A 576,716-nucleotide genomic window follows, 5' to 3' on the forward strand; every position below is an offset into this window, starting at 1 on the left:
GGGAAGCGAAGAGAGCGAGTCACTCTAGGAGGTTAGTATATGGAGTCCTGAGATGAATTATCCAGTTGATTGAAAAGAAATTGGGTTGAATTTCTGCTAGGTCTACTCCCCGGTTTCTTTAAACCTGTTCTAACCTATTAGGCTATTCCTTCTTATTGGTTTCATAAAATTAGTACAGTTAGATTGATGTTTGCCAAGCTTCAGTAATTCTACCAATGTCATGATTTTTGTCGTTATACACCTTCCTTTACTACCAGTTATATTTATTTAATGTTATACATTAAACTGCTTTTAAATTGACCCTTCAAATTTCTTTTTTTCTAAGCAATAATCAACTTGGAATCATCTGTTTGATATATGTGGGTTATACATGTATATATTATATACATTTTAAAAATACACATTTTAATTTATACTCATTTGGTAAGATAAAGATGTTCATCAGTGCAGCACCTACAGTCACCTGGGGAGCCTTTGCAGTTATGCATGCCACACTGCTAAACCCCTGATTGGTGGCAAGGTCATAGAGCCTGCAACAGAGTCTGAAATAGAATCAACCTTTCTCAAACCCGTTTCCCTTTCCATTAGACCATAATGATACATTTCAGGAGTGTAACTCCTTTGTGCATAATATATATGCAACTCTTTGGAAGATTCTGGCAGACCAAAATTACTGCTAAAGGCTGGCTGTGTTAAGATTGGGATTGGCAGAGAGGAGTCATTAGTTAAATGATTTTCCTATACCGTCGCATTTGCTTCTGTTTACAGACTTCTTTTCACTTCTGCTTAAAATGGTTTGTAGCACTGTTTCGATTGAAAGTAAAAGTAATTATTTAATACTCTGAACTTTTGGTTTTTTCAAACATTTATTTTCGTAACCATGGAGGGGGAGGTAGTCTCCTAGTCAGAGCTCTGTAGCCACTTGGAGTGAAGCACTTGATGAAGGATGCAGAGTGACATAACAAGCCCACATTTCCACTCCATGTTCTCCCTGAATTTGTTCGCTATTGAGTGTGGTGGGGAGAATAATGCACCCCTGCCACGCCCAAAGATGTCAGTGTCCTAATCCCCAGAACCTGTCAATAGGCTATCCTTAATAGCAGAGGGGAATTAAGATTGCAGATGGCATTAATGATGCTAATCAGCTGATTTAGGGAGTATAGCCTGGATTATCCAGGTGGGCCCAAGGTAATCACAAGGCCCTTAGAAGTGGAAGGAGGCAGAAGGGAAGGGCAGAGTGGGTGATGTGAGGACTCAATTCACCACAACTGACTTTGAAGAGGAATGATCCAAAAAATCTGGATAGCTTCTAGAAGCCTGGAAAGGCAAGAAAAGGAACTCTCTAGAGCTTCTATAGGGAACACAGCCCTGCCAACACTTAGCCCAGGGAGATCCATTTTGGACTCCTCACCTCCAAACCGTTAAGATAATCAATTTGTGTTGTTTAAAGCAATTAAGTTTTGGTTATTTGTTACAGCAGTGATAGAAAATTAACACAGTGAGCTTCAAATTTTACCTAGTTTCTTGTTTCTCATGGTTATAGGTTTGGCATATTCATTTTGAAAAAAGGCACACTGAACTAATTAAGGCAAATTTGGAATCCTACTCTCTTATTAAAATATCTGATTCCTAAATTTACACATTATTCTTATTTCATAGACTATTGATGTTAATGTCTAGTAAATATTTTCTTTTAAAAATTAATAAAATGCTTTTTAGTGTTCTCCAGTTATAAGAACAAATATAAAAGGGTTTTGGGGCCCACCTGCGGCAATTAAGACACAGCACAGACTAAAAAAAAAGCGGGGGGTGGCAGGGGCGGGGTTTGGAGAGTTAATATTTGTTTTAAGTATTTTTTAAAAGCTCTATAGGGGACTTCCCTGGTGGCACAGTGGCTAAGAATCCGCCTGCCAATGCAGGGGACACGGGTTTGATCTCTGGTCCGGGAAGATCTCACATGGCTCGCTGAGCCTGCGCTCTAGAGCCCCCGAGGCACAACTATTGAAGCCCCGCAGGCCTAGAGCCCATGCTGCGCACAAGAGAAGCCACCTCAATGTGAAGCCCGAGCACCGCAACCAAGAGTAGCCCCCCGATCGGGCAACTAGAGAAAGCCCGCACGCAGCAGCAAAGACTCAACGAAGCCCCAAACAAAGAAACAAACAAAAAGCTGTATAGCCAGGGCTCTGGATTCAAATTAAGTTCTGTCATTTCCTAGCTGTGGTTTGGGAAAATTGACCTAAGACTGTTTCATCAGCTATAAACTGGGAATAAAAATGACAGGGCCTATACAATAGATTTATGGAAAAGATTTGATGAGATAATCTCTGTAAAGTACTTAGTACGGCGCCTGGTATGTAATTAAGTGCATCATATAATGGTTTTATCTACTATTATTGTTGTTGCATTATCTTTCCGACTCCAAAACCTTCTCCAGCAAAAAAGTACAGTTTTCAAAACTCTGGCTGGGTTGGTGATCTCCACGTTTAATAACCTATCGCTTCTCTTTCAATCTTAATTTCTAAAGAAGCAGCAGTAAACCATTCTGGAAACAGCATCTCCCTTAGCAGTATTCAATCCTGAGTCAACTGTTATTTCAATGATTAAATATTCATTCACTAAAGTAATTGTTTAAAAACAACAAGGGTAAGACAATGGCCTAACTATATAGATCCTAATTAAGCTTTAAAAACATTTCCATAAAGCAGGACGGGGCGAATTGTTTGCTAGGCCCCCAGTGACCTCTCCCACACCGCCTCTACAGAAAAGAGGGAGCTCCGGGCCCTCGCCAGCGCGCGAGGTATTTCTTCCGTCCCCCGGCGGTGCCAGGTGAGCCCCGGCGGATCTTAAGAGGCCGAGCAGGGACTCTCGACTACCCGCGTGCAGCGCGAGCGGCGGCTGCATGGTGTCCAGCTTCACCCTCGGCGCCCCCGCGCCCTGGTGGCCTCCCGGCCGTGCGCACACGGGCCCCCCGGCGTGGGGACGCGCTTGGCTTGATTTGTCCAACTCTGGTGTATTCGCGGGGCTCCGGCCGCCCTCCCGGGTCTCCCTCCCATGGCCCAGCCCAGCCTTGCTTCCCCGGAGCTCTGGAAGGGAAGGAGGCGTGTCCGGAGTAGGCGGGCGGGAGCTGTATAAAAGTGCTGGCGGCTCCCCTACCCGGGCTTCACTCGCCGCCTCTCGCCGGGACCGGGAGCGCTCCGCGAAGCACGAGCAGTGGAGAGGGCGCTGCGCTCGGGCTACCCAATGCGTGGACTATCTGCAGCCGCTGCTCATGCAATATGCTGGAGCTCCAGAACAGCTAAACGGAGTTGCCACACCGCTGCCTGGGCTGGATCACAGCGCTGCCTTTCCTTATGAAGAAGACACAAGTGAGTAGGGCGCGTCCGGGAGCTCGCTGGCTCTCCAAGAAAATCGCGCCTGGAGGCCGGCGCGTCCCGGCCCCAAGTGCCAGGGCGTTCGGGGCTGTGCCTGCCGGAAGAGCCTGGAGGGCGCTGGGGAGGCGGGTGTGGCGTGCGAGCCCCAGCCGCCCGGCCCGGGTGAGCCTGGGAGAGGAGGAGTGGGAGTGATGAGAGGGAGCCCGTGTCAAGTTTGGAGCTGTAGCCCTTAAGTTGGGAGCTGTCAGTCGGGAGCCGCAGTTCCTGTAAGATGGAAGGATCTGTCCTTTGGCCGGAGAGTTTAAGTGATTACTGAAAGGCATGTCTTTGCACCGCAGACATTTTCCCGTGGATTTCGGGGACATTACAACAGTTCCCCACGCGCCACGCTCGCTCGCGCACCCAGATTTTTGTGCAGCCCCTGGGTGGGTACCTGGCTCGTGCGGACGCGGGTGCAGCCGCTGGAACTTAGCCAACCCAGAGTTCCTTAGTGGCCGCGTTCCGCTGGGCGGAGAACCTCCCCGGCCAGCCCCGGGAGACTTGACTCCCGCGGCGTCTGCCAGGTTTGCGGCTCTAGGCAAGAGAGCTCTAAAGGGGGTAATACCTCCACATTGCACCCACTTTCTTCCATTACAGAAGAGAAAAAGTTGTTTGTGTGTGTGTTAATGGGCACCTCTGATGGTAGTTATTGAGGTAATTCCCAGTGCTGCAAAATTGTGCATTATACAGAAGCACAGTGGTAAAGCACCGTCCAGGGGTACAATTAGTTTAGTTTGTTTGTTTTCTTGCAGCAGATATCTGGATTTAGAAAGGGCCGCCACCGTACTCCCATGCACAGTTCTTTTTGCCACTGCAGGTCTTACCTCCACTTACTTCTCCCCTTAGGAATTTTTCTGTTATCTGCCGCGGGTTGGGTAAGGCTGCCCTTTCACCCCCCAGAGGTGCTGTCGGAGATAGCAGTTCCTGAAGTGTGTCGAAGGGGTGGAATTGGTGGGGGAAAGGTTGGTACAAATCTTCAGTTTAGAATGTGCTGAAAATGCTTTATTTAATGACATACTTAGTGTCATATTTTAAATAGGTGTCTAGACCTGGGAAGGGTACATATTCAGAGGGGAGTAGGAAGACTCGAGCCCATTGCACCCGTGTGGAAAAGGGCAGGAGGGAGGGACGTGGCCTGGAAGAAATTTTTGTGTAGTCTCTAGGGCAGCTGCCCAAGACCGAGGAGAGGAGCGGAGCGCAAGTTCCTCTCCTGCAAGCAGGTTAGTTTATAGGCAAAGCACCTGGGATCACCACAGTGGGCTGTTGAAATGCAAATGTTAAAGACTGGCAACAGAAGAGAAGTTTTAATCTAATTACTTGATTCGTACATGCTTTCTGCTTTGTGGAATAATAAGCATGGGCGGACGGGGAACCAATTCTTTGTTATAGTAGCATCTGCTCACGTGAATGGTAGTGGTGAGATGTGGGTGGAGAAACCGCTACCTTCTAGTTCAGGAAAAGAGCCTAAACCTTCCTATTTAAACAAGATCACTGGAGACAGATCAGGTTAATGACCAACAATCCAAAGGGGGGCGATGTACTATCAAGTCACTTTGAGAGTCAGTAGGATTGATGATCCTTGCACCCTTGCTTTGCAAAACAAAAGTGAGCTCTGTAATCTCCTTTCTCACTTTGATTAAATGGCTGTGTAAATTGGATTACATGGGATAATTCCATTGAAAACTAGAAAGAGGTCAAACTAGCCTGAAACTCCTTGGTGTTAGTGACTCAGTACTGCTGACCAGAGACACTGCAGGCAGCTAAATATTTTAGAAATGTGACCTGCTCAGGCCGAGTAAAAGTGCAAGCCCTTTGGGGGAACTTGCTGCTGTTAAAGGACTGAAGGCAAAGGAGGGCAGTGCCCTTGGTGAATGAAGGCATTCATTGCCTGGGATCTAATGACCTTCAAGGTTTCTTTTAAAGATACGTCTAGCAATTCCATATTCTTGCCACAGAAAAAGGGGACCCTGGAAATAACATGAAATCAATGAAATAATCAGTGGAAATGGGGGAGGGTGCTTAGGTCCTCATTCATATTGTTATATTTTCTAATCCAAAAGTTACAAAGAAATTTCCTGTGCACCTCTGTATGGATGGAGAGTAGCATAAGGAAATCTGACATTAAGTCGTAAGATTGTTCTACTGAATCTAATGTTATATTTGCCAGGGAGGAATATCTATTAACATTCAATAGTTTAAATAATCATTTGTAAAGATGGCATCAATTCCAGAGTTCTGTTATAAAACAAACAGTTGTGTACCCTTCCATTACCCAAGATATAAAATGAGAATTTAATGATAATTTTAAAAATACACTTGAATTGTGCATCTCTCCAAGAATCACAGGGACACCAGGCATTCTGGACTTTCAGTCAAGCTAAATAAATGTGGAAATGCACCAACAACCACTTGAGGTTTGATAAATGATTCTTTAATTTATTTAGCACGTGTGATGAACTTTTAGCATATGGGAAATAATTACATGGGCAGTAGTCGTGAGGAGCAATTTTAACAATAAGTTTAGTCACAAGTCTACAGAAATGAAAGCATTTTGTGTTTTTCAGATTTCTGAATGTATTTTATCCATATTGTGTGGTTTTACGTTTTCTGAAGGGAATTGTGTCTCTGGCTTAGAAAGAACATCTATTTCAATGTATAATCATTTTTTTCAATGTAATACTCTGATAAACTGGTATATTAAATAACAATTGGACATTAATTTGCAAGACCAGTTAGAAAAGTGCTGGGCTTCCCTGGTGGCGCAGTGGTTGAGAGTCCGCCTGTCGATGCAGGGGACACGGGTTCGTGCCCCGGTCCGGGAAGATCCCACATGCCGTGGAGCGGCTGGGCCCGTGAGCCATGGCCGCTGAGCCTGCGCGTCCGGAGCCTGTGCTCCGCAACAGGAGAGGCCGTAACAGTGAGAAGCCCGCGTACAGCAAAAAAATAAATAAATAAATAAAAGTGCTATCAGTTTAACAGGGCTGGTGCCATGTTTATTGATGTTGTACTTACATTTTAGTTTTGAGATGGTCTGGTCTGTGAGAGTTTTCACGACTGCTGTCAGTTTTAGAAATATGAAGATAGGAAAAATTCATCTGGCGAACGGTGTAGAAAAGGCCATTTTAGGCACACATTAGTTCTCAGAAGAAGCAAATAGAATGTTTATTAGCTTTTGTTTTTCCAGAGAAAATATCCCTCTTTTGTCTGTATGAAGTTTGTCATCTGGGTGATGATGCAAGTTTACAGAAAAATTTAACATTTATGAAGAGCATTTTTAAATTTTGTCCTTAAAATCACTCCATTTGGAATGTGTGCTTTGAACAATCCTAATTTTTGTAGCTTTTAATTGATAGATTCTGCCAAGACTTTAAAACTCAAGTGCTAAGTCGATTACATGCAACATAAAACAAGGAAAATAACCATATGGAAGTCTGAAGGCCCGGCCCAAGCCGAACCAATTAAAATCGCCAAATTTTATTTATATCTAACTGCTGATTTGGAGATCGCAAGTTATGAATCACATTTATGCTATAATGATAGGGTTATTGAAATCTTTCCATCACCATCAATAACATTAAAAAAAAAATTCTCCCCAAATAGCTAGTCTGAAACTGGAGGTTTCTTGCATGGTCCGGCGAGCCCCACTGAGTGTGCCCTTCCCCAACCATGTCTAGGGAACACCTGAGATATAGTGGAGAGATCTTAGGTTCTAGCTTTTCAAGACTTTGATTCTAATTCCTGTCTTACCACTGGTAAGACAAATGACTTTAGGCACATGGTTTAACTTCTTGGGATTTCCATTTTGCAATCTGTACAATGATTATAAAATAGTTATAAAGATCTGTAAGGATTAAATGAGATTTTATATATGTCTGTATCCCAGCACAGTGGCTTACTGTAGTTACAGTCTGAATTTATTATCCCCGAGAAGAGAATTGCCTGCCGACTAACTTAAAAGCCAGAAAAAAACTAGCTTTTGCAGGTAAATGTTGCTTAACCATCAAAGCACAGAGACCAAATTTTCATAAATCTGGATCTCTGCATTCAGCCTTATAAACTGATACCTGTTTGTACTATCAAATCAAGAATGTATGAAAAGAAAGGTTATCTGTGGCAGGAGAGATGATAAATGCTTTAAAGTTTTTCTTCTTTTTTTTTTTTTTTAGATGTTGGGGGTAGGATTTTATTAATTAATTTATTTTTGGCTGTGTTGGGTCCTCGTCTCTGTGCGAGGGCTTTCTCTAGTTGTGGCAAGCGGGGGCCCCTCCTCATCGCGGTGCACGGGCCTCTCACTATGGCGGCTCCCTTGCTGCGGAGCACAGGCTCCAGACGCGCAGGCTCAGTAGCTGTGGCTCACGGGCCTAGCTGCTCCACGGCATGTGAGATCCTCCCAGACCAGGGCTTGAACCCGTGTCCCCTGCATTAGCAGGCAGACTCCCAACCACTGCACCACCAGGGAAGCCCTAAAGTTTTTCTTAAAAAGTGAAAATAAGAGTTAAAATTGAAAATAGGAATCGAAAATGGGAATATAATCACCATCTCTGATTCACTTTCATATTTCCATACTTTTGCTTTCTAAGTGCCTCTTGTCTGATTCTGAGGGTTTATTTTATTTCATTTTAGACTAAAGAGACTGGGTCAGTTTCCTGTCCTTGGTGTTCGTGAACTTGCTCTTCAGAGTGAGGACAAGCATTCATGTCTGCAGTGTGTCTTTATTGTCTTTATCAGGCAACATGTGGTGACATTTTAATTTTTTTCATTATGCAAGTTTGGGAGATTTTTTTTTTCTTTTCTCAGTTTCCTTAATGTTCCCTTTCGTAAATTAGGGTAAGGCATTTGGATATAAATCTGCCAGGAGTGATCTTTTATCTTTGTTTTCTAGTACATGAATCATGAGCACCTGCAGGAGACTCTCTTTGGTGTTAGCCACCTGTGTAGTCAGAACAATTTATAAAACAAATTGAAGGAACACCAGGATGCTTTTATAATATATGCTGTTTTCAGGGTTATTTTATTTAGACTTTGTCTCATAGAAACCATTGACTATAGACCTACTGATTTATAGATGCAGTGAGATGTTTTTGCCTTTTCACTTAATTATGGGCATGATAAAAACTGTTTACAGGGGCTGGGAGTTGGAGAGAATTGTCATTATCCCATCTCTACCTATTTCCTTCTGTCCAGAAAAATGGAGGTGATAGGGGGTGATTTTCTTATAATTAGGCCTCATGGATCTTTTTCTAAAATTGCAGTGTGTGTCATCTAAAGGAAGACTGTCTGTTACGTAACTCTCTTTGTCTTTTGACTATATTTTACTATTTTTTTCTAGGCTGCCACATTGACTTGGTTATTAGGGGATGGAGTTCATTTATTAGCGCAGATACTATGTTGTATGACTTTGGGAAGACATTTGAATCTCTCTGGACCTCAGTTTCCTCCACTGTAAAATGAGAGAGTAGGACTAGGTGATTTCTAAGTGCCTTCCAGTTCTAGAATTCTCTATGTCTAAGGTAGTAGTAAAATAGATGTTTGAACCAGATGGCATTTTAGCTTCCTTTGGTTCCGAGATTCATGTAGTCATTGCTTTGGTGTGAATAAAAATTTTAACCCCTTTTTTATGATGATAAAGCAGCCAATGGGGAGAAATGAAGGAGATTTCAACTTAGACTGTTCTACTTCTAGCCTTTTCACCTGCTACTTGATATTCCTCTATAACAAGAATGGTATTTGCACTTGCTATCTGGGCAATATCCGTAGTTGAAAGGGATCTTTACTTTCTCTCTCCCAATCTTTAAATCCTCTAAGTGAAGAAGAATCATAAGGCAAAGTCAGACAGCCAGAGGACGTCATCTTACATAACTAATGAATGTCTGCCTCCCCGTATTTGCTCATTGTTTCTACCCCTGCGGTCTCCAATATCTGTGTGCGTGGAGAAGAAATGGAGAGAATTTGATCCTGTAGTGGAAAGAACTTCCGTGCAGGGAATCAGAGGTACGGACCCTGCACTTGGTTCTGGCTCCGGGGCCGGTCACTGGATCTTCATAGTCTTGGGCAAGTCACTGAGCCTCAGTAATATTGTGCCCTAGAGTTAATCCTGAGAAGAAGAGTGAAGGGGAGAGGTCTGCAGCTGGAGACACAGAGGCTGAAAACGGAGGGAGCAGCCCTTCTGCCTCTGGGAAAGACAGTTTCTGTGGATGGCACGTTGCCGAGTCTCAGTCTCTCCTTGCCCTGACTTTTTGCAGGTCTGGACCCCCTCTTCCAGGCAAGAGACCACGGATTCCGCAGAAAATAGAGCTGTGACAATGATGATAAAGCTCTAAGCACCAGCAAAATCTAGTGAACTTCCTGCTAAAACCATGTTCAGAATTGAGGCAATGATCCAGACACTTAAAAAAAAGTAGCAGTAGCTATCTTTCATTTATCTGGATGAAGGAATTCAGCACTTGACTTTGCAGGTGTAGCTGTTGCCTTGGGGCTTGGAGGGCTGCTGATTAGAATGTAGTCTCTAAGGGGGCAGTTAGGGTACCTTTTCTGTGTTCCTGGTGCACAGACAGCAGCTCAAAAATCTGACAGTGGCCTTGCAAAGAATGCCTTTGCTCTCTAGGGTGACCAAGCAAAAGGGTGCACAAGACGAGAGAGCGAGAGCAAAGCCATCGTCAGCGCTCACTGGAAAAAGTAAGCCCCAGCCTCCTTCACCTTTGCAGAAAGGGCATCCCCACTGTATAATGTACCCTGACTGCATACTGTGCCCCCACTGGAGACCAGGGAGGACAGAGCACAGCCTGAAGGGGGCCGTTGTTTGTCTTGCATACACATACTCTGTTGCCCTTTCAGGAGCGGAAGTTCATCTTTTGTTTAAAAGCCCTGTGGGTGCTTAGCACTTTTGCCTCTTTTTCCTCTTGACTTGAAATCTCTGAAGCCAAGGACCTTTCCATTTAAGTGCCTTTACTAAAGTCCAGGGCTGAATCACATCTTGTAATTGGCCTGTTTCTTCTAAATACCAGTGTTTGAGTGGTCGTAAACCAGGTTGCCTCTAAAAACTACAGCTTAATAGTGGTTGTCTATTGTGAGGAACCCCGTTGTGCTGAGTTTTCCACTGTTTACTTGGGGTCCCTTTCGCAAAGCCTTCCTAGACAGCTACCTTGTGAAAAAACAGATTCCTTGATTTCCAAGAAGAGTGTTGCAAAGAAAGTAGGTTGTGTTTATAAAGGCCTTGCACCCTTCCTGGTATGCGTTGTCCATATGGATGGCTGTTAAAATTTACATTCACTGCCGAACTTTAGATGGGAGGAGGGAGGCAGGGTAGAGGTGCTTCATATAAAAGGGTTTCTAATGTGATCTAGAAAACCCAAGGATTGCAAAACAAACCCCGGCAGTCACACATCGTTATTTATGGTTCTGTGTTAAACCTACAGTTTAACACTTCTGAAATAGTCAACACGTTAGGGATTTCCATTTTTGATGACCGACTAAAACCTCTGTGATTACTTTAGTTTGGATCTCTGGCAATTTTAGAAAGCTGCTATCTTCAGCCAGCCCTACCCAGAGATCTCTGATGTGTTCTGTTAGGTGGAGAACTAACACAGGTCATTCTACTGTTTGTTAGAAAGATAAATTATCACAGTAAAAGGAGCTGGGCTGGTGCTTTCTGCTTCCAGGTGGTGCAAAGGGGTTGCTAAAATGCAGGGATAATAAAGTAGTTAGAAAACGTTCATGAAGAATCAAAAGGACGATATTAGTATAATGTTTTTAGTGCTGGATGAAATTAATTCTGTGTAGAAAAGCATCAAACGACAAAATAGGGTGTATATAATCCTTCCATTGTTACGCAACAAATTGTAACAGTTTTGTTTTCTCTAATTCTTAACCCCTGCCCAGGAAAATACTTTAAAAGTTTAGGACACGTTTGTTTATAATGTACTATGGCCATAATGGTACTCTACCTCTTAACAGTACTAGAAAATAGTGGACTATAAAAAATAGTTCCCCGTTTGAAATTTGGATCTTTCTTAGTCTTAAACAATTCCATAGACTTTTATCGATTTGACCATTTATTGTTTGCATTTCTGTATAAATGTCACACATAAATGATTCAGCTTGAAGGAATGAAATTTACTACAGTCTGTGTCAAGCATTTGACATTTAAATGTGTATCCATTTTAAATACTTTCATGATTGTTTTGTAAAATCAAATCACCCTGATAATAAGATCATGCCAAAATGGCATTTAGTAGAAAACAGTTCCAAGATGAATTCAAAGAACTTTTCTTCTGGGAGGTAGGTACTGTTTTCTTTAAACCCCAATTCACAGATGAGGAAAAGGTCTTTAACGTGCCAACTCCAAGTATTTTATGGTCATGATTAACACCCAAAGAGATTTAGCTGTCACTGCCACAGTGTATTAGTGCGGCCTATTCAGAACCTCAAAGATACACATTCTGCTTATAGGAACATTAAATCAAAAACAAACACAATTCAGATATTAAAAACAGTTGCCTGTAATAGTTGGCAACAAAAATTTTGTGATTCCAGTTAACTAGCAGAGTGGCTCATACTAGAGGTTCAGTGAACACAGATGGAATGTTGTTGAATAAATAAATGCCTGATTTCAGGTTGTTAAGTGCCAACAGCCTTTTTTAGAAGCCTTTTTCTTTTTTTTTTTTTTAACAGAAGGCAAATTTTAACTACTGTCCTGGCTCTGTTATACACAGATGTGTCTGGTTGATGATTAGAAAGGCTACTTTGTTCCCCATTTACAGTATTAATTTTCAGTGAATGTGCACTATTATTTACTAAGTGAAACTGGTGGGCATGTGAGAATACAGAAAACACTGGACTGAATCAAATGTAGTAGTGGTTCGGCCTCTTACTAGCAGTGTGCCCTTCAGTAAGTGTTTCTCTCTGAACTTTTCCTTCCCAATCTTTAAAATGGGTGCAGAAATAACTTATCTATTGGTAGTACTGATGTCGTGATTAAGTGAGACAGGCTGTGTAAGGGCACAGGTACTTGCTCTTAGTAAATAATCAGTTCCTTCTCTGCAGGAGGAGGGAATCATGGAAGCTTTCAGCAAATCCACATGCTGTAAGACATAAATTCATTGTTCACAGTTCCTGCCTTTGGCTATAGGGCTTGCATGAATAAATGAATTAAAATAATAGAGCTTAATACCTTAACTGCCTTATTTATACACAATCTACCTTCTTTAACACTCGCAAGCACTCTTAGCAAATTAAACAAAATTTTCCTCCAATTTTACCCCCTTTATCTTTCTCCCCTTTCTACGAAAGGCAACAATTATACAAAATAGGCCAAAAGACAAGCTGCTTAAGAAGAGAAAGGATAGGGGACTTCCCTGGCAGCCCAGTGGCTAAGACTCTGCACTTCCAATGCATGGGGCATGGTTTTGATCCCTGGTCCGGGAACTAAGATCCCACATGCCACGGGGCACGGCCAAAAAAAAAGAGAAAGAATGAATAAGACTAGTTAATATGTTAATATCCGTTGATTACTCACTATAGATGAGGCACCAGGCCACAAACTGCACAGGAATATCTCATTTGATTCTAGCCAAAAAAAAAAAAAATGTTATGAAAGATTATTGATCTCATTTTTTTTAACAAGGAAACTAAACTTCAGAGAGATTAAGAACACTTAACCAAGATTAAAAGGGAAAAAATTTGCAAGTAAGTGGAAAAGCTTGGATTTGGAGCCCAGTCTGCTTAATTCTTTTTTTTTTTCCGGGTCTCTCACTGTCGTGGCCTCTCCCGTTGCGGAGCACAGGCTCTGGACGCGCAGGCTCAGCGGCCATGGCTCACGGGCCCAGCCGCTCCGCGGCACGTGGGATCCTCCCGGACCGGGGCACGAAACCGTGTCCCCTGCATCGGCAGGCGGACTCTCAACCACTGCGCCACCAGGGAAGCCCAAGCCTATTTAATTCTAAAAACTAGATTCCATTGAACCACGTCAATGGAATGGACCCATATTTAAATATACATATACATACGATCTGTAAGACTCAAGCCTTTTTTTAAAAAAAAATTTGCGGGTGAAGATGATGGATTTTTAATCTTATAAGGGGAAGGTTGAGAGCAAGCGAAGCAGGGTTCCCGGGAGAGCGAGGGGTTGCTTCTGATGCAGCTTGTCAGGACCACGCAGGAGGGTAAATGGCTGTGAAGAGCAGCAGCACCTCCACAAGTCGGGGATCCAGGGTTTGGTCCCCAGCCTCTCCCACCTCAGTCTCCTTAGCCATCGAATGCCTGCGTCAGCTGACCTGTTGTGTGCGAGGTCCTTATAAACTGGAAAAATGCCATTTTAATTTATGGAATTAAGAATTACTGCCGAAACCTTGGTGTCTTTCAAATAAAATGGTACTTTTCTTGGCAGAGGGGAGGTTTTTAAATATTTGAAAATTGTGTTGCAAAATAACTTCTTGGGGGATAAAAGATGCTCTGGGGATTACTTTAATCAGTTCGCTCTATTTTCATGCTGTTTCCAAACACAATTTTAAGTGGCGGTGATCATTTTTAGAAAACTACTTAATAATGTCTTTATGCTTATGTCTGTTTGTTAAAGCTACCAGCCATTAAAGTTGTGACCTTTGCTTTGTAATTCCTTGTCAGTCCAACCGCATGAATAGTAAAAATTCATTTTCTGCATTGATGTTAGATTTTTTGAAACAATTGACTGTTGGAGCACCCTTAGGGGCAGCATCGCTATGTAATTTATCAGTTTAGTGGAAATGAAGTTGTTTAAAAGGTTGCTAAAAGGTCCTGGAATCATTTGAACGCAGGTGAAGGAAACAACAGAACAGAGGTGTGATGAACCAAATAGACTGCAGTTAAATGACCCACTTTGGTTGGCTAATCCTCTGAGCCTCGGTTTCCCTATCTGCCAAAGAGAGAGGGCAGGAGTACATTTCTCAAAGGTGGTTGTGAAGATTAAATGAAAGAATCCACAAAAAGCCCTTAGTCCAGTGCCGGGCACCTAGGAAATCCTAAATAAATATTCACTCTGATCTTCAGCATTAAACAAATGGTAAGCTTATCAACAGTGGTGACTCCTTTCTTAAGAAAGTGACTTTAATTACAAAGTCTCCATTGTCAGAATGAAAGGGAAAGTTCAAGCAATTTATCCAAATACCTCAGGCTTGGAATTCACTTTAGCCCTGAATAATTGTTTTCATTCTCTACTTTAACCAAAAACTGAAAAAGAGCTAAATGTGTATAATTATAATCGCAAGATAGTTTACCTAGAGCAAAGTTACTTCTTTCTATCCTGTGCCCAAGGTCACAGAGCTAATACATGGTGGAGCTGACTTATGAACCAGGCGGTCTGGAACTAGAGCCTACATTCCTAAACGCTATGCTATGCTTGGAATTGGGGGGACAGAACGTGAGTCCTTCCCATGAATTGGTGAGTGATCTACTTCTCCCTATCTGGGAGGAGAAGTCATTTTCTGCATCAACAGAAATATAGCCACTTGTCAAGGGAGAAAGGAAAGAGCATGGCTTTTGTGTCGAAAGCACCAAGGTTTTACGTCTGGCTCTAGCTTGCCAAGGGATCTTAAGCAAATTATTTAACTTTGCTTAACCTTCTCTTAAACTGAATTTCCTTTTCTGTAAAATGGAATAATAATACTTTGTAGCTTTTTAACCTGGAAATAGGATGTTGCATACCTGCTTTGTGATTGTCACTCACAGAATTGTACTATTATAAAAAAAGTACTTTTCAGACTTAACACGTTTTCCTGCTATACTATTAAGAACTAAGTTGTGTTTGTACAAATGTTTGACTCATTGGCCTCATGTAGACACTCAAAGGAGCATGGACTTTGGAGTTAGAATGAGGCTTAAGTCCTTAGCTCTGTTATTCACCAAGACCCACGTGCATGTTATTTACTTTCTTTCTCAATGTCCTCATATGTATAATGGGGTGGTAAGGATAATATTACGTGGTTGGAAGAATACAAAGATTAAATGAGATAACATATGGAAATTGGCTGACCCAGAACTGATGTTCAGTAAGTAGTATCTCTAATCTTTAGGGACTGGATTATGCCAGCTAACAGATCAGTATGGATCAGTCTACTCTGTCTGTTTGCTTCACTTGTGTGATGGCTATAATTTATTTAAACCTGTTGTCATTGAAAAGCAGAGAGAGATTATGGGTGATTATGTGAAATTGGATTGTGTGACCGTGAACTGAGATTAGTAAGGGTCTGGATCTGGGTCAGCATCCCCCTTTGTAACCAACAATGCTGATGCATGACTTGGCTGTGTCACCAGTTACTGTGTGTGTTGTTCCATTCAGAGGCCTACGGTCATACTTATTATTCTAAGCCTTGAGTAATGAAAAATTCAAACTTTCTAAATACATGAAAGCTTTGAGTTTATTAATGTCTTCCAAAATGAGCCGCACACTACTTTATATAGTAGGTATTAATAGCTTTGGAGACGCATAGATCTGGCGTCACCTCTTCAAATGGGATGACTTTGAATCATTCTTCTAACATTCTGATTTTCTCATTTCTAAAATGACATTTATAATAGTGTTTAACGTCTCACATGGTTTTGAGGATTAAATGAGCCAGTACATGAGAAGGGTTATTTCATGCCGGGTACCCAGAAAACCTAGGTAAATGCTAGCTGCTTTCAAGAAAAATTCATTTTTGCATTCAAAGTAGGTTGTGGTTTTTTTTTCTTTGCATGTGTTGAATTTAGTTAAGCTTGTAGGATCAACAGTTTGGGAATGTTTGCATTATGAATCCAGGTTTTTCTTGTGGGTGATGGCATTTAGAGTTTAAGGGCTTGATTGTCCAGGTTAATCTTCAAGTAAGTTTTGTATCAATCAAGACAGACGCACGTTACTTTTATCTGTCCATTACTTCAGGTAAACAAGCATTCCATTCTTGTACAGAACATTAAACTGTTAAGTTCCTTTTGATGGACTTGTTCAAAGCACTTGTGAAAGACAGAAAACAGCTCCTGTTTTCTGACATTGTATAATCTGAACGCTCTTTCTAGAGGTTTCTTGACTGAATCTTTGACTATCACTACCTCAAAAATTAAGTTATCAACCCAGACAAGTGTGACGTAACTTTGGGTTCAGTTTAGAGTAGGATCTAACACAACAATTTGAGCCAAGACTCAAGTGAAACCAAAAAGCAAAAATCTTTTAAACGTTGAAAAAGGAAAAAGTCTACATCCATTCTTTTAAGGCCCAAAGGAGAATGGGACAGAATCATTGGTTTTTATAAGTCACTTAAGAGGAGGGCTGGATTATAAGGGACTTAGCTTTGCATATTTCCTTGAAATGTGTGTCCTGGCACTTGGTGGGGCAAGGCAGGAAAGTCAGAACAAGCACTTGCTGACTGTATAGGAGATCCACATCCTAAATTCAACTATGTGGTGTTGATATGGGGTTCATCCCTCCGAGGGTATCCATTTTGTTATCCAACAAAATGAAGAGTGAATTCTGTCATTTTAAAGATTCTCTCTAATGCACACAATCTAGATTATTAATGGAATGCTGACCATGTGACTACCCTGGTTAAAATCCTCCATTGACTTTACATTACCTGCAGGATAAAGTCCAAACCCTCAACACACTGTACAAGATTCTCTGTGATTGGCTGTTGCTTATCTCTACTGCTCCCTGAGTGGTAAATTTCATGCTGGCGTCACTTAACGAAGTACAGTGAAATAGTGACATATTCCACAACTGCATTTGGTCTTGAAAGCCCTGGTAGCCCCTCTTCATCCTCCAGCTGGTCTAGCTGAGATGGTTCCTGCTCTTGGAAGTCCTCCCTGAAGTCTGTTTGCCCTTCCTCCCTGCCCCCACTTTCCTTGTGTTTAGTGATCTTACCCCGTGCTTCTATAGCATTAAAAAAAAAAATCATATAGGGCTTCCCTGGTGGCGCAGTGGTTGAGAGTCCGCCTGTCGATGCAGGGGACACGGGTTCGTGCCCCGGTCCGGGAAGATCCCACATGCCGCGGAGTGGCTGGGCCCATGAGCCATGGCCGCTGAGCCTGCGCGTCTGGAGCCTGTGCTCCACAACAGGAGAGGCCACAACAGTGAGAGGCCTGCGTACCACAAAAAAAAAAAAAAAAAAAAAATCATAATTTGAAAACAATATAATGAAATTATATTCTTACTTACCTGTCTACCTGGCTAAATTGCCTCATGCTGGTATCCCCAGCTAGTGGTACAACACCAAAATCTTAGTAAAGGTTTTTGGAACCAAACTATGAGTTAATGAATCACGTGAGATCTATCTTTGACTGAATCTTCGACTATAGCATTCTAAGCATGGATCTGAGTACTTATCGGTTTTATGCCTGCTGACCTCAATTGACACATGGGTTGGCACCAAGGAGGGTTATTTGGAAGGTAGGAGGAACATTACTATCACGCATTGATGTCATACATAGGAAACGCATATAACTGTACTCAGTACCACCTGGCACAAACATGTTGTTCAAACATAATTCTGTTTGGAGAGAGAAGTGGGCCACTTGGGGTTGTAGAAGAGGGTAGAGACCATGGATTAATAAAAGAGGAAGGTGGGGGGCAAGTTGCTGGCCATTTTTAAGGAAATAACACAATAGGTTGAATAGCAGGTGCCAGATGGTGCTTGCTAATTCAAGGTTATAGAGGGTATAAGAGCCAGAAAGGATTTTAGTACCTAATCAGCTGCTGCTGATGAAGAAAATGCTGATTGTGATGCTTATTCCATGTGCCAGGTCCTGAGCTAAGTGTGTTACATACTTTCATCTCCCCTGATTCTCTCCACCTATGAGGGTGGTTATATCCTTCCATTTACAGAAGGGGAATGTGGGCTTAGGAAGGTTGTGCAAGTCGCTCAGCATCTTACAACTAGTTAGTCTTAAACCCAGTCTGTTTGCTTAGTATTAGTATTGCTGACATCTTCTCTTTTTGCCTAGGTAAGATGTTTTTCTTGATACATAATAATGAATAAGACTGTTATAAATAGAGTAAATGAATTCTTCTTCCCAGCTCACCCACATTCAAAAAGCTTCCTTTCATATTTTCTTTCCACAGTTTGTGTTGGTTAATGGTTAGCCAGTGCAATAGACAAGGAAAGGATGTTGTGTAGTTTTAGATTCTGATGTGTATAATCTCTAGCAAGAAATTGATGAAATAAATATGAGGCAATAGACAATATGAGAATTTTAGATGGTTCATTTTAAATGATATTTGTGGATTTAAGACTGATGTAGTTAAGGAATTTAGCAAAAACGATGTTTCATTACTCAAGATCAAAGACATATTTAAGTGTGGAGGAAGAAAGTTGGAGAAGGATTTAATAAGTGATGTTTTCAAATTTCATCTGTGATTAGAAGCCACCATCTTAGTGACCCAAGGCAATGATACAACTGCTTTACAATTCAGTGCTCTAAAGTTAACCGTTTTTACATTTGTGTACTTTAAAAAATTCACAAAACTATTGGGTTGGCCAAAAAGTTCGTTTGGGTTTTTTCATAACATCTTACGGAAAAACCCAAATGAACTTTTTGGCCAACCCAATGTTTTGACGCCAAGTTTTCAAAAGTTCTGAAGTTGTTAAAGTTATGCAACCTTACAGCATGGCCTGTTTTACCTTTTCTCTTTTTCTGTTTTTTTAAATCAGGTAAGCTGCTTGGTTTTGTGTGTAAACTGAAAGGTTATCATTTCTGAAAGCCATAAAACTTTTTCTAGTTTTGGATAATAATCACATAACAAGGAGCAAAATCTACCTCCTGTCTCAATTTACAAACAAAATTTCCAAAAGACCATAAATGAGAAGAGGAGATGACACACAAAAATTAAACAATGAAGTGGATGTGCAAAATGGCTTGTGCAGCTTTGGCACTTGAATCATACAGCAGCTGAAGCATATCTTTTAAATTTCATTTAGCTGGATACACGGCCCTGTCTTCATTTCCTGAGATTCCCATTCTCTCCTATATGTTGAGAGAATCTCTTTGCTTTCCAGTCTTCCTGTTTACATATATTCCTCCAGCCACTTTTGATTCCGCAGCAAAGCAGCTGCTTTGAAAAAAGCCCAAAGGATAATCTTGCAATGGATACTCACTCATCTTCTTTCCTGACCCAAGGAGAAAGTTCCTTTTTATTTTCCCCTAGCATCATTTAGAGTTAGGACTTGAGCAGGGTTTAAAGTACATTTTCCATATTCTTCTTTTGTTTTATTAAACAAGAAAGCTTAATTGATAACCTTCCCAGGTTGTCTTGGAGGAAGAATTTCATAACACAAAATAGTTGACATTTACTTTGAAGATTGTTAACTCAGAACCTTTTAAAAAATAGTAATAATAAACTGTGTGATGCCACTACTCACATCCTGATACACTGTAAAGTCTTCTTTTTGATTTCTGTCCTACATCTTCCTTTCTCTGCTGAATGTGGAGTCTCTTCCTACATAGTGATATTATGGAGATTGCTCAGCACAACTCCATGATGTCATGGTGAAAAATAGGAATAAAAGAGTTGCCACTTAATCATGCTTATTAGCATGAAAATGCAATAATAAAGCCTATTTTGGAGGGGGGTGGTGAGGGGGAGTGTCATTTGAGTCCACTCCTGAGTAGTCTGGCATGCAACTTTCTGTTTCTTGCAAACAAGTCTTGTCAGAGGGGAACAGTGATATTATGCCTGTGTTACTCTGAAGAAAAGGTAGTTGATTTTATTCTTTAGTCAAACTAGGAATGGGTCTGGATGACGTAAAAAAAAATAATTTAGTTCTGTGAGTGTGAGCTTTTTTTTTTTTCTTTTGCCTTCTCTGGTAGGGATGACAGATAAGTCATCCAGTGCTTTGAGAAGAGATAAGATTAGCATTTAAAAGCTTAACCTATGTCATCACTTCTGAACACGCCTGCTCCCAAGTGAAATCATATTCCTTGCATGTGTTTCCCAGTGCAGAATCACCATGAATAATTTTTTATACATGGCTGCTTTAGAAATTTTGATGGATTGCAGCTCATTGGGAGAGAGGAAGAAATTTATAGATGCATCTTATATTGAATTCTAAATAAAGTGCAGAACTGTAGACCTCTCAGAGACTTCCACTGAACCTACTGTAGGAAAGTGTCTGCATTCCAGGTCTGTGGGTTTTTTTTTTTGTTTTTCTGTTTTGTTTTGTTTTGCCCCCATTGAGTCAGTAAAGGAAAGTAACTACACGTGATACTCATCTAGTTCCTTTAGAAAGGGAATCTGGGGATTTTACAGGCGGATCTGCACTTTGGGTCATTATCACATCTTGGCCACATCTGCCAGTGAAGGCATGTTCCACTGGTTGTTCATTAAAAATAATTTATTTAAAAATATATAGTTTATTTAGCATTTACTACAATCAGAGCACTGTGCTAGAGGCTAAAGCTACAGCAGTGAGCAAAACACATTATTCCTGTTCATGGGGCTTACAGTCTATCCCTGGTTTTATATCCTAATTTTCCATTTTCCTGGGGCTAGAGAAGTATTTAAAGGTGCAAAGAAGAAGTTTAAAAGTTCAAACTGAGAAGCATTTATCTAATGTCACATTTTGGATAATTAAGAGAATGTTGCAACATTACTCACCCTTGTTATCATTAAGGTTTAGCAGTTGTTGGACCCAAGAGTAGGAAGGAGGATAATCGTTTATGCCTAATGGATGAGCAAAACTCTTCTGTTTATCCTTCATTCATTCATTCAACAAATATTTATGAAAGGCCTGTCTGTACTCAGCACTGCTCTACCCACTTTGGACGAAACAGTGAGGGACAGAAAGTACTTGCCTTATGGGACTCAAACTTGAGCAGGAGACAGGTAACAAGCACAACTGGTGGATAATGTTGCAAGTCCGTTGTGTGATAGGGCCACCATCTGCTAAGGAGTGAATCACACACTGTCCTGACTTCATTTGTGCCCCATTTCACATACCTGAATTTATTCTCTATTCAGACAGTTTAGAGAGTGCTACCACAATGGTCCGTACTATATATATGAAAGAGAATTTGATGGTAGGAGTATTTGAGCAATTCAAGGTGCTAGAGATAAGAATGATGAACAAGAATAGTGTAATTCTTGTCCTCACCCCATTTGCACACTTGTCAGAAGGAACAGGTGATGAGAGTAAACGAATTGGGTTATCATCAGTTTCTTATTTCTGATGAAAAGTACTTCGGTGGAAATAAAACTGATCTGAGAGTGCTGGAGCTGCTTAAGGCAGGTCACCTGAGAAGGCTTTTCCTAGAAGGTGATAGCTGAACTGAAGCCTGAAGGATCAGAACGACTTGCCTCTTTCAGAGCCCAGGAGGGAGAAAGCTTGTAACTAAGTGCAAAGGGCTTAAGGCAGGAATACATTCCCGGTGTTTCAGGAACAGAAAGGAGGCCAGTGTAGCTGGAGTATGGTGTGGGAAGAGGGAATGGTGAGAATGAGCATGGAGGTGGGCAAGTCTACGTTAAATAGGGCCTTGTATACCTTGAGCAGGAGTTTGTATTTTATCGTAAATGTAATGGAAAAGCAGTCAGAGTCTGTAAGCAGGTGGTGATGTTTTGCATTCCCTGAAGACCACAGTCTTGTGAGTAGCAAGCATGGAAGAAAAGAAGGCTATTTAGGGGGTCCTTGCAGTCTTCCAGGCAGGAGTAGGGAAGCTCAGCACAAGCTGTAGTGGTACAAGATGAGACGGAGGGAAGTGAATGTTTCAGGATTTATTTTGCTGGTAGAACTAATAGCACTTGCCAGAGTGGATATGGAACTAGGGAAATGGGAAGGATCAAGGATGGTGCTCAGAGTTGTGGCTTGAACCACCAGGCTTCAATTTTGGAAATGACATTACTGGGGATGCTTGTTCTAGGTGTGGTTGAAAAGACAGAGTGATAATAACCATCATGGACATTTATGAGGGTGAACTGGCTGTCAGATGCTATATACCAAGTGTCTATATAACTTTGTGCGAAGTTTGTGAAGTAAGTTCTATTATTAGGCCCATAATACAGGTGAGGAAGCTGAAGCACAGAAAGATGAATAACTTTCCAAAGGCCACAAGGTTAGTCAGTGGCAGAGTAGAGATTAAAGCTAGGGCAGCCTGATTCTAGAATCACCGCCTCCCAGCCCCCCACTCTATACCGTTCTCTGTGCTTGAGTAAACACACTTTGTTTTCTTAAGCCATCTTGGATTATTACTGAAGCTAAAGTTGACTTTTGAAACTCTACTATTCAGGTTAACATTCACCCATTGCCCAAACAATTCAGTCTCACTTTTGCTCCAGGTAGAGATGAGCCTGCCCGCTTTGGGAGAGCTGATCCCAAATCCAAGCCCAAGGGTCAGTTTCACAACCTCTTTTTATCACCTTGCTGTGCTGATCTTTAATCTATGGGGGAAGCAGAACATAAATGGGATTGTGACATCCACTGTTAGCATAGCTTTTAATTTAAAAGTTAACATTTAAAAAATTAGTAGTAGTGATAAAATAATAACTACAGGCCTACCTTGTTTTATTGCGCTTCACTTATTGCGCTTCCCAGATATTACAGGTTTTTTGTGGTTTTTTTTAACAAATTGAAGGTTTGTGGCAACCCTGCCTGGACCAAGTCTATCAGCGCCACTTTTCCAACAGCATTTGCTCACTTTGTGTCTCCGTATCACAAATTTTCACAGTATTTCAAACTTTTTCATTATTATAATATGGTGATTTGTGATCAGTGATGTTTGATGTGACTACTATGACTTGCTGAAGCTCAGATGATGGTCAGCATTTTTTAACAGTAAAGTATTTTCTAATTAAGATCTGTACATTGTTTGAGTTGTAATGCTATTGCACACTTAATAGATGATGGCATAGTGTAAATACAACTTTTATACGCAATGGGAAACCAAAAAATTAGTGTGACTTGCTTGCTTTATTGCAATATTCTCTTTATTGCGGTGGTCTAGAACTGAACCCTCAATATCTCCAAGGTATACCAGTATAGCATTAACAGTCATGTCATGGTCTACTATAACATTGTCTTATTTATTAATCTTTTCAAAAATCCAAAAAATGTTATCACCATGAGAAAACCGAGGCTCAGAGAGGTTCCATAATTTGTTGAAGGTTGCAGCATGTTTGCGACAGAATCAGGATTTGAATCTACATCTTACTTTGCTGATGTTCTTCTTTTCTAAACATCATCTCATCTCTTTCATAAGCAATGAACCTGCAGTTGAAGTGTATTGTTATCAGAGGAACATGTCCTGAGCACGTCAAAGGCAGACGCTTTGCTGGGCTTCAGGTGGTAGAATTACCAGAGGAACATGTTTTGGACATGTCAAAGGTACATTATTGCTGGGCTTCAGGTGGTAGAATTGCATTAACATTCTCATGGATTGCCAATCAAAAACTGCCTTTTTAAGACTTCCCCAGTGGCGCAGTGGTTAAGAATCCACCAGCTAATGCAGGGGACATGGGTTTGAGCCCTGGTTCAGGGAGATCCCACAGGCCGCAGAGCAACTAAGCCCATGCACCACAACTACTGAGCCTGCCCTCTAGAGCCCACGAGCCACAACTACTGAAGCCCACGCACCTAGAGCCCATGCTCCGCAACAAGAGAAGCCACCCCAATGAGAAGCCCACGTACCACAATGAAGAGTAGCCCCTGCTCGCCTCAACTAGAGAAAGCCCATGCGCAGCAACAAAGACCCAATGCAGCCATAAATAAATAATTTTTTTAAACTGCCTTTTAAAGATAAAATTTAAATGATTGTTATTTTACAATTTGAATTTTGAAATACTAATGGAAAATTCCTAAGGAAAGTTTAGACTGACCTTTATGAGAAATAAATGCTCAGTAACTTGGATTTTTCTCTCCTAGTGCTTAGGGTTTAGTTGCAGACAATATAATCTACTCTAGCTAGTTTAAACATAAAGGGATATATTGAAGTTTATTTGATGGGTTATAAAACCACTGGAAGGGCTAGAAGAACAGGTTGAGATTTCAGAACACTCCCATCACCCAGAACACGGTTAAGTCCAAGGCCATCTGTAAAGCAGCTACATAACAGCAAGTGCTGTACAACCAGGACTGCTGCTGGCGGCAGGGTCTCGCTGCCTCACCACCACCCAGCAAAATGCCTGCCCGGCATCCATCCAGCTTCTCTTCTCCAGGACTTTCTTTCCATATCAAATCTTGCAGAGTTGTGCCTAACTGCTGAAACCTAAGTACCTGCAACTTTAGCTAACTGCAATGGAGTCCAAGATATGGAGATTTTAATTTTGCAGCCACTACAGTATAGAAGAATATGCTCAGAGAGTGGGAATGGGAATTGAGTCAACTCACAGTATCCTCTACACTCACTAAACTTTTCTTTTTCCAAGTTCCTCTAAATCAGGAGTATCTAATATGTAGCCCTTGAACCAAATGCAACCACATTTACCTTTTCAGACATTTTTATTTTCTCTAATGATATAGCACCCATGAGCTAGTACAGCCTAAAATAGTATGTCTAAGACTTCAGAGAGTACCTAACAATCTTGTTAAAAGTACACATTCCTGGGTTTCCCTGGTGGCGCAGTGTTTGAGAGTCCGCCTGCCGATGCAGGGGACACGGGTTCGTGCCCCGGTCCGGGAAGATCCCACATGCCGCGGAGCGGCTGGGCCCGTGAGCCATGGCCGCTGAGCCTGTGCGTCCGGAGCCTGTGCTCCCCAATGGAAGAGGCCACAATAGTGAGAGGCCTGCGTACCGCCAAAAAAAAAAAAAAAAAAAAAAAGAAACACATTCCTAAGATGGACCCTCAGAATTTTGGATTCCACATGATGCCCAGGGATCTGCATTCTAAATAAATACCCCCAGATGATTACACTTTGATCTAAACATAAGACAGCAACTCCCCTTGTTTCAGTTGGAGCACCTTCCATGAAGGGGTACATTTCAGCAGTTTTTTCAATCCAACCAGAGGTACTTGGTATGTCCAGCACACATCACATAATCAGGGAAACTCATACAGTGACCTTTGCAAATCTGGCTTGTCATCTGATGTGATGGAGAAAATGATCAAGGTTGTGAGTGTTCTTTGAGCTCAGGCCTTTGACCCCCTCGTTTTGATGCTACGTGGAACAGTTCCAGCAGGGTATAAAGATTTAGTTTATTTGTCGTCCAAAAACCCAGGTGGGAAACAAACAAAAACTTTTGTTGGAGATTTCCTGAGCTGCTTCCTCAGATTGAGTCTTCTTAAAAATTAAAAGGGCCTGTGAGACCAAACTTGTCAGACTCCCAGTAGCTGATCTGACAAAACAGCTGAGCACATTTAATTACAGCCATAGGGGAAAAAAACACAAGAAGTTCTAGGAAGTTTAGGCATTCAGTCCAAATTCAGTGCATGGAATCAGATAGCAAGTGGAGCCCACACTCATTTTCCATCTCTCAGTTGTTTGGAGTTCAAAAGATTGTACAGATTTTGCAGAACTTTTGATTTACAGGGGATCACAATTTCAGAAATGAGTCACATAGTTGGAAGAATACAAATCGTGATTTAGGTTTTTGTAGCTGTTTTTGGAAAGCTACAACCCTTGGATTGCATGTCATCGCGGTTCAATTTTAAGAGCAACTAATTGACATAATAGTGAACAGTGCCATCCCCAAAGAATCAGTGCCCACGAAGTGCTGAATTTGGGTGTGTGGATTTCAGAACTGTCATTTTTTTCTTCTTGTGATATTCCTGTACTTGCCAATGTTGAGGGCCTGTCGCTCTTATTGTTTTTGAAAATAAACACTTATAGCAAAAAGAATTAGCAACAGGTATGTAAATCTAGGTTCAATGGTGAACTCGCACCCACCAGTTTTCTAGACCAGTTTGGTTTGTTACATGTCGTCTTCCTCATAATATTGATTAGAATTAGTCATCGACTATCATCTCTGTAAAATACGTCCTTTCCCTCTGCAGTTATAAAACTGCTGAAGACCTATATTTATGACTAGCTAATGACCTATCTATTACCATTGTTTCTGATGAAATCTATACTGCTGGCACAATACTTATTTTCTCACGTAAGTCTCTATTAAAAATAATAAAACTTGTATACTTAGACCCTAGATTGTAGCCTGAGGTAGAAGTCCCTTGTAGGTATTTTCACACAGGGGCAAAGTCTCTGAGCTAACCTGGTTCTCCTTAACCACAGGTGAGTTCCCCCATGCACAGGCTATTTAAGGAGGAAGAAGGCTTGGTTTATCATTTTAGCCCCATTCTTTCAGAGATGTCTCTTCTTATCTACCAAGACTGAACTGAACTTTCTAGCCCTTCCAGACATTACCACTCTGTTGTAGTATGCCCTTGAAATTCCCTCACTCTCACTGACCCCTAAGGTTCATCCTCCATGGTCTCACTCCATGGAAACTGTCCTCATCAAGGTCAGCTCCATTACGTCCTCTTCAACAACCAACAGGTTGACATCTTTTTAGTGCTTATTTTATTGGTTATACTCTCCCTTTGGTACTTTATTTTCCTATTGGCCACAGTACCCCCAAATCAACTGATTTGCCTCTCATATATTTGGCTCCTCATTCTCTTGTCTCCTATGCAGATAATTCTTTCTTCTTCTTATATAATGGTATTCTCCAGGCTTTTGGGTGATAACTTCCAATCCCCAGCTGCCACTTCTGCTGCATATCCTGGCTTAGGGAATAGCACCACTTCTGCCTCAGTCACCCAAACTGGAGCACGGAAGTCATTGGTGATTCCCCCCCGCCGATACCCTACACGCTTTCTGTCAGTCACCCAAGTTCTTCCTTTTTACTTCTACATCCTCTTAAACTTGTCTCTCTCCATTCCCACTGCCATTTGCTAGTTAAGGCCCTCCTCATGTGGCCTCTGGATAACTTCACTGACCTCCTAAGTGACCTCCTGCCCCCAGGCTTTTTGGCTGCCCCCCTCCACCCCATGTATCCTTCATTCTGATGACTGATAAACTTTTCAAAAATAAATCAGATCTTGATACTCCTCTACTTAAAGTCTGCCAGGAGCTCCCCAGTGCCTTTAAGATAAAATCCAAATCAATTAGCAAAATTGGGAGGACCTCTGCATATCTTTTTAGCCTCATCTATTGTTGCTTATTCCTTGAAACTAATTTTTCATTTTTGTCTCCTTCCCTCACTTCTGTGGGCACCTGCTTCTTTACTTCCTCTGTCAGGGGTCTTTGCCCCAGCTCGTTGACCTGGCTACCTTCCACTCACCTTTGGAAAAGATGTCTCCTCCCAGAAGCTATCTCTGAGCCCCTCCCTCAGTCTCCCTCCCCCACCCCAAAGTCAGGTTTAGCTGTCCCCCTGGGCCTTTCCCTTCTTAGATACTCTACCTGCTGTGTTCGCCAAGAGCTTGGGCTTCCTGAGGCCGTGACCATATCTTCTGTATCTTTACCTTCTGTAATTATCAGGTGCTCCATATGTGTCTGTTGAATGAATAAATAGCATAAATAGCTCTTCTTAGAAGTCTGAAAGCACTCAATTTTGTTTTTACCAGAAAGAACAACTTATCACTTTTTTTGAGCTCTCCTCTCCCTCTAGCTATGCAATTTTTTTTAAGCTACCGCAAGTATAACCTGATTTACATGCACTACTTGTTTATCCAGCCTAGTCATAATTTGACATGGTTGTTTCAATTAGAAACTGATGCAGTTAAAGAGACCTATATGCTGTCCACAGCATAGGCATTGTAAATGAAACTTAACTGTTCATTAGATATAAATGAAGTCAGTTTTATTATCTGATTGGCCCAGTGTTTTTCTTTCTAGTCTTGATTTAAACTTGGTCCAGGCATACAGATGGCCAATGGGCACATGAAAAGATGCTCCACATCGTTAATCATTAGAGAAATGCAAATCAAAACTACAATGAGGTATCACCTCACACCAGTCAGAATGGCCATCATCAAAAAGTCAACAAATAATAAATGCTGGAGAGGGTGTGGAGAAAAGGGAACCCTCCTACACTCTTGGTGGGAATGTAAATTGGTACAGCCACTATGGAGAACAGTATGTAGGTTCCTTAAAAAACCAAAGATAGAGTTGCCATGTGATCCTGCAATCCCACTCCTCGGCATATATCCAGAAAAAACTGTAATTCAAAAAGATACATGCACCCCAGTGTTCATTGTAGCACTATTTACAAGAGCCCAGACAAGGAAACAACCTAAATGTCCATCAACAGATGAATGGATAAAGAAGATGTGATACATATACACAATGCAATGTCACTCAGCCATAAAAAAAAAGAAATAATGCCATTTGCAGCAACATGGATGGACCTAAAGATTATCATACTAAGTGAAGTAAGTCAGAGAAAGACAAATATCATATGAGATCACTGATATGTGGAATCTTAAAAAAAAAAAAAAGTGACAAGGGAACTTATTTACAAAACAGAAATAGACTCACAGACATAGAAAACAAACTTATGGTTACCAAAGGGGAAAGGGAGGAAGGGATAAATTAGGAATTTGGGATTAACAGATGCACATTACTATATATAAAATAGATAAACTACAAGGACCTACTGTATAGCACAGGGAACTATATTGAATATCTTGTAAGAACTTAAGAATGGAAAAGAATATATATATTCAACTGAATTACTTTGCTGTACACCTAAAACACTGTAAATCAACTATACTTCAATAAAATAAAATTAAAAGAATAAACTTGGTCCAGGGATTTACTAGCAGAGTAGCCATAAACAAGCTACTTAGTCTCATTGAATCATGTGTTACTCGCCTACAAAATGGGATAAAAATAACCTACCTTGTTGATGGGAAGATCATACGAAATAATGTCTGCAAACTGCTATGTGTGGCCCTTAGTAGGAGTCAATATATGTGAGTCATTTCTCCCTTTAAGTAGCATTTAAATATAGAGTAAGGATGAACTGTCACAGGGTGATTCTCTCTGTCTCCCCATTTCTTCCTATAGATTGAATACCTTGAAATCCTTAAGTTCTCCTTTTACCTTAAAGCCATTGTCTGCCTTTTTCTATTAAGCAATTCACTTCTAGGATGTTCAGATTTTGTTATAAGAGCATACTTACCCATATTACCAAATATTCTACTTCACAAAAAGATCTGCATTGAGAGAGGCAGAAGAGTGAGTAACTTTACAGGATTTTAGTGGACCAACTTGGACTTCAGCTTGTTTGAGTTTCACTTAACTGGCCTGTTAATGTCTCCTTTCCTCATAGCACTAAAATGACCAATCTGCGGTTTCCTTTGACCCTTCGAGATTACTGGACAATCAGTAGAGAAGAATTTGAGTCAGTGTAGGTTGCTTAGGTGTTTCCTTCATAATGTTAAATGGTAAAATCTTGTTGAGCAATAAAAAATCTTAAGGAAGAAGTCATGTAGAATTAAACCGTTATTCACTGACCGACAGTCTGTTGTTGCTTTAGGTTAAGATTATTTGGGGAGGGTATTGTTCCTATGACCGCAGAAAATCTGAACTCAGGACTAATTCCTATACCTGTATCTTGGTAACTTGCTTTCCTGGCTCTGGGTAGCTGAGCCAATTGGCTCTCTTCCAAAGCACATTTGGGCTGCAAGGGAACTGCCTGCCTGGCTAGCTGGCAGGCGAGATTAAAGAAGAGATGAATGTTGTTTCTGGCAGCAGCTGCTGTTTTGTTCGGGGCAGTCCTAATACTATTTTGTAGTTCTCTGCATAAAGAAAACGAGCTACACAGATGCCCCACTTACCTTTTCGACTTTGAAAAGTCTGTAACGTGGATCCTGGCAATGAATATTTTAAAACCACTTCTCATGGTCATAGAAAAGTTTGTTTTTTTCCCCCAAGTTAGAAGATTGGAATCTCCTGGTTTCCTGCACAGCATATGTTGCCCTGATGTTCTTGGGCTGCATGCATGTTAGTTTCTGCTAAAGGAAAGGAGTCTGCAACCTGACTTCTGTGTAATAACACATGTTCAGATCAAGTAAATAGTTTGCTTTAGGGGGGCTTTGCAGTTCCTTTCTCTGGAATGTGGCATTTTATTGTACGGAAGGCTGTTATGCTCAGGAAGAATTGATGAATGGGTGAATATTCCACTGGGGTCTTTTGAGATTGGTTCTCAACAAAAATGAGATTTAAGTAAGACCTTTGCCTTCAGAGTCTCCAACCTTGTCTTCCTGTAAATTTTCCCTTTTAAAGTTCCTTTTCAGTACCATCTGCCACTGTTAAAACCTGCTCCCAGAAAGAGACCTGCTTGCTATATCTGTCATTCACAATTGAGTGTGTATTTTAGTCACTATTACTTCCCTCCACCATGACTGTTTCTACTGCATATTTTAGTTCTAACAGTGCATAAGGATTTCTCATTAGTTTTTTCATCATGTAAATAAATTGAAGGCGACTTTTAGCAAAGAAAGGGTTATTGGAATTTTGTGTCTTGTGCAGACTACGTAGGGGACACTTTTGACGCATGCCTATAAATTAAAAAAAATCTAGAACTGCCGACAATAAGATTAGTTTAATGTGACTGTGCAGTGAGAGGTTATCGTGAAATGAGAGGTTATCACACAACAAGCGTGACCTAGAGAGAAGAGTTGTACGATGCTAAAAACAAAGTAGCCAAAGAAAAATGTCATATGCAGAAGCAGAGAGTGTTACAGTAAAAACAGCAAGAGATGATTACCCAAATGGAAACAATCCATTTTAGAGCAGAAGTCACAAACGCAGGGACATTTTGCTTCAGCTTTCTGTCTAATAGGGTGTGTGTGTGCGCACCTGCCCACACGTTCAGGCACCCGAATACCCTTGTTGGAGTCTCCAGAAGTTAGAGAAAGAGGAAAAGAGAGAAAACTCCATTGGAAGTCAATTGTCCATTAACCGAAGCTACTCTCAACACAGTTGAGAACTAAGAAATAAATTGAAAAATGCATCTGACCCCCAAATCAGCATCAACATACCCGTGTACTAAAGGTCAGACTCTTTGTTCATGCAAGATTGATTCTATAAAGTCCTTTCCCGGACTCTTGTTTGTATGGTTTTTAAGCACTTGTTTTCCTGATTTCCTAGACAATCCAAAACCTATAATCCACACAGCAAATAATTGCACAACACCTGTGGTTTGAAAAGATTCTCACCACCACTCCATGAACGGGTAAGGCAAAAACGATTCTCATTTTAGAGACTGATAAACAGATACTCAGAAGGATTCACTGGCTTGTTTGAGGTCACATGGTGGGGCTCAGAGGTTTTCCGGATCCATCTTCTATACCCTGCCATCACACTACCGGTTTTCATAAGCGTGAACTTCTTTTCTTTTTTGCCCTTGGAAACCTTTGTTTGAACAAAGTTTTACCCAGAAGCATGAAAAAATAGAACAGAAAAAAACTGAGCTACTTTGCTTAAAGTAGGCGTTGGGGGCCCAGAATACTGGCGGGGCAGTGTGTTTTCCTTCCCAGGAAGAGCTTGAACATCGCACACTGCTCCATTCATTCAGTAATTCACCCAGAGAGTAAGTTTATTGAGCTCTGATTTATTTTTCTATTGCTGTTGGAATAAATCACCACCAATTTAGTGACCTAAAACAATACAGATTTATGATATTATAGTTTTGGAGATTCAGAAGTCCAAAATGGGGCTTACTGGGCTAAAAGCAAGGTGTCGATGACACTGTGCCTTCCTGAAGGCTCTAAGGGAGATTGTTTCCTTGCTTATTTCAGCTTCTAGAAGGCACTTGCATTTCTTGACTCCTGGGCCCTTTCCTCCATCTTCAGTGCCAGCAATGGCAAGTCAGGTCCTTATCGTGTCACATCTTTCTGACCCTTCTCCCATCACTGCATCTCTCTGACCAGAGCTGGAAACGTTCTCAGTTTGTAAGGACCTGTGTGATTAGATGGGACTCAGAGAATCCAGGATAATCTCTCCATGTCAAGGTCCTTCGCTTAATCACACCTGCAAAGTCCATTTTGCCATATAAGTCAATATAGTCACAAATTCCAAGAAAATTAAGACGTGGCCGTCTTTTTGCTATTATTCTGCCTACTATAAGCACCACCCATGGGCCATGTGTTGTGTTTGCCTCCGGGACTACAGGAGGCTAGAGATGGGCATGTTAACAGTAAAAATATGTTGCAAATAATGACCTGACAGTATGGGAGAAATAGGTAAACTAAGAAACAAACCAACAAAAATGAAAATAAATTGTAAAAACAGTCATTCAAACAAGTACAGTAATTTGGAGCTCCTTGGAGGTGGGCAGTCACAACTACATAACCAAAATGCTTTTTCCCCCAGCTTTATTGAGGTGTGACTGACAAATAAAATTGTATATATTTAAGGTGCACAATGGGATGTTTTGATATATGGATACACTGTGAAATGATGACCACAGTCAAACTATCCCATTACCCTTTATTCTGTGTGTGGTGAAAACACTTGAGATCTACTCTCTTAGGAAATTTTAAGTAAACAATGTAGTATTATTAGCTGTAGTCAAAATGCTGTACATTAGGTCTTCAGAACTTACTCATCTTATAACTGAAAGTTTGTACCCTTTAACCAATATCTCCCCATTTTCCTCTACTCCCTAGCCTCTGGCACCCACCTTTCTGTTCTACTCTTTGTTACTATGAGTTCGACTTTTCTTTTTTTTGGATTCCACATATAAGTGAGATCATATGATATTTGTCTTTCTGTGTCTGGCTTATTTCATTTAGTCTTCCCTTTATTTGATGAAAATGAATCATCAAAGAGAAGCAAAGTTTAATATTTCTAGCCACTGTTTAGGAAATCAGGGAAATGTGTGTACTATATATTAGAAAAATTTCTGCATAGAATAATATGGAAAAAATACTTTTCCATTTAAAGAAGTAAGCTCCTCATTTCGGCACTCTCCCAAGAATACTGATAGGGAGGTATTAACTACTGCTGTGCAGAATTCTCAGTACATTTCTGCCTTGACTGCTCCTCCATCCTAACGTTTAGTTATGCCTGAGTGAATGATTGAATTTTATGAAAGCTGAATACTCATCTGTAGCAAAGTACTTGATCCTTGAACAACATGCATTTGAAACTGCATGGGTCCACTTATATGTGGATATTTTTCAATAGTAAATACTTGCAGTACTACATGGTCCCAGGTTGGTTGAATCCCCAGATGCTGAGGAACCAGGGATAGGGAAGGCTGACTATAAATTACACACGGATGACTCCTGCATTGCTCAAGGGTCAACTGTATATACTAAGGTAAAATATTAGTTTACTTAATAGCTTTAAAATAAAATGCCTCATGAAATATAAGTTTCTCAGGGATATTTGGTTTTTATTTTTTAATTTATATTTAATTTATTTTATTGAAGTATAGTTGATTTACAATGTGTTAATTTCAGGTGTACAGCAGAGTGATTCAGTTATACATACATGTATATACATACACACATACACATTCTTTTTCATATTCTTTTCCATTATGGTTTATCACAGGATATTGAATATAATTCTCTGCTCTACAGTAGGACCTTGTTGTTTAACCATTCTATATATAGCAGTTTGCATCTGCTAATCCCAAACTCCCACTCCATCCCACCCCCAACTCCCTCCCCCTTGGCAACCACAAGTCTGTTCTCTATGTCTGTGAGTCTGTTTCTGTTTCATTGATAAGTTCATGTGTCATATTTTAGATACCAGATATAAGTGATATCATATTGTGTTTGTCTTTCTCTGTCTGACTGACTTCACTTAATATGGTAATCTCTACGTCTATCTGTGTTGCTGCAAATGGCATTGTTCTATTTTATGGCTGAGTAGTATTCCATTGTATATATGTGTCACATCTTCTTTATCCATTCATCTGTTGATGGACATTTAGGTTGTTTTCATGTCTTGGCTATTGTAAATAGTGCTGCAGTGAATATTGGGGTGCGTGTATCTTTTTGAATTACAGTTTTCTCCTGATACATGTCCAAGGGTGGGATTGCAGGATCATATGGCAACTCTATCTTTAGTTTTTTGAGGGACCTCCATACTGTTTTCCATAGTGACTGCACCAATTTACATTCTCTCAGAGATATTTGAATGTATTAACACATTTAAATTTAGTCCTAACCAAATACACTCCAATAAATTGAGCAAAATCATCTGTACAGATGTTTGTGTATAACTGATCCAAAAAAAAATGCTGTCCTGGTGAAATTATTTTGCAGTTAGTATAGAAGTCTGTATTAATATATATTTTTAAACTATCAATGAACATATATAAAAATTATAAAGTTAAAAGTTCTGAAAAATGCACAATATTCAGCTTTAGCTTGGAATAGGGAACAAACTTATCTCCATATGCGTGATATTTGAAAAATTATTAAAGTCTTGGAGAGATGGCGTCAGAGTCCTCATCAGTGATGTAACAGCTTTCTTGAAGTGCTGTGACAGTATGAGGTGGTGAAGAGGACAGGATTTTGAATTGGACAGACCTGAGTTTTCGTCCTGATCTCACCACTTAGAAGTCACTGAATCTCTCTCTATCTCAGTTTCTTCATCTTCAGAGTTAGGATATATGAGACTTAAATTTTGTTTGTGGTAAGCTAGACAAAATGTTTGGTACCTAGTAAGTGTTCAGTAAGTGGAAGCTGTTATTCACTGTATTGTTCAGAAAGCACAAGCATCTGCATAGACATCCTGCCTGATGGTACTGATGAACTACAGTATGTACTCTATGTAAAGCCAGGCCCTCTGATTGAGACAGGATCTCACCCCTTCCTGTCTTCTCAAGGACATCTGATGTCTCTCTCTTCTGACCCACAGTGCCAATTGCACCTCCTACTGGATCATCCCCATAGGCATACAGACATCCTGGTATTTTTACCATCTTATAAATAAGACTCTCCCCTCCCCGCAACCTAATTCCTCACCAACTCCCGTCTCACTTTGTTTTTACTTATTTCTTTGTTCATTTATTTATTTGCTCTCCTTTGAAGCACACCTCTTTAAAAGAGCTGTCTCTATGCACTGGTTTTAATCACTCACCTCTCATGCTCTATTAAATCCACTCCTGCCTGGCCTTTCCCAAACTGCTTCAATAAAAATGCTCTTGTTAACGTCACCAGTGACTATGCTGCTAAATCCAATGATCAGTTCTCAGTCCTCATCTTACTTTTGCGACCTATTGCGAGTATTTGATGGAGTTTCATAGTTTAACCTTCTCCTTAAGGTACTTTTACTTTTTTTCTTTTTTTTTTTAACTTGTGTTCTTCCTCCTCCTCTGGCTCCTCTCTCGGGCTCCTTTGTGTGTTCTGAATCTTTTGCCAGACCTCTTAAGGTTAGAGCACCATAGGACCCAGTTCTTTGTTCTTTTTTCTGTTTGTACTCACTCCCTTGATGGTCTCATCTACTCTTTTGCTTAAAATTCCATTTATATATCAAAAGCTGTCATATTTATATATCCAGCTCAAACTTCCCTCCTCAATCCAGATTGAAATATCCTGACCTAGTTTCATCACTAGGATGTCTCAAAACACATCTCAAACTGAGCACACTCAAAACTTAACTCCAGATCTGCCCCCCAAACCTTCTCTACCCCTCAGCCTTCCCCATATCATTTGATGGCAACACCATCCTTCCAGTTGCTCAGACCAGAATCCTTGGAGTTGTCTTTGACTCTCTCTCAAAGCGCTCTCCAACTGTCAGGAAATCCTATCGGCTCAATCTTCAGGAGGCATCCAGAATCTAACCACCTCTGGGCAATGCACTGCTACGACACTTTCTTGCTTGGATTATAGCAATAGCCCCAAATTGGTCACTCTGTTTCTACCTATTGTTAGCCTAAAGTCACAGCAATTAAAGTGATCTCTTTTTTTTTGGAAATAATTTATATTTTTAGAGCAGTTCATAGCAAAATTGAGAGGAAGGTACAGAGATTTCCCCAGTGTCCCCTGCCCCCCCCCACATGCATGGCCTCCTCCGTTGTCAACATCCCCACCAGAGTGGTGCATTTGTTGCAACTGAGGAACCTACCCTGACACATCTTAATCACCCAGAGCCCAGAGTCTACGCTAGGGTTTACTCTTGGTGTTGAACATTCTATGAGTTTAGACAAATGTATTGTTACGTGTATTCAGAATTATAGTATCATATAGAGTACTTTCACTGCCCTAAAAATCCTCTGTGCTCTATTCATCCCTTCCCCTCCAACCCCTGGCAACCACTGATCTTTTTACTGTTTCCATAGTTTTGCCTATTATAGAATGTCATAGTAGTTGGAATCAAAACAGTGTATGGGGGCTTCCTTGGTGGCGCAGTGGTTGAGAGTAAGCCTGCCGATGCAGGGGACACGGGTTCGTGCCCCGGTCTGGGAAGATCCCACATGCCGCGAAGCAGCTGGGCCCGTGAGCCATGGCCGCTGAGCCTGCGCGTCCGGAGCCTGGGCTCCGCAACGGGAGAGGCCACAACAGTGACAGGCCCGCGTACTGCAAAAACAAAAAAACAAAAAAAAAAACAGTGTATAGCCTTTTCAGATTGGCTTCTTCAGTTAGTAATATGCGTTTTTTCTCTATGTCTTTTTATGGCTTCATAGCTCATTTCTTTTTAGTGCTGAGTAAAAGTCCATTCCCCAGATATACCACAGTTTATTTAACTATTCACCTGCTGAATGACATCCTGGTTGCTTCCAAATTTTGCCAATTTTGAACAAGCTGCTATAAAAATCAGTGTGCAGGTCTTTGTATAGACACACATTTTCAGCCCTTTGGGATAGAACCAAGGAGCATGATTGCTGGATCATATGGTAAGAATATGTTCCGTTTTGTAAGAAACTTCCAAACAGTGTCTTTAAAAAAAAGTTTTAAATATGTCATATCTCTCCTATGCTCAAAATCCTGCAATGAATCCCTTTTCATTCACAGTAAAAGTCAAAAGTCCAGATGGGTATACAAGACCCTACATGATCTGGCCTCTCCATTCTCTCTGGCACCATCAACTTCACTGCCCCCCTGGTTTATTCTTGCTGTTCCTTAAAGCAGATTCCTTAAATCAATGAGTATTCATTTATTTTATAATAATGGGGAAAAAAGATATACTTTCTAAGTTGTCAGGGTAGTGACATTCCAACTAAGTTCTTTTTCTTCTCCAAATGTTTGATAATGATAATATATTACTTTTATAATAAAATATCTTGAAAGATTCAATTGAAAACAACAACAACACAAGATAGACCTTAGGGCCTTTGCACTAGCTTCTCTGTCTGTAATACTCTCCCATAGACATCTGCTTGGATAACTCCCTTAGCTCCCTCTCATCTTTGATAAAACATTGCCTTGCCCATGAGGCCCCATCAGATATCAGCTCAGTAGTACACGGTGCTGCGTGAAGCCTCTGATGCCTTATGAGTGTGACTGTCACCTTGAACCTAGGACCATGCTGCTAGTAGAGCCGAGTAGGCATTATAGTCCTGATCCCCTTTAGTGTGATCTAATTTTTCTTTTTTCACAGCACACCTTTGACCTATATAATCTGGTTATTTATTATGTTTATTGTTTATGGTCTGCCTTCCCTCACGAAAGCTAAGTTTATGATGGCAGGAATTTTTGCTTTTTTTTTTTTTTTTAATTAACTAATATACCCCCAGCATCTAGAACAGTGCCTGGCACACAGTAGCACAAGGTACTTAATAAATATTTGCTGAATGAATGAATGAGTGAACAAATGTTTGTGTAGTTTCTTCAGTGTCAGGCATAAGACATGGCAAAGAGAAGTCAACAGAATTTCTGCCCTTATATTTCTTTTCTTTCGTCTAGTCTTATTGAGATATAATTGACATATACACTGTATAAGTTTAAGGTGTACAGCATAATTATTTGACTTGCATACATCATTCAGTGACTACCATATTAAGATTACCATATTAAGAACATCTGCCATCTCATATAGATACAAAATCTATATAAATCCAAAAGAAATAGAAATGTTTTTCCTAGTGATGAGAACTCTTAGGATATACTCTCTTAACTATCTTACATAACGTACAGCATTGTGAATTATATTGATCATGTTGTACATTACGCCCTAATACTTATTTATCTTATGACTGGAAGTTTGTACCTTTTGACAACCTTCCTCCAGTTCCCCCTCCCCCACCCCATGCCTTTATATTTCTTAGAGCCTAGAATATGAATATGGTTATTAGTGAGATTGGCCATTCACAGAGGTCCTTAGGGAGGATTCCAAAATCATATCATAGAAGAGGATCTTGGAGAAATATATTTCAAGGGAGGGTTAGGTCTTAGCAATGACAGTATGAAAAGAAAGCTTGAGTTTAAGCAATTTTACTTACATACATGAAGGGATATTAGAGGATATTTTATGTGTTGGGATTGTCCAAAAAGAAGAATCCCCCAAACAAATCATTTACACAATTCAGTCTTCATTTTGGTCCATGGGCGATGATGCTATGAAGAGTGGGACCATGCTTACCATGCTCAAAGTAGCCTTAAACAAAATTAAGCAGGATTACTGCTAAAATACATAGATTACAGTGGTAAAACAATAAAAGTGTTTTAGTTTTGTTTCGAAGCCACTATTATCTATGTAGGTAGCATTGTAGTCTTAGAAATTTTAGTAAATGATAATTATAATTTGGTCCAGTGTAATATCTATTTAGCTTTCAGATATTAATTGAAAATAATAATCCAGTTCCATATAATACATGGCTGGTTACATAATAAGTAGGAAAGATTTCTAGCCATGTGCAGATGGGCCTTTGTGTAATTTTAAGATGCCATAGATGAATGTTAACTCTTAAAAGAACTCTCATATTTTAAAATATCTTCACATCTCCATGTTTTGCTTATGCTGTTTATTTTTCCTGGAATACTTGTCCCTTCCTTGTCAACTCTTGCAAACTCTTCTTTTGTCCTCTAAAATCCAGCCAGAGTCACATTTTCTCTGTGGCTTTTCTTGGCATTGTCTTTCTGCCACGAGTTCTCTCCCTTAAGGTCAACTGATTAAGTTTTTCCTCCTCTGAGTTCCCAAAGCATTTATCACTGGGGTGTGGGTGTCACTTACTTACCTGCATCTGCATTTCAAGGGTGTCTTTTCACCTTTGTTTCTCTAGTGACTGGCTCAGTCCCTGTCTCATAATACAGGCTCAATAAACCGGTATCAAATTGGAAGCATTACACTCTTTTTTTTTTACCTTGGTCACTGATTCACCCAGCAAATATTTATTAAGAGTTTTTTATATTCAAGGTTCTGCTATGTGTTGTAAAGATACTGAAGAAAAAAAATAGATGCCCAGATTTTTGAAAACATAAAATATAGTGTAATAAGAAAAAATAAGCCATGCACAAGGTAACTATTTTACATATTTGAAAGAGTTATTTTCAAAGAGAGGTGTCTTGGGGGGCGTGTGAGTGTGGGTTCATGCTAGGATTCAAGAATATCTTCCCATTGACTAGAAAATATTTTTCCTTATTAAATGGCCAAAAAGCTGTGATTCAAAACAATGATTCTTTCGATGTCTCACAAGTTAGGTTAAATTCTGTCCTATATCTAAATCTCTGTCTCTCCCCCTCACTTTAACTGGGTGTACTATTAGATTATCGGATTAAAGCACTGCTCAGGGTTTTGCTGCTACTTGCCAAACAGTCTACATTTAAAGTAGAGAAAGTTTCTTTTGGTGCCTTCAGGTATGAATTTTATGCATTCCCTAGTTTTTAGAAAACACCTTAAGTGATAAATCCTTCACATGTTGCTACAAGTTCATTCCTAATTGCCATTGGGGAATTGCCCGTAGAAAGCTTTTGACAAAAGTTAACAATACTGTCATTGAAATGAAAAATCCAAACCATATTTTAAAAGAAATTTTTAAAAAATTTGGTCAGCATAGTTTGAATGCTCAGCATCTAATTGCATCTAATTGTATTTAAGCCAGTAGCGTTTAAAAAAAAAAAAAAGGTAGATTCCCTTTTCCACATTAAGGCAGAAGATGTTAATTGTTACTAGTAGTGACTACGGATTTTCACTGATGATCACCAGCATTTTTTCTCTTTTCATTTAGACTTGGATTATCACTTGCATTTATCTTCAACTGCTCCTATTTAATCCTCTCGTCAAAACTCAAGGGATCTGCAGGAACCGTGTGACTGATGATGTGAAAGACGTTACAAAATTGGTAAGTAAGGAATGCTTTCAATTGCTGTGACTCTTTTTCTTGTACTTTTTGAAAAATATTTCCTTTTTCCTTGCCCCAAATTAGTATTTTTCGAAGACCAGGAGAGAAGTCACTGAGTTATTCTGAAGAGTTTGTAGAGAGCAGCTAGGGAGATATTTAAGGTCATGGAGCATCTTGTTGGTAAAGTTGGCCTGTTGCACCCCACGGAGGTGGCTTTGTTTCTTTGCTGGTCTTTCCATCTCCTTCACAGGCAGTGAAGGATACTGGCGAGTTCTCCGTGTGCTGGTGCGCCAGCACTAGCTTGTTCCCCATTATCTCTTAAAAGTGTTTTATTTCCCTTCCACATGCCTTCCTACTCTTCTCTAACGAGCCTAACAAAAGATCTGAGATGGTCTTTCTCCCCTTTCCAGCAGCTTGAAGGCCCTGTCACATGCGGGTGGGTGTTTGCTCCCTCAGTAAACACAGTTGGAGTCATTTGTTGCCCAAATGTTGACCAGATTCATCTCCCACATCCATCACATTGGAACTCTTCCCTCAGGAAAAGCCGTTTTACACTGGGGCCCCTTGGTCACTGCCGGCTTTGTGCCATGCTTCTCTTAAGATGCAAACCACAGAGAGGGAGAGCATGACACAGCATCTGAAATGCCTTCCTCCCAACTCTCACGATCTAGCGGTGATTGTACATGCTCACTTGAGCTACAGTGTGTGCTTTCAGGATGAACAAAGTTTGAGAAGCAGTTTTCTAAGTTCATGGTTCAAAAGAGCCAAATGGCACTCAGTTATTTGAATATTGTCTAGGGAACGGACGTGATGTGAGAATAGGAAAGAAATGAGGATTGTAGTATGTAGAAAGAAAGAAAAGTATATTTTTTGAGATATTTATCTTTCCTATTTTGATATGCATTTCCCGGTTTGTGTGTTTTATTTTGGGTTCATAGCCAAATTCCAAAACAGAAGTTTAATGTTACGATCTGAGTCTTGCTGGCTTAGTCTCATGCAGAATTAAGAACACACACACACACACGCACGCACACACACACACACACACACACACACACACACACACACACACCCCATGCAGATTTCTTTGGATACTTACAAAGTCCAGGTTTAAAAAAATTCTCTGGTGTAGTGCCAGAAGATATATCACCATGTTTTATTTGAGGAGCTGGTGACCAAAGCAATGCAACAGTTGCCTACTATATGCCCAGCTAGGTATAAGGATGGGGGTGGGGTGATGAAGAACTTTTTTTAAAACATGTATAATGATCCTTTCCCTCAAGCTGCATGTTAGTTTCTGAACCAAGAAACTATATTAAAAAGAAAAGGTTTATATTCGAAATTTGGTATCAATAGAAGGCACTCATGAAATGTTTGTTCAGTGAAGTAAGGATGTGTACCACGGTGCAACATCATAATCACCTGTGGCGCTTACGAAAATCATAGGTGTCTGGGCCCCACTGATTCAGCAGGCCTGAAGGCATCTACATTTAAAGACATTCCTTAAAGGAGGTTTAAGAACCAGTACTCTAGATGGTCTATTCTGTCACAGTTTAGAGACCAAAGTATTGTGACCTTGATTTAATCTCATTTCTTATTATGAGTAGTTTTATCTATGTTGTATGGATTTATATAAATGTTAGATTAATACAAGTCTCCAAAATATGCTTAAAGTAGGCCACAACTGGGAAATTACAGCTCTCGTGGGGCTGCTGGTAGAACCATGGAGCTAAGATGAGCAGGGGAGGTCTGAAGTGGTCCTAGGTGTCCAGTTTCAAATATGTGGGCAAGGAGTCATAGATGGAAGGTGATGGTGTATCTGACCACACGCTGAGCATGTCCAAAATTAAAATGGTATTTAAGAAAAATTACTTATAGTCATTATTTTTTGCTGTGTGAGGAACACTACTTAATGAGCACCACTTCCTGTGAAATGTCAAACCGATATTTTCAAGTGGCATAAGTAGGTATTATAAGCACCTTCCAAGATTTTCCACTCTTGTCTTTGACCATCTGCTTATTTTCAGTCTGTTACCTATCAGTTGATACAGTGAAAAATGGCAGGAAGCATGGAGAAAGAAGTGCCTGGAAAGAGATACTTATTAACACTAAAATATAATTCCTTCCCCCAAGGGCAAATGTAAAAAAATCATTAAACTGAAAAAAATCTTTCTGTCACCCCTCGAGCACCTGACTCAGAGGGGAACTTTTTAATTTCAAGAGTTGATCTAAATGAAATTAGTGTGTTTACTTTGGATTATCAGGGGGGAAAAATCAAGTTAGTAACGAAAAAGGACTTAGAAGATCACTTCTAACTGAATAAAGACCTACTTAATGCCCAGCCAATATTTCATAGAGTAGGACATTGAAAGATATAAACTAATCCCTGGTCTCAGAGTGTTTATAATCTAGTTTGGGAGCTAACCCATCTCTATGAATATATGAGTGCATATCACTCAGTCTGCAATACCCACACGCAAATGGATACCATTTGAAAGATTTTCTGGTATAGCGTGGGAACCAACCTATGCTAATTTATTGGTTCAAAGAATGGATTTTAGAATCTGGCACACCTGCTCTTTGACCTTAGATAAGTAACTACGTTTCTAAATCTCAGTTCTTACTTACCATTTTGTAGTATAGATTAAATAAGAGAATGTATATATAAATTTTTTACCACAGTTATTATCACATAACCTCTCTGTGCCTCAGTTTCCTCATCAGTGTAATAGATTAGCAGTACAATTGACCTTTGAACAACACGGGAGTTAGCAGTGGAACATCCTTCTCACAGCTTGTAGTTGGCCCTCTGTATACAAGCTTCCTCCCTAGCTGTGGTTCTGCATCCGCAGATTCAACCGACCATGGATCATGTAATACTGCCGAACTTAACTGTTAAAAAAAAAACACACAAAAACATGGGTATGAGTAGACCCATATAGTTCAAACCCACATTGTTCAAGGGTCAACTGTACTTAACCTCATAGAGTAACTTTAAATAAGTGAATAGAACAGTGCTAGGAACATAGCAAGTGCCTGCTAAATACTGTCAGTAATGGTAGTAGTGGCATTTGTGGGGTCATAGGATACTGGAGTCGGAAGGGAATTTAGAAACAATCTAGACGAAGTACTTCCAAAATAGGAAAGCTGAGACCCAAGAGTGGTGAAGCCCAGCTCCTGGTCCCATTACCTGTGCTGTATCTTCTAGGACAGTGGTTTTCAAACTGGCTTCCAGAGTCCACCTAGCCTCTCTGCTTTTATTATTTATGTGTCTGGGTTTCTAAGTAAGACTTGGCTTGAAAAAACAATTGAGCTTATGAAAAAATGTTTGCAAGCCACTGCTTTAAATCAGCATTTGTGGGATATCATTTGAGAACCATCCAGTCACAATCTCTTAGGGTACGTGTTAAAAGTATAGCTATCAGGGCCTGCCTCAGAAATACGGAATCACAGCTTGTGGAGATGAGATGTAGGAACGTTAATGTTTCTGACTAATATGCCAGGTGATAGTTATTTGCATAGAAGTGGCAGGACCGCTTAGGCCATAATACTTACAATATTGGGTTGTTTCCATGTCTGAAAAGAAGCTGTGTTCCCATCCTTAGCCTAAAACTCATAATTTCACTAATTCAAGCAACAACATGAGTCACTTTTGAGTTTTATGGATATAGATAATCACAGCCTCTCTCTAGAGAACAGTGGGGCAAAAAAGCATCTTCAAGTAGGTCAGGCTTACCGGGGTGTTTGAATACCAGCTCTGCTATTACCCAGCTGTGTGACCTTGGACAAATAAGTCCCTAGACCTTTCTGGGATTCAACTTGTGGTTTTGAAAATGAGGAACTAGGACATGATCAATACTTAGTTCTTAATCTAGGATTCATAAACTTTGAAATTCTTGCAAATGGAACTCTAAATTATGCCTACGTGTGCCTTATGTGTGTTTCTAAGAAGAGCATGTATAACTTTCATCTGCTTCCCAGAGACGTCTGTGACACCCAAAAAGATAAGAACTACTAAATCCGATAACTTGGGAGACCCTTTTTAGCTCTGAGATTCTTTTATTCCTTGGAGATACTTTTTTTAGCTGGTACCTTTTGGAAAGCTTCAGTTATGCCTTGACAAAAGGAGGTTATATCGAACAAGAGGATCTGGTTTCTTTGCAGACATAACTTTGGTACATTTTATTTGAGAAAAAGAAAGTGGGTTGAGAGTACCTTTTTACCTTGCTTTTCATAGTAATTTCTTCAGCTGAAATCATTCCTTTGCCCATTCTGCCAGTTCCTCCTTTGCTTTAGGTGGCACCTTGCACTGTGCCCACAAACATTAAGTTTGTTTGCTTGGGGTGATTCTCATGTCACAGAAGCACACGATTTATGACTTTACTGTCATTTCCTTTTAAATTTCTTATTGGACACTTTTTACTGCCCCTGCAATCCCCGTGGTTTTCGTTTGAAATCCTTCTGGCATGTTTACTCAGCATAATAGTTCATCTATTTACAGAACATTTTGCTTTGTTTCCAAAAAATGTTGCAGGACTTGTTTTAAATGGCAAACTCAGACCTACCTAAAGAAAGGGTCAAGTATCTGGGAAGGGGATGAATGAAACTCTAAAAACTTGTATCTATGGGATGGTTCAGCTGTAGCTTTTAATGATTTTTAAGTGTTAATATAAGGAGGAATCCAAATATTGAAATAGTTCAAATTAATTTTTCCTTTTTTCTTCCTGCTGTTCCTTTCATTTGTGGTATTTTTTCCTTCATTTGGGGGAATTTAATTGAATATGACTTTGTTGCTTTTTTAAAAACCTTTTACTATCTATTGAGTAATTATTTGTCTTCCTCAAAATGTTTAAGGCAGGTTGCTGTCCCAGCCCCATCTTGTAAAGGTGAAATTACTCTGTCTTTTCAAGGTCAGTCTACAAATGAGTAGAGTAGAATTAAAAGTCAAGAATTCGTGGTTTTCCTGGTCTTGAAGTAGGCACTTATTTTAAGTAGATTATATTAATACATGACTCTTAGAGTTTAAAATAATGGAAGATTATAAAAATATACTTAGATAACAAATTTCACACTTTGAATGGACAGTTTTGAATGATGCGGAATTTTTATTCTTCTTCAAATACGATGTTCTTTGGATATAATTACCACTGCCTTAAAATGGAAGATTGGAGTCTCTGAGACTTCCCATTTCTAGGTGAACTCTGAGCTTTATTAAGCATATCTTCTCTTTAAGAGCAGAGGTCTCACATAATTTTGTTTGACCCTTGAACAGTGGTTTGATAGCTGGAGAGTTTTTAAAGTTTATTTTGATTAGTTTGCAATATTTAGCATTTAAATTTCTGCTCCTGTGGTCAGTAGAAAATTCTTTTCTCTGTTTTAAGCTAAATTTAGGACTTATAGTATGCAAAGAAAGGACAGAAGCGTATTAGAAATAATAGTCGTAAAAACTGACAAGTAGCGGGCTATGTTACCAAGCATGTCAATCTTATCATAAAGAAAAAATTGTTCTTCCATTATAAGATAAACCACTTAGGTACAAAATCTCCTGCTCCTTGACTTTTTAAAGTAATCATTATTGTGTGAGTATCCATGCAAAGCACTTTGTATGGATTTTCTCTTTTAGTCATCACAACCCTAGGAGGTAATTATTTTTACCAACAGCTTATTGATTAGGAAGCTGAGGCCTGGTGATGGTTAGTAACCTGACAATCCTCACCTGGAAACAGGGAGCTGAATAGAGGTTTGAACCCCTAACTGCCCATCTCTAGAGCATAAGAACCCAGTTCATAACTTATGATGTTTTAACTTAAGATGTCAATATCAACTGAAATTTAAGAATTAGCATTCCATCCTCTTGAATTTTATTTCCTAGGTAGTAGTCACCTTATCTTATTAGGAAGCAGTCGTATTATAGAAGTTCAGTTAGTACTACTTAATTGGAATCCACATTATAAAGTGTGTCTATGAAATAAACCAAAAATGTTTTAATCTCTTCTATCTGAAAGGAGAATGAGGGTCATCTAACTTCATTTAGATATTCTTCACTGAGAAAATATGACCCAGAAAAGTCTTTGAGTTGTCATGTTAATTTTTTATAAATCACTAATTGAGTTGTTATTAAAGGAAAAAAAAGGGTAATTAACTTGGTTAGTTAGATTTTTAGTCAACATTAACAAGAGATGGCTTATAAGGAGAAATAAAAAGACAAAAAGCTGGGACTTCCCTGGTGGTGCCGTGGTTAAGAACCCGCCTGCCAATGCAGGAGACACGGGTTTGAGACCTGGTCCAGGAAGATCCCACACGCCGCGGAGCAACTAAGCCCGTGCGCCACAACTACTGAGCCTGTGCTCTAGAGCCCGTGAGCCACAACTACTGAAGCCCGCGTGCCTTGAGCCCATGCTCCGCAGCAAGAGAAGCCACCGCAATGAGAAGCCCCCACACCGCAATGAAGAATAGCCCCTGCTCGCCGCAACTAGAAAAAGCACGCGTGGAGCAATGAAGACCCAATACAGCCAAATAAATTAATTTTTTTTTAAAAGGCAAAAATCTTTGTCCTGTGTTATTTCTGAAGACTGACCAACCAGCATTACAGTAAGCTGCTGCAGGAGTGAACTGAGATATTTAAAATATAAGTGTAGAAGGTTAGGTTTTTTGCTCTACAGCAGTGATTCTTAAACTTCTCTGGGTCTCCCAGCACTCTGAAAACTGGACTCTTTCCTCAGAAAGGTTCACATATGTGCAACATTTTATGTAGTGTCAAGGGAGTCATGAGTTATTACTGCTGCATTTTGATTCTTATCTAGAACTTGGGAGAAACAACTGAGACAAGTGTATCTCACTAAAGATGTCCAAGAAGCCACTGATTTCATGAGACTTGGAGACCTCAATGATATTTGAATCATGAAATCCAAAGATTTTAGATAAGTGATCTAGAGAGGGAGTTAAATGTTCTGACTTTGAGTTCTTTTTCTCCTGAGTCCAAATACCTGCAGGGTATGGTAGGCAGCCAGTGCCTGTCTGGCTTGCAAAGACTTTTTCTTGGCTGGGTTTCCGGCATTTCTACATGCCATTCTCGTATGCATTTTACCTCCTCGTGTCACTGAGTACGGTCAGTCCTTAAGACATCCAAAATAAGATAGCAAATGGGCCCATCTAGTAGTAGAGTGAGCCCATCACAGAGTGACTTGTTTTTGCAGCTTTATGCATTTAATGAGCTGGCACAGTACTTACATCCTCACACTCCACACCACAAAGTTCATTGGACCTTTGGAATAATTGGACCTTTGGTAAATTTTCCACCAGTTAGGTTCTATTTTATTTTATTTTTTGCCCTGAACATATTTTACGAGAATAGCTTGGTTTTTTCAAAATCTGGAGCCTTGGTTATGTATCCATTTCACCCTCCCAACAGTATGCTTCCCTGGAATCTAAACCACGTCTCTGCTTTTTCAGCGTACGGTCTCTGTATAAATACTTAATACATATTCAGTACTTTCCTAATGGTGTTCTAAACTGCCCCCAGTCTCTATTCTCTCCTTGCTCCAATCCATCCCTCCAGACTCACCTTTCTAAACAGCTTAAACACCTGCAGTATAGCACCACTGCTTAATTCCATGAGAAAGGTAAATCAGACTGAATTTTTCATAGTTATCTACTTCACCCTCTTCATCTTACAGACGAGGAGCAGAGGTTTCACTGGTCCCGCTGGAACTTGTTCCACTGGAACTGGTCGCGCTGGACCTCACTGCCTCCCTCTTGGCCTCCTTGGCCCGACATTTAGGTCCCTCACTAATAATGGCTTTCCCGGGGTATTTCTTACCTCCTACCTGCTAGAGCCTGAATGATTTGTCCCTGGTCTCCCATGTCTTTGTCTTTGCATATAACCCTATACCTAGAATGTCCCACTCCCTTGCAATTAATAATAAATACTCATACTCATTCATACACCATGCTCAAGCACTAAGTATTTTAAACAAGTTATATAATCCTTGTTTAGTCTTAATAGATCCACTAGCTCGATTCTATGATTCCCATTTTACACATGTGGAAATTGAGGCTAAAGAAGATTAAGTAGTTTGCCTAAGATCTCTGAGTTAGCACGTGGCAGGACGTGGATCCAACCTGAGCAGTGTGTCCCCGGGACCTGTGTTGTGAGGCCTACATCAAACTAACTGCTTGGAAGGAACAGCTTATCTTCCTAGTTCTAGGTCAAAGGCTCCCTCTACTCTTATCAAATTTCCACAGTGCTCAATATACATAAGAGAATTCTGTGCTTTCTGAATGCTATTTAACATACTATAAATGCTTGGAAAGTAATATAATAATTCATGAAGCAGCCATAAAAATATACAACTTGACTTCCTAATTTCTCTTCCAAATGTAATTGGAAACAAACCAATGCAAGCCAAGAAAGTAATAATGCGGAGACTGATCTGTAGATAACTGTGCTGAGACCAGCGCACAGCGCCAAGATTTGTATCCTTACCTCCAGTAGGTACTCCTGATGACTGTGACCTTGGGATGCCAGTTAACCTCTCTGTTTTCTTCTGTGAAACAGGCTTAATAACACATATCTCTGGGGTCGTGATAGAGACTGTGTATGAAAACTTAAACTGGAAAGCATTTTTCAAAAATAGTATTACTTTTCAGTTCTACCAGAAATTAAATATCAGTAAATCAGTTTAATGCAGAAATTATTATTATATACCCCCCAAGTGGTAAGGTGTGGAGATTTCAGTGTGCTGGTCAGAGAACTTCTTGTAAGGTTTCTTTGCACCAATTTTTACGTATAGATTACTAATAAAACGGAATTGGCCAGCATATTGCTTACATTTTTTCTGCCCTTTCGGTACATACTCAGATCCTAAGTTATCTGAATACCAGTTCGGTCAATTCTATGTTTATTTTCTGATAATGTTAGTTGTGCTTAAGGACGGCTAGATTGTCAAGCAGCTTGTGTTCAGAACACCTGCCACTTCTTGCCGTGTTTCTCCATCTGGAATGACTTTCATTTACACGGTTGGTTCATAACAAAACAGAATGTTGCTGCTCGTTCTGATTCCAGCTTTTAGGTCAGCTATGGCTTCCACTGGGGCTTACATAAAATAACAAGGTCCGGTACGTGGGCCTCTCACTGTTGTGGCCCCTCCCGTTGAGGAGCACAGGCTCTGGATGTGCAGGCCCAGCGGCCACGGCCCCCAGGCCCAGCTGCTCCACGGCATGTGGGATCCTCCCGGACCGGGGTACGAACCCGTGTCCCCTGCATCGGCAGGCGGACTCTCAACCACTGCGCCACCAGGGAAGCCCAGGACTATACTGTTTTATTGGGGGTGGCATGAGGAGGGCTGATGGTGAGCCTCACAAGTGGAAAATATCTAGGACAAGTGTGCAGAGAGTAGATAGATGAAAATATGTAGTTGAGCTAAGAGGCAAGGGAGGCTCTGCTGTCAGAGACCTGAGTTCTAGTCCAGACTTAACACGTAGTAATCGTGTGACCTTAGTCAAGTTTCTTGACCTCTTTGAGCCTTAAGTTCTTCATTCATTAAGTAGAGATAGTATGTGAAAGGGATTCTGAGGCTTGGATGTGATCATGCAACATAAGCCCTTGATAAGCACAGTGCCAGCACATCATAAATATTTGGTAAGTGTTAGGCTGGAGGCTGAGATGAGTGGGAGATGGTACCATTGGAAGTAGGATGGTAGCATGCACAGTGGGATCATCTACTTCCTTGGCTCCCCTCTGACTGCTTATGCCTTTAACTAGATTCTTTTCTCACCAAATTGTTCTCAGATTCCAGAAGCTATTGGCAAAGCCAAGAAGAAACCATATGGATTGTGTTCTGGGAGACTTGTCAGAGATGACCTAGTCTGGCAAACATGCACAACATCCCAGCTTACTATGGGGAACAGGAATGATTTTAGAGACAGGGTAAAGGGGAAAATGAGGCCACCAAGGCAAGGTAGACCCATTGAGGATATAATAAAGCAAAACCACTTTTTTTACATTGTATATTATTTTAAGACTCAATGGGCTAAGTCAGTTTATACATATTATAAACGGGCCATATGATACAGATGGAAATTTTATCTGTGCTAGAAGGGTGAGATGTAAGAGGTGGTACTATATGTAGAAAAGGAGACAAGTGAACCTAGAACTCTGTAAGTTACCAGGATGTGTGCCTTGGAAGTCAGTTGACAGTATAGCTCTCAGTGAAGAATATGGATTGATTGGCACGTTCACTCATCTCAGCTCATAAATTGACTGTCAGACATGGGTACTTTTATCTCCACTTTACAGATGAGAGAAACCAAAGTACAGTTTAGATTTGTTCCAAATTCCCTGGTTCTAAATCAGGTGCTTGTTCAACTTATTGCCACAGTGACTGGTGGAAATGGGTTAGATAGTCTTTGAAAGCCTTTAAAAGAAGCTAGATAAACACTTGAGGCAGCTCAAACGTTCAGCACCAGCTAAGTGGATTAAGTTATATCACAGAACTGAATCTTTCTAAATTAATTAAGTGATAAAGCATTTGCCACTCATAAGTATCATTGATCTTTTGAAATTTCGCAAACATATTTTTCCTAGGATCAACGTAGAACAGTAGTTCTCCAACTTAAGCGTACATCAGAGTCACCTGGAGGACTTGTTACATGAGATTCAGTAGGTCTGGTGTGGCCCGCGACTGCGTTTCTACAGATTCCATGGTGATGTTGATATATCACTTGGTAAACCACTTACAAGAAAAATATACTGTGTTACTGATCCTTTGGAGGAACAAATAGGAATATAATCCTAGAGGGAAATTTCAAGACCACAGATGGAAATTGAAATTCAAATCATGTTTCCAAAACTCAGTAGATTATACTTAGCCACCCATAACTGAATTTGGAGGAAAAAAGATTTGTATTATCACTTTATTTCTGGAGAGTGCCTTTGATTGCAAAGGGAAATCAAGAATGAAAAATCACTATATATGTAAATATTGAAATTCAGTAGTAACTAAAAGCATAATAGGTTTGTAGGTGTTTTTCTCCAAACCACTAAAAACAATATGACTGATATGTATGGATTTTCTTACAGATATTTTTTTCCTTTTTTTTTTTTTTTTTTTTTTTTTTTTGGTCTCTGTAGGTGGCAAATCTTCCAAAAGACTATAAGATAACCCTCAGATATGTCCCCGGGATGGACGTTTTGGTATGTAAACTGTACATTTCTGGGTTTCATTTTGGTAGCTGACAAAAGAGATGGGATCATTCATTCATATTGAGATAGGAAATTATCTGCCATTTAGGAGTTTGCTAATTGTCAGAATTTGAAGAAGGTATCTTTGGAATTTGACTTACATATTTTTTTTCCTCAGGCAACTGCTAAACTTTAGTTTTGGATGAGAATTTCAGCACATGTGTCTTACACCTGTACTCCCAAAGTAAATAAGATCACCTTCCTTAGAGCTAGCCACTGATTTCTCTCTTTCCTTCAGTCTTCCCCCAAAAAAGGCTTGAGTGTAAAATTATGTAAATTATTTTCATACCTGAAAAGGTCCTATATAAGTCTCCTATTTAATTTGAGTTAATTTGAGAACACAAATGTTTTATCTCTGCATTTATTTGCAATGTGATTGATTCTTAAAACCTTACAATAAAAATATGTGGCTATGATTATAGGTACTCCTTTATTACTGTAACTAAGCAATTTTGTTTTTCTCATTACATAGTATCAGTATTCATACATAAAGAAATATTTCCAGCATAGGGAATAATGTAATGCCTGTGTACTCATCACATAGCTTGTCAAATGGTACCATTGTGCAGTATTTGCTTCAAATGTATTTTTTAATATTGAATTATGATAAATATAACTAAAGCCCCATATATGCCCCTTTCCTATACCCATTAGTGCTCACTTTGTCTCTTAGGAATAAGTATTCTGAGCTGGAATTTTTCATTCCAGTGCATGTTTTCAAGGCTTGACCTGAAGATACCACCCCCTTGGAGCTGTGTTGAGTGCAACAGCCCACAGTAGCCCTGCTCTAATACTTTGATTGCAAACTGTACATCCATTCATAAGATACCAATTTTTTGCATATTTTATGTTAATGCCATTATACTGCATGTATCACTTTGCAACTTGCTTATATTTTGCAACATGCCTTTGACGTATAACATGTTCCATGTTGATTCATTTTAACTACTGTATTGTTCCTTTGAGTTAATTTAAAATCATTTGCGTTACTCTCTGCTCTGCAACTTGACATCTTTCCATAACTTAACAAAAATACTTATTACACATCGACTTTGTGCAAGTTGTCTTAAACTTTGAGTCCTTTCTGTGGACGAGTCCATCAAAATTATTACCAGTTCAAGTATGTTAAGCACGCCACTCAGTGCTGTGTTTAAAATGTCTTTCAAAGACTATAAGGTTGTCATTTCAAGAACATTCTCTTGAAAGGCATATTTCTTTTCATTCGTTTATACTAAAATATTTACTCTCTACTACGTTCCTTAGAATTCCTTAGAACATGTACCTTCTTGTTGAACAAGTTATCCTCTTTGTTGACCTAGCAAGTCTAGGTCAATGTCCTATTGAATTAGGAGAGTTCTCTGGAAATAATAATGTAACATTATAGCAGCCTGAAACTTAATTAATCATTTGCTTACTCACTCAGCAAGTGTCCGTTTAGGAAACACTATGGAGCTAGCACTTTATGAGACACTTTAAGAAACATATACATCAATTAGCCTTATGTTCAAAAACTTTAATAATAATGGGCGGGGGGAGTAGCTGGCCTTTTCATAATGCTTTTCTATTCTCAAAATGATTTCATGTTTTTAATCTCCTTGGATGATCAGAAAAACCCTGCGAGGAAAGCAGGATAGCTGCTGTGATTCCTATTTTACAAATGACACCCTGAGCTTTACAACCCAGAAGCATTTTGCCCAAAGTTAAACAACTAGAAAGTGATAGAGCCTTAAAAAGAAACCCTAGGTCATCTGACTTTTAACCCTAAATGTGGGTATCTAAATAATTATAATAGCAAGGAAAAGTGTTCTAAGTGAAGCATCTAAGTAATAAAGATGCACCCTGCTCCTGACTGTAGAAGCACTTAGGCCTGGGACTGCCAAGCCCTCTCAAAGAAATCACGCAACTCTTTGAAAAACAATGTTAAACTGAAAATAGCGAAATAGATTATTTTGTGCTGGTATAAATCATAGATTGTGCTAGTATAATCATAGATTGTGCTAAATCATAGATTTCAGTATCGGTTATTGATAACAAGCGCTAAACTTGTAAAAATAAAGCTGATTCATTGCCACCTATTTTTTTTTTTTTCTTGTTTCTGTAATTGAGAAAAGTCCGCTATTATTTGGTCTTGGCACACTGTCCTGGCACAACTGGAGAAACTCTGTTCTTGGCTACCGCCGTTGGCAAGAAAAACAAGCCCGTGCATAGGCCTTTGGGTAGAAATAGGGGGTCTTACGCTTTGTTTTACCTTCATTTTAAAATGTTAGTTTCTGCCAAGACCAGAGGAGTTTCCCAGTGGAGAGGCCCCTGATTATTTGTCAGTGGTCAGAGCCCCAGCTGCTGTATCTTTTGTCTTTAAACAACAGAGGGTAGAGTGGGAGCCAGTATGGGTACCAGAAAGATTCTCTGGGGCCAGAGCAGTAAAATTCTTCCAGAGGCACTAGGCAGAAGAAAGCAATAGGGTAGAATACACTTTATTTTTTGCTTTTGTTTTAAAAATAAGCTAAATACTCCTGAAAAGGGGAGGTTACTTTTCTAAGGGTCTTTTAAGAAAATTACCCAGCAGATTGTCTCTCACAAATAGCAGGGTGTGATCCACTGGTTGGTATTTAAATCTAACAATAATTACCAATTTTATTTTAAACTCTTTGAAACTATAATAGTGTCAGACTGTTAGGATTTCCTTTAAGTTCCTAAACTAAAAAATCCTAAACATTTCTGACCCTTTCCACTTACAAGTAATGTTATTATAGAAAGAACAAAAACTGAGTTGCTGAATTTGGGCCACACATCTGCTGTCATTCTGACCCCTCTAAAATGATATAAACTATGAGTTGCTTGTGGTATTTGAGTAAAAAAATTCATCCCTTTTTAGTTAAATTACATATTTATCAGTTTTCTTCTAACTTTTTATTTGAAAATACTTTCAAATTTCCAGAAAAGTTGTAAGAATATTTAAAGAACACGCATATACCTTTTAATACAGATTCATCTATTTTTAACATTTTGCCTCATTTGCTTTACTAAATGCTTGCTTTCTGTGTGCACATGTGTTATTTTTCTAAACCCGTTGAGTAAGTTGTATACAAAATGGCTGTTTAACCCCTAAAATACTTCAGTGTGTGTTTCCTAAGGATTTTCTCTTACATAACCACAGTATGGTTGTCTGCTTCAATAAATTTAGCAGTAACTAAAATACTTCAATCTATTGGCTGTATTTCAATTTTGTCAAATTTTTTTTTTTGCATTTTTTTCCCTCTAGTACAAGATCTAATCTAGGATCATGTTTTGCATTTTAATGTCATCCATGATCGGCAGAATAATGGTCCCCCAAAGATGTCTCATGCTGTGACTATATTACCTTCCATGGCAAAAGGGTCTTTGCAGATGTAATTAAGGATTTGGGGATGGGGAGAGTATTCTGGAGTATCCAGGTGGGCCCAGTCTGATCACATGAATCCTTATGAGAGGGAGGCAGGAGTTTAGGGACCAGAGAGAAGATGTTACACTACTGGCTTTGAAGATGAAGGGGCCACAAGCCAAGGAATGCAGGAGATCTCTAAAAGCTAGAAAAGGCGAGGAAAGGGATTCTTCTGTAGAGCCACTAGAAGAAACACAGCCCCTGTGATCACCTTGATTTGAGCCTAGGAAGACCCATTTTGGACTTTGACCTCAAGAGCTATAAAATAATAAATTTGTGCTCTTTTAAGCCCACTAAGTTCATGGAAACTAATGCATCGTGTCTCTTTGATCTTACTTTAAGACTTCCCAGCCTTTCTTTGTCTTTATGACAATGAAATTTTTGAGTTATACAGCCCTCCCCTTTCGATAAAATATTTCTCTTTGAAACAATTAATGTTTTTTAATGATTATATTCAGAATAAGCATTCCAAGCCGTGATGCTACATTAAGTGATGACGTGTCCTCAGGTTATCACATCCAAAGGCACACAATGTCCATCTTCTCTTGCTGCATGTTTTGATCTCCTGGTTCAGGTGTTCCACCATTTCTGTGTATTTACTCATTAACAACTAAGAAGCAATCTTTGGGGAGACACTTGAAGACCATGTACAGTTCTTCATCAAAATTTCTCTCGTGGATTTAGCATCTATTGATGATTTTTACCTGAACCAGTCTTTACTGTCTTGTCAGTTTTTAATCATTATTCTTTTAAAGACAAGGTTAAACAAATAAGCCATTGGCCATACATAATGTTATTCTAACAATATGCCTCCCAGTCATCTTCCCTCTGTAGCACCCTTCCTGTACGATTTTACTATCTCAACTGTCCCCACCTTCTTTTGCCTGGTTTGCTCCCTCTGGGATATTCTCATCTCCCTCGCCATTCCAGGATTTATTATGCGAGGTTTCAACTCTTCTTTAGAAGACAGGGTGGCAAATACACCTGATCATTTTACCCCTCCTCTTCATAAGCTTTGAATGGTTGTTCTTAGGAAAAGGAGCTCCTTAAACAAGGCCTCCAAGGTTCTCGTGATCTGGCACCTTTCCAAATTCTTGTTCAGTCCCTCAACCTCACATGTTCCTTGCTGCCACTGTTCCTTTCCTGCATGCCTTTCTCTGTACCTAGAGTGCTGGTCAATCCTTTTGTTTAGGTAACTCCTGAATCTTTCATTTTCTTTTTTTTTTCCTTCTATGGTTTTCTTTTATAATTGAAGTATAGTTGATTTACAATGCTGTGATTGTAGCAGAGATTGCTCTGCTGCTGTACAGCAAAGTGACTCAGTTATACACATATAGACATTCTTTTTTTTCATATTCTTTTCCATTCCATGGTTTATCCCAGGAGACTGGATATAGTTCCCTGTGCTATACAGTAGGACATTATTTTATCCATTCTAAATGTAATAGTTTGCATCTACCAACCCCAAATTCCTTCCCCCACTCCCCCTTGGCAACCACAAGTCTGATCTCTATGTCTGTGAGTCTGTTCCTGTTTTGTAGGTAGGTTCATTTGTGCCATATTTTAGATGCCACATATAAGGATATCATATGGTATTTGCATTTCTCTTTCTGACTTAATCACTTAGTGTGATAATCTCTAGCTGTATCCATGTTGCTGCAAATGGCATTCTTTCATTCCTTTTTCTGGCTGAGTAATATTCCATTGTATATATGTACCACTTCTTTATCCATTCATTTGTCGATGGACATTTAGGTTGTTTCCATGTCTTGGCTATTGTAAATAGTGCTGCTCTAAACATAGGGGTGCATGTATCTTTTTGACTTGTAGTTTTGTCCGGGTATATGCCTAGGAGTGGGCTTGCTGGATCCTATGGTAGCTCTATTTTTAGTTTTCTGAGGAACCTCCATGCTGTTCTCCCTAGAGGCTGCACCAACTTACACTCCCACCAAGAGTGTAAGAGGGTTCCCTTTTCTCCACACCCTCTCCAGCATTTGTTATTTGTCTGACTCTTTCATTTTCAATGTCACGTCTTTAAGGAAGCCTTCCCTCTCCTTGAGGAAGCCATATCCTCCTATTAGAAACTCTTTTCATAGCACTCCTCAGAGTAGTAGTGCTTTCGTTTATTTGTGGAATTTAGTTGATAATCTTCTATTCACCTGTAAACTTCCTGAGGGCAGGCATTGTATAATCTTGCTCTTCTATCCTCAGTGTCCAACATATGATAGGCACTTAATAAATTATCTGCTGAAAGAAAATGAAGAAGGAAGGAAGGAGGAAAGTGCCCTAACATGTAATCACTTGTAATTTCCCTGAGGCACCAATTCAATAGAATCTACAAGATTTTGATGATGAGGCGAATAACTGTAACTCATCACACATTATCTGCACCTCAATGTCACACTGTTATCTTCTTTTAGATATGTGTGCGTTTTGTAAAAACTCTTAGGTCTAAGAGCTGTATCATGCAATTCTGAGGAATCATGGTTTCCGTGAGCCTTCTGTTACGCTACTTTTATTGAGTCATTTCCTTAATCAAGAACCTTCTCATTGTTCTCAGCGATTGAAGGCTGAAAGCCAAATTCCTGAATCTGATGTTCTTGACCTTCCCTAATCTTGCCCCACCAAAACCACTTCATCTTAATACCCGTTCTTCCCCAACACAGACTCGCCCCTCCAGCCAGATGCATCCCTGCCTCCTAGAATCACCTTGCTTATTCTCAATTCCAAGGCTGCCTAGTACTACTTCCCTTTGCTAGGAATGTTCTTTTCTCCCATCCTCTCATCCAAATTCTACCCACAGAATTATACAATACCCTGGGGCTAAAAGCATTTTAGTGGTCATCCGCCTCCAAGGTCAACTTAAGAACCCTGTTTCTCATAAGACCATTTCCTAGTGTTCCAGACCATGCTCTCTTCCCCATATCATTTGGCCACTAAAAATTGACATCACCCCTATTTTGTGCTTCTGCTTGATGCTTGTGGGGGACAAGTAGTCAGCAACACTGATGTGGTATCTGCTCTGTGGACCTTACCTTTTAGTTTATTATCTCTGAATTTCTATAGAATTTGTCCAGAAACAAATCATTTGGGGTACTTGATCATATATTGCTTACATAGCTGTTTAAAATCGTATGCGTTATGGACTTGTCTCAAAGTACTGTTGTGAGAAATAATTAAGATATGAAAAACCCAAGATATAGTATACGTACAATGATTGTCCTATGTCATCACAATTATTTTGTTGTTATATTTTCTCTTTTTGCTGTATTTATCTAAAGATTAGGGATCAAATCTTTTACTCCTTTGTATTTCCTTACCATTTAAGCAGGTAGTAGCTACTCAAAAACTACTTACCAGTAAACATTTAACTGTTGGCAAAAAATGCGTGATTTCCAAATCTTGAGGAGCCCATCTCATTTGTTTATATTCCTTTGGTTCTCACTAACAGTAATGAACTCAAGCTTTACCAACAAAACAAAACAAAACAAAACAAAAAAGTCCCATTATTTTAAGGAGACTGAAGAATAGCATTCCAGTCAAGGATAGGGATGCAGCCAGGCCTCATGAAGGGACTGGAGCCAGGATTGGAAAGCTACCAGGTTTTCCTTTCCCCTTCTCTGCAGCTCTGCCTCATTCTGTTTTGCCTGTGCAGAATTTTTCTCTGTTCCGGTCACCTGGGGGGCATATCGCTGCCCCAGAGCTCCCACATTTACATATTGGTTTTGACCCTGCTCAGAGACTCGTTGTCAGTTCCTATCATTACTACCAGTTTTGGGGAGGGACTTTCTAATTGACCCATGTGGCTCAGGAGGGCACTATTGTTCAGTCAGCTGTGGCTGCAGGGCAGGTTCACTATTTGTAAGTGTGGATCCTCAGAATCCACCCCTATGATTTGATGCGCTCCCTATAGAAATAGATGTCAGTCAAGTGGACACTGTACTTAATTACTTCTATCTCTCATATAATAGAGTATGTATTTCAAAGGAGTAAGTGTAAAATGTTAGGTAAGTGAATAAAATATAAGATTAAATACGATTTTTAAGTGGCTCTTTTGTATTCTCAAAGTACAGGGCCCATCTTAAGAAATAAGTGATTATATTAAGATACTTTCAGAACATCTAGACCATTACTATCTGATAGAAGCCACATATGTAATGTTAAATTGTCCGGTAGCTACATTTTAAAAAATAAAAAGGAACAGGAAAAATTAAGTATATTAAATTTTATTTAGTCCAATATATTCAAAATGTTATCATTGTACCTTACAATCAATATGAAGTTATCAGTGGGATAGTTTTCATTTTTTTATATTTATTCAGAATCCACTGTGTATTTCATACCTACAGTACACTCCAGTTAGACGTTAATTTTCATCAGAAATATTTATTCATTTAGCTTTTTATAAAGTTTACAGTTGAAAATGCATATTCCCGTACCTAAGCTTTTCCAAACATACTTAAAAGTTTTCCAGTCACCAAATCAAGTATTGATTTTTTAACTTTCAACAGACTGAATTAGTTAAGCAAAAGTAATATTTTAGTTCCTCAGTCACACTGGCCACATTTTGAGTGATAAGTAGCTGAAGGTGGCTAACGGACCCCCTATCAGCTAGCACAGATTAGACAGACCCCTGTATTTTATAGAGAAACTGAAGTTCTGAATAAGTGACTTGCCTAAAATCACGAAGTGTGTTAACCGAGTTAGAATTAGACACAGCCTCTAGTTCATCATTGCTGCCCTCACCTCCCCACGCTGATCCTTCCTCATGGTGCTATTTTGTGTCTGGTTCAGAGGCCATTTATAGGCCTGCCCCGGGAAACATCACATATTTATAGTGTTTGGACTGATTACCATCTTAATCAGATTGAGGTTTCTACATCACTTTAATTCAAACAAGAAAATGCGAAGTTAGATGTCTACAGTGAACACTGAAAACCCAAATTAATTGTTTAGACAGAAGACTAAAATAAATGACAAAACCCAGCTCATCTAAAAGGGAGTTAAGATTTTGGAGACTCTACAGTAGTAATGTGAGCGCACAATATTTTACAAAGTGTTATTGTAGGAATGTTTTAAATCTGCCTGCCCATGGAATGTTTGAGAGTGGCAGGGAGTGTCAGCTTTCTAGCCCTAAGAGTAAAAACCAGAGAGTTCGCTAAAGGCGATTAGCATTTGCTCTTTGGTTGCAACGACTGCTGGGAGCAATTTGCTTTCCGTAGTATAGCTCTGGAATCATTGAAATGAGACAGAGCCACTTCCAGTTCTTAAGAAATCTCTTGAGGTTAAGGACCAGTGTGCCTCGTCCAGATGTGAGACCACATGAGTCATGGAGAGCCCAGCAGAAGAAAATACTGCAGCTGTATGTGCTTTGACTGTATTCACTGATAAAAGAACTAGACGAGTGCTTGGGAGTCTTGGTTTCTAATATTTAAGTTTGTTGTGTAATCTTGGCAAGCAACTTCACTGCTTTAGGCCTTGGTTTTCTCAGTTATGAAATTGGTGGGACTGGACCAGATGGTCTTCAGCATTTCTTCCAGATCTAAACCATTGTGATTCCAGTGGCATGGCTCTAGATTCTTTTGTCTGCCCAGCCAGTAGGTAAATGCTAGAAGCACAAGAGGAAAGAAGGGAATGCTTTTGCACCCTGGGCATCCATACCTCTAATTCTCTAATTCTGGCAAGATTGAGGGTTGACACTCATTAAAGAAAACAAAACAAAAGCGATCAAACTGGGTGGTAATCCTGGTAATTCGATTGGTTGGATTAGAAGATGGAGTGAAGACCGACTGTGACTATTCCTCAGAAGCCTCGTAGCTTATGAGCCAGGCCTTTCCTCCCTCTGAGTCTCTAATGGATATTTTACCCCAGCTCCGTTGTGGAGAAATCCCTCACAGTGCAGACAACTACATGAGGCCCACTAAGGAAGCAGACACGTATCTAAGACAGTTACCAAATGGAAAAGTAGTGCCAAGTGCATCCATGAAGAAATGTTAGAGTATGTTTTGTCCACTTTCAGATTTTAATTCCAAAAGGCTTATGGTGACTGCTCTTAGAGACTCTCTCTTCATCTAAGACTGATGTGGAAGAGTGTGTCAAATGTTTTCTACTATTAAACCGGAACAGTTTCTTAAATGAAGCAGGGGATGGAGATGAGAAAGCAGGCCAGATTTAGCAAGTCCCCAGGATGTTTTTATTTCAGCCAGCGACTCAAATTTACCAGTTCTGGGTCCACAGAGGTATTATGTCATACATCTTATGAAATTCATATATCATCTATTTTAAATTTTCATTGTTGGTTTTTGGAAGCGGTCATATTCCTGGTTATGTTTAGAATGCTTTCAATTGTAGTAGTTTTTATATCTTTAATTGTTAAATCATTAATTTGGTGCTTATGGTATTTTAAAATCCCTTAGGAAGTTCACAGTTTTTACCCAGATCTTCTGTGGTGGCATGCTAGCAGGTCAAGGACAATGAGTCAATATCATTGATTCAGTTAGCATTCTAGAATGATACATGTTATATGTGTGTGTGTGTATATATATATGTATGTGTATATATATATATATATATACATTACATATATAATATATATATATATACACACACATACAAAAATGAATAGAAAGCATGTGTTGCTCCAGTAGTCCTAAATAGAGCTGCTATAATTGACCCAGAAAATGTAAGACAGAGGCTACCAAGAAAGAAGGTAAGAAATTAAGAGTATGGAGTTAAGGAGTTTGGAGTTTTTCAAAGCAAAAACTATATTTCTTTTTGTATGTATATGGGTGAATAAAACATTAAATTATGTGTACTTCAGGAATTTGAAAGGTACTCCTTACATCACCTCTTTGACATCCTGGGTGACTTTATCAACTTTATTAATTCTTCACATTCTTCTAGTGAAATAAAGAACATTATGTATAGCTTACATTCTTCTGATATATGTTGTGAGTTAATATTTATATAAAACTATTTGTTTAAAATGGTCTCTGAAAGATAAAGAGTGACAATAATGCCTGTTATTAAGGTAAAGGAAAAAATTAAATTTGTGACCCTCAAACTTTTAATTATCTATTTCCTAATCATAATCTTGGGAGAGGTGAAAAACAGAGAGACTTCCTATCATCTCAGAAATGAAATATTTAGTTCACTGAGTTTTGTTCTCTCTGCAAATCATTGACTATATTTAATTAAAAAGAAAATGCGAAACTGCTTGATATTCTTGTCAAAACTGGTTTCCTTTCTTGCAGGCAGACGAGTTAAAACTGGCTAATATTTAATATTGTTTACCTCAATTTTATCTTTAATAAATCCACTAATCTTTAAAAGCTAAAATAGAACTGTTTAAACAAATTTAGTGACAAGAAAGAACTTTGGATTAGTCTTTTCCAAGAATGAATAATGAATGAAATACAGTTAAAGACGTTTAGAAATATATTTTTCAGCAGTGTAGTCCAGAAGTTTATATCAAATATCAACGAATTTTTCATAAAAATTGACTCAATTTTTTTGAGTCAATTGGACATTGACTCAATGTCCTTCTAAAAGGGCAGATATTGGGCTAGGCAGGATTTAACTGAGAAATTAGAGGTTTAGGGTTGAAAATGTTACTGGGAAAAGTTGATTGCTTGGACTGTTGATTAGGTATGTGAAAACAAGGGTGGGTGGCCATGGGGAGAGTAGTCAGAGTTAAATAAGAACTTTAATATGGAATGTAAACATAGAGTTCATTTGAAAATAGAGACAAACAGAAGTGGCAGTAAGCACCCCCGAGTTCCCAGTTAAAAATAAGAAACATACAGACAAACGCTTTTCTGCTTTAACCACAAAAAAGCAGCAAAAAGCAAAACCAAAAAGAAACAACAGCAACAAAAAAACCAACCTGTTCATCTAAGGCAAAGACCACAGAAACAAAAGGAGTACCTTAGTTCAGAACAAGGGAATTTGATTTTGGTTCCTACACATCAGAGGATCTGAGAGGACAGGCAAGCTTATTCACAAAGTGGAGCAAGGACAGAGTTTGAAAAGATTAATACATGAGATCTGCTTGCCATGGAAAAATTTGCACAATTTCAACGGAATGAACGAATTGGTGAAGGCTGTTCTACCGAATAAGTACTATTAAGGCAGTATTTACAGAAGGTGCTGTTTCCTATATCCTGGGAAATCTGCCCCTTGCTGATAGGGCTGACTATCTAAAGGGAATTATCACTGTCTAAACAGGCGGAAACTTGGAGAGCAGTCAGCCCCAAAAGAAAGACTGACAGCTTGTAAAGAGACTTGTTAACGATGCAAATATGAACTTGCATATGCTTGAGATAAGCGTTAATTTTACAAAACAAAGAGTTCATTCTCAACATGTTTTGGAAACACAGTCTTTGAGAACTTGGTTGATGTGTCAAATGAAATGGCCTAATTGAACTAATTCCCATTTAGGGGTTTGTTTATTCTACTTATCTGAAGCCAGAGCCAACACTCCCTAAAAGTTTTGAATGGCATTTAATGCTTCCAGAAATTGCAGCTTACCTATCTGTAGATAAGCCAGTTTCCCTTTCAGCTGAATCATATTAATTAAAACTGTTCTGTTAAATAAATGTAAAATGGCCCTCTTGTATAATTTAGAATACATAAATTACTCGACCTTCCCCCACAGAGATATTCTGTTGGTAGGTAAAGAAATAAAGTTTAGTGGTTTTATTCGTTTTACATGGCATCAGTTACTCTCTCTGATTACAACATTTTTATTACAATAGGAGTCATTTTAAATTATTTAGGATCTTAATAAGCCAAGACCATTTTATCTTTGCCAATAATTATCTTATTTTTCTCAGTATAACATTTTAACAGAGTTAAAAAAATAAATCAGGACCTTTACTTTAAAGATCTTTATAAGAGAGAAGATAACGTTACAGTATACCAAATATGTGAATTTATGACCAATGATTATATTTTAAGTGATGTCACATTAATTTAAAAAAATTATAATCCATTCTAACATACTAAGAAGTTTTTCCTAATAATCTAAACCTTTATTGATCCACAGCCATTTATAGCAGGGGTTGGCAAACTATACCCTATAGGCCAGATCCAGTCTGCTGCCTACTTTTATACGGACAGGTAGCTGAGTTTGTTTTTTACAGATAAACCTTTACAGTCTACTTGATGGTAGAGAATGCTTTTAACCCCAAGCAAAATGTTGACCCAATATAAAGCATTCCATTCTTTTTACTGGTAGACCTGTATTACAAAAGAAATTAAAAATTCTTTTAAGTTTATTTATTCATTTATTTAATTTTTGGCTGCACTGGGTCTTCGCTGCTGCATGCAAAAAGGTTTTTCTCTAGTTGCTGAGAGTGGGGGCTACTCTTTGTTGCAGTGCGCAGGCTTCTCATTGTGGTGGCTTCTCTTGTTGCGGAGCACGGGCTCTAGGCACGCAGGCTTCAGTAGTTGTGGATCACAGGCTCTAGAGCTCAGGCTCAGTAGTTGTGGTGCACGGGCTTAGTTACTCCACGGCATGTGGGATCTTCCCGGACCAGGGCTCGAACCCATGTCCCCTGCATTGCCAGGCGAATTCTTAACCACTGCGCCACCAGGGAAGCCCTAAATTCAATTATTATGCGAAAGACATTATATTCAAGTATAATCATTACCTTTTAAACTTTGTAATAAAAGAAACTGTGGAAATTTATTTTCTCTTGTATAAATGGACCTACACAATATCCTTGATTTTTGCCTCTTGGCATAGAAAGCCTAAAATATTTACCATCTAGCCCTTTCCAGAAAAACATGGACCCCTATGATGGAGTATTTTTTCTCATTCATTTTTATTTTTTAATTTATTTTTTATTTTTGGCTGCTTTGGGTCTTCGTTGCTGTGCACGGGCTTTCTCTAGTTGCCGTGAGCGGTGGCTACTCTTCATTGTGTGGGCTTCTCATTGCGGTGGCTTCTCTTCTTGCAGAGCACAGGCTCTAGGCACATGGGCTTCAGTAGTTGTGGCACACAAGCTCAGTAGTTGTGGCTTGCGGGCTCTAGAGCACAGGCTCAGTAGTTGTGGCTCACAGGCTTAGTTGTTCTGTGGCCAGTGGGATCTTCCCGGACCAGGGCTCGAACCCGTGTCCCCTGCATTGGCAGGCGGATTCTTAACCACTGCGCCACCAGGTAAGCCCCTCTCATTCATTTTTTAATCTTGCTGAACCTACATCAGTTCAGCAAGTAGTTTCTGAGCAACTCCCATATGACAGACATTGTTCTAGGCCCCAGGAGACACTGTAGGGAACAAGATTTTATAAAAATACTGCCTTCATGAAACTTACATTCAAATTATGTACCTCATCTCCTCAAAACTACCTTGTTTCCATTATTCCCATTCTATAGAGAGGCAAAGTGAGGTTCAGAGAATTTATGTAGCTTGTCTGGAGTCTCAGCCAGAACTGAACCCAGTTATATCTGACTCCAAGGCTTGAGCTTCTAACCAGTGGGCAGGTCTGGCTTCATGGGCAGGGGGCTCCATGCTTGGTTTCATGCTCTGCTGTCGCCATCTTGAAACTCTTAATCATTTTTTTGAACATGTTTTTGAACAATAAATACATTTCCATTTTGCCATTGGCCGCACAAATTATGTAGCTGGTCCTGCCACTAAGGCAAACGTGCTTCTCTCTCAGACCACATTCTGCCAGGGCTACTTTTTATTTTTTTAAACACGCACGGGGGGCTTCCCTGGTGGCTCAGTGGTTGAGAGTCTGCCTGCCGATGCGGGGGACACGGGTTCGTGCCCCGGTCCGGGAAGATCCCACATGCCGCGAAGCGGCTGGGCCCGTGAGCCATGGCCGCTGAGCCTGTGCGTCCGGAGCCTGTGCTCCGCAACGGGACAGGCCACAACAGTGAGAGGCCCGCGTACCGCAAAAAAAAAAAAAAAAAAAAAAAAAAAAAAAAAAACACGCACGAGAATTCATCTATGAAGAAGCCTTGAAGTCTACCAAGGTTTTTAGAAAAATAATCTATTATTAATCCACTGATTCATTTTCCAATTCACCAAAAGACTGGAAGTTCCTTGAAGACTAGGACTCTCTCCCACAATAATTTTTTTGTCGTTTCCTCTGGGCCTAAAGTTCTTTTAAATTCCATTAGTATCTGAACCTTGTCAAGGACTCTGTCTTGGCTCTTCTTGTCTTAATTTTACTTCCATGGAAGAGCAAAATCTTTACCATCAACAGTTTCCTCTGATCTTTATGCATTTGTAAATTTTGAAACAGATGTTGGGTATGACTTAAACAAAACATAAGAACTAACCTGTTCTGATATAAGGAAATCCTTTGTCCGGGAGTCTATGACTGAAACATTGATGGCTTTGAAGGGTAATCCACCTGTACTTAAAATAGGTGCTTTATCTTCTTTTCTTTCAATTTCTTACAGCCTAGTCATTGTTGGATAAGCGAGATGGTGGAACAATTGTCAGTCAGCTTGACTGATCTTCTGGACAAGTTTTCAAATATTTCTGAAGGCTTGAGTAATTACTCTATCATAGACAAACTTGTGAAAATAGTCGATGACCTTGTGGAGTGCATGGAAGAACACTCATTTGAGGTAACTTTGTATTCATTGGGATTGCTTTTTATTACTCTTCTCTAAAACCTGTGCTGATTGGTCATGGCTGGGATGGGGGCATATTTGTGAGATTTCTAATTTATAAATTTTTAATTAAAAAATTTTTAAGATGAGCACATCTCTTAGAGTTAACATCTCTTTTTATGTCAATCGTATCAGTACAAATAGTGTGCTAATGGCATTGATAAGTAGAGGTCACAAAAAGTAGGGTATATTAGACGAGGTATCATGAAGGAAATAACATACGCATTGGGGCATGAAAGATGAGTTAGGTGGTCAGTAAATGGCAATGTCTGGAAGAGCATTCCAAATACCAGAGAATGTCCGTTTACTAATCATAGAGTAGTACCTAGTAAGTGCTACATAGGTGTTAACTCTTATTATTACCTGCTTTTATTTATAATCATGTATTTATGAATTCCTAAAATAGAGCTTTGACTTGTTTGGAGGATTTTATAGAAAATCATACTCTTTTTATTCTTTTGAGAGTTGCTTCTTTCACTCTGCGTTATGTTTATAAGATATATCCACATAAAGCTGTAGTTTTTGTGTGTGTGTGTGTGTGTGTTTTTACTGTTTATAGAGCATTCCATTGATTCAATACACCACTGTTTATTAAACCACTCTCCTGTTTATTGGTGTAAGGGTTTATAAACACTGCTGGGAATAACTTTCTTATATGCCTCTTGGTGCAGCTGTGCAAGAGCTTCCTCAGAGTATTTACCTAGAAGTGGAATTTCTGGGTCACAGGATGGGCGCATGTCCAACTTTACTAGATAATATCAAATGTGCCAATTTATGGCATTCCAGTGACTTATAAGAGACCCCTCTGCTCCATGTCCTTGCCAGTACTTATTATCGTCAGACTTTTAAATTATTGACTATTTGGAGCATGTATTAATGGAGGGGTATTTTTTTTAATGAGGAGTAATAATTTTAATGAGCATCTCTAAAGAACAGTGTCTGTAATTTGTTGTTAGGATTATTTCATTGTTATGATGTTGTATTCACCTTTCTCACCCTCACCACCACCCTCTTCCTTTTATCCGGAGTTGAGCCCCAGACTGAACTGGATGGGATCATTTACCCTGCAGTACAAATTTGAATTATATGTGTTAAAACAGTTGTCTAAAAGTGTCCGTTTCACTTGAATCTTTCAAGGACACATTTATAGTCTATTACCTTGACATCAGTTAAATCTATAGACTATTTGAAAAATATAATCCTATTTTTTTTCTTCTTCTAGAATGTAAAAAAATCATCTAAGAGCCCAGAACCTAGGCTGTTTACTCCTGAAAAATTCTTTGGAATTTTTAATAAATCCATCGATGCCTTCAAGGACTTGAAGATGGTGGCTTCTAAAACTAGTGAATGTGTGATGTCTTCAACATCAAGTCCTGAAAAAGGTAAGACATATAAGCATTTCTAATACAAGTATAAAAAGCAAGTTTGAGTCTTATATGTATAGGTAAGAATCTACCTTTGACTCAAATATATGTGTAGCTAGGGAAAGATGTGTGTATGTCTAATATAAAAGCAAATATCAGTGGCATGAAAGAAACAAACAGTTGTAGATTTGTTGGTGTTCAAGCCAAAACAACACTTATTGTGCATGAGTAAACAATATATGAGATAGTCATATTTTTATCTGATATTTGCTAGTAACGTACAATTATATTATTCTTCACCTCCAGTCTTCTTAATGTCCCCTTCTCAAATCTGAATAATCTAGATTTGGGAAGCAGACCTGGAAAGTACTCTGATATTGTACTTCACCTTTTGAGGACTCTGTAATTTATGTAAATCACCATGCAACACTGACACATTATTGCTTTCTATTTAGATTCCAGAGTCAGTGTCACAAAACCATTTATGTTACCCCCTGTTGCAGCCAGTTCCCTTAGGAATGACAGCAGTAGCAGTAATAGTAAGTACATGTATCTGATTTAATGCATGCATGGCTCCAATTAGCATCTGTAGGAGTATTGCATGGGCTTTAAAGGAAATTTTGACAATCATTACTATTAACGCTGTTCTGTTGCTATTCTTCCTCTTATGATCTTCCTGAGAATTAAATATTAGGTTTGTACAATTGGATTTCCCTATAGCTAGAGATAATGTTTAATCGGGGCAATAAATTTTCTGCTAAGATTATTTTAAATAAGGCATAAAATTACTTTTAGATGTATGATTTATGAACTTTTTTCATTGTTGACTTAAAGTATATTTCGCGTAGAATTTGCCTGACGAAAATGGACTTTTAAAGTGGAAAATACAAGTGCTGGTTTTATAAAATTCCAAGGATATTTTCTGTTTTATTGTGTATATCACTATTTACTATTGTGTGTTTGGAAATTTGATGATTTTTGTTATTTTACTATAAAATTACATGTTAGGGGAGAATATTCTTTCTCTGAGATTTCTGTCCTCGGTGGTGAAGAAGAACCCAGTTACCTGGAAGTCTAATGTCTTTTTTTCAAATGGAGGCAAAGGTCACTATAAAGGTCATTGGATTTACTAAGTATCCTGATCCTCTAGCCTCATGGCAACTGTAGGGGGAAAAAATTCATCCTTTGATCTTAGCTAAGAAAGCCATCCCTTAAGACTTAGTAATGGGGCACTCTCATATGTTCAAGGACATCAAAGACCTATCTGTAAAAAGGAGTCATCAATTTAATACAAATCCACAATAGCAATGCTACAATTCAGAAATTAAAAGAAAAAGCTCTAAAATCCAATTTGTTTTGGATTTTTTGCCAACAAAACCTGACCTGAATTGTGATGAAGCTATTTATAATATTTATCTTTCTAAAGGTGAATATCTATGCATTTCACTAGGAAATATTAATGTGTTTGATTATAGGGTACTACCCAGACCTCATTGAAAATATTATATAATATACAATATTTACAGGACCAAACCTTCTAAGATCTAAAATTCTGAATCACATAACACATTGGATCTGAAAAGTTTTGAAGAGACACTTTGTATGTTAGTCAGTTAAGGTCTTTCCTACTAACTATGAATTTTATTAATCTTTCCAAAGAAGAAATTTTGTCTTCTTAAATTCTGTTTGTATTTCATTGATTTCTAATCTTATCTTTATTATTTCCCTACTTCTACTTTGGGTTTAATTTGCTCAATTTGTTCTAACTTCTTAAGTTCTTAAGGTAGAAAAAGTAGATCATTGACTCTAAACCATCTTCTTTAGTAATATAAGCACATATATAAATTACATTAAAAGCAGCTTTGGCTATATTCTACACATTCTGATATGTTGTGTTTCCATTATCATACCTTTAAAATACTTCTTTTAATTCTCCTTGTGATTTCTTCTTTGATTCATGGGTAATATAAAAGTGGGTTGTTGTCTAAAAATGTGTTTTTTCTAGATATCTTATTATTAACTCCACTATTGTCAGAGAACATACACTGTAATCTTTTGAAATTTATTGAGACATTTTATGAGTATTATTCAAGTTTTGGGTGTAGCATTCTCAGATTTAATCCAAGTAGTTGATAGTGTTGTTTAGATCTTCTATATCCTTATTAAGTTTTTTGTCTAATTTTTTATTACCTACTGAGAGTGGGACATCAAAAATCTTTCCTTTTGGAAAAGGAAATGGGATTTCCTTTTCCATGTGGGATGTGGATTTGGTTATTTCTCCTTTTGGTTCTGAGTTTTTTGCTTCGTCTGTTTTGCAGGTCTACTATTAGGTGCTTATACATTTATTATTGTTATGTCTTCCCTGATTAAGTGACCTTTATATCTTACTGCAATATCCCATATTAACTCTGGTAGAGCTCTTGTCTTGAAGTGGATTTTGTCTGACATTAGTAGAGCCAGCCTTTCTTCTGCTTACTGTTTTCATGTATATCATTTTTCTTCCTTTCATTTTCAACATATTGTCTTTATTTTAAAGGTACATCTCGTGTAGACAGGATATAGTTGGGCCTTGCTATTTTATCTAGTACTTTACTTTTAATTACAGTGTTTCATCTGTTTGTATTTAGTACAGTTATTGGTATGGTTGGATGTGGGTCTACCATTTTGTTATTGGCCCCATTTGTTTGTTGATACTCTGTTCCTCCTTTACAGACCTCTTTTGTGTTGATTTTTTTTTTTTTTTAGTGTTCTATTTTAATTACTCTGTTGGCTTTTCAACAGCACCTCTTGACGTCATTTTGTGGTTGCTTTAGGAATTACCACATACACCTTCACTTGTAACATTCTACTTAGAGTTAATGTTGTAGCACATCCAGAAACAATATAAGAACCTTGAAGCAGGATAGTTCCACTTGCCCACAACCATCTTTTGTGCTGTGTTGACATATATCTACGTAGGTTATAAGCCCCACAATGCAGTCTTAAAATTATTACTTTAAACTATCATATGTCTTTTAAAGAAAGTAAGAGAAGGGAAAAAGAATCTTTTATATTTACCCACATATTTATTATTTCTTGTTACTCCTCATTCCCTCTTGTAAATCCAAATTTCTGTCTAGTGTTAATTCCTTTCTGGCTGAAGAGCTTCCTTTAGCATTTCTTGTAGTGCAGATCTGTTGCCACCAAAACAATTTTTTTTTCTTTTAATTGAAAAATGTCTTTGCCTTCAGTATTGCAGGTACTTTTTACTAGACATGGAATTCTGGGTTAAAAGAATTTTTTTTCTGAGTCCTTTAAAGATGTCGCTTCATTGTCTTCGTGCTTCTGTTGTTTCTGACAGAAAGGCAGGCAGCATTTGTATGATGTTTTCCCTTGTATGTACTGGATCATTTTTCCCCTCTGCCTTTCAAAATTTTCTTCTGTTTAGGAGTTTAAAAAAGATGCACCTAGGAGTGGTTTTCTTGTTGTTTGCCAAGCTTCTTGGATACGTAAGCTTATTTTCCTCAAATTTGGGGGAAATTTGGCCATAATTTTTCCAAACATTTTTTTCTTCATTCTCAGCTCCTTTTGAGAGGAATCACACACATGTAGAATCACACATGTACCAATCCCATATATGTTAGGCAATTTGATAATATCAGTCTCACAGATCATAGAGGTTTTGTTCAGTTTGGTTTTTTTTCCAACCTCTCTTCTCTCTAGTCTTCAAAGTGAATAATTTCAACCTATCTGTTTTCAAGTTCCCCGGCTTTTCTGACATCTAAATCTAATCTAAATTTTTCTTCCAGTAAATTTTCATTTTGCCATTAAATTTTTTTTTTTATTAAGACTTTATTGTTTTAGAGCAGTTTAAGGTTCACAGCAAAATTGAGGGGACGGTGCAGAGATTTTCTTACATACCCCCTACCACCACATACCCATAGCCTCCCCCATTATCAACATCCTCCACTCGAGTGGTCCAGTTGTTACAGTTGATGAATCTACATGGACACATCATAATCACCCACAGTCCATAGTTTACATAGGGTTCACTCTTGGTGGTATACAGTCTGCAGGTTTGATTCCAGTGTATCTTTTCATTTCTAAGTTTGTACTTTGTATTCTAGAATTTCCATTCGATTCTTTTTATATTTTACATTTTTCTGCTGAGATTTTTCATCTGCATATTCATTATAACAATATTTTGTTTTTTGGCCCTTGGATATAGTTATAACAGCTGCTCTAAAGTTCTTATCTCCTAATTTCAACATGTAGGTCATCCCAGCTTGGTTTCTATTAACTGATTTTTTTCTCCCTGATTATGGGTCACATTTCTCTTTAGATGGCTAGTAATTTTTGAACATATGTTGGATATTATGGATATTATGTTGTTGAATATCTGGATTTTGTAGCATTCCTTCAGAGACTTTTGAGTTTTTTTACTGGTAGGCAGTTCAATTCCTAGCAGATGAGATTTATTTTCCTTCCCAGTCATGTTTTTTAAGCTTTCTTAGAGGGAGGCGAGAGAGTAGCTTTATTTCTAAGGCACAGAGTTTCTGAGATGTTTCTTGAGTACCTGGAAAATCTCTCCATTCTTGCTTGTCAGAACTCCTTCGTCTCTGAATTGACTGCCAGGATCTCTGTTAAAGTCATAGCTTCCCGGGCATTGTTTATTGCCAGGTTTTGTGAAGTCGTTCCCTGTGCCTGTACAGCTTATTAGTCAACCAATGACTTAAGGAGACTCCTCCAGAGACTTCTACCGCTCCTGTTCTGCACAGCTCCTTTCCCACAAATAACCCTGCCTCATAAACTCCAGCTAGGGCAGCAACCCTGAACTTCATTCTCTGATTCCCTACCTCAGTGAGACTACTAAGTCTGAAGGTGCCTCCCAGCCAGAAAATCAGGACAGTCGTGAGCCTTACCACGTGTGTTTTTTCCTCTCTCGGGGATTACACTCTTGGGCTGCCTCTTGGCTGATGTCTGAAAATAGCTGCCTCGTATAATTTGTTTAGTATAATAATTATTTAAGTTGGGAAGGCTAATATGCTATAATCATGGTTGGAAGAAAAAGTCTTTTCTACTTACTTTAAAAGACAAACTGAATATAAAACACCTATTTGGTCCTGTACCTCTGAGTTTATAGGTACTTTTTAGATTGCAACATGAATGACCAGTCTTTTTTGTTTTCCTTTCTTTTTTCTTCCTTTTTGTAAAAAATATGGGTCTTGCATAATCAGCTTTTGGCCAGGTGTTGTCACTCATGAATGAATATGGCACTTAGATACCCATGCACAAGACTAGCTCTTATGTGGTGTACATTCTCATAGGAGAAACAGACACAAATAAAAAGTCATAGTATTTTATAATATATATTATTTATAATATAATATGTATAATAGAAGTATGTAAAAGCTTTTAGTTGTAGCATAAAGGAGGTAAGACTTTTTCGGGAGTAGGGTCAGGGAAACTTGAAGAAAGCATGCTGGTTTTCAGGGATAAGACAGACCCCAAATGTGGCCAGGCTGGCCAGAGGACCAGTGCATATGAAGGAGGAATCCAGAGGTGTAATGCCCTCTCTGTAGCTTATAAGGGAAAATCATGGGATAATGTAAAAGTGTATAAGTTATCCAAAGGGAACTGTGTTTTCAAAGTTACAGTAATATCCTTAGTACCAAGCTAAAAGGATGTCTTTAAAATGATTGAGATTCTTACAGATAGTATATTTAAATAATAGAGAAGAAAATCCTTACTTTGGCATTAGCTTACTCATCTTCCAGACAGTCTTGAGTCACACTGCCTGGGTTTATATCCCAGCTCTAGACCTTGGCTAGCTATGTGACCTTGGGCAACTGTCTTAATCTCTGGAATCCTCAATCAAATGGAGGTTGATAATCTCTCCACAGGTTTTCTGTGAGTTTTTGTTTTTGTTTTTTTTGCGGCACGGGGGCCTCTCACTGCTGTGGCCTCTCGCGTTGCGGAGCACAGCCTCTGGACGTGCAGGCTCAGCGGCCATGGCTCACGGGCCCAGCCGCTCCGTGGCATGTGGGATCCTCCCGGACCGAGGTACGAACCCGCGTCCCCTGCATCGGCAGGCGGACTCTCAACCACTGCGCCACCAGGGAAGCCCTTCTGTGAGTTTTAAATGAGTTAGCACATGTATACTTGGAGCCGTGCTTGATGTATAGTACATGTTCATCATTAATTATTAGAACAATGAGATCTAGCACCGAGGCTGGGTCAGTGGTGAGCTTTGAAGTGCCAGCAAGCCTGCGGTGAGCTTTGAACCTGAATCAAGGGAGAGAATACTGAGTTGCATACTTTTTAAGGACCAAGGAGAGAGCCATGTTCATAGGCATGGTCCCCATAAGCAGACTTACTCTACAAAGGAGTTCGGCAAAATTGTTGCACAGTTTGTGTTCTGCGTTTGTAGAGATGTCTGATGTTATTAGTCAAACCACACAAATCAGTTCCCACAAATTTTGAACTGTGGACAGCTTTCATAATAATGATACAATTAACATGAAAACAACCCAGGAATTTGGGATTACTCAAATCCTGTCCAGATGAGCTCCACCACCCCATACACTTTCTGGGGCGATCTTTTCATAAAAGAAAAGCTTTGGCCCTAATACCCTTCATATGGGCCTTGAGGCACATAATTCAGATCTCATTGATCCCTGGCTGATAGCAGCAGTAGTAAGTATTATGCCCTGGAGGCGTAAGCAAGCCTTTTCTGATAACATCAATTTTTCTCTCCCTGGAAGAGGAATGGCAGGATCACTGAAGAGTTAGCCAAGGCCTGGCTGTGAAGCCATTTGCATTAACAAGAGAAATAAGCAAAGTGAGGTGACACCTCTGTGGGAGGGAGGTGCAGTTCCTGTGGGTCTGACCCCCTCCCTTCTCCCGCCGGAGGACTGCTGCTGCGTGTTAGTCAGATTCCAGAACTTTGTTCAGGGCCGTAGTCCTAGGGGTGGAAGTTTAAAGTGGTTAAAAAGTCACAGTGCTCCGGTAGAGGGAGGTGAGCTTTCTTTAGCCTCTAAAGAAACACCTCCCTCAGGGGCTGTCCTCCTACCTGAGAAAGATTTTGAGTGGGGAGTCCCAGAACACCTCACTCTGTAGTAAGCTCCTTTTGCTTATTGCTGGTGGGTGTGGTCTTTCCTCTGGTCTGATCGATGCAGTTCAAGATTTGGCTTTTGGATAGAACAAGAAGAGCAGGGTTTTAGCTGCCTTGATTCTGGGGCATCTGGCTGCCCAAACATAGGTAATGGAGTTCTCCATAGCACCATCTTAGCTCATTAGTTTTCCATTGGAGCTGGGGACAAAATATTAATAGCTTTCTTTGTTCTCTCTGTACATGTCTATGTATGTCACCTGGCCAAATCATAATCACATGCCAGCAATCCCAATAGACAGTGTGGGCCATCGTGGGTTGGCCATCAAGGAGAATTCAAACATGTCACTGGAATATAAACACAAACAGCCAAATTATTTACAGATAACGATATAAGCATTTCTAAAACGGTCAGAATTGCGTGTTAACTCCAAATCCATTTCCTCATAGAAAACACCTTTATAAATGGTAGTAAAATCCCTGACAAGTACACATAATCTTATATAACCCTTAAAATAGCTATATTATTGGAATAACAGTATTACTTCAGTTATGCCAAATCCCATTTTATAACTAAGCCTTAATTTGGTGATAGAATTCATGTTGAGCTTTAATTTAAGATGCCTAAAACGTATTTCCCACGGGGTTATAGGATGTGAGGTGGGCCAAAAGAGCCGTCAGTCTAGTCTTAAGGAAGTGATCCATGGTTACGTGAATGGAAGATTCCACTTTACCCAATGTCCCTTAGGATAAGGGACACCCATGACTCACTACATCCCCCCCCCATTTCCTACCCCAGCACACACACACAGACTTACTGTTTTGAGAGCCTCTTTGGAAACATAAGAATCATAGAATTAATGAATTTCCTGTACCAGGTTTACCAATGGTAGGGAAATGGGCAATTTCTGTTCTCACTATAATAGATAACATTTGTTTCTTGCCTCTTCGGTTAAATCTATGAGTTTATTTTTCCATCTTAAATGCTGATACACATACAGTGGTTTGGTTCTTTTATATCATGTACTTTAGGTATTTTATATGTTAAATAGGTGACTATAGGCTGACACAGTACCCAAGTATCATTGCAAAATATCATAGCCCAAAACAGTCACTTTCCCTTGGATTGGTTTACATTTTGATCATACGATTGTTGAAAGTGTACAATTTCTAACTGTATTACATCTTCAACAGAAAACTGAAAGTTTAACTCTTACAAGTTGACACATATGTGTCAATGTTTTCAAACAACTAAGCTGTTCCTTGTAAGGAGATAGACAGAAAAATCTGTCAAAATGTTAAGTTTTGTGTTGGGAACAAGAGACGCTTGGGGGAGATGTGTTGTTTAATTCCTGAATCATTCTGCTTCTCATGGAAGAGCAAAGCAGGGTGAAGGGAGGTGTCCCAAGTTAAACTCATGTGTGTGTCTTCTCTCTCACTAAATTACATATTTAGAGTCAGCTTAAGGAGACACTGGTACTTCCAGCCATTCTTTCATGTTCAGTAGTCTCAGACTTTCGAACACAGAAAGTCTGAAAATTCAAACCTTTACTCCATGGTACAGTTCGGGGCCCTACCTGGCATCCAATAAATGTCAGCTGAAGATGTGATGAGGAGACACCATAATTCTAAACTTGAGGTCCCTAAAAGTACTCTAACCACAATGTACAGGTATTAACTTAATATTTGAGGCAGGCCAAACATAGCTCGAGGCATGCATCCAGACCTTGATCCGGGTTGCAAAATGTCTTCTTTAAAATTTCTTGGCAAGATGTGAAGTGTGAGAAAGTGAGAAGATATTAGAAGATAAAGGCATGGAAGATGGATTTGCCTGATGATAGAAATCATCTGCAGGTATATGTCATCTGTGTTCCATATGGGTCTGCATTAACCAAGTCAAATAGCCCTCTGTCTGTGGTGTTTCTTTCGTTTTTCAACTTGTATCTTTTGGAGACTACATGGACTTGCATTGCAAGCAGGAAAATCAGCATTTTAAATATTTTAAACAGATAGGTCAAGAGTACATTTCGGAAACAGTTGGGAACAACCACAGGATAAGAGCAAAACCTCTGGCATGGAGGTACTGTGTTCACCACTGTACTGTTTAAATTACAGGGAAGGCCTCAAATCCTATTGAAGACTCCAGCCTACAATGGGCAGCCGTAGCATTGCCGGCATTCTTTTCTCTTATAATTGGGTTTGCTGTTGGAGCCTTATACTGGAAGGTAAGTGTTGCTATTCTTTTTTTCTTTCCCCTTGATCACAAAATTTCTGACCTTTATATATTTATTTGTTCATACTATATTACATCAATGATTAGCTAACAAACTGCCCTTTTCTAAGAAAGGATCCTACCAAGAAAACAATATTTTTCATTTGATTACTATTTAAATCTTTCAGTTTCTTTATTATTCTTTCATCTCCAACATCCTAAAAATGCTGAGTTGATAAAACCGTGCATTTTTCATAATTTCTTATTGCAAAAGTATTTTTATATGCTGCATGCTGATGAAAACATAGAAGTGGAGACTGTTTACCTCTTAAATAGTACATGATATATTGATATTTTTATAATATATGTATATATCACTGTTCTTTTCCCAGAAGAAACAACCAAATCTTACAAGGGCAGTTGAAAATATACAGATTAATGAAGAGGATAATGAGATAAGGTATTTTGTTTTACTAAATGTGTGCATAAGTAAGCTTGACCTTGCCACTTCACATACCGTGCATGTGCTCATAACATCTTTAAGAAGTGTTTCACTCTTATGGTGGCAGCTCCCAACTGATGTCTTCCAAGTTTTATCCACATTTCTGATCTCTCCTTGTCTCTTCAATCCTACATCTCCATTTACTTGGGAAATACCTTCATGTAATTGTCTTCATAACCCTTCTTATGGTATCATCTCTGCTCTCTTTATTTCTATAAACAGCAGAATCTTGCTCACGTTCCTGGTCATGGAGCTCAGGAGGCACGTTTGCTTATTCTCCTCTTTTCCACACTATAGCCAAGACATGCTTAGCTCTTTCTTTGGCAATAGTCATTATCTTCATCCATATCTTTATTATGTCTTGACTGAGTTGCTACCACAGAATCTTTCTTTTCCTCGGCCTTTCTAAACTCCACCTTTGTCTCATTCTTCCGTAAACCCCATTTCTTTTTTTTTGCCCATACGTGGGCCTCTCACTGCTGTGGCCTCTCCCGTTGCGGAGCACAGGCTCTGGACACGCAGGCTCAGTGGCCATGGCTCACAGGCCCAGCCACCCCGCGGCATGTGGGATCTTCCCGGACCAGGGCACGAACCCGTGTTCCCTGCATCGGCAGGCAGACGCTCAACCACTGCGCCACCAGGGAAGCCCTAAACCCCATTCTTAATATCACTTCCTAGTCAAGATACTTTCAGTTATTTTTCTCTTGCATACTTCATATATTTGACCTCACTCTGGCTTTCAGAGCCCTTAATTTTTCTCAACCTACTCAGTATCTTATTCAAAGCCAAATACAAAAATTGTTTTGTGAGACCTTGCCACTTATGGTGGCTGACGCTGATCACGTTTTTACCCTATCCCATACTGCTCCAGGACCAATGCTTTGATTTTACATTCAGTTATAGTTTTCATTTGGCATGTTATTTTCTCTTATGCTGTATGTGTACATATTCACAAATTAAGTGCATATAAGCATTTTCCGTATGTGCATCTGCATATGCGTAGAGAATTTTTTAACTACTTGGGGAGACTATGTGGAAGCAGATGAAGTCTTCCCTCTTCCCTACAGTAATATTATGAAGGTAAGCTTCCCACTCAATTTTGCAATCTTTTGCTACTGTATTTACAGAAAAATAAAAACTGCCCTTTACAATGCCCAGATCATGGTTACTTCAGAATCTCTGTCTAAATGCAAATAAGCATGTTTCTTATTCTTTTTCAGTATGTTGCAAGAAAAAGAGAGAGAGTTTCAAGAAGTGTAATTGTGGCTTGTATCAACACTGTTACTTTCGTACATTGGTAAGTATTAAGAATTCAAGCTAAAAGATGTAACAAGAACTATGCAGCATCCTAGACACCAAAATTTATTAAGTCTTCTATCAAGCTGGGGTCAGTATGTTAGCTGAAGCTGTTACGTAATTGTGCATTCTCAAGTTTTGAAAGGCAAGCAGTATTATTCCAGTGTAGTGGATTCATCTTGTATGGGAGATATACAAAGCATTAACAGTTGAGCGTTTCCTAATTTTTTTCTTTTTTGGCTGCGCCACTGGGACTTGGGGGATCTTAGTTCCCCAAACAGGGGTTGAACCCGTGCCTTCAGTGAAAGCATGGAGTCCTAACCACTGGGCCACCGGGGAATTTCTGAGTGTTTCCTATTTTTGAGGCCAGAAAATAAATTAGACAAGGGGCAAAATATTTTGGACTAAATAGGACTAAAATAAAATATTATTAATAGAAGAAGAATTAATAAAATCAATTTCAATTAGGTGTGATTAACATGATAGGAAAAGTATCTCATTTGTTAAATGCTGAAACAAATGAAAATCAAAAACATTGCCCTGCTATTTTAAGGAAAAGTAGAAAAGGTCAAAATCCCATACAGTAAAAAAAAAAAAAAAAATCCCATACAGTAGGAGAGGGAAATTGTCAAGGTAGTGCCACCTGCCACATGACATAATACTTGTGCCTCATCACCGTCCAGAGCCCAGGACACACTGAATATAAACCGGGGACAGATAACCTGTTGTGATTGTGTGGGTCTGTGAAGGGCCTGGGGAGAAAGGAGACTAGGAAAACATGACCAGAGGGCGCTGATGTTTATACCTCCTCTCCCCTCTCCTGTCTACTTTCTCAACTCCCAAGCTGCAGACGCGGTGCAGGGAGCACCCTGAATGGCACTAACCTGATCCAACGTCATGCATGCTCTTCCCATTTGTACTTCTGCCAACTCACTGTTAATTCCGTTCTGCTCATGAACCCCCATTTATTACAGTGGTGTATAAGTGTTCTTTCATCTTCCTAAATCTTCAGTTCTTCCCCTGCACTCCCTCGTGGTTAGAGGATCATTTACTCGCCCGATTATTACAGACATGGTCTCCGGTGAGCTTCACCTTTTCCTTACAGGTCACTGTCCTTCCAGCTTTCCCTTCTGTCCCAGATTCAGAGATTTCTCTCTAGATTGAACCTTCCCCAGGAAAACTGGGTCACAGAGCCTTTGTCTCCTCCAGGAACTCACTTTTATCAAACATCATTTTTCAACAACCCAAAATAACATCATATAATAATAGTAATTATGTCGCATATGCCTCTAACACTTTAACCCTGCTATTACACAGACTTCATTTTTGCCTTGAATCATGCCCTTGATCACCACGTCTGGAGCACGAATAGCACCCTCTCTTCTGCTCCCATCCTAGCTGTCCTCTAGCCTCATGTTTCCTGTCAAACACTGTAAAGGAATAAACCCTTCACTTGACCCTTTTTATTTGCGGGTGCAGTATTCCCCAAGCTGAAATCATTGTTATTCCAAGAAACATGTCTTTGACCTCCAATCCCAGTACAAACCTACTGTTTTTTCCCCACTGCTGTTTCACTTCCCTTAAGCCAGACATCCACCAACTACACATTAAATGGTTAATTGAACCTTAAAGGCTCAAGTAATGTTCTCTGTGGTTTGCTTTTCAATGGCATCACTGGGATCCTGTTTTGGCACATAGGTGATGTGGTGTTTAATTGTGGCATTTGTCCTGTGACATTTGGGAAATGGATTATGATGGAAAAGCCCAGGGCACTTGTCTAGGAGAAAGAAAGATGGCATTTTAAAGCAGCTATAGTCAAGCAACTTACACATGCTGGTCAGGGAATATACAAGGACAGGAAGTGAGTCTGTCTGGTTCTTGCTATATCTCCTCACAAGTACCTCACTTGTTGCCTAAGCACTGTAGGCGCTCAATAAATGTCTGTTGAAGTGACTGAGTGAATAAATAAACCCTAAATGAAAATCTTACCAAGTGGTAAGGAAGATAGCTCTGCTGAAGTGGCCTTTTTTTTAAGGTTCTTTTGTTTTGCAAGATGAATATGTTCCAGAGACCTGCTATACAACATAATGCTTAGAGTTAAAAAAACTACATTGTGCATTTAAAACTGTGTTCAGAGGGTAGATCTTGTGTTAAGTGTTCTTACTGCAATAAAATAAGATGTTTTAAAACAATCTTTTAAAAAGTGCAGTAAGGTTTATTTTTATCTTGTATGTGTATGTGTGTGTTTAATTTGCTGATTTTGGTCAGTAGGACAGCAGAGTATGTACAGCAAGGGGGAATACAGTCATATGGGAAATGGCTAAATTATTTTTCTTAAAATCTGAAATGTTACTCATATAATTAAACGAATGAAATTAGGTTAAAGAAGCCCCAAATTGTTTAGAAATAAACTCGTCACATACCATTGAGGAGCTGGTGTAAAATAGATGACCTTACTTCTCACCATTTCTGCAAAGCTCTCTCAAGGCTCAGCTCAGAACCACCACCTCCAAAAAGCTAACTTCCCAAATGAAAGTAATCTCTCTTGTATGGCCCTCTAATTATATTTTGTATTACACTTCATACAATATTAATATGGTATTAGTTACCATTACTTACATAGACGTTACTTACTCACAGCCACTTACATAGACGTTTTGTGTCCTCTTCTAAACCATAAGCTCTTAGAGGACAGGATTGGTTTCTGAATATCATTTTGGAATCCCATTAAGCTATATAGTTTACACTTTGCACATACAAGTGATGAATGTACCTGTTGAATAAATGAATGGAGAGATGGATGAATACCTCAGAGAACTGCAGTAACGTGAGAATAAAATTTATGGAGTAAAAACAAAAATAGACGTGTGTAGGTAGAAGTAAATAAGAATTCAAATACTGAGGGCAAGATAGATAAAAGGAGGAAAATAGAAGCAGCTCATTATCATGAATCTGCAAACCCCGAAGTCAAAATATATATGTATCATTTGTAACCATTTATTGAGTACCCATCGTATACAGAAAGCCTGTTCCTTGTATCAACAGAGGTTTGGTAAAACCTGCCAAGGAAATTTGAGTATAATTTGGGGAAAGGGATGTGGTGGAGGGAAAGGCTTGGGGGAACAGACTGTGACATGGTAGGAGAGGAAATATGCCAAGAAATAAGAAGAACAGTAGTAAAAAGTACCAAGATAGAAATGAAATATGGAGTTGTAATTATATATTTTAAAAATTGGATATAATTTGGATTATAGTCATTTTCTTGCTTCACAAAAAAAGGGGAAAATATAAGGAATGACTCAGGTTTGTGGCAAGGATTTCTCCCTGAAATAGAAGTTTCATGAACTAAAAGAAATTAAACCAGGACAAATATTGGAACACTAGAATAGAAAACATATGGAATAGTTCTCCAACCTATAATTGGAAAATGAAGAGGAGGATTTGATATTTTAAATACAAGGAAGGAATGTAGATAATGACCCAGAAACAAAAGAAGTTGCCTCTAAGAGAAAATATACAAAAGCTGTGTTTATTTGACATCAAACGTGAAATTATCTCTGCAAAAAGTTAAAAATGTATTTAGTCAACTAGCTAATGACAAGTATACGTATGTGGCATCCCAGAAGAATTTTTCATTTATTGGGTTGCGTGTAGCACAGTTTAAGAGAACGAAATAGAGTAGATCATAGCACAATTTTACTCTTCATTCTAACCACAAATGTGACGCCAACAAGCTCTAGTACGTGCACTGTTGGATGCAAAGCTTAATATAACCTAGTTCTGTCCTCAAATTGCTTATGGCCTACAAAAGGAGATGAGACATATGCATAATAACCTATTTTAAAACAGACTAAAGGAGATTTTGGTTAAAAAACAACAAAAGAAGCTGACAAAGAAATGCAATAATGAGTCAAAGGCAAAGCCACTGCATATGGTTGTAGAGGATGTGCCCTGAACATAGCTCTAGATAATGACTGGTACAGATGGCATCCCATAGAATTGTACCACCCATATACAATTGTCTTATTTAACTGGGGAGAGAAATCATTCGGAGAAAGGCTTTATTGTAAGGGTGATGGAGGTGGCATTTGTATGGAACTGGATCTTGGATGATTGCTAAAATTTTACTGGCGATAGGGAAGTGGTAAATCCAGATACTGCAAATGGCATAAGTTAAATCAGGGAGCTGAAAGTACAGACTGTGTTCAAGAGTTTGTACAGCTGGACTCCAGTAGAAGTACACATAAAGGGTTAAAATGCTGAGAAAGGATGGGCATCAGTTTGAAACAAGGTCTGAATTCCAAGTACAGGGCTTACACTTTATTGAGTAATATAAGGAGTTGTTGGAGGGTTTAGAAAAGACATAATACAATCAAAGCAGAGGTTTAGGAAAGTAATCAGATGTTGGCGTGGCCAGATGGATGGGAGTGGTGACCTGGAATCAAGGAGTCCACTTAGGAGGCCAATCTTCAAAACAGGTGTGAGAGAATGACAACCTGAACTAGGGTCACAGCCATGGAGATAGGAAAGCATAGGCCATTTTGGAGTCACTGCAGTAAAAGAATAAGTCCTAGTTCCTGATGGGATGTGAGGCTTGACATCGCAGGCAGTAATCAGGGATGATTTGGAGCCTATGGGACTAACCAGATGGCAGTGCCAATAGAAAAAAATGGGAGAAGGAGCCGTTAGGAATTATTAACCAGTGGCCAAATATGCTTCACTGGAAATTCAGAGTACAGTAAGGGCTGCAAATAATAGATTGGGGATTGGGAAGTCATCCACGAAGAATTTTAATTGAGACCTTGGGAGAAGGACCGTGTAATCACGGAGAAGGCCCAGTTTGGTTGACGGTAAATAGCATGAGTTTGTAGATACTGAGATGGCGGTGTTTAGGGACTTATCCCAGCATGGTAAGTGTAGAAAGTAATCTTTTTTTTAATTTATTTATTTTTGGCTGTGTTGGGTCTTCGTTGTGGTGCACGGGCTTCTCATTGCAGTGGCTTCTCTTGTTGCAGAGCACAGGCTCTAGGCGTGTGGGCTTCAGTAGTTGTGGCACGCGGGCTCAGTAGTTGTGGCTTGTGGGCTCTAGAGCACAGGCTCAGTAGTTGTGGCACACGGGCTTAGTTGCTCCGCGGCCTGTGGGGTCTTCCCGGACCAAGGCTCGAACTCATGTTCCCTGCATTGGCAGGCAGATTCTTAACCCCTGGGCCACCAGGGAAACCCCTAGAAAGTAATTCTTATTATAATTAGGCTGGTGGAGAGATTCATAAAAGAAACACAACCTGGAAGTTTCCAGTAGATCTAAGACAGAAGAAAGTCGATCCTAGAATTGGAATAGGGATGAGGGCAAGTTATGCTGGGACATTTATTGCACAGGACTCAATAATGGTTGGTTACCAATGGCCAGATCTTTGACTCTTTACCACATATTTCCTAAGAATTTCTAGAATTTTGAAGGTTTTGGTTTGGAGCTCGCTCTGTGTAGATACATTGTGATGCAGAGGATTAGAAGGGATTAGACTTGGGTCTAATCTGCACCTTAATTAGCTGTAGGTTCCTGGATGAGTCAGTTGTCTTTTAACCCCTGATTCTTCAAATGTAATGGGAGGATAATACTACTCACCCTATTTATTTCGCGAGGTTGTTGCCAGAATCCATGGTATTATTATAAAAATGGTAGTTTCGTTCTATGGGAAACCATTTGTTGGTTTTTATGTTTGTTTTCTTTGCGAAATGATCCAAAGACATAATCAGAATAGATTTCCAATCTTGCTTCTCTACGCTTACGTTTAGAGTTTCAAGTTATTTGTAGCTTTTTCAAAAAATATATATATTTTTTGCTTTTTTGTGATTTCCTTCTGCTTTTCTAACCAAGTTTTATTTTTAAAATATCTGCTAGGTAATTTGCATTTCTGAAATTTGCTCTTAATGCCTGTTAATTTCTCCTCCGGTATTTAATTCTGCTTTCCTAAATACAGGTTTTCTATTTTTTAGAGTTCTCTCTTTGGTAAATTGTCATGTAATATGGTTTTTAGTATATTATTACATTTTATATATTTACATTTTCAATATATTACATTTAATGATTGCATACATTTCGTGTATTACATTAGAGTAATATACATTTAGCATATTACTGGAAAAAAACACTGTACTTCTTATCACTCATACTATAAAGTTTTATATATAGCCTATGTAATGATCTCAAACATTTTAAAACCAGTGATCTCTGGTTCTGGGATTGATAAATAAGGACAAAATAGGAAAAGAGTAGGGAAGAAACTAAATGCAAAATACACATTTATTTAGGGGTTGTGATTGAAGATAGCATGCAAATGCTGCCTATAATTAAAAAAGAAAAAAAGATAAGGAAGTACAAATACTTCACCTGAAAGCTGAAAAATCTGAAAGCTGAGTCCAAAGCTCAGTGGTTTAACACCAGCACTGAAAAGCTAAAACAGAGTCTGGCTTTCATGCTTCAGCAAGTACAGTAAGCTGTGCTGAGGCCAAATGAACTTCCCCAGAGGCTTTGTCAGGAATGTGGTGCCAGGATTTCTATCTTTCTTCTTCTGGCTGACAGCACTGAAGGAGATCCTACTGCTGCTCTTTCCTCAGCTGGGAGAAGTGATTGCTAGAACCTGGCTAGGCAGTCAGGATACTGGCACTGATCTGTGGCTAGGAGGCTGTCATTTGTGGGTGGCCTCTGATCAGCCTCTCCGCCTGTCCCAGATATCTCTTGCATGCCACTCCATCAATCTCCGCTTCTCCACTCTGAACACCGCCATTGTTCTTCAGACCCTCTCCCCTCACCACCTGTTTACAACCTCTTCAAAGGCTTGTTAGAGAAATTCAAGGCTACATAGATTGATAACACTCATCAGAAATGGAGATAATCTGTGCTGTGCTTGGCGGTATGAAAGCCACAGGGTATTCATTCATCCACTCTATGTTCAAGAAATATTTATTGAGTACAAGTGTCCCCCTCCAGTGCTATGCAAAAGTAGAGCATTCCAATGAAACCTGTCTTAAACCAAAATGGCCTAAAGCAAAGACGCAATCGCCTTAGGATACATCTTGCTAATGCGATGCATAAAATAAATCTATGTAAAGCACAGATGCTCGTAGACACAATTCAAAGTTATGGTGGCTTTATGCTGAGAGGCTAAGTGTAGTTCCGGGGAAGAACTTGGCAGTGCCACTCTCACTGCTGGCGGTGCACACTGCCTCTGTAGGCTCACTGCAGAACAAACCCTGAATGCGACGGTCTCTTTTTGCCTTTTTTCATAAAAGCAAAAATCCTCTTTGGATTTCTTTCGTTTGTTGAAAACAGGTACTAAAGTAGGTGTTTTGTAAAAGCAAAGTGGTATAAAGGGAACTTTGAAAAGCAGGGGACACCCGTATCTATTTTGTACCAGGCACTGTTCTAGGTGTTGGAATACAGCAGTGAAAAAGATAAACAAAAGCTCTATGTTCCTCATGGGGCTTACATTCTAATGGGAAGAGACACTCAGTAAACAGTAAGATCATTTCAGATTATGTAAAATGTTACTAGGGAGATCAGCAAGTGACTGATCACTGCATCTAGGAAACATTTGTCAAGTTATTTTAGGCTGTGTAAGTGAAGCATGCATTGTAAATCTATTACTCATTCAAAGCCACATGAATTCAGCTACTGAGAATGAAAAGAAGGTAGAAAGCAGATATGCTATAATCTCTCTTTTTTCTTCTCTAGGCGGGTAACAGTTCATGTTTGCTTCATAAATGAAGCAGCTTTAAACAAATTCCTATTCTGTCTGGAGTGACAGACCGCATCTTTATCTGTTCTTGCTACCCATGACTATGTGGATGATTCAGAAATTGGAACAAAGTGTTTTACTGTGAAACTGGCACTGAATTAATCATCTGTAAAGAAGAACTTGCACCGAGCAGGACTCTATTTTAAGGACCTGGGGGATTTGTGGTCTCAATTAGAACTTGCAGCTGATGTTGGGAGAGAAAGCACGTGTCCCAGGCTGCACGTACCGTTTTGCATGCCTCCAGAAACGTCTAATTGTTGAAAAACCACATAGCTTTATTTTACAGTTACAACCTGCAGTTCATAGTTATCTTGGTCTCTGCAAGTAGATTTCAGCCTGGATAGTGGGGGTCATCATTTTTATCAAAGGGATCTAGAAAAAATTCAAAAAACAAAAACTCCATAGCATCAGCCACTGTTCATTTAGAAAGCAGTGGGAAAAGAGGGTGGGGGTAGGGGCAGGTCAGCCTTCTAGCTGCTGATCAAGGAATGATATGGGTCTGAGCTTGGTCTCTTTCTGACAGAGTGTGCTCAACCGTATCCCACTAGACAAACGGACATGGTTGTCTGACTTTAGTCATGCAGGGGAGCCAGTACTGAATTACACAACAGTGATGCCTTTGCAGAGGAGAGACTCCGAAAGAGTCATCACACGAAGAAGCTGTGGACACTGCCCAGCAGAACAGTCTGCCGAGGAGGGCATCTGGCACCCCTGGTGAAGTCAGCCTTTGCCCTTGACCACTATGGCGTGTACAAATTGTGCTTGCAAATTATATTACAAAATGTTTATATTCTAAAACTATCACAGAGTTATGTAAAGGGACTTAGGAGAAATCACTGAATGTATGGAGGCCGCATTTTCAATTTCTGCTGTGGGAGAGAGTAAATATAAATTATGATATTTAGTATCTATGGTTAGATAACCACACACATGCTAATATGGGTGTTGAAAACTAGGTGACTTGGCTTTTACAAGAATGCAGGGGATCAGGAAACTTTAGTTATTTATAGTATAATCACCATTATCTGTTTAAAGGATCCATTTATTTAAAATCAGGCACTCTGTATTCATTAAGGTTTATGAATTGAAAATAAAAAGAAAGCTTTATGTAGTTACGCATGTCAGTTTGCTATTAAAATATGCGACAGCGTTTTTGTCATATTGAGTGAACTTGGCAGGAATTCCCAAGATGGACATTGCATTTTTAAACCAGAACTTGTAAGACATTAAGTGAATTTCCCTTGCCAATTTTTTTTTTATTTCAAAGGACCATCTGACTAAGGTCAAGGAATGATTTCTTTTGGTTTATTTTGATGAAGATTCTTTTAATATATCACAAACGTACACATACAGGAATCCAAAGCTTTCCATTCTAACTTGATCCTCGTGATGACATCATTGCCATGTCTATCACCATCACATGACTGTTTTCAATGCAGTGATAGAGAAGGGCATGAAAAACTGCTATCTTTCCTTTGTTTTCAAAAGTCCAAGAACTTCTAGTAGAGCTGGATTTTAGCTTATGTTCAAAGCTAATTCAAATACAACTCTAGTAAGTGGCCCTTGCTCTTTTTTATACCAAAGAGCTCAGATGATTTCTACGATCCCTCCCCTAAAGTGCTGTGGTTCCTCAAACACTAGTCATGTCTCTAAGATACAACCCAGATGCTTTGGGAAGTTGCATTAATTTATTCAGTCCCTCAAATATCCCATGGTACAACCAATTATATATAATAAAACCAGAGATCAATTTAATGGCTGAAAGGACCTGTCTCAGTGTGTGATGTTGATTGTTTTGAAGAAAATAGACATAGATTAACATGAGTATGTGTGTAGGTCATGTGTCAATTGAGAAGATTGATACTTCTCAATCTAATAGTTTGTTTCAGCAATGGTTTCAGTTTTTGTAAGTATGTAAAAATGCTGCTTAATGAGCTTTAGAGTATAATAGATGTACTTTTGTTCTCAAAGCTGGTAGCTGGGTTTTAACACACAGGACATGGTCCTAATTGATAGGGTTAAATAAACAAATTCAGCAAGTTATGAAATCTGGCATGGTAGGCGAGGGGAGATGTATTCTGCCTAATTAAATGTATTGGTTCATTGAGAGTTGTGTGGATTACCAATTTTTAAAACACTAAAATTCAGTAAAATACACGAACAATAGAAAAATGTTGAACATTACTTTGGTTGGTAGTTGCTTGGGAATGAACTCTCATATCTACTTGGAGATTAAAAAATATATATACATATATGTCTTTGCTTTATTTTATCCAATATGTGTTCTGAACATCCTTTATAAATCATGGAAAACTCACAACTGACATCTTAAACTGTGAAATCACCTTTTAAACTGGTACCATGTATCTGATAGTTCTCTTTTGTAATGTTTCAAAATTGTCTTTTAAAATGGTGTCAGAAGTCTGCAGATGCTAAATTATACTTCAGAGTAAAGTATAATTAAGCTTTGTACCTCTGTGGTAGAACCCAAATCTATAGAGAAACTGGCACTGATAAACGGTGCCTGCCCTGTGATATCAAAGCGTTGCTTGATTTTGTGTTATAATCTGATGTGCTTACCACACAGCCACTTTCTAATGAGTCAGAAACAAGTTATTTTTTTCAATACTTTAACAGAACAAGTACCCTATTCTCCTTGAAAAGGATTAACTGTGTGAAAAATGACAATGTATGATAAAGTATGTTCACAATGAAATATCTGCTTTTAGTAAGAATTAAAGTACTCCGGAGAAACTTTGTGGCATATTTTGGTATTCTAATTCAAATGAAGTTTTAAATTAATAGAAAACTCCACGCAGAATTCATGGATATTTCTTAATGTTTTTCTGAAGCTAGGTTCTGGTTTCAAAATGTAATTCCAGTATGGGGCTTTTAGCCATTCCCAACCTATTCTAATTTAACTAAGAAATATATTTTTCAAGAAGGCAGTTGGACATAGTGGGATGGATGTTAGGAAAAATTGTCAGGAGCTTCCACTCTGCCATTAACAGGTATTGGTAAATCACTGCCCTTCTTTGGCTCTCAATTTTTATTTATCTATATGGTGAAGTCAAGTCATACCATAGGTAGGAGAGAAACCTATTGATATGTGACTGACAAAGATGATAAAATAGAGCTGAAACTATCGCATATAAAATATCCAACTCTGATCTCTGTGAATAAGCAATTTGAACATAAAAAGCTATGGCTGTTCTTGTTTGTAATGTAAATAGGGTCCATTCGTAAAAGTGAAAATCAGTCTCCTGTAGGGTGAGTCGGATAACCACTTACACAAGAGATGGCTTTTTCCGTTGCTTAAATAAACATTTTTGGATCACCTCTGAAGAATGAAAACCAAGAGTACATTTTACCCAAGATGAGATGTGTGTAACATTTGGAAGTGTACCAAATCAAGCATTTAAATGCTCTCATTTTTCTTAAAAGCTAAGAGCAGAAAATGTAAGATGCTCATAAAGTTTTTAAGTGCAAAAAGATACTTTCGAATCCGTTTGGAGATGGGTAAACCATAAATTATATTTCAGGATTGGAAAGTGGGATAAGAATTTTAGAGAAAGCCAGCTTGTTTTGAAACAGTATTATTCTGAAATTGGCATTAAAATATAAACATTCAGATTGAAATTCCAACCAGTTCATTTGTGGTGTTTGATCACACAGTTTATGGTGTTGCTGGAAATGCCTTTGTAAAGATAAAATAATGGTACTTTCATTTCCTAACAAGATACTGTTTTAGAAATAATCCATATTAAAATGGATATTCTTGATCCTAAAATGTTTCTTAAGCATCGTACATGTATTTATAACCGCCGTCTCCAATTACATCTTATGTTGTTTTTTAAAATAAAATTGTTTAAAAAAACATAGTATTTTCAGTTACTTGATTTCTGAGCTATGACTCACTAAATAAAAATTTCCAATCAAAATACCCTATTCTCCTATATTCTAAGGATTAATGTGTGATTATAGTGTCCACTTGCCACTATTTTTTAAATCAATGGACTTAAAGTATTCAGACATTTAGATGGATGCACAGATATATTGCTAGTTCAGTCATAGATTGGAGTTTGCATATTGTAATGTAAATGTATGTCAACATTATTCTATAGTTTTATTATGACTGAAGTTAAATAAAAAAGGTTGTAAAATGTGATGTGTATGTACTGTATGTGTACTTTTAAAAATAGGTTTATGTCCTGACCCTTTTTTATACAGGTTTGAATTTGAAATTACATTATATATACACATACTTTATTGTTCTAAATAAAGAATTTTATGCACTCAAATTTGCCCTGTCATTATCTTAAAGTTATCACACATGTTCATAACATGGTTGAGCATTTAAGGTAAACTCAAAGTTTTCTATGGAAAACATCATTAATCTAGATTTTATTCTAATATGCACAAAAGGAGATAAATCATTTTATTCCAATAAATATGTATTGGTTAAGTAATCAAGGAAGATAGGTAAAGTAATCAAAGAAGGTAAAATTGAATTAATACACTGTTGGATCTCAAGGGGTTTCTAACTTAGTTGGGGAGAAGATAGGAAAACCACTGTCAACTGCATAAAGCCACAGTGAAGTAATTACCTAAGTGCAAAACTGCGGTCTAGTTAATGTACTTGGGGCACACAGGAAGAAGAAATAGATAGCCTAGGGATGATCATGGGGGAGTTGGTGTTTGGGCTAAGATTTACAAGGATGAGAAATTTTGATAAAGAAGGATAATTATGCCCAGCCTGAGCAGTGTTTTCCAAAGCAAGTAGTTTTAAAATTTCTCAATTTATCCCATCAAATCCAATCCTGAGCATACAGTGCATAAAGGGATACACAGTGAGATGAGACCAGAGCCTTGAATGCCACAGGAGGGCAGATTCTTCTTAGGGGCCATGCGAAGCCATTGCGTGCTTCTGAGAAGAGGGATGGAATGGCAAGATCATACACCATTATGGCTTATGTGGTTTAGGCAATAAGTAATCATCCTGCCTAGCCCCTGGTTGGTATTGGACTCCTGAGACCACATCCTCTAGATTTATGACATCACACTTATTCACCCACCATTTCTTTTCAGTTTCTTTGCTGATTTTTCCTCCTCTGCTCACGCTTTATATTACAAACTTCCATCAATATAAGCCTAGACGATAATAGCCTTGTAACTGATTGCACTCCTCCACTATTTAGCCCTTTTTCAATCAGTTCCTCATGTTAGAGTGAATAATATGGAGACAACTGATAATACTTTTCTCTGATTAAAACACTGAAATGGCTTCTCATTATTTTTCAGGACCAAACCCAAACTCAACATGGTTTATAAAGCCCTCCTCGACACATCTCATAATTTTTTTTTGGGGGGGGGGCAGGGGGTTGCTAATTGTTTGTTTTCCCCTTTAAGTTATAAACACATGAGGACTAGGACCGTGAAGACTTATATCATTGCATTCCCCCAATTTAATGCAATAATAAAGCATGGAATTGAAACAAAATTGAATCTGAATAGGTATTACCTATTGCAATGTTCAATAAGTTAAAAGTTATTTTCTAAAACTTTTTATCATGGACAATTTGAAATATATGCAAAAGTAGAGTAGTGTAATGAACTTCCATGTAACCATAACCTAGCTTCAATCTTATTTAAGTGCTGAATGATCTTATTTTATCTAAGTCACCTACTACACCACTTACCCACCACCCCTTTCATATTATTTTTAGGCTAATACCTACAAATATTTGATCTGTAAATATTTATATGTGTATCTCTAAATTATAAATTTTAGAACGTAATACCTTTGTCACACCTAAGAAAAATTATTCCTTAATATCAAAGACCCAATAAGTATTCATATTTTATCTCACATCATCATGCATTGCAATATTGTACTACAGCAGAGTATAAAATAAAGGTAAAATTCTCCCTCCAACATTAAAGTTCTTTCCTCCACAGGAAAACAGGTATTTCTTGTTAACCCTCAGAAAAACTATGTGTACATACATATTTATGTAATACTATCCTCTAACCTTACTTTTCCCATTTATTAGAAGAATGTGTAACACTTTGCATCAGCCCAGATAAACCTTTATCCACTACCATAGCCAGGAAATTATAGATGGACATTGAAATTGTACTATAATGTGTGCCTTTTGGAATTTCAGTCCATACTTAGCAAAATCCAATGTACTTTTAGAACTTTTTCTTCAAAATGAAAATGAGGCTGTCTTTTGAGGATATATCTGCCTCTTCAGCCCTCTCATTTGGTGGCTGTGTTTCCTCCATAACTGTCACTGGGTCTGGCAGTGGGTTCTCTGGTCCTCATTGCTGCTTCTGGGTCATCACTCCTTAATCCCTCCCAGATTTGAATCTCACGTTATCAGATTACATACCCACTGCTATTCACTGTTGCTTTCATGTACTAACTCTCAGGTTCTTCTCCTTCATTTCTTGATGGCATGAGCACCTACTTCACTGTCACTCATCTGTACTCCTGTCTTATTTCTTGGGATTTTGATACACATATAAATGATCCTTTTGGCTGCAGCTGCTGCTTCTTCCTTATCCCCCTCCTCCTCCTTTTCCTCCTTTGGAGACTTTTATGAATCCAGCTTTTCTATATTCTAATGAGTAAGGTTCATTTTAAGAACATCATTAGAGATCCTAGAGGGGAAGATGGCGGAAGAGTAAGACGCAGAGATCACCTTCCTCCCCACAGATACACCAGAAATACATCTACACGTGGAACAACTCCTACAGAACACCTACTGAACGCTGGCAGAAGACCTCAGACCTCCCAAAAGGCAAGAAACCCCCCCACGTACCTGGGTAGGGCAAAAGAAAAGAGAATAAACAGAGACAAAAGGATAGGGATGGGACCTGCACCAGTGGGAGGGAGCTGTGAAGGAGAAAAGGTTTCCACACACTAGGAAGGCCCTTCACTGGCGGAGACGGGAGTGGCGGAGGGGGAAAGCTTCGGAGCCACAGAGGAGAGCGCAGCAACAGGGGTGCGGAGGGCAAAGCGGAGAGATTCCCGCACAGAGGATCGGTGCCGACCGGCACTCACCAGCCCGAGAGGCTTGTCTGCTCATCTGCCGGGGCGGGCGGGGTCTGGGAGCTGAGTCTCAGGCTTTGGTCAGATCGCAGGGAGAGGACTGGGGTTGGCTTCATGAACACAGCCTGAAAGGGGCTAGGGCGCCACAGCTAGCCGGGAGGGAGTCTGGGGAAAAGCCTGGACCTGCTGAAGAGGCAAGAGGCTTTTTCTTCGCTCTTTGTTTCCTGGTGCGCGAGGAGAGGGGATTAAGAGCGCTGCTTAAAGGAGCTCCAGAGACGGGCGCCAGCCGCGGCTAACAGCGCGGACCCCAGAGACGGGCATGAGACGCTAAGGCTGCTGCTGCCGCCACCAAGAAGCCTGTGTGCGAGCACAGGTCACTATCCACACCCCCCTTCCTGTGCAGCCGCCACTGCCAGGGTCCCGGGATCCAGGGACAACTTCCCCGGGAGAACGCACGGCTCAGGCTAGTGCAACGACACGCCGGCCTCTGACGCCGCAGGCTCGCCCCGCACTCCATACCCCTCCCTCCCCCCGGCCTGAGCCCCCGAAGCAGCTGCTCCTTTACCCCATCCTGTATGAGCAAAGAACAGACGCCCTCAGGCGACCTACACGCAGAGGCAGGGCCAAATCCAAAGCTGAGCCCCAGGAGCTGTAAGAACAAAGAAGAGAACGGGAAATCCCTCCCAGCAGCCTCAGGAGCAGCGGATTAGAGCTCCACAATCACCTTGGCGTACCCTGCGTCTGTGGAATACATGAATAGACAACGAATCATCCCAAACTGAGGAGGTGGACTTGGAAAGCAAGGTTTATGATTTTTTCCCCTTTTCCTCTTTTTGTGAGTGTGTATGTGTATGCTGCTGTGTGAGATTTTGTCAGTATAGCTTTGCTTTCACCATTTGTCCTAGGGTTCTATCTGTCTGTTTTCTTTCTTTTTTTTTTTTTTTCCGGTACGCGGGCCTCTCACTGTTGTGGCCTCTCCCGTTGCGGAACACAGGCTCTGGACGCGCAGGCTCAGCGGCCATGGCTCACGGACCTAGCCGCTCCGTGGCATGTGGGATCTTCCCACACTGGGGCACGAACCCGTGTCCCCTGCATCAGCAGGCGGACTCTCAACCACTGCGCCACCAGGGATGCCCCCATCCGTTTATTTTGTTTTGTTTTTTTCTTAAAAAATTTTTTTTCTTAATAATTATTTTTTATTTTAATAACTTTATTTTATTTTATCTTACTTTATTTTATTTTATTTTATCTTGTTTCTTTCTTTCCTTCCTTCCCTCCTTCCTTCCTTCCTTCCTCCCTCCCTCCCTCCTTCCCTCCTTTCTTTCTCTCTCTCTTTCTTTCTTTCTTTTCTTTTCTTCCTTTCTTTCTACTTTGTCTCCCTTTTATTCTGAGCCGTGTGGATGAAAGGCTCTTGGTGCTGCAGCCAGGAGTCAGTGCTGTGCCTCTGAGGTGGGAGAGCCAACTTCAGGACACTGGTCCACAAGAGACCTCCCAGCTCCATGTAATATCAAATGGCGAAAATCTCCCAGAGATCTCCATCTCAACACCAACACCCAGCTTCACTCAACGACCAGCAAGCTACAGTGCTGGACACCCTATGCCAAACAACTAGCAAGACAGGAACACAACCCCACCCGTTAGCAGAGAGGCTGCCTATAATCATAATAAGTCCACAGACACCCCAAAACACACCACCAGACCTGGACCTGCCCACCAGAAAGATAAGATCCAGCCTCAGCCACCAGAACATGGGCACTAGTCCCCTCCACCAGGAAGCCTACACAACCCACTGAACCAACTTTAGCCACTGGGGACAGACACCAAAAACAACGGGAACTATGAACCTGCAGCCTGCAAAAAGGAGACCCCAAACACAGTAAGATAAGCAAAATGAGAAGACAGAAAAACACACAGCAGATGAAGGAGCAAGATAAAAACCCACCAGACCTAACAAATGAAGAAGAAATAGGCAATCTACCTGAAAAAGAATTCAGAATAATGATAGTAAAGATGATCCAAAATCTTGGAAATAGAATAGACAAAATGCAAGAAACATTTAACAAGGACCTAGCAGAACTAAAGATGAAACAAGCAACGATGAACAACACAATAAATGAAATGAAAAATACTCTAGATGGGATCAATAGCAGAATAACTGAGGCAGAAGAACGGATAAGTGACCTGGAAGATAAAATGGTGGAAATAACTACTGCAGAGCAGAATAAAGAAAAAAGAATGAAAAGACTTGAGGACAGTCTCAGAGACCTCTGGGACAATATTAAACACACCAGCATTCGAATTATAGGGGTTCCAGAAGAAGAAGAGAAAAAGAAAGGGACTGAGAAAATATTTGAAGAGATTATAGTTGAAAACTTCCCTAATATGGGAAAGGAAATAGTTAATCAAGTCCAGGAAGCACAGAGAGTCCCATACAGGCTAAATCCAAGGAGAAATACACCAAGACACATATTAATCAAACAGTCAAAAATTAAATACAAAGAAAACATATTAAAAGTAGCAAGGGAAAAACAACAAATAACACACAAGGGAATCCCCATAAGGTTAACAGCTGATCTTTCAGCAGAAACTCTGCAAGCCAGAAGGGAGTGGCAGGACATATTTAAAGTGATGAAGGAGAAAAACCTGCAACCAAGATTACTCTACCAGCAAGGATCTCATTCAGATTTGATGGAGAAATTAAAACCTTTACAGACAAGCAAAATCTGAGACTGTTCAGCACCACCAAACCAGCTTTACAACAAATGCTAAAGGAACTTCTCAGGCAAGAAACAGAAGAGAAGGAAAAGACCTACAATAACGAACCCAAAACAATTAACAAAATGGGAATAAGAACATACATATCGATAATTACCTTAAATGTAAATGAACTAAATGCTCCCACCAAAAGACACAGATTGGCTGAATGAATACAAAAACAAGACCCATATATTTGCTGTCTACAAGAGACCCACTTCAGACCTAGAGACACATACAGACAGAAAGTGAGGGGATGGAAAAAGATATTCCATGCAAATGGAAACCAAAAGAAAGCTGGAGTAGCAATTCTCATATCAGACAAAGTAGACTTTAAAATAAAGACTATTAGAAGAGACAAAGAAGGACACTACATAATGATCAAGGGATCGATCCAAGAAGAGGATATAACAATTGTAAATATTTATGCACCCAACATAGGAGCACCTCAATACATAAGGCAAATACTAACAGCCATAAAAGGGGAAATCGACAGTAACACATTCATAGTAGGGGACTTTAACACCCCACTTTCACCAATGGACAGATCATCCAAAATGAAAAGAAATAAGGAAACACAAACTTTAAATGATACATTAAACAAGATGGACTTAATTGATATTTATAGGACATTCCATCCAAAACAACAGAATACACATTTTTCTCAAGTGCTCATGGAACATTCTCCAGGATAGATCATATCTTGGGTCACAAATCAAGCCTCGGTAAATTTAAGAAAATTGAAATTGTATCAAGTATCTTTTCCGACCACAACACTGAGACTAGATATTAATTACAGGAAAAGCTCTGTAAAAAATACAAACACATGGAGGCTAAACGATACACTACTTAATAACAAAGTATTCACTGAAGAAATCAAAGAGGAAATCAAAAAATACCTAGAAACAAATAACAATGGACACACGATGACCCAAAACCTATGGGATGCAGCAAAAGCAGTTCTGAGAGGGAAGTTTATAGCAATACAATCCTACCTTAAGAAACAGAAACATCTCAAATAAACAACCTAACCTTGCACCTAAAGCAATTAGAGAAAGAACAAAAACACCCCAAAGTTAGCAGAAGGAAAGAAATCATGAAAATCAGATCAGAAATAAATGAAAAAGAAATGAAGAAAATGATAGCAAAGATCAATAAAAGTAAAAGCTGCTTCTTTGAGAAGATAAACAAAATTGATAAACCATTAGCCAGACTCATCAAGAAAAAAAGGGAGAAGACTCAAATCAATAGAATTAGAAATGAAAAAGGAGAAGTAACAACTGACACTGTAGAAATACAAAAGATCATGAGTGATTACTACAAGCAACTCTATGCCAATAAAATGGACAACCTGGAAGAAATGGGCAAATTCTTAGAAATGCACAACCAGCCAAGACTGAATCAGGAAGAAATAGAAAATATGAACAGACCAATCACAAGCACCGAAATGGAAACTGTGATTAAAAAGCTTCCAACAAACAAAAGCCCAGGACCAGATGGCTTCACAGGCGAATTCTATCAAACATTTAGAAAAGAGCTAACACCTATCCTTCTCAAACTCTTCCAAAATATAGCAGAGGGAGGAACACTCCCAAACTCATTCTACAAGGCCACCATCACCTTGATACCAAAACCAGACAAGGATGTCACAAAGAAAGAAAACTACAGGCCAGTATCACTGATGAACATAGATGCAAAAATCCTCAAAAAATACTAGCAAACAGAATCCAACAGCACATTAAACAGATCATACACCATGATCAAGTGGGGTTTATTCCAGGAATGCAAGGATCCTTCAATATATGCAAATCAATCAACGTGATACACCATATTAACAAATTGAAGGAGAAAAACCGTATGATCATCTCAATAGATGCAGAGAAAGCTTTCAACAAAATTCAACACCGATTTATGATTAAAACCCTGCAGAAAGTAGGCCTAGAGGGAACTTTCCTCAACATAATAAAGGCCATATATGACAAACCCACAGCCAACATCGTTCTCAATGGTGAAAAACTGAAAGCATTTCCACTAAGATCAGGAACAAAACAAGGTTTCCCACTCTCACCACTCTTATTCAACATAGTTTTGGAAGTTTTAGCCACAGCAGTCAGAGAAGAAAAGGAAATAAAAGGAATCCAAATTGGAAAAGAAGAAGTAAAGCTGTCACTGTTTGAAGATGACATGATACTCTACATAGAGAATCCTAAAGATGCTACCAGAAAACTACTAGAGCTAATCAATGAATTTGGTAAAGTAGCAGGATACAAAATTGATGCACAGAAATCTCTGGCTTTCCTATACACTAATGATGAAAAATCTGAAAGTGAAATCAAGAAAACACTCCCATTTACCACTGCAACAAAAAGAATAAAATATCTATGCATAAACCTACCTAAGGAGACAAAAGACCTGTATGCAGAAAATTATAAGACACTGATGAAAGAAATTAAAGATGATACAAATAGATGGAGAGATATACCATGTTCTTGGATTGGAAGAATCAACATTGTGAAAATGACTCTACCACCCAAAGCAATCTACAAATTCAATGCAATCCCTATCAAACTACCACTGGCATTTTTCACAGAACTAGAACAAAAAATTTCACAATTTGTATGGAAACACAAAAGACCCCGAATAGCCAAAGCAATCTTGAGAACGAAAAACGGAGCTGGAGGAATCAGGCTCCCTGACTTCAGACTATACTACAAAGCTACAGTAATCAAGACAGTATGGTACTGGCACAAAAACAGAAAGATAGATCAATGGAACAGGATAGAAAGCCCAGAGATAAACCCACGCACATATGGTCACCTTATCTTTGACAAAGGAGGCAGGAATGTACAGTGGAGAAAGGACAGCCTCTTCAATAAGTGGTGCTGGGAAAACTGGACAGCTACATATAAAAGTATGAGATTAGATCACTCCCTAATACCATACACAAAAATAAGCTCAAAATGGATTAAAGACCTAAATGTAAGGCCAGAAACTATCAAACTCTTAGAGGAAAACATAGGGAGAACACTCTATGACATAAATCACAGCAAGATCCTTTTTGACCCACCTCCTAGAGAAATGGAAATAAAAACAAAAATAAACAAATGGGACGTAATGAAACTTCAAAGCTTTTGCACAGCAAAGGAAACCATAAACAAGGCCTAAAGGCAACCCTCACAATGGGAGAAAATACTTGCAAATGAAGCAACTGACAAAGGATTAATCTCCAAAATTTATAAGTAGCTCATGCAGCTCAATAACAAAAAAACAAACAACCCAATCCAAAAATGGGCAGAAGACCTAAATAGACATTTCTCCAAAGAAGATATACAGACTGCCAACAAACACATGAAAGAATGCTCATCATCATTAATCATTAGAGAAATGCAAATCAAAAGTACAATGAGATATCATCTCACACCGGTCAGAATGGCCATCATCAAAAAATCTCAAAACAATAAATGCTGGCGAGGGTGTGGAGAAAAGGGAACACTCTTGCACTGCTGGTGTGAATGTGAATTGGTACAGCCACTATGGAGAACAGTATGGAGGTTCCTTAAAAAACCACAAATAGAACTACCATATGACCCAGCAATCCCACTACTGGGCATATACCCTGAGAAAACCATAATTCAGAAAGAGTCATGTACCAAAATGTTCATTGCAGCTCTATTTACAATAGCCCGGAGATGGAAACAACCTAAGTGTCCATCATCGGATGAATGGATAAAGAAGATGTGGCACATGCATACAATGGAATATTACTCAGCCATAAAAAGAAACGAAATTGAGCTATTTGTAATGAGGTGGATGGAGCTAGAGTCTGTCATACAGAGTGAAGTAAGTCAGAAAGAGAAAGACAAATACCGTATGCTAACACATATATATGGAATTTAAGAAAAAAAAATGTCATGAAGAACTTAGGGGTAAGACAGGAATAAAGACACAGACATACTAGAGAATGGACTTGGGGAAATGGGTAGGGGGAAGGGTAAGCGGTGACAAAGCGGGAGAGTGGTATGGACATATATACACTACCAAACGTAAAATAGATAGCTAGTGGGAAGCAGCCGCATAGCACAGGGAGATCAGCTCGGTGCTTTGTGACCACCTAGAGGGGTGGGATAGGGAGGGTAGGAGGGAGGGAGACACAAGAGGGAAGAGATATGGGAACATATGTATAACTGATTCACTTTGTTAGAAAGCAAAAACTAACACACCATTGTAAAGCAACTATACTCCAATAAAGATGTAAAAAAAAAAAAAAAAAGAAAGAAAGAAAATGATCCTTTCAACACCCTGTCCTTTCCGGTCCTTGAAATGTCTCTCTTAGTGAGCCAGTCCTCAACACCACCCTAGCCACTTAGTCTGATGCACCCTGTAGGCTTTGTCACTTTCAATAACAGCAACTCATCCATATCTCAATTCCATGCATCCTATTTCTTGCCACCACTTTGTATCTTTCTAGTTTACTCCCTCATGGATTCAATTCCAACGATCCTTTGATCCACAAGGCCTGTCAATCTATTGATTCTACCATTATCCACTAACTGTCAACCTTTGATATCCCCTCTCCTCTCCTAATGCAGGTGAAAATTCATATCCAGCATTAGAATCATTGTCTTGCTTACAGCTTCTCCCTTGACGCCCCTCACTTCCTAATATTTGCTTGGTAAATGATGCCCCTGCTCAAATCCAGTTCTCCACCCACTCTTTGTCTATATTGTGTGGCTAAATATAGCTGCAGTACAGTATACCATCATGCCTACTGGTTTCTCTATAAATTCCTTCCCATGAACTTCAGGTGGGTCCTAATGCTACTCAATAATTATATTTCCCTAGTCTATTTCCATTCTCATAGCTATTTCATATTATTTTCTCTCCCAAACCACCCACCTCATTCCCCATTCTCACTGTTAGCAATCCCGATTGCTATTTACCTTGAAAAGTGAAAAAAATTAAAGGAACTTCCAAAGACTCCTAGCACCTGGAGGCTGATTTTCTGTGAATCTGGAGAAGCTTAAATGCTTGGTCCTCACTTACATAGATCTTTTATAAGTCATAGCAGGGGCCCTAGCAATATATTCACATAGAAATATACTTTTGTAAAATTTACAGTCATTGCATTTATCTTTTAGGTATTAGTAGATGTTCTGTGTGGCAAATGGCTTCCAGCAACTGTCCCACTGACCACTGTGCCAATTCACTAGGGCATCATGACCCAAAGGTGTGTGGTCAGAGGCTGTGTCATGATGTCCTGGCGAATGTGTCCTATGGACCTGGCCCCAGAAGTATGTGGGTGAAGGAGGAGAAACAAGGTTTAAAATGAATGGAACCAGAAGGCAGTTTTTGGAAAATTCTCACAATCATCACAGTCACCTGTAAATTGTAAATGAAAGAATCAGGATTTATTAATGCCTCACCAAAACAGTAGCTTTCCTTACCAGAAAATACTCAGTAAGGCAGAGTATACATTTATAAACAAACCATACTTTCTTTTTCTCTTAATGGTGAGGAAACACAACAGAATTTAACAAAATTGCCATGTTTATAGAACCAGAAAATCTGTATGTGAGGACACTGACAAATGCATAGCATTGTATATCCAACATTATATTATTATATAGAATTGTTTCACTGCCCTAAAAAATCCCTTGTGCTGGGCTTCCCTGGTGGCACAGTGGTTGGGAGTCCGCCTGCTGATGCAGGGGACACGGGTTCGTGCCCCGGTCCGGGAAGATCCCACATGCCGCGGAGAGGCTGGGCCCGTGAGCCATGGCCGCTGAGCCTGCGCGTCCGGAGTCTGTGTTCCGCAACGGGAGAGGCCACAACAGTGAGAGGCCCGCGTACCGCAAAAAAAAAAAAAAAAAAAAAAAGTCCCTTGTGCTTTACATATTCAGTCTTCCTTCCCCTCCCCCTGTACCTCTGGAAACCACTGATTTTTAATTGTCTTTATAGTTTTTACTTTTTCCAGAATGTCATATAATTGAAATCCTACAATATGTAGCCTTTTCAGACTGGCTTCTTTTAATTAGCAATAGGCATTGAAGATTCATCTATGTCTTTCATGGCTTGACAGCTCATTTCTTTTTGTCACTGAATAATATTCCATTGTATGAATGTATTATAGTTTGTTTATCCATTCACCTATTAAGGACATCTTAGTTGTTTCCAGTTTTTGGTGATTATGAATAAAGCAGCTATAAACATTCAATTTTTTGTGGACATAACTTTTCAAATCAGTTGGGTAAATATTAAGGAGTGCAATTGCTGGACTGTATGGTAAGACTGTTTAGGTTTGTGACAAAATGCAAACTGTCTTCTAAAGTGGCTGTACCATTTTGCATTCCCAGCAGCTGTGAGAGGTCCTTGCCAGCCATTGTTACTGTCAGTTTGTTGTTTTTTTTTTTTTTTTAGCTATCCTAATCGGTAGGTAATTGTATATTATTGTTGTTTTAATTTGCGGTTCCCTGATGACAAATGAGCATCTTTTCATATGCTTATTTGCCATCTGTATATCTTCTTTGGTGAGATGTCTGTTCAAATCTTTTGTCCATTTTAAAATTGGGTTATTTGTTAATTGTTGAATTTTAAGACTTCTTTGCATATTTTAGATGCAAGACCTGTGTCAAATATGTGTTGCTGCACATATTTTCTACCAGTCTGTGGCTTGTCTTATCATTCACTTAACAGTGTCTTTTACAGAGCAGCTGCAAGGATTTTTTTTAAAAGCACATGTAAGAACATAGAGTATGTATCCTATTCAATTCATTCCCTTAATCTCATCAGAGTAAAAGCAGTTTACACAGTACCTAAAATGCTGATTACTTTGGTATTTTGCAACTATTAATATTTTTTTCTTTTCAGGGTCCTATTGTTGATAGAGTATTTTAAACACATGAAAACTTGGACCTTCTAATGTGTTTTTGTGTAACAAGATGTCCTCCCCAGTGTAAGGCTGTTGGGACATAATGACATTTTAAAGACTTCTAACATATATTTTTTAAAGATTCAAAACAAAAGGTCAAAACACATGAGAAGAAAAAAATTGATAAAATTCAGACACATCATTTAACTCCAACTTGGAAAGATATTTTGGAATCGTTCATAAAAACAATTGAGAAATTATAAACTCCTGATTCAAACATGTAAAATAGATACAAAGGATCCCTTTCTGTCATTTCTGTATTTATTTATTAAACAATTGAAAAACTACTTAAATAGATGTGAAATGAATAAAGATGATTGAGAAAATAAATTTAAATTACTATGAGGTTAAGAAGCAAACTGTAGCAAAAAAATGTATCACATCAAAAGCAGTTAAAGAAAATATAAGTATACTATTATTTATCTTAGAAATGGGAAGGTATTACGAATATAATTGTATCTTTGCTTATATTTAAAATATAGAATGTTAAATCATAAAACAAATTAAATAATTACCTGTGGGAGAAGGAGATAACTGCCTCCTCTGGAAGGAAAAAGCAAGAAGCTAAACTTCTCTGAATGTTTGTTTTGTAGATTTGTCTTGAGAACAACGTTTGGGTCCTAATTCTCACAATCCAACTAGAAACAGTTTATGAAGCAATTCAGGACATTAAAACTCTTGCTGGATAATGAATTATATTAAAAGGTTTTTTTTTTCCCTTAAGGAGTGATAATGGTACTATTGTTATATATTGGATTCTTCAGCTTCGGTCGCCATAACAAAATTCCATAGACTGTGTGGCTTAAGTGACAGAAGTTTATTTTCTCACATTTCTGGAGGCTGGAAGTCTGAGATCAGGGTGCCAGCATGGGTAGATTCTGGAGAAGGCTCTTTTTCTGGCTTGAAGACAGCTGCCATCTTGCTGTATGTTCACATAACCTCTTTGTGTGTGTGTGTGGGGGGGGTGTGTGTGCGTGTGTGCGTGCGCACACGCAAGCGCAAGCGCATGGGGAGAAAGAGTGGGGACAAGCTCTCTGATGATGTCTCTTCTTCTCAGGGCAATAATCCCATCATGAATCCCCGCCCCCGTGGCCTCATCCAACCCTAAACACCTCCCAAAGGCCAGATCTTCAAATACCATCAGGTTGATGCTTCAACACATGAATTTGGGCAGGGACACAAACATTTAGTCCATAACATATATTAAAAAAAATACTCTTTATCTTTGAGAGATACATTCTGAAATACATAAAATTGAAATGTTATGAAAATTTCTTAGAATAATTCAGTGTTGCTGGAGATGGATGAGTATTTATGAATTAATGTTTATTGTTATTCCTGGATGATAAATACATGTGTTCATTTTTCTTTCATGTCTACTTTTTCTATTTTTGTGTATGTTTGAAATGTTCCATAATGAAAAAGTTAAAAGTATAAAATTCATGAGATAATTTCATTGTGTCTTCATACATGTTCCTTTTAATTATGATCTCATTGTCTTACCTCCTCACGTACCTGATCGTTTCTGACTTCTCACTAGACATTGTATACAACCAATTGTACATATAGCCTGAGTCCCAGAATAGCATTATTTTCATCCCAAGAACATTTTATTAGTGTCCAGAGGCAGCCAGGGGCACTAGCAACTCCAGATCACCTTAATCCAGTTTCTCGACTCAGCACTGTTGCCATTAACTGTACACTTTTGTGTTGTATTTTAGGATGTTTAGCAGCATCTGTGATCTCTACTCACTAGATGTCTCAGATATGGCCAAATACCCTCTGAGGGGCAAAGTCAGCCCCCTCCCCGCTGATTGCCTTAACTTAATGAGAAACTGAGATCTTCTGAAACTAAATTTGGATCCCTGGGAGGGTTCGTCTATTCCTATTCACTCCATCATCTTCAGGATCCCAACTCAATGTCCGGGATTTTTTTTTTAAAACCAGGGCTCATACTCCCTGGCAAACCCTGAGTCCAATGTTTGTCCACCAGCCCTGAGAATTTGTTGTAAGTTCTACTTTGCTTCTTAATCTTTTAGCTGGCAGTTCCATTATCAGTAGATAGCTCTGAGATAAAGGCACCCCTGAATGCTTTGCATATCTCTCTGAGTTTTTTTAGTTCACCAGTCCCCTGGAAAAGTTTTTTTGTTTGTTTGTTTGTTTTACTATTTTGTCTAGTTTGTTTGCCTTTTCTGGAGGGTTGATCCAATTTACCTATAGGATTACTAGAGTAGAAATCTTCCATTCTTTGTTAAAGCCAATCAGATTTTCATTTCCATTACTCCAGTGAAACTGTTCTTATCAAGATTTCTATTCAATGAATTCCATTGGTCAGTTCAGAATCCCCATTTGCTGTACATTCCCTGGTACATATGTTCAGTCTTATTTTGTCTTCTTTCCTATTCACTCCTTCTCCTTCTCTTCCTTCGTCATCTTCTTCCTGTCCTGTCAGTGTTGGAGTGCTCCAGGGCTCAGTCCTTGGCCCTCTTCTGTCAGAATACACTCATTTCTTGATGATCTCATTCAATCTACTTTCCTTAAGTAACACAGATATAGCAAACACACCCAATTAATGTATCCGGCCCAGATCCACCTCTTGGATATCTGAGTGTCATCTCAAAGTTAAGGTCCAAAACTGAACTTCTGATCTTACCACAAAAACAAAAACAAAAGAAAAAACACAGAGGGCTTCCCTGGTGGCACAGTGGTTGGGAGTCTCCCTGCCAATGCAGGGGACGCGGGTTCGCGCCCTGCTCTGGGAAGATCCCACATGCCGCAGAGCAACTGGGCCCGTGAGCCACAATTACTGAGCCTGCGCCTGTGCTCTGCAACGAGAGGCCGCAATAGTGAGAGGCCCGCGCACCGCGATGAAGAGGGGCCCCCGCTTGCCACAACTAGAGAAAGCCCTCGCACAGAAACGAAGACCCAACACAGCCATAAATAAATAAATTAATTTTTTAAAAAAAAGGAAAAAACACAGAAACCCCTGCTTAACTTGATGTTTTTAAAAGGAGTTCTTTGTTTCCATTATCCAAATAAAGTCTTGGAAATATTAAAATTATACCCTAGGTTTATACTTCTATTAATTGAAAATTATTCTATGACTAGTGTTGTTTGCTACAGTTAAAAATTATTTATCCAACAGGATAAATTTTATACTAATAACAATTTGGCTGTGATTTAAGTACATCTAAAGGTATATCACTCTTTTTTGTATATGAACAGTGATTTTAGTATCTATTTGTAAGTAACCCTAATAATTCTCATTCTGAGATGAACCCTCTCAAGTGTTGTACTTACATTGGGTCATAAAGACTCTCTAGGATTTTAATCTCAGGCAAAAGGAAATCATGTGTATAATTAAACATAATCATGTAATATTCATATAATGTAAAATATTTGTCATCTAAAATATTTTCAAGGGTGTCAGCATAACACTCCCTCTAAAAGCTTTCAGAACATAATGTAACCTGAAAGACTGCTGCTTAAAAATAATTCACTCTCTTTAGAGATTTGATGGTGAAAACTACTGTAAAACAAATTATCTTCTTCTACTCTTTATGCACAGTTGTTTTTAAATAGAAAATTGGGCACTGCTGTGCTTAACTACTTACTGGAAGGATTTCTTTTGTAGGAGAAAATGGGGCGGGGAAAGAAGGATTTGTAGCCTGTAATACTCTCAAGGACAGCTTTACATTTTAAACAATGATGTCATTAAATGATTCCCTTCAAAGGTACAAAGCTAAGTAGATACATGTATTAATTTAAAAAAATGAATATTGAAATATATACAATAGTGGTTCAAACTTTCTATATCTCAACTTTAACCGCTGTAGAGCTTATTAAAATATCAAGAGTCAAATGTGTTTTTTCACTAAGCTATTCATTCCTTTTGGAATATAAGTACATTTAAAACTTATTTTAAAATGCAACGATGCTGTATTTCTCTCAGAGCAAAGTTCTTTAATGGTCCCTGTAACTTTCCTCCTTGACCTTTACTTGACCTTACCTCCTACCACTTTGCATTTGGCCCACTCTGCTCTAGCTATATTGAACTCCTCGGATGTTCCTAGCACATTCCCATCTTGGGGCTTTTGCACTGGCTGAGCCCTCGGCTTGGAACAGTCTCCCTTCAGGTATCGAATCCCAGTGGCTCACTCCCTCACCTCTTCTAGGCTTTGCCCAAATGTCTCAGCAAAGGCCAAACTATCAGCCCTATTTCAAACAGCAATCTTCCCCCTTTCTACCGTCAGTGCTCAGGCCAATTATTGTGTTCTGAATTTTTTTCATCACCTTCCAACAAAGAGATTCACAAACTTTATCAGTTCATGGTGCCCTTAGTCTCTTAATAATTTTTTTTCACAGTCCCTCTAGCCAAAAGAAATAGCTAACAATTCCATTTATTAAATAGTTAAGTCCAAACAACTTAATAGCCATTTGAAAAAGTAATAGACATAAGTTAAAAGAAAATAATATTTATATTTTGTTCTTAATTAACTATTCTTACTTACTAATGTGATGTGTGTGCCTGTTGGGCCTTGAATGGCTTGTCAACGCTTGGAAACATAATGGACAACACCACCCTCATTTCCTGATGCACCTTGATTTTTGTTAAGTGTTAGTTTGCTATTGTAGCAACCACTGAAATGCTGGCTCTGAGAAGATGTGATGCCACTAAAAACAATTTGGCATGAACTCATGAATTTTAAGCTGTAGTAATGTGTACCTTGTCTGATAGATGGTGCTGTGTTCCCCTTGAAAATTTAGACAACCTCCATCGTCCCTGTCATTTTGCTGGATTACAGAGATGCTTTGGCATACAGTTTGGGAACCTTGGTGCCGACCTATTATATAATTATTTATTAGGTGTATTATTTACAGTCTTTTCCACTACCATTCCTCATGACAGAATGTGCTGAAGCACTAGAATTTGTGTCCATTTTGTTCTCTGATACATTTCAAGCACTGTGAATAGTCCTGGCATATGTAGGTTTTCAGTGCACATTTGTAGCATAAATAATTGGTCATTTATGTTTGTCTATGAACTCTCTTTATATTTTTGCCAAATTTTCTTTCAGGTTTATCTTTTTATTGGTCTGTGAATATATTTTGTATATCTAGGAAATTAGCCTTCTGATTATATGTTCAGCAAATATTTTCCCAGTTTGTCTTTTTGCTTTTGACATTTTTATGATACTTCTTGCTTCATAGATACCTTAAATTTTTATGTAGTCAATTCTGCCATTTCCTTTTCTTTATAGCCTATAGGTGATATTTTATGTTTAAACATATTTTGCCCATTACATGATCCTAAATAAAGAAAAAAAATAAAACTGTGTCCAATTTTTTTTCTAATTTATTAGGGTTTGTTTTTCTATTATTATTTTCAACCACTATTTTACAAGAATTTATTAAACTCTAGGATAGAGATCCAACTTGATCTTCATCCAAATGGCTAGCCAGCTGTCTCAACACTGCCTATTAAATAATTGATCTTTCCCCACTGCTTTGAAATAACAGCTTTGCCACACGCTAAATCTCCCATGTGTATTTTGGCTCTATTTCTAGAACCGTCGATTCTGTTTTAGTTGTCAGTTTGTTCCTTCTCAGCACTAACCTCTTTGACTTACTATGATCTTGAAAATTGTTTTTAGTTTTGTGTCACAAACTAATAGAGTTTTAATTTGGGAGGCATAGAATATTACCCTTTGAAACTATCCTTTAAAAGTTAATTCCAACAAAACAGCTTGGCAAGTATTAGAAATCACAATTCAAAGAGGACCTAAACAAAAGTTCTCTAGGAGACTTCTTTTTTATCCATTCAACCATTTATCACAGTTCCGGATATATCGTGGGCACATAGAATTTCAATGAATCAAATACCTTCTAACACTGGAAACAGGGCAGCATGAATGAACTTCTTATACATGAAGTACAGTAAACATGAGTAACGACTGGATTTTTCTGTACACAACCAGCAACCTAGTTATCCTGTTATGAGATTTTTAACACAAGGACAGTGATCTCATGAATTCTATCTTGCTCTCAGTGAATACTCCAAAACCTCACAATATGCAGTTAGAAACACAAAGCAAAATATTAATAATCTCTTATTTTTAATGATATTTTTGAATGGACTTTGCTCATATCAATATACTTGATAAGAAACATCACTGCTAAAGCATGAAACTAACAGCTAAAGAGCATAATTACCCTCTAAAGACTCAACAAAACCTTTATGCATCTACTTGGATTCAAAAGAGATACTTATGCACATTTGCATATACATATGTAAAAAAGTAAGGTAGTTTTTGGTAATCTGACGTAAATAAACATTCAAAACGTCAAGACTGGCTAAAAAAGATTTCAACACCCAGCTCAAGTGCTCTCATGAGTAATTTTATTTCTTTTTTGCCTGTCACTCTACATAAGTTCATTAGAAGCAGACAAGACCTAAAAATACAGATTAGAGAGGGTTTTTTTCCTTCATACATATGGGAGACATGGGCTCCTGGTCAACGACAAATACAGAGACAATATCCCTCATTCTTGGCAATGTAACATGCTTTTCTGAGCTGAAGGAAAAACTTTCCTTGGAAACCGACCACAACAGTCCCTCTTCCTTGTAACTAGTAACAAACAGATTCAATGTATAATAGTACAAATGGACCAGTTAGGGTAAAGAACATAAGAACAGAAAGGCACTATGTACCGTATTAATCAAATTTAAATAACTATATCCCAAGCACCCATTTTTTTTTTTTTACCCATTTTTTTTTAGCCCCCAATTTCAGAAGATCTTTGTTTGTAACCACTTATTCCGTGACATAAGAGACTGTTTAACCAACTGCATTATGTGTATTATTTTATCCCTAAGGTTATCATTGAAATGTCTGGGGCATTCATACCACTGAAAACATAATTCTGCCGGTACAGTCAGGTAGAAGCATTTCCAGCTTCTACAGAAAATGGACAAAGCTGGGATGTTTCCTGTGCCAATTAGCAGTTTCACTGAGCAAGAAGGAAGTGTGTCTAAAGATTCCTGAATGAGAACCCAGCAAGCTCAGTATCTGAATGAGAACAACCCAGCAAGCTTTCTTGGGCTTTTGGCATGCACAGAGGCCACAGTAAAGAGTTCCCAGGAAGGTCATCCAATTTCAATGAGCCAGAGGGATTACGTGGGAGGGAAGCGCTTGTGTGGCTTGTTCCCTTCAGCACATGTCCAGGGAGGACCTTTGCCAATGCCCGGCACTATAGGGCTTATAAATATCTTCTAGCTGAACTTGTGAATACAGCTTTTCAAATACCAGACAAATGACGGTGCAAAGGAATAAGTTTGGCGAAAATTATGAATTATCTGAAAATTCAGTGAAGCTGCAAATTTGTATTTGGAAGTCACACACGTGCCTCAAATATATAATTTGATTTAGATTCAGGAGACAAGTTTATTTAACTATGGGATACTTATCTGATGATTTGTCTATGCTGCTGTTACTCAGCCATTCGGAAAATGACTAACTTTCCAATGTTTCACCAATACTTTCATTTTAATGGAGGCATACAGCGTTATAGTAGTTAGTGTCATTTTAGATGTGAAAGTGACACACTTGATTAAGCTAGAATTCTGTCCCCCCTTAGATCTTAATTCATTTAATCCAGGGACAACCTATTCTTTATTTTAAAACTGTAACCTATATTTATTTACCTATGTGCAAGTTTAACTTTTTTTTTCTACATTCCACTGCCTTTCATCAATTTAGCGTTGCTTTTCTTTGAAATTAAGCTTACTGTAATCTTTTCAGATTGCACTTGGTAATATATTTTTCTTATGCCTGATGAAGAGAATAAAACTAATTCAACAAATATATGATTTCCCATTGTCTCTCAAACACTTGTAAGTCACAAGGATATTTAAACAAGCTGCAGCTTTTTCAATCAAAGGGGGAAGAGATGCCAGAGATTAGTAAACAGCTAATAATTATATAGTGTGATAAATGTTTCCCAAAGTCTATTCTCAATCCAGCAACCAGAATGAGCCCTTAAAAAGAGAAGTCAGGGCTTTCCTGGTGGCGCAGTGGTTGAGAGTCCACCTGCCGATGCAGGGGATGCGGGATCGTGTCCTGGTCCGGGAAGATCCCACATGTCGCGGAGCTCCTGGGCCCGTTAAGCACATGGCCGCCGGAGCCTGTGCTCCGCAACGGGAGAGGCCACAACAGTGAGAGGCCCACGTACGGCAAAAAAAAAAAAAAAAGAGAAGTCAGATCCATTCTCTGCTCAAGCTCTCTATTCAGAGCCAATAGTTTACAAATCCTATATGATCTGGCCCCCATTTTCAGTTTGGCCCACTCTTCTACCTCTCTCACTCCTGTTCTACTACACTGATATGCCTGCTTTTCAGTGGCACGCTGACATCGAACATGTTACATATACTCCTGCCTTACTTTTCCCCCAGACATCCACTTACTTTCTTATCTTTGTTCAAATTCCACTGCTTTTTTCCTAATAAATTTGTTTATTTATTTATTTATTTTTGGCTGCTTTAGTTCTTCGTTGCTGTGCGAGGCTTTCTCTAGTTGCAGCAAGCAGGGGCTACTCTTTGCTGTGGTGCGTGGGCTTCTCATCGTAGTGGCTTCTCTTGTTGCAGAGCACGGGCTCTAGGTGTGCGGGCTTCAGTAACTGTGGCACGAGGGCTCAGTACTTGTGGCTCGAAAGTTCTAGAGCTCAGGCTCAGTAGTTGTGGCACACGGGCTTAGTTGCTCCACAGCATGTGGGATCTTCCCAGACCAGGACTCGAACCCGTGTTCCCTGCATTGGCAGGAGGATTCTTGACCACTGTGCCACCAGGGAAGCCCAAATTTCACCTTTTTAGTGAGATCTTCCCTGACCACCCTATTGCAGTGTCTCCCCAGCACCCCCTACCTCCTTTTCCAAGATTTATTTATCCATAAGTTATCTCCAAAATACTTTAAAAAAATTTTTTAAATAAATTTATTTTTTGTTGTTTTTTATTTTGGGCTGTGTTGGGCCTTCATTGCTGCGCACGGGCTTTCTCTAGTTGAGGTGAGCGGGGGCTACTCTTCGTTGCGGTGTGCCAGTTTCTCACTGCCGTGGCTTCTCTTGTTGCGGAGCACAGGCTCGAGGTGTGTGGGCTTCAGTAGTTGTGGCACGTGGGCTCAGTAGTTGTGGCTTGTGGGCTCTTGAGCGCAGGCTCCGTAGTTGTGGTGCACGGGCTTAGTTGCTCCGTGGCATGTGGGATCTTCCCGGGCCAGGGCTTGAACCTGTGTCCCTTGCACTGGCAGGCAGATTCTTAACCACTGCACCACCAGGGAAGCCCCCAAAATACTTTTATCTCCATAATACTTTATATCCCTTTACATCTTACCATTTTGTTGGTGGTTAGTTTCTGTCTTGCCCTCTAGAATATAGGCTCTATGAGGGCTGAGATTTTTGTCAACTTGCTAATTTCTATGTTTCCAGTGCCTATAAAAGAACCTGGTACATACAAAATGCTCAATAAATACATATGTTGAATAAATGAATGTCTATTTGAAGTAAGAACAAGGTACAATGGAACAGAGAATAAAAACCTAAATAATTGTTGCTCATGAGATAAAGAAAGCTTCACAGAGGTTGTAACAATTTAGGTTGGCTTTAAAAGAAGAGCAGATATTAGTATTTTCCAATTATAGAAATGGGGTGGGGGGACATGGTAATCATGGAGAACAGTGTATCAGGATGCTTTGAATAGCTAGTAATAGAAAACCTGACTCAGAATGGACTAGTCAATGACAAAATGCATTGACTCATGTAACTGGAGGTCCTGAAGTCAGGTAGGCATCATGATTGGCTTCACCCAGGGGCTCTGGCTCTCTTTCTCTATGATACCTCATCTCAGGAGTGGCTTTGTCTTAGGCTGGCTTCCCTCATCAGAGCAAAGCAGCTATAATGGTTCCAAGATTCAAACCCTCACGTTACAATACCCAAAGGAAAGGAGAAAGCTCTCAGAACAGTAGGTACCTTTCTTTCTCAGATCCCAAGCCTATTTATTTTTTTAACATCTTTATTGGAGTACAATTGCTTTACGACGGTGTGTTAGTTTCTGCTTTATAACAAAGTGAATCAGTTATACATATACATATGTTCCCATATGTCTTCCCTCTTGCGTCTCCCTCCCTCCCACCCTCCCTATTCCACCCCTCTAGGTGGTCACAAAGCACCGAGCTGATCTCCCTGTGCTATGCGGCTGCTTCCCACTAGCTATCTATTTTATGTTTGGTAGTGTATATATGTCCATACCACTCTCTCGCTTTGTCCCAGCTTACCCTTCCCCCTCCCCGTGTCCTCAAGTCCATTCTCTAGTAGGTCTGAGTCTTTTTTTTTTTTTGCGGTACGCGGGCTTCTCACTGTCGTGGCCTCTCCCGTTGCGGAGCACAGGCTCCGGACGCGCAGGCTCAGCGGCCATGGCTCACGGGCCCAGCCTCTCCGCCACATGTGGGATCCTCCTGGACCGGGGCACGAACCCATGTCCCCTGCATCGGCAGGCGGACTCTCAACCACTGCGCCACCGGGGAAGCCCAGATCTGAGTCTTTATTCCCGTCCTGCCCCTAGGTTCTTCATGACGTCTTTTTTTTTTTTTTTTAGATTCCATGTATATGTGTTAGCATACGGCATTTGTTTTTCTCTTTCTCACTTACTTCACTCTGTATGACAGACTCTAGGTCCATCCACCTCACTACAAATAACTCAATTTCATTTCTTTTTATGCCAAGCCTATTCTTCAATCAACCACTTTGGCTATGGATGTGCCATAGACCAAGTGATTTACACCTGGTTTACATGAATCAATCACAAAGATAAGTGGAAATGGATTCCCATGTTTGGATTAAATTAATCACAGCCACCCTTGGATCTGGAGGTGGAGTCATTTTCCCTCCAAGTCCATGATTACTATCCAATGGCTGAGAGGGTTGTTGGGAAAACCATCATAATATCCATAATAAATAGGTACGAACATAATATATTGGGATAACACTGTGTGTTCTTAGAAGAACGCTTAAAGAATAGAGGGATTTGAGGGACTTCCCTGGTGGTCCAGTGGTAAAGAATCTGCCTTACAATGCAGGGGATGTGGGTTGGATCCCTGGTCAGGGAACTAAGATCCAACATGCCACAGAGCAACTAAGCCTGCATACCAAAACTACTGAGCCCACACACCTCAACTAGAGAGTCTGCATGCCATGAACCGCAGAGTCCACACGCTCTGGAACCCATGACACATCTACAGAGCCCACGCACCCTGGTGCCTGCGCACCACAACTAGAGAAGAGAAAACCCACACGCCACAACTAGAGAGAAGGCCACACGCTGCAACGAAGAGCCTGTGCGCTGCAACGAAAGATCCCGCATGCTTCAGCGAAGATCCTGCGTGCCACAGCTAAGACCTGACACAGCCAAAAATAAATACAATTAATAAAGTAAATAATAAATAAATCTAAGAAAAAAAAGAATGGAGGGAGTTGATTCTAGAAAGGTTAAGTTGAGGTGAGATGAGTCAGGGCCCTGTAGAACTGGATATAAAGATTAGACTTTATCATGGAGCTGCTAAAAAGCCACTGAAGTTTTTTTAAAGCAAGACAGTGTCATGAAGAGTGTTGTTTATTTCCTTGGTATTTTAACTACTTTAGAAAAATAATTCTGCAAGCAATATTAAAAACTAGATTGGAAAAATTTACAGAAAGAAAAGTCATCTAAGGTGCTATCGTAATAGTCCACCACAGGTTGAAGTGAGACAAAGGGAGAGAAACTTAATTGGAGAGATATTTTTCAGAAAATAACAATACAAATATAGATGATAAATAAGAGGAAAGAGAGCTGACTCTGAGGTCTATAATCTGGCGGACTGGTATGTATAATGGCTCTCAACAGAAAAAAAAAAAAAAAAAAAAAAGAGGACCCAGGATTAGAAGGAGTATATTGGAGAGGAAGGTTATGAAGAAATTCTACACAAGAGTGAATCAAGAACACTGTGGGAGAACTGGGAATAGTAGAACCAATTATTTCTGAGTGACAGAAAGTATAGTGGATTTTTGTTGTGTTTTGATTGCTTCACTAGCATTCATTTTCCCTTGTTCATAGCACCCTAATTCCCTTTGGGGGAAGTATTGCTTCTCTGTTGATTACAGTCTGATGGGGTATAAGTGGAGGGCTTCCATTTAGCCAAGAAGTAACATCTGTAAACCAAGCCTAAGTCACTTGGATGCTCTCTTCCTGAAGGCTTAATAATGGGCAGAGTGAAAAGAGACTAGAAACAACTGGATTCATCCCAGAGGTCAGGCTGGAATACCAAGCTGTTTTTGCTGTCAAAGAGACTGTTTTATAATTCCCTCTGTGGTTTCCTTGGTTCCCGTAAATTTCCAAGTCCCCATCTCCAGACTTCTTTTTAATACTGTGATCTCACGATATCTTTCCAATAAATTCATTTTTTCTTCAGGAGAGTCCATTTGTGTCACCCTAGTCAAAGAACATTAGCTGATACGGAAGGGAGAGAGAAAGATGCTGAAAGAATAATGTTAGAGTAAATAGCAAAATTGAGGATGTTTTTGTAAGCTGTACAAATTCTAGGTCACATAAAAACTAGACTATCATTTTTTGTGAATTAGGGACTTGAGAAGAACCATAAGGTTTCTTTTTTCTTTTTTCTTTTTTTTAACTGTTACTGAAAGGAATGTGTAAAGGGACTAAGAATGATTAAAAGGATTGCTTATCTTTCTGAGGCTGAAAAACATAAAATTTTAATGGAGCCAAACCAACATAATTATGCAGTTTTATGTAATAGTATTTAGAAATCCTGGAATGGAAATAAAGAATGCAAATCAGTAGAGTGATCCAGATTTAGAGATTAATGGACTATATGCTCCAGTTAACAGTCAAGGGAGTAAGAGAATGAGTAGCTGATATACACTTGACATATGATGAACCCTGGGATTCTGCCTGGGTAGAATCATCACATATGATGAACCCTGGGATTCTGCCTGGGTAGGAAGCTATCTAGATCATATATATGGAAGTGGGTAAAATCAGTAACAGCTTCACCTATAAGGCTGTGGCAAGGATAGGATTCAGGATTAAACAATTTCAGGAAGGATATTTATCCAGATTGGCAGCACAGACCAAGGGAAAACCCAGTCTATGATTCAAGAGGGAAAATAATTATAATCCTAAATGCTGCAAGCCCAGAGAGTAATAAACTTCCATAAATGTCAAAATTCGTGATAAATTTGGATATCTATGGGAGTATGGTGTGATCCAACAAACTCGGAGAATGTTTATAGCAGCAAGGCACAGAGGTATACCTGCTTGTTGAAAGTGCTTCTAATAAGCAGAAATGAAGCTTAGACCCTAATAAACTGAAAGATAATAATAAATAAATTGTGGAAAGTGAAGCTAATGATGAAAGCAAAAGTAAACTTACTAAAACTGAGGAAGTAGAAGAGGTGGAGGCTTCATCTGGAGAGAGAAATCTCAGGGTTCAAGACTAGAGGTATAGCCAGCCAAGTGAGTGCTTAGAGGTAAAGTTATTAAGGTAAAACAGATCAGGGTAATGGACCTACAGTATTAAATAAGTCATAAACATGGAAATTATTTATGGTTGTTGGAAAGTTATTAGAAGGAAGTGTGAAAAAAGTGTTAACATCCTTGGTGAAAACAGTTTCTGACAGGCTAGTCAATGATAAAGGGACAGATTGAGAGATGACAGTCAAGGGGGAAATGATTGAAACTGGAGAGAGTATAGACTACTACAAAAGAATTGTACTAGGAAGAGCCCTGGTTTTGTAGTAACTGTGTCTATTCTCACTCTGACCTTCCTTTCCTTTCCTTGACCTCTGGCTCAGCCTTCTTGAAATGAAATGATGCCCCAGCTCATATGAGACCCATATCATTATTGTGAGAACCAGGCCTCCCTTCTACAGACATCTTCCTTCTACAGACATCTTCCTACAGACATCATCAAAAGTTTCACCCACAGGCTTAGGAGACAGAGGGGAGAACGTTGAGTTCCCTGGCCTGCAAGATGGCCATAAAGGAGGTAGAAAAAACCCTATAATGGGTGCAGCAAAGGTGCTGGACATAGCAGCTGCCTGAGGGGCACAAGAGTCTTGGGTGTGATGCCTGGAACAAGGATAAATAGCATCTTGAGAACATAATTCAGACTCTTCATAGGGGAAGCATCTTTGTAAAACATAATTTTTAAGATGATTCATAGTAATAAAGAGCATGGACTTTGAAATCAGACAAATCTTGATTAAAATGTTGGCTCTGCCACTTAATTGTGTAAACTCGATCAAGTTCCTTACCTCTCTGAGCCTGTTTCATCATCTTTAAAATAGCTAATAATACTTTCTCATGGATAAAGAAGATGTGGCACATATATACAATGGAATATTACTCAGCCATAAAAAGAAACGAAATTGAGTTATTTGTAGTGAGGTGGATGGACCTAGAGTCTGTCATACAGAGTGAAGTAAGTGAGAAAGAGAAAAACAAATGCCGTATGCTAACACATATATATGGAATCTAAGGGAAAAAAAAAAAAGGTCATGAAGAACCTAGGGGTAGGACAGGAATAAAGACACAGACCTACTAGAGAATGGACTTGAGGATACGGGTAGGGGGGAGGGTAAGCTGTAACAAAGTGAGAGAGAGGCATGGACATATATACACTACCAAACGTAAAATAGATAGCTAGCGGGAAGCACCCGCATGGCACAGGGAGATCAGCTCAGTGCTTTGTGACCACCTAGAGGGGTGGGAGGGAGGGAGACGCAAGAGGGAAGAGATATGGGAACATATGTATAACTGATTCACTTTGTTATAAAGCAGAAAATAACACACCATTGTAAAGCAATTATACTCCAATAAAGATGTTAAAAAAAAAAAAAGACTTGCTATAAAGCTACAGTAATAGAAGCAATGTGATATCAGTGAAGGAAAAGGCAAATAGATCAATGGAATAGAATAGGCAGCTCAGAAATAGACCCACATAAATAGAGTCACGAGATTTTTGACAAAGAAGCAAAGTCAATACAATGGATCAAAGGCACTTTTTATAACAAACGCTGCTGGAAAAACTGTACATCCACATGCAAAACAATGAATCTAGACACAGATCTTATACTCTTCACAAAAAATTAACTCAAAATTGATCACAGAGCTAAATTATAATGCAAAACTATAGGGAGGAGGAACCAAGATGGCGGAGTAGAAGGATGTGCTCTCACTCCCTCTTGCGAGAACACCAGAATCACAACTAGCTGCTGGACAATCATCGACAGGAAGACACTGGAACTCACCAGAAAAGATACCCCACATCCAAAGACAAAGCAGGAGCCACAATGAGACGGTAGGAGGGGTGCAATCACAGTAAAATCAAATCCCATAACTCGTGGGTGGGTGACTCACAGACTGGAGAACACTTATACCACAGAAGTCCACCCACTGGAGTGAAGGTTCTGAGTCCCATGTCAGGCTTCCCAACCTGGGGGTCCGGCAATGGGAGGAGGAATTCCTAGAGAATCAGATTTTGAAGCCTAGTGGGAATTGATTGCAGGACTTCGACAGGACTGGGGGATACAGAGACTCCACTCTTGGAGGGTACACACAAAGTAGTGTGCTCATCAGGACCCAGGGGAAGGAGCAGTGACCCCAGGGAAGACTGAACCAGACCTACCTGCTAGTGTTGGAGGGTCCCCTGCAGAGGCGGGGGTGGCACTGTTTCACCGTGGGGACAAGAACACTGGCAGGAGAAGTTCTGGGAAGTACTCCTTGGCATGAACCCTCCCAGAGTCTGTCATTAACCCCAGGAAAGAGCCCAGGTAGTCTCCAGTGTCGGGTTGCCTCAGGCCAAACAACCAACTGGGAGAGAACACAGCCCCACCCATCAACAGTCAAGTGGATAAAAGTTTTACTGAGCTCTGCACACCAGAACAACAGTCAGCTCCACCCACCACCAGTCCCTCCCATCAACCCTCTTAGATAGCCTCATCCACCAGAGGGCAGACAGCAGAAGCAAGAAGAACAACAATCCTGCAGCATGTGGAACAAAAACCACATTCACAGAAAGATAGACAATATGAAAAGGCAGAGGGCTATATACCAGATGAAGGAACAAGATAAAACCCCAGAAACACAACTAAATGAAGTGGAGATAGGCAACCTTCCAGAAAAAGAATTCAGAATAATGATAGTGAAGATGATCCACGACCTTGGAAAAACAATGGAGGCAAAGATCTAGAGGATGCAAGAAGTATTTAACAAAGACCTAGAAGAATTAAAGAACAAACAAACAGAGATGAACAATACAATAACTGAAATGAAAACCACACTAGAAGGAATCAATAGCAGAATAACTGAGGCAGAAGAATGGATCAATGACCTGAAAGACAGAATGGTGGAATTCACTGCTATGGAACAGAATAAAGAAAAAAGAATGAAAAGAAATGAAGACAGCCTAAGAGACCACTGGGAAAACATTAAATGCAGCAACATTTGCGTTATAGGGGTCCCAGAAGGAGGAGAGAGAGAGAAAGGACCAGAGAAAATATTTGAAGAGATTCTAGTCAAAAACTTCCCTGACATGGGAAAGAAAATAGCCACCCAAGTCCAGGAACTGCAGCAAATCCCATACAGGATAAACCCAAGGATAAACAAACTGAGAGACATAGTAATCAAACTGCCAAAATTAAAGACAAAGAAAAATTATTGAAAGCAGCAAGGGAAAAAGGACAAATAACATACAAGGGAACTCCCATAAGGTTAACAGCTGATTTCTCAGCAGAAACTCTACAAGCCAGAGGGAGTGCAATGATATACTTAAAGTGATGAAAGGGAAGAACCTACAACCAAGATTACTCTACCAGGCAAGGATCTCATTCAGATTCCATGGAGAAATCAAAAGTGTTACAGACAAGCAAAACCTAAGAGAATTCAGCACCACCAAACCAGCTCTACAACAAATGCTAAAGGAACTTCTCTAAGTGGGAAACACAAGAGAAGAAAAGGACCTACAAAAACAAACCCAAAACAATTAAGAAGGGCTTCTCTGGTGGCCCAGTGGTTGAGAGTCCGCCTGCTGATGCAGGGGACACGGGCTTGTGCCCCGGTCTGGGAAGATCCCACATGCCGCGGAGCGGCTAGGCCCGTGAGCCATGGCTGCTGAGCCTGCTCATCCGGAGCCTGTGCTCCGCAATGGGAGAGGCCACAACAGTGAGAGGCCCGTGTACTGCAAAAAAAAAAAAAAAGAAAACAATTAAGAAAATGGTCATAGGAACATTCATATCGATAATTACCTTAAACATGAATGGGTTAAATGCTCCAACCAAAAGACACAGGCTTGCTGAATGGATATAAAAACAAGACCCATGTATATGCTGTCTACAATAGACCCACTTCAGACCTCGCGACACATGCAGACTGAGAGCGAGGGGATGGAAAAAGATATTCCATGCAAATGGAAATCAAAAGAAAGCTGGAGTAGCAATACTCACATCAGATAAAATAGACTTTAAAATAAAGAATATTACAAGAGACAAGGAAGGACACTACATAATGATCAAGGGATCAATTCAAGAAGAAGATATAACAATTATAAATATATATGCACCCAACATAGGAGCACCTCAACACATAATGCAACTGCTAACAGCTATAAAAGAGGAAATCGACAGTAACACAATGATAGTGGGGGACTTTAAAACCTCACTTACACCAATGGACAGATCATCCAAAATGAAATTAAATAAGGAAACAGAAGCTTTAAATGAAACAAGAGACCAGGTAGATTTAATTGATATTTATAGGACATTCCATCCAAAAACAGCAGATTACACTTTCTTCTCAAGTGAGCACAGAACAGTCTCCAGGATAGATCACATCTTGGGTAACAAATCAAGCCTCAGTAAATTTAAGAAAATATCAAGCATCTTTTCTGACCACAACTCTATGAGATTAGAAATGAATTGCAGGGGAAAAAATGTAAAAAACCACAAACACATGGAAGCTAAACAATACATTACTAAATAACGAAGAGATCACCGAATAAATCAATGAGGAAATCAAAAAATACCTGGAGACAAATGACAACAAAAACACGATGATCCAAAACCTATGGGATGCAGCAAAAGCAGTTCTAATAGGGAAGTTTATAGCTATACAAGCCTACCTCAAGAAACAAGAAAACTCACAAATATACAATCTAACCTTACACCTAAAGGAACTAAAGAAGAACAAACAAAACCAAAGTTAGCAGAAAAAGAAATCTTAAAGATCAGAGCAGAAATAAATGAAATAGAAACAAAGAAAACAATCGCAAAGATCAATGAAACAAAAAGCTGGTTCTTTGAGAAGATAAACAAAATTAAAAAACCATTGGCCAGACTCATAAAGAAAAAGAGGGAGTGGACTCAATTCAATAAAATTAGATATGAAAAAGGAGAAGTTACAACAGGCACCACAGAAACACAAAGCATCCTAAGAGACTACTACAAGCAACTCTATGCCAATAAAATGGACAACCTGGAAGAAATAGACAAATTCTTAGAAAGGTATAACCTCCCAAGACTGAACGAGGAAGAAACAGAAAATATGAACACACCAATCACAAGTAATGAAATTGAAACTGTGATTAAAAATCTTCTAACAAACAAAAGTCCAGGACCAGATGGCTTCACAGGTGGATTCTATCAAACATTTAGAGAAGAGCTAACACCCATCCTTCTCAAACTCTTCCAAAAAACTGCAGACGAAGGAACACTCCTAAACTCATTCTATGAGGCCACCATCACCGTGATACGAAAACCAGACAAAGACACTACAAAAAAAAGAAAATTACAGACCAATATCACTGATGAATATAGATGCAAAACTCCTCAACAAAATACTAGCAAACAGAATCCAACAACACATTAAAAGGATCATACACCATGATCAAGTGGGATTTATCCCAGGGATGCAAGGATTCTTCAGTATATGCAAATCAATCAATGTGATACACCATATTAACAAATCGAAGAATAAAAACCATATGATCATCTCAATAGATGCAGAAAAAGCTTTTGACAAAATTCAACACCCATTTATGATAAAAACTCTACAGAAAGTGGGCATAGAGGGAACCAACCTCAACATAATAAAGGCCATATATGACAAACCCACACCAAACATCATTCTCAATGGGGAAAAACTGAAATCATTTCCTCAAAGATCAGGAACAAGACAAGGATTTCCACTCTCACCACTATTATTCAACATAGTTTTGGAAGTCCTAGTCACGGCAATCAGAGAAGAAAAAGAAATAAAAGGGATACAAATTGGAAAAGAAGAAGTAAAACTGTCACTGTTTGCAGATAACATGATACTATACATAGAGAATCCTAAAAATGCCACCAGAAAACTACTAGAGCTAATTTGCTAAAGTTGCAGGATACAAAATTAATGCACAGAAGTTTCTTGCATTGCTGTATACTAATGATGAGAAATCTGAAAGAGAAATTAAGGAAATACTCCCATTTACCATTGCAACAAAAAGAATAAAATACCTAGGGATAAACTTACCTAAGGAGACAAAAGACCTGTATGCAGAAAACTATAAGACACTGATGAAAGAAATTAAAGATGATACCCACAGATGGAGAGATATACCATGTTCTTGGATTGGAAGAATCAATATTGTGAAAATGACTACACTGCGCAGAGTAATCTACAGATTCAATGCAATCCGTATCAAACTACCAATGGCATTTTTTATGGAACTAAAACAAATCATCTTAAAATTTGTATGGAGACACAAAAGACCCCAAATACCGAAAGCAGTCTGGAGGGAAAAAATCGGTGCTGGAGGAATCAGACCCCCTGACTTCTGACTATACTACAAAGCTACAGTAATCAAGACAATATGGTACTGGCACAAACACAGAAACATAGATCAATGGAACAAGATAGAAAGCCCAGAGATAAACCCTCACACCTATGGTCAACTAATATATGACAAAGGAGGCAAAGACATACAATGGAGAAAAGACAGCCTCTTCAATAAGTGGTGCTGGGAAAACTGGACAGCTATATGTAAAAGAATGAAATTAGAACACTCCCTAACACCATACACAAAAATAAACTCAAAATGGATTAGATACCTAAATGTAAGACCAGACACTATAAAACTCTTAGAGGAAAACATAGGAAGAACACTCTTTGACATAAACAACAGCAAGATCTTTTTTGATCTACCTCCTAGAATAATGGAAATAAAAACAAAAATAAACAAATGGGACCTAATGAAACTTAAAAGCTTTTGCACAGCAAAGGAAACCATAAACAAGACGCAAAGACAGCCCTCAGAATGGGAGAAAATATTTGCAAACAAATCAACAAAGGATTAATCTCCAAAATATATAAACAGCTCATGCAGCTCAATATTAAAAAAACAAACAACCCAATCCAAAAATGGGCAGAAGACCTAAATAGACATTTCTCCAAAGAAGACATACAGATGCCCAAGAAGCACATGAAAAAGCTACTCAACATCACTAATTATTAGAGAAATGCAAATCAAAACTACAATGAGGTATCACCTCACACCAGTTAGAATGGGCATCATCAGAAAGTCTACAGACAACAAATGCTGGAGAGCGTGTGGAGAAAAGGGAACCCTCTTGCACTGTTGGTGGGAATGTAAATTGATACAGCCACTATGGAGAGCAGTATGGAGGTTCCTCAAAAAACTGAAATTAGAACTACCATATGACCCAGCAATCCCACTACTGGGCGTATACCCAGAGAAAACCATAGTTCAAAAAGACACATGCACCCCAATGTTCATTGCAGCACTATTTACAATAGCCAGGTCATGGATGCAACCTAAATGCCCATCGACAGACGAATGGATAAAGAGTGGTGGTACATATATACAATGGAATATTACTCAGCCATAAAAAGGAACGAAATTGGGTCATTTGTTGAGATATGGATGGATCTAGAGACTGTCATACAGAGTGAAGTAAGTCATAAAGAGAAAATCAAATATCGTATATTAACACATATATGTGGAACCTAGAAAAATGGTACAGATGAACTGGTTTGCAGGGCAGAAACTGAGACACAGATGTAGAGAACGAACGTATGGACACCAAGTGGGGAAAGCGGCGGGGTGGTGGTGGTGTGAAGAATTGGCCGATTGGGATTGACATGTATACAGTGATGTGTATAAAAGTGATGACAAATAAGAACCTGCAGTATAAAAAAATAAAATAAAAAGAAAAAAGAAAAACCAAACATTCACATCTATATTATTTCTCTGTCTGCTTATGATATCAGAACTGTTCAGCTCTGGTTCCCTCTTCTTAGCTGGAACATTAAACTTTCCAAGGAATTTCTGTAGCTTCTGGTCTCTTCTCAACAGGAATCAAGACAACTCACTACACATCACTTTTTGCAGATTGTTGGACTGCCTTAGCCTCACAGAGACACAGATGAAAGAACACTAGATTCAAGTCAGGATGTCTGAGATCTAATTCCACCTCCCCAAACAATTGTGCAATGTCTGACAGTATGCCTAGTCTTCTGTCTCTGGGCCTCAGTACTTTCATACGTGCAAAGAGGGAGCATGACTAGACTATCTCTATTAGGTCATGTTGATGAATAGTTTTTGGATTTGTATTCTACTTATTCCAGCTTGCCCAGATATCCTCTGCTTCACTCCTTAAGGACTTTAGATGGCATTTCATCTCTCTCCACAATTGAAAACTTTTCCTTCCTTCCAACATTGCAAGTTTTTAATCTCAAACTGAGATTAACTTAGTTTTTAGATCATCTTCAATAAAAAAGGATTCTATGTGTTCCTATTTTATATTCATAACTGAAAAATATGCTAATGATATACCAAAAAACCTCTCTGCATATCTCATAATTTCTTATGAGATAAGAAACAAATTAGAACCATATTTTACCAGTGTACCTTGGGTTGATTTTTTTCAGGAGGATCTTATGATATATTGACACGGGTTTACCTCAGAGATACTGTGGATTCATTTCCATACCACTGCAATAAAGCAAATATTGCCATAAAGTGAATTACATAAATTTTTAGTTTCCCAGTGCATATAAAAGTTATATTTACATTATACTGTAGTGTTTTCAGTGTGTAATAGCATTATGTCTAAAGAAACAATGTACATACATTAATTTAAAAATACTTGATTGTTAAAAGATGCTAACCATCATCTGAGCCTTCAGCTAGTTGTCGATGTAGATGGCTACTGACTGATCAGGTGGTGGTTGCTGAAGGCTGGGATGACTGTGACAATTTCTTAAAATAAGACAACAGTGAAGTTTGCTGCACTGTTTGACTCTTCCTTTCATGAACGATTTCTCTGTAGCATGCAATGCTGTTTGACAGCGTTTTACCCACAGTAGAACTTTCAAAATTGAAGTCAATTGTCTTAAACCCTGCTGCTGCATTATCAACTAAGTTCTGTCATATTCTAAACCCTTTGTTGTCATTTCAATAATCTTCACAGCATTTTTACCAGGAGTAGATTCTATCTCAAGAAACCAGATTTTTTTGTTCATCCATAAGAAGCAACTACTCATCTATTAAAATTTTATCACGAGATCACAGCATTCCACTCCCATCTTCAGACTTCACTTCTCATTCTAGTTCTCCTGCTATTTCCATCACATCTGTAGTTACTTCCTCCACTGAAGTCTTGAACCCCTCAAAGTTATTCATGAGTTGAAATCAACATCTTCCAAACTCCTGTTAATGTCGATAATGACATCTAGAATGGTGAATCCTTTCCAAAAGGTTTCAATTTACTTTGTTCAGATCTATCAGAGGAATCACTGTCTGTGTATAATCTTATGATATGTATTTCTTAAATAATAAGACTTGAAAGTCAAAATTATTCCTTGATTGATGGGCTGCAGAATGGATATTGTGTTAGCAGCCGTGAAAACAACATAAATCTTGTTGTACATCTCCATCAGAGCTCTTGGGTGACTCAGTGCATTGTCAATGAGCAGTAATACTTTGAAAGGAATCTTTTTATCTGAGCAGTAGCTCCGAACAAGAAAACATGTTGTAAACAGATGTGCTGTCATGAGACTTTGTTGTTCCATTTACAGAGCACATGCAGATTCCCTACTGGGAAATTTGATCCCTGTTCCAGTTCTGGAAAGTGAATCATAAATGATCTGAATTAATTATAGTAATACCATTCCTTTCCTTCCTCCTCTGACCTGTAATAATTTATCTCTGGGCATTATATGACCCAGTTCTGACCAAGGTGATGTAAAGAAGCTCCAATGGATAGAAGCTTCTGGGAAATTTTGCTCTATTAAAATATTAAAGGACAGACTTTGTTGGTAGACTCTAATCTGTTTGTGCTCCTCCTTTCATGCCTGTAGAGTAGATATCACACCTCAACATACTGTGACCATCTTGTGACTATGAGGCAATAAAGAATAGAAGCTAACATGGTCCTTGCTGACATCAGTGAACGGTCTCACCAGCCTTGGGCTGCCTACTTCTTGACTTCTTGTTATGTGAGACAAATGAATCTCTGTTTTATCCACTCTAGTTTTGCTTTATATTACTTGTAGCTGAATGCACTCCTCTATGATACAACTACCAATATGGACAGAAATACTTACCTAATCTTGATAACAAGGTTGGATTTCTGAGAATCTCCATAGTTTTGAATGGCTAGATTAAGACATTTAAATGTCAAGACCCCACAAATTCAGTGCTTAAAAACATAGCACAGGGGCTTCCCTGGTGGCACTGGTGGTTGAGAATCTGCCTGCCAATGCAGGGGACACGGGTTCAAGCCCGGGTCTGGGAAGAATCCCACATGCCGCGGAGCAACTGGGCCCGTGAGCCACAACTACTGAGCCTGCGCGTCTGGATCCTGTGCTCCACCACAAAAGAGGCCGCGACAGTGAGAGGCCCGTGCACCGCGATGAAGAGTGGCCCCCGCTCGCCGCAACTACAGAAAGCTCTTGCACAGTAAACGAAGACCCAACACAGCCAAAAATAAATAAATAAATTAATTAAAAAAACAAAAAACATAGCACAGTTAATTGTAACTGCAAGAAGAAAGCAAGAATGTATGGTTTTGGTAAACTTCTGTAGGAAGGACAAGTCTTACTGGCTTACTAAGTTCAGGAATTTTTAATCAGGCTGAAAGAACATCGCTGACCCTCAGTTAATGGGTAATAGTAAATGTTAGTCATTTTAATGATGTTGATGATGTTAAAAGGATAATGATATTAACTTTTATTAACTGTTTACTAAAAGCTAGGTATTTTGCCAAGCTCTTTACAACCGCTGTCTCAATCCTCATAAATCTATGAAGGATCACTATCCCCACTTTGTAGACAAAGGAACTGAAGTTGAAATGAGTTAAAGTGACCTGCCCAGATTCACACAGTGAGTTAAGTGGTGGAGCTCAAACCCAGACGACCTCACTCTAGTCTGTCCTATTTACCACTAAACGAATTCAACAGAGCTTATTCCTCCACTTTATTTCTAATTTTGCTAGTTGTGACAGTCTCAACTTATTTTTAAAAATGCAAGTACAATACAAAGAACTCTTTTTTCCTAAACATTTGAGAATAAGTTGCCAACATAATACCCTGATCCTCAGCCCCCAAATACTTTAACGTGTATGGCGGTTTGAATAGAGAGCACCACCCTCCCCAAACACACACACACAAAGATTTGTCCAAGTCCTAACAACTGGTACCTGTGAACATGGCCCTATTTAGAAATAGGGTCTTTGCATATGTAATTAAATAAAGGATCTTGAGATGAGATCATTCTGGATTTAGGGTGAGACCTAAATCCAATGACTAGGATCATTATAAGAAAAAGGAGGGGAGATTTGAGCTACTTAGATACAAAGGAGAGACACAGGGGAAATCCAAGTGAAGATGGAGGTAGAGATTGGAGTGATGCATCTCTGGGCCAAGGAATGCCAAGGATTGCCGGAGCCACCAGAATCTATGAAAGAGGCATGGAATGGATTTTCTCTCAGAACCTCCAGAAGGAACCAACCCTGCTGATACCTTGATTTCAGAATTGTGGCCCCCAAAACTGTGAAAGAATAAACTTATGTAGTTTTAAGCTACCCAATTTGTTTTAAGTTAATTCAGCAACTGTAGGAATCTAATACAGTGTGTAATTCCTACAAACAAAGGCACAATTGCAGCACTATTTACAATAGACAGGACATGAAAGCAACCTAAATGTCCATCGAGAGATGAATGGATAAAGATGTGTCACATATATACAATGGAATATTATTCAGCCATAAGAAATGAAATTGAGTTATTCGTAGTGAGGTGGATGGACCTAGAGTCTGTCATACAGAGTGAAGTAAGCCAGAAAGAGAAAAACAAATACCGTATGCTAACACACATATATATATGGAATCTAAAAAAAATGGTTCTGGGCTTCCCTGGTGGCTCAGTGGTTGAGAGTCTGCCTGCCGATGCAGGGGACGCGGGTTCGTGTCCTGGTCCAGGAAGATCCCACATGCTGCTGGGATGGGGCTGGGCCCGTGAGCCATGGCTGCTGAGCCTGCGCGTCCGGAGCCTGTCCTCTGTAATGGGAGAGGCCACAACAGTGAGAGGCCCACGTACAGCAAACAAACAAACAAAAAAAAAGGTTCTGATGAACCTAGGAGTAGGACAGGAATAAAGATGCAGATGTAGAGAATGGACTTGAGGACACGGTGACAGGGGAAGGGTAAGCTGGGACGAAGTGAGAGAGTAGCATTGACATATATACACTATCAAATGTAAAATAGCTAGTGGGAAGCAGTTGCATAGCACAGGGCAGCTTTGTGTCCACCTAGAGGGGTGGGATAGGGAGGATGGGAGGGAGGCTCAAGAGGGAGGGGATATGGGGATATATGTATACAATAGCTGATTCACTTTGTTACATAGCAGAAACTAACACAAAATTGTAAAGCAATTAAACTCCAATAAAGATATATATAAAAAAGGCATTGCTTTATGATAAATGGCCCTAAAACTTACCAAGTTAAAACCAACTGAATATCTTATTCTTGAAAAATCATTCCTACATTGATATAAAATTTTAGATCCGTTTTACTTATATTTAGTAGGTAACATCCTAATTTGATGGCTTGAGTTTATAAATATGATTTTTTAAAGAAGCTACCTAAATGTGTTTTCAAAGCTTTGTTACTTGGCATGAAATCAACTAGAAATCTACAAACAAATACTGGTATTGTCTGCTCCTTATATTTCTACATCAGTATTCCAATAAATGTCTTTCAGAAAAACAAACAAAGGCACAGAATAACCATTAAAATCAGGGAATTAAACTTGATCCACCACTACTACCTAATACGTTCAGTTTCACCAATCGTCCTAACAATATCCTTAAGAGCAGAGGATCCAATTCAGAGTCACACTTCCCATTTGTGTCATGTCTCATTTAAACTCCTAAATCTGGGACAGTTCCTCAGCTTTTCCTTGACTTCCATTACCTTGACAATTTTAAAGAGTACAGATTACAGGTATTTTGTAGAATGACTCTCAATTTGAGTTTTTCCAGTGTTTTCTTATGATTAGATTCAGGTACCGTGCCTCTGGCAGGAATACTGGAGAAGAGATGCTGTGCTCTTCTCATTGCATCCCATCAGGTGATACACAGTTCAGTTTGTACCACTACTAATCACGTTCTCTGATCACTTGGTTAGGGCTGTGGCTGCCGTGGCTGCCAGAATTCTCCACTGGAGAATTACTCATTTTTCCTATGTCATTAATAAGCATTCTATAGAGAGTTACTTCGAGACTGTTATCCCTCATCACAAAATATGGACTCACGGTTTGCTATTTTATTCAAGATTCATAATGTTACTATTATTTTATATTCAAATTGTCCCCCATCGGGCCAGTGTGAGACTCTTCAAATTGGCTTTCTTTCCTTTTAACATGTTCATGTCATACTGCAGGTACTTTCTTTCTGGCACAGAAGGATGTCCTAGAACCATTTTGCTCTTTTCCCTGCCCCAGCCTTGAAATCAGTCATGCACTGGAGGATGGTATTTAAAAATCAAGATCTGGCTACTAGGTGTCCTTGAGCATATGGAAGTATAGCTGCTACCTCACCCTCCCAACACTCACATACACTTTCACATTAATATCTGTGTATTTCTTTACCTATATAGATTGAAAACTGTGGGTTCACAATTTCAATCAAGTAAGACAGAGCTCCTTCTAGTTTATTTCCTTTTCTGTACTTGGAATTCCCTTATCCAAAGGTGAGAAATGGGGCTTTCACTATCTTCACACTTTTACTGATTTACTCAATCCACGGGTAAGCAACTGATCTCTCACTGCTTCTGCCCCCATCTTCCCCACATGGATATACTCTTTACCTTTTTCGGGCTCTGATTCACTGTACCAGACTCCCTCCTTGTACGGACACCCTACTCACCTGCCCGGTTCTGACACCCCTCATCAGTGAAGCTTCCTCACCCTTCCCTCCTCACATTGTTGGGCTCAGATGCTATTCTAAAATGACATGGCCTCATTCTACTTGGGTCCTGACAACCCAGGTCTGCTGATCCAGACTCAACACAGAGATCTTTATATTCCCAACCAAACAAACAAAACAAAGAAAGCTAGAGGGTTTTTTCTAAATGAGTGTTTTTCCAATCCTTTTTTGATAAACACTTTTAAGGATAAATTTAAGGATCTCAGTTGCCCTCCAGTCTAGATTTCATATTTTAAAATTTATAATCATTTTTCCTTTTCTAAATATAAATTAAACTATATACTGAACATATGTTTTTCTAATCTTATAAGGCTCCTGGGGATTCAGACTTCTACTCCACCTTACATTCTCCTCAATCCCTAGTGCTATGTCTTCATCTGTTGAAAATCAAAGCTCTAATTACCAAATGGAAAATAGAATTACTTCCATTTTTCAGCAGCCATAGCTATATATTAATTGAAAGTTAATGAGTATGATTATTTAAGAACAAAAGTTAGGAATTCATGATAGAAATTGTTCAAACACAAGTGAATTCCCCCAAAAGGGCAAATATATATAATTTTAAATTAATGATGATTTTTCAGATCAACAAGTGTGATAATTACATGGCCCCTAGTTATACACGACTTACTGCCAAATGGTGCCTAGCCCTCACTTAATCCCTTATCCTTATCACCTAATTTACTCTTATTTGACTCGTCACTATAGCTATTCCAAATCTTATTGCTTCAATTACACCATTGCCTATTTTTCTCTCATCTAAGGAACTGATCTCCTACTTCCTCATGAAAATGGAGACTGTCTGGCATTAACACTGTGGAAGGCAGAACAATGGCTCCCCAATGATGTCCACAGTCTTATCTCTGCCAGCAGTGAGCATGTTACTTTGCACAGCAAAAGAGACTCTGCAGATCCAATCAAGGGTATGGACCTTGAGATGGAGAGATTATCCTGGATTCTCTGGATGGGCCCAAATCACTTGAGGCCTTAAAAGCAGAGAACCTTTCCTGGCTGCAGTCAGAGAGATGTGCCAATAGAAGATACTGGAGAGGGCTTCCCTGGTGGCGCAGTGGTTGAGAATCTGCCTGCTAATGCAGGGGACACAGGTTCGAGCCCTGGTCCAGGAAGATCCCACATACCACGGAGTAACTAAGTCCGTGTGCCACAACTACTGAGCCTGCACATCTGGCGCCTGTGCTCTGCAGCGAGAGGCCATGATAGTGAGAGGCCCACGCACCGCGATGAAGAGTGCCCCCCCCCCTTGCCGCAACTAGAGAAAGCCCTCGCACAGAAACGAAGACCCAACACAGCAAAAAAATAAAATAAAAATTAATTAATAAACTCCTACCCCCAACATCTTAAAAAAAAATTAAAAAAAAAAAAGATACTGGAGAGATCTGAAGCATGAGAAGAGCTTGCCCTGCCATTTGTGACTTTGACGATGCAGGAATAGGGCCACCAGCCAAGAAAAGAAGCATCCTCTAGAAGTTCCTAATGGCTCTCAGCTAAGAGCCAATAAGACAAGTACTTCAGTCTTCTAATCACAGGAGACTGACTTCACTCCTAAAGCGCCCATAGGGGAACACAGCTTTGCTGACACCTTGATTTCAGATCTGTGAAACTGGAGCAGAAGAATCATATAAGCCCATCAGACTTCTGACCTACTGTAAGATAATAAATGTGTATTGCTTAAGCCATTAAATTTCTTATGGCATCATTAGTACACAAATACACTCTATTGTCTACATTTTTGGTTTCATGCTTGACTGCTTCCCGGCAATATCCAAAGTGAGAAATATTGTATTATTTGATGTTATTTGATATCTACTATTTTTGTAGTTAATACTCATTACAAAATTATTTCTCTAACTTGGTACGCGGCCTCTCACTGCTGTGGCCTCTCCTGTTGCGGAGCACAGGCTCCGGATGCGCAGGCTCAGCGGCCATGGCTCACGGGCCCAGCCGCTCCGCGGCATGTGGGATCTTCCCGGACCGGGGCACGAACCCGTGTCCCCTGCATCGGCAGGCGGACTCTCAACCACTGCGCCACCAGGGAAGCCCTATTTCTCTAACCTTTAATGACACTTTTTCAGCCCTAATGTTCTGGTTGAATAGTTTACTAGAGTTTTAAAGCTCAGGGTCTCCTCCCTTCCTTCCTTCCCTCCCTTCCTCCCTCCCTTTCCAAGAAGGAAAGAAGAAGAAGGAGTTACATGGTGTTTTATTAGAGTGAAGGGTTTGTGAAAGTTTAGTCGTTTAAAATGGAAAAAAAAGGAATTGGTGATGTTCCCACTTTGGAGAATGTTCAAAGAGGCTTTCTTAAAGTTAATTTTCTTCATCTCATCTTAAGGACCTTTGTGATAAGGAATATTGCAGTGTTCTGGAGACTGATATTTTGATAACCACATGGTTTCCAGCCCTCTTCCCTCTAAATCTGTATGATTTTGACTACTTTATTGAGTTGTACTCAGCAGGGTTCAAGTAGAAGGCAACTTTACTGTTTCTCTACATCCCCCATTAAACGTACTCTCTTGGCTCATTCTTCCTCTTTCCTGGATAAAATCTCCAGAAGATCCTATAGTTTTTAAGATACTACCAGGTGTGAAAACATAATCTTATTTTTTTCTGTAATAACAAGTTCAGTCCAATCCGCAATCAAAACTTAACTTTCTCATTCTTATCTGTTTTAAGTATGCTTCCTTCCCCAGCACAGGCTTACCAGAGGCTACGGAGAAGGGAGAGGGGCATTACATTACATTCTTCTTCATTGTTTCCCCCCTTTGATCTTCTACTCCTTTCTCCTAATGCCGAATCCTCCTGGAGCAGAGAAGGAGGAGATGGAAGGAGGCAGACAGTTCTTATTAGATTTGTTTGACTATAATCAGGTGTTGGTGCCTTCTGGGTGTGTCAGATGACCAATGCTTCTCTCTTGGGATGTTTCTGTGGGTCCCTTAGAGATCGTCTTGCTGGGATGTCCAACTGCTGCTCCCTGGCACTCATGCTATTTCCTCTAGCCAGTCAGATGCGATTGCTCTCAAGCCCCTAGCCTCTTGTGCTAAGTGTTAGCCCTCCAGGCAGACTTTTTTAGGAGAAAATGGTCTAGAGGGTTCACAGCAGACTACCTACCACGGGCCTCCTCCAGTCCACTGAAAAAAAACCTGCTTCTGTTTCAATGTCCCTGGAGGTTCCCTTTGCCCCTTCTCAAATTCTCTCCCTTCTCTTGGCTTTTGGTAGAACTTGCCAGTCATTTAGCGTTTCCAGACATGAGCCAGGTTCTAATCTTTATGTTTTCCTGATTTCAGTGCTCACAGGCCAAGCATTTTTAGTGGTTCTCTTGAAGTCTGCCTCTCTTAAGAAGACTTCCTCAAGCTGAGAAATATAACGAGCTGGGGTGACTCTCTCTTTAAATAACCCTCAGTCTCCCATCACTTACCTCCTATTGAATTGGCAAAACCATTTTTTTTGTGGGGGGGGCACTTCCTTTATAAATGGTCCACCTTGATTTAACCATGGGAGCACTTTATACATATTATTCTCAGATTTGGCCTAAACTTCCAGACAGGAAGAGCCATATTTTGATATTCTATTACATTTCCCCAAATGCTCTGTTTCTATGATAGTGTCTGGTAAAATAAAAGTTAAAGTTCATCTGAAATCAGTGTAACTGTTAGCACCTTAAGAGTGCACATTTAGAAAGTATCCGCACAGCACCTGATCTTGCCATTTAGTTTTATTAAAAGGAAAATAGACACAAGACTTCCTGAGGGAGGCTTCCAGAGAAAGTTCTGCTGCCTGAGGTTGACTATTTACATAAACTCTTCTGTAACTTTGAATTGTCCTAAAATCCAATGGATTAGAGAAACATTTGATATAATCACTCTTTCAAATACATGGAATTTGATACTGTTCACTTAAGAATTTTTCTTTTTCTGTATATATATCATCCAGTTTAAGGAGGATTAAATTTTCAGTACTTCTTTATCTAGATTCATGATTTATTAACCAATAAACTGCTAACAAAAAAAGATATGTCTAATGCACGTGTAGAACCTCATCAGATTGAGAAAACAAAAGGAATTTACTTATTGAAAGGCTCATAAGATAAAAATTGATCAAATGATGCTATATATCTTTATAAAACATTTAACATGAGATTCCATACATGAGCGATTATAAAATATTTCTTAAACCAATTATGCTTTATTAAAAGATTAATAGGCACAGGGTTGGCAGGCACATAATAAGACTAGCGGTTGGCTGTCACCCAGGAATACCTAGCTCAGAGGCTGTATCTTAAAGAGAAATCTTAATCCTCACAGGAGCGCCTCAGTATATGGAGAAACTTTGATGGTAATTTTAAAAAAATTGCTGGGCTTCCCTGGTGGTGCAGTGGTTGAGAGTCCGCCTGCCGATGCAGGGGACACGGGTTCGTGCCCCGGTCCGGGAGGATCCCACATGCCGCGGAGCGGCTGGGCCCGTGAGCCATGGCCGCTGAGCCTGTGCGTCCGGAGCCTGTGCGCCACAACGGGAGAGACCACAACACTGAGAGGCCCGCGTACAGCAAAAAAAAAAAAAAAAAAATTGCTGAAGCAAAATTCTATATACTGGACTCAGCTTTCTCATTGGACTTATACTATACAATTAAAGATAGTTCTTTCAGGTAAGAGAAATTTGTCTAAATTATACCTAATAATAATACTTCTTAAAATATTCAGCCAAAGATAGAGAAAGGAACTGCGGTCCCAGTGACATGACTCAAAGCGATAGAACCTAAAATAAAATAAATATACTCAACACTAGGCACTATCAGGTGAGATGGAAGTGGTCAATAGCACAGAATACTTTGGTGGTAGCAAATTCAAATACTTTTTATTTTGTCCAAATTTCCAATCTGCCTTTTCTCTCTTTTCTTCACATACCTACAGTGTGTAACATTCTATTTGGTCTTTCATTCCGACCCTTTCAGTATTTCAAGACCCTCTGTCCTCTCCAGCATCTTAAAATTCAAATTGCTATCTCATGTTCTATTTCCTCAAGAGTCTGTCAAGGATGAGTTATGTTTATCTGATAAGCTATTTCAGGCTAAAATGTTAATGGCTGGCTAAATATTTGTGTCATTTACTCCATATGATACGTGTGTGTTTTCAGTTCTTCAAGTACCTTCAAGTACCTTCTGTAAAGATTATGACTAAATAAAAATTTAGTCACTTACCATGCAAGCTGATAAGGAAGATGTTTTGGAAAACTGCTTTGGGTAGAATGTAGAGTGTATTAAATTTACCAAACATTCTGTATATGCCAGGCACTATGCTAGCCACTGGAGATTGAAGGAGATTTCACATCAACAACAGGAAATGGGGTATGGAGGAAAAGGGAGAGTCAGAGAATGAGAAAAATATAAACAAGGGCAAAGTGATGAAGTGATAAAAGATCTGGAGTAAATATCTCTGAACAAAGCTACTCAGAGAATGAAGAATTTGAAAGCTCAGATGGCTCAATAAATTCTGTTGAAAACCTTAAAAGAAGTAAATTATTTAAAGATAGGAAAGACAGATATTTTTATAAAAGATGGAGGGAAGTGACTGGCTGGGAGAGAGTATAGCTGCCTAAGAGAAGAATATTAAAGAAGCCACTTGCTTCAGGAATTAGGGGAAAACATCAAGAAGGGCAAGGGACATTTTTTTTTTAATGCTGAAGAGGTATTGAAATAAGATTTTAAAAAATGCAAGGCTTGGACTCAGCTTAAGGGATCTCAACTAAATGCTGAGGTTACACTACGGAGTGAAGATGAAATTTTGAGACGAGGTATATGAAATGACCTTTGGGGGAAGCTTAGTTTAGAGAGAAGATCGATCGAATGCAAGTCAGGATCTCTCAGTTCTAACTTGAGCTTAGTTGGGCGGCTCATGATTAGTCATTTATGCTCTCTGAGGCTTATTTTCCTCAAAGGTAAAATCCAGTTGAACTCTGAAAGTTCTAAATCCCCTTCAAACTGCAGAATTCTACAGCTGATGATTAGAAGAGTCCCACAAAACAGTGACATTTTATTTGAAGTTGATCATTATAGATTTGCATTAAATAAATGAGTACCAAAAAAAATGTACTCATCAGCTAGTTTGAAGTTCCTGTAGGAAGTGCTTATGGATCTTTGGTAAGTTCAAAAAAACATTCCTCCAGCTGTTTTTGAGTGAGCCTGGCAATCCTTCACAAACTCTATCCATCTTGACCAGTGCTATATTGATCATAGGTGAGCTGGCAAAGTGGTCCAGAAAATGCAGAGAATCACTGTAGAAGACTGGTTGACATGCATAGGAATCATGTCTCAATTCTGCAAGGCATGTAACCTACAATTTCTGCATTATCTCACCTACATTGGAGCTGTAGTACTCACAATCATCTCCTTATTTGCAAGTGAGGAAAAATGCTCAGATTTATGAAGTATGTTGCCCAAATTGATATAGTTAGTTAGTGGCAGAGTCCTGGCCTATAAGTAATTACAAGTAGATATAATGCTTTGTACCAGAGAAAATGAGATTCTGTAGTAGGAAATAAAGATCTAAAAAACTAATGACATACTCTCATTCATATAGTGACTTATTTCTCATTCACATAAAGTAAATTCAGGGGTAGGCCTTCCAGGGGAATATAGAAGCTTCACATTGTTAGGGACCCAGGCACCTTGTATCTTTTTAATCTACTGAATGTGGCCTGCATCTTAAAACTCACTGCGTTGCCCAAGAGAACTGCTGGAGCTCCAGCCATTATATTTGCATTCAAGGAAGCTTGAAGAAAGAAAGAAGGTAAGAGCACCTTGTCTTTTGAGGATGCTTGCTAGTGATAAAATGTAATTTCCCCCTATATCTCACAGCCAAAATTTAATATAATTACTATGTCTAGCTACAAAGTAGACTGGAAAATTTAATCTTTCAGCTGGAAAGAAATGTGACTGACAGAAAATTGGTGTTCTTACAACTAAGGAATAAGTGCAGAATGAGTCCTGGAAGATAACTAGCATCTTGCTAGTCTTTCATTTTGCCAGATCAATTGTGGATTAGCTTGAGACTCTACTACATTTCATCTTCATGCAGTAATACAGGCTTGTAAAGCCTCTATTATCTGGAGTGTAGATGGTTCCTGGGGCCAAGGAATATAGCACTTGTCACTTCCACTCACTTCCTTTGGCCAGTGGAAGTCACATGGCCACATCTGATTTCAAGGAGGCAGAGAAGTGCAATTTCATCATGTGCTTTGATGGAGAAGAACCAGGATATTTGTGAAAAGGCCTGATGACTACCAGAGGGGCCTTCCTCATAGAGCCAGTTATGCTAAGATTCTAGATCAAGATCTTGAAGGAACAGCTAAATGACTACCCAAGATGTTTCAACCACAGCAAAGGCATGGGGAACTCTTCTAAAGGCAAACTTCAGTGCTCTTCAGAATCACAATCTAATTATTCATTTAAAAATGAAGATTTCTTGACACTAGCCCAAGTGCATCTGATTCTGTAGGTTTTGGATGAGACGCAGAACTCTTCATTAAAAAAAAATCTCAGAAGATTCTCAGGCACATGAAAACCCTTTGAGGAAAACTGCATAACAGGTATCAGAATAACCAAAATAAAATAAATTTACTAAACAAATAAAGCCCAATCAAAACTTCAAGGCATGAGGAAGATGGAGTTGCTCTTAAAACCGGGAGATGATAAGTTAATTTTTTCAACTCTCCAAATGCTAGAACATAATCCTGGTTCATTTTAGATTTGAGAGGATTTTTAAAAACAATTATCCTTTATTTTTGCTTACTAAACTACTAACTCTAAAAGGTAAAAAATGGTTATAAGCACTAGCTTTGGTGTCAGCACACCCATGCTTGAATATCAGATCCCCCAGTTACTTCTTATGTAAACTTGTGCAGATTTATACTTTGAGGCTGTTTTCTCAAAATAGGGATAATACTGCCTTCCTTAAAGTTTTGTTACAAAAAATAAATGAAATTATATATGTGAAATACTTAGCACCAGTTCTTATTTAGTACAACTAAACACGAAGAATTAGTTAGAAATTAAAGAGTTTCTTCCAATGGTCATTGTCAACATATTCAGTAATCTAAAGATTCTCTGAGCACTAGTATTAAAGAAATTCATATTATTTAATACAATGTTGGCAGTTTAAATGAATTTCAGCATTGCATGCAAAAGCCTTATGTTAATTTAGAATAATGAACTACTTCTTTAGGCCAAAGAAAAGGAAGATACTCAGCATAGAATATCATTAGACTGCAAAAATTAATTTATTAGGTAAATATTTTCCCCATGCCATTATTCTTCTGATAAGTGCTTGCAAAATCCACAGTAAGCACAAATGTATATTATCTTGTTAAGCAAATCTGCGTTATGCAGTGAAAGGAAATAAAATCTCTGAGTAGCTTTTCAAGGTATGAAATAGAGTCAGGAGTCAGCACGAATAAATAGAAGTAGTTTTTGTCTGGGCAAGTGATGAATTGACCCAAGAACTGTGTAACCAGAGTGAAGACTAAAAATAATACTGTTGCATATGTATCCATAGAGGCTCTACCCTAGTCACTGGTATCAACTCTGTTATCAGATGGCAAGAGAAAACCATTAAAGCCTTGAAGCACAGCCAGTTCTGCTGCAACAAAGTTTAATGGCTGCCTCCCAACCGTGCTCAGCTGGTCATCTAACAGTGGTTGATAACAAAACTCAGATACCTCCCCAGCTGCTGTCCACTGCACTGAAATGGCTGTCCCAAGGGCAGACAGATGAAATTCTATTAAAAAGTCACTGAAGGAGAAACTTAAGTAGTGCCATACAGTTTGCTGCTGACTGTGGGGAAGACAATCACGGCTGACAAAGGAGCCAACCATAGGTGTGTACAGTGTTTTGACAGTAATTAGAGATGAAGAGCTCACTTCCAGGAGAAGCAAAATGCAACCAGTGAGGCAAAGTAGGAGGCAGAGGTAGATTTACAGAGAAGCAAATGAAGCTTGCAATGGCGTCTTCCAAGGCACTAGACAGGGAGTTAGCACTTGGATTCACACAGTCATTTGTTTTTGTAAAATTTTCAGAAGTACCATATTTTAACAACAGCTGGTTGAGATCACTGCCTCTTTCTCTCTCACCTCAGTCTCCATCACATTTCTCTTTGTGTGGAGGGTACTGAAGCTCTCAAGAGCATTTTTGAGATCCAACTACAAGGAAGTTGTGTTGGGCAAACATCTAGTTTGGGTTTAATGGGATATATTTATCACTTCTGTGTATTATTTAAATTCTTGTCTTGGTGGAGGAAAATTAGGAATACTCCTATTACTGGGAAGACTCAGCCGGCATCAACACAAAGAAGTTTGCATCACAAATATGTCCTGTGCTCTGGACCTGGAAGAATGTAGGCAGTGGAGGTGAAAGAGGCTAGTCTGTGAGAAATTCTTCCTGGTTGTTAGATAGGCAAAATGTAAAGTAGAGGATTCACTTCCTTAAAATTCCTAGTCAATAGAAGTTCTCTGCTGTTGGGAAAATATTTTATAATGCACAGTATAAAATTATAAAGCACCATATATTTTCATGGGAATTATAAGAAACAGAATTTATCAGAATTCCTGTGTTTGGAGAGTCTAAGCTTATAGTACAACAACAAACAGTAAATACGTCTGTGTAGGAAATCTTATGTTTTCATTTTAATTTTAAAAAATTGGATCACCATACTAAAGAAAAAACGTTTTTGTAGTCTCTCTGTAGAAAATATTATAGACATACCATTATGAAGAGGCAATCAAAGAATTTGCCATTATAACATGTAGGAAAATAAATCTTACTTGTGTTTTAGGTAGTTAATACAACTGTTTTGTTGTATTCTTTTTATGTTCTAAAGAAATATTCATTTTGTAGCTAATTTTGTATTCTTTTATTTAAAGAGGGCTCCCCTCAAAAGTTAGTTACCCTTACTATCAGTGTTTTCAATCATTTCAAATTTCCTTTCCTGCTATTGTTCTATTAAGAGCCTGGTCTCTCTATGATAAAATAATGCCAGTTTTCTTAAGAAGGATATTTATATGTATATAAAAGTTATGTATATCATTATATATCTTTGAAAAGTTATCAAAGTATAATATATATATCAAAAAGTATACAGATCCTAAGGATATAGCATGATAAACTTCCCAAGTTTCACAAACTGAACACATCCATTTAACCAGACCCAAGAAGAACATTAATAGAATCTCAGATTCTCCCCTGGAACTCCCTGAAGTCTCTCCACTCCCCTCTAAAGGATAGCCACTCATGACTTCTAATGCCATAGATTAGTTTTCCTTTCTTTTTTTCTGAACTCTATATAAAAGGAATTATACAATATTTATTCATTTGTGTCTGACTTCTATATCAATGTTTGTAGCTATAACTTTTTTATCCTCATGGCTGTAGTGTGTTCCATTGTGTGAACAGATCAAAATTTATATGATTTGCTGTTGATGGGAATTTGCATAGCCTCCAGTTTGGGGCTACTACAGATGATATTGTTATGAATACTCTTGAATATGCATGTAAACGCATGTACATATTCTAGCTGAGTATATATGCAGGAGTGAACTATTGGCTTATAAATATCATTGAATTTTAAAAACAAAATTAATTGCCATGAGTTAGTTTTATTACTGTGTTTTTAAATCTCAAACCAAATTAAAACTCATATGAGTTGTTGAATATTATAATTTTAATATTGAGTTTAAATTTTATTATGCCTTTAGCTATGAGATGATACATTTTGTTCAAATATGATGTAAGATGTTACATTTTATTTAAAAAGTAATAAATGAAACCTCCTTTAAATTGCTGTTGGGAAGGCTAAAAGGGGGAGCTCTCAGGTCCTACCACTCATTGCCATCTGCAGACCCCAGCCAGGAAGAGATGTATCTTGCATCTCCAACTGGAAGAAGGTTACTACTTTGCTACTCCAGCAGGGAGAAGGAAGATTTTCTCCTCGTCTGGTAATGGCCCAACCAATGAGAGACTGTCACAACTGAGCCAATGAAAAGCCACAAAACTTTACTCCCAGTTCCCTCCAAGGGACTCTTTGTTTATAACAGTCCCTCTCAACTTCCCCATTTCTTCCATAAGAGAGCATTCCTCTCCTTTGTTTCTCCAAACTTGACTATGGTTTTTGTCATAGCATGCTTGTCCCAAATTACAATTCTTTGCTATTCCTGAATAAACCCATTTAGCGGTAAAATAACTTGGCCATTTAGTTTTAAAAACTAAAACTTAAAAACTCAAGGACACAGATAGCCAAGATGAATAGAAGAGGCAGAAACAGAGCATATAATTCTGGGTCTGGAGTATTATCTCTTTTACTGATGGTCAGAGAGATTTGGGGATTAGATAGGGTGACCCCAAATCTCATTTATACCCAGGATTTTGGTATACTTATTAGTAGCACTCCTAATGTCACCTAGGATAAGAAGAAACACTTGAGCCTCTGAAATTACTACTAAAATGCCAAAAGGCAGACAGAGAGTCCTTGGCTGAGAGGGCAAGCAGGAGACACTTTGGACTTTTTGGGGTTGAAGGCTAACAATTATTGGTAATTGTTCTATAGGTTTTGCAATCCACTTAGTCTCCTGCTTCATCTCAGGAATAGTAACACTCTGCATTGAGAGTCACAGTTACAAACAAGGGAGAGAGCAATGAAACAGTGCCCAGATGCAGGGTGAACAAATGTGGGCCGTTCACATGGGCATGGGGACTCAGGAGAGGAGGAAGGAGAGACGAAGATTTGAAGCCTGGAATTATTAATTAGTGATGGAAAAACTGAGTCATGAGGACACAGCAGAGCTATGAAAACAAACAAAATAGTATACAACAGAATCAACCTCTTGCTTCAATTTGGCATTTTGATTGTCTATGGAACAGTAAATATGGGAAAAATTAATCCAGACTTATTCTCCTTATCTGAGAGTTAAATTCTATGCAACAGTACGTTCTTCAAAATAGAAAGCAGCCGTGGTCTCAAAGAGTTAAAATGACAGAAGCTGAAGCGTTCAGTATCCTCACTTAGCACATCTATGGTTTATAGCTCCATAATATTTTACTCGGGGCCAATGAACTCTAAAATGATCTTTAGATATTTAGAGCTTCTTGCATAATGGGTTTCAGCTCCTGTTTCTATTGTGCAGATTAACACTGCATACTGAGAAAGTATTTGCAAAATTAAATGTTGATATTAATAGAAAAAAATTGATTCTCTCTTGTGTTAACAGCCAATAGATATATATTGTATACCTACTGTATTGGGGTTGTTCTATGTATTGTACAGGAAATAACTCTATGCAGTAGGTACTATTATAACTCTTATTGTACAAAAAAAATTATTTTAAAGGAAACTGAGGAAAACAAAAGTTTAAATAACTTGCTCATATTCACACAGTTTACAAGTGGAAGAAGCTTTGATTCAAACCCAGAAAGCTGGGTCCCAGAGCTCAAATGCTCAGCCACTATGATGTAACTCCATGAGCTAAACTGTGGCAGGTGAGGATTCAGGTAGTTCCCACAGCAATCAAGTGGTTGTAGGAAACAAAGTAGGAGACTTAATGGAAAGAATGTGGGCGTGGGAGCCAAACTGAATCCACTTCTTCCACTTATTGGTTACATGATCTTGGACACAACTTCTGGGGACTTCTGTCTCTTTATACTGACAGTCAGGAACCCAGGCTGACATAGGCTCTACCATCTTCAACCCTTTATCTTCCAATCCTGCTCTCTTCATCGCCAGTTTAGCCAGAAGGAGAGGAAAGGGATATGAAGGAATATGCTTGCAGTTTCATAGGCGATTGGCTGTAAGTGTGGAAGTGAAACTCATCACTTCTGTCCACATTTCCCTGCTGAGATCTTAGTCATATGTCCACTCCTAGCTGCAAGGGAAGCTGAGAAAAGTAGTCCATGGCTTGGCAGCTACACCCTAGCCACAACTCTATTACTCAGTGTTATGGGCTCAGTTGTATGCCCCCTAAACTTATATATTAAAGTCCTAACCCCTAATACTCAGAATGTGGCTAATTGGAAATAAGATTTTTAAAGAGATGATTAGGTTAAAATGAGTCCATTAGGGTGGATCCTAATCCAATATGGTGGATGTCCTTATAAGAAAATTAGAACACAGACACACACAGAGGGAAGACCATGTGAAGACATAGGGACTAAATAGCCCTCTGCAAGCCAAAGGAGACAGGCCTCAGAAGAAACCAATTCTGCTGATACCTTGGTTTCCAACTTCTCACCTCCAGAATTAGAGACAATAAATTTCTGTTGTTTAAGCTACCCAGTCTGTGGCACTTTGGCAGCCCTGGTATAGTAATATACTAAAGAGGAAGGACAGATGTGAGGAGACAACCAGCAGTGTCTGTTGCATTATGTGAACTATAAATTGGTTACTGTCTTAGTTCAGGCTTCTATAACACACTGTCATAGACCAGGTAACTTAAACATCAAGTATTTATTTCTCACAGTTCTGGAGGCTAGAAGTTGGAGATGAGGCTTCCAGCTTGGTTGGGTTCTGGTGAGAGCTCTCTTCGGGGCTGCAGACAGCTGGCTTCCCTGTGTATCCTCACATGGCAGAAAGAGAGCTAGCTATCTCACTGGCTTCTTCTTATAAAAGCACTAATCCCATGTACTAGGGCTCCACCCTCATGACCTGATTACCTCCCAAAGGCCCCACTTCCAAATACCATCCCATTGGGATTAGGATTTCAGCATACAAATTTTGGTCCAGGAGAACAAAAACATTCAGTCCATAACAATTACTATACCATCCATGAATCTAGTTAGAAACTATAAACAAATTGTTCCAAGTACTTTAAAAACAGAGACCTCCAGATTAGTCCCCCTGCCCTTCAACAGCGACCTTTTTAAAACATGGATTACTTTACTCTTCTGTGTGAAAACTTCGAATACTTTCTCATTTCATCCAGCACTAAACTGAATGTCCTTGTGCCTTACAAGGACCGACAGCATCTGGCCCTCCACCAACTCCAACCTTGGCTTCTATGACGCTTCTCATTCATTTTGCTCCAGACGCATTGGTCTTCCAGGCATGCTCTCGCCTCAGGGCTTTGCTGTTTTCTTTCTAGGAATGCTCTTTCCCAAGAGAGCCACATAATTTACTTTTTTACTTACTTTGCATGTCTGCTTAAAAGCTATTTTCTTCCCTGAATGTAAAATCACAACTGTCCCCATGTCTATGCAGCACTCTTGTCAACCTTACCCTGCTTTGTTCATCCCTACAACGCTTATTGTTACCTAATATATCACTTATGTATTTATTTGTGTAGTTTGTCCTGCCTTCTAGAATGCACTAGGAGTTCATAGAGTTTGTTTTTTCCCTGCTGTAGTCCCAGCATCTAGAACAGCTCAGATAAACCTTTATTGATTGGATACATCACCAGATATTTTCAGACATCTATACAAGTATTATTTTCTGGCACAGAAAAACCTGAATTGTAAGCCAAAAGATGAACAATCTTAAGGAGATACAGAGAGGAGCCAAAGAAATGCGGGGATGGTTATGGAGGGAATCTATTCTTAGTATTTCCCCAAAATCAAAGTATCTTTTCAGACGCTTCTTTCTGTACTGTAAATCAAATCAAAGGCTTCTAAAGGGTGAGGACCACTTAATCTATTTTATACATACGATATGCTCAATATATGTTTGTAGAATAAATAAATAGTACGAGATCTCTGTGTATTTCTTTTCCCTTGGTTTGCAAGTGTCTTTCTTTCCTGATCTTTGTTTCCCTGACTTCACATTAATTCCACCACCTTAAGGTTGTCTTCATTTCAAGTTCATTTTTCATTTTTTGGCTTGTGTCTTTAGATTGTCGTGACCTGTTTCAGAGCATGTATTCTCACAAGTTAGACCAGTTTTCCTCTGTGTGATAGCTCCCAAATCCAGAAACCCAGACTGATCCTTCTCTTTTCAAACCTCAGTCTTACGTATTAAACTGCCAGCTGCATATTTACACGTGGAAGTCCTGTGGTCACTTCAACCTGACCCATTAACATCCCCCTAAACCATGTCACCCTTCTAAATCCCTACTGTGGTTTTGGGTACCACCATACTCCTAGTAACTCAGGCTCTAAACCTGGGAAGCCCCCTTACCTTGGCCTTTGTTAGCATTGCATTCAGGAAATGTTTTGCATACTGGCCTGTGTGTTTAAGATTAGGGGTTTGTACCTTAGTATAACTTTTGTTTACTTGTCTAATTTAGTTTGGGAATTTCATTCATTCATATTTATTGTGGCCCCTGATAGTATGTACTTCATCCTGCCATGTTATATTTTACTGTTTGATCTCACTTTTTTTTTTTTTTTTTTTTGCAGTACGCGGGCTTCTCACCGTTGTGGCCTCTCCCGTTGTGGAGCACGGGCTCTGGATGCGCAGACCCAGCGGCCATGGCTCACGGGCCCAGCTGCTCCGCGGCATGTGGGATCTTCCCGGACCGGGGCATGAACCCGTGTCCCCTGCATCGGCAGGTGGACTCTCAACCACTGCGCCACCAGGGAAGCCCGCTAATATTCCTTTGTATATATATCTTCCACATCTTCCTTATCCATTCATCCATCAGTGGACACTTAGGTTGTTTTCATATCTTGGCTATTGTAAATAATACTGTAATGAACATAGGGATGCATACATCTTTTCCAATAAGTGTTTTTGTATTCTTCAGATAAATACACAAAGGTGGAATAGCTGGGTCACATGGTATCAATAGTTCTATTCTTAATTTTCTGAGGAAACTCCATACTGTTCTGCATAGTGGCTGTACCATTTTACAGTCCCACCAACAGTGCACAAGTGTTCCCTTTTCTCCACATCCTTGTCAACATTTGTTATTTCTTGTCTTTTCAATAATAGACATTCTAACAGGTGTGAAATTATATCTCATTGTGGTGTTTTGATTTGCATTTCCCTGATAATTAGTGATATTGAACATATTTTCATGTGCCTGTTGGCCATCTGTTTGTCTTCTTTGGAAAAAACCTATTCAGATCCTCTGCCATTTTTTAAGCCGCTTATTTGCTAATTAGTAGACTATTTTCTAGAACAGTTTTAGGTTCTCATATATCCTCTATCACACAGTTTCCATGTATTATTTTTAATCATTTATAGTTATATTTATCTTTTATGATGTATAATGCCTTCACTATTGTAGGAATTCATTTTGTAAAGAACTACACTGAAATTTATGGCCCAAATGTCAATAATTGCTTAAGCTTAACAGTATAGTCAACTGATTTCTACATTCATGTACTTTAATATTCATGTCTTCTTTCTGGATTAATTCTGGAGCAATGAAATACATCTTGAGTAATTTTTTTTCTTGAAACACATCTCAAGTGATTCATTTCCTGACTGTGACTTTTCAGGTCCAGCAAAAACCACTGTTTCTCAAATATTTGCAAACTAAGTGGCTGGGTATAGAGTGCTAATTACAAATCCTTTTTGTTTCAGGACATTGAGGTCATTGATGCATTTTTCTAGCGTTTAGTGTGAAGGCTGAGAAGTCCCATACCAGTCTGAGTCCCAGTTATTTGTTTTGTTTCTCTTTTTTTTTCCTGTGGAAACTTTAAAATTTTACTCTTTATCCTTAAATTCAAAAATTTCATCAGGATATGTCTGGATAGGCCTGTGTTTCCTTACTCCTGATCAGTCCATCAAAGATTTTTCCATTGGAACACTTGGATCTCTCTTCAGTTCAGGAAATTTTTCTTGTATTAATTGCTTATATCTACCTCTCTGTTTTATTCTTTCCTCTTTCTTTTCATTTTTATAGATGGTTATTGAATCTTCTAACATTCTCCTCTATGGCTCTTAACTTATTTATCTTTAATATTTTCTATGTCTTTGTCTTCTGTATGTCCTGGGAGTTTCCTTAACTTTATTGCTCACATTAATTTGGCCTTCAGTTCTATCCATTTTGTTGTTTGACTCATATGTATAGGTATGTATGTGTGCTTGTTTTGTTTTGCAATTATATTTTTATTTTCTAAGAACTCTTTTATTATTCTCTGACTGTACCTTCTTCCCAAGCAGCTTGTACTTGATTCATGGCTTTAATAGCCTCTTCAGTCTTTCTGAGGATGCATTAAAATGCTTACATTTCCTACAGCTCAGCTCTTCTGTTAGATAATCTTTTATGATGTTGGCTTTCCTTAAATGCATGGAAATTCTTTTGTTCTTACAGATTTGAAAAGGAAAGATTGCATTGATTTGTATATGTAGCTAGTATAGGTTTTCTTAAAAGTTGTATATGTCTGATTTCTTACCAGCCCATCCTTCCAAATGATGGGGAGATCTGATTAGACCCTTAAGTGAAAAGTGCAAGATTATGCTGTGTGATGTGCTCCAGCTGCCGAGCAAGACAGCGACCTCTTCCAAATGCCAAAATATAAAAGGTAGAACACTTGAGTGTATTTCACTGCTGTGTTGAGCCATTTATTCCCTCCCATCTTCATTCATCTCATGTCTGTGTGGGTTTAAAATCACCCAGGCTCTGCATTATTTTGTTTTCTGCCTCAAAACCATGTTGAGCTTTTACTATCCCTTCTTACCACCTCTCTAGGGTCAACAGAGTCTCCATGTTGTTTTAAAAGCTGTTCTCATTAGGTTTATATCCTGGAGGCAAACACTTCAGCTAGCTGCCCTATATAGAACCCGGCAGGCTGTTTCATAACCTTTAAATTAATCATTACGCTAGTCATCTATGGTGAGTTTCTAGTCCTGGGCCAGTTTATTCTGACTTGAATCCTGCAACCCTCTCCTGTGCTTGTTTCAGGTTTCTCAGTTTTGACTTCTTTCTCAACCAGATCTCCAAACTTCCACTAGTCTGCTGATTCACACTTTCATTTTTTCAGCATGATTATGGATCTTGAAAAATCTATCTCCTTGGGCTTCCCTGGTGGCGCACTGGTTGAGAGTCCGCCTGACGATGCAGGGGACATGGGTTCGTGCCCCGGTCCGGGAAGATCCCACATGCCGCGGAGCGGCTGGGCCCATGAGCCATGGCCACTGAGCCTGCGCGTCCGGAGCCTGTGCTCTGCAACGGGAGAGGCCGCAACAGTGAGAGGCCCGCGTACCGCCAAAAAAAAAAAAAAAAACCCTATCTCCTCTGTTGTTTCAAGAAATGTTGTAACACAGAGAAAGTAAATGAATATATTTGCCCACTGTCTTGAGCCAGAAAACTTATATTTTATACACTCATTCGTAACTGATAATCTCACACTCCACCACACACCCATACATGCAGAAGCAGTTAACAACTTTTCTGAGTTTTTATTTGAAATGCCTTTGTTTTCTTTATACTGGCATGTCCACAAACTCAGTTAAAGCCTGTACTATCTCATACATGATGATTTTAGTAGTTCCCTGCTTTACTTATGCTTAGTCATGCCTCCTCTAGATGATCAGCATAATATCCAGGGCTGCAGGATGACTTGTCTTGACTTGGCACTTTTGCCCTGTGGTCTATTAAATACAGTGAAAAATCATATTTAATGACTATGTTGATATAAAGATGAATACAATCTAGGTTGTATTTATTATTGTATTCATGATTACTATATTCATTTTGACATTCTGATTTAAAATAAATTAAAATTAAAACATTTTCGTGGGTCCCTAAAAGTATGTGGCCTTTAGGCACTGGGCCTACTATGTCTAATAGATAAGTTGGTCCTGATAACATTCCTAGCTTAACCTTTACAAAAATTTCTTTTTCTTCATGTCAGAGTGTGCCTGTGTGTGTGTGTAAAAATCATGGACTTTCCAGTACGTATAGGCTAAAGCTGAAATTCTTTTAATGCCTTCTCAGTTAATATTCAAAACCCTTCATAATTTATTCTAAATTATTTTTCTAGCCATACTTCCCACACCTTTTTAAAAAATAAATAAATAAATATATATATTTATTTATTTATGGCTGCGTTGGGTCTTCATTGCTGCACACAGGCTTTCTCTAGTTGTGGCGACTGGGGGCTACTCTTTGTTGAGGTGCGCAGGCTTTTCATTGCAGTGGCTTCTCTTGTGAAGCATGGGCTCTAGGCGCGTGGGCTTCAGTAGTTGTGGTGCGCAGGCTCAGTAGTTGTGGCTCACGGGCTCTAGAGCACAGGTTCAGTAGTTGTGGTGCACAAGCTTAGTTGCTTGGCAGCATGTGGGATCTTCCCGGGCCAGGGCTCGAACCCGTGTCCCCTGCATTGGCAGGCAGATTCTTAACCACTGCGCCATCAGGGAAGCCCCTCCCACAGCTTTTTAAGCTAACTTCCTGACCTCTTGAACAAGATTGGAACTTTGTCATCTCTATTCATCTGCCCCTGTTGCTCCACGGATCTAACCGCCCCCCCACCCCCACCGCCACACACACAATTCTGCTTTACTTACCAATCCTATCAATCCCATCCAGTACGGAGTGTGATTAAGAGCACGGACTCTGGAGTCAGTGAATTCACATTTACTATGTATGTCTTGTACATTTATATGAAGTTGAGTGCACCAGTCTTAATTATAATATGGGGGAAATAGTTGTTCCTATTGAAAGGGTTTGGAAAGAGTAAGACAATAATAAGAACTGTAAATAACACTTATTAAGCATTTATCATGTGCTGCTTACTTGTCTAAATACTTTACATATAGTATGTGTAAAGAGCTTAACACAGTGCCTGACACAAAGTACTCAAGGATTCAATTATTCTCCTACAGTATTACTCAATATGGCAAATACTAAAAAAGAAATCTTTCTGGACAACATCAGCCACGGGGATTGCTTTCTCCTCTGATTTCCTGCCGCATGTATTATGCACATTCTTCATCTGATTGTTATCATATACGACTTAAAAACAGGGATAGTGCTTCATACATCATCTCGTATCCCTTGTACAACTTGTCTGAGCCTTGCAGATTGTAGAAGTCCATTATGCATCAGTTGATTGAGTGCTTTATTAATTTTATGATTTCTTCACGTCCAGCAGCCAAAAGTCCACTCGACCACCACATATTGGGAGAAAGGCAGCAGAGCTGTTGGCCGCAGCGAACCCGTAACAAAGAACCACCGTGCAAGTTTCCATTCATCTTGCTCTGCTATTAGCAGCACTTCAGCCTCCATACTAGTGTGGAACAGAATCTGGGGGGCGTGCCTTTCCTCACATACGACTAGTGGAAAACCGTTTTCCTACCATCTTTGGAGTGCTAAGGCCACCCAAGAGGGAAGGACAGGTGGCTGATTTAATGGTGCAATTTTCCTCTGAAATGCTATAATTTACCACCAAAATATTTCCCTTAACCAGAAACCACAGTGGTTAAAATAACACGATTAGTCATCTTTATCACTAAAGATTTATTCTCTGACTTATTCCCCTTGAGGTAATTACAAATCCTCAGACTAATTTTTCTTAAAGCAGTAGTGACTGATTTTCTGCTGGACAATTAGAGCAGAGGACTGAGAACCAGAATAGGAGGGAGGTGAGGGAGAGAAAGGCCTGGGAAAAAGAGGAAAGGGCTTCACAAATGGGAAGTGAGGGGAGCAGAAGACAAGCTTTGCCTTCTTCACCACATGGCTCTGCTCGGAAGTCACACAGCACTCTGGACGAGAATGCAACCTAGCAGTTCTAAAATGCAGACCACAGACCAGAACTTCCAGACCAAGATTAGTGAATATGACCCCAACCTTCTCACTTGCTATGAAAAATATGTGACTCTGACTAACATAGATTGAAAAGGTTAAGACGACTCAGATACCTTTCTCTGAATTCTTTTCACGCCTAGCTATAAAATGTTGCCCCGATTTATCATGTTTTCATGCGATATGTGTAAAAGAATTATTATTATTGAGTGCTCTTTATAAAATTTTCACAGGCATTTCTAAGCAATGGACTGTATATTTGGTAACACTGTCTATATACCTCTATTATCTCAATAGCCACAAATCCTATCTCTACTCTCCTGTGTTCATATACCTTCCCTGGGCTGCCTGACCATCAGAAGGTTTGTAAAAGCTGGATACAGTGAAAGGAAACAAGCTTGGAAACGGTCACTGCTGAGAGGTGTTTTGTGAGGAAGATGTTACATTGTGACTGGAAGTAAGGCATGGGAGTCACACAGGTTTGGGTAGAGCTGTGGTCCCATGTTTTGTGCCCTTGCACAAATCTCATCACTCCTTGGAACCACAATTATTTTAACCATAAAATGGGAAAACAGTAAATAACTTAGAGTGTCCTGTGAAGATTAAATGGGATCATGTTTATGGAGCCTCTGCTTCTGACAGAGCTGTCGAGAGGCCATGGTGGAGGAAAGTGCCCTGAAGACTGGACTAGAGGGCTGCTGTCCCACTGAGTCCCGGACATCCCCATCCAGGAGAACTAAGGAAAGTATTTCTGAAACTCCCAAGGGAAGTGTGTAAGTGCTGAATGAGCTGTGGGTAACTAAGGAAGACAGAAGGCAAATTCCACAGCTGCGTGGCACCTAGCCATGCTTGTGGTGGAGCCAGACCATCAGCAGCAGATGCAGCAAGGGCAGAGAATATCACAGACAGATAGCGAAAGTATCACTCCTGTGGGCTTAATACGTGAAGAGTACTGTACTGAGTGCTTTCCTAAGTTATCTTACTGAATCCTCACAACAATCCCTCAAAGTTCTGCTATTAATTTACACATTTTTTTTTTTTTTTCGGCACGCGGGCCTCTCACTGTTGTGGCCTCTCCCGTTGCGGAGCACAGGCTCCGGACGCGCAGGCTCAGCGGCCATGGCTCACGGGCCCAGCCGCTCCGCGGCACGTGGGATCCTCCCGGACTGGGGCACGAACCCGGGTCCCCTGCATCGGCAGGCGGATTCTCAACCACTGCGCCATCAGGGAAGCCCCTTGAGGAGGATTTTTGCTTTCAGTTAAGATAGAGTAACAGAGACTAGATTTACTGTCCTACTTGAAACTACTAAAAAAAAACTCGGCAAAAACTATAAAACAACAGTTTCAGACATTTGATACCAGGTTGTGCAGGCGATCCCTGAGAAGAGGGGCAACAAATCAGATGAGCCCTATGATTGCCCCAGTGTACAGCCTGGAAGGAATTTCAAGGATACAATGTAGGGAGAGAAAACCCAGGTGGATCTTGGAGCTCTCCCTAAGTTGAGGAGATAGAGCTGGGAATCTGGGAAGACCAGCTGGTTCTTGTTTTCAGGACAGAGTCCCAGAAAGGAGAACACTGCAGAGAGTAAGAGATCTGCAAAGGCTCCCCTTCAAGTCTTCAGTTCAGTACTAATCAGCACATGCGAGAAGGAAACTACTTAAGTTTATAGATAACATCACTGAAAAGGAGCAGAGAGAATAATTCCTGGAGCTCACATAGAACGAGGAAAACTTTGTGTTCCCACCAGCCAGTGTAGAAAAGCTCATAATTCTCACAGTTTTGCCTTGGTAGTGGGACAAAATCAGCTCTAGACTAAAGGTTGGTCTGACCCTGCCTAACAAAGCTTAAAGGCAAGCCTCAGAAGGTTCAAACTGTTTACAAGAAACTCAGCTGCTTCCTTAAAATCAGAAAATATTTATGGGAATACAAAAATATCTAGTACCACATAAGTTAAAATTTACCATGTCTGGCATCCAATAAAAATCTACCAGTTATGCAATAAGTGGATGTAAAGGAAAACCACTCCCGTTGGTCTCCTCTAATCTCAGTACTCTACCCACAGAATACTTCACTTCTGGTACTTCTGTATTCCAAATGTGTGGCGTTCCCACACCGCCCCCGCCAAGAAATTCTGTGACACCAGCTGGGTGTCCTACAAATAACTCAATTATGACAGTACCCACCCGGAGTTAGTGTCAGATCTCACAGCTTAAGGGCTCAGTCCCACAAGACTGCACCTGCATCAGCCCAACTTCAGATGCTAATAATTTCAAGTTCAGGTTGTTATCTGTGCTTCTGACCAACTGCTATAAATCGGAGGTTCCCACGGCCCCCTCCTCGGGTCTGATTAATTTCCTAGAGCAGCTTGCAGAACTCAGAAAAACATTTTACTTACTAGATTACTGGTTTATTATGAAAGGCTATAACTCAGGAATAACCAGATAGAAGAGATACATAGGGCCAGGAATGTGAGGAGTTTGGAGCTTTTTGTACCCAAAAAAAAAAAAAAAAAAAAATCCTCCTCAATAAAGCCACTTTTAATGCTCTTTAATCCAATATGCTTAGCATGGGAAAGGGAAGTTACAAGTAGATAAAATATTCTTGATTTTGAGTATGTGTGTGGTTGTACGTTGCATAAAGGAATTTCATATGGTGCACTTGGAGAGGCAAGAAATAAACTTGGTAAAGTACCAGGGTCAATAGTTGTTTTGTCATTTCTCTGAGGGTCATGAATCTATATATTCCAATGCTATCAAGGCCTGTCTTCCAACAATAAGTTGCAATATTTATTCTGAGTTTCTTGACCTAACTGACATATCAAATTTAGTCATACAAATTCTTTCACATAAAAGTCACATGATATTTTTCTATAAAAGAGTTTTATAGACACTATTACTGAATTATAAACTATGAACCTAGTTCAATAGCATATAGATTCTCTGAAGACCTGCTAATGGAGTTTGACACACATCCCCTTTCATTACACTGAGTGTCAATACATGGACAACAGTGTCTTTTGACAATGATTTTGATGCACTTGTAACTTCAATTTTTTGCCAAGTGAAAATGAACTCCTTTCTAGAGATTATAGTTTCTGCAGAGAGTACAGAAAATCTTAGCCGACTAAGCACTTGTCCATTATTCTTTTATATACTACTGGGAATTTAATTGATTAAATGGATTTAATTGAAGCAGAATAGCTTTTTGTTCCCATGAATTCTATTTAGCTATAATTATTAATTTTCCTTTAATCCTTTAAGCAACTGTACCATATTTATGACACAGTTTTAACTGTTATGAAAAAACAATCTTTCTATAACTTTATCAGTTAAAAATGTATTCCATCATTTAAGTGATTTTATTACACATTGAAGTTTTTAATAATAGCCAAGGAATATTGCTCCAGTCCTGTAGAAGAGAATTTGATGCACCTAATGCTAATAGCAATAAACACCAACACTTACTGAACATTTACTATATACTAGGCATGCAATTACAAGTCTGTAAGCTCTTGTTCTGAATATTTATTTTGCAAAAACTCACAGCAATTTATATTCATGAACCTGTTATGTATGAAGCCTGATACCTGAAGACTTCAGTACATGCATACATTTTTTTCTCCATTTCTCAATATTTGAGTTCCTGGCGTTACCATGAGTTGTTGCAAGTGACATATATATATATATGGATATATAGATATATTTATTTATAAATATATAAATCCATGAGTAAACCTGTGAGGTGGCTACTATTAATTAAAGTAACTAAGCCATGCCCTGGCAAATGTCAATGCTTGGGTTTGAACCTAGGCTACTGACATCTGTCCCTGAGCCTTTAATCAGAACAGTAATAGCTAATCCTATTGAATACTTCCTCTGTGTTAGGCACTGTTCTAAGTGTTTTATATACATCAACCCATGTAATCTTTACAACCACCCTAGAAGGTAAATACAATTATTATTTCCATTTTACAGATGAGGAAACTGAAGCCCCAAGAGGCAGAGTAACTGTCCAAAGACATGTGATTGATTACTGGCAGAGCACCAACCCAGGCAGTGTCACTCCAGAGCCCACGTTCTCCAGTACTGTCCTCCCAAGCCTCCCTGTACACATTCCCTCTCCTAATGGCAGAGGTACCTTCCACCAAAGGGAATCTGTGGCTTTTCTATTTCTGCCCTATTTGTCAGGTAAAGGCATGGGTTAAAAGCAAAGGATCATCTTTCATCACTATGTCCAAGCCAATCCCATAAAAGTAGAATTATAAAAAGTTAGGTATTTAGTTCAATTTCTTCATTTTACAGGTGGAGAAACTGAGGCCCAGGTTGGTTAAAAATTTTGTCCAAGGTTAAATAGAGATTTCCAATTTTTGTCAAAGCAGGGCGCTTGGCAGAGTGCTGAGTTCTCTTGTACAACAAATATTGAATGCTCCTCCTCAACAAATATTGGTGGAATTGAATTGGAAGTCGAATTCTTTCTTGAGATTATATTAGTGCAAAGCACCATGATTAGAAATGCTTTGTAGATCATGTCCACTTGACTGGCTTCTGTGCATTAAGTACTGGTCTTTCTAGAAATATTTAGTACTAGAATCATATTGCCTACTGTTGTACTGATATTCTCACAACTTTCTATTGAGTTAGCCTAGAGTTGTTTTATTTTTTGTGTTATAGCCTTAAATCTCCACCATAGCAGGGAGGTTGTTTTTTCAGAACAGCTTCTCTTGGGTTTAACAAATTAGAATCTATCGATTTTTTGACAAAGTAAAGGGTATTGCTGTACACTCAAGACAGACATGGACTGAACTTTACTCTAGTAGAAATATTTCAGGTTGGTTGTACAAGAAAAGTCATTCAAACAAACCAGCAATTTGAAACAACCTTAAATAATTTGATAGGAAAATTTCATTCACCAGCAAGAATCATTATCATAATTTTCTTATAAATTAACATGTATTGATATGAATGTTATTCTTTTTTTTTTGCTTCTTGATGGATTTGAAAATGTGTTTACATTTGTTCCTATAAATCGCAAGCACTTTAGAAAGATTTTTTAAAATTATTATAGTTATATTACTTTTCCCCTATTTTAATCAATATTTGTTTTTCAAATTTTTACCTAATGAATAGTATTCTAGCAGGAATGCATTCATATACAATGTTAAATAATGTGGTTTCATTGATTTATTTTTGTTTGCAGACCACAGCATTGATGGAATAGATGTTAGATAATCTTTAAAAACTGAAATTAGAGAACAGAGGCTTAGAAACTCAAACACTTTAAGCTCTCCTGTCTTCTTATAGTCCATTGTGCCTTTATGAACCATAGTTCATTCTGATAATAAATTTCAGAAGAATATTCAAAGCTGTTGTTTCAACACTTAAAACATATGTCTAGATTTTAGCGATTATAGATATCTTTAACCAAAAATGTATTAGAATCCCACTCTATTTAAGGCAATTTTTTTATATAGCCAACAGTTTAAAATTTGAGAAGATAATGCTTCAATTCTAGGGCTCCAACAAAGAATGCTTTACAATTCTAGAAATAATTAAAGTTTCTTTTTAAACTGTTTTTGCAAAGGTTTGCATTTACTTGATTTTTCTTGGAAAGATAAATACTTTGAAATTTTTATGTAAAAAACTGTAGTTATTTTACAGTAAAGCTTTTAATTTGTTCACCTAGTTTCAAACATTTTACATGTATGTATAATTTCTGATATTTCTTTCAAAACATATTGATGAAACATAACAATTACATGATAAAAACATATAAATCATGTGATTAGATGTGATTCAGTAAGTTACCAGTACAAAAACACTTTAAAGACAATCTTTTTTCTTTTTTTAACTTAGAATGCCTGACTATAAGCCCCTGTGGTTATGTTCTCACAAGAGTGTATTGTTTATTCAATCTGTGATTCAAATTGTTTTTGGAAAACTTCTGTGATAAATTACAATGGAGACATATTTTTGTTAAATTTGAAACACAGATAAAATAAATATTACCCACCTCTCCCTCCCCATTCCTCCAGAGTTCTCAGTTATCTGGGAAGGTGGATTATTCATCTTCTAACAGCAAACAATGGTGAGTAAAAAAAATAAAAGAAAACCCTATTATCAAACAGTTATTAACAATGACCTTTTGTTCAGCACAACACATCTATAATGTAACAGGCACTGGGAGGAAATGCTTATTCATTTAACAGAACCAGAATTAGCATCAACAAAAAATTTCACCAAGGATTGAAAAATAACTTCTTAAGGGTATATAGTTAACAAACTGTGCCAACTTACAGCTCTTCCTTGAAGATGAGCTTGTCACTAATCAACCTCCACCAATAAGCTATTAGGCAAAGATAACTGTTCTGATATGTCAGATTTTAAGATGTTTATTTAACTGATGACTGATAGTTTCACCAAGTTCTTTTTTTTTTTTTTTTGCGGTACACGGGCCTCTCACTGTTGTGGCCTCTCCCATTGCGGAGCACAGGCTCCGGACGCGCAGGCTCAGCGGCCATGGCTCACGGGCCCAGCCGCTCCACGGCATGTGGGATCTTCCCGGACCGGGGCATGAACCCGTGTCCCCTGCATCGGCACGCAGACCCTCAACCACTGCACCACCAGGGAAGCCCTCACCAAGTTCTTTTACTATGCAAATATAAGACAAACCAAAACTATCACTTTGGAGAACTAAGGATAAAATACACAGTTTATCATTTTATGTTCCCCCAAAATGAAATTTAAAGGTGATATGTGCCTTAATCAAGGGCAAAAAAAAAAAAAGTTAGTTAAACAAATCACTACCTTGCTAATAGAACTATTAATGTGATCAGTGATGTTGATATACTTAGAACTTAATTCCTAACATTCAAATTCAGTGATAACATAAAAAATTAAAATGCATAAAAGTTCCATTTCCTTCAGTTTTAAAAGATGTTAAAATTATTTTCTTATTTTAAAGATAGAAAAGAAAATAAGTGGACCTACCTCAAACTAAAAAACTTCTGCACAGCAAAGGAAACAATAAATAAAATGAAAAGGCAACCTACCAAATGGTAGAAAATATTTGCAAATCATATATCTGATAAGGGATTAATGTCCAAAATATATAAAGAACTCACATAATTCAACAGCAAAACAAACAAACAAAGTATCTGTTTAAAAAATGGGGAGATCTGTGTTTTTCCAAAGACATACAGATGGCCAACAGGTACATGAAAAGATGCCCAACATCACTAATCATCAGGGAAATACAAGTCAGAACGAGATATCACCTCACACCTGTCAGAATGGCTATTATCAAAAAGACAAGAAATAGAAAGTGTTGACGAGGATGTGGAGAAAAGGGAACTCTTGTGCACTGCTGGTGGGGATGAAAATTGGCACGGCCACTATGGAGAACAGTATGAAGTTTCCTCAAAAAATTAAAAACAGAACTACTGTATGATCCAGCAATTCTACTTATGGGCATTATATGAAAAAAACAAAAACGCTAACTCAAATAGATATATGAACCCCCATATTCATTGCACCATTATTTACATTAGCCAAGATACGGAAACAACCTAAGTGTCCATTGATGGATGAATGAAGAAGTTGTGGCATATACATATATATATATATCCATATATATATATATATGCATACATACATACAATGGAATATTATTCAACAATAAAAAAACAAAGAATTCTTGCCATTTGTAACAACAGGGTAGACCTTGAGGGCATTATGCTAATTGAAATAATTCAAACAGATACTGTATGATCTCACTTATATAGAGATCAAAACAAAACAAAAACAACGACCAAAAAACCCCCAAACATGCTCATAGATACAGAAAACAGATCAGTGGTTGCCAGAGGTGGGAGAGTAGGGAGTAGGTAAAAAGGGTGAAGGGGATCAAAAGGTACAAACTTCCAGTTATAAAATAAATGTCTTGAAGATGTAATGTACAGCATGGTGACTATAGTTAATACTGTATTGTATATTTGAAAGTTGCTAAGAGAGTAGGTCTTAAAAGGTCTTGACACAAGAAAAAAAATCTTATAACTATGTATGGTGACCGATATTAACTAGACTTATTGTGATCATTTTGCAATATATACAAATATTGAATCATGTCGTGCAACTGAAGCTAATATAATGTTACATGTCAATTATAGCTCAATTAAAAAATAAAGCTAGAAAAAAATTTAGTAAAGAAGACATCTTTATACTTAAACAGGTTTTAAAATTTCAACTTTCAAAATCTCAAATATGATAAAGATTATACATAACACAAATTTTTAAATTAATTAATTTATTTATTTTGGCAGGCTTCTCATTGCGGTGGCTTCTCTTGTTGCAGAGCATGCGCTCTAGGCGCGCGGGCTTTAGTAGTGTGGCACACGGGCTCAGTAGTTGTGGCTCACGGGCTCTAGAGCACAGGCTCAGTAGTTGTGGTGCATGGGCTTAGCTGCTCCACAGCATGTGAGATCTTCCTGGACCAGGGCTCAAACCAATGTCCCCTGCATTGGCAGGCAGATTCTTAACCACTGCTCCACCAGGGAAATCCCCATAATACATTTTAGCATATATTTTTTCTTTCTTTTTTTCTAAATTTGATAGAGTTGAGGGTGATCATTAAAAATATGCCTTTTCACAATGTGGACACTGATATCTAGACTAATGAGCCAAAATGACGCAGCCAAGGTGACATTTGCCTTTCAGTGGCATACAAGTATCTAACAGCAATAAGGGTTTACATGTATGAATGTTTATTCTATGTCAGGCACATCCCTAAGTACTTGAGCATAGATTATCTATAACATAAATACTATCATTACTCTATTTTACAGATAAGGAAACTGAGGCACTGAGAAGTATTGAGTTGGCCAAAAATTTTGTTCAGGATTTTCCATAACATCTTACAGAAAAGATGTTAGATGTTATGGAAAAACTTAAATGAAATTTTTGGCCAACCCAATACTTATGTAAAGCAGTGGGGTAGAGTTTGAACCTAGGCACTTTCTTATCTTAGCCATCATAATAACTAGCTTGATTTTTTTCTCCCTCCAATAGATTGTGAGTGCTCTTAGAGTAGGAACCCATATATAATATTGCTAACATGTTTTTCAATTCACCTGTCCCGGAACTGGTGCATAGTAGATGTGCAATACAATTTATTTGTTGATTGATCTTAAAATCATCGAGGTACATGAGCAAAAACTCATCTCAAAGACATTCGCTCCTGTACCACAAATGGATCTGTGCTCTACGACTGACAACTTCTAAAGAGAAATGAGTCTCATTTGTGTGCTAACATTATGTGGTCTCATACCTGTATTTATCTTTCTACTGCATCTGGAGAGAGCTTTTATAAATTCATTGAAAAAGACATAAGGCAGTGTAGTTTCCAACTGAAGACCAGCGGGCTCAGCTCTAAACTGTCTTTACAAGTGAAGAAAGTGGTTCTAAACTGCTGTCCAGATGCTGAGGGACCTACAAGTAGAAAACAGGTAGGAGAGATATACATACACAAGCCCTACAGACATAGGGGCAACTCCTAGCCACTTCCTCTATAAGCAGCTTCTATAGGGTTCTACCTTTATGTCAAAGAAGTGATGAGGATGTGCTTCTTTCCATAATCCCTACTGTGATTGGGATCAATTGTTAGAGGCAGTGGAGGGAAGTAATGATCATACAAACAGATATTTGGAATCACTATCATCAAACCAGCTGCCAAAACTGTTTCCAGGAACCTTTATCAATAGCCATGATGGCAACACACAATTGGAGAAAACATCCACACCAAGTTTCTCATATTTATTTAGACAATCAAGTAGTAGTGTCAGATGCGGTTGTCCAGGGGTCTCTGGCATGCTCTAGTATTTTAATATGAGTAACTGTTAATAACTGTGGGAAGGGTAGATAATGTTGGTCTTTCAATATATTTACTGTGTGAATCTGATTGGTATTGAGACTTCAACTTATAAATAGCTGGCATCTCTGGAGGATATGTGGGACTAGAGGGTCTCTACAGAAATAACTCATTTATAAGGAAGACAGAGTCAAGACAAACAGCCTCAAAGGCTATCTCAGAAGGGAAAGATAATCAGCTCAATGTCCTTTATTCAGATCATTAACTGAATTAGCCTGATTGATGTCCGTGCCACAGGGAGAGAAAGAATACATTTAAAGTTTCACTAAAACCTCTGTAGGACAATGGAAATCAAGGCAGCACTGATTTGAAGCCTATCTATCTTTTAGAGGTGGCATCAGTGGGAGGAAAGGTAGGAAGAATATATATTCTCAATCGTGGAACGACAGAGCTTGGGAAGACACTGGCTGAAGCAGCAGGATGGACCAGAAAATAATCTATTATATTCCATGGTCATCAAATCCAGTTGCTGTTGGTGACTTCAGTAGAGGAACAAACAGCTTTATAGAAGTGTTGTAGAGTCCTTGGCAGCTTTGAAATATCTTCAAGGGGGCAGAGGCTGCCTCAGCAACAGACATTGCTACAGGAAACAACAGCAGGGGAGAAGAAAAAAAGCATATGACAGTGAAAGAATAGTACTTGGGAGATGCCCAGAAATAGTTTGAGGTTGACTCCCAAGTGAGGGTTCAAATTCCTGTAATCGGTAGCAGGGCAAACCAGAGATACCACTCTTAGAGCTGAGGAAGCATGGGCTCTATACACTTCACACAAACACAAGATTTGATCAGTTATTAGTGGAGGCATATGGAATCTAATTCCCTGACCAGGGATCAGACCCAGGCCCCCTGCATTGGGAGCGCAGAGTCTTAACCGCTTGACCACCAGGGAAGTCCCTTAATCAGTTTTTAAAAATTCAATTGTTTTCCAGTCCTTGGATTTTCATTAGAGGGCATGGCCCAGAAAAGAACCATCTACTGCATTTCTTGTTAAACTTGAAGGGGTTGGGGGGACATTTCCTAATTGTTTTTTTAATAAAAATGTAACAATGCCATTACCCAATCAAGTTTTTTTTAAAAAAAACTTTATATCCTACATATTTCAGCAATCTATTGCTGTATTACAAACCACCCCAAAACTTATTGGCTTAATACAACAACATGAGTTATTTTTCATGCTTCTGCATGTTGGCTGGGCTCAGTTGGGTGATTCTTCTGCTTTTCATGGTATTGGCTGGGTCACTTATGTGACTGAATTTCACTGGTGGCTCAGCTGAGGCTAGAACATCAAAGATGGCCTCCCTCATAATATGTGGCAGTTAATGCTGGCTGTTTTCTGGGGAGCCTTGCATTTTTTTCCATTTGGTCTCTCATTCTGCAGGGCCTTTCTCTCCATGTTGCTTCCTCCACAGGATAACCCAGACTTCCTTACATGGTAGCTGGCTTCCAAGATGTCAAAATCAAGAGCTGCACTGTGTAATAAGGACTAGACTCAGAAGTCACTCATGTCCCTTTGACAACATTTTATTTGCCAAGGCAAGTCACAGGACCATCTCAGTTTCAAAGTGAGTCTGATGAGAAGAGTGGAAAAGTCACCTGCAAAGGCATGCGCAGGACAGGAGGGATTGTTGCATCCATCTTTAGAACAATCCCACACCGAACAAAATACTTGTGTTATACATTTGAGTTCTAGTTCAATACGATGCGTGACTATTCTTCTATGGGGGATAGAATGATTAATGATTCGGTCAGATGAGCATCTGCTTTCCACTGACGCTCTTCTCAATGGATATTTATTATGTAAATTTACTGAAACACAAAGGATGCTCTATTAGGCTTTGGATAGAAGTTTACGCTGAAGAAATCAGATGGCTCACTGAAGACCTCTCAATTCATTTGTTTCTCATTCTAGCATCTAAGTACTGATAGGCCACAAATCACAGACTGCCTCAAGAGAAAAATTGAGGTCTGGCTGACATTTTTATTACCTTAATATAGTTTAGTCTTCATTTTCTCTAACTAGAATTATCAAATAAGTGAATATACTAATTCATATCACTAGAAAAATTTAGAAAACAATAGAGAAAAATAAAATTCAACAAATGATAGTCACTTTCTAATAATAATTGGGGGTTAGAATTTTTGTGTGTGTTTCCTTTGTTGGCTGTCCACAATCCAGATCTGTTCTTATGCCAGGGAATCCCTTATTGTATAGATTTTAGTGGGAGGCAGAACCCAGGCTTCTCCTTGGCAGCCAGTAGGGGTTGCATATTGTCTCCCGGGACCGTGACAGCTAGATTGTTGGCACATAACCTAGGAGGCTCCAGCTTGCTGACTGGCACTCCAAAAAGAGAGGAAATGTGCAAAGATACAGGACTGAGATTGCTTACAAGGGTAGAAATAGGATAAAGAAACCCTAGGGCAACATTGTCTAGTTCTCTGCCTGGGTGTTGTGCTACCCAGCCGTCTTTGATTCCTAATCATCTACTGAGTCTGGTGTTTTAATCTTCCAATCTCATTTCAATAAATTATTTCTCCACTTAAATTATTTAGGACCAGGTAATATTTTAACTTTGTAACTATAAGCCCTGACTGAATAGGAGGTGGGAAGATTATTTTACAAATATTTATTGGATGTCTAATAGTGTATCATGCCCTGTAGATACAGCATTAACAACAAACGAACAAAAAAGGACAAATATCCTTATCCTCCTAGAGCTTGCAATCTAGTGAGGGGGATGGGAAACACAACAGGAAGTCAGCAAATAAGAGGCTCAATATCCAAACAGACAAGTAAAATATACGCTATACTCACTATGGAGTGCTAGGGAGAAAAATGAAGCAGGAAAGGGCACAGATTGCTGGGGAAGGGTATCCAGCCAATGGAGATTTTGTAATTCTAAATACAGTGATTATGGAATCCTCACTGAGAAGACAGTACTTGAGCAAAGGAGATAACGAAGGGCCTGAGGCAGAAGTGTGCCTAGTGGTTTGCTATACACAGAAGGAAGCCAGTGTGGCTGGCGTGGCATGAGAGACTAGTAAATGAGGGCAAAGAAGGAATCTGGTGAAAGCAAAGTACGGACTTGAAGCCATTGTCAGAACTTTGGCTTTCATCCTGAGTGAGCAGGAGAGGTACTAGAGCAGAGGCAAGTCTTGATTTAATTTAGCTTTTAAAGAGATAACTCAGGCTCATATTTTGACACTAGACTGAGAAGGGGAGGTGTGTACTGGTAAGAGTGGAAGCTGGAGACCCACTAATTATCTCAGTAATTTCAGTTAACGGATGGTGGTGGCTTGGGCTAGAAACAGTGAAGACAACTTGTTTATTTATTTTTTGCACTCTGGTTGCTTTTAGTGCTAATATGAGTTTAGAAAAGTAGCAGTAGCTGGCATAGCCTCTCTCACATTATTATAAATTCTTCCTTAAGTCAATGCTTTCCAAAAGCTCTATTTCCTATTGAAGAAGACTCTACTACAATACATTTTCCCATTTGCCTTCCAGTTTTGTTTTTAAGGCTCCCAAATACACTGCCACCCTCCATGGCTGGTTGGTGCAAGAGGCAGCTGCCCACGTGGCATTATTCTGGCTCCCTTAGAGGAATCCTCTAATTCTGGCTGAAGTTTCCTCTACCAAGGAAGTTACTACTCTGGGTTAAGGCTCTGCAAATTTAGTACTTCCCACATGTAAAATATAAAAATTTAACTTTGAAATGCCATTAACACATTAGTTTGGATTCATTTACCAAGGAAGCATTAGAGATAAAGTTTAGGAACAAAAATTGCCAAAGGAGGAATCCTCCACAGTAAACATATGGCTGGAGCAAGAAAAATAGGTCCAGGATTCAGGCTAACAAGGACCATGGTCCCGCATCTGGAAGAGCAAAGAGAAGGTGAAACCAGCATGAAAATACTGCATCTTTCAAAATTATATCTAGAAAAGGGCCCACTATTAAACACACAAGTAATCAGGTTCTACTTGCTCAAGGTGTCACAGAATTTGTCAAACTAAACCCCTTTTAAAAGTTAAGCAGAAATTAAGAAGAAAATAGAATATGCTCTGCCCTTTGTTTTTAATCTCTCTTCCATCTTATAGGGATTCTGTGGGTTTTCAAATGGGAGGACTTGAAAACATTCATTTGCTAGAGGCTGATTTCCAAATCCTTCTAGTTAAAATGTTGAACTTGTGGGTTTCCCTGGTGGCGCAGTGGTTGAGAGTCCGCCTGCCGATGCAGGCGACACGGGTTCGTGCCCCGGTCCGGGAAGATCCCACATGCTGCGGAGCGGCTGGGCCCATAAGCCATGGCCGCTGAGCCAGCACGTCCGGAGCCTGTGCTCCGCAACGAGAGAGGCCACGACAGTGAGAGGCCCACATAACGCAAAAAAAAAAAAAAAAAAAAAAGTTGAACTTGTGAGAAACTAGAGGACTGAGGACCAGGAGAGACTAATCTGGGGAAGATGAAAAGTGAAAAATCTTAAAGTCATGTAGTTTCCAAAATATATTTTCAAAGCTAAGTTTCTACTTGTGACTCAATATCTAATTATAAATGAGGATATATATGCTCCAGCCCTCTTACTCTAAAAAGAAACATCTGAATTTATTCTCATTTTTTAAAATGTCATGCAACAAATAAAAATCACCTTTTGTGCTCAATTCTTACTTCTTATAGTACCTGCTGTGATCTCAGAACAAAGACACACCTGCCTACACCCTCCCTGCCAGATTCAAAACTAACTCCTTTGGTAAATATTTGCAGTTATACAGAGGCAGTGAGATGGGACAGAAGAGCAGAAAGTGAATGAGAATTAGCAACGCACTGGTATTCCAGTCACAGGCACATAGATTCAAACCCTGGCTTCTGTGCTCCAGAGATCTGGGGTACTGGACAAGGCTTTTCATCTTTCTGAGCCTCAGTTTCCTCATCTTTCAAAGGGGAGGGATAATGCTTACCTGGAGGGATGATTATAAACATCAAAAGAGATCACATCACAAGTGTCTGGCAGAGTGTTGTTCAGTTAGGATTCATGTGACTGCCAAAAACTCAACTAAAAGAGATTTCAATGCAAGTGGTTTATTTTTCAATAAACACAGAGGTAGGGATTCCCTGGGTTGACGCACATGCTCAATGGCATCAAAGATCTAGGTGAGTTCTCTGTGATTCTCTTGGCTACAGTAGCTCCCAGTAGCATGTCCTTATATGACAATGCCCAATGCAGAAAGGTGGGCATTTATCTCTGCATCTCTATCATCAGAGAAAAATTCTTCCCAGAAGGTCTAGTAATAGCCCTTAGCCTGCATTGGATTACATGCCTGTATCTGGGCTGCAAGCAAAGCCTGGAAAGTATTTAGTACTTTCCTTTTTTGTATGAGGAGGGCTCTTCAGCAAGAGAAAAACTCGGAGGGAAATGGCAGATGGGTAGAAAGGCAATGATGTCCGTCTCTGGTGCTTGGTTTTGTAATCACTTATCAATGTCAATTTCCTTCTCACTTCAATCAGAAGCGCAATACAGCATATGCTGGCAGACACATCCAGACCCCTCTACCTGCTGTGAATGTTGCAGTGCGCCTGCTGTGAATGTTACAGTGCAGTAGCTCACGTCCCCTCTTTCACACAGAGCCTTCCTCCTGACTCACCACCTAGAGTTCTATTTCTGAAATATAACTAAACTGCCCATTATAAAAACAAAAATAGCAACAAAAAACAACAAAGAAAACTTCCTTTTCTTGCCAGGCTTACCTCTGTAGGCACATGCCGTGGTTAGACAAAGGTACAGACATGAAAGTAGAGCCAGGGTTCCACACTATTTCTTATCTTGAAATTCTAACAAAAGTACACGGCTATCTCGATGATTTTCCCAGATGGAGTTACCTTTGATATGCGATGTGTTGCTTCCTGCTTGTGCTGGCCATATCATTTTGCTCAATCTATTCCACATGGGAAATGACTTTTTTGGTTTAAAAAAAGATATTCCTTCGAAATCCTCTATTTTTTTCAATGATCAATTACACTAAACTATCAAAATGATCAAATCTAATGTGCACACGTGTGTGTGTGTGTGTGTGTGTGTGTGTGTGTGTGTGTGTTAGGATGGATAAATGACAAAATACTTAAATGATTTTGTAATCAAAACCTTGCACTTATAAGCTGGTAAGCCCACCATGGGAAAAAAACCCCAAATATCTCAAATATAAAATTAATGAATAAGAAGGATACTAAATATTTTAAATAAAGCCCTTTCCCAGTTGCCCCAGTGGCAGGGAAGGACAGTGGAGAACAGTGATCCGGGAGAAAGAACAGAGTTAACAGAGAGGAAAGAGTGATGGACCAGTTAGGCTTGGGGGACAGCACTGAAATAGGCTAGAGCCAGTGACCGTATTTAGAAAACAAAGCAGTCAATATTTCACAAAGGGGGCTTAGGAGGAAAGCAAGGCTCTCATTAAAATTGATTGATGAAGATGCAGGTCTTAGAAGCTCTATTTAGAAAAAGTGCAGAGACACATTTAGAAGTAAAACCAAAAAATAAAATGTGGACACCCCAGCACAGACAGCATTGGTAAATGTGCTTTGGAATAGTGAGAATATAGACCAGACTCAGGACAGAGACTATTATCTTGTTTGTAATGCTTCAGGATTCTTAGTAATTTTTTAGTGGGAAGAAACTGGAGGTGACTCACAGGACCAGCTATAATCCCATTAGAGTTAGTTACACATGAATCATCACAGGAAAAAATATAAATAATATAAATATAACCATATGTGGGTATGAGGGTATGTGTGTATACATATTTGTGTGTGTGTGTATATATATATTTTAAACTTACTTAAAATGAATCCTTTAGCCACTGTTGAAACCTACATTGGATTGACATTGCTTGACTGTAACAGTCAAGTTTCTGACGACCAAAATGGGAAAAACAACACTGTCTTAGATCATTTTTTTTTTTAAACCAGCCTAAGTTCTGTTTCAGTGTGCTCTTTATTATAATAACTGGGTGTATGTATAATGTCAAGTGAAGATACAGTTTTGATTTTTAGGACTGGGAGACTTAGATTTATTGGTAGGAAAGAAAAACTGCATATTATTTGGTGATTATTTTCAAAGCGTTTTCTGCATATTTGGTTGGTTCCTCCAAATATATTACAAACACTTTGGGTTAGAAACTGCTTCTCATTTGTTATTTTAATTCTGTGTAGTATATCTCTTATAATAGGTTGCACACAAGATCTGATTAATATATTTTTAGGCTGCTAATTATTCTTCTAGTACAGTTCTTAACTCCTTATTCTTCAGCACATTCAAGAATAAATAACTGTGTTTATTTATATCAGTTTTATTAATTTATTATGTTAATTTGGACATTACAACATTAGTTCATTGCTACATGCCTCATGGATGTTCGATGCAGCCAAAATGTACTAACTGACTTGTCCATCAACCACATGGCCTGAAAATCCACAGTGAGCAAATTTGGGCGTGCAGTGGCCCTTTAAGAAAAATACCAATGGCCATTACTGTTGGTATGTTATATGCTGTGTTTAAACATACACAAAAAATAAAACCTCCAGAATTCTTTCATGTTTTTTTCTATCACTTTAAAACACAGTATATGTATGTACGTATGTATGTATGTGCACACATGTGTGTGCTTGTGTGTCCAGACTTTTATTCCCCTATGGTGAACCTAAGTTTTACTTACAGAGGATGTATATACTGAGCTGGACATGCACAGATCAGTTTAGTATTAGACTGCAGCCTGGGAATGCTGGCTGGATATGTCATATCTTCCACACAAACCTGGAAGATATGACATACTAGGAGTTGTCTTTTCTCATTGTTTAGGACAGCTGAAGGTTAGGTACCATATTGTACCACAACCAAGTGATGAGAGACACAGTTTTAAAGGCCTGATCACCCCTATTTGAAAACAAAGGTTAAAACCTTTATAAACATGTCCATCAACTCAGCAACCACAGAGTTCAGAGTCAACATCTAAAATGAGAGGAAAGATCCTCATCTGTTTACTCTTTTGCCATGTACTTTCAAAATACAATGGTGGGAGAAGGTTAGTTCCAGTTTTTCCCATAGATACTCCTTAGGGAATGCATTTGCACAGAACAAAATAGTCTTTTTATGACTCAACAGAAATAGAATCTACAGTATTATTTTAGCTTAAATGTGATTAGGTGAGAACATTCTTTTGTTTGTTTCCTGTACTCTAAAGGTGACGTTTAACGTAATCTTGTTTCACTTGGATTTCCCTCTGATGAACAGGAATGATTAATTTCTCTTTAACAAAAATTGAGATTTTTACCCACCTGTCTCTAGGTAGACATCTATTTTTATTAATAGATGAAAATACTTTGTTTCAAAGAACTAAAAGTACTTAGAAACTCTCCTTGTCATTGTAATATTCTTGTCAGGTTACTTGGATAGGCATTAGAAAGCTTCAGTCCTTTTCTACAGAGAATAAATGTGAGCAGTACAATGAATTGCTGAGCACTTTACAGGTATTCTTACACACAGGGATGGAGGATTAATTACAAGTACAGATGCTCTCAAATATGGCTTCTTGAAAGCACGTAGGATGGCTAAGAGAGGATGAGAGGCACTATCTTTAACCAAGGTTAAGCCTGGAAGCCACATCAGAAGCTGGCTTTTAAGAAAAATGAAGAATCATCAAAATTTGTGTATAGCTCTTCTGTCCTTGCTATTTTGTAGTATTTAACTCCTCCAAGTAACCCCTTATTTAGGTGTTGCATTTTTCCTACTCATCGCAATCTCTCTCAGTAGGTCAACTTTAAGTTAATATGTTATCTGTCTCAGGGACTATTCTTTTTTTTTTCATGGACCAAAGTTTTATTTCCCTAATATGTAAAGTTCCTATAAATAGATTAAACAAAGTACCATGAAAACAGCATTTGTACACTGCAACTCCAAAAAATACACAAATTGGAGCACATCTTTGAGACATACCCACACAGAAACTCATTGAAAAGAGCAACTAAATTGAGGGGCTACCTCTTGCAGAGCAACCTGAAACCTCACCACTAGAATGTTATGTTGCCAGTAATGGTGAAGATTAGCCATATGTGAAGAACACTCTGTTCTTGCTGTTTTGCAAAACTGTGAAAGCAGCTCTTACAGCTCTCAACAGAAAAGTTGCTATTTCCATGGTCAGTGATCCCATACCTACCGTTCCCTCTCAGTTAGATGTGACCCGGGGGCTCAGCTAAGGAACGATTGCTCTTCTTACACAGCCTTCATCCAACCAGTACTTAATAACAGCTAATGACCAGGAAGACACCTGGTAAACAGAAAGGACGAGCTCCTGATGGAGAAAATCGGGTCTGAGAAATGTTCACATTTGAGCGCCAGATTAAAAAGTGCTACCTCCTTGGACTTCTGCACAGCAATTAATTTTTCCTTGAGAAAAATCAATGATAAATAGCATGATTTTCAAATGCTGACAAGTTAGCAAAGACAGTTTCTGTGTGATGGTTCTTGGGCTTTGCTTAACCATTTCAAAATATGCATCCATTCAGATTCTTTGTTAAGAGGTTCATGGTGCTAGTGTCTGTTGTGTTCCCTCAAAATTCAAGGTGATGGGAGGTGATTAGATCATGAGGGAGGTGATTAGATCATGAGGGCAGAGCCCTCGAGAATGGGATAAATGCTCTCATAAAAAGAGACTCCACAATTTTCTTAAATTTACTGAGGCTTTATTTGTGACCCAAGATGTGATCTATCCTGGAGAATGTTCTGTGCACAATTGAGAAGAAAGTGTAATCTGTTGTTTTTGGATGGAATGTCCTATAAATATCAATTAAATCTATCTGGTCTACTGTGTCATTTAAAGCTTGTGTTTCCTCATTAATTTTCTGTTTGGATGATCTGTCCATTGGTGTAAGTGAGGTTTTAAGTCCCCCACTATTACTGTGTTACTGTCGATTTCCTCTTTTATAGCTGTTACCAGTTGCCTTATGTATTGAGGTGCTCCTCTGTTGGGTGCCTATATATTTATAATTGTTATATCTTCTTCTTGGATTCATCCCTTGATCATTATGTAGTGTCCTTCCTTGTCTCTTGTACCATTCTTTATTTTAAAGTTTATTTTATCTGATATGAGTATTGCTACTCCAGCTTTCTTTTGATTTCCATTTGCATGGAATATCTTTTTCCATCCCCTCACTTTCAGTCTGTAGATGTCCCTGTATACATCTGAAGTGGGTCTCTTGTATACAGCATATATATGGGTCTTGCTTTTGTATCCATTCAGCAAACCTGTGTCTTTTGGTTGGAGCATTTAATCCATTCACGTTTAAGGTCATTATTGATATGTATGTTCCTATTACCATTTTCTTAACTGTTTTGGGTTTGTTTTTGTAGGTCCTTTTCTTCTCTTGTGTTTCCCACTTAGAGAAGTTCCTTTAGCATTTGTTGTAGTGTTTCCCACTTAGAGAAGTTCCTTTAGCATTTGTTGTAGAGCTGGTTTGGTGGTGCTGAATTCTCTTAGCTTTTGCTTGTCTGTAAAGTTTTTGATTTCTCCATGGAATCTGAATGAGATCCTTGCCTGGTAGAGTAATCTTGGTTGTAGGTTCTTCCCTTTCATCACTTTAAATATATCATGCCACTCCTTTCTGGCTTGTAGAGTTTCTGCTGAGAAATCAGCTGTTAACCTTATGGGAGTTCCCTCATATATTATTTGTTGTTTTTCCCTTGCTTTCAATAATTTTTCTTTGTCTTTAATTTTTGCCAGTTTGATTACTATGTGTCTCGGCATGTTTCTCCTTAGGTTTATCCTGTATGGGGCTCTCTGCGCTTCCTGGACTTGGGTGGCTATTTCCTTTCCCATGTTAGGGAATTTTTCCACTATAATTTCTTCAAATATTTTCTCAGGTCCTTTCTCTCTCTCTTCTCCTTCTGGGACCCCTATAATGCGAATGTTGTTGCATGTAATGTTGTCCCAGAGGTCTCTCAGGCTGTCTTCATTGCTTTTCATTCTTTTTTCTTTATTCTGTTCTGCAGCAGTGAATTCCACCATTCTGTCTTCCAGGTCACTTATCCGTTCTTCTGCCTCAGTTATTCTGCTATTGATTCCTTCTAGTGTAGTTTTCATTTCAGTTATTGTATTGTTCATCTCTGTTTGTTTGTTCTTTAATTCTTCTAGGTGTTTGTTCTTTAATTCTTCTAGGTCTTTTAAAAATATTTCTTGCATCTTCTCAACCTTTGCCTCCATTCTTTTTCTGAGGTCCTGGATCATCTTCACTATCATTATTCTGAATTCTTTTTCTGGAAGTTTGCCTATCTCCACTTCATTTAGTTGTTTTTCTGGTGTCTTATCTTGTTCCTTCATCTGGTACATAGCCCTCTGCCTTTTCATCTTGTCTATCTTTCTGTGAATGTGATTTTTGTTCCACAGGCTACAGGACTGTAGTTCTTCTTGCTTCTGCTGTCTGCCCTCTGGTGGATGAGGCTATCTAAGAGGCTTAAGCAAGTTTTCCTCAGGGACTATTCTAATGTTAAATTCTTCCCATAAGTAAATAAAGAGAGTTGTTAAATTGTTAATGAAATTACAAGCATGACATGACATGAAATTTTGGTCTCAGTTACTCTTGAAATCATAAAATTATTTCCATGCATTCCACCAAATATAAAGTAACCGTTTGCAAAAACAATACCCTTTCCTTCCATGCTGCATTTGTGTACTGTAAGGGTTTTTTGTCCTGTTTTTGTGCTTCCCTGATAATTATTAAAGTGACTTTCAACAAAATGTATATAAAACTTTACATTTAAACAAGAATGAAAAGCAAGAGTAATCACTATCTTGGAGGAAAGGACTTTCACAAGGTACTCTAAAGTTAAGATTATCTTCTTCCACTGGTTGTGAACATAATAAATGCAAAAGAATAAGAGAGAGTAGTAGTATAAGTATAAAACTTTAGAAAATATCCATCAGTCTACTGGCCATGAATATACATTCCACATTACACACCGCCAAATCCTGAAGACCTAATATACATTATTATCTCCAGAAAGTAACTTTTCTTTAACTCATTTGAAAAGGACAGACCGGATTTCCCTGGTGGCACAATGGTTAAGAATCTGCCTGCCAATGCAGGAGACGTGGGTTTGAGCCCTGGTCCGGGAATATCCCACATACTGTGGAGTAACTAAGCCCATGCACCCCAACTACTGAAGCCCATGTGCCTAGAGCCTGTGCTTCACAACATAGAGCCCCCGCTTCCCACAACTAGAGAAAGCCCATGCATGCAGCAACAAAGACCCAACACGGCCAATCAATCAATCAATCAATCAGTATTAAGATAAATAAATAAATAAAAAGGATAGACCAATAAGTGTATTGTTGATGACACCAAAGGATAAGAAGGTATAAGAATTCCCTGAGATTGAAAGAAGAATAATAATGTCTCCACTGGGAAAAGAAGAGAATTCTGTCAACATTATTCCTTTAATTTTCTAACCTTGATTTTTTGTTATTCTGTAAAACTTTTAAACTATACATTTAATATTCTGGAAAAAGAGTGAAATATTAGTGTTTATACATAGGATTAACTATGGATCAACCTGGTGACGGGACCACCATATGGAAAAAACCTACACTAGACAATGCATTTATAGATTTTCTCCAAATATTGCTTATAGCAGGACTGCTGGAGCTGGCACTTCACAACAATGTGTGTGAATTCAGTGGTCAGAAACTAAAACTGTAATTTTCATTCATTCCCACAAGGTGGTGGTGGTACCCTAGCCACAGTTAATAGAGTCACTTCATACTTAAGCATCAGGTGTAATTGAATAAGTGTGCTATTCCTTTTTTAAAGGAAATCAAGAGATATAGCTTCCTGATAGAATGCAATATAAAAATAAAATAATTACATTGTATTCAGAGTAAAATTTGCTGAAAGGCATCAACTACCTTTGGTTTTCAATGGTCACGTATCTCTCCCATGGGGATAAAAATATACACACGTATTTGTCAGGGAGAAAGTTTAAAAACAAAAATGGTTTAAAAAAGTCATGATGAAAGCCAAGATACATAGTGTTAGTTGATTCAAGCCACTATTTCTCAAGATGTGGTTTGAAGACATCTGTACTCTCTGGGGTTATTAAACATGCAGATTCCTGGGCCTCACTCCAGACCAATTTTAGGAGACAAAGAATGTGTGTGTTTGTGTGTGTGTGTGTCTGTGTGTGTGTAATTATATAATATAAATATATGCATTATGTTTGTATTATATATATATAATTAACAGGATTGCTAAGTAATTTTTGTGCACACCAAATTTTGTGAACCTCTAATTTAAGCATTTCAATAAGTTTCATATGCTAAAACAGTTTATTCCCTCCCACACTGTGGGTACTTTTGTGCCTATTCCTCTCCCCTCATATGCTTCCCTTCTGCTCTCACAAGGGAGGGCAGGCTGCCCTGGGGGACAGGGAGGCCATTTCCAGGCCATATTTTCCCTGATATAGTCTTACCCCTATTCATTTTTGAATAACACCAAAAATAGTAGACCAAAATATAGATACACATTTATTTTTCATAATAGTAACTTTATAAACATATATAAGCATATATCACAAATAAATATATTGATTTTTCTGCCCAGGCTCTAATTGTGCAATCTTGAGTTTTGTACCATAAGAATTGTTTGTTGGTAAACAGATCAGACAAAGGTGGAATGGAAGCTAGAGGTGAGATGATGCAAACTCTTGGAGAAAGTCATAGGAGCAGGGAATGGTCTATGGACATTTTTAAAATCTGTAAGCCTTGACTCCAGCCCTGACTTTCTATTGGGTTGGCCAAAATTTCATTTGGTTTTTTCTGTAACATCTTATATCTTATGGAAAAACCTGAATGAACTTTTGGGCCAACCCAGTACATACAAATCTGACAAGTATGGCTTAGAAACCTCTGTTTTAGGAAAACTTCACAGCTTATTCTGATGTACAGTCTTAGTTAAAACACTATTATAGAAGGATGTTGGGAACAGAATATTATGTTAGGAATTTAGGCAAAAGACAAAGAATCAGGCATTGGACAGATACTGAATAGACTGAGGTACAAAGGAGTGTATCGGTCAAGAAGAAAGGCCTGAAATATAATCACAAGGAAACTCCAAATGCTAAAACTGTTTTGTTATAGGGAAGTTTTGAATAGGGAAGTTTCTCCTGCTAAGAGTAAAACTGGGTTTAGATTTGAGGATAAAAGTGAGCCTTCAGATATGGGACAAACGGCCCTTGATACAGGATTTGAAGGAGATTTGGGTATTAATCACAGAGTCAGAGAAAATTTCAATAACTTCTTCTTCTGGAGTTCTTATTTCATTATAGAAAATTCACTTTTCATGAGCCTGAAAAATCACTAATGAGTTAAATTAACAGAAGATTGGAAAAGGACAAGCAGGTTTTTAATTATAGCCTGTATTTGGAAAATACCCTCAGTTTAACCTGCTCTGAATCAGTGTGCAAAACTTCAAAAGGAACAAAACCACCAGCAGCTCTTCCTGGCCTACACTGCAACTAATTCACAGATCCTGGTCCACATCAATCTTCACGCCGTACTTGCTCTGTTCAGTTGACTTTAAATGGACGAATGATCAACAAATGCCTACTAGCTCAACATTTAGACAGGCAAACCCAAAATAAGTACCTCTAAGTTCACCAGCATTTATAGTAAGTAAAACAGCAAAGTGTATAAAAAAGGGCACTATAAGTTTCATTAGTTTTCTTTTTTCCCACTAAAAAACACTTTAAGTTGATTGCAAAATGCAGTGAAGTTTGTTTTCCTCTTGTATCTATCTTGGTTACCAGCTGGCAGTTTGTTGGCTGCTTCTCAGCCAAATCCAATAGAATTATTGTTTTTGGATTTTATCTGCTCCTTAAAAGAAGCCTCATCTTGCACAGGAATTGTGTGTTACCATAACATGTGTCCATACCTCAAGAGCACATGTCCTTTCCTTCATGGCAAAGGATATGTCCTATTTTTTTTCCTGAAGAAACTTAATAAGGAGGTGATTAAAATGCAACATAACACCTGGCATTCCATTTGCATATTTCCTGCACAGTGCTTTGGAGTGGTAAAAGTTTCACAGACAAAATGCACTGAGCCAAGTCCCACAAAGACAAGTCAGTGCATTGGAGACTCTTGTTGGGAATCCTTTGGTCAACAGGCAGCAGCAGAGCAGTGAAAGCAGGACCATTCTCTGATCATTTTCTCTTTTTCATTCATTCATCTACACTCACATGGAGCACTTGTTCATAAATATTACTTAACTGTTTGGATAGGGAGACAATAAGAGTAAGAGTAAAAGCAGAATGGCAAGGATAAATGCCCTCAAATTATTATGCTTTCAGTTGACTGTTTTTTTTTTTTTTTTTTTTCGGTACACGGGCCTCTCACTGTCGTGGCCTCTCCAGTTGCGGAGCACAGGCTCTGGACGCGCAGGCTCAGCGGCCATGGCTCACGGGCCTAGCCACTCCACGGCATGCGGGATCTTCCTGGACCAGGGCATGAACCCGTGTCCCCTGCATTGGCAGGCAGACTCTCAACCACTGTGCCACCAGGGAAGCCCAGTTGATATTTTTTTGTAAGAAAAAAAGTGCATGAGCCTGATTATCCTTTATCAACTAAATGACAGTATTAAAACTCAGAAAATAAAATACTGAGTGCTTGTAATTTGCAAACCCATGTTCTTGGCTATATGAGAGGAAGATAAAGAAGAAAGGCAAGGCTGAAAGGAAAGGTTAGAATTTAATTACGTGTTTTCTTGTTCGCCAAGTGTTTCACATATCACATTATGTAATATGCATGTCCTCTCACTTCAAGAAGTTTGGAGATTCAACTGTAGAGTAGACCTTGAATGAATTGCCAAGTATTTCCTTACAAAGAATAGCAGAAATTGTTTTAATGAGTACTGCAGAAGCTTTAAAAAACACATCTCAAATGAAAGGTGCAAACAAAATATTTCACTCACTTAATTGGGCACCTCAGAGCAGGAAGAAAGGGTGGACTGATATGATCTCAATAGCTTGGTGTGGATTCTGCTAACCTGCTCAGGGACTCCACCAAGAGGCTCACCCATGAACTCCACACAATGACTTGCATACAGAACTTCTACCAATGAACCAATATGCACCCCAAGAACCTCATGTGCCACATGGCTGGCACTCTACAAAACCCAATGCATTGCACTTCATGTGCCCCTGCAGATGGCTCTGCAAGCCCATGCAAACAGCACATGGATCTCACTATCAGGTGCAGATCTTACAGCCAGCTTGACTCTGCAGGATAGGGAAAAGGTGTGCAACCTTGAATACTTCAGGGCATTGCCCTAGGGAAAATAAATGGGAGACTATCTATCAAAATTCCAATGGCATTTTTCACAGAAAGAGAAAGAAAATCCTAAAATTCATATAGAACGACAAAAGACCTCAAATAGTTAAAGAAATCCTGGAGGCATTATTGTGCTTCCTGACTTCAGACTTAATTACAAAGTTATAGTAACCAAAACTGTCTTGTACTGGGATAAAAACAGACACAGACCAGTAGAACAGAATCAAGATCCCAGAAATAAGTCCACACATATAAAGTCAACTAATATTTGACAAGAGAGTCAAGAATATTCAATGGGGTAACAACAGTCTCTTTAATAAGTGGTGTTGGGAAAATTGGACAAACATGCACACAAAAAAAATGAAACTGGAGCCCTCCTCTTACACCACTCACAAAAATGAACTCAAAATGGATTAAAGACTTTTTTTTTTTTTTTTTTGGCGGTACGCAGGCCTCTCACTCTTGTGGCCTCTCCCGCTGCGGAGCACAGGCTCCGGACGCGCAGGCTCAGCGGCCATTGCTCACGGGCCTAGCCACTCTGCAGCATGTGGGATCTTCCTGGACCGGGGCATGAACCCATGTCCCCTGCATCGGCAGGTGGATGCTCAACCACTGCACCACCAGGGAAGCCCTGGATTAAAGACTTAAGTGTAAGGCTTGAAACCATAAAACAGGGAAGAAGCTCCTTGGCATTGGTCTTGACAATGATTTTTTTGAATATGATACTGAAAGTACAAACAACAAAAGCAAAAATCAACAAGTTTGACCACATCAAACTAAAAAGCTTCTACACAGCAAAAGAAACCGTCAGAAAAATGAAAAGGCAACCTATGGAATGGAAGAAAATATTTGCAAACCATCAACTGATAAGAGGTTAATATCCAAAATATAAGAAACCCATAAAATTCAATAGCAAAAAAAAAAAAAGCAAATAATCCAATTAAGAAATGGGCAAATGACCCAAATAGACATTTTTCCAAAGAAGACATATAAATGTTCAATGGGTACATGAAAAGATATCCAATATCTCTAATCATTAGGGAAATGCAAATCAGAACTACAATGAGGTATCACATCACACCTGTTCGCATGGCTATTATCAAAAACAAAAGAGATAATAAGAGTTGGCAAAGGTGTGGAGAAAAAGCAGAACTTGTGCACTGTTGGTAGGACTGTAAATTGGTTCAGCCACTATGGAAAACAGTGTGGAGGTTTCTCAGAATAATTAAACAGTAGAACTACCATATGCTCCAGCAATCTTATTTCTGAGTATATACCCAAAGGAAATGAAGCCATCATCTCTAAGGGATTTCTGCACCCCCATGGTTATTTCAGCATTATTCACAATAGCCAGGACATGGAAACAACCTAAGTGTCCATTGATGGATGAATGGATAAAGAATATGTGGCATATATTTAAAATGGAATATTATTCAGCCATGAGAAAGAAGGAAGTACTGATATTTGTGAAAATATGGATGAATCTTGAGGGCATTATGCTAAGTGAAATAATTTAAATAATTACTGTCTAGAGAAATACAAATACTGTATGATTTCACTTATATGTGAAATCTAAGAAAATGGAACTCATAGAAACAGGGAGTAGATTGGTGGTTTCCAGGTGCATCAGGGTAGAAGAAAGGAGACGTTGGTCAAAGGGTACAATCTTCCAGTTATGAGTAAATTATGGGAATCTAATGCACAGCATGATGATTATAATGAACAATACTGTACTGTAAATTTAAATGTTGCTATGAGAGTAGATCTTAAAAGTTCTCACCACACACACAAAAAGGTAATTATGGAGTCCCTCCCATCAGGAAGCTTGCACAAGCCTCCTAGATGGCCTCATCTACCAGAGGGCAGACAGCAGAAGCAAGAAGAACTACAATCCTGCAGCCTGTGGAACAAAAACCACATTCATAGAAAGACAGACAAAATGAAAAGGCAGAGGACTATGTACCAGATGAAGGAACAAGATAAAATCCCAGAAAAACAACTAAATGAAGTGGAGATAGGCAACCTTCCAGAAAAATAATTCAGAATAATGATAGTGAAGATGATCCAGGACCTGAGAAAAAGAATGGGGGCAAAGGTTGAGAAGATGCAAGAAATATTTTTAAAAGACCTAAAAGAGGTCTCCCCTGGTGGCGCAGTGGTTGAGAGTCCACCTGCCAATGCAGGGGACACGGGTTCGTGTCCCGGTCCGGGAAGATCCCACATGCCATGGAGCGGCTAGGCCCGTGAGCCATGGCTGCTAAGCCTGTGCGTCCAGAGCCTGTGCTCCGCAACGGGAGAGGCCACAACAGTGAGAGGCCCACGTACTGAAAAAAACAAAACAAAACGAAAAAAGACCTAGAAGAATTAAAGAACAAACACCTAGAAGAATTAAAGAACAAACAAACAGAGATGAACAATACAATAACTGAAATGAAAACTACAATAGAAGGAATCAATAGCAGAATAACTGAGGCAGAAGAATGGATAAGTGACCTGGAAGATGAAATGGTGGAATTCACTGCCATGGAATAAAATAAAGAAAAAAGAATGAAAAGCAACAAAGACAGCCTAAGAGACCTCTGGGACAACATTAACTGCAACAACATTCACATTATAGAGGTCCCAGAAGGAGAAGAGAGAGAGAAAGACCGAGAAAAAATTTGAAGAAATTATAGTGGAAAAATTCCCTAACATGGGAAAGGAAATAGCCACCCAAGTCAGGGAAGCACAGAGAGTCCCAGGTAGAATAAACCCAAGGATATACATGCTGAGACACATAGTAATCAAACTGACAAAAATCAAAGACAAAGAAAAATTATTGAAAGCAACAAGGCAAAAATGACAAAAACATACAAGGGAACTCCCAGAAATTTAACAGCTGATTTCTCAGCAGAAACTCTACAAGCCAGAAAGGAGTGGCATGATATATTTAAAGTGATGAAAGGGAAGAACCTACAACCAAGATTACTCTACCCGGCAAGGATCTCATTCAGGTTCCATGGAGAAATCAAAAACTTTACAGACAAGCAAAAGCTAAGAGAATTCAGCACCACCAAACCAGCTCTACAACAAAGCTAAAGGAACTTCTCTAAGTGGGAAACACAAGAGAAGAAAAGGACCTCCAAAAACAAATCCATAACAATTAAGAAAATGGTAATAGGAACATACATATCGATAATGACCTTAAACGTGAACAGATTAAATTCTCCAACCAAAAGACACAGGCTCGCTGAATGGACACAAAAACAAGACCCATATATATGTGTTCTGCAAGAGACCCACATCAGACCTAGGGACGTATACAGACTGAAAGTGAGGGGATGGAAAAAGATATTCCATGCAAATGGAAATCAAAAGAAAGCTGGAGTAGCAATACTCACATCAGATAAAATAGACTTTAAAATAGAGAATGTTACAAGAGACAAGGAAGGACACTTCATAATGATCAAGGGATGAATCCAAGAAGAAGATATAACAATTATAAATATATAGGCACCCAACAGAGGAGCACCTCAATACATAAGGCAACTGGTAACAGCTATAAAAGAGGAAATCGACAGTAACACAATAATAGTGGGGGACGTTAACACCTCACTTACACCAACGGACAGATCACCCAAAATGAAAATAAATAAGGAAACAAAAGCTTTAAATGACACAATAGACAAGATAGATTTAATTGATGTTTATAGGACATTCCATCCAAAAACAACAGATTACAGTTTCATCTCAAGTGCACATGGAATATTCTCCAGGATAGATCATATCTTGGGTCACAAATCAAGCCTCAGTAAATTTAAGAAAATTGAAATCATATCAAGCATTTTTCTGACCACAATGCTCTGAGATTAGAAATCAATTACAGGGGGAAAAAAAGGAAAAAACACAAACACATGGAGGCTAAACAATACGTTACTAAATAACTAAGAGATCACTGAAGAAATCAAAGAGGAAATCACAAAACACCTAGAGACAAATGACAATGAAAACACGATGATCCAAAACCTATAGGATGCAGCAAAAGCAGTTCTAAGAGGGAAGTTTATAGCAATATAATCCTACCTCAAGAAACAAGAAAAATCTCAAATAAACAATCTAACCTGGCACTTAAAGGAACTAGAGAAAGAAGAACAAACAAAACCCAAAGTTAGTAGAAGGAAAGAAATCATAAAGATCAGAGTAGAAATCAATGAAATAGAAACAAAGAAAACAACAGCAAAGATCAGTAAAACTAAAAGCTGGTTCTTTGAGAAGATAAACAAAATTGATAAACCTTTAGCCAGACTCATCAAGAAAAAGAGGGAGAGGACTCAAATCAATAAAATTAGAAATGAAAAAGGAGAAGTTACAACAGACACTGCAGAAATACAAAGCATCCTAAGAGACTACTACAAGCAACTCCATGCCAATAAAATGGACAACCTGGAAGAAACAGACAAATTCTTAGAAAGGTATAACCTTCCAAGACTGAATGAGGAAGAAATAGAAAATACGAACAAATCAATCACAAGTAATGAAATTGAAACTGTGATTAAAAATCTTCTAACAAACAAAAGTTCAGGACCAGACGGCTTCACAGGCGAATTCTTTCAAACATTTAGAGAAGAGTTAACACCTATCCTTCTCAAACTCTTCCAAAAATTGCAGAGGAAGGAACACTCTCAAACTCATCCTTCGAGGCCACCATCACCCTGATACCAAAATCAGACAGAGATACTACAAAAAAAGAAAATTACAGACCAATATCACTGATGAATATAGATGCAAAAATCTTCAACAAAATATTAGCAAACAGAAGCCAACAACACATTAAAAGGATCATACACCATGATCAAGTGGGATTTATCCCAGGGATGCAAGGATTCTTCAATATATGCAAATCAATCAATCTGCTACACCATATTAACAAATTGATTAATAAAAACCATATGATCATCTCAATAGATGCAGAAAAAGCTTTTGACAAAATTCAACACCGATTTATTATAAAAACTCTCCAGAAAGTGGGCACAGAGGGAACCTACTTCAACATAATAAAGGCCATATAAGACAAACCCACAGCAAACATCATTCTCAGTGGTGAAAGACTGAAAACCTTTCCTGTAAGATCAGGAAAAAGACAAGGATTTCCACTCTCGCCACTACTATTCAAAACAGTTTTGGAGGTCCTAGCCACAGCAATCAGAGAAGAAAAAGAAATAAAAAGAATACAGATTGGAAAAGAAGAAGTAAAACTTTCACTGTTTGCAGATGACATGATACTATACAAAGAGAATCCTAAAGATGCCACCAGAAAACTACTAGAGTTAATCAATGAATTTGGTAAAGTTGCAGGATACAAAATTAATGCACAGAAATCACTTGCATTCCTATACACTAACAACGAAAGGTCAGAAAGAGAAATTAAGGAAACAATCCAATTCACCATTGCAACAAAAATAATAAAATACCTAGGAATAAACCTACATAAGGAGGTAAAAGACCTGTACTCAGAAAACTATAAGACACTGGTGAAAGACATCATAGATGACACAAACAGATGGAGAGGTATACCATGTTCTTGGATTGGAAGAATCAATACTGTGAAAATGACTATATTACCCAAAGCAATCTACAGATTCAATGCAATTGCTATCAAATTACCAGTGGCATGTTTTACAGAACTAGAACAAAAAATCTTAAAATTTGTACGGAGACACAAAAGACCCGAATAGCCAAAGCAGTCTTGAAGGAAAAGAACAGAGCTGGAGGAATCAGACTCCCTGACGTCAGATTACACTACAAAGCTACAATAATCAAGACAATATGGTTCTGGCACAGAAACAGAAATATAGATCAATGGAACAGGATAGAAAGCCCAGAGATAAACCCACACACCTATGGTCAACTAATTTATGACAAAGGAGGCAAGGATATACAATGGAGAAAAGACAGTCTCTTCAATAAGTGGTGCTGGGAAAACTGGACAGCTACATGCAAAAGAATGAAATTAGAATGCTCCCTAACACCATACAAAATAAAAAACTCAAAATGGGTTAAAGACCTAAATGTAAGATTCGACACGATAAAACTCTTAAAGGAAAACATAGGAAAAACAGTTTTTGACATAAATCACAGCAAGATCTTTTTTGACCCACCTCCTAGAGTAATGGAAATAAAACCAAAAATAAACAGATGGGACCTAATGAAACTTAAAGGCTTTTACACAGCAAAGGAAACGATATACAAAATGAAAAGACAACCCTCAGAATGGGAGAAAATATTTTCAAATGAATCAACTGACAAGATTTATCTCCAAAACATATAAACAGCTCATGTAGCTCAATATTAAAAAAACAAACAACCCAATCCAAAAATGGGCAGAAGACCTAAATAGACATCTCTCCAAAGAAGACATACAGATGGCCGAGAGGCACGTGAAAAGCTGCTCAATATTACTAATTATTAGAGAAATGCAAATCAAAACTACAATGAGGTATCACCTCACACTGGTTAGAATTGGCTTCATCAGAAAATCTACAAACAACAAATTCTGGAGAGGGTGTGGAGAAAAGGGAACCCTCTTGTACTGTTGGTGGGAATATAAATTGATACAGCCACTATGGAGAACAGTATGGAGGTTCCTTAAAAAACTAAAAATAGAACTACCATATGACCCAGCAATCTCACTACTGGGCATATACCCAGAAAAAAACATAATTCAAAAAGACACATGCACCCCAATGTTCATTGCAGCACTGTTTACAATAACCAGGTCATGGAAGCAACCTAAATGCCCATTGACAGATGAATGGAAAAAGAAGTTGTGATATATATATATATATATATATATATACACACACAATGGAATATTACCCATAAAAAGGAACGAAACTGGGTCATTTGTAGAGATGTGGAAGGATCTAGAGACTGTCATACAGAGTGAAGTAAGTCAGAAAGAGAAAAACAAGTATCGTATATTAACTCATATATGTGGAACCTAGAAAAATGGTACAGATGAACTGGTTTGCAAAGCAGAAATAGAGACACAGATGTAGAGGACAAACGTATGGACACCAAGGGGGGAAAGTGAGGGGGTGGGTGGTAGGATGAATTGGGAGATTGGGATTGACATATATACACTAATATGTATAAAATAGATAACTAATAAGAACCTGTTGTTAAAAAATAAAGGCAAAAAAGGTAATTATGTGAGGTGATAGATGTGTTAACTTTCACATTCGGTAATCAATTCACAATATATGTGTTTATCAAATCATGTTGTACACTATAAATTTACACAATGTTAAATGTCAAATATCCCTCAATAAAGCTGGGGTGGGGGGACACAGATTTCTGAAGAAAATCCAGTACCTTAAAATTCCAGAATTATATATAAATGTTTGAAGCAAAATTTTCATATATATATTTTAAGTGATTTGCTTTCTTGAGTTCTTAAGATCTAGGACAGAGATTAAAAAGTGGGGAACACACATTTATTGTAAGATAGTAGATAGATATATGTTATTGTTGATGGTACTAATTCAGACATCTCTGTTTCTGACCACAGCCTCCAATCTTTTAGGTTTGCTGGTCCAACTCTTTCCTCCATGAGCTCAATGAATTTGTCTTCCATATTTTCTCCCTCTCTATAATTGCCTTCCAAGATTCATGTATCTCCGTACCAAGTTTAGATTTCACGGTTTAGCATTTATTGTATTGCTGATTCTCACATCTTCTTTGTTCCTCTGTTTTTGTTCATTAAATCTATTGGCAAAACCTTATCTTTATTTCTATATGAAATGATATATCCACATTATCTGTGCTTGAAGCCAGTCAACTCGGTGCTACTGGAGCAAATCACACAAAGGATAAATTGGTATCTTTATAAAGTAATGGTCATGTGCCTCAACTGTGCCTTGAATACTGTCAAGCAATTCTATTGCAGGATTTTATTCAACTCCCACTCCCATACCACACACACATTAGCTTTTCACACCTTCTTTACTCTCCTCAGCCCATAATACCTCCACCTCGCCCCTTCATTCTCAGCAAATATTCTCGCCTCCTACTTCAGAGAAAATACATCAATGGATTGGAAGTCCCTTAACTTTCCATTGGCAAACATCCATATCTACTAGCAATTGCACCCCTACACCCTTCTGTTGCACTTATTAAGGTGCCCCTCCTCCCCTTCAGGGCCCAGCTGCCTTCATTATTCTGGATCCTACCCTCTGCCCTCTTTTCAGAAATCTTGCCCTTTTAAGTACCCCTTCTCACTTGCATCTCTTCAAGCCTCTCCTGCCCTGCCAAATATTCCCATGAGATCTATTCAGGTCTTTCTTCCACCTTAAAAAATCCTTTGTCATCACATTTCATTCCATCCATGGTAATACTCTCTTGTTCCTTTCAGAGTCACACTTCTTTTAACAAATTTTCTACCCTTAATGTTTCTATTTCCTTACCTCCTATGCATTCCTTAACCCATTCAAGTTTGACTTCACTTTGTATCACTCTGTTGGAATGACTGTTGCTAAAGTTGCCAACAACTAGGATAGCCACATCATTGAAAGACTTTCATTGGGAAAGCAGGCTTCAATAAAGACAGTTCTGGGCAAACTGGAACACAAGGTCTCCTTATCCAATGTTCTACCTGTTACTACAACTAGTAATATTTTGTCCTCATCTTACTTCTCAGGAGCATTCAGTTGGCCACTCCCTTGTTTCTAAACTATGTTCTTTCCTAGTCTTCTGATAAATCCCTCCTTCCTCTCTCCCCATTCATTCTTAGTCCCCTAGTCAATTTCATTCTCATTTACTTGAACATTAGATACTAGAGTCCCACAAAGCTGTTTTAGACACCATTCATTCCCTAATCTATACTCTGATTATGTAACTCCACCAATTCCCATGGATTGCATTGTCATCTCTACATCAACAGCTTTCAAAGTGACGTATCCAGCCTAGACATCTCTGAGCATCACAGACACAGAAAACTAGTTGAAAATTTCAGTGGGAAGTTTTGCATGTGTACTGAGACACGAGGGTGCTCCAGACAGGCAAATACTTTAGCCCTTCTTTTAGTGGTCTTTAAATGTTTGTTAATTATATTTTTCATGGGAAGAAGAAGAAGCTACTTACTAAAAAAATTATTATGCAGAAACATTTATTTACTAAATTATTTTATCTAGATCTCTTGAAAAAAACTGACAAAAACTCTCCCACATTTGGTCTTTCTTTTTTTCTCTTATAGCTTTTCAAACACCTTTATTAGAGGTAATAAAAATTTTAAAAGATTTAATAACTGTTCATCTTGGAGAGCTCAGAAACACCAAGATTCTCAACGTCAATGAGGCCTGACTCTCATTACTGCTTCTCTGTGCATTATTAATAGAAAAGTTGAATTACTCTGATCACTTTGTCAATTTCTTCATATTAAAAATGCTTGAAGATATGACCCAGCAATCCCACTACTGCGCATATACCCTGAGAAAACCATAATTCAAAAAGTCATGTACCACAATGTTCACTGCAGCCCTACAATAGCCAGAAGATGGAAACAACCTAAGTGTCCATCATCGGATGAATGGATAAAGAAGATGTGGCACGTATATATAATGGAATATTACTCAGCCATAAAAAGAAACAAAATTGAGTTATTTGTAGTGAGGTGGATGGACCTAGAGTCTGTCATACAGAGTGAAGTAAGTCAGAAAGAGAAAGACAAATACCGTATGCTAACACATATATATGGAATCTAAAAAAAAAGTGGTTCTGCAGAACATAGGGGCAGGACAGGAATAAAGATGCAGACGTAGAGAAAGGACTTGAGGACACGGGGAGGGAGAAGGTAAGCTGGGACGAAGTGAGAGAGTGGCATGGACATACATACACTACCAAGTGTAAAATAGATAGCTAGTGGGAAGCAGCCGCATAGCACAGGGAGATCAGGTCAGTGCTTTGTGACCACCTAGAGGGGTGGGATAGGGAGGGTGGGAGGGAGATGCAAGAGGGAGGAAATATGGGGATATATGTATATGTATAGCTGATTCACTTTGTTATAAAGCAGAAACTAACACACCATTGTAAAGCAATTATACTCCAATAAAGATGTTAAAAAAATACTTGAAGAAATATTTGAAGAATATTTAGGATAATAGAAATCAGAAGCAATGACTTCAGTATAGGTCACATAGCAATGTGGAGACACTTGAATCTTAAAATTTAGTTCCCGTGAGACAACCAACAGAGAAAAATCTTTACTTACAGGAAAATATATACATATGCACAGAATGTCTACTCTTATTGTCTACTCTTTCCCAGGTACTATACCAGAAGTTTCATGTAAGATGGTAATAAATTGCCCAAGTTTTGGTGTCACAAAGATCTGGATTCAAAATCCCATGTTATCACTTATTAATGGCAATACTTTGGACAACTCTCTTTTTGATTTCCCGAAGGATCATTTGCCTTGTGTAAATGAAGAACAGTAAGTTGTGTAAATGGGATTGTTGAGAGATTTAAGAGTGTATGTAAAACACTTGATACAGTGCCTGGCACACAGTTCATAATAATAGGCTTTATCAATCAGCAGCAGCAGCTGATATTATCTCTGGACCTGCTTCAGTTTTCATTTAATTTCATTTCTTATGCATCTTCATACCACTCCTATGTACCAGATTATCTCCCCATTGTAGATGAGGAAACTGAAGCTCAAGGTAATCCAGCTAATAGTGGGCAAAAAGGGGAGTTGAATCCATGTGTGTCTAGCTATGAAGCCCCTGCTCTTTCCACAGTACTATGCATTTACAGTGTAATTTGTCCTGATATAGGGAACTGACTTCTTTTTTCCAAAGCAATTTGCACATACTTTTGCTTACACAAATTCCCAGATCTACTGACTCATTTGGACAAAACAAGAATTTTATGTGCCAATGGAATAAAGAATTGGTGCCACAGAGATATATGTGTCAAGATATATGTACCATCACCTCATATTAAGAAGCTACTGATACACATACATGCATATGAATACATACACATCTCTGCAACAGCAAGTCCACATTAAAGTATATTTCTTAGAGTTAATAGTGCACAATTCAAACTCAACAATTACCACGTATAATTATGAAAGTAGAGTGAAAGACTTCTTTTATTACTCTGAATTTACTTTTCTGTAATCCTTTTTAAGGTTCTAGTTTTTAACAGTTTTTAATCTGTGCAATCTTAAATTTCCCTAGAAAATTCATCTGTAGTGTAAGGATGTTCTGCTTTGTTGAAAAATAAAAGAACCTTATATAATTGAGGTATCATTTACATAAGTGGAGTTGCTGGAGCTTGCTTCTAACACAGGGCAAAGCCTCAAGAAAGTCTTTGGAAATGTACAGCAGACAGTATTATCAATAGAGAAACAAAGCTGTGCCTATAATACCTTCCTGCCAGAGAAGAGCTGGGATGATTACACTTCTCCCAAACTATGTAGATTAAGATCTACAAGGCAGTATTTAATGCCACTTAAAATTGTAACCACAAGTAACTGCATGTATAACTTTGTTGTCACCAGTCCAAAAGAAGTTCAATGTTTCCAAGGTAATATATATGTTTTCATATATACATTCATTCTGTACAACCTGGAATAGTAGCGGATAAATAAGAAATAGATTACTTACGTTTATTCCAGGTCTAGGCAGTCTATTTAAACATGTGAGTTTCATTGGTACACTGGTTTAATAAAAATTTCAGTGCATATTTTTTTCTGTTAAGGCAAACTCTTTCGAACAATACTTAGAACGTAGGCATAAGCAGACAAGACAAAAAGAGTCTTTTGCTAAGCAATGCCAGCTCTACTCTTGCAATACAACTGGTAAACACACAGCAAGGAAGAGTATCTTTCAGCCTTCATGAAGGTATTCTTAATTACATGTTAAAGTTCTCTGCATGCTTCGTCACTTCAGTACTTGCCTAGAGACCTATAAATCTATCAAAGAGTAACATTTTGCAAATCAAATGTAGAAAACCAAGACATGTTACATCAAATCAAAGTCTGTCTTGCAACAAGCTGTTTTGGAAAGGTAACATTCTAAACTTTCATTGTTGTGGGTTTTTTTTCCAGCTTTATTGAGAAATAGTTGACATATACTACTGTATATGTTTAAGATGTGCAGTGTGATGGTTTGATTTATATATATTGTGAAATGATTATTGCAACAGGTTCAGCTAACATCCATCATCTCATATAGATATAAATAAAAGAAAGAAAAGAAGAAAAAAATTTTCTCCTTGTGATCAGAACTCTTAGGATTTACTCTCTTAACTTTCCTATATGTAATACACCAGTATTTTATAGACATCAGATTGTACATTATATTCCTAGTACTTGTTAATCTCATAACTGGAAATCTGTAACTTTGACCACCTTCCTCCAATTTCTTCTCTTCCGCCTCTGTTAACCACGTCTGATCTCTTTCTATGAGTGTCTTTTTGTTTTTTTTTTTTTTTTAGATTCCACACGTAAGTGAGATCGTGTAGTATTTGTCTTTCTCTGTCCAACTTATTTCACTTAGCATAAGGTCTTCAGGGTCCATCCATATTGTTGTAAATGGTAGGATTTCCTTGGTTTTTATGGCTGAATAATAGTATTTCATTGTGTATATATACCACAACTTCTTTACCCATTCATTCATCAATGTACACTTAGGTTGTCTCTGTGTCTTGGCTATCATAAATAATGCTGCTATGAACGTGGGGATGCAGGTATCTTTTGGAGTCAATGTTTTCATTTCCTTTGGATATATTCCCAGAAGTGGAATTGCTGAATCATCTGGTAGTTCTCGTTTTAATTTTTGAAGAGCTTTTATACTCTTTTCCATATTTGGAAAAGTGGCTGTTCCAATTTACAATCCCGCCAACAGTCCCCAAGTGTCCCCTTTTCTCCACATCCATGCCAGCATTTGTTATATCTAGTCTTTTTGGTGATGGCCATTCTAACAGGTGTGAGGCAATATCTCATTGTGGTTTTAATTTGCATTTCCGTAATGACTTGTGATGCTGAGCATCATTTCATGTACCTCCAACCTTCTATACTAAAATGCTCAGTCATCCTCTGACTTGCTGTGAAAATGCAGGTTTGGCAAAATGTATAATGCAGGCTTCTGAGATTTATGAGACTACTCACACTTTTTACATATGTATAAAAACGTTTATCTTGCTATCTTGATGCTCTTTGCACATAACTAAGAGATAGCATTGCTTGCCGGTGTTTAAGAACACAGAATCTGAAGGTAATGTAAGGATAAAGCTCAGCTCTACCACCTTCTACTTGTGTGGTCTTGAACCTCTGAACAAATCTCTTACTTTCCCAAGTCTTAATTTCTAGTAGCTGTTTCTTGTTTAATGGGGAAAAAATACTATTATCTACCTCCTAAGGTTATCATGAAGAAAATGAGATAATTCATTAGAAGTTTTTAGTGAAGTATCATGAAGGTTATCATGAAGAAAATGAGATAATTCATTAGAAGTTTTTAGTGAAGTACCTACCTAACTGTAAGTGCTCAATAAGTGTTTGCTGAAAGGGTGGAAAGGAAGAAGCTAGAGAGGAGGGAGGATGGGAAAGGGAATTTGATTCTAAATTTAAGCATAACCAGAGTCAAGACTGGAGAAAGGATTGTTTGCAAGGGGTGGAACAAGAAGAAGCAATGGCCAAACACAAAATGACTTTTGCAAAAAAACAGCCTGTCTAAATATTTCATACTCTCATAAAAATTACACAGCTCAACAGTGAAGTTTGCTGGACAAACTTACTTACCTTTTTACTTTATTTTCTTTCTGTTTTTTAAATATATATATATTTTTTCTGTTAAGAAGCAAATCTAGAAGATGCCATTTAGTCTTGAAGTTGCAATAAGTGAGCCAGAGAGGGTAGGGCTATCTTTAAAAATCACACACCTAAAACTATGCTAAATTTTTCTCCTGGCTGGCAAAATTATAATATGTGTCTGGCATTAGTTTCCTCCACCTCGTTAAAGACCAGTGCCAAAGGAATCCCCAAACATCCAGGTACTGTTTTATTTTGTTCTGAACTACGGTTAAAGCTTTGGTGCCTTCTGTTTCTTCTCAACTGGAAAGGATATTCATTTCTGCCCAGCTCAAAGTTTATCTCCCTCACAGTAGAATGTACATTCTGCCATTAAATCTAAAACTACCTTGACATGTTGTTATAATACCTCATGGATGTGGAAAGTTTGTTGTGACCTAGTGTGAAACGTGGGAAAAGATGTGATCAGGCTGCTCCTGGGTGTGTCCTTACACTGGCATAACGAATCACACTTTCTGTGTGTTGAGCACGACAGCCAATAGGTAAATTAACTCTTACTACCCTTCTGTATGCTGCTAAATTATATTACCATTTTTTAAAGAAATAATTGGGCTTAGAAGATATTTTGCCCTCAGTCCTTCTCATACAACTGAATTCTGTAGTGGAATTACAACCACGGGAGGGTGCCTAAAGATCTCAAATGATAGAAAAAAATTCAGCACGAACATTTTAGCTTTTTAAGACAAGTTTTCTGATATTTCTGCAGTGATCCCCAATATGGTAACCGTGGAGGACTTATTAGATGGCAATACCATTCTTGGTACTTTTCCTAATTATGTTTGAGCCTCACAACAACCTTATTAAAGAAGATATGATGAGAAAAACGAGTCTGAGAAATGTAACTTACACAAAGTCATAAAGAAAGCCAAAAGTAATTCTAGGTGTTGAATCCTGTCTGAGTAAAAATGTTTGAGGAATGCATATATTCAATGATAGTTTCATGGGCAAATTCTGTACTTCACCGGGGAAGGTTTAGGCACCTGTGCTGAGCAAGGCATCATCCTAGCACTGAGACTACACCAGAGGAGAGACCAGAGACAATCTTTTTACTCTTGGAGCTTCCAATCAACCAAAGAGACAAATATTTAAAAACTGCGTTTAACAAGACGAAGATATTCCATGTGCAAGTGTTCACAGATTCCACCCCATCTCAGGTAGTCAAATGGGAAATAAGAGCTCATTTTCCCATTCTACTCTCACCCTGCCCCAAATAAGAAAAAGACAGAACTTCCTTGGTGGCACAGTGGTTAAGAATCCACCTGCCAATGCAGGGGACACAGGTTTGAGCCCTGGTCCGGGAAGATCCTACATGCCGTGGAGCGACTAAGCCCGTGTGACACAACTACTGAGCCCGTGTGCCACAACTACTGAGCCCGTGTGCCACAACTACTGAAGCCCACATGCCTAGAGCCCGTGCTCCACAACAAGAGAAGCCACAGCAATGAGAAGCCCGCACACCACGACGAGGAGTAGACCCCGCTCACTGCAACTAGAGAAAGCCTGCATGCAGCAAGGAAGACCCAATGCAGCCAAAAATAAAACAAAATTTTAAAAATTTTTTGAGAAAAGAATATATTTTTTTTAAAAGAAAAAGAGAATCTTGAGAAGGAGAAGGAAGATCAGTCATATAAAAACTTGTATATTTATATTTTTTATTATCAAATATAGTATTATTATAAAATATACCTATAAAAACATATGTATAGGTAAACACTAGATTGAACAGCCATGCACTCACCACTCTGGCCAAGAAATACCCTTTAAGATTCAATCTGCTCATTCCTAATGTGTCAAAGATGTCAGAGTCAGCAGAAATTCTGAAATAATAATTTTTAGTCATGCTGCTTACAAGTAAGAATAATAGCTTATAACTGGCTATAAGTAATAACATATTTAACTTTTTCTATTTAATCATAAACAACATGATTATAAGTTAATCAAAGCATGTCAATAGCCATGCTTCCTTTTAAAAGTTCTAGCTGATTCAAACAGAACTTTACTTGGTGGCACAAATGTTAAGGTTCTGACCAAGGTAGAGACAGAGATTCACGAGGGATTCATGCAGGAAATCAAAGCAGGGTCAGGTAAGTGGCCAACCCAGGCTAGAAGCTGAGAGCAGCTGAAAGAAAACATTTCTAGCCTAAGTTTATATAACCTAGTAAAAAAAAAATTACTCATCTTAAGTCCCAGGTGATGCTGAGCTCCTGTCAGAAACCTATCCATTCATGGCATGGAGTAACTTATTCAATGACGTTAGCCTATATATCTACAGCATTAAAGAAAACATACACTGAAACAGTTCATTCAAAATTAAGGAAAACACGGATGATTGTTCAGATGTTATTTTCAACAATTCACTCATAGGCATTTGAAATCTGTTTTATTTCCTACCACACAAAAAAAATGTTACTGTTTTATGAATAAACAGTTTAATTTTAGACAAGCTCCTTTTCTCTAATTTATGGCAACTGGTTCAAAAAAATTCCAAAGCAGCCAAGGAGCTTAGTCACAGATGTCAGCACTGGATGGTAGTAAAATAAAGGGCTCTGACTTCAAAGAGTTAGGGAAGATTTTTCACAATGTAATAAAAAGAATGAATGTTGCAGACATCATAAGTGGCAGAAAGGGCCATAAACACAGAAATGAACATGTGGAGATAAGTCAATGTCTGCTAGGTGCTGTGTTTTCAAAGTTGTTTCACTCTTCAGCAACCATCCAGACACCCATATTTATCTTCCTTTTTTGTGCCCGTGACCCCAGATTAACTTTATCTCCCATAACCTCCTCTCCTACTACCATGTCACTCTACTCAAAACTCCCTTTTGGCAAGCTGGAAGAAAAAGACTTTTATGACTGGAGAGTTTTTTGAGTTGATTTGTTCTTGGCACTAACAGTGCACTCTTCTCACATTTATCTAGGAGCTGTTCTTTGATGTTGGCCACACTCTCAGATAGGCTCTTTCCACAGAATGACCCCCATCAAGTACAGGGTTGCATAGTCCTCGATGGCCACAAGCTCAAAAGGAGATTCCTCTCTCCCCAGCATCTTTAACAATTCCTGGAAAAGGATTCTGATTGGTTGAGACTGGGTTCATGCCTGAAACCCATGGCCAGGGAGAGAGGTGGAATATGCCTCAATTTGGGGCACCACAAGGGAGAGAAGGAACATCGTCCAAAAGAAAAGAGGGAAGGAGTCTTTCACCAGAAGAGCAATGATGCAGTGCTCCAAAAAAAGCCAAGTCTAGGAGGCAGTTTGAAAGGTAACTATAGAGAGCTAGGACACTTGCAGTCTCCCAGTGACTCAGATCTCAGGGAGACAACAGGAAGACCTCAAAGTATCAGAAGATAATGCTTGGTAACTACCTTCTACCAGATGGTAATCCTTGGGATAAAGGATAGTGAAGTAACCAAGATGTTATTGATAACAGGAAGCTACCAGTATCCTTAAAGTAGTTGGGAGAAGGTGATCTTACTGGAGCCTAGAAGCCAATTAGTTGGACAGGAACTGAGATCCACAGAAAAAGTAGCCAAGTGGCAGGGGCTGGTGTCATGGAGGAGGTGCAGCCACACTGGGATGCCTCCTTTAGTGGAGACAGGGAGATGTACAAGGTTCTCTCTCGCTTCCTCTCTCCAGTCTTCCTCCAGTGTATCCCATTGGCTGAATGGAGTCAGAAGTAATTGACAAAAGTTCATGTCCTCTGGAAAGGAGATGTCAAGATGGATTTAGAAGTTCAAGAGATTTATTGAGGTAACACCTATGAAAGATAAAGGGAAGGAGTAGCAGAGAAAGCCTTCAGACCCACGGCTAGGACCTGTGAAAGGAGAGGGGGCAGATCAAAGCGTTGGGTACTAAGGGTTTCAGACTGTTGTAGAGCTCTGAGAAAGACTCAACCAGTCCAACAATTTGCTCCATCACATAAATTCTCCACAGAGGGGTCCTCTGTCCCCACCATGCTCAGTCACTGACTGGGGGCTGCCTGCAGAGCAATGGGCCTCGACTCCAAAGCTGAGGCAGATCCTGAAGGCACCACAGCTGGTTGCTCTCAGCTTCCCAAACTTCCTATGGCACGTTCTCTCTTGAAGGGAGGTAAGGACATCTTATCCTCCACGGTTGCTTCAACGAGGGAGTCTGAGAAACCTAGATTGCTGTGTTCAACCCCCAAAACATAAAGCAGAGCAGGAGGAGAAAGGGGAACAGATCTCGGGGCAGACAGGCTGATGATTGGCACAAGAGCAAAGAAAGTATTCATTGGAGTAATTACACTCAATAATTGTGGTATGTAATGTTTTACTATGCCTAGATTTGGGAGCATTGCTCTAGGATTAAAATTGTCTTTAATAATTCTTTAAAAGACATTTTTAATTCTTTAAAAGAATTTTAAATAACTCTTTAAAAAGATTAATAATGCTTTCTAAGAAATCAACTCTTCACCAGATAAAACAAATTTTATGTTCAACAATGTTTAGAACCCATATGAACAACTTAAAAAAGAAAGTTGCATGATGGACAAAGAATGCAAAGCTGGAGCAACCTCACACCCACATCCAGCCTCTTCCTTTTGTAGATATCGAAACAATTTCAGATAGACTGAGTCAGATGCTCCAATTCGGAAAACTAATTTGTGACAGAATCAGGGTTAGAACCCCGATTTTTTTTTTTTTTTTTTTACTTTTGCAAGATGCTCACATCAGGGATCTAATAATGTTTAGCTTAATTTAAAAGCCAATGCTTGATAGTTCTACACAGCAGAAGCTACAGAATTTTGTATTTAAGTATACCACCATGTGAGAAGGGAAAAAGAAACACAGCCTCATTGATGGTTTATTCCTTAAACTGACGTTATTAAAAGTGAAATTAAAAACCACCAGCCCCCAAAATAAATTAACATTTCTACTTTACTGCTTTGGCAAGTTTAACAAATCCCTAATAATTTATAAGTTATTAGGTTGAAATGAGTCAACCTAGGCATAATCTACTAATTGATATATTTTTGAATTTTTTTAACAGTTGTTTATACATCTATAAATATACTTTGAGTAGTTTTCTCATTAAGAACAACGGCATAACAATGACATATTAAAAGGTCTCAGATTGAGAGGAATTTGTATAAATAGTTGTAATGAAACGTCGAGTTAATTGTCTCTATTGGGATTGCAGTACCATCCAATTACAGCCTCCTTGAAGATTTCTAAATGTATGTCATGTTACTTATCCTTTGCTGGATAAGCACAGTGGTTTTATTACTGCTTATCTGTTATAAAATGTTGGATTGTAAAATGTCAGTAGCATAATGTATTTTGCTTACAAATAGTTATATCCTGGAATTTTGCAGTTTAATCACTTAGTCTACTAAAGACAGACTACAGGGCATTATTTAAAGATATCTTAGAAAACCTGCCTCCAGAAGATATTCAAACACACACGTGCATTATCATCTGCAAAATATGGCTGGAACTTGTAGAAATTCTGGTGCATTAAATTTTGCTACAAAAGGTATACAAGGACATAAAAGGTTAAAGTTACAGAACGAAGAGATTGGATCAGAGTCTCTGGAGCAGTGTTACTTTAACTTTGCTTTATTTTTCTAAGGAAAACTTGCAGACCTTGCTGAGTGAAGTACTTAAAAAGTCCAGGGAGATTGAAAGGAAATAACAGAACAACGTAGACACAGTTTAAAGTCCTTACGAAATTAAATAATTTTGCAATACAGCCACTGCAACTCAATGAATAAACATTTACTAACGATTATCAATTTATGAAAATATTTTTACAGCCTCTCTATCTGTGAGCAAAAGCACACATATAGACTAGAATTATAGTTTCTCTACCTGAAAGGCTGATGAAAATTTCAAAACACTGCACTTGTCTTTAAAAAATAAATTCAGGGGCTTCGCTGGTGGCGCAGCCGTTAAGAATCCGCCTGCCAAGGCAGGGGACATGGGTTTCAGCCCTGGTCCGGGAAGATCCCACATGCCACGGAGCAACTAAGCCTGTGCACCACAACTACTGAGCCTGCGCTCTAGAGCCCGCGAGCCACTTCAGCTACTGAAGCCCGCATGCCTAGAGCCGGTGCTCTGCAACAAGAGAAGCCACGGTGATAAGCCCACGCACCGCAACGAAGAGTAGCCCCCGCTCGCCAAAACTAGAGAAAGCCCTCACGCAGCAAACACCCAATGCAGCCAAAAATAAATAAATAAATTTATATAAATAAATAAATTCAGATTGAGGTAATATTTAGAATAACAGCCATGGAAATCACATCATAAAATGTTAAATAAGACTGAAAATTCATTTTAAATGCACAGTTTTACAGTATATTTCAAATGTATATTTCCATGATACGTACTTTCAACTAAGGATTTAAGGTATCTGCATGTTAAAAATGTATTTGATGTACCAAGATAAAAATATACTGTCATATTTTACCAAAAATATTCAGGTGATCTTGGATATATTGTCAGCACACAATTTTATATTTCAAAGATGATAGGTAAAATTCTGGGCATCTTGTAGGTTTTTCCATGACAACCATATTTACAGGAAAAAATATAGAAGCCTTTAGTGATTTATAAATCAGGAAAAATTTCTTTCCAATGGTCTATCTAGGGAAAATGTGTAATAGAGTTTTAAATTCCACATTGGGCTCTAGATAGCGCTTCTAAATATTCAATAAAATTACGATAATAGAGTTTCTGCTGTCATAATGTTTGAAGAATTGAAATATATATTAATTTCCCTAAGATTTTGTACTTAAAAAAAACTCATCATTTTCTTCCAATTTATAATTTGATTTACTCTTTTCCAGATAAAGTGTTGCAACTGAACTTTGATGTTACAGTGCTAGCACATTTCCATCCCTTGATAGTTTGTACTTTGTGTGATTGAATATATATTTTCTCCTCTTTTGATTGAATATAAGCCTTCTGTATGCCAGGGGGAATTTTAATTCTATTCTATTCCTTCCCTCCCAGTTCCTTCACACCATCCATTAGGAAAAATAGTGTTGCTGTGATAGATCAGGTTTAAGGGCATCTTATTTTTTGCTGTGTCTAAAGAGCTAGGGGTGGGTAGGCAGTAACCATGTCAAGTTAAATGTTAGCAAGTGAAACAGTGGCATGCAGACGTGAAACCTTCAGATGATCTCATGAGATGAAGAAAGATAACTTTAAGGGCAGCTCTCTCCTAGGACTTGCCACGTCCTCTTCACTCATGCACTTCAAGATTTCAGTAACAGGGTAGTTGTATCAATTAGGATAATTTAGTTTACAATGCAATAATAAAAATTCCCCAAGTGTCTGTGGCTTATACAACAAAGATGCGTTTCTCACTCTCGCCCTGTGCAGGTCATTTGGGGGCAGAAGTAAATGCCAATAGCAGAACCACTCAGAGTTATATAACCGTGATATTTAGCTACTAACTATGCATGCTGATACGCAGAATCGCTTCTACTTTATTATGACTATTAATTCTAAACTTAAAGTGTCAGTCTACATGAGAGTGGAGATAAAATGGGTAAAAAGTCATGCAGCTGTTATATAGTCAGAGGCAGTGTTTAATAATAGCAACCATGAAGTACAAAGACACCTTTGGTGTTGCCCAATAGAAAATCATAATGTTAGTGGGAATCAAACAGGAAATTGGTCTTTATTCCAAAAGAAGTTGAGATAGAATCCAAGCACTACCTCAGGGCCAGTAGAAAATAGGGGCAGTAGTCAGAGGGTACTCAGCAAAGGTCAGAAAGCAGTAAAGTTCCACATATTCAGATGACAAGATTAATCCTGGCTAATGCGTAATTTGACACAAAGCATTTTGAAGAGCTGGGCATATTAAACCATTTTAATAAGGGTTTGATGGCATTTGGTTATTGTTGAATATAGGTTTTGTTTACTGTCTTTTTATCCTCCAGTATTTTCAACTATTCTAGAACAGAAATGTATTTTGTAGGAAAAAAATGAAATAATCAATTGATGAATTCTCTTATTTTAAAAAATTAATGCATTTTAAGGATCTTGATATAAGGAAATAATTTAAATACAAAATGGCATGGGGCGTGAAGAAGAGAGTCTACAGAATTGGGAGGGAGGGAGGGAGGGAGAAGGAGTGAGAGAGGGAAGGAGAGAGGGAGAATGAATTCCTTTATGCAAACAAGAGTTTCCACAAACTCCCTTAGTAGAGTAGGATTAGAAGGTTATACAAGATCTCACCACATATTATTTGTGGTAGGCTATACTATTCACGTTTCTATTAACAGTATAGCAAAACATCAATAATCCCAATTCCATATTGTTGATTCCATCATTTAAAATAATAATTTGTTGTCTTTGTAAAATCAAAATTTAACAAATCCTACCATGTATTGTTACACATTGTGCTTTGGATCAGTTGGACCCAAATTTATAATCATAGTCAAAGTCTGGCGCTCAGAATATGATGACAAAAAGAAAGAGAGAGGTCCGGGTCCTGCCCCTAGGAAATGACAAATTCTCAAAAGGAAATTACTGTGACTCATGAAAAGGCTGAACCCTAGACATCAGGCTCACAGTTTCATCAAAGATTCCTTTGCTCAAGCTTGGCCTGAGAGCAGCAGAGCAGCCTCCCCTCAAGGGGCAATGCAGGCATGACTGTAAAGACATCTGTAATTAAGTAAAGAGCTGCAGATAAGGGTCCTTCCCTTATTTTATGGGTACCACATACGCCTCAGAGATCCTCATGTGTCTCTAGAGAGGGGAGATTCCTCGCTTCAATAATATATGAGTTTGAATTTCCTAACTTCCTAGTAAGAGTTGAGATCCCAGCAACAGATTTCACTTAATAAAAGGAAATGTGATTGCTTTGCCTGAAAGGGGGTCATTTTTTTTTTAAATTAAAATGTATCTGACATATAACATTGTATAAATTTAAAGTGTACAATATGTTAATTTGTTATATTTATATATTGTAATAATAATTAGCATCTCTATCATGTTACATTATTAACCTAAGGAAAAAACAATAAACAAAAAAAGAACAAGAAAGGTGAGGTCTCTACCCTCCATCTACTTTTGACATCCTGCCTCCAAAGCTGCTTTTCACTGATTTGGAACACTAAAGTGAACTATTAGAGTCTTATATTTTAAGATTCTTTCCAGGATAATTTTCATTTCCCATGAAGACTTTCTATTTGTTAATTTTTCTTACATGTTATTACCTCCTCCAGATTAATCCATAAGAACCTAAATAAACCTAGACATTTCAACATACAAAAAAAAAAAAAGGAAATGTGACATTCCTTACACACTTGACTTCATGGAGTAAGGTTTTACCTGATTTTTTTGTCTATATATTTATTCATTCAAAAATACTTACCAAGTACTTATTACATATTAGGCATAATATTTGCTGCTAGATATAGAGTTGTAAACAAACCAGTCATGTCCCCTGCTTTCATGGGGCTTAAGGTTTATGGGAGGAAAAGAGGTAACAATTAAAAGGTAGATATGTTGGTTCGTTGCAGGAAAAGAAGATGGGATCACAGGAGAGGAGAGAATAAGAAGGGAGACCTATTTAGAACAGGAGATGGCATCCATGGATATTGAAGTGATGCACAGTGATGTGACGTGTGTTGGGGAAAGATGTGCAAGTAGAAGCAAGAGCCATGAGGCAGAAGGAGCCTGGCACGTTGAGGAACTTAATGGAGGCCCGTGTGACTGGAGTATAGCGAACAAGGGGCATACTGGCATGAGATGTGGTTGGGAGTAGACAGAGCCTGAATTTTGCAGGGCTTTGCAGATCACGCTACGTATTTTGGTTTTTATTCTAAGCACAGTGGAAAGCTTTTGAAGGATTTTAAGTAGAGAGAGGTGATGTCATTAGAAAAATGTCTTAATCATTCTGGTTGCAGTGAGAAGAATGGAAATGAGGAAAACTAAGAAGGCGAGTAGGATTTCTAGCAGTGCAAACCTGGACACACCTGTGGTGGTCTCACCAAGACGTGATAATGCCATGGGACTAGGGTAGTGGTTAGGAAGATAGAAATATATGCTTTGGAGATAAAATTGACCAGAGTTGGTGAAAGGTTTAATACTGGAGTTGAACAAGTAGGTTAGGGGGAAGATGGGGTCCGTGTTTTTCACTTGGCCAATAATAGATAGTGCCATTCACCAGGTGAGTTGGATTTGGATCAAAATTGGAGTGCTCAGAGTTGGGGAAAAGAAGGTTTGGTTTTGGGACATGTTAAGTGTGAAATTCTTACAAGAAAATGTTCAAATATCAGGGTGATATTGAGATGTACTAGCTCAGAGCTCAAAACAAGATTTCTTGCTGGAGGTCTAAATTTGACAGCCTTGGGGACACATAGTTTTTCGAGGCAGGAACCCGCTTTGCCTGGCAAAGTAATAAAGCTATTCTTTTCTACTCCATCCCAAAAAATAAATAAATAAAAAATAAATCTGACAGCCTTGACATAAATGTGATATTTACAGCAATGAGTGTTGATAAGATCACTTAGAAAAGGGTATAGAGGAGAAGAGTATATATATGGAATGTCAACAAATCACATGCAAACCTCTCTACAATCTGAATTCCCAGGGAAAGAGAATGCAATTTGGGGGTCTGTTATAATTCATTTTAATATAATTCTGATAAATTAAACCAAAAAATTTAGAATAAAACAGAAGAGGATCATCTACTATTAACCTTGGCCAAAATCAAAACTACATCCTTTTCCATGGATGTCAATGCCATTAACAAAATTCCAAAAGATTTTCTAGGAATCAGTGCATTTAAGAAGTAACTTGATTAGCTTTCCCACTGGGGAGTAAAAGATAAGTTACCATGGTAATCATTTCAAGTCAATTATTACTTTCTTGTGAATTGTTAACTAGGGTGTTAAATTAAATTTTCCTTTTCATATTAAAGAGTAGTGGCTATGTTTTCTCTGGAAGGTTATTAAGCTACAGGGAAGATTTTATTTTCAGAGTAGAAGCAAATCATATATTATAGGAGAATTCCTAAGGCCAAAAGAGTTTATTTAGAAAGTTAAGGTATTATTGCTGTGTATAAACATTATTGTGGTAATTACTGTCTTCAAGTATTTATTGTCAATAAAACCTTTCCAAGGGTACTTCCAGATAGAGCTGTATATCTATTTTCAAGGAAGTATTAGGCAGACAACTTCAGATACTCTCAAACACCAGAGCCAGGAAATCTCTCGGGGTAGAAAATCTCCCACTACATTTGTTATATTAAAATCCAATTATGCACAGAGGAAGGACAAAGAGACACAATAAACTGGAGAACAACATATGTTTAACATAACACACATACATTACAAATAGGCTTAAATATCACATATTAGTTAAAGTTTCCAAGTGTTTTTCTCAGAAATCTGAAGAAAAGCATGCAATGAAAGTTAAAACAAACAAACGAAAAAAGGCAAAACAAAACAGTGGAGTATTAGAAATGGATTCTAATTCATGAAAATATAAGATCGGCAACATCTTAACTGATAATTTTCCCATAACATGACTGTCTCTTATATAATACATATTCTACCTAATTGCCATACAAATATGATAAGCATTTAGGCATTGTAAACAGTCTCAAGCTACATCTCTGTGAAAGTCCAAAACTCCTGAAAAGAATATATCAGAATATATGAGTGTTATCAAAGAGCCACTTTTTAAAAAATAAGTTTATTTATTTATTTTTGGCTGTGTTGGCTCTTTGTTGCTGCCCGTGGGCTTTCTCATAATTGCGGTGAGCGGGGGCTACTCTTCGTTTTGTTGTGTGGGCTTCTCTTGTTGCAGAGCACGGGCTCTAGGCACACGGGCTTCAGTAGTTGTGGCTCGTGAGCTCTAGAGTGCAGGCTCAGTAGTTGCGGCGCACGAGCTTAGTTGTACCGCGGCATGTGGGATCTTCCGGGACCAGGGCTCGAACCCGTGTCCCCTGCAATGGCAGGCGGATTCTTTTTTTTTTTTTTTTTTTTGCGATACGCGGGCCTCTCACTGTTGTGGCCTCTCCCTTGTGGAGCACAGGCTCTGGACGCGCAGGCTCAGCGGCCATGGCTCACGGGCCCAGCCGCCCCACGGCATGTGGGATCTTCCCGGACCGGGGCACGAACCCGCGTCCCCTGCATCGGCAGGCGGACTCTCAACCACTGTGCCACCAGGGAAGCCCAGGCAGGCGGATTCTTAACCACTGCACCACCAGAAAGCCTGAGCCACTTTTTAAAGGACTATTTGTGGGTGGATAATTTCAGTGGTATCTATTTCTCCAACTGACTTATTTTTTTCTTTTAAGACAATGGAAGCTTTAACATAGTGAAAAAATTAAGACAATTCAGTTCGTTAGGCTTTACATGTAAAGTTACACTGTGACGAGAGAAAGAGACACACTTTGACTTGACAAATGCCACTTTGATTTTAAAAATGAGGTTAAATGCCGAAGACAGACTGCTGAATGTCCTAGAAAACCACCACCTCAGACTTTATACCTAGACTTCAACAAAAGCTGGCCAGAAGTCCAAGCATAAAAGATTCCTGTGCCAAAGTCCTAAGTCGGGTCCTCCTTGGCTCTCCCCCAGCCTGTTGCAACAGCTTCTTAAAAGGAGCATTTTGTTTTCCCACGAGGATTTACTCGCGGTCAAAGTCTTGAACTCTTTTTTTTTTTTGCGGTACGCGGGCCTCTCACTGTTGTGGCCTCTCCCGTTGCGGAGCACAGGCTCCGGACGTACAGGCTCAGCGGCCATGGCTCACGGGCCCAGCCACTCCGCAGCATGTGGGATCTTCCCGGACCGGGGCACGAACCCGTGTCCCCTGCATCGGCAGGCGGACTCTCAACCACTGCGCCACCAGGGAAGCCCAAAGTCTTGAACTCTTTGATTGTGCTCTTTTGTTTAATCAGGTAGCTCCAACAGGAAAGGTCATGTCCCACACCTTTACTTGTCGATATCTTATTCAGCCTTCAAAGTCCTGCACAAAGAATAAATGTCCCCCATCCCTCACTGTCAGAAATCCCTTTTCTGGTGCTTTCAGGAATAATATTATCATCAACAGCATTTGTTGAACACCTCCTTTGTGCCAGGCACTCAGCTAGCTACGAGTGTTAAATGCTTTTTCTAATTGACAAATGTCTTTGCAAGGAAATTAATTGCAATCCTCATTTCACAGGAAAAGAAAGCTAAGTCATGAGGTTATGAGTCATGACTATTAGGTGACTCAAAGAAACCTAACTTTCTGCCCAAAGCTCCTTGATCAGTAAAGAGTGGAGAAATATTCAGAACAGAAGCCTGCCTCCAAATCCCAGCCATTTCCCTTAGCAGTCAGTCTAAACTGTCGTGGAGGATTGTAAGAACTCTCCAGGTGGAAATTAAACTTTATCTTTTTGTCCTCTAGCATTTAGCATAGCCTCTAGCCTTGCACAGAACAGCCCGTCAGTAAGTGGTTGAATGTGTGGGACCCTCTAGTCATCTTCTTCCTACTAATTAATGTGGTAAATGATCAAATACTCATCCAGAATGGACAGTATAGTGAGATGTGAAAAGCATTTTGATAAGCAGTTCATTTATTCATGGCTGGATATTTGAAATCTTTGAAGGTATAACTTTTGGAGATAACTAATTATCAAGAATTACATGTGGCTCTGTTAGCTAGTTTGCAGCTGGATAAGTTCCTTTAGCTGATAGGGAGAATGATATAATAGGTGACTTGGGTTTGGATTTTGGTCTTACTGGAGTTGAGATTGTGACAGTTGGCAGAACTCGTCCACTGGAGCGGGCCTAGGAGGCTTCACTGTCTGCCCAGATGGTACAAGTCACAGGGCGAAGACTCTGTCAGGCCTCCTCGGAGGGAGAAGGGACCTTACCAGGCAAGGAACAGTAACCTAAACATTTTTTAATTTGGCATTCAGGACCTTTAATGATTGGATCCTGTTCATCTCTCCAGCTATCGTGCCCACTCCTTGCGTTTTAAGCTCCAACCATCACGAATAACAGCATTTGCATTCCTCTGAATAAGCCAAGCTCCTGTCATCTCGGGGGTTTGGGCATGCTATTTCTCTGCCAAGCAAGCAATCTACCCAGCTCTCGTTTCTCCATACCATCTCCCATCCCAGGAATGCTTATGTGTAAGCAGGTTCAGATCAGTCCAAATGTCACCTCCTCCAGGAAGCCTTTCTGCCCCCTGAAAATCTCCTAGCACCCTGTGCTTCTCCCTATCATAATACATATTAATGTACTGTTCTTTCTTTGAACTTCTTCCTCACCCACTAGACTGTCAACATTTTGACTAAGTACCATGTTACTGGTTACTGTGATGGTCAATTTATGTGTTAACTTAGCTAGGACCCAGTGCCTGGATATTAGGTTAAATACTATTCTAGCTATTTCTGTCAAGATATATTTTAGAGATTAACTAAATGAGATTCACATTTGACTTTGAGTAAAACAGATTACCCTCTATAATGTGAGTGGGCCTCATCCAATCAGTTGAAGGTCTTAATAGAAAAAGACTGACCACCTGGAGGAAAAGGGAATTCAGCCAGCAGACAACCTTCACACTGGAATTGCATCTCTTCCCTGGGTCTCCAGGCTGCAGGCCTATCCTGCAGATTTTGGACTTGGCAGCCACCATCATTACATGAGCCAATTCCTAAAAAATCACCCTCTCCCCCTCTTTCTCTCTCTGGAAAACCCTGCCTAACACAATTACCATTGTATCTCTAGCACTGAGCATAGTGCTTGGAATACAGAACAGATCAAGTAAAATTGGATTAGGTTGAATTGATCTGACTTGCAAGAAAGAAAACCACTGCAGACGTAATGTCAAGACTTCTCTCTTAAGAGTCAGAGACCTGCACAGGTTACACTACTATACGCAACAATTGGTTTTGCTGGCCTGAGAGTTCCCTTCTCCTGATCCAGTGCAAAGAACAGAGGAAATGAAGGATATTGCAAACCCCCATCCTTTATTATTTTAGCCCATGAACTAAATATAATTGGCACTCTGACTAAACCTACTTTTAGCATTCATAATAGTGCTATCTAACAGTCTTAAATGCAAAATTCATACCGTCTGGCAGAGAAAGGCAGGTGCCTGGTATTGGTGGGATTATCTCAGGTTTCCCAAGTCACTAGGGAGGAGACACTCTCAGAAAGAAAACTCAGCCTTTCTGTCTCCCAACATCCTCACCATTCAGCCTGGAATTATGAAGATTTTAGACTTAGAATTCTTGGATTATTTGACAACTCAGGTTCTTAAATGTCCAATGTGAATGAGGAGATGGTTATAGAAAATGACCTAGTAGAAGACTTTCTTGTTAGCTGGTCAAATTAAACTTCTCATACAGAACAGCCTGGGGATTTACTAACCCATGGAAATGCTTGGATGAGTGTGGATAAAGGATTCTGACTAGGGTTTAGGATTAGGATAGCTACCTTGTGACTCTTGGAGAGAGTAACTTGTATTTTGCATGCAATGAAAAGAATGGGGAGGTCACTGGGCCAAGATTTTAACTTGTTTCTTTAAATGAGACTGATTTGTCCAGATTTTCACTAATTTTGATCATTCCTCTGATTTTCTTCCTGAAAAAAAAGTCATATAATGCAAGCAAAAAAATATTCAGCTAACAACAAATAACAAACCTGATAGCCTCAAGGAATAAGAGATGAAAGGAGAAGGGAAATGAAAATTTGCAAATCCACAAACTGGATAATTCATTCCAAATCCAAACTCAGCATCCTTTTTTCTAATAAACAGTTTCTTGGTTATATAGTCTTATTCATACTCTAATATTTTAAAAACCTCTATTCCATTTGCAAAATCTTGTCTCCAAATTTTCTTTTTATGTTATTTTGAAAGATTTTTCTGAAAGGTCTTATAAATAAATAAATATATTTCAGTTTTCCCAGCCACAGTGACACGTTTCCTGTGTGTACTTAGCTTTGCTGCAGGTATGCTCTTTTGGGTTCCTGGATCCAATTCCAATGTGTGTGGGGAGTAGGGTAAAGGGAAAGTTGGGTGTTCCCACACCAACAAGCAATTATCCTACACCAGCAATGTGTCCCAGAATTCAGCTAAGTTCTGACGCTATCTACTCAGAGATAGTGTCATGGTCCACAGGTTGAGGGCTCAGTCCTGCAACACTGCGCCCGCCCACCTCCACTCCCAACACACACACACTTCAGACACCAGTTGTGTCTTCAGCCACTCTGACCAACTAACTATAGACTAGAGGTTTCTACAACCCCCTCCAGGTTGTTTCCCAGTCCTCTGACCAACTGGCTATAAATAAGGGGTTGCCATGACCTCCCTCTTAGGTTCGATTAATTTGCTAAAACAGCTCACAGAACTCAGAGACACATTTTACTTACTAGATTACTGGTTCACTAAATAGGCACAATTGATTAAGTCATTGGCTGTTGGCAGTTGATTCAACCTCCAGTCCCTCCACTCTCCCCAGGGTTTGGGGGTGGGACTAAAAGTTCTAATCCTTTAATCACAGGGTTAGTTCTCCTGGCAACTGCCCCTATCATTAGGTGCAGTCCAAAAGTCAGTCATTAACATAAGACACCTTTATCTCTTATCACTTAGGTAATTCCGAGGGTTTTAGGAGCTCTGGGCCATGGGAGGAAGACCAAATATACATTTCCTGTTATAAATCACAAGATCACATATGCTAAAGCATGTTTTAAACACGATTTGAATTGTGTGTCAAAAAAATAGGTCAGTCTCCCCAATGTTATATAATGTCCCCAACCAGTTAACCATGTGTTGTTCAACAAACAAAACAGAAAGCAGTTTACTTGAAAACGCAAAAAATAAGCAGTGCACTCCGTATTAACTTTAATTTCCCATGCATTCCTCAGCTGCACAGTTATTTATAGATCTTTTCCCAGAAAAATTTGTAGTTTAATTAGATAAACTTTAAAACTACAGGAAGTGGCTTCACTGTGAGGTTTTTTTCTTATTCATTTGAATAAAAAAGGGATATGGAAAAAATAATGCAGATAGCCTTTGAGTGGGAAGCTGTGATCCTCACTGATCAAGGACCACAGAAATAACTTTTATATGGTACTTTACAACCTATATTATGCTTTTGCATATATTACCACAATCATGCTCAGAATCAGTGCCAGTGTTTAGTGATGATCAAGAGAACCTGCCTTATTAAAACAAATCCCAATCCACCAAGATTTGGGCAGAAAAGAACTCAGAAAAATCTTCTGATCGAAGGGATAACCAAAAAATGGTCCCTTCTTTCCTCTTAAGAACTCTTTGTTTTGTTTATATTTTTCGGTTGGATTCCCATCTGGCTCTTATGGCAGGAGGTAGAGTGATTACATATAAATTCCCGAGAGTATCTTCTCTCTGTGTCCTTGTGGCCTTGCTCATTTTGGCATGACTAAACCGGAATAACCTTGTTAAAGGCAGCTCTGCAATTAAACGCTAAAGAAAAAAATAGATCTGGCATAAAAGCCACCATATTCCACAGCACGTTTCCAAATCTATATGTGGTGCTAAAATATCAAAAGCAAACAATATAACAACCAAGAATGAACTTTACAGAGTTCCTGACCCTAACAAAAATTGCCCACTAGCTTCTCACGTGCCAATACAAGTTTGTAACAGCCACTGCTGACGTTTTCTACTTCTCAGCCACTTGTCTCCTCAAGATTCTTTGATTTGGCCTGTACCTCTCTCTCCAGTCTCATCCTGGGGAATGCTTCCTGTTCTCCTTTGGTGCCATGGGTCGTCTTGCTCCAAGACTCTGAAAAGAATCATCTGGGGTGGTCTTCCTTCTCTTCCCATCACACTCTGGCCTAACTAATTTCTACTCATCCTTTAGCTAATGAGGCCAAATGCCCGATCCCTTAAAGGTATAGACCTTTTTATACTCCCTATTCCCAGTCTAAGCTTAGTTTCCTTCTGTATGGTTCTTATGACCCACACAGCTTTCCAACCTAACACAGGTTCTAATTACACATTTACTGGTGGAACAGTTAGGTAATGAATTTTTCCTTCACTAAACTGTATGATTCATGAAGAGAATGACCATGTCTATCTCCCCATGATTACATCTATAAAACCTAGGGAGTATATGTTAAATGAATGAATAGGTGGATGGTTGAAAGGATGGAGGGATGGACGGATAAATAAAACAGGGATGAATGGGCTTTCTCCTGGTAGATATGTTCTCTAATCCCATATACGTGAGGGTATCATGATACTGTAGAATTAATCAGCCAACAGAAATGTGAACCACGCATGTGATTTTAAACTTTCTTGTAGCCATGTTTTTAAAAAATAAAAAGAAACAAGTGAAAATTTAATATTTTGATTAATCTAAAGTATATAAAAGATTACAATTTCATCACATAATCAATATAAAATATTTTACTTAGATATTTTACTTTTTTATACTAAATCTTTTTTTAATTAATTAATTTATCTTTTTATTTTTGGCTGTGTTGGGTCTTTGTTGCTGCGCGCGGACTTTCTCTAGTTGTGGCGAGTGGGGGCTAATCTTCGTTGTGGTGCGCAGGCTTCTCATTGCAGTGGCTTCTCTTGTTGCAGAGCATGGGCTCTAGGCAAGCAGGCTTCAGTAGTTGTTGTGTGTGGGCTCAGTAGTTGTGGCTTGCAGGCTCTAGAGTGCAGGCTCAATAGTTGTGGCACACGGGCTTAGTTGCTCCGCGGCATGTGGAATCTTTCTGGACCAGGGATCGAACCCATGTCACCTGCATTGGCAGGTGGATTCTTAACCACTGCACCACCAGGGAAGTCCCTATTTTAATTTTCTTCCAGCCATCTTAAAACAAAAATTGAAGTATAATAGCAGCTAAGACTGCTAGAACAAACCTGAACCAAACACAAATATGTGATGTAAAGCACAATACAATTATAACATGTATCAACTTGAACTAACATGTTCTAGTTGCTGGGATAAAAACATATATATATGTTAGATATCTTGGTGCTGTAATATGCTTTCTCAATGAGTCTAGAAAAGCCTCTTTTTTTTGCCATCTATGTCTTTTAAAAATCTTTTTACACATATGAGCAAACTCTCATAATTTTTTTTCCTGAGAAAAGAGAAGGATAGAGGGAAGAAAAGCAAAAGAAAGAAGAGAGGAGGAAGATGAGAAGAAAACTAATATTTATTGATCGTCTTTTATGTAACAGGCACTGTGCTTGACATGAAGAATTTGAGCTGCAATGGTTATATAAAAATTCAAATTTATATGAAGTCAGGGATATTAGTTTGTATCTGCTCTTAGAAGTTAAAAAAAAGATAGAAATGGCTCAAAACTCTTACAACAAGCAAACTCTTCTTGTTCTAAATATTTAAAGAAATATTTTTACCCTTATTCCCAAGGGTCTGTTATTTTTAACTTACCAGTACTAGCAGTCTTTAAAAAAAGATTTCTTTTTATTGGTATTAAATACTTCTTAAAGTAATGTTGAAACTATTGCCTATGATGTAGTTAAGTAGAAAAGAGAAAATTCATTCATCTTAAATCACAAAATAAACCCTTCAGCTCACATCTGCCTACTTTTATCACCAAAAATCAAGATAAAAATCTCATGATTCTATTTTAGCAAGACGTCTTTCTCAAGAATAATTTTGGAATCCCTTGGCCAGATTCTTTGTCTAGGACTGGGTTTCTGTGAGAATTAAGCCCTAACGTCCTAAGATTTCTGTCACATGCAATGAATTAATTCATCTTTTATACATTTAGAATGGTACTAGCTATGTGTCACCCATGGGAAAATTGAAAACAGGCACTCTAATAATTTTTCTGTAGTATTTAATACACTCACCAAATTGGCTGTTAGGTATTTTCCTAATGAAATCATACTTTTCAAAACACTGTTGCCAGTGAATAAAATAGGAGATAAATGTAGTAAAAGTAGACATCAATTAATATAGAGTTCATATAAACTGAGGAAGTAGAAATCTAAAACATTTACTACAATTGGAAGCCCTCTTTTCTACCAAAGGGCACTATTCCATAGGAGAAAACAAAATACTAATTCAAAGATTGCTTAGGAAGCAATTTCAATGCCTTTTAGAAAAAATACAAGAATGTATAATTATATCATCGGATTTTTTTCTTTCTTAAAGCAATCCTCAATAATAGTGAAACTAAATAATATATAAAAAGCAATAATGAACAAGGACCAACGTAGCAATCAAATACCAATTTCACTACATGGCTGACCAAAGAGAGAGAAAAAGGGAAAAAAACCTCAACAAATTCCTACACATCTGAGCTCAGATTCCCACCTGCTCTCCATATTGTTGGGTAAAACTGTCACCCACCTAAGCACCAAGTTTATAAAAGGGTAGCCTAACCCTATATTGAGGATAATATTCTATTCACACTTTCACTACCAAGAGTCACTCCTCAGAAACCTCATTCTGGTAACCTGCTACACTTGACTCAGCATAAGAAGACCAATGTTCATGTTCCAACTACATCCATTATTAAAGAAAAAGATATCCACAATTTACTGAAAAGAGACAAAACGGGGAAGACAGCATTGTAGTGAATAGCAGCTCTATGAACAAAGGCATGACACCATAAGAGTGCATGAAAATGTAGTCCACTGAAATTAAATACAGAGGTAGTTTGATAGGGTGAAGGGCCAAATACTTGTTGAATGAATGAAAAGGTGATGTGAATATATTGCCTTGAACACAATTATGTATATATGGTTGGCAGACTGATAGTTTTCTTTTCAAATCTATTCTTTCCTCCTTCATTGACACATGACCAGCTAGCTAGATTGCATTTCTCAGCTTCCTATGCACATAGGTGTAGCCATTTAACTAAGTGCTCACTAATGGAATGTAGGTGGAAGTAATGCATGAAATATTGGCATCACTTTATTAAAAGGAAATTGCTAGTCTGGATTTACTAATTTCTCCTCACACATTTCTAGTGGCCTCAAATATGAACATGGTGGCAATTCAGCCTTGACCATGCAGTTGAGGACACACCCTAGAGGATGAGAGTTAGCAAGATGAAAGAAACCTTGGAACCCAGGTAACCTTGTAAAAAAGAAGCAGCCCTACCTGCCTGTGCCTGTCGGATTGTTACAAGAGAGAAACAATCTCTTTCATTAAGTCACTGAACTTTGGGATATCTTTTTACGGCATCTTAGCTTTTACTCTCTCTGACTTAAAAAAAAGATGGGAATCTACCAAGAACTTAAGCAAAGTAAAGGACATGATCACATATGTTTTAGAAGATTAATTTGAGTAGCCACAGGGAGGGTGGCTTAGAGGGCAGAAAACCTAAAACTAGGGAACCACATAGGAAGTCAACTCCTGATGACTATGTCTCCTAAATGTTTTAGAACCTGTAAATTCTATTGCTACTTCCTCTATACAACTTCTTCACCATCAATTACCTGTAAGATCTCAACCATCTTCTACCTAATTTTTTTCTCCTTATAATTCTTGTCCCCCTCAAATCTACTTTTAACACAGTGGCAGCTTTTTATCTAAAATATAATGTGACCAGGTCCTTTTTCTGATTAAAATCTCTAATAGTTTTATCAGCTATAGAAGTGTTTTTCAAATGTTTTCTTATTTACGTCCTTGAAGAATTTTTGAAAAGCTTTGTAACCCTTCCATATTTTAAAGCTTACCTCTAAAATTTTTTATCCTACTTGAATGGTTGCAAGGATAAAATTCAAAATATTAAAAATATTGATGTTAATTAAAACTGATATCACTCATTTAAAAATATCAGTAGAGGGGCTTCCCTGGTGGCGCAGTGGTTGAGAGTCCGCCTGCTGATGCAGGGGACACGGGTTTGTGCCCCGGTCCGGGAAGATCCCACATGCTGCAGAGCGGCTAGGCCCGTGAGCCATGGCCGCTGAGCCTGCACGTCTGGAGCCTGTGCTCCGCAACGGGAGAGGCCACAACAGTGAGAGGTCCGCGTGCCGAAAATAAATAAATAAATAAAACAAAAAAAAAATCAGTAGAATCTAAACAGCATAGTGATTTCAAACCAACATTCATCTATGAAAAATTTATAAACAAACCAGTCAGAAATTTTATATAACTTTTTGCTCCTTAAACTCATAGTTTTTCATTTCTGCAAGAGATTTCAGCCTTATATAAAATATATTTTTATGTCTCAAGAGCTTTTTGATTATCTTAATCAAAATACTAAGATAATCTTCTTAACAACAAAAAATTGTATATGAGCTGTTTTTATTCCTGTGATCAAAAGGCCTATGTGTTAAAAATTTCTTCGGGATTTCACTATTATTATAATTATTAGTAATAAACAGTTGGTCAAAGATAAATTTTTGTAATTTTAAAACAAAGTAAATGTTAATGGAATGAATATACTTATGATATAGATGAAACTGCTTTTTATCAGTTTATATATTTGATGATAATAATTTGTTAGTATTAGATAGAATTCATATCCAGTTATATTTTTCACTTTTATTGATATACATCCTGAGAAACATTGGTCACATAAATAAATTAGAATGGAAGAAACTTTGTTGAAGAATTTCACTCAATTATTTGAAGCACTTCCAAATAACATGCAAAAAATCACATGCCAATATATTATCAAAAATAAAAAACCAACATTTAAAAATTCAATTATTTCTTTATTAATTCCATTGAAGGCCAAGATTTTTAAACCATTTGACATTCAATAGGATTTTTTACCCAGTTATTTGAATCACTCAATTTCTTAGTTCTAGGAATGTCTACCAAAAAGACTTTATCAAAACTTTTCAAATAACTATTAATTATACCCATCACGCTTTCACTTAGAGACAACTTGCTTAACTTAATATACACAAACAGTAGGATAAATCTGAGTATTATTAGTATAAATATATATTTGCCAACAGAACAATTTTATATCACATTTTTACATTTGATTTTTTTAAGGTATATACATATATATATATATACATATATATATATATATATATATTTTTTTTTTTTTTTTTTTTTTTGCGGTACACGGGCCTCCCACTGTTGTGGCCTCTCCCGTTGCGGAACACAGGCTCCAGACGCGCAGGCTCAGCGGCCATGGTTCACGGGCCCAGCCACTCTGCGGCATGTGGGATCTTCCCAGACTGGGGCACGAACCCATGTCCCCTGCATCGGCAGGCGGACTCTCAACCACTGTGCCACCAGGGAAGCCCAAGGTATATATTTTTAATGCTTTTCTTTTCTTTTTTTAAAAAAATTTATTTTATTTATTTATTTTTGGCTGCATTGGGTCTTTGTTGCTGCCCGCCGGCTTTCTCTAGTTGTGGAGAGTGGGGGCTACTCTTATTTGCGGTGCACGGGCTTCTCATTGTGGTGGCTTCTCTTGCTGCGGAGCACGGGCTCTGGGAGCATGGGCTTCAGTAGTTGTGGCTCGCAGGCTCTAGAGCGCAGGCTCAGTAGTTGTGGAGCACGGGCTTAGCTGCTCCGCGGCATGTGGGATCCTCCCGGACCAGACCTCGAACGCATGTCCCATACATTGGCAGGCAGATTCTTAACCACTGCGCCACCAGGGAAGCCCTACATTTGGTTTTTGTCAAAACATTGTAACTAGCTCATTATTGAAAAACGATCAGCATATAAATAAATTGGTAAAGTCAATCCTAATGATCAAGGCAATCAATCAATTCGGACTTTTTTCTAGAAAATATCTCACTTCATTTTCCAATACGCTGAATGATTTAACATGACTCCTTACAACAAACACCTGCCTACTGATTCTATCAATATTATCTCTGTAATTTTGCTTCTTTATTGACTGATTGTTCTCCTCATTATGGGCCATAATTTCCCGTTTCTTTGAATATCTGTTAATTTCTTATTGGATTCTAGACATAGTGAGTATTATGTTGCTGGGTGTCAGATTTTGTTTTGTTTCAGCAGTTGTTTAGTTTTGTTGTTGTTTTTGTTTTTTCGTTTTTTTCTGGGACAATTAAGTTATTTGGAAACAATTAGATCCTTTCAGGACATGCTTTTAAGCTCTGTTAGGTGTTCCTAAACAGTTTTTTAATCTAGGGCTGATTTGGCCTCACTACTGAAGCAATACTCTTCTGAGGACTATTCAGTATTCTGTGTGTTAGGAGGCTCTGTGTGGATACCGCTACTTGTCCTATGACCTGGAAATTCAATGCAGACAATAAAATAGGACAATTCTATGGGTCAACTCATTTGTTTCCTCTTCTTAAGGAATCACTGTCCTGCACTGCCGGTTGTCCAATGTATGAAAATCAGTTTCATATATGGTTTCCCTTTTTCAGTTGTTTAAGTGGGGGAGGGAAGGTATCTGCTTCCTGTTTCTCTGTCATGACCAAACATGGAAGTTTCACTTTTCCACTCTTGAATATATCCTAACTCCCAACTTCACATATCCTTCTTAGCAAAAATTTATATAAGACAGGAAAGACATGAGATATGACCATGGGTTATAATTATTAACATTACAAACTTTACGCTTCTCAGTACTTCAAATTTTCCTCTTTTTGGCATCCTGACAATTTTATTCTTAATGAGGATGCACCATATAAATATTTTGGATGTTTAAATAGTATTTTGGAAAATAAATAAATAAATAAATAGTATTTTGTATCATTAGGGTCCAATCAAGAGAAAGAAACCACTCAGTAATTTGAGTAGGTATGATATGAGAAAAAAAGAATTAACTTTTCACAGAATTAGCTACTAAAATGAAATGAAAAAGAATGTTAAAAAATATGGTAGGACTGAGGGAAGGAATAAGCTTGAAAAGGGGTCCCCTTCTCAAAGCTGGAATCCAGACCTCTTTGGAGAAGGTGTGGTTGCGCCTACTAGATGGTGGTGAAGTTAGTAGGGTTACCATGGGTCAGAGTTGGTCCATGATCACTAGGCCAAGGCTGCCAGATAGGAAAATACAGGCTGAGACTGGCACACTTGCAGGTGAGAACCACTGTGGGTTCTGCATCCTGCTGTTTGCCACACACTGCAGTAGCCAGCTGAGAGTGGGTGTACTTGAATCCGAAGGAGAAGCCCCTCCCTCCTGTAGTTTTACTCCATAGCCCTCTACTGGCAAAGGAGAAATGTTTACAAGATTGAGCTCCAGTATCACAAGCAGGTTGAACTTGGAATGAAGAAGCAATAATCTGACAAATGACCCATGTTATTCTTTCTTTCCTTCTTCTCACTTCCCAGAGGGATAAGTGTGACTATGAAAGGAGATAGGAAGTAAGAACCAACATGAATGGTTGGACTACATACCATTCACAGACTGATCAAGTTTAGTAAACATGGAAAGTGAAGCTATCAAAATTACTTTGAAACAAAATGTGTCTGGGTACTTCCATAGAAAGCGTTTGTGCATCTTCAGCATAAAAGCCCTCTGTGATTCAGCTCATGCATGCCTACCTCTCTACCTTCATTTCTCCCTGCTCCAGGAATATCAAACTTCTTTCTGTTTTTTTCCCACAAATTCCATTGTTTCTCACCACTGTACTTTTAATTATTAGTGTCTTCTCTGCATAGAATCCCATTTCTGCTCCATATCATTTTAAGCATTACCTTAACTAGAAAGCTCTTCCCTGACTGAATGAACTGGACTGAATTAAATGCCCCTCCTCTGTGCTTCCATAATTTTATCTGTTTTTTTCCATCAGCACTTATTAACTTGTCATTTTCACTTTACTATTTTATTGTTAATTACATGGAGTGTGATTATTAATCTCTTTATGTCCAGTACCTAACCAAAAAAATGGTTTGTTTCATAAGTAAATAAATGAATAAATGAGACAAATATAGTTATCCTGGAAGGATTTTATAGGATCTTGAAGAAGAGCATTGTAAAAGAGGTGTATCCAAAAAGATATAAAATACATATTCAACAAGATTTGGTGATAAATTAGATAGGGAGGTATGGAAGAGAAGGAATGCAGAAATGCTTACATGCTTTCTAATGTTTTAGTTTAGGTAAATGGATAGGGATAATGTTGTTAGAGCTAGTAAATGCAGGAGAAAGGGCAAACTTAGATCTGGAGAATAGCAGAGTACATTGGCTATATATTGCTCTGTTGAACAAACAAGCAAAGAAACAAACCCCAAAACCCAAAGCCAAACAAACTATTGGCTTAAAATAACAGTGGCAAATTTTTTCGTAAAGAACAAGATAGCTACTATTTTAACTCTGGGTCATACAGTTTCTGTCACATCTCTTCAACTCTGCTATTGTAGCACAAAAGCAACCAAGGAAAATAAAAAACAAGCAGTAGACTGGATTTAGCCCATGAGGTGTACTTTGCTATCCCATGTAGCTGTAGTCATTCTAACAGCTCAGCTGGGGTGGATAGTACAACATGGTCTCATTCATATGGTTGAAATTGGTTCTGGCTTTTGTTTTCAGCACCTGGTATTCCCCTACATGTCCTCTCATCCACCAATAGGCTAGACTGGTTTTTTGATTTCAGTTTTTTGTTTTGTTTTGTTTTTTACAAAATAGTGTTCCAAGAGAGTGAAAATGTTAACTGTTAGGCCTCTTAAGGCCTAGGGTCACAGTTGTACAACATAATTTCCACCACATTTGATCAGTCAACGTGAGTCTCAAGGTCAGCCCGTATTCAAGGGATAGGGAAATAGAGGAAATATTATGGCCATTATTTCAGTCTACCACAGGGAGGCACAAGGATTTGGAGTTTAGGAGAAAGTTGAAATTAAAAACATATTTTGTAGTTATCAGTACATATGTTATAACTGAAATTGTAAGAATGAATTAAATTTCTTGGGAGAACTAAACACACGTATACACATGTATCTCTTTACTACTATATATTACCATATATATTTTAAAGTATATTACATATATATATTTATTACCACATATTTCATAATGAATGAACCACTCTTTAAATATCAACATGGATAGAATATGAAAACGTAATATTGAGTGAAAAAAGAAAGTTTCAGAATTTTACACAAATATGAGAGCATTTATACAAATTTAAAAATACACTAAATCTATATATTGCTTTTAGATGATTAATAATAATAATAACTAACACATACTGCTTTTATATGCCAGATCCTCTTCTAAGTATATTTTATACACTAACTATACACTTATTACAAGACAATTTTGAGATTAGCACATTAGTTCAGTAGTCCTTTTTAATATAAATGATGAACTTGACCCAAAGAGAGGCCAAGAAACTTGCCCTCGGCCACATAGTTAAGTGGCAAAGTTAAGATTTAAACCCAATTTTAAAACATGGACTGAATATAAATCAACTTCTAGATAGATGTCGCCTTAAGGTAGGGAGCAACTGGAATACAATCGACCAAAAATGTAGAGAATTCTAACTTTACCAATCTCTAGATAGATGGAAAGATAGTCTGGGTTTTCCAGTAAAAAGGCCCCAAAACAATTACCAAATAACCTACTCAGCTGTGATGAATATACCTACTATCCTGGCTGTGATCTTACAATACATTTCTTATGGAAATAAACAAGGTTTAACAAAATAGATGACTCCCAATCCAGGTTTGTGTCAGGAAATATATAAGACGAACACGTGAAGTAACTTGATGTACCAGATAGAAAAGATATCAAAGACTATTAAATCATGTCAAAAAAAAAAAAGCCCAAACCATCCTGGCCAAAGGTGGGAAAACGAACCTCAATGAGGACAAGAATTGCAACAGACTGAATCATACTGAATGCACTTAAACCTTGAATTTACAGGGATAAGTAAAACGTACTGTGCATCAATGCAGAATGCTTGAGAATCACTCATTTCCTTGAAAACTGGTAAAGCGAAACAAGTCTTTGTTCTGCCTTTCCTATACCAACTGCATCTTTTGGTAACCAAATAGCTGATGAGGGGAGGTTTCTTTTTAGAGAAGTTAATCAAATACATGCAAAAGGCAATAGAATATCATCATTTTACAACCCCAAGTGAATTAATGAATCTGTGTAATATCAATGGCTGCTAACATCACAAAAAGAGAGCTATCCAGATATCGCCAACTTCCTTAGAGAACTATATATACCATCTGTAAGCAATTTTGCCAAAAATTTAAAATGAAATCAGATCAAACTTCGTCCGCCAATTACCAATTTGCAGAGTACAGAGAAAGATGTTAAATGCTATTATAAGGACAGACCCAGCAAAATGCAATAAAATTCAGATAGATAACTAAAGACTCTACAACAGACTGGTTAAGAAAAAAGAGACTTCTAGTCTGGTTTTCAGTCTGACATGTAAGAATTTAGAAGTCGCTAACATCTTCCGAACAAAAAGTAAAAAGCAGAACAAACTGAAAAACCAACAACTTTTCTTAGCTCCGTAAGAGAAGTAAGGTCACAAGGCAAACCGCTGTTCCCAAGATTGTAGATATCAACAGAGGAATATAAAGAATCATAACTTACCAGGAGCACAAGCCTCTGCAGGAACCAGGCAGGGAAATCCGAACTGTAACTGACGAACTGGTGAAGGCTCAACATGGACGCCTCTGAGAGATAAAAACCAGAGGAGGACCAGTCATTAGGGGGACACCGCACTTCTGTGAATTTTACCTCCAAGAGTTCCACCAGCTTCTCACAGTGAATATGGGAGAAAAATCACCTTGTGCTTCTGGCAGGGGAAAGGGAAAAGGAACCATTCTGAAACCTGCCACAGCATTCTGCTCTTAACTAGGTCTGTCCACAGCTGAAACTATTTAACTAGAGGCTAAACTGCTGAGGTTTTATCTGAGCCTAATTGACCTGCGGGAGAGGAAATTCGCAACTCCAGCTGCCTGTAGTCATCCTATCCCACTTAAGGAAAATGTGAAGCTGTGTATGGTTCACAGCCCAGGGATACAAACTCACTTAAAGACTGAGACCTAGGTCTATAGAATGCTACCCCTCCCTCCACAACTCACCACCTCATTATGAAAGGCCTATTTACAGAAGTTCCTTTTACCCAGTAGATCATTTCTAGCTATCAAGAAAAAAATTACTAATCATACAAAAAGGCAAAAAAAAAAAAAAACACCATTTGAAGAGCCAAAGCAAGCATCAGAATCAGACTCAGATATGGCAGACATGTTGGAATTAACAGACTTGGAATTTAAAACAGCTGTGATTAAGATGCCACAGGCTCAACCTCATAGAAACAGAGAGTAACTGCCAGGGGCTGGGAGGTGAGGGAAAAGGGAAGATGTTGATCAAAGAGTATAAACTTCCAGTAAGATGAATAGCTTCTAGAGATCTAATGTACACCATAGTGTTTATAATTAACAATACCATATAGTATTTTTGAAAGTTCCTAAAAGAGTACATCCTAAATGTTCTCACCACTAACAACACAAAATGGTATTTTCCCCCCAGTTTATCCATTTTAATAGGTACATAATGGTATCTCACTGTTTTTTTTTTTTAACATCTTTATTGGAGTATAATTACTTACAATGTTGTGTTAGTTGCTGCTGTATAACAAAGTGAGTCAACTATACATATACATATATCCCCATATCTCCTCCCTCTTGCGTCTCCCTCCCATCCTCCCTATCCCACCCCTCTAGGTGGTCACAAAGCACAGAGCTTATCTCCCTGTGCTATGTGGCTGCTTAAAAAATGGTAATTATTTGAGATGATGTATGCATTAATTTAGTATGGTAATCATTTCACAATGTATATCAAATAATCACATTATACATGTTAAACTTATACAATGTTTTATGTCAACTATCTCAATAAAGCTGCTAAGGCTCTTATAGAGCAATAATAGATCGAATATGTAAGCAGAGAGATGGAAATTCTAAGAAAGAACCAAAAAGAAATGCCAGAGATAAAAAAACACTGTAACAGAAATAAAGAATGCCTTTGATGGGCTCATTAGTAGACTGGACAGAGCTGAGGAAAGAACCTCCGTGCTTGAGAATATCTCACTAAAAACATCCAAACCTGAAAAGCAAAGAGCAAAAAGATTTAAAAAAAGAACAGGATATCCCAAAACTATGGAACAATTACAAATGGTGTAACATAGAGGTAATGGGAATTCCAAAAGGAAAAGAGAGAATTGAACAAAAGAAATGTCTGGAAAAATAATGTACTACTCTCTACATTTTTCCTCTCCCTCTGAGAATTTCCACAAATTGTCAGATAACAAACCACCAATCTGATAAGCTCAGAGAACACGAAACCATATAAATGACCAACTGTCCCCACCAAAAAAAAAAAAAAAAAACAACCCACAAAAAAACCCCCAAACAAACAACCTAACCTAGGCGTATCATTTTCAAACTACAAAAAATCAAAGATAAAAAAAAATCCTGAAAGAAGCCAGAGGAAAAACATTTTACTACAGAGGAACAAAGATAAGAATTACTTCTAACTTCTCAGAGACCATGCAAGCAGTGCAAGAGTGGAGTGAAATATTTAAAGTATTGAGAAAACAAAAAAACATCAGCCTAGAATTCCATACTGTGTGAAATTATTCTTCAAAAGTGAATGAGAAAGAAAGACTTTCTGAGAGAAACAAAAATTGAGGGAATTTGTTATCAGAGATCTATACTGCAAGAAATGTTAAAAGAAATTCTTTAGACAGATAAAAAATGCTATAGGACAGAAACTTGTATCCATGAAGAAAGGAAGAGCATCAGAGAAGAAACAAGTGAAGGTAAAATAAAAACTTTTATTTTTCTTATTTTCAATTGACCTAATTGTTCAAAATAATAATAGTAACAATGTATTCAACTATGTATGTATATATAGACATATATATATATGCCTATGTATAAGTGAAATGAATGACAGCAGTTATACAAGGTATGGAAGGAGGAATTAAGATGATCTGGTGTACTCACACTGTGAGCATATCAGTTATACTTTTTTTTTTAACTTTATTTCAGTGGTTGCCCTAGAGTTTGCAATATACATTATAACTAATCCAAATACATTTTCAAATAACACTATACAACCTCACAGATGATCCAGCAATCATGCTCCTTGGTATTTACCCAAAGGATTGAAAATTATGTCCACACAAAAACTGTGCACAGATATATATAGCAACTTTGTTCATAATTGCCAAAACTTGGGAGAAACTCAGATGTCCTTCAGTAGGTGAATAAATAAATAAACTATGGTACATTCAGACAATGGAATATTATTCATCACTAAAGAGAAAAGATTTATCAAGCCAGGAAAAGACATAGAAGAACCTTAAATACATATTACTAAGTGAAAGAAGCCAATCTGAAAAGGCCACATGTTGTATGATTCCAACTATGTGACATTCTGGAAAAAGCAAAACTATGGGGAAAGTAAAAAAGATCCATGATTGTCAGGAGTTATGGGGGAGGGAGGCATGAAGAGGTAGAACAGATTTTTAGAGCAGTGAAAATACACTGTATAGATACCATAATGGTGGATACATTTGTACAAACCACAGACTGTGTAAACCATAATATCAATTATGAATTGAGTGATTATGATGGGTGAGTGTATGTTCATCAGTTATAACAAATGTACCACTCTGGTGGAGGATGTTGATAATGGGGGATAATGCATAAGTGGGGGCAGGGAGTATGTGGGAAATCTCTGTATCTTCTGCTCAATATGGCTGTGAGCCTAAAACTTCTGTTCGAAAAAAGTCAATTTTTAAAATGAAGAAAAAACATATGAAAGGGAACCTATAGATTTAATATATGGTTGTCCCTTGTATGGATCCTAATTTTAACTGTATATATATATTTAAAATAATGAGATAATGGGAAATTTGAATTTAAACACTGGTTATTTGATAATTCTGAGGAATTAGGTTTAATTTTTTAAAGAATGATAATGGAATTGTGGAAAATATTTGCAGACAAAGCAACCAACAAGGGATTAATCTCCAGAATATACAAACAGCTCACGCAGCTCAATATTAAAAAACAACCCAATCAAAAAATGGGTGGAACAGCTAAATAGACATTTCGCCAAAGAAGACATACAGATGGCCAAAAAGCACATGAGAAAATGCTCAACATCACTAATTTTTAGGGAAATGCAAATCAAAACTACAATAAGGTATCACCTCATACCGGTCAGAATGGCCATCATCAAAAAATCTAAAAACAATAAATCCTGGAAAGGGTGTGGAGAAAAGGGAACACTCCTACACGGTTGGTGGGTATGTAAACTGGTACAACCACTATGGAGAATAGCATGCAGGTTCCTTAAAAAACTAAAAATAGAACTACCATATGACCCAGCAATTCCATTCCTGGACATATACCCATAGAAAACCATAATTTGAAAAGATACCTGCACCCCAATGTTCATTGCAACACTATTTAAAATAGCCAGGACATGAAAGCAACCTAAATGTCCATCAACAGAGGAATGGATAAAGAAGATGTGGTACATATATACAATGGAATATTACTCAGCCATAAGAAAGAACAAAAATAATGCCATTTGCAGCAACATGGATGGACCTAGAGATTGTCATACTGAGTGAAGTAAACCAGACAGGAAGACAAATATATGATATCACTTATATGTGGAATCTAAAAGAACAGTACAAATGAACATATTTACAAAACAGAAATAGAGTCACAGATGTAGAAAACAAACTTACAGTTACCAAGGGGTAAGGGAGGGGGAGGGATAAATTGGGAGACTGGGACTGACATATACACATTACTATTTATAAAATAGATAACTAATAAGAACATACTGTATAGCATAGGGAACTCTACTCAATACTCTGTAATTGCCTATATAGGAAAGGAATCAGAAAAAGGGTGGATATATGTATATATTAAAAAAAATTATCAAGGGAATAATGTGGGTGGGGCGTTGGATTAAATGAAATTTTCCATAAATTAATCCACACTGATGCTGGTGACATGAACATGAGGTATATTATACTAGTCTCTCTACATTTGTATAAGATTGAAATTTTCCTCAATAAAAAGTAAAACAATTCAACAAAATCATACATACCCAGAAAACACATACTCATGCTAAGAATTATAATAATAAAATTAACACATTTTACCACCCAGTTTAGGTTACAATACCAATACTGTTACATCTACCTGGTGTTTCTCAGTGATCTCTTCCCCTTTAGCCATTATCCTGACTTATCCCTAAAAGAGCTTTATCCCTAAAGCTTTCATCGTCATTATAATAATCAACGTTATTATTTCAGTGTGTTTCAGAGGTATCCCTAAATATTTGGTTGTGCTTGTTTTTTAGCTTTTCAGAAACATTGTCAGAGTTTAAGTAATCATCTGGGATTTGCTTTTCACCCAACGTTGAAACTCTAAACTTCATTCACATAGTTCATTTCACTTAGTTCATAAAATCTACCTCTCTGAGAACACTTACTACATAGCCATAATTAGTAACTTAAATATCCAGCCCCCAAGAAAACCAAAAAGTTTTAGAGAACAGACACCATGACTTTTCATTAGTTTTCTCAACTATAAAAGACAGGCTGGCTACATAGTAGGTATTTAATAAATGCACATCTAATGAATAAGTATTAATGAACAATTAAGTGTTTGTGTGAATAAAACAGCTAAAAAATGTTATTCAACAACAAAAAAAAAAAGTGGAAATAGTTCCTTGTAAAAAAGATATTATTTCTAAAATTTTTAAGGTAATTTATTAAAATCACTGCAAAAAGAGGTTACAGACTCTTGTATTAGATGAAATTGAGCAGAGGTCCTTCAGTCCTTGGACTTGAGGCCCCCATTTCTAAGTTATAACATATAGCCTTAAAATACATATTTGCTCAATGCATAATCTTCTCAATTTTAGGATTCAGTTATTTAAAATTTAATTGCTGATTTTGGTATTAATGCAAAAAAAATCAAAGAAACCAAGTATCAGTCCAACAAATGACTAATAATAACTATTTAGTTAATTGAAAGCTGACAGATGGCTGGCACTAAAATTGATTGATGCCTTAAAGTCAAAGCTGATGCTGATTCTTTTCTAAAAAAGAATGTGACTCAAGCTCAAACATTTCTCTTTTTCAATCAGGAAGGATTTTACACTTGGAATAGAGGCCAGTGATTTATTAGGTTAAGTTTTCTCTCAGCAGCCCTCTGATCACTCTCAGTATTCTAACATAACAGCTTCATTGTACAAACCCAAGCATTATACTTTATTGTTATTATTTTTAGGAGACTGTGATAGTATTGAACTTAGAAAGGGAAGACTAATATCTTCATTGACATTATTGTTGATCAAAGCACTTCTCTGCGAGGAGCATGTGCTTTGCCAACAATGACTACTGATTCTTTAGATAAAGTTTTATAAAAAGTTCAGAAGGGAAATGATGAGCTACAACTTTAACCCAGCAACTGGAATCATTGGCCAGTATTATTAAGAACTTTAAAGTCTGAGTAAAACTTGATCAACCTGAATATAAAGATAAGCAAATTTACCTGTTAAATATTTCCAGTCTTCTTTCCAAATATTCAGTGGAAAGAAATTCACTGTCATTCAGTGATGACATATAGTTTGGATCTCCTTTGCTTCTTTTAGAAAGAGAAACTTTCTACTTTCAGTGAATTGAGGGGGAAAAAAGACAATGTCACTAAGAATTTTTATGTCTTTCATTCAGTTATAAATCTGTTTTCTTTGTCAGACACAATCATGGAATAAAGATATGCATGAGTCTCAGAAATTATCAGGTATTGACCCTATGATAAGTTATATATTTTCTGCTTTTGGTTATTATTCCCATGTGGCTACCATTTTTCATGGTACTTATGGTTGGAGCATCAAGTCTGCCAAAGTTTGATAAAAAATTGTGTCACAGGTTAGGTTTTGTTGCTGTTTCCTACCACCCAACATGAAATGATAAGGATTTGTTAAATGAAGCTAGAATAAGGCTGATGGTCGTTGTATCAATAATAACCACAGTGAAGTACTGTGGCTTAACGTGGAATTTCTCAATAGGTAAACATTATACTGATATTGATACTCATACCCCTTGGACGACTTTGTAGAGCCAAGGACAGTCAGAGCTCCTGGGCCCATCAAGCAGCCTCATCAGTTTACTTCAGTATGTCACACTGATAAGATCATATTCTCTGTGTGCCATAATATAGAAATGATTATAAATAACTGACCTAATGTATTAAAAAATGAATCAAAGAAATTCTTTCTCAATGATTACATTTTCAGTTTTTCGTATACTCCCACTGGTATAAATTAAATATTATAATTACCATTTTTTGAAGTAAGTGAATAGCCTGTATATATAAATTCCAAAAATATTTTATAACAATAAATATTCCTATAAAAATATAAAATTCCTTCACATAAGCTCAAGAGAATGAGATTATATATCATCATTCTTACTTACTGTTAGATGATTAGGGATATCTTATTTATCTAATTAATTTCTTTTATTATAAATAAAATCTGGATTCACAAAAAGGAATTAAGAGTACTAGAATAAGTAAATACACAGGCAAATATAAAGTATTTTTCTTCTTATGTAGATTTCTTAAAAAAATAACCGATTGTTTAAAGCAAAAATAATAACAATCTAGTGGGGGGTTTCTAACGAGCATAAATTAAAACATATGACAACAGCAACACAAAGGCCCAGAAGAAAGAAATGCAAATGTAAGATTCTCATACTACTTGAAAGTAGACTATACTAAATTAAAGTTGTATGCCATAAGTCATAGAGCAATCATTAAATGACACAACAAAAAGTATATATTAAAAGGCAACAAAGAAGATAAAATAGAATCAATTGATACTAAAGTAATCCCCAAAAAAGGCAGAAAAGTAGAGAAAGGGGGAAAAATAACATATGGAACAAATAGAAAGAAAATAGCAAATAGCAAGATTATTTATTTAAACTTAACCATATCAATAATCACATTGTAAATGGTCAACCTATCTCAACTAAAAGGCACTGATTGCCAGATTGAATTTCAAAAAAGCAAGACCTGTGTTATGAGTTGAATTATGTTACCTCAAAAAAGATACATTGAAATCTTAACCTCCAGTACCTCAGAATGTGATCTTATTTGGAGAAAGGATCTTTACAGAGGCAATTAAATTAAAACAAGGTTATTAGGGTGGGTTCTAATCCAAAATGATTGGTGTCTCTTATAAGGGAAACTGGAAAGAAAGACAAGAGAAAACACACACAGAGAGAAGAATATATGAGATACAGGGAAAGCACCATGTGAAGATGGAAGACTAGAGTGATGTATCTGCAAGCCAAAGAATGCCTGAGGCTATCCGGAGCTAGGACAGAAGCATGGAATATTTAGTTCTTCCTCTAGCACTACAGAAGGGAGCATGGCCTTACTTACACCTTGGTTTAAAACTTCTGGTCTCCAGACCCGTGAGACAATAAATTTGTTAATTTTGATGCTTCCTTCTCCATAATGGATTGAGTGGATGGATTAAACCAAGCAACTTGACCTAATTGACATGTATAGAATGTATGCTTTTGTTGACTACAGCCAACATTATAATATGTATTCTTTTTAAGTGTAAATGGAAGATGACGTCTATTCTGAACCATAAAAGAAGTCTCAATAATTTAAAATGACTCATATCATACAAAGTATGTTCTCTGATCATAACGATATTAAACTTGAAATCAACTACAGAAAGACATTTCAAAAATCCCTAAATATTTGGAAACTAAACAACATAATTCTAAATAACTCATGAGTTAAAGAAAAAAAACAAATGAGAAACAAGAAAGTATTTTGAACTGAATGAAAATAAAAACACAATATGCTAAAATTTGTAGCATACAGCTAAACCAGTACTTGGAAATTTATAGTAGTAAATGCCTGTATTAGAAATGAAAGTAGATCTTAAATGAAGGATTCAGCTTCCACCTTATGAGACACCTATGAAAAATCAACATACCTTACTATATTAAAAAAATCAATTAATTGAAACTATAGGGTCATCTTGATACAGGAAAAAAAAGAGCAAATAAAACCCTATGTGAGGAAAAAAGGAAACAATAAAGATCAGTGTGTAGATCAATGACTCAATGAATTAGAAACAGAAAAACAGTATAGAAAATCAATGAAACCAAAAAATGCTTCCTCAAGAAGATCAGTCTATAACCAGACTTACTAGGGAAAAAGAAAAAAAGAAGATTGCCAATACCAAAAATGAGGGAAATGACATCACTAGAAATTCCATGATGTAAAAAGAATAATAAGTAAAGAATATGAATAAATTTAAGTTAGATAAAATGGACAAATTCCTTGAAATAAACTATCAAATCTCACTCAAAAAGTAATATTTAATGTGAATAACAATATATCTACTAAAGGAACTGAACTTGTAGTTTACAAACTTCCCACATAGAAAATTCTAGGTCCAGATAGTTTGACTCATGAATTCTACCAATTATTTAGGAAGAAGTAATTCTGATTCTACACAAATTCATCCAGAAAACTGAAGTTAAAGAAATCCAATATTACAACCAAAAACATTAGTAGAAAAGAAAATAACACATACCAGTTAGAATGGCCAACATCAAAAAATCTACAAATAATAAATGTAAGAAAGGGCGTGGAGAAAAGGGAACCCTCCTACACTGTTGGAATGTAAATTGTTGCAGTCACTATGGAGAACAGTATGGAGGTTCCTTAAAACACTAAAAGTAGAGTTACCATATGATCCTACAATCCCACTCCTGGGCACATACCTGGTAAAGACAAAAACGCTAATTTGAAAAGATACACACACCCAAGTAGGACATAGCAGCACTATTTACAATAGCCAAGACATGGAAGCAACCTAATTGTCCATCAATTAGGATGAATGGATAAAGATGTGTGTATATATATATATATATATATATATATATATATATATACACAATGGAATACTACTCAGCCATAAAGAAGAACGAAATAATGCCACTTGCAGCAACATGGATGGACCTAGAGTTTATCATACTAAGTGAAGTAAGTCAGACAGAGAAAGACAGATATCATATGAGATCACTGACATGTGGAATCTAAAAAAATAATACAAAGGAACTTATTTACAAAACAGAAATAGACTCACAGACATAGAAAACAAACTTATGGTTACAAAAGGGGAAAGGTGGAAGGAGGGATAAATTAGGAATTTGAGATTAATAGATACACACTACTATATATAAAATAGACAACCAATGAGGACCTACTGTATAGCATAGGGAACTATATTCAATACCTTGTAATAAACTATAATGGAAAAGAATGTGAAAAAGAAAAAAATATATATATATATAACTGAATCACTTTTCTGTACACCTGAAATATTGTAAATCAACTATAGTTCAATTTTAAATAATTTTTGAAAAGAAAAGAAAACAACAAACCACTATCCTCATGTTCTTAAAAAAGTTTTACCAAATCAAATCATAAAATAAATAAAAAGGATAATATACTATGACCAAATGAGGTTAATACTCTAATGCATAATTAGTTTAACATTAGAAATTAATTAACATACTTCACCATATCAACAGAAAATAAAAAATGAAAACCGTATCACCATCACAGTAGACTCAGATAAAGCATTTGACAATCTCACACCAATTCTTATAAAAGCTGTCAGCAAACTAGAAATATAAAGGAACTTCTTCAACCTGATGAAGGCATTGCATTAATATTTTTATTGCTACAATAACAAATGCCACAAACTTAGTGGCTTAAAACAACACAATATGTTATCTGATAGTTCTGGAGGTCAGAAGTTTAAAATAGTTGGCAGGGCTCTTTCTTCTGGTGGTTCCGGGGAATAATCCATTGTCCCTTCTTTTTCAGATTCTAGAGGCTCCCCTACATTCTTTGGCTTGTGGTGAACAGATAAATACATTGTGGTACATCCATGCAGTATAACACTATACAACAGTAAAAGAGAAATGAACTACTGATACACATAAAAACATGGATGAATCCTAAAATAACTTTGCTGAGTGACAAAAACCAAACAAGAAAAGAATACACGCACTATGATTTCATTTACTAAAATTCTAGAAATTACCAAATTAGTAATTGCCTGAGGATGGTGGGGGGATGGAAGGAGTGGAAAGTGTCTACAGGGAGATATTACAAATGGGCATGAGAACACTTAGGGGAGGAATGAATATGTTTATTATCTTGACTTCAGTTATGGTTTAATGGGTATCTATACATGAGAAAACCTCAAATTGTACACTTAAATATGTGCAGTTATTGTGTCGATTATACATCAATAAAACTTTAAACCAGATTAACTAAATCCTTTAACAGTTGTTGGTCTTTCATGTTCCAAAATATAAAATTAATATTACAACAAACAGTAAGTGTGTTAGCTTATCTTGTATCTGAAAATTTGGATACATATCCAAGACGTTTGACCTCAAGAATCATGCTACCGAAGGTTAACCGTGGATCAGACTCCACAGAATTTAAACATTTGTGGAACTTCTGAGGAATGAATCTGAAACAAATCAGAAACAAACTTAATGATACTTAAGAAAGAGCTAAGATCTATGTGATTATTTAAGGATTCTTAGACATTATTATCTCTCAGATGTCTGAACACATTTATTTAGTGCTCTAAAATTCAATGAACAAAAAAGAATAGATGTGTTGCTGGGAAGAGGAGGGAAGAGGAGTTAGTGATTATAGGAAGGGAGAATTAATGGTGAAGTTTAGTTATTTTATGAGCACCAAAAGGTAATATTTCAGATATTAATCAACAATAAATATTCTTAACCTGTTATCCAAGAACACCTGAGGTCCAGGAATAGACTCAAAAACATGTGAGTGTTTCATGGACACGTGTATTTTTCCTGAGGTGAGGGCCCATAGATATGATCAAAGTACTGGGAGGCTTCATAATCTAAAATATTAATGACTACTCAATGGCCTATATCAAGAAAATATTTATGGCAATATCTGATGGAAACAGTCTAATCTGTTTGATCTTCTGTTCTTTATTAAGATGATTTTATGATCAGCTGGCTGATTTTTATGAGCTTTGTAACACATATTGTAACCACATATTGTGACTGTGAGGTTCTTTTGGTATGGAAAATAGGCCCTCAGCAAATGTGTTATTCAAGCTTTTCCCCATTAAATGCTACTCTTGCTGAGCAAAGAAAACTGAACCAATCAGATCTTTCCAACCAGTTCTCCTCTCGTCAAATATACAGCATTATCAAATTTACTGGATACAATCAACAGTTTAAATTACTATGTCAATATTTTTATTGCAAACATCCTGCTAGGACAACGTTCTGTATATTAATGGAAGCCAGCCATATTAAAGGTAATTAAACAATTTATCCAACTGAACCACAAGTATATGCTTTCTTAAGTCCTTACAACTTTTCAACATCAACTTTTCAAAGCATTTTTAAATGGTGATGGTAAAAGGCAAATATACTCATGCTGTATGTATATACATATATCTGAGTGAGTCCTCAGCAATCTTCATTTCTATTTCAATTGTCTTCTTTTATATTTTCTCTTTCAACTGTTACAGTAATTTATAGCTATGATGATCTTATTTTTTCCTGAAAAAACCTTGTAATACATTGATCAAATTGGTTAATTTATTGATGAAACAAAATATGTATTGTAAAATTAGAAATGTTCTGGAAACTCCAAGTCCCCTCAAATCCCTCCCCTCCAATCAATTATATTTTTAAATGTCCAGATGATGAGAACTCATTCTTCTGTGTAGTGTTAGCATTTGTATGTGTATTTCCATCTATCTCTTCTATCCTAAGATGTTCTAAACTACATTTTAGAAATGATCTGAAAAACAGATTTGAGCTAAGTTGAAGTGGTTATGCTTTCAAATATTTATATTCAGTATAGTCTTCTCAATATTCTTTGAATTATCTTCACGCTTTAACATCAATTTTCTGCAATCCTTGTTCTTACCCAATGTTAACATAGTTTTCATTTTTCTTGTAACAACCAGAGCTCTCTTCCACTCTCTCAGCTGTAGTTCTTTCTCAGCTATGCTTTTCTTTACCTTTTTTAAAAAAAATACCAAGCAACATGTTTATCTCATTTGTTGTGTTCAACTGCAACCCCCTACCGTAACTCTTCCACCTGAGAGCCAAGGGATGAAGTTCTGCTTAACTGTAGTCTCATTTGGTGTAACATTGACATGTATTTCTTTTCTATTCCTTGTCCGATTCAAAGATATATTAACAATAAGGAAATAATTTACCAATTAAATTACCTCAGAGGAGGAAATTGTGAAGATTGTAGCAACGGACTTTATTTAAGTCTGTGAAAATATTGCTTACTAAAAATGAATAAATAGAAAAACTTTAAACCCAAACTACTTTATCTCTACAACTGAGAATTCCCCATGCTTCAATGTTTCCATCTGGATAATCATCATTCTAAACTGGTACAAAAGAGGCAAATTCTGCAGGAAGTTCACAGCAGCATCACTGCAGATGCACATCCAATTCTGGCACCAAGGCAAATTTGCAACAATATTGTCAGATGAACTACATCCATGATGCTTGTTTCTTTAACATCAAGACTGAAGAAATATCAGGACTGTATTCAAAGTGTAGTTTCTTTTGATCACCTATAGGATTCTCATCTTTATACTGCACTGCACTTCTCTGCCTCAACCTTCTGGAAAAACAAAACCAAAAACTGTTCTTTATCTCTCCATCATCCCTCACCTACACAATGGAATAAAATCTTCCTAACGTCTATGGAAACTTCCTAACTAGTCACACTCATGTTAAACTCTTACCTGAGGTTCTTGACATCCAGCAAGGGCATGGTCTGCTTCTAGAAGTGATGGTTATTTGGATCTCCTTAGATTCTCCTCACCTCTGAGATTTTAAGACACATGGTTCAGTGTCTTTCTCTCAAATCCAACTTTGCAGTTATCCTAGATAATTTCAGCATTCATAGGGAAAATACATCCAGTATAGTAATTTCATAATACTTTGCCTTCAGAACTACTGACTTGTGTCTGCATTCCACATCAGGAGCACAACTAGATGACCTGAGATTTCGGTCATCATCTGAAACTACTCCACCTATAAACTTTTAGTCTTCAATATTCCATCTTAACCAAAAACTCTTATGATTCTCCTGCCTTACTTTCTTCCTTCCATGAAACCTACTGTTTCATTTTATTGTGGAACCCTGCTTTAGTCTGTTGAACTTCACTGTCCTTGAGCTCTCAACCAATTCTTCACCAAACTTCCTTTTGTATTGAATGCAGATTCATTGAAGATCATTTGAAGTACTCTCTTAATGTTTTGTAAACTTCTAACTTCTTTGTTCTTCTGTAGCAGTTCTATGAGCTGGCTTCTTTTTAAATACACTTGAGCTACTAATGCAGCTTAACAAAATCTGACAGCCATGAAGATCTGTGCTCCTACAGATTTATAGTAGCAATTTACATCTAGATCCATGGTGCCACTTGACAATTGTTCCATTTTCCTGGATTATCTTTTTTTTTTCTTCTATTCCTCTGCACTGCTATCACAAACCTTTATTGAAGCTGTAGCAGAGGCTGAGTGATGGGATTGGTAACGAACATGTAAAGAGTTTTCTAGAACATAAGCTGGATAGTGAATTCCTGATGTTTACTCTCTTGTTTTGCATTACATATATATTACATATATGACTTTAAGTGTAGAAAATAGTGGTAATTAGAAAAGAAAGTCTCTCCATATTCTCTTCATGGTCTCTACTTCATGCAATTTCAACACATGACCTTAGATCCAATATCTCAGAGAAAAGTGTCAGAAGGAAAATGTCTCAACTCCCCTTCACAAAATCATTCAGATCTGCAGCTATTCATATTCAGGGTGTTCCTTCTTCTTTTCTAAGGTAATTCTTCAACACTGGTCTTAATTCAGTCTTTTGTATCTCATTCAGGACTTTGCTTCATGTTTCACCAATAATACGGTCTCTTTCTATGAGATCCTTCTGTCCAGTCTATAAATGTGCTCGTATATCTTCAGTCTTTTAAAATCAAGCGTGTTCCTTCAACTCCACTTTCCCACACTACCTCAACTCACTGGAGTCAGACTCCCAGTAACACAGCTCCACTGAAAGTGCCTCTCTAAGGTTCTCAAGTGCTGGTTTCAATGGACATACTTCATCTTACTGTCCTCTCAGCAGAGTCTCTGGCATTGTTATTGCTTTCTATCTAAAATTTTCTTTCACTGAATCTTTGTTATCCCATAACAATTCCTCAGTTCCTCCATGCTAACATTCCCCACCCTTTGTCCTTTGTTCTCTTCACACTCTTTATGCTATTCTTAAGTGATTTAAGTGATTTCACTCACTCCCCCAAATTTAAGACTACCTCCCATGTCTACGTCTCCACCCAAAACCTTTCTCATGAATACTAGTCCTGTTTAACTCCCTGCCTACCACTATATTACAGAGGAATCTTGAACTCTGTGTCTAAAAATTAATCATCTTCTTATAAAATTCTGTTCTTCCTCCTGTATCCCAGTCATTACCAACATCAATCCAGATACTAAAGTCATAAAGCTGGGAGTTGTCCTAGACTGTCCCTAATTCATTACTCCCCATACAGGGTTAGTCAATATCTCATTAATTCTTCCAAATCCATTTTCTCCTTTTTGTCTCTGATACCATAGCCCTGATTCATCATAATTATTTCCAGCAACTTCATAAATGGTTCCAAAGCTCAGCCCCAATGCCTTTCTATTAAACCTGATCTTTCTGTTTTAATTTTTATTATTCTCTAGTATAGCTGGAGTCAATCCTGTACTAATATATTTTTTCCTGAGAGTATAAGTGGCATATTTTCTGAATCTTTGCTTATCTACTGATGCCTTTTTTTTTTGCCTGCATTGCTAAAAATAACTTAGCTAAGTACTAAATTTTAAATCAAAGGCATTTCCACCTAAGTATTATAGAGGCCACACACTACAATAAAAAGAGCACATTTTGGAATCAAATAAACATAGGTTAGATTTTAATTCTATGACAACTTTCTGGCTGTAGGATCTTGGTTATGCTAATTGTCTGAATCTCAATTTCTGCAAATGAGATTACCTATCTCACAGGGCTGTTGTTTTAATTAAGAAGATAAAATGTGTAATCATGTGGCATGTAGAAGGCACTCAGTTAAATGGTAACTATGATTATTATTAGATGTTGTTTATTATACTGATACTGAAGGTTGTATAAGCAGTCTGAATGTATCTTAATTCCTATGCTGGGGTCAAGATGTTGTTGCTTATTTATTTATTTTCTATATTTTGGACAAAAAGAGGACTTTTATGGTCATAAATCAAAAATTACTCCAGGATATATATATCTATATATATCAGAAAATTTTTTATTTACGTTTTTCTTTATTACTTATTCTGATTTTGATGAGGTTTTTTCTGCTGAATCTATTATCTATATATACTGTATTCTTTTTACTCCATGTTTCATCTTCTGTATCGTAATTTTCTTACCTTTGCCCTTTCCTACTGTGTTTTGGAAAAGCTTTGGAAGTTTCTTTAAATCACTGATTTAATTTTATGCAATATTATTTCTGCTTTTTGCTTCTGCAATAAGTTTTAATCATGCTATTTTTTCTTATTTCCTTGAAATCCTTATTAAGTCATCTCCCTTTTTACCTGTTTGTGTTACCCTTTTAACTGATCAGATTTTCCCCTTATGAAAAGGCAAGAGTTTTTGCATTTTATTGAGAATGTCTACTCATTTTTCTAAACCTTAGAATGGATTATATCTTAGTTTATTTTCAGAAATATTCTCTTCCTATGAGGTTTTAGTTTCCTTTCCCTTGCTCTGCAGTAGTTTTACATTGCTCTCTCTTGCTTCTTTTTCTTTAGCCACCATTGAATGAAGCCAAATCTTTTTTTTTTTTTTTGACTGCACCACCTGGCTTGCAGGATCTTAATTCCCCGACCAGGGATTGAACTTGGGCCTTGGTGGTGAAAGCGCTGAGTCCTAACCACTGGACTGCCAGAAATTCCCTGAATGAAGCCAAATGTTTTCAAATTTTATACTTGTCAACCAACAAATTGTGTGGATTACCCTTGGTTCAATTCATACATTCTTGGATAATGGTTAAATCTCTTTTTCAAATCTACAACTGGAAGAGAAGGCTGGTATAAACATCTCCTGGGTCAATTCTCAGTTTCTTGCAAGAATATGTCTAGTTCGGCTATGTACCACTGTGGTGGCTATTTATCCTACAGAAATTTTCCTGTTCTCTTCTATTCTGAATGACAAGCTAGATAAATTACTGCAATTCCTAGGACATACTCTTTCTAGGAATTTCTGATAGTCTCCAGTTCTTGCTACAGCGTTTTATTTGTGGAAACTATCTCTTAGGCAATAATGCTTTATTACTAAACCTCTATTGTCCAGCTGACTTTCTGGGATTTTCCGTCTTTGATTAGATAAAGAATAGAAGTCAGGAGGCAAAAAAAGAAAAAAGTGTAACCACACAATTTTAGTTGTCCCAAAATGCAGTAAATGCATGATAGAAGGACAATAACTTAATATTCTGCTTGCTACTGATGTCAAGTATCCAATCATTGAAACTACAGTGGGGCGGGAGCAAAGTATCATCTCTATTTATGAGGTGAAATCTGGATGACCTAGTGAGGTGACCTTAAGTTTTGTTTTGTTTTCTAACCATATCAACTCTTACATACTTAACAAAAACTCTTCCCCAAATCTGACTTTTGGTGATCTGTGGATTTGAATGAAGAGTTGTTATTTTTGAAAAAAATAACTTATGCATTTTGGACACCTACACGGACCAGCACCATGCTAAATGCCTTGGTGAATCTTTTCCTATTTAAATCTTTGAAAAAAAGAACATCTAACTACCAGTAACAGAGGGGAGACAAAATGAGCCTCAGAGAAGTCAAGTGAGCTAGCTGTTCAATGTCACACAACTTATAAGTGGCCAGCTAAATTTTTAACCCGGCTCAGATCTGTGTGACTAGTACGTCCCTGGTCTTTCCAGCACACCAGGATGAACATTTACTGTATGAAAGCCATTCACATATTCACATTTATGTGTACTGTCTTTAAGCAAATTCTTTTTTTTTTAAAGATTTTTTTTGATGTGGACCATTTAAAAGCCTTTATTGAATTTGTTACAATATTGCTTCAGTTTTATGTTTTGGTTTTTTGGCCCCGAGGCATGTGGGATCTTAGCTCCCCGACCAGGGATTGAACCCGCACCCCCTGCATTAGAAGGCGAAGTCTTAACCACTGGACAGCAAGGGAAGCCCGTTTAAGCAAATTCTTAACCAGATACAAATAATTGAATTGTGCTGAGGATAACATTTCCAGATCTTTTTTATTCTGCCTTTTGCTGAAAGACAAAGTTTGGCAAAGCAAATAGTTAACAATACTCTTGAAAATCTTTCTACTCTTTCATAATATATGATAAACTGTTTACAAAATTAAAATATTTGAACCATCATTTCCTCCTTCTTATGCAATAATGTACCATTTGAAAGTACTTGTTTTGATAGCTGGAGTCGATAATTTTGGGAAAACAGACGCTTCCGGATGGAAGGACTTTGGAGGAAAGTATTGTTTGGGCACCTATCCCTACCTACCATCTGGAAATGCTAGGAATCCTACCCCTTTGTTATACAAGCCATAAAATAATCAACTCTAAGGGCTTCCCTGGTGGCGCAGTGGTTGAGAGTTTGCCTGCCGATGCAGGGGACACGGATACGTGCCCCGGTCCGGGAGGATCCCACATCCCACATCCCACATGCCGCGGAGCGGCTGGGCCCATGAGCCATGACCGCTGAGCCTGCGCGTCCAGAGCCTGTGCTCCGCAACGCAAGAGGCCACAAGAGGCCCGCATACCGCAAAAAAAAAAAAAAGAAAAAATCAACTCTAATAGCTGATTCATTTTGTTATACAGCAGCAACTAACACAACAATGTAAAGCAATTATATTCCAGTAAAGACGTTAAAAAAAAAAAGGCAAATATACTCACTAAAAATACAGGAGCGATAAACCACTCCTATATTAAATAAATATTTTGCTATTTATGCATCAAAAAAATAATAATAATCAACTCTAGCTTCCAGCAGGGTGTTAACACCACTTGCTCTGCAGACCATAAAGCCTGGTGGGAAGGAAATGGGGTCTATTTTCTGGAGTGGAATTAGTATCAGTACATATGAGGAAAATGAGTAGGAGGCAAAACATGGATTAAAGCTGTGGCCCTAATGGTGGAGGGGAGGTAACAGTGACAGTCTCCAAGAAACTCAAGCAAATGCAGGATATTTATGGGCCAGAGAGTATTTAGGGGAGATAAAGTGAGCTACAGAGGTGAATCATATGGCAGAAAATGAGACACGTGAGAACATGGATGGGGTCCAGCTCTAGAAAATACGTCTAGGACAAGTGTAAATGGACACAGACTCAAGCCAACTGGTTGAGTCAGAGTCATGTCTGCCCACCACAAGTGCTCAGGGTTGGAAAAGCAAAGAAACCCTGGATAGTGAGATGACCTGGCACAAGGGAACATATGTCATTTCCCATAGGCCCCCATCATAACCATCATACACACATATATACAGGCATGTGTATTTTGCAGGAATGTGCTTGTCCTTTCACAATTTTAAAAGATGGACAAAACAGGAGAGGTAGCTTGACAGTCTTCCTATATGCATCTTGTTCAGGCACTGTTTTATAAGGAAAACAGGTTTCTTAACAGCAGTTTTCATTCTGAAACTCAGAGAATTGCAAATCTCTATTGGATCTTCCTACTTGAGTATTTCTCTCTGAACAATAGCTGAAAGGGAATCTTTACCTTCTAGGTTTAACAAAGATGCAGCATTTTATGAGTGAAACGTGCAACCCATATTAAAGAATTAATTTTAGAAGAATAAGAGAGATACTGATATACATTGATGGTCTATGATATGCAGGGTGACTATACAACTACATAGAGAATATATGTTATTTAATAGACACCTAAAACTTGGGCGTAATACATATCAAACAACTAATAATTTAGAGCTATAAAAGAGTGTGATTCTAGTGTCACTAATCAACTCCTCCCAAGGATATTGGTGACACTCTTATCCACTCCTTCTCTTCTACTTCTCATGTTAATGACAGAGACGATTCATCCTGGAGTGGTCAACTCCTTTCACTAGAGGTAACATACAAATCACAACTATTTCTATGTCTCTAAGTTAAACCTAAGTGTTCAAATTTAAGGCATAAGAACTGACTTCAACAATGGTGGTTCTCTTGCTTTAGCTGCATCTGTCTTTCTTTCCTACAACATAGATCTTTGCAAATACAAGGATTTCACTAGGTTAATTTTCTTCTGAGTCATTTTCTGAAAAATATCTGTTACAAAATAATTTCTCCGTGCTTTCCTAGAAGGTTGCTTAAAGACTTTTCTGACTATTGGTGGAAAGAGAACATAAAGGACAAGATCTAAAGAAAAGACTTTCCTTTCTTCATCCCTAAAACACTTACTCTATGATTATGTAATTTGATTAAAAATTGAATATATCCTTGATAGTGTTATCTGAATCAAGTTTGTTATGATTTTATAGTTTAATACTTTCATGCACTCTGAATTAGCTGTAGGAATTAGGTCATATGGAAATGTATCAACATTTCCCCTTAGGAGTTATTTGGTAATATTTATCAAATTTTTAATTGTACATGCCCTGGCATTCCTATTTATATGAATTTGTCCTTAGATATACATGTACAAATCCTTAAAGGTATACACAAAAGCACATTTATTGCAGCATAACTGGCATATTGGAAATAGTTTAAATGCCCATAAAGAGACATTTGGTATATTAGTTTAGCAACCTTGCAATAGAATACTAAGCAATTTTAAAAAGAATGAGGTAGATTCTGTAAGAATCACTATAAAGAGATATCCAAAATATATTAAAGAAAACAAGGCATAGATTATTGTGTATAATACAATCACATTTGTGTTTAAACGTATGTCTTTGAAAATGCTTGTATGTGCATAGAACATTTCTAGAAGGATATGAAAGATATGGCTTACAGTGCTTATCTCTGGAGAATATGATCGAGGTAGGAGGAAGGAAGGATGCTTTTCATGTATAAAGTCTGCATTGGTTGACACTGTTAACCATGTATTATTTTTATAATAAGAAGTTTAGGGGACTTCCCTGGCAGTCCAGTGGTTAAGACTTCACCTTCCAATGCAGGGGATGCGGGTTCAGTCCCTGGTCGGGGAGCTAAGATTCCACATGCCTCCCGGCCAAAAAAACAAAACATAAAACAGAAGTAATATTGTAACAAATTCAGTAAAGACATATATATATATATATATATATATATATATATATATATATATATATATATATATAAAAGAAGTTTTGTATATGTTTTCCATGTTATTGACCAAAGAGTTTCATAAAATTAAGCACTCCTAACACCAAGCCCCTAAACAGAGAAAAGACGTATTTTTACTGGATGTAGGGATCCCAGAAGAAAATACCGGCACCACTTTCCCATGCCACTACTCTCTCAATCTTGTGTCCATGCAGGTTCCTCTGAAGGTTCAGGCATCCCCTAGGGGATGACTGTAATTGAAAATGGAGATCATGTAAATGACATCTTTTGATCTTGACTCGCATTTTAAATTTCCTAGGGCTGCTGTAAGAGATTACTGCAAGCTGGGTGGCTTAAAACAACAAAAAATTATTCTCTCATAATTCTGGACATTAGAAGTCCAAAATTAAAGAGCTGGCAGGGCCATGCTCTCTCTGGAGGCTTTAGGGGAGAATCTTTCCTTGCCTCTTCCTAGCTTCTGGTCATTGTTCGCAACCCTTGGCGTTCTTTGGCTTGCAGCTCAGTCCAATCTTTGCCTCAGTCTTTACATGGCTTTTTCCCCTGTGCCTGTCACTGTACCCTTCGTACAAAAGTCAGAGAGGATTAAGGTGGGCCCTAATCCAGTATGACTCCATAGTAACTTGATTACATCGGTAAAAACTCTGTCCGAATAAATTCACATTCACAGGTACTGGGCGTTAGGGCTTCAACATATGTTTTTGGTGGGATACAATTTAACCCACAACAACTTGATTTGTTTTAGATCCTCCGTTTTAAATTGCTTATTCCATGAGAAGAATCCTAAAGAATTATGTACGGATCCGTGTAGCAGCTGAATCAGCAGTGTTGATCCCACAGCAATCTCAGTTTTCGATGGGGTTCAAGGCTTCTTGTGCTGCTCTTCCCCATCCTCCTCAAGGACACTTCTCTCACAGTGTATTTAATATCAGAAGTGGAGGCTTATCTTTCACTGGGCTTAACACTTCCTAAAACCCAATGTGAAGAGGGAAATACTTAAAGACCCTTGGTTCAACAACTTTATATTATTTAGGATGATAATACTCAGGAATTAAAACATTTTTATGGCTTGAACTTGCTATATGAAACTAATGATCTCTGATGTAGTGTGTATTTTTTTTTTTTTTTTTGCGGTATGCGGGCCTCTCACTATTGTAGCCTCTCCCGTTGTGGAGCACAGGCTCCGGACACGCAGGCTCAGTGGCCATGGCTCACGGGCCCAGCCACTCTGCGGCATGTGGGATCTTCCCGGACCGGGGCACGAACCCGCGTCCCCTGCACCGACAGGCAGACTCTCAACCATTGCGCCACCAGGGAAGCCCTGTAGTGTGTATTTAAATACACTCATTATCTGAAACTAAGCACACGGAGTAGAACTCTTCTCTATTAACAAGGGAAAATAGACATAACATCATACTTCAGAATTTTATGATAAATGCAAGCCAACATTGACTTTCGTTTTCACTTACGAAGGGAAGTGAAAGGGATGATCACAAAGAGCCAGTTATGTAGCCTCCCACACACCCACATAAATAAGCTTTGTGTGAGTTCACAGAGTTAGAATGCTTCTGCTCTTTGACTGTTGAAAAATATCTTTGGCTGCTTAACTGTATGAATAATCTGGGCCTCCAGTGATATGAAAGCCAACCAACTGTAGCATCTCTCCTGCTACCAATTCATGATAATGCTGGATAATACTTTTTTTTAAAAGTTTTAAATACATACCTGAGCTCACAAGAAAAAGAAAAAAAATATTTAAATCCCAGGTATCAGAAATCAAGAGAAAATTTAAGCCACAGTGATAAGCACCTGAGCAACCCAAAGAACCCTTTGACCATATGGAGGCATTAGTAGGTGGGGTTAATGTTTTGTTGTTATTGTTTTATATTGTATTTTACTTTCAAATGGTTAGTGCATCCACATGATTCAAAAATTAAAACTATATAGTTTTATTCTCACCCCATCCCTATCCACCACTTCCCCTTCTTCTTATAATGTATTTTACTAATTTATTATGATCACTCCAGTGTTGATACAAAAGGATACATGCACCCCAACGTTCATTGCAGCACTATTTATATAAAATAGCCAGGACACAGAATTTACGTAAATGTCCATTGACAGAGGAACGGATAAAGAAGATGTGGTACATATATACCATGGAATATTACTCAGCCATAAAAAAGAACGAGGTGGAGCTTCAATATGGCGGAAGAGTAGGACGTGGAGATCACCTTCCTCGCCACAAATACATCAGAAATACATCTACATGTGGAACAACTCCTACAGAACACCTACTGAACGCTGGCAGAAGACCTCAGACCTTCCAAAAGGCAAGAAACTCCCCACGTACCTGGGTAGGGCAAAAGAAAAAAGAAATAACAGAGACAAAAAATAGGGACGGGACCTGCACCAGTGGGAGGGAGCTGTGAAGGAGGAAAGGTTTCCACACACTAGGAAGCCCCTTCGCGGGCGGAGACTGAGTGTGGCAGAAGGGGGAAGCTTCGGAGCCACGGAGGAGAGCACAGCAACAGGGCTGCGAAGGGCAAAGCGGAGAGATTCCTGCACAGAGGACTGGTGCCGACCAGCACTCACCAACCCGAGAGGCTTGTCTGCTCACCCACCGGGGCGGGTGGGGGCTGGGAGCTGACTCGGGCTTCAGAGGTCAGACCCCAGGGAGAGGACTGGGGTTGGCTGCGTGAACACAGCATGAAGGGAGGGGCCTAGTGCACCACGGCTGGCTGGGAGGAGTCCAGGAAAAGTCTGGAGCTGCCGAAGAGGCAAGAGACTTTTTCTTGCCTCTTTGTTTCCTGGTGCGCGAGGAGAGGGGTTTAAGAGCGCTGCTTAAAGGAGCTCGAGAGACGGGCGTGAGCCGCGGCTATCAGCGCAGACCCAAGAGACGGGCATGAGATGCTAAGGCTGCTGCTGCGGCCGCCAAGAAGCCTGTGTGCAAGCACAGGTCACTATCCACAGCGTCCCTCCCGGGAGCCTGTGCAGCCCGCCACTGCCAGAGCCCCGTGATCCAGGGAAAACTTCCCCAGGAGAACACACGGCGCGCCTCAGGCCAGTGCAACGTCACGCTGGGCTCTGCCGCGACAGGCTCGCCCCGAACTCCGTACCCCTCCCTGCCCCCGGCCTGAGTGAGCCAGAGCCCCCGAATCAGCTGCTCCTTTAACCCCGTCCTGCCTGAGCAAAGAACAGATGCCTTCAGGCGACCTACACACAGAGGCGGTTCCAAATCCAAAGCTGAACCCAGGAGCTGTGCGAACAAAGAAAAGAAAGGGAAATTTCTTCCAGCAGCCTCAGGAGCAGCAGATTAAATATCCACAATCAACTTGATGTACGCTGCATCTGTGGAACAACTGAATAGACAACGAATCATCCCAAATTGAGGAGGTGGACTTTGGGAGCTACGATATATATATTTTTTCCCCCTTTTTCTCTTTTTACGGGTGTATATGTGTACGCTTCTGTGTGTTGTTCTGTCTGTATAGCTTTGCTTTTACCATTTGTCCTACAGTTCTCTCTGTACGTTTTTGTTTTTGTTTTTTAAGTATAGTTTTTAGCACTTGTTATCATTGGTGGATTTGTGTTTTGGTTGGGTTGCTCTCTTCTTTTTTTTTATTACTTAAAAATTTTTTTAATAATTATTTTTTATTTTAATAACTTTAAAATTTTATTTTATTTAGTTTAATCTTCTTCTTTCTTTCTTTTTTTCCTCCTTTTATTCTGAGCTGTGTGAATGACAGGCTTTTGGTGCTCCAGCCAGGCATTAGAGCTGTGCCTCTGAGGTGGAAGAGCCAAGTACAGGACATTGGTCCACAAGAGACCTCCCAGCTCCATGTAATATCAAAAGGCAAATATCCGCAGAGATTTCCATCTCAATGCCAAGACCCAGCTCCACTCAACGACCAGCAAGATACAGTGCTGGACACCCTATGCCAAACAACTAGCAATCCAGGAACACAACCCCATCCATTAGTATAGAGGCTGCCTAAAATCATAATAAGGCCACAGACACCCCAAAACACACCACCAGACATGGACCTGCCCACCAGAAAGACAAGATCCAGCCTCATCCACAAGAACACAGGCACTAGTCCCCTCAACCAGGAAGCCTACACAACCCACTGAACCAACCTTAGCCACTGGGGGCAGACACCAAAAACAATGTGAACTATGAACATGCAGCCTGTGAAAAGGAGACCCCAAACACAGTAAGTTAAGCAAAATGAGAAGACAGAGAAACACACAGCAGATGAAGGAGCAAGGTAAAAACCCACCAGACCTAACAAATGAAGAGGAAATAGGCAGTCTACCTGAAAAAGAATTCAGAATGATACTAAAAATGATCCAAAATCTTGGAAATAGAATAGACAAAATGCAAGAAACATTTAACAAGGACCTAGAAGAACTAAAGAGCAAACAAACTGTGATGAACAACACAATAAATGAAATTAAAAATACTCTACAAGGGATCAATAGCAGAATAACTGAGGAAAAAGAACGGATAAGTGACCTGGAAGATAAAATAGTGGAAATAACTACTGCAGCACAGAATAAAGAAAAAAGAATGAAAAGAATTTAGGACGGTCTCAGAGACCTCTGGGACAACATTAAACGTACCAACACTGGAACTATAGGGGTCCCAGAAGAAGAAGAGAAAAAGAAAGGGACTGAGAAAATATTTGAAGAGATTATAGTTGAAAACTTCCCTAATATGGGAAAGGAAATAGTTAATCAAGTCCAGGAAGCACAGAGAGCCCCATACAGGATAAATCCAAGGAGAAACACACCAAGACACATATTAATCAAATGGTCAAAAATTAAAAACAAAGAAAAAATATTAAAAGCAGCAACAGAGAAACAGCAAATAACATACAAGGGAATCCCCATAAGGTTAACAGCTGACTTTTCAGCAGAAACTTTGCAAACCAGAAGGGAGTGGCAGGGCATATTTAAAGTGATGAAGGGGAAAAACCTACAACCAAGATTTCTCTACCCAGCAAGGATCTCAGTCAGATTTGATGGAGAAATTAAAACCTTTACAGACAAGCAAAAGCTAAGAGAATTCAGCACCACCAAACCAGCTTTACAACAAATGCTAAAGGAACTTCTCTAGGCAGGAAACACAAGAGAAGGAAAAGACCTACAATAACAAACCCAAAACAATTAAGAAAATGGTAATAGGAACTACATATCAATAATTACCTTAAAATAAATGGAGTAATTGCTTCAACCAAAAGACATACACTGGCTGAATGGATACAAAACCAAGACCCGTATATATGTTGTCTACAAGAGACCCACTTCAGACCTAGGGACACATACAGACTGAAAGTGAGGGGATGGAAAAAGATATTCCATGCAAATGGAAATCAAAAGAAGGCTGGAGTAGCAATTCTCATATCAGACAAAATAGACTTTAAAACAAGACTATTACTAGAGACAAAGAAAGACACTACATAATGATCAAGGGATCACTCCAAGAAGAAGATAAAACAATTTTAAATATTTTTGCACCCAATATAGGAACACCTCAATACATAAGGCAAATAACAGCCATAAAAAGGGAAACTGACAGTAACACAATCATAATAGGGGACTTTAACACCCCACTTTCACCAATGGACAAATCATCCAAAATGAAAATAAATAAGTAAACACAAGCTTTAAATAACACAAGAGACCAGGTAGATTTAATTGATATTTATAGGACATTCCATCCAAAAGCAACAAAATACATTTTCTTCTCAAGTGCTCACACAACTTTCTCTATGATAGATCATATCGTGGGTCATAAATCAAGCCTTGGTAAATTTAAGAAAATTGAAATCATATCAAGTATCTTTTCCAACCACAATGCTATGAGACTAGATATCAATTACAAGAAAAAAATCTGTAAAAAATACAAACACATGGAGGCCAAACCATACACTACTTAATAACCAAAAGATCAATGAAGAAATCAAAGAGGAAACCAAAAATTACCTAGAAACAAATGACAATGAAAACACAATGACCCAAAACCTATGGGATGCAGCAAAAGCAGTTCTAAGAGGGAAGTTTATAGCAATACAATCCTACGTTAAGAAACAAACATCTCAATAAACAACCTAAACTTACACCTAAAGCAATTAGAGAAAGTAGAACAAAAAACCCCCAAAGTTAGCAGAAGGAAAGAAATCATAAAGATCAGATCAGAAATAAATGAAAAAGAAATGAAGGAAACGATAGTAAAGATCAATAAAACTAAAAGCTGGTTCTTTGAGAAGATAAACAAAATTGATAAACCATTAGCTAGAATCATCAAGAAAAAAAGGGAGAAGACTCAAATCAATAGAATTAGAAATGAAAAAGGAGAAGTAACAACTGACACTGCAGAAATACAAAGGATCATGAGACTACTACAAGCAACTCTATGCCAATAAAATGGACAACCTGGAAGAAATGGGCAAATTCTTAGATATGCACAACCTTCTGAGACTGAACCAGAAAGAAATAGAAAATATGAACAGACCAATCACAAGCACTGAAATGGAAACTGTGATTAAAAATCTTCCAACAAACAAAAGCCCAGGACCAGATGGCTTCACAGGAGAATTCTATCAAACATTTAGAGAAGAGCTAACACCCATCCTTCTCAAACTCTTCCAAAATATAGCAGAGGGAGGAACACACCCAAACTCATTCTCTGAGGCCACCATCACCCTGATACCAAAACCAGACAAGGATGTCACAAAGAAAGAAAACTACAGGCCAATATCACTGATGAATATAGATGCAAAAATCCTCAACAAAATACTAGCGAACAGAGTCCAACAGCACATTAAAAGGCTCATACACCATGATCAAGTGGGGTTTATCCCAGGAATGCAAGGATTCTTCAATATATGCAAATCAATCAATGTAATACACCATATTAACAAATTGAAGAATAAAAACCATATGACCATCTCAATAGATGCAGAGAAAGCTTTCAACGAAATTCAACACCCATTTATGATAAAAACCCTCCAGAAAGTAGGCATAGAGGGAACTTTCCTCAACATAATAAAAGCCATATATGACAAACCCACAGCCAACATTGTCCTCAATGGTGAAAAACTGAAACCACTTCCACTAAGGTCAGGAACAAGACAAGGCTGTCCACTCTCATGACTATTATTCAACATAGTTTTGGAAGTTTTAGCCACAGCAATCAGAGAAGAAAAAGAAATAAAAGGAATCCAAATCAGAAAAGAAGTAAAGCTGTCACTGTTTGCAGATGACATGATACTATACATAGAGAATCCTAAAGATGCTATTAGAAAACTACTAGAGCTAATCAATGAATTTGGTAAAGTAGCAGGATACAAAATTAATGCACAGAAATCTGTTGCATTCCTATATACTAATGATGAAAAATCTGAAAGTGAATTTAAGAAAACATTCCCATTTACGATTGCAACAAAAAGAATAAAATATCTAGGAATAAACCTACTAGGGAGACAAAAGACCTGTATGCAGAAAATTATAAGACACTGATGAAAGAAATTAAAGATGATACAAACAGATGGAGAAGTATACCATGTTCTTGGATTGGAAGAATCAACATTGTGAAAATAACTATACTACCCAAAGCAATCTACAGATTCAATGCAATCCCTATCAAACTACCACTGGTATTTTTCACAGAACTAGAACAAAAAATTTCACAATTTGTATGCAAACACAAAGACCCCAAATAGCCATAGCAATCTTGAGAAAGAAAAATGAAGCTGGAGGAATCAGGCTCCCAGACTTCAGACTATACTACAAAGCTACATTAATCAAGACAGTATGGTACTGGCAGAAAAACAGAAATATAGATCAATGGAATAGGCCAGAAAGCCCAGAGATAAACCCACACACACATATGGTCACCTTATTTTTCATAAAGGAGGCTAGAATATACAATGTAGAAAAGACAGCCTCTTCAATAAGTGGTGCTGGGAAAACTGGACAGCTACGTGTAAAAGAGTGAAATTAGAACACTCCCTAACACCATATACAAAAATAAGCTCAAAATGGATTAAAGACCTAAATATAAGGCCAGACACTATCAAACTCTTAGAGGAAAACATAGGTAGAACACTCTATGATATAAATCACAGCAAGATCCTTTTTGACCCACCTCCTAGAGAAATGGAAATAAAAACAAAAATAAGCATATGGGACCTAATGAAACTTAAAAGCTTTTGCACAGCAAAGGAAACCAAAAACAAGATGAAAAGACAACCCTCCGAATGGGAGAAAATATTTGCAAACGAAGCAACTGACAAAGGACCAATCTCCAAAATTTAGAAGCAGCTCATGCAGTTCAATATCAAAAAAACAAACAATCCAATCCAAAAATGGGCAGAAGACCTAAATAGACATTTCTCCAAAGAAGATATACAGATCACCAGAAAACACATGAAAGAACGCTCAACATCATTAATCATTAAAGAAATTTAAATCAAAAGTACAATGAGATATCATCTCACACTGGTCAGAATGGCCATCATCAAAAAATCTACAAACAATAAATGCTGGAGAGCGTGTGGAGAAAAGGGAACCTCTTGCACTGTTGGTGGGAATGTAAACTGATACAGCCACTATGGAAAACAGTATGGAGTTTTCTTAAAAAACTAAAAATAGATCTACCATATGACACGGCAATCCCACTACTGGGCATATACCCTGACAGAACCAGAATTCAAAAAGGGTCATGTACCACAATGTTCATTGCAGCTCTATTTACAATAGCCAGGACATGGAAGCAACCTAGGTGTCCATCAACAGATGAATGGATAAAGAAGATGTGGCACATATATACAATGGAATATTCCTCAGCCATAAATGGAAACGAAATTGAGTTATTTGTAGTAAGGTGGATGGACCTAGAGTCTGTCATTCAGAGTGAAGTAAGTCAGAAAGAGAAAGACAAATACCGTATGCTAACACATATATATGGAATCTAAAAAACAACCCAAAAAAAGGTCATGAAGAACCTAGCGGCAAGATGGTAATAAAGACGCAGACCTTCTAGAGAATGGACTTGAGGATACGGGGTGGGGGAAGGGTAAGCTGGGACAAAGTGAGAGAGTGGCATGGACATATATACACTACCAAGTGTAAAATAGATAACTAGTGGGAAGCAGCCGCCTAGCACAGGGAGATCAGCTCGGTGCTTTGTGACCACCTAGAGGGGTGAGATAGTGAGGGGGGGGAAGGAAGGTGACGCAAGAGGGAAGAGATATGGGGATATATGTATATGTATAACTGATCCACTTTTTTATAAAGCAGAAATTAACACACTATTTTAAAGCAATTATACTCCAATAAAGATGTTAAAAAAATTTTAAAAAGATGTAATAGGTTTGCAACAAATGTTTTTAATCAAAATATAACAAGCCTCACATATAAATGCAAACTTGGGAAAAGTAAAAAAAAAAAAAGAATGAAATAATGCCATTTGCAACAACATGGATGGACCTAGGATTTGTCATACTGAGTGAAGTAAGTCAGACAGAGAAAGACAAATATATATCGCTTATATGTGGAATCTAAAAATAACTTATTAAATGAAGAATTGTATGACCAGTGAAGTTGAAGTTGTATGATATATTTGTGTGTGTGCACCTGAATGTGTTATGCACTGGAACAAAGAATATACAATGTAAATATTGTTTGTGTCTGAACGCAATGGGTGAAGCCAGATTAAGAAATCAGCAAGGTAGAAATCACTGCTTGATATTTTTAACAGTGAACACTGAAACCAGTGAAACACAAATATACATGTAAACAGTATTTCAAATAGATTTGCAAAATTAAATGCAGAGTTTGAGATCATCTTAAAAAAATTTACAACCCAATTGTTAAGAATAAAAAGAAAAATGGATAAGCAAATGTCCCCAACATCTTCACCTTCATCTTCCATAGGGAGAATTTTTCAAAACCATTTACCATTGGGGGTGCTGTGGCACCAATTTATCTCTGTAAATTGATAATTAAGGAAAGATGTTAAGACTTTATCCCGACTTTTTATAGGAAATACATGATAGGGAAAGCGAATAGCCCTAGTAGATGAAGGAAATGTTCTTTCAGTGAAAAATTCCTGGTAACACAAGCAAGCAAATGATATCATCAGAAAATCCCCATTTTGCAATCCTGCAAGAAGTAAGTGACTCAGGCAAGGATCATTAATGGACAGTTAAAACAAAATAAATGAAAAGTTGATGGGGAAATTTGAAGTGAAGAGATCAAGCTTCCACCATTTGAACTGAGTGAACAATCTCAGCTTCATTAAAAGCCAGAAACTCAGTGCTATCTGATGTGAGGCAATACGATCAGCACAGAATGACCTTTGAAATAGTCTGACTTTAAAAAAGAAAGAATCTAAATCTAATCAAGACTTACATCTAAATTCTCTGGAAATAACAGACTATTTAAGAAAAGTTAGGTAATACGATGAGGAAACATTCCAACAACGTAGAATGTGGAACATTCTTCAGAGCAACTGAAATCGTTCCTTCATCAAATCAGTGTGTGTTACTTTCTCACTAGAATATTATAGTTGTTTCTAAAGTGATTTGTCTCCGTCTAAATCATTCTTCTTCTTGACCACCTAGTCATGCAGATAATATAAAATTTCTTGGCAAGCTATAGAAGCAGAATCACTGAATAACCAATTATGAAGCCTCTACTTAGCTAAACAGTAGGTGTCTAAGTAAAGACATAATACATACAATCCCTTTCCCACCCACTTTAGCCTTCATCTCTTCTAGGGAGAGGCAGAGACAGCATACCTTGTTCCTTATCTGTCTTTATTTTTCCTTTTGTTTTTCTATAAAAATCCTGGATTTTTATAGAAGTTTTATTGTAATATTTATTATTTTAATTATTCTAAATGTTTTAATTAATAGATCAAAGTAAAAAGAACAGCATAATTTTTTTTTCACATCTAGTTCACACAACCCAAAAAGTATGAAGTAGATTTAGCCAGTATTTTTCCAATATTATGAAGAAAATCATGAATAGTTAAAGAACATGCTCAAGAACACACATGTACAAAGTAGAGAAGGAAATATTAAACTTTGTACTTCTTTGCTAAATTTCCTTTGCTATTTTAGTTATAATATTTTTCATACTTCCAAGCCAATTCACAAAGTTTAACAGTAAACATAGGTTAGCAGAGGAACCTGAAGATAGTTTTACCTGATCTACTTTATCCAGAACATTTCCATCATGGAAAAGAACAAAATACCTGCTGCAAACAGCTTCCTAAAATTTGGAAATTTTTAGTGGTTGTAATTTTAGCAATTTGTTTTCAGGCTTGTGTAAGTCATTGCACCGACATGCTGAGAAAAACAACTATGAGACAGATAAGTCTAGATAATAAGAATCGTTTACAGTGTAGAGTTCTGATTTTTAAGGTTTTTTCAAATTTAGTAGGATGTGTTTTATTAATCTCAGGCATTATGGCTTTATTATAAATGTAGGTCTTTTCTGGAAATAAATATTTTATCCAACTCTGAAGTCCTAAAGAAGGTAATTGTTTCTAATAAAAGTATTTGCTAAATTGAAAGGATGTGCTTAATGCAATCAGGAAGTTTATAAATAATAAAAATGCAAATATTTCAACACATCAGTAGCAAAGTCTGTCAAAGCTTTAAAAGGAACAGAGAGGTTTGATACTATTTAAAATATTTCAGATCATAGAAAAAGAAAGAAAAATTCTATAGTCTATATAACAATGAATACAAAAAGAAAAATATAGTTCAAATGCAACATTATTCCAAAACTTTTAATATTAGAAAATAGAACTCACCTGCCTATTACAGGAATAATACAGTATAATAAAGAGAAATTAATTTCAGGAATGAAAGAAAGATTTAATCTTAGGATATCTATTAATATCATTTCCTTAATAATGGGTTAAAAGAAAAAGCTTTAATCATCTTCACAGAGGTCAAAAAGGAATTTGATGTATCTGCTAGCCATTACTATTTTTTTAAACATTATTATGTTAGGCCTAGTAGGATATATACTTGACATTATATTTAAATATATATCAAAATTAAAAAAGCCATCATAACACTAAAATTCTAAAAAATATTGTCATGAAATACAGGAAAAGACAAAGACCCAGAATTTTTCCTCCTTCCTTAAGTGGTTATGGGGACACCTGCAGGGTGACTTGAGAGAGACACGTTGCTTCAATACAGGGGATGTGAAGGTCTTGGCTACTTGATTGCCCAGGCCCAACCCCAAATGGACTATCTCCATAGTTTGATGGATTGCTGCTTTACCTGTTCAACCTTATGATTTTGCGGGTCAGAGCATAAGGAGTTACATCATGATGATATCCCATGGTCCCCAGTAGTATGCCAAGAGCTTTTTTTTGGAATGTTGAATAGGTTCTGCTTTCTATGCCACAAGAAGTATGGCCCTGCTCTAGAAGCCAATGGATCTGGTCTGCAGCTCTCCTGCCAGAGATTCCTAATCTACCATACTCTTACTTTCAACAGCATGGTACTTGCCTATTAAAATCTAGAGAAAAGTTCCAGAAAAAACATTATCAAAATTGACCCAACTAAAAACAGGAAACATTAATAGATCAACAATCATTACGGAAATGGAAGCAGTAGTCAAATTAACCTCCAAAATATGCAAATTTTACTATTTCAAACACACCTGGAACTTTACATAGATTGATTGGGTTATAACATGTCTTAACAAATTTCAAAATAAAGGTATTCTATGCCACACATTTTCTGGCCACAATTCAATTAAGTTAAAAATAAATTTTAAAATACATATTTGAACATTTAAAAGTATACTTCTAATTTTTCATGGTTAAAAAAGAAATCAGTAGGTAAATTAGAAAGATTTTGAATTGAATCATAAAAATATTCCATATTTAAAACTATGGAATGCAGGGAAGATGGTGCTTTGAGAAGAATTTGTAGCTTTGGATGTTTCTATTAGAGTATAAGGGAGCCTGAAGTGAGCGAAGTGCACAATTTAATAAGTTTAAAAAGCGAACACAATAAATCCAAGGAAAGAAGTAGGAAGGTACTAGGGAAAGAACAGAAATCAATGAAACTGAAAATAATACAGAGGATCAAGAAACCAACCAAGTAGATGCATCTCTGGTGAGATTAATTAAGAGAAAAACTAGAAGATGCAAGTAAATGTATACATCAAAACCACCAATTAATGCAAAGTTAAATGAGAATAAGAGTATTTTTAGCAACAACTCTAAGCCAATATATTTGAAAACTTGGATGAAAGGACAATTTCATATAGCAATATAGCTTAGAAAAAAATGGAATCATAAAGAGAAAGCCTAAAACAATTAACAGGTCGAAGCATTTGATAACAAAAATATCCCAAGTTTAAACTTGTAGATTGCAGGGAAAATGATGTTTTATATGGTGGGAAGACAAGGCAGGTGCCTTATTGGACAACACTTGGCCTCCTCTGGATCCACCCCATCCACTGTCCTGGGTAATCTCATCACAATCAGCTAGGAAGTATTGAGCCGTCTAAATGAAGAAGGGAAGTGTTCCATTTCACAGTTTATTTTCTGTTGAAATAGTTAAAATGCATTTTGGAGGACAACTTCCTTAAACTTGATAGTTTAAATAAGGTTAACAATATATGCAAGATATAAATCGTTTATCACATTTTCTTTCCTTAACTGCTCCATGTGCAAAATGATTCCCTCTATGTCAAATCTCAGTGTGTCTAAGGTATTGGTGATGCTACACAGCCACGGTTAAACCCTTGAGTTAAAATGGAGATTCACTGGTAACCCCAGATATTTGAAACAAGTTATTTATAGAAGGACAAGGACTTATTGTTATCACAATGCCTCTGTATAATTCTTATTAAAGAAGTTTGTGCTTTAACTATTGAAGCATATACTCTTGTCTAAATAAAGGAAGGAGGTAAATTAAGTTGATTTCTGCTTGGTGAGGTAGGAAACATAGCATGTTAGAAGTGTGAGAAGGAGAAAGATTCCATTTTAATGGATTTAAAGATTACATTCACACAAGGAAGATGATGAGTTGAGGTAACTTATCAAATAATTCTGTAAAACAACAACAGCAACAACAAAAACTCAGAAAACTCCACTATCCTACAAAGCATGTGTATTGTGAGGACTAATCTATTATCTTAACTTTTCCTAAAGGCATTCAAGCTCAGTTTTAATTACAATTATTATATACATTAAGTTTGCTTTCAAAGGCTTCCTATTCCTTCTTTTGTTACTTCTCTTTTTGCCTTTGCTCTCTTTTTCTAGGCATCAATCCTAATCCCCCATCTTTACTCTCTTCTCCCAAGTTTGCCTCATTCAAGCACTGTCCCAAGTTCCAAAATAACTTCATACTTTCTTTTCAAAGTTTAAGGATTTCCGCTTGTGACTTATGGCATTTTCAGCTATGACACATCTAACAGTTGAAGTTCACATCTGCAGCAGGCTCCCATGGGCATTCTGAGCATGAGAGATTTGACTCTTCCTTCTTCTCTCAAGAAACAATTACAGGATGCAGAGGACTGAAAGGGATATGGGTCCAAGAAAAAAAAATCCTCTCTGGTTTTTAAAGTATATCATTAGCATTAGTAGTACTATCACTAGTAGCAAAAGCTGTAATACTTCTCAACTGATCACTACATCGGTGTGTGAAGACGGCATAGTTAAGAGTGGTGAATTAGAGAAAATAGTAATAATTCTGATTAGGCTGATTCATCCTAAGGCAAACATTACTGACAGTCTCTCTTAGGAAATCTGAAAATTTTTTTCAACCATATTTATTTCTAAAGATCAAGTTGCAAATTGAGAAATTCCATGAAAAAGGAATATACACAATTTCGCCTCTTTGTATCTATTTGCCTTGCTTTTATCTCCTGGTTTTAGACCATACTTAATTGTAAATAGAGGGATAGTTAATTTTTCAACGGGGCAGGATATTTGAACTTGCCTATAGGACCCATGGGAAGGAAACTGATTTACTTAGATGTCAATTCATTTTCTTTTGTGAAAGTGAAAAAAAAATAAGGAGTTAGATAAAGACTAAAGGAGTTGAAGTAAATTACTCAGATGTCTTGAGGATAAATATATACTAATACACAACTGGAGTTTTCTAAATAGGAGGGAGGAAAGAAAGAAGGAAGGGGAGAGAGAGAAAAAAAGGGAAAGAAAAAATACAGGGAAGGAGGGAGGGAGAAGTTAAGGGGATAAAAAGATAACTTCATAACAAGATATTGTGTCTTCAAGGGAACTATCAACTCCTGGAGGAGGTCAGGGACTAAATTTTATATGGCATTGCTTTTGAATCTTCTCCTGAATCTACTCCAGCAGTGGGTACGTGGTAAGCATCCAACAAATACACATTGTTTGTTAGAAATAATCAAGTATACAAGATATATGGGAGATTTTTGTTTTCTTTTAGAGAAATTCCAAGCTATGAAAAAGAAAAATAATGTATTTTTCACAAAGTTGCACAAGCTACAGCAGAAGGGGCTCATATTTTTCCTGTGAGATGGGTCCATTTGATGCTGTACATGCAGCATCCACCCACGGTTACCCTGCCAAGCTCAGGCAACTCATAGGTCAGGCTATCGAGGGGAGATCTCCAGATGCTAAAATAATTAATAAAAGGAGTGTGATAATGAGTCAGAGCATTCTCCTCTCCTTTGTCACCGATGTTTAACCTCTCCTAAGCATAACAATTGCTTTCCTGTACGTTACTTTCAAGATTAAGTGCCCCCGTAGAATTTATTGTGCCTAAAATGACTCAAAAATGGGGTTCAGACATATAATTCTAATCTAGCCAGGATCTGAGTAAATTAATGACATCTCAATGACTCTAAAATCAAGAGACTGTCCTTGGGAAAAGACTCAAAAATTCAGATGTGTAAAGTAAATAATGTAGAGTTTGACTATGTCTAACCAATGAGAACATTTTTTTTTCAGACCCTTAGCTCCTAAATTAACTTTCTCTGAAAACCAGCTCAAAGAAATGGATTTATCATATAACCATAGGGAATTAATTAGTTTAAAAACCATGTATGAATGCATCTTATGGCAGGCATAGTATTAGATACCACAAAGAAAAAAATAAAGGAATGACCCCTTCTTTCTCTAGTAAAGAATGGAGAGAAATGAACAGATTTTTTAATTCCACAAACACATCTGAACATTTACTATGTGCTAAACATATGATAGTTTCTGAAGTTGAAGAAATGGAGAAGACAGACCCAGACCCAGCTTAAAGAAGTTCAGCATTGGGTGGGGGCACAGAATATAAAGAAGCAATTACCATATGGTTTAATAGACACTAAGGAGGTATTAACTGGGTGCTATGAAAAATAGCTGATCACTGACACACAGGTCATTTGCAATTCAAAATTAAGTACAACAATAGGAGTATAAATATGTGATGTGGGAGCATAAAGGCCTTCAAAACACTTACTGGAAAAGTCAGGGAAGGCTTCCTGGAGAAGGTGATATTTGAGCTGTGGTAGAAAAGTTGTGTAGGATATGCCAGGTGAAAACAATTCAGGTGGGGCTGACAGAAGGAACAACGTATCAGAAGCCATAAATCTGTCAACAAGCCTGACTTGCGCAGGTAACACTAAGAAGAACAGTAAGGTACATATCAGGGAGTGGTGTAAATGACACCAGAATGAGAGCTTAGTTACAGAATGTGAAAGGTGATTTGGAATAAGTCAGAAAAGAGATGCACTTTTTCCTGTAGGCAGGGAGCCAAAATAACTATTTAAGCAGAGGAAGAATATGATCAATATTTTCTTTTTCCCTGTCTCTCTCTTTCTCTCTCTCTCTCTTCTTTCCTTCCTTCATTCCTTCCTTCCTACCTGTCATAACTCCCTCCCTTCCTTCTTTCTTTCCTTCCACTGTTCTGTAGAAAATGAAAGGGAGTGAAAGGAGACAGAGGAGAGAAAACCCAGTTAGGAGATAGTTGCTGAAGTTCAAATGAACAACAAGAAGCATCTGGAAAAAGGCAGTGACACTGGAAATGAAGAGGTGAAGACAAAATAGAAAAGCATTTCTGGGGTAGAAGTCGTAGAGTTTGGTTAGGACATGAGTGAGTTTGTTTGGAGGGTAACATAACAAGAGACAAAGAATAAAATGCAAGAATCAAGAAGACTGAGAAGATTTTCAGCTTGAAGCCTAAGCAACATTATTGACTTAGATGAACGATTCAGGAGACGAGTAGTTTCAGGAGCTAAGAAAGTTTTAGGAAGGAAAAAGATGTCTACTTTGCAAATTTAAATTCGAGGTATCTTTACAGGTATTAAAGAAATGAAAGAGGACATTTCAAGTGGTTGATTTTCCAATGCATGATCCAGTGTGCAGGGAGAGGTTCTTCTGGCTCTGAAAATGAAAGTGGTACACACAGGAGCCTAGAGGTGGAGAGTGAGGAAACTGAAGGAATTCTCTAAGGAACTTTCCTTCCTCTGATAAGAAGAGGCATTGTTACCTGCTGAGTTCAGGGTAAGGTCAGGCTGAGGTTAAGAAAAGTGGATAGGGATTGGGGAGACCATTTGAACATGGAGAATGAGAAGGAAAATTTACCAAGTATAAGTGAAAGATTTACCTTGTAGCCAAAGTCAAGATGAGAATAAAACCCCTAAATTTATAGTTACATGGTGCTCTATAGCAAAAGAGAAGAAAGTAAGTGATTGGGTTATTCTAGAAGGTGGAATTCAACTCCTCTCTGAAAAGCCACAATCAGAAAGTTTGTACAGTTGTGTCACAAGCTAAAAACACGTGTACTAACTTCTCTGGGATTCGTAAATAGATTAGATTTGGTTAAATACCTATGTATAGGAGAGAACTGAAGAGCATTTTTGGCTGGAAGGAACCAGACAGACCAAAATGAGCTCTATTGGTCATTAAAATATCATTGCTAACAGAAAACTGCTACACTAGATCAACTTGTGCTATTTTAGCCAGTTTAGAAAGGTGAAATTTATCTTAAAATATATCTTAATTAAAGATACAAACCAGCTAATGATCTAATTAATTTCATTATGTTTAACTAGTCTTGACTTTTCAACTGCATGATATCTTTAAAGAGTGTTCTATTTTCAGCCATTCTCTAAATAAAAATACATTCACATTAGGACTTCTGATTGAATGTAGCCAAAACTTTCTTTTGTTCCTCTTGGTCCTTGACCAGTATCCTGAGTTTAGACAACATGATGCATACTGACTGGTTATTGACCTCTTGCTGACTCGGCTCCAATTAATATTAAATACAAATGGAAAATCCACAGCGGAACACACGGCATTATTTCATTCCTTTGTCCCTTGACACTTTAAGCTGAGAGAAGTGCCAACAGAAATGTAGCAGAGCACAAACATTCACTGCTTGATATGCATGGGCTTACCTTGTTGTTCGCTTATGTGTGACCTTTTCTGAATGGCACAAAGGTATTGCTTGAGATATTTAGGCAAAATATTCATGCTCAAGTTTGCCTAAGCACACGAATCTCCTTGTATCATGAACAATTATAGTCAGTTTTGTTTTGAAAGAGGATTAGCTCTTAAAGGACAAAAGGACATCCTAAACATCATAAAGTGAAGTTTACAAGTTAAATATGTTAAGTGCATGTTTGGAAGCCAAGCACACAAGTTTGGAAAAGGACCTATAATACAGCTTAGGTCCATGTGGACATAAAACTACTAAAGAAAATTCTCCTCCTCTCTATTAAAAAAATAGGGAAACCAAAGTAGGGGATGAGAGGCTAATGGTGGGACTGGAGATGGGGGATGAGGTTAACTCTTAGGAAGTAAGATTGAAGAATGAAGATGGAGTTTCTCTGGCTGAAGGTGAAACTCTATTCAAGAGGAGGGAGTATCAAGGGAAAATTAGAGATGTGGCCCCAACATGAAACCCCAGTTCCAAAGGAAGATAAAGCTTTGCCTCAGGAAGTATGCAAGTGAGACTCAGGCCTCACTGGGCCCATCCTGGTGCCTGGTGCCTGGAATCTGTGGCAAGGGATGGTGGTGGTAATGACAACATTTACACCAATGGGACAAAATGGCAGCTGTGGAGGATTTATGATAGCATGCAATGGAATTGTCAGTGGCAGGACCAACAGCTGAGAGTTTTGAAAGATAAGGAGCATCAACATTTGGAAAGATGCCCCTGGCCCCACAGGGCGTGGTGGCACTGACAACATAATTTGAGGTCATAGAGCTACAACAGTGTTTATGAGGACTAATAATCATCAATTTTTAAAATGTTGCTTGATTCTGACGATTAATCTTAATCCAAGGTAAGGAGATAAATTCTTAATCCAAGTTAAATAGATCAATCTCGTCACAAATTTAGATGCCTGAGCTGCTAAGCATGCATTTCATTTAGTTGACTTGATAAAACTATAGACAGAGACACACCAAATTGGTTGGGAGGGGAGGCTCTAAAATTAGACTGGATTTGAATCCTGTTCTGCCATTCGTTAGCTGTTTGACTCTAGTTGCTAAATTCCTCTGTGCCTCAATTTCCTCATCTATAAACTGCAAATAATAATGATAACGTCTTCATGGGATTGGTAGAATGATTAACACATAAAAAAGACTTAGGCTAATTCCTGGTACTAAATAAAAATTAAATAAATACTGGTAATTATTATTACATGCCTTATTAAGGAGAGTTTATAAGGCCTCCCTTGTTTTCTAATCCTGTCCCCCTAAACGAAGACCATAATGAAAGTACCAGGAATGGGAGACAGGACTAGATGTCACTCAGTGATAAATTCTCAATACTTTTGCCTTTGTGTGTGCTTGCTTGAGTGTGTATGGGGGGTAAGGGAGATACCTCTCTTCTTTCGTTATCCTGGCTGTGGCCTGGGAAACAAGTAGTCAAGAATGCCGAGTCTCACATTGTGGAAGAAAGACATAGATGATAGAATTACCTTGGTAATGCCCTGGCTCTTAGATGAGTGGTATGTTTGCATTTCTCTTTATTCTGACTTTGGAGGTTGGCTGCCTTAATGAAACAGTTCAGTTTGAATACCTTCATTCTGGAATAAACATTACTAAATTTGGAAGGAAAGCAGTTTGAAACTAATGGAAAGTGACCAGAGCAAAATGCAAAATCCAAATTACCAGTGTCTGTTGCATAGGGAAAAGGAAAAGTATGAAATCAATGTTACTTCATAATACAATACTGATGTGTAATTATTTCTAATTTTATACATACTTAATCAAATACTCATGGGCTAGATGAGTCTCTATTAAGTAGAGACATATTTTATCTCGATCTTTTATCTTTAATAAAAGATTACACATAAACAAAAAATTTACAACAGACATCAAGTCTTATAAGGAACCACAGGTACCTGAATGAGATTTCCTAAGAACAAAAAATTTAATGAAAACTAAATGTGAGGGTTGGGTAAATAAATTATGGTATGAAGTGGACTATAATACAGCCATTAAAATATGCTATAGCTCTATATTTTTTGAAATCTAAATATCTACATATGTCTAAATATGATATATGTTTTGTGATAAAAGCTGCTTATAAGGTGGTTTTATAGCATTAAATAATTTTAATTATTTAAATTAAAGTAGAGGGCAAGATTTTGTGTGTCCCTGTGTGTGTGTATGTCTACTAAACATTTTGGAAAGATGTATATGAAAATGTTAATACTGTTCATCTTTGGATGATAGGATTAACAATGATATTTTTCTTTTAAATTATTTGTTATTATTACCATAATCTAAAATTTTATAAACATATGTTTATTATGAGTTCAAAGAGAAAAAGCCAAAAGGCAATTTCTATCTTTAAAATAGTTTGGTTGAAAAAAGTTAATTTTACTCATAAAATTTAAAATCTGATTCTGCATTTATATGAATTTTTTTTTTTTTTTTTTTTTTTTTTTTGCGGTACGCGGGCCTCTCTCTGTTGTGGCCTCTCCCATTGCGGAGCACAGGCTCCAGACGCACAGGCTCCGGATGCACAAGCTCAGCGGCCATGGCTCACGGGCCCAGCAGGTCCGCAGCATGTGGGATCTTCCCGGACCGGGGCACGAACCCATGTCCCCTGCATCGGCAGGCAGACTCTCAACCACTGCGCCACCAGGGAAGCCCTATATGAATCATTTTTAAACAGCAGGTGAAATAGCGACCAAAATAGATGGCAAAGATTAGCAGAATGAGTTTGCTTTTGTGTTTTGTTTTTTTTTTGCGGTACGCGGGCCTGTCACTGTTGTGGCCTCTCCCGTTGCAGAGCACAGGCTCCGGACGCGCAGGCTCAGCGGCCATGGCTCACGGGCCCAGCCGCTCCGCGGCATGTGGGATCTTCGTGGACCGGGGCACGAACACACTTCCCCTGCCTCGGCAGGCAGACTCTCAACCACTGCGCCACCAGGGAAGCCCATGAGTTTGCTTTTTTAATGTGCAAACTTGAATCAAATTAGATTTCCAGGAAAAATAATTATATGAGTATATGTTTGCATAGCACACTAACCAAAATAACAAGCACAACAGAGAACAATAAAAGAATCTCCATTTATAAGGAAGTTAGTAAATTACCAAAATCCCATACAGCAGAATCTATATTTGCTGTTTACAATGATATTTGATCTAAATAAGAGGAAGAGGCTCAGTTTGACACACATTTTCCACAGTCAAAAGTGCGATGCTGTTTGGGGAAGAAAGTAAAAAATCCTTTATTTGGAGATAGGATCCCTTGTAGTTTGTTGGGTGAGTTGTAGAAGCATGTGTCACCATTTGGGATACTCTAGATCACAAGCTCTGTGAAGTCAGGAACTGTAATTTTTTTTGTTAGCAACCTTATCCACAGTTTCTGGAGTATAATAAGGGCTGAATAAATATTTGTTGAATAAATGCCTGGAGTTGTTTTCCTGCCCACATAATGGCAGCAGTGGAAAGAGAAAGAAAATGGCAGTGCCATTCAATTTACCCAACATAGTTTCATATCCAGGAGGAAACAGCTGCTCAGCCACAAAGCAAAGTTAACCAAACAGACATAAATAAATATTCATCCATCAAGTAAAAAATCTTGTCAGCCTTCGAGCATTACACTGATATACACTGCATTACACTGATATTGAAATCTTAGGATGACCTGAACCGGACTCTCTAAAATGGAGGGACAGCTGAAATCCAGGAGACTTAAGATTTGAAATAACTCGAAATATCATGCTTTTAATCACTGCATTGAACTGCTTCTTTTTCTAAGGAGAATATAAGTAATCTTCCCAATGACTAAATTATAATAATAGACGTCGTAAGATAACATTAGACTAAAATATTACTTTGCTCTTATAGATGGCCCTAAATTAATTAGAGTAATAAGATAATTTCTCTGATGCAGTTTTAATCAAAGACTTGGTGATTCAGACCACCTCCTGAGAGACTGCACAAAAGCTACATGAGACTCACAGGAAGTCAGTGTGCAACCTTACCAAGATCTGGTCTCAAGCTGTGTCCTATGGCATAAAGAGGTCACAAAGTCCTGCTGGGTTTAGAATGGACTCAAGATATTATGGCCTTGCCTTCTAAGAATATTTTACATACTTTATTCTATATTTGTTGTGAAGGTACAAGCTCATCAAAAGTCATAACTGCATCTTAGGGCTTCCCTGGTGGTGCAGTGGTTGAGAGTCCGCCTGCCGATGCAGGGGACACGGGTTCGTGCCCCCGTCCGGGAAGATCCCACATGCCGCGGAGCAGCTGGGCCCGTGAGCCATGGCCACTGAGCCTGCGCGTCTGGAGCCTGTGCTCCGCAACGGGAGAGGCCACAACAGTGAGAGGCCCGCATACAGCAAAAAAAAAAAAATAAATTAAAAAAAAAAATAACTGCAACTTATTTTGGTTACACATTTGTCAATGTCACTTTGACAGTAGGTTTTTGTTTTTGTTTTTTTTTGAATTGTGGAAAAAACACATGAGATCTACTCTTTTAACAGATTTTTAAGTGTACGATACAGTATTGTTAATGATGGGCACTATGGTATATAAAGGATCTCTAGGACTTTTTCGTCTTGCAGGACTGAAACTTTATACCTACTCAATAGCAACTCCCATTTCCCCTTCCCCCAGACCCTCACAGCCACATTCTATTTTCTGCTTCTATGAGTTTGAGTACTTTAGATACTTCATGTAAGTGGAATCATGAAACACGTGTGTATATATTATGCCACATCTGTAATTATGTGTGTATGTAAAATTATATCAGAAGTCAAATCAAAATAAATGAGAAAAATAAGTGGGAATAAAGTGTTAGTTGGGATTATAGAAAAACTAACCAACAAGATATCAAGTAGAAATGCCTTAATTATTCATCTTTATATCCCACATATCCCTGCTCTCATCAATCTATTATAAATTTATACTTATTTACCTACTCAAAAAAGTCATAACTAATTTAGCCATAAAAACAGTCCATTTGTCTTTTTTTATAACTCACCTGTGTGGAAGACTAAATGACAGACTTTTAATAACCACGATCTTAAAGCAGAGGTTTATTTACAAGGGATGTACTAGATAAATAAGGTAGGTCAAGGCATAACTATTAAAAAACTGAAAATTATTCTAACACAAGCAAGAAAGTTAAATTTATTAGATTACTAAGCTAACACACAGAAGTGTAAAACGTATTGAACCATCATCCTGCCTTGACAAAGTCTGGGGACAAAGGCTGCTCTGGGTCTTCAGCATCAAAAACTGTTGAATCTTCTCTTGATTGTTGATTTTAGCTATGGCAAACACTCGTAACCTTCATTCTCTATGTGGCTCTGTTCAAGTGTCATATTTCCAAGAAAACTGGATTTGCTCAACTTAGATCAGACATTTCTGTCTTTGATAAATCAGCCAAACAAGTGTTTGGGGGCAGAGGGTGGTGACATTGACACAACCACAAGGTAAAAACTGAAAAATGAGCTATTGTCCCAATTTGTATCACTGCAATGGGTAATCCTCCTGGTCAGAACATGTTCTCTTGGGGTAGAAGTGGATTGTGATGCATGAAGAGTCCTCTCAGAATGTGACTTGACTGTAGTTGGGTTTGCTCTAAGACTAAACCAAGTAGATTTATATCTCTTAAATTGATTTGAATAAGCAGAATGTAGTCTGCCAAATCCTACAGCCCTGACCTATGACTCAGATTTAATATCAGCATTCCTCCCTCTTTCCACTTCCTCCAGCTTCTGTTCATAGAAACAGTGGCCACGTTCTCTTTGTTTCATTTTTCTCAAGATTGCTTCATAAGAAATGAGAGCTGTTTTCTCATTGACTTATGCAGTTCTGTGTTTAGCTCATTAGACAGGAAAGGACTACATCTTGTCGGCTCATTGCTCACGCTAGGAATTATTAGTCAATATTGTGGTAATCATTTCCTAAAAAATGCAGTATCATATCTACCTCTTTTAACCAAAAATGGTATAGTTTGAACTTGAGCATAGCCTAACAGCTTATAATTCTCATTTTTTTCCTCTTTTAAGGTGAGATAGTCATAACAATATACTTATAAAACTTCCTTTAAATAGGAATATCAGAAAAGAGACATGGCCAGATGTTTGTTATCTATTAGTTCACAATGCATTATCCCAAAAGTTAGTAGTATAAAAAACACACATTTATTATCTCATTGTCTCTGTGGGTCAGGAATCCAAGTACAGCTTAGTTGGGTGCCTCTGGGATCAAGGATTTTCATAAGGTTGTAGTTAGGGTGGCAGCTAAGACTGTGATCTCACTTGAAGGCTCAACCAGCAGAGGATCTGCTTCCAAGCTCCCTCAGTATGGTCATTGACAGGATTTAGTTCCTCGTGGGCTGTCGTTGGCCTCAGTTCTTTACTGGCTGATGGCCAGAAACCTCCCTCTTTCCCTTGCCACGTGAGACTCTCCAGAGAGCAGCCCAAAGTATGCCATCTGGCTTCTATCAGCAAGCAAATGAGAAAGTAAGAGAGACTGCCAAGACAGAAACAACAGTCTTTTTGCAACCTAATCTCATAAGTGACACCTCATCATCTCTGTTACATGCTACTCATTAGAAGTGAATCACTAGATCCAACCTACACTTAAGAGGAAAGTATTACACAAGGTTGCAAATCCCAGGAAGCAACAATTATTGGGAGCTCTCTTAGAGTCTGCTTATTACACCAGGGAAAACCAGATCTGTAATTCCTGTAATTGGAATTACAGGTATATTCTGACATTTAGGAAATAGAAGAAAAGTGGTAAGGTAATGCCCAAAAACGAACATTAAAACTGAGGAGAGGGCTTCCCTGGTGGCGCAGTGGTTGAGAGTCCGCCTGCTGGTGCAGGGCACACGGGTTCGTGCCCCGGTCCGGGAAGATCCCACGTGCCGCGGAGCAGCTGGACCCGTGAGCCATGGCCGCTGAACCTGCGCGTCCGGAGCCTGTGCTCCGCAACGGGAGAGGCCACAACAGTGAGAGTCCCACGTACCGCAAAAAAACCCCAAAAAACAAAAAACAAAAAACTGAGGAGAGACTTTGGATAAAAATGAAAAGCATTTACTAATATGGTTCTATAAACCAGAAGGGAAAGTGGTTTGATTGCTAAGACAGATTTTCATCCACAAGCATGAGAAATTTTACACCAAACATTTACTCCAAAGATTCACTAGGCCATAGATTTCTGTACAAGTGTTAAGAATGCACCTAGTTACCTTTTACAAGAGTAGCTGTCCATCATGAGTTGTGCTTACCAGTACAAAGAGTTGAGTAAAGACATTGGCAATATAGAAATGCCCTGTAAGAGAAAACTTTGTCAACACAAGAAGAAAGTGTGAAAAAGTATTAATTTTAACAAGAAAAGCTTACATAAGAAAGATCTATAGAAAGAAAAAATGCAACAATTTAAACAACTTACAGTAACACAAAAGCAAAATATTTTCAGGCAAAGAAGTTCAAGATCTATGGGCCTCTTTCAGCTCTAGAGGAGACTAACCAATTATACTTCTTCATAATAAAAAACAAGGAGGATAAATAATTTCCTTAACAATGAAATAAGAATGATCATATTTAGATATACTAATCTTTTTAATGAACTACTCTGATACACATACCCAGAATGAATGCTGTTTGGGATGGGTGGAGTAGCTGAGAAGTAAACAGAGAAAGAAAATTAACAGACATTGGAAGAACAACTTAATACATCCAATTTGGAGATGTTAAAATCAACATGGCATGTTTTTCTTAAGAATTGGCAGGTAGTCTACCCCACTAGCCACGCTGAAGATTCACCCTTCAGATGACAGGAAGCTCTCTTATATGTTTTGCTTCAAGAGGAAGAATGGATAGGTGAAGTCAGTAATAATACACGGGTGCCCTACTTGGAAACGTGGGAAAAAAATTTTAAATAAACACTTTCAGATCAATTCACCAGAGAATTTATAGGAACATAATGATTGAAAGATTTTTTTAAATGTCAATGAAACAATATTCCTAGCAATTCACCAAGATTTATTGAATGTTAACAATGTGAAGAGCACTGTGCACCACAGGAAGCCAATGAACCATGGTTTACATAGTTATTTTGTTTTACAATAATATTTTTCTAGTTATTATTTGGAAAAATATTGAGGAGTATAAAGAAAATGTAAAATCACTCACAAAAAACATAGTTTTACATTTTGCTGTGTTTTCTAATAAAAATTATATGTGTTTTTACATATGAATATGTGTCTGTAAATTTTAAATATTGGTATATAATTTTTAAAAAATATTTTGCACCTTTCTTTTTTCCCAGTTATGATGTCAGGTTTTTTTTTCTTATGTTACTGAATATCCTTTTAAAACCATGACTTAGAATATATTTAGTATTCTATTTGTGGTTATAACAAATTAATTTAATTATATTCATTAACAATTTAATATGTTAACATAATTGTAATTATATATTATATTATTAATTTACATTAAAATATGCATCATTAAATCTGCTCATATAATGGATATTAGGTTATTTCCAACCTAAATATTTATTTTGTTTATCTTTGATATTCATGTAGTGATAAACATCCTAAAGCAAAAATGTACGGGTCGGGCTTCCCTGGTGGCACAGTGGTTGAGAATCTGCCTGCTAAAGCAGGGGAGACGGGTTCGAGCCCTGGTCTGGGAGGATCCCACATGCCGCGGGGCAACTAGGCCCATGAGCCACAACTACTGAGCCTGCGCGTCTGGAGCCTGTGCTCCGCAACAAGAGAGGCCGCGATAGTGAGAGGCCTGCGCATCACGATGAAGAGTGGCCTCCGCTTGCCACAACTAGAGAAAGCCCTCGCACAGAAACGAAGACCTAACACAGCAAAAATAAATAAATAAAAATTTTATATAAAAAAAATGTACGGGTCAATTATAGTGTAACATATAATCTGTGCTTTCAAAGAGTTCTTACTCTGGTGGGAAAAAAAGAGGTATAAATAATTGCTTTGACATATGGTAAATTTTAAAAGGTAAATATCAACTGCAATGCAAGTATAGGTGATGGATGCAGAACTACCTGCCTTCTGCCTACCAGTGAAGGTCTCACAGAGATCTCACTTGTCTGAGTCTGCAAGGAGAAATATGAGCTTGTTAGATAGCCCACGAGCTTAAAGAATTCCAGGCACAGAGTATCAGGTGCAAGTGTGGCATTTGAACAGTGATAAACAGTTTTCCTCTTGAAACATTCTCTTCTCTTGATTTCCAAGACTGTAAACTCTCCCTATTTTCCTCCTGTCTCTTTTTGGAGGAGGAGTATATGTATTTTCCATTTTTCTTGTTTCCAGTGAATGGACTTCACTAACATAAACTCCTGGCCTCTTGCCTCACCCATTAACTACTCCTCCCTGTGAAGACAGCAGATTCTGTTATGGGTGAAAGTCAGTGGTCCATCTTTTATGTTAATCATCTGCTATCACTGAGGATTTGAATGTCTCTTCTTCTTTCTCTACCAGACCAGTGGGAGGCAGAAAGCTTATTATGTTAGTTTTTCAACACCAAATTTACTCCTAGAAGAACTTTCTTAAGACATAGATGGGATGTATGAGAGGAGCCAGGGGCTACCACTACTTTCTAGTCAGTCAGTTTAGCTCATACAGCTTTAGGAGTTTAGCAGCAATTAAGGTAATATTTAATAGTGCAGCTATTACAGAAAACAGGGTGGAGGTTCCTCAAAAAACTGAAAATACAACTACCATATGATCTAGCAATCCCACTGCTGGGTATACATCTGAAGAAAACAAAAGCACTAATTTGAAAAGATACATGCACCTCAATGTTTGTAGCAGTGTTATTTACAATAGCCAAGATATGGAAGCAACCTCAGTGTCTATCGACAGATGAATGGATAAGAAGATGTGGTACATATAGATTGAAATATTACTTAGCTGTAAAAAAGAATAAAATTTTTCCATTTGCCACAACAGGGATGGACCTGTAGGATATTATACTTAGTGAAATAAGTCATAGAAAAAGATAAATACTGTGTTATCATTTACATGTGGAATCTAAAAAATAAAACAAATGAATAAATATAACAAAACAGAAACAGACTTACAGATATAGAGAACAAACTAGTGGTTACCGGTGGGGAGAGGGAAAGGAGGAGGGGCAATACAGGAATAGGGGATTAAGAGATACAAACTACTACATATAAAAAAAAATTATGATCTCCACTTTCTGATACGCTATATTTCTCAATTGGTTCTGCCATGGACAAAGAAAAGGGGGTACTATGTTACTGACCACCTAAAATCCCAGTAATTTTATCCCACTTGTAATTATTTTTTGTGTGCTGTGAGAAGTGGTGGTTGGTTGGATATGGGAAGTGAGGGAGAGAGAACTAGAATGATTCCCAGATGCTAAAACAGAACCTTTCAGAAGTGGCAGAAAGGGTAGAATACCATAATTCTGTTCTTTGAGGTCAAGGCATCTGTGGGGCTCTGTATGGAGACATCAAGTAAGAAGTTATAAGAAGAGCCTTGTTATGTGTGGTGCTGAAAATTCATATCAGAATACATATTTCATAAGTCAACAAGAAAAGAAAGTTGATTTCCAGATTATTAGAGGCAACACAACATAGTAAGAAATAGCAATATTCTCATAAAAAGACTACCATATCCTAGAAGAAAAATTTTAGGAATCAGAAATATCAAAGTCATTTCATTAATTTGAAAATCTGAATAATGTGGGAAAAAGCAGCAATGACAATAATTTGCTGCTATCTATATGTCTTTAAATGAGACTGTGACAGATTATCCCATTGCCCTCCTCTGCCCTAATCTCAACAGCAGTACTGTTACATGATTAACTGGAAAATGTCAGTGTCTTGGAGGCCTAAATAAAACCTTACCAGGCTAGGTAAAGGAAATGTTCGAGATTATAATTTAATGGGTAAACTCTGACAGTGGGAAGTATGCCAGGTTTTAAAGAATAATTTATGACTCAAAAGCAAGCAGGAAAGTACCTAGTAGGTATGTGAAAGTATAGCTACTAAGATAAAATATATCTTCCAAGAGGAGTATATTTGCAGTGGGTGACAACCTTCCTTATTTTTATCTTAATATGTGTATGTTTGTAGCACTTTGTCATTTAGCTAGTTCACTAAAAGTTACACACAACGTGTCACATAAAACAGTATAATATATGTCAACCCAGGCTTCTGTAAGTTTTCAAACCCAAAAGGCCAGTTTGCTATTTCAATGTGCTGACAAACTTGTATTCTTTACAAATAGTATGAAGAGAATCTGCAGGACTTTAAAGGGGGGAGTGAGAAATCACATCCAATCGGGGGACTAAAGAAGATTTTAAAGAGGAGGTGGAACTTGAGCTAGACCATCAAGAACTTTGACAGATAAGGATGTGGCAGAAAGAAAAAGTCTGGAAATATGTGTTTCTCAAGATACATTAAACATTGTAAAATGAAATTGATATTTTGAAATCAGTTTTTTCTCTTTCCTTGCTATCTTAACACTATGCATTTAAGGTAGCCTGAACTCCTTAGAACAAGTAACCCAAATGAAAATGAGCCACAGACCCATTTGGGGAATTCATGACAATCATCAAGCGTCCCATCAATTCCTCTCTAACCCGCTCCTATTCTCATTCTTATTTTCAGTATGGCTCTGACTCTTAGCCCTGGCTCTTATTTGAAGCTACATGATTTACCTTTTGGATTTGGGTGTCTATATTCAGTCTTCCCGATTTTTGGTTATTAATCCTCCTTAATAATTTTTTGATATATACTCAACCCTGTGACACTTCCAACTCTAGACTGTCTCTGGTAGGATGGCTCTCCTTTGTTTTGGCCCTTTGAGATCTACTCCCAGTGCCAGAATTGGTTGATAGCCAGAGTAGCCTAACACAGATCCACATGAGGAAGGATTTGGACAACGTCAACCATGGAAGTGACTTTTGTGTTATTGTTATTTTTTTCTGGTAATAAAACAAACACATGTTCATTGGAGGAAAGTATAAAAAAGAAGAGAAAAATCAACTGCCGTTCTACTGTTCAAGATAAACACTATTAACCTGTTGATGTATTTCTTTCTAGTCTTTTTTCTATATATTTGTTTATACACATATTTTTAAAAATAAAATTGTTTCATAGTACATATACAGTTTATATGTTTGCTTTTACATACTTATCATTTTACCATGATCATTTCCCAGTATTATTAGTTTTGGCAAAAAAAAGCTTTTTAATGGCTGTACATTTCAACATATAAATATAACATGATGAAACTCTATTATTAGGCATTTACATTGTTTTGATTTTTCACTATTGTATGAGAAACACTAATATTTAGTGGGCTATGTAGTGCAAGTCACAATCAAGGAACTAAAGGTATAAAGTTAAATGTAACTAAAAATAAAACAAATTCTATACTTGAATCTTGAAAAACATTCTTAGAGAACCCATTCACAGGACACTGAAAATTTCTGTAACATCCCCTAATCATTTGAGTCTATGTAAATACCCTGTTTCTCCTTAAAGTTTTGCCCACTAAATACATACAGCATTCATCAGTGGATCTTGTCTATAGCAAGTATTACTGTGATGTTCTAATGGTGATTTTCTATTTCCCTCATTTCTTCTTCATCTATTATTTGGAATCCTTCTGTAAGAAAGATAGATCTCTTCCCTTTCCTCCATTTATTTATTTATTTATTTCTTCAATGATTCACTTATATCAGTGTATACCCATATATTTTAGGGGAGAGGTGTTATAATCCAATAATATTGTTACTTATCTTGTTCAAATTGTTCCAGCATTGGCCATTGGGAACTCTTTCAGGTAGGCTCCTTTGTCTTTTTGATATGACTCTATCTCTGCATCCTTTTTTGTTGTTGTTCCTAACTTTCTAGTATTATACTATTCTTTAGGCTTATTTTGCATTTTCCCTGACAAGTCCTAATATCAACCGTTTCTCCAAGGAGCCCAGGTCTCTTTTACTGATGAACTGTATTTAGAAATCAAGATCCAGGTACCAGGTGAATTCATTGCTACTAGGATGTTACTACTTATAGGCCTTCTCAGCAGACAGAACTAGGAAATATGCATTTGTATACTAACTACCTATGCACACATATCCATATTTCTGTATCTAACTATGGACTTAAAAAATTATTCACAACCTAAAAGTTGAGAGTTATGTATTATTCAGTGGGAATTTTTAGGACTTCAAGCCCGGGAGGCAGCATCTCAGGTAACCCTGAGAAAACTACTCCAAGGATGCGAAGCGGGGAGCCAGGTTTTATTGACGTTTTGCAACAAAGGGCAGGTAGTCGGGAACATCAAAAGATTATTGTTAATTGAACCAGATATCCTCAGTTAAGGAATTTAGCACTTTTCTATATGGCAAAATGCAAGAGTCTGAGCTCTCTGGCCTCTCTCGTTGTGGAGCACAGGCTCCGAACGCACAGGCCCAGCGGCCATGGCTCACGGGCCCAGCCGCTCCGCGGCATGTGAGATCTTCCCGGACCGGGGCACGAACCTGTGTCCCCTGCATCGGCAGGCAGACTCTCAACCACTGCGCCACCAGGGAAGGCCTGAAGTCATTCCTTTGATATGCACCTCAACTATCTGGGGCCAGTATCCTGTATTTTCACATCCTGAGTTTCCTCAGGGCTCACTGGCTCACACCGGAGGGCTGAAATTGCTGAGGACTGTGACATCCTTTGTCTACTGATATGGCAGGAAATATTTCATTTCTCATATCTATCTATCTGTATATCTATTATAGTAAACATGAGCTTATGCCCTTATCTCCAACTTCAATCCAGCACTTCTAGTCTTCTTCCTACTTGCTTATTTGTAAATTCTTTTTTTCTGACAGTGAGAAAACTTACACAACAAGAGTACCGTACAGAACAGTTCTATCACCCCAAAAATTCCATTGTGTTGCTCCTGCATGGTCATTTCCTTCCTTTTTTCAACTAATCATGTGTTGTCTACTTCTGTAGTTTTCCTTCTTAAGAATGCCATATAAAGGGGACATACAGTTGTAGTCTTTCTGGAGCCTAGCTTCTTTCACATAGCAAAATGAACATAACATTTTAAAGGTATTTCTAGTAAGCCCCAGAGGATACAGAGGTATCACAGAAATTCCAGCAGGAGGTGAGAGGGATATATAATGAACAGCACTTTGAGTCTCTTTCCACTCCTACGTGATCAGAATAAATATGCTTTTTTCTGGTATATATGGGCTTCCATATGCCATTTTATTTTCAATTGTTTTCTCCTGGCTTGAAAGCGTTTTATAAACTCTGATCATTCTGAGTTAAGGCAGTATTAGTGGTAATGGAGAGTTTGGAGCAGTTGGAAAAGATATTAAAAAGGGAGAATTGAAAACACTTGACACTAGGCTTCCCTGGTGGCACAGTGGTTAAGAATCACCTGCCAATGCAAGGGACACGGGTTTGAACCCTGGTCTGGGAAGATCCCACATGCTGAGTAGCAACTAATCCTGTGAGCCACAACTATTGAGCCTGCACTCCAGAGCCCATTAGCCACAACTACGGAGCCCACGTGCTACAACTACTGAAGCCCGCGTGCCTAGAGCCCATGCTCTGCAACAAGAGAAGCCACAGCAGTGAGAAGCCCGCACACTGCAATGAAGAGTAGCCTCTGCACACTGCAACTAGATAAAGCCTGCACACAGCAACAAAGACCCAATGCAGCCAAAAGTAAATAAATATAATAAATAAATTTATTTTAAAAAAAAAACATGACACTAGCTTAAATGTGTTGAATATGTGTACTAAGAAAATTCCCAGGTATTTGGGTTAAAGAGTAGTTATCTGCAGGTATCATTCATCAAGATAGACTCAGAAGAAGAGAAGACTTGGAATAAGAGGTAAATCCTTGTTTGAAATTTTTTTAAATAGAGAGGGCCATTAATCATTTGGAGTTCAACAATTAGGTCTGGGTTAAAGATACAAATTTGGTAGTTAATGGCTCATAAAACATTAATAAAATGTGTGGATATGGATGACTTATCACAAGGAGAAGGAAAAATATTAAAAGCTTAGAATGCTACTATGTGAAACACTGATAATTATTAAGTAAAATGTGAGAAGACAATGACGGACACAAGAGAGCTATGTAGAACACAATCCAGGAAACAATGATATAACAGACTTCAAGAGAACGGGGTCTTGCAAGGATTAGGGTGCTCAACAGTGACAGAGATCAAAAGAGAGGAAGTAAAAGACACCAACAGAAATGCTTCCTCTAGATATGACTGTCAAAGGTTGCTGGTAATGACAAAAGTTTCAGTGTGTCAGAAGCTGATAGCAGTTGGTTATTAGAAAGAGCAGTTATAGCCAATTCTCTCTAAAAGACCGAATTAGAAAAAGAATTAAGAGAGAAAGAAATGTGATCTGAGGAATTTATAGGATTGGTAGGCAGCATTAAAGCTCTACTTTAAAATATTTAGAACATGGATTTGATTTTCAGATGTTTTAAAATAATTGCTATTATTTATTTCTCAAAATTACTGCTTCGTAAATGTTCCTAAGGGTGCTTTAGTTAAATCTGTACTTATTATATAAGAGATAAATAAAATTACACAACCTTACACCACTTGCAAAAGTTAAGTCAAAATGGATTAAAGGTTTAAAGATCTAAAAGGTTTTAAGATCTAAAACCACAAAACTCCTAGAAGAAAACACAGGAATAAAGCTCCTTACATGGGTCTTGGTAATGATTTTTTGGATATGACACCTAAAGCACAAGCCACAAAATAAAAAAAATAAAAATCAAACTAAAATACTTCTGCACAGAAAAAAAAATCAACAAAGTGAAAATACAACCTATGGAATGGGGAAAAATATTTGTAAGCCATATATCTGATATGAGGTTAATATCCAAAATATATAAAGAATTCATATAACTCAATAGCAAAAACCCAAATAACTCAATTAAAAAATGGGCAAAGGACCTGAATAGACACTTCTCCAAAAAATATATACGAAGGGACAATAGGTACATGTAAAGATGTTCAGCATCACTCATCATTAGGAAATGCAAATTAAAACCACAATGAGATATCACCTCAGGCCCGTTAGAATGGTCATCCTCAAAAAAACGAGAGTAAATGCTGGCATAGATGTGGAGAAAAGGGGAGCCTTGTGCACTGCTGGTGGGATTGTAAATTGGTGCAGCCACCATAGAAAGCAGTATGGAGGGTTCTCAAAAAATTAAAGATAGAACTGCTGTATATTATTAGCAATTCTACTTCTGGGAATATATCCAAAGGAAACAGAAATACTAACTTAAAAAGATATCTACATCACCATGTTCATAGCATTATTTACAATAGCCAACATATGAAAACAACCTAAGTGTCCATTGATGAATGAATGGATAAAGAAGTTGTGGTAAATACTATATGCAATGGAATATTATTCAGCCATATAAAATGAGGAAATCCTACCATTTGTAACAACATGGATGGAGCTTGAAGGCATTGTGTTAAGTGAAATAAGTCAGCCATGGACGGACAAATACTGTATAATCTCACTTATATGTGGAATCTAAAAAAAAAAAAATTAAAAAAAAACAAACTCATAGAAAAAGAGATCAAACTTGTGGTTATCAGAGGCACAGGGTGGGGCAAGGGGTAACTGGAGAAGGAGTCAAAAGGCACAGACTTCCAGCTGGGGATACAGAGTACAACATGATGACTAGAGCTAACACTCCTGCATGATGCATAGTAAAGTTGTTAACTGAGTTAATCCTAAGAGTGTTCATCACAAGGAGAAAAAAATTTTTTCCTTTTTTCTTTTCTTTTTATTCTATCTATATAAGAAGATAAATGTTAGCTGAACCTATTGTGGTAATCATTTTACAATATATGTAAATCAAACCATCATGCCGTACGCCTCAAACTTATACAGTGATATATGTCAATTATTCCTCAATAAAATGGGAAAAAATAAAACTACATCCAGTTAACAGCATATCTCTAGAATTTCTGGAGTCAGCTAAGGTAAAAGAAAGAGGTTTTTAGAGATGTCAAAACTTAGAAGTGGCTCACTGTTCCTCCTCAGGGTCCTAAATACTAAAGACAAAAATTTTAAGTATGTTGGATGAGAGTTTACTGGATGAGCCAATTTTCATACCAAAAAAAAAAAAATCAACTTAAGCAATCAAACACACAAAAACTTAAATCCTGAGTCCTGAGCCCTGACACTTTTGGAATCACAAAGAAAACAGATGAGCAAATACTAACACTAAGTATGGTTGACGTGATAAAATCAACCATGTAGTATTTAAGAAGAAAAAAAATATGTATATATAAATATATATATAATTCAAAGACAACAAACTAAAAAATGGGATAAGAGGGAGAAGGAAACATTTATTAGTAATTTTTCTGATTAGGGCTGTTATACCAAAGACATCTAGGCAATAAGTGTCTGCCACTTAGAAACTGGTAATTTAATCTCCTGAAGCCTCAGATATCCCCTTCACAAGATTGGAATAGTGATAGCAACCTACATTCTGGAGTGTTTGTGAGGATTAAATGATGTAATAAAAATGATGCTGTAAGAGCAAGGACTGAGTTAAGTCCTCAACAAAACTTTGATGACGATAATGATTTCCTTTCTTCAGTCCAGTTTCCTAATTCCTCTGATACAATGCAGTGGAAAAAAAAATAATAATCTAGGAGTAAAGAGAGCTCCTCTCCAAGTTTGTATCATTTGCTAACTAGCAGAGCTGCATCAGTAAAGTCATTTGGACTGAATTTTCTCATATTTTTAGTACATTTTTAGCCCTCAAATGCTTCTATTCAAATATACTGCATCTCTTTATGCAATATAAAATTAACGAATAGTCAGTTATGTCTGGGGAGAAAAAAAAAAACATGCCAAGTGACAAGAATCTCATTTTTTCCCATAAGTAACAGAAAAAGTTTAGTTGAAAAAAACATTCTGTAAACTATTAAGAAAAAAATCATTTTTCAAGTATTTGAACATTATTTGGCACACTTAGGTTGAGTCATACAGACTTGAATAGTTTACATGTATGGCCAAAGTTAAACATTTTTGTTTTGACATTTTCTTGGCCTACTGTTTGAGAATTTTTAGAGTAATTCTTCATAAAATCTGATATAAAACAATTGTTTTGGAGAACTGCCTCTTGATATCTTGACCTTCTTTGTCCTGATGAAAACACTGTAGCTCCATTTATTTAGTTTTCACTAAATTATGTGAACAGGTACACTTGCTTTCAGAAACATCTGAAAATATTTACTCTAATTATGCACTAATTAAGAAAAAAATTCAACTGGAAAAAATGACTCAAGAAAACCAACAAAATGTAGAGAGTTGTCTCAAACAAACCTAGATAAAAAAATTTTTTAACATAAACTAAATACAGATTGAAAGCTAATAGACAATAAATGGAAGACACACCACAGTTTTGAGGTTTTTAAAACATACACTTAGTTGGGATACAGAATCAGATGTGTGGGCAAAAGAGCATCTAATTTCTTAGAAAATATTTATAGAAACATGCAAGTCTTATGGTGTTTCCCCTTCCAATTTGAAGTACCTTCCATGGGAAAGCGGTGTGGGAATGTTATTTTTATTGGGGAAATTTTAAATTATTCTGGTACTACTACTATTATTATTTTAAAAGTCAAAAATAAAATAAAAGAAAACACGGAAAAGTATAAAGTAATCATTCTTATAATAAAACACTTTCATTTTGTATAATTTGTAAAATTATGCTATACCTGTAAATGTTATTTTATGGAGTTGGGTGAATTTTTCTCAATGGTAACATTTCTTTTTTTTTTCTAACATCTTTATTGGAGTATAATTGCTTTACAATGGTGTGTTAGTTTCTGCTTTATAACAAAGTGAATCAGCTATACATATACATATATCCCCGTATCTCCTCCCTCTTGTGTCTCTCTCCCACCCTCCCTATCCCACCCCTCTAGGTGGTCACAAAGCACTGAGCTGATCTCCCTGTGCTATGCAGTTGCTTCCCACTAGCTAGTTATTTTACATTTGGTAGTGTATATATGTCCATGCCACTCTCTCACTTCGTCCCAGCTTACCCTTCCCTCTCCCCGTGTCCTCAAGACCATTCTCTACGTCTGCATCTCTATTCCTGTCCTGCCCCTAGGTTCTTCAGAACCATTTTTTTTTTCAGATTCCATATATATGTGTTAGCATATAGTATTTGTTTTTCTCTTTCTGACTTACTTCACTCTGTATGACAGACTCTAGGTCCATCCACCTCACTACAAATAACTCAATTTCATTTCTTTTTATGGCTGAGTAGTATTCCATGGTATATATGTGCCACATCTTTTTATCCATTCATCTGTTGATGGACACTTAGGTTGCTTCCATTGTGGGAACATTTCTAACCGTCTGATTTTTATATGTCAGTGAGACAATATTAATTTATAATTAAAATTTATATGTAAGTAACTAAGGAATAACAAATATTTCATTAAGTGAAGTATACATCAAATCATAGATGCAAAAAAATTAATTCATCTTACATGAAAAATTTTCTAAGTTACACAGCAAGATTTTCTCTGTTGAGAGAAGACTGGCACTAGAGTAAGTTACTGAGGTTGGCTAGAGAATATAAATCTTTGGAAATATTTATATGTCAAATAAACAGTGATGTAATATGTATATATCCTTCACTTTGCTTGTACCTCAATATAAATACATAAACAAACATTTATTTATTTATTATTTATATGTTTCTCACTTCATTTAAGCTTTTACTCGAAAATAAGCATTTGGAAAAGGTTTTCCCAAATCATCCTATTTAAAATAGTCCCATTACCTTACATTACTTTTGTTTAAAGAACTTTATGGCTATCTAATATTTTATATTTATTTGTATGCTTACCTTTTTCCCTCTCAATAATATAAGTTCCATGTAAGTAGAGACTCTGTTTTATTTACTAGTGTATCCCAGAATCTATTAAAGTGACTGGAATACAAACGTGAGCAGTAAAAAATATTTGACTAAATGAATGAAATACTGTTTATCTTACCTAGCAGAAGTTGTTGTTGAGAGTCAGAATATTCTCACCCTCCAGAAAATTATTGTACCTTGTAAATAGTTGGCTTATAATAGAGAACAAATGAATTTTATTTCAATGCTAGAAAAATCCTTCGAGCGTTCAGGAAGATATATGGCATTATGTGGAAAATATTTAGAGTTCTCACCTCCTAAGATGTCACTTATCTAATATGAGCATGTTGTATAACCTAGTGTAATATTCAAAATTCTCCTCCAAAGTTAGATAAATTGGTTTTCCAAATGATGACCTGCATGAGCAAAACTATATATATTGCTATTTCTCAGTGCTTTACTTTGCCTCTACCTGAAACTCCTCCTTAGTGGAATGATCTGCCTCTTGTCCCTACCCACCACTCAACAACCACTTCAAGAGCTCAGGAAGTCTGGATAATATTCCATGATCTAACTTGGATGATCAAATTTAATCTCTCTGCTACACTCTTTTTAGTTTCCACTTTGTATTATGGATCTGATTAATTCCTTAGCTTACATTACTCTCTCTCTAAATTAAGAGGTTAACTAGATAGGAACAAAGTTCTCATTCATGTCCTACTCTCTATGATTTTATATAATATATTATCTCTTGGAAATTCTAACTAGCATAATTATATAACTGAAGATAAAACATTTCAAACTACTTTTTTTTTAAAACATCTGTTTCTAAAAATAATTTTAACTGTAAAACAGAAGTTATTTGATCATGGATTAAACTCATAATCTGCTCATTAAGAGCTGTGTTTATTTACCCATTGACACTCTAAATTAAATAAATACTTGGTTATCATAAATTATATCATAGCATTGTATGATCTAGTACTCTGAATTTCTCTTACAAACTGAGATCTAATTACTGTTATATACATTACTTTTTTTCACACTACCAAATTTATTCTGTCTGTTGTTAATGTGTTACAATTAGTGTTACCTGCTAATTGTAAAAGGTAAAGAGATTTAGGAAAATAAATTATTCAAACACTGGTAACATACTGTATTTCCTTCTAGTCATACAATTGTGAAAAACCAAGATGATTATCTAAGATCTTATATATATATAAATGAAGTACTAAATTATAGTATCTTTACCACACATTTTTAAACAATATCAATCACACATTGTCTCTTTTGCATCTGTTTTAATATTTAAAATCGACACTTTCTCACATCATCAAAGTCTATTCTTTAAGAGCTTTGATTTTCTAACAGTGTTTATTAGCTTTTTCAGTTATCTACTACTGCACAACAGAGGAACTTAAAGACTATGGCTTAAAGCAGCAACTATTTTATTGTGTCTCATAATTCTGTGGGTTGACTGGGCTCAGCTGGGAAGTTCTAATGGACTACATCGTGTTGACTGTGGCCTCAGTCATGCTGAAACCATACACCTCAGATTGGACTTGATTGCACGTACTGGGACTTGAACTCAGCTGAAACCCAGATTGGGACTTGAACCCATGGGCTGGGACTCGAACCAGCCAGAACCCATGGTCTTTTAATTGAGATCACACACCTAGTCTCAGAACTTAATGAAGTTCAGGTTCCTTATGTCTCAATGCAGAAAGAATTCATCGAGAGACAGTGATAGGTAAGAAGCAGATTTATTTAGAGAGAAACACACTCCACCGACAGAGTGTGGGCCATCTCAGAAGGCAAGAGGTCCCTAATATGGGATGGTTAGTTTTTACGGGCTGGGTAATTTCATAGGCTAATGAGTGAGAGGATTACTCCAACTATCAATATTTTGGGGAAAGGGTGGAGATTTCCCCTGGGCCACCGCCCACTTTTTGGCCTTTTTTGGTTGGCCTAAGAACTGTCATGGCACTGGTGGCCATGATGTGGCACATGTCATTTAGCATGCTAATGTATTACAATGAGTGTATAATGAGGCTCAAGGTTTACTGGAAGTCAAATCTTCTCCCATCTTGGATCTAGTTAGTTCTAACCAATTTTTGTCATGTCCTATGTCTATGTCATTCTTTTAAAGGTTGTCCCCTGCTCCCTTCCCTCCTGTTTCAATCTGGGTGCTCATTTGGGCTGGAATGTGCCGGGGGCTCACTCACATGCTGACAATTGATCCAGGTTGTCAGAAACATCATTTTTAACAGCAAAGATCTACGTTATAAGAGAAATATCTCTAGGTGGTGGAATTGTATGTGATTTTTATTTTCTCTCTTTTTTTTCCCCTTATCTGTAATGTCTAATTACCTTGTGCAGATATATATAGCTTTTGTGCCAGGATATTACTAAGTAATTATTATTCATAAAAAAGTATTTTTCTAAATCAGATTAACATTGCATATATCAGTAAAAAATAAATAGTACAATATTTAAAGAGGCAAATCACAGGAACTCTGTATGTAGTTTAGAAGATTTAACAGAAAAATTTTTAAAGTGCTATGTCCTTTAAGTAGCATTAACTTTGTAAAAGTTAAAATTTTAATACCTATCTTATAATTGAATAATATTTAAAGCATATCCTTTTACCTTCCCCCTCCTTCACTTTCCCCCTCCACCCACCTGGATATAGCATAGGAAAACATTTCAGTGCTTCTAAAATATTTCTTCTAGTTTTTACATTAAAAAGAACAAAGTTAAGAATATCCTTAATAATCTAGTTTAGGGACAGACAGCCATACAAAAATAACCAAGTTTGCCAAAATGATGGCAAAAATGCCACATTTCTCTGAACACTGTCACTGAGCAACAGGAATAAAATTCGAGGTTTTTATGTCCCTTTCCTCAGAGCTGAAGAGTGTGGTAAAATAATAGTATGAGAATCAGTCAATACTTTCCCTGTTTATTTCATTCAGATTAGTTAAACTAAAGCCTTAACATACGAATAGTTCGACCTCTCTCTGAATAGTCTAGTTACTAAAAACCCACCAGGGTGTGGATTACTTTAACTTTCAGCTTCCTCATCTGTAAAATAAGGAATTACATCCTTACTTTAATACCAGTATTCAGTAATTTTAAATCTCCAATGAAAGATTGGATTCCATTCTGCTTTTGGTCAGAGTACTTCCAAATACTCAGGTAAGGCAAACACAGGCATCAAAAAGAGAGATTTCTCCATTTCTAAATCAGAATCAAACTGGTAGGAACTTCTGAGAATCAAGAGAACAGTCTTTTGGCGAAATGATTAGGAACTATAAGCTTAAAATGTTATTTTTTTTAAAAAAAAGCACTGTTGTGTCTTTTTGATCATGTTGGTGAAGACCAAATCTCTAAGCTCTTTTCATTCATTCATTCACACATTCAACAGACATTTTATTAAGTATTAAAATTTATATTAAGTACCAAAATATGGAAATAAGACATCCTCATTACATTCATGAATCTTAAAATTTCTTCATTTGTACTGGATAGCATCTTCAGAAAAGATCAATTAGTAACTTGTCTGTTTCTATAATGAAGACAGCTCCAAAATGTGCTAATAGATTTACAAAGCCATTAAGAAATGGCGGGGGGAGTGTTAGTGAAAAAAGATAGAGATGAGAGCCATTTAGCTTGTCCTGAGGAAGTATTTCCTATATTTAGAGTATTGTCAATGAAGAGAGACAATGTATTCATTGCCTATAAAAATGATCTGGGGAGGGATAGGGGTGAAGGGAGAGAGAATTTATGTAGACAAACTGACAAAGGAACATTTCTTTGAAATCCTGTATTAAATTTCATTTTCTCTATTGAATTCATTGTCTTTGTTAGTGAGGTTTCCAGGATATTAAAGCTCCCATTCCTGCACTGCATCTGTACCCTGTTACGTGGCTTGGCCACTAAAGATGGCTAAGCTATATGATACTAGCTACACCTCAGCAAAGTGTGTGTACATTATTCCTTGCCAGGGCTCCTTCGCCAAATCCCTTCCATAACAAGTTTGGTTGGATAAGTCATAAATATCAAAGATTCCACCTCCCCCCCCGGCCCCCCCCACACACACACTCACACTTTTCTTTTTTAAGAAAATCTATTCCTTAAAGTTTAGTTCACAGCTAGTCCATCTCCCCTTGACCCTATGCTGGCTCCAAATGGCCATCCAGAGTTGAGGATCTCCCAGAATGTTTTATAATCCTATTGGGAGGTATTAGTCTCCTATCACAGAATCTTTTCCAAAGAAGAAATTACCAATGCAATCATAACATTCCATTGTTGAAGATAAATCACAAGGAGAAAGGGAACTCTGACTCTCTTCTCTTCCCCTCAAAACTCCATCCTAGTATAGAGATCACACTGTGTATCTGTTAAGAAACCATTCCATATCACTAGCCTCTCTCTGAAGCTAAAGTGATAAGAGCATGGGAAGTTAGCTTTACTGAAAAGAATAAGATTAAAGGAAATCCAGTGTTTGAGAAAATCTTAGTCATGGCATTGTTGAACTAAACAGAGGAAAGAGAGAGACAGAGCACCTAACTGAAAGAAATTCTTGGGTAATAAAAAGCTGCTGTCAAGCTTTTACAGAAAGGAGGCAATCAATTCTATCTTTGTCCATATCTCTGAGATAAATATTGCTGAGCAACAAATGATTCTGACTCTCTGTTTTAAAGTCTGAATGATGAACAATTCCTGATGGGGACATTGAGAGTATTGGGCAATTGTATTTAAAGCCCCGACACACCGCCCTGATACAAAGGAAGTGGCTATTCCAATTCAGACAAGATTCGACACAGACTTGGAAGATGGAGAAATGAATGAAATGATTCAATAATCTTAAAAGAGATTTAATCTCTTTAATCTCTTTTAACCTCTTTAGAGATTTTCTTTGGCCACATATGGCTAAGGGTTTCACCAGAGAATTAATGATGGAGGTTCCTAAGGACTTCATTGTTTAGAGCAGATTGTATTTATGGTTATTCTTAATGTAATTGTATAGTAATTTATATATATTTTCAAGTCAGTGAATATTTGGTTAGTTTCAAGATATTCTTACTTTTTTAATAAAGCCCCAAGTAAAATAATTCTACATTTTTATTAAAGGCAATTAGGTATTCCAATAGAAACAAAGGAATTGCTAACATTCAGATGTCCTGAATGGCTAGGGAAGCAGAGCCCTCTGAGAATAATGTTTTAATACAACTGATTCCTACTGAGTTGTGCGGCAACCTTTCATAGATCCTGCTATCAGTTGGCCAACAGGAGTCAACTTTGTACAGTAATTTGGATTGTCAGTGAGCTAAAATGTTTATGTACCTCCATTGTCACTGAGAGGATTTCTGGTTCTCTAAACAAAACTGTAAGAGAAGGAATAATAAGTAGTAATAAAAATTACCACCACTTAACATAATCATAAAAGATACAGATTCAGAATATAGATTTTAAAAGTACTTTAATTTAAAATATTAGCTAAGTCAATGGTGGAACTGAGAATTTAACGCATCCTAAAATTTGTGCTAGACTTAAGGTGCATTTGTTTTCTCCTGATTTCAGATGTACTAGCCACTCTTACTCAATTAAGACCTATTTCAAGTACCACCTCTTTGCTGAAGCTGTCTTTGTCTTCTCTCTGCGAATACACACACCTTCTCCAGCAGTACTCACTGTTCTCCACATGGGTTCTTAGAACCCTTTGTACATAACTCTGTCATAATTTATTAGTTAGTTGTTGTTACATAATCTTTTTCCACTAGCTGTGAAATTATCTAAGGGATGAACAGCATTTTATTAGTATGTTTATCTTAGTGCTTAATACAGTGTCTAAAACTGAGTGGTCACTCATTAAATATGGGGTTTGGTGGAATGGTGGATATGCAGCTAGTTCCACTAAAAAGTGACCATGGATTATACCAGCAGCTGCCATTAATAACAGTTTTTAGCCATAAAAATTCTACACTGTTTATCTTTTGTCTCTTTGATCATTCTCCACATGCATCTTTATTTTCAAAATTCTCTGTGGATTATGCTCAGCCAAAAGACAAAATACCTACTGACTTAAACAGACTTCCCTTCTGTTAGGAGCTCTTTAAGCAAGTCTCAGAATTTGACACCTTTTTACAGCTAAGGAAATAAACTATAAAATGTAATATAAAATAGATTATATGTCTGGATCAAGCTTTTTAACTGTATCTTATTTAAAAGTGCTATGATTTATCAGGAAACAGATCAACCACTAAGAAACAACCAACCATTAACAAACAAATGAAAAAAAAAAATGTAAGCAGCTACTGAAGCACCTTACGTGATGGGTCATGTCCTTCTGAATACCTGATAAAGGGTTTTACAGGGCTTCTTACTGATTATTAAAGGAGTTCATCTTTATAACCCTTGTAAGAGTAAAAGAATATATTGTGATTAAATAATGCCCAATTAACAAAAACCCAGCTCACTTGTGGGAAAGTTCCAATAATCATGAACACATGGTGATAATTAGACTGACCAGAAACAAGCTTTTCCTTTTTATAGTATTTATAACCATTTGTTCCTAGCACATTTATTATAGTTTCCTCCTTGAAGCGTTTTTACTGGTATTTGTTTAGATGGAAACTATGAAAACCTTGGCTAGGTACAAAAGATAAAGAATTAGTTTGGGATTACACTGATCTTTTCAGTCTAGGCCACACACAGGAGACAACACTGTCACGGATATCCTCAGATAATGAAAGGGTGACAGTGTAGACAATGTACTGGATTAGCACTGAATTCTAATTTTAAAAATCCTATAATGTCCAGTAATTAAACAGTTATTCCTACTAGGAAAACAAGGGCACTCCTCATTCACCAGCAAGAAATTTAGGATAGCATCAATCTCAATCAATCCCAGCTGGCTTTTTTTTGTAAAAATTGAGAAGCTGATTTTAAAATATATATAGAAATGCAAGAACCCAGCATATCCAACACAGTCATGAGAAAGGAGAGACTGAAGTTGGAGTGATTTCAGTGCTGATTTCAAAATGTAATATAAAGCTACAATATTTAAATAGCATACTGGTATAGGGATCAACAAGTAGATCAATGACAGAATAGAGAGCTCAAAAACTGACTTACGGGCTTCCCTGGTGGCGCAGTGGTTGGGGGTCCGCCTGCCGATGCAGGGGACGCGGGTTTGTGCCCCGGTCCGGGAAGATCCCACTTGCCGCGGAGCGGCTGGGCCCGTGGGCCATGGCCGCTGAGCCTGCGCGTCCGGAGCCTGTGCTCCGCAGCGGAAGAGGCCACAGCTGTGAGCGGCCCACGTACCGCAAAAAAAACCCAGAAAAAACTGACTTACACTTTCATTCAGTTTTTTGGTTTTTGACAAAGTCTTTTCAGCAAATGGTGCTAGAAAAAACAGATATCCATATGAAAACCGCTAACTTACACCATATACAAAAATTAATTTGACGTGGATCAAAGATCTAAATGTAAAAGCTAACGTTATAAAATTTTTAGAAAGAAATATAACAAAATATATTTGTGACCTGGGGGTAGACAAAGGTTTCTCAGATAAGACAAAAAAGGCAATAATAACCGTAAAACAAAAAAAATGATAGCTTAGCTCTAATCAAAATAATAATTTCTACTCATCAAAAGACATCATTAAGAAAATTAATAGGCAAGATACAAAATGTGAAAAAATATTTATAAAATTTATGTCTACTAAAGAGCTGGTATAGTTTATTATATACATAGATATAACCCTATCAAGAGTATAATGGTTTGTTTGCTGTTGATAGGTAGGAACTTAATGAGAAACAGTAGCCAGGTCAGCCTTGGTCAGAGGAAGTTCAGGTTGTTGAGCCCATGCATAGCCTCTATCCTTGTCACCATGGCCACTTTCCTGTGAGCTCATTGAGCAACCACTGGAGTGGCTGGAGAAAGAGGCATCTAGTCAAGAAGCAAGACTACAGCGGAGAGAGCAAGTCAAGACAGAAAATTGTTCAGTTGCTTCATTTCCTCCATTAGAATATCAAGGGCTTGAAGGACCGTCTCATAGAGCTCTCCTGTAGTACAGAGACACTTCTGCCCCATAAAAGAAAAGCAGCCAAGCTTGCTGCTGCTCAGTAGCAGAAGGGAGATATGACACAGGGAAAGGAAAACAAACAAAAAGCCCATTTTCTGGTCCCAGGGGAGAACAGGAAGAGGCAGTAAGAAAGAAAGGTAAGCATGAGTGTATGACAACTTCCCCTCGCCCTCCAGCCCCTGACTTAGTTTAAGAAAGAGGAATAGGTGATTTAGAAAAGTGAAGTCAACATGGGGGGAATAGCATGGCTGTTCCCCAATCTCTTATTTAAGTTGTAGAAAGGGTTTACCTTGTGTAATGCTCTTGTACCAGTCTGGGGCTGGGCCATATGTCCTTGATGTTCTATGAGATAGGAGAGAGAGGGACCTTAGGGATTAACGTTCTCAAGCTGCTTTCCAGCTTGAATGACACGAGTGAGCATTGACAGTAGAGGGCTTGCCATGGGGTCGGCTGGAAGGGACACAAGAACCCCTGCAGAGGCTTAGGGTTGACAGTAAGAGGACGTGCAAGTGCCTCTTGGGTCTGCAGCCAGCAGGAGATGAACTCAACTAGGCAATGCCATCAAAATCTGGCCAAGACAAGAGATACTAGTTTATGAGTTACATTACCTACAGACCAGAGACTGCTATAACTAAGATCAGAAGCTAGCCAGGCATGCTCCACAGCTATCCTAATACTTCTTTACAACACCATCTTGGGAATTCCTTACACTTTCCCTGGGTTGGAACACTTGTTTCTTGAATCCCATATTTCTTTGTTTTCACCCTCAATATTTTCTGGAGCCTGAAAAGGGGTGTTTGGGAGGAAAAGTTTTTGAGTACTTGGGTACCTGAAAATGTCTTTATTATACACTTATCCCCCAATTAACAGTTTTAGTTTATTTCTGAGAACCCTGTTGCTAAGTAAACAGTTGTTAAATGAAAAACTAGTCCCATTAATTTAATGGGGAAAATGATGATACATTCTTTCCCAATCCAAAATACACATATGATTTTCACAGATATATCAATTGAGCAATAAAAATGTTTATATAACTAAAATATAACAATTTGAAAATGAATAAATGTAAAATGTATTGGGTGGGCCAAAAGGTTCGCTCAGTTTTTTTCCGTAAGATGGCTCTAGTAGCACTTAGTTGTCTTTAACTTCATTTGAAACAATTTTGTTAGATAGTATGTGACAGCTGTCATATCAGTGTGCATTTTAAAAAAGACATCAAAATTGGTGAATTTTTGTGTAGCCATTTTAATACTGAAGATGGAAGAAAAACAACATTTTCATCATATTATGCTTTATTATTTCAAGAAAGGTAAAAATGCAACTGAAATGCACAAAAAGATTTGTGCAGTGTATGGAGAAGGTGCTGTGACTGATCAAACGTGTCAAAAGTGGTTTGCGGGCTTCCCTGGTGGCGCGGTGGTTGAGAGTCCGCCTGCCGATGCAGGGGACGCGGGTTCGTGCCCCGGTCCGGGAAGATCCCACATGCCGCGGAGCGGCTGGGCCCGTGAGCCATGGCCGCTGAGCCTGCGCGTCCGGAGCCTGTGCTCCGCAATGGGAGAGGCCACAACAGTGAGAGGCCCGTGTACCGCAAAAAAAAAAAAAAAAAAAAAAAAAAAAGTGGTTTGCAAAGTTTCATGCCGGAGATTTCTTGCTGGTTGGGTAGACCAGTTGAAGTTGATAGCGATCAAATTGAAACAATAATTGAGAACAATCAGTGTTATACCACACGGGAGATAGCCGACATATTCAAAATATCCAAATCAAGCACTGAAAATCATTTGCACCAGCTTAGTTATGTGAATCGCTTTGATGTTTGAGTTCCACATAAGTGAAAAAAACCTTCTTGACCATGTTTCCGCATAAAATTCTCTAATGAAACGTAATGAAAACGTTCCGTTTTTAAAACAAATTGTGACGGGTGATGAAAAGTGGATATTGTACAACAATGTGGAATGAAAGAGATCGCGGGGCAAGGGAAATGAACCACCACCAACCACACCAAAGGCCGGTCTTCATCCAAAGAAGGTGATGTTGTGTATATGGTGGGATTGGAAGGGAGTCCTCTATTATGAGCTCCTTCCGGAAAACCAAACGATTAATTCCAAAAAGTACTGCTCCCAATTAGACCAACTGAAAGCGGCACTCAATGAAAAGCGTCCAGAATCAGTCAACAGAAAACACATAATCTTCCATCAGGATAACACAAGACTGCATGTTTCTTTGATGACCAGGCAAAAACTGTTACAGCTTGGCTGGGAAGTTCTGATTCATCCGCCGTATTCACCAGACATTGTACCTTTGGCTTTCAATTTAGTTCGGTCTTTACAAAATTCTCTTAAGGGAAAAGATTTCAATTCCCTGGAAGACTGAAAGTCTTCCCTGGAACAGTTCTTTGCTCAAAAAGATAAAAAGTTTTGGGAAGATGGAATTATGAAGTTGCCTGAAAAATAGCAGAAGGTAGTGGAACAAAAGAGTGAATACATTGTTCAATAAAGTTCTTGGTGAAATGAAAAATGTCTTTTATTTTTAATTTAAAAACTGAAGGCACTTTTTGGCCCACCCAATAGTATAAACATTTAATAAAATGTTATTAATAAAATAAACATTTACTGTACTCACCAAGGGAGGAAGAGTAGACTTGACTGTGAATGGTGGATGGTGGAAGAAGGTACAAGGAAGCAATTCTTTGAAACGCAGTGCAGAATGAGCTAGATAATCAACTTTCAGGCAGGCATTCAATGTCTGCATCAGGTGTGTTGATGATATTTTTGTTTTGCTCGTAAGAGCACTTTGAGATACATGAACATAATAGAACACAATATATATGCACCGAAAGGTCATAGAAAATCTTGCCTCTTCCTCCTTCTTGGCTATTTATTCATACTTAAGAATGAAGCCCTAAAATGCTGACTGGATATTGTATGTCCAGGGGTGAGATGTGTTGATTGGGCAGTTAGATCACCTGGTGATTGTAGATGCTTGTTTTAGGATCTTCAAATCATAGTATCTGTGAGGTTTTCCATTTAGACTGGTCTGTTTCCTCAGAAAGTACTGCTCCAATCTTTGACTAAGGAATGCATGTTATGGATGGCATAGGCTTAGCTGTCAGTATTCTTGAAGCTAAATATGGGAAGAGGGTTGGGGTCTCACAGTTCACTCTGTATACTTTCAATTAATCATCAAATCTTTAGTATATGTCTCTAAGTCTAGTGCCGTTGAATTCAATTTCTCCAGACAACAAATTTATTTTTAATACCAGGATGCAGGAAGGTAGATACTAGCAAAAGGTAAGGATGAAATCAAGATGCCTAACTACATCTTAAAGAGACTTTCAAACAATCTTTGTATCTTCTTGGGTACCTAATGTCTGATTCCTGAATCTTTATGGTTCTATGACACTTATCCTCTTGTGTCATTTGACATCTCTCTCTACAAAAACAGATTTCTGCTTTTTCTTCTTTGATTAAATCAGTTACCAATTCATCTGTCAGCTTTCCATATTCAAAAATTTGTTGACATATTTTATGTTACATCATCTCCCATTCCTTTTGCCCTTCTAATTTATACATTGTTATTCCTTTACAATAGTTTTGGAAACAGAGAGGGCAAACAAGAATTCACCTGTAATATTTAACTAGAAATTTCCTTCACACTTTTGTTCTCAGGCTCAGTAAAAATTTGCTCACATCAGATGATTTTGAGTTAAAATTTCAGTAGATACCAAAGAGTAAATGTGAAAGACTAAAGTGACAAAAAAAATTAGAACTTAAGTAGTGTTCCAGCTGACCTGAAAGTGAAATTTGGAATAATGTGTTATTAGAAGTTTCATTATTATTAAATGTAACCACACTGATTAGCATGTAAGAGGAAAAACTTTGGCGCCAAGTAAACCTGGATTCAATTTGGGCTCTGCCACTTATTAGCTGTGAGACCTAGAGAAAGTTGCCTTGATTTCCTCCTTTATAAAGTGAAGACAACTAATGTCTTCCTGATAAGTTTTTTGTGAGGACTAAATTAGATAATATCAAGTGCTTAATCTAATACCTCACTCAAACATGGTGCTCTATGGTAGTTATTAAATTTGGCTACCCATCATAATATTTTGTACTCCTGAAGAGTTGTACATTTTATTATTCTTATTGTTTTTATAGAGGAGGTATATAGTGCATATAGTATATATATACTATTCAGTATGAGTGTATTATATAGTGTATAGTACAGGTGAGCAATTTGAAGCGGCACTAGCTTCAAGAAACATAAAGAAGAACTGGAATCTAAAGTTCCACCTTTGAAGCCACCAATTCCTATTATATCTGCCATCCACATTGCAAAGACATTTCTACTAGTGCTAGCTGATCTATGCCAAGAGAAAAAACAGAGTAAAATTCATAGTTGAGGTAAACTTCTGAGTGTCATGAAGTGTTGATGTTATGAACCGACACTTCACCTGGCTTCTTCCATTGACTCTACTCTCTTCCTCTCTGTGGTCTTCTTTGGACTTTTAGCCTAAATCTATCTTCAGAACTACAGGCAAACTTCCACAAGAGTCCTTGACCAGGAATAACATGTGCAGTATCATGTTCAGGTATTTGCTTGAAGACTTCAAGGAAAGGGATCAGGTTTGAGACTGAGTTTGCTATCTATTTTTTTTTTTTTTTTTGCCATACGCGGGCCTCTCACTGTTGTGGCCTCTCCCGTTGCGGAGCACAGGCTCCGGACGTAGATCAGCAGCCATGGCTCACGGGCCTAGCCGCTCTGCGGCATGTGGGATCTTCCTGGACCGGGACACGAACCCGTGTCCCCTGCATCGGCAGGCGGACTCTCAACCACTGTGCCACCAGGGAAGCCCGAGCTTGCTATCTTTTAATACCAGAAATAGATTGAAGGTAGGGGTTTTTTAGTACAGTAAACTATAATTTTTAAAGTTTCATATGTGAAAACAAAGCTGGTGTCTTGTAGATGTGGGGGCCCAATATAATCACGTGAATCTTTCAAAAATGGAGACCCTTTCTTGGCTGTGATGAGAGAGATGCAACAGACAGAAGGATCGGTGAGATGCAACATGAGAAGGACTTAACCCAACATTGCTGGCTTTGGGGATGGAGGAAGGGGAGCACAAGGCACGGAATGCAGTGACCTCTAAAAGCTGGAAAAGGCAAAGAAATGAATTCTTCCCTAGAATCCCCAGACAGGAACACAGCCCTGTCAACACCTTGATTTTAGCCCAGTGAGACTCAGGCTTCTGTTCGACTTCTGATCCACAGAACTGCAAGATAAGAAATTTCCGTTGCTTTACGTCATTATACTGGTGGTAATATGTTATGGCAGTAATAGAATACTAACACACAAACTTTAATAAATTTTATAATCTTTGCTTTCCTTTAGTGTTCCAACTGTGTTAAAATAGAAATTATCATGGTGAAAATATTTTCCATAATAGAAAGAGTAAGTAATTAAAAATTTTCAGTATTTTATATGACAGGTCTAGAACAGACCCAGAGAGGCAGAGCTGTTTGTTCTGTAAAGTCCCTCAAAAGGGAGAAGATAACCTTGAGCTGTCTTAAAGGTGAACTCAGAGTGCGCCTTTCTCATGTGTTCTCCTGTCGTCTTCGTGCCCAGAGAGACAGATACCACCACTCCTACTTTCTGAGGAAGCCAGGGGCTCAGGATCCAGCTTGCAAAGGCGGCGTGACTTTAAAGCAAAGTCTTTACTCACAAGAAGGCAAACAGTTATCTTCATGACAAGTAAGTTCTAAAACTCAAAAGAAACTTCCAGTTATAAGATAACTAAGTTCTGGTAATATAATGTATAAGATGACTATAGTTAAAAATACTGTATTGCATATTTGAAAGTTGCTAAGAGAGTAGATCTTAAAAGTTCTCATGACAAGAAAAAAATTGTAACTATGTGAAGTGATGGATGCTAACTAAATTTACTGTGGTAATCATTTCACAATATATTCATATATCAAATCATTATACTGTATACCTTAAACTAATACAATGTTATATGTCAACTATATATCAATAAAACTGGAAAAATATAAAAATTCAAAAGAAAGTGCTTTCATAATACCAAAGAATTAATATTATATAAATTGTAAAATAATATGCAATATCTCCTGTCACAAAGGAACTACCGGATTAATTTCCTTTACTAACTCTCAGACTCTATACTAGTCATAACTAAGTCCCAAGTGATGAAATATTCTTATTAAGGCTTAAATAAATTATTCAATTAAAGCTGTTTGTGACTGTACTAGATGCATTTCAATTCCAGGACTTTTGCGTATGAATAAAACCAAATATCAAGATTCACAGATGTTGAAGAAACACAACAACATCTGGAAACTAAAATCATGGGAAGAGATAGTGTAATGACAACAAAGGAATTGAAATACTAATCTTCTGGAAATGTTTGCTTCCTGGAAACTAAAGGCAATTTTTCTATAAAGTGAGAAATGTTTCGAATTAAATACAAAAACAGAATAGAATAAAATAAAACAGGCTAACATACTCAAAACGAAACACCTGTAACTGAATAAACTGAATATCTTCTATCATAACATAGTATTTGTTAACATATTTAATTAGAACTCCATAATAAGGCATCCAGCATATTTAGATCTCCAGTGTACAGAGACTCTTTTAGGTATTGTGGTTGATTCAGAAAATCCAGTCTCTGACATTAAGGAGTTTAAATACTCTTTGCGGGGAGGCAAGATAAGTGCAAGCAAAATGACAGAGAATTACTACATGGCAATTATTAAGAAGTGTACAATATCAAAATGACATAGAAGACTGATAAGAGTAAAATGTGATTAGTCAGGGAAGATAAGAGATGGGCACCCATCCCAGAAGTAAATTGCGTTGCCAGGTGCATGATGCAAATGGAGATGTGCTGAGAAAGCCACTTTTAGAGAAAAAATATGCCCCCTGCCAGCCCTCCAAGATGACTTAAATTTTCACCATTAATCCAACCCATTAGCTATTCATTTAACCAGAAAACACTTACTGAATACCACACACCAAGTTGTATGGGTGCCAGCGCAAGTATTTTCTTTTCTTCCTCCTTTCTTTCAGTTTTGGGCCATTTTAAATATGATTGTTCCCAGGAAGAGATAACATAGAAAGTCATTAACAGATGCTAACACATAATTATGACCTGCACCTTCCTCTCCTCCCTCACCCCTAACTTCACTGAAGAATTAAAATCACCTTTAAGGTATGTTCCAACTATCCATTTTCTACACTATTGCCAGAGTGATATTCTAAAATCGTAATTCTCATCATCTTCTCATATTTACTATTCAATGAACAATTTTTCAGGGCCCTAAAAGAAGAGCTGAAGTGAAACTAAGAAAAGTTTAGACAGAGATGGGGAAGAGTTCAGGACATGACTAGCACTTGATCACTTTTATGATTCTGGTAAAAGATAATAGGTAGTAATATAATGGAGAATGAGTGGATGAATATATTTTTTAAAGGCATCACTTTCGGTAAAGAAAGAGTTTAGTATTTGATATTAGCATGATTGATCTACAGAAAATTATTCAGAGTTTGGAACTTATGGTAAACATTTAGCAATCAATCCATACAAAGTTTGTAATTCATACCATGAGAATGGAGGCGCTTCTGAAAAGAATAAATGTTACGGGAAAGGAGCAAAGAATAAGACATTAATTCTTGAGAATTCCTAAAGGATGGTAGAAAAGAAAAGGAATCAGAGAAAGAGCATTAAAGGAAGAAATTATAGAAGAAATGAATGTTATAAAATTTGCATTAGGGCTTTTTAAAAAATTCTATATTATTTGCAGTCAGAGAGTTTGTGTATGGGATGATGTAACTAAAATAAAGTGTTCTGTGAAATTCCTCCTGATTCTCCCTTGGGTCAGGTAGGTTTTGATATTAAGCAGGCTAAATGGTTCCAATTTTTCTTTTCTGGGAATTAAATAAACCAGAGCAGCTTTTTGGACTGTTTATAAAAGAAGAAAATGAGCTGCCAAGATACAGTTAATAATATTGTGTATCTTTGAATTTGTCATGGAGGAACTTTTAACAAGCCTTAGCATGATATCTTATTTTTGCATACCCCAGCCAAATAACTTCCCAAATTTCTTATTCTTAAAACGGCTCATTAGTGTAAGCTGGTAGCCAAACTACAGCAATAGCAGAGAAATAGTTTGTGCTTATTCAGCCACAAAATGAATTGCTTTAAGTGATTTTACCTACTGACTCATTAAAATGAACCATGATAATCCAATCTTTTTACTTATGTTGAAGTAGCTAAAGACTAAAGGAACTTTCATCATCAACATGAATTTATATAGAATTGACTATGAAAAAAAAATCATTTGGGGATATTTTCCAAGAACATAGACCCTGCAAGAAGGGACAAGAATCAAGGAATGAAAAAGCAAAAGAAGAAAGTTTATACAGTCCTGCAACTCTTAATTTCCCGTTATCAAAGTGTTTCAGAGGTTGATATGCCCAGGGATGGCATATACTGCCAATCCCTTGTCCCTTGCCCATTACCATTGATCATTCTCCTCCTTTCTGCTGAATAGGGATGAGCCAGCGTAGGACTCTAGGCATCCACGACAAACTGATCTGAGCTAGCTTGCTAAATATTTGAAAACAAATCGCCATCCCCCAAACATTCAAAAGTTATCCAGGAAAAGAGTTCGAAATGGATTATTTTAATGTATTTTCAGAATAGTACATGCCCATAGTTTCATGAATCCGTAATCAAGAAGAATGGCACACTATTATCTCTCATATCTATCTACCTTTCTTTCTTTCTATCTATCATCTAGCCATCCATCCATCCTTCCATCAATCTATCTACTTTTTGTTACATTTCTCCTTAGCACAAGCTCCTGTGAGCTACTGTTTTAGAAAGAGCTTAAAATTGTCATTTTGAATTTCACTAATTTGAGTGAAAAAATACAATTAATTATATTGTATAAACTTTGTTTACATGTGAAGAATTCCTAATTACATTTGTGATGGTCTTATATTGGCTTTGCTGTGATTTTTTTTTTTTTTTTTTTTTTACAAATCTCTGCTTTATTTCATCTAATCTGCAGCATCCTCCAGGGCCAACTCTTTGAACTCCCAAGAGATAGGGAAAGCATAGCTACCATGGATGTACTTGCATTTACCTAGAATGTTGCTAATATGTGATTCTCAGTGGCAGGAGCTAGGAAGACAATAGACAAGTCACTTAAAATAGACAAGTCACTTAAAAATATGCTGTAAGAGCAAAGCTGAGAGATCACTTACTCTTCTTAGGGGGGAAAGAAAGCCTTCACAGAAGAGGTGACGTTTTATGGAAAAATAAGGTTAGAGGTTCTTCAGCAGAGGGGAAAAAAAGGGCTTGGCAGTTTCCAAAAGTATTCAGAGGAGGACGCATGGGATACAGAGGTGAATAATGAAGTCAATATCATTTGTAAGACCAGATGTGAAACAACTTTGGGTGCCAAGATAAAGTGTTTGGATATTTATGCAGTAAATGAGTCAGTAGAGATTTCTTAAGCTGGGTAGTAAGTACATAATCAGATTTGGAGTGGAGGTGAGTGTAACCTTTTTATCAGTTTTGGTTTTTCTTCTTTTATTATTATCAGAAAACAGTATTTATGTTTAAAATTATAAATAAAGATAAGTAAAATCATGGAAAATAAAAATCAACTACAGTCCTATGCACTCAGAGATGAATCTCTTAAAGTTTTGTCAGCTAATATAAAGTACTTTTCCCCATGAATCAGGATAAATATAAATATACTTATGATATATTTAAAAGTAATTATATATTTTAATGAGTCCTATTATACAAAACTTTTTAAAATTTACTTTTTCCACCTAATACTATACTGTAAACATCTTTTCAGTAAATGAACATTATTTTCAATTTTTCAAGATCATAAACAATCCTGAAATGATGTTCTTTGTATTTATATTCTTATATATCTATTTTTCTAGGACTAATTCACAGAAATAGAATTGGTGGATCAAAGAGCATGCATATTTTAAATCTTACGTTCCCATTTTCTAATTATTCCCTCTAAAAGGCTGTATCCATTTACATTTCTGTTAGCATTCATGGGAGGAATGCTATGTTCCTTCCATTTCTGCAATATTTTGTGTTATCATTTAAATATGTGTTTAATGTGTTATCATCTTAAATCCTCGCCAATTTGTTTGGGAGGAAGACTTCACTGTAATTTTCTTTGGTACTTGTTGATTACTGCTGAGGTTAAATATTTTTTATATTTGTTTTGTATCTTTGGGGGATATTATCCATTCATTTTCTACTGAAGGGATTATGCTTTTCTTTTCTTTTCTTTTAAAAAATATTTATTTATTTTGGCTGCGCCGGGTCTTCATTGCAGCATGTGGGATCTTTAGTTGTGGCATACGGGATCTAGTTGCCTGACCAGGGATTGCACCTGGGCCCCCTCCATTGGGAGCACGGAGTTTTAACCACTGGACCACCAGGGAAATCCCATATGCTTTTCTTTTTTATTTACAAGAGTGCTTTAAATATTTGAGTAAACTTTCAACTTTATACAATGTATAAATACATAATATGTAAGCATATTATACATTATATATTCCAAATATTCTTCCAGGTTTGATTTTTATTTAAGATGTTCTTAGAGTATAAAAATTTAATTTTTTGATAATAAAATCCATCAAGTTGTTTTTAACTTGGTGATTTTATTGCATCTGAAATTAATTTTGATAAATGACATGACAAAGGGTTTTAAACAGTCATCCCAATATCATATATTTAAAAATTAGTTTTCCTTATGAAACTTAAACACCAACTTTATCACATTTTAGATTATTAAAGTCAGTTTCACAGAGTAAATGAACACATATGCTTTGGCATCACAGAAAACCTATTTTTACCACTTTGACCTCTTCAAATCTTAGCTTCCTTGAGAGGGAAACATGAAAATAGCAAAATAGCAATAGCTTATTGTATTAAATTACATAATGCATTTAAAGCACAGTGCTTGGCTCACAGTAAGCATTAGTAGTTCATAGCATTGTTACTTTTATACTAGAGTATGGGTTTTGATTTTTTATCTTCTTCACTGATTAGTGTATCTATTTTTGCATCAATGTCATAGTTTGATTATTTTGTAGTATTAAGTACTTTTAAACATCTAATAGAGCAATTTTATTCAACCACTCAAAAATATTTGTTGAATGCCTTTTACTTGTCTCTAACAGCTAGGATCTGAAGGTATCAATATATGGTTGAGCAAATCAGCACTGGTCCCTGATCAATTAGCCTACAGTCACATCTTTCTGAGGATCTGACCTATTTATCAAGATAAAAGTTTTTAAGATACCCTTTACTTTTTATTTGGTTCTGAAGACAACTTTGTTCAATAGCAACATATCTTTAGCAACATATCATTAAATCTAGTTTATATCTACTCATGGCTCATTTCATCCATTTTAACATTGAACTTATTGATTACAGTATCAAAGGATACGTTTTTTTATATTCTTATGACAATACTCTTGAGTATATCTTACAAGGTTGGAATTCAGTCCTCTTCTTGAATAAATCATGTTCGATTTAAAAAAAACACTTTAATTATACCACTTGACATACAGCATAAAGCAGATGTGTTTGTTTGCTGATAGATTTTTGAAAAGAGGAATTGAACATTTGGATTTGTCAATATTTACACTGTAGTGCCCAAGAGGGACAAATATAAGCAGGGAAAATGTATCACGTTTGAAAAGGAATGGACTCTTGGAAAGAAACAGATCTGGATTTTGAACCCCAGGTCTATCCATTCCCATGGTGTATAAGACAAAATCACTGTAAGTTTCTTACTACTGCTGTAACAAATTACCACAAACATAGTGGTTTAAAACAAATGTATTCTTTCACAGCTCTGGAGGTCAAAGGTCTAAAATCGAGGTGTTTCTAAGGCTATCTTCCTTCTGGAGGTTTCTGCCTGTTCCAGTTTCTAAAGGCTGCTGGCACTCCTTGGCTCGTGGCACTTCTTGGCATATCACAACCACCTCTGCTTCCATTGTTAACCCCTTTTCAGCTTCTGACCTTCCTGTCTCCCTCTCATAAGGACCCTTGTGATTATATTGGATCCACCCAGATAAGCTAGGTTAATCTTCCATCTAAAGATCCTTAATTTAATCATATCTATAAACGCCCTCTTGGCCATATAAAGTGACATCTTTACGCATTACAGGGATAAGGACATGGACATCTTTTGGTGGCCATTATTCAGCCTACCACAATCACTATAGCAGGGAACTCATAACTAACTGGAGAAGACACTCAGCTGATCCACACACTTATTTACTCATATTTAACCTACTTTTTAAAAAACAGTTCATTGTATGGTTGCACATTTGGGCAAGTGCCAGTTCTCTGAACCCTGTGTGTCCTTCACCTGTAAAATGGAACTAATGCCTACTTACATAATAGAGATGTTCTGAGGACTAAATGACATAGTGTATAAAAAGCTGTTTCCACTCCATCATATAAGAGTACTGTGGGCATTGTGCTAAAAAGTGACTCTTGAGGGCAAAAGGAATACACTTAATACTTTTGTTGCATGTTTGCAGTACACTGAAATTTCATTCTAGTTACATGGAAATTACTTGAATTGCATTCTTGAAGAGAGAGAGATAAATAATGTAAATAATATATGCCATTCTACCTATCATTCCACCCAATGGGCACATGAAAGAGTGACTATAGACTACTTGCTTCTACTCCTTCTGAGTTAGGCTCTATTTTCTCATGCCTCCCATAGCATGAACCTTTTGAGATCAATTGTTTAAATATATGTACTCTTTCAGATATTATTGCAATTAATTCTTCATTAAATGTCTGTTTTTACACTATGAAGTAAACCTGACAAGAATATTAGTTTAAGACAATACCTGGCATGTAGTTGATGTTCAATATATGACACCTATTATTATGCACATAAATATTTGTTTAAAAAACAAGTGCTCACCAATAAACTGGGAACATGTAATTGAGGGAGAACAGCCTAGTGGAATGAACAAATTTCAAAGTCAGATACATCTGAGTTCAAGTCCTTAGTTTTCCATTAGCTGTTTCCTTGGATATTTTCCTTAACCTCTCTAAACCTCAATCTATCATTTTAAAAATAGAAATTATAATCTGATCTATTTAGATGTGAGGATCACATGAGAAATGTACTTAGATTCCTAGAATAGTTTCTGTCAATAAATGATAATTATTATTACCTAAATAAATATTTTCTTAATTTAAATATATTTAGCAAACAACTTTCTGAATAATAAATATAGGTATTATAGATAGACAAAATAGAATTATTTAAATTCCATCTAATCACCTAGGTTTCTGAAGCATATGAACTTAAAGGACCTATGGCCCATTACAAATTGTTTATTACTAAGTGGATTTTGAGTACTTGTATCGGTCAGGCTATTTAAGGTCACATGCACAATCACTAATGTACCTTCAATAAAGGGGTTTATGAGAATACAAAGAAATACTAGTAGCACTGTTCTTAATGTTAGCAACAGCACAGTCAACCCCTGTTCTAGATCTTCTGAGACTGGGAAATGCAGTAGGATCTAAAGATAAGGGACTCAGTGTCTCTCTATTCAATAACTGTGGCTTGATTGACTCAACTTCTCTGTTTTCACCAAACATTTAATTTGGAAAGTACTCAAGCCACCAAAAAGGTGCTTGAGTTTCCTCTTGCTGAGTCATTTAAAAATTATCTCTGATTCACAACAGCCAAGACATGGAAACAACCTAGATGTCCATTGACAGATGAATGGATAAAGAAGAAGTGGCACATATAAACAATGGAATATCACTCAGCCATAAAAAAGAATTAAATAATGCCATTTGCAGCAACATGGATGGACCTAGAGATTATCATACTAAGTGAAGTAAGTCAGACAAAGACAAATATCATATGAAATCACTGACGTGGAATCTAAAAAAATAATACAAAGGAATTTATTTACAAAACAGAAAGAGACTCACAGACATAGAAAACAAACTTATGGTTACCAAAGGGGAAAGCAGGGGCGGGGGGTGGGGGATAAATTAAGAGTTTGGGATTAACAGATACGAACTACTATATGTAAAATAGATAAACAATAAGGTCCTACTGTATAGCACAGGGAATTATTCACTATCCTGTGATAAACCATAATGAAAAAGAATATGAAAAAGAATGTATATATAAGTATAACTGAACACTTCGCTGTAGAGTAGAAATTAACACAACATTGTAAATCAACTATACTTCAATAAAATAAATTTAAAAAAAGAAAAGGAAAATTACCTCTGGCTCCTGTTCATCCCTGATCCCATCCATACCAGCCAGGAGCAATGCTGACCACAAAATGAAAAAAAAAAATCTATCTTCAAAATGTGTCTGCATGCTTTCAGAACTTCAATAACTACCTCTGCTGTCCACCCATGCCCTAGCTCTAAACTATGTATAAGCCTCAAGGGCTTTTTTGCCTTTTTCTGCTTAAAGGCATGAGTAGGGACTACTTGCTCCTTTCCTACTTGCCACTGCATGGAAACTTGGGCCTACATTTGTATGTCTCATCATTCCAGCTATGCCTAAAAGTAGCAAGTAAAATGTTGTCTACCTCACAGACCCTATCCTCTGAGCTACACCTCAGTCATCTCTGGCTATTCAAGATTTTCAAAGACCTTCTTCTCAGGAGTGTTCCTAGATATGATCCCATATATAAGCTAACTTGGAAGGAAGATAACTAAGGACAAAGGAATACCGATCAAAACAAAACATACCAAAAAGAAGAAAGCATTATGTAGAGGAGAGAATTATTAAAAGAACATATTTTATAGAATCATAATATGTTTACTCTGGTCCTTGAAATTTCCACAACCTCCCACAGTTACCCTTGTATATTCTGACCCTAGGACATACATTCTAGGCAGGCAGTGTCCTAAACTGTGGACTTCGAAGACATGGCCTCCATGGTAATAATTTCCATTTTTCATTTTTAATAATTCTCTTTCAAGAACTTAGTTTTCCATTTATTATAGTCTGGGCTATAATCAATTGTTACCTCTTTTATAGGTCTTTACACTTATGCATTCTTCAATTTTTCATTGTTTTTGGTGTTCAGTTTTGTTTGAGAAGAAATCTAAGTGACTTTTGGAACCCATGTGGATACGTGGAAGAAGTGTTTCTAGGCAGAGAGAATGGGAAGTGCAAAGGCTCTGGGGTGGGAGCTCAGCAAGAAGGCTGGTAGAGATGGAGTGAAATGGGTGAAGTGGAGAGAGACAGGAGATTAAGCCAGGAGGAGGATCATGTAGGACTTTTAAAGGCATATTAATCAGACATTTTTTTTGCAGATTTTTAAAAGAGGGTACAAAACCCAGAAAATGTGCAAAATAATCCTTATATTCCCTCCTGTTGAGCAATTTTATCCATTCCAATCTGTCTTTGATTAATGTCAGACTTGACTCCAGAAAAACATGTTGCTTTGAAAAAAGTTTTTCTTGGATTACAAAACATTGAAAAGGTATTTAAATGTTTAAAAAACTGTATCAGTGGGTTTTATTTAATTTCATATAACAGGATATCCAATCCAGGGGGTTTAAGAACAAAAGGAAAATAATTGCTTCATGTATCTAAAAAATCCAGTTTTGGGGTTCTACTGCATCTTGACTGAGGACCAAATGATGTCACCTGGACCCAGATTCTTTCTGTTCGATTCTGTTCACTCATCATGCTCCTTTACTGCCAGATTCCATGCCTTCTCTTTGGAGGTGGCTGCTCTAACTCCAGACTTAGATTGTCTCTCAGTCAAATCCAATGGAAAAGAGGAAGAGATTTTGGGAAGTTCCAGCATCTTACTTATTCTGTCACAAACAAATTCCTGAACTCATGGCTACAAATGGCTATAGTCCAGGGGATGAAATACACTTATTTCTTTCAGCGTGGATCACTTTCTTCCCTCTAATAGCGCATCCCTGAACGAATCTCCAAATGGCAGTACTAGAAACAGGGTGAATTGGTGTTGAATAGCAAGCAAACACAACCAAGGAAATATCCATTCATTTGTCTACCCCATCTTCCCATTCAATCACCTTCAAAAATATCTCTGCCTCCGTAATAAACCTATGCTATGTCCCAATGAAAACACACTCTCCTCTACCTTCCCAAAGCAATAACACTTAAAGTCCCATTCATTTACAGATACAGCTCAAAGCCCAAAATATCTGTTTAGTGCACAGTCATCTCAGTCAGACTTCTCTCTAACTCCTCTTGGCCTAGAAAACTAATGCTAAATAGTAAGTTTAATGAATCCCCAAACATCTAAAACACACTTTTTTTCCTAGGCTGCCATTGGGGAAGGAAAACAACACAGTTTCTGGTATATAACTTACATTGTATCTTATGTGAATTATAAGGCAAGGACCCCTCAGTCTAGAAGTGAAATGCAGTTCCTTTGTCAACGAGTCTGGCTGTTCTAGATCTGCTCTCTGGAAGGATCTTTCTTCCACTGTTGAGGAGAAAATGGTTAATCACAGGTCAATAAACCACTTCTTCCCTAGTGGAGACAACAGGAAACAATGACTTCCACCACATCTCCTTGCACACAGGGATTCCCTACCTACAAAATGTTTTAGTAGGATATTTCTGACCCATCTGTTTTTCTTATTGTAGGCAAACCTGAAATTTATGGATTCTTACCTATACTTGGTGTTTGCTTATATCTTTTCATATAAAGGTTGGTGTAAAGTAAGATCTATGATTTGTATGAGATTGCTTTGACAATCCAATCTATTGAGTTAACACGATTGTTTTCCATGACCACATCTGAGATGCCTCTTGTAATTCTTTATCAGTGTACTTTAACTTCAGGTTCTGGAGCCTGAGGACTATTTTAAGGTTTGAGCAACCCTAGCCTCTTGTTTGTAAGGCTTGGGATTTCTCTAATAATAAAATTTATTTAAACTCTTGATATACTTTCAATCCATTTCCATTCACTCTATATCAAGGGATAGAGATATCAAGAAGAGTCGATCTTTAAATCTGGAAATCATCCTTGGATTTTCTGTCTTCTAAAGGATTGCCAACAACTGTCAGAAGCTAGGAGGAAGTTATGAAACAGATTTTCTTTTAGTGCTTCCAGAGGAATCAACCTTGCCAACAGCTTGATTTCAAACTTCTAGTCTCTGGAACTGTGAGACAATACATTTCTGTTGTTTTAACCATCCAAGTTTATGTATGTTGTTACAGTAGCCCCAGGAACCTAATACAGCCACAATGCACCGCCAATCTCTTTGGCCCTGAGCTGAATGTCCTTTTCCTTAGTATTTGTGCCTCTGGACTGCATCTTCTCAATAGGAGTAATTTGTCCCTGCCTCGGGCAATGTCGGCTTAAATGGAAGAATGTGAAAAGGACCTGAGATACTAGGTTACAATTTCCTCATCTACCATTCTTGCTAGGTCTCCCACCTCTGCTTTTGCTTCAGTCAATGTTAGTTTGGGGCAGAGACTTTGGCTTGCTAACGCTTGCCAATCCAGCTACTGTAGTAGCAGCTGTCTCAGACTTCAGACTGCAGGTAGAAAGGATCGTTATACTAAAATAATATTCTCTGATCCGCTTGCAGAGAGAACAGATCCACCTTAAAACTTTCTCATTCTTGTTTGACCTTCCTAAAGGCTCTAATAAGTTGAATTTTTCAAAACCAGGTCTCTCACCCTGTTTCCTTACTCAGCACAAGACAGTCAGTTTAACCAGTTGTCTTACACTTAAAACTGCTAACTTCCAAGACTTGGACTGAGTGGCCCACACTGCCCTTCACATGACTTCATGAGCTTGGCTAGACTACATAAAAGGTCTAGTCCCTGTTCAAAAGTTCACACAACCACTCAGATATAGCTCAAGTTGCTTCCACTCTGGTTATCTTTATTGTCTTTTCAGATGCAGTTGGACCAGGTCTCCAACAATATCTCTGTGACCCAATTTCCTACCTCAATGATCTGCCTAACTCTGTCCTGACTCCATTCTTAATAGGACCTCTTTTTAAGGTGGGAAGATGGCTGCCACAAATATAAACTTACATTCTCTCTCAGTTTAAGTCAATAAAATGTTAGCAAAATCATGGGTAATTCCATTCGTTTTGGTTTGGTCAAATGCCCATTTCCAAAAGAATCACAGTAGATGGGTCAATACCAAGTGCTGAATGACTTACGTCTGAGTCATATGCTCTGGCTTCCACACCTCCAGAAACACATGGACTAATAGTGAATGAGGACTAAATTCCCAAATGGCCATTTGTAGAAATGGTGTAATTGAAGCTAACAGTCAGAAAATATGCACTACAAATAATGGAATTAAAATACTTCTATTGATTGGTATTTGAAAAATAATGCGTAAAAGAGAAAATAAAAATCACTACACCAGAGATGAAAATCTACATTTGCAGGTCCATCAAAAGATAAATGAATAAAGACTGTAGTATATGGAATACTACTTAGTAATAAAAAGAAATGAATTAATGATACAGGTAGCAACTGGGATGAATCTCAGAATAATTATTCTGAGTGTGTCTTAGTCAGCTTTGGGCTGCTGTAACAAAATGCCACAGACTGGGTGGCTTAAACAATACACATTTATTTCTGACAGTTTTGGAGACTGAGAAGTCCAAGATCAAAGTGTCAGCAGGTTTGGTTCCTGGTGAGAACCCTCTCCCTGGCATGCAGACGGCCACCTTTTTGCTGTGTCTTCATATGGTGGGGGGAGAGAGAGAACTCTGGTCTCTCTTCCTCTTCTTCTAAGGACACTAATCCTATCATGTGGGCCCCACCCTCATGACCTCATCTAAACCTAATTACCTCCCAAAGGCTCCACCTCTAAATACCATCACATTGAGAGTTAGAGCTACAACATATGATTTTGGCATAAACACATTCAGTTCACTGCAGAGTGAAAGAAGTCAGACAAAATGTATGATTCCATTATATAAAACTGTAGAAAAGGTAAACTAATCTATCGAGACAGAAAGCAGATCAGTAGTTTAGGGACAGGGCTAGAAGGCAGGGATGGAACTGGAAAGGTTTCAAAGGGCATGAGGAAATTTTGAGCAGTGATAAATAAGTTCACTATCATAACTGTGGTGATTTTTTCACAGGTGTGTTATTTGTGTCAAAGCTTATACAACTTAAATATTCCACTTTTCATGCATATTTTGGTTATTTGTTGTGGCCCTAAGAATCCTGCTAAGAATATTCTTATAGCTGTCTTTTAGTGCACATTATATGTATTTCTTTCATCTATGCAACTCAGAGTGGGAATACTAGGTCATGGATATTTACATACTCTTAAAAAGTTCCCTTGGGCTCCTTTGCTCCTGGCCCCAACCCTGTAGTTCTAGACAGCTGCTATAGATTAGTTGTAACTGTTATGGGATTTCATATAAATGAAATTGTATATAATGTACTCTTGTGTATGGCTTCATCTGCTCAGAGATTCATCTATGTAGTTGTATGTGTCAGTTTTTTTTTTTTGTAATTGCTGAAACATATTCATTGTTGGAATATATTACAACCTTTTTTCCATTTACTTGCTGACGAGCATTTGGCTTGTTTCCAGTTTTGTGTTACTATGAATAAAACCGCTAAGAACATTTGCATTATGGTCAAAGAACATCATCTTTTGGAATTTATTAAGGTTTCCTTTGGAGCCTGATACATAATCTACTCCTGTAAATATTCCATATGTGCTAGGAAATGTGTATTCTCCATGTGTCAAGTAATTCTACATAAATTTAGTAGTTCAAACTTATTATTTAGGCATTTATCTGCCTATTTTTTTTCTCTGCTGCATTCATTAGTTTCTCAGAGGGTTTTAACATATCCAGTTACAATTTATCTATTTCCCTGTACTGTTGTTTGTTGTTGCTTGGTTTATTTTTAGATTGTAATGTTAGGAGACATGTACATTCGTGATGGACATATCTTGTTGTTCTATTGTTCCTTTTACCAGTATACACCACTCATTTTCCCTTATTTTTTTTTCTTGTTTGGCCTTAAATTCTATTTTGTTGTGTATTAAAATTGCTACCCCAGCTTGTTTTAGTTCATATTTACTGGTAGACTTCTTGTCATAGTTTTATTGTTGGACCTTGTATTTATAATTCAATGTAATATATATATAATTTAATTGAATATAATTAAAATATTTAAAAAAACTATTTTGTTAGGTTTAACCCATTTACATTCACTTTAATTACTGCTACATTAGCCCTTTAGTTTAACACCTTCTTTTGTACTGCACTTTCTATTTATTTGCCCTGTCCTCATTACTACATTTCATTGGATAGTGAATTTACTTCTGATGGATTACAAATCATAAATTTTTAGTGTATAATTAGAGTATCTATTTTTAACCTAAGTCCCATAATCATGTTTATTTACCCTATTGCTGTCTTAAACTTTGTTTTGAGTATTTGAGTAGATACTATACCATTATCAAGATCTCATGTCCCTTTGGACTCTACCTCCCTTCCCTGCTTTAAGCTGGATATATTTTCTTTCTTAGAGTAAACTTATTATCCAGTAGGCATGAGATTTGGAAGAGAGGATGGGAGGAATGAATGCCTGTGGATGTAATGTTCAGTAGACCACTGGACTCACAGGTCGGGGGCATAGAGAAAATCTGGGCTGGACATTTGGAATCACATATAGCTAAAACCATTGCTCCAAGAAGAGGGGGAAGAAAGGATGGAAGAGAGAACACTAGATTTTAAGGTATAAGCAGAGAAAAAGCCTGCAAATGACACTGTAGATCCACCTAAGGAAATGGTGTCATATAAAGGGGCCATTTTAAATGTACACACTATATCTACTGCCCAGGAATTAATTTTACAGATATCGCTATTAGGTGTAGGTGCAATTCTGCTGACAGCCCAGTTATGCTGATTCCACTTCCAAGGGGCAGTCACCTGCCAGAGCCCATCAAAAACAGGACTCTGGTCAGGAGTGGCCTTGCTGTGGTTACAGATCTTTTTTGTGGCCTCTTTCAATTCTATGCAGAATTCTCCCTCAATTCTTAGGAAGAATGGGGGAGAAACTCCATATTCCTCAAATAGATCCTACTACACTGCCTGCAACTTTACAAAGCAAGAGGTTCACTCGAATTAACTGTTGAGATGGCCACCCATCACCCACACTTTAGTAAGGATTAATTTAATCAGACTGTGCTCCTAATATCAGAAACTAAAGCCACAGGAGAAAGAAGGAGTAAAGAAGACTGAGTTTTAACCATGTAAGTCTTTAAGAAAGGGCAAAGTAGAATGGTTTGGTAAGGGGTATTCCGCTCAAGGCAGAAACATGAAGGTAACAGGTTCTTACAGAATATATATGCTACTTAATGGGAAATATGCTACCCATTACTATAGTCACAGAATTCATCAAGAAAAGTATCGAGTCTTCAGAGACTTTTAGGTGTTAATATTTCATCTTATGCTACCTCTTAATGGCAGTGAAGAGAAACAGTGAGGTAGTACAATTTTAAGGTCTTAGTTTGAGTTCTTATTTGTGCATTTTAATAATTTATTAAATAAATTTATACACTTAATATTTAATAAATATATATTATTTTAGGTTATGTACCTGATGCCTATGGAACAAGCATTCATATTATATTTCTAATAATTTGTTTGCTATCATGACCATCATTGACATTACTTCTGCTAACACATATATAAATCAAATAATATACATCAAATGCAAGCCCAAATCTTGCAATTACATTAATAACTAACATCTATTATTTACTATGTGCCAAGAACTGTCCTAAGCAATTTAAATCTATTAATGTATTTAATATAAATATATAACATATTTCCATTTGCTGAATTTATTTAAACAAACCAATTTAGAAATGTCATAGAATTAAACACAACTTGACATGTAAACATACTGTCATGTTCCTGAAACAGACGATACCTGATAAAAGTTAATAATTGCTTGTTGGAAAGCTGTCCATAAATAAGGCTAGTCTTCAGCAAAACTAAAAATATTTTGTTTCTTTAGCTTTTCTAGTATGACAATGCAATACTATCAAACTATAATCAAATATAATAAAGACAACATTGGATGGATCCATCAGTACCACTGGTTACAGCTGTTAAAACTGTTTAGTTCTTGGAGACACATAAAAACAATTAAGCCAAACACATCAAATAATTTTCATGGCTTAAAAAAAAAATCACAATTCACTGAGTGATGTTAATTATGGTTGTGGTCAAAACTTTTGGTAAAGGCTATTTACAGTGTGCATGGCTGAGCACGCACTATTTATAAAGATACTTGCCAAAAAAAGATGTGGTACATATATACAATGGAATATTCAGCCATAAAAAGGAACGAAATTGGGTCATTTGTAGAGACGTGGATGGATCTAGAGACTGTGATACAGGGTGAAGTAAGTCAGAAAGAGAAAAACAAATATCGTATATTAACACATATATGTGGAATCTAGAAAAATGGTACAGATGAACCGGTTTGTAGGGCATAAATTGAGACACAGATGCAGAGAACAAACATATGGACACCAAGGGGGGAAAGCGGGGGTTGGGGGGTAGTGGTGGTGGGATGAATTGGGCAATTGGGATTGACATATATACACTAATATGTGTAAAATGGATAACTAATAAGAACCTGCTGTATAAAAATAAATTTTTAAAAGAAAAAAGATACTTGCCGATTTGTTATGAGATATATATATCTATTATAACACATAAATACGTAACATACATTTTACATATATATGTATATATCCCCTTTTAATAACTTTATGAGGAAAGTATTTTCCCCAACCTGTAGATGGGGAAACTGAGGACATATAGGTTAAACAACTTCCCCTAAGTTATACTAGCAAGTGTGGTACCAGTATGTGAATCCAAGTAGATTCATAACTTAAACTCCTAATTATTTCACTACACTGACTTTCAACTGTGTATGTCTATAAAATTTCACATTTGAGTTTGTCTCATTTTCTTAACTGAGTTTCTGTCACTCTGGGTTGGAAATGTATCACTGTTAGGAACTAAGTTAACATGTACGTTTCTCAGGTCATTGCTTATAAAACTACTGGCCAGCTCTTCTTTCTTTGTGGGGGAAGAAATTTCTTGATATGCTATTATATTTTTCATTTTAACACTAAAAGGCAATTCAGGATAAGGTTTTAAAAAGTATCAATTTAATACTGAATATTTAGAAATATGGTACACACAGACACCACAGTAATATAAAATGCATACAATTATCAACTATTTTATGAAAACTTAACATGGATGGCTGACATCTTCCAACAGATAAAACTCTAGACAAAGGTACCAGATATATTTGAGTTTTCATTTTAAATATGATTTAGTCATGCAATTAGGTTTTTAAAAAAATAAATATGACAAATATATGGATTTCTGAAGTATAAACTGACATACAAATCTATATATTTTCATATTTTTCATTAAAGCATCCTTAAAGAAGCATTCTGTAACATGAAGTTGAGAGCTCAAATTAGATGAAAGGCATGAGGTTTTAATAGAACTGAGTAATTCACATACCAAACATCTACATAAAAGTAAAGACAAAATTGCAAACATATTTGCTTTATCCTCCAAGTCATCAACTTCATAAAATTACTTACTGGAATAATTATTATAAGATAAAATTCCCAGTTCTGAATGTTAGTAAGGACACACATATAGGAGCAATATGAGAAAAAGTTTCTTTTGTAAAACAGCAAGAACTAAAACTACATCCCCTTATTAGTATATAAACCTATGATAAGCTTTCTTTTTCAAGCTTACAGATGCTCACAACTGTGAAACACAGGTTAGTGAATTGGGCTAAAATGTCCCTACCCTCCATTTCCCCCAAATGGCAGCTTCAAAGGAAAAACTATCCATTGACTTTTTCACCTCAACAGCTTGAATAAAATTTATATTATGAATTTAAAGAGAAAAAATAATCACCTCACACATAAGCAAACTTGATGGAACTTAAGATGGAATAAATACTAGGTATCAGAAGAGCATATTCCTTAATGGAAGTTAAAACATCAAAATTAACTGGATTATGTCACTAATTTAAAAGTTAACACAGGAGAGATAAGAGGATTTTCTTGAACGAATTTAGAACAGTGGTCCCTAACCCTGACTACAAATTAGAGAGCCTTTGGAAAAACTGAAGCATGGCTCTACCCATAAGAAATTCAGATTTAATTGTTGTAGGGTGGGGTCTAGATGATTCTAATATGAAATGAGGGTTGAGAAACAACTGATTTGGAAAAGTTATTGATTACTCAGGGTGAATTTGATTTAAATAAATTATTCAAAATATGAGCACTTCCTACATGATAGGCACTGTTCTAAGTGCTAATGTGGAGAAAATTCTTTTTTCTATAAAAATCATTGGATATTAATATATCTTTTATCTTTTGAATAGTTACATAATTTTATTAAATTATTACTCAAAGCTTTTATTATGGTCTGCTGTCATAAAAGATTTCCTTCTACTTTTTTGAACTATCCTCAGTTGATATTATAACAGAATAGATCAAACTCAAACTTCTTCTCAAGATATATGTAGAGAATGTAACAATAACAGTTTCATTTTTCAAGTCATGGTATATGAGGTATTCTCCACCTTATATCTGGAGTCACAAAGCTATAATTTAAAAACTGAAATCAGATATTGCTTTAATGAATCAAAAATGTACTACCATTGATGTCAGTGCTTGCTTTATATTGCCTAAAAAATAATCTATGACAGCGCCTCAGAGAACCTAGTAAGAGTAGGTCTTTAATACAGACCATGTTTCTTATGACCTATTTATAAAACATCCCTTTAAGAAAAAAGTTACAGGAATATGGGTTTTGAAACATAATTAGAAATTCATTATTTCAAAGGAACAGAAATATAGTTTTTGAAATGCTACATAATTAGAAATTAGTTACTATCCCAAGACGATAGCTTGAGCTTTAACATTTTAAATTAAAGCCAACTTTATTAGGTATTATAAAAATGCATTTTAACTCATGAAAAAAGTCAGATTTAATAAATTTGATTTGTATCTACTCTTCAAACTAATATTTTTCAGGTTTAAATTTGCTAAAACCAACTGATTAATTTATTAATCATATACTAGGCTAATTATCTTTTTTCTAGCTGGACAACAGGCCAAAACTGACGAAATTTTGGTTCAACCATAATATATGCATGTATAGAAAAATGCAATAGCAATTTATTTTCCATACTTGATGGACTTAAAACAGCATTAAATTTTTTTTTTTTTTTTTTTTTTTGCTGTACGCAGGCCTCTCACTGTTGCAGCCTCTCCCGTTGTGGAGCACAGGCTCCAGACACGCAGGCTCAGCAGCCATGGCTCAGGGGGCTAGCCGCTCCGCGGCATGTGGGATCTTCCCAGACTGGGGCACGAACCCGTGTCCCCTGCATCAGCAGGCAGACTCTCAACCACTGCGCCACCAGGGAAGCCCCAACAGCGTTAAGTTTTTTGTGGAAGCTCAGTAGTCAAAATAAATACTTAATAAAAATATACACCATAAGATATCAAGAACTTAGTGTTTAAAAATAAACTTTGTCACATTGTTTTGCCTTCAGTTAAACAGAACTCAATTTAGGTACCTAAGGTATCTAAGAATAATTAAGGTATGTTTTTGGAAACAAAATTAAAATTCAAGTAACACTAGAAAGATAACACTAAGATGAAAGAGAAACTTACTATGTTTTAGCTCAAAAGTTTAATCAAGTTATAGCTACTGGGACTTCTCAATATGACTATGACCCTCATAAACAGGAATAGTTTGGGAAACAAAAGTCAAAGAGTCATGATTATGTGGTTCATGCTGTGAAACCCTCAGGACGTAAAAAAATGAAAATACAGTATATATGAGCACCATCAGAAATGTGTGTGCGTATATGTATTTAAAACTTTACCTGATTAAAAATTGCCATTTAGAGTGAAGGACAAGCACACAGTTACGAAAATACATTCTTAAGCTAACATGTCATACGACTTATTTTAAAATGTTTAATCTGGCGTTCCTTCTAAAAATCAAAAAAAGAATACAACATAAAGAAAGCCAGCCAGCATTCTTTTGTAGTGCAAAGTCCCTTGGAAATAGAAGGTTACTGAAGAAAAAGAATGTGTTCAATTAGTGTTTTCAAATCCATAGTCAAATTCCAATATTTAAAGGAAAAATGAAGTTAACTAATAAATATGAATTCACAGAATAAACCAGCACATGTTGGATTTGCCCCCATGGGATTACCATTCAGGCCTCAGATTATTTTTAACTGAGGGTAATCAATGTTATTCTGCTGAAAGAATCTTCCTTCTATAAGAAAATATACAAATTTCCCACCTGTAATTTCTGCTATAGTCACCAAAACTCTAAAAACTACTGTCATATATAATACATACCCTGGGGTAATGAAAGGGTCTTTAATGAAAATCTTATTTTGATCCTACGTAGAGGCAGCTTATGATAGACTGTTAGTATCCTTGCTATTTTTCAAAGCTCTCAGTATAAGTAATCACATGATATAAACTGAAGTTCTTTGAAACCACTGTCACGTGATAAAGGGTAATGCTATTCACCATTTAAAATACGTTCAATCTCTTCTAGTCTTTTTAAAGCAGCAACTCTTTTCTTCTCAATTTCTTTGATTTCTTTTGTTGTTTTGTGGGGGGTTTCTTTGTCTGTATTTTTTCCTAACTGTTTGTTGGATTTCGACTGACTTTTATTATCACTTGTTTTTATTATCTGTATGGGTCTGGGTTTACTTTTGATTTCTTTTTCATTTTCAGTTGGAATTTTGTCTCCTTCTATACCTGAAGTCTTACCAGCTGGGAATACTGGCTGTTCTACAAAACTAGATGAAGAAATTTTATCCCTGACTATATTCAAATGGCGTTGAATATATTCTTCATGTGGTGCTAATGCCAATGTTTCAACCAGGCATCTTTCAGCTTTTAATAAGTCCTTCTCTTCAAAATAAACAACACAAAGATTGTGTTTTCCTTGCACATTGCTTGGATCCATCTCCAAAATCTTTTCAAAACATTTTTTTGCTCCAAGTATATCTTTCTTTTGATTCATCAGAATGTCTCCTTTTAAAATGAGACCTTTGATATGATCAGGATAGTATCTGAGTAACTCTTCCAAGATTGGCAAAGCCATTAATTCCTTTGCAGTCTGAGAATACAGGAGAGCCAGATTAAACAGAGCACTTCTGAAATCGGCTTGTAATTTTATGGCTTTCTTCATCCACATCTCTGCTTCAGTGTCCTTTTTGTCATCCATGGCAAGCATTCCCAGATTGAAATAACCATTAGCATCTAGTGGCTCCTCATTTACATAGCTTAGAAGTCGTTTTCTAGCTTCAGGTCTGAGTTTAACCTCACCTAAGAATTTAAAAAGAAAAAAAATTATACTATGAGCAAATGAATAAGTCTGAGGAACAAAGCCACTTGCAAGTATTTATCTAGATTACAAAAAGACAGCATCAAAACAATTAATTGCTGTGCCTAAATTAAAAAGCAGAAAGAAAAAATCTCAAAGTTTTCATAGGAAAGATGTATATGAAGCACTGAAATGGTAGCTCATTTCCTTTCCTTTAAAACAGTAAAAGTGCCTCAAAAACTAAAAGGGGAGCCAAAGCAATCTTGAGGGGAAAAAAACGGAGCTGGAGGAATCAGACTCCCTGACTTCAGACTATATTACAAAGCCACAGTAATCAAGACAATATGGTACTGCCACAAACACAGAAATATAGATCAGTGGAACAGGATAGAAAGCTGAGAGATAAACCCACACATATACGGTCAACTAATCTACAACAAAGGAGGCAAGGATAAAAAATGGCGAAAAGACAGTCTCTTCAATAAGTGGTGCTGGGAAAACTGGACAGCTACACATAAAAGAATGAAATTAGAACACTCCCTAACACCATACACAAAAATAAACTCAAAATGGATTAGATACCTAAATGTAAGACCGGACATGATAAAACTCTTAGAGGAAAACATAGGAAGAACACTCTTTGACATAAATCACAGCAAGATCTTTTTTTGACCCACCTCCTAGAGTAATGGAAATACAACCAAAAATAAACAGATGGGACCTACTGAAACTTAAAAGCTTTTACACAGCAAAGGAAACTATATACAAAATGAAAAGACAACCCTCAGAATGGGAGAAAATATTTGCCAATGAATCAACAGATAAAGGATTAATCTCCAAAATATATAAATAGCTCATGCAGCTCAATATTAAAAAAAAAAACCCAATCAAAAAATGGGCAGAAGACCTAAATAGATATCTCTCCAAAGAAGACATACAGATGGCCAAGAGGCACATGAAAAGCTGCTCAACATCACAAATTATTAGAGAAATGCAAATCAAAACTACAATGAGGTATCATCTCACACCGGTTAGAATGGGCATTATCAGAAAATCTACAAACAACAAATGCTGGAGAGGGTGTGCAGAAAAGGGAAGCCTCTTGCACTGTTGGTGGGAATGTAAATTGATACAGCCACTATGGAGAACAGTATGGAGGTTCCTTAAAAAACTAAAAATAGAATTACCATGTGACCCAGCAATCCCACTACTGGGCATTTACCCAGAGAAAACCATAATTCAGAAAGACACATGTGCCCCAATGTTCACTGCACCACTATTTACAATAGCCAGGTCATGGAAGCAACCTAAATGCCCATCAACCGGCAAATGGATAAAGAAGATGTGCTACATATATAAAATGGAATATTACTCAGCCATAAAAAGGAATGAAATTGGGTCATTTGTAGAGATGTGGATGGACCTAGAGACTGATACAGAGTGAAGTAAGTCAGAAAGAGAAAAACAAATATTGTATATTAACACATATATGTGGAATCTAGAAAAATGGTACAGATGAACTGGTTTGCAAGGCAGAAATAGAGACAGAGATGTAGAGAAAAATGTATGGACACCAAGGGGGGCAAGTTGGGGGTTGGTGGTTGTGAGATGAATTGGGAGATTGGGATTGACATGTATAAAATAGATAACTAATAAGAACCTGCTGTATAAAATATAAATTTTAAAAAAACACGAAAACATATAAACAAACAAAAAAACAAACTAAAAGGGATGAAATATCTCCTGATAGTTTAGATTCTAACTGGGAGTAGACGAAGAATAGAGAATTAAGAGGAAGAGGCATGGGATTTGCCAACAAAAACAAATGTTCAATCTTGATTCTGTTAATTTTATGCACTAAACAAATTATTAACTTGTCTGGGTTAACCTACTGAATTTTCTAATAATTACATGAGATATATAAAAAATGCTCAGTAAATAGTAACTACGACTGGATAAACAAAATGTTCTAGTCTTATTAAATCAGATATTTTCTGTATGTTATTTAAAATTTTTTAGTACTTTTCAAAGGTAAAAATACACCATTATATATAAAGCCTATGTCCAATGTCTCACTACACATAAATCAGGTTTTAGGAAACAAATATTTTATTGAGATAATTTCTATTGCAAATAAATACAAAAAAATTCAATTTCTAAAACTACACACCCCAGGGTGCAATCTTGTGTCAGATAATGGGCACCTTTCATGATTACTAAGGTTAGCTAACTTTACAAAAACATTAGTTTCCTAAACTTAGCTTTTTTGAATAACAGACATAAAGATCTTCCTCTATTCTTTTATGTGACAATATGATAAATAAAGAAAATGTGAAATAAATCAGTAGGCTTAAGTTCTTGTCTTGGACTAGTTACTAACCTAGCCATATAAAGTTAGGGTAGTTATTACATCTGTTTGGTCCTGACTCTCTAATCTACAAAACAGATGACTGGCAAAAACAAACTCAAAGGCCCTCTTTAGCTATAAAATATGATTCTTACATTTTTTGCAAAAGTTTTATAAAAGTATCTAACAATTAATATAGAGATTTTTCCAAACATAAAAATTAAGATTATAAATTATATATATTGCCTTCTGAAGCCGTACTAAAATATATCAAAGATCCTGATTTATTGTGATGAATAATTTAGTTTTGCTAAATTTATAGAAAATATAGGAAATTATAATAACGTCTCAGAAAACAGTAAAACGATACAAAATGATATCAAAAGTATTTGGACTTATAAATCAAGAGAAAATAGAATACTATTTTGTCTAAAACATATAATGCTCTTGGCTCCCTAGAAATAATTACCTAAAAATTTTTACAAATTCAGATTATTTGAATAGTATGATATTTATACATAAGATATATTTCCATGAATAAAATGACAAAATAGATAGATATGGTATTGCTTAATAGACTGTCTGAAAAATCAGTTTTAACATATACCAGAAGAACTAACAATTAGTATTGTCATATATGTTAAGGCTATTACTTGAAAAGTTTACTTCAAGTATTTTAAATATTCTTCTTATAAATTATTTATGCAGTTTTGATGTAAACCATCCATTCATAAAATGTTTGCTGGGGGTAAGATTAGGTTTTATTATATTTCAAACTAGAATATGTTTAAATATAGAAATATTTTGAAAAAACATACCTGATTCTTGCATTAATATAGCAGAATTGAATAACGCTAGCTTATGCTTTGGATTTAGTTCTAAAGCATGATTAAAGTTTTTTAGGGCTTCATTTGGTTCTTTAAGTTCAATATGAACAATCGCCAAGTTGTACCAAAGATCTGCATTGTTTTTGTCCAGCTCTAGTGCTTTAAGATATGCTTCCTTTGCTTTGACAGGTTTATTCATTTTTAAAAGCAATTCTCCTCTGTGGAAAAATCAAACACAAGCTTTACTTACATTACTGTGTCAGTCTATAGATACTATTTTTCACAAGTTTTAAGCTTTTCCACATATTCACAGCTTTCCTTTTAACTTAGGTTTTTAAAATTTTCTTTTAAAAATAACAAACTGTCCTTAAACCTGAACACATTAGTTTAGCAAATTTGGCTTGATACGTTTTCAAATATTTTTAAAGAAGGAAAGAGCATGCCTGACGCTAGAGAGTAAGATGTCGGGAGGTATCAAAGAAAGGAGAACAGAGAAAATATATTCTTTGAATATATCTTGAAAAACAGCAGACTAGTCTACATCAGAAAAATGATAGCAACTAGAGTGGGAGATTAATTTGTCAGATGAAGTAACAGCATTTGAAGAAGGAATATAAATACAGTAGTGATGGGGAAATTCCAGTATTCAAATCTGTTAGCAATGTCTCACTATACAAAAAGAAGAACATTAGAAATTGTTTACCCCTTAAAATTACTTAGTTTTCTTCGATGTATTCTTATAAAATGACCATTCATTAAAAAGAAAAGGAATTTAAAAAGCCGATCTGGTAGGATGGAAGGGCAATAGTGCCACCTGTAGATACTTTTGAGGAACACATCTGAAACTAATGATCACAGTTTGAAAATCATTTTAGAAATCATTCTAATATGGTTACATTTTCTGTTACAGAGCTTAAAAAAGTCATTTTTACATATGTGCAAATCAGTTTAAGTACTGAAATGAGTTACTTTTATTATAATACTACTCTTTCTTGAAGTATTAGCATAGGCATGAAATCAAATAAACTAATATTCCCAATTTCTAGAATAAGTGTCCAAAATGTGATTTTTTTTTGCGTTACACGGGCCTCTCACTGTTGTGGCCTCTCCCGTCGCGGAGCACAGGCTCCGGACGCGCAGGCTCAGCGGCCATGGCTCATGGGCGCAGCAGCTCCGCGGCATGTGGGATCTTCCTGGACCGGGGCACGAACCCGTGTCCCCTGCATCGGCAGGCGGACTCTCAACCACTGCGCCACCAGGGAAGCCCCAAAATGTGATTTCTTTAAATGCAGAGATTATTAATTCTTTATAAATTAACATATGACACGTTTTATTTATAGAAACAACCCCAGTAAACTTAGTGAATTTCAGCAAGTACTAGATAAGGCTGAACAAAGACAGCTTCCAGCTATGAACGGATTTCATTTCAAAAACTTAAATTCTGAATGCATTTTCCCCATATAAACAATGTGACAAATTATAATTAGGTTTCTGGAGCACGCTGCAAAACAAAGTTTAACATAAAATTTTCCTCAGGTACAATACAAATGATAAGACTTACATGAGAAAATATATCAACTTCTAATATCAAATTCTAATATTACAAAAATTTTTTTACTGGCAACTAAAAAGTTTCTTTGTAGTAACAATAACCAGTCAATTCTCAGTATTAATTTAAGAAAGCTCTTGAGAGTTTGATATTATATAATTATTTCTTAATTAATTTTATATATAATGATTTCTTAATTATACAATGGTTTCTTAATTATTCTATAATAATTAAGAATAACTTCTTGTAAAAATAATTATTTTGTAATAATTAAGAATTATAAAAGGTAAATTTCAGCTGTTTTAAATAAAAGTGAATTTGTAATGAGAAGCAAATGAAATTAAAGAGGAGCTTTTCCTACCCTTCCTTTTGTATAAATAAACCTAAGTTTGCTATTATAAGTTATGAACTTCCTTGTCAATTTAAAATGAAATCAATTAAATTTGTTAGTCTAAAACAGGCTGTATTTCTATGCTCTTGGTTGCTAACTAAGATTTACTAGAAGAAGAAAAAAAAGCCAAATTAGTCAAAATAGCTTAAAAGTATATGCAGGTGCAGCTTTAATCTTCTATAGTGAAAGCCTAAAGCGAACTACAACACCTGCTAATGTAAGCCTGCTTGAAGTCGGGTCTCATGCTTATTGCTTGTCGGTACAGCTGATCCGCTTCTTCCAGTCGGGACTCATTTGCTCGTATCAGGTTGGCCAGATTAATGTAAACATTTAAGTGGTTAGGTGCAATTCTGGCTGCATATTTTTTACCAGGAATAATCTGTTAAAAAAAAGGGGTTTTTATAATTTGACATTTCAGTACCAAATAAAATCTGAAGTAAGTAGTCCTAGTGTTTTATTTAAAATTTACATAGAACATAAAAAGACACACTGCAATACTAAAATAATACATAAAAAATGTGAAATAATCTGCAGTATCCACAAAATATAAGTAAAATAATTAATGTTTAGTAGCAATGAAGGTTGTATTTTTTCATTCATGCCAGCTCAACAGATTACTGTTAGATTTTTATATATGTATTATTTTATGAAGTCATAGAAATCAGAACTTCTAGAGGCTAAGGTCCCTTAGTATGTTTGAGTCAGACCAGGAATAGAACTTGGATCTTTTCTCTCGGTCTACTGTATTTGTTACACTATGTCAGCTTTCATGTTGTCAGCAAAATATTTACTGGTTGTGATAACAGGGTAGTTAATTTTACTTCAGAGCTATAGTAAACCCTCACTTGTTTGGTGGAGTTAGGAAATAAAATTCTCTAATTAACTGATTATTCAGGTTAAGTAAAGGTTATTATATATAATATATATGAACCCAAATTCTCAATGAACATAATAAATTATATCTGATAAAAATCTTTATTGAACAGAATTTAACTTTAGGATCTTAGGACTGAAATAATTCTTAATGTATCATGTGGTCCAACTCTATTTTTAAAACATTTAGCAAACTGTCAAATCATTTCAATATTACTACTGTTATTAATACAGTATTAATAATATAAACTACAATTGAGAAAACTGTAGCCCAGGGTAAACTATCTTTGCAGATTACACACAGCTAGCTGGCCAAGGGCAGTATCAGATTTTCTAACTTTGACTTTGTATTGCGGATATCCAAGAAATCTTGTACTTGTGACATTATAGCAAATGATGGGCACAGGACAGCAACAGAGATGTATCCACTCATTTTATCACTTTGTTTTCTTCATTTATTTCTTGATAGGAGTAATGTTGAATTTAGTGCTTACTGCACATAAATAAAATTCTTTTCATTTAAAGTCACTTAACTCATAAATAACTTGTAATCAAAAATATCTAAAATTCATAATATCATAATTTGGTTTTCACAGACTATAAATTTTAAGTGAGCTATGAAAGTGAATGTAATCTTTTATAACACTTACAGTAATAGATGGTTCACTGGACAACTTACTTTTAATATCAACAAATTGAAGAATAGATAAAGATTTTCCATTTGGATAATTCTATTCAATATGGACATCTAGCAGACATGACACAATAGAAATAATTTATGACTACTTACTTGAGGCATCAGCGACTTAGCTGTCATATAAGATTCTTCAGCTGCTTTGGTTCTATTTAAATTTTTATAAGTTCTTCCTACATTCATGTGGGCACCAATATCATCTAAAATTAAAAAAAAATCATTTGTTGGCAAATACACTAAATAGCATTCAATGTAAACTACTAAGAAGACATGTTTCTAGAAACAAACACACTAAAGCAAAAGAATGTAAAAGGAGGCAATAGGTCCTGCTTCCTCCTTAAAGCTCTTCTAACACAACTTATTATAACTTATGAGCAAGGCTACACTAGAAAATTATTAAATAAAGTACCATAAGAACAGAAAATACACATATGACATGAAAAAACTATTTGAATGGCTCCTGGAAGGGTTAAGATATGAGAGGGGAGAAATAAAGGTAATGATTAAATTTACATCTTTTTTTTTCCACTATATTTTACTATCCTATACTAAGGCTTACTCTTATTTCCTTAATCTCATAGCTTTGGAATTCACTCAAAAGCAAAAAGGATTTACAAGTGAAAAGGATCACCATGATTACTAGAATTATTTCAAGTATTATAAATAACAAAAATGAATCCATGGTGGCATAGGGGCAAAGAGCCTGTGAAAAAAACTTTGTGACTTTGTTTTTAAAAATTTTTGTGAATGTGGTTGGAGTGCAAGTTATCTGGATTCTATAATATTACTTAAGATGCAGCAGCCCAGATCTCTTAAATGATGATACATTCCCATATAATTTAATTAAAACTTTTAAAAAGGTTGTCTTAATATCAAATCCTCAGCAAATTTATTCAGGGATAGAAAAATATAAAATTAAAATAAAAAAGATATGAGGGTTCATTGTACACTAGTTTTAAGATATACTTCCCAGTAAATATTTCAAAGCTTTGGAATAAAGATAGAAAGAAGGGAGATCTTAAATTAGACAAATTTTACTCAACATGAATCTCTAACAGACATGACAAGGTTTCAAATTATGATTACTACTTGCCTGTGACACCAATGATGATTTTGCAGTTGTGGAATAGTTCTCTGCCTGCAACTCCCAGGACACATAGGGGCCAAGCATATATATTTTAGGCATTCCTCTAGGAGGAGAGTAACAGTCCTAAGATCTTGCTAAATTATGTTTCAGGTTGGCAATTGTGTGCACTGTACAAAAACTGTTAGATGCCATATGGGTTTAGTTAGAGAACTAGGGGACAGGATTGGGGGAAAGAGGTTGATTTCTTGTTTTTAGACATATTGCTGAATCTCATGGGGTCTCAGGAGGCGGTCAAGCCAAAAAAAAAAAAGAAAAGAAGAGGAAAAAAGGCCCAATACTGGCAGCAATTCAGAATACTTGTGTAGCTTTGAAAAATTCAGATACCTTACCCTACCCAGCTCAATCAAAACAGAATCTTCAGGAATAGGATTGCAAAAATGTTTTAAAAAAGTTTCAGAGGAAATTCTGATGTAGATCCAAGGTTGAAATACATTGCATTACCAAGAGTATATAGAGTTTTTGCTCTTATACAGCTCTTTAAAAAAAAAACTTTTTTATTGAAGTATAGTTGAATTACAGCATTGTGTTAATTACTGCTGTACAGCAAAGTGACTCAGTTATACATATATACATTCTTTTTCCTATTCTTTTCCATTATGGTTTATCACAGGATATCGAATATAGTTCCCTGTGCTATATACAATAGGACCTTGTTTATCTAAGCTCTTTTTTTTAAACATCAGATAAATCTATACCATTTACTATAGAGATCAGAAAGTTACCCAGAAAAAACTAAGGGTATATAGAACCTGAAAAAATTATTTATACAGTAAAAATTTAATCTAAGAAAAGAACAAACTGAAAGTTTAAGTAAATAAAAGTGAAATTATGTCAGGTAAGTATTTAAAATGTTACTGAAAAGAGCCCCAACCAACCTTAGAAAAGAGGTTATCCATTAGGATGAAAGACAAGGCAAATTACTATCTACTAATCAGGTTCTTAGAACTATGGCAAGGAGATACTCTCATCAGGGAAGACTACAGACACTAGAGTAAGGCACCCTTACTTTCTCAAAGAACAAAGATAGCAATCAGATAGCATTTAGCGTCAAAAAAACCTACACAACACAGCTAATAAAATGAAACAATTTTTAAAATAAGTTACAAAGTTTAAGATTCTAGGAGGAAACAGCATTACTGGTAAGGTAAATCTATATTCAAAAAAAAAAAAGGTAAGAAAGCAGGCAAGATATAAATATCAATTACATTTGAATGACTAAAAAGCTACAGAATTTCAAAAAACAATCTTGCTATTATGAGTGCGCTATCCAAACCAACAGCAGCCTGAATCTAGCAGTCTGTCTTTAATTCAATGTAAACGAGGACTGGCAAATATCAGGCAACTCTGTGCCTAATAATTCTTCAGCCACCAACAGTGAAGTTAAGTATTGTCACACTGATGGCCCAGGCATATGTGTTGCTTTCCAGTTATTTCCTACTCACAAATTTGTCAATTTATTTAAAAGGATATATTTATAAATATCTGGAAACTCCTGAAAACTCTAAAAATCATTTCTACCTTGATGGCATCAAAGTTGAACTAGAAATCCATGATTATTTTCGTTTCAAAGATTTGAAGTTAGATAAAAATGAAATCATTGATTTTAAGGCAAAAATTAACCTTGGAGAAATCTGGTGTTTCTCGAGAAAAACCTACCCTCGTCTTATAAAGGTGTTTACGGAAACTGTAATTCAATTTACAAAAATTTTATCTTGTGAATTGATTTTTTAAAAAAACTTGTAACCTTGATAAAGGAGGCAGGAATGTACAGTGGAGAAAGGACAGCCTCTTCAATAAGTGATGCTGGGAAAACTGGACAGGTACATGTAAAAGTATGAGACTAGATCACTCCCTAACACCATACACAAAAATAAGCTCAAAATGGATTAAAGACCTAAATGTAAGGCCAGAAACTATCAAACTCTTAGAGGAAAACATAGGTAGAACACTCTATGACATAAATCACAGCAAGATCCTTTTTGACCCACCTCCCAGAGAAATGGAAATAAAAACAAAAATAAACAAATGGGACCTAATAAAACTTCAAAGCTTTTGCACAGCAAAGGAAACCATAAACAAGACCAAAAGACAACCCTCACAATGGGAGAAAATACTTGCAAATGAAGCAACTGACAAAGGATTAATCTCCAAAATTTACAAGCAGCTCATGCAGCTCAATAACAGAAAAACAACCAACCCAATCCAAAAATGGGCAGAAGACCTAAACAGACATTTCTCCAAAGAAGATATACAGACTGCCAACAAACACATGAAAGAATGCCCAACTTCATTAATCAATAGAGAAATGCAAATCAAAACTACAATGAGATATCATCTCACACCAGTCAGAATGGCCATCATCAAAAAATCTAGAAACAAAACAAAAAAAAAAAAAAAAAAAAATCTAGAAACAATAAATGCTGGAGAGGGTGTGGAGAAAAGGGAACCCTCTTGCACTGTTGGTGGGAATGTAAATTGATACAGCCACTATGGAGAACAGTATGGAGGTTCCTTAAAAAACTACAAATAGAACTACAGTATGACCCAGCAATCCCACTACTGGGCATATACCCTGAGAAAACCATAATTCAAAAAGAGTCATGTACCACAATGTTCACTGCAGCTCTATTTACAATAGCCCAGAGATGGAAACAACCTAAGTGCCCATCGTCGGATGAATGGATGAAGAAGATGTGGCACGTATATACAATGGAATATTACTCAGCCATAAAAAGAAATGAAATTGAGCTATTTGTAATGAGGTGGATAGACCTAGAGTCTGTCATACAGAGTGAAGCAAGTCAGAAAGAGAAAGACAAATACCGTACGCTAACACATATATATGGAATTTAAGAAAAAAAAAATGTCATGAAGAACTTAGGGGTAAGACAGGAATAAAGACACAGACCTACGAGAGAATGGACTTGAGGATATGGGGAGGGGGAAGGGTAAGCTGTGACAAAGCGAGAGAGAGGCATGGACATATATACACTACCAAACATAAGGTAGATAGCTAGTGGGAAGCAGCCGCATAGCACAGGGAGATCAGCTCGGTGCTTTGTGACCACCTGGAGGGGTGGGATAGGGAGGGTGGGAGGGAGGGAGACGCAAGAGGGAAGAGATATGGGAACATATGTATATGTATAACTGATTCACTTTGTTATAAAGCAGAAAATAACACACCATTGTAAAGCAATTTTACTCCAATAAAGTTGTAAAAAAAATAATAAAAATAAAACAAACAAAAAAAACTTGTAACCCAAAACAAACAAAAGACTGTAATCAACTGTTTGTCTAACATGTCATTCATGTTGCCTGGTCAGCGACCATTGTATAGTTTATATTCTTATTCTGGCTAAGCAAAAAAAGCCTTCAGACTGAATTTTTTTTTTTTTAAGCTACTTTAAATGTTAAGAATCTCTGCTCTCTGTGATCCTCTACTGTTCTAGGATTTTAAATACCATCTATATGCTTGTTACTTCAAATTTTTATCTCTAGTCTTGACCATTCCCCTTATCTTCAGACTTATAGTTCTATCTCCAACTGTATATCTAACAGGGACAAAAAAGACTCTTGATTTCCTTCCTTACATACATGTCGTTTTAGCTGTCAAATCTATCTATGAAGAACACAGCTGAAAAACACAGAATGAGCCAAGAAGTCTCTGAATGACAAATTCAATTTTTCCAAGATTATGTACTTTTTCATAATAAATTGTAATAAAATGATTTGCCTGTTTTCCTAGCCCACTGTTTATTAGAGACTGCAATTTTGAAAGTATGGTAGGTAAGTCATACTAACTAAAGGAGATAGGTTCAAGTATCTTTTTTTTTTTTGCGGTATGCGGGCCTCTCACTGTCGTGGCCTCTCCCGTTGCGGAGCACAGGCTCCGGATATGCTGGCTCAGCGGCCATGGCTCACGGGCCCAGCCGCTCCGCGGCATGTGGGATCTTCCCGGACTGGGGCACGAATCCGTGTCCCCTGCATAGGCAGGCGGACTCTCAACCACTGCGCCACCAGGGAAGCCCCAAGTAAGTATCTTAAAAACAGCCAAAAGTGACAACTGACAACGAGAGGAAAAATGATTTTAAACCAAACATCCACAATCACACCCACCCACCAACACAATTTCATTTTGTCCTGACAATACAATGAGATAGAAATTACTGTCCCAACTTAGAAATGGGAAAGATAGGGCTGAAGGGGCCTAAATATCATCTTCTAAGTCTCCAGGTCCCTGTGTGTCTGACATAAAGATGACGTTGCTTCTCTTTTTAAAAACTCCCAGAATGAACCTGAAAGGCTTCAGAAAGCAATGAATTGAAACTGCCACAGTTAGTGACCACTGACTGTGTGTTAAGACTATGCTAGATGACGCAGGGACTATGAAGATGAATCAGATGTTCATGCTGCCCCTAGGAAGCTCCTCAGTTTAAATACATAGATATTTTAAATAAATATTTTAAACGAACATTTAAATAACAAATATCACAGAAAAGATACAAAAGTTGTAAGGAGTCTTAAAGAGGAGAAATATTTGCTTCTAACTGGAAAGATAGGAGGATTTTTTTGTTTTGTTTAGAAAAGAAGCCATGTGAGATGGGTTGCAAAAGATCGGTAGGGTGTGGTAGGTGAATGGGAAGGAAAGGAGAAGGGAGGAATTCTAGGCTCAAGAAAGAACACGAAAAAATGCAAAGAGGTGAGGAAGCTCATGACATGTATCCTAGATTTCAAGAAAAACTAAACTACATGAAGAGCCAGGAGAGATAAAATTGGAAAGATAGCTAGACCATCAGTTATATATTTCTACAACATTCTCTAATAGGAATTTGGCTTTGCCTTGGGGACACTGGCAGCTTTTCCAAGTGGTGACTGTGGTCTTTTTCTTATCTCTTGCAACACTGGGCCTGGAGTTAGGTGTCCTCCTTGATCCTTACCACTTCCAGACCTCTGTAATTCCTTAAAATCACTCAACTCTGAATTTCAGATCATTAAACTCTATTATCCACTACCCTTCCTTATTGCAGTCACCGATCTCATATATAGCTCCTGGTTCCTTGTTCTTTCCAACATCACACAGTTGTCAAAATTCTTAGTAATTTCAAAATCTATATAGATGTATCTTCCAATAGTTGCCTTGATATCCTTTCTTCCAATAATTTTCACCTCCATTCTCCTTTAACTAGTCAGTTCAATGGCCACAGTCATATCTAGTCGAAATACAGGGGGCACTGCCCACCACTCCCCACCCCTCCAAGTATATTTAGAAATGTGTGTGTGGGGAAGTACTTTTTGGTCATCATACTGAATGGAAAGTAATGATTGTACTTGGTAGGTGGTGGCCACGTTTGGTACATATCCTGGAACACTGAAAACTAAAAATGCTCTAGCTAGACCTTACTCAGACACCAACAATTTTTCAGATCTATAAACAACTGATCTGATCACCTTTTCCTCATCTTTCATCCTCTCTCACATCCCTTCATAACCAGCTTAGGTTGTGTCTCAATATTCCCTTATCCCTTTGTTTAGTAATACACATCTGACAAAATTCTAATCCTGTTTAACCAAATTCTCCATGCCTGTACCACTGCACTTATAAAGTAGTGGGAGAAAACTTTTAACCACATCAACTGGTTTAATTGTAATTAAGTATTGCTAAGCTCAAGTAGGGTGTTAGAGCTGCTTGACAGTCATACCGTATTTTCCTACTCTACACATTTTCCTAGATCTTTGTTTCTCAACACGTGATTCATGGACTAAGTATCACCTAGGAACTTACTAGAAATGCAGAAATTCAAGCCCTACTCTAAATCTCTATATATCAGAACATGAACCATATGATCTCCAGGTGATTTACAGGTACATTAAAGTTTGTGAAGCTATGTCCTAGATGATTACTTCAGACCCTCTCCTGGTCTTAGATTTCCAGCACTTCCTCTCCATTCCCCACACTCTACTATTGATTTTACTTTCTGTTTCACTGAGAAAACAGAAGCAAACAAAGGACAACTTCCAGAAGCTATTCATCTATTATTCACCTGCCTATATCATGTCTCTACACTCTGCTTTCCCTGTTAACATAGGTTAACTATTGGTTCAGTTGACTGAATGAAATCCTCACCCTGAGCACTAGATCCTATTTATCTATTCCCATCTGTTCAAGGACATTGACCCAGTACTTCGGTTCCCCACCTTGAATTATTATTTTTCCCACCTTCAATGGATTAGTCACACACATGCTTTGTTTCTCTCACCTTAAAACAAAACCCCTAAAATTCCCAAAAAACAAAAAAAAACATCATCCTACTATCCTCTCTTGACCCCATACTCGGCACCAACATTTCTTATCAACACCCTTTAAAAGAGTTTTTAGTATCAACTGTCTCCAATTATTCTTCTCCCACTCTCTTAAACTCACTATCAAGCTTTGGCATCTATCCCTTCACTAAAACTGCTCATCAATGCCACCCAACAACTCTGTTTAAAAAAGACTCCTTAAATGTCTGATATAAATAGCCCTAACATAAAATCCATTTCAGAAATAAGCCAGCACCAAACACTGTACCATTCCAGTCAGTTGGAATAAAGCTTGAAAATAAACTCTACCTATTTTCCACAAATATAATCATGTTTTTAAAAAGAAAATAAACTACCACAATAGCTTTATTAGTTAATAATGCTTACCTGGCTGAACATGGGTAGCCTGTAAGAAGTATTTCAAAGCTCTCTCAAAGTTCTTTTCATTTTCCAGAGCATGACCCACATTATTCCATAATTTGGCATTATTTTTATTTACCTTAAATATGGAAGTACAGATAGAAATTAGTTAAATTAAAAAAAATGAGTCTAATTAACACAGATTTTGTTTGGTATACTATTAGGAATGGAGTACTCCATAGAAATGTCCATGAACAGATGAAGTGGGTAAAAAGGTACAAACTTCTAGCTTTAAGATAAGTAAGGTCTGAGGATGTAATGTACAGCATGGTGACTATAGTTAACAATACTGTAACTATATGAGGTAATGGATGTTAACTTATTCTGGTAGTCATTTTATACACACACACACACATGCATATAATCATTATATTGTACACCTTAAAGACAAAGTTATATGTCAATTATATCTCAATAAAACTGGAAAATAATCATTCCGATTTCTTCCAGAAAAAAAATGTGTATATATATGTGTCTATGTATGTATACATACAACTCCAATTAACATGGATATCTGTTTGGTATATTATTAGGAATGGAGTGTTCCATGGAGATAAGGAAGAAATCAAAAGAACACTGCTTCATGAAGTTTACCCTCTCCTCCCTTTCAACATTAAAATACTAAAACCACAGTTTATCTACTTTACATGTTAAAATTTTACTAAAACTTTTATTTCATCAAAACATAGAACTGTTTGAAAACTCCTGCTCTATTATTTATGTTCTTTTGGGAAAGACAGAATTTGAACAAGTGAATATGTTTAAACACTGCACTGATGACTTATTTTGAGGCTCGACATAAAGCTATTTATGTAGTCTATTATGGTAATGGAACCCTGGCGAGCACAGAAACAGCCAAAAGGAAGTTAAGAATTCAGAGATTTGAAGACAGGGAGCATCTGAAAAAAAATCACTGCTTATAACTTTTGCAGAAAACAAATTTTGTGACTTATTCTCATTTATGCTGCCCATTCTATAAAAATGCAGTTATCACTCCTTTCTGTCAGTTCCTATCTTTCCTACAGTATTATAACCATTGGTTATTCTTCATATGGAAGGGCACCATGTTTTGCCATGTATTTTATTTCATTCAATCTAAGATGCCATCAATTATAAGGCTCACCATTATTTTAGGTACCATTAAGAAAGAAAAAAGGTCACTAATTAATTGTAAAATGCCTTTTACTGTAAGATTTATTCTGATTTCAGAGATGTTAAAAGGTTTAAATAAATAAAAAGGTACACCTTAAGAACCAATGAAACAAAAGCATTCATATTTAAACATTTTATCATTTGAGTGTCTAACAACGGTATAGCATTTGTGCAATTATTCACATATGCTCTAGACATACACCTAAGCACTAGTCAGGGCACTAGTTATGGTATATATTATACAAAGAAAAAATTCTTTTTATTAATTTTGTGGTGAAGTACTTAACATTGACAGTTAACTGCCTAGTTAAAAGTAAAGTTAAAACACTGTATCAGGGATGGCTATAAGAAATAATTGATGACATATTCTGAATAATACTTTACCTTCAAGGCTGACATAAACAGCGTATATTCAGACTCCCAATCCCAATTTCTATGGAGTGTTTTTAAGGCATGAGTGAGTATCACCATAGACAGACAAACCCAGGATAACTTTTTTAATACACTATTTAAGAAAAAAAAAAGCAGAACAAAAGAAACATTGTCTACATCACCAAAACAGAGGTAAGAAATATGCTAAATATCTCTAAATATAATGTTTGAATTTATTCTAAAGATTAGGGATTGTTCTAATAATCATCCAACTTGAGAGGGAACAACACCGAAAAAATTAAATATTATGAACACTTATACACTTATACTTCACTCTTCAATTACATTAAATATTTCAATATTTGCCTTTATTTCAAAAATTTTGTTTTGATTTAATGACAAAAAATTGATAAAACCAATTTTTAATTGTGAATTTTTATATTTAGAGTTCTTTTGTACCATTTACCTATAACTTCCATATTAGTAGTGTTTATAAAGGGTCAATCTTATCCCCGGCTATATTTAAAAACATTATTGTTTTACAATAAACACCACAGATTATCACGGTATTCTTGAAGAATTTTACACTTTAAAGTAGAATTATTTATTAAAAGTCATAGTAAAATTAACTCTATGAAATAGATGCAAATTACTTATATAGCTTTAGGTTAATCACTTGGGACTGAATTTCTCAGTTAAAAATGATGGTTATGCAGAGATCAGTTCAAGATGGCAGAGTAGAAGGATGTGCTCTCACCCCCTCTTGTGAGAACACTGGAATCACAACTAACTGCTGAACAATCACCAACAGGAAGACACTGGAAGTCACCAAAAAAGATACCCCATATCCAAAGACAAATGAGAAGCCAATGAGACAGTGGGGGGGGCACGATCACAATAAAATCAAATCCCATAACTGCTGGGTAGGTGACTCACAAACCGGAGAATACTTATACCACAGAAGTCCACCCACTGGAGAGAAGGTTCTAAGCCCCACGTCAGGCTTCCCAACCTGGGGATCCAGCAACGGGAAGGGAATTCCTAGAGCATCAGACTTTGAAGGTTAGTGGGATTTGACTGAAGGACTCCGACACGACTGAGGGAAACAGACACTCTACTCTTGGAGGGCACACACGAAGTAGTGTGTGCACTGGGACACAGGGGAAGGAGGAGTGACCCCATAGGAGACTGAACCAGACCTATCTGCTAGTGCTGGAGGGTCTCCTGCAGAGGCAGGGTGAGGCTGTGGCTCACCGTGAGGACAAGGACACTGGCAGCAGAAGTTCTGGGAAGTACCCCTTGGCGGGAGACCTCCATTACCGCCATTACCCCACCAAAGAGCTGAGTAGGCTCCAGTGTTGGGTGGCCTCAGGCCAAACAACCAACAGGGAGGAAACCCAGCACCACCCATCAGTAGAGAAGCAGATTAAAGTTTTACTGAACTCTACCCATCACCAGCCTCTCCCATCAGGAAACTTGCAAAGCCTCTGAGACAGCCTCATCCACCAGAAGCAAGAAAAACTACAATCCTACAGCCTGTGGAACAAAAACCACATTCACAGAAAGATAGACAAAATGAAAAGGCAGAGGGCTATGTACCAGATGAAGGAACAAGATAAAACCCCAGAAAAACAACTAAATGAAGTGGAGATAGGCAACCTTCCAGAAAAAGAATTCAGAATAATGATAGTGAAGATGATCCAGGACCTCGGAAAAAGAATGGAGGCAAAGATTGAGAAGATGCAAGAAATATTTTTAAAAGACCTAGAAGAATTAAAGAACAAACAAACAGAGATGAACAATACAATAACTGAAATGAAAACTACACTAGAAGGAATCAATAGCAGAATAACTGAGGCAGAAGTACGGATAAGTGACCTGGAAGACAGAATGGTGGAATTCACTGCTGTGGAGCGGAATAAAGAAAAAGGAATGAAAAGAAATGAAGACAGCCTAAGAGACCTCTGGGACAACATTAAACACAACAACATTCGCATTACAGGGGTGCCAGAAGGAGAAGAGAGAAGGGACCTGAGAAAATATTTGAAGAAATTATAGTCGAAAAATTCCCTAACATGGGAGAGAAAATAGCCACCCAAGTCCAGGAAGCACAGAGTCCCATACAGGATAAACCCAAGGAGACACAAGACGAGAGACATATTAATCAAATTGGCAAAAATTAAAGACAAAGAAAAATTACTGAAAGCAGGAAGGGAAAAACAACAAATAACATATAAGGGAACTCCCATAAGTTTAAGAGCTGATTTCTGAGCAGAAACTCTACAAGACAGAGGGGAGTGGCATGATATACTTAAAGTGATGAAAGGGAAAAACCTACAACCAAGATTACTCTACCCAGCAAGGATCTCATTCAGATTCCATGGAGAAATCAAAAGCTTTACAGACAAGCAATGGCTAAGAGAACTCAGCACCACCAAACCAGCTCTACAACAAATGCTAAAGGAACTTCTCTAAGTGGGAAACACAAGAGAAGAAAAGGACCAACAAAAACAAACCCCCCAAAATTAAGAAAATGGTAATAGGAAAATACATATCGATAATTATCTTAAACGTGAATGGATTTAATGCTCCAACCAAAAGACATAGGCCTGCTGAATGGATACAAAAACAAGACCCATATATATGCCGTCTACAAGAGACCCACTTCAGACCTAGGGACACATACAGACTGAAAGTGAGGGGATGGAAAAAGATATTCCATGTAAATGGAAATCAAAAGAAAGCTGGAGTAGCAATACTCATATCAGACAAAATACTTTAAAATGAAGAATGTTACAAGAGGCAAGGAAGGACACCACATAATGATCAAGGGACGAATCCAAGAAGAAGATATAACAATTAGAAATATACATGCACCCAACATAGGAGCACCTCAATACATAAGGAAACTGCTAACAGCTATAAAAGAGGAAATCAACAGTGACACAGTAAAAGAGGGGGACTTTAACACCTCACTTCCCCAATGGACAGATCATCCAAACAAAATTAATAAGGAAACACAAGCTTTAAATGACACAATAGATCAGACAGATTTAATTGATATTTATAGGACATTCCATCCAAAAGCAGCAGATTACACATTCTTCTCAAGTGTGCATGGAACATTCTCCAGGATAGATCACATCTTGGGTCACAAATCAAGCCTCAGTAAATTTAAGAAAATTGAAATCATATCAAGCATGTTTTCTCACGACAGCGTTATGAGATTAGAAATGAATTACAGGGGAAAAAAACGTAAAAAACACAAACACATGGAGGCCAAACAATACGTTACTATATAACCAAGAGATCACTGAAGAAATCAAAGAGGAAATCAAAAAATAACTAGAGTCAAATGACAATGAAAACAGGATGACCCAAAAACTACAGGATGCAACAAAAGCTGTCTAAGAGGGAAGTTTATAGCAATGCAAACCTACCTCAAGAAACAAGAAAAATCTCAAATAAATAATCTAACCTTACACTTAAAGGAACTAGAGAAAGAAGAACAAACAAAATCCAAACTTAGCAGAAGGAAAGAAATCATAAAGACCAGAGCAGAAATAAATGAAATAGAAACTAAGAAAACAATAGCAAACATCAATAAAGCTAAATCTGGTTCTTTGAGAAGATAAACAAAATTGATAAACCATTAGCCAGACTCATCAAGAAAAGGAGGGAGGGCTTCCCAGGTGGTGCAGTGGTTGAGAGTCCACCTGCCGATGCAAGGGACACGGGTTCGTGCCCCAGTCCGGGAAGATCCCACATGCCGCGGAGCGGCTGGGCCCGTGAGCCACGGCCGCTGAGCCTGGGCGTCCACAGCCTGTGCTCCGCAACAGGAGAGGCCACAACAGTGAGAGGCCCGCGTACCGCAAAAAAAAAAAAAAAAAAAGAAAAAGAGGGAGAGGACTCAAATCAATAAAATTAGAAATGAAAAAGGAGAAGTTACAACAGACACCACAGAAATACAAAGCATCCTACGAGACAACTACAAGCAACTCTATGCCAATAAAATGGACAACCTGGAAGAAATGGACAAATTCATAGAAAGGTATAACCTTCCAAGACTGAACCAGGAAGAAATAGAAAATATGAACAGACCAATCACAAGTAATAAAATTGAAACTGTGATTAAAAATCTTCCAACAAACAGAAGTCCAGGACCAGATGGCTTCACAGGTGAATTCTACCAAACATTTAGAGAAGAGCTAACACCCAACCTTCTCAAACTCTTCCCAAAAATTGCAGAGGAAGGAACACTGCCAAACTCATTCTATGAGGCCACCATCACCCTGATTCCAAAACCAAAGATACTACTAAAAAAGAAAATTACGGGCCAATATCACTGATGAATATAAATGCAAAAACCTTCAACAAAATACTAGCAAACAAAATCCAACAACACATTAAAAGGATCACACACCATGATCAAGTGGGATATATCCCAGAGATGCAAGGATTCTTCAATATACGCAAATCAATCAATGTGATACACCATATTAACAAATTGAAGAAAACCATATGATCATCTCAATAGATGTAGAAAAAGCATTTGACAAAATTCAACACCCCATTTATGATAAAAACTCTCCAGAAAGTGGGCACAGAGGGAACCTACCTCAACATCATAAAGGCCATATACGACAAACCCACAGCAAACATCATTCTCAATGGTGAAAACCTGAAAGCATTTCCTGCAAGACCAGGAACAAGACAAGGATGTCCCCTCTCACCACTATATTGAACATAGTTTTGGAAGTCCTAGCCACGGCAATCAGAGAAGAAAAAGAATAAAAGGAATACAAATTGGAAAAGACGAAGTAAAACTGTCACTGTTTGCAGATGACATGATACTATACATAGAGAATCCTAAAGATGCCACCAGAAAACTACAAGAGCTAATCAATGAATTTGGTAAAGTTCAGGACACAAAATTAATGCACAGAAATCTCTTGTATTCTGATACACTAATGATGAAAAATCTGAAAGAGAAATTAAGGAAACAATCCCATTTACCACTGCAACAAAAAGAATACAACATCTAGGAATAAACCTACCTAGGGAGACAAAAGACTCATATTCAGAAGACTATAAGACACTGATGAAAGAAATTAAAGATGATACCAACAGATGGAGAGATATACCATGTTCTTGGATTGGAAGAATCAATATTGTGAAAATGACTATACTATCCAAAGCAATCTACAGATTCAATGCAATCCCTATCAAATTACCATTGGCATTTTTTACTAGAACTAGAACAAAAAAATCTTAAAATTTATATGGAGACACAAAAGATGCTGAATAGCCACAGCAGTCCTGAGGGAATAAAACAGAGCTGGAGGAATCAGACTCCCTGACTTCAGACTATACTACAAAGCTACAGTAATCAAGACAATATGGTTATGGCACAAAAACAGAAATATAGATCCATGGAACAGGACAGAAAGCCCAGAGATAAATCCACGCACCTAGGGTCAACTAATCTATGACAAAGGATGCAAGAATATACAATGGAGAAAAGACAGCCTCTTCAATAAGTGGTGCTGGGAAAACTGGACAGCTACATGTAAAAGAGTGAAATTAGAACACTCCCTAACACCATACACAAAAATAAACTCAAAATGGATTAGAGGGCTTCCCTGGTGGCGCAGTGGTTGAGAGTCCACCTGCCGATGCAGGGGACACAGGTTCATGGCCCGGTCTGGAAGGATCCCACATGCCGCAGAGTGGCTGGGCCTGTGAGCCATGGCCGCTGAGCCTGCGTGTCCGGAGCCTGTGCTCCACGACAGGAGAGGCCACAACAGTGAGAGGCCCGCAAAAAAAAAAAAAAAAAAAATGGATTCGAGACCTAAATGTGAGACCGGACACTATAAAACTCTTAGAGGAAAACATAGGAAGAACACTCTTTGTCATAAATCACAGCAAGATCTTTTTTGATCCACCTCCTAGAGTAATGGCAATAAAAACAACAATAAACAAATGGGACCTAATGAAACTTCAAAGCTTTTGCACAGCAAAGGAAACCATAAACAAGATGCACATACAACCCTCAAAATGGGAGAAAATATTTGCAAATGAATCAACGGACAAAGGATTAATCTCCAGAATATATAAACAGTTCATGCAGCTCAATATTAAAAAACCAAACAACCCAATCCAAAAATGGGCAGAAGACCTAAATAGACATTTCTCCAAAAAAGACATACAGATGGCCAAGAAGCACATGAAAAGCTGTTCAACATCACAAATTATTAGAGAAATGCAAATCAAAACTACAATGAGGTATCACCGCACACCAGTTAGAATGGGCATCATCAGAAAAGCTAAAAACAAGAAATGCTGGAGAGGGTGTGGAGAAAAGGGAACCCTCTTGCACTGTTGTTGGGAATGTAAATTGATACAGCCACTATGGAGAACAGTATGGAGATTCCTTAAAAAACTAAAAATAGAACTAACATATGACCCAGCAATCCCACTACTGGGCATATACCCTGAGGAAACCATAATTCAACAAGAGACATGTACCAAAATGTTCATTGCAGCTCTATTTACACTGGCCAGGACATGGAAGCAACCTAAGTGTCCATCAACAGATGAATGGATAAAGAAGATGTGGCACATATATACAATGGAATACTACTCAGCCATAAAAAGAAACGAAATTGGGTTATTTGTAGTGAGGTGGATGGACCTAGAGTCTGTTATACAGAGTGAAATAAGTCAGAAAGAGAAAAACAAATACCATACGCTAACACATATATATGGAATCTAAGAAAAAAAATGGTCATGAAGAACCTAGTGGCAAGACAGGAAGAAAGACACAGACCTACTAGAGAATGGACTTGAGGATATGGGCAGGGGGAAGGGTAAGCTGTGACAAAGTGAGAGACTGGCATGGACATATACACTACCAAACGTAAAATAGATAGGTAGTGGCAAGCAGCTGCATAGCACAGGGAGATCAGCTTGGTGCTCTGTGACCACCTAGAGGGATGGGATAGGAGGGTGGGAGGGAGGGAGACGCAAGAGGAAAGAGAAATGGGAACTTATGTATATGTATAATTGATTCACTTTGTTATAAAGCAGAAACTAACACAGCAATGTGAAGCAATTATACTCCAATAAAGATGTTAAAAAAAACTGAGAAAAATGATTAATTTAACTACTGTATATTAAATTTGCATTAAAACAAAACAAAAAAAAGACGCATGCACCCCAATGTTCACTGCAGCACTATTTACAACAGCTACGTCATGGAAGCAACCTAAATGCCGATCGACAGATGAATGGATAAAGATGTGGTACATATATACAATGGAATATTACTCAGCCATAAAAAGGAACGAAATTGGGTCATATGTAGAGACGTGCATGAATCTAGAGACTGTCATACAGAGTGAGGTAAGTCAGAAAGAGAAAAACAAATATCGTATATTAACGCATATATGTGGAACCTAGAAAAATGGCACAGATGAACCGGTTTGCAGGGCAGAAACTGAGACACAGATATAGAGAACAAACGTATGGAAACCAACAGGGGGTAAACAGTGGGGAGTGGGGATGGGGGATGTGGTGTGATGAATTGGGAGATTGGCGATGACATATATACACTAATATCTATAAAGTGGATAACTAATAAGAACCTGCTGTATAAAAAAATAAAATAAAATTCAAAAAAATTTAAAAAAATTAAAATGATGGTTATAATTCAATAATCCCTATGATCTTATTTAGTATTAATAGTATTAATGTTCTCTGAGTCTGTGCTTTTTGTCTCAGTAACAGAGTTCAATTTCTTTCATTTTGATAGATCCACTTAACCAGGATAATAGTGTGTGGATCAGAAGGAACATGGACATTGGAAGTAGTCAGGTGTAAATCTGAATCAAGACTCTGCTGTTGACTAGCTGCATGGTCTTGTGTAATTCAGGTAACTTGTATGAGCTTCAATTTTCAAATGTGCAAAATGGAATTAAGGAGTGTCAAGATTAAATGAGAAAAATCTAAAGAGTGTATCCTGGACTTGGTACGTGATAGGCACTCCAAAATTGGTAGTGAGTATAACTGGATATATGGATAGAAGCTAAGAGAAAAGGTTTGGTAGATGGCATTGAAAATTGTAATCATGGATGAGATCATCCAGGGAGAACATGCAATGTGAGGAAAATGGCTATTAGTAAAACTCTGAGAAATAAAAAATATTTAAAGAGCAGGTGCAGCAGGGAGAATCTGAAAACTGAGCAGAAATGAACAAATGTGGAAGAGAATCAGGACTGAGACTTTTTATACATGCCAGGGAAATAAAATTTAAATAAAAGCATTGACTGGATTTAGCTATGAGAGGAAATTTGTTACATGTTAGTAAAGTGACGTAGAGAGAAGTCAGAATTCTGTGGGTTGAAGGGTGACTGGAAAGTAAGAAAAAGGAGATAGTGACTATCCTGTTCCTTAACTATTGGTTTAAGGTAATTAGGACATGGTGGTTACGATGAAGCAAGAAATTACAGATTGCCTTCTATATGCATTTTACATATATTAACCTGATATAACTCACTTAGGGAAGAAGACTGTTATCTGAGTTCACTGCATATGGAAGTAGCAATGATCACCTGAAACTTTAGTCTCAATAATATTCTATTTTGCATTTGGGTCTGACTGAAAGTTTGTTATGTCTCAGGCTGTAAAATAAAATTATATAAATATGAGGAAGACCACAGGATGAGGTAGGGGTCATGTAGCTTTCCTAACCTGAATTACAGACAATGAGGAGACTGTCAATGTGAAAAACAAGAAGGTATAAAATATGACATAAAAACTAAATAAACATTTTAAATACTTAAATGTATCATACTGAATTCTATAGTTAATAAGCATTAAATGCACTAACATTTTAATTCACCTTTTGTTTGATATTTTCTGCCATCCATGGGCTACCAAAATACAGAACCCCATGCTAGGAACATATAATACTCTCTCAGCAACAACAAATCCAACTGGGAAAAAAAGGTTTGATGCAGGAATAAACGGTAATGCCATTAAACAAAGTGCCTACAAAGAAAAAAAAGACATTTTATTAAATTAAAAAATATATGCACATAAACAGTCAAATCCAAATATTTTATCACTGAATTTGGATAATGTACTGGTGGACCATTTTTAATAATACTATAATGGATACTGATTTAAACATAAAGAAGGATGCTTAAGGATGGTAACAACAAACATGAGGAGGTATGTCAGCAAGGTGGAATGAAGACTTCTTGAATGCTAGAACTTATACCTAAGGCTCATTCAATTATCAATAAATAAAAAATATTTTTTGAAAATATATCTAAAATAAAAAACAGTAATTTTTATATATCTAACTTATGTGCTTGTGGTAAAAATAAATTGAGAGTAAAATATATTAGGTTTTAATAAAACTACAAATAGTAGGTTGATAAAATAGCCAAACATATCAGTTTTTATTATTTTACTACTATCTGTAATACTGGAAATTGATAAGGTACATTTCAGACAAGACAGTAGACTACTTCTATACATTACTTCAGCGTTACTTTGCATAGTATTCTGATGGGTCACATACAATTAATGGAGACTTAGTATATGTATAAAAATAAACCTGGTCCCTTTAAATCAACAGTCTTTTATTCTATAAGAATTTCTAAAATTCTAACGCTGTACACTGTGTTAGAAATAAACATCACAAAATGCTTAGACTTTTTGCCATTTTGAAAATGGGATGGCATATGGTTTCCAATTACAAAGCCATTACAAAAGATAAGACACAAATAACTAGCACACAAATAACTTATGGAAAGAAAAAAGTTGGTTGTCATTAGGACATCTGTTTCTATGGACATCTGCTTCCATATTTCATTACCCTGATTTGTTTTATAGTACCTAATGGAATAAACTTCAGAAGTTTGAGAGTCCTCCAACAGTTTGAGAGGAAGGAATGCCTATTTTATACTTTATTAGTAAAAATCGATGTAGAAATGTAAATACAGTGAAAAGAATACTTTCTCCATGAATCACAAATTAATAACTTATAATAATACAAAAGACTGAATCTGAAGAAAAGCACTACCATCAAATTGCTCAGTATCATATCAACTTATATGTCTGAAATTTTAGTGTTTTCTTTTTAATCAAAAAGGTAAAACATTAAGAGTGCATAATTCACTTTCCACTTCCCAGAAATGCTTGATTTAAAAACAACCAGCTAGCTGTGAAACAGAGATTTGTTTCTAAATACATGATCCTTTAAAAAAAAATATATTCCCTATTAATTCATGGATGCCCTAAGGCAATTTCACCGGAAAAAATTAAAAGTTTTAAATTCAACCAAAGATGCATCACAGACTGATGCGTAAGCTACACAAAAAAGAAAAACCATCTCTCAAAAAAATCTGTTTTTTGAATAAGAAATGTCTCAATGATTAACTTACTCAGAAGTTCTAGTATGCTCTCTATTAACGTATGCCAACCAAGTTTACTGTAACGAACATAATATCCTTCTTCCAGTGATGTAAACTCTCCTTAAAAGGAACGAGGGGGCTTCCCTAGGGGCGCAGTGGTTATGAATCTGCCTGCCAATGCAGGGGACATGGGTTCGAGCCCTGGTCCGGGAAGATGCCTCATGCCGCGGAGCAACTAAGCCCGTGCACCACAACTACTGAGCCTGTGCTCTAGAGCCCGCAAAGCCCGCAAACTACTGAGCCCACGTGCCACAACTACTGAAGCCTGCGCACCTAGAGCCCATGCTCTGCAACGAGATGCCATGACAATGAGAAGCCCGGGCACCACAACAAAGAGTAGCCCCTGCTCGCCGCCAACAAGAGAAAGCCCGCGCAAAGCAAAGAAGACCCAACACAGCCAAAAATAAAAACAAATAAGTAAATAAATTAAAAAAAAAAAAAGGAAGGATGGTAGTGGAATAAGCCAAGAGTTTGAAGGCAAATCTGTTTCACTTCTTGTTATATAACATAAGGAAAACTATTCATATCACCTCGTGACTTCATTTCATTATAAATAAATCAGGGATTAATAACTACTTACTAATATTGTTGAGATACATATGACATCTTATTTAATAAGTGCTTAACGTGGTATCTGGTACTTGAGATACTCCTTTGATCTATGTATCTTGTTCAGAGATCTTCAGAAAATTATCACCATTAAAAAACAGCATGTTTAGTTTTATACATATTTTCAGATTATTTTCTATTATAGGTTATTACAATATATTGAATATAGTTTCCTGTTGTTTATCTATTTTATGTATAGTAGTTTGTACCTGTTAATCCTATACTCCTAATTTATCCCACCCTTCCCTCCCCTTTCCCTTTGGAAGCCATAAGTTTGTTTTCTATGAAATTAACACAATACTGTAAATCAACTATATTTCAAATTAAAAAAAGTTTAAAAAATGTATGCTTAGGACTATACTTAAAGCAGTTATACCTAAGGTCACAAGTGTTCCTTTTTTATACATATAAAACATAATTAATGTAATTAATTAATATAAGTATGTTTATTTCATTGGCAATATCCTATTTTTCATTCAGCTTGAACTACACAAATCATTATTTTATTTGCCAAAACTCTGTGTATTTACCCACCCCTCCTTTTTTGCCTTTCTTTTAGTTAGAACCCCAGCTTTGGATGTATTCTACCACATATATGCTTCGTCTTTATTTATGTGAGCAGCAAAAGCACTACTAGAAAGTCCCAAAGCAAAATAGATTAATATCATCATAAACTCGTGATCAACTTCAAATTGATCCTTAAGACTGCTGAGGATTCCTAGGTTTCTTTGGTAGGCTCACTCCCACTCTCTTTGACTATTTTGAATCTTGACTACCTTTCTCAAAATTTTGACCCATGTCACTTTCAGCAGGTGACCACACTTGCAAATTTTCAGAGAAAACTAAAACAATAAAACAAGATTTCCTTCAATTCTCCGCTACTAAACCTACCAACATCCACATTCATGTTCATTTCCATCCTTCCTGTAACCATAAGTGGTGTCTCCATCTATCTCAGGCCAAACCTGAGCTCTATACCTCTAATCTCACTATCAATCATCTCTTCTTTCATTTACTTAATCACTTTCTTATGAACTTTCTACCTATGTTAAAAATGCTCTTGCCTCTCCAACCTTAAAAATCTTCTCTTCTGACAACACATCTTTAAGTTATCTTACCCAATTCATTATGCCCCTTAAGTATAAAACAAGTTCCCACACTCTTAGGAAAAGATTTTTGGAGCCATGGCAACAAGTAATTGGTTGTAACCTCATTTAATCAACATTTCAACTCAATGAATATGTTTTTGTAAGCCAACCCATTAGTGATATAAACATTTCAACTCAATGAATGTTTTTGTAAGCCAACCCATTAGTGATATCTCTTTGTGTCAGAAAGAGACAGCCAACTGAGTGCTCCAATGAAAGTGATTCTACATGCCAACCAAGCAATAGTCTTCCCCCACCATCAACCCACTCCAGACTCTGAAGGTCCATCAATTCCAGATCTCTGTGCTTCCCCCAAGCCCTACAGAAGATCAGCAGTTTATTATACTTGAAGCCCTTGCCTGACTGGCTGTCTTTCCTAAGTTAGGAAATTCAAGCTTGTCTCATCCTTTGAAATATTCAAAGTTAAATCACCCCTACAGGTTACCTACACTAGCAATCTTCACTTCCTCACTTCCTAATCAAATCACTCCACAGAAATAAATTTCATTTAAGTAACTAATATACGTAAAAGAGGTCAAATTCAACTGGTCTCACTTCTCTACTTGACAGCAGCTGTTAGTGTTAACCATTCTTTCTTGAAACACTTTCCTTTCTGTACATTTCGTGTACCTCCCATTTAGGTTCATTTTCCTTTATATGGTATGTAATGTGGAAGCTTTTCAAGACTTAGATATAGGCTTCTTCTCTTTCATTCTATAAAGCCCCTTCAACTATTTATTGAGGGAAAATTAAGACCAAATACTCTAAGGCATGCATTATGTGTATGAATTAACTTCTGTACACCTAGAACGGTGCCAGCTAGTTACCATCTCTAAGAAATATGACAAAATCCCAGTTGAGAAAGGCTGCTCTATAACCTCTCCATAGGCCTTCTTCTCCACATCCTGGTTTCAATTACTATCTCTACGGCAATTATCAAGTTTCTCTATGGTAATCAATCAAATTTTTACGTGTAGCTCAGTCTTCGCCACTGAACTCCAGACACAAAGTGCTATTCGAAATCTCTATCATATTGTTTTATAGGTACCTCAAACTCAACAGGTCCAAAAAGAATAGTAAATATTCTTTTTTCAAACTCTATATTCTTTCAAATCTCTCTAGAATGCAAGTTCTCTAGAAATGGGGACCCTGTATTTCCTTTTATTATCATATACTCAGTGCCTAAAATGCTACCTGCTACATAGGCTGAAAATCAAAAATTTTTATTGAATGAATAATTGAATCTAGTGACTGCAGCCAGAAATAATATATTTGCAAAGTATTAAAACCACTTTTTGGCATATAGTAAATGCTCAAGAAAAGTTAAAGATTATTATCTTCTTCCATAATTTAAAGTAAGAGGCAACAGAATTATTATGAGTAAGATGTGAGGGCAGAGTTAAGAAAATTACAAAGAAACAGATCTCAGAAAAACAAGAAAAGACTTTAATCAGAGTTCTCTGAACACAGTAAGAAAAACCTCAGGGAGTAATGAAAGTCTTGCTAATGAAAAATAAAGAGCTATGTATTTCTAGTTGCTTATCTTACCTGACACTCTTCTCTGTGCCAAGAAAACAAAGAAGTATATAATATGACTCATTTCTTTAAAGAGTGTATAATCTAGTTGGGTAAAGGTAAGAAATATATTAAAAAAAATGATGCTAAAAAGAATGCTTCATGATTTCAGAGTTCCCATCAAATTATGGAAATTCATAATCACTCTTTGTTTCATATGCTGAATGTGCAGCATTAGTCAAATTCTGATATATAATTCTAGGATAACCTAAAATAAGTTCATAAATTAGGATGACATGAACAAAGAAAGACAGTAGTTCTTTAAAGATGCTTTTGATGAATTAAAGGCACTCTTAATTAATAAACTGAATATAATATCACCTAAAAATTTAAGAAACTTTCTTACCATTAAAACAGTCTTGGAGGAATTACCAGGGTATCTGAGACTGAATACTCCCAAAGCCCCCAAAAAGCAAAAAAAAATAAATGTGGCAAGATTTCGAATATCTAGAAATGACTCTATAAGTGGTATTGTTCCCATGGTCCAATCGCAGCAGAGCTCTGAAGGATTTAACAAAAGCCAAGCATTCACAGGAAGGAGGTAGTTAAAAGTTAGCTGCCTTGTAGGAGTTGGGCTTACAGCAGCTGGGTTATCAAACCTGTGTAAAGAATGAAAAAGAAAGTTATTTAAACTAAAACATTTTTTAAACACAAAGTTAATATATAACAGATATAAATAAAGTACTGAACAACAATAATAAAAGCAATATTCTACATGTAATCTTGTTAAACCGAAGACAAATATTTTTATGGATATTTCAGACTCTTGCCAAAGTTCAAACTGTCTAACCTTTATGAAATGCCTAGTTGAGAGCAATGATATTTATGAAGAACTGTTTGAAGGGCAAGCAGGTGATCTATTTTTAGTTTATTATTATGATTCAGACATGCATTCTATAATATTATGACATTCTGCAGAAGCACTTTCATTAAATTATGACCTTCTGATTAAAAGTCATAAGAAAAGTTTTATAAGATTCATTGTTGCATGTGTTTATGAATGCTTCTGAGAACACTAACCAATGTTTTCCTACATGAGACGTTTCTTTCACCACTAAGTGCTAATAAAACTTATGCTTCCTAGAAAGAATTACTATGTTTTTCTTTTGTCACGAACAGAAAAAACTATATTACCTATGGGCTTTTCCTCTTTGCTTAGACTTCTAGAAAGCTAAAAACCAAATTCCCAGTACAGAGGAGTAACTGTACCTATGTAACATTTTATTTGTGTTCTACTTAATATAAGCTTATATCCTAGTTTATATAGGCCATGATACATTAAATGTACATTTCATTAATTTAGTCTATTTTCTGCATATTAAGTCAAATCATTTTTTTAAAAGTACATTTAAATGAATCATTTCAGATTTTTATTTCTTTAGGCTATGTTCTAAATTGTACTGGCTATATTAACATATAGTCCTTTAAAAACCCTATTTCTCATTTTAAAATGAATAAGCCAATGAAAAATCAACCTCTACTACTTATTTGACTTGGTCTTCTTAAAAATATCAAATGGTTGAGAAAAAGTACACAGTTTTTGAACGAATAATATTTTCTAAACTTTCATATTTGAATATATACATATATGAAAAATACTAAGTCTTGAAACTCAGGACTTGAATTCTCAAAATAATCAACAGAACTGAATACAAAGCTTTTCCCCTGTAATCCACTTTCAGAGTTCATTTTAAAAAATTAACAGTTTATCTAGGATAGGTGATTTAATAATTGAACTGCAGTCAAAGAGTACATGTCAAAGCAAGTCAAATCATATTACAATCAACCTCAAAGGGTAATAGAATAAAATTTATATAACACACACAAATACATACACACACACATTTTTAAATGCTTACATTTGGAAAATATATATTTATAACATACCCCATACAGTCATCCACACACACATATACAAAACAAATACATTCACACCTATAAACCACATTTTCATATTGTAAAACTAGAGATAGAAAACAGTTGATTCAAATTCTCTGAAAGGAATGATAAACAGAACAAAAACACTGAAACTAGTGAAGAGGGAAATATAAAATATCTATCTACAATTCAATTTATTTCCCATACTATCATGCTTAAATGAGCTGTTTAGTTTAGCATGGCTAGACTCAGAAATTCTGGAAGTTAAAAAGTAATTATTTTTTAAAGAAAAAAATGCTGTTAAGAAGGATAAGTATTACACAATGGAATACTACACAGCCATAAAAAACAATGAAATAATGCCATTTGCAGCAGCATGGATAGACCTCGAGATTATCATACTTAGTGAAGTAAGTCAGGCAGAGAAAGACAAGTATCACATGGTATCACTTATATGTGGAATCTAAAATAATGATACAAATGAACTTATTTATAAAACAGAAACAGACTCACAGGCATAGGAAACAAATTTATGGTTACCAAAGGGGAAAAGGTGGGAAAGGGATAAATTAGGAGCCTGGGTTTAACAGATACACACTACTACATATACTGATAAAACAGATAAACAAGGTCCCACTGTATAGCATAGGGAACTATATTTAATACCTTGTAATAACCTATAGTGGAAAAAAATCTAAAAAAGAATATATATATATATTTATGTAAAACTGAATTACTTTGCTATACACCAAAAACTAACACATTGTAAATCAACTATATCTCAATTTAAAAAAGAAAAAGGAACGAGAGAGAGAGAAAAAAAGGACAATTATGTGAAAATCACAAAGAATGTGTTGGGCATAAAAGAAATTATCTGAATAAAATTTATTCTAACCAGGGCCAGAAATGAACTATCATGGATAGCAACATGAACAATATTTTGGGCTTTTGTTTAAAAAAAAAGTTCTTGCATGTAATGTCTGTCACTTAAAACTGAATAGGGAACTAGTCTAAGTTTCCTCTTAAACTTTAGATAAGTAAGGTGAAATGGAATAATGCTAATCTTAGAGCAGGGAAAAAAACGATATGAAGACTGTTAAAATTCAGTAAAACTTTTGCTTCTAGCCTTAAACAACTAAAAAATAGACAATATATATAAAACTTCTTTTTTTTTTTGTGGTACGCGGGCCTCTCACTGTTGCGGCTTCTCCCGTTGCGGAGCACAGGCTCCGGATGCGCAGGCTCAGCGGCCATGGCTCATGGGCCCAGCCGCTCCCTGGCATGTGGGATCTTCCCGGATTGGGGCACAAACCCACGTCCCCTGCATCGGCAGGCGGACTCTCAACCACTGCGCCACCAGGGAAGCCCTAAAACTTCTTTTAATATACTGAGTATCAGGCAAAGAAGGACAATACCTGATAGGAAAAAAAAACAAATGAGGGGAGCCCTACCTGGAGAGATTAGTACCTCAATAGAGTTTTTAGTCTGTGCAGCAAGAGAGAACCTGAGTGGAATCCACTTGGATCTCTGAGTTGAGAAGATAGAGCTGGGAGCCCTAGAAGTCCAGGGGGTTAGAATTAGTGGGCAGAATATCAGAGAGAAGAAAGCTGCTGAGAGAGAACTCAGATCTGTAGAGGATCTCTCTCCAGCTTCCAGTACTAATGAGAACTGATCAGCACACATATGTGGGGAAATACCTAGGGGACAGTGTAGTGGGTTGATTCATGTCTCCCCAAAGTTCATGTCTATCAATAACCTCAGAATGTGACTTTATTTGGAAGTAGGGTCTTTGCCAATGTAATTACAGTTAAGGTGAGGTCATACTGGATGAGGATGGGCCCACTATTCAATGACTGAGGTCCTTATACAAAGAAGAGAAAATACAGAGAAACAAACATGGAAGAAGGCCAGGTAAAGATGGAGCAGATTACAGTGATGCAGCAACATACCAAGGAATGTCAATACCAGAAGCTAGGAAAGAGGCACAGAACAGATTCTTTCCCAGGGCCTTCAGAAGGAACCAACTATGCCTGACACCTTGATTTTGGACTCTGGCCTCCAGCACTGTGAGAGAATAAATTCCTGCTGCTTTAAGCCACTCTGTTTCTGGTAATTTGTTAAATCATATCTCAGAAAACTAATACAGTTAGGAAAATACCTTCTGAAAGGATTAGATAAACATTCACAAATATCAAATACAACTGGGAATAGTTCCTCAGCAGCCAGAGTGGAAATCCTCATAATTCATAGTCTATTGGTAGAGTGGTCAGAAGGGTCTTGTGTCAGCAAGGAAGCAAAATTAGCCCTATCCTAAATGCTACTGTGGTCTCCCAAAACAAAGCTTAAAAGCAAGACTTGAAGATGAAACATTTTTCAAATAACTTACATGCATCCCAGAACAATGGTCTACAATACAGGAATACATTAAGGTAAAGTTCACATATGGCACCTATTAAAAAACTACCAGGCATGTGAAGAAGTAGAAAAATACAATCCATGAGGAGAAAAACTATACAATCTAAATTGACCAACAAATGATACAATTAGTAGATAAAGACATTAAAGTACTGGAACATGCAGAAACATGGAATACACAAAAAAGGCCCCAAAAGAACTCAAACAGAGATGAAAACAATGTCTGAGATGAAAAATAACTAGAAAAAATTAAGGGCAGATTAGACTATGCAGAAAAAAGATTAGTAAACTTGAAGATACAACAAAAGAAACTATCCAAAATGAAAATGGGGAAAATAGCTTTGGAGGGAAGGGGAATAAACAGAGCATCAGTATGACTTCAAGAAGCCTAAAATACATGTAACTGGAGTCCTACAAGAAGAGTGGAGAGCAAAGTAAAAAATATTTCAAGAAGTAATTTCCAAAATTTATATAAAGTAAGACCTACAGATTCTAAAAAGCTCAATTAACCTAAGCATAAGAAACAAGAAGATAAAAGAAACATTAACTGAAAGTTTGTACCTTTTGCCCATCTTCACCCAAACTTCCAGTTATAAGATAAATAAGTCCTGGGGATGTAATGTACAGCATGATGACTGTAGTTAACAAGACTGTATTGTATATTTGAAAGCTGCTAAGAAAGTAGATCTCAGAAGTTCTCATCAAAAGGAAAAAAAATTTTTGTAATTATGTGTGATGATGGATGTTAACTAAACTTATTATGATAGTCATTTGTGTGTGTGTGTGTGTGTGTGTGTATAAAACCATTATATTGTACACCTAAAATTAATACAATGCTATATGTCAATTATGTCTCAATTTAAAAAAATATATAAGAAGAGAAACAATGATAAAGAGAAACTATTAAAAGCAGGCATAGAAAAAAAAGATACTACATGCAGAAGCATAAAGATAAGGATAAGATTTCCCATTTAAAATAACACAAGCCAGAGAATACAGAGCAACATTTTTATATTAGTGAATGAAAAACAGTCGATGTAGAATTCTACACTCACGGGAAATATTTTTCAAAAATGAAGGTAAAATAAAGATTTTTTAATATACAAAAGCTTAAAGAATTCATCACCAGCAGTCCTACATGTCAAGAAATGTCAAAGGAAGTCCTTCAGTCACAAGGAAAAATGGTGCCAGATGAAAATCTTGATCTAACAAAGAAATGAAGAACACTAGAAATGGTAACTCTATGGGGTAACATAAAAGAATTTAAAATTTAAATCTCTTCCAAAGATAACTGTTGAAAGCAAAAGTTAACAATGTATTGTCAGATTTACAATGTATACTCAATAAAAATGTATGCAAATAGCACCAAGGCTAAGTTCTTATTTATAATAAGTTTATATATTTACATAAAAATTTATTGTATATATTTGTACTATATATGCTGACATTTATACTATATATTCTTGCAATTATAATATGCCTTTCAGATAAACTGTGATAAGCAAAGGACATAAACAAAAAACCCTAAAGCAATCACTAAAAATACACAGCAAAGATAAACAGCTAATAAGCCAACAAGGAGCTAAGAACAGAGTATTACAATATACTCAATTCAAAAGAAGAGAGAGAAAAAAAGGGAACACAGAACAGACAAGACAGAGAGAAAACGATTAGCAAGATGGTAGATTTACAACAAACTATCAACAGTTGAACCCCCCCATTTAAAAGACAGATAATCTGACCAAACAAAAAAGGAAGACCCAACTATATGCAGCCTACAAGAAATCTACTTTAAATAATAAAGATATAGATAGATTTAAAAAGTAAAAGATAAACCATGTAACACGAACAAAAGATAGTTGGAGTGGTTACATTAATATAAGGCAAAATGAATGTCTTAGTAAAGACTACTACTGGAGATGAAGCTCATTTAATAATGATAAAGGGATCAATTCATTAAGAGGACATCACAATCCTAAACACTGATACACTTTATAATAGAGCTTTAAAGAACATGAAGCAAAAACTGATAAAACTGCAAGGCAAAATAGACAAATCTACAGCTATAGTCAGCGATTTCAACATCCTTCTCTCAATAATTAATAAAACAAGTAGACAAAACTCACTAAGGCTACAGAAGACTTAACCAATTTTGGGGGGTCATTATCTTGACTGTGATGTTTTCATGAGTGTACATGTATGTCAAAACCTATTAATTTGTACATTTTATATATATGCAGGTTTTAAAAAAGTATTAATTATACCTCAATAAAGCTGTTAAAAAACCTCAATGTAAATCAAAGACTTTCTGGAACATTTACAATCACTTAAAATGCAAAGTTAAAAAAAAAAAAGATGGAAGAAAACAAAAGAACCAGAATATCATACCTGGTGAATACTGGAAGTTGGGATTGAATAACCTGGACTCTAATCACAACAAGTAATAGTGTACTGAACATCAAAACAATGAGTTTTATTAGTGTCTGCAGCATAGAAAATGGAATACTACCCTTTCCGCGAAGAAACTGTCCAGCAGTAGTACATAATAATGGCAAAGTATACTAGAAAAGAAAAAAAATGTTTAAGTAACAAATAGCACTTTACTGTAATTTTTCAACAATTATCATACTTTCTAAATGCAAGATTAAATAAAAATTGACCAAAATTATAAAACCAACATGGAGCAAATGGTGGAGCTGATAATGAATAAAACTGAGCCCAATAATCTTATCCAATAATTAATTATACTGTACAGTATTACTGTGTGCTTTCCCAAGTTGCTTAATGGTTTCATTATTGAAACTTCCTTAAAAAACTGAAGGTATAATATAAAATGTTAAGAAATTTTCAGTGGGTATGAAGGCAAAACATGCTTGTTTCTTGCAAATTTTTAGTAATCATAATTGGTAAACAGACCAATTTATATAATAATACATTTAGAAAATAAGTTTATTATAATCTGATTCAAATAGGATAAAAGATAGCAACAAGGAAATTTAGATTTCTCCTTACCCCCTGGGCAATAAATACTTCATACACACAGCAAATTCCCACAACTGTTATTCCCTGCTCTTTACACAGTGTTGCAACAGCCACTAAAAACACTGTCAACGCGATAGGAGTCCACACTGCAATTTAAGAACAGAAAAATATAAAAACACACAAAACAATTTTATAATATCATAAAACGATATTTTAAGTTAGATAACTATTAGACATTACTGAAAAACTTTACTTGTGATTCTATATTCACATTTGTTATTTTCCACTGACATACTTTATATTTTAAAACATATTGAAATGCTGTAATTTTTGCTTTATATATTAAAAAAATCAAGATATATAATTTGAACTAAAAAATTTTTGTGGACAGGAAAATTATCTAACCAAATGCTAACATTTAAAAACAAAGGTAGAGTGGCCAATCTGGAGAAGAGAAACTTACAGGGTTGAGTGTGGTAATTAATGAACTATCAATTTGAAATGAAGATAAATACCTGAAATTATCATAGAGGTACCTATATACTTTATTATATCTGTGAGTAATTAAAAAAAACTTGAAAGTGAAAAATACTGGGCAAACTACAGTACCATTCTTACTAAAAAAAGACTATAAAAACTAAAACATGTTAGCAATAAGCATTTAAATCAATACTATTCTTTAAAAAATTTGTAACAGAATATTCACAAGTTCTATTTAAGTGGAAAACCTACTTCATCAATTTTAAGTAAATGTCTACTACTCAGTAGTAATTTGATTAAAGAACCATGAATTGTGAGAGTAAATCTGGATCTACTACTAACTTGCTTTGTGATTCTGGGCAACTTTTCTGAGCTTTAGTTTTCTTATTGGCAAATATGATTTCTAATTCTTTTCCAGTTTAAGAAATATATGGTACTTTGATTGTGTAACCTCAGTTTTTATTAAGGACATTAATCAAAGTAAACTCAAATAACTAACTTAAATCCAGGTATAAAAAAGAACAGAATTCATGAATCTAATACATTTTTCTTTTGTCACTGGGCTTCATATAGAAACATCTGTTTTTGAAATCATTTTCAATTTTAAAATACTCTATAGAGTAACATTACCGAAAGGAAAAACAACTGAAAAAAAAAAATGAGAACACTATTGGAAATACTAAGTATTGATATAATAGTATTCCTTCCTCAAAAAAGTATCTCATATTCTAGTTAGGCCTAAACCATCAATATTAATGTAACAGATTATATCAAGGGTTGAACTATCCTGCTAAAGTCACCAAGAAATTCACAGAGCAAAGAAATTAGTAGATGATTATTTACAAAACAAGTTGAACCTAAGTTGGACCTTGAAGGATATACAGGACATGAAAGAATTGGGAAAGGGGTATGTATGAATAAAGGAATAGAGGAGGGAATAAGCTTGGCAAATGAATGATACAGATGATACAGAATGGTATGCCTGAATGGGTATGCACAGATTAAAAACTAGTGGGAAACAATGGCCTTGAAAATAGGTATATTAAACAGTTTATATAACCAGTTTAGCATATTTCATTGCATTTCAATCACCTTATGGGATATGAGGGCAGGTGCAATCATACTCATTTTTAAGATGAGGAAAGAATTTTGAAGGTTTAAAAAGAGTCATGCACAATAAGGAGACCATGACTTTAACTTGGTTCTTCTGATACTAAATTCAGAGCTTCTCACTAATTTGTATTTTCACTCCAAGGAAGAGAAATCAAACAGCTGCCTTCCAAGATGCTGGATTCAATGTAAGCAACTAATAGTTCTAATAAAGGCAAACGTTTTGCTGAAACCAGTCACTTCAGTTCTTTGGTGACTAAATTACTTTATGAACATATACACTTTGATTTTTATAATCAGGTCTCTGTGGCTAAAGTTACCATGTGTGATTTTGTCCAAAACAAGTACCCCTGCTAAATAAGTTGACACTGAAAAAAAAAATACATGTATAAGTGTAGAATCAATTTCAATCATCAAAATCTATTCCAATTTCAGAATATGTTTCCAAGCTGACTTTACATGTGTAAAGGTACACACCTTCAGTAATCATGTATTTAAATAGTTATTTTAAGTATTTACTGCATTTGTAGGGGAGAGAGATAACAATAAATAAATATTTTTTGTCAAATGGTGACCTAAGTATTATAGAGAAAAGCAGAAAGTGAAGGGAAATAAAATGGAGGGGGGAAGATGAGTGGTGCTACTGATGACATTTGAGCAGAAACCTAAAGTAATGAAAAATCAAGTGCAAAGGGCCTAAGATGAATGATGCTTGTGAAAAGGGTATGGGACATGAATAACCCAGAATTTGAAGTGATTAAATAATTACAAATTGAAAATCTTTGCATAGGACAAATACCTTAGATAGAATGGAGAATACAAAGATGATGACAAAACTGTGGTCTCAGGAGTGAAATAATGAAATGTGGCGTACAAAATACCATAGCGGAAAAGAGGACAGAGAGAGGTCCTGAGCAAGTTTCAGTATGTTTTCAATTAGAATTTAAAATATATTATATTCATTCACCTAATCATTTCCTCAACAAATATATACTGAACACTCACTGTATACCAGGAACCATCTAGGAAATGGAGATAAGAAAGTGAGAGAAAGTTACCTACTCTAATGAAGGTTATATCCTATTGTAAGAGAACAATAAATGGGTTAAAAAAATTATGTATTTTTAGATTAAAAATGAGTTTTATGAGAAATGTAGGTTAAAGGGATAGAAAGCAACATGATTTGGTTTTTGTTTTGGTCAAGTGGTAAACTAGCATGACCTGTTGATCTGTTAGCCCCTTTCCCCAAAATCAAGCCTAGAAAGATTAAGTGAGAGGAAAATATGGCTTCTAAGATATTAAAAACAAAAAAAGAGAGAAATTCCTGGGCATTGAAGGTTATATTAAACATCATGTATGTTTGCATGGGTGTTTCGAGGGACTACATCTAAAGCAGAGAGTGAGAAGATTTTTTTTAAACGTTTTTCCTAGCCAATCCTGACTGCCCTGGGTAAATCATTATTTGCGCCTTCACTGTAGAAATCTGCAGCTACCGTAGGTTGTGGGTGTTCCAGGGATTAAATGAGAATACTTCCGAAGCCCTGCTGGGATAAGGAGTAAGATTTTTTTTAAAGGTACAAAATGACCAACCACTCTTCAGCAGTCTCTTCCACCCACAGACCTTCCATCTAAATGCAGGGGGGTGGTAGACTGGCCTGTTCTTAACACTGATTCTCTTTAAGAGACTAGAGCAGGTAGTTGGTAGAATGGTAACAATAGTGATCAACAGTGGCCCTGGGGAACCTGGAGATCTCCACCCTGGATTTTAATGAGTCACCAGATGGACAGAGTGGCGCTGGTCTTTCTCTTTATCACTTTCTCACAGTGGTTGATAACTTTCAGAGAACATGTGGCCTGAGCTCACAAGCCAAAATAAGTAGATACCTGAAGGGTACCACAGTTATAAAAGAGAGAGCACAAATATAACAACATACATGACTAATTAAGAATTAACTGAAAAGACTAAGAACTTAAAATAAGTAATTCTAAAGGAAAGATACTGGAGTTATAAAGAATATGAAATCATTAAAAAGGACCAAGTAAAATTATTAAGGATCAAAAATATAATAAAATGAAAGGATATTTTAGTTAGAATGAAGAACTTCTCTAAGAGGGAGACCGTTGAGCTGAGGCCTGATGATGTAAAGAATATAAATGAAACAACTATGTGAAGATCTAAAAGAAGAAAATTCAAGAAAGAGGGTACAACAAGTATAAAGGCCAGTGCTTCACTTGTTTAAGAGTAGCAAGAAGGTCTGCTTGGCTATAGTGAAGTGACTAGGGCAAAAATGCAGGAGACATGTTTAGAGAGATAGGCAGGAGCCTGATCATGGTCTTGAAGTTCACAGTATTTTCTAAGTTTATCATTCATGTTTTGCTTAGGATGGTATTTAAAGATGATATTAGTTTGCAATTCTATATTAGCTACTGAACTACCTCTCACTGCATTACAGGCAACAGGAAAAATAGGGACACCACTTCCTATGAGCCAAGTACTGCTTTAAATCCCTTAACATGCTTAACTCAACTAATCCTTCTCAACAGGTAGGGACTATTATTATCTACATTTTATAAAGAAACTAAAGCACAGAGAGGTTATGTAATCTGACCAACATAGTAAATGGAGCTACTAAATGGTGGACCTGAAATGTGAAACCAGACTCCAGAGTCCATGCTTTGAACCACTATGTTATACTGAACTCAAAACTGTTTTAAGAAGGCATTGTGCATATAGCATCAAGAGGGAAACCTACTCATATTACAAATCTAAGAAGCTGTTTAACTAAATTGCTTCTCTCTTGAAACTTTGTTTTCATACATACAAAATTAAGCTCCTTATCATCAGTGCCTTGGGTTTATAGTGAGAAAATTCTCCAACAACACAGAAAAAAAACTCAGCATTAAATTTTAAGATTAACCAAGTACAGGTTAAGGTCATAATGCGCTTCACAGTATGTGCCCTTTCATGCACATTGGGCCCACACTCTTAATAAATCATTTTATTGCCTGGAATTTGTTTTCTGACATCATTAGCGCTAATGGGTTAATGTATACAAAGCATTTTCCAGGGTGGGCTACATGGAGGGGACTCATTAAATAGCTGAACTATGATCAACACATAATAAAAGTTATACTCTAACAGGCTTTTAACTTTGCCTAAACAATACAATTCATAGCCTTCACATGTGTTACCTATATAAAGACAACTGGAGTATTGGTACTTCATCATTTACAGGTAACAGCAAATGGAACTAAGAATGATCCTAAAACTCTTATATTCTAGGGAAATTTTTAAAAATTAGATCAAATAGAAACTGTTAGTCATGATAAAATATAAACTACAAACAGTAATTTTTAATATTGACAATGTCACATACTTTTCTTATGTCCATAGATGCTAAAGTACAATAGCATGATATATAAAGATAAATACCAAAAATGGCATATGTTTTATAAGAACCACTTGAAGTAAACAGAAATTACTTGATCGAGTTTTATAGCTAAAGTAAAAAGTTAAATGTTAGACATTTACCTATGGAATTATCTGGTCCTTTTGATTTGGTATATGACAAAAATGCAGCTAGAAAAAAGATAGATGACAAAAGTTCTGCTCTTCCTACAACACCTGTTACCTAGAAAGGGAAGGAGAGGGGTTCATATTAATAAAAAGCATCTTGAAAATTTAACTATAATTGCAACAGCAGTTGAATTAGAAATTAAACTGCCATAACTTTTCAAGTGCACATTTCTGTTTTTTAAGCATTCTTTGAGTGCCCTCATGTGGTGAATTTGTATGTCTTCTATAAAAGTAAATTTATCAGTGACTGTAACAGTTCTTTTATTATTCTGGAGTAATTATAGACTCAGAGGAAGTCGCAAAAATAGTATAGAGAAGTCCTGTTTACCCTTTACCCAGCTTCCTCTAATGGTAACATCTTACACAATTATAGTACACTATCTAGATGTAGTTCTTACATGTTTTCTTAAAATACAAGTGTTCTTAAAATACAAAAATATAATAAACTCAATACATTATAGCTCACAAATAAACCTGCAAACTAAAATTTAAAAAGACAATAAACTTTAAAACATCCTTTTAAATTCAAAAAATTTAAATATAAAGCCCCCAAATCCCTTTAAAGTATTCTGAACTCACTATAAAACTTAAAGCAACCTATTATTTTTGTAGCTGTATAGAAAATTGTTCAGCTAGACACCAAAAGTTTCAAGATACTGGGAGAGACGCACAACTCCCCTCCAACACACACACACACACACACACACACACACACACACACACACACACACACACACACACACACACACACAGACACAGACACAGACACAGACACACATACCCCGGCAGAGTTTAAGCATACAGACTCTTGTTTAAAATTGAAAGCTTGTAACAAAGCAACTGAATAGAGTCCTCTTTGCTCTGCTGAGAGGCAATTCCGGAGTCTCAAGATTACCAAGAAAAATACAGTTATAGTTTGTGAATGTGCTGGTGATGAGCATATTGGCAATAGTAGAGACAGCTCACAATTTTTAAACACATGGCAATAGACAATAAGAAATTACTGAGCATCATCTGTTACGATATCTGTCCATGTCTGCATGTATTTTGATAAATTTTCATCCCTTACATAAGTTTCTCTTATTATTTTCTGTCCTTTGAAACAAAAAAAATGCCAAGTTGACAAATATTTAAAATCTTTATTCATATAAAAATTAGCAAAGAAAATTACTGTATTCATTTATATTTTACATCACTAAAGTTGAGTGATTTACATCTTATGTTCTTGAATAAATGTTTGTTTCAAAATTTGTTTTAAAAAATTTTACATAGTAGGAAAGTTAGACTCTACACTAATAAGTTAAGACACTGTACCAATAGGAGTCTTCAAATACTTGGATTAAAGTCATGGTTAATTTTTTTTTTCCTTAAAAATATATACCATTATAGACACGTACAGGAATAATGCAAAAAACATCAATTTATAGTTTTACTTACTGCTTCTGTGTGTATTGGGTGCACTGCAAAAAGTAAAGAAGCAATCACACTACTCCGGTTATCCAGAAAGAGTTTGCAGACTTTAAGAAATATCACACTAACCACAGCATGAAAAATCATATTTAGGAGATGATATGACATAGGTTTCAGTTCACTAAACAAATAATTTAAGCGAAACGTCAATACTGTTAAGGGACGGTAAGACTTGTGGCTTCTCTCCTAAAAGGAAAAAAGAACCATCAATCATTGATTATTAAAGTATCTCGGTCCTTCTGGGTACATAAACTAATCACTGCTTTTACTACATTTGGCTGAGAAATAACAGTAAAATAATGAAATGCCCCAAGAATAATACAAACATAAAAGATAGCTCTATGTGGGTTTTTTTTGTGTTTTCCTATTTCCTTTGTACAAAAACAAGGCAATTTCATCTCTGATATATAGTAGTCAAAGAATTAACAGTAAAAGAAGACCTAACTACTAATTCCTCTTCAATACACAAATTTAAAAAAGTAGGACAATAGTGATATTAATCAAGTTGTAGCATAGGATTTCTCTCCAAAACCAGCTACCCAAACTATTACCAATACAAGCATTCATGTAACTGCTGGCTAGATCTTCAAAAGAAAACATAAGAACAGAATGCTTACCCAGTGCAGTTTAAACAATGATGACTCAAAAAGGTACTGTCTAGTTGTCTTTTGAAACGACACCTCCATAATGTATAAACCTGAATATATTAAACCAAACATACTACACAGAGAGTAATACAAGAGCAAAAACTTTCTTAGAGAATAGATACCTTTGTTATTGCAGTCTCTATTGGCAATAAATCAAATTCTATGTGAGGTACTGAATTTCTTTATAAACTAAAAGTTATATTTAACAAGAAATATTTTTACTCTAAGACAAAATCAAACCAGATTTAAGAATCAAACACACAAGTTAAAAAGATATAAAATATTATCCTATTTATTTTTTGTAATTTTTCTTTAAGATGTTGGGGGTAGGAGTTTATTAATTAATTAATTAATTTTTGCTGTGTTGGGTCTTCGTTTCTGTGCGAGGGCTTTCTCTAGTTGTGGCAAGCAGGGGCCACTCTTCATCACGGTGTGCGGGCCTATCACTATTGCAGCCTCTCTTGTTGCAGAGCACAGGCTCCAGACGCGCAGGCTCAGTAGTTGTGGCTCACAGGCCTAGTTGCTCTGCAGCATGTGGGATCCTCCCAGACCAGGGCTCGAAGCTGTGTCCCCTGCATTAGCAGGCAGATTCTCAACCACTGCGCCACCAGGGAAGCCCTATTCTTGTAATTTTTTATAAAGGCATCCACACTCACCTTCTTTGCTCTCCTACCTCTTACCATATTTTGCTGTAACTCTGGTATATAGCTATAGACTTAAGCCTGCTCATCCCCAATAGGGAACATTAGGAAGCACAAGAAACAAACAGTTCCCATTCTGAAATTAAAAGCATTGTAATAACTCTGTCTGTATTCACTATACACAACATGAGTGCTATCTACCTAGAATGCATTTTCCTGCTTGGCTAATTCCTGTACATCCTTCGAATTTCACCCCAAGCATACAAAATTGTTTTTAAAGGCAATGTATTGAACTGAAATGACTTGTAACAGAAAGCAGAAAAATGTTGTAGAAACCTTTTGGTTTCAAACCTTTCAGGTCAAAATCTAATGACATGATTAAAATCAAAATAGATATTAGCATAAATTGGGGGAATGGACATATTTCTAAGAGTCTCTGGGGATAAAGGGTATGGGTAGAGGGGAATAAATTATCTAGAATATATGTTATAATAGTACCATATTTTCCCCTTGTTATCAAAAGACTTATTTCTTCTAAAGGCTAGAATTCGGTGAGAATAGGAAAGGTTGCAGGAAAATAAATAATCTGCTTATTTAATAAGAAAAAATATTTGTTTGTGACGAGAGGAATGAAAGATTCCATACCCCTCCTTGAGAAGCTTCCAGATTTGGAGAATGCAGAAAGGGGCCAAGAATGACAAATGACAAAAAGTGTTATATGTTATGTTATGTTTATATGTTATGTTAAGTTGTTAGCACATAACAACTATGTGCTATGTACTACAGACAGATTAATTAATCCTCAAGGTATTATTCTTTTATAGATCAGGAAAATGCCTCAGTCATCTAAAAGCTGTGTTCCCACCTATTTCACACAGCTTTTACATGATAGAACTAAAATTAGAATCTATCTATATGATCCCAAGCTAACAAAGATTTAATCCAGTGACCTTCAAAATAAAGTTACTGGCAAAGTAAAAATATCTCCATAAACATGAACTAAACTTTTGGGTTCTCAATATAAAATCAAATTAAATATTAGGTAGGAGATATGGCACAAATTAAAATTTTTAATAAATCATTTTTTCTGCAGAAAAGTAGGCAATATGTATACTTAGCATTTTTACCCTTAAAGTCTTATCTATTTATATTGAAGTTACATATATTTTTAAATGGTTAAATACCACAAGCAGTCATCTCTTCTGCCTGACTCATAAGAGAGAAAAAAGAGAAATAAATTCAGTTAGATTTGTGTTACGCCTACTGTTCTAACACATTTGGTTTTTACACATATATATTATTTTTAAAGAGATTAAGCCAAGGTACACAACCAAGGAAAGAATCAAGTACTATAAAAAATATGATCACATTTTCAACTTCCTATCTAATTTATTACAAACATGTCTCGTACAAAATTTTTGAGGAAAAAAATCCATAATTACTATGATGATGGCAATGCAATGTTGATAAAAAATTAGGAGTACTAAACTACCGGAATAATTTAAAATCTGAGATACATATAAGTAATATATACTTACTTCAGACATAGGGGTTCCCCAGAAATCATTCTGAAATAAAGTTTTTAAAGGTGTAGATGGATGCAGGTCTTTATTATCCAGTATTGCTGACACATCATCAAAAACAAAACCACAAAAGAGGCTGTTCCAATAGCAAGCAGCAACTACGCCTATTATTAAGGTTACTTCTTTTAGGTTAATATCAGCCATCTTTTCCACAAGCACTTGTGGACAAAATCTGGAAGGGAAAATCATGAAGATAAAATGAAATAAGCAACATTTTTTTCTCTAATAAGTATAGTTTTAATAGAAGAATAAGCAAAATAAAGATAGAATGCTAATTCTCACAGAGAATTAATTCTTTAAAGCTCAGTTCAAATTCCACCCACTTAAGGAGTATTAGCTGACCACCTCTCCATATTCCTAACCTAAGACAGAATTAATTGCTCTTTCATATGTGTTTTCATACCTCTAATACAGCCTTTTATCACATCACTCAATCTTTAAACCTATCTCTTTAGCTAACTAGATAGTGAACTCCTTATCAACTGTCACAGGTCAGGTCACCTGGGAAACAAATATATATAAGATATCTAAAAAAAAACCTGGCATGATGTGCTCCAGCAGTATCTAAATGAATCCTTGTGGGAAAACAAATACATACTTAAAAAGACACTGATCATGGGTTTTCTGAAATGTAAATAAAGCTGTTTAAGTACCTTATGACTATAAAGATCAACTATTACCTAAATCAGGAGTCCAAACTTGTAGCCTGAAGCCCTGTTCAGCTTGATCAAAAGCCTTTTAAAAATATTTGTCTTGCATGCCTTTATGCTAACTGTATACTAGCCAGTTTAACTACTGTTCCTTTATCTTTTACTGGATTGAGTTATTTGATGGACTTATCTTATCTGCTTGGCCCCTGGGGCATAGGAGTAGTTTATGAAACAGATATAAACTATGGTTTTTCTTCTTCCCATTGCAACAAAAGCTTTTAATCTAGAGACAGGTCTTCATACATGACAATTCATAACTAAGTCATTGCTGTAGAAAAGATTCAGTGAGGGAATGTTTATAGAGTAAAAAGAATTATATGAACTGGAGGATACTGGTGAATCAACCCTACTATAAAAATAAGGTTTGAAGGTATACTCTAAAAAAACAAGCTGATGAGATACTTTTCTAGCTTGAGTAGTGTCATTAGTATCACTTTAGTGTTATCACTTGTGGAGGGAAGAATAATGGTCCCCCAAATATGTAAATCATCTGAACCTGTGAATATGTTACCTTACAGAGCAAAAGAAACTTTATAGGTGTGATTAAATTGAGGATTTTGAGATAAGGAAATTATCCTAGATTTTCTTGGGTGGGCCAATTCAATCATAAGAGACCTCACAAATGAATGAGGGAAGCAGGAGACTTGAAAAAGCAGAGGTCAGAGTGATATGATGGCTGCCTGTGGGCCACAAGCTAAGGATTGACAGCAGCCTCTAGAAGCTGGAAAAGACAAAGAAATACATTCTTCATTAGAGCTTCTAAAAGGACCACAGCCCTACTGACATCTCAATTTTAGTCTAGTGAGATCCATTTTGGACTTCTGACTTCCAGAACTGTAAAATAATAAATTTGCTATTTTAAGCTACTACATTTGTGTTAATTTGTTATAGGAGCAATAGGAAATTAATATATCACTCACAGAGCCAGAAGATCTGGAACCAGAGATATATCTGCAGGAATTCTTGTCAGATCAGAGAAGAATAAGGTAGAGACCTTAAACAAGATACGAGCTGTATAAGTATATATATATATATATATATATATATATATACATAAACACCTATGGGAAGGTATTGAAGTTTCTTTAGAATGAGACAGAAAAATTTCAGAATACATTAGACTTTTAAAAGAAATGTTAAACTGAAACCAACAAATCAGAAAGGAAATTAGCTGTTCCTTTTGAAGAAGTCTGGTTTTCAATTAACAGAAAAATTACCTAAGAGTTTATCTTGAATCCAGAAGAAATTTAGCATCTCTAAATGGTATGGTCTTGTACACATTATTATCAAAAAAAAAGTTGATGGTGTGTGTTTAAAGATTGGAGAGATCTGGCTCAACTTCTCAACCACAGTAAAATGACAGTCAATATTTTTTTAAAAAAGGAAGGCTATAAATTCACAAGGATAAAGACAATTGGAGAGGAAACCACAGCACATTTTGGAAGCTGGAAAGGTAAAATGTTTAATAAGTGACTCAATAGAGATCAAGAAAGTGAATCCTTACCTGAAGGGGGAAAAGCTAAAAAGTTTTCTGCACTCCTGCCGGCATCATCTCAAAAACTGATGCCAAGGATCTCAGGAAGTAGGGCTAGGAACAGATGGACCTCCCAGGTGGGGCAGTGGCTAAGAATCTGCCTGCCAATGCAGGGGACATGGGTTTGATCCCTGTTCTGGGAAGATCCCACATGCCACGGAGCAACTAAGCCTATGTGCCACAACTACTGAGCCCTTGTGCTGCAAATACTGAAGCCGGCATGCCTAGAGTCCATGATCCACAAGAGAAGCCACCACAATGAGAAGCCCGTGCACTGCAATGAAGAGTAACCCTCGATACCCTTCTTAGTATAGTTTTAGACCCTCCAGCTATCTTCTACCAATTGAAAACAGAATCTTATAAAATTTTACAACACTGGAAACAAAGAGAGGGTACTAAAAGCTTCCAGAAAGAAATAATGCAGGTTCCATACCAAAGGTTACGAATCCAAATAAATCACTTTTTTTTTTTTACCAACAACGTTAGAAGCTGGCGGGGGTGGGGGGGGTGGGGGGGTGAAATTCAGAAAACAAAAAGGGAATAATGCTTCAAATTTCTGATGGATAATAATTTCCACCTTAAAATTCTATATTAATAAACCCAAATTTGCCAAGTAGAAAGTAGAATAAAAATACTTTAAAACATTCAAGGTCTCAAAAATGTACCTCTAATGTTTTTCTTCTCAGGAAACTAATAGAAGAGATACCCCAATAACATGAGGAAGTATACTAAGAAACATAAAGATAGGGAAATCAGGAGATAAAGGATGCTACACAGAACTATAGCCATGCAAGCAGGTCTACTACCCAGGCAACAATGAGATAGGTCAGCACATTCCTGAATGACAGTCCCAAGAGGATATAACTGACAGAACACGTGATGTGTTTAAACACAGCATAAAGAACTATTTTCCCTTTAAACTGTGTGTGTGTAATTGTAATTCAGAAAAACAAAACAAGTCAGGATATCCACCATCGGGTAGTGAAAATCAAGTCTTGTGTATGGGGTCAGAAACCTCTCAGGTTGGGGTGACAAACTACTGTTTGGTTAAATGTTCTCACAAAAAGAAACTTTAAAATTAATAGAGGAAAAATAAGTAAATTAAAACTATGGTTTTAATACTTTGAAATTATATTTGGGAATAAGATATATTTGATTTTTAGAGTACTTATAATGTTTAAGAGTATTTACATAGGGCAGACAGCAGAAGCAAGAAGAACTACAATCCTGCAGCCTGTGGAACAAAAACCACATTCACAGAGAGACAGACAAGATGAAAAGGCAGAGGGCTATGTACCAGATGAATGAACAAGATAAAACCCCAGAAAAACAACTAAATGAAAAGGAGATAGGCAACCTTCCGGAAAAAGAATTCAGAATAATGATAGTGAAGAGGATCCAGGACCTCGGAAAAAGAATGGAAGCAAAGATTGAGAAGATGCAAGAAATGTTTCACAAAGGACTAGAAGAAATAAAGAACAAACAAACAGAGATGAACAATACAATAACTGAAGTGAAAAATGCACTAGAAGGAATCAAAAGCAGAATAACTGAGGCAGAAGAACAGATAAGTGACCTGGAAGACAGAATGGTGGAATTCACTGCTGCAGAACAGAATAAAGAAAAAGGAATGAAAAGAAATGAAGACAGCCTAAGAGACCTCTGGGACATTAAACGCAACAACATTCTCATTATAGGGGTCCCAGAAGGAGAAGAGAGAGAGAAGGGACCTGAGAAAATATTTGAAGAGATTATAGCAGAAGACTTCCCTAACATGGGAAAGGAAATAGCCACCCAAGTCCAGGAAGCACAGAGAGTCCCAAACAGGATAAACACAAGGAGAAACACACCAAGACACATAGTAATCAAATTGGCAAAAATTAAAGACAAAGAAAAATTATTGAAAGCACCAAGGGAAAAATGATAAATAACATACAAGGGAACTCCCATTAAGGTTAACAGATGATTTCTCAGCAGAAACTTGACAAGCCAGAAGGGAGTGGCATGATATACTTAAAGTGATGAAAGGGGAGTACCTACAACCAAGATTACTCTACCCAGCAAGGATCCCATTCAGATTCAATGGGGAAATCAAAAGCTTTACAGACAAGCAAAAGCTAAGAGAATTCAGCACCACCAAACCAGCTCTACAACAAATGCTAAAGGAACTTCTCTAAGTGGAAAACACAAGAGAAGAAAAGGACCAACAAAAACAAACCCCCCAAAATTAAGAAAATGGTAATAGGAACATACATATCGATAATTACCTTAATGTGAATGGAGTAAATGCTCCAACCAAAAGACACAGGTTTGCTGAATAGATACAAAAACAAGACCCATATACATGCTGTCTACAAGAGACCCACTTCAGACCTAGGGACACATACAGACTGAAAGTGAGGGGATGGAAAAAGATATTCCATGCTAATGGAAATCCAAAGAAAGCTGGAGTAGCAATACTCATATCAGATAAAATAGACTTTAAAATAAAGAATGTTACAAGAGACAAGGAAGGACACTACGTAATGATCAAGGGATCAATCCAAGAAGAACATTTAACAACTAGAAATATATATGCACCCAACATAGGAGCACCTCAATACATAAGGCAACAGCTAACAGCTATAAAAGAGGAAATCGACAGTAACACAGTAATAGTGGGGGACTTTAACACCTCACTTACACCAATGGACAGATCAGCCAAAATGAAAATAAATAAGGAAACACAAGCTTTAAATGACACAATAGACCAGACAGATTTAATATTTATAGGACATTCCATCCCAAAACAGCAGATTACACTTTCTTCTCAAGTGCGCATGGAACATTCTCCAGGATAGATCACATCTTGGGTCACAAATCAAGCCTCAGTAAATTTAAGAAAATTGAAATCATACCAAGCATCTTTTCTGACCACAACTCTATGAGATTAGAAATGAATTACAGGGAAGAAAACGTAAAAAACACAAACATATGGAGGCTAAACAATACACTACTTAATAATGAAGTGATCACTGAAGAAATCAAAGAGGAAATCAAAAAATATCTAGAGACAAATGACAATGAAAACACGACGATCCAAAATCTATGGGATGCAACAAAAGCAGTTATAAGAGGGAAGTTTATAGCTATACAAGCCTACCTCAAGGAACAAGAAAAATCTCAAATAAACAATCTAACCTTACACCTAAAGGAACTAGAGAAAGAAGAACAAACAAAACCCAAAGTTAGTAGAAGGAAAGAAATCATAAAGACCAGAGCAGAAATCAATGAAATAGAAACAAAGAAAACAATGGCAAAGATCAATAAAACTAAAAGCTGGTTTTTTGAGAAGATAAACAAAACTGATAAACCATTAGCCAGACTCATCAAGAAAAAGAGGGAAAGGACTCAAATCAATAAAATTAGAAATGAAAAAGGAGAAGTTACAACAGACATTGCAGAAATACAAAGCATCCTAAGAGATTACTACAAGCAACTCCATGCCAATAAAATGGACAACCTTGAAGAAACAGACAAATTCTTAGAAAGGTATAACCTTCCAAGACTGAACCAGGAAGAAATAGAAAATATGAACAGACCAATCACAAGTAATGAAATGGAAACTGTGATTAAAAATCTTCCAACAAACAAAAGTCCAGGACCAGATGGCTTCACAGGTGAATTCTATCAAACATTTAGAGAAGAGCTAACATCCATCCTTCTCAAACTCTTCCAAAAATTGCAGAGGAAGGAAAACTCCCAAACTCATTCTATGAGGCCACCATCACCCTGATACCAAAACCAGAAAAAAGATACTACAAAAAAAGAAAATTACAGACCAATATCACTGATGAATATAGATGCAAAAATCCTCAACAAAATACTAGCAAACAGAATCTAACAACACATTAAAAGGATCATACACCATGATCAAGTGGGATTTATCCCAGAGATGCAAGGATTCTTCAATATATGTAAATCAATCAATGTGATACACCATATTAACAAACTGAAGAAGAAAAACCGTATGATCATCTCAATAGATGCAGAAAAAGTTTTTGACAAAATTCAACACCCATTTATGATAAATACTCTCCAGAAAGTGAGCATAGAGGGAACCTACTTCAACATAATAAAGGCCATATATGACAAACCCACAGCAAACATTATTCTCGATGGTGAAAAACTGAAAGCATTTCCTCTAAGATCAGAAACAAGACAAGGATGTCCATTCTTGCCACTGTTATTCAACATAGTTTTGGAAGTCCTAGCCACGGCAATCAGAGAAGAAAAAGTAATAAAAGGAAAAAAAAAAGAGTAATAAACATACACTCGAGATTCTGATATATTAGCTTCAAAACTGTAATTTTAAATACAACGTTATATAATAATATATATAACATACATAATATTAAATTATTGACCATGCTATTTTTGGATTTAAGACTTTTAGTTGAAAAATATTAAGAATTTAGACAAGTTTACAAATAAATACTGAAATTTTTATAAGACCTTGGGAATTGCTACGGCTTTAAGTTTAGTTTACTAGCTTTATAAAAGTTGTTTGAGAAAGTCTTGCTTGTTAAGTTAGGCATCTGAAGTCCTCAAATAAAAATGAATATACTAAAACTATAAATGCAGTTTTAAATTCAGGCAACTTAATTAGGTTTTAAATGTAGCTGATTAAGGGTATTCAGTCCTTTCAATCATTATTTATTTGTTATACGTTGAAAAGGGGTATGTTACTTTATAAACAGAATAAGATTTGTAGGTTGAATTTAAAGGCTTAAAGAACACAAGGTTATAAAATGTTACTTAAAGAAACTTGGACTGATCTCATGATTTCTAAATACAATTAAGTAATAAAAAGTTATGCAGTCACTTTAAGCTGCAAAGCAAATTCATTCAGTAATTGAAATACTCAACTCCAAGATAATAATCAAGACCCTGAACTTGATTTAACTTTTGGGCACTGTCCTCTGCTCTAGGCTTGGGATCACTGTGTAGGAGAAGCGTGTTGTTATGGAATGAGGATACAGTTTATTCTTCTCTTTCTTTACCTACATTCTTGTTAAACATAACAAGACGCCACCAGGGAAGCCCCCTGAAGGTATTTTGTAGATGTGGTTAACACCTATAGCCTGATGATTTTACGTAAAGGAGATTATACTCCATAATGTGGATGGAACTCATCCAATCAGTTGAATCACCTTAAAAGCAAAATTGAAGTTTCCCTGAGAAGAAACTCTACCTCATGACTGCATTATCAGGTCCTGCTGAAGAGTTTCTAGCCTGCCAGCCTACTCTACGGATTTTGGATTCACCAGTTCCAAAATCCTCTAAGTCCATCCTTTCATATAAATGTCTTGATTTGATATATATTTGATATATGCTTAGTTATCTGGTTTGATTAAAGCTGGATATCTAAAGGGTGGGGGGGGAGTCTCAGCTTGGAAAGCTAGCCTCTGCTACTTGTGGTCATATCCTTCAACAGGTAGCCTAAACTTCTTTAAATGGTGTCCTCAGGAGAGCTGGAGGGCAAATCCCAACGGACAAGCACTTTTCAAGTCTCTGCTTACTGCATAATTTTTACTATCAATCAAGCAAGGTAAACCCAGAAGCGATGTGGGAGAGGTTATAAAGAGTCAAGACAGGGCTTCCCTGGTGGCGCAGTGGTTGAGAGTCCGCCTGCCGACGCAGGGGACACAGACTCGTGCCCCGGTCTGGGAAGATCCCACATGCCGTGGAGCGGCTGGGCCTGTGAGCCATGGCCGCTGAGCCTGCGCATCCGGAGCCTGTGCTCCGCAATGTCAAAGGATGTCACTATATATGTGCAAAGAATCCAAACGCAATTGAAGACCACTCATGAGCACATTACAGGCATACAAAACAATATAATTCCTTCAACAAAATTGTACTGAATGCTCACTTTTCCTAATACTCCCACAGTACAATTATGGAAAAAACAAGCCTAGAGGAAAAGTTTATATGAAATCTGGGAATATTTAGTCTGGAAAGGATAGTCTTCTCAGCTCAATAATTTCATGATTATATCTTTTTCAATAAGTAAAACTTTGGCTTGCATAGTTTGCAAAGTCTGTATTCACAATGACTCCTACTAATCTTTCCAGTCTCCTCATGTTGGGAGAAGACAAGTGTTTGCTTGCTGCACACTGATTCCTCTCCACAAGAACAAGGCAAAACAAAACACTTTCTGTACACAGTGGAGACTAAATTTCTCATGGCCATGCTTTATGTTAGAAGCTAGAAAAGTAAGCTACCATTCATTTTCTTGATAAGACAGCATAAAAGGAATGGAGATTAACATTTGGAATATAGGTTGATCGGTACATAGAACAGAGGTAGCAATTATAAAAGGCAAGTCTTTTTTTTTTTTAACCTCTTTACTGGAGTATTATTGCTTTACAATGGTGTGTTAGTTTCTGCTGTATCACAAAGTGAATCAGCTACTCGTATACATATATCCCCATATCCCCTCCTGTTGCATCTCCCTCCCACCCTCCATATCCCACCCCTCCAGGTGGTCACAAAGCACCAAGCTGATCTCCCTGTGCCATGCAGCTGCTTCCCACTAGCTATCTATTTTACATTTGGTAGTGTATATATGTCCATGACACTCTCTCACTTCGTCCCAGCTTACCCTTCCCCCTCCCCGTGTCCTCAAGTCCATCCTCTACATCTGCATCTTTATTCCTGTCCTGCCCCTAGGTTCTTCAGAACCATTTTTTTTTTTTAAGATTCCATATATATGTTAGCATACAGTGTGTTTTCTCTTTCTGACTTACTTTACTCTGTATGACAGACTCTAGGTCCATCCACCTCACTACAAATAACTCAATTTTGTTTCTTTTTATGGCTGAGCAATATTCCATTGTATATATGGGCCACACCTTCTTTATCCATTCATCTGTCGATGGACACTTAGGTTGCTTCCAGTCCTGGCTATTGTAAATAGTGCTGCAATGAACATTGTGGTACATTACTCTGTTTGAATTATGCTTTTCTCTGGGTATATGCCCTGTAGTGGGATTGCTGGGTGGGATGGTAGTTCTATTTTTAGCTTTTTAAGGAACCTCCATACTGTTCTCCTGGCAGCTGTATCAATTTACATTCCTACCAACAGTGTAAGAGGGTTCCCTTTTCTCCACACCCTCTCCAGCATTTATTGTTTGTAGACTTTTAAAAAGCAAGTCTTTCTTGTGAAGTGATTTTGGTCAGATAATACTGCTCATAAAACAACAGAGATGAAAGAAGGCAGATTCAGGCAAGCGTTCCTGTAGTAAAGCCATTTATAAAATTGTCAGATAACTTCCCTTGGTGAAAACTGAATGATTCAGAAAACTTCATGAAAAATAATAGTGGGTTTTAGTGATTTTCTCAAAACTATATATAGTGAGCAACTGAACTAGAACTTGAGTTAAATTTCTTAGTTAACAGTTAGATACAAACATATTTTAGTGCATTAGAGCCTAGACCCTAGCTAACTTGTTTCCTACTGCATCCCTGGTGTCTAGCACAGTGTATAAGCCCCAAAATATTGTTAGAATGAGTAAAGTAATAAAATTTAAGCAAGATTTTGGGGCTTCCCTGGTGGCGCAGTGGTTGAGAGTCTGCCTGCCGATGCAGGGGACACGGGTTCGTGCCCCGGTCCGGGAAGATCCCACATGCCGTGGAGCGGCTAGGCCCGTGAGCCATGGCTGCTGAGCCTGCGCGTCCGGAGCCTGTGCTCTGCAACAGGAGAGGCCACAACAGTGAGAGGCCCGCGTACCGCAAAAAAAAAAAAAAAAATTTAAGCAAGATTTTGCACTTAGTCGGGACTGTAATTGAGACCTGGCTTACAACCTTAGCTTCATTAATTATTATGAAATTGCTTAGGTTCTCAGAACCTGTTTTCACTTCAGAAAAATGAATAAAACTTGCCATTACGCCAGGTGCCTTCAGTTCCTGAGAATATAAATGTGAATAAGAAGGTGAAGGAAGTAAGGGTAGAAAAGACCAACACAGACAAAACGAAACGAATAAATAAATAAATAGAAAATAACAGTTGTAATGAATGAAAAAACAAGAAGAAAAATAAGGTGTTGCAATAAAAATAACAGATTACTACTACAAAAATAAATATGCAATTTTAAGCATAGTAAATGACATAATATGTGCTCCAGAAACATTAGCTTTCATCTCTGCCTTCCCTTGCTAAATTATGAATTAAAAACAATGAATGAAAAAAAATAAAAACAAATAAAAACAATGAATGTGGGAATTCCCTGGTGGTCCAGTGATTAGGACTTTGCACACTCAGAGCCAAGGGCGTGGGTTCGATCCCTGGTTGGGGAACTAAGATCCCACAAGCCATGCAGTGTAGTCAAAAAACAAACAAACAAACAAACAAAAAACACTGAACATGAAGAGTATCTAATTCAAATTCTTGAGTAATCAAAGTTACATAATTAGAATATAATGATATTTAATGTAGATTGTAAGACTGAAGAATAAGCACGTTACAAGTACTGGTTCCCAACATGCCTGAGAAGGCAATATAGCAGTTATGAACATATCCTTTAGCCAGAAAGATTCGTGTTCCATCATACTATTTAAGTTTGAGCAGAGTATTTAACCTTTCCAAACTTTGCTTTCTTAACTTAGCTGGAAAATGAGGACAAATTAAGCAGCTATTTCATTGGATTGTTATGAAGATTAAATAATGAAAAAGCTATAGTAATCAAAATAGCTTGCAGCTAGCATAAAAACAAACACGCAGATCAACAGAACAGAATAGGGAGGCCAGAAATAAACAAAGGAACCAAGAATGTACAATGGGGAAAGAATAGTCTCTTTAATATATAGTGTTGGGAAAACTGGAGAACCACATGCAAAAGAATAAACTGAACCCCTATTTTATACCACTCACAAAAATCAACTCAAAATGGATTAAAGAACTGAACGTAAGACCTAAAACCATAAACCTCCTGGTAGTAAACAAGGGGGTAAGCTCCCTGACACTGGTCTTGGCAATGATTTTTTGGATTTGAAACCAAAAGCAAAGGCAACAAAAGCAAAAATAAATAAGTGGGCCTATGTCAAACTAAAAAGCTTCTGCACAAAAAAGGACACCAACAAAATGAAGAGGCAACTTATGGAATGAGGGGAAATATTTGCAAAAATATATATATGAAAGCAGGTTAATATCCAAAATACATAAAGAACTCTTACAACTGAATAGCAAAAAAAAAAAAAAAACTGATTAAAAATGGGCACAGGAACTTCTTCCCAAGAAGACACGTAATGGCCGACAGGTACATGAAAAGGTGCTCACCATCACTAATCATCAGTGAAATGCAAAGCAAAATTACAATGAGATTATCAATTACTTTACACCTGCTAAGAATGGCCATCATCAAAAAGAGATAACAAGCATTGGCAGCAAGGATGTGGAGAAAAGGGAACACCTGTGCACTGTTGGTGGGAACGTAAATTGATGCAGCCATCACAGAAAACAGTATGGGGTTCCTCAAAAAATTAAAAACAGAACTACCATACTTTCCAGCAATTCCACTTCTGGGTATATATCCAAAAAAAACAAAATCACTATTTTAAAGTGTTATTCATTCAGCATTATTTACAACAGCCAACCCATAGAAACAACCTAAGTATAAATCGATGGATGAAAGGATAAAGAAAATGTAGTACATACACACAATGGAATATTATTCAGCCACAAAAAATAAATCTTACCATTTGTAACACCATGACAACACGGATGGACCATGAGGGCATTACGCTAAGTGAAATGCCAGACAAAGAAGGACAAATACTGAGTGATCTCGTTTATATGTGGGATCTAAAAAAACCGAATTCATAGAAACAAACAGATCCATCAACAGGTACAAACTTTCATTTAAAAGATATATAATTCCTGGGGATATATAGTTTAAAAAAACGTTAATGAACAGTGTGTGACATATCATCTTTCAGTAAAGGACTAGACAAAATTATAATTCCTACAAATCTGATGAATGTCTTTAAATGTATCTCACAAAATCAGTATATCTGTTTTTATTTTCTACTGAGCTATTTCTACTGAACGGTTTGGAAAGAAATCTTTTGTTTTCAAAAGTAAACTTCAGGGCTTCCCTGGTGGCACAGTGGTTGAGAGTCCGCCTGCTGATGCAGGGGACACAGGTTCGTGCCCCGGTCCGGGAAGATCCCACATGCCGCGGAGCGGCTGGGCCCGTGAGCCATGGCCGCTGAGCCTGCGCGTCCGGAGCCTGTGCTCCGCAACGGGAGAGGCCACAACAGTGAGAGGTCCGCGTACAGCAAAAAAAAAAAAAAAAAAAAAAAAAAGTAAACTTCAATATCAATTATAGGGAATAAATGCAAGAAAGTGCTTAAAATAAATAAATAAATAAAGATGAGAGGCACTGCTCCAAAGAGTTGAAAATGTCATTTGGTTTTCAAGTCTACATCTTCTTAAGAAAGTTTTCCTAGTGGTGTATCATACTCCAGCACGGCTGAGCAGCCAGATGAGCAAAACTTGCACAAATAAGAGCTGTAAACACCTGAGAAGGCGTTTTCATAGGAAGGCACTCTCCGTCAGCAAACAAGTGACAGCAACAGGGCTGGTGAGTACTGAGGCCCCTTCTCTCTCCACCCCCCGCAGTGGCCTGGGCAAGTTATAACCTCTCCTCTCTAGAACCTTCCCTCTACACCTACTAGCTCCTCAACCTTCAAGTCCTTCAATCCGCGAAGGTAATAGCGCTACAGGTAAGGCGACCAGGGTCAGAAGATGCGGTGTCCCCAATTCCTCACTCGCCGCCAAACCATGATCGCGGCCCCCAGTCCACTATACAGACAGATTCTGATACAGAAGACGGCTAAAACTTTGTCTTCTTACAGAGGGCACCACCCGGAGCGTCGCCGGCAAACGCCCTAGGAGAGGGCGGGGTCTTCCCACCTCTTCAGACTCCGGCCCCAACATTAAGAGCTTCTTTCAGCCGGGATCGCTAACCTCAACTCCTCCCCCACCGCTGGCCGACAGCCCGACCTCACCTGGAAGCGGTTCCACCAGGGAATGGCTTAGAGAAACCTCGGGAAGAGCGGTCCGGCGAGAGACGCCACCGAAGGCACAGTCATGGTCCGCCTCGTTCAGCCGACCAGTGCAGACACGCCTCGGCCGCCGCGCCTCCCGCCTCGAGGCGGTTCCCCCGCACCCCGGTATAGTCGCAGCCTCCCGCACTGCACGCCGGGAACGGCCTATCTCCACTTCTCAGACTTCAGCGTCCAGGACTCCCCGGCCTCCAAGCAGAACTGCACTCTGGGATTTGCAGTCCTCATCCCAGGCCTTCTCTCCGCCTTTAACACAGAATCCAGGGACCTCGCTGCGGAATCTAAACGTAAAGCATCGCCCACGGTCGTGAAATGTAGGCGACACTTGCATCCGGGCTCTTGTTCCGGCCTTGGCTAGGTGGGAAATGCGTCGCTTAGCAGCCGCTGCCGCTATTACTCGCTAGAGATCAGTTGGCGGTATCCAGTGTCCGATTGGAACCGCGCTGGAGAGCCGTCAGGCGTGGCGGCGGGGCTCGGCTGGGTGGGTGCGGTAGCTGAGGGGCCGCCGCTGGATGCCAGGTTTGGTTTAGGTGGGTGGATCCTGGAGAGCGCGGACAGAGAGTTCTTCCCGCAAAGGTTCTTTAAGCCTAACGGCCCAAATAAACAACAGCCCCTTAGTCTTTGATTTGCAGTCCATCTGCCTTACCCTCGCTTCAGCCCTGGTGTCTTCGGCCCAGCTGCACTCATTTCAGTCGTTTACTTTCTCGCTTTTTTTTTTTTCCCCTCTTAATCCTAGCTCCTGTCTCTCAGAATCAGTGGTCAATTTCAGCCTTCCAAGCATCGCACGCTTTGGTGGTAAGGGGGCGTGGAGGAAGGGGGCACAGAATCCTAGTTCTAGCTTACATTAGTTTAACCATGGAAGCCGTCATAATTTAGCCGATAAAATATCTGATGATTTGTCGCAACTGCTGTAATTTTGATCAAGGCTATTTTACCCACATATCTGTTATACAGTTAAGGAGCCATACCTCTTTGCTAACATCGTGGAGAGTTGTAATAGCGTAATCTGTAAAAACAGTAATGCTGTTTACCTTGAAAATGCTAATAGCCACTTGTATTGTTACAGAAAGTAAAGCACAGTGAAAGAATTCAAGATGCCACCTAATATAAACTGGAAAGAAATAAGAAAAGTTGACCCAGATGAGTTGCCTCGTCAAGAAGAATTGGCAGATAATTTATTGATTTCCTTATCTAAGGTACTTAATTGATAAATAATGCATAGATATATACATACAACTATGATAGTCTAAGTTGTCCCTGAAATCACTGAATGGTACAACTGGAAGATTTCTTGTATTTTGCTTAAGGGTTATAAAATATGAAATAGTTGCTTTTCTCTTTACTTAGGTGGAAGTAAATGAGCTAAAAAGTGAAAGTCAAGAAAATATGATACACCTTTTCAGAATTACTCAGTCTCTAATGAAGGTTTGTATACAGTAGGTTTTAATAATAGCTTTGACTATTAGAGAAAGTGTAAGAATCTTTTCTTAGATAATTTAATCTCTGTGAAAGTACTTTGTAAAATCTAAATGACCACTAAAAAATGAGATATCTTCAAATGTCAACTGAGAATTTTAGGTGAAAAACATTACTAGTTTCTGCTCTAAAGTTCCTAAAAGAGTGTGTAGGGGAAACAGAATGGTTATGTTTAAAAAAGCATAGGGAGGTCCTATGTTAATTATGTTACAGCTTGTTACAGTAGCTGACTACTGTTGGGATTTGTTAGGAGGGGAAGAGATTTAGGTGTGAGAAGACTGTAAAGGTGAAAGACTGATGAATAGTTTTAGGTAAGTGGAGGGCAGTGGTAAAGTGTTAAGGAGATTCTAGAGCTGGAGGTTACTATAAATAAAAACTGGGAATAGAAAGTATGCATGTTCTTTACATTTAAGGAGACAAGTGCAGAAAGTTTATAATAGCAGGTTGTAGAGGAAACAATGTTGGGTATAGTTTAGAATAGGCTGTCTAGGGCCTTTAAAGACGTATTTTATGATATCAGCAATTAGCAGCCATTAAAGGTTTTTGATCTCTAATTGGTAGATACAAAAATATGCCTTAAGAGGGTTAAACTTATGAAGGAAGTTAGACAAAATTATGGACTAGAATAATGAAAATTAGAATAGAATAAAAGAGATAGTTGAAAACATTACGAAGAGAAAAGTTGCAATACTAGATGTAAGACTTGAGGGAAAAGAGGAATAAAACTCTTAGGAATCTAGAAATTACAGCCTTAAGAAAATCATCTATTCATTCAACAAATGTTTGCTGAATCTCTCCTTGTGCCAGGCATTGCAGGCAGTAAGTACTGGGATAGCAAATACAAAACAAAATTCTTATTTTCAGTGCTTACATTCTAGTGTAAAGGCATACTGAAATAGCTTTTTTTATTCTTAACGTTTAGATGAAAGCTCAAGAAGTAGAGCTAGCTTTGGAAGAAGTTGAAAAAGCTGGAGAAGAACAAGCAAAATTTGGTAAATGCCTTGGGGAAAAGATTATTATGGTGTTAAATAGTGGATTTCATTTATTCACTAAGCAGTGAAGAATTAGCTTTAATATATTGGGTTGACCAAAAAGTAAGATCTTATGGACAAATCCAAACAAACTTTCTGGCCAACCCAATATTTTATAAAATGTGTATACTCAGTTTATTTTGAAATATTTTTCTAGAACTCCTATTTCATGGATCAGGTACAAAATAGTTATTTTCTTATGTTACCTTATCATTACAACCATGATGGAATCTTTAAAAATTAATTTTATTATTTTATTGAAAATTATTGAAAAGTTTGTTTTGAGATAAATCTGACCAATTGAAATATTTATCTTTTTTTAATAGAAAATCAATTAAAAACTAAAGTAATGAAACTGGAAAATGAACTGGAGGTATGTTCTTTTGTATTCCTTAGGGTGTAATCATTGTAAATATTATTTTCGATTATTATTTTTAAATTTTTTCATTGTAATTAGCTGGAAAAAGTCACTGGAATGATATTGTGTTTATAATTGTTCAGTATATATTTTACGTGCCTATTTATGTATCTTAAATTCTGCTAAGGATTGCACATCCAATTGTGAACAAAATAAAAACATTGAATAACCTCATGGAGCTTGTAGTACAGAGAAATATACAGAGAGATTACTATAACTGAGGTGGAATGAGGCATGTTGGAATTTGAGGAACAGTGACAGAAGGGTATAGGAGAAGAGGTAGCTTTTGAGAAAGCCAAGAGCCAAAATGTGAATGTATTGTTAAGGAACTGAATACATTGAGATAACTGAGACTGTGGGAAAGAATGTGATACAAATGGATTAGCCCTTATAAGGAGGAAGGACCTTTTTCCTTGGTAAAAGGGAGGAAGGAAGAATGGATATGAACAGAAGCTTTTGATGTTTGTAGGTTTAGTGCCTGAAATTTGAGAGGATGGAGAAGTCATCTGCTAAAAATAAGAGTGAAAGATGTGTGGTCAAATTTTAAAGAAGTCAGATAAAACCAGAAATATAGTGGGGAATGAACTGGAGATTTCAGGATCTGGAGTCAGATAGTTTACATTCAAACCCTGGTTTTTTAGCATGTTAACTCTGCGAATTTAGGTGGTTTATTTTCTATTCCCTGTCGTATATCCAGCTTCTAGGGAAATACCAGTCATTCTCAATAAATACTTGTTAAGTGAGTTATGAAGTAAGGTCGATTCTGTGTTAGTGTTTAGCAAGGCAACTACTACAGAATAGAAGGATAGGACAGTTGGAGATGTTGGTAAGAAAGTGCTTTTTGAAGGAGGTTAAGAGTAAGAAAAGTTTAGTTAAGGTAGAAGAGTAACAGAACTGTATGCTAGGGAGATGAATGTGAGACAGATTAGATGACTAAAGGATTTTTGATGTTTTTGACTATGACCTAAAGTAACAGGAAAATGAAGCAAAATGTATTTAGTCTGCTGCAAAATTTTAAAGATAATCTAATTTTGGGTGTTCAATATGGTAGCACTAGCTACATGTGGCCATTAGCATTTAAATTAATTAAAGTTAAGAATTCAGTTCTTTAGTTTCACTAGCCACATTTCAAGTGCTCAGTAGACACATGTAGATAGTGGCTACTGTATTGGGCAGTGTAGAGAACATTTCCTTTATCCTAACACTGGTCTAAATAGTCAGTGGTATGAGGGAAAGGACAGGTTAAGAGCACCATGGCTCAGTGGCTAGGGTGGAGGCTCTGGTGATTTGTAGCCTGGTTTCAGAGCTCTGATACTCAGGGGAAGCCTAGATAGTTCATCTCAAGGATCATTGTATGCCTTTGCACTTTACCCTGGTGTCTGTGGCTCAGCGGCTATAACAAAGCCTGAGTGATTGACTGTTAATTCTTCATACTCTGGATGGCTCAGGAAGAGCTTAAGGGGTTGTCAGCCTGTGAACTAAAGCTTAAATATGCTTAATTAAAAAAATTGTTTTTAAGCAACATGATTTTAAACATCTCGTGCTGATTATGATAAAATTTAAAGTCAAGATAATTATTTTTGTTGTTGATTCATTTGAATCTCCAGATATAATGGAATTAATTTATACTTTGGGTTTATTACTTTAAGATGGCACAGCACTCTGCAGGTGGACGTGACACTCGCTTTTTACGTGATGAAATTCGCCAACTTGAAAAGCAATTGGAACAAAAAGATAGAGAATTGGAGGACATGGAAAAAGAGTTAGAGAAAGAAAAGAAAGTTAATGAGCAAGTAAGGCACAGTTTTTTAATGACTCTTAACTGTTCAAGTTACCAAAAAAACACCACCTGTTTATGCTTTTTATAATTATTACTGACAGTTTCAATTTTTATGTTTTATGTTATTTGTGGGAATTGATGTATGCTTATTGATAAGGTTTTATATAACAGTTCATGTTGTCATCATGTCTTTAAAATGTAATGGATCAGGTACATCTAGTGAATGAATATGACCTAGAGATTAATTCTTTATACATGGAGGTAACTTTTTCTCCGGGTGTTAGAATTCTTCACATAAAGTTGATGATTTGATCTGGAATATTGGTATGAAGAAATTAAGAGGCATTCAGAAACAATTGATTTGGGCTTCGCTGATGGCACAATGGTTAAGAATCCGCCTGCCAATGCAGAGGACACAGGTTCGAGCCCTGGTCCGGGAAGATCCCACATGTCGCAGAGCAACTAAGCCCATGCACCATGACTATTGAGCCTGCGCTTTAGAGCATGTGAGCCACACTACTGAGTCCGCTTGCTACAACTGTTGAAGCCCGTGCCCTAGAGCCCATGCTCCACAACAAGAGAAGCCACCACAATGAGAAGACTGTGCACCGCAATGAAGAGTAGCTCCCGCTCGCTGCAACTAGAGAAAGCCTGTGCACAGCAATGAAGACCCAATGCAGCCAAACATAAATAAATAAAATTTTTAAAATTTTTTGATTTTCTTATTTTTCATAATATATTTTGGGAAAAAAGATATTTATTTGTATCTATATTAGTAGTAGACTTAGAAATTAATCTTTTAGTGATGTATTCAATAATAAGTTTTTTATTTTCAGGTGTACCTCGCTTTATGTAATACGTAGATTCTTAAAAAGTGTTAATCTCACCATTTTGTAAATCAATTCATATTTTAAATCATGACATGTCATCTTTTATACAAGCATAGTTTATTATTACCTCTTACATTATACTTGTTATTTAGAAAATAACTCATGCAATGTTCACTTAAATTTAGTTTGAGGAAAAAATTATTTTTTTGCTGATAAGATTGTATTTCCTGTCAGAAAATAGTATGCTTTCTTTTTTTGCCTCAGCTGTCAGTGAACTTAGTACAAAATCTGGTGCCTACATGTATTAACTGTCCCATCCCTGGTGCCCAGAAGCTTTTTCTACCTTTGTGTCCTTTATAAGGTCAATATTGTATCACATCCTGATAATCTCATTTTGTCCATTGTTCTCTTGGAAATAGATGGTTATAAATTTTAAGTAAATGACATTGATTATGAGGTGACATTGCTATTTAAAAAGAATTCATCATAGACTGATTTGTAAGGAAAAGCATCCCCATTCTTGATATATCTATTTTATTATATAGTTTGGAAGTCACGTAAAAGTGAGCCATCTGTACAGTTTTTGCGGTGGAAAAAGTATGGATTGATGCCACCTGAAGGTTAGGAATAAGCTCTTAGAGGATTATGTGTTTAGTTGACTCAGTGAAACATAACAGATCTATAGATTTCTTAATCATGAAGGGTCCAACCTATGCTATACAGTAATAGAATTGCTTAGGGAGGTGGCCGTGTATGTGTTTTTCTGGGCTATTGTTCTTTTGTCTAGCCCATATATTAGTCAACTTCTCACCATTGATACCACACACTGTTAGCTAATCAGAACCACCATGTCTATTCATATCTTAGACTACTATCTTCATTCATAGGCACACACAGACAACTTGAATATATGTCTTATGTACCTTTCCAGCTGCTAGATTTCTTGAAGTAGAATATGGATATGAGTTGCTTTAGCAATTTCTTCTTTGCCCTTAACCAGTCATTCAGTTTTACTGAGTACTTATAGCATGCCAGAGACTGTGCTAAATACTGAGGATACAGTGGGCAACGCTATTCTGCTTCTCAACGTTATTCACTGTCAATAACAAAGGTAACATAAGATAATATGATAGTCTGGGGATACATAAGGATATAAGAATACTCTGGAGTACTCTGGAGGGGTATACCTGAGTCAGTCTTGAGGTTCAAGAAATGATCTGTAAACTGAGACCTGAAATAAGAGTTAGCCTGGAAGAGGGAATGAGATGTAGGTGGTGGTTAAGGAAAAGGCATTCTGGGTAGAAAATACAGTGTTTACTAAGACCTAGAGGTAAGAGATAGCATGGTGTATTCAAGGAACTACAGTTATTCATTCTGGCTGGAATTATAGGTAAAAATAGCTAGTGTAGAGTCCTTACTATGTGCCAGATACTTTATATGCATTAATTCATTATTCCTCATTTGATACTTATATGAGAGAGGTGACATTTCCCCCAGGCTACAGATGAAGAAACAGACACAGAAAGGGTAGGTAATTGCCCATGGTTACACAACTAATAAATGATAAAGCCAGGATTTGATCCAGATTTACTCAAATTCTGTGCTCTTATCTGCTGTGCTACCCTACCTTTCCAGCTTTAACATTTATGATCCTCTAGAGAGATAAGCAAAGGCCAGTACCTGAGGAATTTGGTCCTTTTTCCAAAAAGGAGCCAATGAAGGATTTTGAACTCAGGGATATCATGATCAGATCGGTACTTTGCAAGTTTACTCTCCTTTGTGGAGAGTGGATTGAAGGGGGCCAAGACTAGTAAGGAGACATTTGTGCTAAGTCAGTGTGACGATGGACTAATTAGTGACTGAGGGGGATTAGGGACATAGACATGTTTGAGGGATGTAGATGTAATTGGATATGATGAATGATTGGTTGTTGGTGAAGAGGGAGGAATGGGTAGTCCACCTAATTTTCTGGGTTGGGCCACTGGATAGGTAGATAGCGCCATTCACTTAGAAGTGACACAAGGGGAGTTTAGAAGGCTTATGATTATTATTTGTTTTGTACATGTTGAGTTTGAGGTCCCTGTGGGCATATTCAGAAAGGATATCTGGATAAGAAACTCAGATACCGGATAGATGATAAGAATTTGTGGGTCATCAGCATAGATACTGAAGCAATAGAAGTGATTGTAAGGCAGATGTCTAGGTATAGAAATGTCTAATGCAAGAGGAAGTGGTGCTTCAAGGAATAGACCAAGAAAGGACAAATATCAAGAGTATGATGTTTCAAAACCAAGGAAAAGGAGCATCAGTAGTATTAAATGCTTTAGCCTTAAGTTCCTGACATGTCTCTTCTTGTTAAAATTTTCCAATTCAAAACAGGATGGGACTGTTTCTTAACTCCCAGATGATAATAATAATAATGGTAAAATTCTAAGATTCGTATAGCACATTGCATTTTATTATGAAGTTTCTTTAAACTTTTTTTTTGAAAACTTTATCTTCATAAAGATGGTAAGAAAAACAGTAAACACATAGTCTTCATATAGATTCACCTGTTAACACTGTGCCACATATGCTTTATCTTTGTACACACAGACTTATTCTCCTCCCCTCCCCTCCCCTCCTTTCTTTTTTGCTGAGACATCAGAGTTAATTGCAGATATCATGATACTTCATACTTAAATATTGCAAATATCATGATATTTCATTCTTAAATATTTCAGTGTGTTTCCACTGAAAGGAAGTAGTTATATTTCCTTTATAACTATATAAGTAGTTATATTTTCCAATATAACTACTTATATAATTAGCATACTCAGGAATGTAATATCAATTCAGTACTGTTGTCTAATATGTAGTCCATAATCAGATTTCCTCTATTGGCCCAATAATGTCCTTTTAGTCTCCCCACCCAATATCCAAGCATCCATGCTTCTTTTTAACCATTATGTTCTACTGCTTTGTATTTCTAAGTAATTTAATGCTCACTGAGAGCAAAGAGTATTCTAGCTCTGGTAATAGAACTGCAAAATAATGAAGATCTTGGTTGGAACACTACTCATTATTAGGTTTTACGCTGGGGGAAGAGGGTAATGTTTTGTTTTCTGTATCCTTTGGTTAGAGGTTTTTGTTTTTTGTTTTATAATCTTTTAAACTCAACCTGCTTCATCCTTCCTAATCCTTAGTTAGTTAGTTTTCAAAATTTTGGCGTATTATTCATGTCTTGGGTCGACATGAAATCCTCAGTAGTTAAACATTCTCTGTGTTATTGGAAAGGAACTGAAAACCTGGCATTACATAGAACTACTGCTGAATTTTATCTTATTTGTTTTTTGCTGTTTTAGTTGGCTCTTCGAAATGAGGAGGCAGAAAATGAAAACAGCAAATTAAGGAGAGAGGTTGGTAAAAAATTTTAGTAGTTGTGGTGGTTCAACAAAGATACTTATTAAAAAAGCGTTCATAAATTAATTCTGTAACCAGAACTGGAATCGTCTAAGTAATTGATGTTTTCAAACCATGTTTTATGATATGACTTTGTCTTAGGGAAATAGAAAATAAGTTGAAAGGTGAAGCCGTTAAGTACTACATTCATCTCTTAGGTCTGTGTGGGTAAATCTTGCTTTGTTTTTTAAGCTGTTCTTTGCTAGTTTGCTAACTGAATATATGACTGGATTTCTCCCTTTTTCCTCTTACTTTATCTGGCATTCTTTTAAAACTTTTGTTTCTTATTAAATATTACAAATTCTGATTATTATTTGGTTCTTCTGAGCCAAATAATGTTTGTACATTGTTTATCCTGATAGTGCTTGTCTTTTTAACATAATCAAAATATTTTTTTGTTTTGGTTGGTAATTAATATTCTTGCTTTCTTTGATTATCCAAAATAATATCTCATTCTCCTAAAAATTTTTTTTTCTTTAATTTCTAATTATTATATTTAATTATATATTGCCTTTCTTATTTCTAATTACCTTTTTCCTGTCCTCTTCTGGAGAACAAACGTCTAAAGAAAAAGGTGAGGCTTTAAGGGTGGTGAAACCTTGGAATTTTAAAGATGTGTTTTGAGATCACTATTCAGAGGGTGAAATTTTGTTTCTTTGGATAGTTTTTTTAATAGAATACTGTGTTTGATCTGCCTTCAGAATGAACAGCTTCGTCAGGATATTATTGACTATCAAAAACAAATAGATTCGCAAAAAGAAACCCTTTCATCAAGAAGAGAAGACAGTGACTACCGGTCACAATTGTCTAAAAAAAACTATGAACTTGTCCAATATCTAGATGAAATTCAGGTAAAATGGATAGAAGTCATTTCAAAGCAATGATCTTTATAAAGCTTTAATTTCATTATAATATAAAATTAGTATTTAGCCCTACATTTCAATATATTTAGTATAAATCTGCAACTATGTATTTGTAAAACATGAAATAAATTGCATCTTTGAAGTTGCAAATCTTGCAAATTCATTCTTGTTATATGCCTATCTTGGGCATTGTTTAAGAACTAAGATACTTACTTACACTTTTCTTGATATTTAATTTGGTTTAATTGACCAATAGCAATTGATACTAAGTATCTATGAAGAATTCTGTTTTCTCCAGCAGACACGTATGACTCCATTTAGTATTAATTTAAATTTTAGTTTCTTAAATTGTTTTTAACTGTAGCATCTTTACCTTTCTTAGACTTTAACAGAAGCTAACGAGAAACTTGAACTTCAGAATCAAGAAATGAGAAAAAATCTAGAAGAGTCTGTACAGGAAATGGAGAAGATGACTGATGAATATAATAGGATGAAAGCTATTGTGCATCAGACAGATAATATAATGGACCAGTTAAAAAAAGAAAATGATCATTACCAGCTTCAAGTAAGAATTCTTGTTTGACTTATTTGGGCAAACTTCATATTGCCTCATTACTATTTATTTGAAACTAGAAAGTACTTTTAACTTTCTAGGGTATGAATTTTTGTCTTATGCTCTAGTATGTCATCTTATACTGTAATATGTTGCCATGGTAATTATTTGTCTCTATGTGTTTCTCTAGTCCCCTTACATATACCTTGTAATTACTGCCATATAGAGTATATGGGTGATACCTGAATGAATATGTAGATAACAATCCTGCAAATTTTCTGCTAAAGCCTCTTAGAAGTCCTGTGGACCATCAAGCTTAATTTTATACCTTAAAATAAATACACTCTAAATATCATAGAAACCAATATATTGTTTACTACTTACATGGGATTAAACTTGTTTAAAAAATAGAGTAATACTTAAAAATACAATTCTCTAATGACAAAAAATAATTATACAACTGTAAAGATGCACAAACAATTAAAGGTCACCTTAACTACAGAACTGCTCCCATAATGAATATGCATTTGTAATGTATATGTATATATGTGCATGTGTATGCTTATCATGTGTGTAAATATTCATATACAACAAATACATGTATAATACACTAATTTGCAACAGTTCTTGAAATAGTTGTTGCCTTTTAGGTGCAGGAGCTTACAAATCTTCTGAAAGCAAAAAATGAAGAAGATGATCCAATCATGGCAGCTGTCAATGCAAAAGTAGAAGAATGGAAGGTGCTTTTTTCAATTGCTATAATAGCTTGTTCATTTTCATTTTAGATTTCAGTTTTTTAGTCTTAATTTTCTTTAAAGTTCTTGTACTAGTTAATGACATTTTTATTAGGCATTTTAAAAAGTGTATTAGATGTTTTAGCTGGAAAACTCTAAGAACCGTGTGTAGACCTCTAGCTTATCTGTTGTTGAATGAGCTCTTCTACATCAATGAGTTAAATTTAAAATTTTTAGTTTTCTGATAGAAATCTAAGTCTAAAATATAATATGTCATCTAAAATAGATAATTATAAATAAAATTTAAATGTTTTCATGTAAACCATAGGTACCTTGTATATATTAGTTATATAGTTCCAGGTTTAATTTTAGTTTTTCTGACTCTCCTTCCATGTTAGATTAATCAAGCTATTGGCATTCAGTGGAAATGGGAGTAAGGAAGTGGATCAGGAATGGAAGTAAGGGAAGGGATCTTTCAGAATCACCTGAGAAGTCTTTTCAAAAGTCTGTTCCTCCTCACCACTCTCTAACTCCAACCACAACCCCAAGCCTTACCATATCAGAAGTTAGGATTGTGATGATTATATATTTTGAAAAAAGTCTGAAATGATTCTGAATAAATCTAATTTTAAAAGCTATCACTTTTATAGTCATTGTTTCTAACAAGGTTCACATAAATCTTGTTGGCTATTTGAAATTATCATGTGGGAATCTCAGCTAACCTATATTTTAAACAAGAGCAGTAGCAGTGGAAATGAAGTTTATAGAATCAATCAGAGGTCAATAAACTTTCTGTAAAAGGCCAGGGAGTAAATATTTTAGAATATTTGGTTTCTGGTGTATCTATTCAACTCTGCTATTATAATATGAAGGCAGCCATAGACAATACATAAATAAATGAGCAAGGCTGTTTTCCCAATGAAACTTTACAGAAGCAGGCAGCAGGCCAAATTTGACCTATGAGCCATAGTTTACCAACCCCAGGAAAAAAAGAGTTGTTTTTAATCGTTTAATTTTGGGAGAGAGATGTTAGCAAATGTATTCTTCTGCACTTCATTTTTACTTAGTATCTTTTACTTAGTTTATAGCAGTATGTATGGTATTACTTTGTTCTTTTTAATGTAATTTTTCTTTGTAGTTATGTATGTTATTGATTCCCTATTATGTGGCGTTTAGGAGGTTTCCAATATTTGCTATTAGAAACAATGTTTTAATGAATATCCTTGTATATTTATTTTGAAAATGTGTATCTGTAGAATAAATGCTAAAAGTGTAATTGTGATATATATTGCAAATATATTCCTCTAGTTGGTCACTTGTCTTTTGGCTTTATGGTGTTTTTTACTATGATTTTTTTTTTTTTTTTTTTTTTTTTGTGGTACGCGGGCCTCTCACTGTTGTGGCCTCTCCCGTTGCGGAGCACAGGCTCCGGACGTGCAGGCTCAGCGGCCATGGCTCAAGGGCTCAGCCACTCCGTGGCATGTGGGATCTTCCCGGACCGGGCCACGAACTCGTGTCCCCTGCATCGGCAGGCGGACTCTCAACCACTGCACCACCAGGGAAGCCCCTGAAGTATTTTTTTTATATTGCATAAATTTAATGTTTTTCATGGCTTTTGGCCTTTGTATCATAGTTAGAAAGGATTCTGAGTATAAAATTATTTTCTCATATTTTCTCTAGTATCTTCTAGTTTCATCTTTTACATGTAAATCTTTGAAGCATATATTATTTATTTTGGTATGAAGAGTGAGATATGGGTGCAACCGAGCTACTCTGTTGTCTAAACATCATTTATTGAACATTTCATTTTTCTCCTACTAAAATACACTTCCATTTTTATTACATACAAAACTGTTGAATTTGAAATTATTTTGGGACTCTCTTCTTTATATTGATTGATCTGTTTTCTAATCATGTACACTTTTTTTTTTTTTTTTTTTTGGCGGTACGCGGGCCTCTCACTGCTGTGGCCTCTCCCGTTGCGGAGCACAGGCTCCGGACGCGCAGGCTCGGCGGCCATGGCTCACGGGCCCAGCCGCTCCGCGGCATGTGGGATCCTCCCAGACCGGGGCATGAACCTGTGTCCCCTGCATCGGCAGGCGGACTCTCAACCACTGCGCCACCAGGGAAGCCCCACCAATTATTAAAAATAATTGTTTTAATTATTATGCTTAAATATTTGAAAAAGCTGTTCCCATTATTTATGTTTTTTAGATTCTTATAAATGTGCTTTTTAAACACAAATTTTAGAAATAGTTCTTTAAAATATTTTAGTTATTTTATTGGGTATATATTAAATTTATAAATTAATTTATAGATTGATTTTGATATTTGGTCCTAGCAAAGAACACAAGGTACCTTTCATTTTTTTAAAATTGAGGTAAAATTGACATAACATGATACTAGTTTCAGGTATACAGTGTAATGATTCGATGTTTGTATGTATTGCAAAATGATTACCCCAGTAAGTTCAGTTAACATCTGTAACCACACATAGTTACAATTTTTTTTTTCTGGTAATGAGAACTTTGAAGATCCACTCTCTTAGCTATTTTCAAATATGCAGTACAGTATTAAAAAATGATGATTAGGGGCTTCCCTGCTGGCACAGTGGTTGAGAGTCCGCCTGCCGATGCAGGGGACACAGGTTTGTGCCCCGGTCCGGGAAGATCCCACATGCCACGGAGCGGCTGGGCCTGTGAGCCTCGGCCGCTGAGCCTGTGCGTCCGGAGCCTGTGCTCCGCAACGGGAGAGGCCACAGCAGTGAGAGTCCCGCGTACCGCCAAAAAAAAAAAAAAAAAAATGATGATTAGAGGCCATGAAGTGGATGGCAATGCCTTAACCATATGCATGTTGTCAAGCCTGAGGCCCTCTTCCATTCTTGTCCAGAGGAATGCTAGCCTTTTCCTTTCATGCAACATAACAAGATACCTTTTATTCATTCAAGACATTTTATGCTTCTTAGTGTCATTTTAATGTTTTCTTCATAAAAGATTAGTTGTACAAAACCTTTTGTAATTGCAGGGAGTTATTTATAGCTTAGTGTTCTAGGAATGGGTTTTGGAAACTAGAGATTGTTTAAAAGATTGAATTTCTTAAAAAGCAAAAAATACAGTGTATATTTTTGAATCATTTCTTATTTGAATTTCAGGTTGTATGCACAAAAGAACAGTGGTCATTCCAATAGTTGCTATTTTCTCACTTCAAAGAATTTTATTTCCTGTATTTTCTCTAAATCTGCTAATGATATATATTAAAATATTTACCATAAATGAGGAATGGTTTATTAATTTTGCTCTTATGTAACAGATTCTATTTTGTTTATTTCTAGTTAATTTTGTCTTCTAAAGATGATGAAATTATTGAGTACCAGCAAATGTTACATAACCTGAGGGAGAAACTGAAAAATGCCCAGCTTGATGCCGATAAAAGTAATATTATGGCTCTACAACAGGTAAAACTTTCTCAAAATTTGGTTTATCAACAAGGTTTATTAAAGTTGGTGATGAAACTCTAAATTATGTCTTATTTATTTCCTGTGCCTAATCTAGTCACTTGCACTTTTGGGTATATAATAAAGTCTTTTGAAGTTTCTTACACCGTCCAGTCCCAAGAAAAAATTAGAATTAAGTTTAGAGTTAGGGATAAAATTATTTTATGTATTTTTCTCTATTGATGCAGATAATACATTTATTGTTTTGCTTGGGAATTATTTAATAAGAAACTTTAAAAACTTTTAGAAATTTTAAAAATATCTTAATTCTCTGTTACTAAAGTCTATTGTGTTGTGTTTTAGTGCTGAAATATCCTGTACAATGTGAAATAAGCTAAAGTATGGTTATAATTTGTACTGTATAAAATTTTTGTTTTTATTGATAGTACAAATATATTCATATAGAAAGAAGTTACATTTGCATCAGCTGTGCTCTCTAGTCATAGTCCAAAAGAAAGAAGGAAATTTGGAAAGTATTTGGAGAATAAGGACGATCGCAAGGGACAAGATTTTTGAATGAAGTACTGCAGGGGTGAAAGCTAAGTTGAGTAAAGGAAAAAGCACAAGGTAAAACACAAACATAAAATGGTAAAAAGATAGAATTGGATGATGAGGAAAAGTAACACAAAAGGAGTTATTAGAAGCCACAAATATTAGAGAGTTCTGGAATTCGTATTTGTGAGAGTGCTGGCCCTTATATCATCTTTAAGTACTAGAGTGACAGCAGTATTCCTACAATGATTAGTGCAGTTGAGGTATACAAAATAGTAAAAGGCACAGTTTTGACTCACAAGAAATATATTCTATAGTCTTGTTGAAAAAAACAAGACCTACCTTTTCTCTTACTTTAAAAATGTAGATTAATATTCATGAAGTGATAATATGTAATATTCAAAATATTTTATAGGGTATACAAGAACGAGATAGTCAAATTAAGATGCTCACTGACCAAGTAGAACAATATACAAAAGAAATGGAAAAAAATACTTTTATTATTGAAGATTTGAAAAATGAGCTCCAAAGAAACAAAGGTAATTCAATGTTTTATAAGTATATAGTCATTTTATATACCATTAAGTTTTTAAAATATTTTATTTTTATTAAAATGAAATTATATTATGCCAACAGATATATTAGTGATTTTTCTGTATTTGAATTTTATATTCTTAAAAAAACTGTACAAGGTATTATTGACTACTGTATATATATTAGTATTTACACATGTAAATGATGGCAGTATTTTCTGTAGTTTTTCTCGGATGAAAACTACATTAACCCCTATTACCAGATTGGCTGTATAAAAGAAATGAAAAATGGTGATATAATTGTATTTATCCTCCTTTTTGTAATTAACAAAGAATGGAAGAAAATAAAATTTTGATCAGTGTAGCAACATCGCAGAGATTTTTCAGAAGTAATTGACTTGTCAACATTTGAATTAACCTTACCCAACTTGATATGTCATCATATTCTCCCTACCTTGGGTCATGCTAGCTTACCTAACTCATCAAATCCTTTGAATGTAAGCCCTTACAACATTAGTGATCTTATATTTCCAAAAGACTATATACTGTAGATATACCAGAACACATTAATGCAAACTATTCATAATAAGTTCATGACATATTTATTGTAATTGCTGAAGATAAAAAAAATTAGACACAAAGGGGAAATAATGAGTGAGTCTATGTGTGTGTTTGTGTGTAAGTGAAATAATGGTAGTGTGGTTGTAATTTAGGTAGTGAGGCAAAAGCCTCACTGAGGAGATATTTGAACAAAGACTTAAAGAAGATGAGGGAGTGAGCCATGTGGATGTCCCTAAGCAGTGAGAATAAGTGCAGGGCCCTGAAGCAGGAGTGTACTGAGCATGTTTGAGGAACAACAAAGAAGCCTTTGTGGCTGGAGCAGGGTGAGCAAGTGGGCAGTAGTAGGTGATGAGATCAGAGAGGTAACGAGGGGCCATATCATATGGGGCATTACAGTTCATTGTAAGGACTTCGGCTTTTCTTTTAAGTGAGAATGGACATCAAAAAATTTCTGAAGAAAGGAGTGATATATTTTGACTTGGACTGTGTCTGCCATAGACTCTAGGAGTGGTAAGGAGAGAAGCAGGGAACCTGTTATAAGACTACTGCAATAACCTGGAGAGAGGTGATGGTAGTTTAAAGCACGGAGGTAGCAGTGGAGTTATATGTAGTCAGTTCTGGATGTATTTTGAAGGTGATAGAAATGAAATTTGCTGACAGATCAGATGTAGGATGTGAAAGTTATCAGAGCTTTTGGTCTGAATGCTGGGGAGGGCTGTGGAAAGAGCAGGTTTAGAGATGGTCAGGTACTTAGTTAAACAGGACATGTTAAGTGTGAGATGGCTATTAGACATCTGAGTGAAAATGTTAAGTAGGTACTTGTATATAGAAGTCTGAGGTTCATGAGGACAGTCTGGGTTAAACATATTAATTTGGGAACTTTATGCATAAAAATGGTACTTGAAATCATGAAGCTGGCTGAGATCATCAAAACAGAAAATGTTGGTTAAAAAGAAAAATCTTAAGACTGAGCCTTGGGATGCTTTTATTTTAGAACTTGGGGAGATGAAAAGGAACAACCAAAAAGGCTGAGAAGGAATGACCAGAGAGATGGGAGGAAAACCAGGAGCACGTAGAGCCCTGAAACTCACATGTGGAATGTCATCAAGGAAGAGCATAAGCAACTGTGTTCCATACTATATTCATTGCTGCTGATAAGACAAGAGGAGCACTAAAAATTGACCACTGGATTTAGCAGTGGTCATTTTTGGTTCAAGAGAAAATGGGTAGAGATGAAATAGAGCCAATACAGAGACTTTTGAGGAAAAGGAAAGGAGAAAAATAGAGTGGTAGCCTGAGGGGAAAGGGGGATAAAGAAAATGTTTTTCTCTTTTAAATGGAAGAAATAATCATGCTTCTAAGTTAATAGGAAAGATCCATTAAAGAGGAAGCAAGTCATGAATTGATGAAGCAAGGGAGGGAGAGAAGGACTTCTGGAGTAATATTCCTGAGAAGGCAATGGGATGGGATCTAGTGTTCAGTGGAGTAGTTGGCTTAGGAGCACAGAGAGTTCATCCATAGGAACAGGAAGAAGGGTGGGGTGTGTAGTTACTGTCCGATGTGGCTGGGTAGATGTCCTGACAGTAAAAGTTTTGGTTTTCTCAGTGAATGAGGAAGCAAGGTTCTGAGCTGAAAGTGAGGATAGAGGCAGATATATTAGAAGTTTGAGGAGAGAGAAGTAAAGAGAAGGTGGGAAATGGTCATCTGGAAGAATGAACCAGACTAGGGAAATATAGTGTGACTGTTGAGCAGCATCAAGCCCCACTTGCTATACTTATTTCTACATGTGTCTGTATTATGTACGTACTAGAATTATTCTTTGACAGTAGCTTAAATTGCTTAAAAGGATCACTGATGTTGTGGGGTTTGCATATTCCAGTCACCAGGAGAAAAAGTGGCGGTTGATTTCTGCTGTCAAATAAGGAAGAGGTCTTATATAGTGACGCTTCTGTCAGTCCGTAGTCATGTAATTCCTAAAGTCCACAGAAGGTGTGTGTACTAGGCTATACTCTGTATATTGAATTTAACTTGTGCATGATAGTTAATGGTGGTCTCCTTTCATTGGTTAAGATTAGTTTTAGCTCGTAGAAGCATCTGAAAAATGGTGGCAAAATCAAGATAGAAGTTTATTTCTCACTTGTGTATTGGTCTAGTTAGGCAGTCTAGGGTATTGCCTTCATCTGCCTCATGCAAAATGGAACTTTACCCTCACATCCAGTCCCAAACAGCGAGGTAGAGGAAGAGGAGGCAAGAAGCAAAGAGCATGTACTGAAGGATAGGCAGGTAATATATTGTGGAGGGCCTTGCAGAAGAAAGGGAGAATAGATTTTGGGGACAGGAGCCTCTGTCACATTCTCCAGCTAGGCTGTTAACTCCAGAGAACAGGACTCACTTCTTATAAACGTGTGTGATCTCCCACACTAGTCCAGTGCCTGTATGTAAGTATATGACCTATAAATCAGTAGATGTTTATTATGGATGAGTGTAAGAATGATTGTCAGTAAATTTTAGAATGATACGAATACTATATTTTGGTCTTAGCAACAGTTTGTTAAGATGTACAAGTAGGAATTTTTTTTTTTTTTTTTTCCCCGGTTCGCGGGCCTCTCACTGTTGTGGCCTCTCCTGTTGCGGAGCACAGGCTCCGGACGCGCAGGCTCAGTGGCCATGGCTCACGGGCCCAGCCGCTCTGCGGCATGTGGGATCTTCCCAGACCGGGGCACGAACCCGTGTCCCCTGCATCAGCAGGCGGACTCTCAACCACTGCGCCACCAGGGAAGCCCGGGAATTTTTTAACTATTAGTTACAGTTAAGTTTAGCTGCAACTGACAGAAAAAAATCGAATGTAACAATGGTTTAAACAGGATGGAAATGTACTTTTCCGTGATATAATCAAAGTTGAGGCAACTAGTTTAGTGTAGGTGTGCTACTTGTACAAATACCAGATACCAGGGACCCTGTATCTTGTTGCTTTGACTATCAGCATGAGGTTTCCATCTCATGTTCTAAGAAGACTGAGTTCCAGCCCTAATGTCCATATTCCAGCTGGCAGCAAGGAGGAAGGAGAAAAGAAAATTTCACTCCTCTCCTTTAAAAACATTTCCTGAAATGTGCACATGGTCTTTCTGTTTATATCCTATTAGTCTCATGACCACACCTAGCTACTGGAATGTAAGTGGAAATTTAGTCGTTATTTCAAGTGGCCATGTGTCCGTCTAAAAATCCATAGTTCTATTACAGTGGACGAAAGGGAGCTAACTATTAGAAACAGCAGCCTTTGCCACAATTATCATTCTTTGTAAAGCAGTGTTTTCCAGTCTTTTATAATCCATACCCTTTCAGCTAAGATTTTATTAAAATTTCCTTTTTAGCTTTATAAATAAAACCAAATCAAAACTTTATTTTACAAATATAAAATTATAATATTAAATGGACTTTTTTTAGTGACATACCACATTTCCTGCTTCCCATACTGGAACCAGTGTTTTATAGGAGTAAGTAGTCAATTCAGTTTATTCATGATTTTAATTTTTACCCTGTAGGAGCTTCAGCACTTTCTCAACGGACTCATTATATGAAAATTCAGTCTAAGGTTCAAATTTTAGAAGAGAGAACTAAAGAGGCTGAGAGAACAGCTGAACTGGCTGAGGCTGATGCTAGGGAAAAGGATAAAGAACTAGTTGAGACTCTGAAGCGATTAAAAGATTATGAATCGGTATGTATTTTTATCTTGTCAATCAAGGAGCTTAGAATTATCTTGCCACTTATAGACTGTTCTGTGCCATTTTCTTTATACCATTTAAAAACATTCCAGAAGTATCTCGTGATAAAGATTATCCTAATTGATTTATACTGAAGTGTTCAAACTTTTGTGCAGCATTTACTTTTTGGCAGAATTGTTTTCAAACCATTTGATTAAAGCATTTTGCCCAGATAATCAGCTTTGGTGAGGCAGCAGGATTAGATTCTTTGTAATCTGTGTCATTGTACCACCATGTAGATGTGACACCACTGATGAGTTGTCTAAAAGTTGTAACAGAAGCAGTTTTACCACCTACTGTGCCAACACAGCCTTACTTTGTACTTTTTATATTTTTAAATCTGATTACTGCTAAGTCAGGCAACTAATAACCTACATATTCTAATGGTATTGCTGATTCTCCCTTACTATTCCTTTTCTGTATTTTGTTAAGTGTTTTATGTGTAATATTCTGAGTCACTTTGCCATTAGGATGCTATACTGGGAAATTTCAACTGTTCCATTTCCCGTTATTATTATTACTGGATTTGTTTTTTAAAAGTACAGTAAAAAACACAGTTTATAGTTGTAAATCTTAGTTATATGTGTACTTCCCCTCAGACTTAATAAGAAAACAAATTCATGAATTTGACAGTTTATTCAAATAAACAATGTTATATTTAAATTATATTGGGTATTTTTCAGGGAGTTTATGGCTTAGAAGATGCTGTTATTGAAATAAAGAATTGTAAAAACCAAATTAAAATAAGAGATCAAGAGATTGAAGTATTGACAAAGGAAATCAATAAACTTGAATTGAAGATCAATGATTTCCTTGATGAGAATGAGGCACTTAAAGAGCGTATGGGTAAGTCATCTTTTAAGATATGTAGTTTGCTCAACCTAATTGTCAAGTCATTTTTTTTGGCTTATGATTATTTTTAGATATTTGGATGCTTTTTTTATTTAATAATTCCTCCTATAAAAATACTTAAGTAAGAGTGGAGCTGTTCCAGTTGAAGTGGGATCATGGATTTGATGGAGCTGCGATGGTGGTTGGACAGACCTGGAGCACTGCTATATTCAGTCGGAGATCGCCTCAATAATAATTGCATGCTTAAAAAAAGGAAAGCTACTTAGTTAATACCACTATTAGAAATTACGCTTTTTTTTTTCCAACAAAAGTAGTGTGTTAGTTTGCAAAATGCTCTAGTTTCAGATGAATACATGGGGACATTTAGAAATACTGTTTAATCCTTTTTAAGACTTTTACATACTTGACTTTTATAATTGGCACTAAGTTTTACTTAGGTTGAGTATTTTAAGGTTACTATTGATTCTAAGAAGTAATAAATATAGCTTGAGAGTTTATATATTGATATCAATAAATAGTTCATTAGTGAATATTACTAGTTTGAATGTTACGACAGTCCAATCTAAATTGCTACTTTAAAATGGAAATAAATATCTAAATCATGATTTCATTATACTTGGTAAATACCAGTTAATGCTTTCTTAGAGTTAAAATGATCACCTGTAAAAACTATTCTCTAAAGGAAGGAAAAATAAATATTTTATACATATTATTTATTCGTAAAAAAGTGTCTCTCTGGGACCCAGAGTAATGCCAGGACCTCAAGTTAGACTTAGTCTAATCAACTTGATCTACCAGATCACGACCAACTTCAATATGGACGTTCCTAAAGGTGACTGAGCCGTCACAAACACCAGATTTTCTGTTTTTTAAAGGCCCCAAATCTTGCTTTATAATTACTTGAGACAATCTTGATATCTGGTTTTCAGAGCATAGCTGCTTAGTAATGGGAAGTTAGGAAAGAGGCACACTGAGAGTGTCAGTCTAGTCATGACAAAATATAATTGATATTGATATTAATATTGACTACTATGTGCCAAGCACTGCTATAAGTACTTTATTTGGGTTAATTTTATTATACACCTGACAACAAGCCAAAAAGAAATACGTGTATACATTCATACACATGTACTTACATATAGTATTATCCCTACAACCAGTTAATAGTTGATAGTGGGAATTGAACCCAACTTTGTTTTATTACAAAGCTTCTGTTCTTAGTACATTATAGTACCTCTCTGACAGTCCAACATGGAAGACAGATCATAATATGTCTTTGTCAGGATTTCCATTAATAATTGTGATAAAATTTTAGCTTGTATGGTTACAGTTCAAATACCTCAAAAATTCTTGCACAAAAATCCCCATTCTTCAGTGATGGTGGCTAAATAGATTATAACCAGTTGCTTGATGATAACCAGTTGCCGTATGAAGTTTTTGTAGTTCATTTGAATATTAATAAGGTTTTAATCATTCTGCTTTTTATTTTAGGCCTTGAACCAAAGACAATGATTGATTTAACTGAATTCAGAAATAGCAAAAGTTTAAAACAGCAGCAGTACAGAGCTGAAAACCAGATTCTTTTGAAAGAGGCAAGTGCAGTAGTCAATTGGTTATTTTCCTGGTTGAAGTAAAGAAAAATACTAACAATTTTAATTTTGTAGATTGAAAGCCTAGAGGAAGAAAGACTTGATCTGAAGAAAAAAATTCGTCAAATGGCTCAAGAAAAAGGAAAAAGAACTGCAACTTCAGGTATACTGTTATTCCAAACCTTTAAAAGAATCATTGGAAAATGAATTGTCTGGATCTGTAATTTTCTGTATGTGAGAAATAGTATTGCTGTATTACTGTGGTTTTGCTACAAGTTTGATAAATGAAAATAATGGCCTGATGAAGAGTGTATGAGTGAGTGTCACTGAGTTTAGTCCTAAATCTAAACAGTTAAAAGAATAATAAGTGAACAAAAAACAAACATCAGAATCATGGACTTTTGAAAAATTTACAATATAGTCTGTATTAATTTCTAGACAATCCCAGTATGTTGTGATTAGTAATGATAAAACAGTAATTTTTGTCAATGTATGTTACTGTTAATATTTTCTTTTTCTTTAAAAGCTATGCATTGGAAGCTTTAATTGTACATTATTCTTTACTAAGTGAAAGTAATGTTTTATTGAATAAAAATTAACAATTTTTTGTTTTGTTTTATCTTACATGGTATAAAGAGAACAGCTGGTTTATTGTTTAATAGCTATTACAGTGCTTTTTTGTAAGACCATAGAGAAGGCTTTTTTTTTTCTAACTTGGCCCAAGCCCACAATTATCTATGAATAATAGAGGTTTTTTTGTTTGTTTTTGTTTTATTTTTTTTTAGCATTATGCTGTCTATAGTACATCAAAAATTTCTAGAAGGGCAAAACTTCATAATTTATTAGTGTATTAAGCAATTTAGTCATTATTCATGATTCTTATCTACTTTCTTAATATGTGTCTTTTAACTATTTAAGTACTTATTAATATGGGAAAAGAATGATAGTGAAGATAAAATTTGTAATTGTTTTTCATTAATATCTTTTTTTAAGATTATTTTAATTTTATTTATTTTTTGAATACATCTTTATTGGAGTATAATTGCTTCACAATACTATGTTAGTTTCTGTTGTACAACAGAGTGAATCAGCCATATGCATACATATATCCCCATATCCCTTCCCTCTTGAGCCTCCCTCCCACCCTCCCTATCCCACCTCTCTAGGTCGTTGCAAACCACTGAGCTGATCTCCCTGTGCTATGCAGCCGCTTCCCACTAGCTATCTATTTTACATTTGGTAGTGTATATGTCAATGCTACTCTCACTTTGTCCCAGCTTCCCCCCATGCCCCCTCCGTGTCCTCAAGTCCATTCTCTATGTCTATATCTATATTCCTGCCCTGCCACTAGTTTCATCAATACCATTTTTTTTTTTAGATTCCATATATATGCATTAGCATACAATATTTGTTTTTCTCTTTCTGACTTACTTCACTCTGTATGACAGACTCTAGGTCCATCCACCTCACTACAAATAACTCAATTTCGTTTCTTTTTATGGCTGAGTAATATTCCATTGTATCTTAAAAGCTTTTGCACAGCAAAGGAAACCATAAACAAGATGAAAAGCCAACCCTCAGAATGGGAGAAAATATTTGCAGATGAAACAACAGACAAAAGATTAATCTCTAAAATATACAAACAGCTCATGGAGCTCAATATCAAAAAATAAACAACTTATTAATATCTTATTAAAAGTGAGCTAAATCAGGAAGTTGTATAGGAGGCTACATATAGATCAAGGATTTTGGAAATAATTATTCTACATTTTGTTTGAGTTAAAATTTGATTCTAGTTTTTAAGAGTTAAAGTATTGGAATAATAGCAGAGTTATTTTTATGCTTCTCATTTGTTAATTCTTTTATATGTAGGATTAACTGTTGAGAACCTGAACCTAACTGAAGACTTTTCTCAAGAGAATAAAATGGAAGGAAGAAAATTTGATTTCATTAGCCTCAAAAATATGAGTGAAGCACAATCAAAGGTAAATAGTAAGGTACTGCTATGGTGAAGAGAATAAAGAAAAATATTATTATCAGGGCTTTCATTTCTGCCCCCATTGTCTCATTTTGGACATTGCTTCTTTTTATACTTGTTAAATAAAAGGAAAATGTTTTATTTCAATAACCTGTCAATCCCAAGATTCATTAATGAGACATTATTTACTCTGAATACAGATTAGGAGTTCAGATAAAGTAGAGCTGCCGCATAGGAAACCATCATTCAATATTCCACAGTCATGTCAGAATGAGCCTGAAGAGAATATGACCATAGGATCATTATCAAGAATGTTATCTGAAATTCGTCATAGTGTAGAAAGTGAAGTGGATCCTTTTGTCTCTTTAACTAGACATTCTTCATCTATACAAGTGAAAGATAATATTTCACCTCTAGAAACTATTACAATAAGAGAGATTTTTAAAGCACCCTGTCTATAGTCTTTAACAAATCTAGAATCATTAGTCAATACCTTTAGTAGGGAGAATCATGAAGAAATAAATGACCATTTATACTCTGTTTCTGATGAATCTATGAAGAAAGTATCAGGAAGCCATCAGGCACTTGAGAAGACTAATTTCACATAAAAAAGTGATTCTTCTTTACGAGCCTTATCAACAGCTTCAGACTTAATGCAGAAGTTATCACTTAGGCAAAAATCTGCAATACTTTGTCAACAAATTCATGAAAATAGAGCTGACATTGCTAAATCACAAGTAGCAGCATCAGAAGATGAACAGGTTCATACCCCAATAAACTACGCTTATACCAATTTCAAAGAAGATGTAGGAAAAAGTGAAGTACCCGTACAGACAGAGATTTTGAAAAGTAATCTTGAAGTTAATGTTCTGGACCCTGTGCCAATTACTGCACAATCAAAATTATCTCAGATAGATCCACTTGCAAATCTTATAGAACAGCTATGGACAGAACTAGTATTTCTTAGATCTCAGGTGAGCTCTCCTCCAAATTACATTCCTGGGATTTTTTTTTTAATTCTTTTTTATGACTAACAAAATTCGATAAGTAGCAATTATAATAAGAATTCTTTTATGTTTGCACATTAACACTAATTTATACACATTCTGTCTTTTAAAAGATCTAAAAATGCAATACATCTGAAATGAACTCATTGACTTGCCTAATTTATTAAATGTTTCTTTAGAATGAAGCCATAGCACAGGATTTATTGATCAAAGAAGCCCAAAGTAGAAATGCAGAAATAGAGCTTGAACGTCATAGAAGCCAGGCAGAACGGGTAGTGTAAAGGCAGATCATTAAAAGAGATGATTGTGGTGCCAAAGACAAAAACCTTCCTTATCTGTTTGCCTTTTGCCATGGGTGTGGGGTCGGGGGGGAGGTGGGAGGAGGATCATTATCTGTTTTACCTTTTAGATTTTATTTTATTTTTGTGAGTGCTGCTACGTTTCTGTAGCTTGCTGTGGGTATGTTAAACCTCAATTGGTCAAACTTCTTTAAACTTCAAAACTATTGTCATTTTTTTTTAAATCAATTTTTTTCTCTTTATGTTTTGTTTAGAATGAATTTCTTTCAAGAGAACTAATTGAAAAAGAAAGAGATTTAGAAAGAAGTAGAACAATAATAGCCAAGTTTCAGAATAAATGTAAGTCACTATTATCTCTTATTTTTCTTATTTATTTAGTCTGTACTGAAAATTATGGGATTGAAAGGACTTTACTACATTCTGTTTTCTAGTCTGTTTTAACCTTAACTAACTATAATGTATAGACTTCAGTCTCTCATTCATCTATTTGGTTTGCCTTGCTATATTCATTTTCAGAGCATGTTATTAATCTGAATTTATTGTGATGATAAATAAGTATTTTTCTCTTTTGTTCTCTAATGAAAGTACAGTTAGAAAAACAAATTTAAGAAATTTTTAATATAAAGTAAAGGCAAAGTATGCTTATGATTTATTTCTTTCAGCCATGAGATATATATATATATATGCACAGGATTTAAATAGGTGTGTGATTTAACTTCATCATTCACACATTGGATTTATAGTTGAATTTTTTGTACATTTATTTGCATTTGCATTTTATAAATGGGTTATTTTTACTGTATGTGAAATATTTGTAATCTATATAACATAGTGTAAATTGTAAAAAAATCTATTCATTCAATGAAAAAAATATTTCATTTTAGTAAAAGAATTAGTTGAAGAAAATAAGCAACTTGAAGAAGGTATGAAAGAAATATTGCAAGCTATTAAGGAAATGCAGAAAGATCCTGATGTTAAAGGAGGGGAAACATCTCTAATTATTCCCAGTCTTGAAAGACTAGTTAATGTAAGTTATTTTTATATTAATGGTTTTATTTTGTTGTTTCATCACTTCAAAGATATTGTTCCACTCTCATTGATCTCCACAGTTTCTGATGAAACATTTGTTGTCATTTGAGTCATTGTTCTCCCGGATGAAATGTGTAGTTCTTCTTGGGCTACTTTCAAAACTTTCTCTTTTTATTTGGTTTTTGCCAGTTTGACTGCAATGTGCCAAGGGTGTGTATGTGTGTGTATGTGTGTGTGTAGCTTGTTTGGGGTTTGCTGAGCTTGAATCTGTTCACTTATGCTATTCACCACAATTGGGAAGTTTTCTGCCATTAATTTCTTCAATCATTTTTTTGCCTCATTCTCTCTGGGACTCCACTGAAACATGTTAGGCCTTTTGATATTGTCCCACAACTCCTTGAGGCTCTGTTCATTTTTTCGTTCCTAATTTTTTATCTTTTCTGTTCCCAGTTGGATAATTCCCATTGATTTATCTTCAAGTTCACTGATACTTTCTTCTGTCATCTCCATTTTTCTGTTTTAATGGTCAGCTTGAGACCTGGCAGAGCTTTTACACAGAATTTGAAGATCCCTTTTGTTGGTTCTTTTCCTTCTGGAATTCCCCTCTCACTATTCTGTGGCTTTGGGTCCTATCCTCTGGTTTTTAGGCCAGAAAGAAGACAGGTCACTGGAACTGCAGCTTGCCCTCTCAGTTAAGCCTTAAAAACAACAAATTTACTGCTTGCTAGTCCTGTCTTCCAAGTTTCAAGTCCCCTCCAAAATCTGTTGCTTTTGTTCATTTTCTAGAACTTCTATGTAGTAGTTTTTTGTATTCACTTGTTAAATGTGGGAGGGTAGGTCTGTTAGGACCTTATACCACAAACCTAGAAGTGTAATAGGATGTAGTAAGAATATTTTGAATATTTAAAGACTTAAGAATTACTATGAGAAAGATTTTAGCCTTTAAATGATGTTCTATTTATATTTACCATATAGGGACTTAAGAGTTCTACGGTATTGATGAGTGTCTGTTATATAAACTTGAATAAAACATAAATTTTTAGATTCTTAATATTTAAATCTATGTCATTTACATGATCTGAACATACTTAACATGCATTATTATACTATGCTTGATTTATATAGAAAAAAGTCTTATTCATTGAATTGCTTTTTTTATGATTAGTCAATAGTTGAATACTTTTGTTTTTGAATTTTATTTTTTTATGCAGCAGGTTCTTATTAGTTACCTATTTTAAATATATTAGTGTATATATGTCAGTCCCAATCTCCCAATTCATCCCACCATCACCGACTCCCGCCACTTTCCCCCCTTGGTGTACATACGTTTGTTCTCTACATCTGTGTCTCAATTTCTGCCCTGCAAACCGGTTCATCTGTACCATTTTTCTAGGTTCCACATATATGTGTTAATATACGATATTTGTTTTTCTCTTTCTAACTTACTTCACTCTGTATGACAGTCTCTAGATCCATCCACATCTCAACAAATGACCCAATTTCGTTCCTTTTTATGGCTGAGTATATTCCATTGTATATATGTACTACATCTTCTTTATCCATTCGTCTGTCGACGGGCATTTAGGTTGCTTCCATGACCTGGCTATTGTAAATAGTGCTGCAATGAACATTGGGGCGCCTATGTCTTTTTGAATTATGGTTTTCTCTGGGTATATGCCCAGTAGTGGGATTGCTGGGTCATATGGTAATTCTATTTTTAGTTTTTTAAGGAATCTCCATACTGTTCTCCATAGTGGCTGAATCAGTTTACATTCCCACCAACAGTGTAAGAGGGTTCCCTTTTCTTCACACCCTCTCCAGCATTTGTTGTTGTAGATTTTCTGATGCTGCCCATTCTAACCAATGTGAGGAGATACCTCATTGTAGTTTTGATTTGCATTTCTCTAATAATTAGTGATGTTGAGCAGCTTTTCATGTGCTTCTTGGCCATCTGTATGTCTTCTTCGGAGAAATGTCTATTTAGGTCTTCTGCCCATTTTTGGATTCGGTTGTTTGTTATTTTAATATTGAGCTGCATGAGCTGTTTATATATTTCAGAGATTAATCCTTTGTGCATTGATTCGTTGGCAAATATTTTCTCCCATTCTGAGGGTTCTCTTTTTGTCTTGTTTGTAGTTTCCTTTGATTTGCAGAAGCTTTAAAGTTGCATTAGGTCCCATTTGTTTATTTTTGTTTTTATTTACATTACTCTAGGAGGTGGATCAAAAAAGATCTTGCTGTGATTTATGTCAAACAGTGTTCTGCCTATGTCTTCCTCTAAGAGTTTTATAGTATCTGGCCTTACATTTAGGTCTATTCCATTTTGAGTTTATTTTTGTGTATGGTGTTAGGGAGTGTTCTAATTTCATTCTTTTACATGTAGCTGTCCAGTTTTCCCAGCACCACTTATTGAAGAGACTGTCTTTTCTCCATTGTATATCCTTGCCTCCTTTGTCATAGATTAGTTGACCATAGGTGCGTGGTTTATCTCTGGGCTTTCTATCATTTTCCATTGATCTATGTTTCTGTTTTTGTGCCAGTACCATACTGTCTTGATTACTGTAGCTTTGTAGTATAGTCTGAAGTCAGGGAGCCTGATTCCTCAAGCTCCGTTTTTCTTTCTCAAGATTGCTTTGGCTATTCGGGGTCTTTTGTGTTTCCATACAAATTGTGAAATTTTTTGTTCTGTGAAAAATGCCAGTGGTAGTTTGAAAGGGATTGCATTGAACCTGTAGATTGCTTTGGGTAGTAGAGTCATTTTCACAATGTTGATTCTTCCAATCCAAGAACATGGTGTATCTCTCCATCTATTTGTATCACCTTTAATTTCTTTCATCAGTGTCTTATAATTTTCTTCATACAGGTCTTTTGTCTCCTTAGGCAGGTTTATTCCTAGGTATTTTATTCTTTTTGTTGCAGTGGTAAGTGGGAGTGTTTTCTTAATTTCACTTTGAGATTTTTGATCATTAGTGTATAATAATTCAAGAGATTTCTCTGCATTAATTTTGTATCCTGCTACTTTGCCAAATTCATTGATTAGCTCTAGTAGTTTTCTGGTAGCCTCTTTAGGATTCTCTACGTGTAGTATCATGTCATCTGCAAACAGTGACAGCTTTACTTCTTCTTTTCCAATTTGCATTCCTTTTATTTCTTTTTCTTCTCTGGCTGCTGTGGCTAAAACTTCCAAAACTATGTTGAATAATACTGGTGAGAGTAGGCAAGCTTGTCTTGTTCCTGATCTTAGTGGAAATGGTTTCAGTTTTTCACCATTGAGGACGATGTTGGCTGTGGGTTTGTCATATATGGCCTTTATTATGTTGAGGTAAGTTCGCTCTCTGCCTACTTTCTGGAGGATGTTTTTCATAAATTGGTGTTGAATTTTGTCGGAATCTTTCTCTGCATCTATTGATATGATCATCTGGTTTTTCTCCTTCAATTTGTTAATTTGGTGTATCACATTGATTGATTTGCATATATTGAAGAATCCTTGCATTCCTGGGATAAATCCCACTTGGTCATGGTGTATGATCTTTTTAATGTAGTGTTGGATTCTGTTTGCTAGTATTTTGTTGAGAATTTTTGCATCTATATTCATCAGTGATATTGGCTGTAGTTTTCTTTCTTTGTAACATCTTTTTCTGGTTTTGGTATCAGGGTGATGGTGGCTTCGTAGAATGAGTTTGGGAGTGTTCCTCCCTCTGCTATATTTTGGAAGTGTTTGAGAAGGATAGGTGTTAAGTCTTCTCTAAATGTTTGATAGAATTCTCCTGTGAAGCCATCTGGTCCTGAACTTTTGTTTGTTGGAAGATTTTTAATCACAGTTTGCATTTCAGTGCTTGTGATTGGTCGGTTCATATTTTCTATTTCTTCCCGGTTCAGTCTTGGAAGGTTGTACGTTTCTAAGAATTTGTCCATTTCTTCCAGGTTGTCCATTTTATTGGCATAGAGTTGCTTGTAGTAGTCTCTCATGATCCTTTGTATTTCTGCAATGTCAGTTGTTACTTCTCCTTTTTCATTTCTACTTCTAGTGATTTGAGTCTTCTCCCTTTTTTTCTTGATGAGTCTGGCTAATGGTTTATCAATTTTGTTTATCTTCTCAAAGAACCAGCTTTTAATTTTATTGATCTTTGCTATCATTTCCTTCATTTCTTTTTCATTTATTTCTGATCTGATCTTTATGATTTCTTTCCTTCTGCTAACTTCGGGGTGTTTTTGTTCTTCTTTCTCTAACTGCTTTAGGTGTAAGGTTAGTTTGTTTATTTGAGATGTTTCTTGTTTTTTAAGGTAGGATTGTATTGCTATAAACTTCACTCATTTTTTTTTTTTTTTTTTTTTGCTGTACGTGGGCCTCTCACTGTTGTGGCCTCTGCAGTTGCGGAGCACAGGACCGGATGCGCAGGCTCAACGGCCATGGCTCACGGGCCTAGCCGCTCCGCTGCATGTGGGATCTTCCCGGACCAGGGCACGAACCTGTGCCCCCTGCATCGGCAGGCGGACTCTCAAGCACTGCGCCACCAGGGAAGCCCCTATACTTCACTCTTAAAACTGCTTTTGCTTCATCCCATAGGTTTTGGTCGTCGTGTTTTCATTGTCATTTGTTTCTAGGTATTTTTTGATTTCCTCTTTGATTTCTTCACTGATTTCTTGGTTATTAAGTAGTGTATTGTTTAGCCTCCATGTGTTTATATTTTTTACAGATTTTTTCCTGTAATTGATTTCTAGTCATAACATTGTGGTCAGAAAAGATACCTGATATGATTTCAATTTTCTTAAATTTATCAGGGTTTGATTTGTGACCTAATATATGATCTATCCTGGAGAATGTTCTATGAGCATTTGAGAAGAAAGTGTATTCTGTTGTTTTTGGATGGAATGTCCTATAAATATCAATTAAATCCATCCTGTTTAATGCATCATTTAAAGCTTGTGTTTTCTTATTTATTTTCATTTTGGATGATCTGTCCATTGGTGAAAGTGGGGTGTTAAAGTCCCCTACTATGATTGTGTTACTGTCGATTTCCCTTTTTATGGCTATTAGTATTTGCCTTATGTATTGAGGTGCTCCTCTGTTGGGTGCATAAATATTTACAGTTGTTATATCTACTTCTTGGATTGATCCCTTGATCATTATGTAGTGTCCTTCTTTGTCTCTAGTAATAGTCTTTGTTTTAAAGTGTATTTTATCTGATATGAGATTTGCTACTCCAGCTTTCTTTTGATTTCCATTTGCATGGAATATCTTTTTCCATCCCCTCTCTTTCAGTCTGTATGTGTCCCTAGGTCTGAAGTGGGTCTCTGGGTCTCTCTGAAGTGGGTAGACAGCATATATACGGGTCTTGTTTTTGTATCCATTCAGGCAGTCTATGTCTTTTGGTTGGAGCATTTACTCCATTTACATTTAAGGTAATTATCAATATGTATGTTCCTATTACCATTTTCTTAATTGTTTTGGGTTTGTTATTGTAGGTCTTTTCCTTCTCTTGAGTTTCCTGCCTAGAGAAGTTCCTTTAGTATTTGTTGTAAAGCTTGTTTGGTGGTGCTGAATTCTCTTAGCTTTTGCTTGTCTGTAAAGGTTTTTAATTTCTCCGTCAGATCTGAATGAGGTCCTTGCTGGGTAGAGTAATCTTGGTTGTAGGTTTTTCCCTTTCATCACTTTAAATATGTCCTGCCACTTCCTTCTGGCTTGCAGAGTTTCTGCTGAACGATCAGCTATTAACCTTATGGGGATTCCCTTGCATGTTATTTGTTGTTTTTCCCTTGCTGCTTTTAATAATTTTTGTTTGTATTTAATTTTTCATAGTTTGATGAATATGTGTCTTGACATGTTTCTCCTTCAATTTATCCTGTATGGGACTCTCTGTGCTTCCTGGACTTGATTAACTATTTCCTTTCCCATATCAGGGAAGTTTTCAACTATAATCGCTTCAAATATTTTCTCAGTCCCATTCTTTTTCTCTTCTTCTGGGACCCCTGTAATTAGAATGTTGTTGCATTTAATGTTGTCCCAGAGGTCTCTGAGACTGTCCTCAATTCTTTTCAGTCTTTTTTATTTATTCTGCTCTGCAATAGTTATTTCCACTATTTAATCTTCCAGGTCACTTATCCGTTCTTCTGCCTCAGTTATTCTGCTATTGATCCCTTCTAGAGCATTTTTAATTTCATTTATTGTGTTGTTCATCACATTTTGTTTGCTCTTTAGTTCTTTTAGGTGCTTGTTAAACGTTTCTTGTATTTTCTCCAATCTATTTCCAAGATTTTGGATCATTTTTACTAATAATATTCTCAATTCTTTTTCAGGTAGACTGCCTATTTCCTCTTCATTTGTTACATCTGGTGGGTTTTTGCCTTGCTCCTTCATCTGCTATGTGGTTCTCTTCTCATTTTGCTTAACTTACTGTGTTTGGGGTCTCCTTTTCGCAGGCTGCAGGTTCGTAGTTCCTGTTGTTTTTGGTGTCTGCCCTCAGTGGCTAAGGTTGGTTCAGTGGGTTGTGTATGCTTCCTGGTGGAGGGGACTAGTGCCTATGTTCTTGTGGATGAGGCTGGATCTTGTCTTTCTGGTCGGCAGGTCCACGTCTGGTGGTGTGTTTTGGAGTGTCTCTGACCTTATTATGATTATAGGCAGCCTCTCTGCTAATGGGTGTGGTTGTGTTCCTGTCTTGCTAGTTGTTTGGCATAGGGTGTCCAGCACTGTAGCTTGCTGGTCATTGAGTGGAGCTGGGTCTTGGCTGAGATGGAGATTTCTGGGAGATTTTCGCCGTTTGGTATTTCATGGAGCTGAGAGGTCTCTGGTGGACCAATGTCCTGAACTTGGCTCTCCCACCTCAGAGACATAGCCCTGATGCCTGTGTGGGGCACCAAGAGCCTGTTATCCACACAGCTCAGAATAAAAGGGAGAACAGATGAAAGAAAGAATGAAAAAGATGAAATAAAATAAAATGAAATGGTTACTAAAATAAAAATATTTAAAAAATTTTTAATGTAATCAAAAAAAAGAAAGAAGTGAGCAACCAAATCAAAAAATAAATCCACCAATGATAAAAAGAGCTGAAAACCATACTAAGAGAAAAAGAAAGAAAAAACAGAGAGACAGAACCCTAGGACAAATGGTAAAAGCAAAGCTATATAGACAAAATCACACACAGAAGCATACACATACACACTCATAAACAGAGAAAAATATGTATCGTTGCTTCCCAAGTCCACGTCCTCAATTTGGGATGATTTGTTGTCTATTCAGGTATTCCATAGATGCAGGGTACATCAAATTGATTGTGGAGATTTAATCCGCTGCTCCTGAGGCTGCTGGGAGAGATTTCCCTTTCTCCTCTTTGTTCGTCCAGCTCCTGGGGTTTAGCTTTGGATTTGTACCCGTCTCTGCGTGTAGCTCACCTAAGGGCATCTGTTCCTCGCTCAGACAGGATGGGGTTAAAGGAGCTGCTGATTCTGGGCTCTGGCTCACTAATGCTGCGGGGAGGGAGGGGTACGGAGTGTGGGGCGAGCCTGCGACGGCAGAGGACCACGTGACGTTGCACCAGCCTGAGGATCTGTGTTCTCCCAGGGAAGTTGTCCCTGGATCATGGGACCCTAGCAGTGGCGGGCTGCACAGGCTCCTGGGAGGGGCGGTGTGGATACTGACCTGTGCTCGCACACAGGCTTCTTGGTGCCGGTGGCAGCCGCCTTAGCGTCTCATGCCCGTCTCTGGGGTCCGCACTGATAGCTGCGGCTCGCGCCAGTCTCTGGAGCTCCTTTAAGCAGCGCTCTTAATCCCCTCTCCTCGCGCACCAGGAAACAAAGAGGGAAGAAAAAGTCTCTTGCCTCTTCGGCCATTCCAGACATTTTCCCGGACTCCCTCCTGGATAGCTATGGCGCACTAGCCCCGTTTAGGCTGTGTTCACGCAGCCAACCCCTGTCCTCTCCCTGGAATCCGACTGAAGCCCAAGCCTCGGCTCCCAATCCCCGCCCGCCCCGGCGGGGGAGCAGACAAGCCTCTCCGGCTGGTCGGCACCGATCCTTTGTGTAGGAATCTCTCCGCTTTGCCCTCCGCACCCCTGTTGCTGTGCTCTCCTCCGTGGCGCCAAAGCTTCCCCCCTCTGCCACCTGCAGTCTCCGCCCGCGAAGGGGCTTCCTAGTGTGTGGAAGCTTTCCCTCCTTCACAGCTCCCTCCCGCTGGTGCAGATCCCGTCCCTATTCTTTCGTCTGTTTTATTTTTTTTTTTTCTTTTGCCCTACCCTGATACATGGGGAGTTTCTTGCCTTTTGGGAGGTCTAAGGTCTTCTGCCAGCATTCAGTAGGTGTTCTGTAGGAGTTGTTCCACATGTAGATGTATTTCTGATGTATTTGTGGGAGGAGGGTGATCTCCATGTCTTACTCTTCCGCCATCTTGAAGCTCCTCCCTCCCATACACATTTTAAGATTTTTTGTTCTAGTTCTGTAAAACATGCCACTGGTAATTTGATAGGGATTGCATTGAATCTGTAGATTGCTGTGAGTAGGATAGTCATTTTCACAATATTGATTTTTCCAATCCAAGAACATGGTATATCTCTCCATCTGTTTGCATCATTTTTGATGTCTTTCACGAGTGTCTTAGAGTTTTCTGAGTCAGGTCTTTTACCTCCTTAGGTAGGTTTATTCCTAGGTATTTTATTCTTTTTGTTGCAATGGTGAATGGGATTGTTTGCTTAATTTCTCTTTCTTATCTTTCGTTGTTAGTGTATAGGAATGCAAGTGATTTCTGTGCATTAATTTTGTTTCCTGCAACTTTAGCAAATTCATTGATTAGCTCTAGTAGTTTTCTGGTGGCATCTTTAGGATTCTCTATGTATAGTATCATGTCATCTGCAAACAGTGACAGTTTTACTTCTTTTCCAATTTGTATTCCTTTTATTTCTTTTCCTTCTCTGATTGCCGTGGCTAGGACTTACAAAGTATGTTGAATAATAGTGGCGAGAGTGGAAATCCTTGTCTTTTTCCTGATCTTAGAGGAAAGGCTTTCAGTTTTTTACCATTGAGAATGATGTTTGCTGTGGGTTTGTCGTATATGGCCTTTATAATGTTGAGGTAGGCTCCCTCTGTGCCCACTTTCTGGAGAGTTTTTATCATAAATGGGGTGTTGAATTTTGTCAAAAGCTTTTTCTGCATCTATTGAGATGATCATATGGTTTTTCTTCTTCAATTTGTTAATATGGTGTATCACATTGATTGATTTGCGTATATTGAAGAATCCTTGCATACCCTGGATAAATCCCACTTGATCATGGTGTATGGTCCTTTTAATGTGTTGTTGGATTCTGTTTGCTAGTGTTTTGTTGAGGATTTTTGCATCTATATTCATCAGTGATATTGGTCTGTAATTTTCTTTTTTTGTAGTATCTTTGTCTGGTTTTGGTATCAGGGTGATGATGGCCTCATAGAATAAGTTTGGGGGTGTTCCTTCTTCAATTTTTTGGAAGAGTTTGAGAAAATTGGTGTTACCTCTTCTCTAAATATTTGATAGAATTCTCCTGTGAAGCCATCTGATCCTGGAACTTTTGTTTGTTGGAAGATTTTTAATCACAGTTTGCATTTCAGTGCTTGTGATTGGTCTCTTCATATTTTCTATTTTTTCCTGGTTCAGTCTTGGAAGGTTATACCTTTCTACGAATTTGTCTGTTTCTTCAAGGTTGTCCATTTTATTGGCATAGAGTTGCTTGTAGTAGTCTCTTAGGATGCTTTGTATTTCTACAGTGTCAGTTGTAACTTCTCCATTTTCATTTCTAATTTTATTGATTGGAGTCCTCTCCCTCTTTTTCTTGATAAGTCTGGCTAAAGGTTTATCAATTTTGTTTATCTTCTTAAAGAACCAGCTTTTAGTTTTATTGATCTTTGCTATTGTTTTCTTTGTTTCTGTTTCATTGATGTCTGCTCTAATCTTTATTATTTCTTTCCTTCTACTAACTTTCGGTTTTGTTTGTTCTTCTTTCTCTAGTTCCTTTAGGTGTAAGGTTAGATTGTTTATTTGAGATTTTTCTTGTTTCTTGAGGTAGGCTTGTATTGCTCTAAACTTCCCTCTTAGAACTGTTTTTGCTGCATCCCATAGGTTTTGGATCATCGTGTTTTCTTTGTCATTTGTCTCTAGGTATTTTCTGATTTTGTCTTTGATTTCTTCAGTGATCTCTTGGTTATTTAGTAACATATTGTTTAGCCTCCATGTGTTTGTGTTTTTTATGTTTTTTTCCTTTTAATTGACTTCTAATCTCATAGTATTGTGGTCGAAAAAGATGTTTGATATGATTACAGTTTTCTTAAATTTACTGAGGCTTGATTTGTGACCCAAGATGTGATCAATCCTGGAGAATGTTCTGTGTGCACTTGAGAAGAAAGTGTAATCTGCTGTTTTTGGATGGAATGTCCTACAAATATCAATTAAATCTAACTGGTCTATTGTGTCATTTAAAGCTTGTCTTTCCTTATTAATTTTCTGTCTGGATGATCTGTCCATTGGTGAAGTGAGGTGTTTAAGTCCCCCACTATTATTGTGTTACTCTCGATTTCCTCTTTTATAGCTGTTAGCTGTTGCCTTATGTATTGAGGTGCTCCTATGTTGGGTGCATATATATTTCTAATTGTTATATCTACTTCTTGGATTGATCCCTTGATCATTATGTGGTGTCCTTCCTTGTCTCTTGTAACATTCTTTATTTTAAAGTCTATTTTATCTGATATGAGTATTGCTACTCCAGCTTTCTTTTGATTCCCATTTGCATGGAATGTTTTTTTTTATAATAATACCATTTTATTAGCAGAGAGTGATACTAGTATGTTAAAATCTTTCTGAGGTAGAGAATCATTTAACAAAATTTATGAAACCCTTTTGATTCCCTTTGTTCCCTATATATCCCTTTATAATTCTGACTTTTCTTCTCTGGTTGGTGACTTTGTTTTTTCTCCACTGTTTTAAGTATCTAAAATGATTCTTCATACTTTCTTATGTGAATATCTTTTATCTGTGATGCTGCCCACTACTAATACTCAGATCAAACTCTGTTCTACAAGGGAAACTCTATTTAGTGACCAAATAGAAACAGAATAATAGCCCAGAAAGATTCTACATTTTTTTATTTTTATTTATTTATTTTTTTAATTTTTTTATTTTAATTGACAGCCTGTGGCCTTCCTAGGATTCTTGTTTCCATCGATTTTGTCTGCTTCTCTTCTGGGTTATCATTTTTTTTTCTGATTGATATGCCCCATCTGAATGACCTAACACTACGTCCTCTAAGAAATCATCAGAATCAATGACAGTTTAGATCAGATAATTCCGGCTTATGCAGTTTAGTTCACTTTCTATTGCTGTAGGGTGTTTTTCAGGGCCCCTAATCACCATCTAATTCAATTTCATTTTACCACAAGGATTTATAGATAGCATGTTGCTATTTTTCAGCAAGACAACTAACTAGACTACTTTGTCATCTGTCAGAATACCTCCTTCTGCCTACTTCTTTCTGCTATCCCCTTTTAATTAGTATAAATTATTACTCCACATGGCCTGCTCTCATCTCCTTAGGGTAAAGGCTTACTCTTACAGACCTACTGCCTTGAGTTAAATCCCAGATCACCCTCCTGAATAGGATATTACATATGATTTTACTCATCTTACTTTCTTTGTCTTCTGCCTTAATTTCTGAAGCTTTACCATGCATTTAACAGTTTTGTTCCATAAAGTCCAGATCTATTGGTACGTATGTATTGTGTATATGTGTACGTGGGGGTAGGTATATTTATATAGGCCATTATTGGGGAATTAGGAGCAGTGAAGCCTCTTGGATAGTATTTTAATATTTGACAGATTATTTTTGCTTATCCAGCACTCTTGGATAACAATTGGATAACTATTTTATCATACTTTGCCTTTGTTATTATGTATGCTTCAACTGGAGAGGAAGCAATGAAAAATTTAATTAATTAAATGTAGTAGCTATTTCATTCCTTTGCTCATGCTTTAAATTCAGATGCTTCATGGTTTCAAAGCATTTACATATAAATTATCTCATTTTGACTGTATAAAAACCTTGTGAAGTTGACAGAGCTAACATTATTTCCTCTTCTTTAGAGTTAAGGAAGCTAAGGTATAAGGAATTTCAAGTCACTTGCCCAGCAAATAAGAGATTGGTTAATATTTGAACCCTAGTCATGTTGTTCCTGTCTAGTTGTTTTTCTGATCTACCAGTCTATTTGGATTAGCTAGATATTGTTAATTGTTAGAAGGAAGTGATTAGTATGCTTGGTAATACTGTTGTAGATTAAACTGGTATTTTATCAATTTAAATTTATAAATAAGAGATATATTTGGTATATTTTATTATACATGGGAATAGTAAAATGCTTAAGTGTGAATTTGACTTAAACATAGATTTTTTACTATGACTTTAGTGTTTTTCTTCACATTTCTTCTATATAATTTAAATATATTAGGCTATAGAATCAAAGAATGCAGAAGGAATATTTGATGCCAATCTGCATTTAAAAGCCCAAGTTGATCAACTTACTGGAAGGAATGAAGAATTAAGACAGGAGCTCAGGGAATCTCGGAAGGAGGCTATAAATTATTCTCAGCAGTTGACAAAAGCAAATTTAAAGGTGAGAATTTTATTATATAAAAGAAAATGCTAAGCATATGAATAAAGATTTAATATGAAACATTTAATTTTTTTTAATGACTATTTAATGAGAAAATGCCCCTTGAATTAATTCTTTCAACGTTCGGAAACCTTCTGTTTGAATTTTTTTAATTAAATTAGTGGAAAAATAAGTACTGTGTAACATAAAAGGATACAAAAATTCTAAATCTATTCCTAGACATTTCTAAGTAGTAGTAATTATAAATTAAATTATAATTTAATTAATACTTGGCAGAGCATTCATATATCTACTTGTTCAAGATATTCAGTAGGAAGTGTTAGTTACTGCTTTTAAATTTGTCTTTCTTTGGGTGTAAGAGATGAGATTCTCATTTCTGAACTGTTCGTTTGCAGATAGATCATCTTGAAAAAGAGACCAGTCTTTTACGACAATCAGAAGGATCAAATGTTGTGTTTAAAGGAGTAGACTTACCTGATGGGGTAGCACCATCTAGTGCCAATATCATTAATTCTCAGAATGAATATTTAATACATATCTTACAGGTACTGAAAATTTTATATGTGAGTAACAAAAATAGTTGATAGTATGTTTTATAATTTAATCATCATATATTCCTTTGTGTTCTTAGAATATTAACAGTGAAATGTTTTTTTAATGATTTTGATATTAGATGGAATGTTATGAATAAAAGCAGTTTATTCCATTTATCTGAATGAGAAGCATGTGTGCCATTCATATGAAATATATGATTGACAGATAGAATAACATGCAGCTACTATAAGGTAGTAATGTATAAATAAGGTGAGCTCTTTTATTTATTGCTGGTTGGAAAAGCAATTCACATGAATAAAGTCTGACACAGCTTTTTGTGTAGTGATTAGAATTGTTCCTTTTTTTGTGTGTTAACTACAAGAAGAAACTTTTAAACAAAATTGTCTTTTATCTCTTTCTTCCCTTTACCCTATAAGGTATTAGTTAATCTGTTAGCAAATTAGAAAGGATACTGCTTGCCTTGTCTTTGTTTCTCAGTTTTGCTGTCTATATTACAGTCATTATGAATGGCATAATGAGGGATGCTTTTCATTATTTCATTTGAGTGTGAATACCCGTAATATCACATACATTGCAAATATAATCACAAAAATGTGTTCAGAATCAATGAAAGTAAGTTTTTGATTATAAGCACTGCTGTTTCCCTTTCCTAAATAATCCATTTGTGAATATACTTGAGTTATGATTATCAGATGCTTGTATTTGTATATTATATTAATTAATCATTTTTTGAGTATTAGAATTTACTTATTAGAACATTATAATTCATGTTATATCATTACTTTTAAATTTATAATTTTAGCATTCTTCATGAATTTATTCTTCTTCAATACAGGAACATTGTCAATAAGTGATAGAAGTATTGCATTGACATGTTACTTGTGATAAGATTCATTTTTTTCATCTTTATATAAAAAACACATGAGAAGCATTGTGGTAGATTAGAGAACCAATTTGGAATCTGAAAACCTGTTCAAAGTGGCAAAACAAGTACTTGGACTCCCAATCCTAAGGCAGCATAGAGTGATAGAAGTAGCAAGGTCTTTGGAGTCAGCCAGACCTGACTGCAAGTGTTAGATCTGCAATATGTAAAGCACCTGGCACTGAGCTTGGCATGTGTGCTTAGAAAATGGTTACCAAGGGTAGTATTAATGAGTTTTTTAATGTTGAGTAAGTTACTTGATCTTTCTAAGTCTCAAATTTCTTCATCTTCAAAATGAAATAATTGGAAAGGACAATTTGACTGGAGCTATGAATGCGTATGTTCATTAAAGGGTATGTGGGACTGAGTGGCTAAAGGTAAGTTTGTAACCACTGTATCTGATCATTTGTATGGTTACTGTAACTATTCTGTATGATGAAAATAATTTTATCTGTTTCATAGCACTTCTCATTTACACATATTACCTCATTCCATATGCCATAAGGTATTCAGAATAATCATAGAAATGACCTGTGCTGCTTATGGATTTGCTATTATCTTTTGTATATTTTTCTATAATCTTGTCAGAATATGAATTTATACCTTCAAATTTAAAATATATCCTGATGCTTTTTTCATTCTCATTTTTAAACCAATTTTTAGGAACTAGAATATAAAGAAAATAAGTTAAAGAATTTAGAAGATTCTCTTGAAGACTATAACAGAAAATTCGCAGTAATTCGTCATCAACAGAGCTTATTATATAAAGAATACCTAAGGTATAGGTGTTAGCAAAACTTTATAAATATAATTGAAGAATATTCGTGTTAAAGCTAAGTAACAAAAAATATTTAGATATTTTCTTTTACTTTTTCTTCCTGCCTCTTCACCTCCGCTTTGTGTCTTAGTTCCTTATCTATAAAATTCTGTGATAGTAATACTTTTTCATAGGGTTATTATGAAACTTAAATGAATTATGTGAAAATGCCCAGATATGAGCATTTTGTGAATATTATAGCACATATGAACTGTTTATAAATGTCAGCTGTTAGCATCATTCTTCATCATCACCATCATCATTATTCATATATTTTCATGGGGAACTAACCTGTTTGTGCTTATCTCTGCCATCTCATCTGTACCAATGGACTAATATCCTTAGTAATAGTTAGAATACCTGATTAAAGGTGATTTAAACACTAAGAGTGACTACAATTTGATCTAACAAGAAAACCAAAGCTAATTATAGGATAGGTCATGTTTGGGAGTCTTATAGTATAGGTCATATTATCTCCTATGTTGGTTATAAAATAGCTGAAGGAAGGAGTTCAAGGAAGATGGAACCATGACCATTGAAGAAGAGGGGCATTTTTTTTTCACATAACTTTTTATTTTTACATGAAATTTTTTCCAGAGGCTGCTGGCAGACTTAGATCTCATGAGTCAGAATTGGGTTAATGAGCTGTCCAAGTCATATGTCCAGGTTTGAATCATTCAGTTCAAAGAGAATGCTGACACCATAATTGGTTTATGCCAAGCAGATTGCAGGTCTGGGTAGGCAACAATGTCTTATACACCTTCTTTTAAGTCTAATTATTTCTCACTTTGTTTGTATTCTAGATATTTTATAAGTATTTAACACTCAAATTTAAGAGTAGAGTCAGGGGCTTTCCTGGTGGCACAGTGGTTGAGAGTCCGCCTGCCGATGCAGGGGACACGGGTTCGTGCCCGTGGTCTGGGAGGATCCCACATGCCGCGGAGCGGCTGGGCCCGTGGGCCATGGCCGCTGAGCCTGCATGTCCAGAGCCTGTGGTCCGCAACAGGAGAGGCCACAACAGTGAGGGGCCCGTGTACCGGAAAAAAGAAAAGAATTTTACTATAAGAGTAGGGTCAGAATACTGAGACTTGATTTCCAGAATTAGTTTGGGGTATTGATTATTTTCTTAATTGTTTTCTGTTTTTAATAAAATATTTATAAGATTCAGCTGCAATTGTTATATTGTAACAATTGTAAAGTAATAATTTGTAGATAAATGAAAATGATAAAATAATTTATTTACCTTTCATTTATTAAATAAAAATATAACTTTCAGGATAAATCCTTTCAAGTGGCATTTCTACTTATGTTATCAGGTATTGACTAGTTATGATTTCTCTTATTTTATAGAAACTAAATTTCCATAATCTATAGCTATCTCTTCCTATAGTTAAATATTTTATTAGGTTTACTATATTGTCATTTTTATTTTTTTAAGTGAAAAGAAGACCTGGAAAACAGAATCTGAAACAATGAAAGAGGAAAAGAGAAAACTTGAGGATCAAATCCAACAAGATGCTATAAAAGTAAAAGAATATAATGTAAGTAAAGCACTTTTAAGATCAATATATAATACTGTACAAACTAAGATAGCTAGATTTAACAAGTTATATAAATGTGACTTTGTGCAGAATTTGCTCAGTGCTCTTCAGATGGATTCAGATGAAATGAAAAAAACACTTTCAGAAAAAAGCAGAAAGCTCACAGTCTTACAAGTGAATGAAAAGTCACTCATAAGGCAATATACTACTTTAGTAGAAATGGAGAGACAGCTTAGAAAAGAAAATTGGAAACAGAAGAATGAATTGGTATCAATGGAGGCTGAAGTTGGTGAAAAAATTGGACGTTTGCAACGTTTTAAGGTACGTCTGATTTTTTTCAACTCTGAAAATTTTCAAACGTGAAAAAGAAAGGATAGGGCTTCCCTGGTGGTGCAGTGGTTGAGAGTCCGCCTGCCGATGCAGGGGACACGGGTTCGTGCCCCGGTCCGGGAGGATCCCACATGCCGCGTAGCAGCTGGGCCCGTGAGCCATGGCCACTGAGCCTGCGCGTCTGGAGCCTGTGCTCTGCAACAGGAGAGGCCACAACAGTGAGAGGCCCGCATACCGCAAAAAAAAAAAAAAGAAGAAGAAGAAAGGATAGTATGATGAATACCCATCACCTGGATTAATAGTTAACATTTATTAACATTCCACTCTAATTGCTTCATCTGTTTTTTTGTAAGAATATTTTAATTGCAGACATTTCTCCCCTAAATATTTTAGTGTGCACTCTAAAAAAGTCTTTTTCTGTTTACATAACCGCAATAACTTTATCACACTTAACAAAATTGACAACAATACCTTATATTATCTAACGTCCAGATCATATTCACATTTCCTCAGTTGTCCCAGGATCCAGTCAAGGACGCTGCATTGTATTTGGATGTTACATGTCCTAAGTCTTTTAAATATAGAATCTCCCCCTTTTTTTCCTCCTCTCTCTGAAAAATAATGAATATTTATCTGATTATTTTCTTTCATAATTTTACTTGTTCCTGTATCCATTGTATTTACTAAAAGTTAGCTTTGAAGCCTTGGTTATATTAAGGTTAAACATTTTTGGCAAGAACACTTCATAAGTAATGTTTTGTACTTTATAAGTAATACTTTATAGTGTATCACTTCAAGAGATGGAATGTCTGGTAGTCCCATGTTTCATGATTGATTACTTTCTTAAGGGGGAGACAGCCATATATCTCTATTATTAAGTGATTTAGTTAATTCTTTGGTGATATTTTGATACCATGCAAATAACCAGTTCTTCATCATTTCTTCTAATGGTTTTAGTGTCCACTGGTGATTGTTGTTGCCTGATCCAATTATTTCATTAAGAGTTGCAAAAATCATGATTTTCTAATTATATTATGTTCTCTTCATTTACTAGCAGGTATTCTTTATAAAATAAAGAGCTTCTCCTCATTAGCCCAAGCTCTTTGGTTATCTTGAAGTATGGTTCCTAACTAGAAAGGCAAGATAAAAACTGGTCATTCTTTCCTTTTCATGACCAGTTTTCAGAATACAGAGTTTGTATAGTCTGCTTCTGCCTATCCCCTCCCACCCACTGCACCCTCCAGCTTTCTCTTCTTTAAGTATCATAACAGACTCACACACTTTTAAATATTCAGTGTGTTTTACTCAGGTGTAGTCATTATTCTTTTGTCTCAACTTTGGCCAGTGAGAGCCCTTTAAAGAAGGTTCTTGTATCCTATTTGACAGAAATACGTTAGTCTTTGAACCAAGCTGCAAAACTTAGTTTGTTTTCTGGAACAACATATGTCCAAGAGGTACCTTGTATACTTCTTAGGCAGGCTTGGAATAAGCCATTTCTCTAAAGAGCCCTGGTTCATTTTAGTGGGGACAGCATTTAGATACCAAAAACCAGTCCTAGGTGTCATTGCTCTTGGAGTGTCATTGCTACTAGTCCAGTTAGGAAAATATGTATAGATTTAAATCATGAGTTCATATTGTTATTTTTAATTCAAATTTAACATTTTAGGATAAGTAAGAGTATGGAGTTTTTACTAACCTTTGATTTTGTACTTTATTTTTTTAACACGGAAATCTATTAAAATAACATTAAAATAATTATTTTTTATACTACAATATTCATACATTAATTTGAAAACAGTAATCTTGTATTGGTATTAACAATAACAATACCAGTGCTACTAGATATAAAGTTTCTTTACAGTTCTTATTTTCTTTAGAGTATCTCTCACTAGGGATGTATCGTCATGGTAACATATTCTATAGTGACTTGAAGTAATTCTCCTCTTTGTGTGGTTATGCTATACAATTGCTATATAGTTAGGTTCATTTATTTTACATTTGTTTTCAGTTTTAGGGATAACTTTTTAAAAAATTAAATTTGAATATATAAAACATTCACATGTACAAAAGATGTCAGCAGAGAAATCTTATGTCTGTCCTTGTACCTTTCACTTCATTCTACTTCATCCTTTCACCCCCTTTAGGTAACTGATAATCCTTCTAATGTTTCCTTTTGCAAGTTATTAACAAAGATACAAAAAGTTGCATGCCATGCAACTCTTCTGCACCTTGCTTTACATCTGATCAGACCTTATTTAAGCATGTATATGTTCATTTGACATGTCTAAATTTACATAGGAGCATGTAAATAGAAGAATTCAAAGTAAAATTAGAATGAACTTGAGTTCCTTGCCACCCCCTTTTAAATATAGTAATGGGTGAAATTGTCATGCTAATAAACCTATTTTCAATATGAAATGTTCTTGTTTTTATTTTGTGTTAGATTTTGTAGAATGTACTTTTCTTAGAGTATTACAAATATAGCTAATGTTTGAGATAGAAAGGAAGAAAGAACTAGAATCTTCTTCCTCTTCAACCTGATTGGTCAACCTGGATTTTTTGTTTGTTTTTGCAACAATTGGAAAGCCAAAAAAAGGGATATTTTTAAGGATGGGAAACATGATTTCCCTCACCACAAAGCAAAAGTGAAACTGAATCCCAAGGGTAAGGTAGACTAGGGTGTATTTATTTATATAGAGAAGTTTTCAAATTGAGATCTGAAGCACTATTACAAATATTTTCCCCTCATTACTCTACTTCAGAATGAATTATAACCATAAATTCTTTTTATTTTTTTTAAATTTTTTTATTTTTAAAATTTTTTTGGCCAAGCCGCACAGTTTGCGGGATCGTAGTTCCCTGACCGGGGATTGAACCCAGGCCACCACAGTGAAAGCACTGAGTCCTAACCAATTTATGAGTCCTCCAGGGAACTCATAAATTCCTTATCTTCCTCATTTCATAAATTTGGTTTCATGTTCAGTATTTTCTTTTTGGTGTTAATACAGTGTCTTTGAATAGTGACTCTTATAGCTCTGTAGCTAAAGAGTTGAAGATGAACCAAGTAATTTAAAGCCTTTGATATTATTTGTTACAGATAGCTATGATGCAGAGAAGTTTTTTTCCCTAGATAATGTTTCTTTCCTGTGAACAAAAAATTTTCTTTTATTATAAAGCTAGTTTGTTATTAATTATAAATAAGCAGAAATAGCAAAGTTGGAAATGTTACCTGTGATGATGCAAATTTTGCCATTTAAAAGAAGGTTTTTTTTAATCTTATGAAATTTAGAAAAGCCATCCAAAGATATATTCTAAGTGATATTTTTTTTGCTGCTGTATATTACGTGTTTCTCAAATTAACTGAATTTCATTTAACTATGACAGGAGTTATAAAAGGATTCACTGTATTTTTATTATGATTTAAAATTTCCAAATATTATTTCTTGTATGAAAGTATTTAATAGTTATTGTAATATATTGTAATATATGCAATATATGCAATTCTTGAGAAATCTAATTTTTTAAATTATTCTAAAATCTGTTTTGCTTTCAGCTATATTATCTTATCCTCATAAGTGGCTAGTGCCTTTACCAGAAAAAAATACACCACCTTAATCCAGTGTATCTTTATTTACATAGGAAATGGCTGTTTTCAAGATTGCAGCACTCCAAAAAGTTATAGATAATAGTGTCTCTCTGTCTGAACTAGCATTGGCCAATAAACAATACAATGAACTGACTGCTAAGTACAGAGACATCTTGCAAAAAGATAATATGCTTGTTCAAAGAACAAATAACTTGGAACACCTAGAGGTAAGTATGTGTGATCCTTAAACCTTGTGATTTTAGCCATTCTTCTTTGGTGATATCTTATCTATAGGTGCAAAATGACTTCTGGATGACTTCTTCCAGGTTATCTTCCTTAGCCCACTTGTGTGATTTAGCTGAATGAAATCTCTTTCCATCAGGTACTTAAAAAAGAAAAAAGAACATGGAACAGATAGGATAATGTAGTCAGAAGAGGAAGCATTATTAAGTACCCATTCCTTTCTCTTGCCCTGATCCCAGTGTAAATTATTCCCTCATGGTCCATGGCTCTTTGGGGTGGATGTAGCAGAGAGTAGATGAGATATCCATGGTTCTTCCTGGACCTTGGATGAGTTCTGCAAATCCCTATCCTTTCTTACTGTAGAGAGAGAGAAGAATAGGATGGAGTATCATTAGTTTAATTAAAGGAGTCTATGAATGTGGCCCAGACCCTTTGTAATTGTCTTCTAGCCACTCGACCTTCGTACCTTTTACAGCAGGCAAAACAAGCTCCTGATTTTGTTTATCTTTATGAAAAATAAAGGCTTATGTCTTTTGGTTCATTCTCTTTTATGATCCTCTCATTGGAATGGAAGGAGATATAATTCTTTTGGCTCAAAAGCTCTCACTTGCTTAGGGGGACACGTTCAAGAAAACATTCTGAATAGCTTTCAATGACTCCTACAAAATTATCTGAGTCATTATTTATTAATATTAACTAGAAATAATCATGATCAGTTTACTTTTTATTATTTTTGAAGAGAGATGATTATGTTAATTTTTATGGAAAATTCTAAATATTTAAGTGTGATAAAAATTTATTTTTTCCCATCTTTCATGTCTGTTGTCTTCTCTTCTCTAGCATTAGACAATCATAGATAAGAAATCTCCTGCAGGTAGCGTATCAATGAGTAATCTTTAACTTTTAAAACTTATTTTCCCAGATAATATTTTTCATCTCTACTCAAACCTTAAAAAATTTTGTCTCTGTATTATATCCTTTTCTCTCCTTTACTTCCTGTATCTCAGTTATAATTCTGAACATATGTCTCTATCTGTTGGCAATGTCTTAGTTTTATTCTTTATTATCTTCACTGTGGTAACCATTACCCATACCATTACCTCCAGTGTTGTATCCTCCTTGCTGCCACCAAAGTGATCATTCTAAACCTGCATCTGACCATGTCCTTCCCTTGGTTAAAACCTCTCAAAAGTTGCCAGTCACTTAAAGAATAAGTGACTTTTGTGATTAGCCCGCACATAACTCATGTCATCTACTGTGACATTCTAAGGAGTTTCACAATTAATGTTTTAGAAAGTGAACTACCAGTTTTCTCCACCACAGTGTTTCGTATGTTCTTCTGTACATGCAGTTTTCTTTGTTTAGAAAGCCCTTCCTCCTCTCCCAGTTTTTCTGCTCAGTGAATTTCTATTCATGTTTCAAAACTTTTTTCAGACACTACCTTTTTTTCTGTAGCATCCTTCTTTATAGAAAAAACTCACCCTCTCTGTTATTTCTATATTTTGTACCTAGTTCTGCTATTTATATCACATCATATTATATGTGTTTATATGTGTGCCTCTCCTACAGGAATATAAGCCTCTTGATATCAGAAACTCTACTTAGTTCATTTTTGTGGGTTTGGTACCTGCTGTTTGGCACAGAGTTAGAGCTAATAGATGTTAACTTCAGGGATTGAATAAAGGTGATGAAAATCAGATTTTAGAAGATGAAAAACAGAGTGGGTGGTAAAGAAATACAAAAACCGAATGGGTGATAAGGCAATTAAAAAAATGGAAATTTTGATAATAGCAGACAAGAGAAATAGATATGGACTAAGGTAAAATTAAGAAGAGGATTTGCTGTGTTTTTTCAAAAAAATTTTTTTAATAAGGAGACCAATGAAGTTTGAGAGGAGAGGAAAAGAAAATTTAGAGCTAAAGGGGAGAGAATGATTGAATATTAGAGGTAAGAGTGGTAATAAATGAGGGTGCAGTACCAGGGCAGGGGTATGAAAATGGGATATGAAGCAAGGCCACAGTTATCCTTTGAAAGAGTCTGGAAGTAAGAGAAGCAAAAAGGGTAGCAAGATATTTAAAACACCTTAAGCCCTTTTTTGTTTTTCTCCTACGAATTTACAGTACCTAGGAACTGGGCTGTAATTGTGCATGTTACCAGAGAGTCATGTTTTATTCCCTTATCTTCCTTTTCATTATAACATCGCCCTTTAAAAAAAAAAAAAATCTCGGGACTTCCCTGGTGGCGCAGTGGTTAAGAATCCACCTGCTAATGCAGGGGACACGGGTTCGAGCTCTGGTCCGGGAAGATCTCACGTGCTGTGGAGCAGCTAAGCCCGTGCGCCACAACTATTGAAGCCCGTGCGCCACAACTATTGAAGCCCGTGCGCCTAGAGCCGGTGCTCTGCAACAAGAGAAGTAACCACAATGAGTAAGCCCATGGACCGCAACGAAGAGTAGCCTCCGCTCATCACAACTAGAGAAAGCCTGTATGCAGCAACGAGGATCCAGCCTAGCCAAAAATAAATAAATAAATTTATTTAAAAAAAAAGTCATTACCCTGTTTTATTTTTCTTCATAATGGTTATTACCTGACAGTATGTTATATATTGGCTTATTTTCAAATTGCTCCATTAAAATACAAGTTTTAGGATGGAATTTGTTTACCATTGCAGTCCAGTGCTTAGAATACCTGGCATGTAGTAGACATTCTATTTGTTAAAATGAAGAATAAATGAGCTTAAAATATTATACTTATGTGCCAACTCCTACATTTTATGTTTCCAGCCTGACTTCTCAGAACTCTGTTCTTCTGTATGGAATTACCTACTTAACAACTCATGTTTCAAGGGGATCTCTAATTTAACGTGTCCAAATTTAATTCCTGATGTCTATTTCTCTCATAGTTGTTTCTGTTTCAGTGTATGCCACTATTATCTACTCATTTAGTTAAGGCAGATATCTTAGAATTATTCTCTAGTCATTCCTTTCCTTTATCATTTTCCACCCAAATGTAATTAATTCTTATGTGTCCTCTTTTCTCTATCTTCCCTGCTATAACTGTAATCTAAACCAGTGTCATCTCTCATCTGGACTTTACAGTATCTTCCTGACTAATTTCTCATTTCTCTATTTACCCCTTTATTGATTCTCCACATTTTATTCAGAATGATTTGTTAAAACTTCTTCCTTTAAATCTTTAAATGATTTCCTATTATACCTTAAGTTACATTCCAGTTACTTGTCTTGACATACCATGCCTTGCCTTGTATGGCCCCCTATAATCTCTCCAACTTTTTTTTTTATTCCTCTTCACTCTGATTGTTGCTCACTGTGTTCAAGTCCTCTAATACTCCAGACTCTTTCCTGCTTTGGAGCATCTGGGTTTACCAGTAGTATATCAGTTCTTTCCATGGCTGGTTTCTTGTCAAGATTGGCTCCTTCTCTTACCATCAGTTTCAGCTTAAATACCACCTCTTCAGTGGTTAATACTTTCTTTAAGCACTCTATCTGGATATGCTACTTTTTATTATTCTTTGGTTTTGTACTCTGTTTCTTTCTAGATCTTGACCTGTTTAGTGAATTTTTTTCTTTGATTATCTGTTCACATTCTGCTGCATTCCACACTCCTCCCCAACTCCTACCACGCATATATCCACAGACACCAAATGGTGAGGCCTATGAAGGCCAGAAGTTTGTCTGTTTCTTTTCATCATGAACATACAGTACCTGTCACCGATGGCATGCTGTGGATGCTCAGTAACCCTTGGTATGAATGAGGGAAGTAAGCACTGCTTTATGAAGATTGTGAGACTCTGGAGTGTTCCACGTTGGCCAAAGTGAACATGGCAGAAGCTAATACTCAGGAGTTTAGGGCCACATATCGGATATACAAGGTTTTGATGATTATTTTAAAATAATATATGTGTGTGTATACAACATATATGTTATGTGTATGTCTATCTGTATTACATGCAGAGGAACTTCTACATTCGTTAAAAAAAACTAGATTGCGAGCTTTAGGAGATTATTATATAAAGTTCAGACAGTGTCACATCTGTGGTATTAATCTGAATTACAATGTAGTTGCTCAGTGATGTTTCTATTTTATTCAGTGTGAAAATGCATCCCTAAAAGAACAAATGGAGTCTGTAAGTAAAGAACTGGAGATTACCAAGGAAAAACTTCACACTATTGAACAAGCCTGGGAACAAGAAACTAAATTAGGTAAGTATTATGACTCATAATATAAAATGATTAAGATCCAATAGTGAATATTTTTCATTTAAAGTGCCTTTCTATACCAGATAAAAAGGAAATATTTTGATAAAAATTCACTCTCTGCCTAACAGTTTAATTTAACAGGCAGTTGATGAATAATATCTCATACTAACCTTTACCAAAGTTAGGTTTTTAGTTATTAAATTGGATTTGTTTCTAATGAAATCATATGTTAAAAATGTATGACTGAGCATTAGCTATACTGAACCATTTAACAATTAAAACTGATGATAATTTTGAAATATCTGTATTTTAATGATAGTATTATGAGTTTTTTCACTGTATAGAGTTATATTAGGGATATATCATTTTATATTTTTAAATTAAAAGATCACCTAGAACATCAGAAAAATTTGAGAAGAATTTATATTGCTCATAGTTCCACTACTGTATCATTTTTTTGTATGACCTTATACATGCTTATATATTTTATATACTTTAAATTATAATAAACATTATATGCTATATTTAGTAGATATCAAAATATTTCATTTTTTATTCATCATACTTATAAATATTCATGCAGTAAGTTACTGTGTTTGGGTGATTAAATCACTAGCTTTTCTAATTTTTGCTATTGCTTATAGTGCTGCAGTGAACATCTTCATTTACATCTAACAGAGATATTGTCTTAAAGGGTATTAAAATCTTTGTGGCTTCTGCTAGGATTTTCCATATTAGTTTTTCAAATGGTTATCCTAGTTCACAACATTTAAATAATTTTATCTCACTAGCATTATGCTTTATAATTTTCAAATAAATTTGCCCCTTTGGATAAAATGTTTTAATTTGTTTTCTAGACCTTAGAGTGCTAATGCTATTCAAAGTTTCTGTTACTATTAAATTGGTAACTGAGACATGTAGCTTAGAGAGGCTTAACATTGGGAAGTCTAAAATAAGCTACTCTTAGAAATGTACTTTTTAATTCATTAAGAGATTAAAAGTGAATTGACTTCCATGTAGCTCTTACATAAAAGAAGATACCATTTTAACTAAGATATAGAAAAGGATATTATATACAGTTTTAGTAAGTTCTTTGTTCATTCTATCCTGTGTTTCTTTAATAAGTGCTGAATTCCCTATAGAAATTCCTTAATTTTCAAATACCTTAATCTCTCCAATACATGGCTTTATAGCACTGAAGTTTTTTTTTTTAATATAAAGTCTAGCTTTATTTTTTAAAAGATTTTACAAGTCTGTCAACCTCAAACATGCATAGGTGAATTATTCACATCTTCCATCAGATGAGGCTTACAGTTTCGATCCCTCTCAGAAAAAATAAGTAAAAAATAAATTTTTTCACAGATATTTATCCACTACATTACTCAGCTTAGTTCTGAAGTTTTCTCTCTATAAATACTTTAACCCAGCTGCTAGTGGTAGTACTGTTGTTGTACAGCTGCACATGGCTATAATTTTACAAGCATGCCTTATTCTTGCTAGCTCCCTGGTTTGGGTCCAGGGTCCAAATCTTGTAGAGGAAAAATAAAGGTTAACTGGGCTGCCAGAAAAGCACACTGAATGCATCCTGTAGTGCTCTGTGACAAGCCAGAGAAGGAGTACAGCCTCCAGCAAGGTCCTGTGGAGAGGCAGCTCTGAGGTGGTTTAAATACCTTTGTTTAAGGTGTTTCCTTATCTTGGAATGACCTCACCATTGCCTGTCTTCCAAAGCCAAGGTTCGAATGTCAACCCCTCAATTCTGAACAGAGACATGAGAAGATTCGCTCCAAATTCTGGAACTCCACAATAAATCACTGAAGTTTAAAAGCTTTTATTTCCTGGTGCCCTTATATCTTTGTTTAAAAGTATCACTTTTTTAGCTTTTTCCATGCGGGAATTGATTGGTGTTGGGCTGTTACCCTCTCTCTAGGACACTCCAAACAAGAGAATATAGAGTAGACTAGTGTCTATTGCAGCCCCTGTGATGTGCCTCTTTTCATTATCAAAGTTTAGCACTAAAGAGAATGGAGAAGAGTTTTTATGTTCCTAGTATGTCTGTATTTACTGCAATTTTTTTTTCTTTCCTTCATGGTGCTTAGGGTTGCCTGAATGAATCTCTGTACCATAATGGTTTCCTAACACTTTTAGCTTCTTTCAGTAACATTACTGTTAGCTATTTGATCACTGCTTGCAGCAGCTATTCTAAAATCATATACTATTTAAAGACACAGAACAAAATGAAGCACTTCTTAAAGCTGAGACAGACACCAAAACAGTTTAGTTTCAAAAATATATATATTTCTTTGAGCAAACTCAGTTATAAAACTCAAGCTTGTGAAGCTAGAAAGATAGGAGGTGGCATTATTGGTGTTACGACTGTTTACAGAGTAAATCACTGCTTATTAGTTCCTTAAAATAATTGACTTCCCTGAACATATGGTTAATTGACTCTCTAAAAAAACTAAAACTACCAAATTTTTTTTCCTGGAGCATGTCTGTTATGCAAAGCAAAAGTATTAGTTTTCTCTTCTTAAAAGGTGACTAACTAATGATAATCCTACGTGATGCCTTTTCATGGTCAATGAGGGGGCTTTCGTTCTCTTTTCATTTAGCCACAAACTTCTGTGTCCAAAGATAAGCTATACAACTGCATATATGAGATAAGGGTATAATAACTGATAAAATAATTTAAAGTAAAATATTTGATATTAGATGTATACAAAGGCCAGATAAAGGTCAGGGTTAAAGAAGATACTTGGCAAAATCCCTAAATCACATGGCTTCAGATTTTACTTTTTTACTCTGAGTCATTGCACTTGTATTCACAAAGTAGTGTTCCTTCACTGTATTGCCTCTTAATACAGTTTATCTCCTTTCAGTTAACAAAATATATTTATTTGCCCTTTTTTGACTATCTACATGTGACACCTCCTACACTACATCTTTTACATTGTTATTTCAGTTCAGGCATACCTTGGACATATTGCACGTTTGGCTCCAGATTGGCACAACAAAACAAATATTGCAGTAAATGAGTCACAGGAATTTTTTGGTCTCCCAGTACCTATAAAAGTTATGTTTACACTATACTATAGTCTATTAGTGTGCAACAGTATTATGTCTAAAAAAAATGTACATACCTTAATTTTAAAATACTTTATTGCTAAAAAATGCTAGCCATCATCTGAACCTTCATTTTGTCTTAATATTAACATCAAAGATCACTGATCATAGATACCATAACAAATATAATAAAGAAGTTTGAAATATTGTGAGGATTACCAGTGTGACACGAGACACGAAGTGAGCAAATGCTGTTGGAAACATGGCACCGACAGACTTGCTCAACTCAGCGTTGTTTGCCACAGACCTTCAATTTAAAAACAAACAAAAACAAAAAAATGCAGTATTTGCGAAGCTCCATAAAGCAAAGCACAATGAAACAAGGTATGCCTGTAATCCTATGAAGAATAATTTGTGTTATCATTTGATTGACAAAACATGTAAATCCCAGAGAGATTAGGATAGGCAGCATACGGATAAGAAGTAACAGAGCTGAGACTAGAGTCCAGGTCTGTCATAATTCAAAAGGCTCGTGTGTTTTCCGCATAACAATAGTGCCTCCTTACATACAATGTCTAAAATATCTGGGATAAACTTTAGATAAGAACAGCGTGAGATTTACCGAAGTATTGTTGCATTTAGGAAATGAATCTAACATGGATAAGGCAAAGAAATCAATAACCAATAGTGAGATTGTTTCTATTTCAAAAAAAATCACTATGCTGGAGATGAAGGAATTAAATGAAAGGCAGCGGGCTGAACATTCTCAAAAAATGTATGAACATGTGAAGACTTCATTGAAGCAAGTGGAAGAACGTAATTTTGAATTGGAAACCAAATTTGCTGAGGTTTGATATTATAATTTTTTTCATGCAGTTAGAGAGTAAAAAATCAGTCATGGTAGCCATTGTATTATTGGAAGAGGTTTGTTTGTAACTCTGAAGTAGCATATTAATATAGTGCTTGTGTTTCATGTAATGGGTAAATGATATATTTTTAAATCTGAAATGTTTAAAAAGAAAGCAGGTATTTTTGTGATTGAGTTTTTATTTCTCACCAGCATTACATTATTAGATTTAATGTGCAAAAAGATGTTATTTGCTTAATAATGGAATTGCCTTCCACTACCATCCCTTCATTTAACAGTTATTATTTCTGAGTGCCTAGTACATGCCAGATGCTGTATGGGAACTGGAGTTATAGCATGAAATAAAATAGACAGTAATCTCTCCTTTCAGGGACTTCATTCTAATAGGAAGTTTTAGACTTTTGATATGGTCAAAATTACTAAATTGGCTGGCAATAATATAGTTTGCAAATATTCAATAATTTATGGTGAAGTAGCACTCATAATATTCCTTTACCTTGAGAATGTGTATTTCTCAAATCATTCATGTTATTTTGTTTATTTTAAATGTCATTATATATTAATAAGATTTTATTAACTATTTAGATTTATTTATAGATGATATAGTTGAAGTAAAATATAATGAGCATATGGCATTTCAAGTAAATTAAGAATATCAGAGATTCATATCTTATTAGATTGTGAGTTGATTAATATAAATGACTTTGGGTGGGTTGACATACAACTAGAGTTTTCATAATTTGTTCCTGGCTTTTTCTCCCCTTATCTTCGTCAATCTATGCTTAATACTTCACACCCAATGCAGTATCTGGACTAATGCAAAGTAAAGAGGACTGCAGTGTGCTGAAAGGTATAATAAAAGGAAAATGTCACCAAAAACTAACGTTTCTGAACGGTTTTTGTTACTTTTTCTCAGCTTACCAAAATCAATTTGGAAGCGCAGAAAGTGGAACAGATGTTAAGAGATGAATTAGCTGATAGTGTGAGCAAGACAGTAAGTGACGCTGATAGGCAACATATTCTAGAATTAGAGAAGAGTGAAATGGAACTAAAAGTTGAAGTATCAAAGTAAGTTCATGTGGAGTTTTTAGTCATTTGATTAGCTGTGTCTACTCTAATTTGTGTTTATGAACTCTAATTACAGTGGTAAAGGGGTAGTATCCTTAGTGGCAATTGTTACTGGTTTCTTTTTATTAGAACAGAGTTAAACAATATTAACAAGATTGATTTTTAACTAGCATAAGTAATAATATTGAAGAGGAAATAACTTCTCAAGATTTACATTTTTCAGAGCCCAGGAATAGTATTACAGGAAACACTGAACTTGAAATCAAGACTCTCTGAGATCTAGTTTTTCCACATACTAATATTTTTTTGGAGGGAAGGGTTGTGGCCATTTAATTTGTTTAAACTTAATTTATTAAGGGAGTAATAATACTTATTTCATAAGGTTGCTGTAAAAATAGAAATAAAATACGGATTTTGATTCAGTTTACATCTATTAAACATATACTGACTCATCTAATTACACTTAATAACCCTGATAACAGTGTTGTTTTCATTTTACATAAGGAAACAGTTTATTCTCTTAGAATTCAAAGTATCAATATATGTAAGGAGGAAATACTGTGTATACCAGGTAGATGCTGTTTAATCACTCTCTTGTAATTATGTGTTACTTCATTAGAAAAGTATGAGGATCCCTGAGTTTATCTGTCTAGCACAGATAATTAGTAAAAAGGGTTTATGGCTTACCCATAAAGTTATAGCCATTGTTTTAGAGTCTTGATAGTCCTTTTGGGAATATCAGTTATTCCCAGCCCTTTTCACTATGAATGACCCCATTTTTTATTCTTCCTTTCACCTCATGTACTTCATCTTTTGAAGTAAACTAATTTATAATTACTCATTTTGTTATATTTTAATTGGTGAAAACTTACATAACTGGCGGTAAGAGCTTCTAATCAATATGAGGAAACCTGACTTATCTGTTATGCTGAACTAAAGTTATTCCAGCCCAAAGTAAAATGCATTTTATTTTACCTGTTTAATCTTATCAAAATAGTCATATAGGAAATTTAATAACTTACCATCAAGCTCCACCCTTTTTTTGCAATTGTAGTAATTGTGTAATCTCTTTTTCACATTTCTGGTAACTAGCAAATTAAAATAAAGCAAATCAAAACATACATTAATTGATCTAGGGAACCTGGCAATTTTAAATTTCTGTATTCTTAACTGTACAGTTTATCAAGTAAGCCTACTTAATACCTTATTCCGTCTATACCAAACCATGATAATAAGCATCTCATGAAAAAAAGTGTGAGAGAGGAGTTCTTTGACCATATACATTTGGAAAATGCAAAAAATGTACAGGTTGAAATAATTTTTTACTCTAGAACTTCTCAGAGCATTTGATATGATATGTATATGAGTCTTCAAGGGAGAGGAATGTTGGGAATGGAGTATTTTTTACAGAACATTTGTTAACTCCTCAGGGAATTATGTTTCATGAAACAGTTCAGGAAACTTTAGTATTTCATACAAAGAAGAGATGCTGCAAACTAATGGCTTTTCCAGGGGTCTAGAAATTTGAAATTTTAATATTTATTTACTTAGAAAACGTACCCAGTTGTATCTGAAGTATCTTATCACTTCCTAGACTAAAAGAGATTTCTGACATTGCCAAAAGGCAAGTTGAAATTTTGAATGCACAACAACAGTCCAGGGAAAAGGAAGTAGAGTCCATCAGAATGCAGCTGTTAGACTATCAGGTATGTGCAGTATTAACTCTTATATATAGATTCTTTTCTTTTTCCTAAATTTACATTAGATATTGGGATGATTTTGTAGTTTTAATCAGAGGATATATCAGATAGAGGCTCCTATTTTTGTTAGTTGTAAGTTGATTAGAAAAACTCGTTAATTTGAAATGCCATTCATAACACAGAAAAGCATTTAAATGCTTACAGATGCATTGTGCTGGCTGCTGACCAAAGCCCAGACAGTGAGGAGAAACATGTCTTTCATAACAATATTTTCTCTTGTATTTATATATAGTTTTTCACATATTCTCACATTATAAGTTCTTTTAGGATTAAAAAACCCCACATTGTCTGCATTAGTATTATTATCAATACTGTTATTAATATATGGAAGTTTTCAAAAAAACAGTAATATTCCAACTGTTAGATGCCAGATTTAGATTTTAAATAAGTTTGATTCTAGTTTTCTACACTTTTGCAATTAAAACAAGGTTAGATTTTTGTAGGATCTCATGTAGCACCCTGTTTTAAATTTTATTTAGTAAATTGTGATTTTAAAACCATGATAAGTTTCATTGGGAAAACTTGAAACTTCCTACAAACATATATTTTTTATATTAGGCACAGTCTGATGAAAAGGCACTAATTGCCAAGCTGCACCAACACGTTGTCTCTCTTCAAGTTAGTGAGGCTACCGCTCTTGGTAAGTTGGAGTCGGTTACGTCTAAGCTGCAGAAGATGGAGGCCCATAATTTGCGCTTAGAGCAGAAACTTGATGAAAAAGAACAAGCTCTCTATTCTGCCCGTTTGGAGGGGAGAAACAGAGCAACACATCTGCGCCAAACAATTCAGTCTCTACGACGGCAATTTAGTGGAGCTTTACCCTTGGCACAACAGGAAACGTTCTCTAAAACAATGATTCAGTTACAAAACGACAAACTGAAGATAATGCAAGAAATGAAAAATTCTCAACAAGAACATAGAAATATGAAGAACAAAACACTGGAGATGGAATTAAAGTTAAAGGGGCTGGAAGAGTTAATAAGCACTTTAAAGGATGCCAGGGGAGCCCAAAAGGTAAAACATTGATTTTAAGTTCAGTATTTTCAAAAGAGTTATGTAATAACTTTGAGTTAATATGTGCCTATGTGAATAATGCTTAATATATGAACAAAATTCCGTGTATAATTTATTAATTCAGGTTTTATAAATTAGGAGTTTGGGCTATTTGGATATCTTTTTATAAATAAAATGAGACTCCTCTAAGCCATGGTTTCAATAGAAATGCTTAGATTGTATAATATCAAAGAATTTTAAACACTCTAGGAAAGTTTATATATTAATTAAATACTAATTATAATTTTTCTTAAACATTGTAGTGGTTAGTTGAATTCTACTCTTCATAATTATTATGTTTAAAATTATTTACAAGTAGTAGGCCCACATTTATTTTTTAATATAAATTTGTTTTTGCCCTCATTTGGAAGGAATTAAACGAAAAATAATTATTTTGAAATTAAATTTTATTCTCTAGGCTAGAAACATTTAGGATTTTTATTTATGAAAGTAAAATGAATGTTGCAATTACATACATACACTAAGGACCCAGTAAATATATGAAAGTAAATGAATAAATGGAAGTGAATGTTAGTGATATCCATTCCAACATCATTTGAAAAATGTTTTATGTTAAGATCCCACATATTAGAAAAGTCTGGAAATTCTAAATAAACTTTTCCTTGTGGAACAACCAAGGATAATCTTATATCTTATTTTGTTATAGAATGTCCATTAATTTGAATTAAAATCATTAAGATCAGTGGAGAAGTATTTGTTTATATAGTATTTACATTTGTATGTATAATTTGTAAATCTTCAGGTAATCATTTGGCATACGAAGATAGAAGAACTCCGTCTTCAAGAGCTTAAACTCAGTCGAGAATTAGTCAAAGATAAAGAAGAAATAAAATATTTGAATAATATAATTTCTGAATATGAGCATACAATCAGTAGTCTGGAGGAAGATATTGTGCAGCAGAATAAGGTTTCATTTTATATTTACTTTCGTATTTGTTGCTAAGATTTTTAACATAACAACATTGCATGGGTGATTACATTATTTTCCTAATTGAGTGTAGCTCCCATTATTATTGTTATAAAATATTCTGTTTCTTATTTTTTAAACTATTCTAAAAATACATATTTATTTAGTTGCATTAATAGTCTTAAAAGGAATAATTCATAAGCAAACTTATTTGGTAAGTTAATTTTTATTTCAATATTAGTTATTTGACTTTTCATGGTTACAAGTTTCTACTGGCTCTCACTGATGGAATAGGAGAAGGCAGCTTGGTGTAGAATAAAGCACAAAGGCTTTGGAGGCAGATGATATTCACTAAGCACATGCTTGCTTGCTTCAGAAATTCTGTTGTTCCTTCTGCTTAGATTGTTTTTACCCCAGATAACAGTATTGATAATGCTTTCATTGCCTTCTGGTCTTAGCTCAAATGTCTTACCTTATCAGTGAGGCCTTCACTAGCCACTCAGTCTACAACAGTAAATCTTATCATCAAGATTCCCTGAATAGGGATTACCTAGTTTCATTTTACTCCATAGCACTCATCACCCTCTGACATATTACATACTTACTTGTTTATTGACTATCTCCACCTCACTAGTGTATAAGTTCTGTAGTGAAAGGTACTTGGTTTTGTTCACTGCTGCGTTCTCATTGTCTTGAATAGTGCTTGACACACAGAATGTGTCATTAAACATGTTTTGGATGAATGGATGGATGGGTATATGGATGGATTGAAATCCTGACTCCATATCTGCCTGTCTCTGTGATCTTAGGCAAATCACTTCATCTCTGAATTTACTTCCTTTTTCCATAAAATGAAAATAATAGTGACCTCAAAGGGTTGTTGTGAGGATTAAATAAGAAAAATGTGTGTAAAAATTCCTGGTGAGTATCTCTGTGTGTGTCTGACCCAAACTGTCTTTTTCAGTTTCACGAAGAAAGACAAATGGCCTGGGATCAGAGAGAAGTTGAGCTAGAACGTCAACTAGATGTTTTTGACCGTCAGCAAAATGAAATACTAAATGCAGCACAAAAGGTATGAATGATTAGTCTTGTTTGCTACTCTGTAGCACGGCCTATAATGTTAACAAATAGAAATATTTTCTAAGGTCGGATGGAATTTTAATTGATGGTATCTTTTTATGTTTCAACTGTAAGTGGAGTTTAACCATGTCATGTCATATAGTTGTAAAAATGAATATTGTTCTTCTCAATGCTGCAACTGCTTTTTTAAAAAATTCTATTTCTCAATAGTTTGAAGAGGCTACAGGATCAATGCCAGACCCTAGTTTGCCCCTTCCAAATCAACTTGAGATTGCTCTAAGAAAAATTAAGGAGAATATTCGAATAATCCTAGAAACACAGGCAACGTGCAAATCACTAGAAGAGGTAATTAGAAGAATTTGCATTTTGATTAGTGCATTATTAGGTATGCTTGTGGCATTTTCTAAGTAATATTTTTAAATGAGGATGAAGCATAAAATGATGAATCTGTTGCTTATTCTGTTCTCCTTTTTTATTCTCCTATAATGTTTCTAGTAGCTGATAAAAAACAGCAGATATGGCTAATTTGAAATTACTCTCCTTTTAATCATTATTTGCCACTTTTGGGCATGTTCTTCAGTTGCTAGCGTGAAAGGAAACAAAAAGAGCATTTGACTGTAGCTTTATGAGCAATATATTTCTTTCCTCTCTATGATCAAGAATTGTTTTCATCCTTGTTTATTTTTATGTTTTATTTTGAAGTGCACGTTTTATACTCTGGATCAATTTTCAGTTTATTCCTTTTTGTAGATAGTTAAAGGGCTTGAAGGTAAATTAGAAATTATTTCTTAGTTTAATCTAGGTCTTAAATTTGGTTAATAGATGATTAGATCTGTCTTCTTTATTAAATTCTACAGAAAATAGTATAAACCGAGTATGTTTAGATGTCAACTAAAATGAAAATCATATTAACTGTAAATACATTTTAAATAATTTTTTAAATTGTGCACTTTTAAACCAACTGAGGAAACTTAGATTGTCTTCTGTAATTGTAAATTTGTTGTTTATGTGTATTGCCGCTGAGTTACTAGAATTTAAATACCTGCCTTAATTCTGTTGAGGAGAACACACTTTCTTCTGTTTTGTTTTGATAAGCTGCAGATTTTATAATAGTGACCCATTGACTCAGGCCACTAAAATTCCAATTTTTATACTTTGTTGACTTTATAGGTTACTCTTCTAGTGCTTTAATAGTCAGTGGACCAAAATAAAAGGAATGGTTTATTACATTTTCTTTCTAAATCTATCACCACCACACATTTCTAGTTCTAAATCTATAAGACCTAAATAAAGTACTGTAAGTAAATTTCATTTTCATCATAACAGTGAAATTTCTAACACATGTGATAATCTTACAAATAAGTAAAATATACATGTAGATAACTGCTGTCACATAGAAATACAGTCGATTAACCTTATTAAGTATCATTTGGCTATTATAAGTATGATGTGAAAAATAAACTGAAACTCCTTTCCTTGCTTATAGCTAATCTCACTAAAATTCAGATGAAGCATTTTTAAAAGAAAAATGTATTTTTTTATGATTTGATCATTGCAGAAGCTAAAAAAAAAAGAATCTGCTTTGCGGTTAGCAGAGGAAAATATTCTGTCAAGAGACAAAGTAATTAATGAACTGAGGCTTCGATTGCCTGCCACTGCAGAACGAGAAAAGCTTATAGCTGAGCTAGGAAGAAAAGAGGTGGAACCAAAATCTCATCACACATTGAAACTTGCTCATCAGACCATTGCAAACATGCAAGCAAGGTTAAATCAAAAGGAAGAAGTGTTAAAGAAGTATCAACATCTTCTAGAAAAAGCCAGAGAGGTATTTTATTATATTATGTTATGCTCTTTTATTTATTATGATGTTTTTTAGACAAATGCCAAATACTGTTCTGCCCTGAAGTGGTATTTCATTTCTTGTTTTCAAATGATTCTATTCAGGTATTGTTACTTTCACGCGATTGGATTACAGATCTGTCAGTAAAACTGGCAGTTGTGTTATGGACCGACTAAATTGCTAAATTAGGCTTTCATGGTGAAACTATGTGATTTTGAAAAATATCATTTGAGTTAATAGGTAAAGACTGAGGCAGTAAGTTAGAATGAAATCTGTCACACAGGTATCAGTGGAAATCAAATTTGCTAGAACTTGGAGGGGAAAAAAATCTGACATTTAAAAATTTGCTAGAAACAAGTTAAAAGCTGATGGATACATATTATTCTAATATTAATAATAAATTATTCTCTAAGCCTGGGCTTGTCAGTTTGAACATGTGCTAGGGGAAATGTATACAGGTATAAATAAATACATGCAGATGTTGTTCCTTCCCTATCTCATAAGGATTTTAGAAGGTAAAGATAAGAAAATATTTAAGACCTTTAGAATGTGAATTTATTTGAATCATAATATAAGATATAGTTTTGATTTCTTGTAAAACAGGAACAAAGAGAAATTGTTAAGAAACATGAAGAGGAACTTCATATTCTTCATCATAAATTAGAACTACAGGCTGATAGTTCACTCAGTAAATTCAAAGAAGCAACTTGGGTAAGATTCTAAGAACTTTGTTCTATTCTTTATTGATTTTTGAGACCATGCAATTGAAAATTTAGCTCTCCCTTTTTTTTTTTTTTGGACTAGAAGCCATCCTACCTTTTTTTTTTTTTGCCAGAATAATCTTCTGAAGACACAGCTGTAATCATTTTTTCCCCTAAACCGACATTTGTTAGTAGCTTACTGCTGCCTACAAAATCATGTTTATGTTTCTTAGCCACGTACTCAAAGCCTTCCATGATCTGACCTCAATCTTTCTTTTCAAATCTGCACATTAAGTTTACCTGTGTCTAACTGCTTTCCATGTTCTGAATTCAGTTCATTCTTGCCTCTTTTGATCATTGTATTCTATATGTGCGAAATGACCTTAAGCAAACCTTAGCTTCCTCAAGCCTTAACTCATTAATTCAATCAACATTTATTTATTGATCCCCCACTACATGTAGGCACTTTGCCATATACTGGGAATACAAAGAATAAGATCTATATTTCCTATCTTCTTTAAGCCTTCATTACCTATTAAATCATTACATTTTAGATTTGATATTATATTTTGATCATTTAAGGAACCAAGTTAAAATTATGGAGTAAGTATGGCATTGCATTGTACCTGCTCATGGCTAATATAACCAACCATATTTCATAGGATTTAATAAAACAGTCTCCTACTCCAGTTCCTACCAACAAGCATTTTATTCATTTGGCTGAGATGGAACAGAGAGTAGCAGAACAAGATGACTCTCTCTCCTCACTTGTGATCAAACTAAAAAATGTATCTCAGGATTTAGAGAGACAAAGAGAAGTCACTGAATTAAAAGTCAAAGAGTTTGAAAATATCAAATTACGGTAAGTCTTAGAAATGTAGATATTGGCAAATGGGAATAATGATATAATAAAGATAAATGTAAGCATTTGTTATGTCATGCACTGTTCTAAAAATGTTGAATATATTATCTCATTTTATACTACTTGTGACATAGCATATTCACTCCATTTTGCAGTTAGGAAACTAGGCTGTAGGAAGCCTCAGTTACATGCCTAGGAGAAGATGGGAAAGCCACGATTTGAATCTAGTCAGTCTGACTCAAGAGCCAACTCAGATTCTTACATAGAATCTCATCTTTAACCTTTTTAAATTTCCATTTTATTATCTAAAAAGTGAAATGACAGTACTTACCCTGGCTCTTTCAAGGTGGTTATATAAAGGCCAAATGATGATGTATGTGGAAGTAATTTGAAAATTGTAAAGTAACATATAAATATAAAACTTTTATTTACATACCTATAACAGTTTCTGGCATACATTAAAGGCTCAAATATTTGTTGAATGAAAAATTAACCAATCTTTTTTATTAACCACAGTGACGGTAGAGGGCTCACAGCATTCTCTATATTAGAGATTCTAAACATTGTTCAACCATTTATCAGAATGTGTATTTTAAAACTAAAATAGGTTTATATTTAGGTATTTTGTAATCATTGTAGAACTATCTCTCTGAGGGTCAGTTTCGTATCTGAAAAAAATAAGAAAGCTAACTACTTAACTTATAATTCCATTCCATCTCTGAAGCCCTTATTAGAACCTTTGCTTCTTTTTTCATTTATCCAAGATGCTTCTGACAAAACTAACACTATTTGTGCTTAAGAAGCTGCTACTTTAAATAAGTTATTCTCTAAGAGAAAAGAGAATTAGCAACAGCATATGGTATATTTTCAATCTAATTTTCCCCATTCTGTTAAATTTTATACATGAGATGCTATTTTTGAAATATAGTAAGTTTCTGTCATATTTTAGAGCATAAAATTTCTTGCATTTTGAATCTAATTCCTGGATGTAGAAAATAATCATTTTTTTGACATTACCTTGTATATATAATTTTTTGCCACATGAAATACTTGAAGTTGTTGTTTTGTACCTTACCATGTCATTTTAGCCTAAAATTATACTTCTATTCTCTGTGTGCACATTGGCATACATATTTTAATATGTCTTAAGAAATTATAGTTCTTTGTCATTTTTTTAGTGAAACCTTGTATTTTTACACTTTGATGATTATTTAAAGTGACTTAAGTTTTTGCTGTAAGCAACAAGTCTGAGAGTGTTTAATACCTGTTCGTGGTTTAACAGACCTTCCTCTCACTGATCAAAGTTTAATCATTTGAATCTCCATATTGGTGACCTTATTAATGCAGTGTCTATATAAGCACAGTGAACTGGATATAATTCAGTTTATAAGGGTAATTAATACTGACTGAGCAGTAGGATTAATTGAATTAACTAAGTCTTTTGATAGTATCTACTTCTATATAGTATACAGCCATAGATAGAGTTATAGATACAATACTAGTGACTTTAGAACCATAATACATGTGATTTCTGTGAAGGTTTATATTTTGTCTTTGTAACATGTTGTTATAGGGCAGTGGTTCTCAAGCGGAAGTAATTTTGCTCTCCTCTCCCCGCTCCAGGGACATTTGTTATTGTCTGTAGACATTTTTGATGAGCAACTAGGAGGTACTACTGGCATCTGGTTGGTAGAAGCAAGGAATGCTGCTAAATATGTTTTAAAATGCATAGGACAGGGCTTCCCTGGTGGCGCAGTGGTTGAGAGTCCGCCTGCCGATGCAGGGGACACAGGTTCGTGCCCCAGTCCGTGAAGATCCCACATGCCGCGGAGTGGCTGGGCCTGTGAGCCATGGCCACTGAGTCTGCGCGTCCAGAGCCTGTGCTCCGCAACGGGAGAGGCCACAACAGTGAGAGGCCCGTGTACCGCAAAAAATAAAATAAAATAAAATAAAATAAAATGCATAGGACAGTATAACCCCCGCCCCAATAAAGAATTATCCAGTCAGAAATGTCAATAGTGCCATGGTTGAGAAATCCCTGATACAAAGGAAGCAGTCACATCTCGCAGGAACCATAATATTTAAAGTGTTATTTTGTTCATTCTCTATATTATTTCATCTAGAGCCACAAATTACTTGATGCAATTGCTGCAAAAAATAGTAGAAACTGGAAGAAAAAACTCTATTTTATGTTAAGTTTAAGAGTAGTTAAGTAGAATAAAGAATTGTTCATCTTTTGGATTTGGATCAAATCTTAGATTTTAAGGATGCTGAGGACCAAACATTTGTTCTTTGTAAAATTTGTGTCAATCAAATTGTTAATTGCAGCAACTACTCTATTAAGTACATATGTTTGCTTTATATTAGGCTCCAAGAAAATCATGCAGATGAAGTGAAACAAATAAAAGCACAAGTAGAGGATTTGAGGTGTCTTCTGGCCCAGTCACAAAAAGAGTCGCAGAGTTTAAAATCTGAACTTCAGGCTCAAAAAGAAGCAAATTCAAGAGCTCCAACAACTACAATGAGGAATCTAGTAGAAAGGCTGAAGAGCCAATTAGCCCTGAAAGAGAAACAACAAAAAGTAAGTAACAATAGAAAATTATCAATATTTAAGAAAAACATGTGGTAGATTGCTTTTACAAAAGATTTGTAGAAGATGATAGCATGTATCTCTCTCATAATAAAAAGTATAAGCCTTATCTTGAGCAGGGTTGGGTTTTTATAATTCTTTTAAATAGCTTTATAGATAGGTGTTGTTTTTAAGTTCAGATATAGTGTAATTTATCTTTTTATGTTTTCAACCTGATTTGTGGGTTAGCAGTAGGAAATAAAGGGAAATCTTCATTACATTATTTATTTTCTCTCCTTTCCTATAAGGATTGTATGTTACTGAGGCTATTTTGAATAATTTGAATAATTGAAAAATTTTAAGTAACTTTGGGGATTAAGAGGGAGTTAGGATAAGAGGAGGAAAGATTAAAGAAGGAGATCGCAGAGATAGTGTTATGAAAAGGAGTTGGTCAGTGGATTAACAGATTTATTAGTTTTTTTATTTATCTCATTTTATATACTTAACTGTTTTAGAAGGTGCTGCTGTTTTTCTGTGCTAGCTCATGAAATTTATTGGCAAATTTTAAGTCTTCTAATCTTGTAACTTTCCTTGTCTACTTACATTCAATTAATTTCACATGGAAGTATGTACTAAGTGAGTAATTTAAATAAATATTTCAACTTGGAAGTTTGAAAACAAAACATGCCTGGGTTTTGTAGTACAGATTGCTTGATTCGATGCTGGGTTCTCACAATTATTATTATCAAGATTTTGAATTCACACTCAATTTGGAAAGAATTGAATTCACTTACTAAAGGAAATTCATTTGAAAAAGTTGGGTTGTTAGTTTGTGAATTCTGTTTGATTAAACACATGGTATTTTAGGAAAACAGTTTAAAGTAATAATGCTTATGTATATTTTGTATTGCTTATATGAAATACCAATTTTTTAAAAATATTACGTATGTTGTAACTTTTAGGCCCTTAGTCGGGCACTTTTGGAACTTCGGGCAGAAATGACAGCAGCAGCTGAAGAACGTATTATTTCCACGACTTCTCAGAAAGAGGCAAATCTCAATGTTCAACAGATTGTTGATCAACATACTAAAGAGCTAAAGGTGCGTATTGACATGTGCGTTAATATAACAGAATTCCTGCTAATTCCCATTGGAAGAGAATCCACTTGGATATATAGTAATTTTAATAATGAATAGGGAATTTATTCTAATGAATTATTGGTGGATATACACATGTCCACACAGTTGGGGTTTTTTAAAATAAATTCATTTATTTTATTTATTTATTTTTGACTGCTTGGGTTTTCATTGCTGTGGGCAGGCTTTCTCTAGTTGCAGTGAGCAGGGGCCACTCTTCATTGCAGTGCGCAGACTTCTCATTGCAGTGACTTCTCTTGTGGAGCATGGGCTCTAGGCGCAAGGGCTTCAGTAGTTGTGGCTCACGGGCTTTGTTGCTCTGTGGCATGTGCGATCTTCCCAGACCAGGGATCGAACCTGTGTCCCCTGCATTGGCAGGCAGATTCTTAACCACTGCGCCACCAGGGAAATCCTACACACAGTTTTGAACACTAAGCATGTTTATTGTACTCACTGAATAGCATCTTGGGGATTAGCAAAGGATAGGCCATTATAAGCTATTTCTCCTAACAGAATTAAATTTAAGAAATATTTTTCTTAGGATTTTAAATTCTATATTGATAAGCAAGATAGGTGTACAGATTCCTTTGTTTTATTTCTTTTGCCTTTTCAGAATTTTCCATTTAGTTTTTGCTAAGTTCATAATATGAGTTAGTTAGCTTTCCCTTTTTAGCCCCTGAAATAGTTTATGGAAATCATGTGGTCCTTGACATTTAATCTACAGAGCTGCCTAACTTTAAAGCCTTTTTTTGAAGTTATTTATTATTTTTTGACAATGTATTTTATTATTTTCTTACCCAGTTGTTACGTTTGGAACTGTATAAAATTTTTTCTCCAAAACATATACATTTAATGATGATTTTCAAATTTCTTCACATAAAGTTTCATATAGTATATTTTGAGTAAAATGAAAAATCTACTTTGTATATGTTTTGTTTGTAATTTTTATTTGCTCTTGGTTTATTTGTATATACCCTTCATCGCCATTAAACCATATACCCTTCATTGCCATTAAACCATGTAAGGACTGGATTTTAGTCAGATTTTTAAAATCTCTTGTGCCTATCAAGATTATTAGCATAGTTGACAGTAAAAATCCATTCAGTAATAAATTTATAAATAGGTATAGCCCTTTGATGATGTCTTCTTCAGTACCTTTCTCTTTGCCTGAAATTTCTTCTCTGAATTCTTTACATTCTTCCAGTCATTTTTCTTGAAGGCTTTTTTGACTCTCCAGGAGAGTTTGTTTGTCTCGTAACTGCACTATAATACTACTAGTTTCCTATTAGTGCTATTGGTAATCCCTTTTGGCCTGTAATAATTTATTCAACAAGACATATAATAAGTACCAGTATTCCCATCAATGTTACTATATGGGACAGCTAAGAACTCCTTTCCAGTGGCTTATATATACTGTCTAATATTGTGAGCTACCCTTTTATGTCTTGTCTTTACAAAGTGGATTAGAAACTACTTAGAGTAAAAGATTTTGTTTTATACTACTCTTATGCTTCAGTGTTCAAAAAAGAAATTGCTGTGTACGTTGATATGTACTTGTTTTTCTAGTAAATTAATTCAGCCATAATGAAACATTTGCTTATATGATAAAATTTTGGTTCTAGGTGTTTGTTAAAGATGAATTGCTTTAGACAGCTTCTTCATGTTTTGTTTTGTTTTTTCCCCTCAAAGTAAACTTAGTTCATTTGAAATGAAGCTAGAAAAATTTATGTAGTTTGTGGTGGGTTTTTTTGCATGTATGTGCTTAAAAATTTAGACTGAAACTTTCTTTTTAGTAAGTATTAATGGTGTACTTTCTCTATTATTGTTGCTTTTATCATTGATACTTGCTGAAGATTCATGAATTAAACCTTTCTTTATCTTGTATTAGTCACAAGTTGAAGATTTATGTGAAAAAATTTTAAAACTTAAAGAAGCTCTTAAAACAAGTAAAAACAGAGAGAACTTACTAACTGATAATTTGAATGACCTAACCAGTGAACTACAAAAAAACCAAAAAGCCTATAATAAAATGCTTAGAGAGAAAGATGGAATTGATCAAGAGAATGATGAACTGAAAAGGCAAATTAAAAGATTAACCAGTGGATTACAGGTAATTTTATATTTAATTGTGATAATGTTTTGATTTATAATATACAGGTAGTAGTTTATTCCCACTTTTTAATTCTGTCTATAATATTTGCTGAAACTAGCTTTCAAATCACTTTGATTAATGTAGTTGCTAATTCTCTCAGTGACCTTTACTGTATTTGTAGTTTCAGGGTAGCATATCTTATTAAAATACAGAAGTAGCTACTATGTTATTCTTAAATATCAATAGTGTCGTTTAGAAAGCATGGTTAGCTGTAGTCTCAGAAAGTTTCTACAACTGGAGTATTTGTTGTGTATTTTGTTTGATACTTTTTTATTTGTAAAATGTAAAAATACATCTTATTTTTCAGGGCAAAGCTCTGATAGATAACAAACAAAGTTTAATTGAAGAACTCCAAAAGAAAATTAAAAAGCTAGAAAGCCAACTGGAAAAAAAGGTGGATGAGGTAGAAATAAAACCTGTGAAAGAAAAGGTATGTGAAGAAATGTACTGATATGTTTAAGGTAGTGATAGACTTAGTTAAATATGTAATTGAAGAACAGATAATTCATTGATCTGAGGACCTGATACATATACCATAAATGGTACTGGATAACATAGAGAAGTTTAAGACAAGTTTCAGTCCTTTAGGAATTTACAGGTCTGCTTGAAGAGACACCAATAATGTAACTCTTATTCAGAAATTACTATATCATCTTCCTGACGTTACAGTACCTCCCAAATCCCTTCATACCATACATACCCAGCTGTATTTATCACTTTTCTCAATATAATTGTTTATATAGATTGGTTTATATAGACCTTTAGGAAAGAAAGCTGGGCATTTTTATTCTATCTTGACCCACATGTGTCCTTTTTAATCCTTCAATGAACTGGACTATTATTTCAGGGTAAACAAAGTGACTTGGAGTATATTCAATATTTGCAGTAATAATCAATAACCAACCCACTCATAAATTGATTCTGTAATGTGAGAAAAACAGCTGAAAATTTTCTTACAAGTTAACTAGTAAGCTATTTTGTAATAAAAATTACTGATAGACATAATCCAAGGAAAAACTAAAACTGGCTAAAATCCACATAATTAAATATGTTGTAAATAATAAACTGGAGACAAGATATAAGTAGCATTGAAAAGATCAAAAGTGACCTTGGAAATATTGGTGTTAGTAGTAATGTTTGCCCCTGAAGAAAATCTCAGTGGAGGAGCCATAGTTAGGAAGAATTTTTATTGTAACGTTTACCCAGAAAATATTCATATCTATAAGATAATTTCAATAACATGAAAGAAAATTAAGTATCTTTAATGGCACTGAATAGAAAATAGGTAATGGGATTAAAATGTTTTAGTAGGGTATATTCTAGAAAAACATTTTCCTTATGAAAATTTATCATTGTCAGTATAATTTTGATCTAAATGTTTGCATTTATATACATGGAACCACAACATACTTGTCAGAAGCTTTGCTGGTGAAAACTGCAAGGTCAAAATGTCCTTACTCTTCAGGATTGCTTTCTTTGCTGCCTCCCTACTTGGCCATAAGTCTAATCCTTGGGTACTAGTTTCTAACCTGATTCCTATCAAAATACCTCAGTAGCCTTGTGGCTTTGCCTAGACCTCTAACTTCTGTGCTTCAGTTTATTTCTCCTTAAAATAGAAATAATACTATTTGTAATTCCAGCTTCTCAAGATTATTTTGACATGAAATGAAATAATATATGAAAGTCTTTGTAAGCCATCAAGTCTATACCAGGGTATGATATTAGAAAAAGAATGAGAACACAGAGAGCTACAATAACATTACAATCTATATTCAGGAATTTGATGAGACTATTCTTTCGGATTCCACAGCACTGGTCATTTCTAATTTTTTTTTTACTCAAAAAATGGTTTCATATTGAAATTTCAACACCTTTTTCTCTGTAAACAATGTTTGAGGGGCTTCCCTGGTTACGCAGTGGTTAAAGAATCCACCTGCCAATGCAGGAGACACGGGTTCGAGCTCTGGTCCGCAAAGATCCCACATGCCATGGAGCAACTAAGCCTGTGCGCCACAACTACTGAGGCTGTGCTCTAGAGCCTGCGTGCCACAACTACTGAAACCTGCGCACCTAGAGCCCGTGCTCCGCAACAAGAAAAGCCACTGCAATGAGAAACCCACACAGTGCAACGAAGAGTAGCCCCTGCTCACCACAGCTAGAGAAAGCTCGCACGCAGCAACGAAGACCCAATGCAGCCAAAAATAAACTAATTAATTTAAAAATTAATTAATTAATTTAAAAAAGAAACAATGTTTGAGGCCTATCTATATAAGGTAACAAAACCCACCCCCAGTCCTTGCATTCCTGTGTTTCTTACACTTCTCTGCTTGTCTCTGTAGCATTTATTACTATCTGACATACTAGAAATTTACTTATCCATGTGTTCATCTTTTGGACTGTTAACTTTGATGGCAGGAACTTTGCTGGTTTTGTTTATTTTTGTATCCTCAGCCACGGGAACAGTCCCTGTCATGTAGTAGATGTTCAATATTCGTTGGATGAATGAAAATTTTAAAATGCAATAACATTATCCTGAAATTTATGATAAGAAGCTATTGGTACAGAAAATACAAAAAGAGAACTTCTCGTCCTCTCTTCTCCTCTTTTCTCCCCCAGTCAAGATCAGACCGTTGGTGACATTTGCCTTTGTTGTTTTTCTGTTTATTTTTAAATTACTTCAGTCTTGTTTCCCTACTTCACTCCTACTTCAGAGAATAATATCAGATGGGATAGAACTGCCCAATCTCTACAGAATACACCATGCTGCAGAATTGTTTACATATACCTTTTGCCCTCAACTAATACTTACATTTCTGGAAATACACAAAATTCCTTGTATGTATTTTAGAAAAAATAGAAGTTAATAACTATCAAACACTTACTGAAGTTTTTTACATTTTTTTAAAGGATACATGTTAGCTGAACTAGATAAATAAGGTAAAAAATTGGCCAGTATGGGAGAAGATCGTTTTGATAGGGCTACTTATCTTAGTTGGGTATTTGACTTTAAACTGTGGCTTTTAATCCTTTCAGCCCCAACATTCTCTTTTATAGTAAATACAGTGTTTCATAATGTCCCCTTTACTATTCCAAATGAAGTTTTTAGTTAATATAAACTACCTACGTGCATAATTTCAAAATTTCACCGTAAATGCCCTAAATGAAATATGAAGGAGAAACATAGAAGGAAAATAATTTATAAAAATAATAAACATATTAATATATTTTTCATAATTCACCATGTAAATGCTTCATAGAAAACATAATGAAATAGTCATGTGCTTCCACCTTTAGGAAACATCGATGTGAATTCAGAGCTACAAATGCAGACTAATACAAATGTGGTCTGTTGGCTCCCCACATGTCACAAAGGCATTGCCATTTGTTAATTTGATTTCCAAAATGGTAAACAGTTGTTTCTGTAGTTCTCAGCAAAATGACTTCTGTAGTCTTTACTTTTATAAGACTGCTGTATTCCTAGAAAATTCAGTACATAATAAAACCATTAAAAAATTGCTTGGTGGAAAGGACATAAATTCTTAGCTCAGACAATTGTGAACAGAATTTTTAACTATATGAATGTTCAGTAGGACACTTGATATTTCTTCAGTACATGGGACTGTTCTGCATTACATAGACTTTCCTTGGACACCTTATCTCAATTATAACAAACCATAACACCTAGCCCTGAAGTATCCTAGTTCCTTCCCCTTTTTTTTTTTTTTAAAGCACTTATCACCAGCTAACATACTTCAAAAAATTTTTTTTCTTGTTCTTTGTCTGTATTTTGCTCCCTTCCCCTAATCCAGCCAACCAACCAACCAACCAACATAAACTAGACTGTAATACCCATGAAGATAAGCCTTTTTTGTCTGGTTTATTCATTGTTTCTATTCCTAGTACTTAGAGTAGTACCTGGTGCATGATTCATGCTAAGTATATATCTGTTGAATAAGAGACATAATGTGCATTGAAGATTTGAAGGAGTTGTGATACTAGGAGATTGCTATGGGCTGACAAGATCGGGTTGGTCATTTATACATATACATTTTTTGTTGGAAGTTTACGTTAGTCATCATCCATTTGTATTAGACTCCTTTAGGAGTGTTGGCATTAGTCCAGACTGTTCCCCAGAATTTTATCTGTCAAGTTATAGAATACAGAATCTTAGACTGAAGGGCATTTTTGCTTACAGCTTGGCAGGCCTAAAGATTCTAGAAGTGACATAGCAAAATGAACCTGTTTACATATTCTTTAGGAAGTATTGGTTTACCATTGTTCTAGTAAATTGTAATTGATCATTCTAAAAAACAATATTGGTAATTTTCTTCCTCCTTTATTATTATTTACAGAGTGCCAAAGAAGAAGTAATTAGGTGGGAAGAAGGTAAAAAATGGCAAACCAAAATAGAGGGAATTCGAAACAGGTTAAAAGAGAAAGAGGGGGAAGTCTGTATTCTAACAAAGCAATTGAATACTTTGAAGGATCTTTTTGCCAAGTGAGTTTAAATTTAATGTAAACCTAATTAATTATGTATAGTCTTTAATTGACCTGGAAGTTAGTTTTTTGATAATATGAAAAATTTTTTAGTTTTAATTATCATTTATTATCTATAGTTCAATTTTTATTTTCTTTAAAATGTGTATTAAATATATTTTAACAATTTATAAGTGTAGTTTCCTATAATTTTGAAATAAGTTAGCTCATAGCAAATACAGAATGATCCAATTTTTGTATATTGGCCTTACAATAAGGAAGCTGCAATTTAATAAATTGAACAAGCCAAACAGTGAATGGTATATTTTCATGATTCTGTATTAAATCCCACAGAGCTGATAAAGAGAAACTTACTTTGCAGAGGAAACTAAAAACAACTGGCATGACTGTTGATCATGTTATGGAAGTGCGAGCATTGGAGTCAGAAAAAGAGTTAGAAGAATTAAAAAAGAGAAATCTTGACCTAGAAAATGACATATCATATATGAGGTAAGCTAATACGTGGAAATATAGAAACTGATATAATAAATGTGTGTCACCTTAAGCTTGCGTTCTGTTGATTCTTTTCCTATGTGAGTTGAGATAGTCCTACTTCTTTTTATGCCACATAAATATGGATTATATTCTTGAACTTTTGAATATTATATTCTGTGACTCTGGATCTTGGTTAAATTGTATGGAAGATGCAGATATATTTTTGTTTTAGCAAGTCTGGATAGGTTCAGGCCCCATGTGCTAACCTGCTTTATGTGGGCTATGGTTCCGGTATTATTTTCAAAGCTTTTACAATGCTCTTTGGCTCTGTTCTGCCTATGCAACTCCCTATTGACAGTCTGCTATGTGGGCTGTCTTCTATTCAGTTCTCAGACTCTTTAATATTCTGATTAGGATCAGATCCATACATTCATGCTCAGGGGTGAGCCCAGAAGTTCATAAGCAACTTTATAAGGTTCCTTTCTTGAGCTCCTTTCCTTCTGTGATCTCCCTGATACATTTGGTTTCTCTCGGGCTCCCCTTTCTGGTACTTCGATACTTCGAACCAAATCTGTTGCCCTGTTGCGCCGTGCACTTCAGCTATTGTGATCTTGTCTGCAGCTAAGCCAGCAGCTGGAGGGCAGAAAGGGGACATGGCGGAGGGGGAGGGGCACTACTTTGCCTTTCCACCTTATTAATTACAGCTCTACCAATTGGAGAAGAAGATTCCTCTCCCTAAAAATTTTGGCTCCTGTGAGTTCCCCTTGCAGCCTCTGCCACCACTGCCTTGGAATTGCCGGAGGGTTGGGACATGAGAGAATGCATAGAAGAGAAAAATAAGAGGGATTTTTGCACTGTCTGTGAGAGTTGTTAAGCACCCTTTCTCCTTACTGGAGCTAGAACTTTAAGCCTTGCCTGTGGAGCTCTCTCCCTCTGTGCTGAGGCTCATCTTCAGGTTTCAAGCTGTGTTGTGTTCAGGTCAGGAAATACTAGAGGAAAGGAAAAGGTAAATTTACCACCTGTTTGCTGGTATTTCAGATTCTCGTGTTTTGTCCCAATCTGTAAAATATTTACTTTTCAAGGTCCTTGTGAGCTTTCAACCTACGTTCCATCTCATTTCCTTCTAAGTCATTGTTTCTTAAATTCTTCAGAATTTTCCTTGATGGAGAAGAACAAAATGAAACATTTTTCTTTGTTTTGACATCTATTTGTAGCTACTGTCTGGTCCTAGCCTCCCTGTTTTTCTTAGTCTAAACATATGTTCAGAATAAAACCGAATCCTTTTATTCTCCTTTGCAGTTTTCTCAAGGATCAAAATATTTTAGTTTTGAAACCTTCTAATACTTTTAGATATTTAATAGCTTTTTTTAATATCTTCATTGGAGTATAATTACTTTACAATGATGTGTTAGTTTCTGCTTTATAACAAAGTGAATCAGTTATACATATACATATGTTCCCATATCTCTTCCCTCTTGCATCTCCCTCCCTCCCACCCTCCCTATCCCACCCCTCTAGGTGGTCACAAAGCATGGAGCTGATCTCCCTGTGCTATGCAGCTGCTTCCCACTAGCTATCTATTTTACGTTTGGTAGTGTATATATGTCCATGCCATTCTCTCACTTTGTCACAGCTTACCCTTCCCCCTCCCCATATCCTCAAGTCCATTCTCTAGTAGGTCTGTGTCTTTATTCCCGTCTTGCCCCTAGGTTCTTCAGAACCTTTTTTTTTTTTTCAGATTCCATATATATGTGTTAGCATACGGTATTTGTTTTTCTCTTTCTGACTTACTTCACTCTGTATGACAGACTCTAGGTCCATCCACCTCACTACAAATAACTCAATTTCGTTAATAGCTTTTTTTCTAATATGAATCTGTGGAGGCTGAAGTAATTGGAGAAGACTTTATAAAAGAGATTGAACTTGTCTTCTCAGTTCAAATGTGAATTTCCGAATTTTATGAATCAGATCTAGATTTTAAAGGTGGAAGGGACATTCCGAGAAAGCAGAACCCTAGCAGAGACATAGTGGCAGGAGTGAATCTTTCATGTGTGGGTAAGAGTGGATCTATTTGCCGAAGTAAGGGAAGAGTCCTGGACAAATGTGCTGAACAGGTGTGCTTGTGCCAGATAGCGGAGGGCCTTGTAGGCCATGCAGGTGAGTAGTATAGATTGAAGAAATAGATTATTATCTGGCTCCACTAAGAACCTTATAAAATGCTTTACCATCTTGAGAAGCGCATGGATGTTATGAAATTATTATATAATGTTTTAAAAATAGTAGGTATTTTTATTCAGCTATTTTACACAATCCCCAAAATAGATGCATGTTCTTTACATATATTAATATATTTTTTTTAAATCAAAATACCCTTTTTAATTCATAGTTTAAAGGAGGCCAGCCGTGAATCCTCTGTAGAGGATCAGTTTATAATATAGTCATGTTTTAATTTAATTTTGTAAAGTTTTCAAGTTTTGTAGAATTTAAAAGAAATACAGTGTTAAAATATTTTTTTCTATTTTTTAATATGATAAAACAGTAAAAAGTTGGAAGTTTGAACAGTAAAGAGTCTGTGATTGTTGTTCATAGGACCCATCAGGCTCTTCCTCGAGATTCTGTTATAGAAGATTTACGCTTACAAAATAAATACCTCCAAGAAAAGCTTCATGCTTTAGAAAAACAGTTTTCAAAGGATGCATATTCTAGGCCTTCAGTAAGTGCACATCTTTTCTTTTCATTTTTTGTATTCTAAAGTTTAAAAGTGAAATCAACTTCTACCTTTAGCTAGCTAAAAACAGTAGATCCTTCTCATTCATATTAATGCAATAAATCCAACTTTTATTTTTACTAGGTAATGATGTATGTTAACTTCTATAATTCTTTTTACATAATAATGGTAAACTTATGATTCTTATGCTTTGCATAAAATGTCATTACAAATGATTTCTGGAGATTTTTAAATGTAGTTATGAGTTTTGCTGTGACAAGAACATATAGTTAGATAAAATAGGAAGGTATGTTATGACATTATTTCCATTCAAATATGTGATACATTTCTCGTTTTTCTTTATAAAGTCTCATTAATGTAGAATTATTTGTTGTATCTTATTTTAAAACATTCATGTGTATATTTTTATTATTTTTTTTCCTTTTCTTTTCCTGTTTCTTCTCTTTCGTCTGCTTCAAGCAGAATCTGTTATGTGATGCAGCTACGCTTTCTCCTCTTGCTACCAGTGTTAATAAATACAGGCATAATATTTTTCACAAAAAGAACAATTTACACAGGAACCAAAAAAAACCCATAACAGTACTCAGAATTAAAAATAGGAAAGGAATAGATGTTAGGGACAACTTATATCATCAGGTACCTAGGAATATTCTACAGTGTTACAGTAATGAAGAAAAACACAAAGCAGAAGATATTGTAGATCCTACGGAGTTAACTAAATCTGAGTCAAGACCAAATAATAAATCAAGTCCATTTAGGTCAACTAATGGTACCTTGACGGATTTTAACTCCAATTTTGAAAAGGAACCAGATTGTAAAGTTGAAAAAATTAATCAAGACTGTTGTGAAAATAATAAACAGGAATATAAAAACAAGGAAGAGAATGAGCTAGGCAAGAATGAGAAAGAAAAGGGACACATAGCTGAAGATGTGAGTCACAACAACCACATGGATCCAGAAGAATCTGCTGGGGAGGACTGTGGTTACGGCACAAGCGCTGCTGCAGTGAGGCAGTGTGCTGAGGAGGATGCACAGGCAAACTCTGAAACTGATGTGTCAGTCCAGCCAAGAAATGAAGCGTCCCAGGTTTGAGTACATGGCAGTCCTTTATTCCTCTCTTGGCTGAGTTTTCTCATAGCAAGTGGTGTACATATATGGTGCAAATGGAAACAAATTGTGTAGGATTTGTAAAGAATATTAATTGTTAATAAACTTCTCCTTAAACCCTAATATTTGACGAGTTCCTACAAAAACTTAGTGGTTGTACATTTCCCGATTCATTTTAGTACTCACTGTTTTACCATTGGTATTGGTATTACCATTAGTACTCACTGTTTTACCAAGTATTAGATTAGGTAACAGAATAACGAAAATAAGGCACTTTAGATGAGTTCGTTTTGCCTTAGAAATTCCTGCTTCAGCATGCTGTAAAATCTCACTGCGAGTAAAATTTCACTACGATGAATAATATCAGTAAAAATCTGTTATGATGCTGTGTAACATTCTAACATATATAGCAAGTTCCTTTAATGGTCTTTTTGCCTTGTAACAGATACTTTTTTATAATGAGAAAAGGAAGCTTACATGTATTGCCTAGGTATAGTTTTCACAATACTCTGCAGAGAATTATTTCTACTTTATGTGGGAAGCTTGGAGAATAAGTAACATCTCTAGTGATCAAGAAGATGCAGAACCAGGATTTAAATGGAGGTCTGATTCTACAGTTTATGAACTTTCTACATACACACACTAAGTTTGGTCAATTTATTCAACAGAATAAGAAGTTTGTTCCCAGTTGAAATCAAATAGCATTCATTCATTCATTCATTCATTCCTTTCCACTTCAGATATTCCAGTCACCTAAGTCCTCATTCTCATTAAATCAGACATTTAAATTAAGAGAAAATGGATGAAAATGTCTTAATTCTTATTTCGTTTCCTTATCCAGGTACATAATGCTTCTTTTTTTCACTTGATAATAAGTAATTGAGAATTTGAGACTTCCACTGTCTGTTATCACTAACTCTCATCCACTAAGAATTTGACTTTTGGCAGTGTATATACCTTTTAACAGGATTCTCCTTCTATAGAGCAATTTGGAAGTCCCCCCAAAATTGATTACACAAGAATTTTATTTATTTTACTTTTATAGAAGTTTCACTAGAATTTATTTTCCAAAAATTTGGACAATCTCAACTAATACTTTTAGTTTTGTTTTCTGAGAATAGGAGGAAAAAAATGATCCACATTCACTTACACAAAGAATTGCATCCATATTTTAGTGAGGAGAACTGTTGAAAAAATTCAGCAGTTCATGTAATATCATCAGATAGAATTATTCTCTTCTGTGAATGAAATTTAGTACATTTTATATCTATCAGTTAGGGGTACTTATTAACCCTTATTAAATAGCTATCATAGACTGAAGAGGTGAAGTAAGGGAGACAGAACAGCTCAGGGATAGGGAACTATAGATTTCCATGTCCGAAGAGACCTTAAAAATCATCCTGTCTAGTGCCTTCATTTGTAAGATGCAAAAACAGAGGACCCAGGGGCTTCCCTGGTGGTTGAGAGTCCGCCTGCCGATGCAGGGGATATGGGTTCGTGCCCCGGTCCGGGAAGATCCCACATGCCGCGGAGCGGCTGGGCCCGTGAGCCATGGCCACTGAGCCTGCGCGTCCGGAGCCTGTGCTCCGCAACGGGAAAGGCCACAACAGTGAGAGGCCCACGTACCGCAAAAAAAAACAACAACAAAAAACAGAGGATGTTGCAGGTGGCATGATTTGCCTAGGGTTAACCTTAATAGTAGTAGAATCAGAATGTATACTTGGGTTATCTGACAGAGAATAAGTAGGAACATATTGCTATAGTTTACTGACACCATGAAATATGTCCTTTTTCTTGCCACTGTATATGTTCATACGTACACACATTCCCTCAAACAGTTAGAAATCAGGTAGATACATGCAGTGTATGCCCTCAGGTCAGAATCAAAGGTCAGCCCAGAATTTCTTTACATTTCTGTCTCCTATTTTCTAATTTCTTTACTTTTACTGCGTTTTACCTAAGAAAACTTTTTCTTTTTTTTACTTTTTTTTTAACCTAATGGTGAAAATGTCAGAATGTATTTAACCTACTGCTAATTAAAAAGATGTTACAGAGCCATGTATAATAAATGTATTTATAGAATATTATACTTTAATAATAATGTAATGTGTAATATATAAATATATTATATAATAATATGATAATCATCATAATGTCTGTGGAGTTATTGAGTTTATCGTCAATCAAGCCAATAGAGAATGGAATGGAGGAGAAAAAAACTAAAGCTGTTCTGAGTGCTTTCACAAAATTATCTCATATAATGCTCTTAACAAGTTTATGAGGGTAAGGGGTATTCTACCCACTTTATAGGAAAAAGTAACCAAGCACAGATTTCTCTTTCAAATAATCTATAGCTTAGAATGAGAACTGAAATTGAACATAAATAATAACCCAAGGTGGATTCATGCCAAAAGAAATGCAAATAAAGTGTTACTGGATTTCAGAGGAGGGAGTGATTACTTTAGCTCCAGGAATGATGAATAGCTTTCTAAAGGAGAAGGAACTGAGGCACTTTTTGTAGGCTTGTAGATTTGTTTGCTAGGGCCACCATAACAAAACACCACGGAGTTGATGGCTTAAACAACAGAAATGTATTCTCTCACTTCTGAAAGGCGGAAGTCCAAAATCAAGGTATCGGCAGAGTTGATTGCTTCTTTAGGCCTTGGGGGAAGGATCTGTTCCAGACCTCTCTCCTTGGCTCATAGATGGCTAGCTTCTCCCCGTCTCTACAGTGTCTCCCTTCTATGTATGTCTGTATGTTCACATTTCCCTTTGGTATAAGAACATCAGACCTTGTTGGATTAAGGCCCACCCTAATGACCCTGTTTTAACTTAGTTATCTCTGAAAAGGCCCTATCCTCAAATAAGGTCATTCTGAGGTACTGAGTGTTAGGACTTCACATATGAATTTGGGGCTGGGTAGGGGTTGGGGCATGAGACAATCTGTAACAGGTAACAGTACTTTATTTTTGGATGGAAGGACCACTACAAATTCGTTTAGTCATTATGAGAGTATATATGGAGGCATTATATGTGTGGACATTATTAAATCACACTGACTTTGCTTTCTGTATTAATTACAACAGACTGATTACCTTTTCTCATGTGAGTTTGTTTGTTCGTTTATGGTTGTTTTCTCTAGAGCTCTCCAATTTTCTCATTCCTTTGAGGAAAAATGTTCCCTTTCAGCGTAGTGTTTCAGCGTAGCTTTTATTTGTTACACCTTAAAAATATTCCTAACTTCATTTTCCTGAAGACTTCAGGAATAGAGTCAGATGATCATTATCAAAGAGAACAGGAGCTCCAGAGGGAAAACTTGAAGTTGTCATCTGAAAATATTGAATTAAAATTTCAGCTTGAACAAGCAAATAAAGATTTGCCAAGATTAAAGGTAAATTTAATATTCTTTATTATAGTTAGGAAATCTAATGCCTTTTTCTCCCTACTTAATTGTTATGTTTACCATGTTAGCTTATGAAGAAGTCAGAAACTCATATTCATAAAATATCATGGTAGTGTTATACTTTCTACATTTGCTCATTTAACAGTTATTTGTTGAGGGCCTTTTTTGTGTGAGGTACTCTTCTAGGTGCTGGTAAACAGCAATCAAAAAACTTCTTGCACTTGTAGAGCTTACATTCCAGTAAGGGAAGGCTCATAATAGGTAAGCAAGTCAATATGTAGTATGTCAGCTGATGTTAAAGTGCTAAGAAGAAAAAGCACAGTGTGAAGGGTGTGTGTGTGTGTGTGTGTGTGTGTGTGTGTGTGTGTTGCATAGGGGTATAGCTGACCCTTGAACTGCGAGGGTCCACTTATATGGGGATATTTTTCAGTAGTAGATACTGCTGTACTGCCTTTTCCGTGGTTGGTTGAACCCACGGATGCAAAGGAACTGCAGATATAGAGGACCAACTATAAGTTATACCTCCACATTGTTCAAGGGTCAACTGAATATGGGATTGCTCTTTAAAATAGGGTAGTAAGGGGAGGCTTCGTTAATAAAGTGATATTTTAGCAGAGAGCTAGGGGACAGGTAAGGAAGTAGGTCATACAGATACTAGAAAAAGAGTTCCAGGCAACAGAAATAGCAAGTTCAAATGTCATGTGTGTGGCAAGATGATGGTTGGTGTATTTAATTAACAGTTGTCACACTTTAAAATATTAGGATAGCTCTAAAAATATAGTCTTTAAATTAAAATACTTTAGGATGATTGTCTCTTTTAGAAATTTATTTTGATGTTTATAATAAGTTTATTTTTGGTTTTCCAAATCTTATCCTATTTAAGGGAGTCCTTTTCTCTTGACTGACTGTTTCATTTGTGTTTTTTAACTTAGAATATCAGCAATCTGTTAATTCCACTGGTAACAGTATAATTAAGCTATATCCTGCTTCTCTCATTCTGATTTTTACACTTAGAACCAGTGTCAGAAGATCAGTTGTCTCTTTCTCTGTACTATGTGGGTAAGGTTCTACATATGTAGTCTCTGGGAGAGTTGAAATCAGGAGTTCTGAACTCAAATTTCTGTTGTATACTAAGGCAATAATGCAGGAAATATTTCTTGAAATTCATATACAAAATGCTGTTGTATTAACTCAGCATATGTCATGGTTCAAAATCCTCCTCATTGGTGTAAAGACCCACTTGTTTAATTCAGCTATACAGTTGAAGAGACTGGTAGTTCAGATGAATTGTTTGCCTTTCCTTTTCAATGGCTATAGCTATGTTAAATTGTTACATGTTTTCTTTAATCTTTTAGAATCAGGTAAGGGATTTGAAGGAAATGTGTGAATTTCTTAAGAAAGAAAAAGCAGAAGTAGAGAGGAAACTTGGCCACGTTAGAGGGGTGAGTATGTGAGAATATGCCATATGTTTGTTTTGGCTTCAGAAGTGATAAGCTGGAAATGAAAAAAAAAGTTTGGATATGTCATAACAGTATTGATATGCCTTTACTAGTGCCTCTAGTTTCAATTTTATTCTGCTGCATCTATAATGTAAAACATCATTAAGCTTTCTCTGTTTCAAGTTAATGTATTTTATCATCTGTCTCATCTTACATGCTTTTTATCCCACTTGGACTCTATACCATCTCTTTTTTCATTGCATATCCCTCTACACCTTGAAAACATTTAACTTCCAGGAATCTTCCATCTGTTCATTGAGGTAACCGCTAACTGCTCCTTGGTCTGATTCTAACATTTTATAATTATTTTTTTATGATATCCATGGCAGCTTCCTAGTTATAATGCTACTATACTAATGTTCTTTCCAGTATACTAGGGTTTAAGGTGTTACTTATTAGCTGCATGACTTTAGGAATATCAAATTCTCTGAGTCTTGATTTTCTTATATGCAAAGTAAGGGTAATTCCTCTTTCACAGGGTTATTATAACGAGTTGAAGTCGTACAAGCCTTGGCTTCAAATGTTAGGAATCAACAATGAGTTTAATAATAAACCTCTTATATTCTTGGTACTTTATGTTATACTCTCTAAAATATTTGATTAAATAAAAAGTTAACATTTTTTCCTAGTCTGGTAGAAGTGGAAAGACAATCCCAGAACTAGAAAAAACCATTGGTTTAATGAAAAAAGTAGTTGAAAAAGTCCAAAGGGAAAATGAACAGCTGAAAAAAGCATCAGGAATGTTAACCAGTGAAAAAATGGCTAATATTGAAAGGGAAAACGAAAAACTGAAGGTAATATTCTTAATGTGGTCATTTGTACAGAATGTTTTACTGATATAATTTTTAAAGACAATTTAAAATATAGTGTATAAAGTGGCTTTAATGGATGCAGTAGATATTTTACACATACAGAAAAAAAAATGTTGGAGACAAGGCTAAGAGTAGTTAGAGTAGCACCACTTGGTCATTTTATTATTTCCAGACCATTGCTTCTCAATCTGGCAGCATAAAATAATTAACTGTATCTATTTTCAAAAATACATCTGCCTAAGCCCCCAATTTTGAGATTGATCAGATTATTTTGGGATTGGTCCTACCATTGGTATTGTGATTCTTTTTTAAAGTCATCAGCTCATTCTAAGCCAAGATTGGGAACCTCTACTCTAGATGACCAGTATTAAAGGGAAGAATTTAATTCTAATTATATCAAATATGGTCTCTAAAACCACATTAAACTAAGTTTTATGAGTTTACAAGATCATCGTTTATTTCCTTGTTTTGATAATGTAGGGTTTTTTTAATTACTAGGCTGAATCAGAAAAACTCAGAGTTCATTTTGGACGTCAGTTGAGCATGCACTATGAATCCAAGACCAAAGGCACAGAGAAAATTGTTGCTGAAAATGAAAGGCTTCGTAAAGAACTTAAAAAAGTATGGCTTTCATTATTGACTATACTTATTTTTATGTTAATTAACTGCTACATTTTGGGAAAACAGAATGAAAAAGTTGATGAGAGTACCTACTCAGAGTAGGTATTAAGAGATTTAGGAATTGTGCTGTTTTGTTTTGTTTGGTTTTTATTTATTTATTTTTTAATTGGGGTATAGTTGCTTTACAATGTTATGTTAATTTCTGCTGTACAGCGAAGTGAAGCAGCTATATGTGTACATATATCCCCTCTTTTTTGGATTTCCTTCCCATTTAGGTCACCACAGAGCACTGAGTAGAGTTCCCTGTGCTATACAGCAGGTTCTCATTAGTTATCTATTTTATACATATTAGTGTATATATGTCAATCCCAGTCTCCCAATTCATCCAGGAATTGTGTTTTTATGCCCACCATCCTTTCACTATGAGGAACATTGAAAATAAAAAATTAATAAATTCAGAGGCAGTATAATGTAGAAGCCACTTAGCCAGTATTCAAATCCTAGCTTTATTACTTCTTTTTTTTTTAAAAATAAATTTACTTATTTTTGGCTGTGTTCGGTCTTTGTTGCTGTGCGCGGGCTTTTTCTAGTTGCAGTGAGCGGGGGCTACTCTTTGTTGTGGTGCGCGGGCTTTTCATTGCGGTGGCTTCTCTTGTTGCAGAGCACAGGCTCTAGAGCGCGTGGGCTTCAGTAGATGTGGCGCGTGGGCTCAGTAGTTGTGGCCCGTGGGCTCTAGAGCGCAGGCTCAGTAGTTGTGGCTCATGGGCTTAGTTGCTCCGTGGCATGTGGGATCTTCCTGGACCAGGGCTTGAACCCGTGTCCCCTGCATAGGCAGGTGGATTCTTAACCACTGCGCCACCAGGGAAGCCTGCTTTATTACTTCTTAACTGTGGGAGCTAGGGGAATCTACTATTCCCTCTCCTCTCAATTTCCTCATCTGTAAAACTGGGAATATTGAGTATATTTCACAGAGCTGCTACAGGGTTTAAATGAGTTAATATTTATGCACATGTCTTAGAATAATGCTTGATGTACAGTAAAGAGTATATGGTGCTTCCCTGGTGGCGCAGTGGTTGAGAGTCCGCCTGCCGATGCAGGGGATGCGGGTACTTGCCCCGGTCCGGGAAGATCCCACATGCCGCGCAGTGCCTGGGCCCGTGAGCCATGGCGCTGAGCCTGCGCGTCCGGAGCCTGTGCTCTGCAACGGGAGAGGCCACAGCAGTGAGAGGCCAGCATACCGCAAAAAAAAAAAAAGAGTATATGAAACTATTTTGTTAAACAGTAAGATTCCTTTCTATTTAAGTGGCAAAATATATTCCTTGCCCCAGAAAAATAGGTGTTGTTATTTATATGGATGATCCAGTGAATAAATTGCAATTATATTTTTAAACTAGTTACAGTGGTATATGAATGTATTGTGAGGCCAGAGTGATACTGTGCTGTGAATGTGGATGTTTAATAGTGGAAATAATCTGTGGTAATTACACATAGTTTATACTTACAGTTATGTCTCTCAGGTACTAAAAAGTCAAAACATCTTTTAAAAATCTAAAGACATTTCCCCCACGGCATTTTAAAACAACTTGAAATCTAATCCCATTAACTAATTAACTGGATATATGTACCTTATGAATTTATTTAAATACTTAGAAAAATTGTGTTTGGGTAATGGTATTGAAATTAAAATACTCAGTGAATGATGAAAAAAAATCTAAAGACATAAACTATCCCATTTTCTCTAACTATTACAAATATGACAAATTTAAAGTAACCACTAGAGTAAAATATTGTAAATGTATTTTTCTAACCTCATTTACATGATCTGTTCTAATTATTATGGCCATATTGCTGTTTTAGAGTAAAAGAAACATTGGATTTTTGTTGGAATTTTAATCAGCATTTAGAACTCCAGGTTATTTTCTTTATAGTTTGTAGTGATTGATAATTTTAAATATACCATATCCATGAGAACAATATTACATTTTGGCATAATATACTAATTAGCTTTTAATGATAGGAAACTGAAGCCGCAGAAAAATTACGGATAGCTAAGAATAATTTGGAGATATTAAATGAGAAGATGACAATTCAACTAGAAGAGACTGGTAAGAGATTACAGTTGGCAGAAAGTAGAGGTCCACAGCTTGAAGGTGCTGACAGCAAGAGATGGAAATCAATTGTTGTTACAAGGTAGGAACAAACAGTTTAAAATTTGCACAATTTAATGAGCTCTAATTCTGCCATTATTGTTTTTAAAGAATATGACAGTGTTGTGATTCACTTAGTTCTTTCATAAAGAACTGTTTGGTTGTTTGTTTTAACATGATCCTCACTTTTTCTTCCTTAAAATATTTAACTAATTGGGGTGTCGGCATGGGACAGAGGAGAGCTGGGGCTGGGCTAAGGGTGTTGGAGCTGGGTGGGCATCGTGAAGCTGCTGTCAGCCATGAGCCTGGACTGATGGTGCCCAGCTTCTCCTGGGTGCTGCTTTTCTCCAGCTACAACTGCAATTTTGGAGTTATGTTCTGGGCATCTTGCTCTTCAAATAGCCTCAACAGATGAATTCAGCAAACAGTTTTCATGTCTTACTGGCCTCTGCTTTCTGGCACTTGATTTTCTCCCATCCCTTGAGCCTTTTCTGAAAGTATGTGCAATTCCTGCCTGTCAAATCAACTTTGTGGCTATGAAAGAGGTGATAGGAATTCACTAGTAAACATTCATATGTTCATTGTCACTGTCCCCAGAGGTGGTTCATCATAAATCCGATGAGTCAGTAAAAGGCTTTGGTGTCATTCTCACTTCCAACGTTAAGCAGCTGCTTCAAGGAGTATATGTAGAAGCCAGAGACCAGTGACATCCTGCCCATGTCCTGTCCCAATAAAGTCATCCTGTATGAAGGGGTGTTCTTGACATCTACTGGCCCCATTTCAGAAGGCAAACATATCTTTATTTTACCATATTCCTAGAGTTCCTTCTGTCTGTGCATCTCATTATCCCCTTGGATATCTACCTGCTGCTTAGAATGGACTTGATGTGGATTGGCAGTCACCATCACTACAGCTGGGATGGCAATCTTAGCACTGTGAGGCTACAGCAGGTCCCATAGTGGGCCTGTTGCACTCACTTGACCCTGTCAGATAAGTCTAAGGAGAAAAGAGAAAGGTTTTGCAGGTAGATTAGAAGGCCCAGGTGGCCAGGCAGTCTTGGAGAAGGGTCCTTGGTTCCTGTCCCAACATCATACTGAGAGTACTCAGAATCTACTCTTCCCCCATAACTGTTTCTTAATTCTGTCAGAGGGCTGGTGTGAGGGCTAAATGAAATAATATGTGTGATAGTATAAAGGGGAGAAGGGGTCTTCTTTTGCCTGCTTGGACTCCAGCAGAGGTTCTCAACCAGCAACCCTATCAGTTGATTTCTTGGTTGGCCCTTTATTTCCTTCTGCAATCACACGTGGACGCAAAGAATTTTGAGTTGCTTCGAGATGTATTTATCCAGCAGGTATTTACTCAGTACCTGCTGCATGCCAGACTCTGCTTTATGTTACATGTATTTCTTTTTTTTTTTTTTTTTTTTTTTTTTTTTTTGCGGTATGCGGGCCTCTCACTGTTGTGGTCTTTCCTGTTGCAGAGCACAGGCTCTGGACGCGCAGGCTCAGAGGCCATGGCTCACGGGCCCAGCCGCTCCGCGGCATATGGGATCTTCCCAGACCGGGGCACAAACCCGTGTCCCCTGCATCGGCAGGCGGACTCTCAACCACTGCGCCACCAGGGAAGCCCTAGATGTATTTCTAAAAGGTCTGCTTTGACTAGGTTCCTTCAGAGAGCCAGGTAGCTTCCAGGGCTTAGAAATACCTATTTCTCACTATGCCCTTAAGTAAATTACAGTTCTTCTGTGAATTTAAGGTTTTTTAAAGCTGTGGAAATGATAATCCCTGTCCTCTTCTTTTCTAAAAAAGGGCTCGTTGGGGCTGCAGAAAAGATTATTAATGTGAAAAGGGTTTATAAAGTTTATAAATATTTGAAGGGGTGATGAGATTTAACCATAACTGAAAATGACTTTGCCCTTTAGATCATTTATGTGTTTTTCATCTGAGAACTGTACAGATAACTGAGTATAGAGTAGGCCTTCAGTAAGCATTTTTTTAAAAAACTAAGTCCTAGTAGAATCCACTTGACAGAAGGCTAATTCTGATCTTTGGCCTCAAGCCTCTCTAAATCCACCAAAAAAATTGCTAAAGTCTGCAGATGGGATTATACACCCAGTTCAGTAAAGTGGTTTGGAGATAATCTTTTGGTACCCATTAACCATTATGTTCACACTGAAATCTTTATAGTTGCTCTGTTATTTATTCAACAAACTGATAACATCTATTCCACATCCAGCTTTATAGTACTGACTGCTGAGACAGGCAGGGGTGATGCAGGAGCTGTTTTAGATAGGGTGGTCAGAGAAGGCCTCTCTGACTGGGTGGCATTTAGAGCTGGGGATTGAATGACAGAGTGAGCTTCAGATATTTCACCACTTCGATGGCTTTTGTCAGGTTAAGAACGTTGCCTTCTAATCTAGGTTCCTAAGGTTTATCACAAGCTCTTTGATAATAATTGTATTATTTTGTTGTAATACTGAGATAATAATTTTCCTTCTTTATCCTGTCCTTACCTGATTTTGTTGCCAAAGTGTTCCTTCTTTCCTTTTCTCTGGAAAAATTTGAATGTTATAAGCATTGTCTCCTTTAAGGTGGTATGATGGGTTTGTAAAGCCATTTTGGCTCAGTGTTTTAGAAGTTTCTTTTGGGGTCTGGATTTTTTTTTTGAACTATTGATCACTTCTTGAAAATTTACAAATCTATTTAGATTTTTACAAGCTTCATCCCTCCCACATCTTATGCCATTTTTCTTACCCCTGCTTTTACACATTCTTTTCCCTCTCCCAGCAGTGTTCTTTTGGTTTTGCTCTACCTGGATACCTCCTACGTGTGTGTGTGTGTGTGTGTGTGTATTAAATGCTTTAGTTTGTTATCTCTAAGTATATTCCTAAGAATATTCAATAATACAGAATTTTATATTCTTATGAATTTAATTTCTATTTGTGATTGAAAAAGGTATTGATTTTAATCTTTGACAGTGGTAAAATTCAGGTTCCATCCTTGTTATAACTTTGGGAAACATCTAAATCCTCTATTTAATTGGCCTGTTAATTAGGGGTACTTATCCCTTGCTGTCACCTAATGCTAAGTAAATATGTAGGAAAAGATTTGACTAGAAGACACAGTATAATAAGATATTCTTTATTTTTAGTGCAGTAACTTGAACTAGCTTTTAAATGAATTAGAGAAATTATTTTCCACGTCTACACCATTTTTTTTTCTTTATACTTTTAGAATGTATGAAACCAAGTTGAAAGAATTGGAAACTGATATTGCCAAAAAAACTAAAAGCCTTACTGATCTTAAACAGCTTGTAAGACAAGCAACAGAGAGGGAACAAAAAGTTAAGAAATACACGGAAGATCTTGAGCAACAGGCAAGTAATGTCATTTTTCTTTATGTGATAAAATAATGCATCGTATTTCAAACCACCCCTCGGCATTCATTGTCTTATGTAGGTAAAAATGAACTCTGGACTAATTCCTCTCCTACAAGTTCCATCTAAGTGAATGGCCCCACCATTCACCTATTTGTTTAAGTCAAAAACCTTGGATCATAGACTCCTTTCTTTTCACTCATACCCCGTGTCTTGTTCATTAAATCCTGTCAGCTCTATTTCAAATGTATCCCAAATCTGATGATGTCTCAGCACCTCCAACACTGCCAGTCCAGTCTAAGCTATTCTCTCACACCTGAATAGCAGTAATTTCCTAACTGGTCTCCCTGCTTCCGCTCTTGCCTTGTTTCACCTTCTCCTTATCCCTGACCTATTTTTCACATAGTTGCCAAGTAATCCTTTTAAAGGTATAAAGCAAATCATAGCAGTCCCATCCTTAGAATCTTCCAGTGGTTCCCATTACCCCAGAACAAAATCCTAAAGTTCTTTTCATAGCCTGCAAAGACCTACATGGTATGGCATCTGGTTTCCTCTCTAGCCTCACCTTTACTTTCTCCAGCACTCATAGTGCTCTAGCCACGCTGACATTCTTTCAATCCTCGGGAAAACCAAACTCATCCAAACTACTGGGCCTTGCTTTTGTTTCCCTTGTTTAGAATACTGTTTACCCAAATATTCTTATAGCTCACCCCTGCACTTCATGTCTCTGCTTAAATGCAAGCTCCTCAGACCCTCCCAAACCTATACTACTTTCCATCACTCTGTCCTCTTACCCTAGGTTATTTTTCTTAATAGCCCTTCCCACTATCTTGAAGTGTTATCAAGTCACATCACATGCTCACTGTTTGTCTTCCCCCACTAAAAATGTAAGGACCACAGGATCATGAAGGAAGGGATTTTGCTTATTCACTGCTGTATCCAGTGTGCCTAGGACAATGCCTGGCATGCAGTAGTTCCTCAATAAATAATTGTTGAATAAATAGTGGATAGATCACCATAGATGTACAATCATATGAACTTTTGAAAACTCAACTTTTAAAATTATGCTTCATTGAAAGTATCTTATAAAACCTCATATTTCCGTGTCAAACTTTGTCTTCTAACTTTTCATTGTGCCCAAAGATTGAGATTCTCAAACGTGTTCCTGAAGGTGATGAAACAGAGCAAGGCCTTCAATGGGAGCTTCAAGTTCTTAGGTATATTATTTGTTCATATGACTACTTTTTAAAAATTATTTTTTAATATAACCACATTTGCTATATCTAGACAGTTAAGATTTTTCAACCTTGCTGCCTAATAGGTTTTTCAGCCTTATTTCATCCTTCTAATGCCAATCACTCTTTTATATAATGGATGCTAAAAAAAGGGTAAACCAGATCTTAATATAGGTGTCAAGTTTGTAATTTAAACTTTCTTAATCGCATAGAATATATTAAACCTTAGCTTCCAAAGGCGAATGTTAATTGAAATGAGGAAAAAAATTCTTCCAAGGCTCTGTGTAGCGTACTTTTGTGAGGCTCCTCCCTGCAAGAGAAAAACTACTCTTGAAAATGACATCAGATCAGATTTTAAGAACATGAAGGATTTTGATTCTCTGATCTCTGAGAATGGTAGCATTGCAGCAGGGAGAGTAAATGGACAAATGTTTACCTTTATAAATATCAGCAAGTTCTAAGCACTGTACATCACACAATTAAAGAAATGCTCATGTATTTTGTGGAGCAATGTCTGTTTGTCTTTTTTTAACACATTATCATTGTGTTCTAGATTAGCTAACAGACAGCTGGAAAAAGAAAAAGAAGAATTAATCCATCAGATAGAAGTTAACAAAGACCAGAATGGACCTCAAAGCACCATACCCGGTAGTATATTTTTTAACATACTCATAGCATGTTAGATAACCCAAGTTTTTGAATTAGGGTTTGCCTTTCTTGTTTGTTCACACATTTCTGATCTGTCTTCCTTTTATAAAATCAAATCCTTGATTTAAGTTTTTAAAGCTGTCTCTGTCTTCCACAAAACAATATTCCCATTGAGCCCTTTGAGTTGTCTGTAATATTGAGTAGCAAGTATTCAAGTGTCTTTCTCCTTGTATTCCATCTGGATGTTACGGATTTAACCATGATACAATGCTAAGTAATAAATATTGGGTCTGTTGCTTCCAGTTTCTCAGTATAGGCCCTTTTAAGCCCTTTGAACATTTTCTTCTAAATGTTACTTTCATCTTGTTATTAATTTAAAAACTAAATGTATGTAAGTAAACATTGCCTATATCCTTTCTTTTTTCCTTTTACAAAGTAAAAAAGTCTATCCTACCCTCTTTCATTTGCATTCAGAAGTGATTACTAATCATTCCCCTGTTCCTGTGTGCATAGGTATGCACATATACACATAGGTATGTAATGTATATGTATATGCATGAACACACATACAGTGAATAGTTGATCCTCATTATTTGCAGATTCTGTATTTGCATATTCACCTACTCAGTAAATTTACTTGTAACCCCAAATCAGTACTGTGTGGTACTTTTGCAGACATACACACAGAGCAGTGAAAAATTTAAGTTCTATGATCCACACTTTCCTAGATGAGATTCAGCAAGGTGATGCTCTGCATTGTTTCAGCTCTCATACAAGGATGACCAGAGGAAGAGACAACAGGGGGCACTGCTGCACAGGGCAGGAACCTCTGGTTCTGGGACCAGCTGGACTGGGTTTAAATTTCAGCTCTGATGCCTGTCATTAGGGCAGCCTCAGGAGTCACTTGATACTTCCCAACCTTGTTCTCTCCTGTATAACAAAGAAAATAGGACCTACCAGGATGAGTTGTTTCCAGGATTTAAGATTATGAAATCTATGTGAGATGCATGTGTATGTAGGTTTATTTTCCCTAAGAGCAGTGGTTCAGTATTCACTAATTCATTGTTCATGTTGACTTTATAGAACATAACTACTGCAAATAATAAGAATCGATTGTTTGTATGCATATTGTATTTGATAGCTTTTATGAAAATGCCAAATTCTGTTCCAAAGGGTTATACTAATTTATATCTAAACAGTTTTTGACTATTTCACATAGCTTTTCAATATCCTACCAAGTAGTCTTGTTGCTACTTTGTATTAAGGCTGTCATGTATGAGTCATTCCAGACACTGTGCTAAATGCTTTACAAGCGTTTTATAATTTAATTCTTATAGCCCTGAATTTTGAGTACCTCTGTCTCCATTCTACCTGTGTTAAACAGATTCAAAGCAGCTAGGAAGTGGCAGAGGCAGGATGAAGCCTAAATCTGTGAAACTCCAAAGCTCCTTGCCATTTCCTGCTATTGACCATTAGACTGCCTCCTCTCTTGGTGACTAGAAGTACATACGTAAACCTCTCTTGATAACATCTCTTCCAGCAGCCAGCTTGGTGTACTAAACCAGACACAGCACCAAAGAGCAGTTAATGCTGTTGATGTTAGGCAAGTTCTCTTTCTAAACCTCAGTTTCCCGAGAAGGAATTTCTGAACCCTCATTTCCTCATCTTCTATTTAAAAATAAGGATATCCACCAAAGACTGTTAAGGCTCAAAATCAAACCAAAACTTTTTTGGAAATTTTAAAGCACTATTTAAGTATATGTGATCATTAAGCTAACTTTTGGAAAGTGCTATACATAATAATCACTTATACTGCATAATTTCATTACCAAGCTATGTAATATATAGCATCCCACTGATTAAGACAACTCAATATAGCACTCCAGTGATCAAAAATCAACTCTGTAAAAAAATCATTAGTACTTTCTGCAGAGGTGAGGGAAGCTTTGAAAAGTATGAGGAAAATATTTGTCTCCAACTTACAGTAATTGGAGGACCATTCCAAGGTCACCTTAATAGAATATGCTTCCTGTCCCATTCATGAAAATGTATTTGCTGACCATTATTTTCTCAAAATTCAGCATTATTTTAAAAATTTTACCCCTCAATGGATGTAAAATATGACCACATGACACATTATATGCAGTTTAAAGAAAGTATGTTTCTAGCAAAGATGGCAATTAAAGCAAAAATACTATTGCCCATTGATTCTCATTATAAAATTAGAGATATGTTAACTCTGGGGGAAATCAATAAATTAAAGCCCTTGTGCTTTTTATGTTTTCCTACCAAAATATCAGGACTTATTCATCTTTGTGTTATCCATCCTGCCCAGCACATTTTTCACATAGTATTGGGTTGGCCAAAAAGTTCGTTCAGGTTTTTCTATAACATCTTACGGAAAAACCCAAATGAACTTTTTGGCCAACCCAATAATTACAGTAAATACGCACTGAAGTACACGGAATAGTCAAAGCTGTTGGGTAACAGGAGCATTTGGCCACCTTATGGTTGTAGCCCCTTCCCTAACAGTCTACTTATTCTAATGTTGTACTATTAGCACCTAACAAATTTTCTCGGTTCTAGAACTTTTCTCTGAAAATAATGGTTTCTTCCATGTAAAAAATCAACCTGGATCTATACTTCTAACAAACATCTAACGTATGCCTCTTCTCTTTGTCTGCTTATGGAATTATAATACCTGATATAGAGGTAGCATACAGAATTCACAGCCTGAAAAGTGTTTCAACCACAAAAGACAACATTTTCCAGGCTCTAGTTTCATAAATTTCCTCCTTATCCTCTAAAATAAGTCCTTTATCTTGAACTCATTCAGAGTGGGAAAAGCTTAGTCTAATTTTCACTTTTTTGGAGGCAGATCCTGATCAACTAAAGGAAAAGGTCAAAGATCTAGAGACACAGCTCAAAACCTCAGATCTAGAAAAGCAGCATTTGAAGGTAACTATTTTAATTATAGTATTATAAATGTTTTGTGAAAACAGCTGTTGAAAACTGTTTTTATGCTCACCATCTCTGAGTTTTAAGTATGTATCCTAAATATTCCTGGGATCACATTTTATACTTACATTTAACCTTGATATTACAAAGTTATTATATTCATCTGACTGTATTAAAAATATTTATTAACAGAACCATCAAAAAATTGAGACAAATAGGATTAAAGAGTAAATTATTTTTAATTGTCACAAATATAGCTCATTATTTTAATATTTTTCTAAGTTTTGGGTCACATTGGGAAGTGTCTTTTATTTCCTTTAGAAATTCTTTTCAGGAATAGTTCCCTTAAAGAAAGATATTTGATATGCTTTATCTCTTTAAGAATCTGTAAACAGAACAAAAGAGCATAAATATGAAAATTAACTAGTGATCACTGGCTATTCTACATGGTCATTAAAGCTCAAATTGTTCCTTTACCAGATGCCTAACTTTTAGCCAGGCAGAAGCCCAACAGTTTACCTGATCATAAATATATTTATAACAAGTGACCATTATTCATTGAAAATTAGATATTTGTAAAGAAAATACAAGTAAAGCCTAACCAAAGAATCTTAACCAAAATAACTTCAATGTTGTGAATAGCCAAGTTTTTTGATTGCCTCATTGAGAGTATCTTAATATTCTTTTGGAGAAAGATTAAATCCCCTCTGATTTAAGAACTGATAAATTTTAGTCCAAGACCAGGACATAACTTAGAGAACAAATAATTTGACAGTTAACAAGTTAGTTACTTACACTGTACAATGAAACCTTATTAATAAAATCTTAAGAAAATACTTCTGCCGTGTATTTGACTATTCAGGTTACTTTGGCTTTCATGTTTGTAATTAATCTCTTTAGTTCACACCTAAGGAATGTATTTTTTCCTATATATACCTTTTAAAGATAATATGTTCTTATTAGGAGGAAATAAAAAAGCTGAAAAAAGAACTGGAAAATTTTGATCCTTCATTTTTTGAAGAAATCGAAGATCTGAAGTATAATTACAAAGAAGAAGTGAAAAAAAATATTCTCTTAGAAGAGAAGTTAAAAACGCTTTCTGAACAATTTGGAGTTGAATTAACTAGTCCTGTTGCTGCTTCTGAAGAGTTTGAAGATGAAGAGGAGGAAAATCCTGTTTATTTCCCATATACTAAGGGCCACCTCTAACTATAGTTTTATTTAACTGTTTATTAACTTTATAAGTTAAAATTCCATCTGGAAGTTCCATCTGGAAATCAGGCAAGTCTCTGACCTACATGATTTCCTTCCCAATACCTTGTACCTTTACCTAAATTGGAATTTTTAGTAAATAAAATTACACGAAAATTTCAACGTATTAGAAAAGTGTATTTTTGAAGACTTTTAGGATAAGTTATATCTGTCAAATAGGCAATGATCTATGGTGAATTCCTATACATTCATAATGTTTTAAGTTTCTTAAACATTTAAAACTGGGGTTTTATATATACTTACATATTCTCAAATTATATATGTGTGTGTGTGTATATATATAGATAAAAATACATTATGAAGTTGAGCCATAAGTTTTCTTAAATGTCTAGCAGTATTAAATTCAGCTTAAACTATTTAATTTTTAAAGTAAATGGTCCAGAATTGTTGGTTTGTCTTTTATGCTACTACCCATGTATAATGGACTGAATCTAACCTTTGTACAAGCTGGGCAGCTTACTATTATATTTTAAATTCCAGAGGTTAAAAACTCACTTGCTGTTTCTCAATAAAATTTTGAATAGATATTTGCAGGTGGGAAATTCATTTCTTCAAATGCTAGAAGACATGATGCTATATTAGACAGTGAACAATAAATAGAAACTCAGATATTTTTACCTTCTAAACATGGCAGAGTATTCAATATTGAAATATAATAACAAAGAAGCTGGTTTTTAATTGCATTTCCAGTTTATACATTGAGTATTATATCTTTGAGCCTACCAAATTTCTGATTATCTATTTTTGAAAAGTGATTAAATAAACACTTAGCATCAAAGGCATACACATAATTGTTCAGATTCATGTTGATAATAACTGGTTTTGAATTCATATAGGTATCTGGGATTGGCCAGCATAAACCAAGATGATGGCGATGGACCTGAAAAGAAAAACAAAAAAGGGCATTAGCTTTTAGCCTGTATTATCTTCATTCACTTACAAATCTTTTGAGTGCCTACTATCTCCCAGGCACTATTTAAGGCTCCATGTCATCTTACCCTTTTCTTTTTATAGCTGTTCTCCTGACATATTACATATTTACTTGCTTATTGTCTATCTTCCCCATTAGAATGTAAGCTTCATGAAGGCAGAGACATTGTTTTGTTGACTCTATTTCCAGCACCTGGAAACATGCCAGGAACATAATCAGGGGCTCCATAAAAATGTAATGAATAATAGAGTCTATTGCTGAGTGCAGAAGTTAGCCAATTGAAAAACGTAGGCAGAAGGCATTCTAACCAAAAGAAATACCATGTGATAGAATCGTGTTTTTGCTCTGGTTGCATTTAGTTAAGAACATATACAGCGTGGGTGTGTTTGGGAGATGGGGGTAAAGAGTTCTGGAAGTTTGAGCTGGGGCCAGATCATGAAAAATCTTAATGTCACTGAACACTTTTACGCAGGGAAGTAGTATTCTCATTCATTTGTGAAGCATGGACAGGACAGGGATAAGACTGAAAGATAATGCTGAGGAGGGTGACAAAATAATTCAGGCATGAATCTTGTTTTAAATTAAAATCAACAGCCAACTGGTTGGTAAGAAGTACACAGATGCAAGAGATGAGACTCTTTTAGAACTGATAATTGGATGTAGGAAGTGATGGAGAGAGGGGTTAAAAATGATATCTAAGTTTTTGGCTTCAGTGAATTGTTTGGAGTTGGGGTTGGTCCAAACTGGACTAGGGTCCAGTTTTGAACATTACAAACTAGAACCTATGTGAAATCAAACAGACAAGTCCAGGAGACAGAAAGGGTGCAAAGGGTAAAAGAATTCATTCTGTATATATTAACTGTCACCTTGGCACTCTTTTAACTCAACGAATTCTATAATCAGGTACCTTTGAGAAAAGCTGCGTTAAACTAAGTTATTAGTACAGATGTCTTAGAGAACACTAATGTTCAACATGAATTTCCAAGAAGGCAATACATAGTATGCAGGGTTTTCTGGACATTTTCATCACTTTAATTCTGAAGCACATCTAGAAGAACCAACGCCCCACAGAATAAATACATATTGGGAAACACAACTTTATCATATAAAGATGGTGGCATGTGAGATGAAGAAATTAAATTACTGCATATCAGAATTACTGCAATTTGTAGAGCATTTTAGTGCCACTTCTACTTTAAGAACATAAAATGACATAATCCCACTAATTATTTTCTGCCAGTACCTTGATTAAACAGCCATCACTGCAGTGCCACACTATTCCTTCAATTTTGCCCTCTCTGCAACCTTCAAACCAGGACAACAGATCATTGTGCTTCAAAGTAGGTAGATTTCTTATTTGAAATGCTCCATGCGGTATAAGAAGATGTAACGGATGCTTCTTGCTTCCTAACCCTAAAATTGTAAAACTTTGCCATTAGCCATACAGAAGTTTCAAAAAGAATGAGGAAATTTCTCCCTCCAAATTAAAAAAAGCCTCTAAAACACTGAGGAATAAATTTACCAAAAAGTTTAATTCCTTGAACAGAGACAAGTGCCCTCACTCAAAAGTCGGCACCTTATCCCATTAAATCTAAATTCCACCTTTGTGTGCTCTATACCAGGAATTGGCAAACTATGACCTTCGACTAAACCCAGCCAGGTGCCTGTTTTTGTAAATTGTTTCAATGGAACACAGCCAACCCATTCATTTAAGTACTCTCTATGGCCTGTTTCAGAGATATGGCCCCCAAATCCTAAATATTTACTGTCTAGCCTTTTATAGAAAAGTCCACCAACTGCTGCTCTACACCATTAGCCACAATTCAACTATCATTCAGTATTTACCAAACAGCCACGCTGTATCTGATAACTTGTATAATTACTGTCTTAGATTCTTTTCACCTGCCAATCAGTCTGCTTCTGATCTCTATATAGGATTTTGCTATTCCAGCTTTAATGACCTTGGGTCTGTCTTCATCCCTGGGTTAACAATACTCCATAGTGCCCTCAGGACTTGTACTCAAATCATCATGGTGTATATTCTAATGCTTGATATGCTATTCATTGCTAATTCTTTTATTTACTTTACTCCTAGCTGTTAATTAATGCTAAACTAATTACCTAGCCTTGAAAAGCAACCTAAGTGCCCATCAATAGATGAATGGATAAAGATATGGGGTGCGCGCGCGCGCGCGCGCACACACACACACACACACACACACACACACACACAGAAAATGGAATAAAACTCAGCCATAAAAAAAGAATGAAATCCTGCCAATTGCAACAACATGGATAGACCTAAAGGATATTATGCTAAATGAAAGACGAAAAAGACAAATACTGTATGATTTCACTTATATATGCAATCTAAAAACCAAAACAAGTAACTCAAGTTTACTAGTCATTTCTTTAGTGTGTATTTTTTTTTCAGTTGAACCTAGGAAGTTTTCTTTAAAAATGACTACTGTAACTAAACAAGAAAAAGGCTTTACTCACCATATGGGTTTCCATTAATATTGGTTCCTATAAGCTCCAGTGTTTGTTCTAACAGATCTGAGAGTGGCACTGCACTAATTTCCAAAAGACCAGGATCATCAGAATGATGCCTCAGTACCAGGGCGATTTCAAATTCATAATTTACTACAGAGGAATGCCAGCAATACTGTTTGTTGTTTTTCTCCACTGGTACCCAACCTATCATTTAAAGAAAGAAGTGTTTTTTATTGCACTGTTTTTCTTTGGATTAAGACCTAAGGTAATTTTAATTTTTCTTGCAAATTCTCTGTATTTTCTGGATGTTCTATCACACATAGGTATCACTTTTAACATCAGTGGAAATGTCAGCAGTTTTACTACTTTGTAAATCATAATCTTTTTCTTTAATCATAAGGTCTCATTCTTGATTCTGCTGAGGAATTAACCTGTTTGATTAGTCACTTCAGAGCACTCAGCATTATTTTAATAGAAAATTCACATTTTCAATAAGAATTGAGCACCATTCTAAGACACAGCACCAAAAACTTTTTTTAAATTAAGTTTTCTCTCTACCTTCTCTCCAGTTTCAGGGACTATAGACAGATGCAAGTATTCTGCAATTTACTGTATTGTTCCAGTATTTATTGAACAATTTATTGATTCTACATTTATTGAATGTTACTGCTATTCCCTTCCTAACTACTGATGGCAGATTAGGCTTCTTTGTTGTGGAGAATTCCTTACCAAAAAAAAAAAAAAGACAAACTAGGGCATAAACACTATTATGACCGTCACATCTTTGGCATTCATTATTCACCCAGATTACTATAATAACCTCTTTGCTGATCTACTATCTCCCTTGTAATTCTATTTCAAGAATTTAAATTTAGTTCTGCTGTAGCTCTGCTTAATAATCATCTTCAGGATAAATTTCAAACTTCTTCAGATGGAATATAAACCCCTTTAAGATCTGAGCCCATTCCACATCTCCAGCCTCTACTTTTATAGCTTCAAGTGTCATACACTCTAAACATTCCAGCCACAATAAGGTGTTATTTAAAATTTCTCAAAGACTCCATGATCTCTCCCCTTCGTGGGAGTTTGCCTAAGCTGACCTTCTCCCTTCCTTCGCCAACTAACTTCCTGGTTCTTAAGCTTCAGTTTCAATGTCCACTCTCCTTAGAAGCCTCCTCTAACCACCACAGGTTGAACTAGGAGTTCTTCTTCTTTTCTCCAATTGTACCCTGTGTATTATTTCCTTTTAGTTCTTAAATCATATATTATTGGTAGATTTTTCCTATTGTCTAAAAGATCATCAAGGATAACTCCTCACTTTTGCATTACCAGAATCAAAGAGTACTTTGCACATTATAGGTTCTTTTAATCTGGAGTTATCCTTCTACTCAGCACACTTCTGCAAAATTTTCTCATCTCCAGAAAAACTACTGTGAGACACCTATTTTCACTTCCCTTCGAGACAGTCTTCTAGGATCTTTGCAAAAAATATATACATATTGTTATCCCCAGTCTAAAAAGTAAAAAGCTTAATATCCCATTTCAGATTAGAACATACCGTCATCGTGACAACACTTCAAGGCTATTCCCACACTCAATGCTTTATTAATCTTCACAGACTACAGGTAGTAAACTGTCCACCTGAGAAAAGATTCTAAACTTGAGAGGACGTTCTTGATATGAAACATCTTTGGTATCGTTAAACTTAAATTAGACTTAGAAAATTTGTGCTATACAGATAAATACCATGAAGAACCATATTAAAGTTCTGTAATTTCCAATTGAATGTATAATAATACCAGGAATGTGTCCATTTTCATCAGGCATTGGATTCCCATTTAATTGTTCTATTTCCTTCGCTGGTATCCAGCACTCTGGAACAGGTTTGAAGTCCTCCTCAACATTCCAAAAAAATTCTAAAAGAGTTAAATAATCTTATGTGTGGCGATACTTTAAAAAAATACATATAACACTGAACAAATTCAAAGTGGGAACAGCTAATGAACCCCATAATGTCAGGTATCATATAATTAGTCTCCATTCACTACCACCACAATGTGACTACTTCTCAGGGTTAAGGTACTAACACTTTAAATTTTCAATTTTGAACCCACCACTATCTGTAACAGTAGTAACAGTCTAACTAAAGCAACCAATGTTCCACCATGTGTGATTTATGGTAAATTTTTAATGCACTATGAATATAAATATATAAAGATTATATGTATGAATGAGTGGATATATAACAATAAATGTATGTATCTACTTATATAATATTTAGAAGTATCTACTGTAATAATTAAAAATATTAATAATCCTTTGAGATTTGTGCCTGATTTATAAAATTACCCATTTGTCTCTTAGGTAGACAAAACCAAAATGTGTCACTCATTTTATATATATATATGTGTGTATGTATATATATATATATACACACACACAATAATTTGTATGTTTTAATAAAATGGACATGCTACAATGAAGAGTCACAGAAGTGTTAGGAAAATATTTTGAAATATTTTTCAAGAATATGCTTTTACATATAAAGATATTCAATTATAATTTTTTCTTTTCCCAAAGTGCTTAAATTGTAAAGAAGCATATAATATAAAGAACATCATAGCAAGAAATAAGCCAAAAATTTCAACTTAAATCATGAAAACCTTTAAAAAAAAGAAAAAAAAGGACCCACTAACCTTTAGAGTTTTGTTTTGAATGTAGAAAATTTTTAAACCTTTTCTCAGCTAGTTTGTTAGGTTTTCTATCTAGCCGAGCCCAAAGGTATGGCTGACCTAAAAAATAATGAAAGGAAAAAAAAAGTTTAAGAGACAAACAATAAAATTTATCTTGAAAGACATTTCCGTATAAAATTTTTCAATAAACAGTAGGAGTCATCTCCTCTAAGAGAAGCAACCCAGAAGACAAAGGGAGATAAGCAGTATAACAGACATCCTACCTAACAGTACCTGATGTATAAGACTTAAGTCTTTGGTTAGAGAGTGATGGGGATGAGATAAAAAGCAAATGTGACTCTTTCATAAGGACATTCCAGAGCCATATTTTATTAGAAACTAGCAATTGTGAGAAACCGAAGCTACCTCTATGCCAAATGGAAACATAACCAGAAAATTGTATTCACACTTCCCCTGAAACCGAACTATGTGCTATGAGGGTTAATTCCCAAAAATGTGGAGTGAGGCTAAACTGTTTTGCATGGCTCTGACCCCTGGGGTCAAGGCAAGGAACATTGATTAATAGCAATGCTTTACAGTCAGGGATCTGAGAAGTTTCAGGGCAGGTGCCAGCACTCTTTATTGACAGCAGTGAGGCTAATGAGTTGCACCTGGTCTCAGTGAGACTCCTGGAGGGCTGATGTTGAGGCTGGTTACTTAGCAGGAAGATACCTTCAGGGCCAGCAAAATATAAAAATGCCCAGCTGAGACTCCATTTCAGATTCCCGGTTTCTGAGGTGTTCCCTGTCTATATCAATGGTGGTCCCTGCTTTAAGAAAGTGTGTCCTGCCTGGATTTGTCAGGAAGGTGGGGGAGGAGTCGGGGCGGGGGACCATAGAAGCTTTCACCTGGTCTCACCAGACGCTTTGCTGTGAGAGAGTCTTTGGTTGTGACGCGCATCCTTTTAATGCCTTTGCTGCACTGCCTATCCTTTACCTGTAATAAACTGAATCTGCAAGCACTGTCACTCTGGGTTCTGTAAGTTCTCTTTAGCAATCCAATCTTGTTTAACTGCTACCATTATACATGATTACACATATGATGCACACTGAAGTTTCTTAATATAAGTCTAAAAAAATCTTTTAGTTTCTTCAAACATATAAATCAGAGACTTATCTTAAAAATTACTGATTAAAGTTTGGTTTAGGCACTAAATATTACTCATTAGCTATACCAATAAATAATATGAAGAACCAGATTAAAACTACATTGTCATTTCTGTTGAATGGACCTTTTGTTCTTTTCACAATAAACATAAAAGAACGCATTGCACTCACACCCATTAAGATGGCTACTATCAAAAAAATAGAAAGAAACAAGTGTTGGTGAGGATATGGAGAAGCTGGAACCCTTCTGAAGTCCTGCTAGGAATGTAAATACTGCAGCTGCTACAGAAAACAGTATAACAGTTCCTCAAAAAATTTTAAAAAGAATTAGTATATGATCCAGGAATTCCATTTTTGGATACATACCCCAAAGAATTGAAAGCAGGGACTCAGATATTTGTACACCATGTTCATAGCACCACTGTTCCCAACAGCCAACAGATGGAAGCATCCCAAGTACACACTGATGGATGAATGGTATATACACACAATTATGTAGTATATACAAACTTGTGGTATATACATACAATGAAATATTATTCATCCTTTTATAAAGGAAGGAAATTCTGACATGTACTTCAACATGGATGACTCTTGAGGACAATATGCTAAGTGAAATAAGCCAGCCACAAAAAGACAACTACTGTTAAGACTCCACTTATATGAGTTACCTAGAGTAGTCAAAACCCTACAGACAAAGTAGAATGGTGTCTGGAAGAAGGTGGGGATGCTGAGTTGTTTAATGGGTAGGAAGTTTCAGTTTTGCAAGATGAAAAGAGTTCTGGAGATGGATGTGTCGATAGCAGCACAACGATGAGAACTGTACACACCACTGAACTGTACACTTAAAAATGGTTAACATGGTAAATTTTATGTCATATGTATTTTATCACAATTAAACATGACAAAAGATGCACTTCAGAAGAGATTTCCTGATATAAAGAATGTGTTCAATATGCATTTAACTGTTCTATTTCTCTTGCTGGAATTGAGAGGTAATTTCACTATCCAGAAAAAAATCACAAAGATTATTTCTCTCTTTTCAATGCATTTTTTTCCTTAACATAGTTGACAATTTCTATTTGAGTTTAAAGTACATTAAAATGAAATAAATTAGAGACATTGCCAATAGTAATAAAAACAATGGAATCAGCACTGGGACCAGTGGAATAAGAACAAGCTTTAGGGTCAGATAAACCCTATTACCAGTTGAGCCTTCATTAATTATATGGTCTCGAACAAATTATTTACGTTCTCTGAGCTTCAGTTTCCGTTTCTGTGAAATGGAGAGGCTTATTGTGCAAATTAGAGATAACACATATAAAGCATTTATCATACTGTCTGGCCCTTAATGGGTATTAAGTAAATATTAGTTATCTTTCCTTCTTCCCCCAAGAGAAAGATACAATGATATAATAAGTATAATGTACCAATTGTGATTTTATTATTTTCCTATTATACTTAGGTTTCCAAGGGTTTATGAAGAGCAATGCCCCATTTCAGATATATATAGTTTAAGTGACTAAGAAAAATAAGTAATATTTGTAGTACAGTTTTATATTACCTTTGTAAGTAGTAACATAACAACATGTTCCATCCACTTTTTCTGTTGGAATTGCACTGTGTATATCTGCATCTAATGCCTTGTGACTTATAGTTTCAGTTGCCAAAACTTTAAATGGCTTAAAAAAGAGAAAGAGAAAACTGGTTTAAGATAAATAGCCTCTATACCTTCACACACACTCTTACCTGGAAGTTCTTAATTTCACTAGCTCTAAGGGATGATCACCAGTTTATCCTTCAAAATACTTCTCCTGTGATGTTCTTACAAATCACCCACTCCCCTTCTATGCTATCATAGCAATACATGTTTTTCCACACAGATTTGTAATCAGAGTCGACTTGAACAACACAGGTTTGAACTGCATGAGACCACTTATATGCAGTTTTTTTTTCAATAGTAAATACTGCAGTACTACACATTCAAGGTTGGTTGAATCCTGGATGCAGAGCCCTGGTTATGGAGGAAATTCGAATATGAGGGCCAACCACAAGTTATACTCGGATTTTCCACTGCTGTATGATCCAAGCCCCTAACCCTGGCATTGCTCATGGGTCAACTGTATTCACATGTTTCTTTATCCACCATAATAAGCTTGACAACAGTAACCATGTCCTATGCAGAGCTGCATCCCTAGCACAGGTGTTAAGTGTGTTTAGTCATTTACTTGACAATTATTTGCTAAATGCCTCCTATGGGTTAAGTATTGTCCTCAGCACTGGGATAGAGGTGAACAAAAAAGGACCTGCCTTTGGTGGAAGGTTCATTTTAAGGAGGGAGATGATAACAGCAACAAAATGTATATAGTACAATGTTAGCTATGATAAGTGCTGAGGAGAAAAACAAATGGGGACCCTTTCAGCTTTATCAGTAGTGAACTGTTTGCATATTTAACTTACGGTTTTTCTACTGTCAGGAAGACAAGCCAAGAGTATCAAGAATGGAGGAAAAGACATTTTCTAGGATTCCTACCAACTTTTTATCTGTAATTTATTTTCATTTATGAGAAAAGATTATGCCACTGTTTTACAGTCTAAATTATCTGAAGTAATACTCACCTTACATAATGTGAAAAAACACTGTACAATATAAACATACTGGTGTGATAGGCTTAAGACTAAAAAATGAAGTACTGTTTCAGAGTCTGGCAAACTTAGGAAATTAGCCCCACTCTGGTACTGATTCAGTATTTTTAAGATAAAGCTGAATGGTTAGGGATTTATCAGTAACTTATAACACTGGTTCAGAGGATATCAATTTAACCTGTGGCAGTAGGACCAAGGTTTGGCCCAATAGCTCTCCGCGTGTGTGTGTGTGTGTGTGTTTAAATTTATCAAAGATTCTAGGGAGATGACTTTATGGAGTTCTTGATAAGGACAAATATCCCTTCCATAAGAATGAATTACCTACCACTCCATGCTACTGGCATGTCCAAAGGACAGCATAAGATACCAAGGGGTACGCAAAGTTCTCCTTCTCTGTCACGTAAATCTTTAAACTCTGACTGGAAACAGAAGGCATGTGTGTATAAAAAGTAATAGCTAGTATCAACTGAGTGATCCTCTACAATTTCTTGGTAGGGGAAATCACTAGAATAAGTAAGCTGATGAAAGATTTCATAGAGAACTTCTGATTCTCAATTTTTAAAATCCTGGAAGTGATCCAGGCAGGGTGCGTAGCCTGAGCATAGAGACAGGATTGTGCTTGCTATGTTCACAGGATGAAACAGACTTTGCTAGAACAGATATGTCACTTTAAGTAGGCACCTCTGTCACAAACACACATGGCATTTTTCACTACACTGAGCTCAGGCACCTCACTGTGGGCCTAACAGGCACTTTACGACTGGGCCTGATTAATGAGAATCCTTGAATTGCAGTTAAGAATTTGAATGCTATGCTATAAACAACACTATAAGCTATACTTGACTGCAGAGGGACAAGAGAAGGGGCTTATTTTCCTGGTGGAGAGTGCTTTTACAAACTACTCGCCTCCCACCCACAACATACAAAGTTGAGGATCACAGCTAGAGCGAACCACTATTCAGGATGCCATTGTTTCGTATGAATTAAGTTTGTTAGGGCTTAAAAAATAAAATCTTGACAACTACTGCTACAGCATTTAGTAGTAACTGCAGGGTTTTGACTAGGAAAGAATAATGATGATCATTCTCAGTGGCAAGAAAGAACAATTTAGTGCAAGAAGGGCGTAAAATATTAAGAACTATAATAGCGGTGGCAGTGAGATGTTATAAGGTAAAAAGCATCAAGGTAAATGGAAAGCTGGCATGAAATGACACCAGGGTTTATCCAGTGCCTACCATGTGTCAGGTCCTAAAAACTGGGACTAGAAATAACACAGCAGTCTTGGCCTTAAAAGTCTTTTAGCCTGGGAGACAAGAAGGCCAGTGTGAACGATGTTAACGGGAAGTGGAGGTGGAGTCAAATGCACATGCTGATTTTGTATGATGAATTGAAGCACCCAACCGATAAGTGGTGATTTTGCTATCAAGGACTTTACTATGTATTAAAGAGTTATCCTGATACAGGACCATTCACCAGTATTTATTAAGGGCCCTCTCCATGTGTAAAACACGTTGCTGCGAGAATAGAAAACCTTGAGATAGAAACACCAAAATTAGAATCAAGTAGTTAATTACTGGTAACAATACACGAGGTCTGATCTTTAGTGACCTATTTAGGTTAGTTGTCAACACTGTCATCGGTTCCCAGGTTTGAACAGGTGAAGCAAGTCTTCTAAAATCTCCACTTTGACACCACACTCGTGAAAAGTAGGAAAGCTTGTTTTGCGGTGACTATACGACTACTTAAGGGACTTTCCTCAAAAGGTGGTAACCCAAGAAGAAAGGAACATTATTTAAGATGCGGGTTTTCAATTTCCATGCGATGGCAAGTTTGAATCGCCGGATCAGAAAAATTCTCCCGCAGATTCCCTCCCTTGCAATTAAGAAGGTACAAGAACCTGGAGCTCGGGGCGTAGAAGACCCGTACCCTAGACCGCCCCAGCGAAACCTGCAAACCGCCCCCGCCCCCGCCCCCGCCCCCAGTCTACAGGGCGGCTCCACCGCGCCTGGGAGCCCTCTCCGAATTCAAACGCAGCCCGCGCCGCGGGGAGCAGCCCACCCGTGGCCGCCCCGCGGGCCCCGCGCTCCTCGGTACCTGATGCTCCCTTTTGGTGGAAGGCTCCTCTTTCACCTCCGTCACAAACACACACGGCATTTTCCGCTGCACCGAGCCCAGGCGCCTCATGGTGGGTCCACAGGCAGTGCGAGTGGAAAGCGCGCTTACGAACAGCGCCGGGTCCGTACCAGGACAACACCCACAGCAGTCAGCCGAGTTGCTCAAGCCACGCACGTTCCGCGCGCTAGCCCAACGGCCGCGCTCCCGCGTCCCCCGGCACCGAGGTGGGCCGGGACGCACGCCCGAAAGCGGCCTCCTGGCCGCGGAGCCTTCTGGAAGTTGTAGTGCGGAAACAAAAGGTACCTCCGTGTGTGCTCTCGCGAGCGTCCCTCAGGGTTGTGATGACATTGAAAACACAAAGATCCGTTTCTGGTGTGTGTGTGTATTAGTAGCCGATGATATTTATGAAAATTAAATGTATGAAGTGATAAGTAATGAGTGATTTTAGGTGGCGATTTAACACCATTTTGATGAAACCGATTTGCCTGTTCCCTTTAATATGTTCCTGGGAGAAGCACTGTAGAAGCTTAGAAATATCCGGAGACATCTCAAGGCGAAATGAAAAGTAATTCCCCTGGAAAAATGTTAGAAAACGCTACAATTAAAACATCTAGGACCCTCCCCAAAAAGAAAAATTACCGTTTGTATTACGCCTCATTGTGCGGCATAATATGGTCATAATTGGTTCTGGTGTCTTTTCCAGAGTGAATGCGAAGTGTAGCCTTAGACCAATCCAAAACCACACGAATACCAACATTCAGCTTTCAATCTCCATCTTTCATAGGAACCTCATTTACCTTAGTTAAGTATGAGCTCCAACAGAGTCCGAATGGCTTGAGTACTTGTCGTCAATCACCTGCAGAGGTAAAAACAGCTTTGACTTATTGCTCAAAAGAACTTTGGAGGGTAAGTAATGACAGTCAATGACTGAATAAAAATTAATAAATATTCAATATTTAGTAATAGTAGCCTTTCTATCTCATTGAAGCTAGTAGTCCCTAGGAGGAGAGTTTTGATTACTGCCATCTTTTATGTGTCTGGACAATGCCCAGGTCTCATTCCTATAATTGTCTTATCTGCAGGTATCAGACTGCCCAGCAGTTTCCTGATTTAGCCCTCATGAAATTAAACGACTATATCTTACTTGGAGTTTCCATGTATAAGGAAATTCCCAAAGAATAAAATAACCCTCCGAAAAATTCACTGGTTTTTGATTGCTGGATTCAGAGGGGAGGGATGGAAGAGATTTGCTGTATAAAAGTATTTACTTTCTCTTCTGCTGTCTTTGATTTTCTCATAGGAAAAATAAATTAAATAAATAAATAAGGGAGTTGGGGGCGAAAACACCTGATGTGAGATCCTGGGACCAGAAACGTCTTAGCATTTTGTAGTCAAAAACCAGTGACTTTGTTCCTCCAGAAGAATCCTAAAAAGCATCTTGTTTCATTGGTCTCAAGGAGACAACAATTAAATAACCGTCACAACTCTCAACTGTCATTTCCCAAACTGCCACAGTCTTTTAGTTCCAACATTCTATCATTTCTGAGAAAAGATCATCTTGCAAAACATTCCACTTGCTGTTTGAAAGTAGCAGCAAAGCTAACCATTTTTTAGGAAGCACTCTTTCTAGTGCTTTGATTTCATCAGTGCCTGGAGCAAAGCTTCTGGCAGAAACAGGGGAGTCCAACACAGGGGACAGCCACAGAACCCATTCACAGTTACAATCTGGACTCCTACTCTCTCTGATGGGTAGCAGCCAACCCCTTTGCCCAATTCTCGTAAGTCTGAAGAGTCAGCAAGGAGTGACTACCAGCCCCAGTACTTAAAGTGGTGTTAACACAAACTGGAAGAAAGCCTTTTTTCTCTCATGTGTTAGTGTTCTGACATGAACCCAAAATGAAAGATTCAGTGCAGAGTGTACTCTGGCCAACACAAAAACACAGAATTTTCAGGCCTACCATGAACTGTCCAGGCAAATTTCTCATAACTCTTCTTTACTCATTACAGGGAGAAAAAATCGTCCTGGGTATAGTCATAGCTTTCCCTGAAAAACTAGAATGAATTTCACAACAGGAAAGGAGTGAAGAGAATAAGGAAAAGGTGTGTGTGGCGGGGAAGAGGAAGGGTAGAAAGAAAGGAAAGGAAAAGAGAGTTGGAAAAAAAGAAGAAATTAGGGTTCCAGGCATTCTAGACACTACCAAAATGCACAGATCTATTTACAATGGCAAAAAAAAAAAAAAAATTCCCTTCTGGGTTTGATGTGTTTTTGCTGTTTCTAATGGAACATAATTGTTCAAAACTAACTTCAAGAGGTAAAAGCATTTCTTCAGGCTTTCCCCTGTGTAAAACAGGGGTTCTCACAATGGCTTTAATCATGATGTTAATGTAATCATGCAACAATGGTGTTTGGTAACAGTATTTGAAAATAGTCCAATGCAGCTAAAAGTTCATAGGTGGAGAGGAAGTTTATCTGGAGGCAAAGACCACTTAAAGCTATTTCTTAGGGGTGTTTCTCCCAGTAACCTATGTGCTTAAGATGGGTACATTGTTATTCTAGAGTTAGAAGGTAGGGCAAAACAAAAGTTGAGATATTAGATTTTTCTATATATCATTGCTATTATTTCCAAGGTTTTAGTCAAGTCTTTATTCTCTACTTGATTTACTTCTAATGCACAGTTCTTTTTATTATTTTCTTTTATTTACAGTTATAGGTGAATAACTCTTTTCTAAATTTTAGCTTATTTCCTAGATTTTTATCCTAAAGCAGTGTATTCAAAAAGTTCATACCAACTTAGTCTTTTTTACTTAACCAAAATGAAAATCTATATGTCTTGATCTTTTAAATTTACAATTAAAAGTACACTGCAATTTAAAAATATATTTTGACCTACTGTAATTTGTCTTCTCTAAGGCATTTTCTAAGTTACCTTCTATGGATATTTTTATTAATTTCTGCTAGGTTCTAGTTCTTTTAGTAAAGATACTAAGATGAAGACCTCAGTAACTACTGATTGAAATGTCTCATTCTGGGAATCAGAGTACTTCATTTTGCTTTCAACAAATTCTCAAAATTTGCAAGCATTCTGGAATCTTTCTGCTATAGGAAGAAGCTATTCCCCTTTTAATGATGGATGAAGAGTGAATGGAATATAGCTACAAGATGAATAAGTAGTCCAATTTATTTTCAGGCATCTATTAAATATCACAATCTGAATGATTTTTTTCAAATCAGTGGATAGCGGTGAGTACATAATTAAATAATTTTACTTTTATCTTGAAATATAGATTAGTATATTTACCTATTTAAAATTTTTAGTTTTGTTTCCAAATCATGTATAGAAATAAGAGTTTAGAAAATATTTACTTGTGAAATACTTAATACTTCTTAATTATGAAAGTATGAGCTAGTTTGTTCCAATTTCAATCAGAACATTGAAGGATAAAACATACTATTTTATTTTTATTAGCTTTTTCTGGTCAATATACTAGAATTGAGTAAGAGAAATTACTGTACAGTATTCACTAAGGTAACCTAGCCTACAGTTAGATGTGAGGTCATTTATGATGAGCAAATAATGGATTAGGTAACAGTGAGCAAAATTCTGGAAGTTTGAGTTTGTGTGCTTACTAGCAACCACTTTCAACATTTCTGCCAAGCTAGAGAAGGTATCTTCTAATTTAAATTTATTTAAGAATTATCTATTGTGTAATATACTGTCAACAGGAGATCAGTTTTAAAAATACTGATAGCCTGAAAGAGTGTGGAAGAGAAATTATTTTTCCCCGTACACACTCATAGTTCTTATATTTGCATTCCTGCAATTTTTATATTAAAAAACATAGGATTAGTAGCAAGAGAGTTGAAAATGGCAGAAGTTGGGAATGACTGCTATTTCTTTTTTAATTCCATATGCATAAAGGTAAATATTGTACAATTTACAGTACTTCACATGCTTAAGCTTTTTAGTAGAATGAAGGAAGATATGGCAATAATTTGCATTGCTGAATCAAAATTTACTATTTTCCCACAAAATACTTTATGTATTTAAAATCTGAAGTAAATCCTTATCGTGTATTTTTTTTTTTTTTTTTTTTTGCGGTACGCGGGCCTCTCACCGTTGTGGCCTCTCCCGCTGCGGAGCACAGGCTCCGGACGCGCAGGCTCAGTGGCCACGGCTGACGGGCCCAGCCGCTCCGTGGCATGTGGGATCCTCCCGGACCGGGGCACAAACCCGTGTCCCCTGCATCGGCAGGCGGACTCTCAACCACTGCGCCACCAGGGAAGCCCCTTATCATGTATTTTTGATATATTGAATTTCTCTGATAAAACCTGGGATAACTTAAAATTGTTTGAAACTACCCTTCTATATGCCAGTTATATGCCCCTGGCTTTTTAGTCCTCAGTGTGGCACTTTTGCCTATATTATGGCTCCTTGAAACATCCAATTCCTAATATTGAAACATTATATGATACGTCGTACTGTTTTGGTTAATGTGATTCCAGTCATATAAATTCGGATAGTTAAATTCAGGTCACTATCAAACAGTTAAATAAATCTAATTTACCCCCATTTTGAAATTTATTAACGAAATTACTGAATTTTCCCCTGTCAAAGTAACAGCAAATAATATCATGGAAAAAGGAAAAGAAAGTAATACAAACAAATTGGCCAAACATGAATCGAAGTTTATAAAGTTAAAATGGGAAAAAATATTTAATCTAAGTGATTAGGATTAATGGATCTCAATGAAACCAAATAAAAAATGTAGAAATTCAGAGTTTGGAGCTTCATGTTCATATCAGAATGAACCCAGTGAAAGACATACTGTTGTCTGGTTTAAAGCATTTCATCTCTGCTAGGACAACTGAATGGAGTCAACTTGACTGTAAGAACGAGATCTACTTCTCCTACCTGTTACTTTAAGATTAAACCCTAGGATGATAAGAAATAATAGAACTTATGTTCCATGTGGGCAGAGAGTTTTGTCTATTTCACTGCTGTATCCTCAAATACTTAGTAAGTTCTCAATAAATAAATGAAAAAATAAAAATAATAATAGCAATCACAATACTTTATCTCCCATAATTTTTACAACAATCTGTGAGGAGGGCACTTTATTCCCTTTTTACAGGTGAGGAAACTGAGGCACAGAGAGGGTGAGTAACAGATTGACTTTCTGATTATGGGCAAAATAGAGTTCAAATACCAGTTTATCTGGTTCCTGCCTACTATCCTGGACTACGAGACCTACAGATACACCTTAAAAGGGAGAGAGACTGAAGACAGAGAGTAAGAGGGTGGGAAAAAAAATAAGGAACAACCCTGAAACACATGTCTAAAAAAGGGATGAGTTTAATAGGATATTTTTATTCTATGTTACCCACCCTCTGCCCCAAAAGCCAATGACCTGAAGTTTTCCCAATTGTGGATCTATGTGTAAAAGATATAAAATAAAAAAATAACAGCCCTTTAAAATAATCCATACCTGCTTTTGTTGGGATATAATGATGTAAATGTGTAAATGTATAGACACAATTGTAGACCAAGGGCATATAGCATATACATGTAACATAGCACATTGTACCAATTATTTAAAATTCCACAATAATATAAGTTTAAGCTCCATTCACTTTCCCTATATAAATACACTTAGTATCTCCATAAAGTAAGAAAACAATTATCTAATGAAATATATGATTAATAGAGATCATCTCTACAATTAGAATATGGATGATGATTCTTAAAAAAAAAATTCTGGCTTTCTTAACAAAGAAAAATTAGATCCTTCTGTCATTGGATTGTGATTAAGAGTGTCACTGATCTTTTGTATGTTTATCCTTAGTGAGCCATATGGATTAACTGATAACAAGGAGAATTTTATCAGTGACTCATGGTGTGTTGTACTATTTAATCATTAGATTATCTTGTGTCTTTCATTAAAATTAGACTGCTTTGCTAGAATTTAGACTTTATGGCATTGTATTTGTAGTCTTTTTTTAAATTTTAATTTGATCTCCTCATATTTTCTTTAGTTGATTAGTAATCTGTTGTTAAACACTAACATTCATATATTGAGTTTTCTACACTGTTTACTTTTTCCTTTTAGGGTTCCCAGTGCCGATTCCGACACTGTGAAGAGGCCCTTGGCAGTGACACTGTGTGCTCATTATGGAGAGAAGGAAAATGTTTAGATCCACTTTGCAGATTTAGACACATGGAAATGCAGGTAGAATTACTCAGCATCATCATGTTTGTTAAAAGCATCTCCCTTCGATAATACTGAACTATACTCTTACAACACAATTGAGAAGAAATGATTTTTCCTTCCATTACTTAATTTTAGGCATTTTGCACTTTGCTCAATTTAAATTCTTAAAGAAATGGGCAAGTATATTTTAGGAAATCCGTTGCATCTTTTAAATAGCAAAGCTTAGAAACACTCAAAGCCTAGAAACACACGAGATCTTAAATCGGCAATTGCAGTAGTTTTTGTCACATTGTGTTGTGTTGTAGCACATTGTATTTATTGTGAATATGGCATCTGATCATTACATTTCCCCCACCTCCTTTGTCTAGCAAAACTGCAGCATTTCATGCTTCTGGGAAACTCAGCCTCTTGGTTGTGTGAAGATCAGTTGTATCTTTTATCACAGCAAACCTCGAAATATCAATGGATTATTTTTGCCACCAAGTAGCAGTGAGTATTTTTTTTGAATAACATGGATATACCATATTATAATCTGGTTTTGGAGTAGCAGCATAGAATGACACGTTAAATAAAGTATGAAAGGTGAGTAATGCAGTTTAACAGCCACTGAATGATTTGGGATGATTCTATCAAGAATCATGAGATGAAGCTTAGAATGAGCCATCAAGTAGCCAACAAAAATGTAGTGAACAAAGAGCAAGTCAAACTTTCTCTGTGTTTCTAAAGTGGATTTATTCATCTGAAAAGTGAGAGGACTACTGACCTCACTAGGTAGAGAGGAACTGTCTCAGCAAATCATCGCACAACTGGCCTCACCATTGTGCCCTTACCTCATAGGTGGGGAGAGCAAGGGCATGCTCTGGTTTGCACACTTCTGCTTCTAGAAGAACAGCTAGATGCGTGGTTCTTCCTAAGACTTCATTTGTGGATAAAATGCAATCCCATTGTTGCAGAGTAAGTGGCATACTTCAATCCAGCTAAATGACACTGAGCTTCTACTATGTGATGAACCTTAAACTAGGTTCTGGGAAGGGGATAGGGAAGACACCACGCCCTATAACAGTGAATGGCAAGAACCTTGCTTAAGAAGTTGGGATTGTCAGGTTTCCCTGATGCTATAGCTATGCCACTCTCCTGCTGTGGTCACCATATTTCTTACGATGGAATTATTCTAGGAATGAGTTTACAGAATATCAGTCCTTTGGATTTGAAAACGTGGCTTCAGATAATCCTTGGCAAATGAATGACTAAAAATTATGTTTCTTTGTTATAGTCTTCTGGAAAACTCTGATCTCATAGCATTCATTATACATGTGGTACCTTGATCAATGTTTTTCTTCACTAGACTGTAAACATCACAAGGATGGGGACCATAACTAGTTTCCTTACCAATGCTTTGCACAATGTCTGGAGCACAGATGCTCAATAAAATTGGATGTATGGATAGATGGATGGGGATAGATAGATAACTACTGAAGGTAACCTACTGGGATGAAAGTTATTACACTTACTAAGTGGTTAACTTGATCCCATTGTTTTACATCTAGTGTGATTTTATTTCATGAGGACATTGTACTAAATTCCCTATATCTAGTGTAATAGTTTGCTTCCTAAAGGTCTATGGATAAAATTGCTATCTTTCAAACTAATTCTTTTAGGACTAGAGGAAAACAAAGACTCCATCTCTGGGCAAAGGAAAGGTAGAGTGTCTGTGTAACAGTTATTGGGCTCCCCACTATAAGACATGCCCTGGGCTAAGTTCTGTAGGGATACATTTTATTATTCTCATTTATTAGGCATAGAATCTGGACGTCAAAAATAAATTCTAGCTTTTCTGGAAGTCTCAATTTCTTCAACATGTGTCAAAACTGCTCCTGACTTTGGAATAAGGTTTCCCCTCTCTCAATAGGGTCAAAACCAGATCCATGCACTGGGACCAAATCCTTCCCCTAGCCATTCTACCTCCATCATGAGAGGGGATAAGCAGGCTTCATAGGCTGCTAATACCCTACTTCCTCAAACCTCCTTTCATCTGTCTACAGGGAACAAATCCACTTATGTGTTTTGAATTCACCAGGACTAATTTTATTCTGCCCTTTATTCCTGTTTATGTCAGTTTCCCTAGGGGGAAAAAAATACTCCTGCGTGTTTCTCCTTTATTTGCACACTAGTACCATACTCACAACACTTCTGACACCATACAAGTGGGTTTTTTCCCACACCAATCAATTCTCTGTGACATTAGCTGGGTGTCCTATAATTTAATTCAATTGTGACACTAACCAGAGTTAGCACACACCCCACAGATTAATGGCTGTATCCCCAAAGATTATCTTACACTTTTCATATTAATTGCAAGTAGAAGGTCCCTAGGTTACCCACAGCCTCTGTCTAACTTGGGTACAAATTGGAGGTTTCCATGATCTCTCTCCCTGGATTAAATAATTTGCTAGACAGCTCAAAGAACTCAGGGAAACGCTTCCTTATCTTTACCAGTTTATTGTAACAGACGATGCCATAGAGGATGGCATCCTCTACTGTAATAGAAGATGTTCATCACACAGATGAACAACCAGATGAAGAGGCACATAAGGTGAGGTCTGGAAGGGCCTGAGCACAGGAACTTCTGTCCCTGTGGAGTTGGGGTGTGCCACCGTCCAGTACGTGGATGTGTTCATCAAGCTGGAAGCTCTCTGAATTCTATACTTTTGGGATGTTTATGGAGGCTTCATCAGGTAAGCATGATTGATTATTAAACCAACCTCTAGCCCCTCTCCCCTTCCTGGACATGGGGGCAGGGCTGAGAGTTCCAAGCTTCTAATGCTGGCTTGGTCTTTCTGGTGACAAACCCTACTCATGAAGCTACCAGGAACCCACCCAGAGTCACCTCATTAGAACAAAGGACACTCCCATCACTGAGGAAACTCTAAGGGATTTTGGAGTTCTGTGTCAGGAACCAGGGTCAAAGGCCAAATATTAGAACAAAAGATGTTCCCAGTGCTCTTTTTACTTCGGAAATCACGAAGGTTTTAGGAACTCTGTGCCAGGAACTGGGGGCAGAGACCAATGTATTTTCTATTATTTCACATCAGTCAATATCAGAACCCCCATCTTTCAAATGACTCACTCCTCTCCCTATCTGGCCCCTTTCATCCACTCCTCCCCAAACTTCATTATCAGCAGAATTCTTTTTCAACTTCTTCCCTGAACTTTCCCTTCGTCTTCATAGTCGAATGTAAGCGTCACTCCCCACTCCTTCTCCAGCAGCCCTCTCCAAATGGTGGCTGTTTTTATCCCCAGTTCTCAAGTACCACTTGATCTGGAGATGAGGTAGAAGGTTTCCTTGGGTCCTATTGCCAATTTCAGATTGTTCTCTCTCACTTCTCCTTAAAACCTTCCAGTTTGTATCTCATGCCATTATCCCCCCTCGGCATTGCTGTTCTTTTTGCTTTTGTCTACATCTGTCCACATCCTTCCTCCCCATTTTCCAGAAGTATGAACTCCTGGCTCATAGTCAGTCTAACTGTACTCCTGCGTCAATTCTTGGTGATTCCAATATGTAAGTATATGATCTACCACCCCAGCCTCTCAGTTCCTCGAACTCAATTCCTCCACTGAGCTTACCCTTCCCCATCTCAGTCATTCTCTCAGTTATACTCTAAATCCTAATTGCCAGCCTTTCTTCCTCTGGAGGAAATGGCCTGGGCTGTATTATGGGACAGGCCAACTGATGTGTACAGTGGTAGGGTGTCACTTTTGATCTTTTGTAGTTTCTATTAAACTTGAACTGAGGAAAAAGTGTCTCCTTTGTCTTAATCCATCCTCTTACAAGCTACCACCCCATTTTTTTCTTTCTCTTTGTAGCATTTCTCAAAATAGTTATCCTTGACTTGGTATTATCAAATCCTCCCCACCCATTCTCTCTTAATCCCATGTAAATCATCCTTTTCAGCCTCTTTCACCATTGATATACAAATTATTAAATCCAGTGGTCAATTTTCAGTCCTTCCATAACTGGAACCATTAGCAGCATTTGACAGACTTGATCACTCCTCCCTCATTGATATAATTTCCTTATCTAGCTTCCAAGACCCTGTACCTCTTTGTTTTACTCCTATCTACCTAGTATTCTGTTTTTGCTCTCCCTCACTGGTTTTTCCTCTTTTCCCCATCCTCTTACATGTGGTATGTTCTAGGAGTTAGTTCTTGGTTCTCTTTTCTTCTCTGCCTACGCCCTTGGTAATCTCATCCAGTCTCATGCCTTTGATTATGAGCCACATGTAAATTACTCCTAAATTTACATATCTATTCCAGCCCTCTCTCTTGAACTTCAAAGATCCTTATATTCAACTTTTCACTTGGGCTCTTAACTTGAGTAGATATTTCCCACTTAACACATTCAAAACTCAACTCACAATTTTACTCCTATATCCCCAAACCTGCTATATCCATGGGCTTTCTATCTTGGTTTAATGGCAGTTCTATCCTTCTATCCTTCAGGTCAACTGAATCATCCTCAAACTCTGTTTCTCTCATATCCCACATCCAATCCATACAGAAATCCTGTTAACTCTACTGTATTTAATATATCCAAAATCTGACTTTTCTCACTATTTCTACTATTCCCACCTTGGGCCAAAACACCGACATCATTTCTGGACTGGATTACTGCAATAGCTTAAATGGTTTTCCTATTTCAACTCTTGTCCCTCTCTATGTCTGTTCAAAGCACAGTCAGTGATAATCTTATGCATAAATCAGACATCACCCCTCCAATTGGTTTTCATTTCATTCAGAGTAAAATCAGAGTCCTGACAAAGGCCTAAATGACTGTACTTGATGTGGTGCCCTGTTTCCTCTCTGAATTTATCTCCTGCAGCTGTTCTACTTGCTCACTCTGCTCCAACCATACCAGTTTCCCTGCTTCTCCTTGCTAGTAGGCTCCTGCTTCAAGGGCTTTGCATGAAACGCCCTTCTCTCAACAGCTTTATGGTAAACTCCTTTACCTCTTCAAGGCCTTACTCAAATATCATCTGTTAATGAGGTCTACCCTGAATACTCTGTTTGAAATGTGGCAGCCTTCCCACTTCCTCCCTACACATTCTTCCTGGCCTTGCTCTGCTTTCTTTTGCCATTTCCCTTATTTTCTCAGATAAAATATAATTTATTTCTTCACTACATCTATTGTTTGTTGTCTGATTCCTCCCTATAGAATGAACATTCCGTAAGAGTAGGAATCTTTATTTTGTTTACTGATGAATCCCAACCACGAAACATAGGTACATAGTACTACCTTTCACATAGTGGCTAATTCTATCCCAGGAAGTTCAGAAAAGTATTTATTCATGTTAAGAAGGTAAATATTTTTTCTCTGCCCAGACAGATGTCTGTGCTCTAGGAAATAGGATTCAATTTCCAGACTGGAGGAAACTACAAAGCTCATTTGGATTATGTGTTGAACCTACTGCATCATCTGTTCATTCTAAAAATATTTCAGTACCTCAGAAGGTATAATTTGATCTTTTGTAGACCTAATATTTCCTAAAATATTTCCAGGGACATTTACCTACCAAGGTTCATATTAACCAAAACCGGGAAAATAAATCATCTCACCTTTTTAATGTTGTAGAAACATGTAGAAAAGTGTAGAACTCATACTTACTGATTTTGAAATGTAAAAATTACTACAAAACTAGTAATCAAGACCATCTGGTACTGGCATAAAAATCAATATGTAGATCAATGAGATAAAATTGAGAGACCAGAACTAAACCTTTCCATAAATCAATTTCTGGTCAATTGATTTTTGAAAAGGGTGCATAGACCATTCAATGGGGGAAAGAAAGTATTCTCAACAAATGGTGCTAAGAAAACTGGATAGCCATAAAAAAAAAATTAGACTTCTTTATACTCTACAAAAATTAACTCAAAACAGACCAAAGACCTAAATATGCGCTAAAATTATAAAATTCTTATAAGAAACTGTAGGTTACTCAAACCCCTCTCAGTTATGACACCAGAAAAACAAGCAATCAATGAAAAAAATGAATTGGATTTCATCAAAATTATAAACTTTTGTGTTTCAAGAATACCATCAAGAAAATGAAAAGACAACCTAAGAATGGGAGAAAATATTTGCAAATCTTTCATCTGATAAGAGACACATCTAGAATATAAAAAGAGCTCTTACAACTCAATAATATAAAGACAATCCCATTACAAAATGGACAAAGACTCTGAATAGACATTTCTCAAAGATATACAAATGGCTAATAAGCTCATGAAAAGATGCTCATCATCATTAACCATTAGATAAATGTAAATCAAAACTACAGTGAGATGCCACTCACATCTACTAGAATAGTTTAATCAAAAAGATAATAAGAGTTGACGAGGATGTAGAGAAATTGGAATCTTCATACATTTCAGGTAGGAATGTAAATGGTGCAATTGCTTTGGAAAACAGTCTGGCAGTTCCTCAAAAGATCAAACATAGAGTCACTATATGTCCTACTTATTCACTCCTAAGTATATACCTAAGAGATATGTCCTCTCAAAAACTTGCACAACAATATTCATATCAACATTATTTATAACAACCAAAAAAAGTGGAAATAACAGAAGTGTCCATCATGTGATGAATGGATAAATTGTGGTATATGCATACAGTGAAATATAATTTGGCTATAAAAAACACTGCGGTAAGTGGAAGGAGTCATGTATAAGAACCACATATTGTATAATTCCATTTATATGAAATATCCAGAATAGGTAAATCCATAGAAACAGAAAGTACACTAGTGCTTGTGTAAGACTGGGGACATTGGGTGGACATGAAGAGTAACTGCTAACTGGTATGGGTTTCCTTTTTTGGGGTGATCAAATATCCTAAAACTGATCATGGTGATGGTTGCACATCTCCCTGAATATACTAAAAAACATTGAATTATACATTTAAATGAGGAATCGTATAGTATGTGAATTATATCTCAATAAAGCTTTTATAAAATGTGATTTTAACTTGTATTGTTTTGAATGTTCAGTGAAGCTTTTCTTTGAAGCTAATGACAAGTCTTGGGAATATGTATTGAGAATAGCTAAAAAGTTCTGTTAAAAGCCATGTTTTTCCTTCACAGTTTCTTACTAGTGCTCTCTTTTCATTGACACCACAAGACTTTTTTTCAAGAGTGACATATTCTTTCACAATAGTCTAGAAATGGAGCAAGCAAAATTTTTCAACAAAAATTCTTAACTAGCAACATACTCTATTAAGCATTTGAATTCAGAACATTCCAACCAGATAGGACTTTTTTCTAATACCCCGTGTATTCATTTTCTGTTACTGTTGTAACAATTTACCCTTAACTAAGTGACTTCAACAACTCAAGTTTATTGTCTTGTAGTTCTAGTTTAGGAATTTGATGAGATCTCTCTGAATTAAAATTAAGGTGGTCTCCAGGGCTGCATTCCTTCGGAGATTTCTGGGAGAGAATCTGTTGCCTTGCCTTTTCAAGTTTCTAGAGGTCTTCAGTATTCCTTTGTTCATGTCCCCCTTCCTCCACCTCGGAGTCAGCAATGTATCCATTCTGACACTGTATCACTCTGACTTAGCTTCCACTGTCACACTTCTTTTCCTGGCTCTTTTCCTCTGCATCTCTCTTTTACTTTCAAAGGCCCACCTGAATTATAAAGGATAATCTGCCAATTCTGAGGTCAGCTGATTAGCAGCCTTAATTCCTCTTTCCTGTATAACCTAATGTATACACAGGCTTCAGCGATTAAGACTTGGACATCTTTGGGAGAACATTATTCTGCCTATCACAAAATGATTTTCTGCTGGTAGAAATGTGTATAAGTCAAGGTAATGGAAAAAGCCCTATGAGTTCATGGTGGTTTGATTAATCAGTAAAGGAGGATTTCTTTTTCGGGCAATGTGTTATAGAAAATTTTGGCATGGGTAAAGTAGAGCTTTATTTTGTAAAGTGGAGAAAACGCTACTGTGAACTGAGGCTTGCTCTCAGGCAAACTAATTTTAGGGTGAAAATGGATGTGGAAATTAAGGATCTGGAATACGATAGATTGCTTTCAAATTATTGGGATGGCAAACCCACTGAAAGCCTTCCCATGACCCAGGACCCCACCTAGATGATCATTGATTCGGGGCCATGGTTTCCAAACTTGACTGATTTTGTAATTATCTGAGGCATTTAAAAATAGTATCATATTTCTAGGCTTTAATTTAGACCTGCTGAATCAGAAATTTGAAAAACAGAGACCCAAAAGATGATTTGAATAATTTTTAATTTGATTCTGATAATTAGCCAAATTTGATAACTATTGGTTTGAAAAACCAAGAGAATTGAATAAGTAATGATAGAATATACATGTGTTCACTGGCTTTTTCTATTATTTGCTGGTTAGTTTTTTTTGTTTTTTGTTTTTTGTTTTTTTTTTTTTTTTGCTGGTTAGTTTTGAAGGTTACAGAACATTTAAATATGACCTAGAGCTTTGGTCAATCTGACCCATGTGAGTCAATAGAGGAATCTGAAAGTATTATTCTCATTTTGAAGTTATCAACCCCCAGCCATTGGATTTTTTTTTTTTTGCGGTACGCGGTCCTCCCACCGCTGCGGCCTCTCCCGTTGCGGAGCACAGGCTCCGGACGCGCAGGCCCAGCGGCCATGGCTCACGGGCCCAGCCACCCCGCGGCATGCGGGATCCTCCCGGACCGGGGCACGAAGCCGTGTCCCCCGCATCGGCAGGCGGACCCCCAACCACTGCGCCACCAGGGAAGCCCCAGCCATTGGATTTTTTCCTCTTTTGAACACATATACTCTGCCATTATAAGCTATGTCTTATATGAGTTTGCCTTTGTTAAATTATTGTAATGTGATTAGTTAAGTTATTCTTATCCCACGGATGTAATGTAAGAATACAGTAATGCTTATGATCACTTTGTATTTATATCAAAGTATGATATATACCAAGTCATGGTTATAATTACTATCTAAAGTCTATGAATTAGGATATTTTCCACACCTTACCAGCAAAATGTTGATATTTTTTTGCAAGTTAGTTCAATAACCTTTCCAGAAATAAGAAGAGACACCTTTTAACAAATATGCAGTTAATCAGGAGGACAACAGTTGATCATTGAACATGCACCAAAACGTGTATCTTGAAAAGACTGAAATGTTGCATTTCCTCTATAGATATCACACCGCAGAAAGAAACTCAGGAAGGCATTCCACCCCCAACCCAGAGTCAGGAACCTCTGAAACCTCAGGAGAATATATCACGACCCATTCACCATCCCTTAGTTTTAAAAACAAACTTTGAGGAAGAAGAGGAGGAAGAAGATGAACAAAATGGTTAGTAAGCCTTTTCTCAGATTTACAGTGCACATTCAAAAACCTCATGGTATTTTCTACATATTTAACTATTAGAAGTGTATAATATAATATATAAGGCAGATTTGGGTGAGAAAATAGCTTTCATTTTATTAAGTATATTAAATTCATTATGTTCTAATTTGTTCTATGTGTACACATATGCTTATCATTTGGATTGGAAGTTTTTTGTTGTATGATGGCTAGAAGACAGATCTCATGTTTAAATATGCACAGTTGCTTGTAGGTATACTAATAACCTGTTTTACTTTTATATAACTTAATATTGATAACATTGATTTATATAACCTTTATTATTTATATATAACTTAACATTGATATACATGAGTGTCAATCTATTACATTATTATATCCATCTGTCTCACATTTATTCCTTCAAGTTATAGAGATCAATAGAGTAGTTTATAATTTATAAAGCACTATCATCTGCATTATCCCAGGTAATCCTTGCCAAAGTATAAACAAGGTTAGAACCCAGGTCTTTTGCAGTGTAGCCCATGCTATTCCTCCCATATCATCACAGCCCTGCAGTGCCAATAAGTATGTACAAACAAGATAGGCATGTGGAAAAATAAACTCTCAGTCTGTCTCTACCCTGGAATATGTCTTTCCATGGAGACACAGGATGTGGGCACATTGAAAAATTGAAATGTGACATATTTTCTGTAGGTATTTTACTACAGAAACAAACTCAGGAGGGAATTGCACCTCTGTCCCAGAGTTGGGAGCCCCTGAAACCTCAGGAGGATATATTGCAACCCATTCACCATCCTTTAATTTTAAAAACTAACTTTGAGGAAGAAGAGGAGGAAGAAGATGTGTCCTTTTCTTCTGTAGCTCTGGGTCTCCCATACTTACATCTTCCTTCTCCAAACAAACAAGCAAGCAAGCAAGCAAACAAAGATGATCTCAAATGTGAATCTGTACCTGCAGCTTCTCATCTCAAGACACATAATGTATAGTCATTTCCTTCCTCTTGACTGATTATTTCTAAAATGTAAAATATAGCAATGAGAAACATTTGACAATGTGCAAATTATTGATTTTAAATGTTTTTTAAAACAGTAATCCATTCATGAGAACAGTGTATGGGATGTTTCATTGTGGTTTATACATTTTCAGATTATTTGGTTTTGGGACAATTTAACTTAAAAAACATATATATCCTATAGATGCTTCTAGTTTATGGACAAAAACTCCTGAAGAAATTGAAGAAAAAAGAGCAATAAAGGAGATGTGTTATAAATCTGGTAAGGAATCAAACATTTGTGGATTTTCTAATATTTGATGTGAGACGTACACTAACTGTTAATTTTCTTGTGGGAGATTAGGTGAATACTACAGATTTCATACTCCTCCAGATATTTTATCATCTAAAAGCATAGCCTCTACAGTGGAAAAAGAGTTAGAAAAGCCTTTGGAAAATGGAAGTGAATTGCAGGAAGGTAAGGAATGAAAAGGAAGCATTTCAAGGTGATGAATAAGAGGTACTTGGTATGATAGGCTGTGAATTATTTAGTAAAGTATGCACTGAAGGCAAATGATAATACATCAGAATTGAGAGTGAGAAGGAAGTGATTTTATTGGATGACCTAAATTTAATATGAAAAGCTGCTATTAATGTAATTGTATTTCCAGAGGAACCACAGAATGAATAGACTTAATAAACACATGGTAGCACTACACACCCCATGCAATAATTCTGTAAATAATTTGGTTTTACCATTTTATTTGGCTATGAAAATAAATCTCCCTGTGAAACAGGTGTAGATTTTTCTTTATAAGTAGAAGGGACAACTTAGCCCTAGAAGGACAAAAGGGAGATCATAGAACAACGTTAGCAGCAGAACAAGGGTGTTTGTTCATTGAATGAGTGCCTCCTGTGTACCAGCCAATTTCAAGGGCAAAGCAGGGGAATAATTCCAAAGCTGTGCCTTTTATGGACCTTATGTTCTGGTGAATCTGACTTTTCTGTTGGTGAACATCTTGCCCTTGAAGGCAAGATAAGAAGAACGTTATTTTCTGCATATAAAACAAGGAACTCATGAGAAGCCAGAAGAATTACAATCCTGCAGCCTGTGGAACAAAACCACATTCACAGAAAGGTAGACAAGATGAAAAGGCAGATGGCTATGTACCAGATGAAGGAACAAGATAAAACCCCAGCAAAACAACTAAATGAAGTAGAGATAGGTAACCTTCCAGAAAAAGAATTCAGAATAATGATAGTGAAGATGATCCAGGACCTCGGAAAAAGAATGAAGGCAAAGATCGAGAAGATGCAAGAAATGTTTAACAAAGACTTAGAAGAATTAAAGAACAAACAAACAGAGATGAACAGTGCAATAACTGAAATGAAAACTACATTAGAAGGAATCAATAGCAGAATAACTGAGGCAGAAGAACGGATAAGTGACCTGGAAGACAGAATGGTGGAATTCAATGCTGTGCAACAGAGTAAAGAAAAAAGAATGAAAAGAAATGAAGACAGTCTAAGAGACCTCTGGGACAGCATTAAACGCAACAACATTCACATTATAGGGGTCCCAGGAGGAGAAGAGAGAGAGAAAGAACCAGAAAAAATATTTGAAGAGATTATAGTCGAAAACTTCCCTAACATGGGAAAGGAAATAGCCACCCAAGACCAGGAAGTGCAGAGAGTCCCATACAGGATAAACCCAAGGAGAAACACGCTGAGACACATAGTAATCAAACTGGCAAAAATTAAGACAAAGAAAAATTATTGAAAGTAGCAACGGAAAAACAACAAATAACATATAAGGGAACTCCCATAAGGTTAACAGCTGATTTCTCAGCAGAAACTCTACAAGCCAGAAGAGAGTGGCTTGATATACTGAAAGTGATGAAAGGGAAGAACCTCCAACCAAGATTACTCTACCCAGCAAGGATCTCATTCAGATTCCATGGAGAAATCAAAAGATTTACACACAAGCAAAAGCTAAGAGAATTCAGCACCACCAAACCAGCTCTACAACAAATGCTAAAGGAACTTCTCTAAGTGGGAAACACAAGAGAAGAAAAGGACCTACAAAAACAACCCCCCCCCAAATTAAGAAAATGGTCACAGGAACATACATATCGATAATTACCTTACATGTGAATGGATTCAATTCACATTTAATGTTCCAACCAAAAGACACAGGCTTGCTGAATGGATACAAAAACAAGACCCATATATATGCTGTCTAAAAGAGACCCACTTCAGACCTAGGGACACATACAGACTGAAAGTGAGGGGATGGAAAAAGATATGCCATGCAAATGGAAACCAAAAGAAAGCTGGAGTAGCAATATTCATATCAGATAAAATAGACTTTAAAATAAAGAATGTTACAAGAGACAAGGAAGGACACTACATAATGATCAAGGGATCAATTCAAGGAGAAGATATAACAATTATAGATATATATGCACCCAACATAGGAGCACCTCAATACATACGGCAACTGCTAACAGCTATAAAAGAGGAAATCGAGAGTAACACAATAATAGTGGGGGACTTAAACACCTCATTTCACCAATGGACAGATCATCCAGACAGAAAATTAATAAGGAAACACAAGCTTTAAATGACACAATACACCAGATAGACTTAATGATATTTATAGGACATTCCATCCAAAAACAGCAGATTACACTTTCTTCTCATGTGCGCACAGAACATTCTCCAGGATGGATCACATCTTGGGTCACAAATCAAGCCTCAGTAAATTTAAGAAAATTGAAATCATATCAAGTGTCTTTTCTGACCACACGCTATGAGATTAGAAATGAATTACAGGGAAAAAATGTAAAAAACACAAACACATGGAGGCCAAACAATACATTACTAAATAACCAAGATATCACTGAAGAAATCAAAGAGGAAATCAAAAAATACCTAGAAACAAATGACAATGAAAACAGGACTATCCAACACCTATGGGATGCAGCAAAAGCAGTTCTAAGAGGGACGGTTATAGATATGCAAGCCTACCTCAAGAAACAAGAAAAATCTCAAGTAAACAATCTAACCTTACACTTAAAGGAAGTAGAGAAAGTAGAGCATACAAAACTCAAAGTTAGCAGAAGTAAGGAAATCATAAAGATCAGAGCAGAAATCAATGAAATAGACACAAAGAAAACAATAGCAAAGATCAATAAAACTAAAAGCTGGTTCTTTAAGAAGATAAACAAAATTGATAAACCATTAGCCAGACTCATCAAGAAAAAGAGGGAGAGGACTCAAATCAATAAAATTAGAAATGAAAAAAGAGAAGTTACAACAGACACCGCAGAAATACAAAGCATCCCAAGAGACGACTATAAGCAACTCTATGCCAATAAAATGGACAACCTGGAAGAAATGGACAAATTCTTAGAAAGTTATAACCTTCCAAGACTGAACCAGGAAGAAATAGAAAACATGAACAGACCAATCACAAGTAATGATATTGAAACTGTGATTAAAAATCTTCCAACAAACAGAAGTCCAGGACCAGATGGCTTCACAGGGGAATACTATCAAACATTTAGAGAAGAGCTAACACCCATCCTTCTCAAACTCTTCCCAAAAATTGCAGAGGAAGGAACACTCCCAAACTCATTCTATGAGGCCACCATCACCCTTACACCGGAACCAGACAAAGATACTATAAAAAAGAAAATTACAGACCAATATCACTGATGAATATAGCTGCAAAAATTCTCAACAAAATACTAGCAAACAGAATCCAACAACACATTAAAAGGATCATACACCATGATCAAGTGGAATTTATCCCAGGGATGCAAGGATTCTTCAATATATGCAAATCAATCAATGTGATACACCATATTAACAAACTGAAGAATAAAAACCATATGATCATCTCAATAGATGCAGAAAAAGCTTTGGACAAAATTCCACACCCGTTTATGATAAAAACTCTCCAGAAAGTGGGCATAGAGGGAACCTACCTCAACATAATAAAGGCCATACATGACAAACCCACAGCAAACATCATTCTCAGTGGTGAAAAACTGAAAGTCTTTCCTCTAAGATCAGGAACAAGACAAGGATTTCCACTCTCACCACTATTATTCAACATAGTTTTGGAAGTCCTAGCCACAGCTTTCAGAGAAGAAAAAGAAATAAAAGGAATATGAATTGGAAAAGAAGAAGTAAAACTGTTACTGTTTGCAGATGACATGATACTATACATATAGAGCCCTAAAAACGCCACCAGAAAACTACTAGAGCTAATCAATGAATTTAGTAAATTAGCAGGATACAAAATTAATGCACAGAAATCTCTTGCATTCCTATACAGTAATGATGAAAAATCTGACAGAGAAATTAAGGAAACACTCTCATTTACCACTGAAACAAATAGAATAAAATACCTAGGAATAAACCTACCTAGGGAGACAAAAGACCTGTATGCAGAAAACTATGAGACACTGATGAAAGAAATTAAAGATGATACAAACAGATATAGAGATGTACCATGTTCTTGGACTGGAAGAATCAATATTGTGAAAATGACTATACTACCGAAAGCAATCTACAGATTCAGTACAATCCCTATCAAATTACCAATGATATTTTTTACAGAACTAGAACCAAAAAATCTTAAAATTTGTATGGAGACACAAAAGACCCCAAATAGCCAAAGCAGTCTTGAGGGAAAAAAACGGAGCTGGAGGAATCAGACTCCCTGACTTCAGACTGTACTACAAAGCTATAGTAATCAAGACAATATGGTACTGGCACAAAAACAGAAACATAGATCAATGGAACAAATAGAAAGCACAGAGATAAACTCACGCACCTATGGTCAACTAATCTATGACAAAGGAGGCAAGAATATACAATGTAGAAAAGACAGCCCCTTTAATAAGTGGTGCTGGGAAAACTGGACAGCTACATGTAAAAGAGTGAAATTAGAACACTCCCTAACACCATACAGAAAAATAAACTCAAAATGGATTAGAGACCTAAATCTTAGACTGGACACTATAAAACTCTTAGAGGAAAACATAGGAAGAACACTCTCTGACATAAATCACAGCAAGATCTTTTTTGATCCACCTCCTAGAGTAATGGAAATAAAAACAAAACTAAACAAATGAGACCTAGTGAAACTTCAAAGCTTTTGCACAGAAAAGGAAACCATAAACAAGACACAAAGACAACCCTCAGAATGGGAGAAAATATTTGCAAACGAATCAACAAAGGATTAATCTCCAAATATATAAACAGCTCATGCAGCTCAATATTAAAAAAGCAAACAACCCAATCCAAAAATGGGCAGAAGACCTAAATAGACATTTCTCCAAAGAAGACATACAGATGGCCAAGAAGCACATGAAAGCTGCTCAACATCACTAATTATTAGAGAAATGCAAATCAAAACTACAGTGAGGTATCACCTCACACCCGTTAGAATGGGCATCATCAGAAAATCTACAAACGACAAATGCTGGAGAGGGTGTGGAGAAAAGGGAACCCTCTTGCACTGTTGGTGGGAATGTAAATTGATACAGCCACTATGGAGAACAGTATGGAGGTTCCTTAAAACACTAAAAATAGAATCACCATATGATCCAGCAATCCCACTACTGGGCATATACCCAGAGAAAACCATAATTCAAACAGACACATGCACCCCAATGTTCATTGCAGCACTCTTTACAATAGCCAGGTCATGGAAGCAACCTATATGCCCATTGACAGACAAATGGATAAAGAAGATGTGGTACATATATACAATGGATTATGACTCAGCCATAAATAGGAATGATATTGGGTCATTTGTTGAGATGTGGATGGATCTAGAGACTGTCATACAGAGTGAAGTAAGTCAGAAAGAGAAAAACAAAAATCATATATTAACGCATATATGTGGAACCTAGAAAAATGGTACAGATGAACCAGTTTGCAGGGCAGAAATTGAGACACAGATGTAGAGAACAAACGTATGGACACCAAGGGAGGGAAGCCGCGGATGGGTGTGTGTGGTGGTGTGCTGAATCGGGTGATTGGGATTGACATGTATACACTAATGTGTATAAAATTGATGACTAATAAGTATCTGCTGTATAAAAAAATAAATTAAATAAAATTCCAAAAAAAAAAAAAGAAAGGAACTCTGAGAAAAAAATCCATGGATTCCATGAGTTTAAGTAGATTTCTTGCCCCTGGGATGAGCTGAAAAACAAGTTTTGCAAGAGTAGGAGAGATCTGAATTCTTTTCTCCTCTTTAAAAAAAAAAAAAAAAAGAGATAGTTGGCAAAGTCTCCCAGGATCAATATGAGTATAGGATAAAAAGTAGAGTGCCTGTCTTGCAAGTACATATGTGTGGCAAACTATTTAAACATATGGCAGTAGGTGGCAGCAACATGCCATCAGATGGTAGAACAATCGAAGAGACCTAGCTGATAAATGGGAGCCATCTAGTGAAGGACAGATTTCTTGAATTATGGAGACAAGAAAAAACAATAACAAAACAACAACATACACATTAGCAATGACTATTAAAAATGGCAGATTTTAAAGACAATTATATGCATTTTTGCTTTATATTATGGTTTTAAAAAGCTTTTTATTTTTAAATAATTTCAGTTAACTAATGAATATCCTTTACCCAGATTTCCCCAAATGTTAGCATTTTACACATTTGATTTTTCACTCTCTCTCCCTCTCTCTCTCAACACACACATTGTTGTTATTTTTTTCAAATTGTTTGAGAGTTAGTTGCAGGCATGATGCCCCTACATAACTCTCACCCAAATGCAGTATAAATATCAATATCAGGAAATTACTACTGATTCAATATTATTTAAAGACTTTTTAAAAAAAATTTCACCAATTGTGCCATCAATGTCCTTTATAACAAAATGAAGTTTTTTCCCTGGTTTAGAATCCAGTCCAGAATCACAAGTTGTATCATATTGTCATAGCTCTTTTATTCTCCTTTTAATATTTTATTTTCAGAGAAAATTACCTAGAGATGTATAAGGAAATGGTGAGAATTAATTATCAGTATAATTAGCATTTTTTAATCAGTAGTTGACCCTAATACTTTTTACTTTGTTCATGGTTAGTAGATGAAAACAAAACAAATATTACAAAATTCATTATATGAAAAGCACATCAAATAAACTAAATATACATACACTATAGAGTCAGATTGCTTAACTTTTTTAACCGCCACTTGATACATTATCCACATAGGAAAATAAACTTGCCTTCTGCTTTCCTCCTAATTATAAATTGGCTTAAAATTTGTATAATTATAAATTTATTGTTCATCAAATCACTGTGCAAACAATATTTCCATTAACTTTTAGGCTTTTTACTGTCATCATAAATTCTATAATAAACTTAGGTAAACGCCTAATGGTTCCTGGAGTGATTTTTTTTTTTTCCTAGGGGACAGTCTGACAGTTCCAACAAAATTCAGCCTATTTGAAAGGCAAGGTGAGATAAAAGCATCACTGGATAGGAAAGCAAGGACTGACACTGCTGCTTTTGAAAATGGAGGTGAATTAGTTTATTACTGATTGATTCTGAGTATGTCACCATATAATAAATGAGTCTGAATTTTCTCTCTCATAACTGATTTGTTTCATCAACATCTTTTTAGCATTTTATTCATTGGCTTTGGATAAACTCCTTGAGGTCAGGAATTGTGTATAATAAATTGCTCTGGACGAATCTCTAGTAGAATGTCTGGCACATGATGTGCACTCCGTAAATATTTGTAGAATAAATGATTTTACGTTTAAACAATTGAATGACTAGATGTATAGAGACGCGTTTATAAAATTTACAGATGACTGGAAGTTAGTATGCTGGAACAATGGGCCAGATCTAACAAGGTAAACTCAAACTGTGATAAACAAAATCTCTTGTATTTAAGTCCAAGACATTACCGGTAGGTTCTCTTCAAGTTGGGAAAGACCTGACATGATATATATTGTGAGGGAAAAAAAAAATGTTTTTGTTGGCCACAAGGTTTCAATATAATTCAGTAACATGTGTCAGCTACCGAATAGCTAAGGTAAACTTACATTGAATTATTAGGAGTAGTATAGGAAAATAATTAAATGTGATAAGTCATTTAAAATACTCAGTAGAGTGTATAACTTATAGAATGATGCTCCATAAATGTCATCTATTATTATACTAGTTCCACTGATTTCTTCACAGGGTAGTTCACATTTGGGCATCATTTTTTTTTTTTTTTTTTTTGTGGTATGAGGGCCTCTCACTGTTGTGGCCTCTCCCGTTGCGGAGCACAGGCTCCGGATGCACAGGCTCAGCGGCCATGGCTCACGGGCCCAGCCGTTCTGCGGCATGTGGGATCTTCCCAGACCGGGGCACAAGCCCGTGTCCCCTGCATTGGCAGGCGGACTCTCAACCACTGCGCCACCAGGGAAGTTGGGCATCATTTTTAAACAAGGTTCCTTGAAACAAATATTTTATGTTAAGAAAGGGTAACTTGTATGGTGAAGGATCTGAAATTAAGTATTTAAGTAATATTTAAAGCAACTATGGATATTTATCCTGGAATATAGAAGATCTTTAAGGAACATAAAAACTGCTTTCATATATCTGAAGATATTGTGTGGAAGATAAATTATATTTACTCTGAGTATCTCTAAAGTGTGGTAAAGATTGTTATATGGAAAATTGTGTTGACTGTGTGAATTTTCTTCCAATTATCTGTAAGTGTACATACTGTATTTTCACACACACGTATATATATATATATATATATATATATACACACACGTATTAATCGAAACATATATGATATGTATAGAGATGGTGATGGTATCACTGAGAAGTATTTACATAAAACTGTGCAAAAGGGGTATTTTAGGGGAGGATTATCCTGTATTAAAAGATAGTTTTGTACAATTTTCTGCCATCATTGCCACTGACAGTAAGTTATTGTCATAGGAGGTGACTGCTACATTCCACAGAAGATCATATTTCCTGGAGTAGATGAAAATGAAACTTTAACTGAAGAGAAAGAAATCACGATGTTGAAATGTTCAAATGCTAAAGGTAATGAGCCAGTCTATATTTTGATCCATTTGTAATTTGTATAGACAAGTTAAATATAAAGCATTATTGTTGTAGAGGCAAGGTTATAAATAAAAATATACACAAAATACACTAGAGAGGAGTCAGAAGCCCTAAGTTTCCAGTCCTGGCTCTATCCCTAATTATTTGCCTTTGGGGCTTCATCTTTTTTTTAGCTTCAGTTTCCTTATCTGAAAAATTAGCCTGTTGGACTACATAATTTCTAGGAGTCTTGCTAGCTCTAAAGTTATTGGTCCTCTTAAATGGTAATACCCAGTCCTCTTTAGTTGTTTTTTTTTTTTCATCTTCCAATATTCAGTGTGATTGAATTTTCTTAGAAAGCTTTGTGAAGATATATATACTGAGAAGAGTATCAATTCTCACGCTGACTTCCCCACTTTATGATTATTACTAATTATAGTCTGTGAATAATCCAGAGATATGATAATAAAATACACCCTCTATAGTGTTATGCTGCCTTTATTGTGCTTAGAATCCCCCAGCTGGGACCTCTGCTGGGCAGCTCTCTCAGTCACAGACAGTACAGCTGTCCTGTAATTAGAGAACTTCACATGTTCTCCATCTAAATATTAACCAATTACATTTACTGTTTTCCCCACCATTAAATAAATATTCTCAAGAACAGGAAGACACTTGTGATCAAATTCTCCTTATGGAAAATTATATGTAAATCTTGTTTCCTCTCTTTTGCTCAATCCATCAAAAAACACACACCTCTAACTACACTAATAACCATAGCCACCATTCACGTGTGGTTGTTTAAGTTAATTAAAATTAAATAAAATTTTAAAATTCAGCTCATCAGTTGCACCAGCCATATTACAAGTGCTCAATATCCACATGTGACCAGTGGCTATCATTTCAGACAGCACAGATTTAGAATGTTTCCATCATTGTAGAAAACTCTATTGGATGGCCCTGCTCCAAAGCTTAGAACAAATGACGACTGTTACAGATATTTCTTCATCCTTGGTTTAAATGGGCACACTTGATGTAAAATTGATAACCTTTTCTTTTGTTGTATTTTATTTTTTTATACAGAGGTATTAAAAATATTGCCACAAATATATAATTTACATATTGAAGATAATGGCTGTTATTTCTGAATTTTTAATGTTTTGTTAGTGACAAATTTGGGGGACTCAATGTGGTAATTAGGGAATTTCAGTGGTGGGTTCTAAAAATTAATATACGTATATATATTTTAAATAGGTATGCCCATCATATAATGCTTGCAAAGTGAAATACCAATGGAAACACTTCTTTTTACTAATAGTGACATTCTATTTTCTTAATTTGCTTTAAAAGATAACAAGGACAGTCCTCATCCAAAGCGTTCCCTAACTACCCGACTAGTACCTACAATGCATGTATTAAATGCTACTGAGAATATCAGTGTGAAGTGCAGAGAGGACCCTTCTTCAAGTGAGACATCAGCTCTATCACTTTTTGGCCTTAGATATATTTGCCTTATCGTGGATTTATTTTGCTTATTTGCAGTAGAATTTTAAAAAGGAAAGAAAAAAGGATGGTTTGAAAACTATTCAGGATTAAGAATTAAAGACACAATATTCTTCTAATTGACAATGAATTGTGATGTAGATCCTAGTAAATTATACACTTTCCCACTAGTTTAATTTAGATATTAAAGTTAATAATATACTCTGTTCTCTGAAGCTTCATTAGTACATTTTAAATTTAACCCGTGCTGGGATACGTTGACAAATTTTTATTATGTTTCAGATTATTTTTCTTGATTGGGCTTCTCCTTGCTATTTAGTACTTGGAGCTTCTTCTCTTGATACAATTAAGACTCATGAAACTTCCTGTTTCCCTCCCTCCTTCCTTCCTTTTCCTTATTTCATTTATTGAACCCCTATAATATTCTTCAGCCCCAGCTGGGAAACAAAGGGAACTGTGATGGTTTACCTCAGAGCAGCTTAGTTTAGTGACACTTGTGAAAAATATGGTTTCCAAGTTCTAGGAGTGGGAGCATGAGAGTAAGGGTAGAGCATGATGTTTGGAGAGGAGGTGGTGAATCAGAGCTTCACTGAAGGTTTACTGCTGAAGCTGAAGATGAGAGCTAGGGCAAAGAGAGATTTATCAGCCCACTGTAGAGAGCTAATGTAATCTACATAGTGAATTTGATGTTCATTTTCTCTGTGTAGTAGTTACTTGCGAATGTTTAGGATCTCCACACAGAGAAATAATAAAGAATGCTCCTCTTTACTAGATCGTTTTAAGATACTCTGGAGAAATGTACCTTAGAAATTCCTGGAAAATTGAGCATGCACATAAAATTTTCCATGTAAAAACATGCAAGCAAGAAGTGAATAACTTAGTGATATTAGCACTTACAAATTCTGATTATTGAGGCTTGTTTCACCAAACTATCTATACCCCCAACTTCTTAAGATCTTAAAACAGTAAGGTAATAGTCATTAAAGTATTTTACACTAATGCAACTTCTTCAGAAGAAGTAGTTTAGGCTTAAAAAGTTATGTTCAAAATAACTATTCTAAAACTACTTAAAAATAACATTATAATAAGATATATAATTATATTTGGATTGTAATTTTACGTTCTTTTAAACCTAAAAAGATCCACACATTCCTTTGGAGAAAAGCATTTTTCTCCAAAGGAATGTTACTTATTGAAAGTTTTCTCATCAATCAATTTCCAAGATAGATTTTTTTGGTACTTAAAATTAAATCACCCTTTGTTCTAGAAAGTAATGTATTGGGGTGGTACATTTATTTTTTTCTCTTGCTTGACATGTGAATGCACAGATATGTAATTATCACCTACAGTAATTTTCAGATGAAAGTGTCTCTTTAAAAACTGTAAAACTTTGTATCTTCTTTAAGTAAATGATGTCCAGCCAGTGAGGAAGCCTCATTTTAAAGGCCTGAAAAAAAGAAAATGGATTTATGATGAACCAAAGAACTTTCCTGGCCCAGAAATGCAGAGAGGTAAAGTGTCTATGTATTTGATATTCCTAAATTGTAATTTGAAAAGAGATTAAATAATATTTTCTGGCAGAAAAACAAGTCATTGTCATGCAACATTTTATTTTAGATGTCAGCCCAATTCTTATAAACTTAGTTCTTTTAGCTTACATTATCTTCCATTGTGCTATCAAACATTTAAAGTGCAATATGTTATTTACGGGTGTGAAACCAGCTTGTTTTATCCCTCACTCTCTTCCCCCTTTCTTTTATAGCAGTACAGTCTCCAAATCCCAAAAATAAAATGAGTTACCATCGCAATAATAAAAACAGAAACTCTGAGAATGCCTCCTATATCCATGGTCAGAGAGATGCTGTCAGAACTGTCTCAGTGAATGCACCTCCCCGCAGCAGGCCCACAAATGGGTCCTACAATAAAGTTGATGTTAACAAGGAACCCAAATTCAACCTCTGTTCAGGTGGAGTTCTACACTTATATAGGCTCTTTACTCATGTCTGTGGTTTGCATTCCCATGGAATTTCCTGATGGTCCAACTAATCTTAATTGCTATCCACCCCCTTCTTTTTCCAGGCCATCACCACCATAACATCTTAGAAAACTAGTAAGAGGATTTTTGTCCATGTGCAGGAGTGCACGTGATTTAAAGGATATTGGAGAAAACATGTTGGATGCAGATGGCTTGACATGACCCTCTCTAGAATTTTGTCTCAGAGCACTGCACTTTGTTCCCCCTGGATAACTTTATTTCACTCTTGAGGATTGTTTTTGAATGGTTGACATTTTCTTGTTCCACTGACTGCATTGTTCAATTATCACTTTCTGTCTAGTGCTGTGGTTTTTCTTTAGGCCTTCATGATTACTTTCTGAAAGGGTTAGTTTGGGGGTTAACTGCAATATTTTTGACAACCTCTCATCTCTCCCACCCATGCCCAGATCGCTTCTAAATCATTTCATCATGTAATAGGCAAAGTCATAGTATTTCTCAGGAAGTACAAGGACACAAGGGAGGAGGGAACCAAATCTCTCTTTTTTTTTTCCCCTCAGATGAATTTGGCTCTTTTAAAGTTGGGTTTGTCTTCTCAACTTAACAAAAGGTCACTCAATTCCCTGTAATTTCATGTTTGTGTTTTCCTGTGTGCACAGTCTAGTTAGTAGAGTTCTGAATGTTGTGTACTTTCTGAAACATAAGTGAAAACTCTATGTCTCTCTTAGGTCCTCCTTTTACAATTTAAATAGAAGTTAGCTTTTAAATTATTTTCTTCTATTTGTTTTAGAATGGAATGATGTATGGATTTATATATAAAAATAAGGATATTCTTAAGTGAAACAGACTTTTAATTTTATTTACTACATTTTATTATTAATTTTATTATAATTTTACTGTGAGTGATTAGCTGTGAAGAATACAGTAACTACCAGAACAGTTTGATGCCACAGTCTAGATTTGTGTTAAGGTGGCCTCACCTACCTACCTACCTACCTTCCTTCCTTCCTTTCTTTAGCTCTGCAAATGTTAACAGAATTTTATGTAAAATCATGGTAAAGCCAGGCAATGAAACATTTTGATTACATACACATATCATACTCTTCTCTAGCTTAGCCTCGTGGGAGCAAGCCTTATTTGAGGAACTGAACAGTCAATTAAGAGATGTATAACCGTGTTCATTGATAACTTAAATGGTTTTAATAAGCTCACTTGTATCCCTGATGCCTTAGCCTTGAAATGGTAAAATGAATTATTAGAGAATAGCTTCACCTCTGAGATATTTATAACTTTGAAATGCTCCTGGAATATGATTTTAACATTATAAAATATTTAATTCCTGTTTCCTTTTTCTCTCAGATAAATATATGTCAACATCATATAATGGTTCAGCCTGGCAAAAAAGAATTCCTTTTTCAAAAACATATTCAAAAACTGAAAAGATATATTCAGGTAAATATTTACTAGTGATTTTAATGTATCATACAATTCTGAAAATAAATGACAAGTTTTTAAGCTCAAGGAACATATTTTAGAAAATTTAGAAAGTTTTCACCATATACCTGAACATAATTACTTGGAGTTTAGTAGCTATCTTCTCTACTAGCAATTTAATTTTACTTTTTTATTGTGTTTTCCTTTGCCTATTTTTATTTTATCAGAAATCTTTTGATATATTTCTCTCCTTAGAAGCATAGCAGTTTCAGCAGTTATGTAATATAAGATGCATTCTTTGTTGAACTACAAAGCAGTATATAAATGCATATTTTGACGCAAAATATTAAAGCCCTACTATATCCACCATGGACACATATTGGCTGGTGCTGGCTGACAAGGCATCTAAGACCTAGTTTCCAGGCTGGGAGGTTCAAAGTGACTATGGTCTCCCCCTTGTGCTCTGTGCTCTGGGAGGGTGTAGGGATTCCAGGAACCTCCTCAGTGTAAAGGTCTGTAGCAGATCCGGCCTCAGGTTTGGGATCTGGTTCTTCTACTAAAAAGCTTGTTGTGTTCTCCCAGCTTATTCTGGGGCTGGCTCAGTGGGTTTGGAAAACCATACAGGATAAAATGGTTTCAGTTATTTCTTGGAAAACTGAACCTCTCAGAAAAAGACCTAGATAGGGAGTTCCTACCTAAATCAGTAGCCTAGAACTTTCAGAATCATCTGAAATCCATAAACTCTTAGATGAGAGGTTCCCAGAATGAATCAGAACACATCCAGACTAGAAACTGTACACTTTCCAAAATAAACAGCTAAGATCTTCTAAAGCAGTATTTCCCTATAAACTCTTGACTATAACTGTGATGCAGTATTCAGACCTGTATATATATTTATACCGGAGTCAGTTGTTTTCTTTTTTCCCATCTCTTCCCAAATCATATTGTACTGCAAGAAAACTCTGCTGTGGCACTATTTAATTGATTATATTTCCTCTTCACTTCATGTGGGTTGCACTTAATTTTGGGGGGAAGGAGGTGAAAAGGCAATGAAAATCCTAGATAAAACTACCAATTGTCAAGTCACATCTTTTTCTCCCACGGTTTCCTTGTGGGTGGAATGTTATTTGAAGTATTAAAGGATGTGCTTCTCACCCCCCTGCCCCTGTCCCAGTGACTACTCTTGTATTGCAGCAGCCTTCTCCCCTCCCATCCCACACAGTGAAACATGAATCACTAAAGGATTTGGAGGAAGGAGGGGTCACTTGAGAGTATGAAGCATGTACCATCCACATATGCCACAGGAAAAGGGATGTGACAGGGGGTGTGAGCCAACGAAACTGCTCTTTTCTTTCAATCTGAAGAGTAAGGAGGAGGGTATGTTGAGACAGCAGGAGAGCAGAAACTGTGAAGCCACTTACACAGTACTAGTTCCCTCCTCCCCTTCTCCCACCACCTCCAGCTATGCCAGGGCCCAGGGCTAGAAAGGTCTATGATAGAATTCCTCTGGAACTTTTAAGAATCTGAGTATAAAGAGGCTCTGCATTGTACTTCCCAGATGCAATCTAGGGGGGAAGCTTTGGAGAGAGTTTCTCAACGCCATCTGGTGGTGGGGTTGTGGGGAGGACGAGGCACGTCTAACGCAAGAGGGCTGGAGACAGAGCCTGTGAGTTTCAAGTGAGAGTGAGTTCCTGGGAGACAGGACCAGCAGGTCTACACAAAGTCTTCTGGCTAGGCCTAAAGGGATAGCATCAAAAAGATGCCTTTGTGGTTGGGTGCTATTCCGGGGAGGACTCAGCTGGAAACTCAACTGTTTGCTGTGCCAGGAAGTCGATTAGAAACCAAGCCATCATCCACTGATCAAACCCCTGTTATGTGAAGTATGGTCTGGGGGCCACCAGCAGTGATATCACCTGGGAGCTTGTTAGGAGTGTGGAATCTCCATCTCAGACCTACTGAATCATTATCTGCAGTTTAACAAGATCCGCAGGTGATTAGGATACACATTAAAGCCTGAGAAACCTTAGACTATGTTATCTGGGCCACTGTTCACCAGCACGGGACCCAGACCTTGTTGAAACCCAAGATTGTTGAGAGGACATTCTTTTCCTACCTGTCACACAGCAGCAACCATCCTCCCCAGTCCCAACCCTAGAAATTAGGATAAGCAGCAGGAAGGTAGGGGAGGAAGAAAAACCCTCAGAATTTCAAATCTGAATGTGATTGACATACATGTGAAGTAGCTAAGAAAGCACTGAATGGGAATAAGTTTATATGCAAATTTTCTTTTTTTTTTTTTTTTTGCGGTACGCGGGCCTCTCACTGTTGTGGCCTCTCCCGTTGCGGAGCACAGGCTCCGGACGCACAGGCTCAGCGGCCATGGCTCACGGGCCCAGCTGCTCCGCAGCATGTGGGATCTTCCCGGACCGGGGCACGAACCCGTGTCCCCTGCACCGGCAGGCGAACTCTCAACCACTGCGCCACCAGGGAAGCCCACCCCTAAACTCTTATCCTTTCCAGTTGTTGTTGTCATCACCAGAATAGGGAGAGAAAGAGTAGCTTGTGTTTCCTCCCCTGCACTTCCTGCTAGGGCACAAAGGAGAGATTTCAGTGTTTCCCAGGGGACAGGTGGACTGCTAGAGAGAGCCACTAGTCTACTCCTCTAAGGAATATCTGGAGCCAAGGCCTCAGAAGTGTAACTGGGTGAGAGGAGTCTTTGGGACAATGTTGGCTGCTATAAGGCTAATGCAATAGAAGAGGAAAATGTGTCTGCAGGAATCAAGGAAAGGAGATAAAGGCAGTTAGAGATGTCATTGTCAGCCTTTCCTTGAGGCCACTTGTCCTTTCTGATAGACATACAGCTGGTGTGACTGGAGGTGCCTTTCTCCAGAGGAGGGGACATTCATTCTGTTCATTCTGGGTGCCCCATGGTGCAGCCTTCTACATACTGTAGTATTATTTCCATTCCTCTCCACCCCTCCATCTAAATTCAAATCACAGCGAGCGAGCTTCAGAAAGAAGTGGAATTAGTTTGAATGGCATTCTGAAAATTTATGAATTATGAATTAGAACAATAAGCTTTTGTTTTGTCTTTAGATTTATGGTAACTGATTAGCAAAAGAAATGCAAATTTTTGGTACCCTGAAAAACGCTGAAGAAGAAAATAACTGAAATATTTTTTCTACTTTATTATTAGAGCCAAGAAGAAATGGGAGGAAGTAAACCTGGAGGTTGAAAAATGAGAAAAGAGAAAAGTGCCAGAGATCATCTGGTTTACAATCAAAATGAAAATTCCAAGAATGAGATACTCAAGTAGTCCATACTGTATACTGGATAGCCAAATATGATAATTGCAAATTCTGAAAATAAGATGCAGGAAGTACATTGTGCTCTTTCAAAACTGATAAAAATGCAAATTACAAACAGCTGCCTGTGTATTTATATAGGTCTGGAACTCATTCAATGCATTGCCACAAACATTTAATAAAATTTAAAAGTTTGACAATTAAAATCATTCTTTAATTGTAAACTAAGATTGCACAGACTGAGGAGTAAAACTGTGCCTTTGATTTCTATTTTGCAATATTCTTTAAGGAAGAAACCTCACATTTTCTTTCTTTACCTAGATTTTAAGCTGGGCGTCCGTGATAGTTACAGATAAAATGTAAACAAATTCAGTGAAGTCCCAGGATTACAGTTTGGTGGTGAGTATGAGAGGAATTCTAATAGAAATACACTTCAGTGTGTTGTAGAAAGAGACAAAGATTGGTTTATTATTCAGGGAAGTTGCTGAACAATGTCTTTTAATTGACAACTACAAAATCTATCTGCTGAAATGTGCTACATTCAAAACTGAAAAATGAACATTTTCCTACCATGAAAATAAAAATTATATGATCGTACTGGAGAAAAGAACTTGTAAAAGGAAAAAAAAAAGTGAATTAATAACATGGTATCCACAAAGTCTAGAGTGAGCTTTTAAGGCTTCAGTAAACTCCAGAAGTATAAATGTTTACAAATATAACAACTATACCCCAATTTAAAAAAAAAGTATGAGAGCAATATAAGTAATTAACCTTTCAAATGATGTTTCTCTAAGTTTGTAACACTTATACTTCTGAGTTTATGAAGGCTCAGAACTTCACTAAGAGTTTAGAACACCCTGTATTTATATTTGCATGCATCTTGCGGTTATTGGTAGCTTCTTGTTCAATATTTATTGGGGAAGGGAGGCAATCAGGGTTCTTAGAAATATTTTATTTTAAAACATTTTATATGGTATGATTCCAGCTTGTGGAATAATAAACCCTAGTTTCTGGCTTCTAATGGTGCTCTGTCTCCACACCTGCAAAAACTTGAGGTTATAGTCACTTTTTTTTTTTTACAGATAGAGCAGATAGAAATGAAAACTGTGTCAGCAAAGTATCTTGGTAAGATAGTTTGAGAGGGATGTAAGAAAAGAGCTGAGATGAAAAGATGTCTAGATGGAAGGTGATAGGAAACAGCCTATAATTCCATTTAACAGACAGATCTGTGTCCTTCTAAAACTTCAACTAGTGATGAAGAAGGAGGGGTTCAAAGAAGGAAATTCAAGATCTCTTTCTTGAAGTACAGATTCTCAGTGTGTATCTGCATTGCATGCCAAATGCTGAAGAATCAATGAGGAAAGAGGAAAATATAAAGGAAGGCTTGAATGTGATTCTTCTGAAAGTGTACATGTACAATTCCTGAACAAATGTACATTTTTATTATGATAAACTTTGTCTAAAGGACCAAGTCAGACAGTGGCATTAATCAACCTTGTTTTAATGTTTGTGATTTAGAGAAAGGGCACTTGGTTTAAATGGGGGTAAACCAGTAACCAGGAAGGAAGAAGATAACAAACCCCAAAATAAGATAGGGGATGACAAAGGTAAGTGGACAACGAAACATTTGGAAGCCAGCAAGATGCAATGCTTACTGACTCCTAAACATACAAGTAGTGCATTTAAGCTTCAATTCCACAGTGCCACTGTTGGGCAGTTGCGTATCTGGCATATACAAAAGCTTTCAATGAATTTCACTGGTGTTCAATGATTCTACTCTTTTCAAAATACAACAGTAATAAAAGTAATAATAAAAATAGCATTTATTGGGTGTTTAGTATGTTAGTTAGCTAGGGCTGCTATAATAAAGTACCACAAACTGAGTGACTCAACAGAAATTTATTGTCTCACAAATCTGGAGGCTAGAAGTCTGAAATCAAGGTGTCAGTGGGTTGGTTTTTTCTGAAGGATCTATTGCAGGACTGTCTTCTTGGCTTATAGATCACTGTTTTCTCCTTGTGTCTCTTCGTATCATCTTCCCTTAATGTGTGTTTCTGTGTTCATATTTATTATTTTATAAGAACACAGTCATGTTGGATTAGGGCCCATTCAAATGACCTCATTTTAACTGGATTACTTCTGTATAGACCTTATATCCAAATAAGGTCACATTCTGAGGCATTGGGGGTTAGGCCTTCAAAAACATGAATTTTGGGAGGACACAAAGGTGGCTCTGGGACCCTTCCAGGGTGGGTGAGTAGATTTTAAGTGACAAATGTACTCTAACACTCCAATCTCTCTAAACATTTAAATCCCTTCCTCTACAATAAATCAAGGCAGGTCTGGACTCACTCTGGATTTGCTCACTCTGGACTACCTTTTAGTCCATATTTAAACCAACCAACCAACCAACCAATTAGAACACTTTCTAATTTCCCAAGCTGCACCTAAGTGCAGAATATCTGCTTAGTGGGCCCATATCAACAAATTTGGCTCGATCCAATTCTATGTTCCTTCCGTGATTATTCCACATCTTTAAAATTCATTCCCACACACATTCCTTGGACTTTTGTCTGTATAAATTAGAAAACTCAAGCAGTTGCTTTGGAGTGTAGCATACTTCCTCATGGTTCCCAGTTTCATCAGTCTTCCTATATGTTCCTATTTCAACTTTCAGGATTATGTTCCTTCGCAATCAATGCCATAATTGTAACAGTAAATACCCTGTGAGCCTGTGAATTCAATTTGCATTGTAATTCAGTCACTCCAGGATGAGATTTTAGGTTTGTTTTCCAGCATTCTCAACCCTGTGCCTATGACAAATAAAGAGCCTTCTTTCGGGGCAGACATAGAAACTTTCAGGTTTCACTTTCTATGTGATGTATGAGCTAGGAATTTGTCAATGTAAAGAAAAATGCACATGACTGTTGTGAGTTTAAGTTTTATTCAGGGTCTTACTGAGGACTACCACCTGGGAGATAGCTTCTTAGTACCTCTGAGTAACCAGCTCTGAAGAAGTAGGGGAGAAGCCAGTATATATATATGAATTTTTTGGCTAGAAAAAATGTAATCAATCATGCATATATCTTAGTAAAAGATTACTGCTAATCACAAAGAACAAATGATTTTACTGCTTTTCTATGTATGGGAAGATGCAAGAATCTGGGATTATTGAAGTTCTTCCTGAGATATATATCTAACTATCTAGGGGTCTGTTTATTCCAAAGCTCAGAATGTCTCATCCTGTTTCTTCCATCCTGAATTCCTCTCAGGGCATGCTCTGTCAGTGGGTGACTGCGGTGGGTTGAGACTTAACCCTTAGTATAACTGGACGGTGAGTGGTACTCTTTGTTCCTTTTTGTTTGTTTGTTTTTAAATATCCAATTTCCTGAGTTCATTTTTTTTTCTTTTTTCATTTTGTTCAGTGACATTAGGAGCAACCAGCCCATCTCATTATATTTGTTAGTTTGACAAAAATGCTCAGAAGTATCATATACATGGTTACCTAGATCCTTGCCCCGTAGAAGTGTTTGATTATGAGTATCCAATGGTGATATTTTTGCATATTTCTGTTGCCACATCACACCATTAATTATCAATTCTCTACTGCTAGAAATAGAGTAATTAGTGCCTTTAAAACTAATTAGATTAGAGATCCAAGGGCAGAAACCCTAAAACCAATTCAGAAAACATATCCTTAGGTTATGTTCCCATAGAGCCACTCTCAGTACTAAAATTTTTATTAGGGTTCTCCAGAGAAACATGACCAATAGGGTGTGTGTGTGTGTGTGTGTGTGTGTGTGTGTGTCTGTGTGTGTCTGTGTGTGTCTGTGTGTGTGTGTAGAGAAATTTATTTTAAGTAACTGACTCGTGAATGGGCAAGAATTTTGTGCATAAATCTATAAAACTTTAATGAAAGTTTCTAACAACACCTAAAAAAAGTAAATGAAATGCTATACCATAATCATGGATAGACAAACACAATATGTTAAAAAAATGTCAATTGTCTGCAAATTGACCTAGTCATGATATCATGTCAATCAAAATCCTAACAGGCTTTTTTCATGAAACTTGACAAGCTTATTCTGAAACTAATATGAAATTCCGAAGCCTTAAGAATAACCAAGATGCTACCAACAGAGAAGAATAAAGTGTGGGGCTTTGCCTGTCATATAATCACGATTTGATCTAAAGCTAATATTATAAAACTATATTTTATATCTGCTACAGCATAATATTGACATTATTATGATATCTGAGGCAAAATCGAAGAGAACAGAGAGCCTAGAAAACCAACCTACCTATCTATGTAAATCTGACATATGGTAGAAATGGTATTGTAGATCAGTAGAGAAAGAAGAGGTTATTAAATAAATGTTTTGGGAAATTGAGTATCCCTAAAGAAAAAAATGACAATGGATCCCTAATATTACACAAGTAAATTTCAAATGAGTCAAACACAATGGCACAGGCAAAACTTAAACTCTACAAAACTGCTTGCTGAATGTATACATGAGTCATAGAATATTTAGAAATGTACCACTGAATGAAAAGTTTGATAAACCTCTCTTTACTGCTATGCTTGCCAATATTTGGGTAAAGGAAGGAAGGCTGGAAGAGGGACAGGCAAGCATGTTCCACTCCTAAAGTCACAAGAACCCCCTAAATATACTTTCCAAATAAACAAGGGCACATTTATAAAAATTAGGCACTAGTCCTCTTGCATTTATCACGTAAGGAGCTGTGTTTTATTTCTCTTATTTAAAAGCCTTTATTCCTTTGATGTAAATAACTTCTTATCTTACAATAGGACTATTATACATTTTTACCTAAATCCTCTTAGATTTACTTGAGGGATCCAAATAGCTTGTTTTCACTTCTAATCTTAGGACATATCTATGCTATCTTTAAGAAAAGTTTTCTATAGACAGCATTTCCTTTGAAAATGAATTTTGGCTCCTTTACCAGAGGCTGCCATTTGACCTGGAAATCAGTTTCTTTCTACTTACAATTATTTTGTCACAAATTGGAGTTTAAACTGCCTGAAAAAATAAAAGCCACAACTTCTACTTTGCTCCTGGCATAAACTCAGGACAATTTGTACCATTTGCAAGCTAATCAGAACAGATCATCCACAGTAGGCTGGGAGAACTTCTGGTTCCAATTCAATCTGCTTTGGGTTGGCTTTGGATGGTAGTGTTTGTGAAGATAATTGTCCCTATTGCCAAGTTGATATTTATGTTCTTTCCCCCAGGGAAAAACTGCCACAGAACAAATTAAGGGTGATTATCAAGAAGAGTAGGTAATTGCCAAGGAGTTCAATAAACTTACATGAGCTTTGGAGCCAGAGGACATTTTTAGGCTCCTGGCTTTGCCTTTTGCTAGTCATTTGGCCTAGGAGGAAATACTTAGTCTCTCTGTGCATAAATGTCCTCATTTGTAATAACACCTTCCTGATAGAGTTGTTATGGGCATTAGAGATAATATATGAAGTGCTAAGAGTTGTGTCTGGGATAGAGGTGGTTTTCAATAAATGATACTCATTTATTATTACTGGAAATTATCTGACAGGTTACCACTACTTGTTGATCAATATAATAGAAATAATGTGACCATACTCTTAGGACTTAATGTGATATTTACTTTGCCTGATATTAAACAGCAACTTAGTATAATAAAATCTGTATATTTCTGCTGGAGCATAGGCTAGAAATACAGTTTGAAGTTGTTTTTGAGAACAGAATGGTAATTCTCAGACTCACTTGCTCCTTTCCTATGAGATCTGGTAACTAAGGATGCAGAAATGTTTCCCTTTCTTATATTTTTGATTCAAAACCAAATCTATATCCAATTTTAATAGGAATATATATATATAAAACACAATAAGAATGAAATAAATTTGATACATTATACCATTAAAAATTAAATACCAAGTCATAAGTTGTAGGAGAATTTTTAAAAGATTCCTTTTTAGTTTTTTTTAAATTATGATTTAATAATTTATACTCCCCAGGCATGCGGCCCCGGGACATTTCTAGCCCAGGGCACTATAGCTCTGCATTCCACAGGGAAATAATTTCAAATTTGCTCCCTCCTGACATCCAGAAGCTTCTTTTTTCCCTCCATAGCTAGTGGGTTATGTTTAAAGGATATAAAATTTCTTTCATCATACTAAATAAATTCTTATTCAAATTGCAAATTGTTTTACCAAAAAGCTATATTTAAAATTATAGAGAGAACATTTGTTAGTTGGTTGATTTTATGGGTTATCCACATTATTGCTTCTTGCATGGGCCTGAATAATCAAGAGATGGTTACTCATTATTGGGAGAAAATAGCTCCATTTAACTAAGTATATATTTTTGAATCATCTTCAGACTAGCATTGTGTTATATAATTTGTAAATTTGACTCTCTGAAACATTAACATATTAACGTGCTATTATATTAATATATGTTAATGTATTAATGTGATGTATTAAGGGTTACTTATTTTCAGAAGTGCATAAAATTCAGATTCCACACTTTGTCATTCTTTATCCAGTGATGTGCTGATAAATGTTTGACAACTGATTCTCAGGAAAAACAGCTTCAGTCTGTAGCACTGGTGATTTCTGTAGTGTAAAAACTCTCACCATGGTTGATTTAAAGCTACCAAATTGAAGTCACTGAACACAGAATTAGGAAGGAATGCACACAACTGGCTCTCCTGAGCTGGAAAGCACTCACTCCAGCACACCTCTGCATATTCTCTATGTAATAATAAAATAATTTAACATAATCAAATTAAATTTAATTCATATTAATTGAGTGCCTATTCTGAACCAGTTCCTATTCAAGGTATTGGTGATATCCCACTAACTATATAATATACATATTGTATGTTTATTTGTTTATTGCCAGTTTTTATCCTTAAGAATAAAGCATCATGAAGGTAAGGACTTTTTCTTTTTAGTTTATTATTGCTTTCTCTGAGCCTAGAATGATGGCTGACACACAGTAGGCGATAAGGATGCTGAATCAAATGAAGGAGACTCAATCTCTGTCTTTAACAAGATTACAGTCTATCAGAAAATGAAACAAAATGTTTTTTAAGGAGAAAAACAGATTAGAGCATGTAATAATTAACAAGCCTTAGTATTTTTCTAAAGTTGAATATTAAATTATAATAAAATCCATAATACTATAATTAATAACTTTTATCTCTAGCAAAAGTTATATTTTATTGAAGTGTTATATGTTGATTGTGATTCTGCAAATAAAAACAGCAATAACACCAACAGTAATAGCAAAACTTTATAGAGTGCTTACTCCATGGTAGGCATATGCTAAGTGAATTACATGTATTATTATTATTAATTCTTAATAATTATATTATTAATTCTCATAATATTCTTTCAAATATGCATTAATTTTACCTTTCCACCTTATAAATGAGAATGCTGTGATTCCAAATTTCTCAGTAACTCGAGTCAATAGCCAATAAGTGTAATGCTCCTTTTTGTACCTGTCTTCCTGATTCTAGAATCTATGTTCTCAACCTCTGTGTTCAGTCTTGTAAACACTAATTTTCTTCTTTGTTGTTACAAAACGGTCATGGAGGGTTCACATTTTCATTTGGATGCTTTGCAAAGTGAATAATACTAGGAAAGGGAAGTCAAAGTCCTAGAGGCAGGAAGAACACTGTCTAAACTTTAGCCAAGCTGAGGAGAACTTTCAGGTCATCTTGGTCAGTGTCTTTGTTTAAGAAATAGCCAAAAAGCCAGTGCGGCTGGATGGAAGGGAAAGAGAGAGAAAGGGAGTGTTGTGAACGATGGGGTTAGAGAGGTGGGCTGTGGAGGCAAGTCAGATGGGCATTTGCTGTCATCTCTAGACTTCAGCCTTTTCTCTGAGAGCCCAGGAAGCCATCTGAAGGTTCTGAGCAGAGGAATGCCACGATCTGCCTTCCATTATTCTGAAGGAGCACGGTGGCTGCTAAAGTTAACAGACTCCGTGTAGGAGGAGAGCTAGAGCCTGGGAGAGACCAGTTAGAAGGTTATCACCATAATCCCAGTGAGGGAGCCTGTGGCTTGGGACAGGGCGGTGGCAAGAGGGTGAATAGTGGCTGGATGTGTTCAGCAGTAGAACCCATAGGATTTCTCATGGATTTGCAGGGTGAGGGAAGTAAAGAATTCAAGGTTAACTCCAAGACTTACAAATGGCAGGCTGGCGACTGTAAGAGGAATGAGGAGTTTGGTTTTGGATTATGTTCAGTTTGAGATGCTTCAAAGGGAATGCCTGTGATGACAACTGAAAATGTTTACATCTCTTCTAACAATTCATATTTTAAAAAGACCCCACATCTTAATTCTAAGATTCAGTACTTATATTAAAAAGACAGTCATTTACTTATTACTAAACTTAGAATTTTTATCAGATTCCACTAAAAGGAGAGCCAAACCCATGAAGTTCGAAAATACTAAACACAAGTGAAGTTAAAGAAAATATTGGTGTTCTGAACACTAGAGGTCAGCAGTATCACACAAACTACCTAGAAAATGCATCTAGGTAGAAACCACAATAAGACAGTTTGAGAACATTTATTTCTAACTCACTGATGCTAGCAGTAGGAGTCTTCAGGAATAAAAACAAAGCATAACCTTTTCATCGAAGACATTTTATATAAAGAAAAAATAATTTATTTCAGTTTGTAAGGATCCATAGAAGCTATAACGTAGCTTGGGGGCTTCTATAGTATTTGAAAATAAAAGCATAAAGACAGATGGAGCAAAGGACACTCTGGGGCATATTTTTCTCTGGATGCCCTTGCTGAAATCATGCTGGCAGCAATTAATCACATTAGGATAGAGAACAGAGCAGCCCAGCTTGTCCCAGTTCAGATCTGGTATTCCTCTCAAGGGCCAGGCTGCAGCTTTGGTATACGTGCCTCCTAAGAAAGGTGACAGTACGGCCTGAGGCCCTACTTAAATCGGCTGTAGCAGTTGGGTACAGTAGGTCATGAGTGCTTGAGTCAGGGATTGTAATCTTCCTTCCAACAGGGAATAGAGGAAGATGTAAGAAATAAAATGAAAAGAAATAGTGCATAAAGGAAGAAAGTGCAGAGTCACAGCAAAACTAATAAAACTTTAGAGTCTGCTGGAAAAAATGAGAAAAAAGAAATATTTATTTATTTGCAAATGAGTGAAAGGAACACACAGACTTGTGTAAAATAGGTGGTATATCTATTTTTGTTAGAAAATAGAGTAGGTACTGATACAGATAAGTAAACGACCAGGAGGTAACATACTAGATTTAAATTTGAGGGAGGGTGATTATCTATTGGAGAAATTTAGTTGTTTTGATAAACAAATTGAAAAGGTGTGTGTGTGTGCGTGTGTGTCTGTCTGTGTGAGAAATACAGAGGCAGAGACACAGAATATCTGTTTTTCCAGGTACTGCTTTACCTTCTGTTAAACTGCTATTTATAATGCTAAAAATACATTCAGTCAGGATATGTTTCTTCACAATGGTATTTAAAAATATGATGCCACAGAATTACATTATTATGTGTCAAAACTGCTGCCTCATTTTTTCTGTGGAATGGAGAAATATATAAATGTTTATATTTTTTACAGGGATACAAGACAAATGCATTGTAATTTATTGCCCCCAAACCTGAAGAGGTAAATGGACTAAAAAACTATTAAAGCCAATCAGGCACACATGATTACAAAGTTCTATAAATATAACTCATTATTTGCATCCACGTGAAGTTCTCGTTTTGTCTTTACTTCATTCACCTGTGAGATCAATTATATACCTGCTCCTTTCAACCACAGTCCCCCTATCTCCTATATATGAAAAACTTTGACTAGGACTTTAGGTATTGATACATTTTGTTCCACTTTCTCTTTCTTTCTTGGATCATTAAAGCCAGACTTCCTCCTTTCCTTCCATCCTTCCTTAATTCCTCCTTGTCTCCCTTCTTTCTTCCTTGTAACATCCCTTGTTCTCTCTCTTCTTGGCTCCTTCCCTCCTCTATCCCCTCCCTCCCTCTCTCCCACCCTTCCTCCTGTCTTCTTGTATTTAATGAGCATGTATTAAGCTCACTATACGGCAGACACTATGCTAGATGGCAAGATTAGAGAGCTGAAGAGGACAAATCATCCCTGCTCCCAAGAAACTCAGGATCAGTTAGATAGACAGATATGAGTGCAAATAAAGTGCTGCTCAATAAATGCTATATCAAAGGAGTTCACATTTTCTCTATTTTAAAGCTCCTAACCCAGTGGAATATTCATCATTATTTTCACTTTATACATACGATGAAAGATTTAGAGAAGTCAAATGACACACATGAAAATTCATAATCATCAAATAGGGAGTAGGTTGCATGAAGTATTTATGTTGCTGTTTTCAAAATTACCGTGCTGCCACTCCAGTTTCACTCTTCATTATATCCTTTTTCATGTTTCTATAGGACACTTACATTACTTCTTTTCTTTGTGATTCTTATTTCACTTCTAGTTCCTTCATTGCTAGATCTCTTTCTCAACTACCTCTGTAGCTAATATAGAATAATTTTTTTGCAATGAAGAATTGAGTGACTGTCTTCCCCTGCCTATTTTCCAACTGTTCAATACAATAGATAATGCTTTCAGTGTTACGAATCGGTTTATTAGTTTGCATCCTGTTAAAATCTAGAGAGACCCTAGCTCTTGAAGGATGAGGTATGGTTTAAAATATTTTTTTAAATTAAATTTTATTTTTAGGGCAGTTTTAGGTTCAGGGCAAAATTGAACAGAAGGTACAGAGTCCCCATATATTACCTGTACCCTGCCACACATCCCACTCTATAGTGGTTCATTTGTTATAAAAGATGAACCTATACTGAAACACTGCTATCACCCGAAGTCTACTGTTTACATTAGGACTGTCTTGGCATTGTACATCCTGAGTTTTGACAAATGTATAATGACATGTATCCACTATTGCAATATCATACAGAATAGTTTCACTGCCCTAAAAAAGCTCTGTGCTCTGCCTATTCCCTCCCTTCAAAACCTTTACTGTCCCCATAGTTTTTTGATTTTTCAGAGTGTCACATAGTTGGAGTCATACAGTACGTAGCCTTTCAGTTTGGTTTCTTTTATTTAGTAATATGCATTTAAAGTTCCTCCATGTCTTTTCATGATAGTTCTTTTTTATGCTGAATAGTATCCCATTGTCTGGATGTACCACAGTTTATCTGCTCACTTACTGAACATCTTGGTTGCTTCAAAGTTTTAGCGAGTTCTTTCCTTTCTTAGCACATCAATTATGCTCCTTTTAAAACTATATTTTCAGTGGTTGCTCTAGAGTTTGCAATATACATTTGCAATGAATCTAAGCTCACTTTCAAATAACACTATACTACTACATGGGTAGTGCAAGTACCTTACAAAAACAAAAGAATCCTAATTCCTTCTTATTGTCCCTTGTATCACTGCTGTCACTCATTTTACTTATGCATAAGCTTACATAAACACACACGCATATATACATAAGCATACATAACCGAGTACATTTGTTGCTATTATTATTATGAAAAAAACTGCTGTTAAATTAAGAAAAAGTCTTTATATTCATTTATTCATTCTTCTATGCTCTTCCTTTCTTTATGTAGATCCAAGTTTCTGACCTATATTATTTTCCCTCTCTCTGAAGAACTTCTTTTAACATTTCTTATAAGGTAGTCTACTGGCAACAAATTCCCTCAATTTTTCTTTCTCTGAGAAAGTCTTTATTTCTCCTTCTTTTTTGAAGGATATTTTTTGGGATACAGAATTCTACGTTGGTGATTTATTTCTCAACACTTTAAACATCCCACCCATTCTCTTCTTCCTTGCATGGTTTCAGAGGAGAAGTCAGGTGTAATTTTCATCTTTGCTCCTCTGCAGGTAAGATGTTTTTCTCCTCTGGCTTCTTTCAAGATTTTTTATTTTTTATTTTCTGAAGTTTGAATATGATATGAGTAGGTGAGGTCCTTTTTTTTTTTTGCATTTACCCTGCTTGATGTTCTCTTCTCTGAGCTTCCTGGATCAGTGGTTTGGTGTCTGACGTTAATTTTGGGGAAATTCTCAGTTATTATTGCTTCAAATCCTTCCTTCCTTCCACCCTCCTTCCCTCCTTCCCTTCCTCCCCACCTCCTTCCCTCCTTTCCTCCCCCCACCTCCCTTTTTGGTGTTCTCATTATGCACATTTTTACACATTTTTAGTTGTCCTACAGTTCTAGCATATTCTGTTTTTTTGTTTCACTCATTTTTCCTTTTGCTTTTCAGTTTTGGAAGTTTCTATTGTCATATCCTTAACTGCAGAGATTCTTTTATTCTTTTATTGAGGTATAATTAAGATAACATTATATTAGCTTCAGGTGTACAACATAATGATTCTCATTGCAAAACAATCACCATGATAAATCCAGTTAACATCTATCACCATAGAGTTACAAAAATGTTTTTTCTGGTGATGAGAACTTTCAAGATCCACTTTCCTAGCTACTTCTAAATACTCAATATAGTTATTACTAACTATACTCATCATGCTGTACACCTTCATAATATTGGGTTGGCCAAAAAGTTTGTCTGGGTTTTTCCGTAACATCTTACAGAAAACCTGAATGAACTTCTTGGCCAACTCAATATATTCCTTCTATAAGTGGAAATTTGTACCTTTTGACCCCCTTCACCCCTCCTCAGGCATCAACCAATCTGTTTTCTGTATCTATGAGCTCAGTTGTTTTTTTTTTTAAAGAATCCACATATAAATGAGATCACGAAGCATTTATCGTTTTCTGTCATGCAGAGTCTTTCTTCAGTCATTTCAAGTCTACTATTGAGCCCATCAAGGGCTTTATTTCTGTTACAGTGTTTTTGATCTCTAGCAGTTATTTTTTATTTATTTATTTATTATTTTTTTGAGGTACACGGGCCTCTCACTGTCGTGGCCTCTCCCGTTGCAGAGCACAGGCTCCGGACGCGCAGGCTCAGCGGCCATGGCTCACGGGCCCAGCCGCTCCGCGGCACGTGGGATCCTCCCGGACCGGGGCACGAACCCGTGTCCCCTGCATCGGCAGGTGGGCTCTCAACCACTGCACCACCAGGGAAGCCCTGGATCATCTTTACTATTGTTACTCTGAATGTTTTCTCAGGTAGACTGCCTATTTCCTCTTTATTTGTTTGGTCTGGTGGGTTTTTACTTTGCTCCTTCATCTGCTGCATATTTCTCTGTCTTCTCATTTTGTTTAACTTACTGTGTTTGTGGTCTCCTTTTCTCAGGCTGTAGGTTCATAGTTCCTGTTGTTTTTGGTGTTTGCCCTCAGTAGTTGAGGTTGGTTCCATGGCTTGTGTAGGCTTCCTAGTGGAGGGGACTGGTGCCTGTGTTCTGATTGGTGGGGCTGGATCTTGTCTTTCTGGTGGGGAGGGCCACATCCAGTGTTGTGTTTTGGGGTGCCTATGAACTTAGTATGATTTTAGGCAGCCTCTCTGGTAATGGGTGGGGTTGTGTTCCTGTCTTGCTAGTTGTTTGGCATAGGGTGGCCAGCACTGGAGTTTTCTGGCCATTGGGTGGAGCTGGGTCTTAGTGTTGAGACAGAGATCTCTGGGAGAGCTCTCGCCAATTGATATTACCTAGGGCTGGGAGGTCTCTGGTGGTTCAATGCTCTCAACCCAGTTCTCCCACCTTGGAGGCTCAGGCCTGACACTAGGCCAGAGTGCCAAGACTCTGTCAGCCACATGGCTCAGAAGAAAAGGGAGGAAAAAAAGAAATAAAAGAAAATAATAAAAGAAAATAAAATAATTAAAATTAAAAAAATAATTTAAAAAAAAGAGAGCAACCAAACCAATAAACAAATCCATCAATGATAACAAACGCTAAAAACTAAGATAAACATAAAAATCTGAAATAAATCAGTTGCCGACAGCAAACCCCAAGTCTACAGTTGCTCCCAAAGTCCACTGCCTCAGTTTTGGGACAATTTGTTGTCTATTCAGGTATTCCACAGATGCAGGGTGTATATCAAGTTGATTGCAGGGATTTAATCCGCTGCTCCTGAGGCTGCTGGGAGAAATTTCCCTTTGTCTTCTTTGTTCTCACAGCTCCTGGGGTTCAGCCTTGGTTTTGGCCCCACCTCTGCGTGTAGGTCACCCTCAGGCATCTGTTCCCTTCCTAGACAGGACAGGGTTAAAGCAGCAGCTGATTAGGGGCCTCTTGCTCACTCTGGCCGGGGTACAGGGAGGGAGGGGTAGGGTAGTCATAATTGGAATGCAGGGGCAAGCCTGCAGCAGCAAAGGCCAGCGTGATGTTGCAACTGCCTGAGTTGCACCGTGTGTTCTCCTGGGGAAGTTGTCCCTGGATCACGCGACCCTGGCAGCAGCGGGCTGCACAGGCTCCTGGGGGGTGTGGATAGTGACCTGTGCTCGCACACAGGCTTCTTGGTGGCTGCAGCAGCAGTGTTAGTGTTTCATGCCTGTCTCTGGGGTCTGAGCTGATAGCCATGGCTCGCGCCCATCTTTGGAACTCACTTAGGCAGTGTTCTGCCTTCTGTGGGCACATGTGGAAGGAATCCCCTCTCCTCGTGCACCCCGAAACAATCGTCTCTTGCCTCTTAGGCAGGTCCAGACTTTTGCCCGGACTCCCTCCCAGCTAGCTGTGGCGCACTAGCCCCCTCAGTCTGTCTTCACGCAGCCAACCCAGTCCTCTCCCTGGGATCTGACCTCCGTAGCTGGAGCCTTAGCTCCCAGCCCCCACCTACCCCAGGGGGTGAGCAGACAAGCCTCTCAGGCTGGTGAGTGCTGGTTGGCAACCATCCTCTGTGCGGGAATCTTTCCGCTTTGCCCTCTGCACCCCTGTTGCTGTGCTCTCCTCCATGGCTCTGAAGCTTCCCCACCGCCCAATCCCGTCTCCACCAGTGAAGGGGCTTCCTAGTGTGTGGAAACTTTTCCTCCTTCACAGCTCCCTCCCAGAAGTGCAGGTCCCATCCCTATTCTTTTGTCTCTGGTTTTTCTTTTTTCTTTTGCTCTATCCGTGTACAAGGGGAGTTTCTTGCCTTTGGGAAAGTCTGAGGTCTTCTGCCAGCGTCAGTAGGTATTCTGTAGGAATTGTTCCACATGTAGATGTATTTTAGATGTATTTGTGGGGAGGAAGGTGATCCCCACGTCTTACTCATCTGCCATCTTTAGCATCCCCCTAATTACTACCAATATATTCAGTTTTGTATTTATTCTTTTCATTTCTGTATCAGCCCAGTTTGGAACCTTTGACTAAATCTATCTGGGCAATTAAGTTTTATTACTATGGGGCCTAGAATAATAATACCTAGATTATTTTACAAAAGAGGTAAGCAGGAAGACTTTGCATTTCAAAATTAATTGTTGTTGCTCTGTAGTGTAGCTTACTATGTGTTAGGCATTATTCTATTATTCCAAGTGCTTTATGTGCATTAATTAATTGAATCCTACATCAACCCTATAAGGTAGGTACTGTTATCATCCCCATTTGGCACAGGAAAACACAGGCACAGATTAGTTAAGTGTTTTACTGAGGTTCACACAGCTAGTAAGTAAAGGAGCCAGAAACTGAATCTGAGCTGTTTGAATCCAGAGTTCATGTTCTTAACTACTACACTCAAACTGCCTCTCAGGGTCCTGACTCTCCTCTAGGTTAGTATACTGAGGAAGTAACTAGCTGTGTGAATTCCTTAAAAACTTCGCACTACAAAACTTTGGGACCTTAAATGTGGGTTGTCTGTGGCCTAGCCCAAATTGGAGAGAGTGGAGTTGTTGGTAGATTGGTCTCTTTCAAAGACTTGGAAAGACCTGGGGAGAGACTTCACTGTGGCATGGGCCAGCAGGGCTGGGGTAAACCCTTCTGCACAGCACACCTGTGAGGTTGGGAGGATCAACTACAGTGATGGCAGCTGCAGACTGGTATACAGTGGATCTCTCCCTAGCCTGGGAAAGGAAGCCTGGCCCACCCCTCTTTTGTACTGCATAAGCCCTTATGGCTCTTGGATGATGGGTAAGGGGCATGAGCTGTTGGGGAGAGAAGGAGTCCCAAGAGTGTGATAAAACTTTTGCCAGTATGTTAGGTGGAGGCTCAAGTCAATTCTAATATAATTTAAGTTATAAACAAATACAGTGGGCACAAAAAGATCTACCACATTTATGTAACCATTGCTCTATCATTGAATATATAGTTTACTGACATAAGTAATGCTGTAATAAACATGTTCGAAATTTCACATTTTAGAGCAAGAATTTTATAAAATAGTAAGTCCTCAGTCATAGTGTTGAGCAACAGAAACCTCACACAACAAATTATAAATTACCTGATTCCTTTTATATGACATTCAAGAATAGGTAACATTAATTTATATTGATAAAGTAAGAATGGGGGTTACTTTTGTGGGTAATGAATTCAGAAGGGAGATAAGAGAAACTTCTGAGGATGTTGAAAATGTTCTATATCATGATGATCTGGGTGATTCTACAGGGGTGTGTGTGTGTGTGTGTGTGTGTGTGTGTATATATATATATATTTAAATAACTATATCAAGCTGTACATATAAGATTTATGTCCTTAACTGCTGGAATATTATACCTTAAAAAAATAAAAAGTTGAATAATCAATAGAGGTCAGATATTTAGGACCTCTTTTGTTTTCCTACTTAAAGGAGTTTCTTCTTTCTGTTTTCTTTTTCCATCTCATGGCTGAATAGTCTAGATCAAGGGTCACAAACTTTGACCCATGGGCAAAATACAGCCCACTTCCTCCTGTATTTGTAGATAACAATTTATTAGAACACAGCCATGCTTATTTGTTTATGTATTGTAGACACTGCTTTCATGCTGCAACAGAAGAACTGAACATTATAATAGAGACTCTATGGCTCACAAAGCCTAAAGTATTCAGTATCTGGCCTTTTACAGGAAAAGTGTGCTGCTTCTTGATCTAGATGACCTTTCGGGTCCCTTCTAATACTGAGATTTTGGCTGTATGATTCTTGAGTCCAGGACATTTTCCTATGGAAACTTCTCCAGAACTGATGCCAATATCTCTTAAGATTCATCATTTGTAGAGAGAAAGTAAGAGGACCACAGCCCATTTTATCTTCATCTTGAATTTCCACCTTATAGGCTTCTATTTAAAAAAAAAAAAAAAAAAAAGGAACAGAAGTGTTTTGAGTATAAACATTTCCAAAACACTTACACGGGTTTTGACTGAAATTTAGGCCATGAATCATATAAAAAGTGTTCATCTTTGTACAGGGAAGATGATGAAATTCACAACAACATAGGGATAGGGAAGTGGAATTGTATTCTTATCAGTTTTTAGGATATGAAGGCAAAAAAAGGTAAAAAAAAATTGGGAGAAAAACCACCCTGAGAAGTCTTCCAACTCCACCTCTGCAATGTTTCAAGTCTGAAAGTTGGCCAATGCTTTAATGCTTCTTACCTCTTACCTTAATGCCTCTTACCTTGAGGCTGTAGATACCTGCTGTTCAAGGCATTAAAAAAGCGATCAGCTTGCTCTGGATGAAATTGCTGCAGAATAAACAGCCTTAAAAGCCTAGCAGTACTGTGCTTTCAGTGTATTATTCACCCCTTCAGTTTCTCTTCACTCTTTGGAAGCTTCATAGCGTTTCACAGCATCTATTCTGAGCCGATGATATTAATGATGGCAACAGGCAGGCGCCAGAGACTGCTCTTTTAAGAAAGCTTTACTGGAGCAATCTTAATATAACTGTCCTGAGTTTCTTGGGTTTTGTATTTGCTTTGGCTCTTTTTTCCCCTTTGCCGTGGAGAAGCTGCAATTTGCCATTTCTTGCTGCTGCTTACATTTTCTCCCCTGCTGACACTTTGAATTAAGGTTGTTATTGTTACCATTCCATTCCTTTGGGACAACCCTATCTCCATACACTGCAGGTAGACAGCCTTTCCAGCAAACTGCTGTTCACAAATCAGGAACTACAGCAGAAGCCAAGCAATTCTTTTGTTGTTGTCATTTCAGATATATTGAGCACTGTCAATGTACTGAGTGTACAAAACAGAAGGTTCCTACCCTCTACATGCTTACAATATTGGTCTTCGAAGATATATAAGCTCTTAGGGCAAATGGAGCAGTTAAAATTAGTGAAGCCAGTGATATTAACAAGCTCTAAAAACAGAGTAAAAAATGTTTAACAGCATCTGAAAAATTAATTCTTCAGCTTTAAATCATGATTTCTATCTCCCGTTTAATCTGTTAACACACTCTGCAAAAGTGTGAAGTTCTTTAGAGTTCACAGACAGAGTCTGATGCTTTGTCATTCAGCCATCTTTATCCTGGCCTGGGGCAAGCCAGGCTCTAGCAGCCACAATTCTCTGAAGAGAGGGTGCTGCTCAGCTGGTACGGCCATCTCTGAGCTCGGAAGAGGGGTCCCACAGGGCTGTAAGCCAGACTTCTGAGGAGGTGGTGCCAGTGAGATGGAGCTGGTATCGGTGGAGCTGGTTCTGCAATTGCTGGGGAGACTGAAAACTGGATTCACTTGCTTCGATGGGAAGGAACTGCCTCTGTCAGGGTGACAGTGTGCTGCTGGTGTGATGCTCTCAGCAAACTAAGGCAAAGAGGAATCCCAGAAGAAGCACGCAGGGAACACATGGAAATAAGCTTTCCTTTTTTGGGTCTGGCTTCCCATTCTTCCTCTATCGTTCTAAGAGAAGAAACTGCCACTGCCAGGGTGAAGAAGCCTTGCCGATATGATGCTTACAGGAACCATGGCAGTCGGGAAACCAACCAGAAACCAATAGAGAACAGGAAAAAGCAAGGCCCTTCTCCTCCTCCAAACTAGAAGGCTCCTTCTAGCTCTTCTCACTGTCAGAGCTTAACAGGCAGCAGTTTGTGAACAAGAAAACTGGTTTGCAGAGTCCCATCACAACGAGTAGGAGAAGGTGGGTTTGGAGCTGAGAGACAGTGGCTTAATATGTGGCAGAATTACTTTCCCCACAAAGCTGTGTTCTGTGTTCACTGATTGTATCGAAATGATGATGGGTACTAAGAAGTACAATATTTCTCAACTGTGCTGTGGACTATTCATTAGACTCTCCAGGAGTGAAGAAGAGAAAGGGAAAGAAGAAGAAAGACTTTGAGGAGGGAGCTGTAGATAATGTGCTAGGCATTGACTTCACTCTCAGTTTATTACTGGTTAGTTAGACATGTTCTCAATATGTAGGGAATGAAAGAAAATGAGAAAAAGCAAGTAGAAAGAGAGGCAATTGTTTCACTGGAAAGTTGTTTCCATTCCCAAACATCATACTGTTTCTCTGTACTATTTATCCTATTCCTCACACCCTCTGTAATGCTCTGGGTGGAACATGATACATAAAATATCTAGAATAGGGCTTCCTTCGTGGCGCAGTGGTTGAGAGTCCGCATGCCGATGCAGGGGACACGGGTTCGTGCCCCGGTCCGGGAGGATCCCACATGCCGCAGAGGGGCTGGGCCCGTGAGCCATGGCCGCTGAACCTGCGCGTCTGGAGCCTGTGCTCTGCAATGGGAGAGGGCACACCAGTGAGAGGCCTGCGTACTGCAAAAAAAAAATCTATATCTAGAATAAGCTGAGCGGCTTCCATTAAGAAAGGCATGGTGAGCATATGCTTGCAATTCTTCTCCATGTGTGGAAGGCTCAACGTGGTTTCTGTTTGTTTTACTGGCTAAATGCTATGCATTTGGCTGTCATCTGGTATATCAGTTGGTGTAGTACACAAATGGCTCGACTTCCTCATTTCCCACAGGCAGTATTTATAATGGCATAATTATGTGTCCAGAATTCAAGTTAAGAAGAAAAGGAAAAAAAGTCATAAGCAGAGTGATACAGGCTTGAACTTTAGTGAGTTAGGAGGTAATGGTTTACTGGCGAGTGTTCTTTGCTACACATGATAATGAAAAGACCGTACGTGCTGTAAAAGTTTCTTTTATTTCAACCTGCAGTTTATTCAGATTGTTGTGTGTTTTATTTTATTTTTTTCACATCCTTGGAGTGAAACTGGCCATACTGTGTATCTTTAAGGACTTCAAAAACTTCACGGAAGATACACCTGAGTGTGAATCTTGCCTCTGGCACTTATGAGTGAGATATCTTGGGTAAAACATATGAATAGGTCCAAAGTTCAGTTTCTTTTCTAAAATGGGGACTAAGAATAGGCTTAGGGTGGTTACGTACCTCAACACCTTAGCTACATATACCACCAAAATATTAGCTATTATTATTCTTAGCTAGCATTATTATATAATTATATTATTTGTCACTATTAGTATTACAATTAATAATATAAAGCATTGTTATCATTATTTTGTTAGTTGTATCTATGTCTCTAAAGTCTAACTTATATTTGTAGACTAAAAGCAGCGCTTGCTTTCCTTACCCATGTGTCTTGCCTGAAGGAGCAGCAAACTGGAGAAAATAAAACTCTATTAAGGGAAGTGAGCACGAGGCTATTCTGCAGCTGCTCTGTATAATCCAACACATCCGTGGGCAACATTCAGTTTCCAGCTTCAGTTTACCTGCTGGAGTGCTCACTGTGGGCATATCCAGTTTTCATGTTTGATATAACACCTTGGTGATCAAGAAGGCATTTAAAATTCAAATTGATATCATCTAGCGGTGTCAATACCAATGAAATAACCATTTTTATTCCTATATGCTAACAATGATATGGGAAATCAGTGAAAAATAATACTTGATCTGTATAACTGTTGAGCAACACTTCATAATTTATTGCTAGATCAACACACAAGAATTTGAACTTTTAGCATGGAAGATAAATGAAAGATTCCTAATTTAGTCTTATTAACTGCCCAGGATACTGCTAGAGCTTATGGGATTTCTGTGAATGATTTGAACAGGTTTCTATCTCTCTGAATAATAACACACCTGGGACATATATAGGAGAAGTAGAATTTAGACACACATATGGCAAGGCTACAAGGTGGAAATAATTTGGAAAAATTTCCTAAGGTTTTGGCTAGATTACTTAAACTAATTGGTAATCTCTTTCCTGAAATGTCAAATAACTGTGACATGTCGAAATGATGTGCTTGGTTTTAACTACTTGCAAGTGAAGTTCCAGGACTCTAGCATCTGCTCGTGTGCCAAGACTATGACTAATGCCTGCTGTTAGTGTTGCTGGAAAAGCACGTCATTCTTGGGCACCTTTTCTTGGTTATTAAAGAATGTCTTCAAACTCACTGTCCTTAGGGGAGAATTTTCCTCCCCAGTCTATTTCTCTACTTACAGCAAACAATTTATAATCATTGCATGGTAGTGAAAACAATTATTCTATAAACCCAGCACTTGCATCTAATAGAGTAAATTATCCCTCCAAAAGAGAAGTTTCAGGTATTTTTGTTTTTACATTTAATGAATGTAATACAGGTTCATGAGTGGCTCAATTGTAATTGATGTAAACAATGTAATCTCTTATTTAAAATAATCTAACATAGCTCAAATTTATCTACTTCTTTCCAATCCTAATGACTTTTAAAAAATTCAGATGTGGTGGACAGATCTTAAGATGCCTCTACCACCCAAACCATGTTGGGGAACTCCACATGGCAAAGAACTGCTGGTAGCTTCTGAGAATGAGGATGGCCCCTGGCAAGAGTCAGTAAAAACTGAAGATCTTAGTTCTACAACCACAAGGAACTTAAGATTGCCAAAAACCATGAAAGTCGGGAAGCAGATCCTTCCCTAGTCTCCAAATGAGAACACAGCCCTGATTGACACTTCATAAACCTATAAAACCTTAAGCCAGGGAAGCCATGGAACTCCTAATCCACAGAAACAGACACGTATTATTTTAAGCCACAAAGTTTGTGATGTTATTATGTAGCAAAAGAAAATTAATACAATAGGTGACTATCATCAAAGGCTGAATTAGTGCCCCAGCTTCCTAATTAACCTCTGTGAGGTTGGTCCTATTCTAATTCATTGTTTACTCTGCAGTCACTGTTCCAAGACACAAATCTGATTATGTCACTGCCTTGCTTAAATCTCTCCAGTGACTCTACATATCTTCTGAAGACCCTTCATTATCTATTTCCTATGTACCTCTCCTGCCTACTTCTGAGTACTTTGTCTCCACCTCATGTCAGCCATGGAAGACCTTCAGTCTTTGCACATGTTCCATTTATTCTCCATTTGCCTTTCAACTTTCAATTTAGGTATGGCTTCCTAAATTTAGGTCACAAGCTTCTATTTGCTACTGTAAAACTGTATACTTAACTCTAACATTGAATTTATCAAAGTGTATTATAATTGCCTACTGACTGTGTATCTCTTCTTCTGGAAGTGCTTAGTCAACAAAAGCCACCGCAACTTGTTCATCACAAATTTCCACTTACAGCACCATGGCTAGCATGTAGTACGTAGTCAACAAATAGCTCATGAATGTACACAGTACACATTTCTAAACTAAAAAGAATGTGCACAAATCTCTACTAAACTGACTTGTATTGCATCCCTGTTTTATAGTTATGACCATAAACTTTGGTTTAATTAGTCTAAAGTCAGTGGTTCCTAAATTTTCCAGATTTCAAGACTCATGATTATGGATATTTGTTTAAAATGCAAATATTTGTTTCTATCTGATACCCACTGTGAACCTCTACAGAAGAAGATCCATGAATCTATTACTTTAACCAATACTCTTTGCAACTCTTGTGATTTAACACGTTTGGAAACACTGGCTTAAAATGGTTACATACTATTCACTATTGCACACCTACTGGCTTTTTTTTTTTTAATTGGGGTACAGTTTCTTTAAAATGTTGTGTTAGTTTCTGCCATACAACGAAGTGAATCAGCTATATGTGTACCTATATCCCCTCCCTCTTGGACCTCCCTCCCACCCCCCACCCCATCCCACCCATCTAGGTCCCCACAGGGCACTGAGCTGAGCTTCCTGCGCTAGATAGCAGGTTCCCACTAGCCAGCTATTTTACATATGGTAGTGTATATATGTCAATCCCAATCTCCCAATTCATCCCACCCTCCCCTTTACTCCCCTGTGTCCACACCTCCATTCTCTATGTCTGAATCTCTATTCTTGCTCTGCAAATAGGTTCATCTGTACCATTTTTCTAGATTTCACATAATGCGTTAATATACGATATCGGTTTTTTTCTTTCTGACTTACTTCACTCAGACTCTTGGTCCATCCATGTCTCTACAAATGACCCAATTTTGTTCCTTCTTATGGCTGAGTAATATTCCATTGTATATATGTACCTACCGGCTTCATTAATTACTTACTGTTGCTAGAATTTATGCAGAACTGAGCTCTGCTGGCTTGTCCCTGGCTCAGCAGTTGATTTTCTGTTTTCCCACAGCTCACTTCTCAGAATCGTTTCATGCATTCGCCTGTGCTGACAACCTCTGGGGCCCACCACGTTATTATTTTGGAGGTGGCCACTGCTTGGTGTTGACTCATTCTTTCTCCTTTGCTACTAATTTACACCAAAATTAAACCTACTTCAGTGAAGCCCCTCACTTCCCAGAATGGAGTTTCCTAGTTTACTTCATACCCATGTGTTCCTGAGTCACAAAATAGCAATTCCTGTGGGAATGTTGATGTTGTAACTATGTAAAACCATTTATCACATTTTAAGTTAGTGTAGTTTTAAGTTTTTGAATTTTTTTTTTTTACTTTGAATTACATCACCTCTCAGGGGATTTAAATGCATAAGTAAAATAGATATAACTAAATATCCCCCATGGTTCTATAGAACATAATAATAAGTTCCTTGAGAGAAAATTCATATTAATCTTATTATTCTTATTTCATACATACTATAATACTGTCTTATTCCAGCTATAGGGTTGTCTTGGATGGGCAGCAGGGAGCTGCCATATCCATTGGGAATACCAAGTCTTTGGAAGTTTCAGAGATGAATTCCATTCCTTACTGACTGGACCACTTTGGGCAAGTGATTTGATTGCTCTCTACCTTGATTTCTTCATCTGTAGAAATGGGGCTATTAATAGGGTTTTCGTGAAGAAGATAGAATTCAGTATAAGTAAGTTGCTTAGGGAAGTATCTGGCATACAGTAAGTGCTACGCTAATACTGAATTTAAAAATGCAGGTGGAAAAATGCTAAATCAATTTTGTCATAAATTTAAAACCAGTTCATATTAGATTAAAAACAATATAGAATCTGTTCACTCATAACTGGGAATTATAAAGTGGAGTAGGGTCAGCACCAGTCTCAGTTTGTTCAGGGATCAGATTCCTTTTTTCTCTTTTCTATTGGTTCTACCCCTTTTTGTATGTATGTTTGTCTTAAGGATGGCTCCTATCTTAACTGAAAGACAGTTGCCAGCCAAAACAAGGTGACTTTTCTCCACACTCACTTAAGTAAAAGACAGAGAATAGAATCCCAGCTTTCTTATTTAAGGAATAAAGAATTTTCCCAGAAACCTCTAGCATTCCTCTCCACTGAAGTGGATACTAGCCCATTACAGAGGAATCACTTATAGGAGGGATAGTCTTCCTTTAAGTAATCAGACTTTACCCTTGATTTAAGGTCAATTGTAAAAACTGCACTTTTACTTCTTATTGGAAGGAGAATATTAGTGAGTCAACTACGGTATTCACTACATTTTATTTTTCAATTATAAAATGAAGAAGATGGGTTAAATGATTAGTAACATCCTTTTTATCTCTGTAGCTTTCCGTCAGAGAGCAGAGGTTAGAGGTTCTCAACCATTTTTTTTTTTTTTTTGTGGTACGCGGGCCTCTCACTGTTGTGGCCTCTCCCATTGTGGAGCACAGGCTCCGGACGCTCAGGCTCAGCGGCCATGGCTCACGGGCCTAGCGGCTCCGCGGCATGTGGGATCTTCCCGGACCGGGTCACGAACCTGTGTCCCTTGCATCGGCAGGCGGACTCTCAACCACTGCGCCACCAGGGAAGCCCTCAACCATTTTTTGACACCTCAGAATAATTGCAAAATAAAAAGTCTATATTGGCATATAGTTAGTAAAACACAAAACTATTATGTATAATATTTTTGTTTTTTAGTAGCACATTATATAATAATAATTACTGTAACTTTGAAGTAGTGATAAGAGTAAACAAGATTTTAAGATCTCTCATGATTTCAGACATTGCTAATACTACTGTGGATTTATTAATACATTAATAAATGCAGAAAATTACAAAATTCAGTTAGAAATTAATGAAAACAAAGATATAATTATTTTTCCCACCTTAGTCTACCAAGTTCCTTCTATCCATGGACCTCTTTGAATTTAATGGACCCCAGATCAAGAACCCCTGTCATAGAACACTGTTTCAGGAAGTCAATAAAAATCCATAATATGAAGGATCACAAGCTTGGGGGTTCAGTTGTAATTCTGTTATAGCATTTACCACAATTTCCCCATAATCTGATTATGAGAGTATGTGGTATATTTTCATAACTAGATTGTGAGCTGCTTAAAGGTAAGAGCTATATCATCTATATCTTTGATTTACTTATAGCACTATTCTTAAAACTGAGTCTTCAGTAAAATCACTTTGGGAGATTTAAAAAAAATACAAATGCTCCCCACCTACAGTAGACCCTCTGAATCACAATGTCTTCAAAGGAACCTGGGAATCTGCATTTCTAAAGCCTTCCAAGATTACTTTGGGAAAAAGGTTAGCTTTCACCATGTTGATGATTGACATAAGAGAACTACTGTGATTTAACACCTGGCATAATGCCTTTGCACAAATTACATCCTCAGTAAATGATTAGGGATTTGAATGAGAGAAACTAGAACATATAAAAGGAGTTTACATTACAAAACATCACCAAAAAACCCCTCTCACTCAAAAATGACATATAAATGTCCACAAGAAAAAGGTTCAGGGGGGCTTCAAGATGGCGGAAGAGTAAGACGTGGAGATCACCTTCCTCCCCACAAATACATCAGAAATACATCTACATGCAGAACAACTCCTACAGAACAACTACTGAACGCTGGCAGAAGACCTCAGACCTCCCAAAAGGCAAGAAACTCCCCAAGTACCTGGGTAGGGCAAAAGAAAAAAGAATAAACAGAGACAAAAGAATAGGGACGGGACCTGCACCAGTGGGAAGGAGCTGTGAAGGAGGAAAGGTTTCCACACACTAGAAGCCCCTTCGCGGGCAGACACTGCGGGTGGTGGAGGGGGAAAGCCTGGGAGCCACGGAGGAGAGCGCAGCAACAGGGGTGCGGAGGGCAAAGCGGGGAGATTCCTGCACAGAGGATCGGTGCTGACTGGCACTCACCAGCCCGAGAGGCTTGTCTGCTCCCCCGCTGGGGCGGGCAGGGGCTGGAAGCTGAGGCTAGGGTTCGGAGTTTAGATCCCAGGGAGAGGACTGGGGTTGGCTGCGTGAACACAGCCTGAAGTGGGCTAGTGCGCCATGGCTAGGCGGGAGGGAGGCCGGGAAAAAGCCTGGAGCTGCCGAAGAGGCAAGAGACTTTTTCTTGCCTCTTTGTTTCCTGGTGCGCGAGGAGAGGGGATTAAAAGCACCGCTTAAAGGAGCTCCAGAGACTGGCATGAGCCGCGGCTATCAGCACGGACCCCAGCGACGGGCATGAGACGCTAAGGCTGCTGCTGCCACCACCAAAAAGCCTGTGTGCGAGGACAGGTCACTATCCACACCTCCCCCCCCAGGAGCCTGTGCAGCCCGCCACTGACAGGGTCCCGGGATCCAGGGACAACTTCCCCGGGAGAACACACGTGTGCCTCAGGCTGGTGTAACGTCATACTGGCCTCTGCTGCCGTAGGCTCGCCCTGCATCCATACCCTCCCTACCCCAGGCCTGAGTGAGCCAGAGCCCTCAAATCAGCTGCTCCTTTAACCCCGTCCTCTCTGAGCGAAGAACAGATGCCCCCAGGAGACCTACACGCAGAGGCGGGTCCAAATCCAAAGCTGAACCCCAGGAGATGTGCGACAAAGAAGAGAAAGGTAAATCTCTCCCAGCAGCCTCAGGAACAGCGGATTAAATCTCCACAATCAACTTGTACCCTGCGTCTGTGGAATACCTGAATAGACAATGAATCATCCCAAATTGAGGAGGTGGACTTTGGGAGCAATGATATGTATATTTTCTTCCCTTTTTCTCTTTTTGTGAGTGTGTATGTGTATGCTTCTGTGTGTGATTTTACCTGTATAGCTTTGCTTTTACCATTTGTCCTAGGGTTCTGTCTGTCCGTTTTTTTTGTATTTTTTTAAACTATAGTTTTTAACACTTGTTATCATTGGTGGACTTATTTTTTGGTTTGGTTGCTCTCTTCTTTCTTTCTATTTTTTTATTACTTAAAAGCATTTTTTAATAATTATTTTTTATTTTAATAACTTTATTATATTTTATTTTACTTTATTTTATTATATCTTCTTCTTCCTTTCTTTCTTTTTTTTCTCCCTTTTATTCTGAGCTGTGTGGAGGACAGGCTCTTTGTGACCCAGCCAGGTATCAGGGCTGCGCCACTGAGGTGGGAGAGAAAAGTTCAGGACACTGGTCCACAAGAGACCTCCCAGCTCCACGTAATATCAAATGGCAAAAACCTCCCAGAGATCTCCATCTAAATGCCAAGACCCAGCTCCACTCAATGACCAGCAAGCTACAGTGCTGGACACCCTATGGCAAACAACTAGCAAGACAGGAACACAACCCCATCCATTAGCAGAGAGGGTGCCTAAAATCATAATGAGGCCACAGACACGCCAAAACACACCACCAGAGGTGGACCTGCCCACCAGAAAGACAAGATCCAGCCTCATCCACCAGAACCCAGGCACTAGTCCCCTCCATCAGGAAGCATACACAACCCACTGAACCAACCTTAGCCACTGGGGACAGACACCAAAAACATCAGGAATTACGAACCTGCAGCCTGCAAAAAGGAGACCCCAAACACAGTAAGATAAGCAAAATGAGAAGACAGAGAAACACACAGTAGACGAAGGAGCAAGGCAAAAGCCCACCAGACCAAACTAATGAAGAGGAAATAGGCAGTCTACCTGAAAAAGAATTCAGAATAATGATAGTAAAGATGATCCAAAATCTTGGAAATAGAATGGAGAAAATATAAGAAACGTTTAACAACGACCTAGAAAAACTAAAGAGCAAACAAACAACGATGAACAACACAATAAATCAAATTAAAAATTCTTTAGAAGGTATCAATAGCAGAATAACTGAGGCAGAAGAACGGATAAGTGACCTGGAAGATAAAATAGTGGAAATAACTACTGTAGAGCAGAATAAATAAAAAAGAATGAAAAGAATTGAGGACAGTCTCAGAGACCTCTGGGATAACATTAAACTCACCAACATTTGAATTTTAGGGGTCCCAAAAGAAAAAGAGAAAAAGAAAGGGACTGAGAAAATATTTGGAAAGATTATAGTTGAAAACTTCCCTGATATGGGAAAGGAAATAGTTAATCAAGTCCAGGAAGCACAGAGAGCCCCATACAGGATAAATTCAAGGAGAAACACGCCAAGACACATATTGATCAAACTATCAAAAATTAAATTCAAAGAATATTAAAAGCAGCAAGGGAAAAACAACAAATAACACACAAGGGAATCTTCATAAGGTTAACACCTGATCTTTGAGCATAAACTCTGCAAGCCAGAAGAAAGTGGCAGGACATATTTAAAGCAATGAAAAGGAAAAACCTACAACCAAGATTATTCTATCCAGCAAGGATCTCATTCAGTTTTGACGGAGAAATTAAAACTTATACAGACAAGCAAAAGTTAAGAGAATTCAGCACCACCAAACCAGCTTTACAACAAATGCTAAAGGAACTTCTCTAGGTAGGAAACACAAGAGAAGGAAAAAACCTACAATAACAAAGCCCAAACAATGAAGAAAATGGTAATAGGAACATACATATCGATAATTACCTTAAATGTAAATGGATTAAATGCTCAACCAAAAGACATAGACTGGCTGAATGGATACAAAAACAAGACCCGTATACATGTTGTCTACAAGAGACCCACTTCAGACCTAGGGACACATACAGACTGAAAGTAAGAGGATGGAAAAAGATATTCCATGCAAATGGAAATCAAAAGAAAGCTAGAGTAGCAATTCTCATATCAGACAAAATAGACTTTAAAATAAAGACTATTACAAGAGACAAAGAAGAATACCACATAATGATCAAGGGATCAATCCAAGAAGAAGATATAACAATTGTAAATATTTATGCACCCAACATAGGAGCACCTCAATACCTAAGGCAAATACTAACAGCCATAAAAGGGGAAATCGACAACACAATCATAGTAGGGGACTTTGACACCCCACTTTCACCAGTGGACACATCATCCAAAATGAAAATAAATAAAGAAATACAAGGTTTAAAAGATACATTAAACAAGATGGACTTAATTGATATTTATAGGACATTCCATCTAAAAACAACAGAATACACATCCTTCTAAAGTGATCATGGAACATTCGCCAGGATATATCATATCTTGGGTCACAAATCAAGCCTTTGTAAATTTAAGAAAATTGAAATCATATCAAGTAACTTTTATGACCACAAAACTATGAGACTAGATATCCATTACAGAAAAAAATCTGTAAAAAATACAAACACATGGAGGCTAAACAATACACTACTTAATAACCAAGAGATCACTGAAGAAATCAAAGAGGAAATCAAAAAATACCTAGACACAAATGACAATGAAAACACGACGACCCAAAACCAATGGGATGCAGCAAAAGCAGTTCTAAGAGTGAAGTTTAGAGCAATACAATCCTACCTTAAGAAACAAGAAACACCTCAAATAAACACCCTAACCTTACACCTAAAGCAATTAGAGAAAGAAGAACAAAAAAACTCCATAGTTAGCAGAAGGAAAGAAATCATAAAGATCAGATCAGAAATAAATGAAAAAGAAAGGAAGGAAACGATAGCAAAGATCAATAAAACAAAAAGCTGGTTCTTTGAGAAGATAAACAAAATTGATAAACCATTAGCCAGACTCATCAAGAGAAAAAGGGAGAAGACTCAAATCAATAGAATTGATCGAAATGAAAAAGAAGAAGTAACGACACAGCAGAAATACAAAGGATCATGAGAGGTTACTACAAGCAACTCTATGCCAATCAAACAGACAACCTGGAAGAAATGGACAAATTCTTAAAAATGCACAACCTTCCGAGACTGAACCAGGAAGTAATAGAAAATATGAACAGACCAATCACAAGCACTGAAATTGAAACTGTGATTAAATATCTTCCAACAAACAAAAGCCCAGGACCAGATGGCTTCACAGGTGAATTCTATCAAACATTTAGAGAAGAGCTAACACCTATCCTTCTCAAACTCTTCCAAAATATAGCAGAGGGAGGAATACTCCCAAACTCATTCTTGAGGCCACCATCACCCTTATACCAAAACCAGACAAAGATGTCACAAAGAAAGAAAACTACAGGCCAATATCACTGATGAATATAGACGCAAAAATCCTCAACAAAATACTAGCAAACAGAATCCAACAGCACATTAAAAGGATCATACACCATGATCAAGTGGGGTTTATCCCAGGAATGGAAGGATTCTTCAATATACACAAGTCAATCAATGTGATACACCATATTAAGAAACTGAAGGAGAAAAACCATATGATCATCTCAATAGATGCAGAGAAAGCTTTCAACAAAATTCAACACCCATTTATGATAAAAATTCTCCAGAAAGTAGGCATAGAGGGAACTTTCCTCAATATAATAAAGGCCATTATGACAAACCCACAGCCAACATCGTCCTCAATGGTGAAAAACTGAAACCATTTCAACTAAGATCAGGAAAAGACAAGGTTGCCCACTCTCACCACTCTTATTCAACATAGTTTTGGAAGTTTAGCCACAGCAATCAGAGAAGAAAAAGATAAAAGGAATCAATGTGCAAAAGAAGAAGTAAAACTGTCACTGTTTGCAGATGATGTGATGCTATACATAGAGAACCCTAAAGATGCTACCAGAAAACTGTTAGAGCTAATCAATTAATTTGGTAAAGTAGCAGGATACAAAATTAATGTATAGAAATCTCTTGCATTTCTATACACTAATGATGAAAAATCTGGAACAGAAATTAAGAAAACATTCCAATTTACCACGGCAACAAAAAGAATAAAATATCTAAGAATAAACCTACGTGAGGAGACAAAAGACTTGTATGAAGAAAATTATAAGACACTGATGAAAGAAATTAAAGATGATACAAATAGACAGAGAGATATACCATATTATTGGATTGGAAGAATCAACATTGTGAAAATGACTCTACTACCCAAAGCAATCTACAGATTCAATGCAATCCTTATCAAACTACCCATGGCATTTTTCACAGAACTAGAACAAAAAATTTCACAATTTGTATGCAAACACAAAAGACCCCGAATAGCCAAAGCAATCTTGAGAAAGAAAAACAGAGCTGGAGGAATCAGGCTCCCTGACTTCACACTATACTACAAAGCTACAGTAATCAAGACAGTATGGTACTGGCACAAAAACAGAAATATTGATCAATGGAATAGGCCAGAAAGCCCAGCGATAAACCCACGTACATATGGTCACCTAATCTTTGATAAAGGAGACAAGAATATACAGTGGAGAAAAGACAGCATCTTCAATAAGTGGTGCTGGGAAAACTGGACAGCTACATGTAAAAGAATGAAATTAGAACACTCCCTAACACCATACACAAAAATAAACTCAAAATGGATTAAAGACCTAAATGTAAGGCCAGACACTATCAAACTCTTAGAGGAAAACATAGGCAGAACACTCTATGACATAAATCATAGCCAGATCCTTTTTGACCCAACTCCTAGAGAAATGGAAATAAAAACAAAAATAAACAAATGGGACCTAATGAAACTTCAAAGCTTTTGCACAGCAAAGGAAACCATAAACAAGACGAGAAGACAACCCTCAGAATGGGAGAAAATATTTGCAAAGGAAGCAACTGACAAAGGTTTAATCTCCAAAATTATAAGCAGCTCATGCAGCTCAATATCAGATAAACAAAAACCCAATCAAAAAATGGGCAGAAGACCTAAACAGACATTTCTCCAAAGAAGATATACAGATTGCCAACAAACACATAAAAGAATGCTCAACCATTAATCATTAGAGAAATGCAAATCAAAACTATAATGAGATATCATCTCACACTGGTCAGAATGGCCATCATCAAAAAATGTACAAACAATAATTGCTGGAAAGGGTGTGGAGAAAAGGGAACCCTCTTGCACTGTTGGTGGGAATGTAAATTGATACAGCCACTATGGAGAACAGTATGGAGGTTCCTTAAAAAACTAAAAATAGAACTACCATACGACCCAGCAATCCCACTACTGGGCATATACCCTGAGAAAAACATAATTCAAAAAGAGTCATGTACCATAATGTTCATTGCAGCTCTATTTACAATAGCCAGGACATGGAAGCAACCTAAGTGTCCCTCAACAGGTGAATGGATAAAGAAGATGTGGCACATATATACAATGGAATATTACTCAGCCATAAAAAGAAACGAAATTGAGTTATTTGTAGTGAGGTGGATGGACCTAGAGTCTGTCATACAGAGTGAAGTAAGTCAGAAAGAGAAAAACAAATACTGTATGCTAACACATATATATGGAATCTAAAAAAAAAAAAAAAAAAAAGGTCATGATAGGCGCAAGGTGGGAACAATGACACAGACCTAGTAGGTAGAATGGACTTGAGGATACGGGAAGGGGGAAGGGTAAGCTGGGTCAAAGGGAGAGAGTGGCATGGACATATATACACTACCAAACGTAAAATAGATAGCTAGTGGGAAGCAGCCGCATAGCACAGGGAGGTCAGCTCGGTGCTTTGTGACCACCTAGGGGGGTGGGATATGGAGGGTGGGAGGGAGGGAGATGCAAGAGGGAAGAGATATGGGGACATATGTATATGTATAACTGATTCACTTTGTTATAATGCAGAAGCTAACACACCATTGTAAAGCAGTTATACTCCAATAAAGATGTTTAAAAAAAAAGAAAAAGGTTCCTTTCCTAAGGTTTTTTAATAAAATTTTATTTGAAGACATAGTCCATGGCTCTTACATAAGAGTTCTTAATACAAATTGCTCCTACAATTCAGTGCCAGGGAAATTTCAATTCCTCAGATGAACAGTTATGATTCTATTTATTATAGTATAAAAGCCAGGTAGCTTTGACTTGATTGTATAGAATTTACTGGAGGTGGTGAGAGACAAGAGGTGGAGCAACTGTTAGGTTACGTATGCCAGTTGCATGTCAACTATGACAGGTTACCTGGAGAAATCAATAAAACATAATTATTTTAACACTGGCAGTAAACCATAACCAGCTGGTCATTTGGATCCAAATTTCAGATATATTCAGCCCCAATACCCCAGTGTTATTTCTGAAACATAAGAGAATACACTTCTTGAGAAGACTGCCAAAGGAACTATGGGTTAGCTATTTGCAGATTTATTTAAATATTGATCAATATCCATTTATTACAAATTAACCATAGGTAAGATATGCCCATGTACATATACTACTTGTGCCAGTTGACTAACAAGAGTGCTCTTAATTAATCATGAATCCTTTACAAATGGATTAGAAAACTCTTCTTACCATGGATGGCTATAGCCAATGACAGAGTTTACACTTCCCTTTTATTCTGCACCATTTGCTCTGCCTCTTACTTATGGAATACGCTGTTTCCCCTTGGTTGAACTCAGGAGCTCTCTACATTCCTTTGCATTTTCTCACAGTTTATTATCTCAAGACCATGCCATAACAATTTTACTATTCTTGTTGTCTCTGCTTTCTGTATATATTGTACTACTTTGCTCTGTGCATAGCCTTGTTTCTCTTTGCTTCTTTCTTTTTCCTTAAGTTCTCAAAGTTACAGTTTCACATTTTGCTACCTATCTTCCTCTGAAACTAATCTTAGGCCAACCCCTCCTTTAATAAACTGCATTTATGGACATACAAGAAAAAGATATCAATCTAGTTGTCACTTCCACCAGGAGTCTTCCTTGACACCCAAAGTACAGGTTAGGGTTGCTCAATCACAAGCAACAACAACTTTCAGCTAATAGAAGCACAACAGAATTTATAGGATGACGATGAAGGCTCTCAGAACTGATAATTAGGGGGAAAGTGCTGGCTATAGAAGCAGGAAGCTCAGCAACTATCTTATAACAGCAACCATTTGCTTTGGCTGCTTCAGTGGGGATGAATAATGAATTCCAATAGTTTCTTCTATATTTGTAATACTCACTCAAGGTGTGTGCTCTGGAAGAAAGCAACCGATTACTGAGTTAAGCTAATATACCTGTGCCCTGAATTAACTGGGCTGTGAAAAAAGAGAATTTGAACATTTTCATTTCTGTATGATGTCAGGCATATGAATTTACAATTCTATCAATACTCAATGGAAAGGTAATTCTCCAAAAGGAAATCCAGGAGCTCTAGGAAGGGAGAATAAAGCAAGGGTCCTCAAAAATACAAATGTCCACTATGTTGTGGCTTATGATTATTCCCACAGTACTCTATGCTTCCCTCCTCATGACATTTACCATGTTATCTTGCCTATTCTCTAAATACTTCACTGGGTTCTAAATTCTGGGAGGGCAAAGACCATGCTTGTCTTGTTTACCACAGCATGCACCTTCTGGACTTAACACAGGGTTTGGTATGTATTTTAAATAAATGCTGAATAAATTAAAAAATATTTTTAACAAATTTGACTAAAGTTGTTGTGTTGCCAGTCTCACTATACTTCTGTGGCAATAGCAGAAAACCTACCTCAAATATACTTAACCAATAATGCAAATTTATTGAGTCATGTAAGTGAAAAGATCAGAGTTAGAGTAGGTTTTGGGTATCACGAAAAACCAATTTCTTTCTCTCAGCCTAGCCCTGGGCATGGTCAACATTTCCTCAGTAATTGTTCCCTCACTATCTTGAAATGGTTGCCAACAGCTACCAGAACTACAAATGTCTTTTTTTTTTTTTAATGTCCATCAGACAAGAGACAGATTTGGATCCAGAATTCCTGGATCAGAGTTGAAGAGAATAACTAACTCCTTGATACACTGGTTTGGTCATATGCTTACCCCTGGACTAAATCCTTTGCCTAATAGGAGGAAATGAGCTTCTTTTTCAACCTGGTACTAGGTTTGGAGTCCATTTTTCTGGGTGTCCTTCACTTCTTTTAATAATTTGGGAAGTGGCAGGAAGGAAAGATTTCTGGTAAGACTACCAACAAATGTCCAATCACCAGTCAAGCTTTATAGCCAGTAACGACCACACCCTGACCTCTTTTGGGTATGACCCCATCCCATAGATTGTACTATCATTCTCTTTAGTCTGCTATTCTCTTTCAGAATCCTAGAAAAGCGTATTAATCTTGCTTCTGTGGTTGAAGTGAAAAACAAACAAACAAAAAAACCCAGAAATGCTTCTGTGTGGTCAAGAAGAATTAAACTCTGAAACAACAGGTCTTTTCTGTAGTAGCTTCCTGATTTTCTCTTTAATCCTTTCTTCTTTGCCGTGTCTGTCTGATGGAGATGGCAAGCAAACTTCTGCTTCTATCAAAGGTTGTTCAGAGACAGAAAAGTCTTAGTCTTAGTCCTTTGTAAATCCCTATACTCCCTTTTCTTAATTCCCACAACTACAATTTTGTCTTGCCAACACAATTACGGAGAGTGATTTACTGAGGCAGGGAAAAGAGAGAGCTGAAATAGCTTTTTGCCTAATCCCCAGAAGCCTTTATGTATTCCTCTTCAAGTGAGAAAAAATCCAGAGGGAAGCTTTATAGAGGATGTTCCAACAGCTGCATTTATCAAAATACCATAAAGTGAACTGGTTATTCAAGGGTATTAATGGAGTGCAGCCTTTAACCAATTCACCGTCTTATTTTTCACTTGTTAGCATCTTATCTATTATCTATTATGTGTTATTACTGTTTGCTTTCAAAACACTAAACTTGGCACTTGCCCATCATGGGTAAAGCATCTGCTCATTGCTATTCTCTGAGAACTTCTGGGAAGTAGAGAGATTTCTTATCAATAAAGGCATCGTGTGTGAGAGGGATACAGTATTAGTATAAATTACCCTAATTAAATATAAGGTACTTAAGTGCCCAAGTCATGACCAAAGTAAGGTAGCATAAATACTTTTAGTGCTTTAGTATTAGTGAAATGCCACCTTATACAAGCCCACTAGTTCTTAGAATTCTCCAGTTGTGCAAAATGAAAATTCTGTGGAAGGTGAATTATGTCTCTTACTTTCTGTCTGCAAGACAGTGTAATATCTTGCCACAGCCTTAAAGATGCTTTTAACTAATGGACTATTGTTAAAGGACTTTTAAAACTGGTTTGCTCTAGAATTGATATTTTACCAAATCTGAACTCAGTTGCAAAGGTTAAAAAGTGAATTTTATCCTATTTATTCAGACATCTATTTTAACATTTAAATAATTAAAGTTGAAAACCATGTCAGAATTTTAAAATAGTCAATAAAATTCAGAAAGTAGCTCATGGCAAGCAGAATGCTGGATTTTTGGTCTAAGAATTCATCCAAAACCAGTGACATTTTAGCCCCATGAGGTTGATTTTCTGAATAGGAACAAGTATTTTCTACTTGCAAACAATGTCCAACATCTGTTTTCAGGCTTTAATTTTCTTTTGCCTTCTTATTTTCTTTCTTCTTTTTTTGTTTTTCACCTAAAAATCAATGATCCCTAAGGATTTGTCAATGAATTTTTTTTCCTTAGGCAAGGAGCCTTTAATCAGACTTGCTGTTTTTTCAGGCTTACTCTACCCTTCAGAGGGATAGCAAGATTTTTGCAACAATTGTCAGCTGGTATGAATAGATTGTGATCATCTACAAAAAGACTGTGAACACTTGCAGAAATTGGAGTGTTTTGTGTTTAACAGCACCTGAAACATAATTAGATGCTGGAGATGAGAGGGAAATGCTTCTTTTTTTTTTTTTTTTTTCCTGTGGTACGCGGGCCTCTCACGGATGTGGCCTCTCCCATTGCGGAGCACAGGCTCCGGACGCGCAGGCTCAACGGCCATGGCTCACGGGCCCAGCCGCTCCGTGGCATGCGGGATCCTCCCGGACCGGCGCACGAACCCGTGTCCCCTGCATCGGCAGGCGGACTCTCAACAACTGCGCCACCAGGAAAGCCCGGAAATGCTTCTTAAGGCAACAAAACATCTTTGCAAAATGTTCATTTCATTACATATTTTAAACTATGTATATCATGAACTTTGATGGCATCTGACTGAAAAATATTCTGTGAATTCTGAGGGGTGACTTCTGCCTTTGTAATGGCTCCCTGGAAACACTTCTAAGGGTTTATTTATAACTAATACTAATAAATGAGGTACAACTTAAAAAGTTATCCTTGAGAAGTGATGAAATTAACCCTCATATTTCACTTTCTGCCATTCATTTAAAAATTTGTTCAACTTTTTTTTTTGTATTTTCCCTGTTCTTTCTAGATATTATGTCTTACAGGACTTTTTATTATCCTCTATCATAATACTGCTATTTTGTTGTAGCCTGTGGAGGGCATGCTATCAATCCCTGCAAAACCAAAACTGATTTTGATATGGAGACTGAGGACACCATGCATGCACAAAGACAGTATGGAAAGGTTTATTACTCATATAATGAGACTTTGTGGGGAGAACAGGGCAGGCACCCAAGCAAGTCTGGGATGGCCTGAGCAAAGGGAGGGATGATGGCTTGGGTTAGGGGGTAGGGTCACAGTGAGTGTTCCTGGAAGGGCTCCAAGCTTGTGAGCTTTGAACTTTCCCACTGACATCAAGAGAAGGAGCACCTGGGCCTTTTTATTGACTTTCTCAGATGAGGGCAAGAGGGAAGGGGCAGGGGTGAGGCCGGAAAGCTTTGTGTTCAAACATCCAAAATGGAGGGAGGCTCTTTATTACGATCGCTCTAAATGAAAGTCTATTTTTCATAAAAATTTTTAAAAGGAATCAAAAACATTTATGAGGTTAAAAACCAGGTGCATTATGGGGATCTTTGAATTTTAAAAAATATTTTGACATAATTTGAGACTTATAGAGAGGCTGACTAACATTGTTCTCCCCAATTCTTCCCTCTGAGAGTCCTTGGAAAAGTTGTGCATGAGAGTCACAGCTGGTCCTTTTTGCTGTCATTCCTCTCTAGTGTCTATTGCTCTACTCTTCTTCTACTCCATGACAGCTGCTGCCTTCTCTCCTATGGTGGCTGCCTGTATTGGTACCCTTGTGTTGCCAACCTCCTCTAAACCCCTGACTTCCATGACCTTTTGACAATAAAGCTCCTTCAGCTTCTTGAGACCTGCTCAGTTTACTTAGAGGGTGTCCCTTTGGGAGAACTGTTGAGCCTCTAGGTACACCTTAATCCCCCCTTACATGTGAGCTCTCTCTTCTTCCTTCTTGAGGTTGCAGGGTGGAGAGAGTGTTTCAGGTGGGGCTGGGTCAGGCCAGCTAAGTAGCACCTCATAGTGGACCTGGAATAACTCTTCCCTCTGCATTCCAATCCTTGTTGCCCAGTCTCACCCATTTTGCCAGACTTCTTCACTCAGGTACTTTTTATCTTTTTGAAGCTCCCCCCTTTTTAATCTCTTTCCAAATCAGCTTCCATTGGGGCCCCCAGTCCATTAGATAGTTGTTTGCCTACCTATACCTCATTTATGGGCTGTGTTCAAATTTCTTACCCATAGGACTCCTGGGCCCCAGGCAAGTCAAGGATGTGGCTGAACATTTATTTCAGAAGTCAAGTGAAAATGTGTTTAAAAAGGGAGTGTGAGCTATGTTATATGTATTGATAGACTGAGTAAAATGAGGCCTGAGAATTGATAAAGCTTGGGAAAGTAGAGGTCATTGCTGACCTTGGATTTTGATATTTTCAGTGAATTTGGGGGAAAAAATCATCATGGAGTGTGTCCAAGTGAGAACATGAGGAGTGGAAGTGGAGACTGTTGAATGTGAACAATACTAAGGAACTGTGCTGTGTGAGAATCACAGGAGAGAGAGAAAAAGAGACAGAAACATCACTGCATTGCAAAGGCAATGCTTTGAGTAGTTAAAAACGAATGTGATTGAAAAGAGTGATGACACAAGTGAATGTATGTGTTGGCCTTAGAGAGGAGCATGAATCATTTATCCATTGTAACAGGAGGGAAGGCAGAGGAAATAGGGAAATAGGGACAGATGTTGGCAGTTGTTTTGGCAACACTAGGAGAATTCTCTACTGATTGTTTCCATTTTTGCAGGGAAATGAAAAGCAAGTCACTAGAGTATACTTATGCTTAGGTTGAAGGTGTATAGTTTATGAGATCATTTGGGTTAAAGTCTTCACAATTTTTTCCTTTCAAGGTCAGAATTCTTAACATAAGAAACCATGTATGTGAGGGAGATGCACTTGAATCAGGTGGGCCCAAATCAGAGAAATTGCAAATTGGTGACTCACCACCTGGAGTAGTCCTGTAGATGGATTTTTTTTTTTAAGCCTTTACACAGTCGCAACATTTTAAAACTTAGTTTTCATTATTTAAATATGAGGGGATTTTATATTTAAACCAAATTTCATATCCCTCCTTAGAAAAATGGATTTCCTAGTTGCACTGGGCCTGCATTCATGCATGGCAAGAGTAGGATGGAATTGAGTAACACTGAGCCTTTGGACAGGGCACTCCAGTGTTTTCTAGTCCCTAACACTCCCCATTATTATCTTACAATTGGCTTGATTTATTCCAATAGTTTGCTCCTGTAACAGATTTGAAACTGAGACACAGGCTTTGCACTGTGCAACTCCTGGAAGCACCATTGTAGCTTCTGTGAATGGCACCCCTGGAATTGTGTCCATTGGAAATCCTTGGCCTGACAAATATTTGCACTTCCTTTCTTGATGTCCACATTGAGGTAAACAACTGAAGAACACTCCTAACAGACTGGTTCTCATACCTAAATTTATTTCTATTTGTTATGCCACATTTTTCTTAAGAAAAAGCTCTTCAATGTAATTTTCCTTCAGGGCCTGTACATTCCTTCCTTCAGGGGTTCAATCCTATCATCCAAAAAGGTATATTCAAGTCCTAATTGTCAGTACCTGTGAATGTGATCTCATTTGCAAACAGGGTCTTTGCAGACATAATTACCATACAAATCAAGATAAAATCATACTGGATGGGGTGGGGGGGATCTAAATCCAATCATTGATGTTTTTATAAGAAGAGACAGAGACAGAGATAAACAGGCACAAATACACTCAAGGAGAAGAAGACCGTGTCTGAGGCAGAGATTAGAGAGATGCAGCTAAGGATTGATGGCAATCACCAGAAAGTAGGAAGAGCTGAGGAAGGACTCTTTCTATAGCCTTAGGAGGGAGGATGGCCTAATGACACATTGCTTTTGGACTTCTACAGAACTGTGAGAAAATAAATTTCTGTTTTTTAAGCCACCCAATTTGCAGTAATTTGTTACAACAGCCCTAGGAAACTAATACAGGGCCCATACTTCTAAAATTTTCTTCATTACTTTTTCCCTAAGAACCTTTGAAAACTCTTGACATTCATATTCATACTTTACCTTTATCTTCTTATTTGAAAGAGTTTTGATTTTCAGGATTAAATAAGGATCCTGCATTTGAATTATTCTTATTGCCTTTTATCAATGCTGAAGTAATTTAAACTCCCTAGGCAATCTATACTCAATTTTCTCCAATAAAGTCTATACATGTCTTTAGGATCTATATAATATATTGATATTTATAGATTCTTAAATAAATGAGTTACTCTGATGTGTTGTTTAACTTTTGGACCATTAAGTGTATAATGATGATTATGCCATCCAGTGATTAAAGTAGAGCTTCATTCTGGTAGTACATTTAGAAAAAACTAGGAAGAACCTTATTTAAGTGTTATTTTTAGTGGATGAAGATGTAGACCATCAAAATGAGTTATTTCATAAAAATCAACAATTGTAGTGTTGTCTAGGGGTAATTTACCAAATGTAGAATTTATATTAGAAAAAGGATACTTAGAAGAAACAAATGAAAAGAGATATTTTAAAATGTTTATCAAAACCTTTATGTGTTAATTAAATTTTGGTTCCAAGCTTTGGAAATACCAGGTAGTAGCAACACTTTAAACTACATTGTAGTATCACATGTAAAGACAGCAATAAGATAAAGAGTGAATATAAATATTGTGACAGATGACTTGCTCTAAGTCAAGAAATTAAGAACCATAGAATGATCCTCACTGTCCAGTGAACAATGTATTTCTTGCTTTCTTTTTTTTTTTTTTTTTTCCGTGGTACGCGGGCCCCTCACTGCTGCGGCCTCTCCCGTTACGGAGCACAGGCTCCGGACGCGCAGGCCCAGCGGCCATGGCTCACGGGCGCAGCCGCTCCGCGGCATGTGGGATCCTCCCAGACCGGGGCACGAACCCGTGTCCCCTGCATTGGCAGGCGGACTCCCAACCACTGCGCCACCAGGGAAGCCCAACAATGTATTTCTTGAATTTCTCTTACGTAACTGTATATTTTTGGTCCAATCAGAAAATAAGCCATGCAAAAGAAAATGCGTTAGGCATTGAGCTTTGTGAAAGTTACATTGTAATTACATGAAAAAAAATATGAACATTTTATTAATTTAACATTTTGGTAACCAGAAAATTAATTGTAAGATGAAAGTCTTTCTTTCAAATGAATGACCCCATTAAAACATTTCATAATCTCCATCTCATTGAAGTAAATTCCACTGTTAAAAATCTTATGAATAATTAAACTGTTCTAATGATTACAAAGTTAGATATTTTGTTATTTGTCTAAGTAGATATAATAAATTAAATGGTGGTAGCTTTAGGTGTATGAATGTCTAACTCGAACAGGGAAATAACTTTCCCAGAATCCAGAATCAGCTTTCTTAACAAGTTATCAAATCATAGATATATTATCTTTGGTAATAACATGTACAGTTACTTTTCAGAGATGTGTTAATATTCAGTCACAAGTAATGAATTATTGGTATGGTACAAAGCTAAATCCTTTTATATTTAAAAACTATTAATATTTCTTTATTATCATAGGGAGAGTTTGTTTTTAAGCTACCTGGACTCTTTTTGCTACTGACTTTCCATGTTGGAAGCAGCAACTGCACAACTATAGCAAAATATTTTTCTGCATATAGTCATTGTTATCATTAACAACCCTAATAATACCACCCTACCTAGATATGAATTTACTGATAATTATAATGCATAACAAGTCAGTCTCCATAGTATGACTGTATGAATCAGAACCAGTCTAATTCCATTTAGTCAATTCACTCTGTGATATGTTAGAACTTTAAAATGCCATGAACACAAAGGCAATATTTAATGAGAAATTATTTATCCTTTATTTATCAAAATTTAACTGAACTCCTACTATGTTCCCAATGACCTAGAGCTTTATGAAGCTTATCATGTATGGAAAAATAATGAATGTTTCTACATAAGAGCTTTTGTTTTCTCAAGTTTTTACTGTATATAATAAATGGGTGCTATAGATTGAATGTTTGTGTACCTGTCAAATTCATGTGTTGAAACTTAATTCCCAATGTAATAGTATTTGGAGGTAGTGCATTTACTTGGTGATTAGGACATGAAGATGGAGCCCTCATGAGTGGGATTAGTGGCCTTGAAAAAGAAACCCTAGAGAGCTCCCTCATCCCTTTTACCATGTGAGGACACAGTAAGAAGACAGCCATCTGTGAACCAGGAGGTGGCTTCTCACCAGACACTGAATCTAAAGGGGTCTTGATGTTGGACTTCCCAGCCTCCAGAGCTATGAAAAATAAGTTTATATTTTTTATAATCTACCCAGTCTATGGTATGTATCTGTTATAGCAACCTGAATGGACACTAAGTGGGGCAGGTGTAAATGTCTAGCTAAGTCAATACATTCTTTGTTCCTTGCTTCTATTGGATGGAACAGGTTAATCATTTTGCTCTTGTGTCAAATATTTTCTTTACAAAGTCACACTAATACTTAGTTCCTGCCTCATTCTCCCCATCTCAGGTACTGACAATGATAGTAGACAGTTTCTGCTTTACCCGGTTTCTCCTGATGTTAACATTTCATATAAATATGGTTCATTAGTCAAAACTAAGAGGCTGACGCTGGTACATTACTACTAACTAAACTTCTGACTTTATTAGGATTTCACAAGTTTTTCCACTCACGTTCTTTCCCTGTTCTATAATTCAATTCAGGATACTACATTGCATTTAGTGGTGCATCAATTTTGTGATTTTTCTTAATTTTAAATCATGTTTTGACTAGAGAGTATACAATTTTGCTGCTTTTCTCTCTTCTGATTTACTTCAAAAATTACTGTGATTTTAAAAAGATTCTTTGTCTATGGAACCACTCAATAAATTTACAGCTCTGCCAAGTTTCAGGATGTAGTTTTAAATGCAAAGTCAGAAAGAAAACTTTAGGAGGGGAGAATATGATGAACTCTTCTAAAGTTCATAAGACAATTTGAATATCATAAGACCCAGTAGAAACATTTACTTTTCCCCTACAATTCCAGAAAAAACATGTTGTACTTCTAAGTTAGAAGTAAAAATTGATCTGATTGCTGCCTGACCTACAAATTCATTGTGTTCACAGAGATTGAATTCCTGTTTGTAGAAAATCAAACTGAAATAACTTAAAGAGTTATAAGATCAAAGTTACAGAGAGGTCTTGGTAAAACAGGTCAGCAAGAACACTGGAAACTTATACAGGATTCCTTGCACTGCTTTACTCTTCTGACATCTGTGAGCACCATAAAGATGAATAAGACGATGAGTGACACTGTCACCCTTATTTTTCCAAACTCCCCTGTATGTTAAATAATTTTAGTATCTCATAGATGAGTTCTCTTTTATTTTAAACTATGGAGATTTATTTATGGTCTATAAAGAATGTCTAGAAAAGTTCAATGATTTTCACTTTCCTCAAGATGAACATTTCATTTTTGTTTTATACTTAAGTAACTTTTATTCATTCATTTTATCATTACTGTTTCTAAAAATAGAAAAATTGTGAATATGGTGAAAAATTAAATTTTACCATCGAGCTTATAAGACAAACAACAGGTACCCTCCCCTATTCCAGGCCCATACCCCAGAGGTAAATTCTTTTAACTGTCCCTGTTTTGGTTCTTCTGGCGGCTACATTTGAAAATCTAAACAATATGTTTACACTATCTTACTAGCAACTTAACTTCTCTCGGGAAAATAAGGAAACTTAATCTGTACTCAGGCATTTGCCTCTTCTATTCCAACCTAGCCTTTGCTATCCTCCCATGTTTTGATAGTCATTATTTTCACTTTTCCCACAAGTCACCTTTGCAATTTAATACTAGATTAAGCACCCAACTCTTGTTCCACTGGCTTTAGACAATGCTTTTATTTTTCTTTTCCCATTATACACAACAGGGTTATTATAACCTTATTCCTTCCCCACTTCTTTTTCTAATAACTATTATGGAGGCTTCTATTGTTTTGTTGTTGAGGTTAATAACACTTACATTTTATTTTATAATTGTCTTGTATAACTTATCTATAGATTAATTTTAAAATATGAAAACCAGTAAATAGCATTCACATTATGGTCATAAAGCAAAGCTTATTCCCTGTTGTTCCCTTAGGGTATGCTAGATTTGCATTTTCATCTTTAGAGGGCCAAAGTAATGATCCTTCTTTCACTCAAAAGAGAGTGTTCCTAGAATTGATATTTTACTACTCATACCCTATCAATTCATTCATTAATTTGCTTAACACATATTTACTGAGTGCCCACTATGTGGCAGGTACAAGGCAGGCAGTGAGTAAACAGTAGGGAGTGACACAAGTAGAAATCCGTCTCCTAGAAGTAGAGATGGAGTATAAGAGGGTGGTTATAATTTAAAATAAGGTAGTTAGAAAAGACCTCCTTGAGTATCAGGTATTTGAACAAGTTATAAAGGAGGTGAGGGAAGGAGTAGTGAGTTTGTGGATAGGATAAACTTTAATTGTATTGAGTGTGCAGGGAGTGGAGGATTGTCTGAGTAATGTTAAATTTAGCCTTTGTTATAGACAAAACACCCCTAAATTCCATGGCCATAAAGTACTTCTCATCCTCTTCTGCTCGTCTCACCTGGGCTCACTCATGTGGGTTCATTAGGTTGGAAGTTCAGCTGGGATTGATGATCTCAAGTTCTGAGGCTCAGAAGTCAGGGCTGGACAGTCAGGAAGCCTGGGCAGTCTTCTTCATGTGGTCTTCCATGCTGGGCTTCTTCTCACGATGACAGAAGTAGGATGATTCCAAGTGGATGAAGACAGGAGCTTCAAGAGCTTGCACAGGGTCACTTTTGTGACATTCTGTTGGTCAAAATAAGTCACAAGGAGCAGTCCAGGGATGGGAAAAGAGATTCTACTTCTCAATAGGAGGAGCTGCAAAATATTATAGCTATGTTGCTTTCGAGGTACTAAAGGTCAGTTGCCTCACAAATAATATGATGAGGGATATGCGCTGGGTATTAACTCTCATGCGAGTTCCCCTACTTTACTTTCACACAAGTATTAAGAGAAAACAAATTAATTTTTGGCCAATTTAAACTGCTTTTTATTGATTCTATGCATGAGAGTGTAGAGATGGGAGCAACTGGCATAGTGGTTAATAAAAAGATCTTCAGTTAATCTCTTTCTGTACCTTTACCTTTTCTTTATCTTCTATACCTGTACACCCTGAGGCTATGCCTGGTCATAATTACACTGCAAGAATAGGCTGCCTCATTCACTGCAGCCCAATTATTTGCATATTCTAGACTGTTGCCTTTTCCACTTTCTTTTTTTTCTAATATAAATTTATTTTATTTACTTTTGGCTGCATTGGGTCTTCGTTGCTGTACACAGGCTTTCTCTAGTTGCAGCAAGCGGGGGCTACTCTTGGCTGTGGTGCACGGGCTTCTCACTGCAGTTGCTTCTCTTGTGGAGCATGGGCTCTAGGTGGGTGGGCTTCAGTAGTTTCCACTTTGTTTCTTTATCAGAACCCTTCCATCTGATTTACGTCTTCTATAAATATGTTGCAATTTCTTGATGTTGAACACTCTCTCAATCTCTTTGTTAGTTGTGTTATTCATTTCCAATCTTTTTCTATGCTTTCTACTCTTTCTCAAGGGGCTGAAAGTATGGGAACTACATTTCTAGAATACGTTGGTTCAACAGTTTTGATGCAATTTATGTTCTAATAAGATGCACTCATGGAGACTTGGAAAGAAAAAGAGAAGCAGAAACCATTCTTCCTCTGGCAGTTGCATAAAGCTTGAGCAGATGTGTGCTTCTGCAGCATCCAGCTGGACTCCATGTTCCACTGCCAGTCATTGGGTTGGGGGTTGAGAGCAACTGTGGCTTTTTGAACTTGTATGGTGGTTTCCTGACCTCTTGATTACAGTTTGCTGCTTTGTGATCTAAAGAATTAGTAGCTGTTTATTCCTGATTTTTTTTCTTCGAGCCCTTCCAATTATTTTGTAAACTTCCTTTTTTTTCTGTATTAATTCCCTTTATGCTTGAAATACCTAGAGTTGTTTCTAATTTCTTAGTGGGTTCTTTAAGTTGTTTCTTTAAGCATTCCTTAATTGTAATTGTAATTGTAAAACAAAAAACAAAAAATACAACCCTGCCCCATTGCGGGGTTGCTTCTGGTTTCTGGAGAGCTCACTCTCATCCTTTCTTGGGAGCATAATTTTGCTTTGCTTAATAAAACTCTTGCTACTTAAAACTGCTCTATGCCTCTTGACTGAGTTCTCTCCCTTGAGAGGGCAAGAGCCAAGGGAATTGCTGTTCCATTAGTGACAGGATAACTGCAAGTTTTTTTTTTTTTTTTTTTTTTTTTTTGCGGTATGAGGGCCTCTCACTGTTGTGGCCTCTCCTGTTGCGGAGCACAGGCTCCGGATGCACAGGCTCAGTAGCCATGGCTCACAGGCCTAGCCGCTCCGCGGCATGTGGGATCTTCCCGGACTGGGACACGAACCCATGTCCCCTGCATTGGCAGGCGGACTCTCAACCACTGCGCCACCAGGGAAGCCCAGATAACTGCAAGTTTTAATTTACTATAACCTGAGTTTGAGCTAATGATATTTTGTTGGTTTATGCTATTTAAAAATTAGCCCGTTCTTAGTTTGGACTAATAGAAATGCAAGGAATAAATCATACAAAGTACATACCCGACTATTCTCTGTGCTAGACAGACTCTTTTGGCATTACTGTATTCAGTTTTGAATCATATTTTAAGAGACTTAAAACTGGGATTTGTCAAAGAGACAGCCATTTGGATTCTGAAACTGGTGCGGTCTAGAAACCATATTATTGGAAGAAGTATTAGAAGTATCTGAACTTTTGAGTATAAAGAATGAAAGACGGAAGGCAATTGCTCTTCTAGGAAGTCTTACATGAATCTCTGTGTTTGTCCAAAGGCCCCTCTTCTTTGCCTGTCCCACATACTATACATTCATTACCTCATTCCACTAAGAATTGTGTGGGATGCCTGCTATGTGCCAGGAGATGTTCTACACTGTGGGGCACACAGTAGTGAAGAAAACAGACAAGATTCCTGCTCATAGAATTGACTCTGTGGGCGTCACAGACATTAAACAAGTGCACACATTAGTGATAAGTGCTGTGAGAACGTAAAACAGGGCATGACAATAAAGAGTAACTAAAGAGGGGGTACTTTTTTATATCTTGGTTATAGAAGACCTCTCTGAGGAGATGACATTTGACATGAAACGAATTACAGGAAGATATCAGCCCAGATCTAGGATTGGCATTTTCCTTGCAGAGGGATTAGTAAGGGCAAAGGTCTTCTGTTGTAGGAATGAGCTTGGCTTGTGGAAGGAGCAAGGGATAGAATGGGAGGAGATGAAATTGGAAAGATAAACAGAGCTATTTCTTGTAGAAAGTTTAGACTGTGATAATGAGTTTGAATTTTATTCAAAGTGCATGAGAAGTTTATGGGAGGTTTAAAGTGGGAAATTCCATGGTCAGATTTGTAAACTATGAGGCTCTGTGAGGTATATTGATTGTAGGGGGAAGTATGGAAGAAAGGAAACACTTAAAGCACTTCAGTTTTAGCATTTTCCATGTTATGTAGATCTTATTTGCTTATATAAATTCATTTTCCTCTAAACTATAGCTTCCTCAAGAACAAGAATCATATCTTGTCTATTTTTGAATGTCCAGCACCCAGAAAAATATCTGAAACCCAAGAGATACTCAATAAATTCTTTCTTATTCAATACATGAGTCTCTGTTTTTGTCCAAGGGTCTCTCTTAAGATTTTAACTTTATTCTGTCTGATCCCTTAAAGGGAAGAAATAATATTTGGAAGCTGATGATGTCTATTTCTGCCACAAAGAATAGAAGCAAAGAAAGCTGGTTTGTAACAACAGTAGAATGAAGCAGACATGTAGAGAGAAGCAAAGATCGAGACGTTTCTTTGTCACCTGTGGTACAGCTCAGCTAGTTCCAGTTTCTTCCTGTTTGTATTCTGAATTACAGGGTCAAGAGACAATACCCCAATCCTTATTATAAACTAGTTTTCGTCTTTTTGTGTTTCGTTAACTGGCATTGACCTCTGTTACTTTCAAAGAAAAGAGTCCTAGGATTAATTCTCAATTTTTATTTACTTACTGAATGATTTTAGGCAAGTTATGTAACTTCTTTAAGTTTTAGTTTCCTATTTCCTTAAAACACGTTTGACAAAATTGTAATACTTGAGGATAATACAAATTCAGATAATGCAATTGGCATTGAGTTATTCTCTGTCTAGCTTCTATTAATCATACTACATGTGGAGAGTAGCCATGATGGGATTCGAATGGGAGCAAAAGGACAGGTGAATGAATGACAGGCTAGCCTATTTTTGTGAGAGGAAGAAGGAGAGTGAGTCCCCAAGTCCCTAGCATTTTCTCAGCCCAATCGCCTCATATCTATTTGACCAAATGGGCATTGAAAGATTCCTGGAACTGCTGTCTATGACCTAGGAGTCCAAACCATCATTGTCAGACACACAGAGATATGTAAGCCAGAGTTGACAACTGTTATAATGTGATACCAAGCTACAGCTGGGACCAGGATGGCTGCATTCTGCATCTCACCCCTTCCCCCCAGCAAAAAAATCTTGTTCAGTCTCAACCTAGTCATTTAATTACACTTGCAATAACATTAGTTTATATTATGCAGTTGAAAGTTTTATACTTCACCTATTATATTATGGTGGGGTTTTTCTATAATAAAATCTACCAATAAATTATTAAGAGAATTAAATGAGATTATATATGTAAAGTTCTTGGTATGGGGCATTGTCTACCCAATAAGTGTGAAACCAATACCAATCATTATTATTATAATCCTCAAAATTATGGTTATTACAATTGAAAGGGAAACACATAAAGGAGTTGAAATTCAACATGGTTAATTCTAACATTTCTTATATATTTGGAGAAGAGCGTTAATACAAATGGCTGAAGTGATAATCTGTGAATTTCATTCGTGTAAATTATTTCTTCCTCCTCTATCCAGACTAATTGTGAGTTGGATGCATATTTAATATTTTCAGAAGAGGAACTGGCAGCAAGTTTGCTCTGCTGGCATTTTTGCTCACACATATGCTCTATTTATGTCTAGAGATGGTATTATTTTTACCTTCCTGTCATCACACTCATTTCTTTATAAGAGCAAACATTTCAAAATATGAATATTTTAGATTTAGTTTATTCATTTTAAAGCACCCATCTTTTTAACTTGTATTCATTTCCATTGATATATGAAGTCTGTAGATTTTATGCTACTTAGGATTTGTAAAGTAATTATTAAGTCTTTGATATTTATAAAGTATCTGAAGTTTTCAGTGATTAATTATTGATAATCTAAATGATTCAACCTATCAGGCCATAATAAATATTTAGTGATGCATTTCATGAAGTCTTTTTCATTATATTATTCTTCCGTGTTTAAATTTCTAGTGTGCTGTATTGCAATGAGCTATAACCCACTTTTAGTAAATAGAATTTTTTGGTCCTTACAACATGTTAATGTTATTTTAAATAAACCAAGCATATAATATAGTTAATAACCATACATTTTTCATTCAAATGTAGATGACTTTAAATGTATCTTTGTTTGGGATTTTTGCGGGTCTGACATTCTTTATTAACAAACAAAAAATATATATTTTTCACCAAACAGCTTTGGATGTTTTCACTGTTCTGACTAGGTATGTCTATCAATACAAAGTCACTTTTCAAAAATTGACTGGTTCAGATTAGTATTTGTAAAGAATTGTTAAGCTCAAAAGACAAAGTGCTGTTACCTGTCTCCATGGAATCAATGGTCCATAAACAAATTGCTATTCAATCATGAAAAATACCAACCTACTCAACAACATAAGCTTTTGCATCAGCAACTGCACTCAAACAATGAAATACTTATAATAATATACTCTTTGTGTAAACATATTCAGGAGTCTTTGAAGAATACAGCTGTGTTAGCAGTATTATCCATTCATTAATTTAACAATTAAACATGTGTATATACTCTGTACATCATGGTAGATTCTGAGGATTTAACAATGGAAAGGACAGACATGGTTTCTACCTCTCAGAGTGCATAGTGTGAGAGATAAATACAAGGCCAATTACCGTAAATGTGCTGTGATAATGAAAACACCCAGAACTAAGGTAGCACATAGTGAATATACCTAACCCTGTGCATATGTGTGTATGTGTGGTGGAAGGGGATAAATAGGAATTTGGGAAGTGAAGTTGGGGGAAAACAGTTGAAACAGAAGGAAGGGTCCATGCAAATGCTTCGGTTTTGAAAAAGGTAGTTAGTAACAAAGAGAGGAATGAAGGGGAATGAGAAAAACGTTAAATGAACGGAATGTAACAAACAGTGCAGGTGTTTTAAATAAACATTAATGACTAAGTAAACAAATGAAACAGTTAAAGGTGTGTGAGCAAGTGGAGGAATAAGAAATGGGGGAAAGATACAGAGAATAAAAAAAGAATAGGAAGAAAACTCAGAAAAATATTAAAAATTAGAACATTTATGAATTTAATGTCTAAAAGGTAAGTGTGATAATGACAGACAAGGATTGGATAATGTGTTGTATGAGTGCTATTTAATATTATTTAAAAAATATCTTCATTGCAGTTATGAGATTCGGGAAAAATTGGACAGATTTATTATTACAGAACTTCTCAGAGCCTTTAATATTCTAAAGTTCTTACAGAAAGCAATATTACTGTGTAGCTTTTCCCCATATTTCTTGACCATGATTTTTTTTTTCTACTAGTACTATTTCCAGAGATTAAGCTTCTGAGAAACACCATGGGAAATATATGAACAGAGATATATTTAAAAAATGGAAGGGAGATGGGGAATAAAGCAACCTTACTTGTTTTTCCTGAATTATAATATCAATTCCCCTTGGGCAAACCTCTTCCTGTCTCAGTCACATCTCTTCCTACCAGTGTTTGGTCTGCCATAATTTATTTTTCAAGCAAAAATCCCATGATGTCCTGTATGTATGTATATCTGTGTGTATACATATGCATATATGTACGTATGTATATACACACCTATATACATAGGTATACATGCATACATTATATTTATATACCTTTGGTTCTCCTTAGAAATCAGTTGTCTAGCTTCAAAGGTAAATAGTACACACTAACCAAAGATATTCAACAATTTTGATAGTAGTTAAGAGTAGTCTATACACAAAAAAGTAGTAATAGAGGCATATGATTTAAAGTAAATATGAAAAAATTATAATAAGAAAAAATGCAAAAATGTGGAAAATGCTATAGAAATATTCCCCCAGTCTTCAAACATATTACAGGACAGAAACTCTTAAGGGATCACTAACCAGGGTGTTTATGCATGCCATATGGAAATATTTCCTCTGCAGTGTGCCTGCATTGCTGTTTAAATGGAGAATAAATGTTATGTTAGCAATATTTTTATATAGCCTAGAATTTTTTTTTTTTTGCGGTACGCGGGCCTCTCACTGTTGCGGCCTCTCCCATTGCGGAGCCCAGGCTCCGGACGCGCAGGCTCAGCGGCCATGGCTCACGGGCCCAGCCGCTCCGCGGCATGTGGGATCTTCCCGGACCGGGGCACGAACCCGCGTCCCCTGCATCGGCAGGCGGACTCTCAACCACTGCGCCACCAGGGAAGCCCTAGCCTAGAATTTTATTTTTTAATTTTTTTCTCCATTGCATCTGGGTGGTAAATAAAAGATAAAATTCAACTAGAGAAGTAGTTATTTATATAATTTTATACAATAATATGATTTAAAAGCAAACTTTTACAATTTCATTCTTGAAAGAATAAGCAGCTGTTTCTTTTTAAAAAATAATAAGCTCATTTGGTAGGTAGATATGTGCTGAAACAAAAGTAATAAAAGATTTTATGGACTGTTATTCTATAACTTTGAGATAATGCTGGACATACAATGAACCTTATACATTAAAGTGCTAATTCAAATAGAAAAATTCAGTAGTTTTGGAATTTCTAAAGCTGTTGTTCCTGGATGTCTATCCAGAGGATTTTGTTAATGTACCAATTGCTTTTCAGGATTTTTGTCGACCAAATAAGAGTAAAGATGAAAATCATCTTAACATTGTTAACTTTTCTTATTATAAAGCACTGTATATTATAAAGCATACTTAATCACAGGAAAACTGGAAAAATAGAAAATTATATAAAGAATGTTAAAGTTGCAGGTATCCAACCACCCATTTTTAACCACTCTTAACACTGAGGACTTCCCTGGTGGCGCGGTGGTTAAGAATCCACCTGCTAATGCAGGGGACATGGGTTCGAGCCCTGGTCTGGGAAGATCCCACATGCTGTGGAGCAACTAAGCCCATGCGCCACAACTACTGAGCCTGCGCTCTAGAGCCTGCAAGCCACAACTACTGGGCCTGCATGCCACAACAACTGAAGCCCGTGCTCCTAGAGCCTGTGCTCCGTAACAAGAAAAGCTGCCGCAACGAAGAGTAGGCCCTGCTCACCACAACTAGAGAAAGCCTGCTCGCAGCAATGAAGACCCAACACAGCCAAAAATAAATAAATTCATTAAAAAAAATAAGTGTTCACATTTATAAAAAAAAACCCCACTTACTGTATTTGTCTACACATGGATTCTATCTGCACTTCTCTATTTATGTTATAGACACACACTGTTTACTTTCAACACAGCATCACACATTGTATATATTCCAAGGCATATGTTGTTTTTTCTCCGCAGCTGCACTCTAGCCAGATTCTCTTGCCTACTCAGACATAAGTCCTGTAGTGTACCACATGGTATACACAGCTTGCTTCCTTTTCTGAGCTCTAGCAGCCTTTTCATGTTGTCACTTCTCCTAGATATCGTTATTGCATACTGCACTGCAAGCCTACAACAAACCCTCCGCCCTCCTCCATGGGGCCCCAGCAGAGCTGTTTTCTGTGGAATTCCTAAAGCATGAACATCCTTCTATTCTCTGGGCAGGAGGGAAGAGAAGGCCTTTCCATAAGCCCTGAAAACTATGTTTCCCTCAGTATATTAAAGCTGTGAGGTTTGGGCTCCAATATATTGCAGATTTTTTTTTTTTTTGTAAAAAGGTTTTCTTTCTTTTTATTGTTTACTTATGTTTGCAACTTCATCCCTCCATGAAATGAGGGGGTAGGGCTGGAGACGCATCTAAGTGACAACTGTCACTGTGTATTGAGAAAGTCCTCTCCTCTCACACCACTAAAACTTCATGATTTGGCCACACTTATGACTCTCTGGTGCAGTAGTATATTACCCCTTGTCAGTTCTGTGCCTTCAGGGTACAGAATATCATGTTTGTCATAGGATAAGCCCTGAAAATGTGTGTGTGTGTGTGTGTGTGTGTGTGTGTGTGTGTGTGTGTGTGTAGGGTAGGTGTAGCATTTATGTATATGTATGTGATGAGATGTAGCCATTGTTTCCTGAATAAATGGTGATTATATTTGCAAAAAAATGCAGAAAGAAGTATACCTTTTGTTTTAGTATGAAGAAGCATTCATTTTTACTAAATATAGCACTAAATTTTACCCCAGGTATTTCTCATATATATTAAGACAGTGAAGCCCTCATATCACGGGAGAAACCAGTTTCCCACTGGTTTTCTGAAAGCATAAAACTATACTACAGTTCAGGTGCAAAGCTATGTCATAGGAAATTTTACATAAAAGGAATGCAGAGCTCCTTCTCAGAGTGAATTATCATTAGAAAAATCCCCAAAGAGGCTTTCAGTGATGTTGCCCCATTCATCCTCTTTTCGAGACTTTAGGAAAGGAAAAAAATCTGTTGAAAACATAGAAAATGGCTAATTTCATGGAAGATAGAAAAACAACTCTTAGGAAAACTCCCAGTTCTCACGGAAACTTCTGATTCTCTTCAGTTGACTTTCACCATTTTCTGTCCAGTAAATCATATTTCACAGTGATCTTGGAAATTCTTTCCATGGTTTTGGGATATACCCCTGGGGCCCAAGTCATTAAATAGTCCTGTCAACTTCCACCAAGTAACTGTTTCTAGTCCCTGCCCAATGTGTTGCAAAGTTCTAGAACTACCATCCTTTTTGGGTGTACAAATGAAATATGCCTGTCTTCATCCCCAGAGCCTCACCAACCAGGGATTTCCAATGTGCCAAACTCAGCTGCCGATCATTTTTAGAAAATGCAAGCAATTTTCTTTAAATAGCAGACACTGGTCAACTTATTATCTACCATATTTTGAAATTTCCTAAAAGCCACTATGTAAGCATAGATGCAGATTTTACTGTTAGCCATGATATTAAGTAAAAGATATAATTCATGTTTATAATATATAGTTTTTCATTAATAACCTGTTAAATTGCTTCTAAGTTGTTAAATATTAATATTTATGAGTTAAATATCACTAAAAAATGTTTCAATTTTCTCATGTTACTGCAAAAATTAAAGTAGAAAATATAAAATAAAAATGAAAATGTAATAATACTTTTTCAAAACACTTGAGAATAATTTTTAATCAATAAAGTCTTGGTTATTGAGTTCATACTTAATAAGGATGCACAATATTCACTTAAGCTGTTCAATTATGCAGTGGCCACCCCAGAATCATTAGATATCCTTCTGACTTCTCATCAAGTCATCTTTTCCAAAGGGCAACTGATTTTTGCTGCTTGTTATAATCCTTAATTTATCTATAGGTGACTCTGAAACTCAGGCTTTTAGGTCAGTCGTGTCCGTGGTGATGTTGTTTTGTAAACATTAATAGATATACGAACCCATATTGTTGTCTAAGATTAATGGATAGAACATCAATCAGGAACCCTTAATTCCAAAAGACAACTGGATACAGGGAGATCAAAAAAAGAAAGACGTGGTTTTGCTTTGATTCTGGGCCCATGAATTGGCACTAGAGAACTGTCTACTTGTATGCATCATGCTGGGATCTTTGAGATGGCAACAGTATGACTGTGGCCGCCAATGGACTGCAATCCACATTTATGTCCAGCCATATTTTGGGGCCCCCAAACTAACAGTGGAGCTTCCTGCACACACAAGAACCCACATGCCCCAGTCAGGCAGAAAGCCAAGTTAAGTTCTCAGGACACAAAATGAGACAAACAAGAAGGCGATAGCTGGCCCTAGGAATATGTCGACAACCAGTGGGTGCCCGAAAGCAAATTCACAAGTCACGATTCGATTCAGAATAAATCTTACAAATGTTTTTGCCTGTCAATCTGAATCTGGAAAGAAAGGAACAACGAGAAGTTTTCTCTTGCTCTCTCGACGAGGCACCACAGATAGAGATCTAGGAGAGCTGACTTTGTTAAGAATTCTTACCCTTTTTTTGCTTCTGCCAGTTTCCCCAGGATTCTGTAGGCTCTGGAGTAAGTGGGGTGTCCCAGCAAGCCTCATCCTGGTCACGAAAAACTGAAGAGGAGGAAGAACAGTTTTCCCTCTACGCTTTATAGTGAGTGCTAGCCTGAGATCCCTTTTTCTCTAAGGCAACTTGTAAATGGATAAGCTTATCAGGTTAAAAGTTCTCAGCTGTGGCCACTATAATGCAAGATTATCCTCAGCTGTGGCCACTATAATGCAAGATTACCCTGGGTAAGGATAACCTGCTCGTTTGGACTTAAAATTTTATTCACGTCACTCCTCTCGCTGGGCCCAATCCTGCTTAAGGCAGACCAAGTCTGACCCGGAACTAGTTCCGTGGTCCCACCTCCCTACCCGGTCGCGTTTCTAAGTCGGACCCAGTTCGCCTCCGACTGGCTTCCAGACCGAGTCTAGAGAAAGAAATGTTTAAATGAAGTCTAAAAGCTTCTGAGACAAAAGACTTCGAGACTCCAAGAGGGGCGGACCCAGCACCTCCTGAGGCGGAAGAGGCAGCGAGCTCAGGGCTCAGCAGGTACCACGTCTGGTTGCTCGTTGCTCCTGGGGCCGTCGGGGGTCTCCTTCGCTCCCCGCTTCTTACTGTTACTAACAGAACTGTTAAAAGATAAACTGAGGCATAGAAAACATTTTTTTTTTTTTTTTTTTTTTGCGGTACGCGGGCTTCTCACCGCTGTGGCCTCTCCCTCTGCGGAGCACAGGCTCCGGACGCGCAGGCCCAGCGGCCATGGCCCACGGGCCCAGCCGCTCCACTGCACGTGGGATCCTCCCGGACCGTGGCACGAATCCGCGTCCCCCGCACCGGCAGGCGGACTCTCAACCACTGCGCCACCAGGGAAGCCCTAGAAAACTTTTTTTTTTTTTTTTTGCGGTACGCGGGCCTCTCACTGTTGTGGCCTCTCCTGTTGCGGAGCACAGGCTCCGGACGCGCAGGCCCAGCGGCCATCGCCCACGGGCCCAGCCGCTCCACTGCACGTGAGATCCTCCCGGACCTGGGCACGAATCCGCGTCCCCCGCGCGGGCAGGCGGACTCTCAACCACTGCGCCACCAGGGAAGCCCTAGAAAACATTTTTTTTTTTTTGCGGTACGCGGGCCTCTCACTGTTGTGGCCTCTCCCGTTGCGGAGCAACAGGCTCTGGACGCGCAGGCTCAGCGGCCATGGCTCACGGGCACAGCCGCTCCGCGGCATGTGGGATCTTCCCAGACCGGGTCACGAACCCGTGTCCCCTGCATCGGCAGGCGGACTCTCAACCACTGCGCCACCAGGGAAGCCCCCTAGAAAACATTTTAAGAGTTTGAGCAAAAATCAATTTGAATCGGGCAGCATCTAGTCTAGCAGATAGAAAGGAGCTCCGGGGCAGTTGTTCAAAATGAAAGACTTTCGTAGGCAGAAGGGAGCAGGAACGAGGAAAAATAAAGTAGGGAGAGAAGCGGTGGGTTAATGCATAGTTACCTTCCTTCAGGGGATAGCAGGGGTCTGTCAGGCAGGTGACCCCACTAGTGCTGATCAGGTGGTTTCTGATTGATTAGTTTAGTTTTCCTTCTAGGAGAGCCGAAACTGTGATTGTCTCAGTTTGGTGATGTGGGACTTAAAATAAACAACTCCATTTTGGGCTGGTTGTCTTGTTTTTAATACTTTATGGCTTATATGTAATGTTATGCTTAAAAGGTCTTCCTCATAATTGTAACTTATATTAAATATTTAGTGCTTTCTTGAATATTTTGACCTTAATATATCATATATTTG

At 36.9% G+C, this 576,716-nt stretch overlaps 5 protein-coding genes and 1 non-coding gene across 14 annotated transcripts; 3 read left to right on the forward strand and 3 right to left on the reverse strand.

The window, feature by feature from the left end:
• The first annotated feature begins 3,168 nt into the window (after positions 1 to 3,168).
• KITLG (KIT ligand) lies at positions 3,169 to 104,455 on the forward strand. Of its 6 annotated transcripts, XM_060165039.1 has the most exons (12): positions 3,343 to 3,365; positions 40,407 to 40,520; positions 45,379 to 45,430; positions 51,106 to 51,224; positions 51,652 to 51,714; positions 66,600 to 66,770; positions 68,038 to 68,197; positions 68,635 to 68,718; positions 77,385 to 77,494; positions 77,874 to 77,941; positions 79,204 to 79,280; positions 87,012 to 91,376. In XM_060165039.1, the coding sequence occupies exons 4-11, from the start codon at positions 51,171 to 51,173 to the stop codon at positions 79,241 to 79,243; spliced, it is 750 nt and encodes a 249-aa protein (XP_060021022.1). In that variant the 5' UTR covers positions 3,343 to 3,365; positions 40,407 to 40,520; positions 45,379 to 45,430; positions 51,106 to 51,170; the 3' UTR covers positions 79,244 to 79,280; positions 87,012 to 91,376. The 6 variants fall into 6 exon arrangements, with proteins under 6 accessions (XP_060021019.1, XP_060021018.1, XP_060021023.1 ...); XM_060165038.1 differs by lacking the exons at positions 3,343 to 3,365; positions 45,379 to 45,430 and adding an exon at positions 9,321 to 9,401; XM_060165036.1 differs by lacking the exons at positions 45,379 to 45,430; positions 51,106 to 51,224; positions 87,012 to 91,376 and adding an exon at positions 104,408 to 104,455 and having other exon boundaries at positions 3,169 to 3,365.
• On the reverse strand, positions 73,585 to 375,632 carry TMTC3 (transmembrane O-mannosyltransferase targeting cadherins 3). 3 transcript variants are annotated; one of them, XM_060165029.1, is made up of 20 exons: positions 375,494 to 375,632; positions 362,156 to 362,372; positions 359,297 to 359,515; positions 357,815 to 357,914; positions 352,723 to 352,838; positions 352,099 to 352,271; positions 345,764 to 346,016; positions 340,504 to 340,652; positions 331,614 to 331,734; positions 330,045 to 330,156; positions 322,307 to 322,410; positions 320,853 to 321,022; positions 318,695 to 318,921; positions 314,725 to 315,531; positions 304,472 to 304,587; positions 302,385 to 302,434; positions 288,326 to 288,378; positions 220,598 to 220,680; positions 81,928 to 82,052; positions 73,585 to 75,617 (listed from the first exon to the last, which is right to left on the reverse strand). In XM_060165029.1, the coding sequence occupies exons 2-20, from the start codon at positions 362,342 to 362,344 to the stop codon at positions 75,545 to 75,547; spliced, it is 3,240 nt and encodes a 1,079-aa protein (XP_060021012.1). In that variant the 5' UTR covers positions 362,345 to 362,372; positions 375,494 to 375,632; the 3' UTR covers positions 73,585 to 75,544. The 3 variants fall into 3 exon arrangements, with proteins under 3 accessions (XP_060021012.1, XP_060021013.1, XP_060021014.1); XM_060165030.1 differs by lacking the exons at positions 73,585 to 75,617; positions 81,928 to 82,052; positions 220,598 to 220,680 and adding an exon at positions 234,004 to 234,067; XM_060165031.1 differs by lacking the exons at positions 73,585 to 75,617; positions 81,928 to 82,052; positions 220,598 to 220,680; ... (1 more) ...; positions 302,385 to 302,434; positions 304,472 to 304,587 and having other exon boundaries at positions 311,277 to 315,531.
• A 344-nt stretch (positions 375,633 to 375,976) lies between these two features.
• Positions 375,977 to 473,482, forward strand: CEP290 (centrosomal protein 290). The gene is made up of 55 exons (XM_060165044.1): positions 375,977 to 376,031; positions 376,287 to 376,345; positions 376,617 to 376,746; positions 376,898 to 376,975; positions 377,949 to 378,018; positions 378,384 to 378,430; positions 380,125 to 380,268; positions 384,430 to 384,483; positions 385,080 to 385,100; positions 385,228 to 385,377; positions 385,772 to 385,954; positions 386,593 to 386,682; positions 390,008 to 390,130; positions 391,077 to 391,200; positions 395,298 to 395,470; positions 396,200 to 396,362; positions 397,860 to 397,960; positions 398,033 to 398,120; positions 399,830 to 399,942; positions 401,496 to 401,580; positions 402,126 to 402,268; positions 414,724 to 414,888; positions 415,284 to 415,433; positions 417,029 to 417,144; positions 418,621 to 418,723; positions 418,814 to 419,044; positions 422,693 to 422,866; positions 426,994 to 427,105; positions 430,805 to 431,010; positions 431,947 to 432,098; positions 433,693 to 433,804; positions 434,417 to 434,872; positions 435,675 to 435,839; positions 436,804 to 436,911; positions 437,130 to 437,264; positions 438,478 to 438,744; positions 439,363 to 439,470; positions 440,123 to 440,322; positions 442,690 to 442,903; positions 443,854 to 443,991; positions 445,916 to 446,137; positions 446,487 to 446,609; positions 450,532 to 450,677; positions 451,010 to 451,165; positions 453,740 to 453,863; positions 458,242 to 458,376; positions 459,744 to 459,830; positions 460,517 to 460,681; positions 461,198 to 461,320; positions 463,338 to 463,510; positions 466,701 to 466,842; positions 467,986 to 468,059; positions 468,631 to 468,725; positions 471,604 to 471,683; positions 472,647 to 473,482. Exons 3-55 carry the CDS (start codon positions 376,645 to 376,647, stop codon positions 472,890 to 472,892), a joined length of 7,455 nt encoding a protein of 2,484 aa, XP_060021027.1. The 5' UTR covers positions 375,977 to 376,031; positions 376,287 to 376,345; positions 376,617 to 376,644; the 3' UTR covers positions 472,893 to 473,482.
• LOC132530125 (U6atac minor spliceosomal RNA) lies at positions 389,474 to 389,597 on the reverse strand. The gene has a single exon (XR_009543682.1). It is a non-coding gene; the product is annotated as a U6atac minor spliceosomal RNA (small nuclear RNA).
• Positions 471,852 to 485,224, reverse strand: RLIG1 (RNA 5'-phosphate and 3'-OH ligase 1). Of its 2 annotated transcripts, none has more exons than XM_060165045.1 (7): positions 484,958 to 485,224; positions 481,782 to 481,899; positions 479,076 to 479,171; positions 478,179 to 478,295; positions 476,386 to 476,583; positions 475,130 to 475,299; positions 471,852 to 473,835 (listed from the first exon to the last, which is right to left on the reverse strand). In XM_060165045.1, the coding sequence occupies exons 1-7, from the start codon at positions 485,045 to 485,047 to the stop codon at positions 473,647 to 473,649; spliced, it is 978 nt and encodes a 325-aa protein (XP_060021028.1). In that variant the 5' UTR covers positions 485,048 to 485,224; the 3' UTR covers positions 471,852 to 473,646. The 2 variants fall into 2 exon arrangements, with proteins under 2 accessions (XP_060021028.1, XP_060021029.1); XM_060165046.1 differs by lacking the exon at positions 484,958 to 485,224 and adding an exon at positions 480,584 to 480,680 and having other exon boundaries at positions 481,782 to 481,901.
• Positions 485,225 to 491,194: 5,970 nt separating this feature from the next.
• Positions 491,195 to 518,890, forward strand: C11H12orf50 (chromosome 11 C12orf50 homolog). The gene is made up of 12 exons (XM_060165660.1): positions 491,195 to 491,206; positions 491,557 to 491,677; positions 500,401 to 500,559; positions 501,771 to 501,848; positions 501,930 to 502,043; positions 509,015 to 509,125; positions 510,551 to 510,658; positions 512,006 to 512,122; positions 513,565 to 513,669; positions 513,921 to 514,124; positions 515,511 to 515,603; positions 518,782 to 518,890. The coding sequence occupies exons 1-12, from the start codon at positions 491,195 to 491,197 to the stop codon at positions 518,805 to 518,807; spliced, it is 1,248 nt and encodes a 415-aa protein (XP_060021643.1). The 3' UTR covers positions 518,808 to 518,890.
• Positions 518,891 to 576,716: the final 57,826 nt, after the last annotated feature.

The sequence above is a fragment of the Lagenorhynchus albirostris genome, chromosome 11 (assembly GCF_949774975.1).
Source record: "Lagenorhynchus albirostris chromosome 11, mLagAlb1.1, whole genome shotgun sequence".
NCBI lineage: Eukaryota > Metazoa > Chordata > Mammalia > Artiodactyla > Delphinidae > Lagenorhynchus > Lagenorhynchus albirostris.

Coding starts and splice junctions, on each gene's coding strand:
- KITLG (XM_060165036.1), top strand. Junction 40,521..51,651: donor TGAAAGACGTTACAAAATTG/GTAAGTAAGGAA, acceptor TGGTCTCTGTAG/GTGGCAAATCTTCCAAAAGA. Junction 51,715..66,599: donor TCCCCGGGATGGACGTTTTG/GTATGTAAACTG, acceptor AATTTCTTACAG/CCTAGTCATTGTTGGATAAG.
- TMTC3 (XM_060165029.1), bottom strand. CDS start 362,344: ATGGCTGATATTAACCTAAAAGAAGTAACCTTAATAATAGGCGTAGTT. Junction 359,516..362,155: donor GGGGAACCCCTATGTCTGAA/GTAAGTATATAT, acceptor TTTTCCTTTTAG/GAGAGAAGCCACAAGTCTTA. Junction 330,157..331,613: donor TGTTTATGTCAGCCTTGAAG/GTAAAGTATTAT, acceptor TCCATATTTAAG/GTAAATAAAAATAATGCCAA.
- CEP290 (XM_060165044.1), top strand. CDS start 376,645: ATGCCACCTAATATAAACTGGAAAGAAATAAGAAAAGTTGACCCAGAT. Junction 385,101..385,227: donor ACAAACGTCTAAAGAAAAAG/GTGAGGCTTTAA, acceptor ATCTGCCTTCAG/AATGAACAGCTTCGTCAGGA. Junction 391,201..395,297: donor TGAGCTCCAAAGAAACAAAG/GTAATTCAATGT, acceptor TTTACCCTGTAG/GAGCTTCAGCACTTTCTCAA.
- RLIG1 (XM_060165045.1), bottom strand. CDS start 485,047: ATGAGGCGCCTGGGCTCGGTGCAGCGGAAAATGCCGTGTGTGTTTGTG. Junction 479,172..481,781: donor TTATGTTACTACTTACAAAG/GTAATATAAAAC, acceptor ATTATTTTTTAG/GTCAGCCATACCTTTGGGCT. Junction 478,296..479,075: donor TTCAAAACAAAACTCTAAAG/GTTAGTGGGTCC, acceptor TAACTCTTTTAG/AATTTTTTTGGAATGTTGAG.
- C11H12orf50 (XM_060165660.1), top strand. Junction 502,044..509,014: donor TGGAAGTGAATTGCAGGAAG/GTAAGGAATGAA, acceptor TTTTTTTCCTAG/GGGACAGTCTGACAGTTCCA. Junction 514,125..515,510: donor CAAATTCAACCTCTGTTCAG/GTGGAGTTCTAC, acceptor TTTTTCTCTCAG/ATAAATATATGTCAACATCA.